The sequence below is a fragment of the Trachypithecus francoisi genome, unplaced genomic scaffold (assembly GCF_009764315.1).
Source record: "Trachypithecus francoisi isolate TF-2019V2 unplaced genomic scaffold, Tfra_2.0 Lachesis_group9, whole genome shotgun sequence".
In the NCBI taxonomy this organism is placed as follows: domain Eukaryota; kingdom Metazoa; phylum Chordata; class Mammalia; order Primates; family Cercopithecidae; genus Trachypithecus; species Trachypithecus francoisi.
The window spans coordinates 65,250,014-65,739,423 of NW_022681474.1; the positions used below are offsets into that span (position 1 = coordinate 65,250,014).

The window sequence follows — 489,410 nt, forward strand, 5'->3', positions numbered from 1 at the left end:
AAAACAAAATCAACATCAAATTAAGGCAATGATTTGAAATCACCTAAAAACTCAATATGACTACTTAAAACTAACCCAGAATATTAAACTTTTCATATTATGTTAGAAGATATACATGTACATCTTCAGAGTCAGGTCTAAAATTAAACTATAAATTATTTTTAGCCTATCTCATCAAGATCCCTCAGATGAGTGTTCTTACTAATACAATATCTATACTAGCATAATAAAGGCTCAGGAAAATCCTAAGTATAGTAAACGAACTCAGCATTCCTTAAACTTTGACCACAAAATAATTTTCTCATGAAATTTCTTTAATATCTTAAGATACTAGTGATGTGTTATGGGTACACTTAGGGAAATAGCATTTGAACAAAAGAACTTCTATAGTTTTACTACTTAATTTGGAAATTCTACTTTGTTGATGATTGAAAATATGAGTTAGGGCCGGGCGCGGTGGCTCAAGCCTGTAATCCCAGCACTTTGGGAGGCCGAGACGGGCGGATCACGAGGTCAGGAGATCGAGACCATACTGGCTAACATGGTGAAACCCCGACTCTACTAAAAAATACAAAAAATCAGCCGGGCGAGGTGGCGGGCGCCTGTAGTCCCACTACTCGGGAGGCTGAGGCAGGAAAATGGCGTAAACCCGGGAGGCGGAGCTTGCAGTGAGCTGAGATCTGGCCACTACACTCCAGCCCGGGCGATAGAGCGAGACTCCGTCTCAAAAAAAAAAAAAAAAAAAAAGAAAATATGAGTTAGGTGTTAACGAACTGTAGTTCTTTAATAAAAACAGGTTGATTGTTCAATTCAAGTATATTTTTAAAAGACAAGTAAGTGATTCAAGACTAAAAATACGGTACAAAAGGTTATACTGTGAAAAGCTTCTCTCCTATCCCTGCTCCTCAGCTATGAAGTTTCCTAAACCTGAAGCAATCACTGTACTAATTATTAGTGTAAAGCCTCCTAGAGATGTTTTATTGAAATATGCATATAGATAAATGGAAGCATATAATACTTACTAGACTGTATCTTTACTTCTACCTCAGATTATCTGGAATATCGTTCCATATCAATACACAAAGAGGTTTTATTTTAACAGCTGCATAGTATTTCACTCTATGTATTTTTTTTTTTTTTTTTTTTTTTGAGACAGAGTCTCGCTCTGTCACCCAGGCTGGAGTACAGTGGCCGGATCTCAGCTCACTGCAAGCTCCGCCTCCCGGGTTTAGCCATTCTCCTGCCTCAGCCTCCCGAGTAGCTGGGACTACAGGCGCACGCCATCTTGCCCGGCTAGTTTTTTGTATTTTTTTAGTAGAGACGGGGTTTCACGGGGTTCGCCAGGATGGTCTCGATCTCCTGACCTCGTGATCCACCCGTCTTGGCCTCCCAAAGTGCTGGGATTACAGGCTTGAGCCACCGCGCCCAGCCTCACTCTATGTATTAACCAGTGATCAGCAAACTATGACCCATGGGCCAAAGACAGCCTATAGGCTGTTTTTACATAGTTTATAAGCTAAGAACACTTTTTACACTTTCGAGATTGTAAAAATAGAAAAAGAGTATGTGAAAGGCATAATTGTATGCAAAGCCTAAGATAGCACTAACGAAAGTTCAAAACTTTTTCATGTTGCGGAAAAATTAAGCAGATAATGTCACACAATAACTTTCCCTGCTAAAGTGGAAATAATGTGCAGAAATTTTCCAAAAGAAGAAGACTACAAGGCTGGGCGCGGTGGCTCAAGCCTGTAATCCCAGCACTTTGGGAGGCCGAGATGGGCGGATCACGAGGTCAGGAGATCGAGACCATCCTGGCTGACACGGTGAAACCCCATCTCTACTAAAAATACAAAAAACTAGCCGGGCGAGGTGGCGGGCACCTGTAGTCCCAGCTACTCGGGAGGCTGAGGCAGGAGAATGGCGGGAACCCGGGAGGCGGAGCTTGCAGTGAGCCGAGATCAAGCCACTGCACTCCAGCCTGGGCAACAGAGCGAGACTCCGTCTCAAAAAAAAAGAAAAAAAAAAAGACGAAGAAGACTACAAAAATCGGTATTAATGAAAAGTCAGTAGGCCGGGCGCGGTGGCTCAAGCCTGTAATCCCAGCACTTTGGGAGGCCGAGACGGGCGGATCACGAGGTCAGGAGATCGAGACCATCCTGGCTAACACGGTGAAACCCCGTCTCTACTAAAAAATACAAAAAACTAGCCGGGCGAGGTGGCAGGCACCTGTAGTCCCAGCTACTAGGAGGCTGAGGCAGGAGAATGGCGTGAACCCGGGAGGCGGAGCTTGCAGTGAGCTGAGAACCGGCCACTGCACTCCAGCCCGGGCGACAGAGCGAGACTCCGTCTCAAAAAAAAAAAAAAAAAAAAAGAAAAGTCAGTAGTATTAAGTTTAAAATAAAACCTCAGCCGGGCATGGTGGCTCACACCTGTCATCCCAGCACTTTGGGAGGCCAAGGCAGGTGGTCAGGACCTTTGGCGAGACCAGCTTGGCCAGCATGGTGAAACCCTAGCTCTAATAAAAATTAAAAAATTAGCCGGGTGTGGCAGCAGGCGCCTATATTCCCAGCTACTCAGGAAGCTTGAACTTCCTGGAGAATCACTTGAACCCGGGAGGCAGAGGTTGCAGTGAGCCAAGATTGCACCACTGCACTCCAGCCTGGGCAACAGAGGGAGGCTCTGTCTCAAAATAAATAAATAAAATAAAACCTCATATTTATTCAAACTGTATCACAGCTGAAACTACAATGAGAAACCATCAAAGATAAAACAGCATACTTCTACCTTTATTTGGCATTATATTCCTAAATTATTAGGTGAATCTAACAAGTAACTAAACCCTGAAAGAAAAAGTAGAATAGGAATAAAGCTTTAGTCTACTGTTCATTCAGACATCCAAAACAAATAAAGTGATACCAACTAACCTGTGTTAAGAGGGTTTGTTGGGGTTGCTGTAACTGAAAACAGAAAAATAAACACACACAGAAAAGGGTCAATCAGAATTGTTGCTTCATAGATGCCTTATAAAAGAAATAATTCCTATAAGTTATTCTACTTATTTTTTTAAACAGAAACGAGGTCTCACTATGTTGCCCAGGGTAGTCTTGAACTCCTGAGCTCAAGCAATCCTCTTGCCTTGGACTCCCAAAGTGATAGGATTGCAGACACAAGCCACTGCACCCAGCCCAGTTATTTATTATTAAGAAAAATGTGAAAAGTAACAGAGATCACTAGGTATAAAATTTCCTACAACTATTTCTAACAACTGCAGTCCTCATATATAAGTAACTCATTCAATGATAGGCACTTAACTACTTTTATTAATAAAAATACAGGCCGGGCGCGGTGGCTCAAGCCTGTAATCCCAGCACTTTGGGAGGCCGAGACGGGCGGATCACGAGGTCAGGAGATCGAGACCATCCTGGCGAACACGGTGAAACCCCGTCTCTACTAAAAATACAAAAACTAGCCGGGCGAGGTGGCGGGCGCCTGTAGTCCCAGCTACTCGGGAGGCTGAGGCAGGGGAATGGCGTAAACCCGGGAGGCGGAGCTTGCAGTGAGCTGAGATCCAGCCACTGCGCTCCAGTCCGGGCGACAGAGCAAGACTCCGCCTCAAAAACAAAACAAAAAACAAACAATAAAAATACAGAACCTGATTTTTTTTGTTATTATTTCCTAGGAATAGCATCCATAGTAAAACCCCACAAAATCTCTAAAAGTGAAGATTACCATGCTACAGAAATAACTCAATATCATCAGCATGCTACTTGTTTCAAAAAATATCACTGGTCATCGATCCAATTCACAGATATATCCCTAAAATGAGAAGTGCTGTTGATGGACAATTTGCCATAGGCACAGAGACCATGAAGGACCACATACTCTGACGTATGGTTTTTCTGTAATAGCAAAATGTACTACTACCAGAAAGTAAAAGGAATTAGTATGAAAGGAGAAATTTCAAAATTCTGAAATATAAACTTGACTTAGGCTAAGGTAAAATAATCTGTATGAGGTTGTAATTCAAAACATTCAGTTTACCTGGAGTCAACAAGTATTTGAGATTAAATCATATCAAAATACTATTTTTCTGTAAGTTAAGAACAGTTAAGTAGTGCCATTTTTTAAAGGCAGAATGAGTATCACAATTTTTGCAAGGTTCAGCCTCACTCATTATCATCTTTAATAATGTATTTCATACGAGTGCTAAAATAAGTTGGAAGGTATTCTAAAAACAAGACATCTGATTTGAGACCAATCTCTTGTCAGTTTTTAAGAAGTTTAAAGCAATTACTAGTGAAATATTGAGGTCATCTGGGAAAATGCAATGCTTCTGAAGCCTCAAAGGGCTTAAGTCAAGGATTAAACTGGGCCATGGGTCTAGGGACAAAGAATTAATGAATTAAGAAGTCTCTGCAGCCACAAAAAAAAGAATGAGGCCGGGCGCAGTGCCTCACGCCTATAATCCCAGCTCTTTAGGAGGCCAAGGCAGGTGGATCACAAAGTCAGGAGTTTGACACATGGTGAAACCCCGTCTCTACTAAAAATAGAAAAAATTAGCCAGGCCTAGTGACGTGCGCCTGTAATCTTAGCTACTCGGGAGGCAGAGGCAGGAGAATTGCTTGAATCCGGGAGGCAGAGGTTGCAGTGAGCCAAGATTGCGCCACTGCACTCTAGCCTGGGTAACAAAAATGAAACTCAGTCTCAAAAAAGAATGACAAATCCTTTCCAGGGACATGCTTAGGCTAAAGCATATCTATATTTCAGCAAGGCAAACTCTCTTCCCTTGACAGTTCCTAGAGAATATTTCTAAGGAAAAGGGGCCAATGAAACTTGCTTTTAGTCTAAATAAGGAGCTTCCATATTGTTCAAACGTGCCTAGGGAATAGAACTGTGAACTATAAAGGGAGGCTTTCTTCCACTTTTTGCTTATTTTAATTTTTGGCAGGTGTGCACCACCAGGCCCAGCTAATTTTTGTATTTTTAGTAGAGGCAGGGTTTTACCATGTTGGCCAAGTTGGTAACAAACTCCTGACCTCGAGTGATCCTCCCGCCTTGGCCTCCCAAAGTGCTTGGATTACAGGCATGAACCACTGTGCCGGGCCAGCTTTCTCCCATTCTGAACAATTCTATTTTAATATTTTGATTTCTATACACAATTTGATTAATAAAAAGGGGCTGGGGGCCCTACTTCTTTAAAGAAATAAAGGCTGTAGTAGGTGTTAATGTGACAAAAATTTTTTAAAATAAAAAAAATAAATAAAGGCTGAAAGCCTGTATAAGATTTATAAGGTTTAGGCTTCAAGTAGCAAAAGGAGTTTTCATTTTCTTTTTTTTTTTGAGATGGAGTCTTGCTCTGTCGCCCAGGCTTGGAGTACAGTGGCCGGATCTCAGCTTACTGCAAGCTCCGCCTCCCGGGTTTATGCCATTCTCCTGCCTCAGCCTCTGGAGTAGCTGGGACTACAGGCGCCCGCCACCTTGCCCAGCTAGTTTTTTGTATTTTTTAGTAGAGACGGGGTTTCACCGGTTAGCCAGGATAGTCTCGATCTCCTGACCTTGTGATCTGCCCGTCTCGGCCTCCCAAAGTGCTGGGATTACAGGCTTGAGCCACCGCGCCCGGCCTGAGCTTTCATTTTCACGTGGTCTAGTTCAGCAGAGCTGACCCTAAGGTTCCGGACAGAAGCATAACATCCAAAGGGTGGTTCTTTCCAGATTATTCTCTGCACCTGTTTTTTTTTTTTTTTTTGGAGATGGAGTTTTGCTCTTGTTGCCCAGGCTGGAGTACAATGGCACAATCTCGGCTCACCACAACCTCCACCTCCTGGGTTCAAGCGATTCTCCTGCCTCAGCCTCCTGAGTAGCTGGGATTACAGGCCTGCGCCACCACACCCAGCTAATTTTGTATTTTTAGCAGAGACGTGGTTTCTCCATGTTCGTCAGGCTGGTCTCAAACTCCCGACCTCAGGTGATCCGACCGCCTCGGCCTCCCAATGTGCTGGGATTACAGGCGTGAACCACCGCGCCCAGCCTCCTCATACTTTCTTAGAAACATGCAACAAAGACTAGCTAAGGATTTGGGTAGTTAGGACCACCCTCCTATCTCCCTCACCCTTGTAGACATTCCTTTTTTCCTACCTGATTTACTCCAGCCCCTCCCAAAAAATTCGTATCGCATGTTAAGGTAGCTGATAGAAATAAAACTCTCTATCAATTGAACTTTGGAGCAAATGGCTATTTTAAAATCAGTTTTTAACATGGAAAATATAAACTAACCTGTTGTTGCACACTATACAGGGCCTGCTGAGGTTGTGAATATTGCTGAAAGATTAAAAAAATGTTTTTCAAAGAAAAATAGACACTAAATTTATTCATTCTCAAAAAGTGATATACATAGAAATACATACAATTACACTAAACATAAACTTTCTGTTCTGGCATGGCATTGATTCATAAAACAAAAAAATAAATAAAAATAATAAAGATAAATTTTCTGGAACAGTGAAACTTCATCTAAAGTAAATAAAGTTGTGATTACTTATACTCCGGATCCAAAAAGAAGTAAATCTTATTCACGTAATTAAGGTATAAGAACAGCCCAATTTAAGGACTTAAAATTTTTGACTATTCAACTACTCTTTATTTTGGACACAGGGTTTTGCTCTGCCTCCCAGACTAGAGTGCAGTGGTACAATCTCAGTTTACTGCAGCCTCAACCTCCCAATGCTCAATCAATCCTCCCACCTCAACCTCCCAAGCAGCTGGGACCACATGCGTCCTTCACCACATTGGCTAATTCTCCTTTTTTCTGCAGATGCTGTCTCACCATGCTGCCCAGGCTGGTCTCAAATTCCCGGGCTCAGACAATCCTCCCACCTCAGTCTCTTAAAATGCTGGCATTACAGGCATGAGCCACCATGCCTGGCCCAACTATTCTTCCCTATATATGCTGGTCAGATATAATATTCATCACCAGAAAAATAAATAAGCATAATAAAAACACATAACTCTTCACTACCTATCAAATGAAGGTAGCAATGCTAGCTACTCAGATTTCATAAAGTTTTCTACATCAAATAATAAGACCTATTAAAGATTTACCTGTTGTAATGCAGCTGCTGCAGCTGCGGCTTGTTGCTGCAATGCAGCAGTTTGTGTTAACTGATAGTTTGCTGGAGTTTGTGTGGTAAGGCCTGCTGCCGCCAATGCAGTTTGCTGTGTGTAAATGGTAGGAGATGCTCCAAGGAGTGATGGCTGTTGAACACCCAGTGCAGCTAAAATGAAATCAAAAAGGTAAACATAAAAATCAAGATTATGAAGAATATAAAAAATATGAAAAAAGTACACAGAAGAGATATCTGCACACCCATGTTCACTCCAGCACTATTCACAATAATCAAGATATGGAATCAACCTAAGTGTCCATCAGTGAACCACTGGATAAAGAAAATGTGGTATATATCCACAAGGGAATACTAGTCAGCTTTAAGAAGAATATCCTGTAATTTGCACCACGTATGAACCTTGAAAGACATTATGTTAAGTGAAATAAGCCAGGTACAGAAAGAATATTGCATGATCTCATATGTGGAGTGTAAGAAAGTCAAACTAAGAGAAACAGAGTAAGGCCGGGCGCGGTGGCTCAAGCCTGTAATCCCAGCACTTTGGGAGGCCGAGACGGGTGGATCACGAGGTCAGGAGATCGAGACCATCCTGGCTAACACAGTGAAACCCCGTCTCTACTAAAAAATACAAAAAACTAGCCGGGCGAGGTGGCGGGCGCCTGTAGTCCCAGCTACTCGGGAGGCTGAGGCAGAAGAATGGCATAAACCCGGGAGGCGGAGCTTGCAGTGACCTGAGAAACGGCCACTGCACTTCAGCCCGGGCGACAGAGTGAGACTCCGTCTCAAAAAAAAAAAAAAAAAATTACGAGAAACAGAGTAAAATGGTGGTTAAAAGAGGCTGTGGGGCCCAGGGCAGGATTGGGCACACATTGGTCAAAGGTTTCAGTTAGGAGGAATGTTCAAGATACCCAGTGTACATCATGTTGACTACAGTTAATAACAATACACTATATATGTAAACATTGAGAAGAGAGCAGACTTTTAAGTCTTCTCACAACAAAAGTATGTGAAGTAATGCACGTTAAATAGCTTGATTTAGCCATTCCATGACATATATATACATTAAGACTTTATATATATCTATAAAACTTTGGTATTAAGTAATTGTATACGTATACCATAAATACATAGGATTTTTACATGTCAGGAAAAATTTCTAATTTTAAAAAAGACTAAAACTGGCTGGGGGATAGTGGCATATGCTTGTAATCCCAAGACTCTGGGAAACCAAGGTGGGAGGATCACCTGAGGTCAGGAGTTCGAGACCAGCCTGGCCAACACAGTGAAACCCTGTCTCTACTAAAAATACAAAAATTAACTGGGCATGGTGGCATATGCCTGTAGTACCAGCTACTCAGGAGGCTAAGGCAGGAGAATCGCTTAAACCTGGAAGCCAGAGGTTGCAGTGAGCTGAGATCACCACTGGACTCCAGCCTGGGCAACAGAGTGAGACTCCATCTCAAAAAAAAAAAAAAGAAAGAAAAAAAAAACAGACAAAAACAACACTTAAGCACAAAAAGCCTGGTCCAAAGGTAATGAATTATCTAAACTGGTTGTTCAGTTACTGACTGAACTCCTTATTCTACTCTTTTCTCCTTTTCATTATAATGCTTGTCTAGTCTTTGAAAAAAAAAATGTAGGCTGGACAAGGTGGCTCCTATCTGTAATTCCAGCTCTTTGGGAGGCTAAAGTGGGAGGATCACTTGGGCCCAGGAGTCTGAGACCAACCTGGGCAACAAAGTGAGATCTCATCTCTATAAAGATTTTAAAAAATGAGCCACACACAGAGGCAGGTACCTGTAGCCCCACCTGCTCTGGGAGCTGAGATAGGAGGACCATTCTACTCAGGATGCTGAGATGAGAGGATCACTTGAGCCCAGACATTCCAGGCTGCAGTGAGCCATAATCCTATGAGGGATTTTCACAGAGTGAAACTCTACCTCTCAATATTGAAGAAAAAAAAAAAAGCACAAAAAGGGTTTGTGTTTTTGAGACACAGTCTCACTTTGTCACTAAGGCTGAAGTGTAGTTGTGCAAATACAGCTTATGGAAGCCTTGACCTCCCCAGGTTCAAGTGATCCTCCCACCTCAGCCTTACGAGTAGGTGGGACTACAGGTGCAAGCCACCACATCCTGCTAATTTTTAAATTTCTGGTAGAGAAGTGATCCCCTTATGTCTCCCAGGCTGGTCTTGAACTCCTAGGCTCAAGCAATCCACCTTCTTCATTCTCCCAAAGTACTGGGATTACGAGTGTGAGCCACCACAACTGGCCACCAAGAGGTTTTAGTTAGTGTACACTACTATACTGAGAAATTAAAAAACATTTCACGGCCGGGCGCGGTGGCTCAAGCCTGTAATCCCAGCACTTTGGGAGGCCGAGACGGGCGGATCACGAGGTCAGGAGATCGAGACCATCCTGGCTAATACGGTGAAACCCCGTTTCTACTAAAAATACAAAAAAACTAGCCGGGCGAGGTGGCGGCGCCTGTAGTCCCAGCTACCCGGGAGGCTGAGGCAGGAGAATGGCGTGAACCCGGAAGGCGGAGCTTGCAGTGAGCTGAGATCTGGCCACTGCACTCCAGCCTGGGTGACAGAGCGAGACTCCGTCTCAAAAAAAAAAAAAAAAACAAAAACATTTCACCATGTAGTGACTTAAAATGATAATTTGCTAAGGCCAAATAATTGGGGAGAGGGGCTCAAAATGATAGACTTTGGTACTTAAATGTTTAATGTATGCTTAGAGAAGGCTACACACTGAGGAGAATATGATAACGGTTTTACTTGATCCTTTTACTCAATTCCATTAAATGCAGAAACTTCAGGTAAAAGTTATGGTCTACATCCTGGCTAACACGGTGAAACCTCATCTCTACTAAAAAATACAAAAAAAAAAAAACTAGCCAGGTAAGGTGGCGGGTGCCTGTAGTCCCAGCTACTCTGGAGGTTGAGGCAGGATAATGGTGTAAACCCGGGAGGCGGAGCTTGCAGTGAGCTGAGATCCGGCCACTGCACCTCAGCCTGGGCGACAGAGCGAGACTCTGCCTCAAAAAAAAAAAAAATTATGGTCTAGCACTGACCTTCCCAAAAACCCATCTCCTAGAAAAACGACCACTAGCTCCGTGGGGCAATAAATATTGAAAAAAATGGTATCTGAGGCTAAGTTCAGGAAACTGAATTAAACGCAGGAATTAAATGCGTTTATGCTTCATTGTAACTACTTTACGTAATTTAGTTGAATTAAACTGAATTACACCTCAGGAGGCTGAGGCACGAGAATCGCTTAAACCGGTGGGGCAGAGGCTGCAGTGAGCCAAGATTTTAACACTACACTCTAGCCTGGGTAACACAGTCAGACTCTGTGTCAAAAAAAAAAAAAAAGAAATGGAATCTCATTAATGTTGCCCAGGCTGGTCTTGAACTCCTGGGTTCAAGCGATCCTCCTTCCTTAGGCTCCCAAAGTGTTAGGATTACAGGCATCAGCCGAATTTTCTCAATGGTATCCAGGGGGAAAAAACCAAGAGGCCATAAAAACCAGTATTTGCTCTTGGAACACATCCTTCCCCAAACTATCTTGCTTGTATCTGAAAACAGTCTGAAAAAAATGCTGCTTTGTAACTATTAGTTATTAACTCTACAGAAAGAACAATTTGTGCTTTATAAAAACAGAATAAAGAGCTTTAATAGGCCAGGCACGGTGGCTCAAGCCTGTAATCCCAGCACTTTGGGAGGCCGAGACGGGCGGATCACGAGGTCAGGAGATCGAGACTATCCAGGCTAACGCGGTGAAACCCCGTCTCTACTAAAAAATACAAAAAACTAGCTGGGCGAGGTGGCGGGCGCCTGTAGTCCCAGCTACACAGGAGGCTGAGGCAGGAGAATGGCGTAAACCTGGGAGGCGGAGCTTGCAGTGAGCTGAGATCCGGCCACTGCACTCCAGCCTGGGCGACAGGGCAAGACTCTGTCTCAAAAAAAAAAAAAAAGAGCTTTAATAAACCGACCAAAGGAAGGTACCCTACTCTTGAACATCACAAAAATTTGTTCAAAGTTTGAGGTTTATAATCAACTATTTAAAAAGTCTAATTTCATTTAAAATAAAACAAAAAATAACAAAATAAGAAAAAAAATCCTAGGAATCATATTTAGAATTTTTAAAAATTCAAAATTATCCTCTGCAAAAACAATAATTTAAAAAAATGTTTTTAAAAAAACCTCAGCGTGGTGGCTCACACCTGTAACCCCAGCACTTTGGGAGGCTGAGCGGGGTGCATCACCTGAGGTCAGGAGTTTGAGACCAGCATGGCCAACATGGTGAAACCTTGTCTCTACTAAAAATATAAAAATTAGCCAGGTGTGGTGGCGTGAGCCTGTCATCCCAGCTACTCGGGAGGCTAAGGCAGGAGAATCACTTGAACCCAGGAGGTGTAGTAAGCCAAAATCATGCCACTGCACTCCACCCTGGGTGACAAAGCAGGACTTGATCTCGACAAAAATAAAAAGTAAATACATTTTAAAAATTCTTATTATAATAGAGATGAGGTCTTGCTATATTGCCCAGGCTGGTCTCAAGTGTCCTGGCCTCAAGTGATCCTTCTGCCTGTGTATCCCAAAGTGCTGGGATTTCAGGCCAAAACCAAAATTTCAAAATTTAAAGAAAGAGAAGAATCCACAGTGAAAAGAAAACTTTACAAATGTCCTAAATAAGGCCGGGCACGGTGGCTCAAGCCTGTAATCCCAGCACTTTGGAAGGCCGAGACAGGCGGATCACGAGGTCAGGAGATCGAGGCCATCCTGGCTAACACGGTGAAACTCTGTCTCTACTAAAAAATACAAAAAACTAGCCGGGCAAGGTGGCGGGCGCCTGTAGTCCTAGCCACTCCGGAGGCTGAGGCAGGAGAATGGCGTGAACCTGGGAGGCGGAGCTTGCAGTGAGCTGAGATCCGGCCACTGCACTCCAGCCCCGGGCGACAGAGCGAGACTCCATCTCAAAACAAAAAACAAAAAACAAAAAAAAACAAATGCCCTAAATACACAGTGCTAATCATTACAACACTAAATTTTTCATTTTTTCTTTTATTTTTTTGAGACAGGGTCTCACTCTGTCACACAAGCTCGAGTACAGTGGCAGAATCTTGGCTCACTGCAGCCTCAACCTCCCAAACTCAGGTGATCCTCCTCCCTCAGCCTCCTGAGGAGGTGGGACTACAGGCACATTCCACCATGCCTGGCTAATTTTTGATATTTTCTGTAGAGATAGGGTCCCACTATGTTGCCCAGGCTGGTGTTGAATTTCTGGGCTCAAGCAATCCATCCACCTTGGCCTCCCAAAATGCTGGGATTATAGGTATGAGCCATGGTGCCTGGCCTATTTTCTCTTTTAACTATTTTTAAGATAAGTCAGATGTCATAGGTAGGGAGAAAGGATAAAACAAGGACCAATAAAATGAATTTAAATAGAAAGACCTGGGGAATATCTTAACACCAATATTAATTCAAAATGAGGTTAACTGCAATGAGAATACAGAAAAAATAGTGTATCAAAATGTAGGGCACAGGTTCTATCACTTTTTTTTCAGACATGTAGTTACACTGTTATCCAGGATGGAAGGTGGTGGTGCAATCTTAGCTCACTGCAGCCTTGAACTCCTGGGTTCAAGCAATCCTCTCGCTTCAGCATCCCAAGCAACTGGGCCTACAGTCACACGCCACCATGCCTGGATAGTGCATAGGTTCTAAAAGGTAGGATAATTTCCTGAAACTGTATGCAAAATGGAAGATAAATCCATAGCTGTCATCTGATTTTCAAAAGGATTATATATAGGCCCAAGAAAGGCTAAGAACAACTGTTCTGGCTGGGCATGGTGGCTCACACCTGTAATCCCAGCACTCTGGGAGGCTGAGGCGGGCAGATCACCTGAGGACAGGAGTTTGAGACCAGCCTGGCCAACGTGGTGAAACCCCATCTCTACTAAAAATATAAAAATTAGCTGGGCATGGTGGTGCACAGTTGTAGTACCAGCTACTCAGGAGGCTGAGGCAGGTGAACAGCCTGAACTAGGGAGGCGGAGGTTGCAGTGAGCTGAGATGGCGCCACTCCACTACAGCCTGGGCGACAGAGCAAGACTGTGCCTCAAACAAACAAACAAAAAAAACTGTTCTGGCAATAGAAAAAAAATTATCATGTAAATAGGAACAAGACCCTAGAAAAAATTATTAGTATTTTAAATTCTAATAATCTAAATTGGCACGTTAATAAATTAAAATTGGCATGTTCTGCATCTGACATTTTAAAATCAGTGATTCAAGTATAAGTATCATAACATCACTTTCATACACCTGAACCACGGCCTTAGATTTGCTGTTTCACTCTGCTGGTACCAACTCCCACAATCCTGGAAGTATTGACAGTTGCCAAAGCAGAAGTGCTCAGAGCCAAAATCGCAGAATGTCTATTTTTTCTTATAATTTTTCTGGGTGTTCTGTATTCTGGCAGCATAAAACAGTCCAGAACCAAATAGGTGAGATGACATCCAATACCCACACATCTCTTTTCTATACCTGACAGTCCATGTGATGAGTTAGAAACAAGACAATTTTAGCTAGGTACTGTGGCTCATGCCTGTAATCCCAGCACTTTGGGAGGCCAAGGTGGGTGAACTGCTTGAGGCCAGGAGTTCGAGACCAGCCTGGCCAATATGGCAAAACCCCATCTCTACTCAAAATACAAAAATTAGCCAGGCGTGATGGCCCATGCCTGTCATCCCAGCTTCTTCAGAGGCTGAGGTACTTGCTTGAACCCAGGAGGTAGAAGTTGCAGTAAGCCGAGATTGTGCCACTGCACTCCAGACTGGGTGACAGAGCAAGACTCTACAAAACAAAACAAAAAGACAATTTAACGGGTAATGAAGAGTTTGACTGCTAGGAAAAATTGATGGGAAGATAACTTACACTGCAGTAGAGTAGTTGCTTCACACCACTAGGTACTTATTCAAATTCTGTGAAATCACTGTGAATGTGATTATATCTTTTATAAATATATAACAGTTCTTTTCTAAATCACTTATACTTGAGACTTTAGTTTCAATGAAGTGTATTTCATTAAATATTTATTAACGCTTCCCTTTGTGGACATTTGAGAAGCCTTAAATATTTTTATACATGCATTCGGCACTCAATGTGAATTATTAGAATCAACATTCTGAAAGTAATTCTGTCATCTGCAAAGTACAAAGTTATTAATCTCTGATTTAATCTCCCTCACATACATAAACAGCCAAACACGTGAACATCTTTTCCAATTATATATGTTGAAGCACTCTGATCCTTTACTTTCACCTCATTCAATATGATTGTCAAAGGTCCCATATCACAATCACAATAGATACTTATCACTATGTATTTATATCACAAATAACTAAATGAAATGAGACCTAAATGACCACAGGCTATCTGCTAAATAAAATTTAGGCCAGGCACAGTGGCTCATATTTGTAATCTCAGCAATTTGGGAGGCCAGGGTAAGCAGACTGCTTGAGCCCAGGAATTTGAGGGCAGACTGGGCAACAAGGCAAAACCCTGTCTCTATGAAAAATATTAAAAAATTGGTAGTACATGGTGGCGCACACCTGTAGTCCCAGCTACCCAGGAGGCCAAGGTGGGTGGATCACCTGAGCCCAGGGTATCAACGCTACAGTGAGCCGTGATTGCACCACTGTACTCCGGCCTGTGTGACAGAGTGAGGCCCTGTCTCAAAAAATTAAATTAAAAAAGTAAGGGCTAAGTTTTCTGAAACCACTTTTTTTTTTTTTTTTTTTTTTTTGAGGCGGAGTGTCGCTCTGTCGCCGGGGCTGGAGTGCAGTGGCCGGGCTCACTGCAAGCTCCGCCTCCCGGGTTCACGCCATTCTCCTGCCTCAGCCTCCCGAGTAGCTGGGACTACAGGCGCCCGCCACCTCGCCCGGCTAGTTTTTTGTATTTTTAGTAGAGACGGGGTTTCACTGTGTTAGCCAGGATGGTCTCGATCTCCTGACCTCGTGATCCGCCCAAACCACTTTTAAGGATAAAAATATATTCTTTTTTGGCCAGGCGCAATGGCTCACACCTGTAATCCCAGCACTTTGGGAGGCTGAGGCGGGCGGATCATGAGGTGAAGAGATCGAAACTATCCTGGCCAAAATGGTGAAACCCTGTCTTTACTAAAAATACAAAAATTAGCTGGGCATGGTGGCACGTGCCTGTAGTCCCAGCTACTCGGGAGGCTGAGGCAGGAGAATCGCTTGAACCCAGGAGATGGAGGCTGCAGTGAGCTGAGATCCCGCCATTGCACTCCAGCTTGGGTGACAAAGCCAGACTCCATCTCAAAAAAAAAAAAAAAGTATGTATACATATATTATTTTTTAAAAACTACAATCAGTTTCATATGACTAAAATACACGTTATAATATACTATTAACATAATTACTTATTGACCACAAGGTATAATTAAAACACAAAAGAGGAGCTGGGTGCAGCGGCTCACGCCTGTAATCCCAGCACTTAGGGAGGCCGACACGAGTGGATCACCAGGTTAGGAGTGTGCGACCAGCCTGACCAACATGGTGAAACCCCGTCTCTACTAAAAATAGAAAAATTGGCCGGGCGCGGTGGCTCAAACCTGTAATCCCAGCACTTTGGGAGGCCGAGACAGGCGGATCACGAGGTCAGGAGATCGAGACCATCCTGGCTAACAAGGTGAAACCCCGTCTCTACTAAAAACTACAAAAAAGTAGCCGGGCGAGATGGCGGCGCCTGTAGTCCCAGCTACCCGGGAGGCTGAGGAAGGAGAATGGCGTGAACCCGGGAGGCAGAGCTTGCAGTGAGCTGAGATCCGGCCACAGCACTCCAGCCTGGGTGACAGAGCGAGACTCCGTCTCAAAAAAAAAAAAAAAAGAAAGAAAAATTAGCCGGGTGTGGTGGCACGCGTGCCTGTAATCCCAGCTACTCAGGAGGCTGAGGCAGAAGAATCGCTTGAACACGGGAGGCAGAGGTTGCAGTGAGCCGAGATTGCACAACTGCACTCCAGCCTGGGTGACAAGAGCTAAACTCCATCTCAGTAAAAAAAAAAAAAAAAGGTGACTCATCTTTCTGAAACAATGAATAAAATTCAAAATCTTGTGGAGCATGTTGGTGCACACAGGGGCCTAAGGCAGGAGGGCTGCTTCCACCTCAAAAGTTCAAATCCAGCCTAAGCAACATAGTAAGACCCCGCTCTAAAAATAAATTTTTAGGCCAGGCGCGGTGGCTCACGCCTGTAATCCCGGCACTTTGGGAGGCTGAGACAGGTGGATTGCCAGGTCAAGAGATCGAGACCATCCTGGCTAACACGTGAAACCCCGTCTCTACTAAAAATACAAAAAAAATTAGCCGGGAGCGGTGGCAGGCGCCTGTAGTCCCAGCTACACGGGAGGCTGAGGCAGGAGAATGGCGTGAACCCGGGAGGCGGAGTTTGCAGTGAGTCAAGATCGCGCCACTGCACTCCAGCCTGGGTGACAGAGGGAGACTCCGTCTCAAAAAAAGAAAAGAAGAAAAAAATAAAAATAAATTTTTAAAGACTTTAAAATTCAAAATTTCAAACTGACCCAAGAAACGTTTTTGTACTTAGATGGAGTTTTGCTCAATCCTCCTGACTCAACCTCCTGAGGGACTACCAGCATGTGCCACCACATTGGTCTTAAACTCCTGGAATCAAGTAACCCTCTCAAAGTGCTGGGATTACAAGAGTAAGTCACTACGCCTGGCTACAAAATAATATTTTAAATACAACATACTACAAGTGTTATGATCTTATATAACTGTATTGTACAATTTACTACCCACCAAACACATGTGGCTGTTTCATTTAAATTAATAAAAATTAACATAAAATTACAATTTCAGTTCCTCAGTTACACTAAGTATATTTCAGGGGCTTAATAGTCACATGTAGTTAGTGGGTATCATATTATACAATACAGATATAGCACATGCTCATTACCATAGAAAAGTTCTACCTTATGTTTATTGCAGCACTATTCACAATAGCAAAGACTTGGAATCAACTCAAATGTCCATCAGTGACAGACTGGACTAAGAAAATGTGGCACATATACACCATGGAATACTATGCAGCCATAAAAAAGGATGAGTTCGTGTCCTTTGTAGGGACATGGATGCAGCTGGAAACCATCATTCTCAGCAAACTATCACAAGAACAGAAAACCAAATACCGCATGTTCTCATTCATAGGTGAGAATTCAACAATGAGATCACTTGAACACAGGAAGGGGAGCATCACACACCGGGTCCTATTGTGGGGAGGGGGTGGGGGGAGGGATAGCATTAGGAGAGATACCTAACGTAAATGACAAGTTAACGGGTGCAGCACACCAACATGGCACATGTATACATATGTAACAAACCTGCACGTTGTGCACATATACCCTAGAGCTTATACTGAAAAAAAAAAAAAAAAAAAGGTTCTACTTATTGGACAGTGCTATTCTTTTTTTTTTTTTTGAGACAGAGTCCAGCTCTGTCGTCCAGGTTGGAGTGCAATGGCGTGATCTCCGCTCACTGCAACCTCTGCCTCCTGGGTTCAAGTGATTCTCCTGCCTCAGCCTCCCAAGTAGCTGGGATTACAGGCGCCCACCACCACGCCCAGCTTATTTTTGTATTTTTAGTAGAGACAGGGTTTCACCAGGTTGGCCGGGTGGGTCTCGAAATCCTGACCTCAGGCGATCCACCCCTCTTGGCCTCTCAAAGTGCTGGGATTACAGGCGAGAGCCACCGCGTCCGGGCTGGAAAGTGCTATTCTATAAGGAAAAAGAAAAGCCTTATTGTTATATGAGGTTCTTATACTTTCTATAATGTTATAACAGATGACAGCTCTTCTGCTCTCAGAAGTCCTTTGGAAGCCATGACTAGTACTCTTGGCAATAGCCTCTTCTTACTACAATTCAAATAACTGTTGGTCAATCCCCTTAGGCAGTTGAAGACACCATTCACAGGCTAAGTGATCCCTTGAAGGCAGAAATTTGAGACCAGTCTGGGCAACAAAGTGAGACCCTGTCTCAAAAAACAAACAAAAACAACCAAAAATAACCCTCCAGGTTTATTTTTGGATGTCTTCTTCCCTTAGCCAAAAAGATTAAAAAACAAAAAATGAAATAAATGGATGTTTACAAAAATATATGAAACGGGTGAGAATTGGTCTGAATCTGGTAAATCCACCTCCGTATTTTACTGGTTTAAATACACATACACATGTAAATGTTTTTCATCAAATATACTGAAGGTACTTCTATATTCAATAATTGATCTAAGGCCGGGCACAGGGGCTCACACCTGTAATCCCAGCATTTTGGAAGAAGAAGGCCTGTGGATCAACTGAGGTCAGGAGTTCAAAAGCAGCCTGTACCACATGGCGAAATCCTGTCTCTACTAAATATACAAAAATCAGCCGGGTATGGTGGCAAGCCTATAGCCCCAGATATTCAGGAGGCTGAGGCAGGAGAATTGCTTGAACCCTGGAGGCGGAAGTTAGAGTGAGCTGAGATCATACCACTGAACTCCAGCCTAGGCAGAGTGAGACAGACTCCAGCCTGAGCAGACAGAACAAGACTCCACGATCAAAAAAACAAGATAATTGATCTAAGGGCTAAAGATCTGATTGACTGGTCATTGACTGGTGAGTCACTGGCCATTTATCTCAATGTCTTTTTACACAACAGAAATTTTCAAAACTAAAAGCTCTGGTCCCAAGAATGGCTGTCACTGAAGACGTATCATAGCACTTCAGGTAGGATATGAAAAAATAGGGTAAATATTAAGAATATATTTCTGGCCGGGGGCAGTGGCTCAAGCCTGTAATCCTAGCACTTTGGGAGGCCGAGACGGGTGGATCACGAGGTCAGCAGATCGAGACCATATTGGCTAACCCAGTGAAACTCCGTCTCTACTAAAAAATACAAAAAAAAACTAGCCGGGCGAGGTGGCACGCGCCTGTAGTCCCAGCTACTCCAGAGGCTGAGGCAGGAGAATGGCCTAAACCCGGGAGGCGGAGCTTACAGTGAGCTGAGATCCGGCCACTGCACTCCAGCCTGGGCGACAGAGCGAGGCTCCGTCTCAAAAAAAAAAAAAAGAATATATTTCAAGGGCTGAGAGAAATGAAAAATAGGGCCAGAAAAATAAGACCTTGAATACCACCCTAGAATCTGAACTGTATTCTAAAACTCCTTGAAGATACTTCTGCAGATGAATGTGAGAATGAAGAAATAGAAGATAAAATGAACCACAATTCTGAGGTCCTGACACTGACTCTGCTATGACCTCCTGTGAGACCTAACAAATTTTTTTCACGGTCCTTGTCCTCAATTTCCTCATCTGTTAGAGAATTAAGTTGGGACAGAATGTAGCTTAGCTTTGGGAGGCCACGATGGGCGGATTGTCTGAGCTTAGGAATTCAAGACCAGCCTGGGAAAGATGGCAAAACCCCATCTTTACTAAAAATAAAACCCAAAAAATTAGCTGGAGTGGTGGCACACACCTGTAGTCCCAGCTACAGTCCCAAAGGCTGAGGCACAGGAATCACTTGAACCTGGGAGGCGAAGACTGAAGTGAGCCCAGATCGTGCCACTGCACTCCAGCCTGGGTGACAGAGCGAGACTCTATCTCAAAAAAAAGAAAAAAATCTAGTTTAGGTCTGATCCAGCTTTGAAAAAAATTCTGTGATTTCTTTTTTTTTTTGAGAGGTAGTCTTGCTCATCGCCCAGGCTGGAGTGAAATGGCGCAATGTGGGCTCACCGCAGCCTCCACCTCTAGGTTCAAGTGATTCTCCTGCCTCAGCCTCCCGAATAGCTGGGATTACAGGCGCCTGCCACCATGTCCGGCTAATTTTGTATTTTTAGTAGAGACGGGGTTTCATCATGTTGGCCAGGCTGGTCTTGGACTTCTGACCTTGTGATCTGCCTGCGCTGGCCTCCCAAAGTGCTGGGATTACAGGCACGAGCCACCATGCCCAGCCAAAATTCTGTGATTTTGACAGAAATTATGTTTTAGGAACATCACATCTGATGGATGCACTGGAGCTGGAGGAAAAATAAGAAGTATCATATATAGTAACTAAGAGAGAAAAACAAAAGCAAGCAGTTAGAATTTAAAATAATACTAAAGATAGAGTATCACCATCAAGACAGAGATGGGAAGAGAAAAGCTTCCTTAGGGAAGTGAGGATCTGTGGTAAGCACTGTGGATTAGGATACAAAGGTTTAAGAATGTCAAGAGCCAGGCGCAGTGGCTCACACCTGTAATCCCAGCACTTTGGGAGGCCGAGGTGGGCGGATCATGAGATCAGGAGATCAAGACCATCCTGGCTAACATGGTGAAACTCCATCTCTACTAAAAATACAAAAATTAGCCAGGCATGGTGGCGGGTGCCTGTAGTCCCAGCTACTCAGCAGGCTAAGGCAGGAGAATGGCATGAACCTGGGAGGTGGAGCTTGAAGTGAGCAGAGATGGCGCTACTGTACTCCAGCTTGGGAGACAGAGGGAGACTCCATCTCAAAAACAAACAAACAGAAAAAAAAAAAAAGAACGGCGGCAAGAATGGCCCTGATAATTTGGCATGAAAGCTGTAAGCAAGAGATAACTACTGATGCAGTTATCTAAGTATAAAGTGCAAGCTGGGTGTGGTGGCTCACGCCTGCAATCCCAATAAGTCAAGGTGAGAGGATCACTTTAGTCCAGTTCAGCCTGGGCAACACAGGGAGACCCTGTCTCTATAAACAAAAAATGAGTCAGGCATAGTGGCATGTGCCTATAGTCCCAGCTACTTGGGAGGTTGAGGCAGGAAGATTACTTGGGTCCGGGAGGTTGAGGCTGCAGTGAGCCATGATCACACCACACTACTATACTCCAGCCTGGCAGACAAGATGCTGTCTCAAAGAAACCAACCAACCAAACAACAACAACAAAACAACAGAATACTAATATAGCTGGCATATTTCAATAGCTGCCTTTTTTTTTTTTTGAAACAGTATCACTCTGTTGCCCAGACTGGAGTGCAAGGGCATGATCAAGGCTCACTGCAGACTCCACCTCCCTAGACTCAGGTGATCCTCTCACCTTAGCCTCTCATCATTTATATTTGGAATATCTACTGCTAAATATGGAAAGGAGACACCTCTATTTACTACTGACTTTGCCTTTGACAAGTTTTATAAACTTTCAATGTCTCCTTTATCTTAAAAAAAAAGACTATAACATACATTCAAATAGTAATAATAGAAATGTTAACAACTACAGACAATATAATTTTATTATAATAGCTATTTTATTGGCATAATACACATATGAATGTAAAACAAATTATATGCAGTAAAAGCCAGCCAAAACATGCTTAATTTGCCAAAGTCTAAGTACACAGTACTTGCTTCTGGACATAGTAGTGACTAATAATTCCTGTTATCATCAAAATTAAGTAAATTCCTGTTTTCCCATTATTTAACACGGAAAAAAAATACTTGGGCCAGCTGTGGCAAGATGATACTTGAGCCCAGTTCGAGACTAGCCTGAGCAAATTACTGAAACCCCATCACTATAGTGAAAAAAAAAAATTGAAATACTTGGATCTGAATTAAATATATCCATAATAATTTCATATAAATTTCATTTACATGCAGATATAACTGTTGACCTTCAATCTCCTGAATCAGGATTCATTAAAATCAAAACCCAGGGCAGGCGCGGTGGCTCACGTCTGTAATCCCAGCAGTCTGGGAGGCCAAGGCAGATGGATCACCTGAGGTTGGGAATTCGAGACCAGCCTGATCAAAATGGAGAAATCCCGTCTATACTAAAAATACAAAATTAGTGGGGCATGGTGGCACATGCCTGTAATCCCAGCTACTTGGGAGACTGAGGCAGGAGAATCGCTTGAAACCGGAAGGTGGAGGTTGGGGTAAGCCGAGATCGCACCATTGTACTCCAGCCTGGGCAACAAGAGCTAAACTTCATCTCAAAAAAAAAAAAAAAAAAAAGGCCGGGCGCAGTGGCTCACGCCTGTAATCCCAGCATTTTGGGAGGCTGAGGCAGGCCAGGTCACGAGGTCAGGAGATCAAGACCATCTTGGCTAACAAAGTGAAACCCTGTCTCTACTAAAAATACAAAGTTAGCCGGGCGTGGTGGCACACCTATAGTCCCAGCTACTCCGGAGCCTGAGGCATGAGAATCGGTTGAACCCAGGAGGTGGAGCTCGCAGTGAGTTGAGAACACACCACTGCACTGCAGCCTGGGCAACAGAGCTGAGACTCCATCTCAAAAAAAATAAATAAATAAAACAAAACCCTGAAGTACCCATTTCTTTTTTTTTTTTTTTTTAGGACAGGGTCTCACTCTTGTCACCCAGGTTGGAACATGGTGGAACTACCACAACTCACTGTAGCCTAGACCTCCCAAGGTTAAAGCAATCTTCATGCCTCAGCCTCCCCAATAGCTGGGACTACAGGCGTGCTCTACCACACCTGGCTAATCTTTGAGTTTTTGCAGATGGGTTTCGCTATATTGCCCAAGCTGGTCTTGAACTCCTAGATGCAACTGATCCTCCTGCCTCAGCCTCCCAAAGTGCTGGGATTACATACATGAGCCACTGTGCCAGGCCTCCACGTCTTTAAGGAGAAAGGTCACCAAGATTAACTAATCATTTCCACCATATTTTAGAACACTGAAGAGAGAAGATCACAGTGTCTCCAAAATTGACCTCGAATTAAAAAACATTAAGCAAGTAAAATGCAGCAAAGAATAAGTAGGAGATATAACAAAAATAAAAATATATTCAAATTAAAAGGCAATCAAAATCTCACTCTGTAAAATTCTTGGGAAACTTATTTGAAATCCCTAAACACAACTGGTTTAATTCAAGTAAAAAAATCTGAAGCTACAGGAGTTAAAGCTTTTAAAATGTAATAAATAAGTCAAAAAATAACCAAAAAAAAATTCTTCCTAAAAAGTTTGGGAAGAAATTTATTTACAGTTTCAATAACGTTTTCTATTTACCTTGAAAATGACATTTGGTTGACTTTATTTTTATTTATTTTTTTTGAGCTGGAGTCTTGCTCTGTTGCTCAGGCTTGAGTATAGTGGTGCCATCTTGGCTCACTGCAACCTCTACCATGCCCATCCAACTTTTGTATTTTTAGTAGAGAGGAGGTTTCACTGTGTTGGTCAAGCTGGTCTCGAACTTCCGACCTCAGTGCCATGTCCACCTCCAGCTCCCAAAGTGCTGGGATTACAATGAGTCACTGCACCAGGCCTTGTTGATTTTACTTTGAAAATGTAAATGTTTTTACTGCTTTTACAACTACCTTTTTTTTTTTTTTTCTTTGAGATGGAGTTTCTCTCTTGTTGCCCAGGCTAGAGTGCAATGGTGCAATCTGAGCTCAATGCAACCTCCACCGGGTTCAAGCAATTTTCCTGCTTCAGGCTCCTGAGTAGTTGGGATTGCAGACACGTGCCACCATGCCAAGCTAATTTTGTATTTTTAATAGAGACGGGGTTTTTCCATGTTGATCAGGCTGGCCTCGAACTCACGACCCCAGGTGACGAGGCGTGAGTCACTGTGCTCAGCAGCTTGTACAACTATCTTTTTCCTTTGTCTAATAACTACATTCTTTTTTTTCTTTTTTGAGACGGAATCTCGCTGTCTCACCCAGGCTGGAAAGCAGTGGCGCGATCTCGGCTCACTGCAGGCTCCGCCTCCCAGGTTCATGCCATTCTCCTGCCTCAGCTTCCCAAGTAGCTGGGACTACAGGTAGCCGCCACCACACCTGGCTAATTTTTTGTGTTTTTTTTTAGTAGAGACAGGTTTCACCGTGTTAGCCAGGATGGTCTCGATCCCCTGATCTGGTGACCCACCCACCTCAGCCTCCCAAAGTGCTAGGATTACAGGCGTGAGCCACCAGGCCCGGCCAACTAAATTCTTTACAGTTGGTTTTCTTTCTTTTTCTTTACTTTTTTGAGACCAGGTTTCACTCAGACTGGAGTACAATGGCACCATCATGGCTCACTGCAACCTTGACCTCCCTGGCTCAAGCAATCCTTCTACCTCAACCTCCCTGAATAGCTAGAACCACAGGTACATATCACCAGGTCCAGGTAATTTTTTTTCTGAATGTAGATTTTCAACTTTAAATTCAAAAAACTGGCTAGTCCTGGTGGTTCACAACTATAAGCCCAGCACTTTAGGAGGCCAAGATGAGAGGATCACTTGAGCCCAAAAGTTCAAGACCCACCTGGGCAACAAAGCAAGGTCTCCGTCTCAATTTTTTTGGAGAGTCTCCCTTTATCACCCACTCTGGAGTGTAGCGTTGCAATATCAGCTCAGTCAACCTCTGCCTCCCCAGTTCAAGCAATTCTCCTGCTGCAGCCTCATGCGTAGCTGGGATTACAGGCGTGCACCAACATGCCAAGCTAACTTTTGTATTTTTTAAGTAGACACAGGATTTCACCATGTCAGCCAGGCTGGTCTCCGAACTCCGGACCTCAAGTGATCCACTCACCTTGGCCTCCCAAAATGCTGAGATTACAGGCATGAGACACCTCACCTAACCTAAATACATTTTTTTTTTTGAGATGGAGTTTTGCTCTTGTTACCCAGGCTGGAGTGCAGTGGCCAATCTCGGCTCACCGTAACCTCCGCCTCCCAGGTTCAAGCGATTCTTCTGCTCCAGCCTCCCAAGTAGCTGGGATTACAGGCATGCATCACCACACCCAGCCAGTTTTGTATTTTTAGCAGAGATGGGGGTTTCTCCATGTTGGTCAGGCTGCTCTTGAACTCCTGACCTCAAGTGATCCGCCCACCTCAGCCTCCCAAAGTGCCGGGATTACAGGCATGAGCCATTCCGCCAAGCCTACATTTACTTTTAAATATAACTCATAGGGCCGGGCGCGGTGGCTCAAGCCTGTAATCCCAGCACTTTGGGAGGCCGAGACGAGCGGATCACGAGGTCAGGAGATCGAGACCATCCTGGCTAACACGGTGAAACCCCGTCTCTACTAAAAAATACAAAAAAAAACTAGCTGGGCAAGGTGGCGGGCGCCTATAGTCCCAGCTACTCGGGAGGCTGAGGCAGGAGAATGGCGTGAACCCGGGAGGCGGAGCTTGCAGTGAGCTGAGATCCGGCCACTGCATTCCAGCCTGGGCGACAGAGCAAGACTCCGTCTCAAAAAATAAATAAATAAATAAATATAACTCATGAATACTGACAACTTAACATGCCAAATACAGTATACTCGAATGAGTGGCTAACCTCTAACACAATTAAATCAATTAAAAGTTAATCTAAGGTATTAAACTACAAAACTGTCCAAACTGCTATGTAAAACAGCTTTTTTGTTAGTTGATCTATGGATTTTAAAAAGGAACTTCAGAGAAAGTTAATGAATTCACAATTTGCAAATACTTTACAGTATCAGAATATCAGAACAGCCTAATTCACGTTGTTTTGTTTTTTGAGACGGAGTATTGCTCTGTCGCCCAGGCTGGAGTGCAGTGGCGCAATCTTGGCTAACTGCAACCTCCGCCTCCCGGGTTCAAGGGATTCTCCTGCCTCAGCCTCCTGAGTAGCTAGGATTTTGGGGGCGTGCCACCAGGCCCGGCTAATTTTAGTATTTTTAGTAGAGACAGGGTTTCACTATGTTGGCCAGGCTGGTCTCAAACTCCTGACCTCGTTATCCACCTCCTCGGCTTTCCAAAGTGCTAGGATAACAGGCGGGAGCCACCACCCCCGGCCCTAATTCACCTAGTTTTAACAAGTTCCCCACAAACATTTACAGTACATGTATTTAGAAGCCTGACCTGGCTGTGATACCGCAGTGGCTGTAAACTGAGTAGCCCATGGCGGATTCTTCTGTCCTCCAAACTGAGCCATGATGCAAAAGGAAAAAAACCTTCCCTTGTTTGTCTTCTATAGCATCGATCTATCAAGAAAAGGATCCACATTTTAAAGTCCAACCAAGCTACAGATACCACAAAAGGATATTATACTAGAAAGAAATGTTTAATGTATCAAGGACGTCTTCGCAGATTTCAGCAGAAATAACAACTGTAAGTAGAAAAAGGGCAAATGAACATCCAATATGCAGCAAAAACATTTTACATCAAGTAGATCACCAAGAGTGTCCTATTTTACAAGATAACATTAGGGGGAGACTCACAAAAAGCACTCCTTTCTGGGACTACAAATTGTCACATTTAAACAGAATCTACCCAATTGTTAACAAAAAGTTCACAACTTTATATTCACAGGAAATACAGCCTACGTGTTTCTTCTGGTAATGAGTTGGGGAGTGAGGCCAGGGTAATGTTAAAACCAATAAAGGATATTGGGACAAGACCCCCATCACAGGTATTTAAGGATATCATTTAAATAACGAACATCTCTACTTTCCAGAGTAGAGAAGGAACTTGGGAGGCTTCTTTTCCATCCCCGATCTCGAGGGAAAAAGTCGTTGAGATAATGGATGTCCCTTAAAGAACCACTGGGAAAACCCCTCCCCCAAAGACAAACCAGAAAAGGCGAAGATTCTCTACCCGCGCACTCCATCCTCGGCCGCCGCGACCCTCAAGGGCCGGAGCCCGGCCGTCCATCTTCCTCCAGTCCCAGCTCCGTGCCGGCCACCGGCGACGGAAGGCGGAACCCACCGCCCCACGACACTCGAGATCCCTGGGCTCGTTAACCACTCATGGATAAAGCCTCTATTCCCCAAGACCCACGCCGCCGGGACCCGCCACGATGTCCCGGGCCGAGGGGCCAGAAGGGTACAACCGCAGCGACTCGGGAGCAATGGGCGGGGGACGGAGGAGTCGCCATGTCGAGGCTGAGGGGCGCTGGGGGCACCTGAGGTGCCGAGTGGTGGGGGAGGGGCTGGCCGCGCCGGGCCTGCTCCGACCCGCACAAAAGGGACCGCGTCCCTCCCGTCCCAGTCCCACAAGAGCCCCACCGTCGCCGCCCAGGGCCGCCGCGCTACCCAAAAGATCGCTCCTGGCCCTTCCACAGATCCGACAGGATGTTAAGACCCCCGGCTTCGCCGCCCACCGCTCCAACCGCGCGGACCAGACCTTCACCTGAGTCGGGTCCCGGCTAACATCGAAGCCATTTCAAACCCGTCAGCCTTAGGCGCATGCGCCAACTTCCCCCTCTTCCTTCACGCCGCTCCCCTCCTCCACATCTCCCGGAGGAACGGCGCTTACTGGCTGACGTTCTGCGTGCGCGCTCTCCTGACCGCTCAATGCGCCTGGCCCTTTCGCTACGGAGGGAGAAATAGAGCGCGCCTAAGGGTTGCCTTGGCCTCGCTTAACAATGAGCCGCTGGGCTATATGTCTTGCGCTTGCTCTGAAGGAAGGGCTTTCCTCTGGGTGGGAAGGAAAGCAATTGCGGTCACGTGATCCGAGTCAGGCCGGCGCCATTTTATGTTTCCCTTTTTTTTTAAAATCTGGTTCCATTATTTGGGAGAAAGGATATACCCTGTAACATTTTTTTAAAATTATACTTTAAGTTCTAGGGCACATGTGCGCAACGTCCTGGTTTGTTACATATGTATACATGTGCCATGTTGGTGTGCTGCACCCCTTAACTCGTCATTTACATTAGGTATATCTCTTAATGCTATCCCCCCTCCCCCCACCCCGAGATCATGGGGGTTGTGTGATGTTACCCCTTGTGTCCAAGTGTTCTCGTTCAGTTCCCACTTATGGGTGAGAACATGCGGTGTTTGGTTTTCTGTCCTTGGGATAGTTTACTCAGAATGATGGTTTCTAGCTTCATCCATGTCCCTGCAAAGGACACGAACTCATCCTTTTTTATGGCTGCATAGTATTCCATGGTGTATATGTGCCACACTTTCTTAATCCAGTCTATCATTGATGGACATTTGGGTTGGTTCCAAGTCTTTGCTATTGTGAATAGTACCGCTATAAACCTACATGTACGTGTGTCTTTATAGCAGCATGACTTATAATCCTTTGGGTATATGCCCAGCAATGGGATGGCTGGGTCAAATGGTATTTCTAGTTATACATCCTTGAGGAATCACCTCACTGTCTTCCACAATGGTTGAACTAGTTATACCCTGTAACATTCTTAATTCATCTTAAAAATTGAGATAAAATTTACTTAACATACAATTCACTATTTAAAATATCTTAAAGTACAATTGAGGCCGGGTGTGGTGGCTCATGCCTGTAATCCCAGCACTTTGGGAGACCGAGGCAGGTGGATCACCTGAGGTCAGGAGTTCAAGACCAACCTGGGCAACATGGTGAAACCCCACCTCTACTAAAAATACAAAAATTAGCCAGGTGTGGTGGCGCATGCTTGTAATCCCAGCTACTCAGGGGGCTGAGGCAGGAGAATTGCTTGAACCCAAGAGGCAGAAGTTGCAGTGAGCTGAGATCACGCCAATACACTCCAGCCTGGGCAACAAAAGTGAAACTCCGTCTCAAAAAAAAAGTACAATTCAGTGGCTTTTAGTATATTCAGAAGGTTGTACGACCATCCCTACCACTACTTCAAGAATCTTTACATCACCCGAAAAAGAAACCCATACCTGTTAACCAGTAGCCCCCTAATCCCTGCTCTTAGCCGTCTCAGGCAACCAACCACTAACATTTCTGTCTATACTGTCCTAGACATTTCCTATAAAGAGGATCATACAATATGTGGCCTTTTATGTGTTGATTTTCTTTGTTTTAGCACATTGATTTTAGGGTTCATCCAGGTTGTGGCATGTATCAGAACTCATTCCATTTTATGGTTCACATTGCGCATTCTTTATCTATTTCTTTATTTTTTTGAGACAGAGTCTCGCTCTGTCGCCCAGGCTGGAGTGCAGTGGTGTGATCTTGGCTCACTGCAGGCTCTGCCTCCTGAGTTCACGCCATTCTCCTGCCTCAGCCTCCTGAGTAGCTGGGACTACAGGTGCCCGCCACCACGCCTGGCTAAATTTTTGTATTTTTTAGTAGAGACGGGGTTTCACCGTGTTAGCCAGGATGGTCTTGATCTCCTGACCTCGTGATCCGCCCGCCTCGGCCTCCCAAAGTGCTGGGATTACAGGCGTGAGCCACCGCTCCCAGCCAAAGGGCTTTTAAAAGTCCAATTTGAGAGATATGTTACTTCGTTTATTCCTTTCCCTATGAACCCACTGAGGAAGAATCCTGAAAGTCTCTCTCCTGGACAGGCATAGTGGCTCACACCTGTAATCCCAACACTTTGAGAGGTTAACATGGGAGGATTGCTTCGAAGCCAAAAGTTCAAGACCAGCCTAGGCAACATAGCAAGACCCCTGTCTCTATTTTTAAAAATTAAAATTGCCGGACGCGGTGGCTCAAGCCTGTAATCCCAGCACTTTGGGAGGCCGAGACGGGCAGATCATGAGGTAAGGAGATCGAGACCATCCTGGCTAACACAGTGAAACCCCGTCTCTACTAAAAAATACAAAAAACTAGCCGGGCGAGGTGGCAGGCGCCTGTAGTCCCAGCTACTCGGGAGGCTGAGGCAGGAGAATGGCATGAACCCGAGAGGAGGAGCTTGCAGTGAGCTGAGATCCGGCCACTGCACTCCAGCCTGGGTGACAGAGCAAGACTCCATCTCAAAAAAAAAAAAAAAAAATTAAAATTAAAGGCCGGGCGCGGTGGCTCAAGCCTGTAATCCCAGCACTTTGGGAGGCCGAGACAGGCGGATCACGAGGTCAGGAGATCGAGACCCTCCTGGCTAACACGGTGAAACCCCGTCTCTACTAAAAAATACAAAAAACTAGCCGGGCGAGGTGGCGGGCGCCTGTAGTCCCAGCTACACAGGAGGCTGAGGCAGGAGAATGGTGTGAACCCGGGAGGCGGAGCTTGCAGCGAGCTGAGATCCAGCCACTGCACTCCAGCCCCGGCGACAGAGCGAGACTCCGTCTCAAAAAAAAAAAAAAAAAGGTAAAATTAAAGTCTCTCTTTTCATTGTCATTGTGACGCTGAACACCTATGGAAGCTCTTCAGCAGGAGACTGGGCTTTGAAACAACTGATGAAATTAGCTGGGCGTGATGGCATGACCGGTAATCCCAGCTACTCTAGAGGCTGAGGCAGGAGAATCATTGAACCCAAGAGGCGGAGGTTGCAGTGAGCCAAGATCTCATGCTTGCACTCCAGCCTGGGCGACAGAGCAAGACTACCTCTAAGAAAAGGGGGAGGGGAGGGGAGAGGAAAGAGGGGAGAGGAGGGTAGAGGAAGGAGGAGAGGGGAAGGGGAGAGGGGAACTGATGAGAGAGCCTGAGGACCCATTTTAAACAATGGGGAACACTCAGATTGTGTAGTAATGAGAGATCCAAACACCAAGCAGTCCAGGAGCTTTCAGTTTGTCATGTATGCCACTGTAGAGACAGTGGATACAACACGAATACAAGGTCACACAAGGAGGATGGAAGAATTGTGGAACCAAAGAAAGCTGTCCTAAGATTCTGAGATTCTTAAGATTCTGGCCAGGGGCGGTGGTTCATGCCTGTAATCCCAGCACTTTGGAAAGCCAAGGTGGGCATATCATCTAAAGTCAGGAGTTCGAGACCAGTCTGGCCTAAGTGGCAAAACCCCGTCTCTACTAAAAAATACAAAACATTAGCTGGGTGTGGTAGTGGGCGCATGTAATCTCAGCTACTTGGGAGGCTGAGGCAAGGGAATCGCTTGAACCTGGGAGGCAGAGGTTACAGTGAGCCGAGATCACGCCATTGCACTTCAGCCTGGGTAACAGAGTGAGACTCTGTCTCAAAAAATAAATAAATCAAAATAAAAAGCCTAAGATCAAAATCAATCACTATCTTTTTTTTTTTTTTTTTATACTTTAAGTTCTAGGTACATGTGCATGACGTTTATATCATGTATAACTCCCCAATGCAATCCCTCCCAACTATTCTTGCTATACTTATGTAAATAATGAGGCCAAGTTTAATGACTAGACTTACTTTGCAAACAAGTCAGCCTTTGATCTTTAATAAAAATAAGGGTGATTTTAGAGACAGTGTAGTTTCAATGGAAAACTATAGAACATCCTCGTGATTATCAGATTCTAGTCTTGGCCAGGTGCAGTGGCTCATGCCTGTAATCCCAGCACTTTGGGAGGCCGAGGCAGGCGGATCACCTAAAGTCAGGAGTTCAAGATCAGCCTGGCCAACATGGTGAAACCCTGTCTCTACTAAAAATACAAAATTAACTGGGCGTGGTGGCAGGTACCTGTAATCCCAGCTACTTGGGAGGCTGAGGCAGGAGAATTGCTTGAACCCAGGAGGCAGAGGTTGCAGTGAGCTGAGATCGTGCTATTGCACTCCAGCCTGGGCAACAACAAGGAACTCCGTTCATAATTAAAAAAAAAAAAAAATTCTGGTCTTGTTCGTCATCTTAGAGGTCTATCTGCAGACTGACCTGGATCCTAAATTCTTCTGGTTTCCTTCAGTATCTGGCTATAACTCTCCAAACTATTATTTCCAATTTTTTTTCCACCCTTATGGCTTAGAGTCACAAAATATTAAAACTGCTTATTTTCCCAGAGCCTTGCTAGCCAAACCTGGAAAATGTGATACAAACTTAAAAGAAATCAATTTTGTGCTTGCTACTGGGTGGACCAATCAGAAACTTCATCAGAAACACCAAATATCATTACCAGAGACATTCAAACTATAAACCAGGAAATCCATTGGGTTGCTATCCTCAAGTCCAACATCTAAAAATCTTATTGACTCACTGCCCTCTAGATTCAGAAACTGGGTTTCTATTCATCGTTATTTTTCTTTATTTTCATGGAAGTTCCCCCTTATTAAATTCTTGACCGCTAACAATCCAGTGAATATTCTCTGCTACCAAGGCCCAACAGATGATTCAGCTGGTCCTTAAAGAATAAAAGGTGATTGAATGAAAAAATAGACTTAAATTGTGCACAGGAAAGAAAAGAGAGGCAACTAGTCTGGGCAACATGGCAAGACCCTGTCTCTACAAAAACAAAAACAAAAACAAAAATTAGCCGGGCGTGGTGGCATGCACCCTGTAGTACCAGCTATTTTGAAGGCTGAGGTAGGAGGATCACTTAAGCCTGGGAGAGGAAGGTTGCAGTGAGCCTAGATGGCATCACTGCACTCTGGTCTGGGTGACAGAGTGAGACCCTGTCTCAAAAAAAAAGCAAGAGGAAGGACGGAAAAAAGAAAGAGAGAGAAAGGGAGTGAGGGAAAGAAAGAGAGAGGAAGGAAGGTTGGTTAGTTGATTGGGAGGCTGAGGTGGGTAGATCACTTAAGGTCAGGAGTTCGAGACTAGCCTGCCCAACATGGTGAAACCCCATCTTTACTAAAAATGCAAATATAAGCCAGGTGTGGTGGCACGCACCTGTAGTTCCAGCTACTCCGGAGGCTGAGGCAGGAGAATCCCTTGAACCCGGAAAGTGGAGGTTGCAGTGTGCTGAGATTATGCCACTGATAGATGTGAACCTGGTCCTTAGTAACTTTCTATCCACTGACCCTAACCTGCTCCTTGGCTATAAATTCCCCCTTGCCCATGTTTTATTCAGAGTTCAGGCCAACTCTCTTTCCCACTGTAAAATCCCATTGTAGTGGTCCCTATACATAATCGTAATGGCCCCAAGTAAAGTCTTCCTTATCGTGCTTCAACAAATGTCATTCTTTTTTTTCTTTTTCTTTTTGAGACGGTGTCTCGCTCTGTCACCCAGGCTGGAGTGCACTGGTGCAATCTCGGCTCACTGCAACCTCCACATCTCGGATTCAAGCGATTCTCCTGCCTCAGGCTCCTGAGTAGCTGAGAATACAGGCGCTCGCCACCACATGCGGCTAATTTTTGTATTTTTAGTAGAGACGGGTTTTCATCATGTTGGTCAGGCTGGTCTCGATCTCCTGACCTCATGCTCCGCCTGCCCTGGCCTCCCAAAGTGCTGGGATTACAGGCGTGAGCCACGGCGCCCGGACTCTTTTTTTTTTTTTTTTATGTAATATACGGATATTGTAAAAAGGCTTGAGTGACACACATCTCACACATGAAAACGCAACGATCACAATTATGACTACAAACAGATTTTTAAAACTTCTCTTTAACACAATAGATATACCACATTTTGCTTATCCACACATTAGTTCATCTATTAAGTTTTTCTACTTTGGGGCTAGTATGAATAATGCTGCTATGAGTTGAAGGAAACCAGAATATGTCATCCCAAAACATGCCTCTTTGACATAACAATTACTTCGAACTGAGGGCAATTAATAGCTTGTAGAAAAGATAATACTGCCTAAGTGCTGTGGCTCACGCCTGTAATCCCAGCACTTTGGGAGACCGAGGCAGGCGGATCACGAGGTCAGGAGTTTGAGACCAGCCTGACCAACATGGTGAAACCCCATCTCTACTAAAAATACGAAAATTAGCTGGACATGGTGATGCGCACCTGTAATCCCAGGTACTTAGGAGGCTGGGGCAGGAGAATGACTTGAACGCGGGAGGCGGAGGCTGCAGTGAGCTGAGATCATGCCACTGCACTCCATCCTGGGCAACAGAATGAGACTCCGTCTCAAAAAAAAAAAAAAGTTAATACTAATAAATTTACCAAAATAATAATAAATTTTTTTTATTTATTTTTCTTTGTTTTTTTTGAGATGGAGTTTCACTCCTGTTGCCCAGGCTGGAGTGCAATGGTGCGATCTCAGATCATTGCAATCTTTGCCTCCCGGGTTCAAGTGATTCTCTTGCCTCAGCATCCAAAGTAGCTGGGATTATAGGCATGTGTGACCATGCTCGACTAATTTTTTGTATTTTTAGTAGAGATAGGGTTTCACCATGTTCGCCAGGCTGGTCTCCTACTCAGGACCTCAGGTGATCCACCCGCTTCAGCCTCCCAAAGTGCTAGGATTACAGGCGTGAGCTGCCATGCCTGGCCAATAATAATAATTTTCTTTTTCTTTTTCTTTTTTGAGACGGAATCTCACTGTGTTGCCCAGGCTGGAGTTCAGTGGTGCGATCTCAGCTCACTGCAACCTCCACCTCCAGGGTTCAAGGAATTCTTCTGCTTCAGCCTCCTGAGCAGCTGAGACTACAGGCGCGCACCACCATGCCAGGCTGATTTTTTGTATTTTTTTTTTTGAGACGGAGTCTCGCTCTGTCACCCAGGCTGGAGTGCAGTGGCCGGATCTCAGCTCACTGCAAGCTCCGCCTCCCGGGTTCACGCCATTCTCCTGCCTCAGCCTCCCGGGTAGCTGGGACTACAGGCGCCGCCACCTCTCCCGGCTAGTTTTTTGTATTTTTAGTAGAGACAGGGTTTCACCGTGTTAGCCAGGATGGTCTCGATCTCCTGTCCTCGTGATCCGCCCGTCTCGGCCTCCCAAAGTGCTGAGATTACAGGCTTGAGCCACCGCGCCCGGCCGATCTTTTGTATTTTTAGTAGAGACAGTTTCACCATATTGACCAGACTGGTCTCAAACTCCTGACCTCGTGATCCACCCACCTCGGCCTCCCAAAGTGCTGGGATTACAGGTATGAGTCACCACCTCAGCAATAATTTTTTTAAAAGCCAGTTAAGAATACAAAATTAGTCAGGCGTGTTGCATGTCTGTAATTCCAGCTACTCGGGAGGCTGAGGCAGGGGAATTGCTTGAACCCAGGAGGTGGAGGTTGCGGTGAGCGAAGATTGTGCCATTGCATTCCAGCCTGGGCAACAAGAGCAAAACTCGGTCTCAAAAAAAAGAATAAAAGGCAATTAAGAAACAGGAAAATGAGCTAGGTGGAGTGGCTCACACCTGTAATCCCAGTGCTCTGGGAGGCTGCGGTGGGTGAATCCCTTGAATCCAGGAGTTTGAGACCAGTGTAAGTGACATGGAGAAACATGTCTCTACAAAAAATACAAAAATGCCAGGCTCGGTGGCTCATGCCTGTAATGCCAACACTTTGGGAACCCGAGGCATGTAGATCACCTGAGGTTGGGAGTTCAAGACCAGCCTGACCAACATGGAGAAACCCCATCTGTACTAAAAATGCAAAATTAGGGCCAAGTGTGGTGGCTCACACCTGTAATCCCAGCACTTTGGGAGGCTGAGGTGGGTGGATCACAAGGTCAGGAGATCAAAACCATCCTGGCTAAAATGTGCAACCCCGTGTCTACTAAAAATACAAAAAATTAGCCAGGTGTGGTGGTGGATGCCTGCAGTCCCAGCTACTCGGGAGGCTGAGGCGGGAGAATGATGTGAACCCAGTGAAACTCCGTCTCAAAAAATAAAATAAAATAAAATAAAATAAAATAAAATAAAATAAAAATAAGTGGGGGTGGTGCATGTCTGTAATCCCAGCTACTTGGGAGGCTGAGGCACAAGAATCACTCAAACCTGGGAGGCAGAGGTTGCTGCAGTGAGTGGAGATCACGCCATTGAACTACAGCCTGGGCGACAGTGAGACCAGAGAAAGAAAAAAAGAAAAGAAAAGAAATTGTTCCATATCCAAATAGAAATTGCTTCCCCTCCCCCACTTTTTTTTTAAACCGTTGAAGTACTTATTCTTGTGTGAATTTGCCGAATGATATATATATATATATTTTTTTTTTTTTTTTTTGAGACGGAGTTTCGCTGTGTCGCCCAGGCTGGAGTGCAGTGGCGCGATCTCGGCTCACTGCAAGCTCCGCCTCCCGGGTTCCCGCCATTCTCCCGCCTCAGCCTCCGAGTAGCTGGGACTACAGGCGCCCGCCACCTCATCCGGCTAGTTTTTTGTATTTTTAGTAGAGACGGGGTTTCACAGTGTTAGCCAGGAGGGTCTTGATCTCCTGACCTCGTGATCCACCCGCCTCGGCCTCCCAAAGTGCTAGGATTACAGGCTTGAGCCACTGCGCCCGGCCTTGCCGTATGATATTTACTCAATCATGGATGGGCTTTAGGCCCTTTTTTATTCTTTTTTTTTTCGGAGATGGAGTCTAGTGCAGTGGCTGGATCTTGATCTCAGCTCACTGTAAGCTCCAGCTCTGGGGTTCAAGAAATTCTCCCGTCTCAGCCTCCCAAATAGCTGGGATTACAGGCACATGCCACTATGCCTGGCTAATTTTTGTATTTTTAGTAGAGATGGAGTTTCACCATGTTGGCCAGGCTTGTCTGGAACTCCTGACCTCAGGTGAACTGCCTGCTTCGGCCTCCCAAAGTGCTGGGATTACAGGCATGAGCTGCTTATTCTTCTTTACTTTCATAGGCAGTGCTGCAATAAACAACTTCGTGATTATGTGATTTCACTTGTGTATAATTATATCAGTAGAATACCTTCTTAAGGCTAGGAAAAGTGGCTCATGACTATAATCCTAGCACTTTGGGAGGATGAGGTGGGAGAATTGCTTGAGGCCAAGAGTTCAAGACCAACCCCACCAACATAGCAAAACCCCCGTCTCTAAAAAATAAAAACCTTTTTAAAAGGATTGCTTGGTCACAGTTTTCATGCATTTATGATTTTAATAGTTACTGCCGGCCGGGCGTAGTGGCTCAAGCCTGTAATCCCAGCACTTTGGGAGGCCGAGACGGGTGGATCACGAGGTCAGGAGATCGAGACCATCCTGGCTAACACGGTGAAACCCCGTCTCTACTAAAAAATACAAAAAACTAGCCGGGCGAGGTGGCGGGCGCCTGTAGTCCCACCTACTCGGGAGGCTGAGGCAGGAGAATGGCGTAAACCCAGGAGGCGGAGCTTGCAGTGAGCTGAGATCCGGCCACTGCACTCCAGCCTGGGCGGCAGAGCGAGACTCCCTCTCAAAAAAAAAAAAAAAAAAAAAATAGTTACTGCCAATTCTACATCCATAAGAATTATACCAATTTATGGCTGGCTATGGTGGCTCACGCCTATAATCCCAACACTCTGGGAGGCCGAGGCAGGAAGATCATGAGGTCAGGAGTTTGAGACCAGCCTGGCCAACATGGTGAAACCTTGTCTCTACTTAAAATACAAAAATTATTCAGGCATAGTGGCACCCACCTATAATCCCAGCTACTTAGGAGGCTGAGGCAGGAGAATCACTTGAACCTAGGAGGCAGAGGTTGCAGTGAACCAAGATCGCGCCACTGCACTCCAGCCTGGGCAACAGAGCGGGACTCCATCTCAGAAAAAAAAAAAAAAAAAAAGAATTATACCAATTTATACTCCACCAGCACTTTATGGGAGCACTGAATAATGGTGTTTTATGGCATAACAAACCATCACAAAATGTAGTGGCTTAAAATATCAATATCTACTAGCTCTGTGGATGACTGGGCTCAGCTGTCTGGCTATTGCTTAAGGACTCTCATATTCTTGTATTCACATGGCAGCTGGAGCTAGAGTTACCTGATTCTCGCATGCCCAGTGTTATTTCTTAAGTCAGAATCTAGCACTTCAGTACTCCATTACTCTTAGCTTCTCTTTCGCCCAGAGCAACCTGGCCTTCACTCGTAATACCTCGGGGCTTCAAAGTGAAGAAGGGAACACTGTCAACTCAAATTCCAGAAGGTTGAAGAACAGTTGCCACCACTCCATGGGGATATGTCATGCACAGAAAGAGAGGAAAGGAGTGGATGGTGGCCATCGTTGGCATCTTAATGTAGTTATAGTATTTTTCTTACTATGCATGAAGATATCTTTTTATACTTGTAAGAGACATTTGTATTTCCTTTTCTATTAGCCTATTGTTCCTATCCTTTATTCTGTTTCCATTAGGCCACTGATCCTTATTCATTCTTGATAGCTCATTATTTTAGTCTTCTGTTATATGAGCTTCAAATTTTTTTTTTTTTTTTTTTTTTTGAGATGGAGTTTCACTCTTGTTGCCCAGGCTGGCGTGCAATAGTGTGATCTCGGCTCACCGCAACCTCCGTCTCCCAGGTTCAAGCAATTCTCCTGCTTCAGCCTCCTGAGTAGCTGGGATTACAGGCATGAGCCTGTGCGCCCGGCCAAGCTTCAAATATTTAATGTTAGGTTTTGACTTGTTTTGTTTTTTCAAATTCGATTTTGGGAAAATTTTTTGTACAGAAGGTTCCATTTTTACTATTTTTTGGTTTTTTTTTTCTGGACAGAGTTTCACTCTTTTTGCCTAGGCTAAAGTGCAATGGCATAATCTTGGCTCACTGCAACCTCCATCTCCTGGATTCAAGCAGTTCTCCTGCCTTAGCCTCCCGAGTAGCTGGAATTACAGGCCACCACGCCCAGCTAATTTTGTTTTTTTAGTAGAGACAAGGTCTCTCCATGCTGGTCAAACTCCTGACTTCAGGTGATCCACCTGCCTCGGCCTCCCAAAGTGCTGGGATTACAGGCGTGAGCCACCTAGCCCAGCCATTTTTGTATTATTTTAGCAGAGACGGGGTTTTGCCATTGTTTGCCAGGCTGGTCTTGAACTCTTCACCTCAAGGGATCCGCTCCCCGCTGCCTGCCAATGTGCTGGGATTGCAGGCGTGAGCCACCATGCCTGGACTATTATTTATTTTTTATTTTTTTTATTTTTATTTATTTATTTATTTTTGAGGCGGAGTCTCGCTCTGTCGCCCGGACTGGAGTGCAGTGGCCAGATCTCAGCTCACTGCAAGCTCCGCCTCCCGGGTTTACGCCATTCTCCTGCCTCAGCCTCCCGAGTAGCTGGGACTACAGGCGCCCGCCACCTCGCCCGGCTAGTTTTTGTATTTTTAGTAGAGACGGGGTTTCACCGTGTTAGCCAGGATGGTCTCGATCTCCTGACCTCGTGATCCGCCCGTCTCGGCCTCCCAAAGTGCTGGGATTACAGGCTTGAGCCACCGCGCCCGGCCTTATTTATTTTTTAAATTTAAAATTTTGTTGAGACAGATTTTCTCTCTGTCACCCAGGCTGAAGTGCAGTGCTGCTATCACAGCTCACTGCAGTCATAACATCTCTGGCTCAAGCAATCCTCCCATCTCAGCCTCTCAAGTAGCTAGGACTACAAGCTCAGCCTACCACCCCCAGACATTTTTATTTTTTATTTATTTATTTTTTTGAGACAGAGTCTCACACTGTTGCCTTGGCTGGAGTGCAATGGCACAATCCTGGCTCACTGCAACCGCCACCTTACAGAACCAAGCAATTCTCCTTGCCTCAGCCTCTGAAGTAGCTGGGATTATAGGCACCCACCACCAACACTGGATAATTTTTTTTAATTTTTAGTAGAGACAGAGTTTCACTATGTTGGCCAGACTGATCTCAAACTCCTGACCTCGTGATCCGACTGCCTTGGCCTCCTGAAGTGCTAGGATTACAGGCGTGAGCCACCACACCAGGCCTTAAATTTTTGTAGAGATGCAATCCCACTATGTTGCCTGAAATATTCTCAAACTCCTGGCTTCAAGCAGTCTTCCCCGCTTGCCTCCCAATGTGCTGGGATTATAGGTGTGAGCCACCATGCCCAGCCCTATTATTTTTATATAGTTAAATTGGTAATTTTTTCTTTCTTTTTTTTTTTTTTTTTTGAGACGGAGTCTGGCTCTGTCGCCCAGGCTGGAGTGTGGTGGCCGGATCTCAGCTCACTGCAAGCTCCGCCTCCCGGGTTTACGCCATTCTCCTGCCTCCGCCTCCCAAGTAGCTGGGACTACAGGTGCCCGCCTCGTCGCCCGGCTAGTTTTTTGTATTCTTTAGTAGAGACGGGGTTTCACCGTATTAGCCAGGATGGTCTCGATCTCCTGACCTCGTGATCCACCCGTCTCGGCCTCCCAAAGTGCTGGGATTACAGGCTTGAGCCACCGCGCCCGGCCAAATTGGTAATTTTTTCTTTTTTCTTTTTTTTTTTTTTTTTTTGAGACGGAGTCTCGCTCTGTCACCCAGGCTGGAGTGCAGTGGCCGGATCTCAGCTCACTGCAAGCTCCGCCTCCCGGGTTCACGCCATTCTCCTGCCTCAGCCTCCCGAGTAGCTGCGACTACAGGCGCCGCCACCTCGCCCGGCTAGTTTTTTGTATTTTTAGTAGAGACGGGGTTTCACCGTGTTAGCCAGGATGGTCTCGATCTCCTGACCTCGTGATCCGCCCGTCTCGGCCTCCCAAAGTGCTGGGATTACAGGCTTGAGCCACCGCGCCCAGCCAATTTTTTCTTTTATGCCTCTTAGATTTTGTGACATGCTTTTCCCACTCTGAAATTATAAAAAATAAATGTTCTGATTGCTTCTCTTTTTTTTTTTTTTTTTTTGAGATGGAGTCTGGCTCTGTCGCCCAGGCTGGAGTGCGGTGGCCGGATCTCAGCTCACTGCAAGCTCCGCCTCCCGGGTTTACGCCATTCTCCTGCCTCCGCCTCTCAAGTAGCTGGGACTACAGGCGCCCGCCTCGTCGCCCGGCTAGTTTTTTTTTGAATTCTTTAGTAGAGAGGGGGTTTCACCGTATTAGTCAGGGTGGTCTCGATCTCCTGACCTTGTGATCCGCCCGTCTCGGCCTCCCAAAGTGCTGGGATTACAGGCTTGAGCCACCGCGCCCGGCCCGGATTGCTTCTTTTTTTTTTTTTTTTTTTTGGAGACGGAGTCTCGCTCTATCGCCCGGGCTGGAGTGCAGTGGCCGGATCTCAGCTCATCGCAAGCTCCCCCTCCCGGGTTTATATGCCATTCTCCTGCCTCAGCCTCCCGAGCAGCTGGGACTACAGGCGCCCGCCACCTAGCCCGGCTAGTTTTTTGTATTTTTTAGTAGAGACGGGGTTTCACCGTGTTAGCCAGGATGACCGGATTGCTTCTTATACAATTTTTATGTTGTTTGTTTTTACTTAGAGATGGGATCTTGCTATGTTGCCCAGGCTGGCTGGACTTAAACTACTGGGCTAAAGCAGTCCTCCTGCCTCTGCCTCCTTGGTAGCTGAGACTACAGGCATACACCCTCATGCCCAGTAACATAAAAAAAAATTTTTTTTTTTGAGATGCAGTCTCACTGTTGCCCAGGCTGGAGTCCAGTGGCACAATCTCAGCTCACTGCAACCTCTGCCTCCCAGATTCAAGTGATTCTCCTGCCTCAGCCTCCCGAGTACCTGGGATTATAGGCACCCGCCACCACAACCAGCTAATTTTTTGATAGAGACAGGGTTTCACCATGTTGGCCAGGCTCGTCTTGAACTCCTGACCTCAGGTGATCCGCCTGCCTTGGCCTCTCAAAGTGCTGGGATTGTTGTGGGTGTAAGCCACCACACCCAGTCAATCTTTTTTTTTTTTTTTTTTTTTTTTGAGGCAGGGTTTCACTTTGTTACCCAGGCTGGAGTGCAGTGGCTCCATCTCAACTCACTGCAGCCTCAACCTTTTGGGTTCAAGTGAGCCTCCCGCCTCAGTCTACCAAGTGACTGGGACTACATGTGATTGCCAACACACCCGGCTAATTTTGTTGTACTTTTTGTAGAGATAGGGTTTCCCTACCTTTCCCAGGCTGGTCTCAAACTCTTGAGCTCAAGCGATCCACCGCCTCAGCCACCCAAATTGGTAGGATTACAAGCATGAGCCACCACACCTGGCCTGTAATGCAATTTTTATGAAAAGTAAACTAGAGGCCGGGCGTGGTGGCTCAAGCCTGTAATCCCAGCACTTTGGGAGGCTGAGGCAGGTGCATCACCTGAGGTCAGGAGTTCGAGAACAGCCTGGCCAACATGGTGAAATACCGTCTCTACTAAAAACACAAAAATTGTCAGGCGCGGTGGCTCACACCTATCATCCCAGGACTTTGGGAGGCCGAGGCGGGCAGGTCATGAGGTCAGGAGATCAAAACCATGCTGGCTAACACGGTGAAACCCCGTCTGTAATAAAAATACAAAAAAAAAAAAAAAAAAATTAGCCGGGCGTGGTGGCGGGATCCTGTAGTCCCAGCTACTTGGGAGGCTGAGGCAGGAGAATGGCGTCAACCCGGGAAGTGGAGCTTGCAGTAAGCCGAGATCGTGCCACTGCACTCCAGCCTGGGCGACTGAGCAAGACTCTGTCTCAAAAATAACAATAATAATAATAAAATAAATAAATAAAATAAAATAAATAAAAAATACAAAAAAATTAGCTGGGCGTGGTGGCAGGCACCTGTAGTCCTAGCTACTCGGGAGGCGAAGGCAGGAGAATGGCCTGAACCTGGGAGGCGGAGCTTGCAGTGAGCCAAGATCACACCACTGCATTCCAGCCTCGGCAACAGAGCGAGACCCTGTCCCAAAAAAATAAAAATAATACAATAAAATAAATAAAAAATACAAAAAAATTAGCCAGGCGTAGTGGCAGGCGCCTGTAGTCCCAGCTGCTCTAGAGACTGAGGCAGGAGAATGGCGTGAACCCGGGAGGCAGAGCTTGCAGGGAGCTGAGATCGCGCCACTGCACTCCAGCCTGGGCAACAGAGCGAGACTCCGTCTCAAAAAAAAAAAAAAAAAGAAGTTAGCTGGGCGTCGTTGTGCACACCTGTAATCCTAGCTACTCAGGAAGCTGAGGCAGGAGAATTGCTTGAACCTAGGAGGCGGAGGTTGCAGTGAGCTGAGATCGCCCCACTGCACTCCAGCCTGGGCAACAGAGTGAGACTCTGTCTCAGAAAAAAAAAATTAATATTGAAGTCTTTAAAATACTGTTGGCATCAAGGCGCAATGGCCTACGCCTGTAATCCCAGCACTTAGGGAGACAGTGGTGGGCGGATCACCTGACGTAAGGAGTTTGAGACCAGCTTGGCTAACATGGTGAAACCCTGTCTCTACTAAAAATACAAAAATTAGCCAGACGTGGTAGTGCACCCCTATAATCGCAGCTACTCAGGAGACTGAGGCAGGAGAATCACTTGAACCAGAAGGCAGAGGTTGCAGTGGGCTAAGATCGTGCCACTGTACCCCAGCCCAGGCGACAAAGTGAGACTGTCTCAAAAAAAAAAAAAAAGTAAAAACAGTAAAATACTATTGGCAAACTGCATTCAGAATTAAGTTTAAATTTAGCAGACTTAAGGAAAAGTATTAAGTTTATTGAAACAATTGTAAAGCCAAGTAAGGACATGAGTAGAGTAACAGCTCTGCCAATTACTAGGACTGTGAACTTAATAACTTCAAGTTTCAGAATAGATCTATGTAATGAGGTTGATAAGAGTCCTTAATAGAATCACCATGGGAATTACATAATTTACATAAAGTGTAAGGTTTCTGGCACGTAATAAGGATTTCATAAATGCTAGCCATTTTGGTTTTATGGTGAGCACATGTATACATTTAGTCATCTCCAAATATTAAATCTTATAGTCCTTTGTAGTTAAAATGTGTGAATTTTATTGGATATTAAAACTTTTAAATGTGATTTTTAGGAGGAAAGAAAAATTAGACTATCAGGTGCAAAATAGAAGTATAAAATTTATTTAAAACCACCCACAAAGTTCTGTGTAATCAGGAATGATACAATTTGTAATAGTTTTTTTTTAAAAAACTCATGACAAAGATTTAAAATATATTTTCAATTACAGTATTCATTTAGCCTTATTCAGTTAGAACAATTAAGAAAAACCTTTATGCTCTAAATAAATGACACACAAGGAAAATATAACAATTTCCACAACTACCTTTACATGTATGTTTCAACACTAATACATTTCAATGCATTTTGCTACATAAACATGAAATCATGTACAACTGCTGTGCACCAAAATTTAGCTTAATTAGATCTTTCAAGTAACATGCAATTCCAACTCACAAGTCTTCAAGTACTGCTAGTAAGTGTTCCCTTGTTTGCAGAGGATTAAATGTTGATCATGAATTGACATTATCTTAATTAAAATGATCACTTTCTCTTCTACATGGTGAAGTGCTTTTTCTTTTACTGCTTCCCCCATATATTAAGAATGAAATCGGATATTTGTGAAGTTTTAAAAGCATTTCCTTGCTAAGATATTTCATTGTAAAGGATACTTAATATAGCAGGATGCAATAGGTAAAAGTCCCCCAATGCAAAAATTCAAAGGTAAATAATAAATAGTAAACATATCCTGAAGAGAGAAAGAAGTCAGCTAAAAGACAGGAATATTAGCTTATGAAATTAGTATTTCTGTATTGGGAATTCAGTATTATTCTATTTCACCATGGTAAAGAATCTGTGTATATTTTACTCCCACCAATGATAAACATTCTGGCTTCTCCTTTGAATTAAGGTAATGGTATGCAAGTGAATTTACTTGGTAATTAAGCATATAGCATGAGAAAAAGATAAACTAGGAGCTAATGATTTTCTTCCTGCCAAATAGCTTTGCAAGTTTCTTGTTAGGGAACACTTCATGATTTCTTAATAACCTAACTAAATATGACCATCCACCCACATATCACAATGTAAAAACTGCCCTTAGTTTATACTATAAACCACTTCTGGAAAAATATGTATCTTAAAGCACCTATCACAATGTTATTTCATAAAAGTTAAAAAAAATATGAACATACATTGCAATAAAATATTTAATTTTTTTCAGGAGCTATTTTTGTAAAGTCCCAGTTGTCAACTATTTGATCATCACAAACAGGCATTGATGAGGATAGGCAGTTACCGAAGTGAATCACCAAAAGGGGAATTTATTTGAATATCTAGAGTTGTTTGGCCTGTTTGTGTGTGTGACTCAGAATGTGCTAATTAGCCAAAACATCCTACCTCTTTATATTTATAAAGATATTTATATTTATAAAGAGGTTATTTTAAAATTTACAAATACATCTCATTTTTCATTATTTAAAAATTTACAAATACATCTTATTATTTTTCTTAACTCTCTGAGCAAATCTCTGGGTCAGCCTTTTCTGTGGCAAGAATCAAAGCAAAGCAAACAAAACGAATTCAATTAAGTGGGAGACACTACTATCTCTTAGAGAGGGAGTCTTGCTCTGTCTTAGAGATACCAACAATTTTGCTTTTTTTTTTTTTTTGAGTTGGAGTCTCACTCTATCACTCAGGTTGGAGTCCAGTGGCACAATCTCGGCTCACTGCAACCTCCGCCTCCCGGGTTCAAGCAATTCTGTGCCTCAGCCTCCCAAGTAGCTGGGATTACAGGCATCCATCACCATGCCCGGCTAATTTTTGTGTTTTTAGTAGAGATGGGCGGGGGGGTTTCACCATCTTGGCCAGGCTGGTCTTGAACTCCTGACCTCGTGATCCACCCACCTTTGTCTCCCAAAGTGCTGGGATTACGGGCGTGAGCCACCACACCCGGCCCAATTTTGCATTTTTACGATCAGGAATTGGGAACAAAATTGTTTACCTACCACATTTCCTTCAAAAACCCCTGCATTTCAAGATAACAAATACATTAAATTTTGATTGTGAGGTGCTTACCCTAGTTTTTAAAAAAAGTAATATTAAAAAATATATTATTTAGGAGATTTCTCCCTGTTTTAGTACTACAGGGATATTTTTTATAAAAAGAGCTTTTTATAAGGAGGAAAAAATATAAAACTTCATCAATCTAAGCCCTATTGTGGAATTTAGGTAATTTGGGAGACCTTCTTTAGTACACATAAGAAACTAGCTGGCTAAATAAATAATGGAAACAAAATACTTCAGAAGCATGTTTTTTGCAAATGAACAAATTTTATATTCTCAGATCAGGTGTGACAAAATTTCTACTCAGCAACATCCTCTCCAAGTCATTGTTCATGACGCAGAAATTTAGCAGTCTACTGGTAATAAATATTTTAGTCTCTGATTGATTGACTTGCTGTGTGACTTGGAGCCAGCCATTTACTATTCTTGCCATCTGCACGTTCCTCGCCTCTAAGATGGGAACAATGTTCTCCGTCTAACCCTCAGTAACAGGCAGAAAAAGCTCCACATAGTAAAGCAGTTTGATAATCTAAAACAGTATATAGCATGAGGATTATACCTTTGATTACTACCGTTGCTTTCAAAATGGCTCCTAAATTTTAGCAGCAATTTTTCAGATAAAATCAGTACAGAGTGGAGAGAAGTAATATTAAAAATATTTCTTGCTTTTAAGCAGGTAGAGTTAACCCTCAGATTGCTGATAGGAGCACAATGCTTCTTCCGTTCTGTCCCTTAATTTCCCCTTCTTATGGTCAAAAGCGTTTCTGATGGTTTACTTGTGCCTCCTCTTCCAATTACTTTCAGTTCATTTCCTAATCTTTCTCACCCATATTATAGAATAATTCCTATTCCTGCCAAAAACCAAAGAATTCCAATGGAGTAAATTTACATTAGATGTAGTAAAGCCATACAGAAGAACTTACAATATTTAACTTCGTACACAATTTTTAAATAAAACACTCAAACACTAATAAATAAGAGTTAAACATTGTTTGGATTGGTAAAGTAAGAGAGAGCACTCAATATTAACCTGTGGTCTTGTGGCTGCTTAACTATTATTCCTAAAAATGGAATTTGCCTAAAACTGAAAAGAGTTGAATACAAGTTTGTGATTTCTTATGATGTTACACCTAAAAGAACTTGCTGGACACAATGGAAAAGACAGCTTTACCAAGATGGTTGCTATTTTTTAAATGAACCATGTGTATTTGTGTAGGGGATCAGAGGAATGGAGACAGGACAGAGAAGGGGAAGCAACAGGTTTTTAATTTAAAGAAAATCAGAAAAATAACACTGTAAAAAGAATGAAAGTGCGCTTAGTGATATTGCAGCTTCAGTAAAATGTGAAAAAAGAAAAATAACAAGTAGAATGTCTAGTCAAGTGTTACAAGGTTCATACCTTGCCAAATGGAGAAGAAACCAAATTAATTTCCAACATTGTTTCTCCTAAAATGAAAATCTGACAGCTGTAAAATTTCGTTCTTATGAACAAGACAAGGGTCATGACTTACATAACAGCTGCCAAGGACAAAATTTCTATTTTTAGGAAACCTAGCTTTATACTGTTAACGAAGGGTTTTCAAAGTTGCACTCAAACATAAATTGGTTAAATCAGCTAATATGTTTTACATCTAATAATGACATTCCTACCTTGGACCTAGTTTTGCTCCAACATAAAAGACATCTATAGCTGAACAAACTAGAAGAAAACTCATGACCCAGGCAAGATCATAAGTATTACAGTAAAGGTAGGAAAGAAGTACAGCTGATAAAGAAGTGATTGGCGGGGCGCGGTGGCTCACGCCTGTAATCCCAGCACTTTGGGAGGCTGAGGCGGGCAGATCATTTGAGGTCAGGAATTTGAGACCAGCTTGACCTACATAGTGAAATCCTGTCTCTACTAAAATACAAAAATTAGCCGGGTGTGTTGGCGGGCACCTGTAATCCCAGCTACTCGGGAGGCTGAGGTAGGAGAATCGCTTGAACTCGGGAGGCGGAGGTTGCAGTGAACCGAGGTCACGCCACTACACTCCAGCCTGGGTGACAGAGCAAGACTCCCTCTCAAAAAAAAAAAAAAAAAAAAGAAAGAAAGAAAAGAAAAAAATAATTAATGATGGAATTTTAGACCTAGAAATATTAAATGTTGCATACTATCAAATGAGAAATTAGAACATACTATAAAGACCCTTAAAGAGAAGTGAAAATGAGGTGTGGCAAAATTAGGAATACCTTTGGATTACTTGAGAGTAAAATATATCCCTTTTGAAGCAAATAATGGTATATGATTGGAAGCCCAGAAGAAACAGAGAATTAAAAAGTCATCCAGACACTTAATTACAAAGAAAATTAAAATTTGTAGCAAAAAAAAAATAATAATAATATAAAATTTGTAGCTATCAATGCGGAAAAAAAAATAGTGATGATATCCTGCATAAAAGTCAGCTCTACCATCTCAGGAAGTAATAAAGGAACTCAGTTTCCATTTTATATATATAGGAAAAGCAAGAACATGCCAATAAATCTCAATACATTCTAAGAAAACACACAAATTTAATTTCTGATGAAGGACATACTGACTCTGACTTTCCAAATAGCATTCCAGAGCAATGGATGACATCATTTTCTAAAGCTGTTAAAACTTAGCTCAACATGGAGCATAATTTGATTTGGATAAATGCAGACTCCTTCAGCAATTATGTATTGATTACATTCACTTGGTTGAGTGTGCCACACAACTGGTGTTCAATATACTTATGGGCAAGTTTAGGAGCTATGTGCGATAAAATAGTATTCCAATACATGTAGACAGCTACATCAAAATAAACTATGCTGGGACTTAATTGTGAGGCTAACTAGGCAAAGGGCATGAATGAACTCTGTAAGCATGGCTGGGTAGTACATACAGTGGAAATACACTTTCCTTAATTATTTCAATCATCCACACCTTTATAACTTCTTGTATATGCTTAACACTAGTTCCAGGGGAACTGAAAGTCTATACTGTACAAGCATTTGATACTTGTTTATTTCCCAGTGGTAAAATACCCTTTGGGTAAGAAAATCAAGTTTCCCTACAGTTCTCAACACAAAGTGGCCTTCATCAGTTTAAATTCTAATTACAATCTAGCATTAATATTTACTCTCTGGGCCCCAGTGATTCAACTATGTGATTTCTCAGGTGTCTTCCATTGCTATGAGAGGCCACTACTATATGAACTTATTTTAAAATTCTGTTGACATAAATCTCTATAAAAGATCAAAACTCACAGTTGTATTAAATATAGATAAAAAAGATTTCCATGCATCAAGGTGTGAAATTGAAGGTAATAACTATATATCTATTAAAGGTTGCATACAGCTACTGATTTAGTTGGCATATGCAAAGGAAATGCAATGCCCACTGTCAGTGGAAGTTCCATGCAATAAAGTCCCACGTCCCAGATAAAAAGTCAATATAATTTTTGTTTTAAAAACTGGTCCAGGGTTATTTTCACACATGCTATTGTGAAATGGTATCAGTAGGAGTCCACTGTAATAATGTTAGAAAGTAGGTTAGTCATGTGAATTAAATCAGTAGCTTATTTACACAAGGGTATGCATTCAATTAAATATGTATTGAGGCTATGTCTTAAGTAAATTACTTATGGATCTCATCTAGTTGAAGTTCTATATTTAATAAATGAAATTATCAACATGCGGACTGAATAACAAAGATGTTGGAATGTTATTTAAGATGTAAACGTGTTGCAATAATTTGCCTACAGCTATGCCTTTTCAGATAGCCTCACTTTCCAGTAAGAATGTATTTCAATTATGTTTATGACCTGGTCTATTTGGTACTTCGTAGATGAATTGTAAACAAGAGGTAGGTGAGACTGACAAGCACAAGAAAAAAAAGGAATTTCAACAATGGCTCAAGTGCCATTAGAAATGGAATTTCAGGCCAGGTAGAGTGGCACATGCCTATAATCCTTGCACTTTAGGAGGCTGAAGCAGGAGGATCGCTTGGGGCCAAGAGTTTGAGACCAGCCTGGGCAACAGAGCGAGACTCTGTCTCAAAAAAAAAAAAAAAAAGGAATATCAAGTACAGCATGATATTTTGTAGGATTCTGCAATAGGCAGGAATTGGAATTATTCTCTCATTAAAGTTGGTAAGTTTGTAGCATATTATGAACTCAGTGGGCTAATGAGGTCATGTATCAGTGAATTCAATGATCATACTATGAACAAACGCAGATTTAAAATCCAATTTAAGTGTTATAAGAGAAGTATAAGAACAGGTGATCATTACAGTAAAACATAATAGAGGGGTAGAAATAATGTTAGATGACCAGTTTTATGAGAGAAAATGTCATTTCAAACAAATTTATTTCCTTGCTTCATGAGAAAGAGCATTCTAAAAGCAGTGTAGCCAGCATACAATCACAATGCTGCAAACATCGAATAAGCTTTTAAAAAATCACAGGGCAGAGAATGGGATGGTAAATTGTTAAAATCAGGAAATAGAGTCCAACAAAGCAGGAATCCAATTTGGTTCCCACAGTGGGGTAATCAGCTTAGGAAGTCCATTCATGATGTTAACTACAACAATGGAATGGAAACATTTCAGTTGATACTAGATATTTTCAAATACTTGTTTTGGTAAACTGCAACAAGCATCACAAATCCCAATAGTTCCAAAAATTAACATTGATGTTTCAAGTTTAGATTGTTAAGAAACCTATTGAGAGACAGATCAATTTGAATTACTGCATACGTTACCATGGATTATATTGAAAATAATTTGTGCCGGGCGCGGTGGCTCAAGCCTGTAATCCCAGCACTTTGGGAGGCCGAGACGGGCGGATCACGAGGTCAGGAGATCGAGACCATCCTGGCTAACACGGTGAAACCCCGTCTCTACTAAAAATACAAAAAACTAGCTGGGCGAGGTGGCGGGCGCCTGTAGTCCCAGCTGCTCGGGAGGCTGAGGCAGGAGAATGGCGTGAACCCGGGAGGCGGAGCTTGCAGTGAGCTGAGATCCGGCCACTGCACTCCAGTCCGGGCGACAGAGCGAGACACCGCCTCAAAAAAAAAAAAAAAAAAAAAAAAAAAAAAAAAAAGAAAATAATTTGTTACTTCTTTTAAAAATATTTCTGAGGGTAGTTTTTATTCTTCAAGTTTACTATGTCATAGGTGGTGATTCAAAGAAAAATAAAAGTGATACTTAGATTTTGCAGGCATTCAGTAAGTGTAGACTCGAAGAATGAGTAGATGAGTCGATGCATAAAGAGCCATAAAACTTTATCCATTAAATCTGGTGAAGAAATAATTTCTAGTGGGAGCTAAGGCCTAAAATCTAAAACATAATCTCGCAAGGGTGTATTCCTGATAGTCTAATACTAGTAAATATCTTGTTGAAGCAGCTGAAGCAATAAACAATCACTTATTTATATACTTATATGTATATAAGAAACCTTAGGCTCACAAAAATATACATGTCTTAAAACGGAAATCTAAGGCACACAAAATACTAAAACAAGTCAATGAATTACCCTATTTTACATATTCAACAAGCAGAAATCTACTTGTACACGATGGTCTATCAATGGACATTTTGTTATTTACAATCCCTTCATATTCCTTTACTTGGATTAGTCAAAAGCTCAAAACAGATACTTTGCACCATATGTTATTTTAATAAGTTACAATGAGTTTTTCTTTAGAGAGCCTGCTGGAACTGTTTGCTTTTGCACCAAAATTTTAAGTGTTAGCGGTTGTGGGCTTCCTATGGCATTTCCAAGGGAGAAGCACCATTAGGTTTTCCATACTCCCAAGGAATCTGACACTTTGAATGTTATAGCACCTCTGCATTTTAACAGAATCAAGTATTTCATTGAAAATTCTCCTTGTTCGAAACATGTTGTCCGGGTAATCCTTTTTGTTTTGCAATAAAATGAGTCAATAAAGTAATAGGAAGAAAATGGGAAGACTAAAATAAACTTAATGCCTACTTTCCTGTTACCTAGAACATAGGCAATTATCAGAAAAGATGAGTTATCATTTTCCCAAATCTAGTATGCTAAGATAAACAAAACAAATGAATTAGCTCTTAATGGACAAAGCCATGTTTATAGTACCATTCCTCTTGTTTGACTTGGGGTTGGGGAGGCATGTGATGATAGTAGGGAATTTGTTTTCAAAATATTTCAACAAGAATTTGTTTTTTCCTAATTCTGTATCAGACTTCAGTACAAAATATCTGTCTACTTAGTTTTTGTATTTTATCACCTTGAGACATTAGAAGCATTTGACTCTTCTGAAATCTATCCTGTACCATCATCTCCTTTTAGAAACACCTCTCATGGATTATACTGAGAAAGGTGGGATGAAACTAAATTGAGGTTGTTCAATAAGAAGAGACCACTCTTACCTAGTTCCAAAAAAAAAAGTTAATCAATATTGGTGATATGCTTCCTAATTCCAATTTTAGAGATAATTAACAACTTCTCATTATCTAACTATTTTATATACTGCAAGTTGCTAATACTTGAATGTGAGAGGACACAGTAAAAGAACACAAACCATATACATGATTAGAATACATACTGCAGTTAACAAGATGGAACTCTACACAGCAAGGATAAATGATTTCTCTTGTATGCAAATATGCACAAACAATAGACAATAGGATTCTTATACTATATTATTTCAAGTTACTTTTAAAAATAGAAAGTGCTTTTAAAATATATATTTACAATTTATGAACAGCCTCCAACCATTACTAACAACAATGATGTATTTTACACAGGAGAAATATTTTAAGAGAGAAAACATTTCATAAGTTTATTTCAAAGGAATATGCCAATTTTCTAGCAATGATTGGAAGATGTTGGAACGATGGCACCATGAAATAATAATTCAGCTTATTTTTAACTGTGTGGATGTGGTTAAGCACCAGAAGCTGTGTAGAGTTAACACTGTGTGTCTTGATTTTACATCATAGAACATGAACCTGTTAAAATCCTCTAAAAATGACTCTTGTTTCATAGTAAACAGACTTAATTTAAAGCACCAAACTGAGTGATTCTATCAAGGTTAATGCCTAACTGAAACATTTCTTTATGTATTTAAAACTATAAAACTTTTATTTTTGCTTAAAATGTGCACCTTCTACCAATTGTCAAAATATAGTCACAGTAAAGAATACCCACCCCGTTTTGTTATCATTATTATTTTTTTACCTCAGACTTGAAATGGGTGAGATGAAGATATAGTAAACGACAACATGACTTTCTTTTAACAGCACCTTGAAAAAATACACTGCACTAGCAAAGGCATTAAGAGGGGGAGAAAAGCCTTCAGACCCAATGGTTATAGGGCCCCGCAACGTGTGTGAGAGCATAAGGGGACACGGTGACAACATTGTCATGGGTTAATGTTAATGCTTTATGAGAAGGAATTTGGTTCAATTCATTTACTTCAGAGGACAGTTCTGGACCTTCATTAGCTGCCTGGTCTTTTTGCTCTGAGGCCTTCATTTTCTTATTCTTAGCTTCTTTAGCCTCAAACTTAATCTTGTTTAGTTCAAAACCGTGTTGGGGCTTATTCAGGTTTTTGTGCTGGTAAAAGACAAGGGAGAGGCGGGTTGGATGATTACGGTTGGGGTGCTCAACAGGAGTGGTGGCGTGCAGCTCGCGCCGGGCACACTCAATCAAAACTGAGCCGTGAGCAGGTGCGATGGCCACCCCACCAATATTTGCATCCAAAAAGATGTGCTCACTGTCTGACCAATACTCATCAATGTGGGGCAACTTCTCCTCAGCAGGTGACAGGGGGTCATCAGATAGGGGTTCGTCTGATGGAGGCTCATCTGCTTCAGAATGCTGCTCATCTTCTTCCATTGGAGAAGAGGCAAGGTCTTGAGGAGAGGTGAGGAAGGAGGGCTGGTGGTTTGGCTGATGGGACATTAGCGGCTCAGTCACACCAGTGGGAGGCTCAGAATTAACGAGGGGCTCCATCACAGGAGCAGACAGGGTGGGGAGAGGAGCAGCTTCGCCAAGCTGTGAAATGCCAGGGCCTTCAGCAGCAGCTGCATTGGCACCACTGAGTCTTCCCGAAGACATTGTACAGTGGGGAGTGCTGCTTCTTTCTGAAAACCCACACGAAGCCGTTGCGTCATTCTTCAATGGAGCTGGTGTGGCTGAAGCAGTCTTCGGGGACCAGGAGAAGCCTGGAGATGCCTCTTTCACTGGATGAGGAGCGGATGGCATCAGCGAATAAGTTTTAGTGTTGTCTGAACTTTTTAAGATAAAATGGGGTTCGGTTTCACTTTTTACTTCAGGTTGCACAGTCTCAGTTTTACTCCCTAAACAAGGATACCAAATGTGAAGAAAAACACAAATTACTTTTGGTAGGGGTTGTCTTTTAAAAAGTATTTGCAAAGACAGGTACAGAGAATTTTATAAGAAAACACTAATGTTGTGTTGGTCGGTTTTGTTCTGCTCATTTCAAATCACAAACACGAATTTAAAATTTTATGTAGTTTCGTATACTTTTTCATCTAGTAATTTTCCTTAAAGAACTCTTCCTTTGGGAAGAGGCACAAATAAGTGCAAAAATCTAGCCAAAAGGATGGCTGGTCATTGTTTGAAATAGTAAAATATTAGAATTGACCTAATCTGGTAGGAAGTAAATAATACAACTAAATGTTGTAATATTGTGCAGGTATTATAATATAATGACATAGAGCAATATTTAACTATTCAAAGAGATATTTAGAGATGCGTAAGGCATAGTATGACCCTATATTTTAAAAAGTAAAAATAAGTAATAGTTTATAAATATTTCTAGGTAACAAAAGCATCATAACTGTCAAAAGTCCAAGACTAGGCAGACAGAAGTCAAGCAAAACATTGTACTTGAACATAAATCTTTGTGACCCTCAAAAGCAAGAGTATTTCAGCTTAGTGTCCTTCTCATTAAGGAAGAAGAGCATTACTCTCAAGCTATCAACTGTGGGTTATTTGCTCTGACACATCCACACAAATGTCACATCCAATGGGAATATTTTCCTTGGGGACATTCTCCCTGTTATGAAGTTCTTTTTTTTTTTTTTGAGATGGAGTCTCGATCTGTCGCCCAGGCTAGAGTGCAGTGGTGCGATCCCGGCTCACTGCAACTCTGCCTCCCGGGTTCAAGCTTCCCAAGCAGCTGGGACTAAAAGCACACACTGCCACACCCGGCTAATTTTTTGTATTTTAGTAGAGACGGGGTTTTCCCATGTTGGCCAGAATAGTCTCAATCTCCACCATGCATGCCTGGCTAATTTTTTGTATTTCAGTAGAGACAGGGTACCACATTGACCAGGATGGTCTTGAACTCCTGACCTCATGATCCACCCACCTCTGCCTCCCAAAGTGGTGGGATTACAGGCATGAGCCACCACGTCTGGCCCCTGTTGTGAACTTCTAAAAAAAATATTTGGGGCCGGGCGCGGTGGCTCAAGCCTGTAATCCCAGCACTTTGGGAGGCCGAGACGGGAGGATCACGAGGTCAGGAGATCGAGATCATCCTGGCTAACACGGTGAAACCCCGTCTCTACTAAAAAATACAAAAAACTAGCCGGGCGACGTGGTGGCGCCTGTAGTCCCAGCTACCCGGGAGGCTGAGACAGGAGAATGGCGTGAACCCGGGAGGCGGAGCTTGCAGTGAGCTGAGATCCGGCCACAGCACTCCAGCCTGGGTGACAGAGCGAGACTCCGTCTCAAAAAAAAAAAAAAAAAAAAAAAAAAAATTTGGGGGGCTGGGTGCGGTGGCTCAACCCTGTAATCCCAGCACTTCGGGAGGCCGAGACAGGTGGATAACGAGGTCAGGAGATCGCGACCATCCTGGCTAACACGGTGAAACCCTGTCTCTACTAAAAAATACAAAAAAACTAGCTGGGCGAGGTGGCGGGCGCCTGTAGTCCCAGCTACTCAGGAGGCTGAGGCAGGAGAATGGCGTACACCCGGGAGGCAGAGCTTGCAGTGAGCTGAGATCTGGCCACTGCACTCCAGCCTGGGCCACAGAGAAAGACTCTGTCTCAAAAAAAAAAAAAAAAAAAAAAAAAAGGAAGTGCAAAACTAGCAAATCTTAGGACCAAGAAAAGGTAAAGCAGCCATGTTTTAAAGTAATTAAAAATATAAGGCCGGGCGCGGTGGCTCAAGCCTGTAATCCCAGCACTTTGGGAGGCCGAGATGGGTGGATCACAAGGTCAGGAGATCGAGACCATCCTGGCTAACACGGTGAAACCCTGTCTCTACTAAAAAATACAAAAAACTAGCCGGGCGAGGTGGTGGGTGCCTGTACTCCCAGCTACTCGGGAGGCTGAGGCAGGAGAATGGCATAAACCCGGAAGGCGGAGCTTGCAGTGAGCTGAGATCTGGCCACTGCACTCCAGTCTGGGTGACAGAGCGAGACTCCGTCTCAAAAAAAAAAAAAAAATATATATATATATATATATAATACATTGATAATATAATAAACATTGATCAATTTCAGAAGCTCTGCAGTTCTCCTCTCAGATGCTACAACCTGGAGTCGTGAGAGCTCTGACTTCTAAAGATAATGCATATATAAGACCCAGCAATGATACATCAGGAAACCTCTGCTGTTATCAGTGGCACTATTACTATAGAGGTTAAGAAGTCCACAGAAGGTAAATGATGGGAAGGAAAGACTAAATGACCGAGGGGTAGAATTACAAAAGAAACGGACATTATGGCCCAAGTATTGCACATTATGCTTACAAATATCTGGGGCTATACATTTCTTCTCAGTATTTGTCTGTATTACATTTCTTTCAGCATTATATAAATGCCTGCACTGCCAACTCTGCGCATGTTATAAAAACAAATAAACAACTACTCATAAATGTAAAAATGAAAGAAGCTAAGGAATACATTATAATGTTAATTTTGAATGTCAGTATGAATTCATGATTTTTTTTTGTTCCTTCTATAGGCTCATCAAAGAAACGGCTGATTTTAAATATGGGGCAGAATTATATAGATAAGCCTGGAACAACTTGTTACAGAAGTTAAGAAAGCTATCAAAGACAATTGAGGTTGTGGCAAAAGAACTGAGAAGCCGGCCTGGCGTGGTGGCTCACGCCTGTAATCTCATCACTTTGGGAGGCCGAAGTGGGTGGATCACTTGAGGTCAGGCGTTTAAGACCTGTCTGGCCAATGTGGTGAAACCCCATCTCAACTAAAAATACAAAAATTAGCTGGGCATGGTGGTGGGCACCTGTACTCCCAGCTACGTGGGAGGCTGAGGCAGGAGAATCACCTGAATCAAGGAGGTGGAGGTTGCAGTGAGCCGAGATGGTACCACTGCACTCCAGACTGGGTGACAGAGTGAAACTCCATCTCAAAATATATATTAGGTGAAAAGCTGATAAGAGCCGGGTGTGGTGCACACCTATACTTCTAGCTAATAGAGAGGTTCCCATGGGATCCCAGGAGTTTGAGGCAGCAGTGTGCTATGATTGTGTCTGTGAATAGCCATTGTGTTCCAGCTTTGGCAACATAGCAAGACTCTGTCTCTCAAAAAAAAAAAAAACCCCAAAATCCAAAACCAAAACTAATGAGACTTTATAATCAACAAATCAAGCCAGGCGTGATGGCTCATGCCTGTAATTACACCAATTTGGGAGGATCATGTGAGTCCAGGAGTTCCAGATCAGCCTGGGAAACAGGTGAAACTCCATCTCTATAAAAAATACAATAATTAGCTAGGCACAGTGGCACACGCACTACAGTCTCAGCTACTTGGGAGGCTGAGGTGGGAGGACTGCTTGAGCCTGGAAGGTTGAGGCTGTGGTGAACAAAGATTACGCCACTGCATGCTTTCCAGCCTGGGCTACAGAGCAAGACCTTGTCTCCACAAACAAAAACAAAACAATTGGCCGGGTGCGGTGGTGGCTCAAGCCTGTAATCCCAGCACTTTGGGAGGCCGAGATGGGTGGATCACGAGGTCAGGAGATTGAGACCATCCTGGCTAACCCGGTGAAACCCCGTCTCTACTAGAAAATACAAAAAATTAGCCGGGCGTGGTGGCGGGCACCTGTAGTCCCAGCTACTCAGGAGGCTGAGGCAGGAGAATGGCGTAAACCTGGGAGGCGGAGCTCACAGTGAGCTGAGATCCGGCCACTGCACTCCAGCCTGGGCGACCCAGCAAGACTCCGTCTCAAAAACAAAACAAAACAAAAACAAAAACAAAACAACAACAACAAAAAAAACAAACAAAAACAGCAACAGCAGCAACAACACACAATGCCACTGTTGAAAGTGGCGTTTAGTAATATTTGTTTAATTATTGCTTAAACTGATGGTAAAAGTGATCAAGGAAGGCATCCAGAAAGTCATGTCATGTCTCTTATCTATGCGTCAAATTAGATGGGGAAATTCACAGGAAAAATGATAAGAACATGTTAAAATTAGCGGGACACAGTGGTGTGTGCCTGCAGTTCCAGCTACTGTGGAGCTCCAGAGGCTGAGGTGGGATTATTGCTTAAGCCAAGGTGTGCCAAGCCAGCCTGGGCAATAAAGTCAGACCCCTTCCAATGCCATAAAAAAGAACATGTGAAAGTTTAAAAAAGGATAAGTAGAAAAAATTACCAAGAAATACTGATGGGTCACTTTTTTGTTGACTTTTGGTTCTGGCATATGTAAAAATATATTCAGTGTCTTAGTTTCAACTCTAAACAAATAATGTGCAAGGCAAAGTCCAAACACTTCTATCCATCAAAGTTGTGCAGAGATTAGCAGGTTCCACAGGGCTCACCTAAGGCTGGCAGTGACGAAGCCTTACTGTTGTTTGTTGTTGTTGAATTATTCTTCCGCTTGATTCGGGGAATAAGTTTCTTCTCCACTGCCCTTATCTTATGCGCAAGAACCTCCGTCATCATCGCAGCCCTCTTCTTCCCAGAACGGGGAACAGGCTGAGTGAAACACGTTCTTTTTTTGCGGCGGGGTGCCAGGACCTCGATGGCCCCAGATTTGATCTTGGCTTCCATTCCCTCCTTGGAGCCAAACTCATCTGTGTCTGAAAGCTTATAAAGAGGTAGCACATGGAGCTGCTCATCTTGAGGAATAACGCCCAAAGAGCGGTTATCTTCTCGAGTTAAAGTACACACCTGATAGGGAGAAAAACATGAAAAGGGAAAGATATACGGGCCATGCACATTCATTGTGGCTATTCCTACCTTCGTTTTGTTACCTTTGGGAAAGAGATTTGTAATCCCATTTTATATTCAGTTGGTTGATGATGGTATATTACTATTTTATATCAAGCCACCCAACTCTGTTCAATCATAGTAACTTCCCAGCTGTTTGTAGGCAGATCAGAGTAATATTTAGTCAATTTTCTAAGTAAATTATAATATTACAAAATACTTACCTTTTTTTTTTTTTTTTTTGAGATGGAGTCTGGCTCTGTCGCCTGGGCTGGAGTGCAGTGGCCGGATCTCAGCTCACTGCAAGCTCCGCCTCCCGGGTTCACGCTATTCTCCTGCCTCAGCCTCCCGAGTAGCTGGGACTACAGGCGCTCGCCACCTCGCCCGGCTAGTTTTTTTGTTTTTTGTTTTTTTTTTTTTTAGTAGAGACGGGGTTTCACCGTGGTTAGCCAGGATGATCTCGATCTCCTGACCTCGTGATCCGCCCGTCTCAGCCTCCCAAAGTGCTGGGATTACAGGCTTGAGCCACCGCGCCCGGCCTTACCTATTTTTGATATTAAACATTCTTGTTACATTTCATCTTACTTCATTGCCTAAATTAAGGAATGGCTGCTGAACTGTGTTTATTGTGTTCATGTTAACTATAACTTATTAGGAAGATATGATTTTAGCTCACAGAGTACCCTATTTCTGGTATTTCAAGAATGTCACATTCCTTGGATAGTGGGGACACAATTGATTTCTCTTTCCAGAAAGACTTATATGCTAACAGTTTAAAAAAATGTTTTTAGGCCGGGCGCGGTGGCTCAAGCCTGTAATCCCAGCACTTTGGGAGGCCGAGACGGGCGGATCACGAGGTCAGGAGATCGAGACCATCCTGGCTAATACGGTGAAACCTTGTCTCTACTTAAAAATACAAAAAAACTAGCCGGGCGACGAGGCGGGCGCCTGTAGTCCCAGCTACTGGGGAGGCTGAGGCAGGAGAATGGCATAAACCCGGGAGGCGGAGCTTGCAGTGAGCTGAGATTGGGCCACTGCACTCCAGCCTGGGTGGCAGAGCAAGACTCTGTCTCAAAAAAAAAAAAAAAAAAAAAGTTTTTAATTTTCTGTTCCATTGTTGCTCTATTCCAGTGAGGAGCCGTATCAATAAATATCAATAAATTTGCCTTTCTTTGGATATGAAATATTAATAGCCAAGTTTTTAATCTTAAATGCAACCTATTTTAGCCCTCCTCCTTACATTAAAGGTTATATTTATTATAGAGAAATGAAAATACAGAACTATAGACACTATAGTGATTCCTAACTTTTGATACCTAATATTAATATTCTGCTTTAAAAACTAACATTTTATTATAAGACTATTTTAACTGTAATTAATTTTCCTTAAGTGATCTGCCCACCCCGGCCTCCCAGAGAGCTGGGATTACAGGTGTGAGCCACTAGGCCCAGCTAAATTAATTTTCAAATATTAAAAATCCAGCAGAAACCTATCAAATGTTTTCTTTATTTTATATTAAAAACACATATCCTGGAGCTATAAAACCTTTCAATGATAGCAAAGACTGGAGATAAATGAAATAAACAGATTTGATTTCCAAAGCATTTTCGGATTCATGATAGAACCTGATAGATACCAAGGTAAAGCAAAGTTAAAGGTTAAAAAAATTCAGTTAAAAAAAAAAAATCTATAGTCACATTTTTCAGCAAGGTCTAAAATATAAATATATGTTTCAGCCTCAAACTCTTGGGTTTGAGTGTTTCTCCTGCCTCAGTCTCTCGAGTAGCTGGGAATACAGGTGTGTACCATCACGCATAGGTAATTTTTTTTTTTTTTAATTGTAGAGACAGGGTCTCACAATGCTGCCCAGGCTACACTCAAGATCCTGGATTCAAGCAATCCTTCCACCTCAGCATCCCAAAGTGCTGGGATTACAGGCATGAAGGCATGAGCCATGGTGCCTGGCCAAAGCCTGCAATACTAAACTGTCATGGTAGTAATCTGTTCATAATTAATAATAGTCATGCTGAAAATAAGAATGTTACATCAATAAATGTTTACTGGAACCAATTTAATTGGCCACAGAGAGACTAAGAAGGACATAAGGAGTTGACATAAGGAGCATAATTAGATAGTTACCATAGGAGTAGAAAGTAAACCAATTAAAAAAAAAAAGAAAGAAAGAAAGTATGGTAAAACAAGGTGAAGGGAGAGGGAGTGGTAGAATTTCAAGAGTTCACATGCTTGAAGATGGGGGAATTTGGAGTGATGTCAAGTTCTGGATAAGACCCTCATTGCGTGAGTAATCCAGGCACTGGAAGTCAGAGGGCACAGAGAAGAGAAACTGAAACTTAGCTTGACTCTGAACTGACTTCAACCCGATCACAGATATTCTGTAATTCAGGTAAAATGTCCCGGCCAAGTGATGGTGATGAACCACTGGTTCATATTTACCAGGCTGGATTTACATAACTTCAACACTTGGAATAACATTGGTCTCAAAGATCTACAAAACATTTTTGTATACAGAAATGATATGCAAAAAAAAAAAGGAAAAAGAAAAAAAAAAGGTTACTGTGGCTTAATCTATCACTAATACTCTTCTACAGACCAAGCAAGGAAGAAAGACTGCCTGTTGATAGATCTGATCATATACTTTTGATCACACTGTAAGATGCTATAGCTAAATCTAAAAAAAAAAATTTTTTTTAATTGTATATTTTAAAGAGACAGGGTCTTATTGCCCCGGCTGGTCTAGAACTCCCGGGGCTCAAGCAATCCTCCTATCTTGGCCTCCTAAGTAGGTGGGATTACAGACATGAGCCAACATGCTCATCCTGCATCCAAGACTTAATGAAGGTTTCAGAATTATCTGGCAAACCTAAAACACTGGTGCAGCAGAAAAACAAAAGCAATTGCTCTCTATTGATCTCGCTTTACTAGATGACAGGAAGATAATTAGGTGAAGCAAACAGACAAAAAGACTATTACAAGATTTTCCACTGGGTCTTCTGCCTAATTTACGTATTTCTTAATTGACTTCAGGCGATGGACGTGTGATGATTTATGTAACTATAAACACAGTAGGCATACCTGAATGCAAATATTGATGATAACTGGCATAGTTGCCTCACAAAAACCCTGAAGTGCAGATGGCAAAAGCAAATATTAAGTAACCTGCTCAACTTCATACCTACTAGTTTGATAGCAGAGAATTGTTACTTTAAAAAATTGGCTGGGTGCGGTGGCTCACACCTGTAATCCCAGCATTTTGGGAGACCAAGGCAGGTGGATCATGAGGTTATGAGAACAAGACTATCCTGGCTAACACAGTGAAATCTCGTCTCTACTAAAAATACAAAAAAATCGGCCGGACATGGTGGTGGGTGCCTGTAGTCCCAGCTATTTCGGAGGCTAAAGCAGGAGAATGGTGTGAACCCAGGAGGCAGAGGTTGCAGTGAGCTGAGATTGTGCCACTGTACTCCAGCCCGGGCAACAGAGTGAGACTCCAACTCAAAAAAAAAAAAAAAAAAAAAGTACTCCTGCCTCCCAGCAAACACACCACAATTAAATATATAACATAGCCTTTCAACAAAATGTTTGAGGCTGGTCCTGTTACTTTTTAGAAGTACAGAGATAATGTATTTAATGAAGACCTGCACTATACACTTATTTCTTATTTTTAAACTTTTTTCTTTTTACTCATTTCTAATAGCACATAAATTAAGATTTCTCACAGTAATAATCATCATAGTATACTTAAGGACTGCAGCCTAAGCATATAGTGATGGAGCTTTTAGAATACAAATTCACACAGGTACATACCACAGTGCTTCCATTATTCATGTTGTGAATATCCCTGTGGGGATGAGCACAGAAATCCAGGCAAGCAGTGACCCCAGAGAAGGGACGACCTTCCTTACTGCCAAGCCGACATTCTCGGGCAACATTTTCATATTCCACCTAGAAAAGAAAGCATGGAGCACAATCTTAAGAGAGAGAAGGGAATCACCTACCTTCAGTAAAGAGTAAAAATAATTTCCTCACAAAGTTTCTAATTAATTATACTTTGTAATTTCTGAGACTAAGTGTATTATTGCCGTGAAGGTGTAGTTTAGCAACATTCAGGATAAAGCACTTGACAATACACCGAGTAAAAGGAAAATCAATGACTTTACAAGGGAAGGCAGGGTGAGGATACTAATTGTTGTTGGAGATGGGTAAGCAAGTAAAACAGACTCAATCATTCCATCAGAAAGAAAGACCAATAAGGCCAGGAGCAGTGGCTCACGCCTGTAATCCCAGCATTTTGGGAGGCCGAGGCAGGCAGATCATGAGGTCAGGAGATTGAGACCATCCTGGCTAACACGGTGAAACCCTGTCTCTACTAAACAAAATACAAAAAATTAGCCGGGCGTGGTGGCCGGCACCTGTAGTCCCAGCTACTCGGGAGGCCGAGGTAGGAGAATGGTGTGAACCCGGGAGGCAGAGCTTGCGGTGAGCCAAGATCGCGCCACTGCACTCCAGCCTGGGTGACAGAGCGAGACTCCGTCTAAAAAAAAAAAAAAAGAAAGAAAAAAGAAAAAAAACAGAAAGACCAATAAAAGCGCATTAATCATATACACAGAGTTTTCAATACCCATAAAAAGAAGATATACACACATTTCATGAACTATTCTAGAAAGTGAATTTGTAACTCCTTTTAAAATGAAAAAGTGGAGGCTGGGCGGGGTAGCTCACGCCTGTAATCCCAGCAGTTTGGGAGGCTGAGGCGGGCAGATCACTTAAAGCCGGCAGATCACTTGAGGCCAGGAATTTGAGACCAGCCTGGGAAACATGGTGAAATCTCATATCTACTAAAAATACAAAAATTAGCCGGGTGGCGCATGCCTGTAGTCCCAGTTACTCGGGAGGCTGAGGCAGGAGAACTGCTTGAACCCACTGGGAAGCGGAGGTTGCAGTGAGCCAAGAGGCTGACTCCAGCCTGGGAAACAAGAGCAAGACTCTGTGTCAAAAAAAAAAAAAAAAAAAAGAGGAGATCAATAAGTCCATTATATATATGTATGTTAGATATATATGCTATGTATGTATATATTTGTTCAAATTTGAAAATTTTTCTATTAACAATGACTTTTTTTTTTTTTTTAAAAGACAGTTTCACTCTGTCACCAAGGCTGGAGTGCAGTGGCATGATCTCGGCTCAATGCAACCTCCGCCTCCTGGGTTCAAGTGATTCTCCTGCCTCAGCCTCTTGATTACCTGGGACTACAGGTGCACACCACCACGCCTGGCTAATTTTTGTATTGTTAGTTGAGACGGGGTTTCACCATGTGGGCCAGGCTAGTCTCGAACTCCTGATCTCAGGTGATCCGAATGCCTTGGCCTCCAAAATTTCTGGGATTACAGGCGTGAGCTAATGAGCCCGGCTAACAATGACTTTTTAAAATATAAAACAGTCTGGCATATCTGTAATCCCAGCATTTTTGGAGGATGAGGCAGGAGGATCGCTTGGAGTTTGAAGTAAGCTTTGATCATGCCACTGTACTGCTGCCTGGACAACAAAGCCAGACCCCATCTCAAATTAATAAATAAATAAAAAGTCCATACCATACCTGATTTTGGTAAGCTACTGGAGCATACTGCTTATAAATTGGAGCTAATCGTGTAGCCAAACTCTGTAAGTTATCTTCAAGGTTTTTTTCCTATAGGAAAACATAATCCATTAGTTATTTTATAATTGCACCTTTGTGTGTTTAAGGTACAACTGAACCATAAATCATGGGTGATGGTGGTTAATGCACAATTCATTCTTACCCTGATGAAATAGCTACCACAGAAAATCGCATTGCTTCTTTTCTCCATCTAAACTATTAGACATTGTTATGTTTTAATGAAGTCTTTTGAAATGAAAATTCTGTTGTAATTAGAAATTTAAATAGTGTTAGATATAAATTACAACACTGTTCATGTTGTGAAAAATGAGAGCTATGTTTTATATTTATTCATTAGTATTGGGCACTTGGAATAAATGAAAACAACATTCCTGCTGGCAAGGGGAAATGGCAAGTAATTTGGTTACAATGTTAACAATTTTCTATAACGAGAAGAGAGAGTACATATATAAAACACCTACTCTGTGTGACATGCTGTTTCAAATGGAATCCATATGTCTTTATGAATTAAGCACGTGTCCTTATGGACCATGAAACACGGATATTATGCATGATCTCTACAAAAGAGCAAGGTCAGGATAACTGAGAGGTTTAGTAAATGCCTGCAGATCAAAGGAAGTAAGTGGGCAAGTGGTTGTCTACAGTTCTCTTTTCTGCACTATAATAACTACAAATTGAAGAAGACTTGGAAGGACTATGAGGACCATTAACACTCAAGAAATCTGGATTGCGGCCGGGCGCGGTGGCTCAAGCCTGTAATCCCAGCACTTTGGGAGGCCGAGACGGGCGGATCACGAGGTCAGGAGATCGAGACCATCCTGGCTAGCACCGTGAAACCCCGTCTCTACTAAAAAATACAAAAAAAAAAAAAAAAAAGAAATCTGGATTGCTACTGATAGAGACATCAGATTTTTTCAAAGGAAAACTATCACAAGAGTCTCTATTAAAAAAATCCATGATGACAGTACGAGAAATGAAACAGAGAAGGGAGCCTTTGGAAACACAAATAGTTGAAAGAACACTGAAAGTGTTTCAGAAATGATTATATTCTCCATCAACTTAGATATCTGGTAAAGGAACAGTCACCTCTTAGGAAATCAATTGGAAGGGTATAGAGGGCCAGGCGTGGTGGCTAACGCCTGTAATGCCAACATTGTGAGAGGCCAAGGTGGGTAGATCACTTGAGCTCACGAATTTGAGACCAGTCTGGGGAACTTGGTGAAACCTCACACCTCTCCAAGAAGTAAAAAAAATTAGCCAGTCGTGATGGAGCCTACTTGTAGTCCCAGCTACTTGGGAGGCTGAGATGGGAAGGTTGCTTGAACCTGGGACGCAGAAGTGGCAGTGAGATGAGATCACACCACTGCACTCCAGCCTGGGTGACAGGGCCAGATCTTGTCTAAAAAAAAAAAAAAAAAACTATAGAGAACATGGACTAAAAAGTGTGAGTGAGGCTTTTGCCTCATGTGCTCATGTGAGATTTGGTGGAAGGAGACGCCATCAACACAGAAAGGAGACCATTACATGAATCAATTAACCTTTCGTATGCATCAAATTATTATAAAAGCCAAAGTTATACAATAATTTATACACAACAAGTCAATTATTTAGTGGTTTCTGACAACCCTCAATCTCAGCAACTGTAAAGTGTGACTCATAATCATTTTGGTTTCCTGTTGATTTATATTGACTTGATTATACAAAAAAATTCATAGGATCCATTCATAGATTTGTCTGTTAATCAGGCTACTTTTATCCTACCCATTGTAGTTTAAAAACCAGGAAAGTCAGCTGGGCACAGTGGCTCATGCCTGTAATCCCAGCACTTTGGGAGGCTGAGGTGGGCGAATCACCTGAGGTCAGAAGTTCGAGACCAGCCTGGCCAACATGGTGAAACCCAGCCTCTACTAAAAACACAAAAATTAGCCAGGTGTGGTGGCATGTTCCTGTAGTCCCAGATATTTGGGATGCTGCGGCAGGAGAATCTATTGAATCTGAGAGGCGGAGATTGCAGTGAGCCGAGATCATAGCATTGCACTCCAGCCTGGGAGAAAGAGGCAGACTTTGTCTCAAAAAACAAAAACAAAAACAAAAACAAAAACAAAAAAACCAGGAAAGTCATGACCTTACTTTAAAAACATGCCCTAGCTAAACTCATACACTAATTATTATGTTTATTTGGGAGAAACTTTAGAATTATGATTTAAATACCCATTAAAACAATTCTATTTATGTCTTCAATCATTGGAAGTATCCAGTGGGCTAGGTAACCCCGTTTTACTACCAGTGGACTAATGCAGAGAAATGTTAACAGTTGTGTACTGCTATTGATATGAACACTGCAAAAGTCACATGTAAATTCTATACTTTTTGTATGTAGCATCAGGTTTAAATTCTTCAATATTCTCACATCATTTTATTCTATTTTGTAATAATATTTATTCTGTTATGGACCACACAGAGTCACAAGTCCTACTGAGGAACAGGTCAACTCAAATTACCTCATTTATTCTGTAGAAGCACTGAAATAAAGTAGACAACTAGAAGCAACTCATAGCTTGTACAGTTCACTGTTATTATTTTTCATTTTTTAGTTTTTTGAGATGGAGTTTCACTGTGTCGCCCAGGCCAGAGTACGAGTGCAGCAGCATAATCTCAGTTCACTGCATCCTCCACCTCCCGGGTTCAAGTGATTCTCCTGCCTCAGCCTCCTGAGTAGCTGGAATTACAAGTATGTGCCAGCATGCCTGGACAATTTTTTTCATTTTTAGTAGAGACAGGGTTTCACCATGTTGGCTATGCTGGTCTTGAACTCCTGACCTTAAGTTATCCACCCGCCTCGGCCTCCCAAAGTGCTGGGATTATAGGTGTGAGCCACTGTGCCCGGCCCTATTAGTATTATTTTACTATTACAGGCTTATTATTCATATTGTAAAATCCTGACTTTCTAATTATTTCATTAGAATGAACGTGCATGTCAGATACAGGGGAAATACCTATCAGATATGTTCCTATTGGTGGTCAAGTTTAACTCCCTCTCCTACCTTATTTTGTGTGTGTGTGTGGGAGGGGGGTACAGTGGTGCAATCTCAGCTCACTGCAACCTTGGCCTCACAGGTTCAAGCAATTCTCCTGCCTTAGGCACTTGAGCAGCTAGAATTACAGGTGCCCACCACCATGCCCGGCTAATTTTTGTATTTTCAGTAGAGACAGAGTTTCACCATGTTAGCCAGGCTGGTCTCAAACTCCTGACCTCAAGTGATCCACCTGCCTTGGCCTCCCAAAGTACTGGGATTACAGACGTAAGCCACCACACCAGGCCTCTGTTAGCACTCTTGTCTGTATCTAATCTCTAGGACCATCATATCATCATCCATAGCTATAATTACCACTTAGACCATTTCTTAAGTTCCAGATTCCCATTATTATTGACCTGACATTCCCATGTAGCTTTCCCTTAGGAATTTCAATACCAATATATTCAAAGTGAATTACTGATCCCCCACTCTATAAAAACCTGGTCCTATTTCCAGTGTGCCTGATGATAAAGATGAAACCCCTCCTTATAATTTAAGTTACCACTATCCCCTCCATGGATTGTGCTCATGGATAGTTGGCTCCTCTTGCTAAATCTACTCTTGGTTACATTTAGTCTATTGTTCAAACAGCATCTAGAGGGATCTCATTCAAGGGCAAGTGTAAGTATGTCACTCTTCTCCTTAAAACTCTCTGATTTTGGCTGGGCGTGGGCCAGGCACAGTGGCTCACATCTATAATCCCAGCACTTTGGGAGGCGGAGGAGGGCAGATCATCTGAGGTCGAGAGTTCGAGACCAGCCTGGCCAATATGATGAAATCCCATTTCTACTAAAAAAAAAAAAAAAAACAAAAATACACATCCCGGCTAACACGGTGAAACCCCGTCTCTACTAAAAATACAAAAAAATTGGCCAGGCGTGGTGGCAGGCGCCTGTAGTCCTAGCTACTCGGGAGGCTGAGGCAGGAGAATGGTGTGAACCTGGGAGGCGGAGCTCACAGTGAGCCAAGATTGCGCCACTGCACTCCAGCCTGGGCGACAGAGCAAGACTCCGTCTCAAAAAAAAAAAAAAAAAAAAGGCCAGGCCAGGCGCGGTGACTACACTTGTAATCCTAGCACTTTGGGAGGCCAAGGTGGGTGGATCACGAGGTCAGGAGATTGAGATCATCCTGGTGAAACCCCGTCTCTACTAAATATACAAAAAATTAGCTGGGCGTGGTGTCAGGTACTTGTAATCCCAGCTACTCAGAAGGCTGGGGCAGGTGAATTGCTTGAACCCGGGAGGTGGAGGTTGCAGTGAGCTGAGATCAAGCCATTGCATGCCAGCCTGGGCAATAAGAACGAAACTTTAAACAACAAAATAATTTTATAAAATAGCCTAGGTATTAATTGGGCACCTGGCAAGGAGTAGGGCCTGTCATTGATCTTGGGCCAAATATTTTTCCTTAAACAGCCAGAGAGGGCCGATTTTATCTTAACTTCTAAAAAGCTGCCTGACCACTATGTCTCATGCCTGTAATCCCAGCACTTTGAGAGGCTGAGTCAGGCGGATCACTTGAGCTCAGGTCCAGTGAGTGAGCCGAGATCACATCACTGCACTCCAGCCTGGATGACAAAGCGAGACCCAGATTCAAAAAATAAAAATAAAAATAAAATAAAATAAATTGCATGGATAGTTTGCCGCTTTAGCCTTCATCTTCTAAATCGTCCCATCCGTTCTTAAAATGAGCTATCCATTTGTAAACTGCAGATTTCTTTGGGGCATTGCCCATAAGCTTTTTAGAAGGCATCAACGATTTTTTCATTCTTCCACCCAAGCTTCACCAGAAATTCGATGTTTGTTCTTGCTTCAATTTTAGCACAATTCATGTCGCTCTGATAGAGGCAGTTTATAAACTGACATGTTATCCTTCCTTAGTGCTTCAAACGAGACCCCATTCAGGCATGTTACAAGTTAGTATGAGTTTATTTTGGTAAAAAAAATTATGAAATCCATGCGTAGTTTATTCATAATATGCATTTTCCTTGAATGTTTTGAAGGTCCTTTATATTTATAAACTAACAGATACTTCTTTCCCCCTACAAATATGACTTTTTATTTGCCACTATTATAAGTCTGAACTTTAAACAGATTCTTAGACTGGTGGTTCATATCCATCAGCTCGTTCTACTTTAGCACCTGTTTCATCCTCAGCGGCTTTTCCAGAGCTACTACCTTCACAATAAGCTCCATGAGTTTCCCCAACTCAAAGCTAGGCTTCTTCAGCACTTTAACCTTTCTAACAAAGACATCATGGAGAGGACAGATTGGCAAGAATTTTTTCTATGTCTTTTCCAATCCTCAATTTATTGACCACTTCTTTCAAGTAATTTGTCTGCACCTCTTGGGTCATGATTTCCATCATCTTGTTCTGGATTTGGCCGAACCGTTGGTGCTAAGCATAAGAGGTCTTCCATATCTGATTGCTGCATTTTTTAGTAAGACCAACACAGAACACATGAAGCAAGTAAGCACCAGTTGTCTTGATATTGACATGAGCTTCAATCATTGTCTGCCATTTCTTGACCATGGAACACATTTTGTCATGGGTAAGATCCATGGCAGGGAAGCTAATCAGGCAATTATTGCCCTGAACATCTTCAGTAATCAGCTTGAATTTTCTAAATGCAATTTTATCATTCTGCAAATCAGCAAGACTCACTTCAAACACATGACCCTTGAGGCCATCAGATTCAATCATGGTTCCTTGGGTCCTGGTGACTTGTGTCTTCCCAATATTTCTTATATTGAACATGGCAGATGCTTTCACATTATACCAATCTTTCTTGGAAAACAGATCAAGCACTTTCTTCTTGGCTCCCTTTGTGCCACCTTTCATAAGGGGCTTATTCTTGCCAACAACCATGGTGCTGCTCAGAGAGCCAAAAAGAGACAGATACTTTTATCTTATAATATTTAGAAAGAAAACCTAGCTGGTTGGCTCAAGACAACCTCCCACCTCAGCCTCCTTAGTAGCTGGGACTACAGATCTCACCTGAGATCCGAAGTTCAAGACTAGCCTGGCCAACATGGTGAAACCTCATCTCTACTAAAAATATTAAATTAGCTGGGCATTATGGTGGTACATGCCTGTAATCTCAGCTATTTGGGAGGCTAAGGCAGGAGAACTGCTTGAACCTAGGAAGTGGAGGTTGCAGTGAGCCAAGATCATGCCTTTGCACTCCAGTCTGGGCAACAAGAGTGAAACTCCATCTCAAAACAAATAAATAAATAAATAAAAATAAAAAAATCTGATAAAAAATGCATCATAGAGACTCTTAGAGTAACTACAATGATATTAACCTTTTAAATATTTTAATGTTACTGTTGTTACATGTAAGAAAGGAAGTATTGTTTTCAGATAGGTCTAATTATTTTCTTATGTCTATGTATGTGGATAGTGGCTTGTAATATAAAATGTTTTTTTACTCTTGGTCACTACTCAAAGATTAAAAGATATCAGTCTTATAGTTAATCAATATATAAATCCTCACTACACAAACAAAGCATAACACATTAGAATACTTAGTTCCTATTGGTGCCCCACCCCCTCCCACTGCCTACCCACCCACAAGCTGATAAAGGCTTATGGAGTTATAGGTTATTTTTATTTAAAATATATAAGTATTGAACTTATTTAACTTAACACCAAGTTTGACTAATTTCTTTGCTCACCATGGCCTCGTGTCCCGGACTGATTCGTTCCGGTTTCATATATCTTCTTTCTGGATTACGTCCTTTAGTAATTCTTTCATAGTAGGTCTGTGGGTAGTAAACTTTCTGAGTCTTTGAAATTTTGGCAAATGGGTTTTTCCTATTTTGGTTGAGTATAAAATTCTAGGTTCTTTTAATGATGATTTTGCTGGGGTGGGGTAGTAGAGCAGGAGGAGGAAGCCAGGGACAATTGGAATTTGGGGTGATAGCTAAAGTCTTTACCTAATTTGTTTAGAGTCTTAATTAATTTATTTACTTATATAATAGAAATATAATTTTACTATTTGATTACTACTTTTCAATATTTAGTTTTTGTAGTGTTTCAGAAAATGTTAAAGGAATGCACTTAAATATTCAATGTGTAATTCAAAAATAAATTACTTGAATAAAAAAGAACACTTACATGTAAGGGAGAGCTTGGATCAATTCTAAATCTCCTGGGGCTTGGGCTTCTACCAAACTTACAACCATTAAAGTACATACTCCATGAACAGCCAAAAGAGAATGAAGCTCCACAAGTCTCTGGATCAATTCCTTGACACGTACAGGTACGACTGTAAGATTGGAATTACAAGACAGTGAATTGATGAAGCATTACAACACCTCAGACACAACATTTCAGGTTTACATAGTTTTAGAAGGTTGGATGGCTAAAGAACCGGTTATAACACTTATCTATTACTTATTTAAAGTAGTTTAATGTTAACAATAAAAAGCTAACTTTTGTTTTTTCAAGAAATCTGATTGGGGGACCAGGGCTAACTATACTTTATTATAACCAAATTTTTAGCAAAAATATTGGTCATGATTGCAGTTCCAAATAAATGGGAATAAACTATACAGATCTAAAATATCCACAATATTGTTTGATTTGGAGATGTCTGAGATAGGGAAATAAAGAACCTGGGTTTTTCTTTTTTATTTGCTTTTTTTTTTTTTTTTTTTTTTTGAGATGGGGTCTAGCCCTGTCATCAACGGTGGACTGCAGTGGCACAATCTTGGCTCACTGCAACCTCCGCCTCCCAAGTTCAATCGCTTCTGCTGCTTCAGACCCCTGAGCAGCTGGAATTACAGGCATGCACCACCATGCCCAGCTAATTTTTGTATTTTTAGTAGAGACGGGTTTCCCCAGGTTGGCCAGGCTGGTCTCAAACTCCTGACCCCAAGTTATCTACCCTCCCGAAGTTCTGGGATTACAGGTGTGAGGCACTGAGCCTGGAAAGAACCTGGTTTTTAAATCTGGGTTTTAAATCCTGGATTTGTTCCATATCACAAATGAAAATTAGAACATTTTATTACCTCTTTGGAATTCAGCTCCTTTATATCTAAAATGAGACTGACATAATTTTCTGAGGATTGAAAAACAATATATATTTTATATAAAAAGTTTCTTGGCCAGGTGTGGTGGTTCACGACTGTAATCCCAACACCTTGGGAGGGATCATGAGGTCAGAAGTTCAAGACCACCCTGACCAACATGGTGAAACCCCATCTCTACTAAAAGTACAAAAAATAGCCTGGCGTAGTGGCAGGAGAATTGCTTGAACCCAGGAGGCTGAGGTTGCAGTGAGCTGAGATTGTGCCATGGCACTCCAGCCTGGGTGACAGAGCAAGACTCCATCTCAAAAAACAAAACAGTTTCTCAATTTAAAAAACTTTTAAAAGTGCATAATAGAAAAAAATGGAGCAGAAAACCGGTTTCATTTAATTAAATCTTAAGCGTATAAATTTTAGGGCATTTCTAAAGCCTTAGACTAAACTATATGGTAAGAATGACAATGAAATTGGCATATATTCTTCTTGCAGTTATAAAACTGTATGCTCTTCCAATCCCATTGCTGGGTGTATACCCAAAGGAATATAAATCATTCTACCATAAAGACACATGCATATGAATGTTCATTGTAGTGCTATACACAATACCAAAGACATGTAATCAACCTAAATGCCCATCAATGACAGACTGGATAAAGAAAATGTGGTACACATACACCACAGAATAGTATGGAGCCATAGAAAAGAACATAATCGTGTCTTTTGTGGGAACATGAGTAAAGCTAAAGGCCACTATCCTTAGCAAACTAACACAGGAACAAAAAATGAAATACTGTATGTTCTCACTTATAAGTAGGAGTTAAGTGATGAGAATTCATGGACAACAGACACTGGGGCCTACCTGAGGATGAAGGGTGGGAAGAAAGAGAGGATCAGAAAAAATAACCATTGGATACTAGCTTAGTAGTTGACTGGTGAAATAATCTGTACAACAAACCCCTGTGACATGAATTTACCTAAATAAACAACCTGCAAACGCACTCTTGAACCTAAAATGAAAGTTAAAAAAGGATTGCATGCTTTTAAATTCCATCAGAAGGAAAGGACAAAAATAACATTAAAAGAATAATTAAGTAAAAAATAAAATAAAATTGCATAATGCTTACAACTTAGTATACATTGTACTTATGTAATGATTAAAATATACAAATAATAAAGAAACCAAATATTATTTTTAAAAAGTGAAAATAATATAAAAATTCAGAAAAAAACTATTTTTTATGTTTTCACTATGAAAGTCTGGACAATGCCTGATATGTAACTTAAGATTGCTTATAAGAAAGACTACAGTGAAATTCACTAAATGAGATGCAAATGGAATGGTTAAAAATTTTTGAATAGAATAAAATTAAAGTTGTCAATCAAATAGAAAGATATTTATTCATATCATTGAAAAAGACATGGGAGGAGAGAAAAATGTTGTTTAACTTACTATGTACTACTATTTTAAAAATAAAACACAGAGGAAATGTGATAAGTTGTGAGATCTAAAAGAGCATCCTCAGATTATTTTAAATGGTCAACAACACCAATAGTGGGACAAATTGCACTCAGTGTAATAGTCCAGGTTACATTTCATTTTTAAAATTTTTTTTCTTTTGTTTCAGCCATCTTTGGCTATAGGTTGTATTTCATATCCTGACTTGAGTCAGGAAGAAACAGATAAACCAAATTGATTAACAGTCTACAGAATTAGCCTTTTCGCTTCAAAAATTTCAATGTCATGAAAGACAAAAATTGAGAAAACAAAAAAGATTAAGGAAGCAAAAGGACAAAATAACTAAATGTATTGAATCAGGGATGGGGAAAATTATTGGGAAATGGATGATACTTGAATATGAACTAAGATGAGATCACAGTATTTTATCAAATTTAAATTTCCTGAATTTGATCATTATATAGGGATATACAAGAGAACTATATCCTCATTTTTAGGATAAATACATTCAAGTATTATTTAGGGGAAAAGACAAAGTCTACATCTAGCTCTCAAATGATTAAGAAATAAATAAGTCAGCAACAGTAACGTGTTTATATGTGTACATAAACAAATGTAACATAATGTTAACAGTTGTGGAATCTAAGTAAGGGTATATAAGAGTTCACTGGGCCGGGCGCGGTGGCTCATGCTTGTAATCCCAGCACTTTCAGAGGCTGAGGTGGGTGGATAACGAGGTCAAGAGTTCGAGACCAGCCTGGCCAGCATAGTGAAACCCCATCTCTACTAAAAATACAAAAATAAATAAAATCAAATAAAAAATTAGCTGGACATGGTAGCTGGCGCCTGTAATCCCAGGTACTTGGGAGGCTGAGGCAGGAAAATTGCTTGAACCCAGGAGGTGGAGGTTGCAGTGAGCCAAGATTGCACCATGCACTCCAGTCCGGGCTACAGTGTGAAAATCTGACTCAAAAAAAAAAAAAAAAAAAGAGTTCACTGGGCTGGCCGCAGTGGCTAGCACCTGTAATCCCACTGCTTTGGGAGCCCGAGTTGGGCGAATAACAAGGTCAGGAGATCAAGACCATCCTGGCTAACATGGTGAAATCCCGTGTCTACTAAAAATACAAAAATTAGCCAGGCATGGTGGCGGACGCTTGTAGTCCCAGTTATACTTGGGAGGCTGAGATAGGAGAATGGCATGAACCTGGGAGGCAGAGCTTGCAGTGAGCCGAGATTGCGTCACTGCAACTGAACCTGGACGACAGAGTGAGACTCCATCTCAAAAAAAAGATTTCACTGGAGTATTCTTACATCTTTCTGTATTTGTGAACTGTTTTTTTGGGGGGGTGGGTTGCGGGAAGACTTGGTCATGCTCTTTCATGTGCACTGGCAAAATCATAGCTTACTTTAACAGCAAACTCCTGGCCTCAAGCCATCCTCCCTCCTCAGCTTTCAAAGTAGCCAGGAACACAGGCACACACTCCTATGCCTGGTTTTAAAAATGCTGCATAGGGATAGGTTCTCAAACTCCTGGTTTCAAGAAATCCTCCTGCTTTGATCAGGCATGAGCCACTACATCAGGCCCATGAAGTTCAATCTCTCTCTCTCATTTTTTTTTTTTTTTTTTTGAGACGGAGTCTTGCTCTGCCACCCAGGCTGGAGTGCAGTGGCCGGATCTCAGCTCACTGCAAGCTCCGCCTCCCGGGTTTACGCCATTCTCCTGTCTCAGCCTCCGGAGTAGCTGGGACTACAGGCGCCCGCCACCTCGCCCGGCTAGTTTTTTGTATTTTTAGTAGAGACGGGGTTTCACCGTGTTAGCCAGGATGGTCTCGATCTCCTGACCTCGTGATCTGCCCGTCTCGGCCTCCCAAAGTGCTGGGATTACAGGCTTGAGCCACCGCGCCCGGCCATGTTCATTCTTTTTAATTCCACAATACTCAAATCCTATTCTCCCATATAATATACATTGTTGGTAGCTAAATAACATTTTACCATTATGTAATAGAGATCTGAATGGCAAGGCAGTATACAACAGATTTAATTACTTTTCATTGAGGGTGCATCTTCTGTCAGTAGGGTGCCCATTGTATGACTTTAGATTCTCTGTGAGCTCTGTGTATAACCTGTCAGCCATTGGAAGAGGGATGCCATCCCACACCATGATGAGCACCACCATCACAGCAGTTGGACAGTGGTGGCCTGTACGCTGCCGGACCAAGCAAAGAACTTTTTCTTCATCACTGCTTCTTCTTAAAACCTGAAAAAACAGAATACATTCATCTATGGAAGACAAGTATGCCAAATTTGAATGCAATGGATATTCCTTTTGAGGTTCTGCATGATTACATTTTAGTTTATTTACTTAATTTATACAATTTGTTCTACAGACGGTGTCTAACTATGTTACCCAGAATGGTCTCAAACTCCTAGCTTCAAGCAATCCTCCTTCCTTGGCCTCCCAAAGGTCTGGGATTACAGACATGTGCCTCCATGCCCGGCCATATTTTAGTTTTTTTAAAGTTACTGCTTCTCAAGGGATAAAAGCCTGTACGACTTTCCACTGCCTCAACAGTTCCCTCTCCACGAGACTCATCACAAGAGTACCTGAGCCTATATGACTAACAAACAACAGGCAGAACAAAAATCTGTGATATGTGGTTATTATTTGTAGAAGTAGTACAAGGCAGTCTGTTTTATTTCACTGCTGTTCTAGTTTGCACAGCAGACAAGAGAGGGCTCAGTAGAAAACTTAACTGCACTGAAATTCCATGAATGTCACAAAGGAACAAATGTGGATGATCGAAAAAAACCATCTAATGTAATTAGATGGAAATAACCAAGAACTCTCAACATTAAAAATAAAGTTGACAACTGAATTTTGGCCATCTGAGGAATGTCACAGATTTTCCTTTGGGTGACTCATTTTACTATCAAGAATTAATACACACAAAGAAATGCCTCTGTGATTTCTGTGATTTTTTACATGCTATTGGAAGGATACATTATATGCTTTTAATTCATAAGACTAATGTGGTCTAGTTGACTTGGTGAATGCAAAATAGAAAAATTAATTGTAAATTTTTATTTACTTATTTAATATTGCATCCAATTATTGGGATGTTAAAAAGGCTTCAGCAGTATTTAAAATTTGCTTAGTGGTCCGAGTGTTAACTACAAAAACAAAACAAAACAAAACAAAAAGTCTATACAAATGTTGTCACCACATAAAACCATCCAACCATTTAAAACTGCCTCCATGTATCAAAAATTTACAAAGTGCCAAGATTGACCACATTAATCAGCACATAACCAGGACATGATGAAAATGCCCATCCATGTGACCAGAATGGAGCAACCAATAGCATAATTTTTTGTTGCTATAATAATATTACAAAACTTGAGATGAAACTTCTTAAGAAGTTAGTTACCCAATATCACTTTCTTCTGTCACTCCAGATGGTTAACAATCATTGCTACCAAGTCATTCCTTGAGTAGAGTTGGCTTTAGGACCTTCCCCCTAGACACAATTATTTACATTAAATTTTTTTTCTGTATTTATATGTCCTCTTACAGCCAAATAATAACACACTGCTTGCAAATAATCTCAAATACAAAATTATACATATTGTATCAAAATTATATTGGTTAATATTCAAGTTGTCAAAATTAACAACAAATTTATATTAATAAAATTTTTGTACGGGAAATGCTAAAAAGCTTTTTACTGATGATATTTGTGCCTTTTCTGGATATTCCAAATTTCCATCAGTGTACAATAGAAAATTAAGCACAATGGTTAGGAGTCTTTAAATTCAAATCTGAGTTCAATAAACTGTTTAAATATTAAATCTGTCTGGGCCGGGCGTGGTGGCTCAAGCCTGTAATCCCAGCACTTTGGGAGGCCGAGACGGGCGGATCACGAGGTCAGGAGATCGAGACCATCCTGGCTAACCCGGTGAAACCCTGTCTCTATTAAAAAATACAAAAAATTAGCCGGGCGAGGTGGCAGGTGCCTGTAGTCCCAGCTACTCGGGAGGCTGAGTGCAGTAAACTGAGATCCGGCCACTGCACTCCAGCCTGGGCGACAGAGCAAGATTCCATCTCAAAAAAAAAAAAAAAAATTAAATCTGTAAGACCTCTGGAAACTAAAAATATTATTAAAATAAACAAAGGACTAACTATATGCAGAGGAGTATAAATTCATGGAATAGACATTATTATAATTATGTCAATTTTCCCAAAATTGATCTCTAGATTCAATGCAATCCCAATCAAAACCCTATCAGAGGGGTGTGTGTGTGTGTAAACTGACCAATTGTTCCAACGTTTATGGAAGAAAACGAATCTTGACCCCACCTCACACTGATCAACTTGAATATAATGTATATCTAAACACAAAAAATAAAGCAATGAAGAATTTTAGAAGAAAACATAGTCATGACCTACGAGTGGGCAAAGCATTTTAAAATGGCTTACCAAATCTGCTAATTGAAAAGATAAAAAAGGCTGGGTGACGCAGCTCACACTTGCAACGCCAAGATTTTGGAAGGTAGAGGTGAGAGGATTGCTTGAGGCCAAGAGTTTGAGGCCAGCCTGGGCAACATACTGAGACCCAGTCTGCATAAAAAATAAAATAAACCCGGCATAGTGGCATGTACCTGTAGCCCCAGCTACTTGGAAGGCTGAGGTGGGAGGATCCCTTGAACATGGGAAGCCGAGGTTTCAGTGAGCCCAGATGTCACCACTGCACTCCAGCATGGGCGACAGAAACTCTGTTCTCCCCCAAAAAATATAATAAAAAAATAAAGAAGGCAAGCAGGAGGATCACTTGAGATGGAGAGTTCAAGGCTATCATCATGAACTTCAGCCTAGGCAACAGAGTAAAAAAAAAAAAAAAAAAAGAAAGCAGGCCAGGCGCAGTAGCTCACACATGTAATCCCAGCACTTTGGGAGGTGGTTGGATCACTTGAGGTCGGGAATTTGAGACCAGCTTGGGCAACATGGTGAGACCTTGTCTCTTCAAAAAACACAAAAATGAGCTGGTTGTGGACACCTGCCTGCAGTCCCAGCTACTTGGGAGGCTGAGGCGGGAGGACCCCTTGAATCCGGGAAGCCAAGGTTGCATTAAGTCCAAATCTCGCCACTGCACTCCAGCATGGGTGACAGAAACTGCCTCAAAAAATAAATAAATGAATAAAATAAAAAAAAACAAAGAAGGCAAGCAAAAGGGCAGGAGGAAATATTTACATTATATATACTTGACATAATATATATATACACATTATATATATTTACATTGTATACATTTGGCATATATGATACAACATACACAGAGAATTGCCCCCATAGAAAATTGGCAGAGAAAAATTGAATAGGCACTTCATAATAGAGAATACGGAAATAGATGATGAGCATATGAATATATGCCCAACAATATTCGTCACCTAGCAAAGTAAAACACAGTAAAAAGGAGCTACCCAGGACAGCACCGTGGCTCATGCCTTTAGCACTTTGGGAGGTGGAGGTTGCCGCGAGCCAAGATTGCACCACTGCACTCCAGCCTGCACGACGGGAGCAAGACTCCATCTCAAAAAAAAGAAAAAAAGAAAAAAAAAAGGAGGTACCTATGTTGGTGGAAAGAAGAAAGTGTTGTTATGAAGATACTATTAAATTTCCAAGAGGCTGGCCGGGCGCGGTGGCTCAAGCCTGTAATCCCAGCACTTTGGGAGGCCGAGACGGGCGGATCACGAGGTCAGGAGATCGAGACCATCCTGGCTAACACTGTGAAACCCCGTCTCTACTAAAAATAAAATACAAAAAACTAGCCGGGCGAGGTGGCGGCGCCTGTAGTCCCAGCTACTCGGGAGGCTGAGGCAGGAGAATGGCGTGGACCCGGGAGGCGGAGCTTGCAGTGAGCTGAGATCTGGCCACTGCACTCCAGCTTGGGTGACAGAGCGAGACTCCATCTCAAAAAAAAAAAAAAAAAAAAAAAAAAAAAAAAAAAAAATTTCCAAGAGGCAACTGTAGCTAAGATTATTCTTGAATACTCAATGCTTGGGACAGAAGCAGCTCAAAGCCCCATAGAGTTTTTTGTTATAGCAGGCAAATTTGGCTTCTAGTCATGTCACATGCATATAGGAAACAGAAAAACCAAGTATTTAAACAGCTTTTTAATTACCCTGCTTACAAAAACCAGGAGAACACTGAAGGTATACACATTCTAGTTCTGTTTGTACAAAAATATACTATCTATTCCTAATGTCAGTGAATACTTTGATGACATTTAATTATTTTTCTACTATATTCACTAACTTCTTGCTGGTATACAGACTTCATAATTGTTCTACAGTCCTATTTGAAACAGACAATATGATATATGACTGGTATTAAAATAATAGGACACAATTATTATAGCTATAATAGTCTTTCTAGAATATTTTTCAAAAGAATCACAGAAAAATCTACTTGATTTTTAAAGAGTAAAACAAGTAGATACCTATATACTGAAGATACAGTAGCTTTACTACATACCAGGAATAACCAGATAGAAGTTTGGTTTAAAGGCTGATATCTCAGTAAGGTTGTTAAAAAACAGGAAGATGCCAAAAACATAATAATAAAACTATAAAAAATATAAAGAGAAGGTTATAAAAGAAAGTTCACTTGGAAGAACATGACAGTGTTCCTAAATGAGAAAGCCAAACCTAAATGTCTAGCCACAAATCTCTCCCGCAATCTATTCAAATTTAGCGTGTTTCTAAGGTTCATATGGAAGGGTAAATGCGCATCATGTCAGGAAAATTTGTTTTTAAAGAATTAGAGGGTACAAGTGCAGTTTTTTAAAACATGGATATATTGGGCAGTGGTGAAGTCTGGGCTTTTAGTATACTCACTTCCAAAATAGTGAACATTGTACCCAGTAGGTAATTCTCCAACCCTCAAGAGAAACATTTTCTAAACAAATAAGGGAATTGCTCTTCTAAATTGAAGTTTGTTCTTTTAAAATTGTTCTTTTTTGTTTTCTTTTCTTTTTCTTTTGGAGGCAGTGTCTTACTATGTCACGGTGGCTGGAGTGCAGTGGCTTCATCATGGCTCACTGTATGCAGCCTTTAAACATCATTTAAAAGCTCTCCGGGCTCATTTGATCCTCCCAGCTAACCCTCCCAAGTAGCTAGAACTACAGGCACTTGCCACTGTCCTTGGCTACTTTTTTGCATTTTTTGTAGGGAGGAGGTCTGGCTATGTTGCCCAGGTTTGTCTCAAACTCCAGGGCTCAAGTGATCTGCGCATTTCAGCCTCCCAAAGTGCTGGGATTACAAGTGTGAGGCCCCATGCCCAGCCATGATAAAACCAGCCATGGTCTATTATACATATACATATTATACATATGTGGTCTATTATACATATTTACAAAAGTATAATAGAAGATAACCTAAAAAAGGTTATGAAGAGTGAATTCATGGAAGAAATAAAAATTAATAATAAGTAAAGACATCTACCTTTGCTAGTTACAATGCAAATTGAATCATGATGTCAAGTTTCACCTTAGGTGTACAATGACAAAAATTATCACTCTTAGCTTAGTATTTTGTTTCTATTTTTTTTAACTATTAACAACAGGCCAGGTATGGTGGCTCATGCCTATAATCTCAGTAATTTGGGAAGTCAAGGCAGGTGGATCACTTGAGGTTAGGAGTTCAAGACTGGCCTGGCCAACATGGTGAAACCCTGCCTCTACTAAAAATACAAAAATTAGGGCAGGGCACAGTGGTTCAAGCCGTAATCCCAGCAATTTGTGAGGCCAGGGCAGGCAGACCAGCTGAGGTCAGGAGTTTGAGATCAGCCTGGTCAACATGGTGAAATCCTGTCTCTACTAAAAATACAAAAGTTAGGCAAGTGTGGTGGTACAACCTATAGTTCCAGCTACTGCGGAGGCTGACATATGAAAATCGCTTGAACCATAGAGATTGCAGTGAGCTGAAATTGTGCTGCTGCACTCCAGCCTGAGAGACAACAGTGAAACTCCGTTGCAAAAAAAAAAGGAAAAGAAAAGAAAAAAAAATTTTTTTAATTAAAAAGCCCACAATACTTGGTTTTTTTTTGTTTTTTTTTTTTTTAAACAAAGGAAAGAAAAGAAAAAAGTTCTAGCCGGGCATAGTGGCTCATGCCTGTAACCCCAACACAGGAGACCGCGATAGGAGGATTTGTTGAGCCTAGGAGTTAAAGGCCAGCCTGGGCAATGAAATGAGACCCCGTCTCTAAAAAAAAACACAGAAAACTAGCTGGCATGGTGGTGAGTGCCTATGGTTTCAGCTCCCTGGGAGGCTGAGGAAGGAGGATTGCTTGAGCCTGGGTCGAGGCTGCAGTGAGTTGCGCCACTGTACTTTAGCCTGGGTGACAGAGCAAGACCCTGTCTCAAAAACCAGAAAATTTTCACAGCCTAACTCTTAGTTTGAGTATACCCAAACTGCTAAAAATTACAATCTCTAAGCACAGGCTAAAATTGTAAGGGCTTTTAAAATCTGAAATATATCTATAATGTGTATATATAATTTTTAAATTTGCTGGGCGCGGTGGCTCAAGCCTGTAATCCCAGCACTTTGGGAGGCCGAGACAGGCAGATCACGAGGTCAGGAGATCAAGACCATCCTGGCTAACATGCTGAAACCCCATCTCTACTAAAAATACAAAAAATGAGCCGGGTGAGGTGGTGGGCGCCTGTAGTCCTAGCTACTCGGGAGGCTGAGGCAGGAGAAGGGCGTAAACCCGGGAGGTGGAACTTGCAGTGAGCTGAGATCCGGCTACTGCACTCCAACCTGGGCGACAGAGTGAGACTCTGTCTCAAAAAAAAAAAAAAAAAAAAAATTAAATTTAAAAACTAATCTTAGAAGGAACAAGATTACACAACTTAAAAAAATTTTAAGGTTTAAAAAGTAAAAAAAGGCTGGCATGGTGGCACACACATGTAATCCCAGCACTTTGGGAGGCCGAGGCGGGTGTATCACCCTGAGGTCAGGAGTTCAAGACCAGCATGGCAAACGTGGTGAAACCCTATCTCTACTAAAAATACAAAGAAAATTAGTCAGGGTTGGTGGTGGGCACCTGTAATCCCAGCTACTTGGGAGGCTGAGGCAGGAGAATTCCTTGAACCCGGGAGCCAGAGGTTTCAATGAGCTGAGATTGCATCATTGCACTCTAGCCTGGGCAACAACAGTGAAACTCTGTCTCAAAAAAGTAATAATATTTTTTTTTTTTTTTTTTTGAGACGGAGTCTCGCTCTGTCGCCCAGGCTGGAGTGCAGTGGCCAGATCTCAGCTCAGCTCACTGCAAGCTCCGCCTCCCGGGTTTACGCCATTCTCCTGCCTCAGTCTCCCGAGTAGCTGGGACTACAGGCGCCCGCCACCTCGCCCGGCTAGTTTTTTGTATTTTTTAGTAGAGATGGGGTTTCACCGTGTTAGCCAGGATGGTCTCGATCTCCCGACCTCGTGATCCGCCCGTCTCGGCCTCCCAAAGTGCTGGGATTACAGGCTTGAGCCACCGCGCCTGGCAATAATAATTTTTTAAAAAGTAAAAACAAACAAACAAAAAAAACTGGCCAGGCACACCTGTAATCCTAGCTACTTAGGAGGCTGAGACAGGAGAATTGTTTGAAACCAGGAGACGGTGGTTGCAGTAAGCCCCAGATTGTGCCATTGCACTCCAGCCTGGGCAACAAGAGTGAAATTCCGTCTCAAAAAAAAACAAAAAGTAAAAAAAGGTTAAATTAAAAACCAAACTAAATTGAAGTATACAAGCTGTAAATTATAATTTTTTAAAAAAGATTATTTTTTAAAAGCAAAAAATAAGTCCCTGTAACACAATCTTATTTGTAAGGTTTCCAAAGGGAATAGGGTGCTTTGTCAATGCCATAAATGTAGCATACAAATTCCAGATCAGATTCAGATCTAGGAGCAGCATTCATGTCAAGTGTAGCAGGATCGTATCTTTCCAAAGAAACGTCACTTTTGAGTTTTATCAATAATCATATAAGAGACAAAGTAGACTAAATTTTTCAAAACAAAATTATGGTGGCCAACCCCTCCCAAGAAGTCACCAGTTAACATCTTTTAAAGCTATCTACATATTACAAGAAAATGAGACTTTTACAATACAATTCAACCTTTGTAAAGGGGTTGATGACTGAGTTCACACAACGGGGTTCTGAAGTTTTGGTAATGTCTTGATCTGGCCAATGGTCACATGGGTATGTTTACTTTGCACAACTTCACTGGGCTGTACCTTATGGTAGGTACACTTTTCTGTGTGTATGTTATACTTGAATTAAAATTTCCTTAAAAAATGAACTCTATAAGCGAGTAAACAAACTAACATAAAAAGAGTACTAATGGGCCGGGCGCGGTGGCTCATGCCAGTAATCCCAACACTTTGGGAGGCCGAGGGACGTGCATCACTAGAGGTCGGGAGTTCAAGACCAGCCTGATCAACATGGAGAAACTACTAAAAATACAAAGTTAGCCAGGCATGGTGGCGCATGGCTGTAGTCCCAGCTACTTGGGAGGCTGACGCAGGAGAATTGCTTGAACCTGGGAAACAAAGGTTGCAGTGCGCCAAATTCGTGCCATTACACTCCAGCCTGGGCAACAAGAGCGAAATTCCCATCTCAAAAATAAATAAATAAATAAATAAATAAATAATAATAATAGTGAGTCAGTTTAATATTATTGACAGTTAACATTAACTTCTTGCTCACTGACTAAATTTTATCACTGAAAAATAAAATGGCTAGCTCACATTAGGAAGATATCGTAGGCACCAAACAAGTAGCCCAGGGTACCACCTCATCTCTTTATCTTCCTGTCATGATAATATACAAGGAGGTGCCTTATTGGGCAGAAACAAGCAGCACTACGGTATAGTTCAAATATAACCAAGGCAGGTAATTAGGTAGAACCTTAGAAGAACTAACAAAGACAACAAAAAAGGGAATGGTTTTGAAGATTGGATAAATGTATAAATCCAAGAAAGACGGTTTGAGGACTTTTGCATACTTTAGCTTCACCCCTAAACTTGGGTCACATCAGACAAGAGGGGTAAATACAACATTTTCTTGCTTGGCGCAGTGGCTCATGCCTATAATCACAGCACTTTGGGAGGCCAAGGTGGCTGGATCACTTAAGGTCAGGAGTTCAAGACCAGCCTGTATAACATGGTGAAACCCCACCTCCACTAAAAATACAAAAATTAGCTGAGCGTGGTGGCACACGCCTGTAATCCCAGCTACTCGAGAGGCTGAAGCTGGAGAATGGCTTGAACCTGGGAGGCAGAAGGCCAAGATCACACCACTGTACTCTGTCCTGGGCAACAGAGTGAAACTTCATCTCAAAAGAAAAAAAAAAGAAATCACTTGTAGGTATTCATTGCCACACCTACTCTATTGACTAATACACAATTCCACAGAGGGGAACTCATCACGATGCCCAATGTGAAGCACTCAGGCATTGGAGCCAACGAGGCCATCCACTGTATGACTCTTCTCCCTACTTCTGCCATTACCCCAGAAGCTCAAGAGGGGAAGTATACAAACAGTTATACTCCTGCCTCAGCCTACTGAATAGCTGGGATTACAGGCTCACGCCACCATGCCCAGTTAATTTTGTATTTTTAGCAAAGACAGGGTTTCACCATGTTGGCCAGCCTGGTCTTGAACTCCTGGTCTCAAGTGATCCGCCCATGTCAGCCTCCCAAAGTGCTGGGTTTACAGGTGTGAGCCACCGCGCCTGGCCAGCTGGGAAATTCTTAAATGTGATTTACTCATGACATCCAGCTAATTTTTAAAATACTATTTTGGCTGGGCGCGGTGGCACAAGCCTGTAATCCCAGCACTTTGGGAGGCCAAGACGGGTGGATCACGAGGTCAGGAGATCGAGACCATCCTGGCTAACACGGTGAAACCCCATCTGTACTAAAAAAAAAAAAACTACAAAAAACTAGCCGGGCGAGGTGGCGGCGCCTGTAGTCCCAGCTACCCAGGAGGCTGAGGCAGGAGAATGGCGTGAACCCGGGAGGCGGAGCTTGCAGTGAGCTGAGATCCGGCCACAGCACTCCAGCCTGGGGTGACAGAGCGAGACTCCGTCTCAAAAAATAAATAAATAAATAAATAAAAATAAAATACTATTTTTGTTGTTGTTTTTTTCTTGAGATAGGCTCTCATGCTATCACCCAGGCTGGAGGGCAGTGGTGCAATCTCAGTTCACCGCAACCTCTGCCTCCCAGGTTCAAGCGATTCTCCTTGAACATCTAAGGTGCATCTAAGAAACTACACTACCCTTTTCTTCAAAATCTACTGAAGTACAAGATCCAAAGTGACAGCACAGAAAAAGAGTCAAAAATCTCTGCCAAAGACTATAATTATGTGAGAGTATTAATGACCACCTGGCAAGGAAACATTTCAAGAGAAGAATAAAACAGTGTTGAGAACATAGTCAAAACAATGTAAGAATGGCTCAGAAAATGGTGCTGGCCAGTTAGAATTTTCTGTTAGACTTTTTGTGTGTGATCATTAAAAAGAGAAGTAATAGCTCTCTCTTTGAAACAAAGAAGACAAGAGGACTGTCGCGGTGGCTCACGCCTGTAATTCCAGCACTTTGGGAGGTGGAGGCCGGTGGATCACTTGAGGTCAGGAGTTTGAGACCAGCCTGGGCAACATGGTGAAGGCTGAGGCAGGAAAATTGGTTGAACCTGGGAGGCAGAGGTTGCAGTGAGCCGAGATTAAGCCACTGCACTCAAGCCTGGGCAACAGAGCAAGACTCAGAAAAAAAAAAAGGAAGACAAAAGAAACACAAATTAAAAAAAAAAAAAAAAGGCAGAGGGCAGTTTAGGATAGAACTCTAAAACTACTAACAAATCTAAGCGTATACATGAAGATTTTAAAAAATGAAACCGGCCGGGCGCGGTGGCTCAAGCCTGTAATCCCAGCACTTTGGGAGGCCGAGACGGGCGGATCACGAGGTCAGGAGATCGAGACCATCCTGGCTAACATGGTGAAACCCCGTCTCTACTAAAAAATACAAAAAACTAGCCGGGCGACATGGCGGGCGCCTGTAGTCCCAGCTGCTTGGGAGGCTGAGGCAGGAGAATGGCGTAAACCCAGGAGGCGGAGCTTGCAGTGAGCTGAGACCCGGCCACGGCACTCCAGCCTGGGCGGCAGAGCGAGACTCCGTCTCAAAAAAAAAAAAAAAAAAAAAAAAAATGAAACCATGAAATGATGCTTGATATAGATTAATGTTTTATAATAAGTACACCAAAAATGTACACTATCCAAGATGAAAAGTAAATTTGGAGCAATGTAATTTACTGACTGCATGTGTGTATTCCATTTCTTAGTTCAAAATTTTTGACCTTCATTTCCTCCCTCACCCACATATAGTCCACCCAATTGCACTAGTGTCACTCAAAATAACCTCACGGTAAAGTTCTACAACTATGTAGAATACAGACAGATCTAAATCTCTCTTTTTTTAAATTGTTTTGAAATTTTTCCCACCTTCCTTCATGGCCTTTTTTTTTTTTTTTTTAAAGGCAGAGTCTCACTCTGTCGCCCAGGCTGGAGTGCAGTGGCGCGATCTCAGCTCACTGCAAGCTCTGCCTCCTGGGTTCACGCCATTCTCCTGCCTCAGCCTCCGGAGTAGCTGGGACTACAGGTGCCCGCCACCGCGCCCAGCTAATTTTTTTTTTTTTTTTTTTTTGTATTTTTAGTAGAGACGGGGTTTCACCGTGTTAGCCAGGATGGTCTTGATCTCCTGACCTCGTGATCCGCCCGCCTCAGCCTCCCAAAGTGCTGGGATTACAGGCGTGAGCCACCGCGCCCGGCCCTCATGGACTTTTTTTAATTCCAATTTTCATTCAACCTCTACCTAAAGTTCAAGCGTGGGGTGGACAACTCCAGCAGATTCCCAGCTCTAATCCTCAGTTTCTCATGCCTCAGAAAATAGCTAATGAATACCACAGCCATACTATTTCAAGATACCAATTCAAATTCAAGACACTCAATTTTCTGTTCTCTCTGTAGGCAGGGCTCATTCTTTCACTCAGGCTCGAGTGTAGTGGCCTGATAATGGCTCACTGCAACCTCCTCGTCCGAGGCTCAAGCAATCGTCCCACCTCCCGAGTAGCTGGGACCACAGGCACACACCACCACAGTCGGCTAATTTAAAAAAAACTTTTGCCGGGCGCAGTGGCTCACGCCTGTAATCACTGCGCTTTGGGAGGCTAAGGTGGGAGGATCACGAGGTGGGGAGATGGAGACCATCCTGGCTAACACGGTGTAATCCCCGCCTCTACTAAAAATACAAAAACAGCCGGACGTGGTGGCGGGCACCTGTAGTCCCAGCTACTCCGGAGGCTGAGGCAGGAGAATGGCGAGAACCCAGGAGGCGGAGCTTGCAGTGAGCAGAGATCGCGAGGCGCGAGGCGCGAGATCGCGAGATCGCGAAATCGCTCCACTGCACTCCAGCCTCGGTGACAGAGCGAGACTCCGTCTCAAACAAACAAACAAAACAAAAAAATGAAAAAAACAACCAAAAAAACCTATTTTATTTTCATAGAAATGCAATAGTATTGCTTGGTTTTGTTACCAAGATTACTTTTGAATCGTCATTAGTAGATAGCAAATTTTTCATTACGTTGCTCAGCAGCTGTGCTTTATTTCATTTCTTACCATTGGATTATTTTTGCATTTGTGAAAAGAGCCAGGTATACATTAGTATACACTAAGGTATTCTCATTCTGAGAAGACATATTGCACAAGAGAAAATAAGAGCAATTTAAATACACCTGCTTCACGAAAAGTGCCAAATACCTCTTGTACCTAATAACCCTAAGGATTTAAATAGAATGTTGCTGCTGGGCATGGTGGCTCACACCTATAATCTCATGGCTTTGGGAGCCTGGGGCAGGCAGAGGCTTGAGGCTGGGAGTTCAAGACAAGCTTGGGCAACATACCAAACCTCGACTCTACAAAAAATAAGAAAAAATTAACCAGGCATAATGGCACATCCCTATAGTCCTCGCTACTTCATAGGCTGACATGGGAGGATCACTCGAGCCTGGGAGTTTAAGACTGCAGTGAGCTATGATTGTGTTAGTGCAGTGGTCACTAACCTTTTTGACACCAGGGACCCGTTTCATGGAAGACAATTTTTCCACGGAAGTGGGGCCAGGGGCAGAGGTTTTGGGATGATTCAAGTGCATTACATTTATTGTGCACTTTATTTTTATTACTATTACATTGTAATATGTAATAAAGTAACTATACAACTCGTCATAATAAAGAATCAGAGGGAGCCCTGAGCTTGTTTTCCTAAAACTAGATGGTCCCATCTGGGGGTGAGGGGGGACAGTGACAGATCATCAAGCATCAGATTCTCATAAGGAGAGCACAACCTACATCCCTCACATGTACAGTTGACAAGAGGGTTTGTAGTCCTATAACAATCTAATCTCATTGCTGATCTGACAGGACTCAGAGCTCAGGTAGTAATACCAGCAATGAGGAGTGGCTGAAAATACAGATGAAGCTTCACTTGCTCGCCTGTCACTCACCTCCTGCCCTGAAGTCAGGTTCTTACTGGCCCATGGCCCAGGGGTTGGGGTCCCCTAGGTTAGTGCACTGTAGTCCAGGCAACACAGACAGATGGATATCCAAAACCAACAAATAAAATTTCACTCGGGAAAAATACTAAATAGAAAGTTGCTACCAAAATCTTTAAGCTACATGGTTTATATTTGCCTTCTTAAGGAAAAAGAAAAACCCAAAAAACTATACACTACAATTATTTATATCACTGTCGTTATTATTATATTTAAAAAGGTTTTAAAGACAGGAAAAAGAAATCACCCCCAATCCCACCAATAAGCCTAGTTGCCTTTCCTTTGGACTCACTGTAGGAGAAGCCAGCTGCCACATCATGAGGACATATTCATTCCTTGCCACGTAATAGACAAAGGAGTGAACAATTCAGAAATAGCTAACAGATACAGCTCAACAAATCTGTAACAACTATCAGCCCCAGATATTGGGAACCAATTGTGTGATTTATTTCAAATATACAAGGTACTATGGATAGGCCAGACACAAAGGAACAAAACAAAATAAAACTGTACTATTTGAGAAATATATAACTAGCAGGGAAAGGCGGAGAGCAAGATTATTATTACCACCCAGCCAGGATGGGAGATTTATAACTGTGGCTTCTGAGAATCTAGTTGATTTTCTTTTTTTTTTTTTGTAAAGCGATGTGGGGTCTTGCTATGCTGCTCAGGCTGGAGTGCAGTGGCTGGCTATGGATTCACAGGAGCCACCATAGTACACCGTGACATTGATCTCCTGGCCTCAACCTCTCGAAGTGATAAAAGACACTGTAGTTTCCTCCTTGCTCTCTTTTGATCCACTCACTCTGGGGGAAACCAAGCTGCTGCATTATGAAAACATTTAAGATGAGGAGGAACTGAGGCCTCCAGCCAATAGCCATCAAAGAGCTAAGGTCTCCTGTAAGAGAGCTTGGAATTGGGTCCTCCAACTGCACCACTCTCCCCCCGTCAAGTTTTCAGATGATTGCATCCTCATAGGAGCCTATGCCAGAAGCACCACTTGGATTCCTAACCCACTAAAACTGAAGAGATGATACCTGTTTGCTATTCAAAGATGCTGAATATGGCCGGGCACGGTGGCTCAAGCCTGTAATCCCAGCACTTTGGGAGGCCGAGACGGGCGGATCACCAGATCAGGGGATCGAGACCATCCTGGCTAACACGGTGAAACCCCGTCTCTACTAAAAATACAAAAAAAATAAGCCGGGCGCGGTGGCTCAAGCCTGTAATCCCAGCACTTTGGGAGGCCGAGACGGGCGGATCACGAGGTCAGGAGATGGAGACCATCCTGGCTAACACGGTGAAACCCCATCTCTACTAAAAATACAAAAACTAGCCGGGCGAGGTGGCGGACGCCTGTAGTCCCAGCTACTCGGGAGACTGAAGCAGGAGAATGGCGTAAACCCGGGAGGCGGAGCCTGCAGTGAGCTGAGATCTGGCCACTGCACTCCAGTCCGGGCGACAGAGCAAGACTCCGCCTCAAAAAAAAAAAAAAAAAAAAATTAGCCGGGCGTGGTGGTGGCACCTGTAGTCCCAGCTACTCTGGAGGCTGAGGCAGGAGAATGGCATGAACCCGGGAGGCGGAGCTTGCAGTGAGCTGAGATCCGGCCACTGCACTCCAGCCTGGGCGACAGAGCAAGACTCCGTCTCAAAAAAAAAAAAAAGATGCTGAATAGTGACAGACAAGGAATACAGGTTTTATCAGTTAATTCCTTAAATACTATATATAAAACATAAGCCAGATAACACATCTCTATCTAAAATACTTATAAGTTTTCATGTTACTCATTGGCTAAAACTGCAGCTCCTCACTATGGCCTACAAAATCATTCACCTTTTTACCCCCACCCAGTTCTATTAACTAGCTCCTTAATTTCGTTTTTGGTTTTTTGTTTTTTTTTTGAGACGGAGTCTCGCTGTGTCGCCCAGGCTGGAGTGCAGTGGCCAGATCTCAGCTCACTGCAAGCTCTGCCTCCTGGGTTTACACCATTCTCCTGTCTCAGCCTCCCAAGTGGCTGGGACTACAGGCGCCCGCCACCTCGCCCGGCTAGTTTTTTATATTTTTTTAGTAGAGACGGGGTTTCACCTTGTTAGCCAGGATGGTCTCGATCTCCTGACCTCGTGGTCCGCCCATCTTGGCCTCCCAAAGTGCTGGGATTACAGGCTTGAGACACTGCGCCCGGCCTATTTTGGGTTTTTTTTGAGACGGAGTCTTACTCTGTGGCCCAGGCTGGAGTGCAGTGGCTCCACCTAGGCTCACTGCAACCTCCACCTGGTTTCAAGCAATTCTCCTGCCTCAGCCTCCAGAGTATCTGGGACTACAGGCTCGCGACACCACATCCAGTTATTTTTTTTATTTCTAGTAGACACAAAATAGTTTTACCATGTTAGCCAGGATGGGCTTGATCTGACCTCTGGTGATCTGCCCCCATCGGCCTCCCAAAGTGCTGGGATTACAGGCGTGAGCCACTGCGCCCAGCCTATCCCCTTAATTTCAAATGACTCTGCTTAGATTTTTTTAATGTACTCTTATTTCTTAACCCAAAACCTTTGTTCATGCTGTTTTCTCTGCTTAGGAGTGCTACTCCCTGCATATCCTCTGCGTACTTAGCTCCTTTTTGTCACTCCTTTCTCAGCTTAAATGTTACCTCCCCTGAAATGCATTCCCTGACAACCCACGCTTTTTTTATTTTTGGAGACAGTTTTGCTCTCGTTGCCCAGGCTACAGTGCATTGGCCCAATCTTGGCTCACTGCAACCTCTGCCTCCCGGGTTCAAGCGATTCTCCTGCCTCAGCCTCCCAAGTAGCTGGGACTACAGGTGCCCACCACCAGGCCCAGCTATTTTATGTATTTTTAGTACAGACAGGGTTTCACCATGTTGGCCAGGCTGGTCTCGAACTCCTGACCTCTGGTGATCTGGCTGCCTCAGCCTCCCAAAATGCTGGGATTACAGGCGTGAGCCACCGTTCTGGCTGACAACCCACACTTAATGGGAAAACTCTGGAAACATCCCCATGGGAAGACAGAAACAAAGTAAGGAGACCATCATTACTAAAGCAATATAAAATTAGAGTTAGTCTGTTGGACTAACTGTATTAGAGGATACACAAGAGAAATATGTACAAAAACAAGAAACATCTAAATTCTACCTTAAATAAATTCTATCTTAAAACAGTCCTCAAGGACAAAAGAAGGCATACGCAAATGGAAAGATGCAATATGTGGAATAGGAAGACTGAACACGAAATATATGTAAATTCTCCAAATTTTATTAATACGATTCCAATAAAAATACCAATAGGATTTTATTCTTGTAATGAAACATGGTGTTTATATATTAATATGATAAAATAAACCAGAATAGTCAGACCACTTTTGAAAAATTAAAAGGAATTAGCCTATTAGACATGGAAATATTATAAAATCTAAATAGAGCAATCTCATGCTGATTAAAGATAATGATTTGACACAATAGGGAATCTACACACATAAGCAAATACACATCAGTAATGAAGAGACGTACAATTAAATGAGTGGTGTTGGATAATTGAGTAGCCATCTGGAGAAGTGTACATAGCTACCAATACTCTAAACCAGGATAAATATAAAATACTTCAATATAGAAAAATAAAATAAAATCATTAAAATACTACAAAAGGAAATGAGAGATTTATAACCTACAAGTGGTAAAGATTTTTCTAATTAAGACACAATACCCTAAAGCTATAAAAGATGAAAAAGCTGATTACAGTTAAAAAAAAAAAAAATCTAACTGGTAAAACCACAACAAACTGAGAAAATATATTTGCAACTCTTATCACAAATGACCAATTTTCTTGAAAATCTATCAAAAAATCTGGTCAAGCACAGTGGCTCACGCCTGTAACCCCAGCACTTTAGGGGACTGAGGCGGGAGGATGAACTGGAGCTCAGGTGTTTGAGACCAGCCTGGGAAATGTAGCGAAACCTCCTCTCTACTTAAAAAAAAAAAACAAAAAATTGGTGGGTTTGGTGGCAAGTGCCTATAGTCTTAACTGCTTGGGAGACCAAGGTGGGAAGATTGCTTGAGCCTGGGAGATCAAGGCTGCAGTGAGGTGTGATTGCACCACTGCAATCCAGCTGGGGCAACCAAGACTTTGTCTCAGAAATTAAATAAATAAATGAATAAATAAAATAAAGGTCACTCTGGCTATTGTAAAAGTATAAATATCAGCTCTGGAATAACAAGCTTCAAAAAAAAATGTATAAATAGGAAATACTTACCCACTTAGCAATTGGACACCCATGAGAGCTTTTCCCTTCTTTACCGGTGTACACTACTATTTCTATCCTTATTGCATTTCCTTTTTGACCATACCTGAGTATAAAACACAGTGAAGGGAATGTACTAATTAATTGCAATCTGTACTTGAAGGCTTTGGCTTTGAAGATCTTAATGTATATAAGATATAGATGTACAGAAGCTCAAAAATCACTCCTCATAATTTACTTTTGTTAAACATTTGCTTTTGTGTGGCAGGTATTTTGTTAACCAGTCCTACTCACTTATCCTTAAAGATCACTCTTTAAAAAATAGGCTGACTGCAAGACAAGCAATGGGAATGTAGGGTATGCAGTGTCAAGAGTGGTAATTTGACCTATTTCTACCATTATACAATAATATAAAAAGTACTTCTGAATTTATCAAAGACAATTAGTCTTGTTTTGTGGGTGCTCTTTTATGTGCCCAACAGCTTGTATGATGGGTGGCTCAGTAGCGACATGAGGACACCCCTCTTGTGTTGGGCCCTAAGAAACATCCAACCCATACTCCTGAATGTTTTTCAATCACGGCGTCTGTTCTTAGAGATGATTTATCTCCATTGAGTCAGATCCACAGTAAGAATGATTTTAACAGGGAAGCGTATTTCCTCACCTATTCTCCATGATTTCCCTGACAGCAGCAACACTTGGTCCTGCCCCAAGGTGTGTATAATATGGGCCTTTGTCTTTTTGTATAACTCGATCTGTGGAAGGAATAAGATTATTAGACCCAAAGCTTTACAGAATTGCATAGGGGACAGGAGAAGCTACTTTTATACTTTTTGTTCCCCCTCAATTCAGAACCATGAATCTTGACAAGGTTTTGGTAAGATTTGATAATTAAAGTCAAGGACAACAGCCCATAGAATTTAACTTTTAATGTTCCTTTCTTCCTGCCCCTAACGAATTCTTTCTTCCTCTGAAAATCAGAGGAGAAAAAAAATATTTTAGGATGTGGGTCATATTTATACTCCTATCTCCTGCTTTAAAAAAAATCTGTATTAATTGAGGTGTAATATTAAAAGTTATCCAAGAACAATGTTAAAGGTTGCCCTCAGAATCCTATTAAAAAATTGAGCAATTTCATTGCAGACAATTTTATTCAGCTACACACTTGCACAATTACAAAAGAATGTTCCTTGTTACAATTATTTGTAATATCAAAAAGAGAGCAAAACACTCCTAACATCTGTCAATAACGTGGTTTAAATAAATGATGGGATGTTTATATAGTGGAATACAATAAATCTATTGAAACAATAATATTTATAAAACATTTAAAAATCCATGCTATCATTATATTAGAAAACCAAGTAGAAAGATTGTTTTAAATTTTTGTAAAAATGGAAACAAAATGGAAATCAATAATGTTCTTTTGTATAGAATGGGAGTATGGGAAGATGTTTGCATCATATTTCTGCACCACTTGAATTTTTGTGAGCATGAATTTTGTTTCTTAAAAAATGCTATTTTTAACTTGGCCCCTTAGACTCATGTGTAACAAGAATTACTGGGGAATTTCTGCATTTCATCAATTTCTAGCCATGAAATTCTACACCAAAAACAGCTGAGTCCACTGCAGGTACTTACTCAACTCCGAATGCCCAGCTGTCTATTCCTGTATGCTGTGACTAGTTATTTTGCATAAGGAAAGGGTCTTCAAACTAGATAATCATCCTTTTAGAACCACGCACATAGAAAAAGCAGTCTAGCTCAGGTATATAAACTTTAAAGGCTCGTATTTGTTGAACTACAGGCCTTATTTCCATTTGTAAGGATATTTAGAAAAGTGTTCTCTCCCCCAACCTTTTTCTTTTTTTTTGAGATGGAGTCTCGCTATGTCGCCCAGGCTGGAGTGCAGTGGCGCGATCTCCGTTCACTGCAAGCTCCGCCTCCCAGGTTCACGCCATTCTCCTGCCTCAGCCTCCCGATTAGCTGGGACTACAGGCGCCCCCCACCATGCCCGGCTAATTTTTTGTATTTTTTAGTAGAGACGGGGTGTCACCGTGTTAGCCAGGGTGGTCTCGATCTCCTGACCTCGTGACCTGCCTGCCTCAGCCTCCCAAAGTGCTGGGATTACAGGCGTGAACCACTGCACCTGGCCGAAAAGTGTTCTCTCTTATATAATTCACATTTATTAAGCACCAGAGTGTATGTTATAAGGATAGGTTTTGGAGTTGAGACTGCTGTCTCTGAGTCCCAGTTCAGTTACTGGACAGCTACGAAATTCTCTGTGCCTTGGTTTCTGCATTTGTATAATGGGGATAATAAGCCCTCCCTTTGAAGAGTTGCTGTGAACATTACAAGTCAAGGCAAGGCACAATATCAGACTTGTAGTAAGAGCTCCAGAATGGAAGCCATTATCATGATTATATTCTTCTCTCCTTAATTCAAGAACTTTGTTCTCCCAATTCAACTCCACTAGACAGCATTGTCACTCTTTCCAAATTGTGAGATTCTTCTCAGAACAGCCTATCCTTGGTAACTGGCACATCGTAGTTTGTCAAAACCGTGTGTTAGCTGGTGTGGTGGTTCACGCCTGTAATCCCAGCACTTTAGGAAGCTGAGGCACGAGGATCACTTGAGCCCAGGAGTTTAAGACCAATCTGAGTAACAAAGTGAGACCCTACATCCACAAACAAACAAAACAAAAACCTAAAAAACACTATGTATTGAACAATGAGCAGAGAAATGGAAGGATATTATTTCAGAACAATGTGTACTTTGGAAAAACAAGAATTCAGTATTATTACTACACAACACTATTTTTTCTACTGTTGTCAAAAAAATCAGTGTGATGTACTTATCCTTCCCATTGAACCACCCACTTCTAATAAAAACATCACCTTTGGTCAAGGCAAATCTTGAGTCTTTGTGATTTGGAGCCATATTTTAAGTAAGACTTCTTTTTTTTTTTTTTTTTTTTGAGACGGAGTCTTGCTCTGTCGCCCGGGCTGGAGTGCAGTGGCCAGATCTCAGCTCACTGCAAGCTCCGCCTCCCGGGTTTACGCCATTCTCCTGCTTCAGCCTCCCGAGTAGCTGGGACTACAGGCGCCCGCCACCTCGCCCGGCTAGTTTTTTGTATTTTTAGTAGAGATGGGGTTTCACCGTGTTAGCCAGGATGGTCTCGATCTCCTGACCTCGTGATCCACCCATCTCGGCCTCCCAAAGTGCTGGGATTACAGGCTTGAGCCACCACGCCCGGCCCCTTAAGTAAGACTTCCAATAACTAAACCTATTTGGATGAGTTTCAAAACAGATTTTTTCACAAAAAATTTATTCTATCATAGTTGTATGGTAAACAAAATAATAGGGCTTCAAGCAGCCTAACGAACTTTAATGACACAATCTATTTAATTTCCCTATTTTTTACAGCTATATTAGTTTCTTAGAAGAGTGCTTACCTGAAATTTGACCATACACAGTAACTAATCAGTACAGGATTCAAATTAAGCTTTCACATGTTTCAAATACTGAGGAAATTTCTCATAAGATCTGCCTGAGAATCTTTACCCAGCAAGATTTTCTCAGAGCTTTTAACACACTAATAAAACTAAGTGTTTCAGAATGTTCTCTTTCAATGACTCCTAAGACACAAAAATGTAGAAATACATTGATTAGGGATCAGTCCATGAGTCAGCTATTAGCATGACTCATGTTAGCACACTGGTTATTCTTTGATTTTTTGAAATAGGAAATCAGTATTAAACAAATTTGTTAATATCTCAAAATTCAAAAAGGTTTATGAATTCTTCAAGTGGCCAAGATTATGGAATTTCTTTATACACAGGTACACTTTGTATTGCAGAGAAATAGAAATATATTATCTCAGAATATCAAGTGCTCTTTGGACAAAAAAGACAGTATTAGATCTTGTACTGGATAGAGCATAAAAGCACTAGACACTGAAAAAGACATAAAGCAGCTTCAATTCTAGAGTAGGACGGCAACTGCCAGCTATATATTTTATAACTGTTAACTTATACATATGTTTTACATTCTCTATATGTATCTTCTATCTCACACACAAAAAAATATAATGAAAGGCTTGTAAGTTGAAATTTGTTTGAATATAGGAAAAATAAAAAAACCGTAATACACTATTATCTCTTTCTTTTTCTTTCTTTCTTTCTTTTTTTTTGAGACAGGGTCTCGCTCTATTGCCTAAGCTGGAGGGGAGCGGTGCAATCTCGGCTCACTGTAACCTCTGCCTCCTGGGTTCAAGTGATTCTCCTGCTTCAGCCACCTGAGTAGCTGGGGTTGCAGGTATGCACCACCACGCTCAACTAATTTTTGAATGTTAAGTAGATACAGGGTTTCACCATGTTGGCCAGGCTGGTATCGAACTTTTGACCTCGAGTGATCCATCTGACTTGACCTCCCAAAGTGTTGGGATTACAGGCAAGAGCCACTGTACCTGGCCTAGGAAATTCATTCTTATGCTATGCACAATAAATTGACAGACATTCAGCCTTGAGAGAAATATCAGCCTATTTTTCCACTTCAGCAGGTTTACCTTTTCCAAATCTGTTTTTCCAAATTATGAGTTGAATATTCCATTCTTGTGAGCAGAACCAAAAGGTCCCACAGAAAAATGGTTATAGATTTACTTAATCCATCTTAGTTAGAGTAAGAATGGGGAAAAAATATCACACAAAAAAAGATGAATCAGAATTTGCTTCAGTCATGATTGAGGTAATTTGTGCAGGTGAAATAAGAACACATCCACACAAGTACTCACCAAGACAGTTGCAGGTGGGCAGTTCAGAATCTTTAGTTACAGACACTAGGTTTTTTGTAGGGTTAGTAAAGAAGTTCATAGCATAATCATTAAAATTTTTCTGTGTACTGTCCACTGTGGAAAACTCTGATGTTCCAACACTGGATGAACACACTTCCTCTTCACTTTTGGTAGAAACCACTGTAATTCCACCTGAACACACTACATTTACATTCCTGAGAGTTAGTGCTGACTCCGGTAAGGGTGTTTCTTGAGAGATACCAGGCAAGGTTGGCAGTCTCTGATCCATGAGCTGCTCCTTAACAACCTGCTGAAACCGTATTTGGTCATCGCCTGCCATCACGTTAGCACACTGGTGAGGCGGAGAGGAGGGCTGGGTCAAAGGATGGGCTTTCTGATTGGCATTCACCGTTAACTGTACCTGAGAATTATAAGCTTTATCAGTGAATGCCTTCCCGTTGGATTCCGTTTTAAGATGAAATAAGCTGAGTGAATCCAATGGTTCGACCTTCATCTTTTCCTCTGCTGATTCAGGATATCTCTGTAATTTTATCTGAGTGAGTGGAGGAAATACTGTTTTGGGTTGCATAATGGACCTCGTTTGAGCCAGTGGTTTCCATATTTTGGTCGAGGAAGAAATTTTCCCAAATACAGTAGGAAAATCATGGGGACAAAATTGTCCAAAATTTTGAAATTTCGATGCTATCCAAATGTCACATATTGTGCCATACATATAGGACAACTTTTCCCACTTCTGCTGATCATTTTCTTGATAACTTACAACTGTGGGCTTCTTTTTCCGCCTATCTCTTGATGGGGTGGATTTTGTCTTTTTCTGGGTTGGGTTCTTTTGCTTTGTTAATGATGAACCATGATTATTGTGTACACCTGAAGGCGGTTTCTGTTGTATTGTGCCCTTCTCCTGATTGTATTTTTGCTGTACATTACACGTGACAGGGCTTGTTGGTGTACTTTCAACATTTTTGTCCTCTGGTTTTATGTAATTGAACTTAATTATTGAAGCAAGTTGTGTCAACTGTGTTGCAACGTCTTCCTCAATTTGAGTATGGGTTGCATCCTGACATGATAGATCATCTGAGTCCAAATTTTTGCTGCTGTCCAGTAACTGGTTGCAATACTCCACTTCATTATTTCTTGGTGGCAATTGATGCAAATCATTGGAACAATTGTCAAGAGTAATTATCCCTTGAGCAATACTTTTATTGGTGTCAATCTTGGGTGAATTTGATTTTGGTATAAAAAGAGATAATGAATTGGTGACTTTTGAATATTCATGTGACTTTGTGGATGCTTGGTTAGTAGCTGAGCTGATATGTGAGTTGGCTTGCCCATTGAAAACCACCGTGTTGCATGAACTTTGTTTTTCCAAAGATGGACAGTGACGAAGTTTTTGTGGGTCTCCTTGTAAGTTTGGGTCTTGGAGGTCTTTTCTTACAGTGTAAAGGATAGCTTTGCAGCTATTAAGCAAACTGGCTGTTCTCTGCTCTGATTCTTCATCCTTCTCTGACTTTGACGGGGAGGAATTCTCTGACGGGGCTTCTGAGAGTTGAGTCAGGGCCTCTATGGCTACCACTTGCTCCAATGTTAATCTCCTATCTTTCATTAACGATAAGAGACTTGGTTGAACGGGAGATCCATCTTTTGGTTCTTTACTTGGTATATTCTCCGGAGTTTTTGGTTGATCACCTTCATTGTGTATACTAGCATGACGATGTATGTTGGAGTGTGAAGAATGTGGAATGGAATTGCAGTTAAAGCCAGGCTGCTGGAAAACTAAAACGTTACTTCTCCCCTTGAGATGATCACAGCTCATATCAGTAGCAACGGAGCTCATAGCGTTAGTATGGTTTGCAGTGTCTTTTAGGAATTTATAAGAACTGTTTTCCAATGTCTTGCCGAATTCTTCAATATTGAATTTTTTAAATGAAACATTTGTTTCAGCTGGTAAATAGTGTACATGTTTAATGCCATTTCTTACTGTTTGTACAAACAATTTTGGAGATTTGGTTCGTTTCTTGTCAACTTCAGAGTTTTTCGATTTTTCAGCTTCTGGGACATTAGCACTAAAATCTCCTCTCACATGATCAGTTAAATGTGATTTCTTGTTTTGTGTCCACTTCTCCACCTCGATGCCTGTCATGCTGTCTTCATTTTTAGTTACATTTTCAACAGGATGTGGGTTCAATTCCAATTTTTGTTCTTCCCCATGACCACATCTACTGTAGTCCATGGATTCTGACTTGGGGCCATTTACTGGTTTGTTGTCAAAATCTGCCTGTAAAATACAGAAATTACTCATGTCATCTACTTAAATATCTGAATAACAGCCATAAGAAGATTAAAACGTAATAGCAACTAAATGTAAAGCCCCTGTGGATACAGCCTAAAATATTATTTTCGCTTTTCACATGTTCAGTGAAGTCATAAAATACCAAAAGGGCATAATATACAAAAAGAAAAGACAACTAGGCTAGGTGTAGTGGCTCACACCTGTAATTCTAGCACTTTGGGAGGACAAGATGGGAGGATCGCTTGAGCCCAGGAGTTCAAGACCAGCCTAAGCAAGATGGTGAAACCCAGTCTCTAGCAAAAATACACAAAAAAAAATTAGTCAGGTATGGTGATGCACACCTGCAGCCCCAGCTACTCGGGAGGCTGATGGTGACAGCACAGGAGATGGAGGTCCCAATGAGCCAAAACTGTGCTACTACACTCCAGCCTGGGTGACAAAGTGAGACCTCTTCTCCAAGAAACAAAAGCAAAGGCCAGGGGTGATGGCTCACACCTGTAATCCCAGCACTTTGGGAGGCTGAGGTGGGCGGATCACGAAGTCAGGAGTTCAACACCAGCATGGCCAATATGGGGAAACCCTGTCTCTACTAAAAATACAAAAATTAGCAGGACGTGGTGTAGTCTCAGCTTCTTGGGAGGCTAAAACATAAGAATCTCTTGAACCCGGGAAACGGAGGTTGCAGTGAGCCAAGATCATGCCACTGTGCTCCAGCCTGGGCGACAGAGCAAGACTCTGTCTCAAACAAACAAACAAACAAACAAACAAAAACAAACCCCACAGAACTATCAAAATATCATACCTGCTAATATTTTGATGTGTTCATTTTTTCCCCCAAACAGTATTTTTAAAGTTAAAAAAAATTAAAATAAAAAGTTTCTTTGTAGAGACAGGGTCTTACTATGTTGCCCAAGCTGTTCTCTTAACTTGTGGGCTCCAGCAATCCACTCACCTTGGCCTCCAAGTAAAAATTTAAACTAGGCCACATCTGTACTTGACCTAGGAGGCAGAGGTTGCCGTGAGGTGAGATTGCTCTACTGCACTCAGGCCTGGTGAGCGGTGGCTCACGCTTGTAATCCCAGCACTTTGGGAGGCTGAGGCAGGCAGATCACAAGGTCAGGAGTTTGAGACCACCCTGGCCAATATAGTGAAACCTCATCTCTACTAAAAATACAAAAAAAATTAGCCAGGCATAATGGTAGGCACCTGTAGTCCCAGCTAATCGGGAGGCTGAGGCAGGAGAATCCCTTGAACCTGAGAGGTGTTGGTTGCAGTGAGCCAAGATTGTGTCATTGCACTCCAGCCTGGGTGACTGAGACTGTCTCATAAAAGAACAAAAATCAACAACAAAAAAACTCCACAATTTAAACTACTTTTACATCAGTAGTGTTCATTAGACAATATCTATTTTATTTATTTTTATTATATGTTTTAATTAATTAATTTTTTTTCAGACGGAATCTTGCTCTGTTGCCCAGGCTGGAGTGCAGTGGTATGATCTCAGACCACTGCAACCTCCGCCTCCTGGGTTCAGGCAGTTCTCCTCCTCAGCCTCCCTAGTAGCTGGGATTACAGGCGCCCACCACCACACCCAGCTAGTTTTTGTATTTTTAATAGAGATGGGTTTCACCATGTTGGCCAGGCTGACCTCTGGTGATCTGCCCACCTCAGCCTCCCAAAGTGCTGGCATTACAGGTGTGAGCCACCGTGCCCAGACATACCTATTATTTTGACACGAACTGTTTTCAAACAGAACATACACATAGAAAGGTGTACAAATCACAAGTATATAGCTTTTTAAATTTTCACAAAATGAGTTGTTAAGTATACTTGTAGTCCATTCTCATTGTATAGTAAGTTCACTGATTAAATACATAACAAAGTTATCATTTTTTCTGCTGGACATGGGCATTGGGTTATTTTTAGTGTTTGGGTCTTTAAAGTAACTGCTATAGTTTCAATTTCCTTCCTTCCTTCCTTCCTTCCTTCCTTCCTTCCTTCCTTCCTTCCTTCCTTCCTTCCTTCCTTCCTTCCTTCCTTCCTTTCTCCCTCCCTCCCTCCCTCCCTCCTTTCTCAGGGTCTCACTCTGTCACTCAGGTTGGAGTGTAGTGGTACAATCACGGTTCACTGCGGCTTCAACCTTCCAGGCTTACATGTTGCTCCTAGCTCAGCCTCCCGAGTGAGCTGGGACCACAGGCACATACCACCATGCCTGGTTAATTTTTTTGTATTTGTTGTAGAGACAGGATATCACCATGTTGCCCAGGCTGGTCTCAAAACTCCTGGATTCAAGTAGTCTGTTCACCTTGACCTCCCAAAGTGCTGGGATTACATGTATGAGCCACTGCACCCAACCTAATTTTTCTTATTGAGATGAATTTACATGACATGAAATCCATCACTTTACAGTTGAAAAGTATACAATTCAGCTGGGCGTGGTAGCTCATACCTGTAATCCCAGCACTTTGGGAGGCCTAGACAAGCAGATCACCTGAGGTCAGTAGTTCAAGACCAGCCTGGCCAACATGGCAAAACCCTTCTCTACTAAAAATACAAAAAGTAGCTGGACATGGTGGCGGGTGCCTGTAATCCCAGCTACTCAGGAGGCTGAGGTGGGAAAATCGCTTTAACACGGGAGGCAGAGGTTGCAGTGAACCAAGATTGTGCCATTGTACTCCTGCCTGGGCAACAAGAGTGAAACTCCATCTCAAAAAAAAAAGAAGAAGAAGAAGGAGGAGAAGGAGAAGGAGGAAGAGGAGGAAGAGAAGGATGAGGATGAGGAAGAGGAGGAGAAGAAGAAGAGGAAGAAGAGGAAGAAGAAGAAGGAGAAGGAGAAGAAGAAGAAGAAGAAGAAGAAGAAGAAGAAGAAGGAGGAGAAGGAGTGTACAATTCAGTGGTTTTTAGTTTATTTGTACTGTTGTGCAACCATAGCCATTCTCTACTTCCAGAGCATTTTCAAAACCCCAAAGAGAAATGCTGTGCCCTATTTAAGCAATAACTCCCTATTCCCTCCTTTAATCCTTATTTATCTACTGTCTTTTCTTTTTTTTTTTGAGACAAGGTCTCACTCTGTTCACTAGGCTGGAGTACAGTGGCATGATAACGGCTCACTGTAGCCTCGAAGTCCCAGGCTCAAGTTATCCTTCCACCTCACCCTCCTGAGTAGCTGGGTCTACAGGCGCCTGTAACCACGTCTGGTTAATTTATATTTTTCCTATTTTTTGTAGAGACAGGGTCTCTCTATGTTGCCAAGCCTGATTTTGGAGTGCTGGACTCAAGCAAGTCTCCTGCCTCAGCCTCTAGAGAAGCTGCGACTACAGACTAATTTTGAAAAACCTTGAAACAGCTCATCAGACATACCACAGGAATTGAGACAGTGGAGTGTTTCCATTGATATTAATTGTAAAAAGAATGATAACTCCAATTACACAGTGTATACACATTTGAAAACTTCATGTTGTACATGATAAATATATACAACATTTCTTTGTAAATTCAGTAAAAGAATGAATGAAAAAACAATGAGCTGGGTGCAGTGGTATGAACCTGTAGTCCTACCTGCTGGGTAGGCTGAGGTTAGAGGATCCCTTGAGACTGGGAGTTCAAGGCTGTAGTGAGATACTATTGTGCCACTGTTCCCCAGCCAGGTTAAAAAAATGAGACACTGTCTCAATAAATAAATAAATAGGCCGGGAGCAGTGGCTCATGCCTGTAATCACAGCACTTTGGGAGGCAAATGCAAGCAGATCATGAGGTCAGATAGAGACCATCTTGACCAACATGGTGAAACCTCATCTCTACTAAAATACAAAAAAAAAATTAGCCGGGCATGGTGGTGCACGCCTGTAGTCCCAAGTACTCGAGAGGCTGAGGCAGGGGAATCTCTTGAACCTGGGAGGCGGCTGGGAGGTGGAGACTGCAGTGAGCAGAGATCACACCACTGCACTCCAGCCTGGCGACAGAGTGAGAATCCGTCTCAAAAAAATGAAAAAAATTAAAAATTGGTAACCTCTTGGGAATAGGAGACCACTAGACTAGGTTGCCTAAGGACATGTGAACTGGCCTAGGTCATAAACATAGAAATTCAACACTATAACTGATCAGTGGTGGAATCACTGCACTCCAGCCTGAGCAACAAAGTGACACCCTGCCTCTTAGGCAGGAGAATCGCTCGAACCCAGGAGGCGGAGATCATGCCATTGCACTCTAGCTTGGGCAAGAAGAGTGAAACTTCATCTCAAAAAAAAAAAATAAATAAAAACACCTAAGATTAAACAGATTATCATGTTGCCAAAAGATACATTGTTTACACCAAGGTTCAGCAAACTTTTCTGTAAAGGGTCAGATAGTAAATATTTTAGGCTTCATGTGCCATACAACCTGTCACAATTACTCCTGTTGTATCTAGTAAGCAGCCTCACAAATATTATGCAAACTAATAAGTGTGGTAGTATTGCAATAAGTCTATTATGGACACTAAAATGCAACCATCATATAAATATTACATGTCACACACATACAAAAGAGATATAAGAAAAAGAGTATTTAGGCCGGGCGTGGTGGTTCATGCCTGCAATCCTAGCACTTTGGGAAGCCGAGGTGGGCAGATCAGAGGTCAGGAGATCAAGACCATCCTGGTTAACACGGTGAAACCCTGTCTCTCCTAAAATACAAAAAATTAGCCGGGCATGGTGGCGGGCGCCTGTAGCCCCAGTTACTCAGGAGGCTGAGGCAGGAGAATGGGGTAAACCCTGGAGGCGGAGCTGGCAGTGAGCTGAGATCGTGCCACTGCACTCCAGCCTGGGCGAGAGAGCGAGACTCTGAGAAGAGGACAGGACAGGACAGGAAAGGAAAGGAAAGGAAGAAGGAAGGAAGGAAGGAAGAAAGAGGGAGGGAGGGAAGGAAGGAAGGGAAGAAAGAAAGGAAGAAAGAAAGAAAAAGAATATTTAGTCCAGGCATGGTGGATCACGAGAGGTCAGGAGTTCAAGACCAGCCTGGCCAAGATGGTGAAACCCCCTCTACTAAAAATACAAAAATTACCTGGATGCGGTAGCAGGTGCCTATAATCCCAGCAACTCGGGAGGCTGAGGCAGGAGAATCACTTGAATCTGGGGGCAGAGGTTGCAATGAGCCAAGATTGAGCCACTGCACTCCAGCCTCAGCGACAGAGTGAGACTCCGTCTCAAAAAAAATAAAATAAAATAAAAAATTTTAAAGATAGGGAAAGTCTTCCAAAGCAAGAGTAAAGGGTGAGAAGCTGTAAAATAAATGACAGGCAGGGCATGTCGGCTTCTGCCTGTAATATCAGCACTTTGGGAGGTCGAAGTAGGCAGATCATCTGAGGTCAGGAGTTCAAAACCAGCCTGACCAACATGGTGACACCCCCATTCTACTAAAAAGACAAAAATTACCCGGCGAGGTGGCACATGCCTGTAAATCCCAGCTACTCGGATGGCTAAAGCATGAGAATCGCTTGAACTTGGGAGGAGGTTGCAGTGAGCCGAGATAGCACCACTCCACTCTAGCCTGGGCGACAGGGCGAGCCTCCATCTTAAGAAAATAAAAAGTTACTAGTGTTTAACACTAATAGGATTGCAAAAAGATAAGTCTTAGTTTCTGACTCGATACTTTTAATTTTACAGATGTGCATATCCAAGAACACTGAGAACTTCAATGTATGTATTTATCTATAGGAAAGATCTTGAGGTCCTTGTAAGATTTGTGTACGGAAAGGGCGGGACACAGCGGCTCACACCTGGATTCTCAGCACTTTGGAAGGTCGTGGCAGGCAGACTTGACTCCAACATGCCTGAAGTTTGAAACCAGCCTGGGTGACATAGTGAAGCTCGGTCTCTACTAAAAATTAGCCAAGCATGGTTGTGCACGCCTATAGTCTCATTGACTTGGGAGGTTGAAGTGGGAGGATCACATGAACCTGCGAACCACTGCACTGCAGGCTGGGCGACAGAGACCCTGTCCAAAATAACACTTATTCTTTATTATTATTATTATAGTAATCTTCGAGACGGAGTCTTGCTCTGTCGCCCCGGCTAGAGTGCAGTGGTGAGATCTCGGCTCACTGCAACCTCTGCCTCCCAGGTTCAAGCGATTCTCCCACCTCAGCCACCCGTGTAGCTGGGATTACAGGCTTGCACAACCACACCCAGCTAATTTTTGTATTTTTAATAGGGACTGGGTTTTGCATCTTGGCCAGACTGGTCTCGCACTCCTGACCTCAAGTGATCCGCCTGCCTAGGCAGGCGTATCACCACTACACTCTAGCCCGAGCAACACAGAATGAAACTCTGTCTTAAAAAAGAAAAAAAAAGAAAAGAAAATCTTCATAAGACATTTGCACTAATTAATGAGCTTAATTAAGAACTCTTGAGCTGTGTTATTAGTTATATTTCATATCTTTTTTTTTGTTTTTGTTTTTTTTGAGATGAAGTCTCGCCCTGTCACCCAGGCTGGAGTGCAGTGGAGCGATCTCGGCTCACTGCAAGCTCCGCCTCCCGGGTTTAGGCCATTCTCCTGCCTCAGCCTCCAGAGTAGCTGGGACTACAGGCGCCCGCCGCCACACCGGGCTAAATTTTTGTATTTTTAGTAGAGGTGGTGTTTCACCGTGTTAGCCAGGATGGTCGCAATCTCCTGACCAAGTGATCCGCCCATCTCGGCCTCCCAAAGTTCTGGGATTACAGGCATGAGCCACTGAGCCCAGCCTGTTTCATATCACTTTTAAAAATTATCCTAAGACGAGAACTTGCTCTGGGACCATCCTACACACTCTGAAGCAAGAATAATGCTGAACTCCTTAGATCAAGTCTGGGTCTAGTAGTTCCTACGCCCGCTCCATTTTCTCATTTTTCCAGATTCCCATTGTCTTGATAATCTTATATCCAGTCTAAAGGAGCAATGTGGTGTTTTATTCTGAAATGACCGAGTCATTTGAACAGAATCTGACTATAGCCCCTCCGCCACAAACACACACACACACACACACACTCCATACATGCAGTATTTCCTGCTTCAAGAAAAAGCTACTACAAAAACAACAACAACCAACAAAGAAACAGCTACTCAAATCATATAGAAAAATAAAGTCTTTCAAAGTCTGTTCGTTGAAATGGTCAAATAAGATCTTTACTAGCGGTAGCTCAAGGTTTGTTAACAGTTTATCTTCACTAATAACCATTCCCTCCAGCATTTTTTAGATATTTTTTTCCCCTAATAACCCTCCCCATGAAATTTTAATACCATAGACATACCATTTGGGTACTGTGACCCAATTGTAATGTCTCAGATTGTCCTCCACTCACCAACATCTAATTTTCATTTCTTTTGAGAATGCATAAAGTAAATATATCAAATTGTTGAGGAAAGATCAAATTATTAACGAAGTATTATGTGAAACACAACCATGGGCAGCCCACAAAGTATTTATGTCTAGTCAGAAGTGACACTGTCAGGACCTATGCTGTCAGCCTGAAAACTGAGTGTTTCTGGAAAAAATTCAGAGACAACCACTTGTGCCTTCATAATGTTGACTTTATAGTGTATTCACTTCCTCCCACTGACACTACTAAGAAGTATAGAGGTCAGGACCTGTTCTGCAACCAATCACCATACAGTGCCCAGTACGACTGACGGTTTAATTAAACCAAATTTAAATAAAAAGAAAAGATTGGCTGAGCATGGTGGCTCATACCTGTAATCCCAACAGTTTGGAGGCCGCAGTGAGTGGATCACTTGAGGTAAGGAGTTCAAGACCAGCCTGGCCAACACGGCAAAACCCTGGCTCTACAAAAACTACAAAAATTAGCCAGGTGAGGTGGCACATGCCTGTAATCCCAGCTACTTTGGAGGCTGAGATATGAGAATCTTCTTTTTTTCTTTTGAGACGGAGTCTCACTCTGTCACCCATGCTGAAGTGTAGTGGCGCCATCTTGGCTCACTGCAACCATCCCCCGGTTCAAGTGATTCTCCTGCCTTAGCCTCCTGAGTAGCTGGAATTACAGGTGTGCCCTATCACACCGGGCTAATTTTTGTATTTTTACTAGAGACGGAGTTTGCCATGTTGGCCTTCCAAAATGCTGGGATTACAGGGTGTGAGCCACTGTGCCTGACCACAAGATCTCTTGAACCTGGAAGGCAGAGGTTGCAGTAAACCGAGATGGCACCACTGCACTCCAGCCTGGGGGCGACAGAATGAGGCTCTGTCTTTAAAAAAAAAGAAAGAAAGAAAGAAAGAAAACAACTGGCTACCTACCAAAGATTCACCTAAGGAGAAATCTAAAATGAACATTTAAGGCAAAAACAACAAAAATATCTTCAAAGAAGACCTGTACAACAGTTTTTCGCAAAGTTTTTCCAACAACCTTATTTTCCCAAAGAAGTGAAATGAACTAATTTGACTAATTCAGAATTTTAGCCATCAATTTATTTTTCCTTTTTTTGGGATAAAAAGGAAAGCTGGCCGGGAGCAGTGAATCATGCCTATAATCCCAGAACTTTGGGAGGCCGAATCACCAGAGGTCAGGAGTTCAAGACCAGCCTGACCAACACAGTGAAACCCCATCTCTACTAAAAACACAAAAATTAGCCAGACGTGGTGGCACGTGCCTGTAATCCCAGCTACTTGGGAGGCTGAGGCAGGAGAATCACTTGAACACGGGAGGCAGAGGTTGCAGTGAGCCAAGATTGTACCACTGCACTCCAGCTTGGGCGACAGAGCGAGACTCTGTCTCATACATATACATACACACACACACACACACACACACACACACACAGAGTAAAATAATAGAAAACAAAAGAAGTCAGCTATTAAACCAAGTGTCGAATACCTGATATTCTTGGAACTTTGCCTCTGATCTGTTTCCCTACTCTGACTATAGCTATTAGCTGAGAGACTCGAAGTCCATAGAAAGTCAGGGTCAAAGAAAGTGCTGCCCCAAAGGTGGGTCTGAGAAACTGTGTGGCCCTAGACTCCACTCTCCTTACCTTGGTGATATAGGGCCTCATGGCTCCTCCACATCTAGGTTGGTTGGGAGTCACAGCAGAGACTTCAGAAGTTTCCAAAATCTCTTCACTAAAGCCAGGCTTCTTTTCTTTTCACTTTATCGCCAAGGCTCTAGTGCAGTGAGAGGATCCCAGCTCACTGCAACCTCGATCTCTTAGGCTCAAGGGATCCCCTGAAGCTCAGCTACTTTTGCTTTTGTAGAGACAAGGTCTCACTATGTTGCCCAGGCTAGTAGTGTCAAATTCCTGAGCTAAAGATATCCTCCTGCCTTGGCCTCCCAAAGTGCTGGGATTACTTTCATATTCTAATTTTCTCATTCCTACCCCCAACAAGAACTCCACCCTCATCTGGCCAGGGCGTCTTAGAACTCAAAAGAAATCCTTTCAAATCAGGGGTGGGGTGAAGGGCGGAGGAGAAGTTGAGCAGGTTGTTAATCGAGGGAGGGATCAAAAACCTCTAATTTTCTTTTAATGTGCAAATTGAAGATTGGCTCCAAATGTGTAGAAAATCATGACTGACCTAAGAGCTAATGCTCTCTGTTCACAGGTATTCCTGGCCATCCTCCTTTTTTCTTTGGGGCTATGAGCCAGTACAATTTATTCCCAAAGGAGGAAAAACCTAAGACCATCCAATCTGCCTCAAACTGTAATTCTACCAATTTCCCTCCTTATTCAAATATCTTAAACTTCTACCCAAATTATAATTGAATTATCAGTCAGATTCAATCATTTCTTTTTTTTTTTTTTTTTTTTTTTTTGAGACGGAGTCTCGCTCTGTCGCCCAGGCTGGAGTGCAGTGGCCGGATCTCAGCTCCCTGCAAGCTCCGCCTCCGGGGTTTACGCCATTCTCCTGCCTCAGCCTCCCGGGTAGCTGGGACTACAGGCGCCCGCCACCTCACCCGGCTAGTTTTTTTGTATTTTTTTTTGTACAGACGGGGTTTCACCGTGTTAGCCAGGATGGTCTCCATCTCCTGACCTCATGATCCGCCCGTCTCGGCCTCCCAAAGTGCTGGGATTACAGGCTTGAGCCACCGCGCCCGGCCAATCATTTCTTAAATACCACAGACTTAACTTGCTCATTACCCCTTAAGGGTCTGGTTTGTAGACCTCCAAGGAGAATTTTCACTTAAAATTCTCTAAAATGTAGATATCCCTTGAAGCTTCACTGTCACACCTCTTGGCCCCCTGATGAGCCTACTATTAGAGGACTCTACTTTATTTTCACTTTTTTGTTGTTTGGCTTTTGGTAGAGACTGAGTCTCAGTTTGTTGCCCAGCCTGGGATTACAGGCATATGCCGCCTTGCCCAGGCCCTAGAGGACTCTAAAGCAAAACCTAACTTCTCATTCTTCACACTTTCCATGAACAATCCCCCACCCATGCTTAAGGTTAATAACCAACTCTGGTGATTAGTGTATTATTCTTTTCAGTATCTTAACTATTTTATATATTTTTAAGAACATGGGTTTGGCAGGAATCAAACAACAAACTTTGGAGCAGAGCTAGTAATAACATGTATTAAAGAGGTTCATTGTGAGGATTACATGAATCAACATATTCCTATACACTGTGGGTTGTTGTTGTTAAGAGACAGGGTCTTGCTATATTGCCCAGGCTGGTCTCAAACTCCTGGGCTCAAGCAGTCCTCTCACTTTAGCTTCCCAAAGTGCTGGGATTACAGGTGTGAGACACCAGACCCAGCCAAATTGCTGGACTTTAGTATATGTTGAAAATGAACTGACTTGTTTAAAGGAAAAATGCATATTAGATAGTTCTTCCTTTTCTACTTGTCCTCCAACATTTAAGAAAAACCTAGTAATTCTGGTCTCAAACTCACAATTAATAAAAGAATATCGGGCCAGGCATGGTGGCTTATGCCTGTAATCCCAGCACTTTGGGAGGCTGAGGTGGGCAGATCATGAGGTCAAGTGTTCGAGACCAGCCTGGCCAACATGGTGAAACCCACTCTCTACTAAAATATACAAAAAATACAGCCAAGTCTCTACTAAAATTACAAAAATTAGCTGGGCGTGGTGGCACACATCTGTAATCCTAGCTACATGGGAGGCTGAGGCAGGAGAATTGCTTGAACCTGGGAGGCGGAGGATGCAGTGAGCTATCACAGCACTGCACTCCAGCCTGGGTGACAGAGTGAGACTCCATCTCAAAACCAAACAAACAAAAAAGAATATTTATGAACACCTATTATTATGTACTGAGAATCTACTACTTGCCAGGTATCATTATGAACAGCACTTCATAGGAATTCTCTCATTTGCATCTCCTACTAAGCAATATCAATATTTCCACTCACTGAATGTTTCTTATTCAGATCAGTATCAAGAGCCAGGCCTCAAACCAGAGGTCTAACAACAAGGTCCTAATGTCTAGCCCTCAGGCACTGTTCTAAAATTAACAATTCAGTAGCGAATAATAAGTGTTAACATTCACAATGAATTCCACTGGATACTAATGCTAACTAAGATGCACTGAATTAAAGTTACAATGAATGAATTAAAGTTACTTCTTTTGGTAGTTTACTTTCTTAGATTGTACGAATTATTAAATTTCCAAATCCACTGGCCTGTTTTATTCATTTGTGTGTGAAAGGATGTTAACTGTGAGTTGTAGGAGTATAGCATTGCTATTCAAAATATTACCATCTTAAGTCCAAAATCAATATTTACAGTAACACTGAGCTCAGAGCGAGCTGTTAGGGAAAACGGGTAAATTTAGAACTCAATTTAGAATCCAATTCTTAACTAGGTGCGGTGGCTCATGCCTGTAATGCCAGCACTTTTGGAGGCCGAGACAAGAGGATTGCTTGAGTCCAGGAGATCAAGACCAGCCTAGGCAACATGGCGAAGTCCCATCTCTACAAACAATTTAAAAATCAGCCAGGTGTGGTGGTGTGTGCCTGAAGTCCCAGCTACTCAAGAGGCTGAGGCAGGAGAATCGCTTGAGCCCAGCTGGTCAAAGCTGCAGTGAGCTGAGAATGAGACTATCTCACAAAAATAATCTGTTCCTTGAGGATGTGGTCAAAGGTCATAGTCCATTTTCCCTCCAAATATTTCTTGGACTACAACCCTCCTCATTTCTGCATAATCCTGATATGTTCTATATTTTTATCTTTTTCTTCATATTTTATAACTTCATATAACTGGGAGACTAAGATCCAGTGAAAACTTATTAGCATTAAAAAATACCCCAGGGCTGGACATGCCTGCAATCCCAGCACTTTGGGAGGCTGAGGTGAGCAGATCATTTGAGGTCAGGACCAGCCTGGGGTTTCACCTTCAATATGGTAAAACCCTATCTCTAAAAAAATTTTAAAAGTAACCGCAAAAACTGCAGTTACTTTTGCACCAACCTGATACAAATATTAGCCAGGCAAGGTGGTGCATGCCTGCAGTCCCAGATACTCAGGAGGCTAAAGTGGAAGGGATCACTTGAGTCTGGGAGGCAGAGGTTGCAGTGAACTGTGGTCACACCACTGCACTCCAGCCTGGATGACAGAGGGAGACCGTCTCTCAAAAAACAAAACAAGACAACAAAAAATCCCCCAGTATAAATTTCCATATTAATTTTTAAAAAACCAAATTAAAAGACCATACAATTGTAGATTAATCAGACAAGATTAAATCACACTAGTTTTACAAATAAGGTTTACGTTCACTCATACTGTAAAGGCTCAATATAGAAGGCAGACTTCAACAACCCTTTGTTTTTTTGAGACGAAGTCTCACTCTGTCACCCAGGGTGGAGTGCTGTGGCGTGATCTTGGCTCACTGCAACCTCCGCCTCTTGGGTTCAAGTAATTGTCCTGCCTCAGCCTCACTAGTAGCTGGGATTACAGGCGTCGGCCACCATGGCCAGCTAATTTTTGTATTTTTAGTAGAGACGGGGTTTCACCATGTTAGACAGGCTGCTGTTGAACTCCTGACCTCACGTGATCTGCCCTTTTTTTTTTTTAAATTCAAATACCATTTAAATGACCCTTAAGAGCTCAGGAGATTCTTCTTATGACAAATCTTGTTTTCTTTTTTGAGACAGAGTCTCACTCTATCACCCAGGCTGGAGTGCAGTGGCTGGATCTCAGCTCACTGCAAACTCCGCCTCCCAGGTTTACGCCATTCTCCTGCCTCAGCCTCCCAAGTAGCTGGGACTACAGGCGCCCGCCACCACACCCGACTAATTTTTTGTATTTTTTAGTAGAGACGGGGTTTCACTGTGTTAGCCAGGATGGTCTCGATCTTCTGACCTCGTGATCCACCCGTCTCGGCCTCCTAAAGTGCTGGGATTACAGGCTTGAGCCACCGCGCCCGGCCGACAAATCTTGTTTTCTTAAGATAATTGTTTTTTCTTTTTTTTTGAAAGGGAGTCTCGCTCTGTCGCCCGGGCTGGAGTGCAGTGACGCAATCTCGGCTCACTGCGAGCTCCGCCTCCTGGGTTCCCGCCATTCTCCTGCCTCAACCTCCTGAGTAGCTAGGACTGCAGGCACCCGCCACCACGCCCGGTGAATTTTTTGGATTTTTAGTAGAGACGGGGTTTCCCCATGTTAGCCAGGATGGTCTGTATCTCCGGACTTCGTGATCCGCCCTCCTCGGCCTCCCAAAGTGCTGGGATTACAGGCATGAGCCACCGCGCCTGGCCAGATCCTGTTTTCTACTAGGGTTTAGCCAGTATCAAGTCATCCTTTGTGGAATGCTCCCTCATGATCAAAGATAACTTTCAGGGACCTTGCCTAACTCCAAGCAGAAGGCCATCAGATAACTAGTTAATTTATGATCCAACAAGGCACCAATCAAGGTTTAGGCTTTTAGTTCTTTCACTGTTGGCCCTGTGGTCTTGAGTCTCTAGTCAGTTCCTCTAATGTTACCCCTTAAAGAAAAAAGTAGTGTCTATTTATGTCTCAGCTTTCTAAGAACATTAGCTGCAAGAATACTGAGTATTTATTTACCATCAGCACTTAGCTGGTGGTAATATGCACAGAAGTGTTTACACATTCCTAAGAGAAAAATCAGAGAGCTTTCTGGAGCCAAAGTTTGAAGATCTGTAAATCTTCCCCTGCTGGCTCTTTCCCCACAGACAATAACAAGTAAGTCTTTCCTATCTTAAGAAAACAAAACCTGGGTGGTGGTTCACGCCTGTAATCCCAGTACTTCTGGGAGGCTGAAGTGGGCGTATAAGGAGATCCAGACCATCCTGACTAACACGGTGAAAATCAGCTCTACTAAAAACAGAAAAAGAAAGAAAACAAAATCTTCTGGGGATAGTTAGCTAATACCCTACCACATCGCACCATTTTATAACCAAAGTCCTCCAAATAATTGTCTGCAGTCACTGTCTAACATGCACTCTTCAATCTACTACAATTAGGATTTTGTTCCCACCACTACATTGAAACTATTCAAGATTCACCAACATAGTCCCCACTGCCAAATTCAATGGAATGCCAGAATTATCATATATATATATATATATTCTTTTTTTTTTGAGATAAAATTTGGCACTGTTGCCTAGGCTGGAATTCAGTGGCAGAATCACAACTCACTGCACCATTGAATTCCTGGGTTTGAGCCTCCTCATGCCTCAGCCTCTCAAGTAGCTGGGAATACAGGCACGCACCATCATGCCTGGCTAATTTTTAAATTTTTTGTAAAGACAGGGTCTCATTATGTTGCCCACGCTGGTCTCAAACTCCTGCGCTCCAGAGATCCTCCTGCCTCAGCCTCCCAAAGTATTGGGAAAAAAGGCTGAGTGCCCCCGCACCTGACTAGAATATATTTTGTTACTATTATTCACTTCTTTAGGATCCTCGCTTCAATCCTCCGCTCTTTATTTCACTTACCTTTGCTGGCTCCCATGTCCACCTATAAATGATGGTGTTCCCCTTTGCCCTCTGTCCAATCTCTCCACTTGTCCACATACTTGGCATCAACCTACACTTATTTGCTAATAACTCCCCTATCAAGACAAGATCTTTCTCCTGAATTCTGAACTCAGTCAACCACCAACTGGATATCCTGGCCAGACACAGTGGCTCATGCCTGTAATCCCAGCACTTTGGGAGGCTGAGGTGAATGGGTCACCTGAGGTCAGCAGTTCGAGACCAACCTCGCCAACATGGTGAAACTCCATCTTTACTAATAAAACAAAAATGAGCTGGGTGTGGTGGCAGGCGCCTAAAATTCCAGCTACTCAGGAGGAGGCTGAGGCAGGAGAATATCTTGAACATGGGAGGCGGAGGTTGTAATGAGCCAAAATAGCGCCACTGCCCTCCAGCCTGGGCAACAGAGCGACACTCCGTACCAAAAACAAAAAACAAAAAACAAAACAAAACTCAACCATGTCTAAAAGTTATGAGTAACCTCTTTCCCATACCTGCTTTAATCCCAAAAAACCCACTTAATAATAACCCAAAACTCCTCAAAATATCCCCATGTTCAAGACCCAAATTCAGCCACCAAGTTCAGCAGAGTCAATCTATTTAGCACCTCTTCCATCCAGCCCATGTCCTCTACTCATACTCCTTCTGCCTCAGTGCCTTCACTCAACAAATGTAGAGTACCTAAAACATACTCTAGAAATGGTTGAGAAAATAAAAAAGATACCAGATTTATGGAGATCACACTCTAGTAGTTGTTCTGACAAACATTTTCCAAACCTAATCTATCAACTCACACCCTTTCAGGATTAGTCTCAGAATTGAGCGTGGCTTTAAGTACGTAGCACTTCCAATCATTCATATTGTTTTAAGTAAGCACTGTCCAACAGAACCAGATGAAATTAATATTAATAATATACTTTTGGCTGGGTGCAGTGACTCATGCCTCTAATCCCAGCACTTTGGGAGGCCAAGGTGGGTGGATCATAAGATCCAGACCATCCTGGCCAACATGGTGAAATCCCCTCTCTACTAAAGTACAAAAAATTAGCCGGGTGTGATGGCGGGGGCCTGTAGTCCGAGCTACTTGGGAGGCCGAGGCAGGAGAATCGCTTGAACCCAGGAGGCAGAAGTTGCAGTGAGCCAAGATCACACCACTGCATTCCGACCTGGTGACAGAGGGAGACTCTGTCTCAAAAAAATAATAACAATAAATTAAAAATAATAATATACTTTTATTTAAGGCAGTATCAAAAATATTATCAACATTTCAAAAATACAAACTAAATATTTGATTGTATTTCTATGGATATTTTAAAATAAGTCACAATTAATACATCTCAATTTGATGCTAAATTTTTACTTATTTATTTATTTTGAGACAAGATATTTCTCTGTCGCCCAGGCTGGCGTGCAGTGGCACAATCTCGGCTCACTGAAACCTCTGTCTCTCAAGTTCAAGCGGTTCTCCTGCCTCAGCCTCCCAAGTAGCTGGGGTTACAGGCACCTGCCACCACACCCAGATAATTTTTGCATTTTTGGTAGAGATGGGGTTTCACCATGTTGCTCAGGATGGTCTCAAACTCCTGACCTCAGGTGATCCCCCCACCTCAGGCTTCCCAAGTGCTGAGATTCCAGGCATGAGCCACCACACCCTGCATACATGCTAAATTTTTAGTGACTAAAATAAAATGCAGGGATACCGAAATGATGAAGTTCTGTTTTAGAGACAAATGTTTTCTATTGCTTCAGTTTTCAAATTTAAATTGATTGAAATGAAATCACAAAGTCAGTTTCTTAGCTGCCCTATCCAAATTTCAAACATTAGACTGCAGTTTTAAGGGGCTCCTTCTAATATGAAACTCTCATTCCTTCAGGCTGCATTCTGCACCTGGCTAAACATCAACATCACCAAGGGGGGCATTTTAGAAAACCACAGCCTCTGCATTAATTCCTTAGGTCTGGAGCCTTGCCAAATGTTATTTCAAGCAGCCTTGCTTCAAGTCCTAGAATGCCCTTGTTATTCCACCCTTCCCCCATCCAACGGCCCCAAAATCACCCATTCATCTCTAAGAACCGGACAAAGGTGACAGTAAACTACGCATTTCTTTTTTTTTTTTTTTTTTTTTTTTTTTTGAGACGGAGTCTGGCTCTGCCACCCAGGCTGGAGTGCAGTGGCCGGATCTCAGCTCACTGCAAGCTCCGCCTCCCGGGTTCACGCCATTCTCCTGCCTCAGCCTCCCGAGTAGCTGGGACTACAGGCGCCCGCCACCTCGCCCGGCTAATTTTTTTGTATTTTTTAGTAGAGACGGGGTTTCACCGTGTTAGCCAGGATGGTCTCGATCTCCTGACCTCGTGATCCGCCCGTCTCGGCCTCCCAAAGTGCTAGGATTACAGGCTTGAGCCACCGCGCCTGGCCAACTATGCATTTCTTAACCAGCTTCAGTTAGATTAAGCAACTCTCCCTTTACTATCTCTACACAGCCCTCTATCAAATCCATTGATGGTACTTACTGATTTGATTGCAATGCTATCCCTTCCTGGACTTCAAGGACAGATCTTGGTGCTTGTCCCCCAGGCTCAAAATTGTTTTATTGGGGAAACAACTGGAGAAATCTAAGGATGAACTTTGATAATGTAAAGGAATTGCAATACTGGCATAACCATGTAGAAAACTCTTATTATTAAGATATTTAGGCCGGGCGCGGTGGCTCAAGCCTGTAATCCCAGCACTTTGGGAGGCCGAGACGGGCGGATCACGAGGTCAGGAGATCGAGACCATCCTGGCTAATACGGCGAAACCCCGTCTCTACTAAAAAATACAAAAAACTAGCCGGGCGACGAGGCGGGCGCCTGTAGTCCCAGCTACTCGGAGGCTGAGACAGGAGAATGGCGTGAACCCGGGAGGCGGAGCTTGCAGTGAGCTGAGAGCCGGCCACTGCACTCCAGCCTGGGCGGCAGAGCAAGACTCCGTCTCAAAAAAAAAAAAAAAAAAAAAAAAAAAAAAGATATTTAAACTTAATGATGACACCTTCCAGTCATTCACACAGAGAAAAAGACCTGTTTTCTTGAGATAAGAGATATAGTGGCCTTTATTGCATTCTTCTCTCAATTTGTTTTATGTGAAAAAACTGTCATTTCGGCCGGACGCAGTGGCCCACGCTCAACACTTTGGGAGGCAAAGGTGGGCAGATCACCTAAGATCAGGAGTCCAAGACCAGCCTGGCCAACGTGGCGAAACCCACCTCTACTAAAACTACAAAAAGTTAGCTGGGCGTGGTAGTGGGCGCCTGTAATCCCAGCCGAGTGAGCCAAGATCACATCACTGCACTCCAGCCTGAGCAACAGAGTAAGACTCTGTCCCCCGCAAAAATAATAATAGTAATAATAATAATAAATGTTTGTATACTCATAAGAACATAACCAAATGTATGTTATTTGGTAGTGGGGTAATTAACAGGAACTTTTACTTTCTACATCATATATTTTGATGTGTTTAATTAATTTATATGACACTAAATAAATTTATAATAAACCTGATTAATTTTGTAATCAGATAAAATCAAATACTAATTTTATGCAAAAAAAAAACCACTGTGTTTTGACTACATGCCCATGCCTAGGAATCTTTCCTCTGGGAATTTAGCCCAAAGAAATCATAATACTTAAGAACTACATTGTCAAGCATCCACTTAGAAATGGTAAAACGTTATATAGACGACTAAGTGAGACCAGGCGCGGTGGCTCATGCCTGTAATCTCAGCACTTTGGGTGCCGAGGATGGCAGATCACCAGAGGTCAGGAGTTGGAGACCAGCCTGGCCAACACGGTGAAACTCTGTCTCCACTAAAACTACAAAAATTGGCCGGGTTTGGTGGCAGTGCCTATAATCCCAGCTACTCGGGAGGCTGAAGCATGAGAATTGCTTGAACCTGGGAGGCGGAGGTTACCGTGAGTCGAGATCAAACCACTGCACTCCAGCCTGAGGGACAAAGTGAGACTCTGTCTCCAAAAAAAAAAAAAAGAGTAAGAGAATGATTATCTTATCAAGACCAGCCAGCCCAATATGGTAACACCCTGTCTCTACTAAAAATACAAAAAGGAGCCAGGCGTTGTGGCACACGCTTGTAGTCCCAGCTACTTGGGATGCTAAGGCAGGAGAATTGCTTGAACCCAGCAGGCAGAGGTTGCAGTGAGTGGAGTTCGCACCACTGCACTCCAGCCTGAGTGAGAGAGTGAGACTCTGTCTCAAAAAAAGAAAAAAAAACAAGTAAGTTTCTTATGGATTAGAAGGAAGACAATATGGGAGGGAGACATACATAGAGGATTCAACAATATTGGCAATGTCCTATTTCTTTTGTGTGTGTTTTATTTTTTGTTTGTTTTAAGACAGGGTCTCACTCTGTGAACCTGGATGGATTGCAGCGGCCAGATCACTGATAGCAGCTCGATGCAACTTCAACCTCCTGGGCTCAAGCTATCCTCCCACCTCAGGCTGCAGAGTAGCTGGGACTACAAGCACATGCCACCACACCTGGCTGGCAATGCTTTCTTTCTTTCTTTTTGAGACAGAGTCTCTCTCAGTCGCCCCGGCTGGAGTGCAGTGATGCGATCTCAGCTCACTGCCTCCGCCTCTCAGATTCAAGAGATTGTGCCCTCTCAGCCTCCCAAGTAGCTGGGATTACAAGCACCCGCCATCATACCCGGCTAATTTTTGTATTTCTTTTTAGTAGAGACAGGGTTTCACAGTGTTGGCCAGGCTGGTCTTGAACTCCTGACCTCGGGTGATCCACCCGTCTGGGCCTCCCAGAGTGCTAGGATTACAGATGTAAGCAACCGCGCCTGGCCGCTTTATTTCTTAACTGCATGGTGATTGAGTGTTCTTTTTACTTTTTTTTGAGACAGAGTCTTGCTCTGTGACCCAGGCCGGAGCGCAGTAGCATGATCTTGGCTCACTGTAACCTTTGCCTCACGGATTCAAGCGATTCTTCTAACTTAGCCTCCCGAGTAGCTGGGATTACAGGCGTCCAGCACCACATCCGCCTAATTTTTGTATTTTTATTTATTTATGTATTTACTTATTTATTTTTTGGAGACAGAATCTTGCTCTGTCACCCAGGCTGGAGTACAGTGGCGTAATCTTGGCTCACTAAAACCTCTGCCTCCTGGGTTCAAGTGATTCTCCTGTCCCAGCCTCCTGAGTAGCTAGGATTATAGGCACGGACCACCACAGTCAGTTAATTTTTGTATTTTATTAGTAGAGATGGGGTTTCACCATGTTGACCAGGCTGGTCTTGAACTCCTGACCTCAGGTGATCCACCTGCCTCCGCCTCCCAAAGTGTTGGGATTGCAGGTGTGAGCCAATATACCCATTCAAGTGTTCTTTTTCTAATAACTGTACAAATGTCTTTTTTTTTTTTTTTGAGACGGAGTCTTGCTCTGTCGCCCAGGCTGGAGTGCAGTGGCACGATCTCGGCTCACTGCAAGCTCCGCCTCCCAGGCCCACGCCATTCTCCTGCCTCAGCCTCCCCAGTAGCTGGGACCACAGGCGCCCGCGACCACGCCCCACTAATTTTTTTGTATTTTTAGTAGAGACGGGGTTTCACCGTGTTAGCCAGGATGGTCTCGATCTCCTGACCTTGTGATCCGCCCTCCTCAGCCTCCCAAAGTGCTGGGATTACAGGCGTGAGCCACCGCGCCCGGCCAACTGTACAAATGTCTTATAGACAGATTTGCATGAATATTTCACAACCTAAAGTTTAAGCCTCAGCAATAGAATGAGAATATCTCAAAATAAATAAATAAATAATAAAATAATAAGGGGCCAGGCACGGTAGCTTGCATCTGTAATCCCAGCACTTTGGAAGTCTGAGGGCAGATCACTTGAGCTCAGGAGTTCAAGACCAGCTTGACTAACATGGTGAAACCCCGTCTCTAGCAAAAATATAAAAAATTAGCTGGGTGTGGTGGCACGTGCCTATAATCCCAGCTACTGGAGAGGCTGAGGCAGGAGCACTGCTTGAACCCAGGAGGCAGAGGTTGCAGTGAGCTGAGATCATGCCACTGCACCCCATTCTGGTGACAGAGCAAGACTGTCTCAGAAACAAAATAATAATAATAAAATAATTAAATAAATAAAAAAAAAGAAAGAAAAAGACAATAATAAATGTCTAGGCCCAGTGCAGTGGTTCACACCTGTTATCCCAGCACTCTGGGAGGCTGAAGCAGGAGGATCCCTTGAGGCCAGGAGTTGGAGACCAGCCTGGGAAACATAGAAAGACTCTGTATCTACATAAACAAACAAACAACAAGCAAGCAAATAAATAGTATCTAGGTCTCAGCTGCTCATGCCCCTGTACTCCAGCCTGGGAAACAGAATGAGATCCTGTGTCCAAACAAAACAAAAAACAAAAAAAAAACGAGTAAAGAGAAAAAGAGTGAGACAAGTAAAAAAGTGTTTTTTAAAAAGATATTAGAAGTCATTACAACCATACAGAAAAGGACACCGTATTTTTCCTCCCTCTTTAAGTTTTTTTTTTTTTTTCCTTTTGAGATAGGGTCTCATTCTCACTCTGTTGCCCAGGCTGGAGTGCAGTGGCATGATCTCGGTTCACCTCACTCTGGATCTCGTGGGCTGAAGTGATCCTCCCACCTCAACCTTCTGAGTAGATGGGACTGCAGGCATGTAGACACCATGCCAGGCTTTTTTGTATTTTGTAGACACTGGATCTCCTCATGTTTCCCAGGCTGGTCTCAAACTCCTGGGCTCAAGCGACCTACCTGCCTCAGCCTCCCAAAGTGCTAAGATTACAGGTGTGAGGCATTACACTTGGTCCACTCTTAAATGTTTCCTCAAGGATCATAAACAGATAAATTCAAATCTGGGACTGCATTACTTCAATATTATGAATTCCATAGGTCCAAAAAGATTGGTGTTACACAACTAAAAACAACAATTAATCTTAAAATCATACAATCAAAGGAAGGTTGCAAAGACCAACACAGCTGAGTGTAAGGCTTTTTATGAAAATAAGTAAAAATAACACCAGAAAACCATGTGATTTCCTGATATGTGAATACTGAAGGTTTTCTGTTAAAGTTACAGCCTGACCCTAAAATATCTTTAATCTACACCACTGTGGAATGTTGCCAAGTAGCCTTTTGTGACCTGCTTTTAAGTGACTTTCATGCCTGCTAACAATTAGATGATAGCAGCAAAAACTAATGGGACTTTTGAGAACAAGGTTTCTGTGTGATGAAGCCTCGGGAGGCATTGTACATTTGAACATTAATAATAAAGCAAGTTCTACAAGGCTTCTTGGTATTTTCTTTGCAAAACTGATTCAAACAAATCTGCTTGAGACTGTGCAAGCATAGGGACTAGGTACTGGATCAAATACAGTCAACAAAGGACCCTTGCCAGGAGTGGGCAAACTTGGCTAGTAGAAATTCAAATAAAACCTAAGACCTTCTAAATTTAGCAATTAATTGAAAACGAGTAAAATACAAGTGTTGGGCCAATAATAAATGAGACCGATAACTACAGGCTACTAAAAGGGAAGAAAATTTAACTGACGTAGTAAGAGAACATATAATAAGAAAAAGAAGGCCGGGCGCGGTGGCTCAAGCCTGTAATCCCAGCACTTTGGGAGGCCGAGACGGGCGGATCACGAGGTCAGGAGATCGAGACCATCCTGGCGAACACAGTGAAACCCCGTCTCTACTAAAAATACAAAAAACTAGCCGGGCGAGGTGGCGGGCGCCTGTAGTCCCAGCTACTCGGGAGGCTGAGGCAGGAGAATGGCCTAAACCCGGGAGGCGGAGCTTGCAGTGAGCTGAGATCCGGCCACTGCACTCCAGCCTGGGCGACAGAGCAAGACTCCGTCTCAACAAAAAAAAAAAAAAAAAAGAAAGAAAAAGAAGCCGGGCGCAGTGGCTCACGCCTGTAATCCCAGCACTTTGGGAGGCCGAGGCGGGCGGATCACGAGGTCAGGAGATCCAGAACATCCTGGCTAAAAGGGTGAAACCCCGTCTCTACTAAAAATACAGAAAATCAGCTGGGCGCCGTGGCGGGCGCCTGTAGTCCCAGCTACTCGGGAGGCTGAGGCAGAAGAATGGCGGGAACCCGGAAGGCGGAGCTTGCAGTGAGCCGAGATCGCGCAGTTGCACTCCAGCCTGGACGACAGGGCGAGACTCCGTCTCAAAAAAAAAAAAAAAAAAAAAGGAAAGAAAAGAAAAAAAGAAAATAAGGCCAGGCACGGTGGCTCATGCCTGTAATCCCAGCACTTTGGGAGGCCAAAGCGGGCGGACCACCTGAGGTCAGGAGCCGGGCTAGCCTGGCCAAAATGGCGAAACCCTGTCTCTACTAAAAATCTAAAAACACAGGAATTAGGCCGGGCGCAGTGGCCCACGCCTGTAATCCCAGAACTTTGGAAGGCTGAGGCGGGCGGATCATCTGAGGCCGGGAGTTCCAGACCAGCCTGACCAATATGGAGAAACCCTGTCTCTACTAAAAATATAAAATTAGCTGGGTGTGGTGGCGCACGCCTGTAATCTCAGCTACTCGGAAGGCTGAGGCAGGAGAATCGCTTGAACCCGGGAGGCGGAGGTTGTGGTGAGCCGAGATTGTGCCATTGCACTCCAGCCCAGGCAACAAGACAAGACTCCGTCTACAAAAAGAAACAAACAAACAAAAACGAAACAAGAAAAACCACAAGAATTAGCCAGGCGTGGTGGCATGCTCCTACAATCCCAGCTACTTGGGAGGCTGAGGCAGGAGAATTGCTTGAACCGGGGAGGGGGAAGTTTCAGTGGGTCGAGATTACGCCACTGCACTCCAGCCTGGACAATAGATTGAGACTGCATCTCAAAAAAAACAAAAGACAGACAGACAGAAAATATGTGTGTTAAAACTATTATATTATATTGCTTTATGAAAATATTTCACAAATGGGGATGGCAGGAAACATGTACACAAGTGAGCTGAAAAATATGGAAATGTCTGGGGGAGAATAATCCAAGGCTGAAATTCAAAGGAAAAGTGCTGGAAAAGGATTTGGGGTGGCAGCAGACAATACATCATACAGCAGTGTAGCTGTTATTAGAAAACAACTCCAGAAAATGAAATAATCTTCTTTACACATGCCAAGGAAAAGTCGCTTTCAGCTACTTAGGCATCAGTAATATTGAGTCTTGCAAGTGAGACATCAGCTAAATGAGTGTGGTGGAATCGTCAGGGATGGTCTGTTTCCATCATTTACACTGAATTTCTACACACCTTACCCATTGCCTGGTGTTCTTGCTGGATTTTACTAATTATGTGACAGATACACCAGAGGCTAACCCTGACTATGCAAGCTTAGTAGTTATGAAGTGGCCATCTGTGTTTTCTGCTTAAGCCGTTGAGAGGATCTCAAAGGTAGAAGAGACCTTCAAGGGCATCGAGTCCATCTACTGATGCCAGGGGTGTACTCTGTTAACTCTATTAAGTGATTCCTCAACCTCTGCAAGTATCCAAAGCAACAGGAAACTAACTACCTCGAAACAGTATGTAATAGGCTGTTTCCTCCTCCTTTCTATCCAACAGTCCTATTTTTATACTTTAGAACCTGAGATGTCAAGTCAAAAACACTCTTCTTTAACCTTTCATATATCCGTCAGTAATAGTTTATAGCCCATAGAATAAAATAAATAGCTGTAAGTTTATACTATACTAATATAACAAATACTTGATGAATAAAGAAATGGGAGAAAAAGGACAGCACTCTTCTACAGTAGAATTTCCATTAATAGATGTAGAAGGAATGGTAGAAACAGAAAATGACCATTTGGTGAACACCACATTAATAAGTGTTGGAGGCAAAGTAGATGCTAAATACAATTAAAGGACTTGCATAGTCTCCACATATCTCCCCACAATATATTAACATTTGTTAATTACAAAGGGAAACAGTAATTTTACAGAGGTGAAACCTGGCCAAGGATCTCTGTAAAACCCTTAAGCCAAGAGATCAAAGTTAACTCAGATAATGTGATTTTCTGACATGATACACAGCAGGGCAAATAACTCCTGTGGATTATTGCCAAAAATGCATATCCTAAATTAATTATGAGGAAGTACCATACAAGCCCAATTAGAGTAGCCAAGAGCAGTAACTCATGCCTGTAATCCTAGCACCCTGGGAGGCTAAGGCGGGAGGGTCCTTTGAGGGAAGGAGTTTGAGACCAACCTGGGCAACACGGCGAGACACTGTCTCTAGAAAAATTCTCTTAAAAACCAATTTCAGGGACATTCTACAAAATAATGGAACAAGATTCTTTAAAACTGCCAATGTCATGAAAGGCAAACACTGAGAAACTATGTTTAAAGAGAACTGTGGAACTGTTCAGCACTGAGGAACTGTGTGGAACTATGTTGGAGATCAAGGAGAAATGACAACTAAATGCAATGAGGGGTCAGGTGTGGTGGCTCATGCCTGTAATCCCAGCACTTTAGGAGGCCGAGGCAGGCAGATCACCTGAGGCTAGGAGTTCCAGACCAGTCTGGCCAACATGGCGAAACCGTCTCTACTAAAAAAAAAAATACAAAAATTAGCTGGGCCTGGTGTCAGACACCTATAATCCCATCTACTCTGGAGGCTGAGGCAGGAGAATTGTTAGAACCTGGGAGGTAGAGACTGCAGTGAGCTGAGATCACGCCACTGCACTCCATCCAGACTGGGTGACAGAGCAAGGCCTTGTCCAAAGAGGGAGGGATGGAGGGAGGGAAGGAAGGAAGGGCATAGGTATCGTACATGGAATCCTACACCCAAAAGAGGACATTCGAGGGAAAATTGGCCAAATTTGAGTTACATCTTTAACATAGTTAATAGCATTGTGTTACTGTTAATATCCTAGTTTTGATTGACAGTGAGGTTATGTAAGATAACATTTGGGGATGTTGGGTAAAGAAATTCTTTGTACTATTTTTGCAATCATTTTATAAATATCAAATGACATCCAAATAAAAAAGAGACAAACATATAACTATCTTAGATTAGAGCCCATACTCCTGTTCCCACGGCCATTTTTCTCCCTCAAGGCTTAGGTTTAAACAGAACTTTTATATATAGGGAATGGATTTTACAATGTACACAATGTTGATCACTCAGTTCTTTAATCCCAAGGTTAGCCTTTGTGTTTTTCAGTATAATTAGAAATTTCTTTGATTTTATTAAAATCTCACTACAGAAAAAAATTGAAAATGCAACAGATGTAGAGAAGGAAAACCAGAAGAAACACCCCAAATCATCTACTCAAGGGAAACTAGTATTTAATCAGCCAGATTCCTTTTTATTTTATTTTATTTTGCTTATTTTTTTTTAGGTGGAGTCTCGCTCTGTCACCCAGGCTGGAGTACAATGGTGCGATCTCAGCTCACTGTAACCTCCGCTTCCTGGGTTCAAGAGATACTCCTGCCTCAGCCTCCCGAGTAGCTGGAACTTCAGGCAAACACCATCAAGCTCAGTTAATTTTTGTATTTTTTGTAAATACGGGGTTTCACCACGTTGCCCAGGCTAGTCTCAAATTCCTGAGCTCAGGAGGCTGAGGCAGGAGAATGACTTGAACCCAGGAGGTGTAGGTTGCTGTGAGCCGAAATCACGCCATTGAACTCCAGCCTGGGCAACAAGAGTGAAACTCCGTCTCAAAACAACAACAACAACAAAAACACAACACAACACCTACGCTCAAGCAATCCTCCCACCTTGGCTTCCCAAATTGCTGGGATTACAAGCATGAGCCACCATGCCTGGCCAACCGTTTTTAACACCAAAACCTTAAGTAACCAAAGGAAAAGATAAACTGAACACCACGAAAATTATGATACCATAACTAACAGAGTAAACCATACATTTGCAAACCACACATTTGATATAGGACTTGTGTGTAGGACACATAAAGTACTATTATAATTCAATAATAAACAGTCAAATGGCTCAATTTAAATATGAATAGACAGTTCTCCACAGAAAACATATAAATGGCCAAGAGGTACACGAAAATAAGCTAAATACCATTAGCTATTCAAGATACCAGTTTGCCACCCACTAGGAGGCTAAAACTTTTAAGATGGGCATTAACAAGTGTGGACCAGGATGTAGAGAAACTGAACCTTTCATCCATTGGTAGTGGGAATGTAAAAGGATAAAGCTGCTTTGGAAAGGTCTGGCAGTTTCTCTTAAAGTCAAGCATAGAGTTAACATAGGAACCAGTAATTCCACTTCTTGGTATGTACCCAAGAAGAATGAAAACATGTCCACACAAAAACTTCCACATAAATGACTATAGCAGGATTCTTCATAGTAGTTAAAAAGTGTGTGTGTGTGGGTGTGGGTGGGAGGGGGCGTGGTGTACAAATGGCCAAGAACTGGAGGATACAGAAATAAAATGAGTTATATACGTAATACATACATTGAAACATTACTCAAGAAAAGTCGTGATATATGCTACAACATGGGTAAACTTGGAAAGTGAAAGTCTGTCACAAAGTATCATGTACTATGTATGCCATTGTTTGAAATGTCTGGAATAGGCAAATCCAGGGACAGGAAGTATACTCGTAGTTGCCAAGGGCTGGGGTGAACGGAGGGATTGGGGAATGACAGCTAAGGAGAACAGGGTTACTTTGTATGGTAATGAAAATGTTCTAAAATTGATTGTTGTGATAGATGCACATTGGTGAATGTACTAAAAGCCATTGAATTGTACACTTTATTTTATTTATTTATTTTTGAGACAAAGTCTCACTCTGTCGCCCAGACTGGAGTACCTGGATCACTGCAATCTCCGCCTCCTGGGTTCAAGCAATTCTCCCTGCCTCAGCCTCCCAAGTAGCTGAAATTACAGGCCCCTGCCACCATGCGTGACTACTTTTTTTTTTTTTTTTTGAGACGGAGTCTTGCTCTGCCACCCAGGCTGGAGTGCAGTGGCCGGATCTCAGCTCACTGCAAGCTCCGCCTCCGGGGTTTACGCCATTCTCGTGCCTCAGCCTCCCGAGTAGCTGGGACTACAGGCGCCCGCCTCATCGCCCGGCTAGTTTTATGTATTTTTAAGTAGAGACAGGGTTTCACCGTATTAGCCAGGATGGTCTCGATCTCCTGACCCCGTGATCCGCCCGTCTCGGCCTCCCAAAGTGCTGGGATTACAGGCTTGAGCCACCGCGCCCGGCCCCTACTTTTTGTATTTTTAATGGAGATGGGGTTTCACCATATTGGCCAGGCTGGTCTCGAACTCCTAAACTCAAGTGATTACAGGCATGAGCCACCATTCCTAGCCTGAAGAGTACACTTTTAATGAGTGAATTGTATGGTATACAAATCATATCTCAATGAGACTGGGGAAACCAGTCATCAGAACTCATTGAATAACATACGTGTGATCTGAGTATTTCACATTATGTAAAATTCACTTCAAAAACTAATGACACCTGCACAGCATGGTTAATATACCTATTAGTGCATTGTGCACTGCAAACTTGCTGAGAGAGTACATTTCAAATATTCTCACCATAAGTTATTTAAGGTGATAAATATGTTAATTAGATTAATTTTCCACATTGTATTCATAAAAATGCAATGTTGTTTTTTACCCCATAAATATATGCAACTATTGTTTGTCAATTTACAATGAAAATAAACTTTTTTGTTTTTTTTTTTGAGACGGAGTCTCGCTCTGTCGCCCGGGCTGGAGTGCAGTGGCCGGATCTCAGCTCACTGCAAGCTCCACCTCCCGGGTTCACGCCATTCTCCTGCCTCAGCCTCCTGAGTAGCTGGGACTACAGGCGCCCGCCACCTCGCCTGGCTAGTTTTTTGTATTTTTAGTAGAGACGGGGTTTCACCGTATTAGCCAGTATGGTCTCGATCTCCTGACCTCGTGATCCACCCGTCTCGGCCTCCCAAAGTGCTGGGATTACAGGCTTGAGCCACTGCGCCCGGCCGAAAATAAACTTTAAAAATAATTCTGCCATTCAAAATGAATGAGTATGGGTGAGTGCATTTGGCTCACACCCGTAACCCCAGCACTTTGGGAGGCCGAGGTGGGCAGATCACTTAAGCTCAGGGCAAAAAAGTGAGACACCTTTGTCTCTACAAAAAATATTTTAAAAAGCCAGGCACGGTGGCGAGCATGAGTGTTCCCAGCTACTTGGGAGACTGAGGTGGGAGGATCACTTGAGCCCAGGAGGCGGAGGTTCCAGTGAACTGAGCTTCTACCACTGCATACCAGCCTGAGTGATAGAGTGAAACTCTGGCTCAAAAAAAGAGAATAACGGAAGGGGTGGACACATGTGTCTATACTACACATATGTAACTATAGAGATATTTGTATGTATATAGACTATACCTAGAAGCATACCCACAAAACTATCAAGACTATGCACCTCTGATATATGAGACTAAGATTGAAAGAAGGAACAAGTAGGCTGGGCGCGGTGGCTCAAGCCTGTAATCCCAGCACTTTGGGAGGCCGAGACGGGCGGATCACAAGGTCAGGAGATCGAGACCATCCTGGCTAACACGGTGAAACCCCGTCTCTACTAAAAAATACAAAAAAATTAGCCGGGCGAGGTGGCGGGCGCCTGTAGTCCCAGCTACTCGGGAGGCTGAGGCAGGAGAATGGCGTGAATCTGGGAGGCGGAGCTTGCAGTGAGCTGAGATCCGGCCACTGCACTCCAGCCCGGGCAACAGAGCGAGACTCCGTCTCAAAAAAAAAAAAAGAAAGAAGGAACAAGTATACAGGAGAATGTTTACTTTTCCTTTGTACCTTTAATTCCTTTCAACAGTGTTGTCTTCTATAATTTAAAACTACTATTCAATGAATTCATTGAATTTCCTTTTACTTAATTATTTGTTTGCTTTTTAAGAGACAGGGTCTAGTTCTGTCATCCAAGCTGCAGTGAAGAGGCAAGATCATAGCTCATTGCAGCCTTGAAATCCTGGGCTCAAGTGATCCTCCCAGCTCAACCTCTGAAAGTGCTGAGATGACACCATGAGCTACCAGGTCAGGCCCAGATTTCCTTTTCAATCATACTGACTAATCTGCATTTTCTTTCATAACAAATTAACTTTGACTACACTTTGACATGTTGCCCTTGGATCATCAGTTGTACATAGGATTGTACTATACTTATGCTATTATAATAAGCTAAAAGTTTCACTCAGAGATAATTTTTGTGTTTGTACATGCCCTGAAGGGCATTTTCTGCTATTTGTTTCCTATCTGGTACATAAACAAATCTTTTTTATTTTGTTCACAGCTAGGTGGTCCCAGATTGGAGGAGTAGGTTGTCACTGATTAATTGGTTATCTTCTATTTTACTTTATCTCCATTGACTTTCAGCATTGGGCTTCTTTTGTTTGTATTAAGGTCCTGGTAAGATAAAGTTGTGTGGAAGATAAGAGCAGGAAGGGCAAGATAAAGAAGGAATGAAGTCTATGTCACATTCCCTTGGAATTCTATGCCTAGTTAGCCTCATTCACTAATACCTATTTTTTTTTCAACATCTCAGTTACTACAGCCACATTTTACCATACAGTAACCTGACTCCTACTTTCTCAAATCACACTTAGCCATTTTAACTACATTGTGTAATCGGATATTGATTAAGTGAGGGTATAAACTAGATTTCATGAGTGGAGTGACACAAGAAGCCATAAGCATTTTTCACTATTACTTAAAAGGTTTACTTCTTTACTCTTAAAAACTCAAGAGATACCATTTCTATGCCCTCCCCACCCCAAAATTCAAAGCCAGGTATGGTGACTAACGCCTGTAATCCCAATACCTCAGGAGGATCACTTCAGCCCAGGAGGTTGAGGCTACAGTGAGCCATAATTGTACTACTGCACTCCAGCATGGACAACAGAGCAAGACACTGTCTCTTAAAAAAAAAAAGAAAAGAAAAGAAAGCAAGAAAGAAATTCAAGATGACGTAAAGGTAACATAGTACAAGATAAAATATTTGGGTTAAAAATAGAGTCCATCGGCCAAGGCACGGTTGGTGGCTCATGCCTGTAATCCCAACACTTTGGGAGGCCAAGGCAGGCGGATCACCTGAGGTTGGGAGTTCAAGACCAGCTTGACCAACGTGGTAAAATCCCGCTTCTACTAAAAATACAAAATTAGCCAGGCATGGTGGCACATGCCTTAGTCCCAGCTGCTCAGGAGGCTGAGGCAGGAGAATCGCTTGAACCCAGGAGGCAGAGGTTGCGGTGAGCCGAGATCATGCCATTGCACTCCAGCCTGGGCAACAAGAGCGAGACTCTGTCTCAAAATAAAAAAAAGATCCTCAATGGATGCTAAACAATGAGAATTAACAGTATATTGACATAGTCTTAATGTATCTTCTCGGCCGGGTGTGGTGGCTCAAGCCTGTAATCCCAGCACTTTGGGAGGCCGAGACGGGCGGATCACAAGGTCAGGAGATTGAGACCATCCTGGCTAACACGGTGAAACCCTGTCTCCACTAAAAAATACAAAAAACTAGCCGGTGAGGTGGGCGGGCACCTGTAGTCCCAGCTACTCAGGAGGCTGAGGCAGGAGAATGGCATAAACCCAGGAGGCGGGGTTTGCAGTGAGCTGAGATCGCACCGCTGCACTCCAGCCTGGGTGACAGAGCGAGACTCCATCTCAAAATAAATAAATAAATAAAAGATAAAAAAAAAATGTATCTTCTCAGGCTGGACTTGCTAGGGTGTCCCTGTGTCCCTAGCACTTTGGGAGGCTGAGGCAGAAAGATCGCTTGAGGCTAGGAGTTCGAGACCACCCAGGGCAATGTAACAAGACTCCATGTCTGTGTAAAAAAGTTTAAAAATTATCTGGGCATGGTGACATGCACCTGTAATCCCAGCAATTTGGGAGGATGGTGTGAGCCCAAAAGTTCGAGACTGCAGTGAGCTGTGACTAAGCTACTGCACTCCAGCCAGGGTGAGAGTGAGGCCATGTCTCATTTAAAAAAAAAAAAAAAAAAAAAAAACTTCTCAAAAGATTGCTTAATTACAAAATGAAAGACTAACTTAGTACTGGAGAAACCTGGCAGATACACCTTAACCAAGCGATCTGTTAATGTCGCAAATTAACATTATGTGTCTCCAGATACCATGCTGCTAAGATGACAAACTCACGTCTGTGATATTCTTGTGAAAATGCGTAACTTGAATGTAATCATCAGCAAATGCAAAACTCAACTTGAGGGAAATTCTACAAAATGAGGGAAATTCTTCAAAAATAGCTAACCTATACGCTTGGAAAATATCAGATAGAAAGACTAGAGATCTAGGAACTGAAAGCAATGCATAATGAGCATCTGAAGTACAAGGTATTAGGACAACTGGTGACATCTGAATAGGTTCTGATGCGTAAATTAGATAATAGCATTTTATCAATGTTAATTTCCTTATCAGTACATTAGATAATACAGCATTGTATCAATGTTCATTTCCTTAATTTGATGATTGTACAGTAAGCTAAGTAAGATGTCCTTATTTACAGGAAATACTCCAGTAAGGAGTTTAAAAAAGACCCTTCTTAGACTCGGGGTGGTGGCTCACACCTGTAATCCCAGCACTTTGGGAGGCCAAGGCAGGTGGATCTCCTGAGGCCGGGAGTTCGTAGACCAGCCTGACCAACGTGGAGAAACCCAATCTCTACTAAAAATACAAAATAATCTGGGCATAGTGGCACATGCCTGTAACCCCAGCTACTTGGGAGGCTGAAGCAGGAGAATCGCTTGAACCTGGGAGGCAGAGGTTGTGGTGAGCTGAGATCGCACCATTGCACTCCAGTTGGGGCAATAAGAGTGAAACTCTGTCTCAAAAAAATTAAAAATAAAAAACACCATTCTTGCCCGGATGCGGTGGCTCATGCCTGTAATCCTAGCACTTTGGGAGGCCGAGGCAGGTGGATCGCTTGAGATCAGAAGTTCATGACCAGCCTGGCCAATATGGCGAAACCCCATCTCTGCTAAAAATACAAAAATTAGCCAGGCGTGGTGGTGGGCACCTGCAGTCCCAGCTACTTGGGAAGCTGAGGCAGGAGAATTGCTTGAACCTGGAAGGTGGAGGTTACAATGAGCTGAAATCATGCCACTGCACTCCAGCTTGAGTGACAGAGTGAGACCCCAAGAAAGAAAGAAAAGAAAGAAAGAAAGAAAGAAAGAGAGAGAGAGAGAGAGAGAAAGGAGGAAGGAAGAAAGGAAGGAAGGAAGGAAGGAAGGAAGGAAGGAAGGAAGGAAGGAAGGAGAAAAGAAAAGAAAAGAAACACCATTCTGAAACTTACTCTCAAAGAATTCAGGATAAAAAACTATGTGTAGAGAGAGAAAAAGAAACCTCAGGGAAGGGTATAAGGGAATACTGTGTACCGTGCCAAGAATACTGTGTACTATGCCAGGCTGGGCACGGTGGCTCACACCTGTAATCCCAGCACTTTGGGAGGCCAAGGCGGGTGGATCACGAGGTCAGGAGTTCGAGGCCAGCCTGGCCAACATGGTGAAATCCTGTCTGTAATAAATATACAAATATCAGCCAGGCATGGTGGCACATGCCTATAATCCCAGCTATTCAGGAGGCTGAGGCACGAGAACTGCTTGAACCCAGGAGGTGGAGAATGCAGTGAGCCGAAATCATATCATGTTGGAGTGCCGACATGGGCAAAAAAGTAAAACTCAAAAAAAAAAAAAAAGCCATACAAATTTTAAATTTTTAATGAAACACACAAGAAAGAAGTGAGATGAGAATGGCTGGGTGTGATGGCTCATGTCTGTAAGTCCAGGAGTTTAGGAGGCCAAGGTGGGTGGATTGCTTGAGCTCAAGAGTCTGAGACCAGCCTTGGCAACATGACAAAACCCTGTCTCTATAAAATATACAAAAATTAGCCAGGTGTGGTGGCATATGTCTGTAATCCCAGTTACTCGAGAGGCTCAGGCACGAGAACTGCTTGAACCCGGGAGGTGGAGAACGCAGTGAGCACACCTGTAGTCCCAGCTACTCAGGTGGCTGAGGCACGAGAATCACTTGAACCTAAGAGGCCAAGGTTAGGTTGCAGCAAGCTGAGATCGTGCCACCGCACTCTACCCTGGGTAACAGAGCAAGACTTGTCTCAAAAAATAAAGGAGTGAGAAGACAGGATGCTTTTTCATTTCAGAATTTAGCAAATCACATTCCTTGGGCAGTGAATTTGACTTGAGTTTTTTGAAAAGTCAGGACAGAAAAATGTTTTCCTTTCTCCACTTTAGAAGGAAAACACAGTATTTATACTGTCTTTTATTTCTGACCATGAATAGCACATAAATTAATCTTTAGTATTTCCCCTAGAAATTCTATTGAGCAGAAATTAGCTGTTAGACCTTATAGTATAATTGTATCATTTGTGATAACATATAGCATCTTAGAAAATGTGGCCCAACTAAATCAGCATGGTCAGCATGGTCCTAAGCTGTTTTAGTGAAGTGATCAAATATCAGAGGCTTTAAATAAACCCTGGACAGGTGGATTAAATTTCTCATGAAATGTTCCAATCTTCAGTTCAGCTATTTTATACTGTCCATTAAGAGCATAAACCAGATTTCATGGGTGGAGGGACAAAATTAACATTTTGAAATAACTTCTACTTACCTTAATCAAATAAGGTTCACCAAAATACTTCAACCAGTAATTTTTTTATTTTTATTTTTTTGAGATGGAATCTCGCTCTTGTCCCCCAGTCTGGGGTGCAATGGTGCCATCTCGGCTCACTGCAACCTCTGCCTCCACCTCCCGGGTTCATGTCATTCTCCTGCCTCAGCCTCCGGAGTAGCTGTGTTTACAGGTGCGTACCACCAAGCCCACCTAATTTTTTGTGTTTTAAGTAGAGACAGGGTTTCACCATGTTCGCTAGGCTGCTCTCGAGCTCCTGACCTCAGGTGATTCACCCACCCCGGCCTCCCAAAGTGCTGGGATTACAGGCTGAGCCACCGCACCCAGCCGACCAGTCATGTTTTTATCAGTGCTTCCCCATTACTTTATCACCACTTTTTTTTTCATGTTGTTTTTTCAATGAGCCAATGATTAAGGAATTCTTTTATCTTCATTCCCTGAAACCACTTGGGGTGGATGCAGTAGATCAATTTAATCCCTGAGTTTACCCAATTACATTGTTTTTTCCAATCTGCTAATCTCCTGTAATTAGGAACTTTGGACAGTCTCCAACAAAGATTCCAACAGTTAAACATAGATTGGACAACCTACCTGAAACCTACTGAAATTTACTGTCAGTTACCCAAATCAATTGACCTTCAAATCAAAAGATTTTATTACAAAATGGAACAAGTAGTCTATGCAACCATCACGAAAAAGAAAGACAACTTTTATGTAGGTTTGGGTCCTTTTAAATGTAACATGTCAGAGAAAAATTCATCACATTAAAATAAATATATTAAATATGTATCTTGATTTGCCATAGCAATTAATTAGAGACTATCAAGTCTGGAACAATGATTTGAGGAACTAGTTTTTTCTTTAAACCAAGATGCCATTACACAAATTTTGTAGTTCTGACTTAACTGATGAAAGTGAAGCTATAATGTGTATGAATTCAATTATTCATTAAAAAGATAAATGCATTGAGTTGTAAACACAAGATATTCAATTAGACACTATGGAGAACACAAAGGTGAATACTACTCTACCCTTAAAGATTTGTAATGATTAATAAAAGCAGCCAGGTGCGGTGGGTCATGTCTGTAATTCCAGCACTTTGGGAGTCTGAGGTGGGCAGATCAGTTGAGCTCAAGAGTTCGAGACCAGCCTGGGCAACATGGTGTAACCCCGTCTCTATGAAAACTACAAAAATTAGCTGGGCATGGTGGTGTGTACCTGTAGTGCCAGCTACTTGGGGGACTGAGGTGGGAGGATCACTTGAGCCTGAGAGGTGACACTACACTGAGCCAAGATCTCGCCACTGCACTGTGGCCTGGGTGACAAAGTGAGACTCTGTCTCATAAACAAAACAAAAACAAAAAATCCCCACACACATAGAATAATAAATGCAATTAAAAACCTAAGCAAAATAATAGACTAAAAAGGACTTTATTTTATTTTTTAGTTTTGAAACAGGATCTCAACATGTTGCCCAGGCTGGTCTCAAACTCCGGGGATCAGTGGATTCTCCAAACTTAGCCTCCCACACTGCTGGGATTATAGGACTGGGTCCTAGCATCTGCTGATCACATTAAAACAAATTACTGGCTGGGCCCGGTGGCTCATGACGGTAATCCCACCACTTTGGGAGGCCAAGGTGGGCGGATCACGAGGTCAGGAGTTTGAGACCACCCTGGCCAAAATGGTGAAACCTCATCTATACCAAAAATACAAAAATTAGCTGGGTGTGGTGGTATGCACCTGTCATCCCAGCTAGGCAGGAGGCTGAAACAGGAGAATCACTTGAACCCAGGAGGTGGAGGTTGCAGTGAGCCAAGATAGAGCCACTGCACTTCAGCCTGGGCGACAGAGTGAGACTCTCGGCTCACTGCAAGCTCCGCCTCCCGGGTTCATGCCATTCTCCTGCCTCAGCCGCTGGAGTAGCTGGGACTGCAGGCGTCCGCCACCACGCGTGGCTAAGTTTTTGTATTTTTACTAGAGACAGGGTTTCACTGTGTTAGCCAGGATGGTCTCAATCTCTTGAACTAGTCATCTGCCTGCCTCGGCCTCTCAAAGTGCTGGGATTACAGGTGTGCGCCACCACGCATGGCTGGAAATATTTTCTTTTCTTTTTCCCTCCCTTTCTTTCTTTCTTCCTTCCTTCCTTCCTTCCTTCACCCGCTCCTCTCCCCACCCCCGCCCAGCTACTCAGTAGACTGAGGCAGGAGAATCACTTGAACCCGGGAGGTAGAGGTTGCAGTGAGCGAAGATCACACCATTACACTCCACCCTGAGCAACAGAGTGAGACTCCCTCTCAAAAAAAAAAGAAAGAAAGAAAGAAAAAAGAAAGAAAGAAAGGCTCTCTGACAATTGGCCTAGGCTGGAGTGCAGTGGCATGATTACAACTCACTGCAGCCTGGAACTCCCAAGCTCAAATGATCCTCCCATCCTAGCCTCCTGAGTAGCTGGAATGACAGTCATTAAGCCACTATGCCCAACCCACTTGTGTTTTTCTTGAAGAAATGGAGTCTTGCTATGTTGCCTAGGTTGGAGTGCAGTGTTTTTTCATAGGAGCTCTCACAGCATACCACAGTCTTGAGCTACATAGTTCAAGCAATCATCTTGCTTTAGCCTTCTAAGTGGCTAGGACTACATGAGTGTGCCACTGCACCTGGCTGAAATCCACATTTTTTGGAAATATCCCCTTTTTTTTTTCGAGAAGGAGTCTCGCTCTGTCGCCCAGGCTAGAGTGCAGTGGCGCGATCTTGGTTCACTGCAACCTCCGCCTCCTGAGGTCAAGAGATTCTCCTACCTCAGCCTCCTGAGTAGCTTGGATTACAGGTGTCCACCACCATGCCTGGCTAATTTTTTTTTTTAGTAGACGGGGTTTCACCATGCTGGCCAGGCTTGTCTCGAACTCCTGACCTCGTGATCTGCCTCCTTCAGCCTCCCAAAGTGCTGGGATTACAGGCATGAGCCACTGGGCCCAGCCTCGTTCACTTAATATTTTAATGAATATAAATTACATCTTTACTTGTAATTATAATCACTATCAAAAAATTACTAGCTGGGCAAGGTAGCTCATGCCTGTAGTGTTAATACTTTGGGTTTGCTTGAGCCCAGGAGTTTGAGACCAGCCTGGGTAACATGGCAAAACTTCATCTCTACAAAAAACATAAAAATTAGGCGGGTTTGGTGGTGCATACCTGTGGTCCCAGCTATTTAGGAGGCTGAGGTAAAAGATCAATTGATCCAGGAGGTCAAGGCTGCAGTGAGCCATGATCACACCACTACACTCTAGCCTGGGTGACCGAGCAAGACCTTGTCTCAAAGGAAAAAAAAAAATAAAAGTAAAAACAAAGAAAACCACAGAATGCCAAGCTGTTCTAAACATTTAACGTATTTTTATTTTTGTGTTTTTCTTATGTTTTGAGAAGGAATCTCCCTCTGTCACCCAGGCTGGAGTGCGGTGGGTGATCTCAGCTCACTGCAACCTCCACCCCCTGGGGTCAAGCAATTCTCCCACCTCAGCCTCCCGAGTAGCTGGGACTACAGGCAACCACCACCATGCCTGGCTGATTTTTGTTATTTCCTTTTTTTCAGTAGAGATGGGGTTTCACCATGTTGGCCATGCTGGTTGAGTTCCTGACCTCAAGTGATTCACTGCCTCGGTCTCACAAAGTACTGAGATTACAGGCATGAGCCACCATGCCTGCCTTTTTTTTGAGACGGAGTCTCACACTGTAGCCCAGGCTGGAGTACAGTGGCACAATCTCGGCTCACCGCAAGCTCCGCCTCCCGGGTTCACATCCTTCTCCTGCATCATCCTCCCACGTAGCAGGGACTACAGGCGCCCGCCATCAAGCCTGGCTAATTTTTTGTATTTTTAGTAGAGATGAGGTATCACTGTGTTAGCCAGGATGGTCTGGATCTCCTGACCTCGTGATCCTCCTGTCTCCGCCTCCCAAAATGCTGTGATTATAAGTGTTAGCCATCGTGCCGGCCTTATTTTTTATAAATATATAAAGATAGAGTTTTGTCATGTTGCCCAGGCTGGTCTCAAACTCCTGAGCTTGGGCAACCCACTAGCCTTAGCCTCCCAAAGTGCTGGGATTACAGGTATGAGCCACTGTGCCCTGCCTAACATATTATAAATAATTCACCCAAATCCCCAATAATCCTATGATATGGTGTATATGTACATAAAATATTTAAAAATAAATAAAATATTTTAAAATGCTCTCACACTGTGTGTGTGTGTGTGTGTATACACACACACACATATATAAATAAAATGACCAAACTCCTAATAAGTTTACTATTTAATATCTGGTTTCCTAGAATTCTGAAAATAATCTATGCTTTAATCAAATTCATGTGACATCACTAAATTTTACAAATAGATGATAAAAACTTCAGAAGTACAGAAAAGGAGTTACTATTTAAAACTATGGGCCGGCCAGGCGCGGTGGCTCAAGCCTGTAATCCCAGCACTTTGGGAGGCCGAGACAGGCGGATCACGAGGTCAGGAGATCGAGACCATCCTGGCTAACAAGGTGAAACCCCGTCTCTACTAAAAATACGAAAACTAGCTGGGCGAAGTGGCGGGCGCCTGTAGTCCCAGCTACTCGGGAGGCTGAGGCAGGAGAATGGCGTAAACCCGGGAGGCGGAGCTTGCAGTGAGCTGAGATCCGGCCACTGCACTCCAGCCTGGGCGACAGAGCGAGACTCCGCCTAAAAAAAAAAAAAAAACTATGGGCCAACACTTGAGGAGGCTAAGGCAGGAGGATTGCTTAAGCCCAGAAGTTCAAGATCACCCTGAGCAACACAGTGAAACCTGGTCTCTGCAAAAAAATTTTTAAAATAGTCAGGCTTGGCAGGGCACGGTTGCTCATGCCTATAATCCCAATACTTTGGGAGGCCGAGGAGGGCGGATCACCTGAGGTCAAGAGTTTGAGACCAGCCTGACCAACATGGAGAAACCCTGTCTCTGCTAAAAATACAAAATTAGCCAGGCGTGGCGGCACATGCCTGTAATCCCAGCTACTAGGGAGGGTGAGGCAGGAGAATCGCTTGAATCTGGGAAGCGGAGGTTGTGGTGAGCCAAGATCGCGCCATTGTACTTCAGCCTGGGCAACAAGAGCAAAACTCCATCTCAAAAACAAAAACAAAAACAATTAGTCAGGCTTGGTGGCACACACTTGTCATCCCAGGTACTCAGGAGACTGAGGTGAGAAGATCACAAGAGCCCAGTAGGTTTCTGCTGCAGTGAGCAAAGCCACTGCACTCCAGCCTGGGTGACAGAGTGAGACCCTGTCATAAAAACATATAAACCAACAAACAAAACTATGGGCCAGGTATGGTTGCTGATGCCTGTAATCCCAACACTTTTGGAGGCCAAGGCAGTAGGATCACCTGAATCCAGGAGGTTGAGACCACCCTGGGCAACATTTGAGACCCTTCCTTTATATTAAAAAAACTTTTTTTTTTTTTAGACGGAGTCTGGCTCTGTCGCTCAGGCTGGAGTGCAGTGGCATGATTTCAGCTCACTGCAACCCCCGCCTCCCGGGTTCACGCTATTCTCCTGCCTCAGCCTCCCGAGTAGCTGGGACTACAGGCGCCCGCCATCTCGCCCGGCTAGTTTTTTGTATTTTTTAGTAGAGACGGAGTTTCACCATGTTAGCCAAGATGGTCTCAATTTCCTGACCTCGTGATCCGCCCATCTCGGCCTCCCAAAGTACTGGGACTACAGGCTTGAGCCACCGCGCCCAGCCAAAACTTTTTTTTTTTAATTAAAAAATAAATATGGCCGCTCATGTTGGCTCATGCCTGTAATCCCAACAGGCTGGGAGGCCGAGGTAGGCAGATCACCTGAGGTCAGGAGTCATATGGCGGCCAACCTGGCCAACATGGTGAAACCCTGTCTCTACTAAAACTACAAAAAATTAGGTGGGCATGGTGGCACATACCTTTAGTCCCAGCTACTCAGGAGGCTGAGGCAGGAGAATCGCTTGAACCCAGGAGGCAGAGGTTACAGTGAGCCAAGATCCCGCCACTGCACTCCTGCCTGGGTGACAAACCAAGACTCCATCTCAAAAATAAATGAATAAATAGGCCGGGCGCGGTGGCTCACGCCTGTAATCCCAGCACTTAAGGAGGCCAAGGCGGGTGGATCACAAGTCAGGAGTTCGAGACCAGCCTGGCTAAGATGGTGAACCCGTGTTTCTACTAAAAATAAAGAAAATTAGCCGGCCTTGGTGGCAGGTGCCTGTAATCCCAGCTGCTCGGGAGGTTGAGGTAGGAGAATAGCTTCAACCTGGGAGGCGGAGGTTGCAGTGAGCTGAAATCATGCCACTGCACTCCAGCCTGGGCTACAGAGTGAGACTCCATCTCAATAAATAAATAAATAAGACACTGTCGGCTGGGCACGGTGGCTCATGCCTATAATCCCAGCACTTTGGGAGGCCGAGGAGGGTGGATCATGAGGTCAAGAGATTGAGACCATCCTGGTCAACATGGTGAAACCCCAGTCTCCACTAAAAATACAAAAATTAGCTGGGTGTGGTGGTGTGCACCTGTAGTACCAGTTACTCCAGAGGCTGAGGCAGGAGAATTGCTTGAACCCAGGAGATGGATTTTGCAGTAAGCCGAGATTGCGCCACTGCACTCCAGCCTGGTGACAGAGTGATACTCTGTCCAAAAAAAAAAAAGACACTGTTACCTCTGTTACCCACATTCTCTTGCATAGGCCATTTTAGTTGGCAAACCTTACCATCAAATGGTTGAAAATTTAATATATATATATATATATATTTGTATATATTCTATATATAGAGAGAATATATACATATATATGAATGACATTGAAAGACATTCCGTTATTAAAATTATTTCACTTAAAAATGAATTAAGGCCAGGTGCAGTGGTGCATGCCTGTACTTTGGGAGCCTGAGGAGAAAGGATCACTTTGAGCTCAGAGTTCTAGGCCAGCTTGGCAAAACTGTCTCTAGAAAAAATACAAAAATTAGCCAGGTGTGGTGGCGTGTGCCTGTGATCCCAGCTATTTGGGAGGCTGAAGCTACAGAATCTCTTGAACCTGGGAGGCAAAGGTTGCAATGAACCAAGATTGTGCCACTCCACACCAGCCTGGACAACAGTGAGACCTGTCTCAAAAATAATAATAATAAATAAATAATTAAGATCCAAACAAAAATTCAATAAAGTTATTAGTTGACTCTTTTTATCTGACTCATGAGAATATATTCTAGTCAGTAAATGGAGAGCTATACAGTAAAGAAAGTACAACTCAGAAACAGTATGAATCCGGCACTATCAAAATACAAACACCATATGAGCCTAAGTATTCAAGATACAAGGCATATGTTCTTTTGTGGACTAGGAAGAATTCAAGTTTTTTTTTTTTTTTAAAATAGCCTGAATGAAATTTTCCTTAAACCCGTCCAACTCCATTTGGCTTTTATTCACTTTGATTCTCTGTTTGGGATCATTCCTAGAAATCACAGAATGGACATGAGTCTTGAGTCACTGGAAATATACATGCTCCAGTGATCAACGAATGCCTGTGTTTGAGCTGGCTTAGTGAGAACTCAGCCCTGAAATCCAGTCTGATCTCCGGGCAAAATGCTGTATTACAATTTCTGAGTATACAAACCAGAAGCCCATGTGTGTCTTTGATTGTGTGAATAAACACTGATGGGTGAGCACACATCCTTAACAGTTTTTGCCAGTTTATGACAAAATGAGTTCAATAAAGACTATGTGTTGTCATAAAACTAAATTATTAAATTTCTATGACCTTCCTGTGTTCTGATATTATCTACTTCTCATTTAAAAAAATTAAAGCTGGTATCCCCTTGTGAATATTTTCAACATCCACTCTGAATTTTTTTCCTCACTGGCCCATTAAATCCAGAAGTCTGGGATTAGTTGCCTGGGACTATAAGGAACTATCACAATGACATGTTGTTTTTTTTTTTTCCCCCTGAAGGATGGTCAAGCTTAGTATTTGATCTAGTACTTAAATTTGCAACATGTTGCTACAAGTAATAGAATGTTGCATTATAACCCTCCCTTTAAAAACTCTAAAGAAATTACTTTACCAGTGATTTATTTTACTAACTGAAACAATGTTATAGACAAATAAGCAGAAGAAAATCATTAGCAACTATGTTATCTTTCATTCGTAGGGTTTTTTGTTTGTTTGAGAGGGAGTCCCCCTCTGTTGCCCAGGCTGGAATGCAGTGGCACAATCTCGGCTGACTGCCACCTCCGCCTTCCATGTTCAAGCGATTCTCCTGCCTCAGCCTCCCAATTAGCTGAGATTACAATCACCTGCTACCACACCTGGCGAATACTTGTATTTTTAGTAGAGACAAGGTTTTACCATGTTGGCCAGGGTGGTCTTGAACTCCTGACCTCAAGTGATCCACTCGTCTCGGCCTATTTATAGCTTAATAGAATTTTAAAATAAACAATGTAACTCAATTGTATCTAATTTAGTAATTTTAGCAGGGGAGGGTAGCTGTGATCCTAGCTACTCAGGAGAATGAGAAAGGACAATAGTTTGAGCCCAGGAGTTGAAAACCAGCCTGGGCAGCACAGCAAGACCTCAGCTCAACAAACAAACAACAAACAAACATAACCAGGGTATAATTTAGTCCTTTTAAACCAGCACTGCTCTAGTATATATAAAAATAATTTATGGGCTAGGCATGGTTGCTCATGCCTGTAGTCCCAGCATTTTGGGAGGCTGAAGTGGGTAGATCACTTGAGGCCAGGAGTTTGAGACCAGCCTGGCCAGCCTGGCAAAACCACGTCTCTACTAAAAATACAAAAAAAAAAAAAAAATTAGCTGGGCATGGTGGCACATGCGTGTAATCCCAGTTACTCAGTAGGCTGAGGAAGGAGAATCGTTTGAACCCAGGTGGCAGAGGTTGCAGTGAGCCAAGATTGCACCACTGCACTCCAGTCTTAGCGACAGATTGAGACTCTGTCTCAAATAAATAAATAAATTCAATAAAAACAATTTATAAATTATTGGAATATTAAGTAACTTTCCGTGGATGATGTTTTCCTTCATCATCTCGGCAATTTTTGCTTGTTTCCTCACTGTAACCTCCACCTCCTGGGATTCAAGCGATTCTCCTACCTCAGCCTCCCGAGTAGCTGGGATTACAGGCATGAGCCATCACGCCTGGCTAATTTTGTATTTTTAGTAGACATGGGGGTTTCTGTCTGTTGGTCAGGCTGGTCTCAAACACCTGACCTCAGATGATCTGCCCGCCTCAGCCTCCCAATTGGTTGGGATTACAGGCATGAGCCACTGCGCCCAGCCCCACTTGTTCTTTATCAGCGTCATCACGGAATGAAGGAAACAGAGAAGAACAAGTCAGTGCCGAACCCTGCAGGAAGATCCCTTAGTTTCCATTTTGCCTTTCTAAAATCAGCCTCTGGAGACACTCTCCTAGTTTAATATCCACTGACATTTCTTTATATTTGTTCACCCAGCTCTTCCAAATACTACTCTGATGATATTTTATAATTAAATAGCTAGAAAATATTCCTTACCAGCCAAAAAGGCTATCTAATTACAGAATGTATAAATGCATCCCCTCAAGGATGCTCATGCTTATTTCAAAATAATTTTAGATTTACAGATGAGTTGCAAAAATAGTATAGAGTTCTTACATACTCTTCAGCCATCTTTGCCTAATGTTACCATCTGACGTAATCATGGTTCTAGTACTATTGTTCACCCTACCATGCTACCCCTGTGGTCAGTAGTCATGCTCAGTATGTCGTTTTCCCTTCCAGGCCTACATTCCACCTTCCATAACCCTCTTACACGTCCCAGCATGTACTGCATCAGAAGTCTCCCCTTTCACTCTGGCTCCCCATTGGGATCAACCAATCAAAGCAGCAGGAGACTGGAGAGCAGGGCATTTATCCCACACCCACCCCCTCCTTGACTCCTTGCAAGAGCATCTCTTTACCAAAGGTTCCAGCCCATGCTTCCTCTACTCAGCTGGTGCTACATTACCTGGTTCCCACTCACCATCCCTCTTCAGGCCTAGGATTAGTAATAGCTCTGGCTTCGTTAGACCTGGATTTCTTCGCCATCCTTAGTTCTTTCCTTAACCCTCTGCACACCATTTAAAGTAATTCGTTTATTAAACTCTGTTCAAACCCCCAATCGACTGTGTTGTCTGATTTTCTCCAGGGACAACGACTAACAATCTAACAAAATTAATATCACCTTAAAATCGACTTTCTTAAAGGGAATATACACTCCTACTCACCTGCCCCCACCACACACACAAAGTAAAAGTTATTTACACAAAGATTTCTTCCAAGAGGAATTCTAAACCATATCACTTAAAAGACCAAGTTCATGATTCAAGGACTGGAATTAGACCACATCTCTACCTAGATCAAGAGTCAAGGAAATGCTTGTGTTTCCAATTATAACATTGCTAACAAGATGTCATCTATGTATGAAAATAAATAGTGATCACCAATAGGCTTGAATAGGAAGCTGATGCTGAGCCACCACCACCCACCACTGGTGCACCATTAGCTGATACCCATTCTGGCCTTTAGAGTGCTTTGGCCAGAATTATCATTTCAGCTACAGGAAGAATCTCTAATTAGGATTTAGATCACTATTTAGTTTTTAATTTTGAAGTACAAAAGAATGAATATAGGTATAAATAAGGATAATAGTTTCCTTTTTTTTTTTTGGAGACAAGGTCTGATTCTACCGTTGAGGCTGGAGTACATATAGCTCATATGATTATAGCTCACTGCAGTCTCCAACTCCTAGGCTCAAGCGATCCTCCCTCCTCAGCCTCATGAGTAGCTATGACTACAAATGCATGCCATCGCATCCAGCTAATTTTTAAATTTTTCATAGAGACAAGATTTGGCTATATTTTGCGGGCTGGTGTTAAACTCCTGGCCTCAGGCAATCCTCCTGCCTTGGCCTCCCAAAGTTCTGGGATTACACCGATGAGTCATCACACCTGGTGGATAATAGGTATGTTTTTAAGAGGAGAGGGATATAAGACATTCCAGCCAATTTCAGCCCCACAACTAGATTCAGTAGTTATCAGGTTCAGATCAGTGTAGGATGAAATAAGTCTCAAATTCTATACCCAACTTATTGAATCACGTTCTTCACCTATCCAACTACTTTCTAATACATGATGAAAATGAAAAGTCAATCAGGATACCTGCAGCATCCACACTGACAAAGAGTAAATGATCCAGGAGATTTCACAGGAAGCAGACTAAATTTCTGGAATAATGCCAAATGTAAAGACAGCAAATTATGATGGAAGATCAAACCATAACCTGTGAGATTCCCATCACTGGTCTCCCAGGAAGCATCCTCCTAGAATGTTGAGGTCCTCACTCATAAAACCTTAAGCTGACAGTTGTATTCCTCTCCCACTCTCCCTCCTAAACACAGGTTTCATTTTCTTATGTCTCCTATAGGATTATATAATATTCTACATTTGCTCTATGAATTTTATACACATTAAGCTAAAATCCAAAAGTTTTTTTTTTTTTTTTTTTTTAGCATTTCTACTGTGAAGCAGAGAAACAATTTTTTTCTTTGGATGAGAAAAAAAATTATGTCTAACAGAAAGTGTAGAAAAACATTTTTAAATGCCAACATCAGAAATTTTTTTTCCTTTTAGAATATTTTCCTGCTCTTGTACAACAATTGCTAACTATAGAGGAACGTGAGCAACAATTTGGTTCTGCTTGCTGTTGCAGATGAAATGTGGCCACCCACAGGTACTTTTTTTCTTTTTCTTTTAAGTCAGAGTCCACTACCATGATTCCAAAAAGCAACACATGGTATAGTTACTTTTTAAATTTATTTCAGGTGACAGGACACTCACAATCTAACAAAATAAACATAGAATTAAATTGCATTCTCAAAGTCCAATTCTACTTCCTAGCCAAAGCAGGAGAAGATATAGATACTAGGCTTGGTCTGTATTAGTTTTCTCCACATAGTCTATCCCTTTCTCCTGCTAACCCCCATCGACAACTCCAACGAATGAGAGCCATTTATAAGAGTAAGACTACAACTATTTCTCACAAAATGCCTGAGATGGATATAGCCAAGACAGAAAGTATAGAAGGAGGTTTTAATGATAAACTTCTATCTTTGTTGGAAGGAAAAGGAGAAAAAGGGGGTTGACGGATCAGCACAAAGAAGAAAAACAGAAAAGGGTTTAATTTACCTTGAGAATAACCATGATTCTATTTGTCCAGGCCCAGTGAAAATTTGTGTCAAGCAATTTCATTCATTTCACAGTGCCTAGCACATTGCTGACTGTGTGGTAAATATTAAATGAATACTTGTTGGTTGATGAAACTGGTACATGAAAACGCTCTATATACACAGGAAGCAGAAACTCAATGTGGTCAGGCAAATTTGAAAGCAGGGCAAGGTTTGGTTCTCCGTGTCAACATTTTCAAGTTACACACTGGGGCAACAAATGAAATAAAATTCTGCCACATTCATAGTTCAACATGTTGTTCCTCTTTGAGTGCTAAAACTTTATATGTAAAAAAGGAAAGCTAGGATTAGGTAAAACTATTTTAAATTAAATGTACACAAAATAATTAAAGACAAGTCATTTTATTGCTTAGTATTTCTTCATGAATTTAAAAGGTGGCTTGCAAAGGTTGCTTACATTTGTAATAGCAATACACCACTTGAAATCTTAAACACATAAGCACCTATTTGCTAGACTAAAGCTAGCCTTGAACTTTTAGTGATGCCATATGCTTTTAAATTAACCCTTCTAAACACTGTACAAATCTCATCACACAGACTGTGAGCTTATAACTGAATTAGGTTACCACTAAATACTCATCAGGCAAACTACAGAAAATAAAGAAAACATGCATATTCTTATGGCTCCATGAAAGCCAAAATTAAAGATGATATTATGAGAATTTGAGATCAAACAACTATAATTTGGCTGTAACATCTCCATGACTTACACATTAAGTTTCCCTAAAATCTCTAAGGACCTTTTTCTTTGGAAAAGAATCATATATTTTAAAATAGCCTTTAATGGACAGTCTATTAAAATCACAATGGATCATAGATGTCAACTTCAAATAGTGCCTTTCTTCTAAAGGGCTTAAGTTTACACACTGGTGCAACACCACAAATGCAGATGCTACAAAGGGAGCTATAAAGAAAAACAAATTTTATTCACAACCTTCTGCATACAAACTTTTCCTTCTGTAGACTTGTGTGGAGTTGAACATAAAGGATGCTAATATGCACATTATGCAGCACATCAAAAAAAAAGAGAAAACACTTTAGTTGAGTGGAAATTCATCCATCTACTGAAAATCTGGGAGAATTCACATATACTGTACTCCAAATATACCCAAGTGCAGAAAAATACTATATGAAATGGAAAAATAATGAAATATTATTTAATCAACAGCTGATTACCTTTAAAACTTTGGGCTTCTTTTCCCTCTGGGGCCTCTTGTTTTCCTTTATAACCTAAAAAAAATCAAATTGCAAAATGAGCCTCTGTTTAAGAAATAAAATCAGCTCCCACATCCCCAAAATTTTTGGCTATTTCTCTGTAAAACTATTTACACCATTTAAAATCATCAACATGTTTGCTAGGCAGAACCTAAAGAGCTTATGTAAAATGTATACTTTAAAAGTCACTAAAAAAAATCGTGCATAAAGATTGAGTAGGGAAATACCCTTTTTTCCCCTTAAAGTCTGTCTTAATTAGCCTCTGCATTCTTCACAGCGAAGCCCACGAGGTAGCCATCTTGCTTGCTTCTGCAGAGGAAGCCTCTACAGTGGAACAGTTCTGCAAACTGCTTTTTGGTATTATTATCATGGTGTTTAAAGGCAGCCCTGGCCTGCCAGCACTGTAGACGTGCTGGGCATGCCTTTTGCAAAAACAGCCCCACAAAGAGTGCAGCCAATGGCAATGCAGAGCTTAGCAACTCCAAAGTGATCTTCTCAGCCTAGCCCTTCCTAGACAAAGGATCTCCTGTGCGGCTCGGCTCTCACCACAGGACACAGGCAGCCACAAGCTGCGACATGGAGTTCGCTGCAGAGGATCTGGTCGCGCCGAAATCACAGGAGGCTTGAGCAAAAACAATGCACACAAATCCCCCTGGTCACCACCATTGGATCGATGGCAGAGCCTTCCTGATTAGTAACCTCTTGGCGGCTCCGAGAGCAGGTCTGCATGGGGGAGGGGTGCGCTGCTGTGCCTCCAATGTACAGGAGACATAACTGAGCCTAGGGGGGCATTTGGGCTTGCTGAAACTCTGGAAGGTATTGTGCATTTTTACTTTATAAGGCAAGGCTAAATATTGGCGATATTTAAGGCAGGGAGGTTATGTGAGGACAGTGTAGGCTCAGCTGTTGGGCTGCGTGTCTCATTCCTCGGGAACCACACCTCTTTGCAGCAGGCGCTTTGCCCAGAAATACAGCAATTTGATTTCTGTCAATAAATGTCCAATGACAATGGCGAATTAAAAAATAACAGTAAAGCCACTGAAAAGGAAAAGGACAGGATGAGGACAAAAAGAAGGGGAGGAGTTTTCAAAATACACTTGCCACTCTGAGTGGCTAGAAAGGACTTTCTCTCTCTTGCTCTGGGCATTTCTGATGACCTTCATTTCCAAATAAAAATTCTCCCCTACCAGAAGGAAAGTTAGGACTCATATCTTTGGGATAAAAGGATACCTATGGCTCTTCTGTCTCCCAAGATCAACTGTCACTGAGCATCTATATCCACAGACCTGCCAAGCAAGTCCGTGGGGCCGGTCTGCGCACCAGACTCGCGGTCAGACAGAACCACCCACTTCCTAGGAATCAGGACCTGAGCCAGGGGTAGAACAAGCCACCATCTCCCAACACACACCTGGACTGCCCCCACACACAGTGGGTGGTAGGCAGTGGGACAGCTGGCACCACAGCTGGCACCTGCCAGACACTGGGAAAGCTGGACCAGGAGCCGTGCCCCCCACCACCCCTCTTAGCCACCTGGCATTGCAACAGCGGCAGCAGAGCAGAACAGCTGTGGTGAGCTGGCTGGTCTCAAGGTCACTGCCAAAATGCAGTGCAGAGGGCGGTCACAGTCCCATCACAGCCACCTTGACAGCTGCATAGATCTGGGGAAGACAGCCCTAGCTCCAGCCTTGCAGGGCCAAAGTTTCAGCAGCACATTTGGGGGATTGGCAGGAGGGCCTCCCCGGCTGCTCAGCCAAAGATGGGTTTTCCACTTGCAGTTGGATTCAGAACAGATTCCCACAACCAGAAATCGGGAACAGAGTGAGGGCCGGAAGGCCTGCATTTCATCACCCTTGATTCCCAGCCTTTCAGTTTGCCACAAAAGCATGCTTTTCATTTTGGAACGTGAAGTCCAGCATGCGCTGTTTTTCCACTTTTAAATTACCTCTCACTCACCCACTCTTCACCCACATTTTTAACAATCTCATGTAAGAAAAAAACTACTGGCCGGGTACGGTGGCTCATGCCTGTAATCCTAACCCTTTGGGAGGCTGAGGCAGGAGGATCATCCGAGGTCAAGCATTTGAGACCAGCCTGGCCAACATGAAACCCTGTCTCTACTAAAATATAAAAATTAGCCAGGCATGATGGTGGATGCCTGTAATCCCATCTACTCAGGAGGCTGAGATGGGAGAATCGCTTGAACCCGGGAGACAGTGGTTGCAGTGAGCACTACTGCACTCCAGCCTAGATGGCTGAGCGAGACTCCGTCTCCAAAAAAGAGAAAAAAAAAGGAAGAAAGAAAGAAAAATAAAGCCTAATGGATAGACTATGGTGTTCTCAACTCTTCCTTCAACACTTGTAACAAAACCAATTGGACTCTGAATTATGCACATTCACCAGTGCAACTTTGAACACACTCAGCCTACACTACCTCTAAGAAGCTTTCTGTGAGGAATAAAGCAGCACTGAAACAGACAGAAAAATCATCAAATACAGTAAGATTTGAAAATAGGTACAAAATCTTTTAACTGTACATCCCCCCATTTTTGGTGATTAAAAAAAAACAAAACTATGATGAAATATACGTAACATAAAATGTAACATTAACTTTTTTTTCCTGGAGATAGAGTTTCACTCTTGTCGCCCAGGTGCAATGGCGCGATCTCGGCTCACTGCAACCTCCGCCTCCCAGGTTCAAATGATTCTCCTGCCTCAGTCTCCTGAGCTGGGATTACAGGCATGCACCATCACGCCTGGCTAATTTTTTGTATTTTTAGTAGAGACGGGGTTTCGCCGTGTTGGGCAGACTGGTTTCAATCTCCTGACCTCAGGTGATCCGCCCGCCTCGGCCTCCCAAAGTGTTGGGATTACAGGAGTAAGCCACCACATCCAGCCTCATTTTAACAATTTTTTTTTGAGACTGAGTCTTGCTCGGTCACACCGAGGCTGGAGTGCAGTGGTGCAATCTTGGCTCACTGCAACCTCTGTCTCCCAGGTTCAAGCAATTCTCCTGCCTCAGCCTTCCGAGTAGCTGGGATTACAGGCACCCACCATCATGTCTGGCTAATTTTTTGTATTTTTTAGTAGACACGGGATTTCACCATTTTGGTCAGGCTGGTCTCAAACTCCTGACCTCAGGTGATCCACCCACCTTGGCCTTCCAAAGTGCTGGGATTACAGGGGTGAGCCAACATGCCTGGCCCATTTTAACTATTTTTAAGTGTATTGTTCAGTGACATTAAGTGCATTCACAGTGCTGTGCAACTATCACCTCTCCATTTCCAGAACGTTTTCCTCCTTGTAAACAGAAACTCCATACCCATTAAACAGTAACTCCTCATTTGCGTTTCCCCAGCCCATACTAACTTCCATTCTACTTTCTGTCTATGAAATGGACTACTCTAAGTACCTCCTATATTTGGACTCCTATAGTATTTTTCGTATAGTATTTTTCTTTCCGTTTCTCTTTGCTTCACTTATTAATAGCATAATATTTACAAGGTTCATCCATGTTGTAGAATGTATCAGAATTTCATTCATTTTGAAGGCTGAACAATATTTCTTTGTATGTACATAATACGTTTTGTTTTTCCATTATTCTGTTGTTAGACATTTGGGTTGTTAGTACTTTTTGGTGATTGTGAATATTACTGCTATGAACATAGGTGTACAAGTAGGTATACAAGTAGTATATACCTCGGAGTGGAATTCCTGGATCATATGATAAGGCTATGTTTAACTTTCTGAGGAACTACCAAATTGTTTACCAGAGCAGCCGCACCGTTTTACATTCCCATCAGCTATGCACAAGGGTAGCCCTACGTTTCTTGAAGTGCCTTGCATTTCAGTTACACATTATGCCTCTTCTCTTGAATGTTTGAATATAACTTTAAAACCATCAACATTTTTTCCAGGTTAATTGTTTAACATTTAGTAAAGTGGCCATGGTATATTATGATATAATTGTATAATTTAAATCAATCAGCCAGGTGTGGTGGCTCACGCCTGTAATCCTAGCACTTTGGAAGGCTGAGCCAGGTGGATCACTTCAGGTCAGGAGTTCAAGACCAGCCTGGCCAACATGGTGAAATCCCGTGTCTACTAAAAAATACAAAAAATTAGCCAGACATGATGGTGGGTGCCTGTAATCCCAGCTACTCGGAAGGCTGAGGCATGAGAATTGCTTGAACCTGGGAGACAGAGGTCTACTAAAAATACAAAAATTAGCCAGGAGTGGTGGTGCATACCTATAGTCCCAGCTACTCAGGAGACTGAAGCAGGAGGATCACTTGAACCTGGGAGGTGGAGGTTGCAGTGAGCCGAGATCGTGCCACTGCACTCCAGCCTGGGCAACAGAATGAGACTCTGTCTCAAACAAACAAACAAACAAAAAATCAATCCATTAGCTGTGTGTTCACTAAAATAAAATGAAATGAAATCAGGCTCAGAGGGTTAGGTGTACAGAATATCTATATTGGTGAGAGGTCTGTTTTTTAAAGACCCAAAGACAGGTGTTTTCACTGTATAGAACACTCATGAAGCCATACAACATTGCACTTGACAACCTAAGCAAACATCGAAGGCCTGTGTGCACTCTTCTGTAAAATTAGATAATAAATAAAGCCAAGGCTCATCCTAGCTATATATGAAAGTTAATGAACATGACTGGAACTAACATTAACTTCAAATATCAAATTGACACTTCACCATGAAGATCTGTACTTGTTTGAACACAGAATGGATTGGTAATCTCTATCAGGTGTTTCAATTCCTATACTAAGTGATTTGATGGTCTGAGCTCTGGGCGAGTTTTGATGGGAGAGAATAGTCAGAAATTCTGAGCAGAGGCCAGGTGCCATAGCTCACATCTGCAATCCAAGCACTTTGAGATGCCAAGGTTGGAGGATCACTTAAGCCTAGGATTTCAAGGCCAGCCTAAGCTACATAGCGGAGACCGCATCTCTACCAAAAAATTAAATATTAGCTATGAAATAATTCCCAGAGGCCCAAAGAGGTAAAAATATCTCAACTTGCATAGCAGGTTAGAACTTGACTTGGGCATGTACCATAAGATGTTTATTAATATACAGAAAAAATATGAAAATACATAGAACTTGAGTTGCTCCCCATTTCGAACCATCTATACAGCTCTCTCTACAAATCCTCTTCATTTTCAATATCCAACAAAACACATTTGTAAATATCCTAAAATAACCTTAAAAGAAATATCTTCGGCTGGGTGTAGTGACATGTGCCTGTAATCTCAGCTACTCGGGAGCCTGAGGCAGGAGAACTGCTGGAACCCAGAAGGCAGAGTTTGTGGTGAGCTGAGATACCGACACTGCACTGCAGCCTGGGTAAATGGGCGAGAATGTCTCAAAAAAAAAAAAAAAAAAAAAAAAAAAAAAATATATATATATATATATATATGTTTTGGCTGGGCGCAGTGGCTCACGCCTGTAATACCAACACTTTGGGAGGCCACTGCAGGCCGATCACAAGGTTAGGAGTTCAAGACCAGCCTGACCAACATGCTGAAACCCTGTCTCTACTAAATACACAAAAATTAGCCAGACATAGTGGTGCTTGCCTGTAATCCCAGCTACCCCGGAGGCTGACGCAAGATAATTGCTTGAAACCGGCAAGGGGAGTTTCAAGCAATTCGGCAAGTAAGCCGAAATCACGCCAGTGCACTCCAGCCTGGGTGGCGGAGTGAGACTATACATCAAACAAAACAAAAAAAAAAAGTGTGGGTCGGGCGCGGTGGCTCACGACTGTAATCGCAGTACTTTGGGAAGCTGAGGCGGGAGGATCAGGAGATCAGGAGATCAGGAGATCGAGACCACCCTGGCTAACACAGTGAAACCCCGTCTCTACTAAAAATACAAAAAAATTAGCTGAGTATGGTGGCGGGCGCCTGTAGTCAGCTACTAGGGAGGCTGAGGCAGAAGAATGGTGGGAACCCGGAAGGCGGAGCTTGCAGTGAGCTGAGATAGCGCCAGCCACTGCACTCCAGCCTGGGCGACAGAGGGAGACTTCCTATCAAAAAAAAAAAAAAAAAGAATAAGTGTGTGTGTGTTGTGCTCTCAGGATTAAAACTATGAATAATTCCAAAACTGTACTTCTCTTTCTGGGTATATGCACCTCTGGATCAACAAGAAACTAGAAGTACAAACTATTTAGATAAAACAACAGCAGCATACTAGGAGAAATCTTCTTCCAAATTAGTCTCAGGAGTAATTCACCTTTCCTCAAGACTGAAGACTGAAACACAGTATCATTCCAATATGTCCTGCACTCTCCTCTCCCAAGAAATCCTTTATTTTTCTTCTGATTTTGGGGGCTACAACTTTTGCAGTGATAACTAAAGATATTCCAAGTACCATCTATTATAAACTTCCAATCAAGAAGAATAAGTACACACATGTACTATGTACCCATAAAAATTAAAAACTTTAAAACAATTTAAGGAATAAGAAAATAATGTCTCGTACCTTTCAGATTTTTTTTTTTTTTTTTGATAAGGTCTCACTCTCTTGCCCAGGCTGGAGTCCAATGCTCCAGTCATAGCCCACTGCAACCTCGAACTCCTGGGCTCAAGCAGTCCTCCCATGTCAGTGTCCTGAACAGGCCTGTGCTACCATAACAAGCTAATTTTTTTCTTCTTCTTCTTCTCCTTTTTTTTTTTTTTTTTTTGAGGTAGTGTCTTGCACTGTTGCCCAGGCTGGAGTACAATGGCGAGATCTCGGCTCACTGCAACCTCTGCCTCCCGGGTTCAAGCGATTCTCCTGCCTCAGCCTCCTGAGTAGCTGGGATTATGGGCACGTGCCACCATGCCCGACTAATTTTTGTATTTTTAATACAGATAAGGTTTCACGATGTTGGCCAGGATGGTCTCAAACTCCTGACCTCAAGTGGTCAGCCCATCTCAGCCTCCCAAAGTGCTGGGAGTATAGGCGTTGAGTCACCGTGCCTGGCCTCTCTTATAGATTTAAAAAAGCTAGTTTGGTTTTATTTCCTGTGACACATAGGAACTCGAAAGACTAACACTGGAGAATCTCCTTGCAAGACTGCGTTGAGTACATAGTCGGAATCTAAGTGGTTGGTCCCCAGCAGAGCCTTTCCTGCTGGATCTCTCCCTGACCCCTTTCCCTGAGGCTACCGGTGCTCTTCCCCCACCCTCCCAAAGGGCCAGATCTACCGATTCCCTCCAGCAGTTCTGCTTACTGCTGGTAAAAATAGCTGTTCCTCGATGGCTCTTCTAAAGCAAGAATTGAGGAAAAAGTAGGTGAATAATCTTCAACAGTTACCAACTGAGACAAACTGTTGTAAGAATGGGGCTGAAATTATTGCCTCTCCCAAATTTCTCAACTCTTCTTTGTACCAACTAGAAACTGGAAGGCCCACTCCCTGTGTCAGTCTAGATTCAAAATTTGAACAGAAAAATCCAATAACAGGGCTGGGCACGGTGCCTCATGCCTGTAATCCCAGTACCTTGGGAGGCCCAGGTGGGAGGATCACGTGAGGTCAGGAGTTTGAGACCAGCCTGGCCAACATGGTGGAACCCCGTCTTTACTAAAAATACAAAAATTAGCCAAGTATGGTGGCGCATGCCTGTAGTCCCAGCTAGTCAAGAGGCTGAGGCAGGAGAATCGCTCGAACCCAGGAGGCACAAGTTCCAGTGAGCTGGGATCTTGCAACTGGACTCCTGCCTGGGCAACAGAGAGAGACTCTGTCTCAAAAAAAAGAAAAAATAGCTCAAGCGCAGTGGCTCATGCCTCTAACCCCAGCACTTTGGGAGGCCAAGGCAGGTGGATTGCCTGAGGTCAGGAGTTTGAGACCAGCCTGGCCAACATAGTGAAACCCCGTCTCTACTAAAAATGCAAAAGATTTGCTGGGTGTGGTGGTGGGTGCCTGGAATCCCAGGTACTCAGGAGGCTGAGGCAGGAGAATGACTTGAACCTGAGAGGCGGAGGTTGCAGTGAGCCAAGGTTGCACCACTGCTCTCCAGCCTGTGCAACAAGAGCGAAACTCTGTCTGAAAATAATAATAATAATACTACAAAAGTTAGCCGGGCAGAGTGTCGCACACCTGTAGTCCCAGCTACTCAGGAGCCTGAGGCAAGAGAATCCCTTGAACCCTGGAGGCATAAGTTGGAGTGAGCAGAGATCTCGCCACTGCACTCCAGCCTAGGCAACAGAGCGAGACTCCATCACAGAAAGTGAAAAAATTAAAAATTAAAAAAAAAAAGAAAAAACACTTTATTTTTTCCCTTCAGTTTCAGAGAACTTAAAATTATTGAAGATCCTTAAAAGACCCCAGGTCCAAAAATGTTTTCTTTAAAATGTGTTAATTTGTTTTTGACAATGACCTTCCCCATTTAATAACCAAAACCCCCTAAAACAATGTAATATATGTTGAGCACCTTTTTTTTTTTGAGATGGAGTTTCACTCTGTCGCCAGACTGGAGTGCAGCGGCGCGATCTCAGCTCACTGCCATCTTCACCTTCCAGGTTCAAGCTATTCTCCTGCCCCAGCCTCCTGAGTAGCTAGGATTACAACCGTGTGCCACCATGCCCAGCTAATTTTTTGTGTGTATTTAGTAGAGATGGAGTTACACTACGTTATCCAGGATGGTCTCGATCTCTTGACCTCGGGATTCACCCACCTTGGCCTCCGAAAGTACTGGAATTACAGGCATGAGCCACTGTGCCCTGGCCTTGAACACCTCTCTTATGCAGACATAGTGCTGAGTGTATAACTGGAGGAATGTCATTGTTGCCACCCACCCGGAAACTACCATCTTATAAGAGACACAAACAAATAACCACATATTCATGATGTAATGTAGAATGAGATGAGCCCAGGAGGTATATAGTACCCAGGAGGCTTCCCAGGGAAGCAACATTTCCCATTGAAACCCAAGGCTGGGCAGGTAGGATTTGGCAAGATATAGAGGGATGGAAGAAAGGAGTGTGCCCCACATGGAGGTAACAGCACCCATAAAGACACTGGAGCACTGTGACTGCTGAGGCAACATTCCAGTGTGGCTGCTAAGGGGCCATGGGGAGATATGCATGTCAATAAATATGCCACCACTTGGGTGGCAAGGTTATTGAGCATGCATATGAAGAGATACCAGCCTTTACTTCTCTACCATTCCCATTAGAATTATTTTTGTTGTTCTGTCTTTCAATTGTCCATAATTGTTTCTTTGAAAAGCCAAGAATAACGCACCTGTTAAGATGATTATCAAATATACAAGTTACCTTTTCAAGGGGAGAACTAAAGAGAGGTGATTGGTTTGTCCCAGACCTGAAACTCTTGTTTTTAAGCTAGAAAACACTCTTTTATAACTAAGTCTCCTAATCAGAGAAAAGCAATTATTTTGAGAATAGCTATTATGTAGGCTGTTTTTTGTTTTTTGAGAGGGAGTCTCACTCTGTCACCCAGGCTGGAGTGCAGTGGCACGATCTCGCTTCACTGCAAGCTCTGCCTCCCAGTTTCGTGCCATTCTCCTGCCTCAGCCTCCCGAGTAGCTGGGACTACAGGCACCCGTCAGCACGCCTGGCTAATTTTTTATATTTTTTAGTGGAGATGGGCTTTCACCATGTTAGTCAGGATGTTCTTGATCTCCTGACCTCGTGATCCACCCGCCTCGGCCACCCAAAGTGCTTGGATAACAGGCATGAGCCACCGCGCCTGGCCTTTATGTAGGCTGTTTTTTTAAGATGAGACCAGTTATTCAGAAAGGGTTTACTTCTTTAGTTTCTAAACTCATTTACTCGAGTCTCACACAGTTTATGGAGAAGCAAGATTTGACTGCTGACAAATGTTACTCTCTCAGCTGGATGACCCTGTACTGCACAGATGCTTCTGATGCTGGAAGTAGGGGATGCTCTTACTTTGTTCATTCCAGAAATAGAATACAGGACACCAGCTATGTTCAAGGGCACTGCTTAATGGCTCTGGTTCTTACTGAATAGCACTTTTCCATAGAACATAACTCAGACAGAAAAAAGAGAGGAACCAAAAAATAAAAAGACCTATCATTGAACTAATAATATTTACAACAGTAGAACTCATAATATCTACAATTAACTTTCCAAAGTCTGCTTGATTTTGCTGATATCTAAATAGTCAATGACACATTAGCTCTTTTTGTTTAAAATGCATAAATGGGATGCGGTGGCTCATGCCTGTAATCCCAGCACTTTGGGAGACCAAGGCAGGTGGATCACCTGAGGTCGGGAGTTTGAGACTAGCCTGACCAACATGGAGAAACCCCATCTCTACTAAAAATACAAAATTGGCTGAAGGTGGTGGTGTATGCCTGTAATCCCAGCTACTTGGGAGGCTGAGGCAGGAGAATCACTTGAACCTGGGAGGCGGAGGTTGCAGTGAGCTGAGATCATGCCATTGCATTCCAGTCTGGGCAAGAAGAGCAAAACTCCGTCTCAAAAAAAAAATTTAAAAAGAAGAAAGAGGCCGGGCGCGGTGGCTCAAGCCTGTAATCCCAGCACTTTGGGAGGCCGAGACGGGCGGATCACGAGGTCAGGAGATCGAGACCATCCTGGCTAACACGGTGAAACCCCGTCTCTACTAAAAATACAAAAAACTAGCTGGGCGAGGTGGCGGGCGCCTGTAGTCCCAGCTGCTCGGGAGGCTGAGGCAGGAGAATGGCGTGAACCCGGGAGGCGGAGCTTGCAGTGAGCTGAGATCCGGCCACTGCACTCCAGTCCGGGCGACAGAGCAAGACACCGCCTCAAAAAAAAAAAAAAAAAAAAAGAAGAAGAAGAAAGAAAATAACTTTATATATTTTTTAATTATTTATTTATTTAGAGGCAGGGCCTTGCTCTGTCCCCCAGGGTGGTGTACACTAGTGCAGTCATGGCTCAAGGCAGACATGTGGTGAGCTCCTGGGCTCAAGTGATCCTTCCACCTCAGACTCCAATTCTTTTTATGTTTTGTAGAGACAGGGTCTCAATATGTTGCCCAGGCTGGTCTCAAACTCCTGGCCTCAAGTGATCATCCCACCTTGGCCTCTCAAAGTACTGGGATCTTATACAAGATGAGTATATCCTTGGGGAGATCCAAATCCCAGTGATGGGACCATGAGCAAGTCAACCTCCAGTAGACTCAATGAGGGGAAATGCTAACATTACAGTTATATGCAATATTGGATATGGAAAGCATGTAGTAGCTGGGCGTGGTGTCTCATGCCTGTAATCCCAACAATTTCAGAAGCCAAGGCAGGAGGATTGCTTGAGCCCAGGAGTTTGAGACCAGTCTGGGCAACATAGTGAGACCCATCTCTAAAAAAAAAAAACAAACAAACAAAAACACTAGCCAGGCATGTTGGTACATGTCTCTGGTCCCAGCTACTCAGGAGGCAGAGATGGGAGAATCACTTGAATCTGGGAGGTGGAGGCTGCAGTGAGCCATTATCACACCACTGCACTCCAGACTGGGGAATAGAGCAAGACCCTGTCACTCACACACACACAAAAAAGAAAAGCATGTGTATGGCACTTGACTCTCAGTTCGTGCAACTGCAGCTATGGAACCATGGCTGTCACTAATTAAGAAAACGATGTATACGTAAACCATGTAATGAGCAGTTAAAATTCAATTAATATAAAAATTGGAAGGCTGGGCATGGTGGCTCACACCTGTAATCTCAGCACTTTAGAAAGCCAAGGCAGGCAGAAGGCCTGAGGCCAGGAGTACAAGACCAGCCTGGCCAACACAGTGAAGCTCCATTTCTGCTAAAAATACAAAAAATTAGTGAGCATGGTGATGCATGCCTGTAGTTCCAGCTACTTGGGAGGTAGAGGCATGAGAATTGCTTGAACTTGGGAGGCAGAGGTTGTAGTATGCCAAGATGTCGTTACTGTATTCCAGCCTGGGTGACAGAGTAAGACTCTGTCTCCAGAAAAAAAAAAAAAATTGGAGATATTAACATTAAATATTACAGTATTTTGGGGCACTGGAACCTCTCCCAGATAAATAGAGTACTAAGGCTGGGCTAGGTGGCTCACTCCTGTAAGCCCAGCACTTTGGGAGGCCAAGGCAGGTGGATCACTTGAGCCCAGAAGTTCAAGACCGGCCTAGGCAACATGGTGAAACCCCATTTCTTTTTATAAATTTCTTTTTAAAGTATATATAGGCCGGGCGCGGTGGCTCACGCCTGTAATCCCAGCACTTTGGAAGGCTGAGAGGGGCGGATCACGAGGTCAGGAGATCGAGACCATCCTGGCTAACACGGTGAAACCCTGTCTCTACTAAAAAATACAAAAAAACTAGCCGGGCGAGGTGGCGGGCGCCTGTAGTCCCAGCTACTCGGGAGGCTGAGGCAGGAGAATGGTGTAAACCCGGGAGGCGGAGCTTGCAGTGAGCTGAGATCCGGCCACTGCACTCCAGCCTGGGTGACAGAGCGAGACTCCGTCTCAAAAAAAAATTAAAAAAAATAAAGTATATACATACACACATATAGATATATACATCTAATTATTAAACAAGTTTGCTACTAGTGTCTGGATAGGCTAGCTCCATGCTAATTGCATCATAATATAACCTTACACTTATTAAGTTAAAGAGAATAAGAAACTTTCACTTCTAGTGATAATGAAATTGATAATTTGGGAGAAACCTCCTGCTGAAGACAATTAGAAAAGTTGGACAAAACACAAAGTCATTTTCTTGAAGGAATTGGAGAGTGAATCATTACCATGATAGTGAAGAATTAGCAGACCATGATTCAGGGGGAAATAAGGTCCAGGGAGTGTAAAAACTTTTTTTTTTTTTTTTTTTTGAGACAGGGTCTTCTGCCCAGGTTGCTGTGCAGTGGTGCAATCATAGCCTACTGCAGCCTCCATCTCCTCAGCTCAAGCAATCCTCTCACCTCAGCGTCCCTACTAGCTGGGACTACAGACACTCACCACCATGCCCAGCTAGTTTCTATTTTTTTTGCAGAGATGAGGGTCTCAGTTTGCTACCTAGGCTTGTCTCAAACACCAGGGCTCAAGAGATCCTCCTCTCTCAGCCTCCCAAAGTGCTGGGATTACAGGTGTGAGCCACCACACCCGACATATATATATATATACACACACATTTTTTTTTTGAGACAGGGTTTTACTAAAAGTATTTTGTAAAATTAAAAATGGAGAGAAAGAGTTAAACACAGTTAAAGGAACACCTTAATATTAAAATACAGTAGCAGGCCGGGCGCGGTGGCTCAAGCCTGTAATCCCAGCACTTTGGGAGGCCGAGACGGGCGGATCACGAGGTCAGGAGATGGAGACCATCCTGGCTAACACGGTGAAACCCTGTCTCTACTAAAAATGCAAAAAACTAGCCGGGCGAGGTGGCGGGCGCCTGTAGTCTCAGCTACTCGGGAGGCTGAGGTAGGAGAATGACGTAAACCCGGGAGGCAGAGCTTGCAGTGAGCTGAGATCTGGCCACTGCACTCCAGCCTGGGCGGCAGAGCGAGACTCTGTCTCAAAAAAAAAATAAAAATAAATTAAAAAGTAAAAGCCGGGCCCAGTGGCTGATGCCTCTAATCTCAGCACTCGGGAGACCTAGACGGGTGGATCACTTGAGGTCAGGAGTTCAAGACCAGTCTGACCAACATGGTGAAACCCCATCTCTACTAAAAATACAAAAATTAGCCAGGCGTGTAATGGTACGCACCTATAATCCCAGCTACTCGGGAGGCTGAGGCACGAGAATCTCTTGTACCTGGGAGGCGGAGGTTGCGCCACTGCACTCCAGCCTGAGTGATAGAGTGAGACTGTCTCAAAAAACAAAACAAAACCAACAAGATGTGTTTCTATTTCCGATTCTGCATAATGAGAATCCGAATGCTTATACCTCATGGGTTAGGGTAACTGTCAGCACTGAATACAGTAATGGAAAGTCTTATCACTGTGTCTGGCCCTCAAAAAAATGTCAGTTTCCTTCCACCTTCCTTTCCTTTGACAGCTTCCTGTGTGTGTTTCAAGCAAAGTTTCAATTTTGTTAAAATTGCGTGTACCTAATTAGTAATGAAGTAATGTGAATTAGTAACGTACCTAATTAATAGTAAAGGTTATTGGCTCTTTAAAAAGGAAGAAAAAAAGTAGAACACTATTTTGATTTTCGTGTTTTATTAGTCTGTTTGTTTTACCAACTCATAATGCAGTATCAGGGTCTCTAAAAAATGGGAAATAAGGAAAGCAACTTAACTTCTGTGTTGCCCAGTAGACAAATCTCTCTGCAATTCTGGAATAACTCCTGTACAAATTACTTACTCCTACAAGGATAGAAGAAACCAACAGACACCCGCTTTTTTCTCTAAATCTAACCTATATCCACTCCATCCAAAATTCCATGGCTTGGATCAATTCTGGCCTTCCACTGTCTTGTCCTCCCACTTCCTCCTCCCTTGATCCTACTTTTACAGAAAACTCACCACAATATGGTGTTGCGTATGAAATATGATATGAAAATGAGCTGTATAGTGTAACTGTCTAGAACACAGTAGAAACACCAAAACCCTCTTATTAAACAAGCACAAGAAAATAACTGTGGCATAGTCATCTCGCTGGAAACCACAACTATAACTCTGCATCACATGGGAACAGTGAAACCAATTCATTCATAAAGTATCTTAATCCTCCAGCAGAAAAATGCTTTTGCAGATACTGAGAAATGGTACATATGGAATACTTAGGAAGACTTAATTACTTTCCTCTACATAACGTGAATAAAATGGCAAGATGGAAAACAGGTGAAAGTAATGAAATAAATACAAAAATCTCTTCAAACATATGTAATACCCACCACTTTTAAGCACCTATTGTATAGCAGACGCACTGCAAGACACTTTACAGACATCATCTCTGCTCCTCATGGCATCTCTGCTTTGCAGTATGACTATCACAATGTTACAAGTAGGTCCACCCTCACACTGATTACCATATAGGAAATAACTAAATTCTTAGCAAACTGTTTTTTCCTTAACCATAGAAACAATATTCAATTGCATTCCTTCAAATCTGTTAAAAAACTGATGTGAGGCTGGGCACGGTGCCTCATGCCTGTAATACCAGCACTTTGGAAAGCTGGAGGAAAGATCACTTGAGGCCAGGAGTTCAAGACCAGCCTGGGCAACATAGTGAGCTCACATCTCTACAAAAAAATTAAAAAAAACAAAAAAAACAAAAAACGTTAGCTGGCTGGGCGCAACGGCACATGCCTGTAATCCCAGCAACTTGGGAGGCCTAGACGAGCAGATCACCCGAGGTCTGGCGTTTGAAACCAGCCAGACCAACATGGTGAAACCCTGTCTCTGATAAAAATACAAAAATTAGCTGGGAGTGGTGTTTGGCGCCTGTAATCCCAGCTACGAGGGAGGCTGAGGCAGGAGAATCGCTTACCCCCGGGAGGTACTGATTGCAGTGAGCCAAGACTGCACCACTGCACTCCAGCCTAGGCGACAGAGCAAGACTCCTTCTCAAAACGCAAAAACATAAGCCAGTCATAGTGGCACACAGGTATAGTCCTAACTAGTTAGGAGGCTGAGGCGGAAGGATCCCTTGAGCCCAAAGGTTCAAGGTTACAGTGGGCTATGATCACCACTGTAGCCTAGCCTAGGGACGGAGCAACTCTATCTCAAAAACGAATTTTTTTTTCTTTTTTGAGATGGAGTCTGTGTCGCCAGAGTGGAGTACAGTGGCGCGATCTCGGCTCACTGCAACCTCCGCTTCCTGGGTTCACGCCATTCTCCTGGTTCACGCCATACTCCTGGTTCACGCCATTCTCCCGAGTAGCTGGGACTACAGGCGTCCGCCACCATGCCTGGCTAATTTTTGTACTTTTAATAGAGACGGGGTTTCACCACGTTGGCCAGGATGGTCTCGATCTCTTGACCTCGTGATTGCCAACCTCGGCCTCCCAAAGTGCTGAGATTACAGGCGTCTGAGCCACTGTGCCCGGACCAAAAAAATTTTTTAAGTGGTCTGATTCTTTCATTTGTTTTTATTTCAGGGAGTGGACACACGATTTACTTTCTCTGAAATCTAATACAAGCTATGGGTCATCTCACCATAAAAAATGCATATAAAGGCAATATGCTGCATATAATTCTGAGGGGGTGGGATCACAGACCATTGAAGCCTATCCAGAGTAAGAACCTCTGATGTAGAAGTTGCAGTTTTATGATTTCTAAATCATATGAAAGAATGATGTTGGGATCACTTAAACTAGGATCAAATTCACCTAGAAATTCTTGGCCAAGCACAGTGGCTCACACCTGTAATCCCAGCATGCTGAGAAGCTGAGGCAGGCAGATCACCTGATGTTAGGAGGTCAGGACCACCCTGGTCAACATGGTGAAATCACATCTCTATTGAAAACACAAGACCTAGGCCGGGCGCGGTGGCTCAAGCCTGTAATCCCAGCACTTTGGGAGGCCGAGACGGGCGGATCACGAGGTCAGGAGATCGAGACCATCCTGGCTAATACGGTGAAACCCCGTCTCTACTAAAAAATACAAAAAACTAGCCGGGCGAGGTGGCGGGCGCCTGTAGTCCCAGCTACTCCGGAGGCTGAGGCAGGAGAATAGCGTGAACCAGGGAGGCGGAGCTTGCAGTGAGCTGAGATCCGCCACTGCACTCCAGCCTGGGCGACAGAGCAAGACTCCGTCTCAAAAAAAAAAAAGAAAGAAAAGAAAACACAAGACCTGACACAGCACCTCACTCCTGTAATCCCAGCACTTCGTGAGGCCGAGATGAGAGGATCACCTGAGGTCAGGAGTTCAAGACCAGCCTGACCAACATGAAGAACCCCGTCTCTACTAAAAAATACAAAAAACTAGCCGGGCGAGGTGGCGGGCGCCTGTAGTCCCAGCTACTCCGGAGGCTGAGGCAGGAGAATAGCGTGAACCAGGGAGGCGGAGCTTGCAGTGAGCTGAGATCCGGCCACTGCACTCCAGCCTGGGCGACAGAGCAAGACTCCGTCTCAAAAAAAAAAAAAGAAAGAAAAGAAAACACAAGACCTGACACAGCACCTCACTCCTGTAATCCCAGCACTTCGTGAGGCCGAGATGAGAGGATCACCTGAGGTCAGGAGTTCAAGACCAGCCTGACCAACATGAAGAAACCCCGTCTCTACTAAAAATATAAAATTAGCCTGGCATGGTGATGCATGCCTTCAGTCCCAGCTACTTGGGAGGCTGAGGCAGGAGAATCGCTTGAACCCGGGAGGCAGAGGATTCAGTGAGCCGAGATCACGCCATTGCACTCAAGACTGGGCAACAATAGCAAAACTCCAACTCAAACAAAACAAAACAAAACAAAAACACAAAATAATTAGCTGGGTGTGGTGGCAGACGCCTGTAGTCCCAGCTACTATGGAGGCTGAGGCAGGAAAATTGCTTGAACCCGGGAGACAGAGGTTGCAGTGAGCTTAGATCTCACCACTGCACCGCAGCCTGAGCAACAGGGCGAGATTTTGCCTCAAAAAAAAAAAAAAGATAACAGGGATATGTGTAGAATAAACTCATATAGTGTTGTTTTGGTGTACTAGCTGCTACAGTATACTACATATGGAATAAAATGTATGGTTTACAGTATACTTTGTTTTTGTTTTTTCCCCGAGACGCAGTCTCACTTTGTCACCCAGGCTGGAGTGCAGAGGCTCAATCTCAGCTCACTGCAACCTTCACCTCCCGGGTTCAAGCAATTCTCCTGCCTCAGCCTCTGGAGTATCTGGGATTACAGGCACATGCCACCACGCCTGGCTAATTTTTGTATTTTTAGTAGAGACGGGGTTTCACCATGTTGGCCAGGCTGGTCTCGAACTCCTGGCTTCAAGTGATCCACCAGCCTTGGACTCTCAAAGTGTTGGGATTACAGGTGTGAGCCACTGCACCCGGCCTGCTTTCTTCCTTTCTTTTTTTTTTTTTTTTTAACAGACATCGTAATATGAAAAATAGGCTGACTCATATATTTGTAAGATTTTATTCACTCATGGCCTGGCGCGGTAGCTCACGCCTGTAATCCCAGCACTTTGGGAGGCCGAGGTGGGCGGATCACGAGGCCAGGAGATTGAGACCATCCTGGCTAACATGGTGAAATCCCGTTTCTACTAAAAATACAAAAAATTAGCGGGTGCGGTGGCGGGCGCCTGTAGTCCCAGCTACTCGGGAGGCTGAGGCAGGAGAATGGCGTGAACCCAGGAAGCAGAGCTTGCAGTGAGCCGAGATAGCGCCACTGCACTCTAGCCTAGGCAACAGAGTGAGACTCTGCCTCGAAAAAAAAAAAGAGAGATTTTATGCACTCACTAATTCAATCATTTATTCGACAAATATTTCTTGAGCACCTGTTACGTGCTGCTAGCACCCCGTAAACCCAAGGCTTGGGCTTTGGAAGTTAACATAAGCATGTCTTTTTCTTTCTTTTTTTTTTTAGAGACAGAGTCTCTGTCGCCAGACTGGAGTGCAGTGGTTCAATCTCACCTCACTGCAACCTCCACCTCCCGGGTTCAAGCGATTCTCCTGCCTCAGCCTCCCAAGTAGCTGGGACTACAGGTGCACGCCACCACACCCAGCTAATTTTTGTATGTTTAGCAGAGATGAGGTTTCACCATGTTAGCCAGGATGGTCTTGATCTCTTGACCTCGTGATCTGCCCGCCTTGGCCTCCCAAAGTGCTGGGATTACAGGTGAGAGCCACCGTGTCTGGCCAACCATCTCACTTCTAATGCTCTCTCTACAGGAGAACATCAGGACCTTCTTTAAAAACAGTGACTTGGTGTTAATGGTGCATAATTAAATCAGTAAAAAGCAAAATTTCTCTTTTGTTGCACTCATAGCAGACATGAAAATCTGATGATAATTAGCCAACGCCTTCTGGATATGTCCTGAGCACTGGGTCTCATTGTCAAGGGAGTGCCCTGAATTGTTTAGATTAGTCTGATTCATTTGGAAGTTGTGTCCTATTTTAGTATGATAATAATACAAAAAGAGATGCTTTCTCCTATCCTTCCTGGTAACATTTATGCCATTATCTATCATAGTCCCATAATGGCTGGCTACTTGAAAAGGACTTTTGCAGCTTTGATATAGTCAATTCTTGAAATACCACTCTGGAATAAAAAAACCAAAAGGTTGACCAACAAAAAGAGATCTGAATTTAAGCTCTGTAGCAAAATTAACATGTATGGTAATAGGGTGTTCAATATTACATCATAGTGTAACTTGGATTATGCTGACACTAGGTGAAGATGTTGGGCAGTTTTACAAATTTTTCTTCCTAGAAAAGATAATACATACGAAATGACAGGTAAGATTTGAACTACTGTGACAAAATTTCAGAAATTAACACCCATGGGTCAGAATCAGTCAACATGCCTTTATATTCACATACTTGGAGGTTATACACGAGTATCTACTAAACAACAAAAGTTTGGTGTTTTTTATTTTTTTTTTCCCCAAGTCCAGTTCTGTGGTGCAGTATGCTACTGAAGTCTCAGTAGTGATACAAAGAGATTCCTTACAGACATATTTAAGTACATATAACATCTGCCCTCAATTGAAAGAGTTGGTAGCAAAAATTTGTTCCATATGCCATATGTAACATACGCCAAAATGAGATACGGCTGTTTGAAAACTGAGAAAAGCAATGGCCAAGAGAGGCTGGCCCCGCCCCCACTACCACCAAAAGGGATAAAATGATATGAGTGTGTCAAGCAATTCTGAAATGACAGCCCTGGAGCTAGACTATCAACACATGGAAAGACCCGCACATAAAATAGTGGATAGTCAGTGGTTCAATTTGTATCATACTAACACTACTTAACTTTTTAGCTCCTGAAACACAGCCCATGTAGGTATTACAATTTTTTTCCAGTGGAATTTGCATTAGTTAAGAGGCTATCACAGTAATGAATATGGTGCATTAGATGACTTAATAGTGTCATCTAAGGCCAGGTGCAGTGGCTCACCCTGTAATCCCAGCATTTTGGGAGGACGAGGTGGGCGGATAATCTGAGATTAGTTCAAGACCAGCCAGACCAACATGGAGAAACACTGTCTCTACTAAAAATACAAAATTAGCCAGGTGTGGTGGTGCATGCCTGTAATCCCAGCTACTAGGGGTGGTGTATGCCTGTAATCCCAGCTACTTGGGAGGCTGAGGCAGGAGAATTGCTTGAACCCAGGAGGTGGAGGTTGCGGTGACCAAGATCATGCCATTGCACAATAGCTTGGGCAACAACAGTGAAACTCCATTTCCAAAAATAAAAAAAAAGTGTCATCTAATATGCTGCTATTTAAACTAACCAAGTACACAATAGCCCTTTAATATTTTAGACAAAAAATATGAGAGATTATTTCAGTTTGACTAAACTTGCAAACTAATTGTCCAGTCATTCAATGAAAGTTAATTAAATGCATGATACTACACCAAAATTACCTGGCTAGAGATATATAAAGACCCTGTCTTCAGAGATACAGTCTACAACTTTAGATTGCTTTCCCTTTTTTTTTTTTGAGACACAGTTTCTGTCGCCCAGGCTGTAGTATGATCTCAGCTCACTACAACCTCCACCTCCTGAGCTCAAGCTATCCTCCTGCCTCAGCCTCCTGAGAAGTTGGGACTATAGGCACATGCCACAATGCGCAGCTAATATTTTTGTATTTTTATTGGAGAAACAGGGTTTCACTGTGTTGCCTAGGCTGGTCTCCAATGCCAGGGCTCAAGCGAGCTGCCTGCCTCAGCCTCCTAAAGTGGTGGGATTATAGGCATGTGCCAGTCCCCCATGGCCAATTTTGTTTTCTTTGGCTTTCTTTTTTTTTTTTTTTTTTTTTTTTGAGACGGAGTCTTGCTCTTTCGCCCGGGCTGGAGTGCAGTGGCCGGATCTCAGCTCACTGCAAGCTCCGCCTCCCGGGTTCACGCCATTCTCCTGCCTCAGCCTCCGGAGTAGCTGGGACTACAGGCGCCCGCCACCTCGCCCGGCTAGTTTTTTGTATTTTTAATAGAGACGGGGTTTCACCGTGTTAGCCAGGATGGTCTCGATCTCCTGACCTCGTGATCCGCCCGTCTCGGCCTCCCAAAGTGCTGGGATTACAGGATTGAGCCACCGCGCCCGGCCTTCTTTGGCTTTCACACATACTAAAAATTACTTGTGAAAGTGTAGTCTAGCCAAAGCACCTACTCTCTTTATATATATATATTATATATATATATATTTTTTTTTTTTTTTTTTTTTTTTTGAGACGGAGTCTCGCTCTGTCGCCCAGGCTGGAGTGCTGTGGCCGGATCTCAGCTCACTGCAAGCTCCGCCTCCCGGGTTTTAGGCCATTCTCCTGCCTCAGCCTCCCGAGTAGCTGGGACTACAGGCGCCCGCCACCTCACCCGGCTAATTTTTTGTATTTTTAGTAGAGACGGGGTTTCACCGTGTTAGCCAGGATGGTCTCGATCTCCTGACCTCGTGATCCGCCCGTCTCGGCCTCCCAAAGTGCTGGGATTACAGGCTTGAGCCACCGCGCCCGGCCATATTTTTTTTTTTTTTGAGACGAAGTCTTGTTCTGTCACCCAGACTGGAGTGCAGTGGCGCAATCTTGGCTCACTGCAAGCTCCGCCTCCCGGGTTCATGCCATTCTCCTGCCTCAGCCTCCTGAGTAGCTGGGACTACAGGTGCCCGCCACCACGCCTAGCTAATTTTTTTGTATTTTTAGTAGAGATGGGGTTTCATCGTGTTAGCCAGTATGGTCTTGATATCCTGACCTCGTGATCTGCCTGCCTCAGCCTCCCAAAGTGCAGGGATTACAGGCGTGAGCCCCCACGCCCAGCCCAAAGCACCTACTCTCTAATGTCTGCGAATAGCTCTACAATCCCCCTTCCTTTTCTGTAACAATCTCTCACTGTTCAATAAATAGGGTAGTGCATATGTTTCAAAATGCTAAATTACAAACGCACAGGAGGAAAACCCCAACCGAAAGCAAATTCCTAGATGACTGAGCGTGACAAAGCTAGCAAAGCTAGCAGTTTTAATTATCTGTAATTCTGAATATCAAGAAGAGTAAGCTGAATTAGGCTTGACAAATGACAAATTAAGTTTTTTTCCAAGACCAAAAGATACCTCTCAGAAGATTACATAACACGCTGTCATACAATTAAAGCATGGGAGACTACAATGTAATCTATGACTTAGTAAAGTCTAACGTTGTTTTCACTTATCCAAGGAGTTAGCAGTCAACATTCTGAGAAATGGTACGTGGCTTTAGGGGCTAAACATATTTTATTTCTTACAGGCAACCCTCAAACAAGAATAAATTCAGAGAGATTCCTTCAGAATTTTTCTGTATTTTCTGAGACACAGTCTCACTGTCACCAAGGCTAGAGTGCAGTGGAGTGACCACAGCTCACTGCAGCCTCAACCTCCAGGCTCAAGCAATCCGCCACCTCAGCCTCCTGAGTAGTTGGGATCACAAGTGTGGGCCACCACCACACCATATATATATATATATATATATATATTTTTTTTTTTTTTTTGGAGATGGAATTTCACTTTTGTTGCCCAGGCTGGAGTGCAATGGCACAATCTTGGCTCACCACAACCTCCATTTGCTGGGCTCATGCCATTCTCCTGCCTTAGCCTCCCGAGTTGCTGAGACTACAGGCGTGCCCCACCACACTCGGCTAATGGTTTTTGAATTTTGGGTAGAGACGGGTTTTCACCATGTTGGCCAGGCTGGTCTCGAACTTCTGACCTCAAGTGATTCACCTTCCTTGGCCTCCCGAAGTGCTGGGATTACAGGCGGGAGTCACCATGCCTGGCCTTCTACAAAAGATTTTTAAGCTGGCCAGGCATGTGCCTGTAGTACCAGCTACTGGGAGGCTGAGGTGGGTGAATGACTTGAGCCTGGAGGTCAGGGCTGCAGTGAGCCATGACCTTGCCACCTCACTCTGGCCTGGGTGACAGAGCAAGACTCTGTCTCAAAATAAATAAATAAATAAATAAATAAAATTGAATATAATAAAAATGCATTGGTTCATACTGAAAGATAAGATAAAAATTAACAATAAAATAGGCCAGGTGAAAGAGTGAGACTCAGCCGGGTGCAGTGGCTCACGCCTGTAATCCCGGCACTTTGGGAGGCCGAGGCGGGTGGATCACCTGAGAACAGGAGTTTGAGACCAGCCTGACCAACTTGAAGAAACCCCATCTCTATTAAAAATACAAAATTAGCTGGGCGTGGTGGTGTGCGCCTGTAATCCCAGCTATTAGGTAGGCTGAAGCAAGAGAATCACTTGAACCTGGGAGGCAGAGGATTCAGTGAGCTGAGATTGCACCACTGCACTCCAGCCTGGGCAACAAGAGTGAAACTCAGTCTTAAAAAAAAAAAAGAAGGAAGCTGGGCGTGGTGGCTCAAGCCTGTAATCCCAGCACTTTGGGAGGCCGAGACGGGCGGATCACAAGGTCAGGAGATCGAGACCATCCTGGCTAACACGGTGAAACCCCATCTCTACTAAAAAGTACAAAAAAAAAATTAGCCGGGTGAGGTGGCGGTCGCCTGTAGTCCCAGCTACTAGGGAGGCTGAGGCAGGAGAATGGCGTGAACCCGCGAGGCGGAGCTTGCAGTGAGCTGAGATCCGGCCACAGCACTCCAGCCTGGGTAGCAGTGCGAGACTCCGTCTCAAAAAAAAAAAAAAAGAAGGAAAGAGTGAGAGTTTGTCTCAAAAAAAGAAGAGAGAGAAAGGGAAAAGGGCATGACTAGGGCCTGGAGACTGAGGCAAGAACGTGCACTGGGGGAATGTATGCAGTCGGATATTGCTGCAGCAAGTAGAAGGTGAAGATACACGAAGGCAGACAAGACAGAAGTGAGTTTTACAAAAATCTTAAAGGTCCTGTATTCCCTGCTAATGAATCTAGGCTTCATCTAATCATTCGAAGGCCCTGAAAGTTTTGCTCATTTCTTTTGTTTTATTTTGAGTGAAATATATCACATAAACAGAACACTACGTGTAGTTAGATAGAAGGATCAAGTTTTTCAGAAGGAAAATTTGAACTACCCTAAGGAGAGCTTATTATTCAGCTTCCTGATTTCCTTGGTGGCTAGAATGCTCATGATTATGTTTCCAGTGCATAGCCTAGGAGAAGTGCAATATATACTTGTTGATAATAAAGATAGCACTGAAATTATCCTGATTAAGAAATAAAGGCCTCACTATAGCAGTGGCCAAGAAAATGGAGAGGTGGTAGTGTTCAGAACTTGTAGAACAAAAGAATTTGGATGGATGAACGAAGGAGGTGAGGATACTGAATGTTCTATTTTGGGTGATCATGTGTTATGGCACTGAACCAAACATGTAATGCAAGAGAAAGAGCAAGTTTGGGAAAGAATAGAACAAATGTGTTCATATCCATTAGAGATAGAATGTTTTTTACAATGATGTCATTTGGCAATGCTACAAACCAGTAGCTTACAAGGGAGGTCTCTCTACTAGAGATATTGCTAAATGGTACTTTAGCAATATCTCTAGTAAACCATCAGTAACTGACCACATTTTATCTGTTCCCACATGTGTGAAGTGACTTGATTGAGTGAAAGAAGATTATACATTTCAGTAAGGTAATTATTATTATTTTTTTTTCAGACAGGGTCTTGCTTGCTATGTCACTCAGGCTGGAGTGCAGTGGTACGGTCATAGCTCACTGCAACCTCAGCTTCACAGGTTCATGCAATCTTCTCACCTCAGCATCCCGAGTAGCTGGGACCACAGGCATGAGCCACCACGCTTGGCTAATTTTTTCTTTTTTAAAATTTTGGGGCTGGGCATGATGGCTCATGCCTGTAATCCCAGCACCCCAATTTAGACCAGAAATCAGCAACTAGCAACACTATTCAAAGCAAAAGCATCCCCTCTGTCCCCCAGGTGTATCCATCACTCAGCATCAAATAAGATCTTTCTCCATTTTGCTCCTAAAAATGTCTTAATGAGCGGCTTTGTCCAAATCCCAGCTAAATGTAAAAATTCTTATCAGGACTTGCTAAAAACTTCAAAATCTGTCCTTGCCATGGTCAGGGCTTTAAAAAAAGAATAAAAATATTACAAAGAATCAAAAATCAGCCAGGCTCAGTAATCACAGCACTTTTGAGGCTGAGGCAGGCAGATCACCCGAGTCAGGAGTTCATGACCAGGCTGGACAACGTGGTGAAACCTCGTCTCTACTAAAAATACAAAACTTAGCCGGGCATGGTGGCAGGCGCCTATAATCCCAGCTACTCGGGAGGCTGGGGCAGGAGAATGGCTTGAACCCGGCAGGTGGAGGTTAAGTGAGCTAAGATCACACCACTGCCCTCCAGCCTGGGCGACAGAGCAAGACTCTTTCTCAAAAATAAATTAATTAAATTACATTAAATTAAATTTTGGTGTAGAGGCATATGTCGCTATGTTGCCCAGTTTATTTATCTCAAAGTCTTGGGCTCAAGCAGTCCTCTTGCCAGCCACCACTCCCGACATGCCTTGGCCTCTCAAAGTGCTGGGATTATAGGCTCAGTAAGATTTTTGACAAAGTATTTTAGAAACACTTTAAATGCCCATCAATACATGATTTATTAAATGTCTGATCTCTCATTTGCAGTGTCTCAGACAAACAAAAAATCAGCGTTATTTGTTTATTTATTGAGACAGGGTCAGGCTCTGTCCCTGAAGCTGGAATGCAATGGTGCCATCATAGCTCACTGCAGCCTTGAACTCTTGGGCTCAAGCTATCTTCCCACCTCATCCTCTCATGTAACTGGGAATACAGGTGCATGCCAACATACCCAGCTATGTTTTCTTTGTTTCTTGTTTTTTGAGACAGTGTCTTGCTCTGTCACCCATGCTGGAGTGCAATTGCGCGATCTCGGCTCACTGCAGCGCGCCCCTCCAAGTTCAAGAGATTCTCCTGCCTCAGCCTCCTGAGTAGCTGGGATTACAGGTGTGCATCACCATGCTCTGCTAATTTTTGTATTTTTAGTAGAGATAGGGCTTTACCATGTTGGCCAGGCTGGTCTCAAACTCCTGACCTCAGTTGATCCGCCCACCTTGGCCTCCCAAAGCTCTGGGATTACAGGCGTGAGTCAACGCACCTGGACCACCTATGTGTTTTTTTTGTGTGTTTTTAATGAGGTCTTGCTATGTTGCTTATATTGGTCTCAAACTCCTGGCCTCAAGTAATCCTCTCCCCTCAGCCTCTCGAAGTGCTGGGGTTATAGCCGTGAGCCACCACAAGCAGCGAAAGTCAGCATTTCTTTTTTTTTGAGACGGAGTCTTGCTCTGTCACCCAGGCTGAAGTGCAGTGGTGCCATCTCGGCTCACTGCAAGCTCCGCCTCCCGGGTTCACGCCATTCTCCTGCCTCAGCCTCCCGAGTAGCTGGGACTACAGACGCCCGCCACCACACCCGGCTAAGTTTTTGTATTTCTAAGTAGAGACAGAGTTTCACCGTGTTAACCAGGATGGTCTCGATCTCCTGACCTCGTGATCCGCCTGCATTGGCCTCTCAAAGTGCTGGGATTACAGGCGTGAGCCACCGTGCCCAGCCAAAGTCAACATTTTTAAACTGATAATTTAAGTCAAGAGTGAAATAGAAGGCCAGGAACGGTGGCTCGTGCCTATAATCGCAGCATTTTGGGAGGCCGATGCAGGCAGATCAACTGAGGTCAGGAGTTGGAGACCAGCCTGACCAACATGGCAAAACCCTGTCTCCATTAAAAATGCAAAAATTAGCCAGGTATGGTGGTGGGCGCCTGTAATCCCAGCTACGCAAGAGGCTGAAGCAAGAGAGAATCACTTGAACTTGGGAGGCAGAGGTTGCTTGAACTTGGGAGCCGAGATTATGCCACTGCACTTCAGCCTGGATGACAGAGTGAGACTCTGTCTCAGAAAAGAAAATGAAAACCAAAAAAGAAATAGAAACAGTTTACTGAATTTTAAGTTCACAATCCTTTTTCTTTTTTTGAGACAGGATCTCATGGCTGTCACCCAGGCTGGAATGCAGTGGCACCATCACTGTTCACTGCCGCCTTGACTTCCCAGGCTCAGGCGATCGTCTCACTGCAGCCTCCCAAGTAGTTGGGACTACAGGAGCGTGCCATCACCCAGAGCTAGTTTTGTATCTTTAGTAGAGATGAGGTCTTGCCATGTTGCCCAGGCTGATTTCGACCTCCTAGGCTTAAGCAGTCCACCTGTCTGAGCCCTCCCAAAGTGCTGGGATTACAGACATGAGCCACCATGCCTGGCCTAAACCTCACAATACTTTTTTTTTTTTTTGAGACCAGGTCTCTCCCTGTTGCCCCTGCTGGAGTGCAGTGGCACAATCTCCACTCGCTGCAACCTCTGCTTCCCAGGTTCAGGTGATTCTTGTGCCTGAGCCTCCAGAGTAGCTGGGACTACAGGCATGCACCACTACTCCTGGCTAATTTTTATATTGTTAGTAGAGATGGGGTTTCACCAGGTTGGCCAGGCTGGTCTCGAACTCCTGGCCTCAAGTGATCTGTCCACCTCAGTCTCCCAAAGTTCTGGGATTATGGGTGTGAGCCACCGTGACCAGCCTCACAACATTTTTATTTATTCATTCATTTATTTATTTATTTTTTATTTTTATTTTTTGAGATGGAGTTTCACTCTTGTTGTCCAGGCTGTAGTTCAGTGGTGTGATCATGTCTCACTGAAATCTCCACCTCCTGGGTTCAAGCGATTCTGCTGCCTCAGCCTCCTGAGTAGCTGGGACTACCTGTGTGCACCATTATGCCTGGCTAATTTTGTACTTTTAGTAGAGATGGGGTTTCACCCCACGTTGGTCTCGAACTCCTGACCTCAAGTGATCCGCCACCTTGGCCTCCCAAAGTCCTGGGATTACAGGTGTAAGCCACCATGCCCGGCCACAATACTTTATTTATTTATTTATTTATTTTTGAGACAGAGTCTCGCTTTTGTGGCCTAGGCTGGAATCTTGGCTTACTGTAACCTCTGCCTCCTGGGTTCAACTGATTTTCCTGCCTCAGCCTCCAGAGTAGCTGGGATTACAGGCAACTGCCACCACACCCAGCTAATTTTTGTATTTTTAGTAGAGATGGGGTTTCACCACGTCAGCCAGGCTGGTCCCAAACTCCTGACTTCAAGTGATCTGCCCACCTTGGCCTTTCAAAGTGTTGGGATTACAGGCATGAGCCACCACATCAGGCCTACAATACTTCTAAGTCCATCTATTCTACTATACCTGCATTCATAATAGACATAATAAACATAACTTTAATGTGTAATCTAAAAATCACAAAACATCATATTTGACAGGTGTTTCAAAAGGCCAAAAAAGCAATATTGAGTTTTAACCAAGCTCCCTAAAAGTTTTTAAATAAATTCTAAATCAACAGATCCTTTAACTACCTTAGGTTCATTAACTAAATAAGAACTAATGTTTGTATATCACTTGAGTTTACAAGCCATTTTCCTTTAATCCCAACAACCCTATGAGGTTAGTAGAGCAGGTAGAAATCACTCACCAAAAGTTGAGACAAAAGCTGTATTATTGCTATGTCTCCAAAGCAAAGTTTCAAGATTAGGGATGCAACTGCATTCTTTGAAAAGGAAAGATGTTTAATTCCTCTGGTTTTTCAGGCTGCTATGGAGTTAATGAATTTGTTCCACTCTTAATTTTTAAATCTGTGACTGCCAAAAAAGACACACAACTAGCCAAAAGAGGCATAGGGGAAATCTTTGCAAAACCACATTTCATACAATTTCTCTACATTTCCATCAAATCCTGTAATGAGAAAAAACTGTATGTTCTAGTTTTCTGGGACAAATTCTAAAAATAAGCTAGCTAAGGCATCACTGCATAAGACATACTTCAGGTAGGTCCAGGAATTCTTGTATGGATAACTTAAAGTAACATTGTACCAAAGTAAAAATATGTAATGATGAAACAATTCACTATTACACAGAGATACTAGAGGTGTCTCTGCATATAGATCACTATACCAAGTCTCAGCTGTCTCCCCGCCCTTTGACTGTCTGCTTACCTCCAGAGGCACAACGACAGATGGCTTCTTTTTCAGCTCCTCACATTTTCTTTTCTTACAGATCTGATGGCTGTTCTTTCTGTTCTTGCAGTAAGTGCATTCACCACAGTTGGTCTTCTGCTGGCAGGGTTCGCAGACCCCACATCGCTTTCTTTTCTTCTTTTCCAAAGAGGGTAGCAAAGTGGTATAGGAAGAAGAGGAGGTACTGACCATTGGCACTGGCATAGTCACCACTGTGGTGTTGACAACATGAACTGTGCTGGTTACACTGACCTGGGAGCTCCCTCTGTCTGATTTGCTGAGACCAGCCTGAGAGAGTGGGGCCACACCCAGTGAAGCATGGAAGAGTCCTCTCTCGGGGCCTAATGGGAACCCCTGAGTGTTAGCTGGCAGGAAGCTTACATGAACCTGCTTCTCATTTTCTACATTGCTTATAGCCATTACTGGAGGTAATGAATTTTTCTCTGAGATTGATGATGATTGAGGAGTGTGTCCTGAGCCCAAAGGCAAAATCTGTATAGCACCCTGGACTGCAAGTCCATATGAGACAGTGCCTTGGGGCTCAGGCCATTTGGAAGGAGCATTAAAGGTAGCAACTGGATTTGGAGAAACAGGAAGGAAGACAGGCAAGTCTGGAACAACACTCCCACTCATACCAAGAGTTTCTTGTTGGTCTAAAATAGTACCAAAGACCTCTCCTTGGACTGGAATAGCACCAGGAATCTCTGGTAGATCTGGGGTCTCACCCAGGGCCTCACCATGAACTGGATCAGCACCAGGAAGTTCCCATTGCTGTGGGATAGCACCAAAGGCCTGTCCTAGGAAAGAGGTGGTATCAGAAACTTCCTGTTGATTTGCAGTAGCTTTGAAGGCCTCTTGATGATCTGGTTTAGCACCAAGGGTTGCTTGTTTTGAGCCTTCCAAGAGGAATTTTATTACAGAGGTAGGAGACGTAGACCCACCAAGAGCCAAGCAGTTTCTAAGGTTCAATTCAGGTATAACCTTATTAAGACTGGAGGTGGGGTAGCAATTATGTTCACTTTTAATGGGATCCAGGTAAGAATCAGATAACTTAAGAGATTCTACTCGTGAACCCAACTCTTCTAACTGAATGCTGGGGTTTCCTTGAGAGGTAACTTTGGGGGTTGCTCTTTGGGGAAAAGGAGCACACACTGTGTCCTGAGCAAACATTTTTGGGGAACCACTGGTATCATTAAATGTCTCTTCAGAGAATAGTCCTTCATCACAGCATGTCCCTTCCAGTGGCCCAGGAAGGATCTCAGCTGCAGGGCCACTGTGGGTAGGGATATTGATTTTGGAATCCTCAACTCTTTGGGACCAAGACTGAGTTGTCTCTTGGCTCTTACCTTTAAGTAAAGAGGGATTTTGTATACTGATTAGAGTCTCTATATCAGGAAGGACTTGGGTGTCTTGCATGGGAACCGAATCATTTTCTGAGTGCTTTACTCCCAAATCAGGGAGTATCTTATAATCACAATCATGTTGCTTTTCTAAACCCTTAGAAAGTGGAATCTTTTTGGATTTGGCTATGACCAGTGGGGGTTGGGAGAGTCGCCTGCTAAGAGAGGTGCTTCGTAGCGCCATTGTAAACCCATTGCAGGTTAAGGACTCTGGGTTCTGAAAAAGAACCTCAGTCCTATCCGAATTCATGCGTGCTGCTCCAGCTCTTGTCAGAAGGCTTCTGACTGGCATGGGTGATTTAGGTTCTGTTTTTTTCTTAACATCTCTTTCTTGAATTAATTGCTTTAATTTTCCAGGGCTTAAAGTCTTGACTGATGCCACATTTTTGTTGGCTCCCTTGGTTGTCTTTCGTAGTTGGCTGTTCTTCTTTTTTTTGTTTACATCTTCCTTCCTGACTAATCTGGAAGGCCTTGCATGGCGGGATCGAGACATAGCTACAGAGTAGGAAAAAATGAAAGGGCACAGGAAACAGAGTCATTGGTCCTTTGGAAAGTCTCACTTCTGAGGAGAATCTGGATACACTGCTCTTGAGCTCAGTCGCACAAGGTTTTGGTCTGAAATAACAACAGAAAACACTGAAGTGAGTCTTTTTCCTATGCATTTCCCTATTTGAAATAGAATATTCCCTACTAATTGTTTTACTTTATTTTTTTGAGACAGGATCTCATTCTGTTGCCCAGGTTGGAGTGCAGAAGCATGATCACAGCTCACCACAGCCTGGACCTCCCCAGGCTCAAGCAATCTTTTCACTTCAGCCCCCCAAGTAGCTAGGACTGCAGGCTCACACCATCACACCCGGCTAATTTTTGTATTTTTTGTAGTGACTGGTTTTCGCCATGTTGCCCTGGCTGGTCTCTAACTGGGCTCAAGTCATCCACCTACCTTGGATGCTGGCTCACGGGCATGCTGGCTCATGCCTGTAATCCCAGCACGTTGGGAGGCCGAGGCGGGCAGATCACAAGGTCAGGAGATTGAGACCATCCTGGCTAACACGGTGAAAACCTGTTTCTACTAAAAATACAAAAAATTAGCCGGGTGTGGTGGTGGGCACCTGTAGTCCTAACTACTTGGCAAGCTGAGGCAGGAGAATGGCATGAACCTGGGAGGAGGAGTTTGCAGTGAGCCGAGATCACACCACTGCACTCCAGCCTGGGTGACAGAGTGAGACTCCGTCTCAAAATAAATAAATAAATAAATAATAAAAATTAAAATAGTGGCCAGGCGCGGTGGCTGACGCCTGTAACCCCAAGCACTTTGGGAGGCCAAGGTGGGCGGATCACGAGGTCAGGAGTTTGAGACCAGCCTGGCCAACATAGTGAAACCCCGTCTCCACTAAAAATACAAAAAAAATTAGCCGGGCGTGGTGGTGGGCACCTATAATTCCAGCTACTCGGGAGGCTGAGGCAGGAAAATGGCTTGAACCTGAGAGGTGGAGGTTGCAGTGAGCTGAGATCGTGCCATTGCACTCCAGCTTGGGCAACATGAGTGAAACTCCGTCTCAAAAAAAAAAAAAAAATAGCTGGGCATGGTGGTGCGCACCTATAAACCCAACTACTCAAGAGGCTGAGGTAGGAGAATCGCTTGAACATGAGAGGCGGAGGTTATAGTGAGCGGAGATTGTGCCATCGCACTCCAGCCTTGGTGACACAGTGAGACTCCATCTCAAAAAATGGAATGAAATGAAATGAGATGAAATAATAGGGCTGGGTGCGGTGGCTCACAGCTCTAATCCCAGCACTTTGGGAGGCCGAGGTGAGTGGAACATGAGGTCAGGAGATCAAGACCATCCTGGCTAACACTGTGAAACCCCGTCTCTACTAAAAATACAAATATTAGCTGGGCGTGGTGGTGGGCGCCTGTAGTCCCAGCTACTCGGGAGGCGAAGCAGGAGAATTGCATGAACCCGGGAGGCGGAGCTTGCAGTGAGCCGAGATCGCCACCACACTCCAGCCTGGGCGACAGAGCGAGACTCTTGTCTCAAAAAAATGTTTTATTTTTATTTTTATTTTTGGTAGAGATGGGGTTTCACCATGTTAGCCAGGATGGTCTCGATCTCCTGACCTCGTGATCTGCCGGCCTCGGCCTCCCAAAGTGCTGGGATTACAGGCGTGAGCCACCGCGCCCGGCCTAAAAATTTTTTTTAATAATTAAAATCATGGAACTGAGAATTGTTTACTGCAAAAGAAAATATAGTCAACACAGAAAGTACTAAAATATCCCAAGAGAATTAATGCAGGGACAGAAAACCAAATATCTTTTGCTCTCACTTATCAGGTACTTATGGACATAAATATGGCATAATAGACACTGAGGACTACTAGAGAAGGAGGGAGGGATGAAGACAAGGGTTGAAAAACTATCTGGTACTGGCTGGATGTCATGGCTAATGCCTGTAATCCCAGCACTTTGGGAGGCTGAGGCAGGTGGATCACTTGAGGTCAGGAGTTCGAGACCAGCCTGGCCAACATGGTGAAACCTCGTCTCTACTAAAAATACAAAAATTAGCTGGGCGTGGTGGCAGGCACCTGTAATCCCAGCTACTCGGGAGGCTGAGGCAGGAGAATCACTTGAACCTGGGAAGCAAAGGTTGCAGTGAGCCAAGATCGCATCACAGCACTCCAGCCTGGGTGACAGAGCAAGACTCCATCTCAAAAAAAAAAAAAAAAAAGAAAAACTGTTGGGTACTATGTTCACTACCTGGGTGACAGGAGCAGTTGCACCCCAAACCACAGCATCACACAATATTCCCATGTAACAAACCTGCACATGTACCCCCGAACCTAAAAGAAGAGTTGAAATTATTAAAAAAAAAAAGAAAAAGAAAAAATACTAAAGTATCCTTTAAACCTTAGATTCACTATAAAGCTTCTTTAGTTGCCTCAACAAATGATTTAAGTTGATGAAGTTCCTCAAATAAGGTAAGCATGGGGTTTTCTCCTTATTAGAAACCACACCCCTTATAGTTTCATGCATTATTTTATTGATTTTTATGTATTTATTTTTTTGAGACAGGTCTCCCTCTGTTGACTAGGTTGCAGTGCAGTGACATAATCATACCTCACTGTAACCTTGAACTCCTGGCCCCAAGCAACCCTCCCTGCCTCCCAAAGTTCTGGGATTGCGGGTGTGAACCAGCATGCCCAGCCATTATATGTGTTTTAAAGCTTAAATCCCAATCTTTACAAATGTGGATACTTTAAAAATTATCTCTTTCCTGAGCACATCCTTATACAGGGAGAAGTATCATCTGTTTGACAGTAAAGCTGGTTAAACCAGAAGAAGAGGAGGTTTATATAACGTAAGAAACTCTCCTCCCTGGAGATCCAACACTCTTCCTACCACATTCCAATTAACAATCCAAAAATTTTGAGCTTTTCACATGCACACCAAAACAGCATGAAATCTCAGGAGACAGTATTGAATTGACAAATTAGGACACACAGGTCCAATGCATCTGTTGAGTACCCGCTATGTCTAAGGAAAGCATTGTGGTAGACACTCCCCAAACCCAGAAATGTCCCTCTTTTCTTTCTCCTGACTCAATTCAAAGACTGCTGGTCCTAAAATCCCTTCTAAAAGATCCCACAAGTCTTTTTCTTTTTCTTTTTTTTTTTTTTTTTTGGAGACAGGGTCTCACCCGGACTGGAGTACAGTAGTGCAAACTCAGCTCACTACAGCCTCAACCTCCTGGGCTCAAGCAATCCTGCCACCTCAGCTGCCCCAATAGCTGGGACCACAGGCATGTGCCACCACGCTGGTCTGAATATTTAATTTTTGTGGAGATGAAGTTTCGCCACTTGACTTTGGGTCTTGACCCAGGTCTTTTCAGACTGCCTACCCAGACCCAAAATAAGATGAAGCTCTGAGCAAAAATCAAACCTCACTATGGTAGGACATCAACAGTTTCTCTCAAGATCACAGAATTGGCCGGGTAATGTGGCTCACGCCTGTAATCCCAGCACTTTGGGAGGCCAAGGTGGGTGAATCACATGAGGTCAGGAGTTTGAGATCAGCCTGGCCAACATGGTGAAACCCCGTCTCTACTAAAAATACAAAAATTAGCTGGTCGTGATAGTGGGCGCCTGTAATCCCAGCTACTCGGGAGGCTGAGGCAGGAGAATGGCTTGAATCCAGGATACAGAGGTTGCAGTGAGCCAAGATCACACCATTGCACTCTAGCCTGGGCAACAGGAGCAGAACCCCATCTCATGGTGTAGGAAAATGGTTGTTGGTAACCATTTGTTCTCATTGTGAGAACCATGTGTTCTCAAGAATGGCTTCAATTGACAACTAGTCTTTTCTTTTCTTTTTTTTTTTTTTGAGACGGAGGCTGGCTCTGTCGCCCAGGCTAGAGTGCAGTGGCCGGATCTCGGCTCACTGCAAGCTCCGCCTCCCGGGTTCCCGCCATTCTCCTGCCTCAGCCTCCCGAGTAGCTGGGACTACAGGCGCCTGCCACCTCGCCTGGCTAGTTTTTTTGTATTTTTTAGTAGAGACGGGGTTTCACCGTGTTAGCCAGGATGGTCTCGATCTCCTGACCTCGTGATCCGCCCGTCTCGGCCTCCCAAAGTGCTGGGATTATAGGCGTGACCCACGTGTCCGGCCAGGAGTTTTGCTCTTATTGCTCAGGCTGGAGTGCAACGGCACAATCTTGGCATGTTGAGCAGGCTGGTCTCCAATTCACGACCTCAGGTTATCTACCCACCTCAGCCTCTCAAAGTCTGAGAAAAATTAAAAATAGAGCCGGGCGCGGTGGCTCAAGCCTGTAATCCCAGCACTTTGGGAGGCCGAGACGGGCGGATCATGAGGTCGGGAGATCGAGACCATCCTGGCTAGCCCAGTGAAACCTCGTCTCTACTAAAAAATACAAAAAAACTAGCCGGGCGCGGTGGCGGGCGCCTGTAGTCCCAGCTACTGGGGAGGCTGAGGCAGGAGAATGGCGTGGACCCGGGAGGCGGAGCTTGTAGTGAGCCAAGATCCGGTCACTGCACTCCAGCCTGGGCGACAGAGCGAGACTCCATCTCAAAAACACAAAACAAAACAAAACAAAACAAAACAAAACAAAAAAAATTAAAAATAGATTAAAAAAACAAACCTGGTCAGGCACAGTGGCTCACGCCTGTAATCCCAGCACTATGGGAGGCTCAGGCGGGCGGATCACCTGAGGTCGGGAGTTTGAGACCAGCGTGACCAACATGTAGAAACTCCATCTCTACTAAAGACACAAAATTAGCCAGCCGTGGTAGTGCGTGCCTGTAATCCCAGCTACTTGGGAGGCTGAGGCAGGAGAGTCACTGGAACCCTCCCCAGTTCAATCTGTTTTAAAATTACTGATCTGACCCAGGTAATCCTGGGACCCACTGGTTAGTTTCAGGTCTAGAGATGATCTCACATCAAAAAGTCCTGGGTTTGAATCTGTGATCACCAGCTATGTGTCCAGAGAACTACTTAAATGAGTTCATGTTCCTTCATCTAAAATGAGGTAGGTTTGAGGTTTCAATGGGCTCCCACAGGAAAAACCTAGTGGCATTGGTTTCATCCTTGTGGTATCTGTGGTTGAGTGTAAGGGGACATGGGTAGCAGAGTAAAAAGATGGACATTGGAAGTAAGCTGACCTGGGCTCAGTTTTCAGTTTATAAATATTAGTAGATTGTGACAAGTTTCTTGGTATCTTTATACCTATGTTTCTTCGTGTGTAATACAAAAGAAAGTCTAATAGTATTGACCTCACTGGGTTATCATGAGAATAAAATGAAATAATATGTGTAAAGGCTTAGCACAGGGCTGGCGTATGATAGGTGTTTCATAAATAGAAGTAAAAAAAAAAAAAAAGAAGGCTGTTTGCAATGTCAAAATACAAAAAAAAAAAAAAGAGAGAGAGAGAGAAAGAGAAAATAAGTGGTAGTTGGCCGGGCGCGGTGGCTCAAGCCTGTAATCCCAGCACTTTGGGAGGCCGAGACGGGCGGATCACGAGGTCAGGAGATCGAGACCATCCTGGCTAACACGGTGAAACCCCGTCTCTACTAAAATATACAAAAAAAAAAAAATTAGCCGGGCGAGATGGCGGGCGCCTGTAGTCCCAGCTACTCGGGAGGCTGAGGCGAGAGAATGGCGTAAACCCGGGAGGCGGAGCTTGCAGTGAGCTGAGATCCGGCCACTGCACTCCAGCCTGGGCGACAGAGCGAGACTCCGTCTCAAAAAAAAAAAAAAAAAAAAAAGTGGTAGTTATCGTTATTATGGAACCAGTTTAACCCAGACTTTGCTATATTCTCCAGACCAAGATCTCCTTTTGGTTCTGTTCCCACCTTACGCACTAAGTAGGTTACACATATAAGAGTTCCCAGGCCGGGCGCGGTGGCTCAAGCCTGTAATCCCAGCACTTTGGGAGGCCGAGACGGGCGGATCACGAGGTCAGGAGATCGAGACCATCCTGGCTAACACGGTGAAACCCCGTCTCTACTAAAAATACAAAAACTAGCCGGGCGAGGTGGCGGGCGCCTGTAGTCCCAGCTACTCGGGAGGCTGAGGCAGGAGAATGGCGTAAACCCGGAGGCGGAGCTTGCAGTGAGCTGAGATCCGGCCACTGCACTCCAGTCCGGGCGACAGAGCGAGACTCCGCCTCAAAAAAAAAAAAAAAAAAAAAGAGTTCCCAGAGCACGCTACATTTAGTCAATGTAATGTGTCTTTAAGACTTTTAAAATAGACATTAGTGATAACATCAAATACACAAAAAATAACATTTGATAAACCTGTACTAAATACAAACACTAGGCCAGAGAATACTGCACTTGAATTCTTGGCATCTAAGCTTACTGCTTTCCCCTTCTTCCAAAAAAAAAAAAAAGTTTTGGCTTGCAGTAATTCAGTCTTTGGCTGTGAAAAACTGAAGGATATTTTCTCCAAAGACCACTGCTTTTTTTGTACAAGATTTTCAGAAAACAAGACATTCCAATTCCAATTTCCAAAAAGTCAACAAATACCTTTATCAGGATGCATTTTTCATTACAAAAAGCAATTCATTTTAATCTCTCAAAATTCAACACTATCATTAAAAGCATACTTTCTCTCTTGTATCAAGATTATACTGCTAAAAAATTATTAGGAGTATATAATCTAGTCATTGCAATCAGCCACAAAAATTAAAATTCATGTATGTAGGCAAGTAATCTGGGTATGCCAGAGGGTGTCATGGGATCTGCTTTGAAAGTGGTTTACAATTTGATCTCTGTCTCTCCTATATTCTTTTATATTTTTAAATTGAAGTGCTTTAGAAATTCAGACTTGTAATTAAGATAATCTTTATCATTCAAACCCTATCTCCTAAAAAACAGCCTGTCAAGGAAATAGAAAAGGTATGAACAACATGGATTGCGAATATGTGGCCTCTTTAAATGGTAACAGCCTTTTTATGAGATCACGAAAGAGGCCAATGACCCCTGAAAAACCCAACTGCACGAGAGAAAATCACTGAGTACCACTCAGCCAAAGAATCAGAGACAACCAGAAACAAAATAAGGACTCCTTCCGGCAAGACCCTGATTTTTATCACTCTTGGCTCCACTATTGAAACATAAACTTCTTTTGTGACAAACTAAGTTGTCCCAAGAGCCGAACTCATGGAGTAAGGGTAGCAAGCTTATCCTGAAATTTGTGGAGGCAGGGGAAAGAGAATGTAGTCCACTCCATTAAATAGGTCCACATTTAAATATGGAATTACCTCAAAGACCTCTGGAAATTAATTTCTTTTTTGTAAACATTATTAAATGCTTTACTTCCATTTTTAGTGCTTCTATCATATTCAATTCATACAAAAATGTGTGTGTGTCTGTGTGTGTGTGCATATATATATATATAATTTTTTTTTTAACAGGGTCTTGCTCTGTCGCTCATGTGTATCAAGGCTCACTGTAGCCTTGACCTCCTGGGCTTAAGTCATCCTCCCACCTCAGCTTCCCAAGTAGCTGGGACTACAGGCAGGTGCCACCACACCAGGCTAATTTTTTCTTTCTTTTGTGAAGACTCACTATGCTGCCCAGGCCACTCTCAAACTCCTAGCTTCAAGTCATCTGCCCCCCTGAGCCTCTTAAAGTGCTAGGACTACAGGTGTGGGCCACCATGTCCATCAAAAATGTGTATTTTCAAATAAATACTTAGATCCTACCACTCACATGAACAAAAATATTTCCAGCAGTCAAATCTCCCCTGTGTACACTCTTCCCTAATTCTACTTCCATTTTTCATTTCTGATAAAAACTGATATTTCAATGCTTCTCAATATTCGTGTTTAATATTCGTGTTTTTTTTTTTTTTTTTTTTTTTTTTTGAGACAGGTCTTGCTCTGTTGCCCAGGCTGGAGTGCAGTGCTGTGATCATCGCTAACTATAGCCTTAAACTCCTAGACTCAAGTGATCCTCCCATCTTAGCCACCCAACTACAAGCACAGGCCACCATGCCTGGCTAAGTTCTTTTTATTTTTTTGTAGAGATGAGGATTGATCTCACTATGTTGCACAGACTGGTCTCAAACTCCTAGCCTCAAGTGATCCTTCTGCCTCAGCCTCCCAAAACACTGGGATTACAGGCATGAGAAAGTTACTTTTATTCTAACCTGGAATGTCTTCAAGAGTCCGTGAAAGTGCTGCAGAGATAGCTTCATGATAAAATGATATGAGAAGAAAATAAGACTGGAGATCCTGTTATTAAGCATATATCATTGGCCCAAGAGGGGAATCATGTGCAATTAATGGACACCATCCTGTGAGTTCTTACTGTCATGGAAGGGAAAAACAAAAAAACATTTCTGGGATGTAAAACATTACTCAATCAACAGATCTTTACACCAGAGAGCACCAAGACCCCCAAACAACAACAGAACATTATTTTGGTCAGGCACGGTGACTCACGCCTATAATCCCAGCACTTTGGGAAACTGAGGCAGGTAGATCACTTGAAGTCAGGAGTTCGAGACCAGCCTAGCCAACATGGTGAATCCCTGTCTTTACTAAAAATACAAAAATTAGCCGGGCATGGTAGCACATGCCTCTAATCCTAGCTACTTGGGAAGCTGAGGCAGGAGAATCACTCGAACCCAGGTTGCAGTGAGCCGAGATCACACCACTACACTCCAGCCTGGGCGACAGAGCAAGACTCTGTCTGAAAAAAAAAAAAAAAGGAAAACAATAGAACATTTTCCCCCCTAAAATGTCTTTGTGACAAGGGAACTACAGAGTATGCGATCCAAAATTATAGGCCAGGAGATAATAACCCAACTAAATTTTTAAAATAATTACCTTGCTTAGAGAATTAAAAGCTGGCTTCTTAAAGTGTAAGAGTTTTCTGTAGAGAACTGGCGGATGTGGTGGTTCTCGTCTGTAATCTAAGCATTTTGGGAGGCTGAGGCAGGCGGATCACCTGAGGTCAGGAGTTCAAGACCACCCTGGCCAACACAGTGAAACCCTGTCTCTACTAAAAATACAAAAATTAGTCAGGTGTGGTGGCACATGCCTGTAATCTCAGCTACTCCGGTGGCTGAGGCAGGAGAATTGCTTAAACCCGGGAGGCAGAGGTTGCAGTAAACCTAGATCACGCCACTGCACTCTAGCATGGGAGACAGAGACTCAAAAAACAAACAAACAAACAAACAAAAACAAACAACAAACAAAAAACAAGCAAACAAAAAAAACAGTATTGACAGCAACATGTCAGAAAGATCCTCTCCCACCTATATCTGTCCTTTCTCTGGATTCCCCCAAAATCCTCTGGGCAAAAATGCTTAATTGATGTAACGATCCAGCCTGCATGTTAATTTAAAGTCATATTTCAATTCTTTCCACTACCAGCAGTGGCCAAAAACGTGGTATTTGCATACATAGAGCTAGTTGCAAAAGACTGATTTCATAGTCCCTCCATTCAGCTCCACAGAACTTAAAGGCTCTTGCACTTGGCTGAGAAAAACAAGATTTAGAACATTTATTTCAAAAAGGCAGCACCTGGCTCAGTTTCCTCCAGCAACTAAGTTCTACCTCGAAAGGAAGAGTAGGCAGGCAACTGCTTGCAGTTCCTAGATAGTTTTCTACCACAGGAAGTGTAAGAGCCCTCGGCACATGTAAAAGCTGTTCAGGGAAACTCACTAGAATGCCAGCACATTTAGTCAATGGCTCCTTCCATATGTAAAACACCCCTCTGCCCTGCAGAGAGGAAGGGGGAAAAGGGGGGGGAAAGGGCCAAGAAAAGGGAAGGGAGACGTTAGAATGGACATAGAACGGTCCTTCCGAAGACAAGAAAGGCATAAAACACATTAGGAGGAAGTAGAAGAAAAAGCATGAGAAGGAAGAAAATGCCCAAAAAGAAAACAAAAAAGGCCAAAAACGAAAGAAGGGAAAGAATTTTATAGTAACAAACTGAGGAAGGGGAAAAATTACTTATAGTAAAAACTGAGGAAGGGGTTCGACATCTATAGTAATAAAGCTAGAATATTAAAAGACAACTGGGATCAAAAGGCCAAAGACTAAAAGACCAAGGGGAGAGGGGAAATCAAGTGTGCAGGAAAGGAAAGATACGGACGCTCAGAAGGTGGGGGAGGGGGGACAAATCAGATGGGAGAAGGAAGAGAAACAAAGGGCAGGGACAGTGGAGACCCAACCCTCCCACCCATCCATTCTGGAAGACCAGCCCGGAGAGCGATAGTTAACTCTCATTAAAATGGAAAGTGGCAGTCCCAGAGTTGTAAGCCTGGACTCCTCATCTTTGCAAAGAGAAAGGGACACTGTCTGCCATTTCCCTATATCTTGATTCTGAAATTTAATGGAAACTACAACTTAGCTTTAAAGACAGAGAGGTTGACAAGCTAATTAAAACCCCTTAATTGGGGAAAAGGGGGACCCTTATGATCAATACCGATAAAATCGGGAAACACACCAAAAACCACCTAAGTATTTTGATTCTTGGTTTGATTCACCTAAGTCTTTTGATTATTAACTCATACTAATCTCCTTATTTCCGTACCTTTCTGCATGTACCCCTGCCCCTGGTTTAATTGTAGTCATAAATTCGTAATATGCTCCAAATAACCGTTGCCCTAACTGGTTAAGAAGCGCCTTTTCCATATTTTTTCGTATCCTGAGGCCTAATTAAATCATTGTTTTTATTTTACTTTATATTGGGGGTGGGGACGCCGAGCACACTCAAGTCCAGGGGAGACCTGGGGCTGCTGCTATACAGCGCCGCTCTTCCCAGTGGCGCGCGCGGCTCACCCCGCCGGCCCAGGTCTGTGTACCTAATCCTGTTCTCGCTCCAAGGTCTTAAAACACTTTTCAAACATTTCTTCAAAAACCGGTCATTACTAGGACGTATTGTGCAGCTCGTTTAGTGCCCCAGAGTAGAACCGGGGCGGAGGGGAAGAGGCACCCTAAGAGACGTATGCAGAAAGGTTGGTTAATTTGGGAGAAGGACGAGTTGCGGGCGCGGGAAAGACTCCGAGGCTGAAGCTTAAAATGTTCTTTTGGAGACACTTTAGTTTTTAGTGGATCAGAAATGCCCAGCGTGGGTTTCTCGTTCACGTGGAAAGGTTGCCAGCGCCGGCCAGTCCCCTTCCAGACCACTTCTTGTAGAATATATATATATATATAGAGAGAGAGAGAGAGAGAGAGAGAGAGAGAGAGAGAGAGAGAGAGAAGCCCGGGGCGAGCGAGGGGGGACCAGAGCGGGGGAGAGGGAAGGAGGGAAGCACAGAGAGGGGAAAAGCATTTTCTCTCTGGGGGCGGTAGCTTGCGCGGCAGCCTCCTCGCCCTCGGGCGAGGACCAGGCCCCTCACGTGCTGCACGACTAGCCCCAGCACCAAGCTCCGCGCACCTCCCACCCTCGGGGCCCGCTCCGGGAACCCGCCAGACGGGGACTGATGGGATCGCAACGCTAGCGCGTCCAGCGACCCAGTGGTTCTCACAAATGAGTTTCTTAAATGCCATTTTGACAGAACACACTCTACTCCGTATTTCCTTCTTCCCTGATCCTTAACAACTCCAAGCCAACTCCTAGCAAGACTCCACCACTGCCTCCACTCCAAACGTTTCATCCCTGGAGCCGTCCTCCCACAACTCTCGGGGAGACAGGCGCCAAAGCGTTTCCCCATCAACCTGTCTCTCATATAAATATGGGGGGAGGGAGAAAACTTGTTTAGGGGATACGCTTGAGCACGGGACAGCCCGGGCTCCCCACTCACAACTTGCACAGACTCTAGCCTCTCCTTACCCCGAGGCGCCCGGACCTCCGACTCCCCAAAGGGACCAGGGAACCACTGGCACATTCAGCCATCTCCCCCAAGCCACACTTGCCCTCCCCCAGCCCTTTTTCAGCGCAGCCCGGGGTCAGAGCCCCAGTCGCCCCCGCTGCCCCCCACCCGGCGTTGTGGCGGGGCCTCCCGGGCGGGTGGCCGAGACCTCCGGCCGGGGGCATTGTTTACCTCCAGCAACAAAAGCGCCCCGAGCGTCCCGGGGTGGGGGGTCGCGGCGGGGAATGAGCCCACCCCTGCGACCGCGGGAGAGCCAAGGACGCAGAGCCCTGGGCAGTCCAGCCCGCGCCGAGCGCCGCCTCCCGGACCCCCCTCGGGCCTCGGCGTCTGAGTCCTCCCTCCCCGCACCCCTGCCCTCTGCCCCGGCCCCAACTCACCGCTGGCCGGGTCACACTCCCAGGGCAGCGCACGGTCCCCAGCTCCAAGCCTGCATCAGCCTTCGGGCAAACTTTCCAACTCGCGCTCCTCCCCACAACTTTGGAGCCCGGGGCCCCGGCGGGCGCGAGAGGCGCGGGCGGGTAGGGGAGGGCGCCTACCGGCTCCAGGCACAGTCAAGGCCCGAGCCCCCGAGGTGAGGAGTCGGTTCCCAAAGGTCCACACTGGAGAGGCAGGTAGGGCTGCATGACTTGGGCGGGGCAGGGGGGTGTCCCGGGGGGCAGACCCGGGAGTAGAGGGGCCAGCGGCTGCGCGCACAAAGCGGCGCCGGAGCAGACTGCGCGGCCACTCCCCGCCAGGTCAGCCCCCCGGAGCAGCAGTGTCTCCCCAGGACAGACCTCAGGGAGTGAAGCTGGGGCTCTGCCTTCGCTGGACCCTGCACAGTTGAGCGACAGGCAAAACGCGAGCTGGATTTACCCAAACTGGAGCTGGAATCCCTCCTCGACTCCCTCTCGACCCCCTCCCCTCCCCCTCGTTCTCCACCTCTCTCAACACACACACACTCTCTCTCTGTCTGTCTCCGAAGAAGTAGTAGAGAAGTGTCAAGATTTTGTCATTACCTTTTTTCCCAGGGGAACTCTAGAAAAAGTTTTTAGGATCTCTAAATTGCATGTTTATAAACGTATGAAGAAGGTGCCAGGTCAGAGATGACACCATTGAGAATATCTAGGTCGCCAGCAACGGAAAACCGCCCTCAACACCAAAGAGAGAAACCAGATGAGGGCTGTGTTCCCTGACTCTGGGCTGGATGTCTGCAAAGGTCATCATAATGTTTCTGTTACTTATTTGGCCCTGGACCTCAGTGGTGGTCGCATTCACTTTATGAATGAAGAAATGAAAGTGGAAGAAGCGCTAAGTTTTCCGAATGAGGAGGAATAACCAGTGGCATTATGCCAGAATTAAGACTGACTAGGGCGGCCGGGCGCGGTGGCTCAAGCCTGTAATCCCAGCACTTTGGGAGGCCGAGACGGGCGGATCACGAGGTCAGGAGATCGAGACCATCCTGGCTAATACGGTGAAACCCTGTCTCTACTTAAAAATACAAAAAACTAGCCGGGCGACGAGGCGGGCGCCTGTAGTCCCAGCTACTCGGGAGGCTGAGGCAGGAGAATGGCATAAACCTGGGAGGCAGAGCTTGCAGTGAGCTGAGATCCGGCCACTGCACTCCAGCCTGGGTGGCAGAGCAAGACTCCGTCTCAAAAAAAAAAAAAAGGACTGACTAGGGCATCTGAATTTTTCTCGAAATGTTTGATGACTATTGCTTCTTCCAGCAGTCATGACACAGACAAGGGAATCCAGGACTTTAATGGGGTCACTGTGGTAAGGAAAATGCTGTTCATGGAATCTTCATTCCTTCCAGGTCAAACTTCAAGTGAAGAGAAAGGATTCAGTCCTTCATTGCCTTTCACACCATTCTACCCCCATTCTGCACTTAGATTTTATTCTTATACACATAAGCATAACCAGGTTGTTCTGGGAAAGATTCCTAAACTTTTAACCTTCCTCACTGATTGATTCCTACAAACGTGTTCTTACACTACAATGTAGGCATAGAAGGATGAATAAAATTTACCTCCTACACAGAAAGAACAGAGATTCCAGGCTGGCAGAGCAAACTGATGACTGCACTCGTGTTTTCTTTTTTTTTTTTTTTTTTTTTTTTTTTTGAGGCGGAGTCTCGCTCTGTCGCCCGGACTGGAGTGCAGTGGCCGGATCTCAGCTCACTGCAAGCTCCGCCTCCCGGGTTTATGCCATTCTCCTGCCTCAGCCTCCCGAGTAGCTGGGACTACAGGCGCCCGCCACCTCGCCCGGCTAGTTTTTTTGTATTTTTAGTAGAGACGGGGTTTCACCGTGTTAGCCAGGATGGTCTCGATCTCCTGACCTCGTGATCCGCCCGTCTCGGCCTCCCAAAGTGCTGGGATTACAGGCTTGAGCCACCGCGCCCGGCCTGCACTCGTGTTTTCAATGGCACAATCAGACAAAGTACCTTGGCTGAATAAAATCAGAAATGTGGCATTTGAAATCAATCTTTTTTTTTTTTTTTCTTGAGATGGAGTTTCACTCTTGTTGCCCAGGCTGGAGTGCAATGGCGTGATATTGGCTTAATGCAACCTCCGCTCCCAGGTTCAAGTGATACTCCTGTCTCAGCCTCCTGAGTAGTTGGGATTACAGGTGTGCGCCACCACACCCAGCAAATATATACATTTTTTTCTTTTTTTTAGTAGAGACGTGGTTTCACCTTGTTGGTCAGGCTGGTCTCAAACTCCTGACCTCAGGTGATCTGCCTGCCTTGGCCTCCCAAAGTACTGGGATTACACGCGTGAGCCACCGCACCAAGCCTGAAATAAATCTTTTTTTTTTTTTTTTTGAGATGGAGTCTCGCTCTGTCGCCCAGGCTGGAGTGCAGAGGCCCGATCTCAGCTCACTGCCAAGTTCCGCCTGCTGGGTTTATACCATTCTCCTGCCTCAGCCTCCCAAGTAGCTGGGACTACAGGAGCCCACCACCTCGCCCCGCTAGTTTTTTGTATTTTTTAGTAGAGACGGAGTTTCACCTTGTTAGCCAGGATGGTCTCGATCTCCTGACCTGGTGATCCGCCCGTCTTGGCCTCCCGAAGTGCTGGGATTACAGGCTTGAGCCACCGCGCCCAGTCTGAAATAAGTTTTATATGACCCGTTGATGGTATATAGTGGTTAGCATAGTTGCCTTCCGTGAAGTAAATCTTATGGACAAAAATTGACCCTTCTAAATCAATACTTCAAAAAGCTTACTTGTTAATACCTCCTTAGAAACATTCTACCTAGGCCGGGCCCGGTAATCCCAGCACTTTGGGAGGCCGAGGCGGGTGGATCACGAGGTCAGGAGATCCAGACCATCCTGGCTAACACAGTGAAACCCTGTCTCTACTAAAACTTCAAAAAATTAGCCGGGCCTGGTGGTGGGCGCCTATAGTCCCAGCTACTCAGGAGGCTGAGGCAGGAGAATGGCGTGAACCCGGGAGGTGGAGCTTACAGTGAGCTGAGATCGCGCCACTGCACTCCAGCCTGGGCGACAGAGGGAGACTCTGCCTCAAAAAAAAAAAGAAGAAAAAAGAAAAAAAAAAGAAACATTCTACCTAGATTTTTTTCAAAAAGGAATGCAGGGAGAGTTTGACTTAAAAACTTGATTTTCGGGGCCGGGCGCGGTGGCTCAAGCCTGTAATCCCAGCACTTTGGGAGGCCGAGACGGGCGGATCACGAGGTCAGGAGATCGAGACCATCCTGGCTAATACGGTGAAACCCTGTCTCTACTTAAAAATACAAAAAAACTAACCGGGCGACGAGGCGGGCGCCTGTAGTCCCAGCTACTCGGGAGGCTGAGGCAGGAGAATGGCGTAAACCTGGGAGGCGGAGCTTGCAGTGAGCTGAGATCCGGCCACTGCACTCCAGCCTGGGTGGCAGAGCAAGACTCCGTCTCAAACAAACAAACAAAACAAACAAACAAAAACAAAAAAAAAAAAAAACTTGATTTTCAAGGCTGGGCACACACCTATAATCCTAACACTTTGAGAGGCTGGGGCAGGAGGACTGTTTGAGCCCAGGAGTTTCAGGTTGCAGTGAGCTTTGGTAAAGCCACTGCACTCCAGCCTGAGTGACAGGGCAAGACACTGTCTCAGAAAAAATCCTTACTTTCAGGTGGGCATAATAGTGCACACCCTCTCAGCTACTTGGGAGGCTGAGGCAGGAGAATGGCGTAAACCTGGGAGGCGGAGCTTGCAGTGAGCTGAGATCCGGCCACTGCACTCCAGCCTGGGTGGCAGAGCAAGACTCCGTCTCAAACAAACAAACAAAACAAACAAACAAAAACAAAAAAACAAAAAAAAACTTGATTTTCAAGGCTGGGCACACACCTATAATCCTAACACTTTGAGAGGCTGGGGCAGGAGGACTGTTTGAGCCCAGGAGTTTCAGGTTGCAGTGAGCTTTGGTAAAGCCACTGCACTCCAGCCTGAGTGACAGGGCAAGACACTGTCTCAGAAAAAATCCTTACTTTCAGGTGGGCATAATAGTGCACACCCTCTCAGCTACTTGGGAGGCTGAGGCAAGAGGATTGCTTGAGCCCAAGAGTTTGAGGCCATCCTGGGCAACCATAGCAAGACCCATCTCCCTGCCCCCAGAAGAAGGAAAAGGAAAAATCCAACATAACGTAATTTTCATGAAGAACAAAAGGAAAAGGACTATCATAAAATAGTGATATCATGGCTTTTGTCAATTAACTGGATTAACTTTCAAATGTATTGAAATATGAAAATCATACCACTACATAGAATGATGTCCATGGTAACACTCATTCCCCTAATGTACCTTGAGTCCCTACTTAGCGCCAGACACAGTTCCAAACTTGGGTAAACAAAAGTGAGCAAAAGGAAACCTCGGTCCTTGCAGAGCTTGCATTCCATCGTGTTGTAGGAGTCGGGGCACAGAAAATAAAGAAAACAAATGAGCAGAATATATAGTGTATCAGATAGTGATAGCACCGGGATAAAGTAGGGGGGAAAGGCAGGGAAGAGGATGTGGAATGCTGGGGAAGATTGCAACTAAAAAAAAAAAAAAATAGCTGAGTGCGGTGGCTCACGCCTGTAATCCCAGCACTTTGGGAGGCCAAGGCGGATGGATCACAAGGTCAGGAGATCAAGTCCATCCTGACCAACATGGTGAAACCCAGTTTCTACTAAAAATACAAAACTTAGCTGGGCATGGTGACACGCACCTGTAGTCCCAGCAACTTGGGAGGCTGAGGTAGGAGAATTGCTTGAACCCGGAAGGTGGAGGTTGCAGTGAGCCAAGATGGCGCCACTGCACTCCAGCCTACAGCCTGGTAACAGAGCAACACTCCGTCTCAAAACACATACACACACACACATACACACACACACACATACACACAAAACACAGGGCTCAGGGTTCAGTGGCTCGTGCCTATAATTTCATCACTTAGGGAGGCAGAGGCGGGAGGATCACTTGAACCCAGGAGATCGAGACCAGCCTGGGCAACTTAGTGAAATCTCTACTAAAAATATAAAAATTAGCCAGGTATGGTGGTGCATGCCTGTTGTCCCAGCTACTCCGGAAGCTGAGATGGGAGTATCGACTGAGCCTGGGAGGTGCTTGCAGTGAGCGAAGATTGCACCGCTTGCATTTCAGCCTGGAAGAAAGATCAAGACCCTGTGTCAAAATAAAATAAAATAAAATACCCAATGAGTGCTTCTAAAAGGATTTTAATTGCATGTGTGCTTCTAAAAGAATCGTGTGTGTGTGTGTGCGTGTGTTTTGTTTTGGGTTTTTCTTTTGAGATGGAGTCTTGCTCTGTCGCCCAGGCTGGAGTGCAGTGGCCCGATCTCGGTTCACTGCAACCTTTGCCTCCCAGGTTCAAGCAATTCTCCTGCTTTAGCTTCCCGAGTAGCTGGGACTATAGGCATGCGCCACCACGCCTGGCTAATTTGTGTTTTTTTAGCAGAGACAGGATTTCACCTTGTTGGTCAGGCTGGTCTTGAACTCCTGACCTCAGGTGATCCACTTGCCTTGGCCTCCCAAAGAGCCAATGCACCTGGCCTGTTTGTTTTTGAGAGGGAATCTCACTCAGTGGCCCAGGCTGGAGTGCAGTAGTGCAATCTTGTCTCACTGCAACCTTCACTTCCCAAGTTCAAGTGATTCTTGTATCTCATCCTCCCAAGTAGCTGTGATCACAGGCATGAGCCACTGCCCCCGACCAGGATTGTAATTCCGAATTCAGCAATCAAGGAAGACCACATTGAGTAGATCTGTAAAAAGTAAGGGAGGAAGCTGGAGGAAGATTTCAGGCTTAGGAAAAAAGCAAGTGCAAAGGCTCTGAAGGCTCAATTGTGCCTGCGTCAATAAAATATTTTCATCATATTTCACAATGATGAAAAAGGGGAAACCATCTAAATGTCCATCAGAAAAGGACAGGTCCCTCCCACTGGCCAAGTCTGGGACAATTTCGAGTTTGGGAAAGAGTTGTCTTGGAGAAACAAACGGAGAGTCCTCAGCATGTAGATGATATTAAAAACCACCTTGGCAGCCAGCAACCTGATCGGGCTCATCTATCAGGAAAGGGGCCAGATGTTTCCATAAAGTCTAAAAGGTTTAACAAGTCATGGGAAATTAAACAATAACATGAGGTGTCTACTCAAGGAGAAGAAAATAAAGTGCAATTCTTTCCAGACATCAATAACAAAGAATAAATGTTTTTTTTTTTTTTTTTTTTTTTTTTTTTTTTTTGAGCGGAGTCTCGCTCTGTTGCCCGGACTGGAGTGCAGTGGCCGGATCTCAGCTCACTGCAAGCTCCGCCTCCCGGTTTACGCCATTCTCCTGCCTCAGCCTCCCGAGTAGCTGGACTACAGGCGCCCGCCATCTCGCCCGGCTAGTTTTTGTATTTTTAGTAGAGACGGGGTTTCACCGTGTTAGCCAGGATGGTCTCGATCTCCTGACCTCGCGATCCGCCCGTCTCGGCCTCCCAAAGTGCTGGGATTACAGGCTTGAGCCACCGCGCCCGGCCAACAAAGAATAAATGTTTAGGCAATTTTCCACTATCTTTTTTTTTTGAGATGGAGTCTTGCTCTGTCGCCCAGACTGGAGTGCAGTGGCGCATCTCAGTTCACTGCAGCCTCCACCTTCCGGGTTCACACCATTCTCCTGCCTCAGCCTCCCGAGTAGCTGGGACTACAGGTGCCCACCACCAAGCCTGGCTAATTTTTTGTATTTTTTAAGTAGAGATGGAGTTTCACTGTGTTAGCCAGGATGGTCTCGATCTCCTGACCTTGTGATCCATCTGCCTTGGCCTCCCAAAGTGCTGGGATTACAGGCGTGAGCCACTGTGCCCGGCCTCCACTATCCTTATAATTAACTTACCCCATTTTCTCCCCCAAGTAACAGCAAGAATTCATGTCTTTTTTCCAGTCACCTCTTTTAAAAAGAGGTGTGAAAATTATGTCATAAGGGTATTGGAACTGCACTTACCTAACTCATCCAAACCTAACTCAAGTTCCCTCTAAAGTTATTTCTCATTTTACTATTGCTCTATCTCTAAAACATCTTAGCTACTCTGCTTACTAAATTATCTTGATTAGTGACCTGACAGGGGTGGAAATTATATGTATAATATAGCATAACCTCCTCAAACACACATATAAACACAGAGATTCTTTCCTAAAGAATATAATCTCGCCAGGCGCGGTGGCTCAAGCCTGTAATCCCAGGACTTTGGGAGGCCAAGATGGTCGGATCACGAGGTCAGGAGATCGAGACCATCCTGGCTAACACGGTGAAACCCCGTCTCTACTAAAAAAAATACAAAAAACTAGCCGGGTGTGGTGGCGGGCGCCTGTAGTTCCAGCTACTCGGGAGGCTGAGGCAGGAGAATGGCCTAAACCCGGGAGGCGGAGGTTGCAGTGAGCTGAGATCCGGCCACTGCACTCCAGCCTGGGTGACAGAGGGAGACTCCATCTCAAAAAAAAAAAAAAAAAAAGAATATAACCTCAGCCGAGCATGGTGGCTCACGCCTGTAATCCCAGCACTTTGGGAGGCCAAGGCGGGTGGATCACGAGGTCAGAAGTTCAAGACCAGCCTGGCCAAGACGGTGCAACCCTGTCTCTACTAAAAATACAAAAATTAGCCAGGCATGGTGGTGGGCGCCTGTAGTCTCAGCTACTGGGGAGGCTGAGGTAGGAGAATTGCTTGAACCTGGGAGGCAGAGGTTGCAGTGAGCTGAGATCACACCACTACACTCCAGCCTGGGTGACAGACCAAGATTCCGTCTCAAAAAAAAGAATATAATCTCCATTGGAAAAAATTTTAAAATTTGGCAATACTAAGTGTTAGGAATCTTATACAGTCCTGGTAGTATAAATTATATAGTAACTAAGGAAGACAGACTTATTATTTCCTGTAAGGCGATCAGGGTCTGATTAGAGAGAGAGAGAGAGAGATAAATGAACTGGGGCTAGATGGCCCATGCCTGGGGACCAGCTACTTAGGATGCTGACGTGGGAGAAGTTTGAGACCAACCTGAGCAACATAGGAAGACCCTAACTGAGTAAATAAATAAATAAAATAAAAAATAAAATAGGCTAGGGGCCGGGCGCGGTGGCTCAAGCCTGTAATCCCAGCACTTTGGGAGGCCGAGACGGGCGGATCACGAGGTCAGGAGATCGAGACCATCCTGGCTAACACGGTGAAACCCTGTCTCTACTTAAAAATACAAAAAACTAGCCGGGCGACGAGGTGGGCGCCTGTAGTCCCAGCTACTCGGGAGACTGAGGCAGGAGAATGGCGTAAACCCGGGAGGCAGAGCTTGCAGTGAGCTGAGATCCGGCCACTGCAGTCCAGCCTGGGTGGCAGAGCAAGACTCCGTCTCAAACAAACGAACAAACAAAAAAATAAAATAAAATAGGCTAATGGTTCATGCCTGTAATCCTAGCACTTTAGGAGGCTGAGGCGGGTGGATCACGAGGTCAGGAGTTATTTTTTGTTTTGTTTTGTTTTGAGACAGAATCTCCCTCAGTCGCCCAGGCTTGAGTGCAGTGGCGTGATCTCAGCTCATTACAATCTCCGCCTCCCAGATTCAAGCAATTCTCCTGTGTCAGCCTCAAGAGTAGCTGGGACTACAGGCGCACATCGCCACGCCCAGCTAATTTTTTTTTGTATTTTAGTAGAGACGGGATTTCACCATGTTGTCCAGGCTGGTCTCAAACGCCTGAGCTCAGGCAATCTACCCACCTCAGCCTCCCAAAGTGCTAGGATTACAGGCGTGGGCCACAGCACCTGGCCACGAGGTCAGGAGTTTGAGACCCAAGAATAAAGAAGCAGCAGAAGCCAGCAGTAGCATTGGTAAAGATCTAATGCTGTCAGATGGGCTAAGAATCCAAAGGAGAAAGAAAAATTTCAAGTAGAAAAAACTCAAGGAGACCGGGTGCTGTGGCTTACACCTGTAGTCCCAGTTACCTAGTCGGCTGAGGCGGGAGGATTGCTTGAGCCCAAGAGTTGAAGGCTGCAGTGAGCTATAACTGTACCAGTGGGCTCCAGACTGGGTGACAGAGTATGACTCTGCCAAAAAAATAAAATGAAATGAAATAATTCTTAGAAAAGAGGCCGTGCGTGGTGGCTCAGGCCTATAATCCCAGCACTCTGGGAGGCCGAGGCTGGTTGCTCACCTGAGGTCAGGAGTTCAAGACCAGCCGGGCCAACATGGTGAAACCCCGTCTCTACTAAAAATACAAAATATTACCCCGGCGTGGTGGTGGATGCCTATAATTCTAGCTACTCAGGAGGCTGAGGCAAGAGAATCGCTTGAATCCGGGAGGCAGATGTTGCAGTGAGCCAAGATCGCACCATTGTACTCCATCCTGGGCAACAGAGTGAAGCTCCATCTGGAGTGGGGAAGAAAAGACCCAAGGGAATGACCAGAGAACTACCAGAGGAGAGAACTTGCACTGAGCGGATGTTCAAGAATTGGCATTTATTGGTCACAAATTAAGGGAAAAAAGTTTTTTCTCTCTACTCGCACTGAATGCAGCTCAGAATATTTATCAAATTTACGGGGGTTTTCACACACACACACACCAAAATTCTCCAGCAGATGCCAAGTGGGTGTCCTCTAACTCAATTCAATTCTGATGCTATCTGGAGCCCATAGATAGGGGCTCAGTCCCACAAGACTGCCGCCATTTTGAGACACCAATTACATGTCCCAGACAGTGACCTGTGCTTCTGACTGTCTATAAATCAGGGGTCCCACTACCCTGCCCCTCGAGTTTGATAATTTGCTAGGATGGCTCACAGAACTCAGGGGAAATGCTCTACTTACGTTTACCAATGTATTATGAAGGACACAGATGATCACTCCAAGAAGACATGCAAAGGGCATGATGTAGGAGGTGTCGCAAAGCTTCTGTAAACCTTCCGTAAACCGACTGTGCACAACGACCTCCAAGCAACTCCAAGTGTTCAGCGACTCCCTGTTCAAAAGTCTTTATAGAGCATCATCTCCGGAACCCCTCCCTTCCCCACCCCCTCTGCCTTTCCAATCCTCTAACCATCCGTTGAGCAGCGCCAGCCTAAGGCTACCTTGGGCCCCACCCTGAATCACTTCTTTAGCATAAACTCTGGTGTGATGAAGGGGTTTGTCATGAATAATTAAGACATTCCTAGCACTCGGGAAATTCCTACAGTTTTAGGAGCTGTGTGACAGGAGCTGTGGACTCAGACTAAATGTATTTCATATCACAGTAGTTCACTCCTGACCAGAGGTCGTTGGTGGTCTCATAAGATTCCATGGAAAATTAAAGAAACTCTGTTGTCCAGGATGGAGTGCAGTGGCGCGATCTTGGCTCACTGCAACCTCTGCCACCTTGGTTCAAGTAATCTCCTGCCTCAGCCTCTTGAGTAACTGGGATTACAGGTGCCTGCCACCCTGCCTGGCTAATTTTTTTTTTTTTTTGTAGTTTTAGTAGAGAAGGGGTTTCACTGTCTTGGCCAGGCTGGTCTCGAACTCCTGACTTTATGATTCACCCACCTGGGCCCCCCAAAGTGCTGGGATTACAGGCATGAACCACTATGCCTCACCAGCAATAGGTTTTAAAATACTTATTTTATCTTATTAAATAATAAAATAAATTTTAAATAAAATAAAATAAAAATTGCTGAAAAGCAATAGTTTCAGCCGGGCGAGGTGGCTCACACCTAAAAATACAAAAAAATAACTGAGTGTGGCTGGGCATGGTGGCTCACGCCTGTAATCTCAGCACTTTGGGAGACTGAGGCGGGCAGATCATGAGATCAGGAGTTCAAGACCAGCCTGACCAACATGGTAAAACCCCATCTCTACTAAAAAAAAAAATACAAAAATTAGCCGGGCGTGGTAGTGCATGCCTGTAATCCCAGCTCCTCAGGAGGCTGAGGCAGGAGAATTGCTTGAACCTAGGAGGTAGAGGTTGCAGTGAGCCGAGATTGGGCCACCGCACTCCAGCCTGGGCGACAGAGCAAGACTCCGTCTCAAAAAAAAAAAAAAAAAAAAATTAGCCAGGTGTGGTGGCGGGTGCCTGTAGTCCTAGCTACTGGGGAAGCTTAGGCAAGAGAATCGCTTGAACCCAGGAGGCGGAGGTTGTGGTGAGCTGACATCTGGCCACTGCACTCCGGCCTGGGCAACGGAGCAAGACTCTGTCTCAAGAAAAAGCAATAGTTTCTAGCTCTGTCATCCAGGCTGAAGTACTGTGATGTGATTATAGCTCACCGCAATCTCCACCTCCTGGACTCCAGTGATCCTCCTGCCTCAGCCTCCTGAGTAGTGGGACGACAGAGATTTCTTACTTACCTTTCTTTCCTTTCCTCAGCGTGCAATTTCTTTTCTTACTTGAAGTTTCTTCTCTATGTTATGTGGCTGCCCATTAGCTTGTATCCTTGATCCCATAGCTTCCATGTTACTTTATCTAAGCACCTCTTACTGCATTAATGAGTCCCTGTCTTTCTAGCATTGGCACAGTCTCCTCTTCATTAATTCCTTCTCCTCTGCTGTTTATAGGTCTTTTGTGTTTACCATTCCCAGGTGGTCCCTTTACTTGACCTTGTTTTCTTTTTTTTTTTTTTTTTTTTTTGAGACGGAGTCTCGCTCCGCCGCCCAGGCTGGAGTGCAGTGGCCAGATCTCAGCTCACTGCAAGCTCCGCCTCCCGGGTTCACGCCATTCTCCTGCCTCAGCCTCCCGAGTAGCTGGGACTACAGGCGCCTGCCACGTCGCCCGGCTAGTTTTTTGTATTTTTAGTAGAGACGGGGTTTCACCATGTTAGCCAGGATCGTCTCGATCTCCTGACCTCGTGATCCGCCCGTCTCGGCCTCCCAAAGTGCTGGGATTACAGGCTTGAGCCACCACGCCCGGCCAGACCTTGTTTTCTTATTTCTTTCCCTGAGAATCTCTCCCGCAGCTCCTCTCCCCACCCCTCCCCTTCCCTACTCTCTCTTTGACAGGGTCTCTTTTTGTAGCCCAGGCTGGAGTGGACTGGTATGATCACAGCTTATTGCAGCCTCAGCCTCCCTCCCAGTTTCAAGTGATCCCCCGCCTCAGCTTCCCAAGTAGCTAGGACTATAGGCAAGGCTAATGCCCAGCCTAATGTTTGTACTTTTTAGTAGAGACAGGGTTTCAGCAGGGCGAGGTGGCTCACACATGTAATCCCAACACTTTGGGAGGCCAAGGCAGGGAATCATGAGGTCAGGAATTCAAGACCAGCCTGGTCAACATGGTGAAACCCCATCTCTACCAAAAATACAAAACTAGCCTGGCATGGTGGGGGGGCTCCTGTAGCCGCCACCTCCCCACCCAGCTACTCTGAAAGCTGAGGCAGGAGAATCGCTTGAAACCAGGAGGCGGAGGTTGAAGCGAGCCAAGATTGTACCACTGCACTCCAGCCTGGACAAAAAGAGTGAGACTCATTCCCCACCCCCAAAAAAAAGAGACAGATGGGGTTTCCGGGGTTTCACCATGTTGGCCAGGCTCATCTTGAACTTCTGACCTCGTGATCTGCCCGCCTTGGCCTCCCAAAGTGCTGGGATTAGAGGTGTTAGCCACCACACCCGGCGTCTGACAGAGCCAGACTCTATCTCAAAAAAAATTTTTTTTTTTTTGGAGATGGGATCTTGCTCTGTTGCCCGGGCTGGTCATGAACTCCCAGCCCCAAGTGATCCTTCCACCTCAGACTCCCAAAGTGCTGGGATTTACAGCCATAAAGCCACTATGACCAGCCAAGAATTTCTATTTGCTGCTTCTTTTTTCTACAATAGTCATTTATTCCTGAGTCCACTGTTGCACTCTCCTAAGGCTATAGTCACCACATCTTCATTCTCCTTTGTTTAAAAATGCTTCCTCCCTGGATCTCTGTGACAGCTAATAGGCCACCTACATGTCCAACCAAATTGTCTTCACCATCTTCTCTACCTGCTCCCTCCTTTGGAGACTTCCTGGTACTGCAAGCCCTTCAAGACTCCTAGTCTCAGAAGACTTCTGAAGCTGAATTTCCAGTCCTGGTTTGTAGCTCTGGTGTTACCACTAACCTCTGAAGCCATGTTTTGTGTTCCTGCTCTGTTTTCCATTCATTTTCACCTGAGTGATGCTGAGACTTCCTCCCCTCTGACGCTTCATTTATGTTTTATGTCGTAACCTCCACACATGCCTATTCAGGCACTAAAAATGACTGAATGAGTGGCCAAGCAATGGCTCACGGCTGAAATTCCAGCACTTTGGGAGGTCGAGGTGGATGGATCGCATAAACGCAGGAGTTCTAGACCAGACTGGCCAACATGGTGAAACCCTTCCTCTACTAAAAATACAAAAGTAGCTGGGTATGGTGACAGGCACTTGTAATCCCAGCTACTTGGTAGGCTGAGGCAGGAGAATCGCTAGAACCCGGGAGGCAGAGGTGGCAGTGAGCTGAGATCGTGGTACCGCATTCCAGCGTGGGAGACAGACTTTGAAAAGACCCTGCCTCCAAAAAAAAAAAAAAGTTATCTTAATAAAAGCTATCTTAGTTACCTCATGAGTTTCTCCTAACATTTTCTCCGGCTTTGTGAATGGAGATGATGGAAATGTTGGGACCGAGGGACGGATGCAGATCTGCCTAGAATGTCCTTCTTCCTCCTGCCTGTCCTCTTCTTCCCTTATCTAACTTTCTTTTTTTCTCTCTCTCTTTTTTTTTTTTTTGAGACAGAGTCTTGCTCTGTCGCCAGGGCTGGAGTGCAATGGTGCGATCTTGGCTCACTGCAACTTCCACCTCCCAGGTTCAAGTGATTCTCCTGCCTCAGCCTCCTGAGTAGCTGGGATTACAGGCATGCACCACCATGCCTGGCTAATTTTTGTATTTTTAGTAGAGATGGGGTTTCACCGTGTTGGTCAGGCTAGTGGCTAATCTCGAACTCCTGACCTCTTGATCCACCTGCTTTGGCCTCCGAAAGCACTGGGATTATGGGCATGAGCCACCACGCCCAGCCTTCATCTTCTTCTTTTTTCTTTCTTTTTTTTTTTTTTTTGAGACAGAGTCTTGCTTTGTTGTCTAGGCTGGAATGCAGTGACACAATCTCAGCTCATGAAAACCTCCGCCTCCCCAGTTCAAGTGATTCTCCTGCCTCAGCCTCCTGAGTAGCTATGATTACAGGCACGTACCACTGTACCCAGCTAATTTTTGTGTTTTTAGTAGAGATGAGGTTTCACCATGTTGGTGAGGCTGGTCTTGAACTCCTGACCTCATGATCCACCCGCCTTGGCCTCCCATAGAGCTGGGATTACAGCATAAGCCACCACGTCCAGCCTATTTTTTGTGTTTGTAGTACTGTTGCCCAGGCTGGTCTCGAACTCCTGAGCTCAGGCAATCTGCCAGCCTCAGCCTCCCAAATTTGCTAGCGCTACAGGCGTGACCCACCATGCCCAGACTAATTTTCATTCTTATCAACCTGGCAAACTTGTCCTTATTCCTCAAAGCCCGGCTCACAGAGCTCCAAGTCTGTGAAACCTTATATAATTACTGAGGCAGAATTAGGAGCTCCATAGCCTTATGGATCTCTGAGCTGCTTCTGCAACATTTCTATGTCTCTCTCATTGCAATTCTCACACATTCTACTCCAGTTACTCACCAAATTGTATACGTTGCATGGGATTGTCTTTTCTGTTTTTTAAGATGGAGTCTTACTCTGTCACCCAGGCTAAAGTGCAATGTCGATACCTTGGCTCCCTGTAACCTCCACCTCCCAGGTTCAAGTGATCCTCCTGCCTCAGCCTCCCCAGTAACGGGGATTACAGGTACATGCCATCACACCAAGCTAATTTTCGTATTTTTAGTGGAGACAGAGTTTCACCAGCTTGGCCAGGCTTGCCATGGATCTCACTATGTTGCTTAGATTGGTCTCAAACTCCTGGACTCAAGCAACCCTCCTGACTCAGCCTCCCAAAGTGCTGGGATTAAAGGCATGAGTCACCATGCCCATTTGTGGTGTTAGATATTTAATGTATAGATTTGGTGGGCTGTAGAAAAAGACTTGACCAAAACATGTCCTGTTTTCATTTCATTTTATTTTATTTGAGGCAGGGTCTTGCACTCCAAGCTGGAGTGCAGTGGTGCAATCTTAGTTCACTGCAGTCTTGAACTCATGGGCTCAAGCCATCCCCTCCTACTCAGCCTCCCAAGTAGCTGGGACTACAAGCACATGCCACCACGCCCAAGTTTTTTTTTTTTTTTTTTGCAGAGATGGGATCTCAATATGTTGCCTAGGTCAGTCTTGAACATCTGCCCTCAAGGGATACCCCTACCTTAGCCTCCAAGGTGTTGGGATTACATGCATAAGCCACTGTGCCTGGGCAGTTTTCTGTGTTTTTTTTTTTTTTTTTTTTTTTGAGACGGAGTCTTGCTCTGTTGCCAGGCTGGAGTACAGTGGTGTGATCTTGGCTCACTGCAATCTCCGCCTCCTGGGTTCAAACGATTCTCCTGCTTCAGCCTCCCAAGTAGCTGGGCCTACGGCAGGCACCACCACACCCAGCTAATTGTTTTGTACTTTTAGTAGAGACAGGGTTTCACCATGTTGGCCAGGATGGTCTTGATTTCTGGACCTCATGATCCACCCGCCTCAGCCTCCCAAATTGCTGGGATTACAGGCGTGAGGCACTGCGCATGGCCTGGGCAATTTTCATGAAAAAATATAATAATAACCATATTACTCAAGTCAAAATAAAAGATAAATCAGAAACTTTTTTTTTTTTTTTTGAGATGGAGTCTCGCTATGTCGCCCAGGCTGGAGTGCAGTGGCGCAATCTCCGCTCACTACAAGCTCCGCCTCCTGGGTTCACGCTATTCTCCTAGCCTCAGCCTCCCGAGTAGCTGGGACTACAGGCACCCGCCACCACGCCCGGCTAATTTTTTGTATTTTTTTTTCAGTAGAGATGGGGTTTCACTGTGTTAGCCAGGATGGTCTCGACCTCCTGACCTCCTGATCCGCCCGCCTCGGCCTCCCAAAGTGCTGGGATTATAGGCGTGAGCCACCGCGCCCGGCTGAAACTTTTTTTTTAAGTCCTTCCTTTCAACTGGGTGCAGTGGCTCACGGGAAACTTTGAGAAACACTTTCCCAGCACTTTGGGAAACTAAAGGCATGTGGATTGCTTGAGCTCAGGAGATTGAACCCACCTGGGTAATATAGTGAGCCCCCCCCCCAAAAACAAAAAAGGAGTCGGGGCTGGGTGGAGTGGCTCACAGCTGTAATCCCAGCAATTTGGAAGGCCAAGGCAAGTGGGTCACTTGAAGTTAGGGGTTCAAGACCAGCCTGGCCAACATGGTGAAACCCCATCTCTACTAAAAATAAAAAATTGACCGGCCATGGTGGCTCACGCCTGTAATCCCAGCACTTTGGGAGGCCGAGGCGGGTGGATCACGAACGAGGTCAGGAGTTCCAGACCAGCTTGGCCATGATGGCGAGACCCCGTCTCTACTAAAAATACAAAAATTAGCTGGGTGTGGTGGTGCATGCCTGTAGTCCCAGTTACTCAGGAGGCTGAGGCAGAAGAATCATTTGAACACAGGAGGCGAAGGTTGCACTGAGCCGAGATCACGCCACTACACTCAAGCCAGGGCAACATAGTGAGACTCTGTCTCAAAAACAATGTGCAGTTCCTCATCTTTCATTCATCCCCCTCCTCAGAGATCATCACGGCTGACAAATTCTTGTGTATGCTTCTGGGATTTGTCATGTCATTTCTTCTGATATACTAAAATCCTATACTTTATGTGACTATAAAGGAGAATGAAGACATCCTGTTTCTTTATTATTATTACTGAGACAAAAAGTCTCGCTCTGTCGCCCAGGTTGGAGTGCAGTGGCACGATCTCGGCTCACTGCAACCTCTGCCTCCTGGGTTCAAGCGATTCTCCTGCCTCAGCCTCCTGAGTAGCTGGGATTACAGGCGCCCACCACCATGCCCGGCTAAAATGGAGTTTCCCTCTTGTTGCCCAGGCAGGAGTGGAATGGCAGGATCTTGGCTCACTGCACCCTCTGCTTCCCGGGTTCAAGTGATTCTCCTGCCTCATCCTCCTGAGTAGCTGGGATTACAGGCACTTGCCCCCGTGACTGGCTCTTTTTTTTTTTTTTGTATTATTATTATTTTTTTAAACTAGAGATGGGGTTTCCCCATTTGGCCAGGGTGGTGTCAAACTCCTCACCTCAGGTAATCCACCCACCTCAGCCTCCCAAAGTGCTGGGATTACAGGCGTGAGCCACTGTGCCTAGCAGACCCCCAATTTTTTTTTTTTTTTTGAGACAGAGTCTCGCTGTGTTGCCCAGGCTGAGGTGCAATCGTGCAAATTCAGCTCACTGCAACCTCCGCTTCCCAGGTTCAAGTAATTCTGCCCCAGCCTCTCCAGTAGCTGGGATTACAGGCAGGCAGCACCATACCCAGATAATTTTTTATATCTTTAGTAGACGGGGTTTCACCATGTTGGCCAGGCTGGTCTCGAACTCCAGACCTTGTGATCTGCCTGCCTTGACCTCCCAAAGTGCTGAGATTACAGGTGTGAGCCACCGTGCCTGGCTGTTCCCCAAAGTTTTTTTAAATGAATAAGGCATCTGTAATATATGATGCTTATTTCTGATAAATATAAATAAATAAAAGTTAATAATGAGCCAAGCATGGTGTCTCACACCTGTGATTCCATCACTTTGGATGACTGAGACAGGAGGATTGATTGAGCCCAGGAGTTTTATTTTATTTTATTTTATTTTATTTTTGAGACGGAGTCTCGTTCTGTCACCCAGGCTGGAGTGCAGTGGCGCGATCTCGGCTCACTGCAAGCTCCGCCTCCCGGGTTTACGCCATTCTCCCGCCTCAGCCTCCCGAGTAGCTGGGACTACAGGCGCCCGCCATCTCGCCCGGCTAGTTTTTTTTTTGTATTTCTTAGTAGAGACGGGGTTTCACCGTGTAGACCAGGATGGTCTCGATCTCCTGACCTCGTGATCCACCCGTCTCGGCCTCCCAAAGTGCTGGGATTACAGGCTTGAGCCACCGCGCCCGGCCCCGAGCCCAGGAGTTTTAAACTAACCTGGGTGATATAGAAAGACAATGTCTCTAACTTTTATTTATTTATTTAGGCAGAGTTTCGCTCTTGTTGCTCAAGCTAGAGTGCAATGACACAATCTCTGCTCACTGCAACCTCCACCTCCCGGGTTCAAGCGATTCTCCTGCCTCAGCCTCTCAAATAGCTGGGATTACAGGCACGTGCCATTGTGCCTGGCTAATTTTTTGTATTTTCAGTTGAAACGGGGTTTCACCATGTTAGCCAGGCTGGTCTCGAACTCCTGACCTCAGGTGATCTGCCTGCCTCGGCCTTCCAAAGTGTTGGGATTACAGGTGTGAGCCACCATGCCCGGTCGGCTTATTTTTATTTATTTATTTATTTATTTATTTATTTATTTATTTTTTTGAGGCGGAGTCTCGCTCTGTCGCCCAGGCTGGAGTGCAGTGGCGCGATCTCGGCTCACTGCAAGCTCCGCCTCCCGGGTTCACGCCATTCTCCTGCCTCAGCCTCCTGAGTAGCTGGGACTACAGGCGCCCGCCACCGCGCCCGGCTAATTTTTTGTATTTTTGGTAGAGACGGGGTTTCACCATGGTCTCGATCTCCTGACCTTGTGATCCGCCCGCCTCGGCCTCCCAAAGTGCTGGGATTACAGGCGTGAGCCACCGCGCCCGGCCTTTTTATTTATTTTTTAAGACAGAGTCTCATTCTGTCACCCAGGCTGAAGTGTAGTGGTGCAATCTCAGCTCACCGCAACCTCTGCTTCCTGGGTTCAAGTGATTCTCCAGCCTCAGCCTCCTGAGTAGCTGGGACTACAGGCATGCACCACTGCGCCCAGCTAATTTTTAAATTTTTTTTTTTTTGAGATGGGGTTTTACCATGTTGGTCAGGCTGGTCTCGAACTCCCGACTTCCTGATACGCCCACCTCAGCCTCCCAAAATGCTGGGATTACAGGCGTTAGGCACTGCGCCCTCCTCTAAGTTTTATATTAAAAAAAACAAATTGGCTGGGTGTGGTGGCTCATGCGTATAATCACAGTAATTTGGGAGGCCAAGCTGGGTGGATAACTTGAGGTCAGGAGTTCGAGACCAGCCTGGCCAACATGGGGAAACCCCATGTCTACTAAAAATTAAAAAATTAGCTGGGTGTGCTGTCGCACACCGGTAATCCCAGCTACTCATGAGGCTGTGGCAGGTGAAGCTACTCATGAGGCTGTGGCAGTTGAATTGCCTGAACCCAGGACACGGAGATTGCAGTGAGTTGAGATTGTGCCACTGCACTCCAGCCTGGGCGGCAAAGCAAGACTGTTTCAGAAGAAAACAAAATAAAAGAAAAATTAATGATCTGTGGTCTAAAAGAGACTGCATAATAGAAGACAAAGATAGCTAAGATCCGGCCAGGCGCGGTGGCTCACACCTGTAATCCCAGCACTTTGAGAGGCTGAGGCGGGCGGATCACCTGAGGTCAGGAGTTTGAGCCCAGCCTAGCCAACATGGCAAAACCCAGTCTCTACTAAAAATACAAAAATTAGCCAGGTGTGTTGGTGGGTGCCTGTAATCCTAGCTACTCAGGAGGCTGAGGCAGAAAATCGCTTGATCCCGGGCGGCAGAGGTTGCAATGAGCTGAGATTGTGTCACTGAACTCCAGCATGGGCACCAGAGCAAGACTCCATTTCAATTAAAAAAAAACAAAAAAACAAAAACAGGCTGGTGCGGTGGCTCATGCCTGTAATCCCTGCACTTTGGGAGGCCGAGAAAGGCGGATCACCTGAGGTTGGGAGTTCGAAACCAGTCTGACTAACATGGAGAAACCCCATCTCTACTAAATACACAAAATTAGCCGGGCATGGTGGCGCATGCCTGTAATCCCATCTACTTAGGAGCCTGAGGCAGGAGAATCCCTTGAACCTGGGAGGTGGAGGTTGCAGTGAGCCAGATTGCGCCATTGTATGCCAGCCTGGGCAACAAGAGCGAAACTCTGTCGCAAATAACAAACAAACAAAAAAGATAGCTAAGGTGCAAGATAATACTTATTAAAAGGTACACAATTTCCCCCCTATTTCAGAACGTGTTGGGGTACGTGTCAAATGAGGGAAAGCTTTCAAAGAAGGCTTTTTAGGTAGTGATTGTTATATATGGTCTGTATGGTAATTTTATGTTGTCTGTATTCAAAAATCGTTTGTCATTTTGGGGATAAGAATAACTTTATTTGAAATGCTGGCTGGGCGCGGTGGCTCAAGCCTGTAATTCCAGCACTTTGGGAGGCCGAGACGGGCGGATCACGAGGTCAGGAGATCGAGACCATCCTGGCTAACACGGTGAAACCCCGTCTCTACTAAAAAAAAATACAAAAAAACTAGCCGGGCGAGGTGGCGGGTGCCTGTAGTCCCAGCTACTCGGGAGGCTGAGGCAGGAGAATGGCGTGAACCCAGGAGGCGGAGCTTGCAGTGAGCTGAGATCCAGCCACTGCACTCCAGCCTGGGCGATAGAGCGAGACTTCGTCCCCCCCCCCAAAAAAAAAAGAAATGCTAATTCACTGACTAACCCCGAGTCTGGGAATGCCTCCAAAATGTCTAGGTGATGTATTACTGTTTATATAGGATACCTATTCATTATAAGTTTCACCTTGCCTTCAAAGCAACCCTTGGTACATCATAGATTTAACACCCATAGCCACCTACGAGTTCCTTCCAGAGCACAGTTACCTTTCCCCAAGATCTAAGCCCTGGACCTGGGGATTTGAGGTGAAGAGCTCTACCTGTCTGTAGCTGCCCAAGACCATGCTTCTGTCTGTAAATTCCCCCAATAAGTCATCCCATACTGACAAACTGGATTTATCTGTCCCCTTCTTTAATTTCTCAGCTCTTTCTGCATTTGAGGGTGGCTTTGCATATACAGCCCTTACATGAAACAAGTGGTGATCCAGCCAGGAGCCAGGAAACCAAAGCATGAGCAAGAAGAAAGAAGCATCCCTGGGGAAATCCTGGGGATTTGTAAAAAGCCGTATGACTCACTGTGGTGAGAAAGGTCAGTGAGCTGCTATGACAGTGACTTGGCCGCTGTTAATGATCTATTTCAGCGACCATAGAAGTACAGGTAGCAGCTACAGCAAATATCTGAAAGTTAGAAGAACTGCAATTAGAAAGGAATATAAGAACTTCCAGGCCGGGCACGGTGGCTCCTGCCTGTAATCCCAGCACTTTGGGAGGCTGAGGTGGGTGGGTCACCTGAGATCAGGAGTTTGAGACCAGCCTGGCCAACTTGGTGAAACCCCATCTCTACTAAAAATACAAAAAAATTAGCCAGGTGTGGTGGTGTGAGCCTGTAATCCCAGCTACTCAGGAGGCTGAGGCAGTAAAATCGCTTGAACCCAGGAGGCGGAGGTTGCATTGAACCACCATTGCGCCATTGCACTCCAGTCTGGGCAACAAGAGTGAAACTCCGTTACAAAAAAAAAAAAAAAAAACACAAAAACTTCCACATTTGTCTTAGTGTCTGGTTTGGTAAATAAGCTTGAAACTCAGGAGGCACAGTTGGAAACCTTAGCTTGACACTTTGTACAGTTGGGAGGGAGAAAGCTGTGCCAATGCAGGCTGCCCTTGCCAAACCAGACTGGGATGCAAATATTTGGAATTGTTGGGAAGGAGCTAGTGAGCCAGATAAAGACACAGAGGTTATCTGGGAGGTGGAGGATAATTATCATCCCCTTTTGAGGGCATGCAGCAGAAAGCAAAAGCCCAATATGTACATCCTGGCCATAAGCAATAGCCTTTGCAGGAATCTTCGACGATCCAAGATTACTCCTCAGAAGAATTATTAGACCTAGCAAAAATTTCCAAACAGCTGCTGAGAGAAAGCTCAGCCACATGGATGGTGCGGCTATGGGACACTGGTAGGGATGGCATTTCTCTAGCAGAAAGTGAAGCTGAAAAAAATGAGTAATATAACCAACTCATCTCACTTTGAGACAGTGTTTGTATTATGCTATAACTGTCTTGGGTAACTGTAGACTTGTGGACTGGGATTATAGCGACCATGAGAGAGGCTCGGTCAAATAAAAGAGACTTCTCTGGACACAGCTCACCATGGGAGTCTTTGGAAGAAGCACAGAGCACTTTAAGAGAGTGCATTAGGCCCAACAAATTTTTTTTTTTTTTTTTTCCTGAGATGGAGTCTCACTCTGTCACCCAGGAGGGAGTGCAGTGGCGTGATCTCATCTCACTGCAGCCTCTTGCCTCCCTGGTTCAAGAGATTCTCCTGCTTCAGCCTCCCAAGTAGCTGGGATTACAGGTGCTCACCACCATGCCCTGCTAATTTTTGTATTTTTAGTGGAGATGGGGTTTCACCATGTTGGCCAGGTTGGTCCCAAACTCCTGACCTCAAGTGATCCTCCTGCCTCTGCTTCCCAAAGTGCTGGGATTACAGGCATGAACCACCTTGCTCAGTCAGCCACTGGGTCCAGCCCCGACAATTTGAAGGACCAGAAAAGACTGTGCTTACCACAGGCATGAAAAGCAAATTGTTACAGAATGCTTCCCAAGAGTGGCATGACCTTGTCTTATCCCTCTTGAGCCCCCTCATGGGACAAGATATATATAATGTGCGATAAACCATAGCTAATCTTGGAGAGACAGAACAAGGAAGAGATAAAGTCAGATTGGTTACTAGAAAATTAAATTAAATTAAATTTAATTTAATTTAAAAACCAAGTCTGCTAGACCAAAAAGGGAAGCCAAAAAAAGCCCAATTAGGATTACCCGGAAACAAATGTGGTATAATTTGATTTCACCCAAGATAGAAAAAGAGAAAATAGGCTGGGCACAGTGGCACATGCCTGTAATTCCAGCACTTTGGGAGGCCAAAGTGGGTGGATCATGAGGTCAGGAGTTCAACTAGCCTGGCCAAGATCGTGAATCCCATCTCTACTAAAAATACAAAAATTAGCTGGGCATGGCGGCAGGTGCCTGTAATCCCAGCTACTCAGGAGGCTGAGGCAGGAGAATCGCTTGAACCCAGGAGACAGAGATTGCAGTGACCCGAGATCAGGCCACTGCACTCCAGCCTAGGTGACAGAGTGAGACAAAGACAGGACAAAAAAAAAAAAAAAGAAAAAGAAAAAGAGAAAACAGATCCACAGCCAAATGCAATATTGGTGGGCCTTTGGAAGGACCTGACTCTTGACCAACAAGTTAGGTCCCTCCCTAGTGCCCCACCAGGAAAGGGGAAAGTAACAAAAGAAACTCCATGTAAAAAACCCTAAACTTGGTCAGTCGCAGTAGTTCATGCCTGTAATTCCAGCACTTTGGGAGGTCGAGGCGAGCAAATCACCTGAGGTTAGGAGCTCGAGACCACCCTGGCCAACATGATGAAACCCTGACTCTACTATAAATACAAAAAAATAAACAGTGTGGTGGCATGCACCTATAGTCCCAGCTACTCTGGAGGCTAAGGTAGAAGAATTGACTGAACCTAGGAGATGGAGGCTGCGGTGAGCCAAGGTTGTGCCACTGCACTCCAGCCTGGGCAACAGAGTGAGACTCTGCCTCAAAACAAAATAAACAAACAAAAAAAGAACTATCCTGGCTAACACAGTGAAACCCCGTCTCTACTAAAAATACAAAAAATTAGCCAGGCGTGGTGGCACACGCCTGTAGTCTCAACTACTTGGGAGGCTGAGGCAGGAGAATTGCTTGAACCCGGGAGATGTAGGTTGCAGTGAGCCAAGATCAGGCCACCGCACTCCAGCCTGGGTGACAGAGGGAGAATCCACCTCAAAAAAAAAAAAAAAAGAAAAAGAAAAAGAAAAAGAAAATCCTAAACTCTGCATTCCAAGATTCCAAAGGTGGACTCCTCCCCAGCCTGAAGACCAGGGATGGGGCCAAGGTCACCTCCACCTACAAGCAGTAGGGGGCAGCCATAGGTACCATGTGGAGCTCACAATCTATTAGATTCCAAAAACCACACAGAGAACCTTGACTTTAGTGGACACAGGTGCAGAATGCAACTAAACCCATGTCATGTTAGATTTCCCTAATGTCTTTTTTTTTTCTTTGAGACAGAGTTTCACTCTTGTTGCACAGGCTGGAGTGAAATGGCATGATCTTGCCTCACCACAACCTCTGCCTCCTGGGTTCAAGCAATTCTCCTGCCTCAGCCTCCCGAATAGCTGGGATTACAGGCATGCACCACCACGCCTGGCTAATTTTGTATTTTTAGTAGAGACAGGGTTTCCCCATGTTGGTCAGGCTGGTCTCGAACTCCTGACCTCAGGTGATTTGCCTGCCTTGGCCTCCCAAAGTTCTGGGATTACAGGCGTAAGCCAATGCACCCAGATGATAATATCTTCTTCTTCTTCTTCTTCTTCTTTTTTTTTTTTGAGATGGAGTTTCACTCTTGTTGCCCAAGCTGGAGTTCAATGGTACGATCTCGGCTCACTGCAACCTCTGCCTCCTGGGTTCAAGCGATTCTAATGCCTCAGCCTCCTGAGTAGCTGGGATTACAGGCGCTGCCACCATGCCTGGCTAATTTTTGTAGTTTTAATAGAGACGGGGTTTCACGATGTTGGCCAGGCTGGTCTTGAACTCCTGACCTCAGGTGATCTGCGCACTTCGGCCTCCCAAAGTGCTGGGATTACAGGCATGAGCCACCACACCTGGCCATTAATGTCTTCTTTAGCATCCCTTTGCATCCTGACTCACAGGACCAATTTGCTAGGGTTTTTTTGTTGTTGTTGTTGTTGTTGTTGTTGTTGGTTGGTTGGTTGTTTTGAGACAGAGTCTCACTCTGTCACCTAGGCCAGAGTATAGTGGCGTGATCTTGGCTCACTGAAACCTCCACCTCTCAGGTTCAAGCAATTTTCCTGTCTCAGCCTCCTGAGTAGCTGGGACTACAGGCAGGCGCCACCACACCCGGCTAATGCTTGTATTTTTAGAGGTTGGGTTTCACCATGCTGGCCAGGCTGTTCTGGAACTCCTGACCTCAGTTGATCCACCCATCTTAGCCTCCCAAAGTGCTGGGATTACAGGTGTGAGCCACCGAAGCCTGGCTGTTTTCGTGTTTTGTTTTTTGAGATAGAGTCTCCCTTTGTGGCCCATGGTAAAGTGCAGTAGCGTGATCTCAGCTCACTGTAACCTCCACCTCCCTTGTTCAAGCGTTTCTCCTGCCTCAGTCTCCTGCGTAGCTGGGATTACAGGTGTGCGCTACCATGCCCAGCTAATATTTGTATTTTAGTAGAAACAGGGTTTCACCATGTTGGCCAGCCTGGTCTTGAACTGCTGACCTCAAGTGATCCTCTGGCCTTTGGCCTCCCAAAGTGCTGGGATTACAGGCATGAGCCTCCATGCCTGGCCAATTTGCTTTTACTTGGGACAGCCGAGATGGACATTCCAAGTGTTGCCCCAAGGTTATTTACATAGACTCACTATTTGTCATGGTATGATTGTTAGAGTTTTGACTCTATCTCCACCGCCACTTGCTGTCAGATGGTTTCATTACGTTGGTAATATTATGCTAACCTCTGAAGATTTGTCAGTGTTACAGCAACAGCTTGACACTTGTGCATCCTTCTCCAATCCAGAGGATGGGCCATCAACTTGCAAAAGATAGAAGGGCCAGGACCATCTGTAAAGTCTTCAGAGTGTCACTTGATCGGGTAAGACACACCTTATCCCAGGCACAATCATTGGCAAAATATAAAAGTTTTCCATGCCTAAAACAGGTAAACAGTTACAAAATTTCCTCAGTCTTTTGGGATACTAGCAGACATCATTCCACATTTAGCTTAATGTTTATATCCCCTACACCGACTAGTAAAGAAGGTATCAGCCGGGCGCGGTGGCTCAAGCCTGTAATCCCAGCACTTTGGGAGGCTGAGACGGGCGGATCACGAGGTCAGGAGATCGAGATCATCCTGGCTAACACGGTGAAACCCTGTCTCTACTAAAAAAATACAAAAAACTAGCTGGGCGAGGTGGCGGGCACCTATAGTCCCAGCTACTCGGGAGGCTGAGGCAGGAGAATGGCGTAAACCCGGGAGGCGGAGCTTGCAGTGAGCTGAGATCCGGCCACTGCACTCCAGCCTGGGTGACAGAGTGAGACTCCGTCTCAAAAAAAAAAAAAAAAAAAGAAGGTATCTAGTTAGTGCTGGTATAGAAAACAAGAGGAAACATTTGAGAAGGCTAAAATGCTAGTGGTTCAGGTAAAAGCCTTAGGTTCTCCTTTTCCAGGATGGTGATGTCTTTAGATGTGACCCTAAATGCTGAGGGGACCAGTTGGGCCCTCTGGCAAGTCCAACATGGGAAAGCAGTTCCTCTAGGATTTTGGTCACAACTCTGGACCAATAGTGCTGAAACCCACTAATTCCCCACTTGAACAACAGATCCTGGGGGATGTAGCAAGTGAAACCCAGAACTGCTGCTTTGCCAATAATAGTAAGGCTGAGTCTCCTCGCCAGGCATGGTAGCTCAAACCTGTAATCCCAGCACTTTGGGAGGCCGGAGGGGAAGGATCACTCGAGGCTGTGAGTTCCAGGCTGCAGAGAGCTTTGATGGTGCCACTGCACTCCAGCCTAGGCGACAGAGCAAGACCATGTCTCAAAAAACAAAAACAAAAACAAAACACACACACACACACACACACACACACACACACACACAAACAGGTTTCCCTATCAAAGGCTGGATGGAAGCGTTGTTTGCCAGGACTGCCTCAGCTATTGCCCAGGCCTCCACTTTACAAAAGTGGCATGCATACCTGCAACAATGTAGTGCCCTCTCCATGAGTCAGTCCGTTGAGAGATGAATTGCATGCTATCTTTTTTTTTTTTTTTTGAGACGGAATTTTGCTCTTGTTGCCCAGGCTGGAGTGCAGTGGTAAGATCTTGACTCACCTCATCCTCTGCCTCCCAGGTTTAAGTGATTCTCCTGCCTCAGCCTCCCGAGTAGCTGGGATTACAGGGATGCGCCACCACAGCCAGCTAGTTTTTTTTTTTTTTGGTAGAGACGAGATTTCACCATGCTGGTCAGGCTGGTCTCAGACTCCCGACCTCAGGTGATCCACCCACCTTGGCCTCCCAAAAATGCCCACAGGTGTGAGCCACTGTGCACAGCCATGCATGCTATCTTAAAGCTAGTACACTATGAGACCAGGGCTGCCCCTATTGCAGAGTGTGTACATGGAGGCATGACCCTCATTCTTGAAAACACTTGGTACTGATATGGGTTGAGCAGAGGTAACCTGTATGGATGGACACACAGTAGCTGCAGCTGCCCATACACAGGCAGATACCTTATGGTTTGAGAAGGGAATGCAGCAAAGCAGTCAATAGGCAGAACTTTGAGCTGTACAATTGGTTTGTACCCATGAGCGATGGCCTGTAGTTCTCTGTACAAATAGTTGCGCAGTATTCTTTGCCAGGAGTGGTGGTTCATGTCTATAATACCAGCACTTTGTGAGCCAAGATCACTTGAGCTCATGAGATTGAGACCAGCCTGAGCAAGATAGTAAGGCCCTCGTCTCTACAAAAAGATTAAAAATTGGCTCTGTGTTGGCTGGGCGTGGTGGCTCAAGCCTGTAATCCCAGCACTTTGGGAGGTGGGCGGGGGGGGTGGATCAAGAGGTCAGGAGTTCGAGACCAGCCTGACCAACATAGCGAAACCACGTCTCTACTAAAAATACAAAAATTCGCCAGGCATGGTGGTGGGTGCCTATAGTCCCAGCTACTCAGGAGGCTGAGGCAGGAGAATGGCGTGAACCTGGGAGGTGGAGGTTGCAGTGAGCCAAGTCATGCCTCTGCATTCCAGCCTGGGTGACAGAGCGAAACTCTGTTTCAAAAAAAAAAAAAAGAGGCTCGATGTTGTGGTGCATACCTGTAGTCCCAGCTACTAGGGAGACTGAGGCAGGAGGACTGCTTGAGCCCAGGAGGTTGAGGCTGCAGTGAGACATTATTGTGCCAGTGGACTCTAGCTGGGTGACAGAGCAAGACCCTGTCTCAGTTAAAAAAAAAAAAAAAAAAAGGACCTTATAACTTGGCTTGCCCAGTTGGTTGGGATGACTGGCACATACTGTGGGAAGCTGCCATGTGGAAAGATATTTGGGAAAAGCTACAAGAACTCACTGCAAATCTAACTGTGTATCATGTTTCAGCACACCGGTCAGATTCAACCCCCATCCCCGACCCCTGTAACATGGAGGCTGGTACCATGGCAAAAATTAGAACCCTGGCTCCCTTGCAATTCTCTGAGCTAGCTGATTGGCACATAAATACAGTGGGCATCACAGTGTATGAGTGGAATGGTGAATAGCAAAGGGAGCAGGATTGCCCCTCTGCTATGCAGATTTAGCAGCAGCAGTAACACACTGTTCAGTTTGCTCCCACCTGTGTCCCCACTGCATCCCACATAGATCTGGACACACATATGGGACAGCCACTCCTGTGAGAGGCTTCAGATAGACTACAATGGACCTCCACCAGTAAGCTTGGGATAGAAGTACATACTAACATGGAGACACCACCACAGGATGGTTACAGGCCTTCCCTTGTAAAGGGGCAAACCAAATAGCCACCATTAAGGGCTTGGAACAACTCAGTGTAATATATGGATACTCTTGATGCATTTGTAGTGACACAGGCACACATTTTACCGGGCATGATGTCCAAGATTGGGCACTTGAAAGGGATATAGACCAGAGATTTCATTTGCCATATAATCCCCAAATGGCAAGGTTTATTGAAACAAGAAATAGCAATTTGAAGGCACACAGTGAATATTTTTGCAACCCAGAACATTGCATGGGTGGGAGAAGGTTTTGCTTCAGGCAAACCTTAATTTGACCTTAATTAGAAACCTTAATTAGGGCCGGGTAAGATGGTTTATGCCTGTAATCCCAGCACTTTGGGAGGCCGAGGCAGGCGGATAACTTGAGGTCAGGAGTTCGAGACCAGCCTGGCCAACAAGGTGAAACCCGTCTCTACTAAAAAATACAAAAATTACCCGGGCATGGTAGTGTGCGCCTGTAATCCTAGCTACTTAGGAGGCTGAGGCAGGAGAACTGCTTGAACCTGGGAGGGGGAGGTTGCAGTGAACCGAGATCATGCCACTGCACTCCAGCCTGGGAGGTAGAGGGAGACAACATCTCAAAAGAATAAAAGAAACCTTAATTTGGGCCGGGGTGGTGGTTCACATCTGCAATCCCGATGCTTTGGGAGGCCAAGGTGGGAAAATTGTTTGAGGCCAGGAATTGGAGACCAGCCTGCTGGGCAACATAGTGCAATCCTGTCTCTACCACACACACACACACACAAAATGAGAGAGAGAGTGAGCTGGCCATGGTGGTGGCACACAACTTGAGTCCCAGCTACTTATGAGGCTGAGGCAGGAGCATCACTTGAACCCGTGAGGTCTAGGCTGCAGTTAGCTATGATGGCATCACTGCAGTCCAGCTTGGGCCACAGAACAAGAACCTATTTCCAAAAAAAAAAAAAAGAAAAAGAAAAAGAAAGAAATCTTAATTTGGTTGAAATACATTCTGTGCTGGTATCATACCATGGACTCAGTACCACCACTGGGGAGGGTCTATTGACCACACTTACAAAGAAAGTCTGGGCTGGACGTGGTGGCTCATGCCTGTAATCCCAGCACTTTGGGAGGCCAAGGCAGGCAGATCGCAATGTCAAGAGATCAAGACCATCTTGGCCAACGTGGTGAAACCCTGTCTATACTAAAAACAGAAAAATTAGCTGGGCGTGGTGGTGCACACCTGTAGTCCCAGTTACTCGGAAGGCTGAGGCAGGAGAATCGCTTCAAACCGGGAGGCAGAGGTTGCAGTGAGCTGAGATCGTGCCACTGCACTCCATCCTGGGCGACAGAGTGAGACTCCATCTCAAAAAAAAAAAAAAAAGTCTGACCAGATGTGTGTCTACCAGTGCTGATAACAGGCCAACAGCAAATGTTATTTAGGACTCCCCAAGACCTTGATCCAGGGGAGGAGACACTTTTTTTTCTTTTTTTTTTTTAAGACGGAGTTTCGCTCTTGTTGTCCAGGCTGGAGTGCAATGGCGTGATCTGGCTCACGGCAACCTCCGCCTCCTGGGTTCAAGCTATTCTCCTGCCTCAGCTTCCCAAGTAGCTGGGATTGCAGGCATGTGCCACCACCCCAACTAATTCTGTATTTTTAGTAGAGATGGGGTTTCTCCATGTTAGTCAGGCTGGTCTTGAACTCCTGACCTCAGGTGGTCCGCCCGCCTTGGCATCCCAAAGTCCCGGGATTACAGGTGTTAGCCACAGCGCCGGGCAAGGGGAGGAGACACTTGAATGAGGGTTGGACTGGCAACTTACCCCAGGTTGAATAAGGCCTTTCTTTTTTTTTTTTTTTTTTTTTTTTGAGGTGGAGTCTTGCTCTGTCGCCCAGGCTGGAGTGCAGTGGCTGGATCTCAGCTCACTGCAAGCTCCGCCTCCCGGGTTCCCGCCATTCTCCTGCCTCAGCCTCCCGAGTAGCTGGGACTACAGGCGTCCGCCACCACGCCCGGCTAGTTTTTTTTTTTTTTTTGTATTTTTTAGTAGAGACGGGGTTTCACCGTGTTAGCCAGGATGGTCTCGATCTCCTGACCTCGTGATCCACCCGTCTCGGCCTCCCAAAGTGCTGGGATTACAGGCTTGAGCCACCGCGCCCGGCGAATAAGGCCTTTCTTGCCAAAGGGCAAGGGATTTCCTGGCCAGTGTAAGTGGTCTGCATTGATCCTGTTGGAGTCTGGGCCAAAATGCTCCACATGCCAATACATTGGAACAAGGCTTCTTTTAAAGAGAACCTTGGTCAGCCGTCCGACATGGTCTTTTGCTGCTCCTGTAGCCTTACACATAATACTGGCACCTTCGTCCCTTGGGCAACATGTTTGGTATGCACCCCCAGCCCATAATCCTCAGGCTGCCTGTGTCCTCACTAACAGAGATGAAACTACCACAGTCATTCTGCTTGATGGAGAAGAACTCTCTCACCAAGTATCTACTAAGCATTTGTATTTCCACTCATAGTCTTCTGTTCCTTCTGGTGCTCTGCCCTACAGAAGGAGAAATGAACCTCTTTCTAGAGTGTGCTTCTCTATCCTTTCTTTCTCCCAGTGGCTCTCCTCCTGGTTTGGCTACGGGTAAACGTGGTGACAAAGGCATTTTTAATTCTGTGCCTTATATTTGACCTATGATATCTTGTCTGTTGTATTGTTGCTGCAGTCTCTGCTTACAACTAGAAAACAAACTGAGGCAACATGTCACCCACACCATGGAAATAACTTCAGTGTCTCCCACAAGGCTCAGGGGCCATTGCAGAAGAAGTAAGTGCATCAGATTATAATAGATGCATTAGAGGGGTAGAGTGTGGGGACAAGAGTGACTTTATTTTGGCCGGGTGCGGTGGCTCACGCCTGTAATCCCAGCACTTTGGGAGGCCAAGACGGGTGGATCACGAGGTCAGGAGATCGAGACCATCCTGGCTAACACAGTGAAACCCCGTCTCTACTAAAAAAAAAAAATACAAAATATTAGCCGGGTATTGTGGCGGGTGCCTGTAGTCCCAGCTACTCGGGAGGCTGAGGCAGGAGAATGGCGTGAACCTGGGAGGCAGAACTTGCGGTGAGCCGAGATCGTGCCACTGCACTCCAGCCTGGGCAACAGAGAGAGACTCTGTCTCAAAAAAAAAAAAAAATTAGCCGGGGATGATGGCGTGCGCCTGTAGTCCTACTTACTCAGGAGCCTGAGACAGGAGAATTGCTTGAACCCGGGAGGCAGAGGTTGCAGTGAGCCGAGATTGTGCCTTTGCACTCCAGCCTGGGTGACAAGAGCGAGACTCCATCTAAAAAAAAATACAAAAAGAAAAAAAAGTGTGTGTGTATGTGTGTGTGTGTGTGTGTATATATGTGTGTGTGTGTATATACATACAAGAAAATTAGCCGAGTATGGTGGCTTGTGCCTGTAATCTCAGCTACTCGGGAGGCTGCAGCGAAACAGTTGCTTGAATCCATGAGGCGGAGGGTGCAGTGAGTGGAGATCGTGCCACTGCACTCTTAGCCTGGTGACAGAGCGAGACTCCTTCTCAAACAATAATAATAATAATAAAGGACAGAAAAGAGATAGTGAATTGTGGTAGGGATTGGTAATTTTAAATATCATAGTTAGGCAAGGTCTCTTTCAGGTGTCATATTGTGTAAATACTTGGAGGGGAGAGAAGAAGTTACAAGGAATATCTAGCAGTACAGGCAGAAGACATAGCACATGCATAGGCCCTGAAGGAAGCATGTTTGGCGTTTTTGAAAAACAACAAAGAGGCCAGCATGACTGAGGGGAGTCCTAGCTGCGGAGGTCAGAGATTTAGTAGAAATTCACAGGCCGGGCGCGGTGGCTCAAGCCTGTAATCCCAGCACTTTGGGAGGCCGAGACGGGCGGATCACGAGGTCAGGAGATCGAGACCATCCTGGCTAACACGGTGAAACCCCGTCTCTACTAAAAATACAAAAACTAGCCGGGCGAGGTGGCGGGCGCCTGTAGTCCCAGCTACTCGGGAGGCTGAGGCAGGAGAATGGCGTAAACCCGGGAGGCGGAGCTTGCAGTGAGCTGAGATCTGGCCACTGCACTCCAGTCCGGGCGACAGAGCGAGACTTCACCTCAAAAAAAAAAAAAAAAAAAAAAAAAAAAAAAAAAAAGAAATTCACAAAGCCATGTAAGGATTTCAGCTTCCTCTATGTGGAATGGGAAGCCATCAGAGGGTTTTTTTTGTTTGTTTGTTTGTTTGAGACAGAATTTCGCTCTTGTTGCCCAGGTTGGAGTGCAATGGCATGATCTCGGTTCACAGCAACCTCTGGGGTTCAAGCAATTCTCCTGCCTCAGCCTCCCGAGTAGCTGGGATTACAGATATGCACCGCCACGCCTGGCTAATTTTGTATTTTTAGTAGAGATGGGGTTTCTCCATGTTGGTCAAGCTGGTCTCCAATTCCCGACCTCAGGTGATCCACCTGCCTCGGCCTCCCAAAGTACTGGGATTACTGTACTGGCATAAGCCACCAGGCCTGGCCGCCATCAGGGGGTTTTGGGATGAGGAGTGATGAGATTTGGTTCAAGTTTTGGAGAATTGCTTTGAGGTCTGGCACAGCAGCTTGTGCCTGTAATCCAAACACTTTGGGAGGCCTGCCCAGGCAGATAGTCTGAGCCCAGGAGTTTGAGACCAGCCTGGGTAACATGATGAAACACTGTCTCTACAAAAAGTACAAAAATTAGCCAGGCTTGATGGCGCCTGCCTGTAGTCCCAGCTACTCGGGAGGCTGACATGGGAGAATCACAGGGCCCAGGAGGAGTCTGCAGTGAGCCGTAATCTCACCACTGCACTCCAGCCTGGGTGACAGAGCAAGACACTGTCTCAAAAAAAATTTTTTTTTAATTAAAAAAATTAGTTTTGGATATGGTAAACAGATGCCAGTTAGATATATAGATGAAGATTGTGGAGATATGAATCAATGGAGTTGGGGATAGAATGAGAAGGACTAGAGATATGGGAATTCTCATGATATGGATGTTATTTAAAACCATGATTGTGGTTCACGCCTGTAATCCCAGCACTTTGGGAGGCCGAGGCAGGCAGATCATGAGGTCAGGAGTTCAAGACTAGCCTGGCCAACATGGTGAAACCCTGCCTCTATTGAAAATACAATTAGTATGGCATGGTGGCACGTGCCTGTAATCCCAGTTACTCCTGAGGCTGAGGTAGGAGAATCGCTTGACTCTGGGAGGCAGAGGTTGAAGTGAGCAGAGATTGCGCCACTGCATTCCAGCCTGGGTGACTGAGCAAGACTCTGTCTCAGAAAAACAAAAACAAACAAACAAAAAAACAAAACAAAACAAAAAACCATAGTTGGACACTGGGCACAGTGGCTCACATCTGTCATCCTAGCACTTTGGGAGGCTGAGGTGGTATTACTTGAAGCTAGGAGTTCAAGACCAGTCTGGGCAACAGAGTGAGACCTTGTCTCTACAAAAAAATTAAAAACAGGCTGGGCGCGGTGGCTCACGCGTGTAATCCCAGCATTTTAGGAGGCCAAGGCGGGCAGATCACCTGAGGTCAGAAGTTCAAGACCAGCCTGGCCAACATGGTGAAACCCCGTCTCTACTAAAAATACAAAAATTAGCTGGGCCTGGTGGTGGGCGCCTGTAATCCCAGCTACTTGGGAGGCTGAGGCAGGAGAATCGCTTAAACTCAGGAGGCAGAGGTTGCAGTGAGTTGAGATCATGCCATTGCACTCCAGCCTGGGTGACAAGAGTGAAACTCTGTCTGAAAAAAAAAAGAAATTTAAAAACAAATTAGCCAGGCATAGTGGTGCACGCTACTAGTCCTAGCTATTTGGGAGGCTGAGGTGAGAGGATCACTTGGGTTCTGGAGTTTGAGGTTGTAGTGAGCTGTGATCTCACCACTGTACTTCAGCCTGAGCAAAAGACCTTGCCTCAAAAAAGAAAAAAAATAGGCCAGGCGCGGTGGCTCAAGCCTGTAATCCCAGCACTTTGGGAGGCCGAGACGGGTGGATCGCGAGGTCAGGAGATCGAGACCAACCTAGCTAACACGGCGAAACCCCGTCTCTACTAAAAAATACAAAAAACTAGCCGGGCGAGGTGGTGGGCGCCTGTAGTCCCAGCTACTTGGGAGGCTGAGGCAGGAGAATAGCGTAAACCCGGGAGGTGGAGCTTGCAGTGAGCTGAGATCCGGCCCCTGCACTCCAGCCTGGGTGACAGAGCGAGACTCCGTCTCAAAAAAATAAATAAATAAATAAATTACTTAAAATAAAAATAAAAAAAGAGGGGGTGGGTGGGGTCGGGGGCAGTGACTCATACCTGTAATCACAGAACTTTGGGAGGCCAAGGATCACCTGAGGTCAGGAGTTTGAAACCAGCCTGACCAACGTAGTGAAACCCCATCTATACTAAAAATACAAAATTAGCCAGGCGGGGTGGCACATGCCTGTAATCCCAGCTACTTGGGAGGCTGAGGCAGGAGAATTGCTTGAACCTGGGAGGTGGTGATTGCAGTGAGCCGAGATTGTGTCATTGAACTCCAGCCTGGGCAACACGAGGGAAATTTCATTGAAAAAAAGGAAAGAAAAAAGCCACAAGCTTGGGTGAGATCTCTAAGAGCAAATATAATTATAGAAGAGAAGAGACCCATAGACTAAGCTCGGGAACACTGGAACATTTGCAAATGCACGTTTTGCAGAGGCACATGCACAGAAAAAGAAAGAGATCAGTGTCTGTAAAGGGAAGGCTGGAGTAAGTATTTAGTAAAAATATAATAGGTAATTTCTGAAAGGGAAGATAAAAGTTCAGTACAACTTTGGTCACAAAGATTGGGAATCAGTTTTGTCCAGGCTGGAACTGATGTGGGGTCCACAGTAAGAGAGAAGTGCTTGTAAATGGTGGTTAATAAATAGAGTCTTGGATGCAGTGGGACCAGGGAGATGAACCTGGAAGGTTCCTCAGAGTTTAGGGCAGAGACTTGAGGTTGGTAGGAAGCAGAGCTCAGTGGAATTTGTAAAAAGTAAAATAGAGGTTCCTTTTCAACGACTTTCCTACCTGTCTAATTAGGAATAAATAATAACTTCTCTTTTTTTTTTTTTGAGACAGAGTCTCACTCTGTCGCCCAGGCTGGAGTGCAGTGGCCTGATCTCGGCTCACTGCAAGCTCCGCCTCCTGGGTTCTCACCATTCTCCTGCCTCAGCCTCCCGAGTAGCTGGGACTACATGTTTCTCTTCCTTATTTAAAAGTGTTTTTACCTTTCTCAACATTCCACAAGTTACTTACTCCTTCCTTTGTTCCCCTCTACCTATGCCTCTTTTAAAAAGTTCTAAGTTACTAGCCAATCGAAACAAATACAAAATGTGAGGTCCTGTTCCTGTCAATGGAAACCAGACACAGCAGTAAGGTAGACATGACAGGTCATAAATGACCCTGTCTCCTTTGTTTGGTGTACTCTCCGCAAAACTGCTGGCGAGTGTACTCTTTCTGCAAAAAGTAAAAATGGCCTTACTAAATAAATTAAATTTATATTCAAGTGCTATTTATTTACGGCACCAAAAGACAAACATTTCAAACAAATTGGAGAACTAAGTGGAAGACAGATTCAGGATTGCCTGAAAAGGCAGAACTATTTGTGAAATGTGTAGAGCCGAAAGGAAAGAATCACCTGCTTTAGCAAGATATTATATACATATATATATATATATTTTTTTTTTTTTTTTGAGACAGAGTTTTGCTCTTGTTGCCCAGGCAGGAGTGCAACGGTGCGATCTCAGCTCACTGCAACCTCCACCTCCCAGGTTCAAGCGATTCTCCTGCCTCAGCCTCCCAAGTAGCTGGGATTACTGGCACCCACAGGCACCCACAACCATACCCGGCTAATTTTTGTATTTTTAGTAGAGACAGGGTTTCACCATGTTGGCCAGGCTGGTCTCGAACTCCTGGTGGTCTGCCAGCCTTGGCCTCCCAAAGTGCTGAGATTATTGTGTGTGCCACCGCGCCAGGCCTGGTTGTGATATATATATTTTAAATTTTTTGCAGAGGTGGTAGGGGTGGAATGGAAGCTTAGTGGGGGATTTAGGGAGGGCAGAGACTGATGTTCGGTGAGGAGCTCTGACAAAGCAGAGCTGATTTGGTGGGAGATGAAAGCAAGTCCAAACACGCCTGAAAAAGCGAGAAGCCGCAGGTTAGAAAGGCTGCATCCTAGGGAGGTCAAAATACAGCTCGGAGAACCGGGCACAGAGGCTCACGCCTGTAATCCCAGCACTTTGGGAGGCCGAGGAGGGCGGATCCCATGAGGTCAGGAGTTTGAGACTAGCCTTGGCCAATATGTCAAAACCCCTTCTCTACTAAACATACAAAAATTAGCCAGGGGTGGTATAGCACGCCTGTAATCCCACCTACTAGGGAGGCTGAGGCAGGAGAATTGCTTGAACCCAGGGGGTGGAGGTTGCAGTGAGCGGAGATCTCGCCACTGCACTCCAACCTGGGCAACAGAACGAGACTCTGTCTCAAAACAAAACAAAACAAAACAAAACAAAAACAGCGCGATAGGCGATTACTGGTCAGTGGTCAATATAGGTCAAGGGAAGAGATGGGAGAGAACTTTCTAAGGTTGTGGGCTTTTTTTTTTTTTTTTTTCTGAGACGGAGTCTTGCTCTGTCGCCCAGGCTGGAGTGCAGTGGCGCGATCTTGGCTCACTTGCAAGCTCTGCTTCTCAGGTTCATGCCATTCTCCTGCCTCAGCCTCCTGAGTAGCTGGGACTACAGGCGCCCGCCGCCACGCCCGGCGAATTTTTTGTATTTTTAGTAGAGACAGGGTTTCACCGTGTTAGCCAGGATGGTCTCGATCTCCTGACCTCGAGATCCATCCGTCTCGGCCTCCCGAAGTGCTGGGATTACAGGCCAGGCGTGAACCACCGCGCCTGGCTTCTTCTTCTTCTTCCCTTTTTTTTTTTTTGAGACGTAGTCTCGTTGTGTCGCCCAGGCTGGAGTGCAATGGCGTGATCTCGGCTTACTGCAACCTCCGCCTCCTGGGTTCAAGCAATTCTCCTGCCTCAGCCTTCCCAGAATCTGGGATTACGGGCGCCCACCCCCACGCCTGGCTAATTTTTTGTATTTTTAGTAGAGACGGGGTTTCACCATGTTCGCCAGGCTAGTCTCTTGACCTCAAGTGATCCGTCCGCCTGGGCCTTCCAAAGTGCTGGGATTACAGGCGTGAGCCACTGCCCCCGGCCAGGTTGTGGGTTTTAATGGGACGGTCTCACTGCCTACCGTTCCCTTTTTCCGTCCGATCAGAAGTGGCCTGAGCAGTAAACTGACAGTGGCTATGCCGGGTGAGGCGCTATGGGGAAGTTTACGAGCCTGCGTGACGCCCCCTTCCGCGTCCTGGCCCCACCCCTCCTGCCTCAGCCCCTTGGCGCGTGACTTAGGCCCCGCCCCTGCTGTACGCCATCAGCTCGCGTCGTGCCGCCGGGTGTCACTCTGCCCCGCCGGCGGGGCGGTCAGCCTCCTGTCACCGCCTGTTCGGGCTATGGTCCCGTCCGGTGTTTTGTAAGTTGGCAACCTAGGCTGCTGACGCGACTCTGGTCCTGATGGCGGCGGCGGCCGCGGCAGCCCTGGCGGCGGCCGATCCCCCTCCCGCAATGCCGCAGGCGGCAGGGGCCGGAGGGCCCACAGCCCGCAGAGACTTCTACTGGCTGCGCTCCTTTCTGGCCGGAGGTGGGTCCATGCCACGAAGAGCCAGCCGCGCTCTGGGTGGCGGGGGCAGGATTGTGGGCAAGTGGGATGCAAGCGGCCTTTATGACATTCCTGGACTCTGGCTGCTTCAATGCTCAGCTAGACGTCTGCCCTGACCTGCTGTAACCTCTTTCTAGTAATCACTTGACTAATGACAGTCAGGTAATGGGGAGTGGAACCTTTGGCTCTCCGGCAAAGGCTGGGGAGGTGGAAGGTCTGAATCAGGTACCCATTTTTCAGGGCTGGATAACAGGGAAAAGAGGAGGATCCCTTACAGAGACCCTCGGGTTTTAGTGAAACATGCGGGGCACTCCTTTCTTTTATGAAAACCATGAGTGACCCAGTGTAGACTTGGATTTTGCTGTTTGCTTAAAGGAAAACAAATATTGGAGATCAGCTTTTTATTGACGACTGGAAAATTGTGCAAAACTATTTAAAGCCAAAACTGGTTCCGGTGATTCTAGTAAACTGTGCCACAGTACTTGACAAGCCCTATTATTGGTGTGACTTTGGGATCAAAAAGTTCATATTGTCTCTTAGGAATTTCCTGGGCCTTCAAGCTCCACCCTTCCTTAATTACTTCTCTGGGTTGTCATTACTTATTTAAGATTCATAAATTTAAAAATTCCACATTGAGGTTATGTGCAGTGGTACACTACTGTAGTCCCAGTTACTAGGGAAGCTGAGGCAGGAAGACTGCTTGAGCCCAGGAGATTGAGGCTCCAGTAAGCCATGATCATACCACTATACTCCAGCCTGACCTACAGAGAAAGACCCTCTCCTAAAAGAAGAAAACAAACAAACAAACAAACAAAAAAACGATAAAAATTTGTTGGGCAGAGTGGCTCATGCCTGTAATCCCAGCACTTTGGGAGACTGAGATGGGCAGATCACTTGAAGTCAGGAGTTTGAGACCAGCCCGTCCAACATGGTGAAACCCGGTCTCTACTAAAACTACAAAAATTTGTCAGGCGTGGTGGCACTCAACTACTTAGGAGACTGAGGCAGGAGAATCGCCTAAACTGGGGAGGTGGAGGTTGCAGTGAGCCGAGATCCTGCCATGCACTCCAGTCTGGACAACAGAGCCACACTCCATCTCAAAAACAAAACAAAACAAAGCAAACACTTACATGATGATTTGTAGAAAGATCCTTTCTGAAGACTGCAGCAGTATTAAGTTTTTTTTTTGGTTGTTGTTGTTTTGAGACAGAGTCTCACTCCCTCACCCAGGCTGGAGTGGAGTGGCATGATCTCGGCTCATTGTAACCTCTGCATCCTGGGTTCAAGTGATTCTCCTCACTCACCTTCCCAAGTAGCTGGGATTACAGGGGAATGCCACCAGGCCCGGCTATTTTTTTTTCTTTTTCTTTTTCTTTTTTCAGATGGAGTCTCACTCTGTCAGCCAGGCTGGAGTGCAGCGGCACGATCTCTGCTCACTGTAACCTCTGCATCAGGGTTCAAGTGATTTACCTGCTTCTGCCTTCCAAGTAGCTGGGATTAGAGGCGTGCACCACCATGCCTGGCTTATTTATTTATTTATTTATTTATTTTTGAGACGGAGTCTGGCTCTGTCGCCCAGGCTGGAGTGCGATGGCCAGATCTCAGCTCACTGCAAGTTCCGCCTCCCAGGTTCACACCATTCTCCTGCCTCCGCCTCCCAAATAGCTGGGACTACAGGCGCCCGCCTCGTCGCCCGGCTAGTTTTTTTGTATTCTGTAGTAGAGATGAGGTTTCACCGTATTAGCCAGGATGGTCTCGATCTCCTGACCTTGTGATCCGCCCGTCTCGGCCTCCCAAAGTGCTGGGATTACAGGCTTGAGCCACCGCGCCCGGCCTATTTATTTATTTTTGAGACGATGTCTCACTCTGTCACCCAGGCTGGAGTGCAATGGTGCCCTCTCAGCTCACTGCAACCTCTGCCTCCTGGGTTCAAGCGATTCTCCTGCCTCAGCCTCCCGAGTATCTAGGACCATAGGTGTGTGCCACCACACCCAGCTAATTGTGTATTTTTAGTAGAGATGGAGTTTCACCATGTTCGCCAGGATTGTCTCTATCTTTTGACTTCGTGATCCACCCGCCTTGGTCTCCCAGAGTGGTGGGATTACAGGTGTGAGCCACCGTGCCTGGCCCTAATTTTTACATTTTTAGTAGAAACAGGGTTTTACCATGTTGGCCAGGCTGGTCTCGAACTCCTGGCCTCAAGCAATCTGCTCACCTCTGCCTCCCAAAGTGCTGGGATTAAAGGCGTGAGCCACCAGTTCAGGCCTCGGAATTTAATTATTTTGTTCTTCTGCTGATAAAATGACATTTAGGCCAGGTGAGGTGTCTCACGCCTGTAATCCCAGCACTTCAGGAGGCTCAGGTGGGGAGATCACCTGAGGTCAGGAGTTCAAGACCAGCCTGGCCAACATGGCGAAACCCCATCTCTACTAAAAATTTAAAAAAAAAAGGCCAGGTGTGGTGGCATATGCCTGTAGTCCCAGCTACCTAGGAAGCTGAGGCATGAGAGTTGCTTCAACCTGGGTGGTGGAGGTTGCTGTGAGCCGAGATCGCTCCATTGCACTCCAGCCTGGGCAACAGAGCGAGACTCCCTCTCAATTAAAAAAAAAAAAAAAGAAATGACATTTATTCACATGGAAAATATTTGAGTCCCAGCTATGTGCCTTCAACTTGCTTGGTATAAATCAGAGAACAAAAGATCTATCGCTGGGTGCAGTGCTTCAGGCTTCTATTCCCAGCACTTGGGGAGGCTGAATCGGGTGGAGAGCTTGAGCTAAGGAGTTGGAGACCAGCCTGGGCAACATGGTGACACCCAGTCTGTACAAAAAATACAAAAATTAGCCGGGCATGGTGGTGCCCACCTGTTGTAGACCCAGCTACTTGGGAGACTGAGGAAGGAGAATCACTTGAACGCGGGAGGCGGAGGTTGCAGTAAGCCCAGATCGCACCACTGCACTCCAGCCTGGGCAACAGAGCCAGATTCCGTGAAAGGGGAAAAAAAAGAGCTATCATTGTTGGCTAAGTAAAATGCACTTTGACAAACATGTTGTGTAATGACCACTGCAGTCAAGATATAGAGTAGTTCCAAAATATTCCCACTTTTCTTTTTTTTTTTGAGACGTTCTCGCTTTGTTGCCTAACCTGGAGTGCAGTGGCCTGATATCACTGCAACCTCCACCTCTCATGTTCAAGTGATCTCCTGTCTCAGCTTCCAGAGTAGCTGGGACTACAGGTGGGTGCTACCACTTCTGGCAATTTTTTTTTTTTTTTTGAGAAGGAGTCTCACTCTGTTGCCCAGGCTGGAGTGCAGTGGTGCAATCTTGGCTCACTGCAACCTCCACCACCCAGGTTCAAGCGATTCTTCTGCCTCAGCCTCCCAAGTAGCTGGGACTATAGGCATTTGTCACCACACCCGGCTAATTTTTTGTATTTTTAGTAAAGACGGGGTTTCACCGTGTTAGCCAGCTGGTCTTGATCTGCTGACCTCATGATCTGCCTGCCTCGGCCTCCCAAAGTGCTGGGATTACAGGTGTGAGCCACCGTGCCTAGCCTAATTTTTGTATTTTCAGTGGAGACCGGGTTTCACCATTCTGGCCAGACTCAAATTCCTGACTTCAAGTGATCCACCTGCCTTGGCATCCCAATGTGTTAGAATTACAGGCGTGAACCACGATGCCGGGCTTTATTTCCACTTTTCTTTGACATTCCTCTCCTCCCATCTGCAACGCCTGTCAACCACTGATCTGTTTTTCTATCTCTATAGTCTTGACTTTTCCAGAAAGATATATAAATCGAGTTATACAGTATGTAGCCTTTTGAGTTTGACTTCCATCACTTACCTTAATGCATTTAAGATTCATTCACATTGTACGTATAAGTAATATATTTCCTTCTTTTCTTTTTTTTTTTTTTTTTTTTTTTGAGGCGGAGTCTCGCTCTGTCGCCCGGACTGGAGTGCAGTGGCCAGATCTCAGCTCACTGCAAGCTCCGCCTCCCGGGTTTACGCCATTCTCCTGCCTCAGCCTCCCGAGTAGCTGGAACTACAGGCGCCCGCCACTTCGCCCGGCTAGTTTTTTTTTGTATTTTTAGTAGAGATGGGGTTTCACCGTGTTAGCCAGGATGGTCTCGATCTCCTGACCTCGTGATCCGCCCGTCTTGGCCTCCCAAAGTGCTGGGATTACAGGCTTGAGCCACCGCGCCCGGCCATTCCTTCTTTTCTTTTTTTTTTTTTTGAGACAGAGTCTTGCTATGTTGTCCAGGCTAGAGTGCGGTGGCACGATCTCGGCTCACTGCAACCTCCGGCTCCCGAGTTCAAGCGATTTTACTGCCTCAACCTCCCGATTAGCTGGGACTACAGGCGCGCGCCATCATGCCCAGCTAACTTTTGTATTTTTAGTAGAGACGGGTTTCACCATGTTGGCCAGACTGGTTTCCAACTCCTGACCTCAAGTGATCTGCCCACCTCGGCGTCCCAAAGTGTTGAGATTACAGGCGTGACCCCCCACACCGATCCTCATTGTGTTTATTTTTTATTTATTGAGATGGAGTCTTAGTTTGTCACCCAGGCTGGGTGCAGTGGCACCATCTCCGCTCACTGAAATGTCCGCTTCTTGGGTTCAAGCAATTCTGCCACCTCAGACTCCAGAATAGTTGGGATTACAGGCATGTTGCTTTTCTAATTTTTGTACTGTTAGTAGAGACCAGGTTTTGCCATGATGGCCAGGCTGGTCTGGAACTGAGCTCAAGTGATCCTCCTGCCTCATCTTGCCAAAATGCTGGGATTATAGGCATTAATCACCACAACCGGCCCGGTTTTAATTAGAAACTGTCAAAGTATTTATTTATTTATTGAGACGGAGTCTTGCTCTGTTGCCCAGGCTGGAGTGCAGTGGTGCTATCTCGCCTCACTGCAAGCTTCGCCTCACTGCAAGATCCACCTCCCGAGTTTGCCATTCTCCTGCCTCGGTCTCTCAAGTAGCTGGGACTACAGGCGCCCGTCACCACTTCTGGCTAATTTTTTGTGTTTTAATTAGAAACTGTCAAAGTATTTCTAAAGTGTCTATTCCATTTTGTATCCCCACTGCCTTATTGGCACTTGATATTAAATGTGAGTATGTGTGTGTCTGTGTGTTCCTTTTTTTTTTTGGAGACGGAGTCTCACTTTGTCACCAGGCTGGAGTGCAGTGGCGCGATCTTGGCTCACTGCAACTTCTGCCTCCCAAGTTCAAGTGATTCTCCTGGCTCAGCCTCCTGAGTAGCAAGGACTGCAGGCATGTGCTACCACACCGGCTAATTTTTTGTATTTTTAGTGGAGACGGGGTTTCACCTTGTTAGCCAGGATGGTCTCAATCTCCTGACCTCGCCATCAGCCCGCCTCAACCTCCCAAAGTGCTAGGATTACAGATGTGAGGCACCATGTCTGGCCCTTCGCCTGGCTAATTTTTTTTTTTTTTTTTTTTGAGACTGAGTCTCCCTCTGTCTCCTAGGCTAGAGTGCAGTGGCGCGATCTCAGTTCACTGCAAGCTCTGCCTCCTGGGTTCACGCCATTCTCCTGCCTCAGCCTCCCGAATAGCTGGGACTACAGGCGCCCACCACCACGCCCAGCTAATTTTTTGAAGTTTTTAGTGGAGACAGGGTCTCCTGACCTCGTGATCCGCCCGTCTTGGCCTCCCAAAGTGCTGGGATTACAGGCGTGAGCCACCTTGGCCGACCTTTTTTTTTTTTTTTTTTTTTGCTCTTGTCACCCAGGCTGGAGTGCAATTGTGCGATCTTGAATCACTGCAACCTCTGCCTCCCGGGTTCAAGCGATTCTCCTGCCTCAGCCTCCCGAGTAGCGGGGACTACAGGCATTTGCCACCACGCCCAGCTAATTTTTGTATTTTTAGTAGAGATGGTGTTTCTCCATGTTGGTCAGGCTGGTTTCAAACTTCCGACCTCAGGTGATCCGCCTGTCTCGGACTCCCAAAGTGCTGGAATTACAGGTGTGGGCCACTGCGCCCAGCCTAATTTTTCTATTTTTAGTAGAGACAGGGTTTCGCCAAGTTGGCCAGGCTGGTCTTGAAATCCTTACCTCAAGTGATCCTGCCACCTAGGCCTCCCAAAGTGCTGGGATTATAGGCGTGAGCCATTGTGCCTGGGTGAATTGCTTATTACAGATTGTCTATCTAATATTTTTTGAACATGGATGACTGGTGGTAACTGAAACTGCAGAAAGTGAAATTGCAGATAAGGGGGGACTACTGTACTGTGAAAGCAAGGTAAGATACTATTAAATAGCCTGGGTGCGGTGGCTCATGCCTGTAATCCCAGTACTTTGGGAGGCCAAGGCAGGCAGATCACGAGGTCAGGAGTTCGAGAACAGCCTAGCCAACATGGTGAAACCCCGTCTCTACTAAAGGTACAAAAAAAAAAAAAAAGTCAGCTGGGCGTGGCAGCGGGTTCCTGTAATCCCACCTACTCGGGAGGCTGGGGTAGGAGAATCACTTGAACCTGGGAGGCGGAGGTTGTAGTGAACCGAGATCGTGCCATTGCACTCCAGCCTGGAAAAAAAAAAAAGATACTATTAAATAAAACTACTTATTGAATACATTCTAAACAATTTCTCTCTCTCTTTTTTTTTTTTTTGAGATGGAGTTTCATTCTTGTCACTCAGGCTGGAGTGCAGTGGTGTGATCTCGGCTCACTGTGACCTATGCCTCCTGGGTTCAAGTGATTCTCCTGCCCCAGCTTTCCAAGTATCTGGGATTATAAGCATGTGCCACCACACCCAGCTAATTTTTGTATTTTTAGGAGAGATGGGATTTCACCATGTTGGCTAGGCTGGTCTTGAACTCCTGACCTCAGGTGATCTGCCTGCCTCAGCCTCCCAAAGTGCTGGGAGTACAGGCGTGAGCCACTGCACCTGGCCTAAATAATTCATTATACAGTTAATTCGTACACAACTGAGAAGATAATATATAATATTCTGAAACCAAATGCATATTATTTTTAGTTTATCCATAATTTTGGATAGCCATGATTATGATTTACTCTTTTTTTTTGAGACGGAGTCTCACTCTATCACCCAGGCTGGAGTGCAGTGGCGCAATCTTAGCTCACTGAGAACTCTGCCTCCTGAGTTCAAGCAATTTTCTGCCTCAGTCTCCTGAGTAGCTGGGATTACAGATGCCCGCCACCACATGTGGCTAATTTTTGTATTTTTAGTAGAGACAAGGTTTCACCATTTTGGCCAGGCTGGTCTTGAACTTCTGACCTCGTGATCCACCTGCCTCAGCCTCCCAAAGTGCTGGGATTACAGGCATGAGCCACTGCACCCAGCTTTTTTTTGTTTTTTGAGATGGAGTTTTGCTCTTGTTGCCCAGGCTGGAGTGCAATGGCGTGATCTCGGCTCACCACAACCTCTGCCTCCCAGGTTCAAGTGATTATCCTGCCTCACCTTCCCAAGTAGCAGGGATTACAGGCATGCGCCACCACACCGGGCTAATTTTGTATTCTTAGTAGAGACAGGGTTTCTCCATGTTGGTTGGGCTGGTCTCGAACTCCTGACTTCAGGTGATCCGCCCGCCTCAGCCTCCCAAAGTGCTGGGATTACAGGTATGAGTCACTGCGCCTGGCCAACTATTATTTTCATTAGTTTGGATAAGAGAGCTTTGATATGGAAACATAGTAGATATAATATTTGAGTATAAATATACATTTTATTTATTTAGTTTGTGTGTGTGTTTTTTTTTTTTTTTTTTTTTGAGACGGAGTCTCTCTCTGTCGCCCAGGCTGGAGTGCAGTGGCCAGATCTCAGCTCACTGCAAGCTCCGCCTCCTGGGTTCACGCCATTCTCCTGCCTCAGCCTTCCAAGTAGCTGGGACTACAGGCGCCCGCCACCTCGCCCGGCTAGTTTTTTTTTTTGTATTTTTAGTAGAGACGGGGTTTCACCGGGTTAGCCAGGATGGTCTCGATCTCCTGACCTCGTGGTCCGCCCGTCTCGGCCTCCCAAAGTGCTGGGATTGCAGGCTTGAGCCACCGCGCCCAGCCTAGTTTGTTTTTTTAGACAGAGACCCACTCTGTCGCTCAGGCTGGAGTGCAGTGGTGCGATCTCGGCTCACTGTTACCTCTGCCTCCTGGATTCACGCAATTCTCCTGCCTTAGCCTCGCAAGTAGCTGGGATTACAGGCATGCACCACCATGCCTGGCTAATTTTTGTGTTTTTAGTAGAGATGGGGTTTCACCATGTTGGCCAGGCTGGTCTTGAACTCCAGACCTCGTGATCCGCCCACCTCGGCCTCCTAAAGTGCTGCAATTACAGGCATGAGCCACTGCTCCCAGCCACAATTTATTTTTGGATATCTCAGAATGTGAATTTTTAAAGTTAAAATTTTATTTGTGTGTGTGTATGATTTTTTTTCCTTTTTTAAAGACATAGTCTCTGTAACCCAGGCTGGAGTGCAAGGGTGTGATCTCAGCTCACTGCAACCTCCGCCTCCTGGGTTCAAGAGATTCTCCTGCCTCAGCCTCCCGAGTAGTTGGGATTACAGGCAGCCGCCACCATGCCTGGCTAATTTTTGTGTTTTTAGTAGAGATGGGGTTTCACCATGTTGGCCAGGCTGGTCTTGAACTCCAGACCTCGTGATCCGCCCACCTCGGCCTCCTAAAGTGCTGCAATTACAGGCATGAGCCACTGCTCCCAGCCACAATTTATTTTTGGATATCTCAGAATGTGAATTTTTAAAGTTAAAATTTTATTTGTGTGTGTGTATGATTTTTTTTCCTTTTTTAAAGACATAGTCTCTGTAACCCAGGCTGGAGTGCAAGGGTGTGATCTCAGCTCACTGCAACCTCCGCCTCCTGGGTTCAAGAGATTCTCCTGCCTCAGCCTCCCGAGTAGTTGGGATTACAGGCAGCCGCCACCATGCCTGGCTAATTTTTGTATTTTTAGTAGAGATGGGGTTTCACCATGTCAGCCAGGCTGGTTTCGAATTCCTGACCTCAAGTGATCCGCCTGCCTTGGCCTCCCAAATTGCTGAATTACAGGCATGAGCCACCGTGCCTGGACTTGTTTTTTAAAGACCGAGTCTTGCTCTGTTACCTAGGCTGGAGTGAAGCTGTGCAATTATAGCTCTCTGCGACTTCCAACTATGGGCTCAAGTGATCCTCCAGCCTTAGCCTCTGAGTGTTGAGGCATACCACCATGTCTCGCTAATTTTTTTTTTTTTTCTTTGAGACAGTCTCACTTTGTTGCCCAGACTGGAGTGCAGTGGTGTGATCTCGGCTCACTGCAACCTCGGCCTCCTGGGTTCAAGGGATTCTCCTGCCTTAACCTTCCAAATAGCTGGGACTACAGGTGCCTGCCACCATGTCTTGCTTATTTTTTTGTATATTTAATAGAGACGGGATTTTACCATGTTAGCCAGGCTGGTGTCGAACTCCTGAACTCAGGAGATCTGTCCGCCCCAACCTGCCAAAGTGCTGGGATTACAGGCATGAACCACTGCGCCTGGCCCATTTAAAAAAATTTTTTTTTTTTTTTTTTTGAGACGGAGTCTCGCTCTGTCACCCAAGCTGGAGTGCACTGGCCAGGTCTCAGCTCACTGCAAGCTCCGCCTCCGGGTTCACGCCATTCTCCTGCCTCAGCCTCCGAGTAGCTGGGACTACAGGCGCCCGCCACCTCGCCCGGCTAGTTTTTTGTATTTTTTAGTAGAGACGGGGTTTCACCATGTTAGCCAGGATGGTCTCGATCTCCTGACCTTGTGATCCGCCCGCCTCGGCCTCCCAAAGTGCTGGGATTACAGGCTTGAGCCACCGCGCCCGGCCTTAAAAATTTTTTTAATAGAGATGAGGTCTCACTGTGTTTCCCAGGCTGGTCTCAAACTCCTAGTCTAAAGTAATTTTTCCACCTCGACCTCCCAAAGTGCTGGGATTACAGGTGTGAGCTACTGTGCCTGGCCTATTTTTTCACCTTTTTATAAGAGGAGCCACCCATTTTATCAAGTCATTACTAGATGTACAATATTGTAGAGAAGTCTATATAGTTGATTTAGAAGCATGCCAAGCTCGAGGGGCTGGCCTGGACTCTGACCTATGCTAAAGCCCATGTATGCACTTTATTCTACTTTCATCTATACTTTTTCCCAGTGGCACATGGTAGGGTCAAAATACGTATTTGCTGAATGTATAAATGAATGACTAATTTTATGGGTAAAAGTTGGTTGTTTCAATGAAAAAATGATCCAGAAGAAGAGGAGGTTACTTCAAACAGAACCTGGCAATCGGATCAATACCTTCAAGTGTCTGTCTCCATAAAAATCTTCCAGAAGAAGAGGAGGTTACTTCAAACAGGACCTGGCAGTTGGATAAATACCTTCAAGTGTCTGTCTCCATAATCACATTTTAGCAAGATTCCCAGTGTTCCTCAGGTATTAGATGCTGATTTACACAATAAAACTTACTAAAGTAGTGTAATCATGCTCACTTATTAAGTTACAGGGAATGGGGACCAGTCATCTGCATGTCCATGCTGTAGGCAGATTTACTCATGGAGACTAAATTAGAGATTAGAGGGTTTGCTGGCTGAACAACTAATGATTTCTATCTGGAAATAAATGGTATGCAATTTCTTTCTGACCTTTTGAAAAATTTTTAGGTATTGCTGGATGCTGTGCCAAAACAACAGTTGCTCCATTGGATCGAGTAAAGGTTTTATTACAAGCTCACAATCGCCATTACAAGCATTTTGGTGAGTTAATAGATGCTAAAGATAAAAATGAATGAAAATATTGTGGAAAGTGGGCAAAAAAGGGAATTTAAGTTTGGGGATGCAAGAAGTAAAGTAGAGTTTCCTCTTTAAAGACTTTTTCCCCATTTAATTAGGAATAAATAGTAACTTCTTTTAAAAAGCAAAATTTATTCAAAGACCTGTGCTAACATTCTTAAATATCTGCTAGCCATGATAAAAAAAAAATCAATGTACTTTATATTCTTAGCTCCCACAATTTAGCGTAAATATTTGCCCTGGCATGCTTATTCTGCTCCAAGCAAGCATTAGGTCATAGCCTGTCTCTCTTCCTTATTTGAAGGTGTTTTGCAAGCATTGATCACAGCCTGTTCCTCTTCCTTATTTAAAGGTGTTTTTTGACCTTTCACAGGATTCCACACGTTAATTTCTCCTTCCTTTGTTCTCCTCTGCCTTTGCCTCTTTTAAAAAGTTCTAAATTGCTAGCCAATCAGGACAAATACAGGATGTGAGGTCCCATTCCAGCCAATGGAAACCGGACGCAACAGTAGGGTGGACAAGTCAGGTTATAAATGACCCTGTTTCTCCTTTGTTCGGTGTACTCTCATGGCAAAACTGCTGGCGAGTGTACCCTTTCTGCAAAAAATAAAAATGACCTTGGTTAGTACATTAAATATATGTTCAAGTACTGTTTCTTTACGGCACCAGGAAGCAAGCATTTCAAACGGGCAAATTTGCTCTTTGTTTTTTTCTCTATAGATTCAGGAATCTGAAAGGGGTCAAATAAAAAAAAAAAAGGAAAGGGGGCAAATTTTCCAAAGAATATTTTTCTTTTTTTTTTCTTTTCTTTTCTTTTTTTTTTTTTTGAGACGGAGTCTCGCTCTGCCACCCAGGCTGGAGTGCAGTGGCCGGATCTCAGCTCACTGCAAGCTCCGCCTCCCGGGTTCACACCATTCTCCTGCCTCAGCCTCCCGAGTAGCTGGGACTACAGGCGCCCGCCAGGTCGCCCGGCTAGTTTTTTGTATTTTTAGTAGAGACGGGGTTTCACCGTATTAGCCAGGATGGTCTCGATCTCCTGACCTCGTGATCCGCCCGTCTCAGCCTCCCAAAGTGCTGGGATTACAGGCTTGAGCCACCGCGCCCGGCTAAGAATATTTTTCTTATCCGTTATAATCCTTTCATTTGCAGTAGTGGTTATATATATTATCATTTTAGGATGCTGATATTTTCCTAGCCAAAATCTTTTTTTTTTTTTTTTTTTTTTTTTTTTTTTTTTTTTTGAGACGGAGTCTTGCTCTGTCTCCCGGGCTGGAGTGAGTGGCCGGATCTCAGCCCACTGCAAGCTCCGCCTCCCGGGTTCACGCCATTCTCCTGCCTCAGCCTCCCGAGGAGCTGGGACCACAGGCGCCGCCACCTCGCCCGGCTAATTTTTTTTTGTATTTTTAGTAGAGACGGGGTTTCACCGGGTTAGCCAGGATGGTCTCGATCTCCTGACCTTGTGATCCTCCCGTCTCGGCCTCCCAGAGTGCTGGGATTACAGGCTTGAGCCACCGCGCCCGGCCCCAAAATCTTGGAATAATTGAAGTACATGTTATGTGTTTATTGGGATTAATTAGTCACATTGTTCGCAGGCACACATAACAACTCAGTCTGATTTTTATTTATTTATTATTTATTTATTTATTTATTTATTGAGACGGAGTTTTGCTCTTGTTGCCCAGGCTGGAGTGCAATGGCTCGATCTCGGCTCACTGCAACCTCTGCCTCCCAGGTTCAAGCGATTCTCCTGCCTCAGTCTCCCTACTAGCTGGGATTATAGGCATGTGCCACCATGCCTGGCTAATTTTGTATTTTTAGTAGAGACAGGGTTTCTTCGTGTTGATCAGGCTGGTCTCTAACTCCTGACCTCAGGTGATCTGCCTGCCTTGGCCTCCCAAACTACTGGGATTACAGGCGTGACCCACTGCGCCTGGCTTCAGTCCGATTTTTTAAATGCAATAAGAGATGGGAGATGAGATTTAAAAATGTAAAACTGAAATAATTATTCCTTTTTAACACTTAATTTAAAAAAGCATTCTAGAAATCTTTGTGCAAGAAGAATCCAGTGCTTGCTTTTTTTTTTCTTCTTCTTCTTCTTCTTTTTTTTTTGGAGACGGAGTTTCGCTCTTGTGGCCCAGGCTAGAGTGCAATGGCACCATCTTGGCTCACCACAACCTCCACCTCCTGGGTTGAAGTGCTTCTCCTGCCTCAGCCTCCCAAGTAGCTGGGATTACAGGCATGCACCACCATGCCCAGCTAATTTTTGTATTTTTAGTAGAGACGGGGTTTCTCTATGTTGGTCAGACTGATCTCGAGCTCCCAACCTCAGGTGATCTGCCTGCCTCGGCCTCCCAAAGTGCTGGGATTACAGGTGTGAGCCACCGTGCCCGGCTGCTTGCTTTGTTAAAAATAAAAAAATGGGGCCGGGTGCGGTGGCTCAAGCCTGTAATCCCAGCACTTTGGGAGGCCGAGATGGGCGGATCACGAGGTCAGGAGATCGAGACCATCCTGGCTAACACGGTGAAACCCCGTCTCTACTAAAAAATACAAAAAACTAGCCGGGCGAGGTGGCGGGCGCCTGTAGTCCCAGCTACTTGGGAGGCTGAGGCAGGAGAATGGCGTAAACCCAGGAGGCGGAGCTTGCAGTGAGCTGAGATCCGGCCACTGTACTCCAGCCTGGGCGACAGAGCGAGACTCCGTCTCAAAAAAACAAACAAACAAACAAACAAAAATAAAATAAAAATAAAAATAAAAAAATGAAGACTTTAGGCCGGGCTCAGTGGCTCACGCCTGTAATCCCAGCACTTTGGGAAGCTGAGGCAGGAGGATCACTTGAGGTCAGGAGTTCGAGATCAGCTTGGCCAACATGGTGAAACCCTGTCTCTACTTAAAATACGGAAATTAGCCAGGCATGGTGGCAGGCACCTGTAATCCTAGTTACTCGGGAGACTGAGGCAGGAGAATTGCTTGAATTCGGGAGGTGGAGGTTGCAGTGAGCCGAGATCGAGCCATTGCACTCCAGCCTGGTGGACAAGAGCGAGACTTCATCTGAAGAAAAAAAAAAATCAAGACCTTAGTTGTTCCTTTAAAACCAGCCATTCGATTAACATGGACACTTTAATAACTTGTCATTGGTGAGAATAAGAATTGTTTAGTCTTTTGGAGGGCATTTTGGCAATATGCGTAAAAGTCTCAAAAAGTACCTATTCTTTGACCTTGCGGTTCCAGTTTTAGGAGATTATTCTAAGGAAGTAAACAGAAATGTGGTCAGTAATCATATGCAAGGATCAAAACATTCATTATTATTATTATTATTATTATTTTGAGATGGAGTTTCAGTCTGTCACCCAGGCTGGAGTGCAGTGGTGTGATCTCTGCTCACTGCAACCTCTGCCTCCGGGGTTCAAGCGATTCTCCTGCCTCAGCCTCCTAAGTGGCTGGGACTACAGGTGTGCGCCACCATGCCCGGCTAACTTTTGTATTTTTTAGTAGGTACGGGGTTTCACCATATTGGCCAGGCTGGTCCAGAACTCGTGATCTTGTGATCTGCCCATCTCAGCCTCTCAAAGTGCTGGGATTACAGGTGTAAGCCACCGCACCCAGCTTATTATTATTACTATTTTTTTGAGACAAATTCTTGCTCTGTTGCCCAGAGACTGTAGTACTGTGGCATGATCTTGGCTCACTGAAACCTCCTTCTCCAGGGTTCAAGCCATTCTCATGCCTCAGCCTCACGAGTAGCTGGGATTACAGGTACCCGCCACCATGACTGGCTAATTTTTGTATTTTTGGTAAAGACAGGGTTTCATTATATTTGGCCAGGCTGGTTTCTTATTTTTTATTAAAAAAAAAAAAATAGAGAGTAGGTCTCACTTGTTCCCCAGGCTGGTCTGTAACTCATGACTTCAAGTGATCCTCCTGCCTTGGCCTCCCAAAGTGCTAGGATTACTGCGTGGGACCTTACCACCCAGCCAAAAAAAATTTTTTTTTTTGAGACGGAGTCTCGCTCTTGTTGCCTAGGCTGGAGTGCAATGGCGTGATCTCAGCTCGCTGCAAACTCCGCCTCCCAGGTTCAAGCAATTCTCCTGCCTCAGCCTCCCGAATAGCTGGGATTACAGGCACCCGCCACCATGCCCAGCTAATTTTTTGTATAGTTAGCAGAGATGGGGCTTCACTATGTTGGTCAGGCTGGTCTCGAACTCCTGACCTCAGTCGATCCACCTGCCTCGGCCTCCCAAAGTGCTGGGATTACAGGCATGAGTCACCACTTCCAGCCCCAGCTGACATTTTTAATACTGAGGAAGTCTGTACTTTGAAATAGGAAAATTGCAACTATCTTCATATCCAGGAGTGAATTATCATTTATCTTTAATTTAGTTTGTATTAGACTTATTTATGTATTTATATATGTATGTATGTATTTATTTGCGACAGGGTGTCTTAAATTTTTTGTAGAGACAAGGTCTCTCTATATTGCCAAGGCTGGTCTCAGACTTCTGGGCTCAAGCTGTTTGACCCACCTGCCTTGGCCTCTCAAAGTGCTTTGATTACTGGCATGAGCCACTGTGCCCTGCCTCTGCAATGAATTCTTCCTCACACAGTTGATTGCTCATGTATACAAAGAATCAAAATTAAATATGTGTAAGCCTAGCCAATACGGTGAAACCCCATCTCTACTAAAAATACAAAAATTGTCCAGGCATGGTGGCGCAGACCTGTAATTCCAGCTACTGAGGAGGTTGAGGCAGGAGAATTGCTTGCCAAGATTGTGCCACTGTACTCCAGCCTGGGCGATAGAGTGAGACCCATCATAAAAAAAAAAAAAAAATGCGTGTGGTTGCATGTGCCTGTAGTCCCAGTACTCTTGGGAGGCTAAGGTGGGAGGCTTGCCTGATCCTAAGCATTTGAGGCTGCAGTGAGCTGTGATCGTGCCACTGCACTCCAGCCTGGGCAACAGAGTGAGACTCTGTCTCCAAAAATGAAAGAAAGAATTAGACCTGTGAACTTGTTGAGAGATTATAAAAAACTGTCTAAATTGAGGATAAAATGGAGAAGAATGATATTACCCAGTGTCTTGGAGTGTTTTACAATGACCCTGCGTATCAGTGTCTGAACAGGATTCTTTTATTCCTTTAACCTCCTCCCTGTGCTGATGTGTGTTGTTTTGTTTCCTGATTTGCAGTCATTAGGTTACATATTCATATTAGATTTCACGCTCTGTAGGGCTGCATGCTGTGGGTTACAGTGTACCCTGGTTACAGTATACCCTACAAAGCGTATAAAATTTGGAGTGAATTCCTGGAGTGCAACAGTGAACTATTGTAGTAGCCTTCAGAATGTCCTCTATTTTTAATATATACAAGCCCCCTCAAAAAAAATAAATCTGTTTTGGTGGCTTTTAATTTAATTTAATTTTTCTTTTTTGAAATGGAGTTTCACTCTTGTTGCCCAGGCTGGAGTTCAATGACATAATCTTGGCTCACTGCAACCTCTGCCTCCCAGGTTCAAGGCCAGATTCTCCTGCCTCAGTCTCCCAAGTAACTCAAATTACAAGTGCCTGCCACCAAGCCCTAGTATGTTTTGTACAGATGGGGTTTCACTATGTTGACCAGGCTGGTCTCAACTTCCTGACCTCATGATCTGCCCGCTTCGGTCTCCCAGAGTGCTGGGATTACAGGAGTAAGCCACTGCACCCAACCTTAATTTTTTTTTTAAAGCTTTTAAGCATTTTATTCCAGGTACCTCTCCACTTTTTGTAGGTATAAGATAGTTTTTAAAATTTTGCTTTTTTTCGAAAATTTTTTTTCATGTGTTTATTTATTTTGAGATGGAGTCTTGCACTGTCGCCCAGGCTGGAGTGCAGTGGCATGATCTCGGCTCACTGCAACCTCTGCCTCCCAGATTCAAGCAATTCTCCTGCCTCAGCCTCTCGAGTAGCTAGGACTACAGGCACATGCCACCACGTCTGACTGATCTTTTGTGTTTTTAGTAGACATGGAGTTTCACCATGTTAGCCAGGATGGTCTCGATCTCCTGACCTGGTGATCTGCCCGCTTTGGCCTCCCAAAGTGCTGGAATTACAGGCGTGAGCCATTGCGCCCTCTCCATTTTTTTATTTTTTGAGACGTAGTTTCACTCTTGTCACCCAGGCTGGAGTGCAACAGTGCAATCTCGGCTCACTGTAACCTTGGCCTTCCAGGTTCAAGCAATTCTGCCTCGGCCTCCCGAGTAGCTGGGAGTACAGGTGCTCACCACCACACCTGGCTAATTTTTGTGTGTGTGTGTATTTTTTTTTTTTTTTTTTTTTGAGACGGAGTCTTGCTCTGTCGCCCAGGCTGGAGTGCAGTGGCCGGATCTCAGCTCACTGCAAGCTCCGCCTCCCGGGTTCACGCTATTCTCCTGCCTCAGCCTCCGGAGTAGCTGGGACTACAGGCGCCCGCCACCTCGCCCGGCTAGTTTTTTTGTATTTTTTTTTAGTAGAGACGGGGTTTCACCGTGTTAGCCAGGATGGTCTCGATCTCCTGACCTCATGATCTGCCTGTCTCAGCCTCCCAAAGTGCTGGGATTACAGGCTTGAGCCACTGCGCCCGGCTTGTGTGTATTTTTAGTAGAGACAGGGTTTCATCATGTTGGCCAGACTGGTCTCGAACTCCTGACCTCAGATGATCCACCCACTTTGGCCTCCCAAAGTGCTGGGATTACAGGCGTGAGCCACTGCACCCAGCCCCTAAAATTTTGCTTTTTTAAACATGATTTTTCACAGATGATAAAGATATGTTATCGGACAAAACTATTACTTCTACTCCAACTTCTTATAAAAAGTGTGACATGACTTCCAAGGCATCAAAGACATGTTTTTATTTTATATGTCTTTTATTTATGTATTTATTATTTTTTGAGATGGAGTCTTGCTCTGTTACCCAGGCTAGAGAGCAGTAGCGCGATCTTGGCTCACTGCAACCTCTGCCTCCTGGTTTCAACCTTAGCCTCCCAAGTAGCTGGGATTACAGGTGCGTGCCACCATGCTGGGCTAACTTTTGTATTTTTAGTAGAGATGAGGTTTCACCATGTTGGTCAGGCTGGTCTCATGGTGGCGCTTGCCTTTAGTCCCAGCAATTCAGGAGGCTGAGGCAGGAAGATTGCTTGGGCCCAGGAGATAGAGGCTGCTGTGAGCTGTGATCACACCACTGCACTCCAGCCTGGGTGACAGAATAAGACCATGTCTCAAAAAAAAAAAAAACTGTATTAAAAAAAAGACAAAGGCCAGGTGCGGTGGCTCACGCCTGTAATCCCAGCACTTTGGGAGGCTGAGTCAGGCTGGTTGGTGTCAAATTCCTGGGCCCAAGCGATCCTCCCACCTTGGCCCCACAAAGTGCTCAGACTATTGGCATGAGCCTCTGTGCCTGGTTGTACTTCTTATTTTAAGTTAAAATTATTTTCCTCAAATTATAAGGAAGGAGTATATTTAAAATTTCTCCTTATCCCAATTTGTTTTGTTTTTTTGAGACAGAGTTTCACTGGTTGCCCAGGCTGGAGTGCAGTGTCACGATCTTGGCTCACTGCAACCTCTGCCTCCCGGGTTCAAAAAGTTCTCCTGCTTCAGACTCCCTAGTAGCTGGGATTACAGGCACCCGCCACCACTTCCAGCTAATTTTTGTATTTTTAGTAGAGACAGAGTTTCATCATGTAGGTCAGGCTGCCTCAGCCTCCTGAGTACCTGGGATTACAGGCGCACGACACCATGCCTGCCTAATTTTTGTATTTTTAGTAGAGACGAGGTTGCACCATATTGCCCAGGCTGGTCTCAAACTCCTGCCCTCGGGTGATCCACCTGCCTCGTCCTCCCAAAGTGCTGGGATTACAGGCATGAGCCACCACGCAACGCCAGGATTCTTCTTAACAGAATGTTAGTCCATTTAGATATCTGCTTATTGTGAGATACTTTTGGGATATATCTTTTGGATGTTAATAAGTACCTACAATTTTAATTACTGAGAAGGACTGAAAAGGTTATTTGCAGTCTAAAATTTGAAATGAGCCTGGTGATTTACTTTCATATTTGATCAAAAGTTTGCTTGAAAAATTTGAAAGGGAACCTGAATTTAAATTGTTGAATAATGGAAGTAGTCATGTGTTTTTGAGAAGTCTGTATACTGCTTGTAGGATTAGTGACTGATGTTAATAAAGTAATAAAGATATCACTATATATAGATGTATCTATATCTATATTTTTTACTTGTCAGTTAGAAAGCTCAGAATATCACTGTATATAGATTACAACTCAGCCCTTTGTTTATCATTATTCCTAAAGTGTCCTAATAATGAAAATTTGCCCCCACACTTAAAGAGTATTAATAGGTAATCTTTTTATTTGCTTCTTTTATTTAAAAGTCTCTTTATGTGCCGGGCGCGGTGGCTCAAGCCTGTAATCCCAGCACTTTGGGAGGCCGAGATGGGAGGATCACGAGGTCAGGAGATCGAGACCATCCTGGCTAACACGGTGAAACCCCGTCTCTACTAAAAAATACAAAAAACTAGCCGGGCGAGATGGCGGACGCCTGTAGTCCCAGCTACTCGGGAGGCTGAGGCAGGAGAATGGAGTAAACCCGGGAGGCGGAGCTTGCAGTGAGCTGAGATCCGGCCACTGCACTCCAGCCTGGGTGACAGAGCGAGACTCCGTCTCAAAAAAAAAAAAAAAAAAAAAAAAAAGTCTCTTTATGTAAACAAACAAAACACATGTATCTGGGTAGGCCTCTGAAACCTGCCTTCATTCTTCCAGATAAGAGTAGATCATCTTCAGGGCCAGGCGTGGTGGGTCACGCCTGTAATCCCAGCACTTTGGGAGACCGAGACGGGTGGATCACGAGGTCAGGAGTTCGAGACCAGCCTGGCCAACATGGTGAAACCCCGTTTCTACTAAAAATGCAAAAATTAGCTGGGCGTGGTGGCGGGCACCTGTAATCCCAGCTACTTGGGAGGCTGAGGCAGGAGAATCATTTGAACCAGGGAGGCTGAGATTGCAGGGAGGCAGAGGTTGCAGGGAGCCCAGATAACTCCGCTGCGCTCCAGCTGGGGCAACATGAATGAAACTCTGTCTCAAAAAAAAAAAAAAAAAAAAAAGGGTAGATCATCTTTAGTGCAAACCTAGACCTTGCATATATTTCTATTGTTAATATTTTTTAGATTGCTATAGTTAATATAATTTGCTATTATTATAAATAGAATTTGTTGTAATTGTAGCTGTTTCTACAGTAGGTTTTATATTATATGGGGTGTGCTTATTTATATTATTTGGATATATTTTGTATTTTTACTAGGTTTAGCTGTTTTATAGAAATTACTATTCATGTAATCCCTTAAGCAAAATTATATCCCAAGTGATGGCACATTAATCTTTATCTGTGGTTGTCATGAAAATTTAGATTTAGGTAATTTTCTCTGTTTTAACAGCATTTTTCCTCTAAAACTAGGAGTATTTTCTGCATTGCGTGCTGTTCCTCAAAAAGAAGGATTCCTTGGATTGTATAAAGGAAATGGTGCAATGATGATTCGAATCTTTCCCTATGGTGCAATCCAGTTTATGGCATTTGAGCATTATAAAACGGTAGTTAAACTTTGATCTTTTCTCTTTTGCATTCTTGAATATCATGCATGCTTGACCAGGCATTTGCTTTGGACGTTTAAAAATATGTAAAAGTTTCATATTTTAAAATTTTAATTTTTTTTTTTTTTAAATTTTTGAGACAGAGTCTCGCTGCCCAGGCTGGAGTACAGTGACACGATTTTGAAAGGCTCACTGCAGCCTCCACCTCCTAGGTTTAAGCAGTTCTCCTGCCTCAGCCTCCTGAGTGGCTGGGATTACAGGCCTGTGCCACCATGCCTGGCCAATTTTTGTATTTTTAGTAGAGACAGGGCTTTGCCATTTTGGCCAGGCTTGTCTCGAACTCCTGGCCTCCCAAAGTGTTGGTCTTGCAGGCATGAGCCATGGTACTAGGCCAAAAAGTTACTTTTGATATAGCAATGCCTTTTTAAAGGAATAAGACTTGTGATAGCTTAAGCTTTTAAATAGAAATTGTCTTTGGAGTTACCGATTCCAGAATTGTTAGTCAGTTATGAGTTATTTATTTATTTATTTTTTGAGATGGAGTTTCACTTTTGTTCCCTAGGCTGGAGTGCAATGACATGATCTTGGTTCACTGCAATCTCTGCCTCCTACATTCTTACAGGCATGCACCACCATGCCTGGCTAATTTTGTATTTTTAGTAGAGGCGGGGTTTCACCATGTTGGTCAGGCTGGTCTGGAACTCCTGATGTCAGGTGATCCCCCGCCTTGGCCTCCCAAAGTCTTGGGATTACAGGCATAGCCACTGTACCCGGCCAAGTAAATTCTTTATGTTCATTCCTAATGAATGAAAGCTAGAGTATCTTTAAAGAAGATAATAATAAATCCATAAAATATTAATATATTTTTAATGTGTTTCCCTTCCCTCCTTCCCTCCCTCTATTCTATTCTATTCTATTCTATTCTATTCTATTCTATTCTTTCTTTTTTGAGATAGTTTCTCTGTCTCCTAGACTGGAGTGCAGTGACGTCGTCATGGCTTACTGCAGCCTCAACCTCATGGGCTCAAGCAATTCTCCCACTTCAGCCTCCTGAGTAACAGGCACTAGAGGCATGTGCCACCATCCCCAGCTAATTTTTTTTTCTTTCTTTCTTTCTTTTTCAGTGGTGGAGAGGAGGCCTGGCTAATTTTTTAAAAAACATTTTGTAGAGGTGGGGTCTCACTGTGTTGCCCATGCTCATCTCAAACACCTGGGCCCAAGCCATCCGTGGGCTCCAGCCTTTAGTGTGCTTTTTGTTACTCGATTGTAGGAGAGGAACACTGTGACTTTGGATTTTCTTATTAAATAAAATAGTGAAACTGGCTGGGTGCAGTGGCTCACACTTGTAATCACAGCACTTTGGGAGGCTGAGGCGGGAGGATCAGCTGAGGTCAGAAGTTCAAGACCAGCCTGACCAATATGGAGAAACCCCTTCTCTACTAATACAAAATTAGCCAATGTGGTGGCATATGCCTGTAATCTCAGCTACTCAGGAGGCTGAGGCAGGAGAATCGCTTGAACCCGGGATATGGAGGTTGCAGTGAGCCAAGATTGTGCCATTGCACTCCAGCCTGGGTGTATCACGAGGTCAGGAAATCGAGACCATCCTGGCTAACATGGTGGAACCCAGCTACTCAGGAGGCTGAGGCAGGAGAATGGTGTGAACCCGGGAGGCGGAGCTTGCAATGAGTGGAGATCACACCACTGCACTCCAGCCTGGGCGACAGAGTGAGACCCCATCTCAAAAAAAAAAAAAAAAGAAAGAACAAGCAGCAGAGATCGGAGCAACATTCTAAGCTTCTAAGCTAGTCAGCCAGAGATAATTGATACCATTTATATATCAGGACTTCATTGTCTATAAAGCATTAAAAAAAATAAAAATAAAAAATTAGGCCAGGTGCGGTGGCTTATGCCTATAATCCCAGCACTTTGGGAGGCCGAGGTAGGTGGATCACCTGAGGTCAGGAGTTTGAGACCAGCCTGACCAATATGGTGAAACCCCGTCTCTACTAAAAAATAAAAAATTAGCCGGGCGTAGTGGTGTGTGGCTGTAGTCCCAGCTACTTGGGAGGCTGAGGCAGGAGAATCTCTTGAACCTAGGAGGCGAAGGTTGCAGTGAGCTGAGATTGCGCCACTGCAATCCAGCCTGGGACACAGAGCGAGACTCCGTCTCAAAAAAAAAAAAAAAAAAAAGTAGCAATTTATTCCTACTACACTCAGTCACTTGTTAAGGGCTTGTGTTCCTTAATACACAGTATCATATATTTAGCAATTCTAAGCTAGCTTGCTTCTGCAGAAATGCAAAAAATTAAAGCAGAGACTACAGAGGAAACATCCCTTTTTGCTGTGATATAATACTGCCAAGCTGTATTTAATTGTGCTCATTTCGTTCACATTTATTATTAATTTTCTTTTTATTAGTCCTGTAACTCTTGAAATAAATCTTCATTATTAAACAGTAAAATGGGCAGCATTTAAAAAATATCTCATTTAATTCAGTGTTCTTGTTTTCTAGTTAATTACTACGAAGCTGGGAATTTCGGGTCATGTGCACAGATTAATGGCTGGATCTATGGCAGGTAAGAGGAGTTAGGTATATTTTATTTCTGACAAATTAATTTTCTGTTAAAATACTTAATTTGGTTTAGATTATATGAGTGGCATTGAGGAAAGCACAGGTTGCAGGTGTCCTGTGACTTGTATTTTTTCCTGGGTGCATCCTCAAAAAAAGTTATGTATTAAAATAAAAAGTGTGACATTGATTTAGTAGCACACATTGGTTGTTTTTCTATATTCAGTGATATATATGAAATTATCATACGCCAACTGAAAAACAGTCCTTTTACAGTAGAGGATAAGGAGTAGCCTCAACTTATAACTATGTGAAAAGCTTGCATTCTCTTTGACAGTTCTACTTTTGGAAATGTTTAAAAATCAAAAAAAATTTTTTGAAGGCTAGTCATGTAATGCAGTGTGAATGGAGAAAAAACAAAGAAAACTGTAACTGATTGTGATCAATGAGTTTTAAACATCACTGCACTTCACTTGGACCAGCTGTTACTTTTCAAAATTTATCTTTTTTCTTTAAAAAAATTGTAACGAATTATGACTATAGTAATAACTACTCCTATACAGTAAAAGTAGTTGCATCCTCTAGAGACAACCATGATTAGCAATTCCTTTCCTTCTCCTTTCCTTTCCTTCTCTTCCCTCTTCTCTTACCTCTCCTCCCTCTCCTCTTCCCTCTCCTCTCCCTTATCTTACCCCCTCTCCCTCCTCTCCCCTCCTCTCCTCTCCTCTCCTTTTTTTTTTTTTTTGAGACGGAGTCTTGCTCTGTCGCCCAGGATGGAGTGCAGTGGCCAGATCTCAGCTCACTGCAAGCTCCGCCTCCCGGGTTCACGCTATTCTCCTGCCTCAGCCTCCCGAGTAGCTGGGACTACAGGCGCCCGCCACCTCGCCCGACTAGTTTTTTTGTATTTTTTTAGTAGAGACGGGGTTTCACCGTGTTAGCCAGGATGGTCTCGATCTCCTGACCTCGTGATCCGCCCGTCTCGGCCTCCCAATCCTCTCCTTTTTTGAGACAGGGTCTGGCTCTGTCTCCCAGGCTGGAGTACAGTGGCATGATCACAACTCACTGCAGCCTTCACCTTCCAGGCTCAAGCCATCCTCCTCTCTCAGCCTCCCAAAAGTAGCTGGGACTACAGGCGCATGCCACCACACCCAGCTAATTTTTGTATTTTCTTTATTTTTATTTTTTTATTTTTTTGAGACTAGTCTCGCTCTTACCTAGGCTGGAGTGCAGTGGTGCGATCTCGGCTCACTGCAAGCTCCGCCTCCTGGATTCACGCCATTCTCCTGCCTCAGCCTCCCAGTAGCTGGGACTACAGGCCCCTGCCACCATGACCGGCTAATTTTTTGTATTTTTAGTAGAGATGGGGTTTTCCCGTGTTAGCCAGGATGGTCTCGATCTCCTGACCTCATGATCTGCCTGCCTCGGCCTCCCAAAGTGCTGGGATTACAGGCGTGAGTCACTGCACCTGGCCAATTTTTGTATTTTCTGTAGAGACGGGCATTTGTCACGTTGCCCAGGCTGATCTCAAACTCCTCAAATTCTCACCTGACCTATTTCTGATTTTTAAATATTCATTTTTATGAGTTTGGGAGTTAGGACGTTAGTTCTTTTTCTTTCAGATATTGCTAATATTTTATTTCCCAGTTTTAGATTTGACCTTTGGTTCTATGATTTTTTAAAAAAATCATCTAAGATTTTTTTTCCCTATACAGACATTTTACATGGCCAAACATGTTAGTTTTTTTCCTCTGTTACTTCTAAATTTTGTGTTGTGTGTAGAAATTACCTTCCCATTCTGAGTTAAAGACATTTAGTCATGTTTTTCTTTTTCTTTTTCTTTTTTTTTTTGAGACAGAGTCTTGCTCTGTTGCCCAGGCTGGGGTGCAGTGGCACGATCTCAGCTCACTGCAACCTCTGCCTCCCAGGTTCAAGCGATCCTCCTGCCTCAGCCCCCCAGTAGCTGGGATTACAGGCTCACGCCACCATGCCTGGCTGATTTTTGTATTTTTAGTAGAGATGGGGTTTCGCCACGTTGGCCAGGCTGGTCTCGAACTCCTGATTTCAGGTTATCCACCCGCTTCGGCCTCCCAAAGTGTAGGATTATAGGTATAAGCCACCGTGCCCAGCCCTAGTCATGTTTCTTTACTAAAACTATTTGTTTTGGCATTTTGATCTTATGTTTAAGATCAACTTATGGGAGTGAGGGATGGATGGAATAAGTTTTACATATGACTTGTCAGTTGTGCCAACATTATTCACTCACACAGCTTTTTTGCCAAAAAAAGATTATTTTAGAGATGGAGTCTTGCTCTGTTGCCCAGGATGGCTTAAACTCCTGGATTCAAGTGATCTTCCTGCCTCAGCCTCCCAAAGTGCTGGGACGAGAGGCACACACTACTGCACCCCTTTGAAAATTCAAATTTTGAGTCAAATTCTCCCAACATTCCTTTGCTTTCTTTTCCCTTCCCTTCCCTTCGCTTCCCTTCCATCCGCTTCCCTTCCCTCCCCTCCTCTTCCCTTCGCTTCCCTTCCCTCCCCTCCCCTCCCCTCTTTCTCTCCTCTCCTCTTCTCCTCTTTCTCTCCTTTTTCTCTCTTTCCTTTTTTTTTTTTTTTTTTTTTTTTTAGATAGGCTCTTGTTCCGTCACCCAGGCTGAGTGGTGGGATGACTTTGCACTCAGCCTGGCTGATAGAACTCTTGACATATAATATTTGGACACTCAACATGGAGTCCACAGGACAATATTATTAGGAAAGCTCTATGATTTGTCTTCAGTTTACAGAAGAGCAATATTAGAAAGTTTCTAAATTTTACGATGTGTTATTTTGTATATCACTTTTTTTTTTTTTTGAGATGGAGTCCCTCTCTGTTGCCCAGGCTGGAGTATAGTGGCGCAATCCTGGCTCACTGCAACCCCCACCTCCTGGGTTCAAGTCATTCTCCAGCCTCAGCTTCCCGAGTAGCTGGGATTACAGGCACGTGCCACATGCCTGGCTAATTTTTGTATTTTTAGCAGAGACACGGGGTTTCACCATATTGGCCAGGCTGGTCTCGAACTCCTGATCTCAGGTGATTTGCCCACCTTGGCCCTCCAAAGTGCTGGGATTACAGGCGTGAGCCACCGCGCGCATCCTGTATATCGCTTTGCAATTCTCTTTTTTCTTGTTTTTTTTTTGAGACGGAGTCTCCCTCTGTTGCCCAGGCTGGAGTGCAGTAGTGGAATCTCAGCTCACTGCAGCCTCTGCTTCCTGGGTTCATGAGATTCTTCTGCCTCAGCCTCCCGAGTAGTTGGGATTACGGGCGTGTGCCACATGCCTGGCTAATTTTTGTATTTTTAGTAGAAACGGGGTTTCAATATGTTGGCCAGGCTGGTCTGAAACTCCTGACCTCAGGTGATCTGCCTGCTTCAGCCTCCCAAAGTGCTGGGATTACAGGCGTGAGCCTCCACGCCCGGCCTGGTTTCGAACTTCTGCCCTCAGGTGATCCACCCGCCTCAGCCTCCCAAAGTGCTAGGATTACAAGCGTGAGCCATGGTGCCTGGCCTATAATCAGGTTATAATCCTCCTGTTAAAAATTTAATTCAGGGCCAGGCATGGTAGCTCTTGCCTGTAATCCCAACACTTTGGGAGACCAAGGCCAGTGAATCACCTGAGGTCAGGAGTTTGAGACCAGCCTAGCCAACATGGTAAAACCCTGTCTGTGGTAAAAATAAACAAAATTAGCCAGGCATGGTGGTCGGCGCCTGTAATCCCAGCTACTTGGGAGGCTGAGGCAGGAGAATCGCTTGAACCTGGGAGGTAGAGGTTTCAGTGAGCCCAGATCGCGCCACTGCACTCCAGCCTTGGCAACAGAGCTAGACTTTGTATAACCATGTTTAAGTAATTACAATTTATAGTTTTCTCCTGTGATTGAAACGCTTGAACTGGATCTTATGATTAATTTATGTCTGGTATCTTTGCTCCTCTACTTTTGATAAGGCTTCTAAATGTAACTTCAGAAATTTTATATTTGCTAAAGTAAAAAGTTGTGTTTTTTATGATCATTTTAATGTACCTTATTTTAAAGCTTTTTAAAAACTTTTTTCCTGTCCCTCGTCCTACAACTACAATCCAATACATACTAAATCTCAGTTGGCCAGCAAAAGGAAACCTATAGATTGAGATCAAGGTTTGTATTTTCTTTTTTTTGTTTCAAGTTTTTACCAAAGCTTGTATATAAGGTTACTTTATTCCTGCATCTTCTCAATTGTTTCTTCCTTGTATTTGCCCTTTTCCTTTCCTACTTGGCGAGATTTGGCTTTCTGTTCAAGAATCTGTTTGCCATCTTTGTCCCGTTTTAGCCTAGTGAGAACCACCTGGCTATGGTGAACGTCTACATGGACAATTGTGCCATTAGCCTTTTCCGTTGCATTCATTCAATGTAGATGACATTTCTTCCTGTAAGCTTGGACTACTTTGCCAATTTGCTGACTTTTATAGTGTCCTCATACAACCTGACCTTCATCAAAACCTTTTGGATAGGCATGGATCACACATTGTACTTCTGTCTCAGCTCTTTGGAAAGGGGAAGACATAATCTTCCTGCTAATGTTGGAAGTTGTATTGAAATGCCTTTTGCAGTATTTGCCTCGATTGGAAGTCACAGAGGGATTGAATTTCATTTTGGCTGCTCCTGCTTCGGTGATGGCTGCAAAAGGGAAGAGAAGGGTTTGTATTTTTAAGGAAGGTCTTCTTCTTTCCCCACATATGTTTTAGTTGTCTGAAATCCATCTGGCTCTGCCAGTTTCCATGGAACTAAACGTGACAAGATAAAGAGTAGAGAAAAAAGAAGGGAAGTGTTACAACCTAGAAGTGATGAGCTGAGTTCCGTTTGTTGTGCTCTTTGGTCTGCTCCTACTTGATGTTCCAGTCCAAAGCTTGGTGGTTGAGTGGACAGAACACTTGCTGGGATCCTGCCTGGCCTCCATTACTCACCTTCCCTTTGACCATGGGCAGATCACCCAAAACCTCTGTAACTTGCCTCTATGTTTGTTAAAGTGGAGCTTGTGGTTTCTCTCGCTCTCTCTCCCACAACCCTCCTTTTTTCTATTCTTTCTCCTCTATCTCAGTTGTTCTGAGGGTCAGTGTAAAGAATTGCTGTAAAAACAGTCGAGAGATCTGAAGTCCTCCATGAACACAAGTGAATGTTATTAATCCTTCCATACCAGTGCATGCTTTTAAGTCAGCAACCTGAATTCTTTATTCTTCCTTTTGTTTCATTTGTAATGTAGGGAATATTTTAGTTGTAAATAATGGTGATATTCAAAATATTTAACAACGACTATGGCAAAGGCAGTAACCAATCACAGCAGAGGCTGGACATCTGCAATCAGATGACTGTACGGTATACTCCAATGATTATTAGAACCACGTGCTCACTGGACTTTGAGAATCTCAAAGAGGCCGGGCGCGGTGGCTCAAGCCTGTAATCCCAGCACTTTGGGAGGCCGAGACGGGCGGATCACGAGGTCAGGAGATCGAGACCATCCTGGCTAACACGGTGAAACCCCGTCTCTACTGAAAAATACAAAAAAACTAGCCGGGCGAGGTGGCGGGCGCCTGTAGTCCCAGCTACTCGGGAGGCTGAGGCAGGAGAATGGCGTGAACCCGGGAGGCGGAGCTTGCAGTGAGCTGAGATCCGGCCACTGCACTCCAGCCTGGTCGACAGAGCAAGACTCCGTCTCAAACAAACAAACAAAAACAAAAAAAGAGAATCTCAAAGAGGCTTGGAGGCACCTTTCCCAAATAAATTTTGTTTTCTTTTTTTCAGAGACAGGGTTTTGCTCTGTTGCCTAGGCTGGAGTGCAGTGGTGAGATGATAGTTCACTGCAACCTCTAACTCCTGGGCTCAAGCAGCCCTTCCCGCTCAGCCTCCTGGGTAGCTGGGACTGCAGGCACATGCCATCGTGCCTGGCTAATTTTAACTTTTTTTGTAGAGACAGAAAAAAAAGAGGTTATGTGGCTCATACTGGTCTTGAACTCCTGACCTGAAGCATTCCTGCCATCTCAACCTCCCAAGTAGCTAGGACTACACACACATACCACTGCATCTGGCCTTCCAAATACTTTTATATATATATATATATTTTTTTTTTTTTTTTTTTTTTTGAGACGGAGTCTCGCGCCCAGGCTGGAGTGCAGTGGCCGGATCTCAGCTCACTGCAAGCTCCGCCTCCCGGGTTTAGGCCATTCTCCTGCCTCAGCCTCCCGAGTAGCTGGTACCACAGGCGCCCGCCAAATCGCCCGGCTCGTTTTTTGTATTTTTTAGTAGAGACAGGGTTTCACTGTGTTAGCCAGTATGGCATACTTTTATATTTAAAAGGAAATTCTAGGTTGGGCACAGTGACAGAATGAGACTGTCTCAAAGAAAAAAAAAAAGAAAAAATTAAAAAAAAAAAGGGGGAATTCTATCTCCCTTGAGCTCTGATCCAGAATTCAAAAGCAACAAGCTTACTACATGTTTGGAAAAATTGCTCTTCTGAACTGGTAGTCCAATTCTTGAATTTTTGAAAATCAGAATGTAGATAAGTTCCAATTAATAGAATTTGAGTCCTGATTTGTGGGAGTGGGGGAGTGGCATGATGCTTAGACCTCTACTCTTTTTTTTTTTTTTTTGAGACGGAGTCTCGCTCTGTCGCCCAGGCTGGAGTGCAGTGGCCGGATCTCAGCTCACTGCAAGCTCCGCCTCCCGGGTTCACGCCATTCTCCTGCCTCAGCCTCCCGAGTAGTAGCTGGGACTACAGGCGCCCGCCACCTCGCCTGGCTAGTTTTTTGTATTTTTAGTAGAGACGGGGTTTCACCGTGTTAGCCAGGATGGTCTCGATCTCCTGACCTTGTGATCCGCCTGCCTCGGCCTCCCAAAGTGCTGGGATTACAGGCTTGAGCCACCGCGCCCGGCCTAGACCTCTACTCTTAAGCCTTTTGGGTTTTTGACTTACATTGTACAGATATCAGAGATCTGTGATTTATATGTGAGAATCCTGTACAAAAGGCATATACTCTATAAACCCAGTTGTTTGGGAGGCTAAGGAGGGAGGATTGCTTGAGCCCAGGAGTTCAAGACCAGCCTGGGCAACACAATGAGACCCCATTTCCTCAAAAATAAAAATAAAGGCAGGGCACGGTGGGTAATCCCAGAACTTTGGGAGGCCAAGGTGGGGTGGATCACGAGAGCCGGCATTCAAGACCAGCCTGGCCAACATGGTGAAACTCCATCTCTACTAAAAATACAAAAATTAGCCGGGTGTCTTGGTGCACGCCTATAATCCCAACTACTTGGGAGGCTGAGGCAGGAGAATTGCTCGAACCCGTGAGGTGGAGGTTTCAATGAGCCGACATCACATCACTGCATTCCAGCTTGGGTAACAGAACAAGGCTCTATCTCGGGAAAAAAAAAAAAAAGATGTTAAGAAGTAAGAAGAAAAAGATGTACAGTTATTCTTTTGTGTTATAATGGTTTCTATTGTGGCTCATGAGTGTCATAACTGAATTTTTTCTCCCTAGAACCTACTCTAAGAACATAATTTTAGTTGTCATACTCATCAGAGATTGCACACAACTATCGACAGGTGTATTTTGGTTGTTCATAACTGATATTTAGTCAACCTCAAAGTAGTAACGTGTTTCCAAGGGACAAACTATTGTAGAATTGGACTTCCTTGGACTCCTACTCCAGACCAATTTGCTTAGCTTTGTGGCTTAGCTTTTGTATCTATGATGCTTGGAGCCCTTCTTTTGTCTAAAGTATGTGTTTAGAATCTATGTATTTTTGTTAAACTTCAATCTCTTGGAATGTGTACATGGACTCTGAATGCTGCTCCCACTATGTCAGCTTCAGATGGGGATGTAGGGTGGTGAGAAGCCATCTTTGAAAACAAATCCACTACTGTATTCATTGAGAAGTTGCGGAAGAGGATGAATTGATGAGGGTCTGTAAATGTCCTGTATTATGCAATTTCTAATATTCATTTCTTCTTTCTCTTTACTCTCTCTTTGTAATGTTAGTTCCTTTTTTAAGAAATCCTTTGTAGCTGGGTGGGGTGATGCACACCTGTGATCCCAGCAACTTGGGAGGCTGAGGTAGGAGGAACATTTGAGCCCAGGAGTTTGAGGCTGCAGTGTGCAGTGATCACACCACTGCATTCCAGCCTGGGTCACAGAGCGAGACCCCATCTCAACAAAAAGAAGAAAAAAGTGTTTTGTGTTTCTTTCTGGAATGCAATAAATAATTCATATTTACCATACTTTCTAAATATGATCACTAATGTAATTGCTGGTTAAAATATATTCTCAGGTTTCCCATAACTCCTGGGATTCTAGACTATAGAGACAGTAAGATGATGAGAATTTAGAGAAAAGAGTCTGATTTTGTTTAGATTCATCATTATGTCCTCAGTTTCTTGACTTAAGGGAGGGAAAGAGAAAAGTTTGCACATTCATAAAAATTGAAAGCAAGTCTCAGCTTGATTGAGTCTCATTGCTTCCTGGTAGGTAAAGATATTCTACTGTTTGTATTGGATTGTAGTTGTAAACTGAGGGAAGAAGAAAGCTGTTACCATCACTATTCAAGGTAAGTAGTTTCTGATTTGCCTTATTTGTTCATCGAGGGCTTTTTTGGCCTTCTTAAAAGAACTGTTAGAATAGTAAGGAGTGTGTGAATGGAGAAAAGAGGCCCAATGGGAGACTGTAGCTTCATGAATTGAAAACCTCAGTCACCCTCTGAATGATTGTTATGGATGTCAGTCTGAATACTAGCACCAGGCAAGCTGAAGTCCCACGTTGTTACATATTCTTCTTCAGTAATTCTCTGATTTTGCTTCCCTTTTAATTCAAATTTGTAAGCTTTGATATGCAGGAAACAGATGGGGGGCAAGGGGATGCAAGAAGAGGAGACAAATAGATTGGTTCTCAAAGGAAAGGATAAAAAAGTACATAGTTTCGGCCGGGCGCGGTGGCTCAAGCCTGTAATCCCAGCACTTTGGGAGGCCGAGACGGGCGGATCACGAGGTCAGGAGATCGAGACCATCCTGGCTAACACGGTGAAACCCCGTCTCTACTAAAAATACAAAAAACTAGCCGGGTGAGGTGGCGGGCGCCTGTAGTCCCAGCTACTCGGGAGGCTGAGGCAGGAGAATGGCATGAACCCAGGAGGCGGAGCTTGCAGTGAGCTGAGATCTGGCCACTGCACTCCAGCCTGGGTGACAGAGCGAGACTCTGTCTCAAAAAAAAAAAAAAAAAAAAAAAAAAAAAAAAAAAAAGTACATAGTTTCAATAGAATACACTGGAGAATAATAGCTAACACTTATATATAACCTTTACTATGTACCAGGAATTATTTTAAGCATTTACATATGTTAGCTCACCTAATCTTTACAAAACCCTGATTTGGGTACCCACTTATTATAATATTCATTTGACAGAAAACAGGATTGAAACCCAGATTAAATAACTTGATCAGGGTCGTATACCTAGTTAGTGGTAGAGTCTAATTTGAAGCAAGGAGGTGCACTCTAGAGTTTATACTCTTCTCTTTTTTTTTTGAGACATAGTCTCACTCCGTTGTCTAGGCTGGAGTACAGTGGCATGATCTTGGTTCACTGCAGTCTCCGCCTCCTGGGTTCAAGGATTCCCTGCCTCAGCCTTCTGAGTAGCTGGGATTACAGGTACCCACCATCATGCCTGGCTAATTTTTTTTTTTTTTTTGAGACGGAGTCTTGCTGTGTCACCCAGGCTGGAGTGCAGTGGTGTGATCTCGGCTCACTGCAAGCTCGGTCTCCCAGGTTCATGCTATTCTCCTGCCTCGCCTCCCCAGCAGCTGGGACTACAGGCGCACGCCGCCACGTCCGGCTAATTTTTTTGTATTTTTAGTAGAGACAGGGTTTCACTGTGTTAACCAGGATGGTCTCGATCTGACCTCGTGATCCGCCCGCGTTGGCTTCCCAAAGTGCTGGGATTACAGGCGTGAGCCACCATGTCTGGCCCTAGAGTATATACTCTTTTAACTTTTGACCATTTTGGTCAATTTTGATTATAAGTCAAAAGTTAATAGTTTATTATTATTATTTTTTGAGACAGAGTCTGGCTCTGTCACCCAGGCTGGAGTGCAGTCGTATGTATGATCTTAGCTCACTGCAACCTCTGCCTTCCAGGTTCAAGGATTCTCCTGCCCCAGCCTCCCGAGAAGAGTAGCTGAGATTACAGATGCCCACCACCATGCCTGGCTAATTTTTGTATTTTTAGTAGAGATGGGGTTTCACCATATTGGCCAGGCTGGTCTGGAACTTCTGACCTCAAGTGATCCTCCCACCTCAGTCTCCCAAAGTGCTGGGATTATAGGCGTGAGCCACCGCACCCGGCCTATTTTTTAAATAAATACAAAGTTTTGCTATGTTGCCCAGGCTGTTCTCGAACTTTTGGACTCAAGCGATCCATTTACCTCAGCCTCCCAAAGTGCTGGGATTAAAAGGATTGAGCCACAGTACCCACCCACTTCCTTTACCTTTACAAATTTCTGGATACTCTCGTTTCCTACCAATTCATTATTTAACCACTACATTAACTCCCACAGTGACCTACCCTCCCCTCCCCTCCCCCTCCCCTCCCTTCCCCTCCCCTCCCCCTCCCCTCCCCCCTCCCCTCCCCCTCCACTCCCCTCCCTTCCCCTCCCCTCACCCTCCCCTTCCCCTCCCCTCCCCTCCCCCTCCCCCTCCCCTCCCCTCCCCCTCTCCCTCCCCTCCCCTCCCCCTCCCCTCCCCTCCCCTCCCCCTCCCCCCTCCCCCCCCCCCTCCCCCCTCCCCTCCCCTCCCCCCTCCCCTCCCCTCCCCCTCCCCCTCCCCTCCCCCCTCCCCTCCCCTCCCCTCCCCTCCCCCCCTCCCCTCTCCCTCCCCTCCCCTCCCCCCTCCCCCCTCCCCCTCCCCTCCCCCCTCCCCTCCCCTCCCCTCCCCTCCCCCTCCCCCTCCCCTCCCCTCCCCTCCCCTCTCCCCTCCCCTCCCCCTCCCCTCCCCCTCCCCTCCCCTCCCCCTCCCCTTCCTTTCCTTTCCTTTCCTTTCCTTTTTAGATGCAGTTTTACTCTTGTCACCCAGGCTGGAGTGCAGTGGCATGATCTCGGCTCACTGTAACCTCCGCCTCCTGGGTTCAAGTGATTCTCTTGCCTCAGCCTCCCAAGTTGCTGGATTACACGTGCTCGCTACCATGCCCAGCTAATTTTTGTATTTTCAGTAGAGATGGGGTTTCACCCTGTTGGCCAGGCTGGTCTCCAACTCCTGACCTCGGGTGATCTGTCCACCTCAGCCTCCCAAAGTGCTGGGATTACAGGCGTGAGCCACCATGCCTGGCCTATTAAACCCCTTTTAGCCAGTAACCAGAAAACTTGTAACATGGGAAAAGGAATTAAGAAATAGATGGAGTTGGGCTGGGTGTAGATTACTTATGATACCTAATATAATGTAAATGCTATGTATATATGTATATTTGGTTTAGGAAACAGTGACCAAAAAATTTGTACGCGTTCAGTACAGATGCAACCACTGTAGACCTCACTACATTTTCCATCAATGGTTGCTTGAATCCGTGGATGTGGAAACCATGGATCAGGAGGACTTACTGTGTTTCCTTTCTGATGTCTTAACTGGGAATACATAAATAGTAGAATAATTGTTTTTAAAAAAAATCTCATGATTCCCTTACACTGTACACTGTACCATTTTGGTGCTGACAGTATAACTTCACAGTGAGAACTTGAAAATATTTTTTGCAAACTGACCCTTCACTTACTAGGTTGTTTTTGCATCTAATGATATGGTATAATTCTATCAGTAATATCACCTTTGATTTTATTGGGTTTTCACCATTGCCATAATATTTAGAATAATGCTAATGATAGAGGAATATATGTATATATCAAAATTTTTTTTACCTTTAAGTTTCTACTTTCTTTTCAGGTATGACAGCAGTTATCTGTACTTACCCTCTTGACATGGTTAGGGTCCGCCTAGCATTCCAGGTGAAAGGGGAACACACCTATACAGGAATTATTCATGCATTCAAAACAATTTATGCACAGGTATTTCATATTTACCTTCCTCATCTATAACATGCCCTTTTATACTTAGGAAAATATTTTGAATGTCATATAAATAATTATTCTTTTATTTATTGATGTTAATAACAATAATTATGAAAGCACATCTTTGTGTTTCAGGGTGGATCCCAGAATAATTTTTCTGTTATAAAGTGTGATTTTTGTTCTTTGATGTTTATGATAATGAGCACAATGTAATCTCACTTGCAATTTTCCTTCACTCAAAAGGAAGGTGGTTTCTTTGGATTTTACAGAGGTCTGATGCCTACTATTTTAGGAATGGCTCCATATGCAGGTATGTTTCAAATTTGCCAGAATCCTAATTTGCATGTTTAAAATTTGTTACCTTTTTTCTTTTTTTTTCTGAAATGGTGCTATAAAAGATGCTGTCTGTTAAGTACTTTTAATAGGAAATGATTTATGTATGGTCACATAATATTAATGTCTTGGATATAAAGATGACTATTTGTATACGATAAGTAGAAAATTACTTTTCATCTTTTTTTTTTTTTTTTTTTTTTTGAGGCGGAGTCTCGCTCTGTCGCCCGGACTGGAGTGCAGTGGCCGGATCTCAGCTCACTGCAAGCTCCGCCTCCGGGTTTACGCCATTCTCCTGCCTCAGCCTCCCCAGTAGCTGGGACTACAGGCGCCCGCCATCTCACCCGGCTAGTTTTTTTTGTATTTTTAGTAGAGACGGGGTTTCACCGTGTTAGCCAGGATGGTCTCGATCTCCTGACCTCGTGATCCGCCCGTCTCGGCCTCCCAAAGTGCTGGGATTACAGGCTTGAGCCACCGCGCCCGGCCCATCTTTTTCTTAATATGTGAGCCAGCTGTAGTCTTATTAACACACACGTTAGATGATGTTAAACATTTAGTTTTTATGAGCATGTTAATTAAAAATAGGAGTTGAAAAGTGGTTTTTGTCTCATTATAAATAATGAAGACTTGGCTGGGCGTGGTGGCTCAAGCCTGTAATCCCAGCACTTTGGGAGGCCGAGATGGGTGGATCACGAGGTCAGGAGATCAAGACCATCCTGGCTAACATGGTGAAACCCCGTCTCTACTAAAAAAATACAAAAAATTAGCCGGGCGTGGTGGCGGGCGCCTGTAGTCCCAGCTACTCGGGAGGCTGAGGCAGGAGAATGGCATGAACCCAGGAGGCGGAGGTTGCAGTGAGCTGAGATCCGGCCACTGCACTCCAGCCTGGGCGACAGAGCGAGACTCCATCTCAAAAAAAAAAAAAAGAAGACTTATGGGAAATTTTGACAATGTAGAAAAGTAGAAAGAAGGAAGATAAGGATACCTGTAGTTCTCTAGTCTCCATTATTACCTTGTATACAGTCTGTTTTTTTTTTTTTTTTGAGGCGGAGTTTCGCTCTTGTTGCCCAAGCTGGAGTGCAATGGCGTGATCTCGGCTCACCGCAACCTCTGCCTGCTGGGTTCAAGCGATTCTCCTGCCCATGGTCAGGCTGATCTCGAATTCCCGACCTCAGGTGATCTACCTGCCTTGGCCTCCCAAAGTGCTGGGATTATAGGTGTGAGCCACTGTGCCCGGCAGTCCTGTTTTTTTTTAAACTAAACTTTTTATTTTGAGGTAATTGTGGATTTACATACAGTTGTGTTACAACACAAAATTGCAGCCAGTTTAGTTTAAACATCTCAGTTGGCTTTATTTGCAATTCTAGAATTGGGCAATACTTCATTTCATAAAAATAGAGTAAGAGTTGGAATGACTAGACCCGAAGGAGTTGATTTTATATAGAGAAAGGGTTGAAGAAAGCAGAAACAATGAACAAGCAGGTTGCTCAGTCCAAAGTTACTATCCTTGTAAGTTGGGGACAGGAAGAATAAAATAGAAAAATCCCTAGTTAACTTCAGATTATATTAGGCTACCTTTTTTGTGTAAGTATTAAAGCAAAAGGAGCCGGGTGTGGTGGCTCAAGCCTGTAATCCCAGCACTTTTGGAGGCCAAGGCAGGTGGATCACCTGAAGTCACGAGTTTGAGACTGGCCTGGCCAACATGGTGAAACCCCGCCTCTACTAAAAATACAAAAATTAGCTGGCTTGGTGGCGTGTACCTGTAATCCCAGCTACTTGGGAGGTTGAGGCAGGAGAATCATTTGAACCCAGGAGGCGGAGGTTGTAGTGAGCCAAGATCCCTCCACTGCACTCTAGCCTGGGCAAAAGAGTGAGACTCCATTTATCAATCAATCAATCAATCAATCAAGCAGAGGGAAGTTTACTATCAAGCTTATTCAAGATTGAAACTGGCCTGTTAGAGAAAGTGGCTGTCACTTCTTCTAATTTCTCAGGAGGTCAGGTAACAACTGGTTTTAGTTTGGTAGTGTGGAACTTAAGCATGGGTGACTCTCTTTTGATTTTTAGTCTGGTCTATTAGGGCCTAGTGTAGGAGCTTCGTCCAAAAGAATGGACACTCTCCTGGGTGACAGAGTGAGACCTTGTCTCTAAAAATCAAACAAACAAAAAAGCAACAAGGGCTGGGTGCGGTGACTCATGCCTATAATCCCAGCACTTTGTGAGGCCAAGGCAGGCAGATCACCTGAAGTCAGGAGTTTGAGACCAGCCTGACCAACATGGAGAAATCCCATCTCTACTAAAAATATAAAATTAGCCGGGCATGGTTGCGCATGCCTATAATCCTAGCTACTTGGGAGGCTGAGGCAAGAAAATTGCTTGAACCCAGAAGGCGGAGGTTGCAGTGAGCCGAGATTGCGCCACTGCACTCCAGTCCGGGCCACAAGAGCAAAACTCCATCTCAAAAACAACAACAACAACAACAACAAAAAAACAGTCCACTAATAGCAAACTAAAATGTTCTGTGGCCAGACATGGTGGCTCACACTTATAATCCCAGAACTTTGGGAGGCTGAGGCAGGAGGATTACTTGAGCCTAGGAATTTGAGACCAGGCTTGGCAACATGGGGAGAATCTATCTCTACAAATAATTTTCTAAAATTAGCCAGGCTTGGTGTGAGGCGAGAGGATTGCCTTAGCCCAGAAGGTTGACGCTTCAGTGAGCTGTGATCATGTCACTGTACTCCAGTCTGAATGACAGAGTAAGACCCTGTCCCAGTTTGAAAAAAAAAAATTGTTTTTTAAGCTGTTCTAGTGGTTCAGAAATTCCAGTTTTAAGGTAGTTGAATGTATCAATCTATTCTTTTATGGATAGTCTTTATTGTGTCAAGAAATATTTTCTTCTGATAATGATTTTTAACATTTAGCATTTTATATATATGCCAGTAATCTCTCTGGAAGTATTTATTTTCTTTGTTAAGGAAGTTTTTTTTTTTTCCCCCTTCACTTTTGACTTGGCACCATTTTATAGTATCTTCTTGGCCGGGTGCAGTGGCTCACGCCTGTAATCCGAGCAGTTTGGGAGGCCCAGGGGGAGTGGATCATGAGGTCTGGAGTTCGAGACCAACCTGACCAACATGGTGAAATGCCGTCTCTACTAAAAATACAAAAATTAGCCAGGCATGGTGGAGCACGTCTGTAATCCCAGCTACTCAGGAGGCTGAGGCAAGAGAATCACTTGAACCCGGGAGGTGGAGGCTGCAGTGAACCAAGATCGCACCATTGCACTCCAGCCTGGGTGACAAGAATAAAACTCTGTTTCAAAAAAAAAAAAAAAAGAAAAACAGTCTCTTTTTTTCCCAGTCATCTTAAAAAAATAACATAATGCAGAGTTGTTGTTTTATTTTTCTTTTTTTCTTTGACATAGAGTCTCGCTGTGTTGCCCAGACTGGAGTGCAGTGGTGCAATCATGGCTCACTGCAGCCTTGACCTCCCTTGGCTCAGGTTATCCTCCCACATCAGTGGCCTGAGTAACTGGGACTACAGACACGTAACACACTGCATCTACCTCCTTTGAAAAATTTTTTGCAGTGATGAGTTCTCACTATATTACCCAGGCTGGTCTCAAACTCCTGAGCTTGAGCAGTCCTCCCACCTTAGCCTCCATTAGTGTTAGGATTAGAAGTATGAGTTGCCACAGGGGCTAGGGCAGTTTCATAATGAGTCTTTATATTTGGTAAGAGAAATCCCTTATGAATCTTTTTTTTTTTTTTGAGACAGAGTCTCGCTGTTGCCCAGGCTGGAGTGGTGTTGTGATCTTGGCTCACTGCAACCTCTGCCTCCTGGGTTCAAGCAATTCTTTTGTCTCAGCCTCCTGAGTAGCTGGGACTACAGGCGCGCGCCAACACACCCGGCTAATATTTGTATTTTTTGTAGAGACGGGTTTTACCATGTTGGCCAGGCTGGTCTCAAACTCCTGACCTTGTGATCTGCCCGCCTCAGCCTCCTAAAGTGCTGGGATTACAGGCATGAGCCACCGAGCCTGGCCAATTCAATAAACATCACAATATCTTGAGTAATGCTTAGTTGGGAGGAATGCTTGAATTTCATATCTATTTACTTTTTTCCCCTCCCTGAATTTCATTCCTAATTTTATTAATAAACAACCTTAATGGTTCTAGTAAAATCATGTAATGTTTAACAAGCACTATCTGCATACTATTTTTATTAGATTCTACATGTTTTGTGAATTAACATAAATGCTTCTGTCATGGTCACAATTCTTCCTTGAAGATAAACTTAGACACTTAATTAAAATAAAAATGCTTTTTCAATTCTTAATTTTTGCCTGTATCTTACATTATCACCATCACTGTTTTTTTGTTTTGTTTTGTTTTGTTTTGTTTTGTTTTGTGTTTGAGACGGAGTTTCGCTCTTGTTGCCCAGGCTGGAGTGCAATGGTGTGATCTCAGCTCACTGCAAACTCCGCCTCCTGGGTTCAAATGATTCTCCTGCCTCAGCCTCCTGAGTAGCTAGGATTACAGGCGTGCACCACCACACCCGATTAATTTTGTATTTTTAGTAGAGACGGGGTTTCTCCATGTTGGTCAGGCTGGTCTCGAACTCCTGACCTCAGGTAATCCACCCACCTCAGTCTCCCAAAGTGTTGGGATTACCGGCGTGAGCCACCCTGCCTGGCCATCATTGTTATTTTAAATGTAAGTTGTCACATTTCCTTGTAATTAATAATCATAAATTTAATGTTTCTCATGTGAAACCTTGGAAAACTTTATTTTTTTCACATATAAAGTGGCATTATATCCACTATAGCCTCCGTCAGTGCAGTAAACTGCAGTGGTGCATGAAAACCAAAGCTATAATTTTTTATTGGTGGTAATTTTGTCATCTTTCGGTTATTTATGTACATAAATCTTTCTATTTTAAATTAAGCCAAACAGCAGAAATTAGGAAATGTGTTTATTATTTAAGAATGGTGTCTTTTTCACAGCTCATGTTATGTTAAGCATCATGGTGAATTTATTATTTTTTTCAGGTGTTTCATTTTTTACTTTTGGTACCTTAAAGAGTGTTGGGCTTTCCCATGCTCCTACCCTTCTTGGCAGACCTTCATCAGACAATCCTAATGTCTTAGTTTTGAAAACTCACGTAAACTTACTTTGTGGTGGTGTTGCTGGAGCAATAGCACAGACAATATCGTAAGTTTCTTCACCAACTTAATTTAATCAAATTATGGTTACCCAATCCTGATTTTCAGCATTTGTTAATCATTTATTTTTTCTAATAGATTATTCAAACAGAGGATCCCTTGCAAAATATAAGTATCAATTTAATACATTTTTTCAGATGTGTGTGCACTTTAAGCATATTATAAATAATTACATGTTTGGATGCAGTAGTGCTGCCTGTTGTCTCAACTACTTGAGAGACTGTGGCAGGAGGATTGCTTGAGCCCAGGAGTTTGAGGCCAGTCTGGGAGACATAGCGAGACCTTGCTCCTAAGAAAAAGAGAAAGAGGGCGGGTGTGGTGGCTCACGCCTGTAATCCCAGCAGTTTGGGAGGCCGAGGTGGGTCGGGTGGATGACGAGGTCAAGAGATCGAGACCATCTGGCCAACATGGTGAAAACCCGTCTTTACTGAAAACACAAAAATTAGCCGGGTGTGGTGGCGGCCACCTGTAATCCCAGCTACTTGGGAGGTCAAGGCAGAGAATTGCTTAAACCTGGGAGGTGGAGGTTGCAGTGAGCCAAGATTGCATTACTGCACTCCAGCCTGGGCGACAGAGTGAGACTCCGTCTCAAAAAAAAAAAAAAAAAAAAAGAGAGATTGCATTTGTATATTATGTATTTAATTTCAGGCAATTATCTGTATTATTAGTTTTAGCCCTTATGGAAAATTTTGTATTGGTCTACTGTATTCAAGGGGACTTGCTGCATAACAGTAGAGCAATTCTCAACTGGGGGTGGTTTTACCGCCACTGGACATTTGTTAATGTCTGGAGACATTTTTGGTTGTCACAGCTGGGAGAGTGCTACTGGCATCTAGTGGGCAGAGGTCAGGGATGTGCTTAAATATCTCTAGCGCACAGGACAGTTCCCACAACAAAGGAAGATCCAACCCAAAATGTCAGTAGTGCCAATGTTGAGAAACTGTATATTAGTGTTCAACAACGAAAAGCAACTAGGCCGGGTGCGGTGGCTCAAGCCTGTAATCCCAGCACTTTGGGAGGCCGAGACGGGCGGATCATGAGGTCAGGAGATCGAGACCATCCTGGCTAACACGGTGAAACCCCGTCTCTACTAAAAAATACAAAAAAACTAGCCAGGCGTGGTGGCGGGCGCCTGTAGTCCCAGCTACTTGGGAGGCTGAGGCAGGAGAATGGCATGAACCCGGGAGGTGGAGCTTGCAGTGAGCTGAGATCCGGCCACTGCACTCCAGCTTGGGCGACAGAGCAAGACTCCGTCTCAAAAAAAAAAAAAAAAAAAAGAAAAGCAACCAGTTTGTTTCTTCAGGGACTGGCATTTCATTTGGCCTTTAGGAATGAACAGAACTTGGTATTACGGTGATGGGAGAGAAGAATCCTCTAATCAGAGGGATCACATAAGCAAAGATTTCTGTACTGTTAATTGATTTTATTCATATGCCTATATCCTGACTCCTAGGTTAGACAGAACAATAAGAGCAGTAACACATTATTTGAGTTTATAGGGCTTTGTATTCAATAGTTGTTGAGTAGAAAGCCAAGAATTTTTAATCTTTATGCCTTTTTTCTTCTTTTAGCTACCCATTTGATGTGACACGTCGGCGAATGCAATTAGGAACTGTTCTGCCAGAATTTGAAAAGTGCCTGTAAGTTCATCATATGTCATTGTTCATTTTCTTTAGGAAATGTAACATTAAACTCAGTAAGGAGGTATGACTCTAGTTTGACCAATAGTCTGTATCTTCCGTTTTATCTCCCAAAGTTTATTTTGGTAACTTTATAAGATTACAATCAGGAAATCAGGTTCTTTTTTTTTTTTTTTGAGATGCAGTCTTACTCTGTCATCTGGGCTGGAGTGTAGTGTTATGGTCTTGGCTAACTGTAACCTCCACCTCCCGGGTTCAAGTGATTCTCCTGCCTTAGTCGTCCAAGCAGCTGGGATTACAGGCACCCACCACCATGACTGGCTAATTTTTGTATTTTTAGTAGAAACAAGGTTTTACCATGTTGGCTAGGCTGGTCTTGAACTCCTGACCTCAAGTGATCTGCCTACGTGCCTGGTCTATAATCAGGTTCTAATCCTCCTGTTAAAAATTTAATTTAGGGCCAGACACGATAGCTCATGTCTGTAATCCTAGCACTTTGGGAAGCCGAGGAGGGCGTATCACCTGAGGTCCAGAGTTTGAGACCAGCCTGGCCAACATGATGAAACCCCGTGTGTATTAAAAATACAAAAATTAGGCGGCCGGGCGCGGTGGCTCAAGCCTGTAATCCCAGCACTTTGGGAGGCTGAGACGGGCGGATCACGAGGTCAGGAGATCGAGACCATCCTGGCTAACACGGTGAAACCCCGTCTCTACTAAAAATACAAAAAACTAGCCGGGCGAGGTGGCGGCGCCTGTAGTCCCAGCTACATGGGAGGCTGAGGCAGGAGAATGGCGTAAACCCGGGAGGCGGAGTTGGCAGTGAGCTGAGATCCGGTCACTGCACTCCAGCCTGGGCGACAGAGCAAGACTCCTTCTCAAAAAAAAAAAAAAAAAATACAAAAATTAGCCAGATGTGGTGTCGGGTGCCTATAATCCCATCTACTAGGGAGGTGGAGGTTGCAGCGAGCCAATTAGGCGACAGAGCAAGACTCCATCTCAATAAAACAAAACAAACAAACAAAAAAGCAAAGAAAAGATTAAATTTAGGCTAGTCACAGTAGCTCATGCTTGTAATCCAAGCAATTTGGGAGGCCAAGGTGGGAGGATCACTTGAGCTCAGGAGTCCAAGACCAGCCCAGGCAGCACAGTGAAACCTTGTCTCTATTAAAAAATAAATACTATTTTAAAGTTTTTTTTTTTTTTTTTTTTTTTTTTGAGACAAAGTCTCACTTTTGTCCCCCAGGCTGGAGTGCAATGGCATGATGTCGGCTCACTGCAACCTCTGCCTCCTGGGTTAAAGCAATTCTCCTGCCTCAGCTGGGATTATAGGTACCTGCCACCATGCGTGGCTAATTTTTTTATTTTTAGGAGAGACAGGGTTTTACCATGTTGTCCAGGCTGGTCTGGTATTCCTGACCTCAGGTGATCCACCTGCCTTGGCCTCCCAAAGTGCTTGGATTGCAGGCGTGAGCCTTCATGCCCAGCCAGTTTTTAAAAATAGTAATATAATGTGAGCTACATGTTTAACATTTTGGTAGCCAAATTTTTTAAAAGTATGAAAAGAAATATTGCTCGGGAGGCTGAGGCACGATAATTGCCTGAACCCAGGAGGTAGAGGTTGCAGTGAGCCAAGATGCTGCCACTGTACTCCTAGGTGACAGAGTGAGACTCTGCCTCAAAAAAAACAAAAGAGGCCTGGAGCAGTGGCTCACGCCTGTAATCCCAGCACTTTGGGAGGCAGAGGTGTGTGGATCATGAGGTCAGGAGTTCAAGACTAACATGGCCAAGATGGTGAAACCTGTCTGTACTAAAAATACAAAAACAATTAGCTGGGCATGGTGGCAGGCACCTGTCATGCTGGCTACTCAGGAGGCTGAGGCAGGGAATTGCTTCAACCCGGGAGGCGGAAGTTGCAGTTAGCCAAGATCATGCCGCTTCACTCCAGCCTGGGTGACAGAGCTAGATTCTTGTCCAAAAAAGAAAAAGGGCCGGGCGCGATAGTTCATACCTGTAATCCCAGCACTTTGGGAGGCCGAGGCGGGAGGATCACAAGGTCAGGAGATCGAGACCATCCTGGTCAACATGGTGAAACCCTGTCTCTACTAAAAATACAAAAAAATTAGCTGGATGTGGTGGGGTGTGCCTATAGTCGCAGCTATTTGGGAGGCTGAGGCACAAGAATCACTTGAGCCCAGGAGACGGAGGTTGCAGTGAGCCGAGATGGTGCCACCGCACTCCAGCCTGGCAGCGAGACTGCGTCTCAAAAAAAAAAAAAAAAAAAGAAAAGAAAAAGAAGAAAAAAATATAATTGTGAAAAATATTTTTTGTTTAACCTGAAATGTTATCACCTCAACATTTCATTGTTTTGTTTCCTTTTTTTTTATATGAAGTATTTGAAATCCAGGATATATTTTACACTCACAGCACATCTTGATTTGGACTGCCACATTTCAAGTGCTTAATAGCCATATGTGGCTAGTGGCTGCTGTGATTGTATAGCACAGCTCCAGAGTTTTCTTTATAGTGATTTAAAATCATTCCATTTGATTGGTGATATGTTGTCTCTCAGGGGAAGAGCAGAACATTTGTTCATGAATTTGGATTGTCTTATTCACCCAAAAGATTTTTTTGGCCATGAGCATTGCCCTGTGCTTGTAGTATTCAGCTACTTGAGAGGCTGAGGTGGCAGGTTCACTTGAGGCCAGGAGTTTGAGATCAGCTTGGGAAACATTGTAAGACCTTGTCTCTCAAAATTTTTTTTTTAACTAAAACAAACATTAACGAGGCATGGTGGTGGTGTGTGCCTATAGTCCCAGCTACTCAAGAGGCTGAGGCGGGAGGATTGCTTGTGCCCAGGAGTTGGAGGCTGTTGTGAGCTATGATTGCCACTGCACTCCAGCCTGGGCAACAGAGTGAGAACCTTTCTTTTTAAAAAAAAAAAAAAAAAAAAAGAGATTTTTGAAAAGATTTCAGTCCAGATTGCCTGTTGAAAGGGAAAGGCCAAGCCCAAATTATTGGTTTGAAAGGAAAGGAACAACTCTGAAACAGGAAAGTCTTCTTTGCTGAAATCTGATAGTCCTTCAAGCTTTAGTTCTATAACCACCTGCTGTTGGTACTATACAACTTCAGCTATAATAAAGGCTTAAAGGGCAACTGGACATACATCCTTTAAAAGGATTGCATTAATATTTCAAATATAAGTATGAAATAGTGTTGTCCAATAAATGTCATAGACATAGTACAAACAAAATATGTTGTACTAATGAGTCCTGAAATTTGATGCATAATGCTTGTACTTGTTTGGAATGATTTGCCTTTTTATTATGAAAAAAGTTTCACTTGTTATAACATTTGTCTTCCTAAAGCTATTCAAGATGGCATTTAAGCTTCTTTAAAAATTGATATTATGGCCTGGGCACGGTGGCTCACGTCTGTAATCCCAGCACTTTGGGAGGCCGAGGTGGGTGTATCACCTGAGGTCAGGAGTTCGAGACTGCCCTGGGCAACATGGAGAAACCCTGTCTCTACTAAAAATTACAAAAATTAGCTGGGCATGGTGGCGTGCGCCTGTAATCCCAGCTACTCAGGAGGCTGAGGCAGGAGAATCACTTGAACCTGGGAGGCAGAGACTGCAGTGAGCTGAGATCGTACCACTGCAATCCACACTCCCGCCTGGGTAACAGAGCGAGAGTACATTTCAGAAAAAAAAAAAAAAATTGATATTATGGATCCTGAAATTGTTTCTTCATGAGTGGGCATAGAGGTGTCATCATTTAATCATTGTCTTTCAGTACCATGCGGGATACTATGAAGTATGTCTATGGACACCATGGAATTCGAAAAGGACTCTATCGTGGTTTATCTCTTAATTACATTCGCTGTATTCCCTCTCAAGCAGTGGCTTTTACAACATATGAACTTATGAAGCAGGTTTTTCACCTCAACTAAAAAAAAAAATTATGGTTGGTTTTTCTTAATACATTCTCAGAGGGAGAAATGAAACATTACTTTAATTGTTGGGGGAACATTACTTGAATGGGAATATTTACACTGTCACGGGAGCCACTGATATTTTAGTACTTGATTATTTTTTCTTTAGTCACAAATCAGAAGTGCTTACCATACTTTTTGATGCCAAACATTATACCTTAGAACATTGAAAAAAATATTCCTAAGCTGATGCTGGCTAAACTGCTTTAAAGTTTTATTTGGAAGTAGAACTAGCTTTAAAACGGGGTTCAAGAGGTTGCCATTAGCTTTGTCATGCTGTTCAAAGTTTTTAATTGTTATGGTTTTTAAAAGACTGACAGTGTTTATTATTATTAAAATAAGCAGGGTTGGTTATATTGCAGTGGAATAATGAGAACTGAATTTTTAAGTTCTATAAAACAGCCAGCATTGACATTTTATTTTTGTTATCTCTCTTCTCACAATTATGCTCCACTGGATAATAGGAAAAACACTTCTTTCCTTCATTTTTTAAATAAAATTAATGTTGTATTTAAAAAGTAGCCATGTAGAGACACAAAAATAAATGAAGAAGCTGGGCATGGTAGGATGGGCATGTGGTCCCAGCTACTCTGGAAGCTGAGGTGAGAGGATCACTTGAGCCCCGGAATTCCATGCCAGCCTGTGCAACATCGTGAGACCCCGTTTAATAAATGAATGAACGACTAAGTCTTGCTCAAATGTTGTTACTAGGTACTATGAGTGACTTACATGTGTTTGAAAATGTCAGTGTGTTTCCCAGAGGCAGAAATAAAAATACTGAATATCTTTGCTCTCAAAAACAAAGTAGCACTGTAGATTTGTTTTTGTTAGATGATTTGCTCTATACTAGAATATTTAAGTAGACTGTGAAATATTTATTAATGTAGATGTGAATATCAAAAAATGTTTCTAAGGTATTATGATGCATCAACTAGTTCTTCCATGTAAAATAATTTTAGTGCAATATGAAGACGTAGAAATGTAAAATATGATTTGAATTGTTATCCTTTATATTAAGAAAATGTTTTAAAACGTAAGAATTCCATTTATTCTCTTTAGAGTGCTTTTATGATTTATTATAAGCATGTCAGAAATGGGAAGGGAATATTTAAAGTTCTGTCTTCAGAAACAGTAATTTGTAGAATTGATGTGACTTTTTTTTTTTTTTGAGACAGAGTCTCGTTTTATTGCCCAGGCTGGAGTGCAGGGGTGTGATCTTGGCTCACTGCAACCTCTGCCTCCCAGGTTCGAGTGATTCTCCTGCCTCAGTCTCCCAAGTAGCTGGGACTACAGGTGCCCACCACTATGCCCGGCTAATTTTTGTGTTTTTAGTAGGACGGGATTTCACTCTGTTAGCCAGGATGACCTCAATCTCCTGACATCATGATCTGCCCACTTTGGTCTCCCAAAGTGCTGGGATTACTGGCATGAGCCATGGCGCCCGGCCCTTTGATATGACTTTAAAGACATTAGAAGTCTAGGCATGGTGGCTCACGCCTTTATTCCCAGCACTTTGGGAGGCTGAGTTGGGTGGATCACCTGAAATCAGGAGTTTAAGATCAACATGGTGAAACTCCACCTCTACTAAAAATACAAAAATTAGCCAGTATGGTGGCTCGTGCCTGTAGTCCCAGCTACTTGCGAGGCTGAGACATGAGAATTGCTTGAGCCCAGGAAGCGGAGGTTGCAGTGAGCTGAGATTACACCACTGCACTCCAGCCTGGGTGACAGAGTGAGACTCAGTCTCAAAAAAAAAAAATAAATAAAAGACATTAGAAAACTAAGTTGAGGCCGGGCATGGTGGCTCTTGCCTGTAACCCTAGCACTTTGGGAGGCTGAGGCAGGAGGATATCTTGACCTCAGGAGTTTGAGACCAGCCTGGGCAACATAGTGAGACCCCGTTTCTTTCAAACAAAAGAAGGAAAACTAAGTTGAAAGTGTTATTTTTGCTTCAATTTTTATTTCTTTACATAAAAGGTTTCTTGTCATACCTTGGTAAAAATTTGATGAGCTGGTTTCATTTTGAAAGTCTTTATTTTAAAAAATAAGTATGTATCTTTGTATGATTTATAAGTATACCAGTAGGTAGAAATACATGTGTTCTTGGCCAGATGTGGTGGTGCACTCCTGTAATTCCAGCATTTTGGGAGGCTAAGGTGAGTGGATCACCTGAGGTCAGAAGTTGGAGACAAAACTGGCCAACGTGGAGAAACCCCGTCTCTACTAAAAATACAAAAATTAGCCAGGCACGGTGGCAGGTGCCTGTAATCCCAGCTACTTGGGAGGCTGAGGGGGAGAACTGCTTCAACCCAGGAGGCACAGGTTGCAGTGAGCCGAGACTGTGCCATTGCACTCCAGCCTAGGTGGCAGAGTGAGACTGTATAAAAAAAAAAAAAGAAAAAGAAAAGAAATACATGTGTTCTTAAAACCATTTGTATATTTTCATTTGTAGACCATACTGTAGCTAATTATTGTTATTAAATCTTAAGATAATTTAAGTATATAAAATAAGTATCAGGCTGGGCACGGTGGCTCACACCTGTAATCTCAGCACTTTGGGAGGCCGAGGTGGGTAGATCACGAGGTCAGGAGATCGAGACCATCTTGGCTAACACGGTGAAAACCCGTCTCTACTAAAAATACAAAAAATTAGCCGGGTGTGGTGGCACGCACCTGTAAGTCCCAGCTACTCAGGAGGCTGAGACAGGAGAATCACTTGAACCTGGGAGGTGGAGGTTGCAGTGAGCTGAGATCGTGCCACTGCATTCCAGCCTGGGTGACAGAGCAAGACTCCATCTCAAAAGAAAAAAAAAGAGATACCTCAGTTACGTTATCAGTAAAAGGGCATTGCAAATATTCTTTTAAATAAAAATTTGCATTCTATATGTTATAGAATACAGAGGATATTAAAAATAAATTTTACCCATGTTTTGACAATGTCTTTTAATTGTTTACATATTGACGCACAAATGCTAAACATAAGTCAGAATGGAAGAATATTTAAAATAATGACTGTGTTTATATCTGATTTATTTCAGATAGATTACCCAAAGTGCATCTTGCCAGGTTATCTTCCACTTGAAGATTGACATTTTATTTCTTTTTTGATCTTTATTGTTCCTCTCTTCCACCTCTCAGTGGGTAGAGCTCTCTGGTCTGTAGAATGGGACAGTGATCTGGTTTCCGGATTGATAAGTGAGGTATACCTCCTAGTCTTCAATGATTACCTGTAGAAGGTGGAGAAGTTACTGGATATGTTTAATAATATCTCATTATGTTCTTTTTTTTTTTTTTTTAACGACAGAGTCTTAACTCTGTTGCTGAAGCTGGAGTGCAGTGGTGCGACCTCAGCTCACAGCAATCTCCACTTCTGGGTTCAAGCGATTCTCCTGAGTCATCTTTCCAAGTAACTGGGATTGCAGGCATGTGCTACCATGCCCGGCTAAGTTTTGTATTTTTCTTTCTTTTCTTTTCTTTTTTTTTTTTTTGAGACAGAGCCTCACTCTGTTGCCCAGGCTCGAGTGCAGTGGTGCAGCTCACTGCAACCTCCACCTCCTGGGTTCTAGCGATTCTCCTGCTTCAGCCTCCCAAGTATCTGGGATTATAAGCACCCGCCACTACGCCCAGCTAATTTTTGTATATTTAGTAGAGCTGGGTTTTGCCCTGTTGTCCAGGCTGGTCTTGAATACCTGACCTCAAGTGATCTGCCCACCTTGGCTTCCCAAAATGCTGGGATTACAGGCATGAGCCAGTACTCCTGTCCTCATTCCATTCTTCATCATGGTACTGACCATCCATTTATTCAGCACCAATTGTGTGCCAGACCTTGTATCAGCATTATGGAGGACTTCCCTTGGTAGGCTTGTTAGCTGTACTTGTAATCTGATTTGGATTCCCAAATCAGCATATAACACCAGGTATTTCTCTAATAGAGTGTGTGCCACACTTTATAACTGCCTGTTTGTCAATGTCCCCGCCTCCCAACATCTGGTTCTTTCAAGGGCAGGGAGCACTGGGTATGGCGTCAGAGTGGTACTCAGTGATGTTTATTGGTGGGTAGAAAGAAGGGTTAGTCCCTGTTTTTGAAGACTTTATGTTCTAGCAGGGAGAAGTGAAGCACAAATAGTTCAAGAAATAAACAATTTAGAAATAAAGTCATTTGGTTTGTTTCACAGAAATGTCTTATTGCTGATTTGCCAGCTTGAGTGGCAAATATATAATAAAACCTGGCCAGGCGTGATGGCTCACGCCTGTAATCCCAGCACTTTGGGAGGCTGAGGCGGGCAGGTCACGTGGTCAGGAGATTAAGACCATCCTGGCTAACATGGTAAAACCCCATCTCTTCTAAAAATACAAAAATTAGCCAGGTGTGGTGGCGGGCACCTGTAGTCCCAGCTACTTGGGAGGCTGAGGTAGGAGAATTGCTTGAACCCAGGAGGCAGAGGTTGCAGTGAGCCAAGATAGCGCCACTGCATTGCAGCCTGGGTGACAGAGTGAGACTCTGTCTCAAAAATAAATAAATAGCCGGGCGCGGTGGCTCAAGCCTGTAATCCTAGCACTTTGGGAGGCCGAGACGGGCGGATCACGAGGTCAGGAGATCGAGACCATCCTGGCGAACACGGTGAAACCCCGTCTCTACTAAAAATACAAAAACTAGCCGGGCGAGGCGGCGGGCGCCTGTAGTCCCAGCTACTCGGGAGGCTGAGGCAGGAGAATGGCGTAAACCCGGGAGGCGGAGCTTGCAGTGAGCTGAGATCCGGCCACTGCACTCCAGTCCGGGCGACAGAGCGAGACTCCGCCTCAAAAAAAAAAAATTAAAATAAATAAATAAATAAATAAATAATATATATAAAATAAAAATATATGTGTATATATATCATTAAAAATATATATATAATAAAACCTATGAATAGTTTTTATGGCTGGGTGAAGTGACTCATGTCTGTAATTCTAGCCCTTTGGAAGGCTGAGCGGGGAGGATCACTTGAGCCTAGGCGTTCGAGCCCAGCCTGGGCAATATTGCAAGACTCTGTCTCATTTTTTTTTTTCTTTTTTTTTTTGAGACAGAATCTTGCTCTGTCGCCCGGGCTGGAGTGCAATGGCCGGATCTCAGCTCACTGCAAGCTCCGCCTCCCGGGTTTACGCCATTCTCCTGCCTCAGCCTCCAGAGTAGCTGGGACTACAGGCGCCCGCCACCTTGCCCGGCTAGTTTTTTGTATTTTTAGTAGAGACAGGGTTTCACCATGTTAGCCAGGATGGTCTCGATCTCCTGACCTCGTGATCCGCCCGTCTCGGCCTCCCAAAGTGCTGGGATTACAGGCTTGAGCCACCACGCCTGGCTTCATTTTTTTATATAAATTTTTTTTAAAAACCCTATGTACAATTATTTATTTTTTTTCCCAAGGATTATTCGCAAACTACATACAATTAATGGATTGCCTTGCAGAGTTGGATCAATAATACCTGACACACTTGTATAGCAAGCATACACTTTACACAGTTGCAGTTCCTCGCATCTATTCTTTGAATCCCAGACACCGTATTGGGCACTAGAAACCAGTGATAAATAATAATAGTTATGTATATTTCCTGAAGAATTATGTGGCATTCTTTGTTTTAAGCACTTTTGATGCCTTAACTCAATCTCTATATGTATATCTCTATACATATACAATACTATGATATGAGTATCATTTAATATTTCTTTTTGGCAGATGGGAATAATTGAGGCCTAGGGAGATTCCTAGGGAGATTAAACTACTTGGCCAGGTTCACGGAAGTGGTGGATCTAGGATTCAAATTCAGCCGGTCTGAATCTAGAGCCTATTCTTTTAGGTATGATGCTATACTTTAATACAGTAATACACTGTTCAAATGAAACTGTAACATGTCATTAAATTTGAACATGTCAATAAACATACCAAGCAATAAAATAATTACAGTTTGTGGAAAGTGCTTATGAAAACAGTAAATAAGCTACTTGAGAATGGTCAAGGAAAGGTTTCTTTGATGTGCTATATATACATTCAACAGACACATGGAGGATAAAAAGGAAACAGCCATGCAAAGAGTTCTGGGGAAAGACTGGCCCAGGTGAAGAGAAAGCCAGGTACAAAAACCCCAAAACAGGAAAAAGTTTGGTTTGACAATGGAATTACCAAAAGACCAGTGTGACTGAAGTATTGTGCATGAAGGAGTAGCAATAGATGGGGTTAAAGCAATAGGCAAAGGCAACGGGACATGGTGGCTTACACCTATAGCACTTTGGGAGGCTGAGGTAGGCGAATCTCGAGGTCGAGAGATCGAGACCAGGCCAGGCACGGTGGCTCACTCCTGTATTCCCAGCACTTTGGGAGGCCGAGGTGGGCGGATCACAAGGTCAGGAGTTCAAGACCAGCCTGGCCAACATAGTGAAACTCCGTCTCTACTAAAAATACAAAACTTAGCCAGGTGTGGTGGCATGGGCCTGTAGTCCCGGCTACTTGGGAGGCTGAGGCAGTAAAATCGCTTGAATCTGGGAGGTGGAGGTAGCAGTGAGCTGAGACCATGCCATTGTACTTCAGCCTGGGTGACGGAGTGAGACTCCATCTCAAAAAAAAAAAAAAAAAAGATCATGACTATCGAGGCTAATATGGTGAAACCCCATCTCTACTAAAAATACAAAAATTAGCTGAGCATGGTGGTGTGCACCTGTAGTCCCAGCTATTTGGGAGGCTGAGGCAGGAGAGTCGCTTGAACCCAGGAGGCAGAGATTGCAGTGAGCTGAGATCGCACTACTGCACTCCAGCCTGGTGACAGAGTGAGACTCCATCTCAAAAAAAAAAAAAAAGAAATAGACAAAGGCCAGATCATGTAGCCATCTACAGGAGATGGTAATGATTTTGTCTTTTATTCTAAACGCAATGGGAAGGCCGGGTGCAGTGGCTCACGCCTGTAATCCCAGCACTTTGGGAGGCTGAAGCGGGTGAATCACCTAAGGTCAGGAGTTTGATACCAGACTGGCCAATATGGTGAAACCCCATCTCTACTTAAAATACAAAAAATAGCTGGGCATGGTGGCGCATGTCTATAATCCCAGCTACTTGGCAGGCTGAGGGAGGACAATTGCTTGAACCCAGGAGGCAGAGGTTGCAGTGAGCAGAGATCACGCCACTGTACTCCAGACTGAGTAACAGAGTGAGACTCCATATCAAAAAAAAAAAAAAAAAAAGAAAAAAGAAAAAAGAATGCAATGGGAAACTATTGAAGATTTTCAGCTGGTGAGTATCATTGTCTGATTATGTTTTTACAAAGATCACTGCTTTGTCAGTGATGGTTTGCAGTTAAAACAGAAATAAAAGGCCGGGTGCGGTGGCTCACACCTGTAATCCCAGCACTTTGGGAGGCCGAGGCAGGTGGATCACCCGAGGTCGGGAGTTCAAGACCAGCCTGACCAACATGGAGAAACCCCATCTCTACTGAAAATACAAAAATTAGCCAGGTGCGGTGGTGCATGCCTCTTATCCCAGCTACTTACGAGGCTGAGGCAGGAGAATTCCTTGAACCCAGGAGGTGAAGTTTGCGGCGAGCCGAGATTGCGCCATTCCACTCCAGCCTGGGCAATAAGAATGAAACTCTGTCTCAAAAACAAACAAACAAAACCAGAAATGAAAATAAAAAAGACAATAGAGAAAATAAACCCCAAATCTCAAGAATGAGAAAGAGGACATCATTGGGGATCCTACAGATGTTTAAAAGATATTAAGGGCCAGGCGTGTGTGGTGGCTTATGCCTGTAATCGCAGAATTTTGGGAGGCCAAGGTGGATAGGCAGCTTGAGCTCAGGAGTTGGAGTCCAGCCTGGCCAATATAGCTAAACGCCATCTCTACAAAAAATACAAAAATTAGCTAGATGTGTTCGCACGCACCTGTGGTCCCATCTACCTGGAAGGCAGAGGTGGGAGGATGGCTTGAGCCTGGGAGGGGAAAGTTGCAGTGAGCCAAGATTAGGCTGCACTCTAGCCTAGAAAGTAGAGCCAGAACCTGTCTCAAAGAAAAAAAAAAAAGGAAAAAGAGAAATTTGACAATTTAGATAAAATGGAAAAATACTTTGAAAAATTCAACCAAGATGACATAGATGAAACAGAAAATCTGCAGAGCCAATTAAAGAAAGTGAGGCCAGGCATGGTGGTTCATGCCTGTAATCCCAGCACTTTGGGAGGCCAAAATGGTAGGATCACTTGAGCCCAGGACTTTGAGACCAGCCCAAACAACATAGTGAGACCCTGTGTCTGTTTTTAAAAATATACCTGGGCATAGTGATGTGCACCTATAGTCTCAGCTACTTGGGAGGCTGAGGTAGGAGGATCAACTGAGTCTAGGGAGGTCAAGGCTACAGTGAGTTGTGATCGCACTACTGCACTCCAGTCTGGGTGACAGAGTGAGACCCTGTTTCAAAAAATTAAGAAATTGAGAGCCGGGCATGGTGGCTCATACCTGTAATCCCAGCACTTTGGGAGGCTGAGGCAGGTGGATCACCTGAGGTTGGGAGTTTGACACCAGTCTGACCAACATGGAGAAACCTCGTCTCTACTAAAAGTAGAAAGTTAGCTGGGCGTGGTGGCACATGCCTGTAATCCCAGCTACTTGAGAGGCTGAGGTAGAAGAATTGCTTGAACCTGGGAGGCAGAGGTTGTGGTAAGCCGTGATCGTGCCATTGCACTCCAACCTGGGCAACAAGTGCAAAAATCTGTCTAAAAAAAAAAAGAAATTGAATTAATAATCAAAAACCTTTCCACAGGGCTGGGCGTGGTGGCGCATGCCTGTAATCCCAGCACTTTGGGAGGTTGAGGCGGGCGGATCACAAGGTCAGGAGATTGAGACCATCCTGGCTGATATGGTGAAACCCCATCTCTACTAAAAATACAAAAAATTAGCTGGGTGTGGTGGCGGGTGCCTGTAGTCCCAGCTACTCGGGAGGCTGAGGCAGGAGAATGGGGTGAACCCAGAGGGGGAGCTTGCAGTGAGCCGAGATAGTGCCACTGCACTCCAGCCTGGGCGGCAGAGCGAGACTCGGTCTCAAAAAAATAAACAAACAAAAAAACCTTTTCATGAAGAAAACTCCAGGGCTAGGTAATGTATTGTACTAAATAGCTAAGGAATAATCTCACAAACTTCTAGAAATTAGAAGAGAGCACTTCCCAACTCATTTTATGATGCCAGTATAACCCTGATACCCAAACCTGACAATGTTGTTACAAAACAGAAAATTGCAAATCAGTATCCTTCAAGAACATAGATGGACTGGGTTTGGTGGTTCACAGCCATAATCCTAGCACTTTGGGAGGCTGAGATGAGAGGATTGCTTGAGCTTAGGAGTTCAAGACCAGTTTCGGCCATGCAGCAAGAGCTTGTGTCTACTAGAAAAAAAAAAAAAAAATTAACTGGGTGTGATGGCACACTCCTGTAGTCCCAGCTACTTGAGAGGATGATACGGGAGAATCACCTGAGCCTGGTGGATCGAGGCTGCAGTGAGCTGTCATTGTGCCAATGCACTACAGCCTGGGTAACAGAGCAAGATCCCATCTCAAAAACAAAACAACCAAAAAACCAACATAGATGGAAAAATTCTTAACAGCAGAGCAAATCAAATCCAGCAATACCTAAAACGTTTATTGTCATGACCAATTTGGGTTTATCCTAGGAATGGAAAGTTTTTTTTAACATTGTGAAATCAACAGTAAAGCTTCTCATAATAGCAGAATAAAGGAGAAAAACCATACAGTCCTTCTATAGATGGAATAACTGCTTGACAAAATCCAGCATTGATTCGTTATCAAAATGAATCATATTTAGAACAGAAGAGGTCTTCCTCAATCTAATAAAGGACATCTTGGCAGATTATATCTTTATACTTTCCAACAGTGACCAGAACACATCCCAATTCATATGGTTTTATTTTATTTTGAGATGGGAGTTTCGCTGTTGCCCAGGCTGGAGTGCAGTGGCACAATCTTGGCTCACTGTAACCTCTGCCTCCCAGGTTCATGCGATTCTCCTGCCTCAGCTTCCCAAGTAGCTGAGATCACAGGCGTGTGCCACCATGCCTGGCTAATTTTTGTATTTTTAGTAGAGATGGGGTTTTGCCATGTTGGCCAGGCTAGTCTCAAACTCCTGACCTCAGATGATCCATCCGCCTCAGCCTCCCAAAGTGATGGGATTTCAGGTGTGAGCCTCCAGGCCCCATATGCTTTTCTTATGTGTCATTGACACTCATCCCATCAAAAGGTAGGAACTGTGTCCCCCTTCCCTTGAATCTGACTGAGTGGGCCTGTGACTACTGTGATGTTATGTCACTTGCAAAGGTAGGTCATAAAGCTAAAACAAGGTCCACGTGGTCTTCTTGGAACCCTTGCTCTTGGAATCCAGATACCATGCTGTAAGAACACCAAGCAGCTCCTATACAGGAATTATCAACTTGCTACCCATCTGAGTAAATCATCTTCAAATTAGATCCTTCAACCCTTAAGCTTGCTTCATGGAACAGAGACCAGCCTTCCCCACTGAGTCCTGCCTATATTGCAGATTCATAAGCTAAATGAATGATTGTTATTTTAAGTCACTAAAGTTTTGAGTTTTGTTGTGTTCTTAAATGGAGTCTTGCTGTGTTGCCCAGGCTGGAGTGCAGTGGCACAGTCTTGGCTCACTGCAAGCTCCGCCTCCCAGGTTCACCCCATTCTCTTGCCTCATCCTCCTGAGGAGCTGGGATTACAGGCGCCCACCACCACACCCTGCTAATTTTTTGTATTTTTAATAGAGATGGGGTTTCACGGTGTTAGCCAGGATGGTCTTGATCCCCTGACCTGGTGATCCACCCGCCTCGGCCTCCCAAAGTGCTGGGATTACAGGTGTGAGCCACCGTGCCCAGCCTGTTGTGTTGTTAGTTTTGCTTTTGTTTGTATAAAGCATTGGGTAACCATAAAAGGCATCCATGAAAAACCTTCAGCTAGCATCATACTTATTGTTGTAATAATGAATTCTTCCTAAGGTCATGTAGAAAGTAAGGATGTCCAGTGTTACAACTTCTATTTAACCAGTGAACCTAGGCAAAATAAAATAAAATAAAATAAAAATAAAAATATAAAGATAAGTAGAAACAAATTTTATAAATTTTTTTTTTTTTTGAGACGGAGTCTCGCTCTGTCGCCCAGGCTGGAGTGCAGTGGCCGGATCTCAGCTCACTGCAAGCTCCGCCTCCCGGGTTTACGCCATTCTCCTGCCTCAGCCTCCCGAATAGCTGGGACTACAGGCACCCGCCACCTCGCCCGGCTAGTTTTTTGTATTTTTTAGTAGAGACGGGGTTTCACTGTGTTAGCCAGGATGGTCTCCATCTCCTGACCTCGTGATCCGCCCGTCTCGGCCTCCCAAAGTGCTGGGATTACAGGCTTGAGCCACTGCGCCCGGCCAAATTTTATAAATTTTATTCAAATAAAACTGTAAAACTAAATAGAAAATAAAATTTAAAAATGAAAAAGTAAAACTGCTTTATTCACAGATGACACAATTATTTACACAGAAAGTTTTAATGGATCTACAAACCAACTATTAGAAATGATGGGTGGTGCAGCCAGGCGCGGTGGCTCAAGCCTGTAATCCCAGCACTTTGGGAGGCCGAGACGGGCAGATCACCAGGTCAGGAGATCGAGACCATCCTGGCTAACACGGTGAAACCCCATCTATACTAAAAAAATACAAAAAACTAGCCGGGTGAGGTGGCGGGCGCCTGTAGTCCCAGCTACTCGGGAGGCTGAGGCAGGAGAATGGCCTAAACCCGGGAGGTGGAGCTTGCAGTGAGCTGAGATCCGGCTACTGCACTCCAGCCTGGGCAACAGAGCGAGACTCCGTATCAAAAAAAAAAAAGAAAGAAATTATGGGTGGTGCTTGCTATGGCAGCACATACACTAAAATTGGAACAATGCAGAAAAGATTAGCATGACATAAAAATTCATGAAGTGATAGATCAAAGATAGCAAAATGAGGCCAGGTGCGGTGGCTCAAGCCTGTAATCCCAGCACTTTGGGAGGCTGAGGTGGGTGGATCACCTGAGGTTAGGAGTTGGCGAGCAGCCTGGCCAACATGGCAAAACCCATCTCTACTAACAATACAAACAAATTAGCTGGTGTGGTGGCAAGTGCCTGTAATCCTAGCTACTGGGGAGGATGAGGCAGGAGAATTGCCTGAACCCAGGAGGCAGAGGTTGCAGTGAGTTGAGTTTGTGCCACTGCACTCCAACCTGTGAGACCCCGTTTCACACACTCACACACACACACACACACACACAAATACATACACTAGAGAAAAAAGGATGGGCCGAGTGTGAAGGCTCACACCGTTCATCTGAGCACTTTGGAAAGCCAAGGTTGGCAGATTGCTTGAGCCCAGGAGTTCTTTGCCTCAGCCTCCCGAGTAGCTGGGACTACAGGCTACTCCTTGTTTTGTTGAAACAGCTCATAAAACATTGTACCACAGGTATTGAGACAGTAGAGGTATTTCTGTTGGTATCAGGGACAAATACTAATAGAATAACTCCCATTCCAGTATGTACATATTTGAAAGCCCATGTACATGATAAATATATTAACCTTTTGCCAATTTTTTTTCTTTTCAGACTGAGTCACTCTTTCACCCAGGCTGGCGTGATCTCAGCTCACTGCAACCTCTGCCTCTCAGGCTCAAGTGATTCTCCTGCCTCGGTCTCCTGAGTAGCTGGGATTACAGGTGTGCACCACCACACCCGGCTAATTTTTATATTTTTAGTAGAGACTGGGTTTCACCATGTTGGCCAGGCTGGTCTTGACCTCCTGACCTCAAGTGATCCACCCACCTCAGCCTCCCAAGGTGTTGGGGTTACAGGCCTGAGCCACCGCATGCGGCCCATTTTGTCCATTTAAAAAATGAATAACAAAAATAAGGATAACCATTATACCACTGATATTTTTAACATGGCTCTGGATGTTCTAGTCAATGCCTCCAGAGCAGAGAAGTATATAAATATGAAAAATCGGTGCATACCACCGCGCCCAGCAAGGAAACATCTTTTAAAAATGGGAGACACCAGGCCATATTAGAGGCTCAATCCAATAGTGAGGGTGAGGCCGATGATACAAGAGAATGAGGCAATAATTGAAGAAGCGATGTCCTTGAGAATGTTTGAAGCCCTGGGATGCCAAGTGCAACTGGAGCGATTGCCCTTTAACCAGAAGAACACTTTGTCTGCTATTGAAAAAAAGTGGAAAGAGGTTATGAAGAGTGGTTCAGATATCAGAAGTTTTGCAGAATTTTTAAATTTATTTTTATTTTTTATTTTTTTGAGACTGATTTTTGTATTTTTAGCAGAGACGGGGTTTCACCATGTTGGCCAGGCTGGTCTTGAACTGCTGACCTCGTGGTCCTCCTGCCTCAGCCTCCGGAAGTGCTGGGATTACAGGCGTGAGCCACCATGCCCTGCCAGAAGTTTTGTAGATTTAGCCGTGGCATGATCAAGGAGTTGCTATCTGACAGTTTCTATTTTCTCAATGAGTTTTCCGAAGAAAAGGGGAGATTCTATTTTCTCAATGAGTTTTCTGAAGAAAAGGGGAGAGGCTGTTTCCCAGGGAGTGCGCAGTTCTTTTTTTTTTTTTTTTTTTTTTTAGACGGAGTCTCACTCTGTCGCCCAGGCTGGAGTGCAGTGGCCGGATCTCAGCTCACTGCAAGCTCCGCCTCCCGGGTTCATGCCATTCTCCTGCCTCAGCCTCCCAAGTAGCTGGGACTACAGGCGCCCGCCACCTCGCCCGGCTAGTTTTTTGTATTTTTTAGTAGAGACGGGGTTTCACCGTGTTAGCCAGGATGGTCTCGATCTCCTGACCTCGTGATCCGCCCGTCTCGGCCTCCCAAAGTACTGGGATTACAGGCTTGAGCCACCGCGCCCGGCCCAGGGAGTGCGCAGTTCTGAAGGCTAACCAGGGACGCCTGGTTTTGGGCAACTACAAATGGTTGTGTTCAAACTAAGCGTGTATCAGACAGGGGTTGGAGTGTCAAGAGAGAAGGCAGGAGCGTTTAGTCTGCTTCAGATATGAAGACTCCCTGTATCCCCAAGGCAGAAGCCAGAACCCTGCTGCTCAGGAGAGGCGCCCCACGTGGAACGCGCCGGCGCGGGAGGGGCGGCCTGGCGCAGGTCATTTGGGACCTCGGCGGGTTGGCGCATGCGCGCGAGGGGCGCAGGCGCGCGCCCCTTTCTCTTTCCTGAGTTTTCTGTGTTACTCCTGGTTCCGCTGGTTTTTCTGGGTATAGTTCGCCGGTTTTTCTGGCCATAGTCCCCGCGTCCAGGATGGAGCAGCTGGACGAACTGGAGCTGTTGATGGAGAAGAGTTTTTGGGAGGAGGCGGAGCTGCCGGCGGAGCTGTGAGCGGAGCGCGGGGAGGGTTTGGGAACAAAGCGGGAGATTTGAAAGAAGAAGCGGGAGAGGCCGCGTCCGCACCTCCGCAGACTGACCGGGCCCAGGGGCCCGGGGCAGCTCCCTGGGCACCCGACGAGCCTCCGGAGTCGGGGGCCCGCCTCCCAAGGTGTTCTTTGGGGCCACCCTCAGCCAGAGCCTGGACTTTCCCTTGCCCAGCAGTTCATTGTTTCCCTTGATTTCACCCGTTTCCCTAATTTGCGGAGCTTCGGCCACTGAAATGTTTTTATAATAGGAAATTGCGACTGCCCAAGGCTCTTCTCGATGTGTACTTGGATTAACTTATCCTTGGGAGGTCTCTGCACCCTCAGCCTGGTGTATATAAATGATCAGAGGAAGTTAACCACGGTCATAATGTTGAATTACTTTCAATATAATAGCAATAATGCTGATTAGCGTTGAGGGACTTTTGCGTTTGGCCTTTTGATCAGCAATATACCTTTTGAGAAACATCTTTAAGGCATCATAGCCAATCTTGGAAAATTCATGGCCTGAGGCTAGGTGGAGTACATGAATAAAGCGTTTGCAAAATAATAGAACGGTCACATAACAAAAGATAACTTGTAGGGTAATGTGAAAGGCGTTTGGTGTTATCACTGGAGAGGTAATGACTTTGGACTCTCGGTCCCTCACTGATGCCGCAGTCAAACGGGAAAGACTTAAGAGGTACTTAATAGAAGAAGGGCTGTTTTCTTGAGGAGAGATTATTATTTTGCATAATTTTAGACGGCTTGGACCGATGGATGAAAGTATTGAGAAATTGACCTACCCACTTTAAATATAAGTAATAAAGTTCTGAATTATTGTGTAAAGGATTGAGCTAGTTCGATACGTATTAAGCTTGCGTTCTGTCCAGTGAGATTTTATCGAAAGATTTCCGGCATTACGTTAGCAGGTTGGACTAAATTATTTCTAAGTACAATTCTGTGGCTTATGGTAGGACTTTCAGTGAACCACGGACACTACCCTTTTCCATAACATAAGACTCATATTTACAAAAAGGATCATGTCCAAAACATCTCCTTTTACTTGTACTTTGGGAAGGCTTGCACCAATGGTAGAAATTTCTTGTTTAATAATATCCAATTTATACTTTCCTTTCTTTTTCTTCCCCCCCCGCCCCCCCAAGAAACCGGGACTTTTTCTGTCGCTCAGGAACGGGCGCAGTGGCATGATCGTATCTCACTGCAGCCTCAAACTCCTGGGCTCAAGTAATCCTTCCTCCTCAGCCTCTTGAGTAACTGGGACTACAGGTGTACATCATCATGCGTGGCTTCCAGTGCATTCTTAATCCTCATTGTAATGGGTATCCCACAGAACTCCTTACAGAAATTAAAATGGAAAATCTCATATCATGGGCATGTTTGAAATGGCATTACTCAGAAGTTTTTGTAATAGGAATTCTGTGTCTTTGCTCTGTTAATTTTATCTATTTTGGCTAAATGTCATTGCAATAAGCTTTTCAGAAGAAAGAAACCTAGAAAACTGGAAGACTGGTTTGTAGATAAAACAGATTGGTTGGCTTCTTATTTCATGGTCGTGCTAAAATAGTTTTGTATGTGTGTGCTTTAGATTTCAGAAGAAAGCGGTAGCTTCCTTTCCTAGAACAGTTCTGAGCCGAGGAATGGATAACCGGTACCTGGTGTTGGCAGTCAATACTGTACAGAACAAAGAGGGAAACTGTGAAAAGCACCTGGTCATCACTGCTTCACAGTCACTAGAAAATAAAGAACTGTGCATCCTTAGGAATGACTGGTAATTTTTATGTGACTTTGAGCACCGATTCGAGTCTTAAGGGTACCATCGTAAAACTCATCAAATGGCTTCTGTGAATGTTTCTATAATTTAATTGTTTAAAAGGGAGTAGATATGATCCTAGCCTAATTCGGCATGAAAATTGTATCTATTACTCCTGTATCTCAAGTCTCATATTCCAAAAATTGACTTTTGTTGTCATTTGAAGATCATGTGGGCCAGACATGGTGGCTCACACCTGTAATCACAGCACTTTGGGAGGCCAAGGTGGGCAGATCACCTCAGGTCAGGAGTTTGAGACCAGCCTGACCAACATGGAGAAACCCCATCTCTACTAAAAATAAAAAAAATTATCGGAGTGTGGTGGCGCATGCCTGTAATCGCAGTTACTCTGGAGGCTGAGGCAGAAGAATCGCTTGAACCCGGGAGGTGGAGGTTGTGGTGAGCCGAGATGGTGCCATTGCACTCCAGCCTGGGCAACAAGAGCGAAACTTCGTCTCAAAAAAGAAAAAAAAAAGGCCGGGCGCGGTGGCTCAAGCCTGTAATCCCAGCACTCTGGGAGGCCGAGACGGGCGGATCACGAGGTCAGGAGATCAGACCATCCTGGCTAACACAGTGAAAGCCCGTCTCTATTAAAAAAAATACAAAAAACTAGCCGGGCGAGGTGGCGGGCGCCTGTAGTCCCAGCTACTCGGGAGGCTGAGGCAGGAGAATGGCGTGAACCCAGGAGGCGGAGCTTGCAGTGAGCTGAGATCCGGCCACTGCACTCCAGTCCGGGCGACAGAGCGAGACTCCGTCTCAAAAAAAAAAAAAAAAATTGAAAATCACGTACAAAGAGCCTTATTAATGACTACTTCCTATTTCCCAGTACATTCTAAGATTGCAGCTGAAACGCATGTTAGTTTTAACTAAGAGCAAAATTAATTAAAACATATAGGCCTTAGATTTCTCTACTCAAAGTGTGGTATGTGAAGGGTGGAGTGTAGATGCAGAAAAGCTAGAGGTCTAACTTTGGCTCCTCGTCTAAGCTGTGAATTAGTTTGTTTTTGTTGTTGTTGTTGTTTTTGGAGATGGAGTCTTGCTCTGTTGCCCAGGCTGGAGTGCAGTGGCACGATCTCGGCTCACTGCACCCTCCACCTCCCAGGTTCAAGCGATTCTCCTGCCTTAGCCTCACAAGTAGCTGAGATTACAGGCGTCCGCCACCACGCCCAGCTAATTTTTGTATTTTTAGTAGAGACAGGGTTTGACCATGTTGGCCAGGCTGGTCTTGAACTCCTGACCTCAGGTTATCCACCCACCCCGGCATCCGAAAGTGCTGGGATTACAGGCATGAGCCACCGCGCCTGGCCTAGTTTGAACTAGTTCAGTATGATTTTATTCTTGCTGCACTGGGTTTGGCTTCATGCTTCAAGACTTATAGAAGCTGTAGATTTCCTATAAGTCTTAAAAAAGAATTATTAAAACAACCCAATTCATAATTGGAGCTATATATATTACATTAGCAAAGGTTTTTTGATAGCTTATGCAATAGACTTTACTGGCACTAAGTTGTTTTTCTCTTTGGGATTTATAGAAGACTGTTGAGTATTCTCAGATGTGTTTGGCACATAGAAAGGGATAGAGTGACTAGGAGTTGTTTTAGAAGACTGTATCCTGGTATTTTATTTTATTTTTTTAAAGACCCAGAAATTTAGAAATATCTTTTTCTTCTTCAGATAAAATACTCATTTATTTTTTTGAAGCCTCCCTAATGTGTTTAAATGTAGGAACCTAAGCAATATATTTATACTTTAACTTTGCTTTATTTTCAGGTGTTCTGTTCCAGTAGAGCCAGGAGATATCATTCATTTGGAGGGAGACTGCACATCTGATACTTGGATAATAGATAAAGATTTTGGATATTTGATTCTGTATCCAGACATTCTGATTTCTGGCACAAGCATAGCCAATAGTATTCGATGTATGAGAAGAGCTGTCCTGAGTGAAACTTTTAGGGTAAATAATAGTAACAGTTAATGTTTCTGCAGGGTCTGAGAGTGTTACAGAGCACTTTTACATTTATTATTTCAGTTAATCCTCCCAGCAACCCTATAAAATGAATGGTATTAATCAGCTGCATTTTATAGATGAGGAAAATGGGCTCAGAGAGGTTAAGTGACTTGCCCCGCAGCCACATAACTACGAGGTGGCAGTGCTAGGACTAAAGGCCAGGTGCCTGAGTCCTTCAAATCTTGTTCAGGTCTTAATAAGTAATTATAGTAAGAAAATTAATTTAAATGGTAAATTTTTAAAATTTAAACACAGCTAGACATTTCCAAACTTTGCTTCATGTGATTCCCACTAAACTAAAAGTAAATGTGTAGATCACTTTTAAAAAATGTATTTTGGTAGAAAAATTAGCCAGGTGTGGTGGCATGCACCTGTAGTCCCAGCTACTCAGGAGGCTGAGGCAGGAGAATCGTTTCAACCCAGGAGGCGGAGGTTGCAGTGAGCCGAGATCAGGCTACTGCATTCTAGCCTGGGTGACATAGCGAGACTCTGTCTCAAAACGAATAACAAACAAATAGTATTTTGGGCTATTTCAAACATACTAAGAGATGATTGTAATAAACTCCCATGTACTCAACACCCAGCTTTTTATTTATTTTTCTTGAAACATGCAGTTTTATTTTAAAATAAAATAAGTCTCAAAAAAAAATGTATTTGGGGGCTGGGCACGGTGGCTCATGCCTGTAATCCCATCACTTTGACAGGCCGAGGTGGGAGGATCACGAGGTCAGGAGTTCAAGACCAGCCTGACCAACATGGTGAAAACCCGTCTCTACTAAAAATACAAAAATTAGCCAGGCATTGAGGCGCGTGCCTGTAATCCCAGCTACTCGGGAGACTGAGGCAGGAGAATCGCCTGAACCCTGGAGGCGGAGGTGCAGTGAGCGGAGATCCTGCCACTGCACTTCATTCAGCCTGGGGGACAGAGTGAGACTCCGTCTCAAAACAAACAAAAATGTATTTTGGGCTATTTCAAACATACAAAGAGATTATTGTAATAAACTACCATGTACCCAACACCCAGCTTTTTAATTATTTTTCTTGAAACATGTACTTTTATTTTATTTTGAGTCTCACTGTGTCACCCAGACTGGAGTGCAGTAGGTCACCAAAGCCTTGACCTCCCAGGCTCAAGCAGTCCTCCCACCTCAACCTCCCGAGTAGCTGGAGCTATAGGCATGAGCTACTGTGCTTGGCCTGAATATTAAGTTTTAAAAAACTTTTTGGGCCAGGCGCAGTGCCTCACGCCTGTAATCCTAGCACTTTGGGAGACCGAGGTGGGCGGATCACGAGGTCAGGAGATCAAGACCATCCTGGCTAACACGGTGAAACCCCATCTCCACTAAAAATACAAAAAATTAGCCGGGCGTGGTGGCAGGCGCCTGTAGTCCCAGCTACTCGGGAGGCTGAGGCGGGAGAATGGCATGAACCCGGGAGGCGGAGCTTGCAGTGAGCGGAGGGCGTGCTTCTGCACCCCCTACTGTCCCTGGGGGACAGAGGGAGACTCCGTCTCAAAAAAAAAAAAAAAAGGTCTAGCCTAATACAAGAGTTAATCAAGAAATGAAGTATGAAGTAGTTTTTCTTTTTGAGTGGAGAAAAATTCCTTGCCAAAAATCTCTGTTGTAGGTTAAAAAATATTTTTTTCTTTCCAAACATTACTGTAAAGTAGGTTTAACTTTTATATTTGAATGGTATCTTTTACTTACACGAGTTTATCAGCTATGCCTTTATTGACTTTTCTCTTGGGTGGATTATCAAGTGAAATTAGAGTACAATACTTTAAATATTATTTGAGAGCATTTTGAGTATTGGTTATTTTAATTTTTTTTCAAAATGGAGAACATTGATTTTAAAAGTAATTCATACTCAGCCTGGCCAACATGGTGAAACCCTGCCTCTACTAAAAATACAAAAAATAAAAGTTAGGCTGGGCGTGGTGGCACACACCTGTAATTCCAGTTACTTGGGAGGTTGAGGCATGAGAATCATTTGAACCTGGGAGGTGAAGGTTGCAGTGAGCTGAGATTGTGCCACTGTGCTCCAGCCTGGGTGTCAGAGCAAGAGTCTGTCTCAAAAAAAAAAAAAAAAGTAACCCATGCAATAATAATTCAGACAATTCTGAATAGAAGAAAGTGAAAGTCACTCATAATTCCACCCACCAGAAAAAAAAATTGTTTAATATTTTGGCATTTGTCTTACCAGTGCATTTTGGCTATGGTGGTTTAATAGATTAGGTAATACATATACAGTTATGTCTGTTAATATGTTGTGAAATAAATTGTGTGATTTGTTTTTGTAGAGCTCTGATCCAGCCACTCGCCAAATGCTAATTGGTACGGTTCTCCATGAGGTGTTTCAAAAAGCAATAAATAATAGCTTTGCCCCAGAAAAGCTACAAGAACTTGCTTTTCAGACAATTCAAGAAATAAGACATTTGAAGGAAATGTAAGTAGTTATAAGAGGAACTGCAGGTATAATTTTATTATATAACTTCTTTCCTAGAAACTATAAAGTATTTGTATAGACTACCCAATATAAATTAGTGTAATCTAAAATGCAGATTTCACAGTTCCAGTACACTGTTGAAACTCTGAAGAGTTTCTGAAATTGCCCAACAGGATCTTTTTGGGTAAAAATATCTAAATATTTTGTACATGTGCATAACAGATTCCTTAACTACTTTCAGAGAATGTATAAAGAACTTTTTTTGCATTAGTTCTAGAAACAGTGTGATATACTGAGAATTATATGGGTATATGGGGTTGGGAATAAGATGAAACTAGTTTCAAAATGCAGCTTTATGGCCAGGTGCAGTAGCTCACGCCTGTAATCCCAGCACTTTGGGAGGCTGAGGCAGGCGGATCACCAAGTCTGGAGATTGAGACCATCCTGGCTAACACGATGAGACCCCGTCTCTACTAAAAATACAAAAAATTAGCTGGGTGTGGTGGCAGATGCCTGTAGTTCCATCTTTTTGGGAGGCTGAGGCAGGAGAATGGTGTGAACCCGGGAGGCGGAGCTTGCAGTGAGCTGAGATCACACCACTGCACTCCAGCCTGGGTGACAGAGCGAGACTCCGTCTCAAAAATAAATAAATAAATAAAAATAAAAAATGTAGCTTTACAGTATTTTTTGGGGGGGGAGATAGAGGTCTTGCTATGTTGTCCAGGCCTTAAACAACTGGGCTCATATGTTTCTGCCCACCTCAGCCTCCTGTGTATTTGGAACAACAGGTACATGCCACCATGCCTGGCCTGCCTTACCAGTTTTTGTTTTGTTTTCGAGACGGAGTCTTGCTCTGTCGCCCAGGGTGGCGTACAGTGGCTTGCTCTCAGCTCACTGCAGCCTCCACCTCCAAGATTCAAACAATTCTCCTGCCTCAACCTCCCGAGTAGCTGGGATTACAGGCATAAGCCACCACACCCGGCTAATTTTTTTGTATTTTTAGTGAAGACGGGGTTCCGCCATGTTGACCAGGCTGGTCTTGAACTCATGACCTCAAGTGATCTACCCACCTCGTGTCCCAAAGTGCTGGGATTACAGGCATGAGCCACCATGCCTGGCCTAAAATTTTGATACATATTACCAAATTGCTCTCTATAGACATTGTCCCAGTTTATATTTCTACTGGCAATATATGAGACTTTGTGAGACCATATGGTCATCTACATCATTTTTGATCAACTGGAAACTGCCTGATTTCAAACAGCCTTTTGCAAGGATAACCTTCACTTTCAGTAGTCTAACTGTGTGTTTCTCTAGATCTTTTTGGATGCTTTGGTATTAGCAGTTGCTTCCTGGCTTGAGGAATTTCAGCTTCTCTTTCAACCTGCAGTTGCTATTTTGCTTAAGACAATTTTGGCTGAGCTAGCATTGCTAATTTTGTCTTCTCTATTGGACTGGCTGTCTCAGAGGGCTGACACAACTCTGCTCTGTCAGTCTTGGTAAGCTGGAGGTGGGAGAAACCTAGCAAAGTAACAGCTCATTAAATTTGGTATTAGAAATATTGCACAGTTATATGGTAAATGTGTAGTGTCCTAAAGTCTCAATGTCTGATGAATGTGTTATTATACTGCTCCCTTAAGCAAGTGAGAAAAATTATAAGTTGTATCTTTTTTTTTTTTTTTTGAGACAGAGTCTGGCTGTGTTGCCCAGGCTTGAGTGCAGTGGCTCACTAGGCTCACGGCAAGCTCCGCCTTCCGGGTTCACACCATTCTCCTGCCTCAGCCTCCTGAGTAGCTGGGACTACAGGCGCCTGTCACCATGCCCGGAATAGTGCTCTCCTATAGTTAGCACTGTATTTGTTGTCATCATGGTCTTTATACCTTAATGATTTTTTTTTCTTTTTGAATCTTGCTCTGTCGCCCAGGCTGGAGTACAGCACCACAATATCGGCTCATTACAACCTCTGCCTCCCAGGTTCAAGTGATTCTCCTGCCTCATCCTCCTGATTAGCTGGGATTACAGGCATGCGCCACCACGCCCGACGACTGTTTTCGCATTTTTTAGTAGGATGGGGTTTCACCATGTTGGCCAGGCTGGTCTCGAACTCCTGACCTCAGGTGATCCACCCTCCTCAGCCTCCCAAAGTGCTGGGATTACGGGTGTGAGCCACCACGCCTAGCCTATACTTTAATGAGTTCTTATCATCAGCTAAGTGCTTTACATACATTGTTCTATAATCCTCAGACTAACTATGTAAGGTAGTTATTATCTCCTCCTGTTTCCAGATGAGGAAACAGGCTTAATTAACAGTGACTTGCTCTTAGTCATACCTCTGGTAGTGCAGAGTTGGGATTCAAACCTAGGTGTGATTTTATATACAAACTGATACGCCCCTGCCACCCTAGAGTAGTTATTAAGATTGGGGAGCTTAAATATAAAGAAGGAACTGGAATAATCATCCTGCAAGGGTAAGTTTATAACAGCAGTTCTCAAAACTTTTGCTCTCAGGACCTCTTTACACTAAAAAATTATTGAGGACTGGAAAGAGCTTCTGTTTATGTGGGCTATATCTATGATTAATTACTGTACTAGAAATTAGAACAGATGTTTATTAATTCATTTGAAATTAACATGTATATTCATTTATTTTGTTGTTGTTATTGAGACAGTCTTGCTCTGTTGCCCAGGCTGAATTGCAATGGCATGACCTCGGCTCGCTGCAACCTCCACTTCCCGGGTCAGTCGATTTTCCTGCCTCAGCCTTCCGAGTAGCTGGGATTACAGGTGCCTGCCACCACGCCCGGCTAATTTTTGTGTTTTTAAGTAGAGATGGGGTTTCACCATATTGGCCAGGCTGGTTTTGAACTGACCTCAAGTGATCCGCTCCTCTCGGCTTCCCAAAGTGTTGGGATTACAGGCATGAGCCACTGCACCTAGCCTAAAATGTATATTCATTTAAAAATATCCATCTATGCTTGTTAACATAACATTTTAATGAAAAAAACTATTGTAAAAAAATGTAATGCATGTCATTGTTTTACATTTTTTCAGTTTCTTTTTTCTTCTTTCTTATTTATTTTTTTTTGAGGTAAGGTCTCTGTTGCGCAGGCTGGAGTGCTGTGATGAAATTATCACCCACTGTAGCCTCAAACAATCCTCCAGCCTCTATTTTTTTTTTTTTTCTTTCTTTTTTTTTTGAGATGGAGTTTTGCTCTTTTTGCCCAGGCTGGAGTGCAATGGCATGATCTCAGCTCACCGAAACCTCCGCCTCCCAGGTTCAAGCAATTCTCTTGTCTCAGCCTCCTGAGTAGCTGGGATTACAGGCATGCACCACCATGGCTGGCTAATTTTGTATTTTTGATAGAGACAGGGTTTCTCCATGTTGGTCAAGCTGGTCTCGAACTCCCCACCTCAGGTGATCCGCCCGCCTTGGCCTCCCAAAATGCTGAGATTACAGGTATGAGCCACAGAGCCTGGCCGGGTGTTTTTTTTTTTTTTTCTTAAAGCTACAGCACCCAATATTCCCAGGTGGTCTCCCATCCAAGTAGTAACCAAGCTCAACCCTGCTTAGCTTCTGAGATAAGATGAGATCAGCTGCGTTCTGGGTGGTATGGGTGTAAACCAAGCCTCTATTTTTGCAAATGTTTTAAAGTATGACTTCATAGAAGATCGTGGATTCTTGCATCTGCTTCTGCATTCAAAATATTTCTATATTTTATGTCATGTAGCCTCAGAAAATTCAACTGTACTGTCATGAAAGGAAAATGATAAATAATGTATTCATATTGTTATGACATAATTTTGACCTTGTAAGAACCCTGAAAAATTGATACTTGGGTTTTTTTGTTTCTGCAGATTTCTCACGTAAGAAGTTAACGTTCCTATATACTGTCCTTTGATGTTGTAAGACTGTTACTGCCTTTCTGTCCATATGACCCTTTTTCCTCTTTAACATTTCTACTTTCCATTGCTTGGTTTCAGGAGCAATAGCTCCATTTTTTTTATATATCCCAAAGGTATAACTGGGACTCTTCCAATTAGACCATGGTATGAATTAGAGCAAATTATCTGAAATTTGATGTCATGTCACTGTTTCAGTGTTATTTGGATTTCTTTTTTTTCAGACAGGGTCTCACTGTGTCACCCAGGCTGGAGTACAGTGGTGAGATCACAGCTTACTATAACCTCAAACTCTTGGGCTGAAACGATCCTTCCGCTTCAGCCTACTGAAGAGCTGGGACTATAGTTCCACACCACCATGCTTGTTGTTATTTGGATGTTTTTAAAAAATTGTGGTTAAATGCATATAAAAATCACCGTGTTAGGCTGGGCGTGATGGCTCACCCCTGTAATCCCAGCACTTTCAGAGGCTGAGGCGGGCAGATCATGTGAGGTCAGGGGTTCAAGACCAGGCTGGCCAACATGGTGAAACCCCATCTTTACTAAAAATACAAAAATTAGCTGGGCATGGTGTCGTATGCCTATGGTCCCAGCTACTCAGGGGACTGAGGCAGGAGAATCACTTAAACCTGGGAGGTGAAGGTTGCAGTGAGCCGAGATTGCGCCAACATGGACAACAAGAGCGAAACTCCATCTAAAAAAAAAAAATTACCTTATTAGGTCACACGTGGTGGCTCATGCCTGTCATCCCAGCACTTTGGGAGGCCAAAGTGGGCAGATTGCTTGAGCCCAGGAGTTTGAGACCAGCCTAGCCAACATGGTGAAACCCCATCTCTACTGAAAATACAAAAAAATTAGCTGAGCATGGTGGTGTGTGCCTGTAATTCCAGCTACTCTGTACGCTGAGGGGGGAGAATCACTTGAGCCTAGAAGGCAGAGGTTGCAGTGAGCCGAGATCGCGCTACTTCACTCCAGCCTGGGTGACAGCGTGACACCCTATCTCAAAAAATAAAAAAAGAAAGAAAAGAGATAAAAATAAGAAAAAAATTACAATTTAAAATTTTTGTGTGTGTGTGTGTGTGATGGAGTCTCACTCTCTTGCCCAGGCTGGAGTGTAATGGCGTGATCTTGGCTCACTGCAACCTCTGCCTTCTGGGTTCAAGCGATTCTCCTGCCTCAACCTCCCAAGTAGCTGGGATTACAGGCATGCACCACCACGCCTGGCTACTTTTTGTATTTTTAGTAGAGACAGGGTTTCACCATGTTGGCCAGGCTAGTCTCCAACTGCTGACCTCGGCCTCCCAAAGTGCTGGAATTACAGATGTGAGCCACTGCGCTCTGCCTGTGTTAAGCATTTTTAAGGGTACAGTTCAGAGGCAAAGTACATTCACCTTGTTGTGCAACCATCACCTATCTATCTCCAGAACTCTGCATCTTCCCAAACTGAAGCTCTGTGCCCTTGAAACAATAACTCCCCCTTCTTTCCTCCTCCCAGCCTCTGGCAACCCCCATTCTACTTTCTGTCTCTGTGATTTTCACTGCTGTAGGTGCCTCATATGAATGTTAGTCCTTTTGTGACTGGCCTATTTCACTTAGCATAATGTCCTGAAGGTTCTTCAATGTTGTAGCGTATGTCAGAATTTCCTTCCTTTTTATAGCTGAATAATACTGCATTGTATGGAATATGCCACATTTTGTTTATCCATTTATTGGCTGACAAACAGTTGGGTTGCTTATTTGTATGTTTTTGTCCTCATTTACTTTTCTAATATTTATACTTTCATATTTACTATCATATTTTTGGCAGGTACCGCTTAAATCTAAGTCAAGATGAAATAAAACAAGAAGTAGAGGACTATCTTCCTTCGTTTTGTAAATGGGCAGGAGATTTCATGCATAAAAACGCTTCGACTGACTTCCCTCAGATGCAGCTCACTCTGTAAGAAACACATTTTGTTTATATAGTCTTCTTATTTTTAGACCAGGGTGCTATTCTGTGTGTTGAATCAAAGTTTTTAAAAGATTTGAGCAATTACAATTAGCTGTTTTGCTTGCTTACTTTATAAATTACTGTCCTAAGTATCTTTACATGACAAAAAAAAAAACCAGTGAATAGAAAATTTTATTTTCATTATTATAAGATAGCTTATTTTTTATATGTAGATATGTGTTTTCTTTTTTGTTTTTTTTTTTTTTTTTTTTGAGACGGAGTCTCGCTCTGTCGCCTGGGCTGGAGTGCAGTGGCCGGATCTCAGCTCACTGCAAGCTCCGCCTCCCGGGTTCACGCCATTCTCCTGCCTCAGCCTCCTGAGTAGCTGGGACTACAGGCGCCCGCCACCTCGCCCGGCTAGCTTTTTGTTTTTTTTAGTAGAGACGGGGTTTCACTGTGTTAGCCAGGATGGTCTCGATCTCCTGACCTCGTGATCCGCCCGCCTCGGCCTCCCAAAGTACTGGGATTACAGGCTTGAGCCACCGCGCCCGGCCGATATGTATTTTCTTTTTCTTTCTTTTTTTTTTTTTTTGATATGGAGTTTTGCTCTGTCACCCAGGCTGGAGTACAGTGGCACTGATTTTGGCTCCCTGCAACCTCTGCCTCCCAGGTTCAAGAGATTCTCCTGCTTCAGCCTCCCAAGTAGCTAGGATTACAGGCGCCTGCCACCACGCCTGGCTAATTGTGTATTTTTAGTAGAGATGGGATTTCACCATGTTGGCCAGGCTGGCCTCGAACTCCTAAACTCAGGTGATCCACCCACCTCGGCCTCCCAAAGTGCTAGGATTATAGGCATGAGCCACTGCGCCCAGCCTCTTTTTTTTTTTTCTGAGACAGAGTCTTGCTCTGTTGCCCAGGCTGGAGTGCAATGGCATGATTTCGGCTTACTGCAACCTCCGCCTCCCGGGTTCAAGCAATTCTCCTGCCTCAGCCTCCCAAGTACCTGGGATTACAGGCTCCCACCACCACACCTGGCTAATTTTTTGTATTTTTAGTAGAGAGGGGGTTTCGCCATATTGGCCAGGCTGGTCTTGATCGCCTGACCTCAGGTGATCCACACACCTTGGCCTCCCAAAGTACTAGGATTACAGGTGTGAGCCACTATGCCTGGCCTGTATTTTCTTATAAAGTAATCAACTTTTGGCATCCTAATTTTTTTCATTTGATTCTTTTTTTTTTTTTTTTTTGAAATGGAGTCTCATTCTCTCCCCCAGGCTGGAGTGCAATGGTGTGATCTTGGTTACTAGAACCTCCACCTCCCGGGTTCAAGCTATTCTCCTGCCTCAACCTCCTGAGTAGCTGGGATTACAGGTGTGTGTCACCACACCTGGCTAATTTTTGCATTTTTATTAGAGATGGGGTTTCATCATGTTGGCCAGGCTCGTCTCGAACTCCTGACCTCAACTGATCCTCCCACCTCGACCTCCCAACATGCTGGGATTACAGGCATGAGGTACTGCGCCTGGTCTCATTTGATTGTTTCATGTGTATTTCTCTGTGTTACTAGCATATAGTCTGTGTCATGTGTTGACTGTCATATGGATGTGCTATGTATTTACTGTGTTTAGCCATTTAATGCTGTTTGGCATTACGTGTATTTTCAAGTTTTTTTTCCTCAAAGTGGCATTATTATAATTTTATAGGGGAAATATGTTTTTTTCTGTTATTCATTCAGCAAATATTTATTGGGTGTCTAATATGTGCCAAGTAATGTTTTAGGTGCTTGGATCATGGTAGCAAAAAACAAAACAAAACATACAACCACCTACTTTCTGGAGTTTCTGTACTACTGCACAAGTAAACAGCAGGGGACCAGACCTTGATTAATGTAGTGCCAAAGAATGAGGAGGGTAAGAAGAAAGGGAGAATAGGTAGGTAGTGATGGCAGGGATATTCCATAGAATGTTCATGGAAGGCCTTTCTCATAAGGTAGCATTTGAGCAGAAGCTTAAAGGAAATGAAGTAGTGAGCCATACAGCTGTCTGTTGGAGGAATGTTCCAGGTAGGGGAAACAGGGCAGAAGCCCTGTGGCTGACACATACTAGCTGTGTGTGCAGTATCTCAGCTAGTCAGTGTGATGGCTAGAGCAAAGTGCAGTAGGAGAAGAGCAGCAGTAGTTTCCCTGGAGCTTCATCATCCTGATCAGGACTTGGATGCTGCTCTGATTAGAATGGAAGCCATTGGAGGGTTTTTTTTTTTTTTTTTTTGAGACGGAGTCTCGCTCTGTCTCCCGGGCTGGAGTGCAGTGGCCGGATCTCAGCTCACTGCAAGCTCCGCCTCCGGGTTTACGCCATTCTCCTGCCTCAGCCTCCCGAGTAGCTGGGACTACAGGCGCCCGCCACCTCGGCCGGCTAGTTTTTTGTATTTTTAGTAGAGACGGGGTTTCACCGTGTTAGCCAGGATGGTCTCAATCTCCTGACCTCGTGATCCGCCCGTCTCGGCCTCCCAAAGTGCTGGGATTACAGGCTTGAGCCACCACGCCCGGCCGTTTGGAGGGTTTTTATCTGATTACCTTTTTTTTTTTTTAAACAGGCAGCATTTTATTTTTCTTTAAATAGGCATGACTTCCATGTATACTAATATTCTCAATGTTTTCTCAATGTTTTCAAGATTTTATAACAGTTTGTGATCTAAAAAGTTTGCTTTAAGAGTATCCAGGCATGGTGGCTCTAATCCCTGCACTTTTGGAGGTCAAGGCGCTGTGTCAGCCTGGCCAACATGGTGGAACACCATCTCTACTAAAAATAGGAAAATTAGACAGGCGTGGTGGTGGGTGCCTGTAATCCCAGCTACTCGGGAGGCTGAGGCAGGAGGATCGCTTGAACCAGGAGACAGGTTGCAGTGAGCCGAGATCATGCCACTGCGCTCTAGCCTGGGCAACAAAGCGAGACTCCGTCTCAGAAACAAAAGAAAAGCTTTAAGGTTTGTGAGTCAGAAAGATTTGGAGTAGTTAGTTCTTTGGACCTATTCCCTGTGGTTCGAAGAATATAATGAGCCTGGATGTGAATCCCAGTTTGGCCATAATTTAGCCATATAACTATAGCAAGCTCCGTAAATTGTGTGTGCTAGTTTCTGCTTTGGTCTCATTTACTTTTTTTTTTTTTTGAGACAAGGTCTCACTCTGTTGCCTAGACTGGAGTGCAGTGGTGCGATTTAGGCTCACTGCAACCTCTGCCTCCTCCTGAGTTCAAACAGTCCTTCCACCTCAGTCTTCTGAGTAGCTGAGACTATAGGTGCACACTACCCTGCCTGGCTAATTTTCGTATTTTTTGTAGAGTTGGTGTTTTGCCGTATCACCCAGGATGGCTAGTCTTGAACTCCTGGACTCAAATGATCCCCCTGCCTTGGCCTCCCAAAGTACTAGGATTACAGGCATGAGCCACCATGCCTGGCCCTCTAATGTGATTTTCATATGTATTTTAAAAATATTTAGTAGTTTAAAAAAAGGCTTGTCTTGATGTTGGAGTTGAGTTTGTTTTTGTTTTGTTTTGTTTTGTTTTTGAGATGGAGTCTCACTCTATCACTCAGGCTGGAGTACAGTGGCATGATCTTGGCTCACTGCAACCTCTGCTTCTCAGGTTCAAATGATTCTTGTGACACAGCCTCCTGAGTAGCTGGGACTATAGACATGAGCCACCACGCCTGGCTAATTTTTGTATTTTTAGTAGAGACGAGGTTTCACCATGTTGGCCAGGCTGGTCTCGAACTTCTGACCTCAAGTGATCCACCTGCCTCAGCCTACCAAAATGTTGGGATTACAGGCATGAGCCACTGTGCCCGACTGAGTTTGTTTTTCATATTTTTTATTTCTGTAGTGGTCGTAAATTTTCCACCAGCTTCCTACACTTAGAAAAAAGCTAGAGTGAGTAGATTGTTTAGCTTTTCTTGTGTTTTAAAAATAAATTTACAGCCGGGCGCAGTGTCTCACGCCTGTAATCCCAGCACTTTGGGAGGCTGAGGCAGGCGGATCACGAGGTCAGGAGTTCGAGACCAGCCTGGCTAACATGGTGAAACCCCCTCTCTACTAAAAATACAAAAATTAGCTGGGTGTGGTGGCATGTGCCTGTAATCCCAGCTACTCAGGAGGCTGAGGCAGGAGAACTGCTTGAACATATATATGTATATGTATATACATATGTTTCATTCTTTTCATTCTTTGTTATTTCTTTGGGACAGATTAACATAGGGGATGGATATTGGGCTTCACTGTGATAAACTATGTTTATCAAGTAGTCATCCTTCACCTAGTTCCTTGCTTTGCTTTATAATATTTCTGTCATTCTGGTCTCTATCAATGTTCTGTGACACTGAGAAAGTTGATTTTATCGGCCAGGCGCAGTGGCTCATGCCTGTAATCCCAGCACTTTGGGTGGCCGAGGCGGGCAGATCATGAGGTCAGGAGTTCGAGACCAGCCTGGTCAAGATGGTGAAACCCTATCTCTACTAAAAATATAAAAATTAGCTGGGCGTGGTGGCAGGCGCCTGTAATCCCAGATATTCGTGAGGCCGAGGCAGGAGTATCGCTGGAACCCGGGAGGCGGAGGTTGCAGTGAGCCGAGATCGTGCCACTGCACTCTAGCCTGGGTGACAGAGCAAGATCCCATTTCAAAAAAAAAAAGTTAATTTTATCTTCAACTGCTCCTAATTATTTATCCTCATTTACCCTCCTTCCTCCTCCCTCCCCTTTTTCCCCTTCCTTCCTCCTTTATTTCTTTTTGTCATTTACATTTGCTTGAATTTTTTTTTTTTTTTTTTGAGGTGGAGTCTTGCTCTGTCGCCCAGACTGGAGTGCAGTGGCGCAATCTCGGCTCACTGCAAGCTCCGCCTCCCGGGTTCACGCCATTCTCCTGCCTCAGCCTCCCGAGTAGCTGGGACTACAGGCGCCCGCCACCTCGCCCGGCTAGTTTTTTGTATTTTTAGTAGAGACGGAGTTTCACCATGTTAGCCAGGATGGTCTCGATCTCCTGACCTTGTGATCCGCCGTCTCGGCCTCCCAAAGTGCTGGGATTACACACTTGAGCCACCGCGCCTGGCCGAATTTTTTTTTTTTTTGAGATGGAGCCTCATGGTGTCGCCTAGTCTGGAGAGCAGTGGTGCAATCTTGGCTCACTACAACCTCCGTCTCCCAGGTTCAAGCAATTCTCTTGCCTCAGCCTCCTGAGTAGCTGGGATTACAGGCACCTGCCACCATGCCTGGCTAATTTTGGCATTTTTAGTAGAGACAGGGTTTCACCATGCTGGCCAGGCTGGTCTCGAACTCCTGTCCTTGGGCGATCCACCCACCTCAGCCTCCCAAAGTGCTGGGATAACAGGTGTGAGCCATCGCACCCAACTGCTTGACATTTTCAATTATGGTAGATGTCTATTTTTGTAGTTTTTTTGGACGTAAGCTTTTCTTTTACTTTTTGTTAATTGTTTTAGCATCCTGTCTGCATGTTTGCTTGTTTGTTTGTTTTCCTTTGGTGGAGTCTTTTTTTTTTTTTTTTTTTGAGACGGAGTCTTGCTCTGTTGCCCGGGCTGGAGTGCAGTGGCCGGATCTCAGCTCACTGCAAGCTCTGCCTCCCGGGTTTATGCCATTCTCCTGCCTCAGCCTCCCGAGTAGCTGGGACAGGCGCTCGCCACCTCGCCCGGCTAGTTTTTTGTATTTTTTAGTAGAGACGGAGGTTCACTGTGTTAACCAGGATGTTCTCGATCTCCTGACCTCGTGATCTGCCTGTCTCAGCCTCCAAAGTGCTGGGATTACAGGCTTGAGCCACCGCGCCCGGCCTCCTTTGGTGGAGTCTTAACCCAAATGTGCTTTTTTCTTTTTGGTTAAAATTAACCCATTGTTTTTACAATGATAAGCATGATTCTCAGAATCCTGGGTTAATAAATTCTGCAAACATTTATTCAATGCTATATGTGTGCCAAGGATTATACCAGGTACTGTTGTTGTAGGGATAACCAAAGCCCTCAGGAACTCAGTTTATTGGTGGTAGATGAAAATAATAAAAGTGAAGGGGTTTGCTGGTGGAGAAAATGTAGGTGACAAAAGCAGCATGGAACCCTTGGAGATAACAGCATATAAGGGACAGAAGGAGAGAATAGAATCTGTTGAAGGAGGCTTAGGATAGGTCAGCAAGGGATTTGCAGTCTGGAAGAACGGCATCATAGATGCTAGGGAAAGAGGGTGGAATTCAGACTCATCTTTGACTTGCAAAGAATCTTTGAAATCAAATCCTACATTTTTTTGCGAAACACAAAATTAGATACATTTTATATACAATGCACTCATGCTTGCTTAATGATGGGGATATGTTTTGAGAAATGTGGTGTTAGGCAATGTCATCACTGTGTAAATGTCAGAGTGTACTTGTGCAAACCTAGATGGTGGAGCCTACTACACACCTAGTCCATATGGTATAACCTGTTGCTTCTAGGCTACACACTTGTACAACATGTTACTGTACTGAATACTGTAGGCAGTTGTAACAACGGTAAGTATTTGTGTATCTAAAGATATCTAAATATAGAAAAGATAGTGTGCTGCATTACCACCATATCTAGATGTCACTAGGCAATGGAATTTTTTAGCTACATTAAAATCTTATGGGACCACCATCCTATGTTGATGAAATCATTGTTATACAATGGATGACTGTATATATAATTTTTCAAGTCACACAGAACTTTTACTGAAATAGATTATGCATTATGCCATAAGGGAAACACCAATAAATTTTAAAGGATCAGTAGTATCTTAGAGACGATATTCTGCAACTGTACTGTAACAAAGTTAGAATAACTTTGATTCAAAGTTAGATAACAAAAGGATATCTAAAATTCTCATGGTTTGTAAACTAAGGAAATGTTGATAAATGTTTTAAAAGGTCAGTCATAAAGGAAATTAACACATTTAGAATAGTTGGTTACATACCAAATTTTGTAGACTATAGCTAAAGTAGTACTTAGAAATTAATTTTTGTTGCCATTTAAAAAAATTGTGGTGGCTGGGTGTGGTGGCTCACGTCTGTAATCCCAACACTTTGGGAGGCTGAGATGCATGGATCACTTGAGGTCAGGAGTTAGAGACCACCCTGGCCAACATGGTGAAACCTTATCTCTACTAAAAAATACAAAAATTAGCAAGGTGTGGTGGTGCACGCCTGTAATCCCAGCTACTTGGGAGCCTGAGACAGGAGAGTTGCTTGAACCGGGGAGGTGGAGTTTGCAGTGAGTCGAAATTGCACTACTATACTCCAGCCTCTGCGACAGGGTGAGACTCCATCTCAAAAAAAAAAATTGTGGTAATAAACATATAGTGGCCGCACATGGTTGCTCATAACTGTAATCCCAGCAGTTTGGGAGGCCAAAGCAGGAGGAGTGCTTGAGACCAGAAGTTCAAGATCAGCCTGGGAAACATGGTGAGAACTTGTCTCTACAAAAAAAAAAAAAAAAAAAAATTAGCTGATGCCTGTAGTTTCAACTACTTGAAAGGGTGAGACGGGAGGATCTCTTGAGCCCAGGAAGTCGAAGCTGCAGTAAACTGTGTTCATGCTACTGCATTCCAGCCTGGGTGACAGAGTGAGACTCTGTCTCAGAATAATAATAATAATAAAGCCACATTGCTTCTTTTTCCAGGGCATTGAATTTTAGTAACAACTTTAAAAGTTTTTTTTCCTGTATTCGATTAGGTATACATGTGACATTTCATAACTAATAAGTTTTGCCTTATTTAATAAAAGCATATCTGAATATACACCATGAACAAATAATGGTGAGAGAAGATAAATATTTAAGAAATTTCAGACCAAGTGCAGTGGATCATGCTTGTAATTCCAGCACTTTGGGAGACCAAGACAAGAGGATTGGTTGAGTTCACCATGTTGCCCCACCTTTTGTAGACTCTGTCTCTACAAATTTGAAAATAATTAACAGGGTGTGGTGGTGCACACTTCTCATCCCAGCTACTTGGGAGGCTGAAACAGAAGGATTGCTTGAGCCCAGGAGGTCAAGGCTACAGTGAGCCGTGTTCATGCCACTGTTCATGCTTGGGCCAGAGAGACCCTGTCTCACTGGGAAAGACAAAAAAAAGAAATTTTAGATAGATTATGACTTCTCTGAATTTTACTATTGTGTTCAACGATTCTGGAAGGATGCATATCTTCCATGAGATTATATTTGAAGCATCTTGAAATAGTTTTTTTAATGAAAAATTATATGGGGAGGGGGTGGGGGGAGGGATAGCATTAGGAGATATACCTAATGTAAATGATGAGTTAATGGGTGCAGCACACCAACATGGCACATATATATATGTAACAAACCTGCACGTTGTACACATGTACCCTAGGACTTAAAGTATAATAAAAAAAAAAGAAAAATTATTTAAGACAGCATTTTTTTTTTCTTAGAAAATATTCTCATTTGTTAAAAAATTACTGTCCATGGCCAAGTGTGGTGGCTCATGCCTGTAATCCAGCACTCTAGGAGGCCAAAGCAGGTGGATCATTTGAGGTCAGGAATTTGAGACCAGCCAGGACAACATGGCAAAAGCCTGTCTCTTTTAAACAAAAAAAGGAAGAAACAGCTGTCCAAAAAAAGAAATAGGGGTTGACCATAATAGATGAACTAAACAAAAATCAACTAAATCATCTGTTCTAACAACTAGAATTATTCTATTTTTAAAAATCTTCATTTTGATATGATAGGAAATGTTTTATTACTAGAAAAGTCATCTTTTTCATGTAAGCTTTCCACTAGATTTAGTATTTTATGTGGCTGGCTTTGAATCTAAAAGTGTAAAATATTTTCCCAGTATATAGGATTAATAAGAGGTAACTCTTTCTTTTCTTCTAATCTCTTCTGCAGAATAACTGTAACTGCTCTAAAAATGAGTAAATCTTAGATAAGAGAGGAGATTTGTAAGTTATTTCCACCTCTTCTCATCCCTTCAACATTTATATATTCCCTTTTTTTCTCCTTTCTGTGCTCATGGGTTATTTACCAATTAAGAGATTAAAGTCAGAACCTTTTTATAATAAAAAAATTGAGTACTTACTTTAAATATTGATAGTGGTAGACATGGTTTCATTTAGTTATTAAGTAAAGAAAATGGGACACTTGGAAGTGACCATGAGCTCCTTTGAAGATTGTCACCTGGGGGTGTGTGGATGAAATGTTGGGTGAATGAGCCCCAGACTTCATAGATGATGGAGATAGCCAATTTTTTTTTTTTTTTTTTTCTTCTACTGAGTCTTGCTCTGTCACTCAGGCTGGAGTGCTGGAGTGCAGTGGCACGATTTTGGCTCACTGCAGCCTCCGCCTCCTGGGTTCAAGCGATTCTTCTGCCTTAGCCTCCCGAGTAGCTGGGATTACAGGCATGTGCCACTCTGCCTGGCTAATTCTTGTATTTTTTTAATAGAGATAGGGTTTCACCATGTTGGCCAGGCTGATCTTGAACTGCTGAACTCAAGTGATCTGCCTGCCTCGGCATGAGCCACCAGGCCCAGCAGACAGCTCATTCTTAATCAGTGTAATCTAGTGTTATGTGAAGGAATACATCTCTCATTTTTTAGGGTGCAACCACATGCAAGCCATTACATACTAATTTGCATAATAATTGTATATCAAAATACTCAAATTGGAATTGTGGCTCTAGCAATTTAAGTAGCAAGACTTGTAATCTAGGCCTGAGAAAATAAGGGCCTGAGTTAAGAAGATTATAGTAGGAATGACTGAAAGGAACAGATGATAAATACTGAGAAAGACTAAATTCCATGAGCAGAACCTGTAGGACAGTGATTCTTAAACTTGAGCATGCATCAGAATTGTGGAGGGTTGGTTAAACAGATTGCTAGGCCTCACCCCTAGAGTTTGTGTTTGAGTAGGTTTGGAGTGGGTCTTTGAGGATTTACTTTTATAGCAAGTTCTCAGGTGATGCTGATGCTACTGGTCCAGGGATCACAGTTTGAAAATCACTGCTGTAAAAGTAGGTAGACTCTTTCCCCTCCCCACATTCTCTGTGTGTAATAGACAGTCAGAGCCAGCAGATGTGAAATGAGCTAAGTGTTCTAATTAAGTGTTTTTGTGCTTTTTTTTTTCAGGCCAAGTGATAGTAGTAAGGATAATTCAACATGTAACATTGAAGTCGTGAAATCAATGGATATTGAAGAAAGCATTTGGTCCCCTAGGTTTGGATTGAAAGGCAAAATAGATGTTACAGTTGGTGTGAAAATACATCGAGGGTGTAAAACAAAATACAAGATAATGCCACTGGAACTTAAAACTGGCAAAGAATCAAATTCTATTGAACACCGTAGTCAGGTATAAATGTTAGTAAGAACATTGTCTGTTTTATAGTTTTAAAGATGCAGTCTGCTTTGTATATTTTGGTTCAATTCAGGTCATTTTTATTTCAGTTTCATGTGCTTTTCCATTTACATACATTTAGGGTACTCAACTTGTTTTATAAATATAGACATGCTACAGTAGAAATGTTTATCAGCCAAGTAATATAACAGCTGAATTTGTAAGCCAGTGTTGCCAGATTTAGGCTGCCAAACGAATCTAAGCAGATGCTCCTAAGAAAAATAATTATTGGCTTGGTGTGGTGTTGGGAGGATCAGTTGAGCCCAGGAGTTCAATACCAGCTTGGGCAACATAGCAAGACCCCGTCTCTACAAAAAAAAACAACAACAACAACAAAATTAGCCAGGCGTGGTGGTGCACACCTGTAGTCCTAGCTACTCGGGAGTCTGAGGCCGGAGGATAGCTTGATCCCAGAAGGTTGAGGCTGTAGTGAGCCATGATTGCACCACAGCACTTCCGCCTGGGCAAAAGAACAAGACCCTGATTCAAAAGAAAAAAAAAGATACAAAATTAGCCGGACGTGGTGGCGCATGCCTGTTAATCCCAGCTACTTGGGAGGCTGGGGCAGGAGAATCATTTGAACTCGGGAGGCGGAGGTTGCGGTGAGCTGAGATCGTGCCATTGCACTCTAGCCTGGGCAACAGGAGTGAAACTGTCTCAAAAAAAAAAAAAGAAAGAAAGAAAAATTGATGTAAGTTTATTCTTTTATTTCCAACCTTTATGTGATTTTATATTGATTTTTATCTGAGATGAAATACAGAGATCTGTCTTACCATTATGTTAAATTCAAGTTTTAAAAATTATTTTAGGCCAGGCGTGGTAGCTCACCTCTGTAATCCCAGCACTTTGGGAGGCTGAGGTGGGCACATCACTTGAGGTCAGGAGTTTAAGACCAGCGTGGCCAACATGGTGAAACCCTCTCTCTACTGAAAATACAAAAACTAGCTGGGCGTGGTGGTGTGTGCCTGTAATCCCCAAGGCTGAGGCAGGAGAATCACTTAAATCCAGGAGGCAGAGATTGCAGTGAGCCGAGGTTACACCACTGCACTCCAGCCTGGGTGACAGAGTGAGAGTCCATCTTTACAAAAAAGTTATTTAGCCGGGCGCAGTGGCTCACGCCTGTAATCCCAGCACTTTGGGAGGCCAAGGCGGGTGGATCACTAGGTCAAGAGTTGGAGACCAGCCTGGCCACCACGGTGAAACCCCTTCTCTATTATAAAATACAAAAATTAGCCAGGCATGGTGACTCACGATTGTAGTCCCAGCTACTCTGTAGGCTGAGGTAGGAGGATCACTTGAACCCAGGAGGTGGGGGTTGCAGTGAGCCGAGATCACACCTCTGCATTCCAGCCTAGGCAACAGTGAGAATCCGTCTCAAAAAAAAAAAAAATTATTTAAAAAATTACGGTGGCTCACGCCTGTAATTCCAGCACTTTGGGACGCCGAGGCAGGAGGATCACAAGGTCAAGAGGTCGAGACCATCCTGGCCAACCAACATAGTGAAACCTCTTCTCTACTAAAAATACAAAAATTAGCTGGGGTAGTGGCACACGCCTGTAGTCCCAGCTCCTTGGGAGATGGAGGCAGGAGAATCGCTTGAACCTGGGAGGTGGAGGTTACAGTGAGCCGAGATCGCGCCACTGCACTCTAGCCCGGGCAACAGAGCGAGACTCTGTCTCATAAAAGCAAAACAAAACAAAACAAAAATTGGCCGGGTGCAGTGGCTCACGCCTGTGATTCCCAGCACTTTGGGAGGCCGAGGTGGGTGGATCATGAGGTCAGGAGATCGAGACCATCTTGGCTAACACAGTGAAACCCCGTCTCTACTAAAAATCCAAAAAAATTAGCCGAGTGTGATGGCAGGCGCCTGTAGTCCCAGCTACTCGGGAGGCTGAGGCAGGAGAATGGTGTGAACCTGGGAGGCGGAGCTTGCAGTGAGCCGAGATCGCGCCACTGCACTCCTGCCTGGGTAACAGAGCAAGACTCCATCTCAAAAAGAAAAAAAAAAATTATATTTCTCCTTGATAAACAATTTTCTGTTGTCCTTCAAAGTTATTTTTAATTTACATTAATTATAGTGATTTAACAAATCAATTAACACTAAGTTGTGTTTTATTTTCTGATTATCGTTATCCCCTCTGCTGATCTCTTCTTTGACTATCTGTAGTATGTCTTCATAGAAACTTTTTTATTTTTTATTTTTGAGATGGAGTCTTTGTCTCCCAGGCTGGAGTGCAGTGACGGATCTCGGCTCACTGCAACCTCCACCTCCTAGGTTCAGGTGATTCTCCTGCATCAGCCTCCCAAGTAGCTGGTACTACAGGCATAGACCGCCATGCCCAGCTAATTTTTTTGTATTTTAGTAGAGATGGGGTTTCACCATATTGCCCAGGCTGCTATCAAACTCCTGAGCTCAGGCAATCCATCTGCCTCGGCCTCCCAAAGTGCTAGGATTGCAGGCGTGAGCCACCAAGCCTGGCCTGTAGAAGCTTTTATTTTTTTATTTTGTTTTATTTATTTATTTATTTTGAGATGGAGTTGCACTCTTGTTGTCTAGGCTGGAGTCCAATGGCGCCATCTCGGCTCTCCGCTACCTCTGCCTCCTGGGTTCCAGCGATTCTCTTGCTTCAGCCTCCTGAGTAGCTGGGATTACAGGCATGAGCCACCACACCTGGCTAATTATGTGTTTTTAGTAGAGATGGGGTTTCTCCATGCTGGTCAGGCTGGTCTTGAACTCCTGACCTCAGGTGATCTGCCTGCCTCAGCCTCCCAAAGTGCTGGGATTACAGGCGTGAGCCACCGCGCCCGGCCCATAGAAGCTTTTAAATCAGCAAAGATAAAACTAAAAGATAGTAACATTATTATATTTTAATGATATAATATTTGCTAAGGGAATAAATAATAAAACAAGAGTTGATAATATAACTTAAATTTCCATTGCCCTTACAATTTTGCATATTATTTGAATATATATAAAATAAGGTTCAAAATACTGACTTGTATAATCAGATATTAGAGAGACTTTCTCTATTAAATCTTTCTTGCAGGCTGGGTGCGTTGGCTCATGACTGTAACCCAACACTTTGGGAGGCCGAGGCGGGCGGATCACCTGAGGTCAGGAGTTTGAGACCAGCCTGGCTAATGGAGAAACCCTGTCTGTGCTAAAAATACAAAAAATAGCCAGGTGTGGCAGCGGGTGCCTGTAATCCCAGCTATTTGGGAAGCTGAGGCAGGAGAATCGCTTGAATCACCTGGGACGCAGAGGTTGCAGTGAGCTGAGGTTGTGGCACTGCACTCCAGCCGGGCAGCCTGGGTGACAGAGGGAGACTTTGTCTCAAAAAAAAGAAAAGAAAAAGTCTGTCTTTCTCTTCTTTTTTTTTTTTTTTTCTGAGACAAGGTTTGGTTCTGTCACCTAGGCTGGAGTGCAGTGGCTCGATCTTAGCTTTGCAACCTCCGCCACCCAGACTCAAGCCATCTTCCCACCTGAGCCTCCCAAGTAGCCAGGACTAGAGGTGCACACCACTACATCTAATTTTTTTTTTTGAGACTGAGTCTCGCACTGTTGCCCAGGCTGGAGTGCAGTGGCGCAATCTCAGCTCATTGCAGCCTCTGCCTCCCTGGTTCAAGTGATTCTCCTGCCTCAGCCTCCTGAGTAGCTGGGATTACAGGCCCCTGCTACCATGCCCAGCTAATTTTTTGTATTTTTAGTAGAGATGGGTTTCACTATGTTGGCCAGGCTGGTCTTGAACTCCTGACCTTGTGATCTGCCTTCCTCAACCTCCCAAAGTGCTGGGATTACAGGTGTGCGCCACCATGCTGGCCTTATGCCTGACTAATTTTTGTATTTTTTGTAGAAATCGAGTTTTGCCCTGTTGTCCAGCCTGGTCTCGAACTCGTAACCTCACATGATACTCCCACCTTGGCCTCCCAAAGTTCTGGAATTACAGGCATGAGCCACTGCACCCAGCTTTTTGCTATTAATTGTGTACCAAATATTGAAGGTTTTCACAAGAACTTTACATTTGGGAATGAAAAGTAGGGTAACTGTTTCACCTATTATTAGATTTTGTGTAGATGTTGAAGTGGAAGAAAAAATGTTTCCCCTTTTTAAAGACTTGAAATTTTTACTTTGATAATAGAGAAATAACTGAAATTACAAACTTAAATACTTGGCTAAATTACAACCCTCTTGAGAAAGGAAAATTATGCCAATAGAAGAAAGGCTGTTTTTGAAGTCAAAGATTAGAAGGAATGTGTTTTGTGTATATGAGACTGAAATTTTTAAATTGATTTTTAAAATCACAAGTTTGAATGAAATCGCTTTATAATGCTAAACAGGAGCTAAATATAAAAGCATTTTAGACCTGCACAGTGGCTTACGCCTGTAATCCCGGCACTTTGGAAGGCCGAGGTGCAAGAAAATTTTAATAATAAAGTAGTAATTCTTGTATTTAAAAAATGAGGAAATTTGCTAGAACAAGGCTTAAAAAATTGGAATTTATATTGCATATTTATTATGCAAGAGATAAGACATTGAAAAATTAATTATGATAGTTCATTATTATGTTAGGTATAAGGAAAAAAACAAGGTTCCCTGCTTAAAAGATTTGACTTTTTAATTTTGATAATAAGAAAAGGTTTAAGTTTTTTTTTTTAGATGGGATCTTGATATGTTGACTTGCAGCTAAAGCTGTTACATGAGCTAAAAGGACTATTTTTAACTTGTCTTAGATGGTTTCTCCCAAGAATTTCATGAAACCTAAGGTGGTTAATGACATTTCATACTCTGGAGAAACAAACTCTGTAGAGTTAGTATTATTTGTCATAGTAGCTATCATGTAAATGATAGTCATTTTTGTTTTGGTTCATTTATTTTATTTTATTATTATTTTTTTTTTGTGAGACGGAGTCTCGCTCTGTCACCCAAGCTGGAGTGCACTGGCCAGATCTCAGCTCACTGCAAGCTCCGCCTCTCGGGTTCACGCCATTCTCCTGCCTCAGCCTCCCGAGTAGCTGGGACTACAGGCGCCCGCCACCACGTCCGGCTAGTTTTTTGTATTTTTTTTTTAGTAGAGACGGGGTTTCACCGTGTTAGCCAGGATGGTCTCGATCTCCTGACCTTGTGATCCGCCCGCCTCGGCCTCCCAAAGTGCTGGGATTACAGGCTTGAGCCACCGCGCCCGGCCGGTTCATTTATTTTAAATGGAGAAAATAGTGTCTACAGACTGTTAACTTCAAAATGTAAATCATAGTTTGATTAATTTCCTTCTTCAATTTATTGGATATCTAAATATTTGCTTTCTAAGAAAATTCTCTATAGGATTCTTGGTTATCCAAGTAAAACTGAGAAACAGAACTATGTTTGTTTTGTGTAAATTAAATTTTTATTTTTTTTTTAAGACAATCTCCCTCTGTTATAGGCTGGAATGCACGATCTCGGCTCACTGCAGCCTTTACTTCTCAGGGTCAATCAATCCTCCCACCTCAGCCTCCTGAGTAGCTGGGACTATGGACGCACATCACCATGCCCGCTAACTTTTTTTTTTTGGAGATGTAGTCTCCTGTCTCCCAGGCTGGAGTGCAGTGGTGCGATCTTGACTCACCACAATCTCTGCCTCCTGGGTTCAAGCAATTCTCCTGCCTTAGCCTCTCAAGTAACTGGATTACAAGCATGTGCCATCATACCTGGCTAATTTTTGTATTTTTAGTGGAGACAGGGTTTCACTGTGTTGACCAGGCTGGTCTCGAACTCCTGAGCTCAAGTAATCTGCCCGCCTCGGCCTTCCACAGTGCTGAGAGTTTAGTCATGAACCACCACACCCAGCCGTGCCTGGCTAATTTTTAAATTTTTCTACATACATCTCTTTTTGTAGAAATGGGGGTCTCACTATGTTTTCGTTTTTATGCTTTTAAATTTTTGTTGGCACTTAGTAGGTGTATACATTCATGGATTACATGAGATATTTTAATACAGGCATGCAATACGTAATAATCGTATAATGGTAAATGGGGTATCTATCCCCTCAAACATTTATTATCTGTGTTACAAATAACCCAGTTATACGTGATTTAAAAATGCACAGTTAAATTATTTTTGACTATAGTCACTCTGTTGTGCTAGCAAATACTAAGTCTTATTCATTACTCTTTTTTTTTTTGGTACCCATTAACCACCCCCACTTCTCCCCCTGACCACCTTCACTATCGTTCCCAGCCTCTGGTAACCAACCTTCTACTATCTGTCTCCATGAATTCAATTGTTTTAATGTTTTGCTCCCACAAGTAAATGAGAACATACGAAGTTTTCTGTGTCTGGCTTTTTTTACTTAACATAATGACCATCAGTTGGTCTCACTATATTGCCCAGGCTGGTCTCAAACTCCTGGGCTCAAGTGATCCTCCTGCCTTGGCCTCCTGAAGTGTTGGGATTGCAGGCCTGAGCCACCATGCCTGGCCTAGATTAAATGTTTGACATCAAATTTGTCATGTTATCTTTACCAGTTTGACTCATGTTACTTTTTAAAGAGAAATAGCTTTATTGATCTTTTGACTTTAAAATTATGTGTTGGTTGCAAGACAATGTAGGGAAATACAAGAAGTTATAGTTTTGTTTGAGCAAATGTTAATGTTTGCACAGGTTGTTCTGTACACTCTCCTAAGCCAAGAGAGAAGAGCTGATCCAGAGGCTGGCTTGCTTCTCTACCTCAAGACTGGTCAGATGTACCCTGTGCCTGCCAACCATCTAGATAAAAGAGGTTGAGCTGTTTTCTTTTAGTTGTACTTCTTTGCCCACCCCCCACTTCAGCTTCTGGTGATACATATTTATACCTGACAATCTACTCACAGTACTTACTAGGTTATAATTTGTAGCTGTGGGTTTCTTGTTGTTGTTGTTTTGTATGTGTGTATTTTTGTTTTTGGTTTTTGAGATAGAGTCTCACTCTGTTGCCCAGGCTGGAGTGAAGTGGCACAATCTTTTCTCACTGCAACCTCTACCTTCTGGATTGAAGCAATTCTCCCGCCTCAGTCTCTTGAATAGCTGGGATTACAGGCATATGCCACCATGCCTGGCTAATTATACTTTTAGTAGAGATGGGGTTTCGCCATGTTGGCCAGGCTAGTCTTGAACTCTTGGCCTCAAGTGATCTGCCCGCCTTGGTCTCCGAAAGTGCCGGGATTATAGGCATGAGCCACTGTACCTGGCTAATTGTGTTATTTTTTAAAAAGATTTTAATAATATACTCCATAGTTGAAAACATTATAATCTTTTTTTTTTTTTTTTTTTTTTTGAGATGGAGTCTCGCTCTGTCGCCCAGGCTGGAGTGCAATGGCTGGATCTCAGCTCACTGCAAGCTCCGCCTCCCAGGTTTACGCCATTCTCCTGCCTCAGCCTCCCGAGTAGCTGGGATTACAGGCGCCCGCTACCTCGCCCGGCTAGTTTTTTGTATTTTTTAGTAGAGACGGGGTTTCACCATGTGAGCCAGGATGGTATCGATCTCCTGACCTCGTGATCCACCCGTCTCGGCCTCCCAAAGTGCTGGGATTACAGGCTTGAGCCACCGCGCCCGGCCAACATTATTAATCTTTTAAAATTTTATTATGCAAAACTTTATTTCAAACTTTCTATTTTATATTAAAGAAAGATATTCTAGATAGCTGTATTTATCCTCAGCATTCAGCTAATACCAACTTCACAATGCTTACTAGTTATGAAATACATAGTTTAAAGAACTTATAAAGTGAACAGAAACTTAAAGGAAATGTACCAAAATGTTGTTATTCTAGTATAGTGGGAAATATGAATACTGTTTTCTCCTTTTTAAAATGTTTTTATTTTTATTTATTTATTTATTTATTTATTTATTTATTTTTGAGACGGAGTCTCGCTCTGTCGCCCAGGCTGGAGTGCAGTGGCCGGATCTCAGCTCACTGCAAGCTCCGCCTCCCGGGTTCCCGCCATTCTCCTGCCTCAGCCTCCAAGTAGCTGGGACTACAGGCGCCCGCCACCTCGCCTGGCTAGTTTTTTTTTTTTTGTATTTTTTTAGTAGAGACAGGGTTTCACCGTGTTAGCCAGGATGGTCTCGATCTCCTGACCTCGTGATCCGCCCGTCTCGGCCTCCCAAAGTACTGGGATTACAGGCTTGAGCCACCGCGCCCGGCCTATTTTTATTTATTTATTTATTTTTTTGAGACCGAGTTTTGCTCTTGTTACCCAGGCTGGAGTGCAACGATGTGATCTCAGCTCACCGCAACCTCTGCCTCCTGGGTTCAGGTGATTCTCCTGCCTCAGCCTCCTTATTAGCTGTAACACAGTCATTTGCCACCAATCCCGGCTAATTGTGTATTTTTAGTAGAGACGAGGTTTCACTGGGCTAGCCAGGATGGTCTCGATCTCCCGACCTCATGATCCGCCCGTCTCGGCCTCCCAAAGTGCTGGGATTACAGGCTTGAGCCACCGCGCCCGGCCTATTTTTATTTATTTATTTTTTTGAGACCGAGTTTTGCTCTTGTTACCCAGGCTGGAGTGCAACGGTGTGATCTCAGCTCACCGCAACCTCTGCCTCCTGGGTTCAGGTGATTCTCCTGCCTCAGCCTCCTTATTAGCTGTAACACAATCATTCGCCACCAATCCCGCTAATTGTGTATTTTTAGTAGAGACGAGGTTTCACCATGTTAGTTAGGCTGGTCTCGAACCCCTGACCTCTGGTGATCCGCCCCCCTTGGCCTCCCAAAGTATTGAGATTGCAGGCGTAATCCACTGCGCCCGGCCCTGAAATGTTTTTAAATCTGAAAGTTTTACATATGTAGTGAAAAATACATAATAAACTTTATTTAATTCTTAAAAAGACATTAACCTTTTTTTCATAGAATTATTAAAGCTAAGAAACCAGATGGCATTCTCATTGTTTCACCGTATTAGCAAATCTGCTACTAGACAGAAGACACAGCTTGCTTCTTTGCCGCAAATAATTGAGGAAGAGAAAACTTGTAAATATTGTTCACAAATTGGCAACTGTGCTCTTTATAGCAGGTAAGTATTGTCTACCAAAGGCATTATTTCTAGTTGAGTATGAACTCAACTAAATATATTTAAAATTGGTGGCCAGTCCAGCATTGATAACATCATTTTCGTTATTTTTCCTTTATATTTTCCTTTGTGTGTATTATTTCTAAAATTAAGATAATGGGGGAAAAAAAAACAGTACTTTTTTTTTTTTTTTTTGAGACGGAGTTTTGCTCTTGTTGCCCATGCTGCAGTTCAATGGTGCGATCTTGGCTCACCGCAACCTCTGCCTCTTCGGTTCAAGCGATTCTCCTGCCTCAGCCTCCTGCGTAGCTGGGATTACAGGCATGCGCTACCATTCCTGGCTAATTTTGTATTTTTAGTAGAGAAGAGGTTTCACCGTGTTGGTCAGGCTGGTCTTGAACTCCCGACCTCAGGTGATCCACCCATCTCAGCCTCCTGAAGTGCTGGCATTACAGGCATGAGCCACTACGCCCAGCTAATTTTTTGTATTTTTAATAGAGATAGGGTTTCACCATGTTGGCCAGGCTGGTCTTGAACTCCTGACCTCAAGTGATCTGCCTTGGCCTCCCAAAGTGCTGGGATTTTAGGCTTGAGCCACTGTGCTAGGCCAAAGTTCACATAAATACTTTTTTTTTTTTTGAGACAGAGTCTCACTCTGTTGCCTGGGCTGAAGTACAGTGGTGCAATCTTGGCTCACTGCAGCCTCTTCCTCCCGTGTTCAAGCAATTCTCCTGCTTCAGCCTCCTGAGTAGCTGGGACTACAGGTGTCCACCACCACTCCTGGCTAATTTTTGGTATTTTAATAGATACGGAGTTTCACCGTGTTGCCCAAGTTGGTCTCGAACTCCTGAGCTCGGTCAATCTGCCCACCTCGGCCTCCCAAAATGCCAGAATTACAGGCGTGAGCCTCTGCGCTCAGCCTCACATAAACACTCTTTAAGGCGTTTTTTCAAGGGATCTCTTAATGGCAGAGGACTGTGAACCATAGGAAGTCTGGGCACATTTCTTTGAAATCTTATGTTTATTGTCAGTGTTTTGTATGCTGTCCTATAGCATGTTTGTTTCTATAGAAAATATTTTAATCTGGTATTAAGCAAAATCCAAATGATTCTCCATGTTTTTATGTGTACTTACATCACTAAGCTGGGTGTACAGATTGTGATTTTTGAGAAATGAAGTTGTATTAAAAGCCAAAACTTGTTGCATATGGGAATGAAGATTAGAGTATACCCAACCTGAGTTGTTTGGGGGATAGTCACTGAAGGCAAAATAATGCAGTATTGAGTTTCTTACACATTTTGTTTTATAAAAAGCCATATGGCTTATAAAATGTTGAAATGACTGTTAAGGAAAATTAGGGGCTGTGGTTATGAGTTATGATGATCATATATGTGTTCTTATTTTGGAATTATCTCACTTCATACCCAGCCAGGGAAATGGTTTATAAGCATCTCTAACTTGGAACTTTATATATAGAGCAGTTGAACAACAGATGGATGGTAGTTCAGTCCCACTTGTGATGCTGCCCAAAATAGAAGAAGAAACCCAGCATCTGAAGCAAACACACTTAGAATATTTCGGCCTTTGGTGTCTAATGTTAACCCTGGAGTCACAATCAAAGGATAATAAAAAGAATCACCAAAATATCTGGCTAATGCCTGCTTCGGAAATGTAAGTAGTCCATTTACTACAGTAAGATTTAAGTAGTTTGGATTAGTTCGTGAGGTGGCATTTGGAATTTATGACAAATACAGGTTATGTAGCATTTATAAATGAAATTTAAGTGGTTTCATTTATTCATGACAGCTGCAGATAGCTCTTAGTTGTTGCTAAGAAGAGCACCATTCCTGTGTATCCTATGTGCTACAATGATTGGTAGTTAATAATAAAGTTTCAGTAGGCTAGATATGCCTCAAGAAATATTGTTTTTTTTTTTTTTTTTTCTTTTTTCTTTTTTGAGACAGAGTATTGCTCAGTCACCCAGGCTGGAGTGCAGTGGCGCGATCTCAGCTCACTGCAAGCTCCGCCTGCGGGTTCACACCATTCTCCTGCCTCAGTCTCCCAAGTAGCTGGGACTACAGGCGCCCGCCGCCACGCCTGGCTAATTTTTTGCGTTTTTAGTAGAGACGGAGTTTCACCGTGTTAGCCAGGGTGGTCTCGATCTCCTGACCTCGTGATCCGCCCGCCTTGGCCTCCCAAAGTGCTGGGATTACAGGCGTGAGCCACTGTGCCCAGCCAAGAAATATTGTTTTAAAAATTACTTTTCTTTGGGAGGCCGAGGTGGGTGGATCACCTGAGGTCAAGAGTTTGAGACCAGCCTGGCCAACATGGCGAAACCCTGTCTTTACTAAAAATACAAAAATTAGCCGGGCATGGGGGCGAGTGCCTGTAATCCCAGCTACTCTGGAGGCTGAAGCAGGAGAATCGCTTGAACCTGGGAGGTGGTGGCTGCAGTCAACCAAGATCATGCCATTGCACTCCAGCCTGGGCAACAAGAGCAAACCTGTCTCAAAAAAACAAAAACAAAAAATTAGCTGGGTGTGGTGGCAGGTGCCTATAATCCCAGCTACTTGGGAGGCTGAGGCAGGAGAATTGCTTGAACCTGGGAGGCGGATGTTACAGTGAACCAGCATTGCACCACTGCACTCCAGCCTGGGTGACAGAGCGAGACTCTGTCTCAAAAAAAAAAAAAAATTACTTTTGTCAATGTGGTGGGTCATGCCTGTAATCCCAACACTTTGGGATGCTGAAGCAGGTGGATTGCTTGAGCTTTGAGTTTGAGACCAGCCTAGGCAACATGGCAAAACCCTGTCTTGGCCGGGCACGGTGGCTCACGCCTGTAATCCCAGCACTTTGGGAGGCCGAGGTGGGCAGATCACAAGGTCAGAAGATCGAGACCACCCTGGCGAACACGGTGAAACTCTGTCTCTACTAAAAACACAAAAAAATTAGCCAGGCGTGGTGGTGGGCGCCTGTAGGTCCAGCTTCTTGGGAGGCTGAGGCAGGAGAATGGTGTGAACCCGGGAGGCGGAGCTTGCAGTGAGCCAAGATCGCGCCACTGCTCTTCAGCCTGGGAGACAGAGCAAGACTCCGTCTCAAAAAAAAAAAAAACCAAAAACCCTGTCTCTACAAAAAATACAAAAATTACCTGGGTGTGGTGGTGCATGCATGCCTGTAGTCCTAGGCTGAGGTGGGAGGATGGCTTGAGCCAGAGGTGAAGGTTGCAGTGAGCTGAAATTGCACCAGTGCACTCTAGCATGGGTGATAGATCCAGACCTTGACTCAAAAAAAAAAAAAAAATTATTCAAAATCCTGTTAAAAGTTTTCAGTATATACTTTTTCATTGGTGATAACATTATAAACTTGAGTATATCTTAAAGTGAATTGTTATATAGTGTATATATTGGTATAATGCAAATTAGTGTGGCATTAACTTGATTTTTTAAATACTCGCTTTTTAAAAAATTGTTTTTTAACTTTTTTGAGATGGAGTCTCACTCTGTCACCCAGACTGGAGTGCAGTGGCACGATCTCAGCTCATTGCAACCTCTGCTCTCTGGATTCAAGCTATTCTTCTGCCTCAGCCTCCGAGTAGCTGGGATTACAGGTGGCTGCCACCGCACCCGGCTAATGTGTGTAGTTTTAGTAGAGATGGGGTTTCACCATCTTGGCCAGGCTGGTCTTGAAGTCTTGGCTTAGTGATCCACCCACCTCGGCCTCCCAAAGTGATGGGATTACAGGCGTGAGCCACCTTGCCTGGCCTAAATACTCGTATTTTAAATGTTTATATTTTCAGTAACTTTTGATACAGATGCAAATTTTCTAAAGGTCCATTTCATAGTCCTTGTGGGATTCACTTAAAAAAATGTCACTTGTAAAGTTAGAATTTTTTTTTTTTTTTTTTTAAAGAGACAGGGTCACAATCTGTTGCCCTGGCTGGAGTATAGTGGTGCAATCATGGCTCACTGTAGCCTCGAACTTCTGGGATAAAGTTTACAGTCTTCCTGTCTCAACCTGAGTAGCTAGGACTATAGGTGTGCACTACCAAACTTGGCTAACTTTTTTTTTAGAGATAGGGTCTTGCTATGTGCCCCAGGCTGGTCGTGAACTCCTGGCCTCAAGTGATCTTGATCACCCAAAGTGCTGATATTACAGCTGCGAGCCACTGTGCCATGGGTAATTTTTTTGTTTTATTTTATTTTACATTATTATAGAAACAGGGTCTTGCTATGTTGCCCAGTACAGTCTTAAATTCCTGAGCTCAAGTGATCCTCCTATCTTGGCCTCCCAAAGTGTTGAGACTATAGGTATAAGCCACTATGCCTGGCCTAGAATTTATCTTTGTATAGTATTTTTCTTTATGTAAAATTTCATTGCTTTAGCTTCATTTTTTCTTTGCAGAATGAATATTAACGATGTGACTTTAGAAATAATTGGATCATTATTTCCCTAATATTAGACTTTAACACAAGGAAACATTGCAGTGGAGAAAGTTTATGTAATTGTGGATAGACTGCGTATGTGTAGTGAGTATACTATACATATGTAACGTTTATGTAAAATTTAATTGCTTTCATTTTTTTAATCTCAGGCCTTTTGTAGTAAAATTTTTTTGTTTTTTTAGACAAAGTCTTGCTCTGGGCCGGGCACGGTGGCTCATGCCTATAATCCCAGCACTTTGGGAGACTGAGGGGGGCGGATCATGAGGTCAGGAGCTCGAGACCATGCTGGCTAACACAGTGAAACCCCATCTCTACTAAAGGTACAAAATATTAACTGGGCATGGTGGCGGGTGCCTGTAGTCCCAGCTACTCCGGAGGCTGAGGCAGGAGAATCCCATGAACCCGGGAGGCGGAGCTTGCGGTGAGCCAAGATTGCGCCACTGCAATCCAGCCTAGTCAACAGAGTGAGACTGTCTCAAAAAAAACAAACAAAAAAATAATAAAAAAGTCTTGCTCTGTCACCCAGGCTGGAGTGTCTCGGCTCACTGCAACCTCTGCTTCCTGGGTTCCAGTAATTCTTATGCTCAGCCTCCCAAGAAGCTGTGATTACAGGCATGTGCCACCACGCCTTACTAATTTTTGTATTTTTAGTAGAGACAGGGTTTTGCCATGTTGACCAGGCTAGTCTCGAACTCCTGGCCTCAAGCAGTCTGCCCACCTCAGCCTCCCAGAGTGCTGGGATTACATAGGTGTGAGCCACTGCACCCAACCAATTTTTTTTTTTTTGAGATGGAATCTCAAAAATGTCACCTAGGCTGGAGTGCGGTGGCACAGTCTCGGCTCATGCAACCTCTGCCTCCCGGGTTCAAGCGATTCTCCTGCCTCAGCCTCCCAAGTAGCTGGGATTATAGGTATGTGTCACCACGCCTGGCTAATTTTGTATTTTTAGTAGAGATGGGGTTTCTCCATGTTGGTCAGGGTGGTCTTGAACTCCCGATCTCAGATGATCCACCCACCTCGACCTCCCAAAGTGTTGGGATTACAGGCGTGAGCCATGGCACCTGGGTATTTTTTTGTATTTTTAGTAGAGATGGGGTTTCACCGTATTAGCCAGGATGGTCTTGCTCTCCTGACCTCGTGATCCAGTTGCCTCAGCCTCCCAGAGTGCTGGGATTACAAGTGTTAGTCCCTGCACCTGGCCTCAAATTTTTTTTTTTTTTTTTGAAACAGTTTTGCTCTTGTTCCCCAGGCTGGAGAGCAATGGTGCGATCTCGGCTCACTGCAACCTCTGCCTCTGAGATTCAAGCGATTCTCCTGCCTTAGCCTCCCAAGTAGCTGGGATTACAGGCATGTGCCACCACGCCTGGCTAATTTTGTATTTTTAGTAGGGATGGGGCTTCTCCATGTTGGTCAGGCTGGTGTTGAACTCCTAGCCTCATGTGATCTGCCCACCTCGGCCTCCCAAAGTGCTGACATTACAGGTGTGAGCCACCGCACCCGGCCTCAAGATTTTTTTAATGTAAAACTTAGTTGTTTTAGTTTCATTTTTTTCTTTCCAGAATTTTTTTTTTTTTTTTTTTTTTTTTGTGGGGGGACGAATTCTTGCTCTGCTGCCCAGGCTGGAGTGCAATGGCGTGATCTCAGCTCACCGCAACTTCCGCCTCCCAGGTTCAAGTGATTCTCCTGCCTCAGCCTCCTGAATAGCTGGGATTACAGTGCCCACCACCATGCCTGGCTAATTTTGTATTTTTAGTAGGGATAGGGCTTCTCCATGTTGGTCAGGCTGGTGTTGAACTCTCAGCCTCACATGATCTGCCCACCTCGGCCTCCCAAAGTGCTGAAATTATAGGCATGAGCCACTGTGCCTGGCTATAATTTTTTTGTTGTTGTTGTTGAGACGGAGTCTCGTTCTGTCGCCCAGGCTGGAGTGCAGTGGCCGGATCTCAGCTCACTGCAAGCTCCGCCTCCCGGGTTTACGCCATTCTCTCGCCTCAGCCTCCCGAGCAGCTGGGACTACAGGTGCCCGCCATCTCGCCCGGCTAATTTTTTGTGTTTTTTTAGTAGAGACGGGGTTTCACCGTGTTAGCCAGGATGGTCTCGATCTCCTGACCTCGTGATCCGCCCGTCTCGGCCTCCCAAAGTGCTGGGATTACAGGCTTGACCCACCGCGCCCGGCCTATAATTTTTTTTATATTACATTTGGGACCAGGTTATTATGTTTTGTTTTCTGTAATGGTATTATATGTATCAGCCCAAGAAGTGGGGGTATCTACCCTTCAGGGATCAAAGTGCCAATAAAACACCGTGTTTGGAGATCCCAGCCTGTGGGGGCAACAAAGGTGGGGTGCTCCCTAACACTTTTTTCAAGACTGTTGTTGAGCAATTCATGAAAAACTAATAGAGGGCTGAGCATGGTGCCTCAGGCTTGTAATCCCAGCAACTTGGGAGGCCGAGTCTTGTGGGTCACTTGAGGCCAGGGGTTCGAAAGCAGCCTGGCCAACATGGTGAAACGCTGTCTCTACTAAAAACATAAAAAATTAGCTTGGCATGGTGGTGTCTGCCTGCAATCCCAGCTACTCAGGAGACTGAGGCATGAGAATCGCTTGAACGGGGCAGGGGTCGGAGGGTGTCTCAAAAAAACCCAGAAACTAATAGAATGTTTACTTAACATTTCTAGCATTTTTACTGTAGGTTGTGGAAAATGTAAAAATGACGGGCTCAATATTAGTTTTTTTAATTTTTTTGTTTCTTTTTTTGAGATGTAGTTTTGCTCTTGTTGCCCAGGTTGTTGAGCAATAGCGCGATCTTGGCTCACTGCAACTTCCACCTCCCAGGTTCAAGTAATTCTCCTGCCTCAGCTTCCTGAGTAGCTGGGATTACAGGCGAGCACCACCACACCTGGCTAATTTTTTGTATTTTTTATTTTAGTAGAGACGAGGTTTCACCATGTTGGCCAGGCTGGTCTTGAACTTTTGACCTCAGGTAATCCACCCGCCTCATCCTCCCGAAATGTTGGGATTACAGGCATGAGCCACCACACCCAGCCTCAATAATACTTTTTGGGAGTCAGATGAACAGGTAAGTTGTTGGAAAATGCAGACACAATACTTATGTATGTAATATAAACGGAAGTTTTTTCTCTTTGGTCTTTTCATAGGGAGAAGAGTGGCAGTTGCGTTGGACACCTGATTAGAACGGAACATGTAAAGACAATTTGTGATGGACAATATTTACATAATTTCCAACGTAAACATGGTGCCATACCAGTCACAAATCTACTGGCAGGTGACAGAGTTATTGTAAGTGGAGAAGAAAGGTCACTGTTTGCTTTGTCTAGAGGATATGTGAAGGAGATTAACACGACAACAGTAACTTGTTTATTAGACAGGTAATGAAATGTTACTTTTTTTTGAGAATGTCTTTATTGATATATAATTCACATCCGTGTAGTTCATCCATTTAAAATGTATAATTCACTGGTTTTTATTATATTCACAGTGTTGTGCAGCCATCACCACAATCAACTTTGAGTATTCTCATCACCCCAAAAAGAAACCCCCAAGGAAGAAGCCCTATACCCTTTAGTAGTCGCTTCTCATTTTCCTCCAATTTCCCCAGCCCAAGGCAATTACTAACCTGCTGTCTGTCTCTGTAGATTTGCCCATTCTGGACATTTTATAAAAATGGAATCATGCAATATGTGGTCTTTGGTGACTGACTTTTTTTACACAGGATACTGTTTTTGAAATTCATCTTCATGTTATAACATGTATCAGCATTTCATTCTTTTTTTTAAAATAAATTGAGGTAAAATTCATATAACATAAAATTGATCATTAACCATTTTAATGTGTATTATTGAGTGGTGTTTAGTATATTTCCAATATTGTGTCGCCATCATTTCTGTCTATTTCTAAGACACTTTTATCACCCTAAAAGGAAACCTCATTCCTATTACGCAGTCACTTCCCACTCTCTCCTCCCTGAAGTCTCTGGCAACCACTAAATTGGCTTTGTTTCTGTATGGATTCATCCATTCTGGATATATGATATAAGTGGAACCATACAATATGTGACCTCTTGTGTCTTGCTTCTTTCACTTAACCTAATGTTGGAAAGTTCATTCATGTTTTAGCATATATGAGACCCTCATTTTTTTTTATGGCTGAATATATTCTGTTGTATAGATACACCATATTTTGTTCATCCATTCACCAGCTGGTGGACATTTGAGTTGTTTCCACTTTTTTGCTGTAATGATGAATATTGCTGTGAACATTCGCATGCATAGTTTTAGGTAGACATATTTTCATTTCTTCCATTTTCTTTGTAGTTACCTAGGCATGGGTCATGTGCTAATTTCGCATTTAACATTTTGAGGAACTACCAAACTGCTAAAGTTTTGTTTAGTACATTATGTTCCATAGTGATGATGTGGACGTAATCTTATCTAATTCTTACAACCACATGTATAGCAGACAGCATAGATGCCACCCTGTGTTAGCTATAATGCTTATTTCTCCTTGCATGCTGGGCACTTACTATTTTGTTCTCTCCTTTTTTAAATAAAAATGTTTATTTTTGCCATTTATAGTTGTGATATAAGTATACCCATTTCAGTTACAACAAAGTGGCTGGTTTAAATAAAAATATGTAGGCGGGGCGTAGTGGCTCATGCCTGTAATCCCAGCACTTTGGAAGGCCGAGGTGAGCGGATCACAAGGTCAGGAGATTGAGACCATCCTGGCTAACATGGTGAAACCCGGTTTCTACTAAAAATACAAACAACTGGCTGGGTGTGGTAGCATGTGCCTGTAGTCCCAGCTACTTGGGAGGCTGAGGCAGGAGAATCACTTGAACCTGGGAAGCAGAGGTTTCGGTGAGCCGAGATCACGCTACTGCACTCCAGCCTGGACAACAAGAGCGAGACTCAATCTCAAAAAAAAAAAAAAAAAAAGAGATTGAGGCTGCAGTGAGCTGAGATCACACCTCTGCACTGCACGTAGCCCGAGTGACAGAGTGAGACCCTGTCTTAAAGAAAAAAAATTGTGGCAGAGACCAATATCCAATTCACTAATAATCCATATTCCCTCTTCTTCCACAGTCAGCTGGATTGTGTTTTCCAGCATTTCTTACAGGCATGCCTGACCATTTCTTAATGGATAGAGGTCAGCAATTGGGACTCAGTGACATCTGAGTAACTGTAATGGAAATGTCCAGGCTTGTTCCCTACGGATCAGTAATCTTAGTTGAGTCATAACCACCCCTTGTCTAGATGTCATGATATGGGATGGTGATCCACAATATTCCAGTTATCTGCTCAGATTTGTGTATCCTTTGCAGTATTTATTTAGCGTCTACCATGTATTAAATACTTTGCAAATCCTGAGGAATTTACGGTCTTGCGTGTAGACATACATATTTTCTTTTTTTTTTTTTGAGACACGGTCTCACTCCAGCCCAGGCTGGAGTACAGTGGCATGGTCACAGTTCACTGCAGCCTGGACTTCCTGGGATCAAGCAATCCTTCTGCCTCAGCCTCCTGGATAGCTGGGACCACACATGCATGCCACCATACCCGGCTAATTTTTCAATTTTTTGTAGAGATGGGCGTCTCACGATGTTGCCCAGGCTGGTCTTGAACTCATGGGCTCAAATGATCCTTCTGCCTCAGCCTCCTGAAGTGCTAGCATTATAGGCGTGAGCTACTACACCCAGCTTATTTTCAATCTAATATGATATGTGTTCAAATTGATAGGAACACAGAGGAGAGGTATTTAATTCAATTTTAGGAGGCTTAGGGAAGGCTTTTTTTTTTTTTTTGGAGACAGTCTCACTGTTGTCCAGGCTGGAGTGCAGTAGCACAATCTCAGTTCACTGCAGTCTCTGCCTCTTGGGCTCAAGCGATTCTCCTGCCTCAGCCTCCCGAGTAGCTGGGATTATAGGCATGTGCCACCATGCCTGACTAATTTTTATATTTTTAGTAGACACGGGGTTTTACCATGTTGGCCAGTGACCTCAAGTGATCCTCCCACCTCAGCTTCCTGAAGTGTTGGGATTATAAGCGTGAGCCACCGTCCCTGGCCAAGGGAAGCCTTTTTGAAGAGCTAATTCTGAATCTTCATCCTGTGGATTAATAAATTAGTCTGGTGAAACAGTGTGAGAAGAGAATACTATACTGGGCAAACCTGTTGCACAAAGGTGTGATGTAGTGTGATATGGAGCATTCAGGAAAATGCAGGTGATTACGTTATTTCTGGAATATAAAATATAAGGAAGAGAGTTATTAGAGACATCAGGTCATAGAATGTCTTATATACCATGTTAAAAAGTTTGCCATTCTGGGCCACATAGTGAGACCCCCATCTCTCCAAAAAATTAAAAAATTAGCCAGGTGTGGTAGTATACATGTGTAGTCCCAGCTACTCAGGGGACTGAGGTGAGATAATTGCTTGAGCCCAGGAGTTCAAGGCTGCAATGAGCCATGATCATGCCACTGCACACTAGCCTAGGCAATAGAGCAAGACCCTCTCTCAAAAAAAAAAAATTTAGATTTTATTTATTCTGATGTATTGAAAGATTTTAAACAGAAGAGTGGATAATCGTTGGATTTGCATTTTCCTTTGGCTACATTGTAGAGAATTGAGTTAATTAATGGAAGAAAAACTAAAAGCAAACCTGGAAGCTGTTGCAGTGACCCAGGCTAGAGGCAACTGAGGCAGGGTAGTGTTGGCAGAGAGAATGGAATGACTTTGAGAAGTATTTAGAAAGTAAAATTGGCTGACCTTTGGATACTGATTGGGTATGCGGGTTGGGGAGAGAATGAGGGAGACAGAAGGATCAAGACAGCAGTGCAAATGCAAATACCATTAATTGTGATCAGGACCAGAGAAGGAGCACTGGGTTCAGCAGGGATGAGGAGGAGTTCTGCTTTGAATGTACTGTGCTTTTATAGCCTGGGTTTAGCTAAGTGGAGAGATCTCACTGCCTACCAAATATCCAAACCCAAAGCTTGGGTGAGGAACCAGGTGGGAGAGGAGTGTGAGGTCAGGCTTAAAGATGGAATTTGGAATTTGGAGGTACGTGAGGGCCTGGGACCCTGGGGAAAACAATGAGAAAGAGTAGTACAATGAACCAAGGAAGGGATTTTAGGGAATACCAGGGATTAAGGGACAGATAGAAGAGCGGGAGAAGGTGGCAGAAAAGAAGCCTGCACTCCAGGTTAGAGGAGGGAAGAGCCATGCCTTCAGGATCGCTGTGGGGATGGTGAACCCATGTTTGATTGCAAGGGTAAGTGAATTTTCAGCAAATGTTGCAGATTCCCAATTATTAATTGCTTTGACCTTGATGCCTTGTACCTTCCTCTTCCCTCTGCCTTTTCCCACCAATCCAGGGCCTCATGCTGTCCTTGATTGGCAAGTGTGACTGAGGACTGGTAGCTATTTTAATAGCTATTCTGGCCCATTTATTATTTTAGCAGATAGCAGCATATTTCTTATACAGACTATGCAAAACAGAAAACATTCATGTATATTTGTTTTGTTGTTTTAGAAACTTGTCGGTCCTTCCAGAATCAATTTTGTTCAGATTAGACCAGGAAGAAAAAAATTGTGATATAGAGACCCCATTAGGAAATCTTTCTAAATTGATGGAAAACACGCTTGTCAGGTTTGTAACAATGAGCAAATTTGAATTTCATTCTACTTTTCTAAGGAATATTACTAAAAGTGCTTTTTCACTTTTCAGCAAAAAACTTCGAGATTTAATTATTGACTTTCGTGAACCTCAGTTTATATCCTACCTTAGTTCTGTTCTTCCACATGATGCAAAGGATACAGTTGCCTGCATTCTAAAGGGTATGCTAAAATCACCGTGTCTGCTTTGATTAATTTTTCTTGTTTCTATTTGATTTATACTGTGGTCTAATATCTTGATTAGACTTGCAATTACAATGTTTAGACCAAGACTCTTTGGAAATGGTTTTGTATTGAAGAATAGACTTGAATAGAGACTGCTTTTCTGATAAAATAATTAACTTTTCCTTTGAAATTCAACACTCTTTTTCCCATTATTTTTGAATTTAAATGTAGGTTTGAATAAACCTCAGAGGCAAGCGATGAAAAAGGTACTTCTTTCAAAAGACTACACACTCGTCGTGGGAATGCCTGGGACAGGAAAAACAACTACGATATGTACTCTTGTAAGGTTATTATTCTTCTGCTTAGAAACGAAATATTTGTATCAGCTTCTCCTCAGTCCAGAGGATGTAATATTTAATATCAAAAGGGCTGAATTTTAATTCAAACTGTCATTGTTTCAAATGAACTTTTTAGAATGACATGAGAAATAGTAAAGCTGAATCACAAACAGTTGTAATCATGTTGTAGATTTCTTGCATTTAGAATTTTCTAAGATCTCTTTCCGTTAGTGGTATGTGATATATATCACTGCATGTTTTCCTTTCCCTTTAAAGATGATGTTAGAGGCTGGGCGTGGTGGCTCACGCCTGTAATCCCAGCACTTTCGGAGGCTGAGGCAGGCAGATCACTTGAGGTCAGGAGTTCGAGACTAGCCTGGCCAACACGGTGAAACCCCATCTCTACTAAAAATACAAAAATTAGCCGGATGTAGTGGCAGGCGCCTATAGTCCTGGCTTTACTTGGGAGGCTGAGGCAGGAGAATCACTTGAATCCAGGGGCGGAGATTGCAGTGAGCCGAGATCATGCCATTCATTGTACTCCAACCTGGGCAACAAGAGCAAAGCTCTGTCCTAAAGAAAAAGAAAAAGTTAGAGATTTTTCTTGGATTTTTTTTTCCATATCAGTAAATTTCTTTTTTTTTCTTTTTTTTTTTTTTTGAGACGGAATCTTGTTATGTGGGCCAGGTGAGGTGGATCATGCCTGTAATCCCAGCACTTTGGGAGTCTGAGTCAGGAGAGTTGGTATTTGAGACCAGGTTGGAATGCAGTGGCATGATCAAAGTTCATGCAGCCTCAACCTCCTGGGCTGAAACAGTCCTCGTTCCCTAGCCTCCCAAGTAGTTGGGACCACAGGGGTGCATCACCTCACCTGGCTAATTAAAAAAAGAATTTTAAAAAAAGAGATGGGATCTAACTTTGTTGCCCAGGCTAGTCTTGAATTTTTGGGTTCAAGTGATCCACTTGCCTCAGCCTCCCAAAGTGCTGGGATTATGAGCGTGAGTCACCATGCCTGGCCTATGACGTATTATTGATGTATTATTAATAACGTATAATGTCATGTAATTTTTGTAAAATGTTTTGGCTTCATAATTTTTTTAAAATCAGCTCTTAGATATGGTTCTTGTTAAATTTATAAACATGTTAAAAATTACCTGGAATTAAAAGTAAGGCTGTTTTTTCTTTTTTCTCTTACCCATTATTAGGTAAGAATTCTCTACGCCTGTGGTTTTAGCGTTTTGTTGACCAGCTATACACACTCTGCTGTTGACAATATTCTTTTGAAGTTAGCGAAGTTTAAAATAGGATTTTTGCGTTTGGGTCAGACTCAGAAGGTTCATCCAGCTATCCAGCAATTTACAGAGCAAGAAATTTGCAGATCAAAGTCCATTAAATCCTTAGCTCTTCTAGAAGAACTCTACAATAGTCAAGTAAGCACAATTATTGTATAATAATACTAATAGTTAATGTCCACAGCCAGAATGAGGGGAGAAACTTTGGTGATTTTAGTCACATTGACTGAATTTGCACATGATTGATTTATATGTACTATATGACCAGTTTATTACCTTATAGTTTGCTGTTTCCTTCTGAACTGAAATAAGATTTTCGGTTTATTATTTAGGGCTCTCTTCTAGTTTCAAATATCCTAGAAAACTGGTAATTATCAAGATTTCAGCCAGGCATGGTGGCTCACACTTGTAATCCCAGCACTTTGGGAGCCCGAGGTGGGCGGATCACGAGGTCAAGAGTTGAGAGCAGCCTGGCCAACATAGTGAAACACTGTCTGTACTAAAAATACAAAAAAAATTACCCAGGTGTGGTGGCGGGTGCCTGTAATTCCAGCTATTTGGGAGGCTGAGGCAAGGAGAATCGCTTGAACCTGGGAGGCAGAGGTTGAAGTGAGCCAAGATCGCGCCTCTGCACTCCAGCCCAGGCGACAATGCGAGACTCCAGCTCAAAAAAAAAAAGGAAATCAGGGTTCTTAGCAAGTTTGAATTAGAAGCAATGGTACTTAATAGTCTTGTGATGACTGTCTCTAGGCTTTTATATAGAACCTAATTTTTATTTTATTTTGTTATTTAATGTTTATTTATACTGGGAGTTCTTAACTGACTTTTTTTTTTTGAGACGGAGTCTCGCTCTGTTGTCCAGGCTGGAGTGCACCAGCGCAATCTCGGCTCACTGCAAGGTTTGCCTCCCGGGTTCACGCCATTCTCCTGCTTCAGCCTCCTGAGTAGCTGGGGCTACAGGTGCCCGCCACCACGCCCGGCTAATTTTTTTTTTTTTTAGATGGAGTTTCGCTCTTGTTGCCCAGGCTGGAGTGCAATGGTGCCATCTCAGCTCACCGCAGCCTCCGCCTCCTGGGTTCAAGTGATTCTCCTGCTTCAGTCTTCCAAGTAGCTGGGATTTACAGGCATGCGTGACCACACCAGGCTAATTTTGTATTTTTAATAGAGATGGGGTTTCTCCATGTTGGTCAGGCTGATCTCGCACTCCCGGCCTCAGGTTACCCTCCTGCCTTGGCCTCCCAAAGCGCTGGGATTATAGGCGTGAACTACCGCGCCCGGCTTTTTTTTTGTTTTTTCTTTTAAGGGAACCTTCCATCAAGTAGCTGGGATTATGGGTGCGGCTATAGTGCCTGGTTTAACTGATATTTTTGTCTTTAAAAAATTTCCCAAGAATTAGATTTAATAGATTGTTCCTTTACCTTTACCTCCTTTGTCTAATACTAGCATGTTTTTGTCTAATATCTGTTCCTGTTATTGATAAATTTAGAACTGGCTAAGATGTATATCAGGTTAACATTTTTATTAAATTAAACATTTTATTTTAAGGTAATTGTAGATTCACATGCAGTTGTAAGAAATACTAGAGAGAGCCTTTGTCCCCTTTATCCAGTGGTGACATCTTGCAAATCTATAGTACAATGTCACACCCAGGATGTTGACATTGATACAGTCCCTATTCTATTACCACAAGATTCCTCATGTTGCACCTTTGTTTTTTTTTTTTTTTTTTGAGACGGAGTCTTGCTATCACCCAGGCTGGAGTGCAGTGGCCGGATCTCAGCTCACTGCAAGCTCCGCCTCCCAGGTTCACGCCATTCTCCTGCCTCAGCCTCCGGAGTAGCTAGGACTACAGGCGCCCGCCACGTCGCCCGCCTAGTTTTTTGTATTTTTTTTAGTAGAGACAGGGTTTCACCATGTTAGCCAGGATGGTCTCGATCTCCTGACCTCGTGATCCACCCGTCTCGACCTCCCAAAGTGCTGGGATTACAGGCTTGAGCCACCTCGCCCGGCCATGTTGCACTTTTATAGTTGTATCCACTTCTGTCCTGTCTTGCCCCTCTTTACCTCTGACAGCCATAACTCTGAGACTCTGATCTCCATTTTGATAATTTGGTCATTGGAGAATGTTACCTAAATGCAGTAGCCTTTTGGGATTGGTGTTTTTCACGCAGCCTGATTCTCTGGAGCTTCCCCTAGATAGTTGTATCTATTAATAGTTTGTTCCTTTTTATTGCCAAGTATTTTTCTAAAATATGGATATACTGCCTTGTGTTGAACCATTCACCCTCTGAAAATCTGGATTGTTTCCAGTTTTCGGATATTATGAATAAAGCTGCTGTAAACACTCATGTTACAGGTTTTTGTGTAACATAAGTCTTCACTTCCCTGGGATAAATTCCCAGTAGTACAATTTCTGAATTGATTGGTAGTTGCGTGTTCATTTTTTTTTTTTTTTTTTTTTTTTTTTTTTTTTTTTTTTTTTTTTTTTTGAGGCGGAGTCTCGCTCTGTTGCCCGGACTGGAGTGCAGTGGCCGGATCTCAGCTCACTGCAAGCTCCGCCTCCCGGGTTCACACCATTCTCCTGCCTCAGCCTCCCGAGTAGCTGGGACTACAGGCGCCTGCCACCTCGCCCGCTAGATTTTGTATTTTTAGTAGAGACGGGGTTTCACCGTGTTAGCCAGGATGGTCTCGATCTCCTGACCTCGTGATCCTCCCGTCTCGGCCTCCCAAAGTGCTGGGATTACAGGCTTGAGCCACCTCGCCCGGCCATGTTGCACTTTTATAGTTGTATCCACTTCTGTCCTGTCTTGCCCCTCTTTACCTCTGACAGCCATAACTCTGAGACTCTGATCTCCATTTTGATAATTTGGTCATTGGAGAATGTTACCTAAATGCAGTAGCCTTTTGGGATTGGTGTTTTTCACGCAGCCTGATTCTCTGGAGCTTCCCCTAGATAGTTGTATCTATTAATAGTTTGTTCCTTTTTATTGCCAAGTATTTTTCTAAAATATGGATATACTGCCTTGTGTTGAACCATTCACCCTCTGAAAATCTGGATTGTTTCCAGTTTTCGGATATTATGAATAAAGCTGCTGTAAACACTCATGTTACAGGTTTTTGTGTAACATAAGTCTTCACTTCCCTGGGATAAATTCCCAGTAGTACATTTCTGAATTGATTGGTAGTTGCGTGTTCATTTTTTTTTTTTTTTTTTTTTTTTTTTTTTTTTTTTTTTTTTTTTGAGGCGGAGTCTCGCTCTGTTGCCCGGACTGGAGTGCAGTGGCCGGATCTCAGCTCACTGCAAGCTCCGCCTCCCAGGTTCACGCCATTCTCCTGCCTCAGCCTCCCGAGTAGCTGGGACTACAGGCCCTGCCACCTCGCCCGCTAGATTTTGTATTTTTAGTAGAGACGGGGTTTCACCGTGTTAGCCAGGATGGTCTCGATCTCCTGACCTCGTGATCCTCCCGTCTCGGCCTCCCAAAGTGCTGGGATTACAGGCTTGAGCCACCGCGCCCGGCCCATTTTTTTTTTTTTTAATCTGCCAAATTGTTTTTCTAAGTAGGAACATTTTACATATATGAGTGATCTCCTCAGCATTTGGTGGCGATACTATTTTTTTAAAATTTTTTTCTGAGATGGAGTCTCTCTGGCACCCAGGCTGGAGTGCAGGGGTGCAATCTGAGGTCACTGCAACCTTCGCCTCTGGGGTTCAAGCAATTCTGCCTCAGCCTCCTGAGTAGCTAGGATTACAGGCATGTGCCACCACGCCTGGCTAATTTTGTTGTATTTTTAGTAGAGATGGGGTTTCACCATGTTGGCCAGGCTGGTCTTGAACTCCCGACCTCATGATCCACCTGCTTTGACCTCCGAAAGTGCTGGGATTAGAGGTGTGAGCCACCATGCCCAACTGACACTATTTTTAATTTTAGCCATTTTGGTAGGTGTTTGGATATTTTAATTTGCATTTACCCAGTAGTTAAAATGTGTGTGTGTGTGTGTGTGTGTGTATGTATGTATGTATGTTTGAGACAAGGTCTTGCTCTGTTGCCCAGGCTGGAGTGCACTGGTGAGACCACGGCTCACTGCAGCCCTGACTTATTGGGCTCAAGTGATCTTTCTGCCTCAGCCTCCTGAGTAGCTGGAACTATACAGGCATGTACCACCACGCCTGCCTAAATATTTTAAATTTTTTTATGTTGTCGAGGCTGATCTTGAACTCCTGGGCTCAAGTGATCCTCCTACCTCTGTCTGCCTCCCAAAGTGTTGGGATTACAGGTGTGAGCCAGTGTATCCAGCCATAATGTGGTGTTTTTTTGTTTTGTTTTGTTTTTGAGACGGAGTTTCCCTATTACTGCCCAGGCTGGAGGGCAGTGGCGTGATCTTGGCTCACTGCAACCTCTGCCTCCCAGGTTCAAGTGATTGTTCTGCCTCAGCCTCTCAAGTGGCTGGGATTACAGGCATGCGCCACGTTTTTTTTTTTTTTTTTTTAGTAGAGACAGGGTTTTACCATGTTGGCCAGGCTGGTCTTGAACTCCTGACCTCAGGTGATCCACCCTCCTCAGGCTCCCAAAGTGCTGGGATTATAGGCTTGAGCCACTGCACCCAGCCCATAATGAGGTTTTCATGTGCTTATTTGTCATCTGTATCTCCTCTTCATGTTTTTGCCCATTTTGGATTATATGCTTTGTAGTGTTGAGTTTTGAGAATTTTTAAGATGTACATTCTAATACTAGCCCTTTAATGGATATGTGGTTTGCAGGTATTTTCTCTCCCTCTATCACTTGCTTTTTATCCTCCTCATAGGGTCTTATGCAGAGCAAAAGGTGGTTTTATTTATTTATTTATTTTTTGAGATGGACTCTTACTGTGTCACCCAGGCTGGAGTGCAGTGGTGTGATCTCCACTCACTGCAACCTCTGCCTCCCAGGTTCAAGCAATTCTCCTGCCTCAGCCTTTCAAGTAGCTGGGACTACAGGCATGAGCCACCATGCTTGGCTAATTTTTGTATTTTTAGTAGAGATGAGGTTTCGCTGTTTTGGCCAGGCTGGTCTCAAGCTCCTGACCTCAGGTGATCCTCCTGCCTCAGCCTCCCAAAGTGCTGGGATTACAGGCGTGAGCCACTGTGCCTGGCCGCAAAAGGTTTTTTGAGGAAGTCCGGAATATAAATTTTTTCCTTTTATAGAGTATACTTTTGGTCTCAAGTCTAAGAACTCTGTCTGGCCCCAGATGCTGAAGATTTTCTTTTTTGAGACAGAATCTTCCTCTGTCACCCAGGCTGGAGTGCAATGGCCCGATCTTGGCTTGCTGTAACCTCTGCCTCCCAGGTTCAAATGATTCTCATGCCTCAGCTTCCCAAGTAGCTGGGACTACAGGCGTGCACTACCATGCCTGGTTAATTTTTTGTATTTTTATTAAATACAAAATATAACCACCTTGCTCGGATGAGTACCCACATGGGCGGTTGTGCTGTTGGCCTACTCATGCTACACCTGCTTGATGTAGATGACATATTTCTTTCTGTACACCTGGACTACCTTGCCAATTTGCTGACCTTTGTAGTGTCCTTGAACTACCTGGACCTCGTCATCCTTGCGGATGGACATGGAGTGGACATTGTACTTCTGCCACAGCTCCTTAGAGAGCGGGATGACATGACCTTCCTGTGCACGTGCAAGGAGGCATTGAAGTGACGTTTGTGGTTTTTGCTGCGGTCCAAGGTCATGAAGGGATTGAACTTCATGGTGACCCTCTGGCTACCAGCGGCCTCAGGCCTGTTTTGTTTTGTTTTGTTTTGTTTTGTTTTGAGACAGTGACTCACTTTGTCACCCAGGCTGGAGTGCAGTGGCATGATCATGGCTCACTGCAGCCTTGACCTCCTTGGTTCAAGTAATCCTCCTGCCTCAGCCCTCCAAGTAGGTGGGACTATAGATGTATGCCACCATGCTCAGCTTATTTTAGTATTTTTTGTAGAGACAGGTTTTCACCGTGTTGCTCGGGTTGGTCTCAAACTCCTGAGCTCCAGCAATCTGCCCACCTTGGTCTCCCAAAGTGTTGGGATTACAGGCATGAGCCACTGCGCCTGGCCCAGTTATCATATTTTTAGTTCTAAAATTTCCATTTGGCTCCTTTTATCTTCTACTTATTGAGCGAGACTTTGTTTTTTGATTCATATTCAAGCGTGTTCATAATCACTCATTAAAATGTTGTTACCATGCCTACTTTAAAATCTTGGTCAGATAGTTCTGACATCTCTGTCATTCTGGTGTTGGCATTTATAGATTGTCATCTTTTTTCATTGAGTTTGAGATTTTCGTGGTTCGTCTTATAATGATTGATTTTTTTATTGAAACATGAGCATATTTTATTGTTACTGAAAACTTCTGTTTTAGCTGGCTTCCTCTCACACTGCCGTGGTGGGGGAAGAGGAGGTACCATTTCATTACTGCCAGGTGGGAATCAGAGTCTGGGTTCCCCACTTAGCCCTCTTTGACCAAAATGGGAGGTTCCTCATTACCGCTGGGTCTGCTTGGTGGGAGTGGAAGTCTAGGCTTCTGATGTGGTCTCTACTAACATGTGGGATTGGTACCAGTTACCAGTCATCAGGGATGAAAGACCTGACTCTACTTGGCTTTCTCCGACACCAGCCTGGTGGGGTATGGGGCACCTTGTTACAGCCTTAAGAAGGGCAGAGATCTACCCTCCTCAGTGTTTGCTGGTGTCTGTGATTGTGGGGCTGTACTTTTTTTCCTGCGATATTTGGCTAGAGTAGTTATTGTGTGAAAATTTTCTGTCTAGCTAGGCTTTCCCTTTCCTGTTCCTTCAGCTAAAGAGAACAGATTTTGGTTGCAGCTGTTTTTAGTCAGCACCCACTGGTGTTTCTGAGTTGTGGCTCTCTCAGTTCCAAATCTGGGATCTATGAGGCAAAAAGAAAGCCCAGGGAATCAACTACTGTGTTGTTTCTTTGGTCCTAAGCTCCCTAGCTGGTCTACCTTCTGTCCACCTTTCAGAGGCTTCTTTTGTTTGTTTTATATACATAATGCATAAGGATTTTAGTTGTGTTTGTGGAAAGAATAAGGCAAAGTACTCCATTTTCCCAGAAGCAAAGTCCTGGTTGACATTAAGAAAAAAAAAAACAACCTAACTAACTTACTGCCTCTTGAATGTTCCAGATTTCCACAGGGAAATATCCGAATGTGAGCACTGGAATTAAATAATATCGAAGAATTCCTGATGCCATAGAACAAAAACCTTTTGATCTTTTCATTTCAAAAATGAGAGAAACAAAACTACATTTCTTTTACATATTAAATAACTGATCTGTTTTCCTTGTTTTAAGCTTATAGTTGCAACAACATGTATGGGAATAAACCATCCAATATTTTCCCGTAAAATTTTTGATTTTTGTATTGTGGATGAAGCCTCTCAAATCAGCCAACCAATTTGTCTGGGCCCCCTTTTTTTTTCACGGAGATTTGTGTTAGTGGGGGACCATCAGCAGCTTCCTCCCCTGGTGCTAAACCGTGAAGCAAGGTAGGCAGACATTTAAGTGTTAATTTTGAACCAGATTCTTTTCAAGAAACATATTTAGTACACTGATAAACCTGAATCTGATTTGTTGACAGAGCTCTGGGCATGAGTGAAAGCTTATTCAAGAGGCTGGAGCGGAGTAAGAATGCTGTTGTACAGTTAACCGTGCAGTACAGAATGAACAGGTATTTGTAACTGTTAGCTGGGAGTGGTTTTCATATTTGTTTCCATCTGCCGAAACTAACATTATCTTCTGTAATTCCCTTAGTAAAATTATGTCCTTAAGTAATAAACTGACCTATGAGGGCAAGCTGGAGTGTGGATCAGACAAAGTGGCCAATGCAGTGATAAACCTACCTCACTTTAAAGATGTGAAGCTGGACCTGGAATTTTATGCTGACTATTCTGATAATCCTTGGCTGATGGGAGTATTTGAACCCAACAATCCTGTTTGTTTTCTTAATACAGACAAGGTAAAAAAAATTTTTTTCTCTTTAGTTTTTCTCATTTTGTCTTATTATTTAAATTTCTCAGTTTGCATTAGCATATGCCCTGATTAGAGCTTATCAGTTAAAAGGCAAAACTAGGTCGGGCATGGTGGCTCACACGTGTAATCCCAGCACTTTGGGAGGCCAAGGTGGGCGGATCACAAGGTCAGGAGTTCAAGACCAGCCTGGCCAACATGGTGAAACTCTGTCTCTACTAAAAATACAAAAATTAGCTGGACATGGTGGCAGGCGCCTGTAATCCCAGCTACTCAGGAGGCTGAGGTATGAGAATTGCTTCAACCTGGGAGGCAGAGGTTGCAGTGAGCCGAGATTGTGCCAGTGCACTCCAGCCTGGGTGACAGAGTGAGACTCCATCTCAGGGGGTAAAAAAAGGCAAAACTAATGTACTTCTCACACTTCAACCCAAAATAGTCTTTTCTTTCTTTTTCCTTTCTTTTTCTTTTTCTTTTTTTGAGATACAGTCTTTCTCTGTTGCCCAAGTGGCACGGTCTCGGCTCACTGCAACTTCCTCCTCCTGGATTCAAGCGATTCTCCTGCCTCAGCCACCCAGGTAGCTGGGATTACAGGCACCCACCACCACACCTGGCTAATTTTGTATTTTTAGTAGAGATAGGGTTTCATCATGTTGGCCAGGCTGGTCTTGAACTCCTGGTTTCAAATGATCCACCTGCTTCGGCCTCCCAGAGTGCTGGGATTATAGGTGTGAGCCAATGCGCCTGGCTCAAAATAGTCTTTCTTTCTATAGGCTGAATATTTTTGGGGAGAGGTTTATTCTGGAGGTAAGTAGATGTCAAAATTGACTTTTGAAGAAGGAAAGCCACAAAGTGAACTCAAGGGTATAATTCTATTTCCTAGAAAAGGAATTGGCACTGATACTATCAAAGGGCTGGGTTTACAAATGGACAGAGAGTATAATAAATTGATGTCCTGGCCGGGCGCGGTGGCTCAAGCCTGTAATCCCAGCACTTTGGGAGGCCGAGACGGGCGGATCACGAGGTCAGGAGATCGAGACCATCCTGGCTAACACGGTGAAACCCCGTCTCTACTAAAAATACAAAAAACTAGCCGGGCGAGGTGGCGGGCGCCTGTAGTCCCAGCTACTCCGGAGGCTGAGGCAGGAGAATGGCGTAAACCCGGGAGGCGGAGCTTGCAGTGAGCTGAGATCCGGCCACTGCACTCCAGACCGGGCGACAGAGCAAGACTCCGTCTCAAAAAAATAAATAAATAAATAAATTGATGTCCTTTTAAAGACTTTTTAAAAAATAGACTTTAAGGCCGGGCACAGTGGCTCATACCTGTAATCCCAGCACTTTGGGAGGCCGAGGCGGGTGGATCACCTGGGGTCAGGAGTTCGAGACCAGTCTGGCCAACATGGCGAAACCCCATCTCTACTAAAAATACAAAACTTGGTTGGGTGTGGGGCGCCTGTAGTCCCAGCTACTTGGGAGGCAGAGGCAGGAGAATTGCTTGAACCTGGGAGGCGGAGGTTGTGGTGAGCCGAGATCACACCACTGCACTCCAGCCTGGGCGACAGAGTGAATCTCCGTCTCAAAAAAAAAAAAAAGTTTTATTTTTTTTGGAGCAGTTTTAGGTTCATAGCAAAATTATGTGGAAGGTACAGAGGTTTCTCATAACCTCCCTGCCCCACAAATGCACATGAAGACCTTTTTACAAACCAATCATTAAACAGAAATCTGCATAAGGACTTTTTTTTTTTTTTTTTTTTTTTGAGACGGAGTCTTCCTCTGTCGCCCATGCTGGAGTGCAGTGTCCGGATCTCAGCTCACTGTAAGCTCTGCCTCCCGGGTTTATGCCATTCTCCTGCCTCAGCCTCCCGAGTAGCTGGGACTACAGGCGCCCACCACCTCGCCCGGCTAGTTTTTTGTATTTTTTTAGTAGAGACGGGATTTCATCATGTTAGCCAGGATGGTCTCGATCTCCTGACCTTGTGATCCGCCCATCTCGGCCTCCCAAAGTGCTGGGATTACAGGCTTGAGCCACCGCGCCCGGCCTTTTTTTTTTTTTTTTGAGACAGAGTCTTGCTCTGTTGCCCAGGCTGGAGTGCAGTGATGCAATCTCAGCTCACTGCAATGTCCACCTCCCAGGTTGAAGCAATTCTGCCTCAGCCTCCCAAGCAGCTAGGATTACATGCAAACACGACCACACCCAGCCAATTTTTTTGTATTTTTATTAGAGACTGGGTTTCACCATGTTGGCCAGGCTGGTGTCGAATTCCTGGCCTCAAGTGATATGCCCTCTTCCACTTCCCCAAGTGCTGGGATTACAGACGTGAGCCACGGCGCCTGGCCTTTCACAAGGACTTTAAATGACTTGATTCTTATTTCTGGGAACTAAGAATTAAGTTTTTACCCTATATTTGTACATTTTGCTTTATGTAGTGTTTCTCAGCATTGAGTTGGAAGACTTTACATAAGTTCAAATAAAAATATAGTAACCATCTGGGCTTGGTGGCTCATGCCTATAATCCTGGCACTTTGGGAGGCTGAGGCAGGAGGATCACTTGAGGCCAGGAGTTCAGGGCTAGCCTGGGCAGCATAGTGAGACCCTCTTCCTAAAAAAAAAAAAAATTTCTTTATAAGATTATCTAGATGTGCCTGGGCATGGTGGCTCATGCCTGTAATCCCAGCACTTTGGGATGCTGAGGCAGGCGGATGATTTGAGTTCAGGAGTTCGAGACTAGCCTGACCAACATGGTGAAACCCCATCTCTACTAAAAATATAAAAAAAAAATCCAGGTATGGTGCTTGCCTGTAGTCCCAGCTACTCAGGAGGCTTGAGGTAGGAGAATTGCTTGAACCTGGGAGACAGAGGTTGCAGTGAGCCAAGATCACCCTGCTGTACTCTAGCCTGGGCAACAGAGCGAGACCCTGTCTCCAAACTTAAAAAAAAAAATTATCTGGTATGGCAGTGTGCACCTGCAGTCCTAGCTACTTAGGAGGCTGAAGCAGGAGGATCACTGAATTCCAGTGGTTGAAGCTGCCATGAGCTATGATTGCGCCACTGCAATCCAGCTTGGACAACAGAGCAAGACCCTGTCTCAAGAAAATAAAATAAGAATATAGCAACCAATTATATGAGCATATTACTCTAAAATCATTGTTTCCTGTTATTAAGATGGATGACTGGCGGCCGGGCTCGGTGACTCATGCCTATAATCCCAGCACTTTGGGAGGCCGAGGCAGGCAGATCACCTGAGGTTGGGAGTTTGAGACCAGCCTGATCAACGTGGAGAAACCCCGTCTCTACTAAAATTAGCCGAGTGTGGTGGCACATGCCTGTAATCCCAGCTATTTGGGAGGATGATACAGGAGAATTGCTTGAACCCAGGAGGCGGAGGTTGCAGAGAGCTGAGATTGCGCCATTGCACTCTGGCCTGGGCAACAAGAGTGAAGCTGTCTCAAAAAAAAAAAAAAAAAAAAGATGGATGGCCAGATTGGGTGGCTCATGCCTGTAATCCCAGTACTTTGGAGGCCGAGGCAGGCAGATCACCTGAGTTCAAGAGTTTGAGACCAGCCTGACCAACATGGTGAAACCTCGTCTGTACTAAAAATACAAAAATTAGCTGGGCCTGGTGGCGCACACCAGTAATCCCAACTACTCAGGATGCTGAGGCAGGAGAATCACTTGAACCCAGGAGGCGGAGGTTGCAGTGAGCCGAGATCACGCTACTGCCCTTCAGTCTGGGCGACAGAGCGAGACTCCATCTCAAAAAAATAAAAATATAAATATAAAAATAAAAAAGATGGATGGATGGAGCCAGCTTGATTTGTGTGTGTGTGTGTGTGTTTGTGTGTTTTTAATGCCCTTGTCCTCAATTCTCAAAGCTGGTTGTTAAAAATAGGGCTCTACTACATGTCTGTGATGGAATTTTCATCTCATAGATACTACCCTTAGCAACTCAGGTTGAAGAACTTTATTTTGTCTTAACACCTAGGCACAGGCAGACTTTGGAAAACTGATTCAGATAGACTCATTTCACAAATGACTGCTTTCTTTTTTTTTTTTTGAGACAGAGTCTTGCTCTGTTGCCCAGGCTGGCGCAATCTTGGCTCACTGCAAGCTCCGCTTCTCGGGTTTACGCCATCCTCCTGCCTCAGCCTCCCAAGTAGCTGGGACTACAGGTGCCCGCCACCACGTCTGGCTAATTTTTTGTATTTTTGGTAGAGACAGGGTTTCACCTTGTTAGCCAGATGGTCTCGATCTCCTGACCTTGTGATCTGCCTGCCTCAGCCTCCCAAAGTGCTGGGATTGCAGGTGTGAGCCACCGCGCCTGGCCACAAATGACTGCTTTCATAAACCATGATTCTAGCTTACTAATTGTAAGTTGCATTTATTTCCTTCACCAGCGATCGCTCAGAATCTTTATTTTTGCTACTTGTTTTCTCTTTTTTACCATCGGGATTCCAAGTAAGTTGTATTAAAAATAATCAAGTTTGGCCGGGCGCGGTGGCTCAAGCCTGTAATCCCAGCACTTTGGGAGGCCGAGATGGGCGGATCACGAGGTCAGGAGATCGAGACCATGCTGGCTAACATGGTGAAACCCTGTCTCTACTAAAAATACAAAAAACTAGCCGGGCGACGTGGTGGGCGCCTGTAGTCCCAGCTACTCAGGAGGCTGAGGCAGGAGAATGGCGTGAACCCGGGAGGCGGAGCTTTCAGTGAGCTGAGATCCGGCCACTGCACTCCAGCCTGGGTGACAGAGCGAAACTCCGTCTCAAAAAAAAAAAAAAAAAAAATCAAGTTTGCTTAGGGATGATGTAGGAGGAAAGTAGTCTTTGAAGAGATGTATCAGGTGTGGCAGCAGTTTTATCTGCTCCGTTATTTGTATAAAAGGGGACAAGAAAATGGAAAGAGCATAGATATGAGACCCAGATCTAAGTTTGTTTGTTTCTGAGACAGAGTCTCACTCTGACTCCCAGGCTGGACTCCCAACCTCCGACTCCCAGATTCAAGCGATTTTCCTTCCTTAACCTCCCGAGTAGCTGGGATTACAGGCATGTGCCACCACACCCAGGTAATCTTTGTATTTTTAGTAGAGATGGGGTTTCACCATGTTGGCCAGGCTGGTCTCGAACTCCTGACCTTGTGATCCGCCTGCCTCGGTCTCCCAAAGTGCTGGGATTACAGGCATGAGCCACTGTGCCCAGCCACCCTAAGTTCAAATACTAGTGCCACAGTTTATTGTGAGGCCTTGGGAAAGTTACTTATTCTTTTCTGCCTTTGATTCCTGTAAAATGAGGGATAACAAAGTAAAGTATGTGAAGTTCAGTGTGTGATCAGCTTTCGTAGGTATTTTAGCCTCAGTCATAGCATGTTTAAGATAGATGGCCTCTGCGTAGCTTTCTGAAAGTGACTAATATTAATATAATTCGTTTTTGTTGATTCTTTCACCTTCATCTTTTAGACAAAGATATTTTTCATCTCCAAATCAGTAGTACAGTCTTTATGGCCACTTGCTTACTTATAGTACTCTTTACTTTAGAGATTGTATTATCAGCAGGCTGTATGTTTTTCTACTTAGGTTCCTGCACCAGAACAAGTTGAAAAAGGTGGTGTGAGCAATATAACAGAAGCCAAAGTCATAGTTTTCCTTACTTCCATTTTTATTAAGGTAATTTAGAATTTTCAAGGATAACAAATGTTAAGGTACAGAATAATAGAATATTAGACTGTAAGAAACTTCTGATCTGACATTAACTCTCATTTATTAAGGGGATTGAAGCCCCATTGTTTTTATTTTGAGAAAGTGTATCTAAGACATGTAATATTTTATAATGACATTTGGAATCTTCATTTAGGATAATAACTTTTTGTAATGTCAGCTAATTCTAATTGAGACAATACTGTGACGTAGTGATTGGGATTGGAAGCTTTTCTGTGAAATAAACAGCAGAAGGTGAAATGTGTTTATTTGTACTGTGTGTGTGTGTGTGTGCACTGTTTTAGTGGCATATAATCCGTTACATTGCCATGAAACTCTCAAAATTAAGGGAGCAATGTCTAAGGAATTATTTCATCATGAGAAATATGGACAAATTTAGAGCAAATTCAGTAATTATATTCAGTCTTTGAGATAGGAAAGTGTGTTATAAACATCAGTTGGGCACATAATGTAAGCATTTAATTATTAAATTCAGAAAAGTTTAACTTAATCAGGATTTCTTTCTTTTAAAATGTGTCTTTTTCTATTTAGGCTGGATGCAATCCCTCTGATATTGGTATTATTGCACCGTACAGGCAGCAGTTAAAGATCATCAATGATTTATTGGCACATTCTTCTATTGGAATGGTCGAAGTTAATACAGTAGACAAATACCAAGGAAGGGACAAAAGTATTGTCCTAGTATCTTTTGTTAGAAGTAATAAGGATGGAACTGTGAGTTAATTGGGTTTGTTACTGATTGATTTGGGGCATTTCTCTCTCTTTAAAAAATTGTGGGCCGGGCGCGGTGGCTCACGCCTGTAATCCCAGCCACCTGGGAGGCCGAGGTGGGTGGATCACCCGAGGTCAGGAGTTTGAGACCAGCCTGACCAACATGGCGACACCCCATCTCTACTAAAAATACAAAAATTAGCTGGGCGTGGTGGTGTGCGCCTGTATTCCCAGCTACTTGGGAGACTGAGGCAGGAGAATTACTTGAACCTAGGAGGTGGAGGTTGCAGTGAGCAGAGATTACACCATTGTACTCCAGCCTGGGCGACAGAGCAAGACTCTGTCTCAAAAAAAATAAAAAATAAAAAAAAAATAAAAATTGTGGTTTAACATTGAGAACACGTGGACACAGAGAGGGGAACAACATACACCATGGCCTTTAGAGGTTTAGGGGTGAGGGGAGGGAACTTAACCGACGGGTCAATAGGTGCTGCAAACCACCATGGCACATGTATACCTGTGTAACAAAATTGCATTCTGCAGATGTATTCCATTTTTAAAAAAAAAAAATCGTGATTTAAAAGAACACATAAAATGTATATCTTACCATTTTTTTCTTTCTTTTTCTTTTTTTTTTTGAGACAGAGTCTTGCTCTGTCGCCCAGGCTGGAGTGCAGTGGTGCCACCTCAGACAGCGTTTCCTCTTGTCACCCAGGCTGGAGTGCAGTAGTGCGATCTTGGCTCACTGCAACCTTTGCCTCCCAGGTTCAAGTGATTCTTCCGTCTTAGCTTCCCGAGTAGCTGGGATTACAGGCATCCGCCATCATGCCCAGCTAATTTTTGTACTTTTGTAGAGACGGGGTTTCACCATGTTGTCCAGGCTGGTCTCGAATCCCTGATCTAAGGTGATCCGCCCACCTCGGCCTCCCAAAGTGCTCGGATTCCAGGCCTGAGCCACTGTGCCCGGCCCATCTTACCATTTTTAGGTGTACGGTTTAATTAGTGTTAAGTACATTCACACTGTTGTTCAACAGATCTCTGGAACTTCTTCATTTTCAAATCTAACTCTGTATTCATGATTAACCACCCATTTTCTTCTTCCCCAAGCCCCTGGAACCACCATTCTACATTCTGTCTCTGAATTTGACTAATCTAAGTACCTCATATAAGTAGAATCGTACAGTATTTATCTTTTTGTGACTAACTTACTTCGCTTAGCCAGCTAGTTCATCCTGTTGTAGTATGTGAAAGGATTTCCTTCCTTTTTAAGAATGAATAATACTCCATTGTCTCTATGTACCACATTTTATTTATCCATTCATCTGTCAGATGGAATGGTTGCTTCCACCCCTTGGCTGTTGTATTTGAGGCCTGTTTCATATAAGATCTTCCTTGTATACTTTCAAATTTATAGATAATTGAAGTTTGATTTTTTTTTTTTTTTCCGAGACAGGATCTGCCTCTGTCACCCAGACTGGAGTGCAGTGGCACAATCTTGGCTCACTGTAATGTCCACCTCCCTGGCTCAGTGATTCTCCCATCTGAGCCTCCTGAGTAGCTGGGATTACAGGCATGCACCACCATACCCAGTTAATTTTTTTAATTTTTTTGTAGAGATGGCGTTTTGCCATGTTGTGCAGGCTGATGGGCGACTCCCGAGCTCTAGCAATCCTCCCACGTTCATCTCCCAAAATAGTTTTTTTTTTGGTTTTCTTATTTTTACCTCTCCTTAGTTTATTTTTCTCAACTGTATAGTATATCCATATGGTTTTAAGATATACATAATAAAAGGTTTCCTTTGTACTCCATCCGTCATCTACTCAGTTCTTAGATAGTCTCCTTTTTTTTTTCTGAGACAGTTTCCCTTTGTCACCCAGGCTGGAGTGTGGAGGCATGGTTATGGCCCACTGCGTCCTTGCCTTGACTTCCTGGGCTCAAGCAGCCCTGGCTCAGTGATCCTTTCATCTCAGCCTCCTGAGTAGCTGGGACCACAGGTGCACACCACCACGCCTGGCTAATTTTTGTGTATTTTGTAGAGATGGGGTCTCACTGTGTTACACAGGCTGGTCTTGAACTTCTGGTCTCCAGTGATCTACCTGCCTCAGCCTCCCAAAGTGCTGGGATTACAGGTGTGAGCCACCATACCTGGCCTCATTCTATTCTTGAATTTGCACAGTTGTCCATTGTATAGGGATGTGTTGTAATATATTCAGCCATTCCTTTGAACTTGAATAATTGAAAATTATATTTCTTACAGGTTGGTGAACTCTTGAAAGACTGGCGACGTCTTAATGTTGCTATAACCAGAGCCAAGCATAAACTGATTCTCCTGGGGTGCATGCCCTCACTAAACTGCTATCCTCCTTTGGAGAAGCTGCTTAATCATTTAAATTCAGAAAAATTAATATCCTTTTTGTTCTGTATATGGTCACATTTGATTGCACTGTTGTGAGTATTTATATACTTGTTTAAATTAAAGCTCTTACTATGTTGCGTAAGTTGGTCTTGAACTCCTGGGCTCAAGCGATCCCCCCGCCTACGCCTCCCAAAGTGCTGTGATTACAGATGTGAGCCATGGCTCCCGGCCTATAACCTTTTTTTAACCCGGAACAAATGATTAGATTAAAATGGAGTATTATTTATTTTTTAAGATTTTTTTGTTTGTTTGTTTTTGTTTTTTAAATACAGGGCCTTGCTTTGCCACCCAGGCTGCAGTGCAGTGATACGATCAGAGCTCACTGAAGCCTCAATCTCCCAGGCTCAAGTGATCTTCCTACCTCAGCCTCCCCAGTAGCTGGGCCCACAGGTGCATGCCGCCATGCCCAGATAATTTTTGTATTTGTTTTGTAAAGACAGTGTTTCACCATGTTGCCCAGGCTGGTTTTGAACACCTGGGCTTAAGTGATTCACTCGCCTCCTCCCAAAGTGCTGGGACTACAGGTGTCAGCCACCACACTCAGCCTTTGTTTTCCCCAAGAAGTGGTGCCTAAATTCACTCAGGCTGGAGTGTAGTGGTGGGATCACTGCTCACTGCAGCCTTGACCTCCTGGACTCCCACCTTAGCCTTCCGAGTAGCTGGGACCACAGGTATGTACCACCATGCCTGGCTAATTTTTTAAATTTTTAGTAGAGAGGAGGTGAGCCACTGCACCTGGCCTTAAGATAAATCATTTTTGGGGCCAGGCGCGGTGGCTCAAGCCTGTAATCCCAGCACTTTGGGAGGCCAAGACGGGCGGATCACGAGGTCAGGAGATCGAGACCATCCTGGCTAACACAGTGAAACCCCGTCTCTACTAAAATACAAAAAACTAGCCGGGCGAGGTGGCGGGCGCCTGTAGTCCCAGCTACTCGGGAGGCTGAGGCGGGAGAATGGCGTGAACCCGGGAGGCGGAGCTTGCAGTGAGCTGAGATCTGGCCACTGCACTCCAGCCTGGGCGACAGAGCGAGACTCCGTCTCCAAAAAAAAAAAAAAAAAAAAGATAAATCATTTTTTAAAAATGTGTATGGGCTGGGCACGGTGACTCACGCCTGTAATCCCAGCACTTTGGGAGGCCGAAGCAGGTGGATCGCAAGGTTGAGGTTGAGACCATCCTGGCTAACACGGTGAAATCCTGTCTGTACTAAAAATACAAAAATTAGTTGGTCATGGTGACGTGCGCCTGTAGTCCCAGCTACTTGGGAGGCTGAGGCAGGAGAATCGTTTCCACCCAGGAGGCAGAAGTTGCAGTGAGCTGAGATCGCACCATTGCATTCTAGCCTGACGACAGGGCAAGACTTCATCTCAAAAAAACAAACAAAAAAAGTGTATGAAGTTCTTAGGCTTCATAAGAACTTCATACTTCTTATGAAGGTATGAATTAGGCTAAGATAAATAACTCTGAGGCCAGGCGCAGTGGCTTACGCTTGTAATCCCAGCACTTTGGGAGGCCAAGACAGGCAGATTACCTGAGGTTGGGAGTTCGAGACTAGCCTGACCAACATGGAGAAACCCTGTCTCTACTAAAAATACAAAATTAGCTGGGCATGGTGGTGCATGCTTGTAATCCCAGCTACTCGGGAGGCTGAGGCAGGAGAATCGCTTGAACTCGGGAGGCAGAGGTTGCGGTGAGCCGAAATCGCACCATTGCACTCCAGCCTGGGCAACGAGCAAAACTCTGTCTCAAAAAAAAAAAAAAAAAGATAAATAACTCTTATTGCTTAAGGGTGTAATTATTCATAGAATGCCATAAAGATCCGTATTTTTTTTTTGTGGTCCTGTAAATCAAATTACAAAATATTAAATAATAACGTCATAAATTTATGCCATTCCATATTGTGCTAAATATTTCTTCCTTAATTTATTTTACATCATTGATCTTCCATCAAGAGAACATGAAAGTCTTTGCCACATATTGGGTGACTTTCAAAGAGAATAAAACACTATTTCCCTTGCCTTTTCATACTAGGGTAGTATCTCCTCTAGCTCGTGCCTATACAGAAAATTCTATCACCATACAAAATTTCATGCAGTATTTATGTTTTTAAGCACAGGTGTACCCAAAACCGTGAAAAGTCTAAATTTATGGGTCCTATACATGTATTTTTGCCTGACTTAGAGACAGAGTTTGATAAATTTTTACCAGCTTTGAAGATGGATTAACTTTTGACTTTGGGCTTTAAACTTTTAAGTCAGACATTTCAGGACTAATTTGATTTTGTAGATATCATTGTAAGAACTTTATCTGAAAGACTTGATAAAGGGATTTGATTTGTTTTCATCATTTAAGCACAGTCTTGTGATGATGAGAACGTAAGTGTGATTCTTTTCTGTATTTTGAGGTCCCTAATCCAAAGGCCATTTTGCTAGGATTTTTTCTGCTATCAGATGTGTTTTCACTCTAAACCTAGTCTTTTATGACATGATTACTTCCTGTTAATTTTCTATCCTCCCTTACTATCCCCCTTTTTTGTTTTCAGTATTCAGTATTTTGGTATTCTAGAGTAGATTTTGATATAAAAGAAAATAATTCTTACATCGTCTTTGGCAACAAATATTGTTTTCTGAATTGATAACAAATTTAAAAAGTAGATTCCTATTTTCACATATGTTCATATGCCCCTATGTTTGGGGGCATCACTCAGTTTTCCCTTTTTGTGTAAAGATGTTTTGTAAAACAAAATAGCCTCAAGATGATTAATTGTTTATATGGTAACAGATTTAACAAAGGTTAAAATCTTGGGGTAACAGATCTGGGGGTTGGAAATCTTCCATTTCTCTTGAGGGTTTTTTTTTTAATGAATGCTAAATATGTTAAAGTTTTTGTTTCTACCTCATGTTTTTTAAAATTATTACTTGAAGTTTTTTAATAAATTTGTTCTACTAATGGATCTTATTGTGTCAATTATTAATACTGAATAGTAATTAAACTCAGGGTTATAGTGACAAGTGAATAGTTTAATAGTAATTAAACTCAGGGTTCTAATAGTGACAAGTGAAGTATTGATCATGCTGGAAAGCTGAAACCAAGCAGCACTGATATTATTAAGAGATTTATGAAGGGCACCCAGGATGGGCTTGTTCATGGAGAGGTTATAGATCAGATAAGACAAACGGGAGAGGTTGCTGTGATGAAACTTAAATATTGGTTAGATATAATGAGAGTATAAATCAGGAAGGAATCTGATAGTAATTTCAGTTCCTGGGAATGAAATGAATAAGAAAGTCCTTTTGCTTCTTTACAGGTTCATATGGCTGGAAAAGTAAGAGAACCTGGGGATATGTTCTGTGTTTCCTTTTTTTTTTTTGTTGATCTGTCTTGGTGATAAGAGTCTAGCCATGTAATTGTTTAAAAGAGTTAGGAAGCTGGGCATGGTGGCTCACGCCTGTAATCCCAGCACCTCGGGAGGCTGCGGCAGGTGGATCACCTGAGGTCAGGAGTTCAAGACCAGCCTGGCCAACATGGTGAAACCCTGTCTCTACTAATAACACAAAAAAATTAGCCGGGTGTGGTGGCAGGCGCTTGTAATCCCAGTTACTCAGGAGGCTGAGGCAGGAGAATTGCTTGAACCGGGGAGGCGGAGGTTGCAGTGAGCCGAGATCACGCCACTACACTCCAGCCTGGGTGATAAGAGCAGGACTCCATCTCAAAAAAAGTATAAAGCCACGATGCAAAGACAATGTGGCTGTTCCGGTGGCCCCTCTCCTGAATCAGTTCAGAGTTCCTGTCCCCCTCCCCCCTGACTTCCCTTTTGCTGCTGTCTCCAATTCCTTTCTTTTCTCCTTATTCCTGGCTGTCTAACAGCAGGTTTTCCCCAGAGCTCCAAGTCTGGTTTGGTCCTCTTCTTTCTCTTTGGACAGTTACTGGCTTCACCCATCAACCATGTGGCTGTTTACTAAACCTGGACTACTCCCTGTCTTCCAAGTTCTAGTTATATAGCTGCCTTCCAGCCAATGCCTTCAGAATATTCTGTGAACATTTTAGACTCAGTACAAAGAAATTGGAAATTTCCATCTTCGTTTAATGCCTTCCTCCTGTGATGCCTATTTCTGTAAATGACATCATCTCACAGTTCTCTGTGCTTAAAGATCTTGGCATAATTTTTCTTTCTTTAAAACATTATTGGCCTGGGTGCGGTGGCTCATGCCTGTATGCCCAGCATTTTGGGAGGCTGAGGCGGGTGGATCAGCTGAGGTCAGGAGTTCGAGACCAGCCTGGCCAACACGGTGAAACCCCATCTCTACTAAAAATACAAAAATTAGCTAGGTGCGGTGGCGGGAGCCTGTAATCCCAGCTACTTGGGAGACTGAGGCAGGAGAATCACTTGAGCCTGGGAGGCGGAGGTTGCAGTGAGCAGAGATTGCGCCATTGCACTCCAGCCTGGGCAATAAGAGCGAAACTCCGTCTCAAAACAACACAAAACATTTTTCCCCCTCTAATTACAGAGCAGTACATATTTTAGTAAGAATTTCAAACACTACATATTTTAGAAAATGAAATTTCTTTTTTTTTTTTTGAGATAGAGTCTGGCTCTGTCACCCAGGCTGGAGTGCAATGGCAAAATCTCAGCTCATTGCAACCTCCACTTCCCAGGTTCAAGCACCTGCCACCATGCCAGCTAATTTTTGTGTTTTTAGTAGAGTCGGTGTTTCACTGTGTTGGCCATGCTGGTCTCGAACTTCTGACCTCATGATTTGCCTGCCTCGGCCTTCCAAGGTGCTGGGATTACAAGCATGAGCCACCGTACCCGGCCAGAAAATGAAATTTATTTGTAATCTCACCCTTTAGTAATTACATAGTTTGGTCTATGATGATCTAGGCTAGTATTTAAACCAAAAATACCACACCCGCAATAAGAAATCCATTTTACATCATGACTCAATGTAAATTTGTGTATGCATATGCATCTGAAACAATACTGCCATAAGACAATATTTACCCTTTCTGTATGTGATATGCCCTGGTATGTTCCACTCTATTCCATTAAAAACAAAGTGGCTGGGCGCGGTGGCTCACGCCTGTAATCCCAGCACTTTGCGAGGTTAAGGTGGGCGGATCACTTGAGGTCAGGAGTTCGAGACTAGCCTGGCCAACATGATAAAACCCCATCTCTACTAAAAATAGAAAAGTTAACTGGGCATGGTGGTGCACGCCTGTAATCCCAGCTACTCGGGAAGCTGAGGCACAAGAATCACTTGAACCCGATTCAAGCAGGTGGAGGTGGAGGTTGCAGTAAGCCAAGATCACGCCATTGCACTCCAGCCTGGGTGACAGAGTGAGACTCTGTCTCAAATAAAATAAAATAAAAAATAAAAACAAAGCTAATTGCAACCTGTTAAAATTGCTTTCATGTCCCACTAGTAGGTCGGAACCCATGGTTTGTAACAGTGATTATTCTTTAATGGGGTCTTTGTGTATTGGTACTTTGTGTACGAAACTATTTTTGCTGTTTCTATGCATGCCTATTCTGTTTCCCATTTGATCTGCTCTCTAGATTTGTCTGTTCTTCCATCACCATTTAGGCATCTCTACCCACTTAGAAAGACTTTAAGATGCCACCTTCTCCAAAAAGCCTTTCTGATTTTTCTCCCAGCCAAAAGAATTATCTTCATCTCGCCGGGCGCGGTGGCTCACGCCTGTAATCCTAGCACTTTGGGAGGCCGAGACGGGCGGATCACGAGGTCAGGAGATCGAGACCATCCTGGCTAACACGGTGAAACCCCGTCTCTACTAAAAAAAATACAAAAAACTAGCCGGGCGAGGTGGCGGGCGCCTGTAGTCCCAGCTACTTGGGAGGCTGAGGCAGGAGAATGGCGTGAACCCGGGAGGCGGAGCTTGCAGTGAGCTGAGATCCAGCCGCTGCACCCCAGCCTGGGGGACAGAGCAAGACTTCGTCTCAAAAAAAAAAAAGAATTATCTTCATCTGCATACAGTACTATAATAGTACCTATGTGGAGCGTCATAGTATTTACTGCTTTTATTTATTTATTTATTTTTTAAGAGATGGAGTCTCTATTGGCCAGGCTAGAGTGCATGGCAGGATCATAGTTCACTGCAACCTCAGACTCCTGGCCTCAAGTGGTCCTTCTGTCACAGCCTCCTGAGTAGCTGGGACTACCAGTGCACACCACTACACCCAGCTAACTAGAAAAAATTTGTTTTTAGAAACAGGGTCTTGCTATGTTGGCCAGGGTAGTCTGGAACTTTAGGCTTGATGTAGTCCTCCTGCCTCAGGCTCTCAAAGTACTTGGATTACAGGCATGAGGTACCACATCTGCCTGTTTACTGCTTTTTTTCTTTTTCTGTTTTTTTTTTTTTTTTTTTTTGAGATGGAGTCTCATTCTGTTGCCCAGGCTGGAGTGCAGTGGTGAGATCTTGGATCAGTATAGCCTCTGCCTCCTGGGTTCCAGTGATTCTCCTGCCTTAGCCTTCCAGGTAGCTGGGATTACAGGCATGTACCACCATGCCTGGCTAATTTTTGTATTTTTAGTAGAGACGAGGTTTCACTGCGTTAGCCAGACCGGTCTCGAACTCCTGACCAGGTGATCCTCCCACCTTGGCCTTCCAAAGTGCTGGGATTACAGGCATGAGCTACCACACCCGGCCTGTTTATTGCTTTTTAAAAGCAGCAGTTGTAATTAGTAGGATACTTTAATATTTATCAGTATTTTTCATGGATATTTTCTCAATTAAACCCTATAGAGAACCTAGCATAGATAGTCTGTGTTAGCATATGACCCCATGGCAAGTCATTGCCAGAACCCACGTTTTCTGATTAGGAATTCTGCAATTTTCCCGGCCACTATGTGTATCTCCCTTCCCCTGCACCGCCCAGCATGGTAACATCTTCCAGGTGCTATACAAATGTTCAGAAGCATTACAGTTGTCATTGTAAGAAAATCATGTCTTGAGCCAGCTAAGGCTAAGGCTGAAAGCTCTGTGGCATGATGTGACAAGGTGGTCCACCTGGATTCAGTGGACCATATTGCTCATGAAAAAGATGACTTGTAGGCTGGGTATGGTGGCTCATGCCTATAATCCCAGCACTTTGGACGGTTGAGACAGGAGGATCGCTAGAGGCCAGGAGTTTGAGACCAGCCTGGGCAACATAGTGAGACCCCATCTCTATAAAAAATAAAATAAAAATTAATGGTAGCTAAATAACTCATGAAACACAAAGATGGGAAAAGAAAGGCCAGGTGCGGTTGCTCATGCCTGTAATCCAACACTTTGGGAGGCTGAGGTGGGTGGATCACTTGAGCTGAGGAGTTTGAGACCAGCCTGGCCAACATGGTGAAACCCTGTCTTAAAAAAAAAAAACGGGGAACAACAGACACTGGGGTCTACTTGACAGACGAGGATGGGAGGAGGGAGAGGAGTAGAAAAGATAACCATCGGATACTGGACTTAACTGGGTGATGAAATAATCTGTACAACAAACCCCCATGACATGAGTTCACCTATGCAACCAACCTTCACATATACCCTCAAACCTAAAAGTTTACACACATACACACACACACACACACACACACACACACACACAATAGTTTAGGGAAAAAAGTAATCACAATGCCCCCACCCACACATTGTAACTATTAACATTTTCAAGTACTTTACTCAGTCTCTTACCTATGCATTTATTTTTCTAACTATACGTATATAGGTATATATTCATATTGCTGTATTTATTGATAAACTAGAACTGGGATCATAAGATATATATCATATATATGTAACTTTTTTTTTTAATAAAAAGCACAAAAATACAAAAAATTAGCTGGGTGTGGTGATGAGCGTCTGTGGTCCCAGCTACTAGGGAGGCTGAGGTGTGAGGATCACTTGAGCCTGGGAGGCGGAAGTTGCAGTGAGCTGAGATCTTGCCACTGTACTCCAGCATGAGTGACAGAGTGAGACCCTGTCTCAAAAAAAAGAAAGAAGAAAAATCTCTTGTAGCTAATTGGATATGCCTATCTAATTCTACTCAAGTCACTACTGGCCCTTAAGGTGACTAGGGCTCATAATCCTGGGAAATGTGAACCAAGATGGATCCAGGGATGAAGTCTGACTTTTTTTTTTTTCCCTGAGACGTAATCTTGGGATTACAGGCATGCGCCACCATGCCTGGCTAATTTTTGTATTTTTAGTAGAGATGAGGTTTCACCATGTTAGCCAGACTAGTCTCAAACTTCTGACCGGGTGATCCGCCCGCCTTGGCCGCCCAAGTAGCTGGGACTACAGGCGCGTGCCACCACGTCTGCCTACATTTTGTATTTTTAGTGGAGACGGAGTTTCACCATGTTGGTCAGGCTGGTTTTGAACTCCTGACTTCGTGATCTATCCAACTTAGCCTCTCAAAGTGCTGGGATTACAGGCATGAACCACCGCACCCAGCCGAGGTCTGAATTTTAGTGCTTGTGTGGATATTGCTGTAGCACATAATGAAATATTTTTGAATTGTTTTCTTTCTTTTTTCACTTTAGCTTTTTGTAATGAGTCTTATCAACTTGCTTTAGGACAGGCTCTGTGGCTCAGGCCTGTAATCCTAGCACTTTGGGAGGCCGAGATGGGCAGATCCCCAGGTCAAGAGATCGAGACCATTCTGGCCAACATGGTGAAACCCCGTCTTTACTAAAAATACAAACATATTAGCTGGGCGGGGTGGTCCTCGCCTGTCATCCCAGCTACTCGGGAGGATGAGGCAGAAGAATCCCTTGAACCCGGGAGGCAGAGGTTGCAGTGAGCCGAGATCGCGCCACTGCACTCCAGCCTGGTGACAGAGCGAGACTCCATCTCAAAAAAAAAAAAAAAAAAAAAAACCCAGAAAACAAAAAATCTCCTAATTTGGGGCTAGTTTTAGTAGGTTTCTGCCTGCTGTATTAATTGCTTCAGATTTTCTAAATTCTTTTGGTCCCCTTTGTGTTTATGAAGGTGAAGGGGCAGTAGTCAGGCGTGTTATTATATCAGGCCCCGCTAGCCCGGTGGAAGCAACGTTTGCGTGTGGCCGGCCGCCCCTTGAAATCCGGCCTTCGCGCTCCGGCGAAGCCCCCGGGGCACGGGACCGAGGGCCTAGCACTCTGGCTCCTCACACCCGTGGTCTCCATCACGTTCCTTTACTTCTTGCGGTCCCAGCGGATGCGAGGAGGCTTAGAGACAGCGGGCTTGCTCTCCCGCCCGCCAAAGGCTCCGCGGGTCCCCGCCCGACCGGGGGCGCCGCTCCCCCTGGGGCCGCCCGGGCGCCCTCCCGCCGCCGGGGGCGCTGTGGGCCGCAGCGGGCCTGGCTGCAGATGCGGTGGTGGCTGCCGAGCGCCTGGAGGGAGCTGCTGACCAGGCCGAGGAAGCCCCCGCCCGAGATCACGCCGCCGCCGCCGCCGCCGCCGCCATGGGTAAGGCGAGCGGGCCGAGACCGAACGTTCGGCCCTCAGTCCCGGGCCGAGGGCTGCGGCCAGGCGGGGTGGACTGTGAGCTGTGGGAGACGCCGAGGCCGCCAGTCGGAACTGGGGCCCGAACCCGGGATGGGCGGGGACTGCCTGGGACTCGGGGGCTCCCGGGGTCGTCATGGCAACGCGCCCCCTCCCTTGTTCCGGCCCATTCCCGCCCGGGTTTTGAGGCATAGTGGCCGAGGGCTCGAGGTGCCACGGCGTCCAGGAGCGAGGACTGGGCCGGGCAGGGTGTCACTCCGGAGTCGGGGAGCAGTCGGGGAGGGGCGATGACTTTTCAGGTTTGGGGGTGGCGGAGGGAAGACGCATCTCAGGTTTTGGCCTGGGTTCCTGACGCCGAGGGCGGGAGACGGGGAGTGCTGACGCGCAGGAGCCTGGGTGAGCCCGCCGCGATGGTCTTGGGGGGCCCCAGGCCTCTGGGCAGCCTTGCTGGGGGGAAGGGGCAGGAAGAGAAGCAGGGAAGGGGTTGGTCCTGGCAAGGTGCGGGCACTGGCCCTGGGACTCCTCGCGCGCCTGCGGCCGGGTTTGGAGGTCGCGTCCCGGCTGGAGGAGTCCTGGAGCGCAGCCGGGGCGTGGCCGCGGTGTGAGCGCCCCTCGGCGTGGGAACTGCCAGTGCCCAGCACCGATCTGCCTCCCAGCAGCTGAAAAACACCCTTTGTGTGGTTGTGGCATCGCACGTTAGGAATTATGATGGGCTGTGTTAAAAATGAGAGTTACTACGGATTATGAAACATCAAGTGGTTTCACTCCCGAAAAGTAGTGGGAGTCAGACCACGATGCAGATTTAAAGGAATGTCGTGTGTGGACATTTTTCCACCAGGCAGTTTGGCCACAGCAGTTGTGGCTGTTTGCATTTTAGGTTGCTTAGGATTCAGTGTCAGGCTTCATGCCTAGCTATCTAGAAATCAGAGCTAGAATACTAGATCATTGGAGACTCTGGGTTTTGTTGTTGTTCAGTGAAGGAAAAACGGACACATTGATGACTTGTAAATTTGTCAGAGATTATGAAGTATTATATTAAGTGCTTCGTTTTTCCACACCTTAGTTTTGTCATCTGTGTTTGTTGAAGGTATTTCCACCAGTCACAACAGTAACGAGATGATAGGGAAGCATCTGAATTTCTAAGTAAACTGAGAATAAAATTTGTGGGAAGGAGGACAATATTTTTGTGAATTGAAAATATCTTGCTTGATGATACTGTGTCTTTAAAATATCAATTAAAAATCAGGCCTTTTGGATATGCATCTATTAACTTGGTATTCAGACTGATGCTGTGGCCTTCCTGAACTGTGTGGATGGGTGAGAAACATTAATGTAAAACTGGTCTGTGCTTTTCTCTTTGAAAATAAAACAGTCATGCAATACAGAACTACAGTCAGAATGAAGAAGCCAGACAGAAAGAGGGTAGACTGAAAGAATTGGATGGCTTCTCCTGTCTCCCCTTACTTGTCAGTGTATTTTACCTATCATGTTTGTTGTGGGTGACAGTGGAATCCTAGAATTTGAACTACCTTTATTTTATTGCCAGTTTATTCTGAACATTTTTGCCTTGGAATTCATCCTTAGGCGGTACCTGCTATTCACCTTTTGCATGAGGCCCTTAAATGTGTTGTCTCTCAGCTCAAATTTATCTCCACAGAAGATCATTTTAAAAACTCATTCTCTATGAAGAGGTACCAGGAAAGTTAAATAAATACAGGAGAATGACAGATTTGCAGGATCTTGAGAATAATTCATAAACTTTGGCTGGAGTGGTCATGGAGATTTTCTGTTTTCTTTTATTATTATTTTTTTTTTTGTGAGACAGAGTCTCGCTCTGTCACCAGGTTGGAGTGCAGTGGCGCCATCTCGTCTCACTGCAACCTCTGCCTCCTGGGTTCCAGTGACTCTCCTGCCTCAGCCTCCCAAGTAGCTGAGATTACAGGTACACACCACAACGCCCAGCTAATTTTTGTATTTTTAGTAGAGACAGGGTTTCACCATGTTGGCCAGGATGGTCTTAATCTCTTGACCTCGTGATCTGCCTGCCTCGGCCTCCCAAAGTGCTGGGATTACAGGCGTGAGCCAGCGCGCCTGGCCGGAAACTTTTTACAGTATATGTGAGAGACATAAAGAGAAGTTAATCAAGGGTGTAGTTTAGCTGGGGAGAATTTGTCAACCAAGGAACAGCAAACTACTGTTGGCTTTTATAGGAGAAGGCAAGGGTTTGTGTATTTTTTCATTGTCATGTCTTACAAATGATGTTGGATTCCTTTCTTGTGTTTTCAGCTACAAAAGACCCCACAGCTGTAGAGAGAGCAAACTTGTTAAACATGGCTAAACTGAGTATCAAAGGACTCATTGAATCTGCTCTGAGCTTTGGCCGCACTTTGGATTCTGACTATCCCCCCTTGCAGCAATTCTTTGTTGTTATGGAACATTGCCTGAAACACGGTCTTAAAGGTATTGTGAAATTTTAAAAAATTAATTCATTTTAGAATCTCCCTTTTTCCATTTTAAGTGCCCTTGAGAATGGGTTATTTTTTGAGGCCATAATTACTATTATTATGCACTAAAAAATATTGAGTGGATTGATTTTGGGAGAAAATATCTCTTTATGTTTTCTAATAATGGTCTAATAATGATCTTCAGAAAATGCTTACTTGTTAATGTTTTGTAAACAGAATATTTGATTTTTAAATTTTTTAAACTTACATATTCTGAACTGGTTTCTGTTTTCTAGGACAATTATAGAGTTATATTTTAAAGCTGGTGATACTGTTATGAGCTCATTAATACTTCAAACCCTGTTGAACAAGTGCATTGAAATAGTAGATTGTTGAAATAGAAACCTCCTAGATACATACACGAACATATGTAGATATATCTTCTGGATGGAGTTATTGTAGAAATGTGAGCCATCCCTGAGGATGATAACAGCAGATATTGTATTCTACTATCGGTACATATTGAATTATTGTTACATATAAAATGTTTGTTTTATATTTACTTTAAAATATTAATTGCATAATAACTGTGCTTTTACTTATAATAATTGTTCACAGTTTTTTTTTTTTTTTTTTTTTTTTTTGAGACGGAGTCTTGCTCTGTCGCCCGGGCTGGAGTGCAGTGGCCGGATCTCAGCTCACTGCAAGCTCCGCCTCCCGGGTTTCACGCCATTCTCCTGCCTCAGCCTCCTGAGTAGCTGGGACTACAGGCGCCCGCCACCTAGCCCGGCTAGTTTTTTGTATTTTTAGTAGAGACAGGGTTTCACCGTGTTAGCCAGGATGGTCTCGATCTCCTGACCTCGTGATCCGCCCGTCTCGGCCTCCCAAAGTGCTGGGATTACAGGCTTGAGCCACCGCGCCCGGCCAATTGTTCACAGTTTTGGCCTCTAGTTCATATGATGAGTATCTATGTAGAGGGCTGTGTAAGAGTTGTACACTAGAGTGACTATTATAGAGTAAAAGAAGCTTGACTGGCCGGACATGGTGGCTCATGCCTGTAATCCCAGCATATGCCTGTGGTCCCAGCTATTCGGGAGGCTGAAGTGGGAGGATCACCTGAGCCTGAGAAGGTCGAGGCTTCAGTGAGCTGTGATTTTACCACTGTACTCCAGCCTGGGCAACAGAGACCCTGTCTCAAAAAAAAAAAACCAAAAAAAAAAAACCAAAGATTTACCTACACCTTGTTTTAATAAAAAGTACTTCAAAACAAGAACGAAGCCTTGACATCAAAATTTGAGAAAATCCTATGTGATGTTATTGGCATACTCGTTTCTTTTTCTTTAAAGACTTAAAGCAATTTCTTAAAATATATAAACACTAGCAAAATATACTCTTTTTGTACGTGAATCAAACAACAGAGAAGTACATAGAACAAAACACGGTTTTTATTCATTCTCTTTTATTAATTTATCTAAAGGAAATTGGGTACCTGTAATCCCAGCACTTTGGGAGGCTGAGGCGGGTGGATCACTTTGAGGTCAGGAATTCAAGACCAACCTGGCCAGCATGGTGAAAACCTGTCTCTACCAAAATATACAGAAATTAGCCAGACTGGTGGTGTTCGCCTGTAATCCCAGCTACTCAGGAGGCTGAGGCAGGAGAATCGTTTGAACCAGGGAGGCGGAGGTTGCAGTGAGCTGAGATTGTGCCACTACCCTCCAGCCTGGGGCTATAGAGTGAGACTCTGTCTCAAAAGAAAGAAAGAAAATGAGAGAATTAGATATTCCCTTATCCCTTTTCTATTTTTTTTTTTTTTTCTTTTACTCTAATTGTACTCAGGCTATTATTCTGTGACTTCCTTCTTTTAAAAAAAAATGGCTGGGTGCGATGGCTCATGTCTGTAATCTCAGCACTTTGGGAGGCTGAGGCCGGCAGATCACTTGAGGTCAGGAGTTCGAGATCAGCCTGGCCAGCATAGTGAAACCCTGTGTCTACTAAAAATACAAAAATTAGCTGAATGTGGCACTGCATTCCTGTAGCCCCAGCTACTTGGGAGGCTGAGGCAGGAGAATTGTTTGAACCTGGGAGGCAGAGGTTACAGTGAGCTGAGATTGTGCCACTGCACTCTAGTCTGGGAGACGGAGACAGAGTAAGACTCTGTCTCAAAAAAAAATAAATAAATAAAAAATAATGATATGACTTGGAGATCTCTCCATTTACATAGATGTCTATATCAGAATTATATCAGGTATATATATGGCATATTTTATTTAACCATAACCATGCTCCTCTTTTTTTTTTTTTTTTTTTGAGATGGGGGTCTCACTCTGTCACCCAGGACTGCATCTTGATTTTCCCCAAGCCTGCTGAAATATAGTTTGCCAAATTATAGCCAAAATAGTTAAATTTTAAACTATTTTTAGACTGTATTATCCTTTACTTCGCAATATATGTTGAACCATGTCCTAGCAGTTATAGGCTTATCTGGATAAATCATTGTAAAGCTACTTTGTGTGTGTGATTTTTCTCCCCCCCGGGAAAAATTGCCTATCTTGGTTATCCTTGGGTGGTGTATATGATGGGCACCATTTTTTGCAGGAGATCTGGTCAGTAATAACAAATAAATGTATGGAAATTTCATAGTTTTATATTGACTAAATCTCAGAATAAAATACAAGGAAAAGGAAATTAACAATTTTTCATATTTAAAATGAAAATAACTTCTTAGGCCGGGTGTGGTGGCTCATGCCTGTAATCCCAGCACTTTGGGAGGCTGAGATGGGAGGAACACTTGAGGCCAGGAGTTCAAGACCAGCCGGGTCAACATAGCAAAACTCCATCTCTACTTACTAAAAAAACAAAAAGCAAAAGCATTATTATAAAAAATAAAATAACTTTTTATTTGTGCTATGTTTATTTAATAAACTTATAAAGATCAATCAGCTAGGGCCACTAGCCTTTATTTTGGTACTGGTAGAGAATGAGTGCAGTCATTTTTCACTTTAATTGCCTAACTGCTTATTTGATATGAAAGAATGGTCACTGTGCCTTTTTATCATGCAGGAAAAAAATAGCAGGATGGGCAACAGGATCCTACTTGCATAGGCTCCATGTCCACTGGGATATGTAGTGGATAAAAGAGAGGAAAGGTCTCTGAATAATTGTATGTTAAGTTAGAAATGTTGAAACTAAATATTTAAAAATAAGTTACTACAGTTTTATATGTTGACATTGTGTGCATTATGTGTTCTTTTTTTCAGTAAGAAAATCATTTTTGAGTTATAACAAAACCATCTGGGGCCCTTTGGAACTGGTGGAGAAGTTGTACCCAGAAGCAGAGGAAATAGGAGCCAGTGTCCGGGATCTACCTGGTCTGAAGTAAGGAGGCCTATTACTTGTTCATCCCTAGCCACAGAAGTGTATTCATTGTTCCTCCAAAGTACCTCACACTCTAGCTTATTGTCTTCTCTTAGTCTTAACTCCCCTTTTTCTAATCCTCTTCTAATAAAATTATGTTCATTCTTTATGGCTCAACTCAAATCCTATTTCCTTTATGAAGTTTTTCTTAGCCCCTTCAATCAGAATTAACCACTCACTGTTCTGCCTTGTATTGTAGGAAATTGAAAGTCCTTTTAAGATAGGATATATCAATTATACATCTTTGTTTTCTGAGTGTTAAATTAGTTTGACTGTAGTAGAAGGTCAATAAGTATTTGATAAAAGACTGATTTAGGCTGAATCCAGGGCACAGGCTCAGGAGATTCCAGTTATCAGATATGCCACTTATATACCCTAGGACTGGTGTAAATTACTGTGCTTCCTCTGAAAATTGGTACCTATAATGTCACCAGCCTGTTTCATCAGACAAATATATGTAAAATATCCTAAAAGTTGGAGTATGTTAGCTAAGAACTCATGAGTATTGAAAATTTTTTGTAGGTGTAAAGTGTTAAGACTCAGTTCTTATATTCTTTTTTTTTTTTTTTTTTTTTGAGGCGGAGTCTCGCTCTGTTGCCGGACTGGAGTGCAGTGGCGGATCTCAGCTCACTGCAAGCTCCGCCTCCCGGGTTTACGCCATTCTCCTGCCTCAGCCTCCCGAGTAGCTGGGACTACAGGCGCCCGCCACCTCGCCCGGCTAGTTTTTGTATTTTTAGTAGAGACGGGGTTTCACCGTGTTAGGCAGGATGGTCTTGATCTCCTGACCTCGTGATCCGCCCGTCTCGGCCTCCCAAAGTGCTGGGATTACAGGCTTGAGCCACCGCGCCCGGCCAAGACTCAGTTCTTATATTCTTTTTTTTTTTTGGAGACAGATCCTTGCTCTGTCGCCCAGGCTGGAGTGCAGTGGTGCGATCTTGGCTCACTGCAACCTCAGCCTCCTGGGTTCAAGTGATTCTCCTGCCTCAGCCTCCTGAGTAGCTGGGACTACAGGCACCCGCCACCACGCCGGGCTAATCTTTTTGTATTTTTAGTAGACATTGGGTTTCACCGTGTTAACCAGGATGGTCTCGATCTCCTGACCTCTTGATCTGCCCACCTCGGCCTCCCAAAGTGCTGGGATTACAGGCGTGGGCCACCGCACCGGGCCTACCCGGCTAATTTTTGTATTTTTAGTGGAGACAGGGTTTCACCCTGTTGGCCAGGCTGGTCACGAACTCCTGACCTCAAGTGATCCACCCGCCTTGGCCTCCCAAAGTTCTGGGATTGCAGGCATGAGCCACCACGCCAGGCTGCTTTTGTTTTTAATAACAGATAGAACTTGGGTAAGAGAGGTATGAGATTTAATTTCCTAAATGCAACCGGATTAAAGAAACATTTGAAAACCAGTAAGCAGCACAGTGATTTCTCTTTAATTACTAGCCTGGCACCCTCTTAGCTTTGTTATGATTTTCAAAATTCAGATATAATGTTACCTATGTTTTTGAAGACATTATGGTGCCTTATTGTTGAAACAATTTTTTTTTTTGTTTTGCCTTGTTGCAACCGAGTCTTGCCTTGTTGCCCAGGCTGGAGTGCAATGGTGCGATCTTGCCTCACTGTAACCTCCGCCTCCTGGGTTCAAGTGATTCTCCTGCCTCAGCCTCCTGAGTAGCTGGGATTACAGACACCCACCACCAAGTCCAGCTATTTTTTTGTATTTTTAGTAGAGATGGGGTTTCACCATGTTGGCCAGGCTTCTTTCGAACTCCTGACCTTGTGATCTGCTCGCCTTGGCCTCCCAAAGTGCTGGGATTACCGGCATGAGCCACTGGGCCCAGCCTGGTGAAGTTTTAATATTTAGTTTTAGAGGGCTAAGCCCGTTCAGGCTAAATATTTCTTTTCTTTTTCTGAGAGTGTCTCACTCTGTCGCCCAGGCTCGAGTACAGTGAATCACTGTTCACTACAGCCTCTGCCTACTGGGCTTAAACAGCCCTCCTGCTTCAGCCTCCTGAGTAGCTGGGACTACAGGCACATACCTGGCATTTTGATTTTTTAATTTTAATTTTTTTGACTTAATTTTTTTATTTTATTTTATAGAGACAGGGTCTCCCTATGTTGTCCAGGCTGTCCTCTAACTCCTGGACTCAAGTGATCCTCCCACCTTAACCTCTCAAAGTGTAGGGATGACAGGTGTCAGCCACCATGTCCACCTAAACATTTCTTATAGAAGTATTCTCACCACAGTCCTGCGCTGCATAACATTTCATTCAATGATGGTGGTTCCATAAGATTATAATACTGTATTTTTACTTTACCATTTCCATGTTTAGATATACAAATACTTAACAATTGTGTAGCAATTGCCTACAGCATTCAGTACAGTAGCACGCTATATAGGTTTGCAACCTAGGAACAATAGGGTATACTATATAGCATAGGTGTGTATACCATGTAGGTTTGCAAATGTACACTCCATGATGAAATCGCCTAACAACGCATTTTTCTGAACGTATCCCTGTCATTAAGTGATACACTACTGTGTTTAGAGTCATTTCTTCCAAGACATTAAATAGTACCTAAATCTGCTACAGGAGGAGCAGATTTACCCAGCTCTCAGGGATTGGTCTGTGTGCTCAAAAAGATAAAACTATAAAAATGAAAACAAAACCATTATAAAAATGCCCTTCTTCCTTGTTAATGTATACCTCTCGCGATAGAAGATGTGATCTTTGGGCTAGGGCTGTTTTCTGATCAATTGGTTCTTCTCTTTAGGACCCCTCTGGGTCGAGCAAGAGCATGGCTTCGATTAGCCCTTATGCAAAAAAAAATGGCCGATTACTTACGTTGCTTGATTATTCAGAGGGATCTCTTAAGGTTAGTACTATTAAGTCGTGATCTTTTCATTTTTTATTTTATTTATATGCTGTCTTCCAAAAAGGATTTAAGATGTAATATGAAAGGATATATAACATATAATAAAATGATATAAAATAAAAGGAGGAGCAAAATGAGACAGAAAAACATGATGGAGGCATAACATGGATCAGGAACTAGCCTTATATATGAATACTGTAAGCTTGTTATCAGCCAGGATGGGGAAATTTATATATAATTACATTTCTTCCTCTTTGTTTAAACTTTTTTTCTTTTCCCCTGCCTGGAAACTGCTATATATAGTACATTTCTCAATTAGTTTTATTTTTCTGAATATGGTTAATTCTATGGATAAAAATTTGTGTTGGAATTTGGGGCTTTAATTTCATAGGCTTTTTGTTTTTTGGGTTTTTTTAGAATTTGAATATCCATATTATTGCTTCAACTGTATTGTGGGCACACTTTAAATTGAAGGCCAAACATTTATTTTGGGGTGTGGTGGCTCACGCCTGTAATCCCAGCACTGTGGGAGGCCAAGGTGGGTGGATCACTTGAGGTCAGGAGTTCAAGACCAACGTGGTGAAACCCTGTCTCTACTAAAAACACAAAAATTAGCTGGGTGTGGTGGCACATGCCTGTAATGTCAGCTACTTGGGAGGCTGAGGCAGGAGAACTGCTTGAACCTGGTAGAGGGAGGTTGCAGTGACCTGAGATTGTGCCACTGCACTCCAGCCTGGGTGATAGAGTGAGGCCCTGTCTCAAAAAAATAAAATAAAATGAAGGCCAAACATTTATTTAAGACAGACTTTCAGAGCAAGGCAATCAGTTCTCCAAGGGAGTGGGCCCATGGTGGCACTCCATTCATTCTTGTTCTGTTAGAGTGCCTCTCTGATGTTGTGGAGAATTTAGTCCTGGTTTTGGTTTTACTTGTGACTCTGATTTTACATTGTGGTTTTCCCAGTTGTTAAACGAGAATGACCATACGTTAAGTACCCACAGCTTCTCAGTATTCTGAAGGATAATAAAAGTGATTAAATAATGTACATGGGACATTAAAGAAGGCATGAGACAGTGATAACTACTTCTCTGAATGTATGTTGATGAGACTTAGTTTTTGGACCATCCTGTTTCTTTCACAACTCTCTTTCTGAACAGTTTTTAGAATGTAGATATCCCAAAGTGTCTTTAATTTATAATTATCTATTAAGATTTATAATACACCTATCAAATGCATTGACTTGAACATGGGCTTTGAAATGTTGCATATGTTCATTTTCCTCCTTAGTCTTTATCCCAAGGTCTTAATAAATCTGAGGATTGGAAGTTCAATTTTAATAAAATATATCATAATCAGATCAGCAGCAGTCACTATATCTGCCTGAGTCAGAAATGTCCCAGGGCTCACTGTTGCCTCTCTTTATTTTTATTTTTTTGAGACAGAGTCTTGTTCTGTTGCCCAGGCTGGAGTGTGGTGGCGTGATCTTGGCTCACTGCAACCTCTGCCTCCTGGATTCAGGCAATTGTCCTGCCTCAGTCTCCTGAGTAGCTGGAATTACAGGCATGTGATGCCACGCCTGGCTAATTTTTGTATTTTTAGTAGAGGTGGTGTTTCACCATGTTGGCCAGGTTGGTCTTGAACTCCTGACCTCAAGTGATCTTCCTGCCTTGGCCTCGCAAAGTGCTGGGATTACAGGCGTGAGGCACCGTGTCTGGTACCACTTTTTCTTTTCATCCCTTTTTGCTCCTCTTTTCTCTCTCTCAAAACATTTTTCCCTCTTTTATCTCCTTCAGTCCTTTTGATTTTTCAATAGAGACATTTAAATTTAAAAAATATAAAAAGTTATTCACATGTGTAAAGCCTAATTTGAAGGTACCTAACTGAGATGGCTTCCATTTCTGTAAGGTGGAAGATTAGGAAAATAATGGTGATTTTAAATTTTAGTTTTTGAAATAAATTTGTGGTTTAAAGTCCTTATTTTTTAAATTTTCACAGTGAGTTTTATGAGTATCATGCACTAATGATGGAAGAAGAAGGAGCAGTAATTGTTGGGCTGCTGGTTGGCCTGAATGTGATCGATGCTAATCTGTGTGTGAAGGGAGAGGATTTAGACTCACAGGTAAGTGAAAGTGATTAGTGCCAAATGCAAAGTGTTTTCAGTTTGCACAGTTCCTCCTTGATCAGGTGTCATTTGAAGTTGTAAACAGGACTGTTAAACACTAAAAGAATATTAAGAGTGACATTCAGTAAGGTACTTCTGATAAAGTATTTTCTCGCCTTTAAATAAAAAAAAATCTTTATTTACTTCAGGTTGGAGTGATTGATTTTTCTATGTATTTAAAGAATGAAGAAGATATTGGAAATAAAGAAAGGTATGATTTTCATAAGTTATTTCACATATTGGGTTTCCTATATAGCTCTTTACAAATCATTATAAGATCCATCTATTTACAGTGTGGTTTTATTTTGTTGTTTTCCCCTCTGTGACTTCTTCATTTCATTTTCACTTCCATTACAAGCTTTACAAAGCAGATTATGGAAAATCACTTAGGAGAAGGAGATTTTATTAATTGTATGAAGTGGGACCTTTGGTTATAACTGTAGTTTCTGAGACCCATTTTAATAGCTGTTTTTTGGAATAAAAGAGATGAAAGCTTATTATTCACAAGTTTGCAAATACTGGTTTACTTCAAGATCGAACTGTGTTTTTTTTTTTGTTTCTTTTTTGAGACAGAGTCTTGTTCTGTTGCCCTGGCTGGAGTGCAGTGGTTCGATCTTGGTTCACTGCAACCTCCACCTTCTGGGTTCAAGTGATTCTCCTGCCTCAGCCTCCCCAGTAGCTGGGATTACAGGCACCCGCCACCATGCCTGGCTAATTTTTGTTATTTTTAGTAGAGACAGGGTTTTACCACGTTGGCCAGATTGGTTTTGAACTCCTGGACTCAAGTGACCTACCTGCCTTGGCCTCCCAATCACCCCTGGGATTACAGGGGTGAGCCACCGTGCCTGGCCCTAATTATGTTTAAATTTAAAATACACTAATGGTATTGTTAAGTCTATTATTGACAAGTGATTTATTCAACAAAGGTTATAGATTCTTAGTACATAGCTTACTGTTATTCTTATGTTTTATTTTAAAGGCAAGACACTTTTATTATTTTAGTTTTATAATAATTTTAGATGATTCAGATTTTTTTTGCACTTAATAAATACCTTTTAAACTAGCACAAAGCTACTTTTTTCCTCATTTAGGAATGTTCAAATTGCTGCCATATTGGACCAAAAGAATTACGTTGAAGAATTAAATAGACAACTGAAGTAAGTATTATGGATACTTAGCACATTGATGAATATTGTCTTAGGTTTTTGTTTTTGTTTTTTTCCCTTCAGTTCAGCTTACCCTATTCCTTTCTTTAAGAGTCTTTGAGAAGGAGTTGAGGGGATAGAGAGAAAATGGAGATGAAGTCTCACTCTCTTGCCAGGCTGGAGTGCAGTGGCGTTATCCCAGCTCACTGCAACCTCCGCCTCCCGGGTTCAAGGGTTCAAGTGATTCTCCTGCCTCAGCCTCCTGAGTAGCTGGGACTATAGGCATGCACCACCACGCCTGGCGAATATATATTTTTTGTATTTTAGTAGAGATGGGGTTTCACCATGTTGGCCAGGATGGTCTCAATCTCCTGACCTCATGATCCGCCCACCTTGGCCTCCCAAAGTGCTGAGATTATAGGCGTGAACCACCACGCCCGGCCCGAGAGTCAGATTTTAAAAACAGAATCTTCATCGGATTTAAATAGAACTTAAAACTTACTGCTGTACCCTTACAAAAAAGTCTAGATAAGGTAAAAGTTTGTATCATTTTGATGGTTCAAAAATTCATTTTTCCTACTTCAGAAGGCTTCATATGTAAACGTGGCTGGCTGTCATCATTCTATGGTGGAAGTTTTTGCCGTCTTACATTGTCAACTGTCATTGAAGCCATCAGTGAATACTCTTGTTGAGAATTTTTGAGACCTGTATGTAAAATAGTAAAATGCAGTTCTGATAGAAATATACGAGATGCGGCCAGGTGCAGTGGCTCATGCCTGTAATCCCACTTTGGGAGGCCGAGGCAGGTGGATCACCTGAGGTCAGGAGTTTGAGACCAGCCTGACCAGTATGATGAAACCTCGTCTCTACTAAAAAAATAGAAAAATTAGCCAGGTGTGGTGGCAGGCACCTGTAATCCCAGCTATTCTGGAGGATGAGGCAGGAGAATTGCTTGAATCCGGGAGGTGGAGTTAACAGTGAGTCAAAGTTGTGCCATCGCACGCCAGCTTGCGCAACAAGAGTGAAATGTGAAACTCCGTCTCAAAAAAAAAGAAAGAAGGAAGGAAGGAAGGAGGGAGGGAGAGAGAGAGAGAGGAGAGAGAGAGAGAGAGAGAGAGAGAGAGAGAAAGAAAAAGAAAGAAAGGAAGAAAGAAAGAGAAAGAAAGAAAGAAAGACATGGCACGCATAGCGTTTTTTTTGTTGTTGTTTTTGTTTTTTTTTTGAGGCAGAGTCTTGCTCTGTCGCACAAGCTGGAGTGCAATGGCACCATCTCAGCTCACTACAACCTCTGCCTGCCCTCAGGGTTCTAGCTACCCCCAGGATTCTCTTACCTCAGCTTCCCCGAGTAGCTGGGATTACCATGCCCACTACCATACCTGGCTAATTTTTTTGTATTCTTAGTAGAAACAGGGTTTCTCCATGTTGACCAGGCTGGTCTCAAACTCCTGACCTCAGGTGATCCACTCACCTCTGCCTCCCAAAGTCCTAGGATTACAGATGTGAGCCACCACGCCTGGCCTTTTTTTTTAAGGCAGGGTCTCACCCTGCTGCCCACGCTGGAGGGTGGAGGGCAGTGGCACAATCAGGCCCACCACAGCCTTGACCTTTCAGGCTCAAGCAGTCCTCCTGCCTCAGCCTCTGAAGTAGCTGGGATGACAAGTGTGCACCACCATGCCTCGTAATTTTAGATTTTTTCATAGAGATGAGGTCTCACTGTGTTGCTCAGGCTGGTCTTCAACTCCTGGGTTAAAGCAGTCCTCCCATCTCAGGCTCCCAAAGTACTGAAATTATAGGCATGAGCCATTTTGCCCAGCCACATAGGTAATTTAAAACTTCTGGTAACTACAATAAAAATGTAAAAAAAACCTAAAAATTAAAAATATATTTTATTTTACCCAGTATTCCCCAAATATTATTCCAACATGCAATCAATATAAAAAATTAGGGAACAGGCACAGTGTCTCACTCCTGTAATCCCAGCACTTTGGGAGGCCGAAGTTTGTGGATCACTTGAGATCAGGAGTTTGAGACCAGCCTGGCCAATATGGTAAAACCCCGTCTCTACTAAAAAATACAAAAATTAGCCAGGCATGGTGGCATGTGTCTGTAGTTCCAGCTATTCGGGAGGCTGAGGGAGGAGAATCGCTTGTACCTGGGAGGTAGAGATTGCAGTGAGCCGAGATCACGCTATTGTACTCCAGCCTGATGACATAATGAGACTCTATCTCCAAAAAAAAAAAAAAAAAAAAAAAAATAGGCCAGGTGTGATGGCTCACGCGTGTAATCCCAGCACTTTGGGAGGCTGAGGCAAGAGGATCTCTTGAGCCCCGGACTTCAAGGCTGTAGTGTGAACTATGATCGCACCACTGCATTCCAGCCTCGGTGACACAGTGAGACCTTGTCTCAAAAAAAAAAAAAAAAATTATTATTAGCCTGGCATGGTGATGCATGTCTGTAGTCCTAGCTACTTTGAGGCTGAGGCGAGAGGATCACCTGAGCCCAGGAGTTTGAGACCAGCCTGGGCAACATAATGAGACCCCCATCTCTTAATAAACAATTATTATTAATAACATATTTTACACTCTTTTTTCTTTGGCACTGTATACAAAATCCAATATGTATTTTACCCTTACAGCACATTTCAATTTGGACTAGCCACAATTTAAGTGTTTAGTAGCCACATGTGGCTCATGGCGGCCATACTGGACAGCACAGGTATAGTGAGTAATATGTGCTATCTAATTAGAAATGAACTGTTCTCATTAATTACATTTAATAATTAGTAAAATATCTTTCTCTGGGTGATAGGATTATGAATAATTTTTATTTTATTCTTTGTACTTTTCTATATTTTCTGAGTACTACTCAATGAATATGTATTATAATCAGAAAATACAATTAAACATTTTCCCATTTTAGGACAAGAAACTAATAAGCTGTGACTCTTGCTTTTTCTCTAAAATTGTAGAAATAGGAAAGACTTCATATCGATCTTTTTTAAATGGAGTTTTAATAGAAATCATAGGAAATACACGTATATTTTGTAATTTGTGTTTCTGAGATTGTATTTCTCTTTTTTTTTTTTTTTTTTTTTTTTGAGACGAAGTCTTGCTCTGTCGCTCAGGCTGGGGTGCAGTGGCCGGATCTCAGCTCACTGCAAGCTCCGTCTCCCGAGTTCACGCCATTCTCCTGCCTCAGCCTCCCAAGTAGCTGGGACTACAGGCGCCCGCCACCTCGCCTGGCTAGTTTTTTGTATTTTTAGTAGAGACGGGGTTTCACCGTGTTAGCCAGGATGGTCTCGATCTCCTGACCTCGTGATCCGCCCGTCTCGGCCTCCCAAAGTGCTGGGATTACAGGCTTGAGCCACTGCCCCCGGCCTCTGAGATTGTATTTCTAAATGCAAACTTGTAGTTGCTTAATTATGTTAAAACTTCTAATCATTTTTTGGTAACAGGTAATATTAATATATTCATATGGCTCAAACTTCAAAAGGCACAAAAGGAACATAAAACAAAAGTCTCCCTCTCCCTGATCTTCATCCATCTAATTTCCCTCTTCACAAGTAATTAATATATTAAGTTATTGTGTATACAGAGATACTTTATGCTCATAGCAATAATATGTATATATATTCTCATATCTCTTCCCCCTCCCTCTTCTTGCATATTAGGTAGCACACTTTCACACTACTCTATACCTTACTATTTTCACTTAACTTTTTTTTGAGACAAAATCTCTTTGTGTTGTCCCTGGCTTGGGTGCAGTGGTGCAGTCTCAGCTCGCTGCAACCTCCACCTTACTGGGCTTAAGCGATCCGCCCACCTGGGCCTCCCAAAGTTCTGGGATTACAGGTGTGAGCCACCATGCCTGGCCAGCAGTTTATCTTGGGGTTATTCCACTCAGTTCCAAATAATTTTCTTTTTTTTTTTTGAGACAGAGTTTCGCTCTTTCACCCAGGCTGGAGTGCAGTGGCGTGATCTCGGCTCACTGCAACCTCCGCCTTCCAGTTTCACGTGATTCTTCTGCCTCAGACTCCCGAGTAGGCGGGATTACAGGTACCCGCCACCGTGCCTGGCTAATTTTTGTATGTTTAGTAGAGATGGGGTTTCACCATATTGGCCAGGCTGGTCTTGATCTCCTAACCTCGTGATCCACCTGCCTTGGCCTCCCAAAGTGTTGGGATTACAGCGTGAGCCACCGCAGCCGATCCAGTTCAAAAGAATTTTCTCATTCTCCATTGTTTAAATAATGTGTGTTAATCAGTTACAGCAATACTGGTGTCTGACTTTTGTATACCTTATGTTTTATAAATGTTTCATTGCACCGGAGCAGTGGCCCATGCTGTAATCCAGCATGTTAGGAGGCTGAGATGGGAGGATCACTTGAGCTCAGGAGTCTGAGACCAGCCTGGGCAACATGGTGAGACCTTGTCTCTATACACCGAAAACAGTACAAAAAATTAGCTCGTCATGGTGTTGTGCGCCTGTAGTGTCAGCTACTCAGGAGGCTGAGGTGGGAAGATCACTTGAACTTTGGAGGTTGAGGCTATACTGAGCTGAGATTGTGCCGTTGCACTCCAGCCTGGGTGACAGATGAGACCCTGTTTCAAAATAAATAAATAAATAAATAAAAATAAAAGTGTTTCATTGCTTTTTCTTTTTCTTTTCTTTTTTTTTTTTTGAGACAGGGTTCTCACTCTGTCAACGCAGGCTGGAGTGCAGTGGCCTGATCTTGGCTCACTGCAACCTCTGCCTCCAGGCTCAAGCGATCCTCCTGCCTCAGCCTACCAAGTAGCTGGGAGCACAGGCTCGCTCCACGGCACCCAGCTAATTTTTTGTATTTTTGATAGAGCTGGAGCTTCACCATGTTGCCCAGGCTGGTTCAAACTTCTGAGCTAGGCTATCTGCCCACTGTGGTCTCCTAAAGTGCTGGTATTACAGATGTTAGCCACCGCTCCCGGCCTTTCATTGTTTTTCTAATAAAGAGTAGTTATTGTACATTTAGACTATTTCAAAAGTATAGAAAACATGTAGAAAAAAGTAGAATTCACTTTTTTACGGAGCCTTAGTCTTGTCGCCCAGGCTGGAATGCAATGGTGCGATCTCAGCTCATTGCAACCTCCACCTTCCAGGTTCAAGCAATTCTCCTGCCTCAGCCTTCCAAGTAGCTGGGATTACAGACATGCACCACCACACTGGGCTAATTTTTGTAATTTTAGTAGAAACGGGGTTTCACCATGTTGGTCAGGCTGGTCTCAAACTCCTGACCTTGTGATCCACCAGCCTCAACCTCCCAAAGTGCTGGGATTACATGTGTGAGCCACCGTGCCTGGCCTGAATTCACCTATTATTCCTCACTCAAAACTAGTATTGAGAGTTTGTTTTCAAAGTGCTTTTCTTGATGATTATTGTATCCTCACATAAAGGCAGGGTGAATATTATTGTCCAATTTTGTAGAAAAGAAACTGAAGCTCAGGAAGGTTTTGCAACTTTCTTTTATTATTATTATTATTTTTTGAGATGGAGTCTTCCCCTGTCACCCAGGCTGGAGTGCAATGGCGTGATGTCAGTTCACTGCAACCTCGGCCTCCTGGGTTCAACCGATTCTCCTGCCTCAGCCTCCCGAGTAGCTGGGATTACAGGCGCGTGCCACCATGCACAGCTAATTTTTGTATTTTTAGTAGAGAGGGAGTTTCATTATGTTGGCCGGGCTAGTTTTGAATTCCTGACCTCGTGATCTGCCCGCCTCGGTCTCCCAAAGTGCTGGAATTATGGGTGTGAGCCACTGTGCCTGGCCAGTTTTACAACTTTCAAGGTGACACAATTAGGAAGTAGAAAAGCAGGGCCCTTAGTCTTACGTCTCCTAGACCTGTGTTTGTCTGTCGTACCATCAGGACATGCTAGTGCTATTTGTGAAAAACTCAAGTTGTCTACCTAAGAATGATTATGTCTTAAAAATGATTTAATATGATTGGGAAAACATTTTTCTTGTTTCACTAGTAAGATTAAAATACCAATACTTGTTTCTGAGGCTGGTGTAAAATTTATTGTATCTATTATTGATTTTGCTGAAACATATTATATATAGAATGTTACATTTTATTAGAGAAGGTTTTGAGATGGTAGTATCAAGCAGGCCTTGGACAACATTCTTGTTTTTTTGAGATGGAGTTTCGCCCTTGTTGTCCAGCCTGGATTACAGTGGCGTGATCTCAGCTCACTGCAACCTCTGCCTCCCAGGTTCAAGTGATTCTCCTGCCTCAGCCTCCCAAGTAGCTGGGATGACAGGCTCCCGCCACCACACTTGGCTAATTTTTGTATTTTTAGTAGAGACGGGGTTTCACCACGTTGGCCAGGCTGGTCTCGAACTCCCGACTTCAGGCGATCTGCCTGCCTCAGCCTCCCAAAGTGCTGAGATTACAGGTGTGAGCTACCACGCCTGGCCAACATTCTTAATAAAATGTACAATAATGTCCAGTCTTGATTCATTTAAACAAAAATGCAAGAAACAAGTGTGTTCATCTGGCATAATCTGACCTTCGACTATTTCCTTTGAAAGACAGCGTGTTTAGCTGCCAGATACTTGTTACTAAGAACCTGATGCTAGGTATCTCATCTTCATATTTCTCAAAGCATGGTTGACTTTGGACATCTCTAAGTTCTCATGAAAATGGATAGGGGAAACAAAATGGAGCTTGAATTAAAGACCATTGTTTATATGCTTCATCAAACCACATAATTATAAAGTAGACATTTAAAGTTCATCCTTTTAAATATAATTTTAATAATACTTAGTAATCTTTGTGTGAAATTTTTATTCCCAAATATTTTCAGTTAAATTTAAGAAGGACCCTAAGAAGACAATGTAAAAAAATGAGTAGGCCGGGTGCTGTTGCTCACGCCTGTAATCTCAGCACTTTGGGAGGCTGAGGTGGGTGGGTCACGAGGTTAGGAGTTCGAGAACAGCCTGACCAACATGGTGAAACCCTGTCTCTACTAAAAATACAAAAATTAGCCAGGCATGGTGGCATTCGCCTGTCAACCCATAGGCTGAGGCAGAAGAATTGTTTGAACCCGGGAGGCGGAGGTTGTAGTGAACTGAGATTGTGCCACTGCACTCCAGCCTGGGCAACAGAGCAAGACTCCGTCTCAAAAAAAAAAAAAAAGAATCAGTAGCACCAAATGGAATTTTAATAGAAATATTTTTTGCTACACTCTTTATTGCCCGCCTAGCTAAATCAAGTTATCCAAGTTAATGAAATTTTCCACACCCAGAAATGTGGACAGGGCAGTTGGTGCCTGTCAGTAAACATAGTAAGTCTAGGATAACATATTTTTTCGTGCTTTTTTGAGTTTGTGTGATTTTGAATGAGTTTTTTTCTTAATTTCAGCAGCACAGTCAGCAGCCTCCATTCAAGAGTTGATTCATTAGAAAAGTCAAATACTAAGCTGATTGAAGAGGTATTGTCTAATGGATAAATGTATTTCATGGAACTAGTGTTTGTGATCTTTTTCCGTTTTAAGTATGAGTGCATTAAACATACACACACGCGAACATACACTCATCATTGTGATGCGATACTTGTAATACAGTTGTAACTGATGATTATAAGTTCTAGAGAAACTGTATATTCTTAGGCAAATCCTCAGTTACAAGAATCTGTGAGATACTACATTTGAAATACTCAACTTCTAAAAATGAGCCTCAGAGATGAAACTCACAGAAACTCTTCAGTAGATAAGCTGTGATGTTCATTTTAAAATCTGGATGACCTATATTTACCTAGTGTAATCACCTATAGTTAGAAATTCTTGTTAAGTGCAGTAAACCACCATGGCACATGTAACCTGTATAACAAACCTGCACGTTCAGCGCATGTATCCCAGAACTTAAAGTATAGTACAAAAAAATAATAATGCACATTAAAAAAAAGAAATTCTTATTAAAATGATACTGTCCCTCTGTTCCACTGTTCCACTAGTCAGATTACTTTTCTTCACAGGCATCACTGCATGATCATGGTGACCTTTTTTCTACCATCCCATGTGTAAAACTCATCCCATGTGCTCTGGTTTCTTATGTTGTGAAAGTAGCTATCTGGCGATCCCAGAGTGCATTTGAAGCAGACCCAGAAATTTATCTCAGCTCTCTTTTTTGTAGAGTTGCTTCTAGGTGTGTTGTTTGTTTTTTTTTTTTAATCTATTAAACCAAAGAATTATTACTTAACATATTTTCAGAAATATTTAGGCTTCTGTTATTTGTATTGTGAACCCTATTTTCCATGTTAATTAATATTCTCATTTATTTTAAAATTGGCCCAGTTTTTCCAAACCAAGGAACACATGATAACTTACATGACTGCAGTTAAGAATGCATCTTTATTTTGATGGTTAGGCTCCTGATCGGGACCATTATAGAGCTGCTCACTAGTTTGTGCCTCTTATTGACTTTAGTAGGACTGTGAAGTTCAGGTTGATCCCTGATAAAGTCTTCAGAAATGTGTTAATTGCAAACCATCATTAGGGAATGGTCTCTGCTTTGCTTTCATAGAATCTCTCCATTCTGGGCCTCAGAGTCCCACCACTTAATCATTCATGTTTAACTCATGGTGAGAATTGTCTCTTGTTTGTCGTAACCACTTAAGTTCCTGTTACAAGTCCAGATTTCATGGGGTGTCCTACTCAGTTACCACAAATGTCTGTATTACATTTTTCAATGATAGCACAACCTCCTTTCCTTATACGTGTTTTTATCTTTACACAAGTCTTTAAAGCTTTTGTTATTTAATGCATAATTCTCTATTTGTTTACTCAGAAACTTTGTATTCTGGACATACTGTAAATCATACAGTAAGCATAATATATTTATTATAAGCATAACAAATTAGCCTAATGTGTTTCAGCTATAAAAATAGGAATTGTTCAAAAGGAAATAAGAGTTTAATTTTTAAAATTGGTATCTTGGGATAATAGCGAGCATATTTTTCTTATGAACGTTTCTTTGAATGTGACAGACCTTTTGCTAGTTGTGAGATTTTATTTTCTGTTGTTTATGGCCATGCACTTAACCTGGAAAGCAAGTGTTTAAAATCTTTTTTCTTGCCCGTTTCATAATTTTTAGTTAGCAATAGCAAAGAATAACATCATTAAACTCCAAGAAGAAAATCATCAATTACGAAGTGAAAATAAATTGATTTTAATGAAAACACAGCAGCACCTAGAGGTAAGTATAGACTGCTTTCAAGCAGACAATCTCATGTCAGAAATTACTATTTTTAGGGACTTTTGCATGAAGTAGGTATTTCTATGCTGTATTAATAGTAGTGATTATAGAATGAAAAATTTTGTTTTCTTCCTAGGTTACCAAAGTAGATGTGGAAACTGAGCTTCAAACATATAAGCATTCTCGTCAGGGGCTAGATGAAATGTACAATGAAGCCAGAAGGCAGCTTCGAGATGAATCTCAGTTACGACAAGTAGGTTATATTAAAAATTATATTAGCAAAATCATCCTGGGAGTAATTTACTCTCTAGCAAGCACCATTTAAAATCTCTTTCAGCCTTATCCTTTTTGGTGTGGTATATAGCAAGTTCACCCCTTAGTCTTCTCAAATTTTCTAAGCTTCCACTATATCAATGTTTTGTTGTTGTTTTAAGACAGAGTCTCACTCTGTCGCCCAGGCTGGAGTGCAGTGGTGCGATCTTGGCTCACTGCAGCCTCTGCCTCCTGGGTTCAAGTGATTCTTGTACCTCAGCCTCTCAAGTAACTGGGACAAGACATGTGCCACCACGCCCGGCTAATTTTTGTATTTTTTGTAGAGACGGGATTTCACCATGTTGGCCAGGCTGGTCTCGAACTCCTGGTCTCAAGTGATCTGCCTGCCCTGGCTTCCCAAAGTGTTGGGATTATAGGCATGAGCCACTACGCCCGGCGTATTATTGTTTTGAGACAGAGTCTCGCTCTGTCACCCAGGCTGGAGTGCAGTGGTGCGATCTTGGCTCATGCAGCCTCTGCCTCCCAGGTTTAAGCAATTCTTGTACCTCAGCCTCCCAAGTAGCGGGACTACAGGCATGTGTCACCATGCCTGGCTAATTTTTGTATTTTTTATAGAGATGGGGTTTTGCCATGTTGGCCAGGCTGGGCTTGAACTCCTGGCCTCAAGTGATCCACCTGCCTTGGCCTCCCAAAGTGCTGAGATTATAGGCATAAGCCACTGTGCCTGACCTGTATCAGTGTTTTTTAAACTGTAAGTTACAATATGATTGTGAATGAATGGGTTGTGACCAACATTATAGTAAATGAAACAGAACAACATATTCAAATATTAGGAAAGTCATATTTAAAATTAACTTGTTTTTTAACCTTTGAAATTGTGAAATATAATGCCAACAGAAAAATATGAATATATAGCTTAATGAATTATAACGCAAATAACCTGTGTAACCACCACCCAGGTCAAGAAGAGAATATTGCCCATCTTTTTAATCATCTTTGCTGTTTGTCTTTAATGTTAATAAATTTCTTTTTCTTTCTTTCTTTTTTTTGAGATGGAGTCTCCCTCTGTCGCCCAGGCTGGAGTGCAGTGGTGCGATCTCGGCTCACTGCAAGCTCTGCCTCCCGGGTTCACACCATTCTCCTGCCTCAGCCTCCCGAGTAGCTGGGACTACAGGCGCCTGCTACCACACCTGGCTAATTTTTTGTATTTTTAGTAGAGATGGGGTTTCACCATGTTAGCCTGAATGGTCTCGATCTCTTGACCTCGTGATCTGCCCGCTTCAGCCTCGCAAAGTGCTGGGATTACTGACGTGAGCCACCTTGGCAGGCCAATAAATTTCTCTTTTTTTTTTTTTTTTGAGACGGAGTCTCGCTCTGTCGCCCAGGCTGGAGTGCAGTGGCCGGATCTCAGCTCACTGCAAGCTCCGTCCCCCGGGTTTACGCCATTCTCCTGCCTCAGCCTCCCAAGTAGCTGGGACTACAGGCGCCCGCCACCTCGCCCGGCTAGTTTTTTTTTTTTTTTTTGTATTTTTTAGTAGAGACGGGGTTTCACCGTATTAGCCAGGATGGTCTCGATCTCCTGACCTCGTGATCCGCCCGTCTCGGCCTCCCTGGGCTGGAGTGCAGTGGCGCGATCTCGGCTCACTGCAAGCTCCGCCTCCCGGGTTCCTGCCATTCTCCCGCCTCAGCCTCCAAGTAGCTGGGACTACAGGCGCCCGCCACTGCGCCCGGCTAGTTTTGTGTATTTTTAGTAGAGACGGGGTTTCACCATGTTCGCCAGGAGGGTCTCGATCTCCTGACCTCGTGATCCACCCGCCTCGGCCTCCCAAAGTGCTGGGATTACCGGCTTGAGCCACTGCGCCCGGCCAAAAAATTCTTAAGAAATTAAACTAAGGCCGGGCGCGGTGGCTCAAGCCTGTAATCCCAGCACTTTGGGAGGCCGAGACGGGCGGATCACGAGGTCAGGAGATCGAGACCATCCTGGCGAACACGGTGAAACCCCGTCTCTACTAAAAAATACGAAAAACTAGCCGGGCGAGGTGGCGGGCAGAGCTGAGATCCGGCCACTGCACTCCAGCCTGGGCAACAGAGCGAGACTCCATCTCAAAAAAAAAAAAAAAAAAAAAGAAATTAAACTAGTTGCCCGGGTGTGGTGGCTCACACCTATAATCCCAGCACTTTGGGAGGCCAAGGCTGGTGGATCACAAGTCAGGAGATCGAGACCATCCTGGCTAACACAGTGAAACTGTGTATCTACTAAAAATATATATATTAAAAAAAAAAATTAGCCAGTTGTAGTGACAGGCCCTTGTAGTCCCACCTACTCAGGAGGCTGAGGCAGGAGAATGGCGTGAGCCTGGGAGCTTGCAGTGAGCCAAGAATGCGCCACTGCACTCCAGCCTGGGCGACAGTGTGAGACTCCATCTCAAAAAAAAAAAAAAAAAGGAAATTAAACTGTGTTTTGAGTTACTTTGGCCTTTGCTTGTATAGGCCACTTCATTTCCTTTTGTTTAAGGAAAATTAATATTCAATTTATGAAGCATAAAAATGATTAATTCTTGTACCAGTAAAAGAGTAATGATTAACAGAATATAGAAAATGCCTTCATTTTTAGCAAAAACTGCATTTGAAAAATTTACTTATTTTTTGAGACGGGGTCTTACTCTGTTGCCCAGGTTGGAGTGCAGTGGTGTGATTTCAGCTCACTGCAACCTTTGCCTCCTGGGTTCAAGTGATTCTCTCACCTCAGCCTCCCTAGTAGCTGGGACTACAGGCATGTGCCACCACGCCCGTCTAAGTTTTTGTATTTTTTTGGTAGAGACGGAGTTTCACCATGTTGGTCAGGCTGGTCTCGAACTCCTGACCTCAAGTGATCCACCCACCTCAGCCTCCCAAAGTGCTGGGATAACAGGTATAAGTCACTGCACCTGGCCCTGCATTTCAAAATGTTTATTGTGTTGTTAGAGGGCCTGGTTGATTCCCTTTAGTGGACTTAAAAAGTGTAGTCTGTATATTGAATGGACAATCTTTCTTAAAGTATATCTAATTTTTACATCCTGAAGTGGCATGTGAATTGAGGATATATTGAAATTGCAGGATGTAGAGAATGAGCTAGCAGTACAAGTTAGTATGAAGCATGAGATTGAACTTGCCATGAAGTTGCTGGAGAAAGATATCCATGAGAAACAAGATACTCTAATAGGCCTTCGACAACAGCTAGAGGAAGTTAAAGCAATTAACATAGAGATGTATCAAAAGTTGCAGGTAAGGATTGTTCTTAAATTTCATTTTATGGAAATTGAAAGTGAATATTTGTAGAAAGGTTTTGGTTTTTAAGAGATGAGCCCATTTTAACTGTGCCGTATTAGTTATGAAGGCCAATGCCTTTTTTTTCTAAATGAAAGCTCTTAAATGTAATGAAAAAGGTATCAACAGAATATCCCGTCTAAATTTTCAATGTTGAAAGGTTAAGAGTATGAAGATTAAATCTTTTGGGAAAACTCTCAATTTAAACTACAAAACATTTTTGTGAACTTCCTTTTACAGTGTAGTCGTAAGAAATATTTAATTTTGATTGAAATGCTAAACTATCATAATAGTAAATTTTTTTTTCTTTTTTTCTTTTTTTTTTGAGATAGAGTCTTGCTCTGTTGCCCAGGCTGGAGTGCAGTGGTGTGATCTTGGCACACTGCAACCTCTGCCTCCCAGGTTCAAGTGATTCTCCTGCTTCAGCCTCCCTAGTAGCTGGGACTACAGGCATGTACCAATACGCCCGGATAATTTTTGTGTTTTTAGTAGAGATGGGGTTTCACAATGTTGGCCAGGCTGGTCTCGAACTCCTGACTTTAGGTGATCCGCCCACCTCGGCCTCCCAAAGTGCTGGGATTACAGGCGTGAGCCACCATGCCTGGCCCATAATTGTAAATTTTCTAAGATGATATTGCTATTAAGTAGACTTGTTGCCAAAATCCTTTATTTAATTAATTTGCAAAATGTCATATTTTACAAGAATGTATTCTGTCATCTTCCAAAAATATTGAAGGTGGCGTTTTTTTCTTTATTATATTTTCGTTTTTAAATTTTTTCTTTTTTTCTTTTATTTTCTGTAGAGATGAGGTCTCACTATATTGCCCAGGCTGGTCTCAAGAGATCCTCCCACCTCGGCCTCCCAAAGAGCTGGGATTGCAGGTATGAGCCACCACACCTGGCCTATTACATTTTAAATGAAGACTAATAGAGGCCAGGTGCCATGGCTCATGCTGTAATCCTGGCACTTAGGGAGGCCAAGATGGGAGGATTGCTTGAGGCCAGGAGTTTGAGACCAGCCTGGTGAACATAGCAAGACCTCATCTTAAAAACAAACAAACAAAAAAAAACGACTAATAGCACTGCTTTGTATCACACAATTATTTTATGTATAAAGTAACTCTGTTCATTTCAAAGTAACAGTCCCATAGCAAAATGGTGTGAGAAACTTATAAATACTCAGGTTAAAAGATGAAAACTCTACTTGGGAGGCTGAGAGGTGGGATAGCTTGAGCCCAGGAGTTCAAACCCAAACTGGGCAGCATAGTGATACCCTGTCTATTAAAAAAAAACCACACACACAGAAAAAAAAAAATCAAAACCACTGTAGCTTTTATTTTTATAAATAGGGTTCTGAAGATGGCTTGAAAGAAAAAAATGAAATAATTGCCCGACTAGAAGAAAAAACCAACAAAATTACTGCAGCCATGAGGCAGCTGGAACAAAGGTACAGCATTTCCAGTCTTAGTTTCTTTTTTTCTTTTCTTCTCCCCTTTTTCTTTATTCAGTTCCGACACCTGCCACAAAAACCATTAGGAAGACATAGATTAGGACATATTTTTTGTTTAAGCCCAGCAGGATTTTGTGTTTTTGTTTTGGTTGTTGCATGGAATCAAGTTGCTTTATATTATGCTGAATCATTTGAAGTTGTCATATTGTAGATTTTTCTTAGAGGCCTAATATCAGTAGTTTCATGTTATTCAATTACATAAAACAAATACACAAATAAAAACGTCAAAAAAAGTAAAAATGAACAAACAGAGTGAGATTATCCCTAATTGATTTCCATGCATGTTAATTATCGTATTCTTTGCCATTCACCATCTGTTTATATGAAATCAAGCATTCCAAATTGGTGGTTTAGTTTTGTTTCTTTGAGCTAGGACCCTCAACCCAAGCGAAGATATAATTTTGTTTAAATTGAATTGTTTTATATTGGCATTTTTCACTTTTATTGTTGGAAAATGTAATGTATTTCCATTGCCCTGTCATGTTGGTGTCAACATATGTCTTTTATCATTGCTTTCTTTGAATCTATTTATGAAAAACATAACTATTAATGCTTTATTGACATGAATATTCTTTTATTGACATCCTCTTTCTTCTTTTTTCTTTTTTGTTTTCTTTATCCCCATTTTTACATTTTGGACATCTTTATTACCTTTTTCTGTCTTTGATTTCTTTCCATTCCATTATGAAGTGATAACGATTTGTTAACTCAAACTAGGACAATTGCAATGTCATTGGTGAAATGTGCCAGCAGTGACACGCAGGACCAGTACAAGCTGGTCAAAGATATATCTTTCTGAAGACCACTTGTATTTAAACAGACTAAATGAAAAGAGAATCAACAATTTTATAATACATTAACTAGAAAGGAGTCTATGCTACTAAATATTCTAAAAGGGTGTTAGGAACCCTGTACATTTCTTGGTCAGCTGCTGTGGTAATACACTGCCACTAAGCAGAGTGGGTGCACTTGGATTTCTAGACATACATTCCTCAAACCTTGTGCACGAAGGGTGATTTGAGTATTGACCCTTTGGAGGTCGGGATTTTCAAATGCAGTTTTATCTTTTTAGCTACTTTTTGATGAAAAATATAAAGATTGTTTAAAAATAACTTAACCTTTGGTTTTATACTGCATTGGCACAGATATTTTTTTCTCATTGGCCCACTCTTTGCCCAACGGTTCCCTTACTGATTTTTACATATGCTTCAAAATAACTTATAACCCAGACTGGCCAACATCCTGTGCTTCAGCTTCTCAGTTTTCCAGTTCTCCCTTGCCCTCTTCTGTGATAGCACAACTTCAAGGCCTACCTCACTCTTTTATTTTCCTTTCTGTAACCTTAGAGAAAAGCTTGGGTCCGTCCCCAGCACCTGAATATTTTAATTTAATCTTAGATTTGGAGATAACTTGAATGATAAATCTCCTTTCCTTGGAAGCAGCATTTATACCCCTGAAATATGTGAGGGTTGTTCCATTGGTATGGTTTTAGGGAAGAAAGGAAGAGTTTTTTTAGTTAGTTGAACCGAAATTTCTCTTGTAATTTCCTGCAAGGAGTTAATATCCTTTGAATCTTGGTAAATATTTTCTTATAAAAATATTGAGGTTAAATATAAGAAATCCTAGATGGCCAAAGAAGGCAGGGAGTGGAGCTAAGCACAGGAAAATGCAGCGACTTACAAATGAAAACAGGAAAGATGAAAATCACAATATTTTAGCTAATTTTTAATATTAAATGGTGAGGAACAAAAATGATCTCTAGTGAATGATGCCAACTGGCACCAAATTCTTTTTGAATCTTAAACATATATGCACACGTGCACACACACACATGCATAGAGCTTCGGCATAATTTAGTAAATGCATAAAGATGCTGTAAGAAGGAGTTGGCTATCATTTGGAGTAATTGCAGGTCTTTGCTCTTGGCCTTGTAGCACACTTGATTCCTGGCATACACATCCTAGCTTAACATATAACAGTGTGGCTTCTTCACCTACTGTAGGCACAAGTCCTTTACTTTTCATGGTTTTGAAAAAAGGTAGTAACATACCTATTATGCTTTGAAATTTGATTCATTATGCTCTGCATAAGTGGTAAAGGCTGTATTGCTTTGCACTGTTAATTACGAACAAGAAATAAAACAAATTTGAAGATAGTATTCTGGGCATACTACATGTTATATTGACAAAAAAATCACAGAACAACTTCTAGACATTGTGTGACTCTTTCACGTTTGAGTTTGTGAGTTTTTCCCCAAACTTTGTTTTCATTTAGAAATGTTTCTATTTCCCCATTTTTCTTTTATTTGTCTTCTTCACCCTTTTACACCCTAGTTCTAGCCTCAGTTTTACCCAAAGTTGATTTGAATTACACCAGATTGCAGCAAGCAGAGAAGGCGCAAATGGAAGCTGAAGATGAGGACGAGAAATATCTACAAGAATGTCTCAGTAAATCTGACAGTCTGCAGAAACAAATCTCCCAAAAGGAGAAACAGCTGTGAGTATTTCACTTTTAGAAACAAATACTTGTGTTAACATAACCCCCTCATTTTTTTGCACATGATGGTAGAATACCAATATTTTTATTTATCTAATGATACCAGCTAGCTTTTAGTGTTTACTTTAAAAAACAACAAAAAGGGCCGGGCGTGGTGGCTCACGCCTGTAATCCCAGCACTTTGGGAGGCCGATGCAGGCGGATCACAAGGTCAGGAGATCGAGACCACAGTGAAACCCCGTCTCTACTAAAAATACAAAAAATTAGCCAGGCGCGGTGGCGGGCGCCTGTAGTCCCAGCTACTCAGGAGGCTGAGGCAGGAGAATGGCGTGAACCCGGGAGGCAGAGCTTGCAGTGAGCTGAGATCCGGCCACTGCACTCCAGCCTGGGCGACAGAGCGAGACTCTGTCCCAAAAAAAAAAAAAAAAAAAAAAACCAACAAAAAGGCCAGGCACGGTGGCTCATGCCTGTAATCCCAGCACTTTGGGAGGCCGAGACGGGTGGATCACGAGGTCAGGAGATCGAGACCATCCTGGCTAACATGGTGAAACCCCGTCTCTACTAAAAATACAAAAAAAATTTAGCCGGGCGTGGTGGCGGGCGCCTGTAGTCCCAGCTTCACGGGAGGCTGAGGCAGGAGAATGGCGTGAACCTGAGGGGTGGATCTTGCAGTGAGCCAAGATTGCGCCACTGCACTCCAGCCTGGGCGACAGAGCGAGACTCCGTCTCGAAAAAAAAAAAGAAAATATAATTGTGATAATACTTATGTTTTTACTCCCTTTATGATTTACAAAGTACTTTCAACTCTGTTTTGCTGTCTTCTTGCTCTAGGAGAGTTTTATTCATTCTTCTGTTATTTAACATTAATCTGATGGTCATTATATTTCTAGGTGCTGAGTATAATAGGCTTTTGTAACTACAAGAAACTTATATTACTATTATTATTATTATTATTTTTTTTTTTTTTGAGGCAGAGTGTCATTCTTGTTGCCCAGGCTGGAGTGCAATGGCACGATCTCGGCTCACCGCAACCTCCGCCTCCCGGGTTCAAGCAATTCTTCTGCCTCAGCCTCCCTAGTAGGTGGGATTACAGGCATGTGCCACCAGGCCCAGCTAATTTTGTATTTTTAGTAGAGATGGGGTTTCTCCATGTTGGTCAGCCTAGTCTCGAACTCCCGACCTCAGGTAATCCACCCGCCTCGGCCTCCCAAAGTGCTGGGATTACAGGCATGAGCCACTGTGCCCAGCCTAAGAAACTTATATTATTAAAGGACATGCTGTTTTCTGAGAATATATATGTATGTTTTTTTGAGATGGAGTTTCACTCTTGTCGCCCAGGCTGGAGTGCAATGGCATGTGACCTCGGCTCACTGCAACCTCCACCTCCCAGGTTGAAGTGATTCTCCTGTCAGCCTCCTGAGTAGCTGTGATTACAGGTGCCTGCCACCATGCCCAGCTAATTTTTTGCATTTTTAGTAGAGACGGGGTTTCACCATGTTGGCCAGGCTGGTCTCAAACTCCTGACCTCAGGTGATCCACCTGCCTCGGCCTCCAAAGTGCCGGGATTACAGGCATGAGCCACCGCACCCGGCCGATAACATTTTTTAAAATCAACTTTGTTTTTTTTTCCTTTGAGATGGAGTCTCACTCTGTCGCCCAGGCTAGAATGCAGTGGCATGACCTTGGTGGCTCACTGCAGCCTCTGCCTCCTGGGTTCAAGCAATTCTCCTGTCTTAGCCTCCTGAATAGCTGGGACTACAGGCTTATGCCACCACACCCGGCTAATTTTTTGTATTTTTTAGTAGAGATGAAGTTTCATGACGTTGGCCAGGCTGGTCTCATACTCCTGACATCAGGTGATCTGCCCACCTTGGCCTCCCAGAATGCTAGGATTACAGGCATGAGCCCCTGTGCCTGGCCAACTTTTTTTTTTTTTTATTTTCTCTGATTTTTTTTTTTTTTTTGAGACAGAGTCTTGCTCTGTCCCCTGGGCTGGAGTGCCAAGTGGCACGATCTCGGCTCATGGCAAGCTCTGCCTCCTGGGTTCACGCCATTCTCCTGCCTCAGCCTCCTGAGTAGCTGGGATTACAGGTGCCCTCCACCACTCTCGGCTAATTTTTTTTGTATTTTTAGTAGAGACAGGGTTTCACTGTGTTAGCCAAGATGGTCTCGATCTCCTAACCTTGTGATCCATCTGCCTCAGCCTCCCAAAGTGCTGGGATTACAGGTGTGAGACACCGTGCCTGGCCAGTTGTCTTTAATTTTTTTTTAACTTTTATTTCAGGTTTGGGGGTACATGTGAAGGCTTGTTACTAGGTAAACACGTGTCATGGGGGTTTGTTGTGTATATTATCTTATCACCTAGGTATTAAGCCCAGTACCCAATAGCTATCTTTTCTGCTTCTTTTCTTCCCCCATCCTCCCCCCTCAGATAGAACCCTGTATCTGTTGTTTCCTTCTCTGTGTTCGTAAGTTCTTATCATTTAGCTCCTGAACATTTTTTTTAAATTGTGGAAATGGAGTCTTGCTCTATTGTTCAGACTGATCTCTAACTCTTGGCCTCAAGCGATTCTCCTGCCTCAGCTCTCAAAGTGTTGGGATTACAGAAGTGAGCCACCATGCCCAGCTTCTGAGAACATTTTTATTAGTACTTTATATGATCTATATATCACCAACCAGGAAGGATGTTAGTATATGTCATTGTGCTGAAAAAAAGCAAGTTGCAGACAGTATGCCAAATGTGATTCAGTTTTAAAAACAAAATTAAAACCATGTATGCATATATATTTATACACAGATAGAGAAGATTTTAAAGAATACAGATTCTGGGGAGTGGTTATTTCAGGTGAATGCTGGCAGGTTGAGGTTGACAGGGACATTTTAGTTTTATTTTATAAACATCAGTATTTTTCCCCCAGTTAATATGTACCAATTCTGTTATTAAAAGAAAACAACAGTAAGAACAAACAAACAAAAAAGCAACAATGGAAAATAGTTATTTATTATATTAACAGGTCATTAAAACAAGACCACATGCCATGTATGAAGTATAAGTTGCTAAGCTGCCTTTATACCCGTTGAAGTGTTAAGTTCTTCTCTATCCTTGGTGATTTTCTGTCTAGTAGTTTTTAATTATTGAGAGAGAATTTGTTGAAATATCAAACTGTGATCGTGGATTGGTATATGTATTTTTTCTTTTTTTTTTTTTTTTTGAGACAGAGTCTCGCTCTGTCGCCCAGGCTGGAGTGCAGTGGCCGGATCTCAGCTCACTGCAAGCTCCGCCTCCCAGGTTTACGCCATTCTCCTGCCTCAGCCTCCCGAGTAGCTGGGACTACAGGCGCCCGCCACCTTGCCCGGCTAGTTTTTTTGTATTTTTTAGTAGAGACGGGGTTTCACTGTGTTAGCCAGGATGGTCTCGATCTGACCTCGTGATCCGCCTGTCTCGGCCTCCCAAAGTGCTGGGATTACAGGCTTGAGCCACCGCGCCCGGCCGTATTTTTTCAATTCTGTTTTTGCTTATTGTATTCTAAAGCTCTATTAATTGGTGCCTACATATTCAGGACTGTTAATATATCTTCTTGGTAGAGTGACCCTTTTGTCATTATATGATGTATTTCTTTGGTAATTTTTTTTTTTTTTTTGCTCTGAAGTTAATTTTTCTGATATTAATATAGTTACTCCTGCTTTCTGTTGATTAATGTTTGTATTTTTCCTTTTTTTTTTTTTTTTACTTTCAGTGTACCTTTATAATGTTTGAAGTTTCTTTTCTTTTTTTTTTGTAGAGACAGGGTCTTGCTGTGTTGCCCAGGCTAGCCTTGCACTCCTAGCCTCAAGTGATCCTCCCACCTTTGCCTCCCAAAGTGTTGGGATTACAGGTGTGAGCCACCATCCCCGGCTTGAAGTTTCTTTTCCTTTTTTTTTAAGACAGGGTCTCACTCTGTTGCCCAGGCTGGAATGCAGTGGCATGGTCATAGCTCACTGCAGCTATGACTCAAGCAGTCCTAGGCTCAAGCAATCCTAGGCCCAAGCAATCCTCCCAACCTCAGCTTGCAGAGTAGCTGGGACCTTAGGCGTTGTGCCACCATACCCAGCTACTTTATTTTTATTTTTATTTTTTAGTAGAGAAAAGGTCTTGGTGTGTTGCCCATACTGATCTTGAACTCCTGAGCTCAAGTGATCCTCCCACCTTGGCCTCCCAAAGTGTGGGATTACAGGCATGAGCCACTGCTCCCAGCCTGAAGTTTCTTATAGACAGCATATAGTTCATGTTTTATTATTGTTGTTATTTGTGTTTTAGAGACAGGGTCTTGCTTTGTTGCCCAGGTTGGAGTATAGTGGTGCCATTATAGCTCATTGCAGCCTCTAATTCCTGGGCTCAAGAGATCCTCCTGCCTCAGCCTCCTGAGTAGCTAGGACAACAGGCATGTGCCACTGCACCTGGCTAATAAAACAATTTTTTTTTTTTTTTTAAGAGATGGAGGTCTTGCTATGTATCCTAAGCTGGTCTGGAACTCCTGGCCTCAAGTAATCTCTCTGCCTCAGCCTCCTAAAGCATTTGGATTACAGGCATGAGCCATCATGCTTGGCCTGCTTCATGCTTTTAAAATCAATTCTCCCAACTCTGTCTTTTCATAGTATGTTTAGTCCATTTATATATATTGTAATTATTGATATAGTAGAGCTTAAGTCTGCCATTTTGTTGTTTAATTTGTTTTTCCTATTTGTTGTTCCTCTGTTTAATTTTTCCTGCCTTCCCATAAGTTACATGAACATTATTTAGAATTCCGTTTTGATTTATCTGTAGCACTTTTGAATGCATCTCTTTGTATAGATTTTTGGTGTTTGCTGTGGACATTATATTACACATATGCTATTTTTCGCAGTCTGTTGGCATTAACATTTTACCACTTTGGATGAAGTGTGAAAACCTTACCTCTATTTAAGTGTTCATACCTTCTCCCTTCTTTAATATAATTTGCTTAATTATCTCTTTTACATATATTGGGAATCATGTTAGACAATGTTGTAATATGTTGTGCAACCATAAACAGAATTTAATGTTTAAATTTAATCTAATTTAGAAAACTTCATTATTCTTTTTTATTCCTGAAGCTCCAGGTTTGTGTGTGTGTGTCTGAACTGTCTTTAAACTTTTTTTTTTTCTTTTTTGATATAGGGTCTTGCTCTGTCAGCCAGGCTGGAGTGCAGTGGTGTGATCACAGCTCACTGCAGCCTTGATTTCCTGGGCTTAGTAATCTTCCCATCTCAGGCTCCTGAGTAGCTGAGACTACAGGTGCATGTCACCACACCTGGCTAATTTTTGTGTTTTTTTTTTTTTTGGTAGAGACAGGATTTTTCCATGTTGCCGAGAATGATCTTGAACTCCTGGGCTCAAGTGATTGGCCCACCTTGGCCTCCCAAAGTGCTAGAATTATAGCCGTGAGCCACCGTGCCTGGCCTCTTTTTTTTTTTTTTTTTTTTTTAAAGAGAGAGGCATCTCACTGTGTCACTGAGGCTGGAATACAGTAGTGTGATCATGGCTCATTGCAACCTCAAGCTCCTGGGCTCAAGCAATGCTCTTGCCTTTACCTCCCAAGTAGCTGGGACTATAGGCATGTGCCATCATGCCAACTAATTAAAAAACTTATTTTATTTTATTTTTTTGAGATAGGGTCTTATTTCTCTCTCACCCAGGCTGGGGTATAGTGGCGTGATCATAACTCATTGCAGCTTTGAACTCATGGGCGCAAAGGATCCTTTCGCCTCAGCCTCCTGAGTAGCTAGGATGGTAGAGCATACCACCACACCTGGCTAATTTTTATAGGGACAGGATGTTGCTATGTTGCCCAGGCTGGTCTTGAACTCCTGGCCTCAAGCAGTCCCCCTGCCGTGATCTTCCAAAGTGTTAGGATTACAGGCGTGAGCCACTGCACCTGGCCTTAAATTTTTTTTTAAAGATGAGATCTTATTATGTTGCTCAGGCTAGTCTTGAATGCCTGGCCTCAAATAATCCTCTGGCGTCAGCCTTCTGAGTAGGTGGGATTACAGGTGTGAGCCACCATGCCAAGCTCTTTAGCCATTCTTTTAGGGTATGTCTGTTGGCAATAAATTCTATTTTACCTTCATTTCTGAAGGATATTTTCATTGGGTATAGAATTCTGGGTTGGCAGTTCTTTTAGCACTGGAGTAATCTTACGCTACTTTCTCTTGGCCTTTATGGTTTTCTGATTAAAAATATACTGTCATTTGAATTGTTGTTTCTCTTTAGGCGTTAATGTCATTTCTGTCTTACTGCTTTCAAAAAAAATTTTTTTTGGGATTTAACCTATTTAGGATTTGGTCAGCTTCTTATATCTTTGTAGGTTTATGTCTTTGTCAAATTTGGGAAATTTTCAGCCATTACTTTTTCAGAGATTTTTTTTTTAGTGTCAGTTGCTTTCTCCTCCCCTTCAGAGACTCTGATACCATGAATGTTGGGTCTTTTTTTTTTTTTTTTGAGACGGAGTCTTGTTCTGTCACCAGGCTGGAGTGCTGTGGTGTGATCTCGGCTCTCTGCAACCTCCTGGATTCAAGTGGCCTCAGCCTCCTGGGTAGCTGGGACTACAGGCGCGTGCCACCATGCCCAGCTAATTTTTGTTTTTTTTGAGATGGAGTCTCAGCCTGTCACCCAGGCTGGAGTACAGTGGTGCGATCTCAGCCCACTGCAACCTCTGCTGCATGGTTCAAGCGATTCTCCTGCCTCAGCCTCCTGAGTAGTTAGAATTACAGGTGCTTGCCACCACGCCTGGCTAATTTTTTTTTTTGTATTTTTAGTAGGGACGGGGTTTCACCATCTTAGCCAGGTTGGTCTTGAATTCCTGACCTTGTGATTCACCCGCCTTGGCCTCCCAAAGTCCTGGTATTACAGGCGTGAGCCACTGCGCCTGGCCTTTTTTTATTTTTCCCCGAGATGGAGTCTCACTCTGTCACCCAGGCTGGAGTGCAGTGGCATGATCTTGGCTCACTGCAAGCTCCGCCTCCCGGGTTCATGCCATTCTCCTGCCTCAGCCTCCTTAGTAGCTGGGACTACAGGTGTCCGCCACCACACCTGGCTAACTTTTTGTATTTTTAGTAGAGACAGGGTTTCACCATGTTAGCCAGGATGGTCTCGATCTCTTGACCTCGTGATCTGCCCACCTTGGCCTCCCAAAGTGCCGGGATTACAGGCGTGAGCCACTGTGCCCAGGCGATCTTTTTTTTTTTTTTTTTTTAGTAGTCCCACAGGTTCCTGTTCAGATTGGATTATTTCTGTTGTTATATTTTCAAATTCATTCATTCTTCCCTCACCATCTTCATTCTTCTCTTGAGCCCTTTCAGCAAGATTATTGTATTTTTCAGTCCTAAGATTTCCATTTGATCTATTTTCTTTTGTTGTTTGTTTTGTTTTTGTTTAGTTTTGTGATAGGATCTTGCTGTTGACTAGGCTGTAGGGCAGTGGCATGATCATGGCTCACTGTGAACTTGAACTTCTGGACTCAAGTGATGCTTCTGCCCAAGCTTCCTAGGACTACAGGCATACACCACTATGCTTGGCTAATTTATTTTTATTTTTATTTTTTGTAGAGATGAGGGCTATGGTATGTTGTCCAGGCTGGTCTTGAACTCCTGGTCTCAAGTGATCCTCCTGTATTGAGCTCCCAAAGTGTGGGGATTATAGATGTGAGCCATGGTGCCTGGCTGGGCTCTTTTTTGTGTTTATTTCGTTTCTTCTTTCTTTCCTCATGATTTTTCAGATGTGTCTTAATTGGTAGTGGGAGCATTTTAATGGTGGCTGCTTTAAAATTCTTGACAGATAATTCCACCATCTGGAACTATGATGTTAGCATCTATTGATTGATGTTTCTCACCTAACTTGAGACCTTCCTGGGCCTTAGTATAACAGATGTTTTTCAGTCGCATCCAGGGTACTTTGGGTAGAATAGACTCTGGATTTTATATATTGTTTTGGCAGGCCTCCACTGAAACCACACTAGTAGGGGGATGTGGACAGTAACCCTTTACGTCAAATGGAGCTGGAAGCCCAAGACCATCCCAGGTGGCATGGAGTAGGGTGCCTAATAACTGCAGGGATTGAAATCTGAACCTTCCAGTCAGCTTCCACTGATACTGTGGAGAAGGGGAGTGGTGTGCCATGTTATTGTTGGTGGGTAGTGGAAGTCCAGGCTCTCCTCTTGGTTTCTGCTGAAACCATCTTGGAGGACAGAGGACGAGATGCCTCATTACCACTGGGTGGAGGTAATCTAGGCTCTCAGCTGGCTTTCACTGATACTGTTGGGGTGGTTAAGAAATGCCTTGTTAGGCCAGGCATGGTGGCTCACACCTGTAATCTCAACACTTTGGGAGGCAGAGACGGGTGGATCACCTGAGGTCAGGAGTTCGAGGCCAGCCTGGCCAACATGGTGAAACCCCGTCTCTACTAAAAACAGAAAAATTAGTGAGGCGTAGTCGCTGGTGCCTGTAATCCCAATTACTCGGGAGGCTGAGGTGAGAGAATCACTTGAACCTGGGAGGCAGAGGTTGCAGTGAGCCAAGATTGCACCACTGCACTCCTGCCTGGGTGACAGAGCAAGACTCTGTCTCAAAAAAAAAAAAAAAAGGAAAAGAAAAAAGAAATGCCTTTTTACTGCTGCGTGCAGATTCAAGTCCCAGGTTACTCTTCCATTGTTACCAGTGAGGTTGCTTGAGAGACACTTTGTTTTATTTTTTCTTTGTTTTTTCCCTTAGATCCAGGGATAGACTACATTAGTTTACTTTCTGTTTTTCTGAGACAGAGTTTTCGCTTTGTTGCCCAGGCTGGAGTGCAGTGGCGCAATCTTGACTCACTGCAACCTCTGCCTCCCGGGTTCAAGCGATTCTTGTGCCTCAGCCTCTTTAGCAGCTGGGATTACGGGCGCGTACCACCATGCCTGGCTAATGTTTTGTGGAGATGAGGTTTTGCCATGTTGGTCAGGCTGGTCTCGAGCTCCTGACCTCAGGTGACCCACCTACTTTGTCCTCCCAAAGTGATGGGGTTACAGGCATGAGCCACTGTGCCTGGCCCAGATTAGTTTACTTTCTGTTGATATAACTGGGTACCTGAGACTGGGTAATTTAAAAAGAAAACAGGCTTATTTCTTACAGTTCTGGAATCTGGGAAGTCCAAGATTGGGCAGCCACATTTGGTCATCTTCTGGTGAGGGCTTTGTGCTGCATCCTAACATGGCAGAAGACATCACAGGGCAAGAGGAGTGTACTGAGAGTCAAACTGGCTTTTGTTTATTATTTTTATTTATTATTTTTCTTATAGAGATGTGGTCTCACTATATTGCCCAGGCTAGTCTTGAACTCCTAGACTAAAGTGATCCTCCTACCTTGGCCTCCCAAAGTGCTTGGATTACAGGTGTGAGCCACCATTCCTGGCCTACCAAACTGACTTTTATAACAGACCCATTCTTGTGATAACCCATTAGACCATTAACCTGTTAATTCATTCATGAAGGCAGAGACCTCATGAGCCAATTACCTCTTAAAGGCCTCACCGGTTTTTTTTTTTTTTTTGAGACAAGGTCTGGCTCTGTTGCCCAGGCTGGAGTGCAGTGATACGATCTCAGCTTACTGCAGCCTTGACCTCCCCAGTTCAGGCAATCCTCCTGCCTCAGCACCCCTAGTAGCTGTGACTATAGGCACACACCACCACACCTGGCTAATTGTGTTTTTTGTAGAGATGAGGTTTCACCATGTTGACCAGGCTGGTCTCAAACACCTGACCTCAAGTGATCCGCTTGCCTTGGCCTCCGAGAGTGCTGGGATTACAGGCGTGAGCCACTGTGCCAGCAAGGCCTTACCTCTTAATATTGTTAAACTGGGCATTAAGTTTCAATGTGAGTTTTGAAGAGGACAAACATTCAAACCATAACAGATGCCTTATTACTGCTGGGGGTTAGGAAGGTTCAGGCTCCCACTTGGCATTTTCTGATACTACCACAGCAGGGTGCAAGAAGGTTACCTCATCATTGCCAGGCAAGAGTAGAAATCCAGGCTTCTCACTCAGCTTTTGCTGACTGAGGTTTGTTGCAGGGGCATGGGTTTTTTCTCAGATGTTTTGCTGGAATAGGGCATTTATTATCCAAAGTTTTCTGTCTTGCTAGGCTATATCCTGGCCCTTTGGCATGGGAACAGCTCTTCTTGGGGCTTTTTTTGGTCTATGCCCATTAGTATTTAATGAGTTGAGGGCTTCATCAACACCTAATCAGCTATATGTGAGACAAAAAGAAACCTGAGGTAGCTCATCAACATGTTGTTTGATTCCTGGAGTTCCTAGCTGATCAAACATCTTCTCTTTACTTTCTGAAGTCTTCTTTTGTTGTTGTTGTTTTGAGGTGGAGTTTCACTCTTGTCACCTAGGCTGGAGTGCAATGGTGTGATCTCGGCTCACTGCAACCTCTGCCTCCCGGGTTCAAGCTTTTCTCCTGCCTCAGCCTCCCAAGTAGCTGGGATTACAGGCATGTGCCACTATGCTTGGCTAATTTTGTATTTTTAGTAGAGACGGGGTTTCTCCATGTTGGCCAGGCAGGTCTTGAACTCCCAACCTCGGGTGATCCGCCTATCTGGGCCTCCCAAAGTGCTGGGATTACAGGCGTGAGCCACTGTGCTTGGCCTTGGAGACTCTCTTATGTATGTTTTACATATAATGTCCAGAGTTTTTAACTGTACTTAGTTGGAGGGATAGGGAATAATGTGCTTACTTCATCTTTTCCAGAATCAGAATTCTGTACTCCATTTAAATCTACCACAAATATAATAATTTGAGGAATTTGAGGAATTAATATGTAGAATTCCCTGGCTTTAGGCCAGGGAATATTACTGTGGTTAAAAACCTACAGGCTGAGCCTGGTGGCTCACGCCTGTAATCCTAGAACTTTTGAGAGGCTGAGGCAGGTGGATCACGAGGTCAGGAGTTCGAGACCAGCCTAACATGGTAAAACCCCTTCTCTACTAAAAATTTTTTTTTTTTTTTTTTTTTTTGAGGCGGAGTCTCGCTCTGTCGCCTGGACTGGAGTGCAGTGGCCGGATCTCAGCTCACTGCAAGCTCCGCCCCCTGGGTTTACGCCATTCTCCTGCCTCAGCCTCCGGAGTAGCTGGGACTACAGGCGCCCGCCACCTCGCCCGGCTAGTTTTTGTATTTTTAGTAGAGATGGGGTTTCACCGAGTTAGCCAGGAAGTTCTCGATCTCCTGACCTCGTGATCCGCCCGTCTCGGCCTCCCAAAGTGCTGGGATTACAGGCTTGAGCCACCGCGCCCGGCCTCTACTAAAAATTTTTTAAAAATTAGCCAGTCGTGGTGGCGGGTGCCTGTAATCCCAGCTACTCAGAAGGCTGAGGCAGAAGAATCGCTTGAACCCGGGAGGCGGAAGTTGCAGTGTGTCGAGGTCGCGCCACTACACTCCAGCCTAGGCGACAGAGCAAGACTCCGTCTCAAAAAAAAAAAAAAAAAAAAAAAAGAAAAGAAAATCCATATTATTTCTACACTGTGAAAACTGTGAAACTGAAATCCACTCCCAAAGCCAAAAGCAGGGCCGGGCGTGGTGGCACATGGTTGTAATCCCAGCACTTTAGGAGACTGAGGCGAGAGAATTGCTTGACGCCAGGAGTTTAAGACCAGCCTGAGCAACATAATGAGACGCTGTCCCTACAAAAAGAAAGAAAGAAAGAAAAAATTAGCTGAGTGTTGTGGCACACACCTGTAGCCCCAGCTGCTCGGCAGGCTGAGGCAAAAGGATTGCTTGAGCCCAGGAGTTCAAGGTTGCTGTGATTGTGCCACTAAACTTCAGCCTGCTGGGTGACAGAGTGAGTTCTTGTCTCTAAAAACAAAAACCCCAAAACATTCAGAAAAAAAAAATTCCTCTTAATTTTAAGTTACAAGGAGCATTTAAGTCATCAGATTTATTAATGGTGCCCTGGGTTTGTTGTGTAAGTCTCTGTGCCTTGTCAAATGAAGCACATGAAGAACACGACTGGGATACTTGGCCCTTCAGTAGAATAGTCTTGAAACTCTGGTACTCTGTACTGAATTACCTTTCTAGTGTTTGACAAAAGCATGGGTAAGACAATCTGATATTCTGCAGTAATGCAACTTATTCTGTAGTGATAACCCAATTTTTTTTTTTTTTTTTTTTGGTCACCCGGGCTGGAGTGCAGTGGCACGATCTCAGCTCATTGCAACCTCCACCTCCTGGGTGCAAGCAATTCTCATGCTTCAGCCTCCCGAGTAGATGAGATTCCAGGCACCCGCCACCATGCCCAGATAGTTTTTGTGTTTTTGGTAGAGACAGGGTTTCACCATGTTGGCCAGGCTGGTCTCGAATTCCTGACCTTGTGATCTGCCTATCTCAGCCTCCCAAAGTGCTGGGATTACAGGCATGAACCATATATATATATATTTTAGAGTCTCACTCTGTTGCCTAGGCTGGAGTGCAGTGGTGCGATTTTAGCTCACTGCAACCCCTGCCTCCAAGGTTCAAGCAATTCTCGTGCTTCAGCCTCCTGAATAGCTGGGATTAAATGTGTGTGCCACCACGCCTGGCTAATTTTTGTATTTTTAGTACAGACAGGGTATCACCATGTTGGCCAGGCTGTTCTCGGAACTCCTGACCTCAGGTGATCCGCCTGCCTCGGCCTCCTAAAGTGCTGGAGTTACAGGCATGAGCCACTGTACCCAGCCTGAAAAGTTTTTCTAAGTTTATTGTTTAGTTTAAAATTTTGATTATAGTGGTTTTTATTTAGACATTTTAATTCTTTATGTACTTACATCTCCTTTTTCTTTTTCTTTTTTTTTGAGATGGAGTCTTGCTCTGTCACCCAGGCTGGAGTGCAGTGGTGAGATCTTGGCTTACTGCAACCTCCGCCTCCCAGGTCCAAGCGATTCTCCTGCCTCAGCCTCCCAAGTAGTAGAATTACAGGCGGACACCAGCACACCCGGCTAAATTTTGTATTTTTAGTAGAGATGGGGTTTCACCATGTTGGGCAGGCTGGTCTTGAACTCCTGGCCTCAAGAGATCTGCCCGCTTTGGCCTCCCAAAATTTTGGGATTACAGGCATGAGCCACCATGCCTGGTACAGCTTCCTTTTTTCCTTTTATGGTTTTTGCCTTCAGTATTCAACATGTATTCTGACAATATATGTATATAACTTAAAAACAAAAATTTCCTTTGCTTTTTCATTCACTTTTTTTCTGATTCTGGATGATGAGGCCATTCAACAGGGTACTGTGTGCTTTGGTTACTTCAGTGTTTGTAACATACACAGTAAGTTGTCACATTATGTAACATACACAGTAAATCCTCACTTAATGTCATTGACAGGTTCTTGGAAACTCTGACTGAGTGAAATGATGCTAAATGAAACCAGTTTTATCATAGGCTACTTGATATGAAGAAGAGTTAAGTTTCTACTGCATAATTATTTTCACAAAAAATCACTAAATTGCTAACTAAAGACCTTCTGGTCTTCTAGTATTAAATATTGAAATAAACGTGAGTTATACATACATTTAAGGAAAGATGAATAAAAACGAGTAAGCTCATTCTTTGCCCAGTTATTACAGTTCAGGCTCACTGATGGCCGGCGCCTATCCTGGCAAGTTGGGCACCCAGTGGGAACCAGTCTTCCACAGGACACTATTCCATCACAGGATGTACCCAAACACACCCACACTCAGGCTGGGACAATGTAGATAATGCCAGTTCATCTAATGTGCACATCTTTGGGATCTGGGAGGAAACTGGAGTACCTGGAGAAGACTTACACAGACATGGAGAGAATGTGCAGGCTTCACACAGACAGTGGCCCCAGTGGGAATCAGTTTTTTTTTCTTGTCAATGTTGTAAGGAAATAACAGTTGAAGAGATGCTGTTCAAATTTTAAATTTGTAGTAAAATAGTATTTATCGATAATTTGTAAATTCCATTTTCAGGTACTCTTCTCCTCAACCTGAATTACAAAATCTAAAATTTATTCCACTGGAAAATATATGGCTGTATATGAGGAAATAAAAACTAATCTAAATATTAACACAAAAATATTAAAATAATGTACTCAACATTATAATGTTGCAATTAAAATATAAAGTATTAGTAACCGTAGTATTGTTAGTAGATAAATGCCTCACTTGTTATAACTGTTTATGAGGAATAATCATGGAAGTGATTTGTGTTCTTTTTTTAGTCAGCTTAAAATGTGGAAATTCAACTATGTTTGCTTTGCCAGCTAGCACCTTTAGAATAATTCAGGAGTTTTGGTGGCAGGCCTATAGTCTCAGATGCTGAGAGACTGAGGTGGGAGGATCACTTGAGCCCAGGAGTTGAGTCCAGCCTGGCAACATAGCAAGACCCTGTCTCAAAAAAAAAAAAAAAAAAAAAAAAGAAGAAGAAGAAGAAGAAGATTGCAGGAATGCTTTCAGAATTGACATTTCCAGGCAGTGTGGACTTTCCCCCAATGTCTGCTTGGTTTTAGGTCTTTCATGTAATTGCTCAGCTTCCAACAGTAATTTGCAAATTAGCACTCTGCAACAGGGCTGATTTTGCTGTTACTGAAGTTAAACTGATTTAGCAATTGCTATAATTCTTATATTGGAATAAAGTTTTTTGTAAAATTTTTCACATGGCATAGAAGTGTAAGACAATTAGAATCTTACATTCCTCCTCTTAGTTCTATTCCCAAGATGTAACCAGTTTTAATATTATGGTGTTTGCCTTTCCAAGGCATTTTCTATGCTTATGCAATATTTATGTCTATGGAATTAATTAATGATGTAAATGGTTTAGCAAGTATTGTTTCATGGCTGGCAAATGAGTCAATATTTTGTGATTGGAAAACCCTGTGCTGCTGAACTTGTTTACCAAAAAATATTTGTGAAAGAAAATGTCTGAAAAATGCATTACAAAGGCCAAAGTAGTAAACCAAAAGGGTGATTTTAGTAAAGAATACGTAACAACTGTCATGTGAGAAATAGCACTGAGCTTCTGTGTGTTATTTGTCATTCAAGGGTGCAACTGGAAACTGACTTGAAGATTGAGAAGGAGTGGAGGCAGACTTTGCAAGAAGATCTTCAAAAGGAGAAAGATGCCTTATCTCATCTTAGAAATGAGACTCAACAAATCGTTAGTCTTAAAAAAGTAAATAGTGGTAAAACTTTAAAAATTCTATCTTGACAAATGTTAACTTATTTAAAAAGATAAATTATAATTTACATTATACCAAGGAAATGGATATACTAGTCATCTTAAAAAATATCAGTGAAGAGATTAAGTAAACGGAAAATAGTTGATACATACAGCAGTTAGGAAAGAGCTTTGGACACAATTTGTTTCTTTTAAAAAGCTAAAGGATGTTTGTTTCTGATTAATGGTATATATACAATCTGGAGTTTCTTGTTTCTTTCTTTTAAATTGCATTTTCTGTCTTTTATTGTTCTGAAGGAGTTCCTTAACCTCCAGGATGAAAATCAGCAGTTGAAAAAAATATATCATGAACAAGAGCAAGCTCTTCAAGAACTCGGCAACAAACTTAGCGAGTAATTTCTTTTTTCCTTCAACTAAGTAGTCATTAATGACTTTTATAAAAGATATAAGTATGCCAGATCTATTAGGCAGAAAAGTTTAAATACAGGAAAGATATGAACTAGGCAGGGCGTGGTGGCTCACGCCTGTAATCCCAGCACTATGTAATTCTGGGCCAAGGCGGGCGGACCATGAGATCAGGAGTTCAAGACCAGACTCGCCAATATGGTGAAACCCTGTCTTTACTAAAAATACAAAAATTAGCTGCTTGTGGTGGCGTGTGCATGTACTCCTAGCTACTTGGGAGGCTGAGGCACAAAAATCACTTGAACCCAGGAGGTGGAGGTTGCAGTGAGCTGACTCCAGCCTGGCGACAGAGCAAGACTCTGTCTCAAAAGAAAAAAAAAAAAAGAGAAAGATATGAACTATTAAACAAAACAAAAACTATAAAGATTTAAAAATGAGACTAGACTAGAGAGATTATATTTAAAGTTTTACTCATTTTAGTAGACTTAGCTTTGAATATTTCCCAACAGATGAAAACTAACACTCTTGTTCAATTTCTTCAATATCAGAGAATTCAGAAGTTATTAATATATTTTTCTCAGAAAAACAGAAGCTGAGGTTTCAAAATATCCAGGGAGCTGTCTTTCAGATTGTTTTGAGAAGAAGCCAGCATCATGAGAAGTAGAGGTGGTTTCATGCCTGCTGGAGACAGGGCTTAACTTCATACAGTTTGGCTTTGTTGAAGTAAAATGTCATTGGGATCCTGTAAAGACAAGATGGAGAAATGGTGTTCTGCCTTTCTCACATTTCCTTTTTTTTTTTCAAAGACAGGGTCTCGCCTAGGCTGGAGTGTAGTGGTACAATCATAACTCACTGCAGCCTTGACCTCCTAGGCTCAAGCAACCCTTTCACCTTTCAGCTTACCAAGTAGCTGAGACTACAGGCATGCACCATCATGCCCTACTAATTTTTATTTTTTATAGAGATGGGTGGGGTCTTGCATGTTGCCCAGGCTGGTCTCAAACTCCTGACCTCAAGCAATCTTCCCACCTCAGCCTCCCAAAATGCTGGGATCACAGGTGTGAGTCACTGTTCCCAGCCACATTTTCCTTTATTTCCCCATGGTCTGTGTTTTGGGGTAGCAGCTTTGTGCCTGATTGAACATACTACCAGATATTTGGAATAAGCTCAAGAAGGTTTAATTTAGTATTGAATGTACCACTGCCACATTTAAAAAGTATAGTCACTTTAATTTTTTTAAATTTATTTTTATTTGTTTTGAAACAAGTCTTTCTCTCAAGTTGCCCAGGCTGGAGTGCAGTGACGCAGTCACAGCTCACTGCATCCTTGATCTCTCAGGCTCAGGCTGTTTTCTTATCTCAAGCCTCTGGAGTAGCTGGGACCACAGACGCACACCACCTTGCCTGGCTAATTTTTTTTTTTTATTTTTTGTAGAGTTAGGATCTTGCTATGTTGCCCAGGCTGGTCTTGAACTCCTGGGCTCAAGACATCATCCCGCCTCAACCTCTCAGAGTGCTGAGATTACAGGTGTGAGCTACTGTGCCCAGCCCACTTTTTTAAATACGGAAAAGTAAAAATAAGAAAGCTACAATGTCTCATAATCTCATCACCGATATAAATCTCTTTGATGTTTTATATGATTAGAACATTCAAATAGCACAAAAAGGTTTAAGATAAAAAAGCAAGTACTTCCCTTCTCCTGAGTATTAATCCCCAAAGTTTAGCTAACCTCAAACAATTCTATATGTAACCATCTTGTCATTGATTTAGATAGAATTAGTTATATGGACATATATGTCATTTGTATATATTCAGTTAAGTAGAAATCATACTAGAATGGAGACTTAGTTGCTAAAGGTGGGATTCCATTAAGAGATAATGCAACCAGTTTCCAAGGACATAAGAAGGAGTAATTCATTAGAACCACAAAAGGAAATATTAGATCTCAAAAAGATAAAGCTGTTTTTGTCTTTACAGCTTTTCAAAGAACAATTTGCATTGTGGTTCTGATAAGCAAGATTTCAATTCCAATCTAGTGTCTATTTATTGAGCACTTTGAGGCAGACCCTGTGCAAAGTGCTTATTACCTTATTTTCCATTTATTTGTTGACAGACACTGAGCTTCTACTATGTGCCAGGCACTGTACTAAGTGCTAGACACTCAACAGTGAGCAATCCTCCCAATAAAAAATAAACATCTTTGCATTTACTAAGCTCATAATGGTTTAATATTAAAACAATGGAATAGTAAACCTAGGAATATGTGTTACTTTTCACCCATTCCCCAACTAATACTTTTCTGTGTGTGTGTGAGAGAGAGTTTTGCTCTTGTCACCCAGGCTGGAATGCAGTGGTGCTATCTCAACTCACTGCAACCTCTGCCTCCTGGGTTCAAGTGATTCTTCTGCCCCAGCCTCCTGAGTAGCTGGGATTACAGGTGCCTGCCACCACACCTGGCTAATTTTTAGTAGAGATAGCATTATTACCATGTTGGCCAGGCTAGTCTTGAACTCCTGACCTCAGGTGATCTGCCCACCTTGGCCTCCCAAAGTGCTGGGATTACAGGCATGAGCCACCATGCCCAGCCCCTCACTTCGTACTTAATAGAGACTTTATAGTTGTATTACAGGCATGATCATATAAATGTCTAGCTGTTGCCTTTATTTATTTATTTATTTATTTATTTGAGGCAGGGTCTCACCCTGTCACCCAGGCTGGAGTGCAGTCGTGTGATCTGGGCTCACTGCAACCTCTACTTACTGGGTTTGAAAAGTGAAATATTTACTCTTACCAGCTTATTATTGAAAGGTTATTATTGTTGTTTTTTTTTTTTCTTTTCCGAGATGGAGTCTTGCTCTGTTGCCCAGGCTGGAGTGCAGTGGTGCTGTCTCGGCTCACTGCAAGCTCCACCTCCTGGGTTCACACCATTCTCCTGCCTCAGCCTCCACAGGCGCCTACCACCACACCTGGCTAATTTTTTTTGTATTTTGGTAGTAGAGATGGGATTTCATCGTTTTAGCCAGGATGGTCTTGATCTCCTGACTTCGTGATCCTCCTGCCTTGGCCTCCCAAACTGCCGGGATTACAGGCGTGAGCCACTGTGCCTGGCCTGAAAGATTATTTTTTTAAAAAATTAAATAGAGACAGAGTCTCACTGTGTTGCCTAAGGCTGGTCTCAAACTCCTGGCCTCAAGCAGTCCTCTCGCTTTGGCTTCCAAAAGCATTAATATTACAGGTGTCAGCCACTACATCCAACTTGAAGGATTCTTTTTTACATTTTTATTTATATATTTTATATGGAGGTGGGGTCTCACTCTGTTGCCCAGGCTGGTCTCAAACTCCTGGGCTCAAATGATCCTCTTGCCTCCTCAGCTTCACAAAGTGTTGGGATTACAGGTGTGAGCCACCACACGTGGCCTGAAGAATTCTTATAAAAAGATAGATTTGGGCCAGGTGCTGTGGCTCACGCCCGTAATCCCAGAACTTTAGGAGGCTGAGGTGGGCAGATCACTTGAGGTCAGGAGTTTGAGGGCAGCCTGGCCAACATGGCGAAACCCCATCTCTACTAAAAATACAAAAATTAGACGGGCATGGTGGCATGTGCCTGTAGTCCCAGCTACTTCGGAGGCTGAGACAGGAGAATATGTATATATGTATACACATGCATACATATATACATATACGTATATACATGTATATACGTATATGTATGTATTTCTTTTCAGGCTTATTTTCATTTCCTTAATTATTAAATTAGACAGTCTACTGTAATTATACAGAAGAATGGTAATTACTCAGAAGAATAGTCAATGTTTAAAGCCTTCCAAGTCTATCTTTTTTTTTGGAGACAGAGTTGCTCTGTCACCTAGGCTGGAGTGCAGTGGCGCAATCTTGGCTCACTGCAACCTCCGCCTCCCGGGTTCAAGCAATTCTCCTGTCTCAGCCTCCTGAGTAGCTGGTACTACTACTATATTTATTTATATATACGTATATATGTAAATATATACGTATAAGTATATACATATATATACAAAATCTCCTGCCTCAGCCTCCCGAGTAGCTGGGATTACAGATGTGCACCACCACACCTGGCTAATTTTGTATTTTTAGTAGAAGTGGGATTTCACGATGTTGATCAGGCTAGTCTCGAACTCCTGATCTCAAGTGATCCACCCACCTTGGCCTCCCAAAGTGCTGGGATTACAGGTGTGAGCCACCTGGGAGAAGTGTATTCTTGTACATTATGTATGCCTGGCTGAGAAGGTATTCTTGTACATTATGGTTATTGGAATTGTAGTTGATGCTCCTTTCTTTAGGACACTTAGGCAATATGTATCATAGAGAGGCTTTTTTGAGTCCATATTTATGAATAAGGGCATTTAAATCAGAAATCTATCAATACCAGTAAATTTTCCTAAAAAAGTATTTCCCAGGCCGGGCATGAGACCGAGTGTCGCTCTGTCATCCAGGCTGGCATGCAGTGGCATGATCTTGGCTCACTGCAACCTCTGCCTCCTGGATTCAAGTGTTTCTCCTGCCTCAGCCTCCAGAGTAGCTGGGATTACAGGTGTGTGCCATCACTCCCGGGTAATTTTGTGTTTTTAGTAGAGACAGGGTTTTACCATGTTGGCTAGGCTGATCTCGAACTCCTGACCTCAGGTTATCCGCCTGCCTTGGCCTCCCAAAGTGCTGGAATTACAGGCGTGAGCCACTGTGCCCAGCCAAGAAAACATTTTCTGTGGTGAATACCATTAAGCCACTTTAATTCCATATTCAATTTTTCTGTATAGCACAATTAAATCATCACTGTTGTGGCCACTATTCCCAACAGAGTCAGTTTTCCTGAGGCACATTTTGTAGATGTGAATTTAGCCAAGAAAATGTGATTATTATGTCACTATTTTTACAGTGTGTAGTTTTACATTGATTATTTCCACCGTAAGAGTCAATATGAGGTGGGTGAAAGACTCACACTTCATTTTTATGTCTTGGAATGCAGAGCATTTTATAGGGCAAAGCAGATTTTTAATGTTCTGCTTCAGTAGTAGAGGCTTTAGTATCTGATATATCATTTGATTCAGGAATTTCATTTATAAGAGAATTAATACTGATGTTTTAGTCATTCCAATTTTGTTGTTGTTGTTTGCTTTTTTTTTTTTTTGGAGACAAGAGTCTCGCTCTGTTGCCCAAGCTGGAAGGCAGTGGTGTGATCTTGGCTCATTGCAACCTACGCCTTCCAGGTTCAAGCGATTTTCCTGCCTCAGCCACCTGAGTAGCTGGGACTACAGGTGCATACCACCATGCCTGGCTAATTTTTGTGTTTTTGGTAGAGATGAGGTTTCACCATGTTGGCCAGGCTGGTCTGGAACTCCTGACCTCAAGTGATCTGCCCACCTCGGCATCCCAAAGTGCTGGGATTACAGGTAGGAGCCACCGTGCCTGAACTAGTCATTGTAATTTTAATAAACAACTTTTGTGGTGAAAAATTTGAAACACGTTAAAAGATTAACAGTAGATAATAATTATATAAACTATTTTATATTCTTTTTCATTGTATATACCAAGTAACCATTTACTATAATGATATGGCAGATACTCAGTAACAAGTCAGTAGCTGCAAGCTGTTCAGGATATATTGTGAAAATAGCTGGTTATGGAAAACTATGTAGATAATTATTCCATTTAAAATATATCCACAGATGTATAGAGAAGATCCCATTACCTCTGGGTAATGGGATCACAGGTAATTACTGTTTTTTATAATTTGCATTTTCATTAACATATGTATTTTATTTTTTAAAGAAGAAAAAAATTAAATTATACCAATTCGGGCTGGGCATGGTGGCTCACGTGTAATCCTAGCACTTTGGGAGACCGAGATGGGTGGATCACCTGAGGTCAGGAGTTTGAGAACAGCTTGGCCGACATGGCAAAACCCCATCTCTACAAAAAATAGAAAAATTAGCTGGGTGTGGTGGGTGCCTACAATCCCAGCTGGTCGGGAGGTTGAGGCAGGAGAATCGCTTGAACCTTGGGGGCAGAGGTTGCAGTGAGTCGAGATCATGCTATTTCACTCCAGCCCGAGTGAAAGAGCAAAACTCCGTCTTAAAAAAAAAAGTTATACCACTTGGTAGTAAGTTGATTCTAATATATGTATTTTCTTTTTTCTTTTTCTTGTTTTTTGAGGTGGTGTCTTGCTCTGTTGCCCAGGCTGGAGCTCATTGGCACAATCTCGGCTCAGTGCAACCTCTGCTTCCCCGGTCCAAGTGATTCTCCCTGCCTCAGCCTCCCGAGTAGCTGGGATTACAGGCGCCCCTCACCACACCCAGCTAATTTTTTTGGTATTTTTAGTAGAGATGGGGTTTCACCCATGTTGGCCAGGCTGGTCTTGAACTCCTTCCTGACCTCAGGTGGTCTGCTCGCCTCCGTCTCCCAAAGTGCTGGGATTACAGGCATAAGTGACTGCACCTGGCCCAACATACATATTTTCAAAAGGTGGAAAAGTGCCAGACTTGGTGGCTCACACCTGTAGTCCCAGCACTTTGAGAGGCCAAGATGGGCGGATCACTTGAAGTCAGGAGTTCGAGACCAACCTGGCCAACATGGTAAAGCCTTCTCTCTACTAAAAATACAAAAATTAGCCTGGGAGTGGTGACGGGTGCCTCTGATCCCAGCTACTCAAGAAACTGAGGCAGGAGAATCACTTGAACCTACGAGGTGGAGGTTGCAGTGAGTTGAGATCGTGCCACTGTACCGCAGCCTGGGTAACAGAACGAGACTCCATCAAAAAAGTGGAAAAGTATTTGCAGCTATGTCTTCCACAGTATTTTCTTTTTTGTTGCTTTTTTTGAGAGATGGCGTCTCGCTCTGTCACCCTGGCTGGAGTACAGTGGTGTGATTTTGGTTCACTGAAACCTCTGCCTCCTGGGTTCAAGCGATTCTCCTGCCTCACCTTCCCGAGTAGCTGGGACTACAGGCGTGTACCACTATTTCTAGCTAATTTTTGTATTTTTAGTAGAGATGGAGTTTCACTGTATATTGACCAGGCTGGTCTCAAACTCCTGAACTCAGATGATTCACCCGCCTTGGCCCCCCAAAGTGCTGAGCCACCACGCCTGGCTCACAGTATTTTCTTCCTTAGCACTTCTGTATTTGCTAGAGAAATAGCGTGCATAATGGTTAGCATGTGCCCTTTTACCTTGGTCACAGACAAGGGTTTGAATCCTAGCTCCCCCAGTTGCCAGCTCTGTGACCTCTTACAAGTGACTAAACTTCATCAGACATTTCTTCATCTTTAAAATAGGTTTTTGTATAGATTACACGAGATTATGCCTGCAAAGGCACAGAGTAAACCTGCAATAAATGATAGCTATTAATATTGTCATGATCACATGAAAATGCCAGTATTTCTTAAAAAGCAAGTTTTAAACCTAAAATATTTTTGCTTTAGAACATTTAGAAAATATAGGAGAATATGAAATATTCCACTAGCCAGAGAAGACCATAAAGATCACATACTATACATAATTTTGTATCCTATGAAATACCAATACCTACTGAAATACTGAATGTTCTATATTTAAATATGTGTACTGAAATTTGGACCTATTTGTAATCTTTTTAGGTCAAAACTTAAAATTGAAGACATAAAAGAAGCCAACAAAGCATTGCAGGTGAGTAGAACGTTTTCCTAAACTGAGAAGGTATGTAAAAGTCTCCAGTGGAAGGTAAAGCCCTGTGTGAATCTAATGTATTATTGATGAATCCCAGGATATATAGAGGCCAAAGCACTGAATGGGGAGCTTGGATGCTGGGAGTTCATCTCTTCCCTGTACCCCTAGAGTCACATTATTAATAACATTCCTTTAGAAACTGACCTTAGAGGCCGGGTGCAGTGGCTTACACCTGTAATCCCAGCTGTTTGGGAGGCCGAGGCGGGTGGATCATTTGAGGTCAGGAGTTTGATATCAGCCTGGCTAACGTGGTGAAACCCCATCTCTACTGAAAATACAAAAATTAGCCAGGCCTGGTAGTGGGCGTCTGTAATCCCAGCTACTCAGGAGGCTGAGGCAGGAGAATTGCTTGAGCCCAGTCGGTGGAGGTTGCAATGAGCAGAGATCAAGCCATTGCACTCCAGCCTGAGCAACAGAACAAGACTCTATCTCAAAAAAAAAAAAAAAAAAAAGAAACTGACCTTAGAAATAATTTTACTTTCCTACAAAGTATGGCATGATAGAGTGAAATTGCCTATGAACTTGAGAATCTTGAGTTCCTATGCCAGTCTATTACTTACTAGTTCTTTTACTTTCAGCAAGTCATGTATCCTTATTGAGCCTCAGCTTCCTCTTCTGAAATAGGCTGATGATTCTGCCTAGGGTTGCTCTGAATATCGAGTAGGTTAATACATGTGAGTGAAAGTGGTTGGTACAGTTTACCAGTATGGTTGTGAATGTGTCTGAATCCTTGCTACAACATAGAAGAAAGGACAGTGTCTGTGTGATCACTTCAGTGACAGGTGGCTTCCTACCCAACAACTTCATTTTTTAAAATCAAGAAGTGTTACATGATACTGGGTGTGGTGGTTCACACCAGTAATCCCAGCACTTGGAGGGGCCGAGGCAGGAGGATTGCTTGTGGCCAGGAGTTCAAGACCAGCCTGGGCAACATAGACCTTGTTTCTACTAAATAATAAGAAAAAATTAGCCAGGTCTGTAGTCTCAGCTACTTGGGAGGCTGAGGTGGGAGGATTGCTTGAACCTGGGAGGTTGAGGCTGCAGGGAGCCTTGATCATGCTACTGCACGCCAGCCTGGGTGACAAAAAAATGTTACATGCAAATCATTTTTAAAAAATAATACTAAGAAGATTTAACACCAAATAATATAAATAATAATAATAATAACGATGATGGTAGCAGTGTCTTGTTCTTCACTCCCTTGTCCTTTATCTGCCCTAGCTCCTGCCACCCAAAGGGAGCTACTTTCAGTTTTTTAGCTGTTTCTTCTGGCATTTATCCCTGTGTTTCTAACTAATATTCAGTATGTACTATTTGCTGTTGATTCAGCAGTTTTAGACTTATATATTAACTTCTTCATATGGTGGATGTGGAGTTTTGCTCACTCTCATTTTGGTCTTTCCAGTCTCCCAGTATAATTAAGTAAAGTTTTTTGTGGCATTCATTTACTTTATATATATATTTTATTTATGTTATTTTATTTATTATTTTGTTTGAGATGGGGTCTTGCTGTGTTGCCCAGGCTGGAGTGCACTGGCACAATCATAGTTCACTGCAGTCTCACACTCCTGGGCTTAAGCTGTCCTCTTGCCTCAGCCTCCTGAGTAGCTGGGACCACAGGTGCGTGCCACCTTGCCTGGCTAATTTTTACATTTTTTGTAGAGACAGTATCTGCTGTGTTGTCTAGAGTGGTCTTGAACTCCTGTCCTCAGGCAGTCCTCCGGTCTTGGCCTCCTGAAGTGCTGGCATTACAAGCATGATCCACCACACCTGTCTTATTCTATATTTTTTTTTGAGACGGAGTCTTGCTTCTTCACCCAGGCTGGAGTGCGATGGCATGATCTCAGCTCACTGCAAACTCTGCCTCCAGGGTTCGGTGATTCTCCTGCCTCAGCCTCCCCAGTAGTTGGAATTACAGGCACCTGCCACCAAGCCCAGCTAGTTTTTTTCTTTTCTTTTTTTTTTTTTTTTTTTGAGACAGGGTCTCGCTCTGTTACCCAGGCTGGAGGTGCAGTGGCACGATCTTGGCTCACTGCAACCTCTGTCTCCCGGGTTCAAGCGATTCTTCTGCTTCAGCCTCCTGAGTAGCTGGGACTACAGGTGTGTCCTACCACACCTGGCTAATTTTTGTATTTTTAGTAGAGACAGTTTCGCCATGTTGGCGAGGCTGGTCGCAAACTCCTGACCTTAGGTGATTCACCTGCCTCGGCCTCCCAAGGTGCTGGGATTACAGGTGTGAGCCACCGCGTCTAGCCCCTACTCTGAATTTTTTATTATGACTATTTAAATGTTGTTCCTTGCTGAGCCAGGTACTGTGATTATGTTTTCTTACTTGAACTGCTTTATTCTTCCTGTGGAGTTAATAATTGCCCTCTTTTTTTTTTTTTTTTTTTTTGAGACGGAGTCTGCCTCTGTTGCCTAGGCTGAAGTACAGTGGCATGATCTCGACTCACTGCAACCTCCACCTCCCAGGTTCAAGTGATTCTTCTGCCTCAGCCTCCTGAGTAGCTGAGATTACAGGCACGTGCCACCTGATTTTTGTATTTTTAGTAGAGATGGGGTTTCACCATATTGACTAGGCTTGTCTCGAACTCCTGACTTTGTGATCCGCCCACCTCAGCCTCCCGAAGTGCTGGGATTACAGACGTGAGCCACCGCACCCAGCCGCCCCTCTCTTTTTAAAAACAAATTAGTTGTATAACATTTGAGTTTTCTCATACCTTGACACACCTCTATTAAAAAAAGCTTCTTGATAAAGTTTTCCACGTGGTAAAATATATCAGGTAATTGGTTAGGTCATTATTTTTTCTTTGATGCCTTGCATCCAACTTCAAGAGTTGTCCACTTTACTGCTCATGTTTCCCTTTGCTGGTATTCTCAGAATTTCCTTTACCTTCCCTCTTTGTGGGAGCTCCTCTTGCCTGAATTCTATAACTTCTCTCTTGGTATACTCCCTTATTTTGGGCAACACATCTTTCAGTAGCTTCCTGAAAATGGTGAATGTAGATAGAGGTTGTAAGAATTTACACATCTGGAGACTGGGCATGGTAGCTCATACCTGTAACCCCAGTGCTTTAAGAGCCTGTGGTGGGAGAATTGCTTGAGGCCAGGAGTTTGAGACCAGCCTGGGTAGTATAGCAAGCCCTTGTCTCTACCAAAATTTAAAAAAAGAAAAAAATAATAATTTGCGTATCTGAATATACCTTTATTTTATCCTCACTTTTTTTTTTTTTTTTTGGAGACAGTCTTGCTCTGCCACCAAGGCTGGAGTACAATGGCGTGATCTCGGCTCACTGCAACCTCCCCCTCCTGGGTTCAAGCAATTCTCCTGCCTCAGCCTCCCAAGTAGCTGGGATTACAGGCACCCACCACCATGCCCAGCTAATTTTTATATATTTAGTAGAGATAGGATTTCACCATGTTAGCAAAGCTGGTCTCTAACTCCTGACCTCAGGTGATCTGCCCGTCTCAGCCTCCCAAAGTGCTAGGATTACAGGTGTGAGCCACCTCGCCAGGCCATATCCTCACACTTTTTAAGAAGATGGGGCCGGACGCAGTGGTTCACACCTGTAATCCCAGCACTTTGGGAGGCCAAGGCAGGTGGATCACAAGGTCAAGAGATTGAGACCATCCTGGGCAACATGGTGAAACCCCGCCTCTATTAAAAATACAAAAATTAGCTGAGTGTGGTGGCACACACCTGTAGTCCCAGTTGCTTGGGAGGCTGAGGCAGGAGAATCACTTGAACCTGGGAGGTGGAGGTTGCAGTGAGCTGAGATCATGCCACTGCATTTCAGCCTGGGTGACAGAGCAAGATTCCGTCTCAAAAAAAAAAAAAAAAAAAGATGGGTGGAGGCTCGGCGCGGTGGCTTACGCCTGTAATCCCAGCACTTTGGGAGGCCAAGGCAGGTGGACCACAAAGTCAGGAGTTCGAGACCTGCTTGGCCAACGTGGTGAAACCTCATCTCTACTAAAGATACAAAAGAAAAAATTAGCTGGGCGTGGTGGGACATGCCTGTAATCCCGGCTACTTAGGAGGCTGAGGCAGGAGAATTGCTTGAACCCGGGAGGCAGAGGTTGCAGTAAGCCAAAGATCGCACCATTGCGCTCCAGTCTGGGCAACAGGGTGAGACTCCATCTCAAAAAACAAACAAACAAACAAAAAGATGTGTGGATACATGAATATTTGCCGAAACCATCATTATGTAAACTCTAAAAAAAAGTTTTGTGAAATATGCATATGAGAGTGCATATATAGTACAACTTAAAAACACTTGTGGGGCCAGGCACGGTGGCTCACGCCTGTAATCCCAGCACTTCAGGAGGCCGAGACGGGCAGATCACCTGAGGTCAGGAGTTCGAGACCAGCCTGACCAACATGGAGAAAACTGTTTCTACTAAAAATACAACATTAGCCAGGCATAGTGGCACATGCCTATAACCCCAGCTACTCAGGAGGCTGAGGCAGGAGAATTGCTTGAACCCGGGAGGCGGAGGTTGTGGTGAGCTGAGATCATGCCATTGCACTCCAGCCTGGGCAACAAGAACAAAACTCTATCTCTAAAAAAACAAAACAAAACAAAAACTTGTGTATTTCTCTGCTTAGGTTAATGATAATAGAACACGACCAGTACCTTAGAAGCCCCATCTGCTTCTCAATTGCACTCTCCTCTTTATAGTATCTCTCCTGTATTTTGTGTTATTACTTTGTTTTGCCTTATACTTATTACTCACATCTATCTTTAACAGAATATTATCTGCTTTTCCCAGTTTTTTTATGTGGAAACTGGATTCATATGTGAGTTGATTTTTTTCTTTTCCATGCTATTGACCAGCTGAAGGGTCTGGAACAGCCGTACTAAACAGTTTTTCACATTCTGGATTTTCTCTGAATGTTTGTTTGTAGTGTTTACTTGTTCCTGTCTACCTGTTGCCTGTGAACTGGAAGTTAAATCTAAAGCCTTGATTAGGCCAAGCACGGTGGTTCACGGCTGTAATCCCAACACTTTGGGAGGCCGAGCCAGGTGGATCGACCTGAGGTCAGGAGTTCGAGACCAACCTGGCCAACATGGTGAAACCCCATCTCTACTAAAAATGTAAAAATTAGCCAGGCATGGTGGTGTGCACCTGTAGTCCCACCTACTTGGAAGGCTGAAGTAAGAGGATCATTTGAACCCGGGAGGCGGAGATTGTAGTGAGCCGAGATCCCACTACTGCATTCCAGCCTAGGCGACAGAGCGAGACTCCATCTAAATAATAAAATAAAATAAAGCCTTGGTTAGATTCAGGTGTAACCTTCTGTGGGATATTTTTTCTGCAGGCATATTTTTAACATTCAATGGACTATTATTTGCTCATTTTTCCTTTAAAAAATAGCATCCTGTCATATTTTGTGTTTGATATTATCATTAAAAAATGTTTTTCTTTAATTAAAAAAAATTTTTTTTAGAGAAAGTGTCTCTGTTGCCCAGGCCGGAGTGCAGTGACTCCATCATAGCTCACTGTAAAAGCTTGAACTTCTGGGTTCAAGCAATCCTCCCTCCTCAGCCTCCTGAGTTGCTAGGACCACAGCTGTACATCACCACACCCCACTAATTTTTATTTTTTAGAGATGGTGGTGGGGGTCTCACTGTGTTGCCCAGGCTGGTCTCAAACTCCTGGGCTCAAGTGATCCTCCCACCTCAGTCTCCCAAAGTGGTGGGATTACAGGTGTAAGCCATTATACCCGGCCTCATTATCGATTCTCTGAAGTTTTCTCAAATGTTGTGATATCCCCCAATTTCAATAAAAGGCAAAAATAAGGGTTATTGGAAACCTTGTGTGTATGTTGGTTGGGTGGGTTGTTATAGACTGGTAGGCCTCACCATAGAGGAATCTGCTGTGATTAGTGAACTATTGGGTACCTTCTGCTTATGTTTAGTATTTACAGTACTTTTCTCTGTAGCAGTGAGTTTCTCCAGAGAAGAATCCCATAGTCTCCTATCTAGGGGGTGTAAGTCTAGCAGCTAACATCCTGGAATTGGGCAGAGAAAAACTGCTGTTTATTTGCAGAGCAAGAGGTTGTTCCGTTCTAGTCTTAGCTCTTCTGGTAAATGGCTGTTTCCTTGAGCAGGCAGCTTCAGCTCTCTAGGCTTTAAATTTTCTCATGTGTAAAATGAGAGGGCTGCAGGTGCTCATGTCTGAGATCCCTTCACAGGGACACACTAGGCTTACCTTAAAGTGAGCTTCTCTCCCTGGGAGGGCGGCAGGTAAGTTCAATGAAAAGAAGTTTCCAAAGGCCTAGTCTCAAGTTCTAGTCTCCAAAGGCCTAGTCTCAAAGTCAGCAAGGTTGTTTCTGAACCTAATGCCCTTACAAGCTGCTTCCACTAGGTGGCTTTGGGACATTTGGCAAATCACTTTCCTTTGTATGGTTTTCATCAAGTTAGATGATCTTTTAGGGTCCCTTCCTGCTGCTGCCTTTTTTTTTTTTTTTTTTTTTTGTACACTCAGAGACAGAGTTTCCTCTGTCTCCCAAGCTGGAGTGCAGTGGCGTAATCATAGCTCACTATAACCTTGAACATCTGGGTTGAAGCAATCCTCCCACCTCAGCCTCCCAAGTAGCTGGGACTACAGGTGCATGCCACCACACTTGGCTAATTTTTTTTTTTTTTTTTAGAGATGGGGTCTTGCTATGTTGCCCAGGCTGGTCTTGAACTCCTGGTCTAAAGAGAGCCTCTCACTTTGGCCTTTCAAAGTCTCCAAAGTGCTGGGATTACAGGTGATTACAGGTGTGAGCCACTGCACCTGGCCCCCATCCTGCATTAAAAAAAAATATTCTATGATTCAAGCCATCTGACTCTTTGCTGGTGTTTGTCTGATATGAACTATCTAGTTTAAAAAAGCCCTTATAATCCTGTGTTCTAAGGAGACTTAGGCTTCCTCACATGCAGTAGCCAACACTGTATTATCTCTGCTGTACAATAAGTGCTAGTTATTAAGACTGTGAAACAAAAAGACCTGAAATTAACCTTGTGATTTTTTTTTTTTTTGAGCTGGAGTCTCGCTCTGTCGCCCGGTCTGGATTGCAGTGGCTGGATCTCAGCTCACTGCAAGCTCCGCCTCCCGGGTTTACGCCATTCTCCTGCCTCAGCCTCCCGAGTAGCTGGGACTACAGGCGCCCGCCACCTCGCCCGGCTAGTTATTTGTATTTTTTTAGTAGAGACGGGGTTTCACCGTGTTAGCCAGGATGGTCTCAATCTCCTGACCTCATGATCCGCTCGTCTCGGCCTCCCAAAGTGCTGGGATTACAGGCTTGAGCCACCGCGCCCGGCCAACCTTGTGATCTTGATCTGTGAATGCTTAGTCTTTTTTTTTCTTCAAAGAATTCTGCATTTGGAAAAGCCTTTTAAGAAAACTCATGTTTTTAGAAATGTGTCTATGGGCCTTTCTTGCTTGGAGAATTTTTCTCTCTAAGGTAATAAAGGTTCCTGTGCTTCAGTAGTAATTTATAGGTTGCAGTTGCTCCATGTCCAAGTTGGAATCTTCTGTTATACTTGGGTTCTTTGGTCTGGGCTCTTTTAGGAACATGTTCTAGGAAATCAGTCAGTATTGAGGCTCCTCCTTCATCTGGGTCTTCTCATTGTAAAGCTGATAATCTAACAAAGTTGCCCTCATAGGGGAAAAAAGGTCTTTCTAGCCAAGATTGGTTAAGCAAGCTAGTTAACAATGGGTCAAGTAGGCTGGGCTTGGTGGCTTATGCCTGTAATCCCAGCACTTTGGGAGGCCGAGGTGGGCGGATCACCTGAGATCAGGAGTTTGAGACCATCCTGGCCAACATTTTGAAACCCCATCTCTACTAAAAATATAAAAATTAGCCGGGCATGGTGGCGTGTGCCTGTAATCCCAGCTACAGGGAGGCTGAGGCAGGAGAATCACTTGAACTCGGGAGACAGAGGTTGCGGTGAGCTGAGATTGCACCACCGCACTACAGCCTGGGCAACAGAGTGAGACTCTTTGTCTCTTTTCAAAAAAAAAAAGTCAGATTATAAATACTGCCTAAGACTACTTACATCCATTTTTAACTAACGTTTACATAGCAGCTATTAAATGTTATAAAAGTTGAGGGAAATAGCCATGTAAAACTTCTTAAGGTGAGGTCCTTTTTTCCCGCGTTTTTTCTGGAGACAGGGGGTCTCACTCTTGCTCAGGCTCGAGTGCAGTGGCACAATCATAGTTCACTGCAGCCTGAAACTCCTGGGCTTAAGCGATTCTCCCTTCTCAGCTTCCAGAGTAGCTGCAACTATAGGCTTATGCCACGCAGCCTGGTTAATTTTTTTGTAAAGATGGAGTCTTTGTTCCTCAGGGCAGTCTTCCCGGCCTCAAGCAATCCTCCTACCTCGGCCTCCTGAAGAGGTCTTATAAAATAATGAACTTCAATATCTGATTTCCCTAATTTTCTTCAAATTTTAGGGTCTTAAGGTATAAGTTATACATAATGCCAACCTGTTGCATTTCACACAGTGAGAATTTATCTTTAAACATTGTTGGACTAGGATACCCCATTCTCCATGATGTGCTTATTTCACATCGCATGCCTGTATCAAAACATCCCATGTACCCCATAAATACGTAACTACTGTGTACCCACAAACATTTAAAAAATAAAATGTTGTTGGAGTATTTTTAAGGTTCTTTTAATCTTTAAGTTTCTTTTCCTGAAGAGAATTCCCATCAGTAACAGATTTTTACCTCTTTAAAGCATTTTTACATGTGTATATTCTAACATACACAATTGTATAGAAAAATAAACCATTGCCTATATTCAATATTTATCATGTGCAGTCCTGATTTTTCATTTTTTCAATTTTTAAGAGACAGACTCTATGTCACCCAGCTTGGTCTTGAACTCTAGGCCGCAAGCGATCCTCTTACCTCAGCCTCCCAAGTAGCTGGAATTACCGGTGTGAGCCATTGTCGCCTGGCTGCAATCTTGTTTTTATACTTAATCCACATCCCCCTCCCCAACCCAGAATATTTTGAGGCTAATTCCATACATATTTTATCTACAAATATATACATCTCTCAAAGAAAATAACTTATTTTCCATTCTTCATATATCTATCCCTATAAAGAATGTTCTTGGGGAAAAAGTTTTCACATGTAATTTTTAGTGTTACCAATTTGAGCATTAATATTTTCTTCCTACTAGGGACTGGTTTGGCTGAAAGACAAAGAAGCAACACATTGTAAACTTTGTGAAAAGGAATTCTCACTCTCTAAGAGAAAGGTAAGGGAGGTAGGAAGTGAGTCCCAAAATTTGGGATGCAAAAATGCTTATTAAAGTTTTTTTTTTCCCCCTCTGATTTATTTAATAGCACCACTGTAGAAACTGTGGGGAAATTTTCTGTAATGCCTGCTCTGACAACGAACTACCTTTGCCTTCTTCACCAAAACCAGTACGGGTTTGTGATTCCTGTCATGCATTGCTGATTCAGAGATGTTCATCTAACTTGCCCTGACACTCCAGAACTAAATCCTTATGTATGAAATTACCTACAATGAATGTTATGATGTTGTATACAAAGGTAACCAGACAGCTCTTCTTAAGCGGCTTTCGGTATTTGGTACCAGTTTTATCTTCTACATATTCAGCTCATGGAAATTACAAGTTATATGATATTTCCTTCCCCATTGTTATTCAAAATGAATTTTCAACACAGCATGCTTAAAAATCATGTAACTCATTAAAAGGCCAGATAGCAGAGTTAACACAACTTGCCTTATCTTGTAAAGGCCTTCTTAAAAATAAGGCTTCAGATTGTTTTTTTCTTCTGAATTCTGTCAATTTGGTGGTGCCTGCAATTCTCTTAATGCACTTTAAAGCTTCACAGTTCTGAGACTGGAAATGCAGAAAACTTTTTAGAAGTATTAATATTCTAATTCAACAGATTTTCATTACCTTTGTAAGATTTCAACTATATTTATTTGCCCTTTCTTCTCCCCCTCTCCCTTTGCTTCTTTTGCATTAGACAGAGCCAATATTTTGTCCTACAGAATTTCCTCTTGGTCTTTTTAAAAATCAGTTATTGTTGTGCTTGCTGATGATTTTCAGTTACAGTGGATTAAATTAAAAGGGGCATTATTTGGCCTCAGCCTCAACTTTTTTCCTTCTAATCTTGAAAGGAAGTTACATATAACCATCTTTCTTTTTTTTTTTTTTTTTTTTTTTTTTAGACAGAGTCTCTGTTGCCCAGGCTAGAGTGAAGTGGCAAGATCTCGGCTCACTGCAACCTCTACCTCCTGGGTTCAAGTGATTCTCCTGCCTCAGCCTCCTGAGTAGCTGGGATTACAGGCACACAACACCATGCCCGGCTGATTTTTTATTTTTTCAGTAGAGATGGGGTTTCACCATGTTGGCCAGGCTAATGTCGAACTCTTGACCTCAAGTGATCCACCCGCCTCAGCCTCCCACATATAACCATCTTTCTTTTCCTGATTTATAGATCGTCCCATATGCTGTTTCACTAAATTGCTATTTTTTTAAGGGGTGACTCAGACCCCAATTCAAAGATGAAAACACAAATCCCTCCCCAGAAAAAAAAGGATGTAATAGTAGGAGATATTACAGGCTCCTTATAAAGATCCTCTCCTCTAATAGAGCATTAAAAGTGAGGAAAAAAATCAGAACTTTGCTTTGGTAATGTATTAGTTCAGTTCAAAAAATTTTGTATTAACATTTTCATTGGAGTAAATTTTAGGAAGCATCACATTGTAGTGGCCTACCTGTATACATCCACAGTAAAATTTCACCATGTCCATTGAGCACCTCTATGCCAAGGGCGTTGAGATGATGAAATATACATACTTGACCTATTTCTTTTTTTTTTCGAGACAGAGTTTCACTCTTGTTGCCTAGGTTGGAGTGCGATGGCACGATCTCCACCTCCCGGGTTCAAGCAGTTCTTCTGCCTCAGCCTCCCAAGTAGCTGGGATTACAGACATGTGCCACCATACCCAGCTAATTTTGTATTTTTGGTAGAGACGGGTTTATCATGTTGGCCGGGCTGGTCTCGAACTCCTGACCTCAGGTGATCCACCTGCCTCGGCCTCCCAAAATACTGGAATTACAGGCATGAGCCACTGCACCTGGCCAGTACACTTGACCTATTTTAAGCTGACTCAATGAACACTAATCCAAGTTATATTGCTTATGGCATACCAAGAATTTAACTTGTATAAATTACCTCTGAATAGTCACATAAACACTATCACAATTCAGTATCCTATTTTTTACATGAATTAACTGTGCACTTTAAGTTTGTGAGTCTATAAAAAATACATAGGAAATTTATGGATTAAGAGCATTGTATTTAGTGGTTAATCCTAGGTACCTCCCTGCCCACAAAGGAGTTGCTTATTAATACTGCAGGATCTTTTCCTCATGAATATACACTTCTATGAAATTTAAAATTTTCTGAATAGCCTAAGTATACTTGAAGATCTATTTTCTCCAAAACCCGTACATTTCCAGTCAGCTTTTGAGGTGTCAGATGTGACACAGATTTTTAGATGGTCTTTCTTGAATACTGATAGAAATGTCCTCAAGATAGGAATTATATTCTTGAACCATTTTATATTGATAGGTGGAATGGGCTAACATTTTTATGATTATTGAATAAGCATAAATGAAAGTTTTCAAATAGGCTTTTTTATTACTGTGCTTAGAACAAATTTTTAAATGTGACTTAAGTTGCTTAAATTCCAAGGCTGATTTCACTCACCAAACCATGATTTTTAGTCACTAGATAAGTTTCTCACTTTTCAAAACTCATGTATCACCACTGACTTTTTTTTTTTTAGGCAGCTTTTATGACAGCAACTTGCTCCATGTAGTTTTGGCTTATTTAAAAACTATGCTAACTTTGGATTTTTTGTTACACAACTTTTAACAATCTGTATTTTGTGATTGTGAACTCGTTTTACTTTGCAAAACAGACTTAACATACCATTCCCTAACCTAGCAGTACTACCACAATAATGCTATCATGGTGCCAAGGAATTACAATTGTAATTCTTCTAACCTATGTTTAAAAAATAAAATGTGAATTTTATGAACTAAATAAAGATTTGGAAAATTAGCCTGCTTTAAAAGGGCAACTTTGGTTTCATTAATACTGTACACTTTTACTGCTTATGTTAAGAGGGTAATCCTGGGAAAATAAAACACGTTAACCTTCAAAAAAGACAGGTGGTATATGCCCTAATATTTAAATTGCTCATTAAAGGAAGTGGGTACAAGCATTAAGATGAATCATAGCTTCCATCATGAGGCTCCACATATATAGGCTGCCCTGGGGCTCCCTCTCCTAAATTGTAGACATCGTATGTAGTACCTTCTACCAATCTGATTTTTGAATTAGTAACTGACACAAAGCATTCTAGGACAGACGCCATACTATTATTATCTCCCACATTGACATTTATTAATAACATTTCTGGCAAAAACAAGTAACAAGTTCAATAACTGATTTCACATCAACAGGTTTCATTTTGATCCATTAGCCAATTTGGAAAAAAGCCATATTGATCAAAGGGATTAAAATTAAAAAGCACCTTTTCCTTGCTACATATAGATTCTTTAAACTAAACCTCCAAGCAGATATCAGATACAAAACCCAACTGCAGGATTGTTTTAATTGACTATGACATGGACTTGTTGCTTACATTTTTTAAAAGTCATCATTTATACAGTTATTTAAAAACCATATGCTCTATTGGGCAGAAAACTTAAAATACATTTGTGAGAATTATACTCCATAGTAAATACCTATGTACTTATACTGAATTCTTGTGTCACTGAGAATCTTAACCCTCTTAAGACATCTTGCAATAACCTGCAACTATCAATTTTTTGGAGACATTTTTGGTATTTCGGTCAAGTGCTGAAGGGATTTTACTCCAAAATCTAGGGCTAGAACAAACTTCCAACACTCCCATACCCAGGTAACACAATTATGCATATTCAGAAATCAATACCTCTCAGATCGTTTCAGAGCTATGCCTGATAAATGACATTTGAAAAATAATAATATAGAAATAATTAGCTAAATTTATACTCCTGAAGCCACTTCATCTTTAGGCTTTATATTTACAGTGTTGTCCAGGAGGAATTAAAGAAAAAAGTTACAATTATTTGTCAAGCTCTATTCCAGATGTCTGCTTAAGACTTGCAGTTTATGCAAAGGTGAACCATTATCCTCTAAAATTACACCACACTACGTCTTGTAGAACTAATAGTAAAATACATCAACCCAAATCTTATGAAGGCAGCACATCTTTAGGAGTAACTAGTATATAAAAAGTATCAACATCAGTGGTTTGAATATAAAAATTTATTTTTAAGTCAAAGTATGCAACAAATAAACCTACAGAAAACAGATTTTCCCATCACAATCTGTTGCTTTATCAAATAATATTTTGAAAACACATTCCTTCAGTCATTATAAAGTTCTTAAAATACAAAAGAAATTAAATCTGTAAGAAAGTCTAGTAGACCAGATGCTGTTGTCAAGACTTGTATGTTGGTGTTTTTGCTTTCAGTACATCCCACGCCATCCACCTCCACTCATGCCACCTTGCCCATAGTAGCCTCCACTGCCTCCACCACCACGGCCTTAAGAAAGATATTAAGAATCACTCAGCAGGAGATATCTGTGCATAAAGTAATAAAAGTAATACCTGCACTTTAAAGTTTGCACTACATATGGGGACTAACACAAACTGAACTAGAGATACTTACCATAACCACCCAAGCCATCAGGAGTACCATATCCTCCACTGTAATTGTTTCCCATTCCCATTCTTCCAACTGATCCATAGCCTCCCTGATTATCTTTAAAAAAAAAAAAGAAAAAAGAAAAAAAATTGAGACTCATTGATAAGTAGATAACCCTGCATATTTTAAAAACTTTACATACCCATTCCATCTCTTCCGTAGCCTCCCATTCCAGAACCTCCCATGCCAGAGCCGCCTCCAGGAGTAGAATTCAAGAAGAGTTCAATATATCGATGTTCTTTAAGAAAAAAGAGTAATGGGAGAAAGGAATGATGGATCAAATTCATCAATACAAGCTTTCTAAAAAAGATCAGTTAAGTAATATTAAACAAAGTATGCTTATCAATTACTAGTACAGCGATATATAAAGCCCACAAAAAGCCATTATAGAGGTCAAATGGTTTTAGATCCCAACAATTGCCAAGTGTTGCCTACACATCTTAGAGCCTCTTATTTTATAAATTCACGTCTAGGAAATAAGCATGCCAAAGATATCACTTACGCATGTTATTTTTATCTTTAGACATGGCAGCTACTGCATCTTCATGTGTCACAAACTCTACATCTGCTTCTCCTGTGGCTCTGCCATCAGCTCCAATATCAATATGAACTCGTATTGGATTTAGTGGTGAGAAGAACTAAATAAGAAAACACCGGTTACTTTTCTATTGAGAACATTAAAAGTAAATTACCACATATCTTGATTTTTTCTCATCAATTAGGAAATTGCCCTGCTAGACATATAACTTAAGTCAACTACAGAGGTTCTGTGAATATACAGAGTATACACTTAGGGATAATGTAAAGAATTTACTGCTTTTAAAATAAGGAGATAGGCGGGATGCAGTGGCTCATGCCTGTAATCCCAGCTACTCAGAAGGCTGAGACAGAGAATCGCTTGAACCCGGGAGGAGCAGCCTGCAGTAAGCCAAGATCAGGCCACTGCACTCCAGCCTTGGGGAGACAGAGTGGGAGACTCTGTCTCAAAAAAATACACAGAGAGAGAGAGAGAAATGGGGGTATCATGATTTGGAACCATGGGGTTTGAATAAACCTATTTAAAACTATATGAAATTGTTCCCCAAAATGTATCATTTGGTTCTAATCATAAGGTAGCCAGGTTTTAAACTATCATTAAAAGCACTTGGAACTCAAGCCAATTGATTCCCAGTAAGATCTAGAGCAAACTATTGCATTTAAAGCCAGATAGTACTTTTGGCTTGAATGGCCATTGGGTCTCTAATGTAACTACTCAACAGGCAGAGGAATGGTGCGACTGGATTCAGCCCGTCAACTGAAGTTTGCTGACCTCCTAACAAATCTGAAACCAACCAGTTTCACATCAATGACAACACCAGTATCTATTTCTGTTATTTTCAACTCCTCAGTTTCTAATCACTACCTAGCCTAGAAAGCCAAACTAAATAATTAATACTTATATATTCAATCTTTGAAAACCTAATACAGGCCAGGCGTGGTGGTGGATGCCTGTAATCCCAGCACTTTGGGAGGCTGGGGCAGGCAGATCACAAGGTCAGGAACAGGCTGATCAACATGGCGAAACCCCGTCTCTACTAAAAATACAAAATCAGCCAGGCACGGTGGAGTGTGCCTGTAATCCCAGCTACTCAGGAGGCTGAGACAAGAGAATAACTTGAACCCGGGAGGTGGAGGTTGCAGTGAGCTGAGATCACGCCACTGCACTCTAGCCTGGGCGACAGAGCAAGACTCCGTCTCAAAAAAGAAAAGAAAACAAAACAAAACAAAAAAAACAAACAAAAAAGCAAAAAAACAGTACAACAAAAGACACCAGCACAACATGGTATACAGTCATCACCATTCTATGTGGATCAGTCTTTCATTATATTCTTAACTGGACTTCATGAATGTAGCTTTTTACTTGCTTGAATCCTATGTAGGTTAACACACAATGGATACAAAAATATCCATCAGTGATTAGAGTTAAAGGTAGATCTATTTTTATATTCAAGGGATTTTGGTATTAAGCTATAAACACGAGACCATTAAGAAGGGCTTAAAAATGTAGCTACCAGGATAAGTATAAAACCACTAATAGTTATTAAAAATTACTCACATTAGCAATGTCATTTTCAGTTGCACGAAAAGGCAACCCTCTCATATGTACGAAATGACCACCATGAAAACCTGAACTTGCATCACCAGCTCCACCATAGCCATGTCCTCCCATACCTAGAAAACACAATTTGCCAAGATTATAAACTCTTACAGATCTAGGTAGGGAAGTATACATACATACTATACAAGGTATAAAGCTCTGTATAGGAATGCACTGAAATTTGTCTGAATTACCTTTCTTATACAAGTTTCCTGTATTACCACTAAGAGCTTGCAAAGCAAATACTAAAATTTACCTATGAATAAAAATGTCTTTAATATTTATTTTACCTCTTCCATCTCTCATTCTGTCATCAAAGCCATCATTCCCATAGCCGTAATTGTTATAGCCACCATAGTCATCAAAACCTCCATAACCTGTGTAATTTAAGGAGAAATACATGACTACACACTTTCCAGAGATAAATTTTATAATCTAGTTTACAAAAACATTTTGTGGTAAACAGTATGTGTAACTTGATTGCAGTTTGCAATTCCCAACTTAAAGTCTATGAAAAAAGCAGTCAACATGTGATGGAAATTTAAACTCTCAAAAGGTTAAGTTCAGACATGTAAATTAAATTTCATCCTTAAGCAAAAAAAAGTCAAAATATGCCAACATCTAAATTTTAATTTCTGTGTAAGTTTTCTAGGTGCCAATATGTGCATCAATCAAGTCCCACAGCTAGCCATGGGAATCCATATTTTCATGAACAGGTTTTAAAACCTAACAGGTACTGAAATTACTGCCATTTCTGTATTTCTTGACAAAGTGTCAGGAACATTAAGAAAATGACAACAGAACCTTTGTTCATTAGATACACATACCACCATCATATCCATCACCTCCTCGTCGCATTCTGTCATACATACTTCCACGCCCAGCTCCATAATAACCCCCTCTTCCTCCTATTGGTCTATCATATGGTCCCGGTCGCTGTCCCAGCAATCTTCTTGGTGGATCATAAAATCCTTTGATTTCACTCCTGCTACTTCTGAAGATCTCAATATACCTATTTAAAAATGTTTTAAGGTACAGGTTTCAGCATAAATGTATTAGTGTAAATTAGATACTGGGCAAAATGCAGTAAGTTTTTCTACATCTAGATCCATAACCCAATTTAAATTGCCTAAATACACCGTAAGTTAACAGTTTAAACCTACAAACTTAATTAAATATTTAAGTTTTACAAAGAAATTAGTCACTGAAAACAATTCATAAAGTATAAATATATTTTTACTTTGTCTCTTTTAGTACATAATAGGTGTTTTAAAGGAAATAGGTGATTATACAAAAGCATTTATCAACATCCTACAGAGAAATGGAAACAATCTACTTTTAATTTATTAGCATTAATTCCCCACCCAAATCTGTAGTTTCCAAGTTAAATTTAGATTAATTATCAATTCTTTTAAACTACCCCAGAAAAATGTTATGGCTACCCCCCCATTTAAGCAATAGTGACCCACAACCCCCAAAAATAAAAATTTAACACCATCCCAAACTCTCCATCCCCACCTGTGCCCTATTCTTTCCTTGTGTTTCCCCAGAGCATTTTCTGCTATCTCCTTTGAAGCAAACTGCACGAAGGCCTCCCCTGTGCTTCTCCCCTGGTAGTCCATCGTCAATGTTATCCCATTTGGCACGATTTCCAACCCTTTAACCCAAGGACAAATAACCCCATCAAGGGGAACAGTGTTAAAGGCTGAAACATTCCCATCTGAATCAAATATTTAAAACAAGTCTAAACAAAACAAAACAAAAAAGCTTAGTTTCCCATCACCCCATAAATACAAATGAAAGATTTTTTTCAAATAATACTGGATTAATCTTTTTTGCGACCAGTGTAAAAACACTGTGTAATTACACACACTCTAAAAGCCCACCTATATTACATGAAAAAAGGCTACAAATCAAATATATGCTCCATATACTAATTCACGGTTCATTTCATCACAATTCTCAAATATGTTACTGCACATTAATTAGGTTTTACATATTCTACACATTCTGTATTGAATATTAATTGGAGCATATTATTTTAATACATTAACCAAGACTATCATAGTTAAACTTCAAAGTTCCAAAATCAAAATGGGTTTTACAAATTAAAAACAGTGAAACAATACAAATATAAAATTACAGTATTACTAAACTTTGACTAATACTAGAGGTACCTTGAAAGAACTGAACTATTTCCTCTTTGCTGCAACCAAATGGTAGTCCACGAAGTCGTACTGTCCCATCACTAGCGTCATTTGGACCATTATGTTTCATAACCCAATCCATCTCAATACCGTTTGATTTAAATGCTATAAAAAATAAACAAGCACATAGAGCAGTCAATCAAAATATACTCTTGTCAAGAGGTAATGAAGAAACACCTCTCAGAGGTGCCACAAGAGGAAATGTAACATGGGGCCAACTCCCGTGACAATGCCATGACAAAACTGTAGACCACCTTTCATATTTTGGGGTAGGGAAAAGGCAATGAGACCTGAGCCCTCCTACAGAAAAGTACTGAATTTCTTAGTATCAGTATTATATATTGCCTAATTTTAAGAAAACTTGCATAATTCTACTACCAGAGTCTTCAAACTATTTGACTGTGTCCCCTGAATGCCAACTCTAGCCTTTCCTTATCTCTCAACTTTTGATTCACCACTTTTCAGGTTTTTATTCACCTGATTATTCAAATTCTTTAAAACTTATTCAGAAGTTGCATATAATACCAGTATCCACTAACATCAAGAGCCTAAGTAAAAAATGCAATGAGTACTGACTCATGTTGGAAAAATATCACATAAGTCTAACCCTTTTAAATGCACTACAATTTTGAACACATCAAACTGTCTTTGAAGGGCCAACACTCTCACCTCTATTATAGCCAAATCTAGTTTAAACTCACCAAGAGTAAGATTATAAAATGACTGAATTAATTAGATTAAAACTGAGGTCAAAGGCTGCTCAAAAGCGAATGCCTTCCAACAGTACCTGTGTTTTTGAAGCCACTGGACAGTGTATAGAAACCAGTTTACTCAACTTTTTAATCAAATAGATTTAAACACAAACTTTAAAAAATACGTAATATACTTTTAAATAAAGCATGAAAGGTACATCTAGAAGCCCCCCTTCCCCTCCAAAATGACCTCAGTTCCCAGTTCCCTTCCCCAGAGGCAACCATCCTTCCATTTAAAATTACATAGTATTTACAAAAGAGGCGAATGCAGAAGTCCTTCAGCTGCAGAAACTTACCAGAACCTTACAAATTTCACTATGCAGCTGTAGGAATCCTACTCACCTGAGTATTTCAAACCTTTCCCTCACCACCTCCTCCCCTGTAAACAAAACAGTTTGTTCATTTGATTCCTTTATGTTTGAAGATCATACTTCGTATCAACAGCATTCACTAATGCTTAATTTCATGTCATCTATTTGTTGGTGCAACTCTTAGGGGTGGCATCTGCAAAGGGTAAAGTTTTTTTCCCTAGAATTCATGCATTTAAAATATGCACACAAATAAATAGTATGAATCCCTATTCTGCCATTCACTGGTTACCTAAACCACTTAACCTCTGAGCCTCTTCAATTGTAAACTATAGCAGTGGTATCTATACCTCACTGGACTATTCAAGTGCTTGGTCTGCCTCATGTTCAGCATTTACTGATGGCAACTGTCACTGGATTTTAAGGGGCCCTGTAAAAGCCAACAAGATATACCATACACAAAATACGTGAACCTTAAAAGGACAGAAAACAATTCAAACCTCGAAGAGAACTGAGAATTGTTAAAAATTTTATTTCCCAAAGCCAGCGAAGGCTTTTAAAAGTTTAATACTAAAGAATAGCTCTGAGAGGAGGAGGCCCCAACCCAGTTTGAAAAAAAAAAAAGTTCAGAGATGTTTTGAAAACACCTACCGTTTTATTTATTTTTCTTAATAGCACCAACCTAAAAAATAAGTGTTTCCCATAAAGGGTGATTTACACAGAACGGAAAAAGTGGTACAGATCTACCCTCACTGCTTAATGAAAAATTTAAGAACTCTGCAAATTCAACCTTAATCTGTTGTGAAAGGATTTTAGTAGTTTGCATTTAAGGAGCAAAAGCTTTAAAAAAAAAAAAAAAGAAAGAAAGAAAAAAATTAATTTACTCATAAATCTTAGCAATTCACAAGAAAAAAATACTAGCAAGCCAATTGGATTTTTGGATCTGTCTGTACCAATGTTAAGACCCAATGAAAACAAAAAAGTGTTATCAATGTTATCTATAATAAACACTAAATTTAACACAGTTTTTAATTGCGTAAAACCCAACCAAATTCGGAACACTTAATCTATTTTACAGGGCGACCCCGTATGCAAAGCACATACAATAAAGAGAGCCTCACTCTACCAACCCCTTCAAAACTAAAAATCCTACCTACAAAACAAAAACAAGAAAAACTCTTAAGGGCACAGGAAGAAGCAATCTGCTCTAATAAAGCTGTCAGAAACTACTTAAAACAGTTTACTAATTATTCAGGATAATCCACCTCAACCTTTCTTTCCAACAATGTCATGGCTAATCACTACTCTGCTTTAAGAATTCTAGGTGCTAGTACCAATAAAATATACCACAGTTAAAATATGAGGATGGCTCTGGTCAGTTTTATAAGACTTTAAATATAATTGTTTAAACATTACACCAAGTGAAACAAGCCAGTCACAAAAGACTACATATTGTATAACTCCATTTGTATTCATGATTGTCTGAGGCTTGACGGGAGGGAGAATGCCAGCAAGGGGAATGACCAGTAAAGGGTATTGGTATCTTTTTGGAGTGACAAAAATGTTCTAAAATTAAATTGTAGTGACGGTCACACAGCGCTGTCAATGTACTAAAATCCACTAAAATGTACATTTAAAATTGGTGAAGTTTATGGTATGTGAATTATATACCAAAGTCATTAAAGAAAAAACATCCACTAGAGAACAAATGAAATAGAGAATCCTCTTAACACGGAGGCACAGCCTATCTTCTGAAGTAATGCATAAACGATTTTATGCATCAATAAATAACTTTCTAAATGGCAGCCCAGTGGTCAAGAAATGAGGATGAATTTTATTTTTTGGAAAAAGTGCTGATGATCTAAGTTTAACAGAAAATTTACATCATTCCTTCCCAATGGGCTTGCTCTTTAAAAAACCAAAAAAACTAGACACACCCCTAACAGCTTAAGGAGGTAAGGTCTCTAAAATGTTAGTTTACTATGAACCATGTTTTTATCTACTGCAGTTTAGTCAGTTGTTTACCAATACAACGAAATCAAAGATAACATTATTTTAAAAAGGCAGTAAGATGGACTTCCAGATAACGGCACAACTGAAAAAGAGGACAGAAAAAAGGTGGGTGTGTGTGTAGTCCAATCCAATTAGTAAAGCTATTTGCTATAGCATATATAACTTTATAGGACAGTCTGGACTATCTTTTCAAACGGCCACTCAAACCTACTGTTTCAAGGTTAAGATTTTCGTAAACTTTTCCTTGGCAATCTTGACAAAGCATCACTGAACATCTTCAACAATAGTAAGTTTTTGTTTTTAGAGCTGGAAAAGTAGGTAACAGTATTCTTATAAAGTTTTACATGAATTATCAGAAATGCTTACTCTCAGGCCTTTCCCGTCCCTTTTGTACTGTGTCTTCAATGAAAATTACGGATCCAGTTCTCAGGACCCTCATCCGAATCACACCACCACCACGTGACTGGGTTTACAATTTGTTTTTCTGTTTAATAGGCTTATTCCCTTGTTTAAAATACGATTACAGTGTACTATACTCCTACACTTAAAAAAAAAAAAGCCTAGATACCAAAAGAAAAAAAGCCATAACCGTATTTTGAAGTATTTTACTTCTAGAGCCTTAATGCCAAGAAAAAAAAAACTGCACAAAATACAACTCTTGGAAGATTTAATATCGAAAGGAACTCAATTCCAATACATACACATCTACCATCACTGGGTTGTTTTAACTGTTTCCCAAAAGTGAAACTTAAAAACAAATTCTAATATATATATGCCAAACTACGCAAAACAATTGCTACATCACCCACCCCCACCCCCAAAGTTCAAAAAGCAACAATCACAGTTCACTGGGCCCAGACCTACGTGAAACATGTCCATTTCACATTCCTATTTGATAAATCACCCACTTTTCTGCTTACAAAATCACCCCCGAAGTCCTTATTAACGTTTAAACATGAAAAAAAAAAACCCTTTGGAAAATCAGTACGTACTCTTTTCGAAGTTCCAAATCTGGAATATAAGGGCCGGCTAAGCGTCCTTTATTCCTCCCAGGAGACTTTCCGTTTATCTAGCTGCCCTAGAGACCAGAGAGCTAGGGAGAGTACGCCCCTTCCCCCTCCCACCAGCAGCCAAGCCTGGCTTAAAACCCTTCGCCACCGGGCGGCGGAATTACAAAGGAGGCCGTCTGCCTCCTTTGTCCTGGATTTGAGAGTTGAGCACCTTCGTCGCCATTGGCTTTCCTCCCCCAGCTCCAGCCTCTCTCATCTTGGGAATCTGCGTCAGAAGTCACTCGCAGTCCCGTCAGCCCAGGTAGCCCTGCCGAGACTGCGGAGGAAGGGAGGCCGCGGTGGGAGGCCAGGCCCATCCGGCGCCATTTCCATCGGGAGCGCGCCCGGCAACCCCGATCCTCCCTCCACCCAACTGCCCGGTCTTTCCCTGCTCGCTTCACTACCCACCCTCATCCCTTCCAGGGAGCTTTGACCACCCCCTCCCCTGGCCTTCTAGATCAGTTTTCGGAAGCTGGGGGACAAAAAGTAAAAAGAGCGGGGAAGGGCGGGAAGCCGAGGTGGCCGCGCCACTGTACCCAAAATGGCGGAGGCCAAGCCAGCAGGGAAAGGGGGAAATGCTGGATGTCCCCTACTTCGGGCCTCGGCGTCGTCCACTGAGTTCCACCTGAGCAAGTCCTCCCATCGGCAGGCCGCCCTCCTTGAAGTGGGAGATGGTCCGGGAGGCGCAGCCCCGCCGCTTCCAAGCGGCGGCCTCCGAGCGGCGACGACCGCACTACCCCCCAACCCAGCCCCTCCCGGCCTCTTTCGTCCTTCTCCCGACTCCGCTCTTCAAACCACCAGCCCAACCTACCCCCTTTTACTTCAGATACCCTGTCAGGCGATAGTTACGCCGACTCTGCTGCTCGCGGGGTCCAGTCGAGAGAAGGGAGAAGTCGTTTGCCTCGTGTAGCGCTCACCACAACGGTTCTCCCAACCGTCTCCAGCGGTGACAACCGCTTAGGGAGCTGCGCAGCACAGCAACTGGCTTGGGGGGATGGGAGAGAGCGAGCAAGAAGCGGGGGGCGGAGCGAGAACTGCGAAGGCGGCCGGCCCCACTCTCGCGAGACGGGAAAGTCAGGTTCGCCTGGCACTGGCAGCACGAAGCGCGTCTGCGCGGTGGTGGGCTGCCTAGCTGTTGGGGGCGAGGTAGACAGAGCAGAGGCTGGTCCAGGTAAAGAGCTGCCGTGCGTGCAGTCTTTCTTGCTTACGGTAGAACCATCTAGTTTTCAGAGCATACCATTCTGCCGCCTCGGGGCGATGGCAATGACAGTTCTGCCAATGTGTAAAAGGAACCGTGCTGTCGCGGTCTGGAGAAGTTCTCCGGTGATCTGCCCCCACCGTGAACAAATTCCGTGAGGGCCCCGCCCTTGCTCGGCATCGACGGCGCGGAAAGGGCGCCACGTGGTTCGGCCGGCAGACGCGGGGCGGATTTTCTGGTCCACCATGTTTGCATTGTCCTGTGAAAAATAGGAGTGTTTCTGGGCCGTGAAGATGAAAACGTCCACCGGGGCCGATTTCGGCTCTCGGGCTGGGTGTCTGCCTCCTTCTGGCCCGGAGCTGCTGGCCGTCCCCCAGCGCTCTTCGTCCCGGTGCGCCGCGCGGGACCCGGGTTTCTTGGGTGAATTCGTGTCCACGTTTCCGTTCTCTCTGCAAATCCTTCCTCTTTTTCTCCTCTGGCCTTCGCGTTTTCATCTCTCCCGCCGTCAGTGCCTCGGGGACTGATTAGCCTGTGGAGGCCGACGTTGGGTTGTTTTCTATAGTTTTGCGTTGTTGAAAATTGCGCTTCCACGTGACACCTAATAAGTGCATTTTGGTTTTGCAGTCATGCCACTAAGGTTCTTAATGACATATTATGGCCTTTTTTTAAAGTTCCAAAATAGGCCGGCCGCGGTGGCTCACGCCTTTGAGAGGCCGAGGCGGGAGGATCGCTTGAGCCTAAGAGTTGGAGACCAGCCTGGGCAACATAGTGAGGCGCTGTCTCTACAAAAATTAGAAAGATTAGCTGGGCGTGATGGCAGCGCACGGGAGTAGATGGGACTCCCAAGTAGTCCCAGCTACTCAGGAGGCTGGGCAAGAGGATGGTTTGTGCCCTGGAGGTTGAGGCTGCAGTGAGTCGTGATTGCACCAGTGCGCTCCAGCCTGGGCGACCTTGTCTCAAAAATAACAACAACGAAAAACCGAATTTCTGCGCGAAGAGTTAAGGGGAAGCCTGGTAAAGAGATAAGTGCAAGTTCATCCTGGCTAACATGGTGAAATCCTGTCTCTACTAAAAAAAAAAAAAATTAGCCGAGCGTGGTGGCTTGCCCCTGTAGTCTCAGCTACTCAGGAGGCTGAGACAGGAGAATGGAGTGGACCCAGGAGGTGGAGCTTGTAGTGAGCCGAGATCGCGCCACTGCACTCCAGCCTTGGTGACCGAGCGAGACTCCGTCCCACAACCCCCCACAAAAAAAAAAAAATCAGTGCAAGTTCCAGTGCAAAGCGTCAGGAAGATGGCGTAATGTTAGAAATGTGGGTGAAGCTAGATTGTAGACAGTCTTCAATGTCTGGCCAAAAGACTTTGAACTTTGTGGTACAGACATTGGGAAGTCTGTTGGAGGTAGGGTGAGAGGTGTTAGCAACGTAGGAGGATGTATAATTTTTTCTCCCATGAGATCTGCAGTGTGTAGGATGTAAGACATTTTAAGGCTTTAATTCATCCTCAAACCTGCCTAAGACGAGTGTGGGGCAGTAAGAACATGGTGCTCACATACACACAATGGCCCACTCCCTAAAAGTACTGAGTGGAAGGCAGAAAGGACAGTGTTATCATCATTAAAAGAGATGGAAAACCAAACAAGGATGCTGTAATAACAATGGCTCATATTTATTTTTCAGGGTTGTAAAGAGTCAGCAAATTGAGTACACGTGTGTAGCATAACCTACACACATGTACTCTTACAACCCTGAAAAATAAGTATCTTCATTTTATAGATGAAGTGCCTAAGTCCTAGAGAAGTGAAAATAGTTGCCCAAGGTCACACAGTTGAGTGGTAGAGCTAGAATTGGAGCCCATGTGGTTTTACCCAAGGGCCAGGGTCTTAAAACACTATGAACCTTCGTGAGGTTACAAATATCTATAACTTAAGGAAACAGACATCATTTTTGGAAAATTGAGGTTATGTCACCTAATTAACACTGGAGTTACCATTTCAGGAGACCTGTGGTTACTAGCTTATTGCCTGGAGGAGACTTTTTGAACAGGCCTGAAACTTTATAGTCCCATTATCACTGACACTGTGAGTCCCAACCCCTCTCCCTCCTTTTTTTTTTTTTTTTTTGTTTTTGTTTTTTTTTTTTTTGAGATGGAGTCTCGCTCTGTCACCCAGGCTGGAGTGCAGTGGCCGGATCTCAGCGCACTGCAAGCTCCGCCTCCCGGGTTCACGCCATTCTCCTGCCTCAGCCTCCCGAGTAGCTGGGACTACAGGCGCCCGCCACCTCGCCCGGCTAGTTTTTTATATTTTTTTTTTTTAGTAGAGACGGGGTTTCACCGTGTTAGCCAGGATGGTCTGGATCTCCTGACCTCGTGATCCGCCCGTCTCGGCCTCCCAAAGTGCTGGGATTACAGGCTTGAGCCACCGCGCCCGGCCTCTCCCTCCTTTTAAAAAAATAATTGCTGTATTAATAAGACTCTAAGCTCCCACAATTCTGATGGAGTTCTTCCCTTGGTCCTCCTGGGTTCAAGTTACATGGCTATTTTTACCCTTTCGGTCTTTCAAACTGATTTGGTAGATGGAATTCTGTAATCTCCTTCACTCCTTGCTTGAATTCAATTTGTTTTACTGCCTGATTGAATTTAGCATTCCTTCCACATATTTTGTGTGGTTATGGGTCACAATCTTAAAATCATTCTAATGACATGAATGATTTTTCACTACCAAACTGCTGCTTGCTTGCTTGCTTGCTTGCCATAATTTCTTTGGGTTAGGCACTCTTTGCCAATGTGCATACTCAGGAAGGACTTGAAATTGGTTTACACATTCCTTTTGCCTTTGTATTGTTACAGTAGGAAGTTTTGAGTTAAAAAATACACTATATAGGCTGGGTGTGGTGGCTCACGCCTGTAATCTCAGCTGCTTGGGAGACTGAGGCACAAGAATTGCTTGAACCTGGTGGGGCAGAGGTTGCAGTGAGCCGAGATTGTGCCACTGCACTCCAGCCTGGGTGACAGAACGAGTCTCCGTCTCAAAACGAAAACCAAAATGCTACATAGTCATAAATGTACATTTTATTTGGCTTCCTGTTTTACTACTACTCTTAAAAAACAACAACAAAACAAAAAATCTTGTCAACTATTCCCATTTGCAAGTTGTATCCTGTAAATAAGGCTTGGTGAGACTGGCTCACCACTGCTCCAGTGATCCCTACAGAATTGTTTCCAGACCTATCTCTGTAGAATTGTTTCCATAGAGATGGTTAGAACCAAGGACTCCCAGCTGCTTTTGGGACTTTCTTTGTCTTCCTTTCCATCATTCCAGTGCTTTCCTGTTAGCACAGAGATCAGAGGGACCCTGGAGAGGATCTTGTTAGAGACTATAATGAGAGAAAAGATGAAAAAGGAAAAGGAAATAGAAGTACCCATGCGACCCAGAGGAAAACAAGACAACGAACACGTGATCATATGTTACACCATCAGGTTGAAGAGGAGAGGAAAATTCCGTGCAGAGCCTGAGAGAAAAAAAGAAAGAGAAATGGAAAGAGATTACACCCTTCGGGGGGAGGGAAGGCACATAAACGAAAATTTGGTTAAGATATTTGTTCACATATCCCCAATGGCATTGTAAAGTACCATAAAAACTGGATTATCATAATCTTTTGCCTATATGAAAAGCAAATAAGCTAAAAAATGTAACAAAATCCACTAAATTTCATCTAATTAAGGTACTTAATGCCTTTTAAACACTAAGTTTGTGTAAGACTGTGAAATGCTTATTCTTTGGTTTACATCCTATATATCTATTGTCTTTAGAAAGCACTGATCTCCTTTACTATGGTTCAACATTGTTTCTCAAGACAAGGCTGAATTACACAGTTTATATTCTTGATATTTTTTTGTTTCTCTGAGTCACCTAAGTGTTCTTTGTGAATCTGGCAACCAAAAGACCTATTCAATCTTAATAATTATACTAAGTAAACAAATGAAAACTCAAAAGGAAGAAAGCACCTAAACACATTCTTTCTCTAATTTTTGAAAATAAACATTCTTTTTGTTCCAGTGAATTGCTGTGAAGGCTAGGGAAAGCAGCTTAAAAAGATAGCTACTTAAATAATTTAAATCAAATTATTGTACTGCTTTTCCGTATGTCATAAGCACATTAATAACTTTGAAAATACAGCATTGATAATACGGTAATAGACCATTTCCCCCAACGTGATTTTTTTTTTTTTTTTTTTTTTTTGAGGTGGAATCTTGCTCTGTCGCCCAGGCTGGAGTACAGTGGCATGATCTCGGCTCCCTGCAACCTCCACCTCCTGGGTTCAAGCGATTCTCCTGCCTCAGCCTCCTGAGTAGCTGCATGCGTGGTCACAAGCATGCGTGACCACACCCAGCTAATTTTTATATGTTTAGTAGAGATGGGGTTTCATCATATTGGTCAGGCTGGTCTTGAACTCCTGACCTCGTGATCCACCTGCCTCAGCCTCCCCAAAATGCTGGGATTACAGGCGTGAGCCAGAGCGCCCGGGCCCAACCAGATTTTAAGCTTCTTGGTGGTAGATAAAAATATAGCTCTTATTATTCATATACCTATGTTTTTCAGTCTGCAAACAATAACGATGGTCACACTGGGGGCAGGGACACTGTAAGTAATTCATTTTCACTGCAGTCTTGCAAAGTTATTATTTCATGGACCAAGAAATGAAAAAGCCAGGAGATAAAGTAATGTTTCAAAGTTTACCAAAAAAGTAAATGGCAAAACTTAGACTTGACTTCGTAATCAGGGAGTCCCAGTTCTGACACCAGCTACCAGTGAATTGATTCTGAACCAGTTAACTTTTCTGAACCCCAGTTTTTTTTTTGTTTTTTGAGGTGGAGTCTTGCTCTGTCACCAGTGGTGCGATCTTGGCTCACTGCAACTCTCGACTCCCTGGTTCAAGCGATTCTCTTGCCTCAGCCTCCCAAGTAGCTGGGATTACAGGCATGTGCCACCATACCCAGCTAATTTTTATAGTTTTGGTAGAGACGGGGTTTCACCATGTTGGCCGGGATGGTCTCGATCTCCTGACCTCATGATCTGCCCACCTCGGCTTCCCAAAGTGCTGGGATTACAGGCATGAGCCACCATGCCCGGCCACCTCAGTTTCTTAATCTCTAAAATGGGTTGTTAGGTTATTATATAGGGGGTGGAGATTAGTAATTGAAATAATGTTAATTCTAGTTCCATGCTGTTTTATTTGTGTTTGTCAGAGCATTGTTAATGAATCTGGTTCATTCCTGCTAAACTCATTTAATAACAGTGAATTTAATAGAATTTTTAAAGTAAGTACAGTATCCTAAGAACTATATTGGGAGCTAGGAAATTATTTCAGTGAAATCTATAACTCACATGAACTATTCTGTGGGCAGAATAAATAATATTTCACATGTAATGTACTGCTGATTTTCCAATATAGGCAGATGCAGCTGTCATTAATAAATGGAAATTGATTTGAGAGCATTACTGAATTCCTAGTAGGTCAGCATATGTTTCCATCCATCCATAAAAACTATAAGTACAGCTTGGCACAGCGGCTCATGCCTGTAATCCCAGCACTCTAGGAGGCCGAAGCTGGCGGATCACTTGAGGTCAGGAGTTCAAGATCAGCCTGGGCAACATGGTGAGAACACATCTCTACTAAAGATACAAAAATAATTAACTGGGCATGATGCTGCACGCCTGTAGTCCCAGCTACTTGGGAGGCAGAGGTTGTAGTGAGCTGAGATCGCGCCACTGCACTCCAACCTCTGCAACAAGACTCTGTCTCAAAAAACAAAAACAAAACAAAACAAAAAACCAAGTACATTCTGTAATGTTGGATGAGCTAAAAAAAAGAAAAAATGCAAGTACATAAAGCGAACCTGTCCCTGACTTTCAAGAGCATACAGATACATTCCATTAAACTATAGCAAGTGATAAAATAGGGTAAGCACAGAGTATTTGGGGAGCATAGAATCTGGCCATTCACACAGTCTAGGGCTTCAGAGAAAGCTTTCTGAAGGAGACAACTCCTGAGCTAAATGTTGGAGGATAGGTAATATTTAGCTGGGCAATGAAAAACAGGAAAAGCATTTACAGTTGAGGACGCAGTAAGATCCAAGGCATGGATGTACAAAATAACTTGGCAGAAGTGGAAACTCTAAGCAGGTGAAACATTGTAAAATAAGGAAGTAGATATGAACCAGATCTTGGAGAAGTTTGTGTGCTACCCTATGGAGCTTGGCTTTTAAGATTGATGATCAATGTAGTGGTTTTTGGGTTTTTTTTGTATTGTTTTTGAGATGGAGTCTAACTGTGTTTCCCAGGCTTGAGTGCAGTGGCATGATCTCAGCTCATTGCAACCTTTGCCTCCCAGGTTCAAGTAATTCTCCTGCCTTAGCCTCCTGAGTAGCAGGATTATAGGCATACACCACCACACCTGGCTAATTTTTATATCTTTAGGTAGACACAGGATTTCACCATGTTGGCCAGGCTGGTCTCAGACTCCTCACCTCAAGTGATCCACCTGCCTTGGCCACACAAAGTGCTGGGATTATAGGCATGAGCCACCACGCCTGGCCAATGTAGTGGGTTTTTGTTTTGTTTTTTCCCCGGAGACGGAGTCTTGCTTTGTCATCCAGGCTGGAGTGCAGTGGCACAATCTCGGCTCACTGCAGCTTCTGCCTCCCAGGTTCAAGCAATTCTCCTGCCTCAGCCTCCTGAGTAGCTGGGATTACAGGTGCCTGCCACCACACCCAGCTAATTTTTGTATTTTCAGTAGAAACAGGGTTTCACCATGTTGGCTAGGCTGGTCTTGAACTCCTGACCTCGTGATCTGCCTGTCTCGGCCTCCCAAAGTGCTGGGATTACAGGCGTGAGCAACTGCGCCTAACCCAATGTAGTGTTTTAATTAGATAGTTCTGATTAAAGTGTGGAGAGTTGGCCGGGCGTGATCGCTCACACCTGTAATCCCAGCACTTTGGGAGGCCAAGGCAGGTGGATCATTTGAGGTCAGGAGTTCAAGACCAGCCTGGGCAACATGGTGAAACCCTGTCTGTATTAAAAATACAAAAATTAGCCGGGCAGTAGTGGCGCATGCCTGTAATCCCAGCTGCTTGGGAGGCCGAGGCAGGAGAATTGCTTGAGCCTGTGAGGCGGACGCTGCGGTGAGCCGAGATTGTGCCACCGTACTCCAGTCTGAGCAGGTGAGACCCTTGTCTCTAAATAAATAAATAAATAAAGTGTAGAGGGTAGATATTGGGAGGGTAAGAAGAGAGAAGGCTAGGAGAAGGACCAGTAGAGATGATAAGCGGAGGCTGCAGTGAGCCAAGATTGTGCCACTGCACTCCAGTCTGGGCAAGTGAGACACTGTAAGTAAGTAAGTAAGTAAGTAAGTAAGTAAGTAAGTAAGTAAGTAAGTAAGTAAGTAAGTAAATAATAAAAAAAAAAAAAATAAAAAAGTGTAGAGGGTAGATACTGGAAGGGTAAGAAGAGAGGAGACTAGGAGAAGGACCAGTAGAGATGATAAGCACTTAAACTACAGCAATGGTATTAGGGATAGATACAGGAGGCTCTCTTTAAGAAATATTTGGCTGGGCACAGTGGCTCACACCTGTAATCCCAGCACTTTGGGAGGCCGAGGCAGGCGGATCACGAGGTCAAGAGATCGAGACCATCCTGGCCAACATGGTGAAACCCCATCTCTACAAAAAATACAAAAATTAGCTGGGCATGGTGGCACGCACCTGTTACACAGGCACCTGTTATCCCAGCTACTTGGGTGGCTGAGGCAGGAGAATCGCTTGAACCCGGGAGGCAGAGGTTGCAGTGAGCTGAGATTGCACCACTGCACTCTAGCCTGGCAACAGAGCTAGGCACAGTGGCGCATACCTGTAGTCCCAGCTCCATCTCAAAAAAAAGAAAGAAAGAAAGAAAGAAAAATTTAGGAGCTATTTATCAGCAGGGTTTAGAGCTTGAGTAGAGAGCCTGTGCATGGGTGAGTAAAAAGAGGTCAAGGATGAATTATTTTTGGCTTAGGGTTGGATGTTGAGAATTGTAACTGACATAGGAAATATAGGAATATTGGGTGCGTTGATTTTGAGATGCCATGTACTGTCCGAGTGAATGTGTCTAGTAGGAAATTAATCTGGGATAGGAATGTAGATTTGGCATTCATTGACATATATTTTGCTTTTATATTTCAAAATAAGTTTTTTGGGATGGCCTCAGGCTAAGTAAATTTGCTGTGGAATCTGTTGTAAAAACCAGAATGAGAATTTATTATTTACAATGAAAAATATAACTGTTAAACAAATGGAATGCAAATTGTCCCACTGTTTTTGTGGGGGATACTTCTGAATATTCTACATGAAAGGAAGTATACTCTATTAATTATTATTGCTGTATAACAAATTGCTCCAAAACTTAACAGCTTAAAACAACGAACTTTTATTATTTCACAATTTCTGTGGATCAGAAATCTTGGGGCAGCTTAGCTGGATGCTTCTAGCCCAGGATCTCTTTTTCTTCTTTTTTGAGATGGAGTCTCCCTCTGTCCCTCAGGCTGGGGTGCAGTGGTGCCATCTCAGCTCACTGCAACCTCTGCCTCCTGAGTTCAAGCTGTTCTCCTGCCTCAGCCTCCTGAGTAGCTGGGATTACAGACATGCTCCACGAAGCCTGGCTAATTTTTGTATTTTTAGTAGAGGCGGGTTTTCCCCATGTTGGCCCAGCTGATCTTGAACCCCTGACCTCATGTGATCCACCCACTCTGGTCTCCCAAAGTGCTGGGATTACATGCGTGAGCTACCCCATGCCAGCCTAGGGTCTCTTACAAAGGTATGATTAAAGTGTCAGCTGGACCTACAGTTATCTCAAGGGTCAACTAGGGTAGGATCTGCTTAAAAACTCACTCCCATGGCTATTGGTAGGCCTCAGATCATTAAAAAAAAATAAAATTTTACATTTTGGAATAGTTGTAGATTTACAGAAAAATTGCAAAGATATTACATAGAGTTCCTATATGTGGCTCACTCACTTTCCTCTGTTAACATCTTATATTTATTTGGCTGGCACAGTGGCTCACACCTGTAATCCCAGCACTTTGGGAGGCCAAGGAGGGAGGATTGCTTGAGACCAGGAGTTTGAGACCAGACTGAGCAACATAGTGAGATCTCATTTCTGCTAACAATTTTTTTTTTTTTTTTTAATTAGCCAGATGTGGTGGTGTGTGTCTCTAGTCCCAGTTAACGGAGAGGCTCACTTGAGCCTGTCCAAGGTTGCAGTGAGCTATGATTCTACCACTGCACTCCAGCCTGGGCAACAGAGTGAGGCCCTGTCTCAAAAACAAAAAACAAAACAAAACAAATCTTACATTGATGGTAGTAGCTGTGCTACATTTGTCACAAGTTATGAAATTACACTGGTCCATTACTTTTTTTTTTTTTTGAGACAGGGTCTCGCTGTGCCACCCAGTCTGGAGTGCAGTGATACAATCATGGTTCATTGCAGCCTCGACCTCCCAGGCTCAAGCAATTCTCCTGCCTTAGCCTCCCAAGTAGCTGGGACTGCAGGTGTGTGCCACCAAGCCTGTTTTTGTTTTTTTTCAGTTTTTTGTCGAGACGAGATCTCTCTATGTTGTCCAGCCTGGTCTCGAACTCCTGGACTCCAGTGATCCTTCTACTTCAGCCTCCTGAAGTGTTAGGATTACAGTTGTGAGCCACCATGCCCAGCTCTGATCCATTGCTATTAACTAAACTCCAAATTTTATGTAGAGCTCAGTAGTTTTCCCCTAATGTCCTTTTTCTGTTCCAGGATCCCATCCAGGATACCACATTACATTAATCATCATGTCTCCTTAGCATCTGTTGGTCAGGTATTTTGTGGAATATCCTTCAATTTGGGGTTTTTCTGATGTTTTTCTCAGAATTAGGGGTTATGGGTTCTTGGGAGGAAAACCACAGAGGTAAAGTGCCATCCTCTTCACATAGTAATAACATGACTCTTCACCTTGATCACCTGGCTGAGGTAGTGTTTGCTAGGTTTCTCCACTGTAAAGTCTTTACTGTCTTTCCATGCTGTGTTATTTGGAAGCAAGTTACTGAGTGCAGCCCATACTCAGGGTCCAGGGGAAGTTAAGCTCCATCTCCTGGAGAGGAGATTAGGTAGTTAGCTAGATAAGCTATTTGGAATTCTGTAAGGAAGTTTGTCTCTTCTCCTCCATTTATTTATGTAGTCTTTCATTTATGTGAGTATGGGTTATGGATATTAATTTATCTTTGGGTTATAATCCAATACTATGTTGCTTATTTTGTTATTCAAATTGTTCTTGCTTAGGCCATTGGGAGCTCTTCCAGGTTGACCCCTGTATTCCTTTTTGTTTATTTTTTTGAGTACTGGCTTGCTTTCTAGTACTAGAAGAGATTCCAGCCTCACCTGGTCTTTTCCCTGCACTTATGCTACAATCAGTCATGTCTCCAGGAAGCTCCAGGTCTTTTTACTATTGGAGAATGTTGTTTAATTTCCACATTTTTTTGAATTTCCCAAATTTCCTTTCCCATCTGTTATGTAATTTCATTCTATTGTGGTTGAGGGACATGCTTTTTATTATTTCAGCCCTTTACATTTATTGAGACTTCTTTTATGGACTAACAAATGGCCTACTCTGGAGAATGTTTCTTGTGCTCTTGAGGAGAAGTGTTGTCTGCTGTTGTTGTGGAGTGTTCTGTAGGCGTCTGTTGGGTCTAGTTGGTTTATAGTGTTACTCAAGTCTTCTGTTTCCTTGATGATCTTCTGTCTAGCTATTTCATCCACTGTCGAAAGTAGGCATTGAAATCGCCAGCTACAGTCGGTTCTCCGTACCTGTGGATCCTGTATCTGTGGAGTTAATCAATCATTGATCAAAAATACTAAAAGAAGAAAGAAAGAAAAGAAAAAGAAAAAAGAAAAGAAAAAAAAACTAAAAATATTAAAAGGGATTAGGGCTGGGGTCAGTGGCTCATGCCTGTAATCCCAGCACTTTGGGAGGCTGAGGTGGGCGGATCACCTGAGGTCAGCAGTTCCAGACCAGCCTGGCCAACATGGTAAAACTCCATTTCTGCTAAAAGTACAAAAGTTAGCTGGGCGTGGTGGTGGGTGCCTGTAGTCCCAGCTACTCGGGAGGCTGAGGCAGGAGAATTGCTCAAACATGGAAGGCAAAGGTTGCAGTGAGCTGAGATCGTGCCGTTGCACTTCAGCCTGGCAACAGAGTAAGACTCTGTCTCAAAAAAAAAGAGGGGGGTAGAGCACAATGGCTAAGGCCTGTAATCCCAGCACTTTGGGAGGCTGAGGCGGGCAGATCACCTTAGGTCAGGAGTTTGAGACCAGCCTGACCAACATGGAGAAACCTCGTCTCTACTAAAAGTACAAAATTAGCCAGGCGTGATGGCACATGCCTGTAATCCCAGCTACTTGAGAGGCTGAGGCAGGAGAATCAATCGCTTGAACCCAGGAGGGGGAGGTTGCCGTGAGCCGAGATTGTGCCACTGCACTCCAGCCGGGGCAACAAGAGCGAAACTCCGTCTCAAAATAAATAAATACATAAAAATAAATAAATAGCTGGGCGCGGTGGCTCAAGCCTGTAATTCCAGCACTTTGGGAGGCCAAGACGGGTGGATCACGAGGTCAAGAGATCGAGACCATCCTGGTTAACACGGTGAAACCCCATCTCTACTAAAAAATACAAAAAACTAGCCAGGCGAGGTGGCGGGCGCCTGTAGTCCCAGCTACTTGGGAGACCGAGGCAGGAGAATGGCGTAAACCTGGGAGGCGGAGCTTGCAGTGAGCTGAGATCTGGCCACTGCACTCCAGCCTGGGCGACAGAGCGAGACTCCGTCTCAAAATAAATAAATAAATAAATAATAAAAATAAAAAAGTTTGTCTCTTGTAGAAAGCATTTAGTTAGTTTTTTGTTTCGTTTTGTCTTTTTCTTTTTTTTTGAGACGGAGTCTTCCTCTGTCACCCAGGCCATAGTGCAGTGTTGTGATCTCAAATCACTGCAACCTCCACCTCCCAGGTTCAAGTGATTCTCCTGCCTCAGCCTCCTGAGTAGCTGGGTTTACTGGCACACACCACCACACCTGGCTAATTTTTGTATTTTTAGTAGATGCCACCACACCTGGCTAATTTTTGTATTTTTAATAGAGATGGGGTTTCACTATGTTGGCCAGACTGGTCTCGAACTCCTGGCCTCAAGCAGCCTACCTGCCTTGGCCTCCCAAAGTGCTGGGATTACAGGCCTGAGTCACCATGCCCAGCAAATTAGATTACTTTTTAAAATGCCGTCTACTGATCTTTGCCCTTTGTTTGGAGAGTTTAAGCACTTAAATGTAATTACTGGTAAGGTAGAGTTCCTGACTGCTATTTTGATGTTTGTTTTCTATATGTCTCATGTCTTTGTTGTTCCTTTTACTCCTGCATTACTGCCTTTTTTATGGTAACTTGATATTTTCATCCTGTTTTTTTCCACTCTCCATCAGTTTAGTCCCAACTAGATATTTTCTTGTGTACCATTATTATTTCTCTTTCCTTCTCTTCCCTCCCTCCCTCCCTCCCTCCCTTCCTTCCTTCCTTCCTTCCTACCTTCCTCCATTTCTTCTTTCCTCTTTCTTTCTTCTTCTTTGAGACAAAGTCTCACTCTGTTGCTTAGGCTGGAGTATAGTGGTATGATCATACCTCACTGCAGCTGTGAACTTCTGGACTCAAGCAGTCCTCTTGCCTCATCCTCCCACAGTGTTGGGATTATAGATGTGAGCCACTGTACCCAACTCACTTCATTTTCTATATATTTTGAGTCATTTTCTAACGGTTGCCTGGAGAATTATATTTAACATTTAAGTTTATAATAATCTAGTTTAGATTAACAGAAACTTAATTTTAATAGTATAAAAAACCTGCACTTATATAGCTCCATTCCCACCTCACCTGTTTGTGATTTTCTTGCCATTCAAATATATCTTTTTACATTTTATGGGCATCAATACAGATTTATGACTATTGCTTTATGCAGTTGTCTTTTTTTTTTTTTTGAGACAGGATCTCACTCTGTTACCAAGGCTACAATGCAGTGGCATGATCATATCTCACTGCAGCCTCCAACTCCTGAGCTCAAGGGAACCTCCAGCCTCAACCTTTCATGCCACCCTCCCTGGCTTTTTTTATTTTTATTTTTATTTTTAATAAAGGCAGGGTCTTGCTGTGTTACCTAGACTGGTTTTGAACTCCTGGCCTCAAGCAGTTCTCTCACCTTTCTCCCAAAGGGCTGGGATTATGGGCACTAGCCACCTTGTCTGGTCTACTGGTGCTCTTTATTTACTTTATTTTTTTATTGTGGTAAAAACTATGTAACATTATATTTACCCTCTTAACCATTTTGAAGTTAAACTCAATAGTAATAAGTATATTCATATCATTATGCAACAAATCTCTAAACTTTTTGTTTTTTTGTTTTTTATGGGACAGGGTCTTACTCTGTCACTGCTCAGGCTGGAATGCAGTGGTGTGATCTCAGCTCACTGCAACCCCCGCCTCCTGGGCTCAACCAATTCTCATGCCTCAACCTCCCGAGTAGCTGGAATAACAGGCACACACCACCATGCTCAGCTGATTTTTGTATTTTTAGTAGAGACGGGGTTTCACCATGTTGGCAGGCTGATCTTGAACTCCTGACCGCAAGTCATGCACCCTTCTAGGCTTCCCAAAGTGCTAGGATTACAGGTGCAAGCCACTATGTCTGGCCATCAGAGCTTTTCAAAACCCTTTCTGGACATCTCATTCCCTTGCTATTCCTTATCAACTTTTGATTAGCCTATCATTTGCCTTAGCTATTATCCACTGACTTAGGCAGCCATGGTCCTATTAAACAGTTGCTGTTTGTTTTTGACAAACAACCCTGGAGGAGAGGCTGTTTGTGTTCGTTGAGCTTTGACTCAGGTCAATAAAGAGAAGCCACAACTGGGCGCGGTGGCTCATGCCTGTGATCCCAGCACTTTGGGAGGCCGAGGCAGGTGGATCACCTGAGGTCAGGAGTTCGAGACCAGCCTGACCAACATGGCAAAACCCTGTCTCAACTACAAATACAAAAACTAGCTGGGCATGGTGGCAGGTGCCTATAATCCCAACTACTTGGGAGGTTGAGGCAGGAAAATCGCTTGAACCCGGGAGATGGAGGTTGCAGTGAACCAAGACTGTACCATTGCATTCCATCCTGGGCAACAGAGTGAGACTCTGCCTCAAACAAATAAATTCATTAATTAATTTAAATAAAAAATAATACAAAAATCTAAAAAATAAAAATAAAAAATAAAAAAAAATACAAAAATCAACCTGGTGTGGTGTCGCGCTCCTGTAATCCCAGCTACTTAGGAGGCTGAGGCAGGAGAATCGCTTGAACCTGGCAGGCGGAGGTTGCAGTGAGCCGAGATCGTGCCACTGCACTCCAGCCTGGGTGACAGAGTGAGATTCTGTCTCAAAAAAAAAAAGGCAAACCTTGTTAGTGAGGGTCTTCCAGGATGAGTCAAATGACAATTCTCTATGAATGCAGCTTTGAAGAGACTTCAACCACATCCTGTCCCTTCTAGTAGCTATCAGGTGATTGCAGGATGGTGGTTCTCAAGGCTATCATGTAGTTGGGGAGAGAGGATCAACTAGGGGAAGAGTGACAGATAATGTCTTTTCCTAAAGAATATGTAGGCCGGGCGTGGTGGCTCAAGCCTGTAATCCCGGCACTTCGGGAGGCCGAGACGGGCAGATCACGAGGTCAGGAGATCCAGACCATCCTGGCTAACACGGTGAAACCCCGTCTCTACTAAAAATACAAAAAACTAGCCGGGCGAGGTGGCGAGCGCCTGTAGTCCCAGCTACTCGGGAGGCTGAAGCAGGAGAATGGCGTAAACCCGGGAGGCGGAGCTTGCAGTGAGCTGAGATCCGGCCACTGCACTCCAGCCCGGGCGACAGAGCGAGACTCCGTCTCAAAAAAAAAAAAAAAAAAAAAATTGTGGACCCAGTTTTCCCCATTAATTTCAAGATAGAGCAAAACTCCACCAGTGCTTTATAAAAAGATTCATAAGTCTTTAACTGTGAAACTGCAAATTCTAAGTTTAGGCTGGGTATGGTGGCTCCCGCCTGTAATCCCAGCACTTTGGGAGGCTGAGGTGGGTGGATCACCTGAGGTAAGGAGTTTGAGACCAGCCTGGCCAACATAGTGAAACCCCATCTCTACTAAAAATACAAAAATTAGCTGGGTGCAGTGGTGCATGCCTGTAATCCCAGCTACTTGGGAGGCTGAGACAGGAGAATCGCTTGAACCTGGGAGGCAGAGGTTGCAGTGAGCCAAGATTGTGCCCCTGCACTCCAGCCTGGGTGACAGGGTGAGACTTTGTCTCCACAAATAAATAAATAAATAAGTAAAAATAAAAATACAAATTATAAGTTTTAAATATAAACCTCCAGTTCAATTGGATTGTCAAGTACAGCTTCCTTAGTAGAGCAGCAGAAAGAACCTAAACAATTTGTGGCATATGGAAAAGGACTTTTTTTGTTGTTGTTGTTGTCTTTTTTTGGCATGTGGTAAAGGTTTTACCACTGCAAACAAAGTACTGAACCATGTTTTCTTATTTAGAAAGCATCTTAATATCAATTTATAATCTATTTTCTGAAGTCCCTTCCAGGCCCTTGAGCTTTTGAGGAGCAAGAATGTGGATCTTAACACCAAAGTGTTTTCATAAAATTTGTTTGGTAAGTGGTAAATCATGATGATAATATGAGAATCCTAAATTTTAGCAGAAAAGTGGAAAAATTCCCAAACATCAGGTGTTTGAACATAAATCTGGTTGAGGAATTCAGAACTAACCTATGAACATTTTAACAAAGGTGGTGTTCGGAGCTTCTGTGACGTCCGGAAAGTATGCATAAAAGTAAACACAAAGTAGTTGAACACTACATATATAGTATTTGAATAGATCTATATTAGTAGCTAGGTGAAACTAATTTAGAAGTTAATTTTCTTCAGGCAACAAAACAAAAAGTAGACAAATGGGATTACATTAAACTAAAAAGCTTCTGTACAGCAAAGGAAACAATCAACAGAATGAAGAGACAAAGTATGGAATGGGAGAAAATATTTGCAAATTATACATCTGATAAGGGATTAATATTCAAAAAATATAAGAAACTCAGCCAGGCACGTTGGCTCATGCCTGTAATCCTAGCACTTTGGCAGGCCAAAGCAGGCAGATCGCTTGAGCCCAGGAGTTTGAGACCAGCCTGGGCAACATGGCGAGACCCCCTCTCTACAATAAACATAAAAATCAGTGAGGCGTGATGGTGCATGCCTGTAGTCCAGCTACTCAGGAGGCTGAGGTGGGAGAATCACCTGAGCCTGGGGAGGTTGAGGCTGCAGTGAACTGTGATTGCACCACTGCACTCCAGCCTGGGTGACAGAGTGAGACCCTGTCTAAAAAAAAAGGCTGGGCTTGGTGGCTCACGCCTGTAATCCAGCACTTTGGGGGGCCGAGGCAGGCAGATCATGAGGTCAGGAGATCGAGACCATCCTGGCTAAGATGGTGAAACCCCGTCTCTACTAAAAATACAAAAAAAATAGCCAGGCGTGGTGGCGGGCGCCTGTAGTCCCAGCTACTCAGGAGGCTGAGGCAGGAGACTGGTGTGAACCCGGGAGGTGGAGCTTGCAGTGAGCCGGGATTGTGCCACCGCACTCCAGCCTGGGGGACAGAGCGAGACTCCATCTCAAAAAAAAAAAAAAGAAAAAGAAAAAAGAAAGAGAGAGAAAATTAAAAAACTCAATAACAGAAAGAAACTCAGTAACTACTGTTTAGAAGAGATGGGGTTTCACTATGTTGGCCAGGCTGATCTGGAACTCCTGACCTCAGGTGATCCATCTGCCTCGGTCTCCCAAAGTGCTGGTATTATAGGCGTGAGCCACCGCGCCTGGCCAATTTTAGTTCAGTGCTTCAAACTGAAAACACACTGAAAGCCCAGTGTGCTTTCAGCGGTATACATTAATGGTGTGTACCCATACAACCATTTCGCTTTTTACTTTCAGTATTCAATAAATCACATGAGATATTCAGCACTTTATTATAAAATAGGCTTTGTGTTAGATGATTGCCCAACTGAAAACCAATTTAAGTGTTCTGAGGATGTTTAAGGTGGGCTAGGCTAAGCTATATTGTTTGATAGGTTGGGTATATTAAATGCATTTTCAATTTATGATATTTTTAACTTAAAATGGGTTTATTGAGATGTAACCCCATCAAAAGTAGAGGAGTGTCTATATTTATGCAATAGAATATTATTCAGCCATAAAAAGAAGGAAATCCCATCATTTATATCAACATGGGTGAACCTGGAAGGCATTATGCTAACTGAAGTAAGCCAAATGCAGAAAGATAAATACTGCAAAATCTCACTCATTGAGGAATCTAAGAAAGTTGACGTCATAGAAGTAGACAGTAGAATGGTGGTTGTCAGAGGCAGGGGTGGTTGCGGGAGGGGAGTGGTTGGAGAAATCTGGCCAAAGGATACATAATTACAGTAGATAGGAGGAATAAGTTCAAGAGATCTATTGTATAGCACCATGACTATAGTTAATAAGACAATATACTGTATTCTTGAAAATTGCAGAGAGTGGATGTTAAGTGTTTTAATCACAAAAATAATTATGTGAGGTGATGCATTTCTTAATTAGCTAGATTTAACCATTTCACAATGTGTGTATATATATATACTTAAAAACATTATATTGTACATGATAAATATTATTTTATCTGTCAATTAAAAGAAACCATAAAGTAAAAATAAAATTTTTCTTTCAAATTTTGATTTAAAACTTACTTACACTTTGTAATGCTTTTTGATACTTATTTTCTTTTCACCAACTGAGAAAAAATAGATGGTGTTTGGATACACTTTGAATGCCAGTACTCTATTATTAAATGTATTTTCTTTCTTTTTTTCTCTTTCTTTCTTTTTTTTTTTTTTGAGACAGAGTCTCTCTCTGTCACCTAGGCTGGAGTGCAGTGAGTATAATCTCAGCTCACTGCAACCTCAGCCTCCTGGGTTCAAGCGATTCTCCTGCCTCAGCCTCCTGAGTAGGTGGGATTACAGGCGCCTGCTATCATGCCTGGCTAATTTTTGTATTTTTGATAGAGACGGGGTTTCACCATGTTGGCCAGGCTGGTCTCGAACTTCTGACCTCAAGTGATCCACCCACCTCAGTCTCCCAAAGTGTTGGGATGACAGGTGTGAGCCACCTTGCCTGGCCTACATATTTATATTTCCTTTTTCTTTCCTTTTTTTTGAGATGGAGTCTCGTTCTGTCACCAGGCTGGAGTGCAGTGGTGTGATCTCGGCTCACCACAACCTCCAACTCCCTGTTCAAGTGATTCTCCTGCCTCAGCCTCCCTAGTAGCTGGGATTACAGGCATGCACCACCACGCCCAGCTAATTTTTGTGTGTTTAGTAGAGACGGGGTTTCACCATGTTGGCCAGGATGGTCTTGATCTCCTGACCCCATGATCCGCCTGCCTTGGCCTCCCAAAGTGCTGGGATTACAGGCATAAGCCACCATGCCTGGCCAATATTTATTTTTTTCAAAGAACTAAACTGATATTTATTAATGAGTAGCCTAGCTTTGAGGCAGAAGTCATAAGCAATAGTGAAGTGGGTTCTTTTTTTTTTTTTTTTTTTTGAGACAGGATCTCACTCTGTTGTCCAGGCTGGAGTGCAGTGGCACGATCTCAGCTCACTGCAACTTCCGCCTCCCAAGTTCAAGCAATTCTCCTGCCTTGGTCTCCCAAGTAGCTGGGATTATACACATGAGCCACCACACCTGGCTAATTTTTTAATATTTTTGGTAGAGATGGGTTTCACCGCATTGGCCAGGCTGGTCTCGAACTCCTGACCTCAAGTGATCTGCCTGCCTCGGCCTCCCAAAGTGCTGGGATTACAGGCGTGAGCCACCGCACCAGGCCGTGAAGTGGGCTCTTTTGTGCTAACAGCTACAGAATAACAGGAGTTTGCAGTGACAGGAAAACTGTAAACAAACTAAGACTATTACAGAGGGACAAATATGTCTCACTCTCCCCAGGAACATCCATAGGCAGGTTTAATGACTAAGCTGTTTGGACAAGGGATTTTCCTCCATTTACATGGCACATGGAACCAAGATTAAAATTCAAGAGAATGGTCTCAAAACACACACACACACACCACACACACACACATGCCCCATGCAGGCCAGGTGCAGTGGGGCACGCCTGTAATCCCAGCACTTTGGGAGGCCTAGGTGGGAGGATCACTTAAGTCAGGAGTTCTAGACCAGCCTGGCCAACATGGCAAAACCCCGTCTCTACAAAAAATACCAAAAGATTAGCCAGGCATGGTGGCACATGCCTGTAATCCCAGCTACTTGGAAGGCTGAAGCAGGAGAATCGCTTGAACCCAGGAGGCAGAAGTTGCAGTGAAATGGAGACTGTGCCACTGCAATCCAGCCTGGGTGACAGAGTAAGACTCTGTCTAAAAAAAAAAAAAAAGAATAATCTAAGAAATGCAAATGAAAACAAGGTATTTTAAAATCTATCAGATTGGCCAGGCGCCGTGGCTCACGCCTGTGATCCCAGCACTTTGGGAGGCTGAGGCGGGTGGGTCACGAGGTCAGGAGATCGAGACCATCCTGACGAACACGGTGAAACCCCATCTCTACTGAAAATACAAAAAAATTTAGCTGGGTGTGGTGGCAGGCGCCTGTACTCCCAGCTTCTAGGGAGACTGAGGCAGGAGAATGGCGTTAACCCGGGAGGCGGCGGAGCTTGCAGTGTGCGGAGATCGCGCCATTGCACTCTAGCCTGGGCAACAGAGCGAGACTCCATCTCAAAAAAAAAAAAATCTATCAGATTAGCAATTAGTCAGACACTCTCATATACTGTCTAAATTGGTATACTTTTTCTGCAGATAAATTTAACTGTTTAAGTTAAAGCATCTGTACACTTTGACCCTGGGATTTCACTTTTAGGAATATATATAAAATAATCAGAACACAGAACAAAATTTACATTCAGCAGGTTTGATCACTATTATCTTTATAAGTGAAAAATTAGAAACAACTTAAATATTCACCCAAAGGTATATGGTTAAACAACTGAGAGCATATCCGTAAACATATTGTAAATAATTAAAATGATGTTTTTGAAGCATTTGGTGTCTTTGGAAAATACTCATGCTCTACAGTATTTTCCAATTGTATTGGAATGGCCCTCCAATTATGCTATTTTATATAAGGGACTTGAGCATCTGTGGGACTGTGGTATCCTCAGGGGGTCCTGGGATCTATCCCCTGTGAATACAGAGGGGCAATTTACTGTTAAGTGGGTAAAAATTCTGATAAAAGCTGTACATCCAGAACATTCATAATGTTATTGCTAATTTGTGCACTTATGGGTCTTTATTTTCCAAGTGTATTATAATGAGCATATTTTTAAATTAAAAATGCATTCTTTTAAAAAAGGGTAATAATATTCATTGGGAGACTGTAAGCAACATACATGCTTCTTGGACGTTTCATGCACTTCATTAAAAACAGAGCCTAAGCTAGTTCTGGCTACTCTAAGAAAGACTATGATTGTGCGGCTAAGTTCTATGTATAATACGAAAAGTCAATACAAAATACGGGGAAAAAAATCAATTTAGCCAGTATTTTAAAATGAATTTCATTTTAGAGGTTTTAAAAAGTTAGGGGATTGGCTGGGCACAGTGGCTTATGCCTGTAATCTCAGTACTTTTGGAGGCCGAGGAGGGCAGATCACCTGAGGTCAGGAGTTTGAGACCAGCCTGGCCTACACTGTGAAACCCTGATGCTACTAAAAACACAGAAATTAGCCAGGTGTGGTGGCAGGTGCCTGTAATTCCAGCTACTCGAGAGGCTGAGGCAGGAAAATCGCTTGAACCGGGGAGGCAGAGGTTTCAGTGAGCCGACATCAGTGCTACGGCACTCCCGCCTGGGCAACAGAGAAAGACTTCGTCTCAAAAAAAAAAAAAAGAAGTTAGGGGATTATACGACTTTAAATGTAGTATGTTTGAATAATTGCTTGACTTTGTGTCTGGGAACTGTTCTTTGCATCTGAACACCAAGTAAAACATTAACTTTTTGATTTTTTTTTTCCCAAGAAGACATAAAGCAGGCTACCAGCGATTTTGAGAACTTGCAAAAACAGCTTGCAAGGAAAATGAAGCTTCCTATTTTCATAGCAGATGCATTCACAGCAAGAGCATTTCGTGGGAATCCTGCTGCTGTTTGCCTCCTAGAAAATGTAAGTGCTTGGTTTTGAATTACAGTACCTGCAATTCTAGATTCCTGTAAACAATTACTTATTTTAAAAGACTAGTTTCACCTGTTCGTTTACCAATTTGGTTTGTGTTCTTTGCCATCATATCAGTAATGTTCATGTATGCAAGTTGATTTTCACCAAAGTATTTGATAAAAATGCCTATGCCTCAGGTATGTCCAGTGAAATGAAGATTCAGATAAAGAGGAACTAGAGCCAATTTTAAAAAAGAAGAGCTAGAGCTCCCTTTTAGCCATCAGGTTTTCATTTAGTTAGCACCAAGTGTTGAGGAGAATGAAATTAGATATCTGAGTTCTGTGTGACTAGACATAGCCCATTTCACATTTAGCATAACAGATCCTAGCTGAGTATCTTTAACCTTACCTATAGCTCAGGCAATTAGAAATTCTTTTCAGGATCAAGAAAATGAGACATTTTGCAAGGAATTAAGTAGTTAAGTAGAGAGGTAGAAGGAGTTAAGCTATAATATATAAATAACTTATTGAAAGACTCATTTTTAAAGTGGCTTTTTGATTAGGATAATATTAATGGAACGGTTAAATATTAATGGAATAGTTAAATATTAATAGAATAGTTAAATAGGTAAATATTAATGGAATAAATAGTTAAATATTGTTACTAGTTAATATTTAAATATTGACCCTCAAGGTCAAGGAATATTGACCTTGTGTTGGTCCCTAAGTAGTAAGAAACGAGGTAAGGTGTCCTTTCACTCAGAGCAGTTAGCACAAAAGTAGATTATCTGAAAATTACTTCAAGAGGACAGTTAGCAATTGATGATCTTGAATAAGTCATATTAAGTTGGGCAAAGTGTGTGTTGGGGCCTTCAAGGGCAGTGAATCTCAACCTGGCTATACATGAAAATCACCCAAGGAACTTTGAAAATGCTGTCTTCTAGACCAATTACAGCAGACTCTCTGGGAGTGGGGGCAGTGGTGTTTTTTCTTTGTTTGTTTTGTTTTGTTTTTGAGATGGAGTTCTGCTCTTGTTGCCCAGGCTGGGGTGCAATGGCGTGATCTGAGCTTAGTGCAACCTCCGCCTCCCGGGTTCAAGTGATTCTCTTGCCTTAGCCCCCCAAGTAGCTGAGATTACAGGTGCCCGCCACCATGCACAGCTAATTTTTTGTATTTTTAATGGAGACGGGGTTTCATTATGTTGGCCAGGCTGGTCTCGAACTCCTGACCTCAGATGATCCACCCACCTCAGCCTCCCAAAGTGCTGGGATTACAGGCGTGAGCACTGTGCCTGGCCAGCAGTGTTTTTTTTAAAGATTCCCCAGTGATTCCGGTGTGCAATCATGATGGAGAACTGGGCTGGGTACGGTGGCTCTTGCCTATAATCCTAGTACTTTGGGAGGCTGAGGCAGGAGGATTGCTTGGGGCCAGGAGTTTGAGACCAACCTGGCCAACATAGTGAGACCCTGTCTCTAAGAAAAAAGAAAAAAAAAGGAGGACTGCTGAGGTGAACATCGTTTTCTTATTGCTGTTGTTTTTATTTTATTTATTTAATTTTTTTATAAAATAGAGATGGGGTCTCGGTATGTTGACCAGGCTGGTCTCAAACTCCTGGATTCAAGTGATTCTCCCATCTTGGCCTTCCTAAGTGCTCGGATTACAGGCCTGAGCCACTGCACCTGGTGGAATATTATTAATTGAGTCCTTTTCACACTTCTCCCTCAAGTGGAGCAGTAAGATGGCCATCAAGAGTCCTTGTCTTACCTTAACTCTACATTCATTACGTAGACTTGAGCTGGTGTTTTCTCTCCACAAAATGCAGAAGGTAATAAAGTTAATAAAGTTTGTCCATTATTACAAGAGCTTGGGAAGATTAGTATGAAAACAATTAACAACCACATTCCAAATCATGACCTTTCTTTAGAAACAATCTGGTAGACACAACTTCCTGTCAAGCAATTGTGGAATTGACTATAACTGCTTATCAAAAATCTTAATACACTTGCCCCATGTCCCCATGTAATATCCTTGAGGAGTTTTGACAGTAGTTTATATTGAATAGAATATATTCCCTTTTTTTTTTTTTTTTTTTTTTTTTTTTTTTTTGAGGCGGAGTCTCGCTCTGTCGCCCGGACTGGAGTGCAGTGGCCAGATCTCAGCTCACTGCAAGCTCCGCCTCCTGGGTTTCCGCCATTCTCCTGCCTCAGCCTCCCAAGTAGCTGGGACTACAGGCGCCCGCCACCTCGCCCGGCTAGTTTTTTTTTGTATTTTTAGTAGAGACGGGGTTTCACCGTATTAGCCAGGATATATTCCATTTTTATCAGATAACAAGAATTGGATTATTCTCCAACTTACTACTTTTATTTCCAGTAAATTCACCAAACATCAGATTTATAGGATTGATATCTCTCTTTCTTTCTCTTTTCTTCTCTCTTTCTACCTATCTCTCCATTAAAACATATTTTGTATGTTAATTATATATTTGGAAAAACTAGAAAATAAAAATTTAAGCAAAGAACTTGTAGTTTAAAACAACATGCTTTAGTATGAATGGAAGAAGGAAAAAGAAGATAAGGAAGTCCATGATTTGGGGACGCTCTCTAAAGAGTTTTCCAATTCACTTCTTTTGAGGCTGGGGCCTGTGAGACCAGGATAATTTCATGGCCTGTCAGGGACACCTGAATAGGTATCTCAAGATTAGTTTGCTGGCCTCTTAGTCATGCTTTTCTGCTCTTTGGATGTGAGAATCTTGTCCTCCTGGAGGCGAAGGTAGCACTTTTCCTAATTCATAATCAATAAAAATTATAATAGAAGTATAAATGGTGGTGTCTGCCCTTGGGTTCGTTGTCCTGAGATGGTGGAGAGAATACAGGTGGCCACAGGAAAATGTCAGAGACAAATAAACGCTAAACCTTATAATATTGACCACAATTCAGTAGGGATTCAGCCAGGCTCTGGGCTAGGAGCCAGAGGTACAAAGGTTAACAAGTTCACCCACCCTTGAGGTGCTCAGAGTCTAGTGTGGAAAATGGGCATGTAAACTGATCGTTATTCAGTAGTCACCACAGAGGCTAAGACGTGAAGGTACCAGGTACAAAGGTACCAGGACTCAGAGAATGGAATAATGTTAGGTTTTATGAGGTAAAAACACTCAGATTTTAAGTGCAGGGCTTCAGAGTAATTTTTTTTTTTTTTTTTTTTGTAGCTTTGTTTTAAATTATTCAAAATTTGACCAGGATGAGACTAACCACAGGAAAACCTGTTGGATAGACTAAAGACTAGGTCATGGTGCTTTGAGCTTTTTTAACATTTGATAAAAGACTACTAAAAGTAAAGTAAAAACTTCTGAGTAATAAAGTTCAAGAGCTTCTATGATATTCTAAAGGATTTTTTGTTTGTTTTCAAGACAAGTCCATTTAAAATTTTTTTTTATTTTTATTTTTTTGAGATAAGCAATCTTCCCACCTCAGCCTCCCAAAGTGCTGGGATTACAGGTGTGAGTCACCACAGCCAGCTGACATTTTAAAATTTTTAAATTTTTCACATGAGAAACATATAACACTATATATTAGGTGAAAACAAAAACAGATTAAGGTCTAAGTGGAACATAAAACAAATATTTGAAAAAAATTTAATAAAAATTGTCTGGGTGCTGTGGCTCACACCTGTAATCCCAGCTCTTTGGGAGGCTGAGGAAGGCAGATCACCTGAGGTCAGAAGTTTGAGACCACCCTGGCCAACATGGTGAAACCCTGTCAAATTAGCCAAGGTTAAAGACCAGCCAAAAATTAGCCAGGTGTGGTGATGCCTGCCTGAAGTCCCAGCTACTCCAGAGGCTGAGGCAGTAGAATTACTTGAACCTGGGAGGCGGAGGTTGCAGTAAGCTGAGAAAGCACCACTGCACTCCAGCCTGGGTGACAGAGTGAGACTCCGTCTCAAACATAAATACATAAATAAATAAATAATAAAAAAAATTGATGGTGTCCTCAGATGCCTGACAATCCGTTTGACAATAGAGACCTTGTAGAAGCATGGAAAATGTGTAGAAGCAATGTAAACACGAGAATAGACACATTATGATGACAGCTGGTAAAAAACTAGAGGGACCCATGACTAGCTGCTGGTTGTGGTGGCAATAACCAGTGGTGTTTTTTTTTTTAATTGTATTTTTTTTTTTTTTTCAGAGACAGGACCTTGCTCTCTCCCCTAGACTGGAGTACAGTGGCATGATTATAGCTCACTGCAGCCTTGAACTCCTAGGCTCAAGCTATCCTCCTGCCTCAGCCTCCTGAGTAGCTGAGACAACACGTGTGCACCACCACTCTCAGCTAATTTTTATTTTTTGTAGAGACAGGGTCTTGCTCTGTTGCCCAGGCTGGTCTTTAACTTCTGGCCTCAGGGGATCCTCTCACCTCAGCCTCCCAAAGTGCTTGGACAAGAGCCACTGCACCCAGCCTAGTGTTTTGTAGATTTTAGTTTACAAGTTTTCCACTTCCTTGATGGTTTTAGAACTTTCTCCATCCAGGTATGTTGACTTTACTGGAATCTTGTCTACAGCAGAGGGACAAATGAACAATAAGGACTGATAAGTCAGGGCTGTCATATTCAGGCTGCCATATTTCAAAACTGCCACAAGATGGGAGTATTTTAAACTTTTACTCTGATTTTCTGATCATCTTTGTGGGTCATAGGGTGATGGAGCCTCAGTATCCCAAAGCAGTGCACTGGAACTCAGAAAGGCAAACATCACTCTGTTTTTGCTTGTGGAAATTTGATTCACATGAGACGGCCAAAGGGAAATGGATATTAAAGCAAGGGAATTCATAACTGTTGGTTTGCGACTGTTTTGTGCAGTGTTTGAAAAGAAGCTCCCAGTGTAAAATGGAAAAATTGTTGGAAAGAAAAGCCAATATTTTGAATGAATGCATCCTCTCTCTTTTGTTTGTAAGGCTTTCAAAGTTGAAGTCTTTCTATGATTCACCACTGTCTTGACCTTTGGTTGCAGTGTAGAAATTTAGTGAAAGTCCAGCTGCTAGTGGTACATGTTGTGGGCTACTACTGTTAAACTTTCCACGTGTCTCTGGTCCCTCAGGCAAATAGCAGGTGCATTTTTCAGTGTCCTGAAATAGAATTTACAGTTATATAAATTCAAATTGCAAGAAATGCAGTATACCAAGGTAGAGAGGATTAAAGAGCTGGTGGGCAGTGGAGTTTGTGTCCTAGCTAATGTGTGAAAGGGCCCATTTGCAAAGAAATCTATTACCAATAGATGGTGAGCTTGGCTACAATGCAGATGTTTTAATACTTTTAAAGACTTATCCTAAAGGTCACAGGGAGCTATAGACAAAGAAAGTAAGGACAAAGATAGGAAATTTGGCCAGATCAGATAGAGGAAGGATTGGCAGGCACTTTAGGTTTCTGCAGGCAAGGAGGCAAGTCCAGGAAGGCCAGCAAAGGCTTTTCTTGATCACCTTTTGATTACCACTGAGACTTGTGATTGCAAACTCTGCACTAAGGGGCTAAAATACCTCCCAGTTTCTATCAGGTGTCGTGTGCATGGGCATCTGGACCAGTTTCCACAGAAAACATTCAACAGGCCATGGGAAGTGCTTGAGTTCAGTTGTTAACATTGTTGTCTTGTTGACTGGGACTTTCCAGTGGCCCCCTCTACTCCTCTACTTAGGTGGGATTTCTCACTTATCCAGGCCCATAGGTGCCCACAGGTGGGATAGGTACTCATCCCACCACATTTTCATCATCCTATTTCTAGAATTCTAGAGTGTCTCTTATGTTAAAGTTTTTTTTTTTTTTTGAGACGGAGTCTTGCTCTGTTGCCCAGGCTGGAGTGCAGTGGCCGGATCTCAGCTCACTGCAAGTTCCGCCTCCTGGGTTTACGCCATTCTCCTGCCTCAGCCTCCCTCCCGAGTAACTGGGAATACAGGCGCCCGCCACATTGCCCGGCTAGTTTTTTTGTATTTTTTTAGTAGAGACGGGGTTTCACCGTGTTAGCCAGGATGGTCTCGATCTCCTGACCTCGTGATCCACCCGTCTCGGCCTCCCAAAGTGCTGGGATTACAGGCTTGAGCCACTGCGCCCGACCATGTTAAAGTTTAATCTCTGATTTAACAAGAGAACAGGCGGGTGTGGTGGCTCATGCCTGTAATCTCAGCACTTTGGGAGGCCGAGGTGGGTGGATCACCTGAGGTCAGGAGTTTGAGACCAGCCTGGCCAACATGGTGAAACCCCATCTCTAATATAAATACAAAAATCAGCTGGGAGTGGTGGCAGGCACTTGTAATCCCAGCTACTCAGGATGTGAGGCAAGAGAATCACTTGAACCCGGGAGGCGGAGCTTGCAGTGAGCTGGATCGCACCACTGCGCTCCAGCCTGGGTGACAGAATGAGATTCCGTCTCAAAAAAAAAAAGAGAGAACAGAAGTGAGATCAAGAAACTTGCCTAAGAAGCTATCCTAATGCAAAGCTTTTTGCACACACTTTTCTGTCCAAATCACCGAAATCTCCCCTCTTTTCTAGGTTCACCACAAGACCTTATCTTTAAAGTTTTAGAGTATTTATTGTCAAAATCTACGTGTCTCAATTACATATTCTCTAGTATTGTTCACAGTTGCTATCTGTGGCTGTCTTGACTCCCCACCTAGATGCTAGATCCATGGCTTATTCACGAGGGTTTCTCAAACTTTAATGTGTACACGATCACCTGGGGAGCTTGTAAAAATGGAGATTCTGATTCAGAAGGTCAGAGGCCCACGACAGGGGGCCTTGGCTCTGCATTTCTAACAAATGCACTTAGTTATGGTGCCGTGCTCCTGGCTCACACAGCACTCATTAATTGGTTGATTGCTGTTCTGTCTTAGAAACCTTTCGGGGGTCCATTTTCTCTGCTAGACATTGGTTTTCCCTGTCTGTAGCATGTTAAAGGGTTAATAATAGTTTGTCTTTGTGTGGGCAGGCCGTGTAGTATGGCTGGTTAAAGCATGACTTTGAGCCACTCAAATAAAAAGCTAACATGTATCAAGTACCTACTAAGTGTTGGGCGCTGGGATGAGTTATTTCTCTCTCTCTCTCTCTCTCTCTCTCTCTCTCTGTTTCTTTCAGTCTCTCTCTGGGTGAGCCGGGGCGTAGAGGCTCACGCCTGTAATCGTAGCACTTTAGGAGGCCTATATGGGCGCATTGCCTGAGCTCAGAAGTTCAAGACCAGCCTGGGCAACATGGCGAAACCCCATCTCTACTAAAATACAAAAAATTAGCTGGGCATGGTGGTCTGCACCTGTAGTCCCAGCTACTCAGGAGGCTAAGGTGGGAGAATCACTTGAACCCAGGAAGCATAGGTTGCAGTGAGCTGAGACAGTGCCACTGTACTCTAGCTGGGGCAACAGAGTGAGACTCTGCGGAATCTCGCTCTGTCACCCAGGCTGGAGTGCAGTGGTGCGATCTCGGCTCACTGCAACCTCCGCCTCCGGGTTCAAGCAACTCTCCTGCCTCAGTCTCCCAAGTAGCTGGGATTACAGGCACGTGCTACCACTCTCGGCAATTTTTTTGTATTTTTAGTAGAGATGGGGTTTCTCCATATTGGCCAGGCTAGTCTCGAACTCATGACCTCGTGATCCACCTGCCTTGGCCTCCTAAGGAGCTGGGATTACAGGCATGAGCCTACACGCCCAGCCGGGTCCACTTTTTTCTTGAGTTGAGGAATGTGTGTTTGTGTGGGTTTGTATGCATGTATATATCTTCACAATAAACCTTGACTTAAGTGCTATTATTCCATCTTAAAGGTGTGGAAACTGAGGCCGTAAGATTAAATGACTTGCCCACTTTTACACTGCTACTAGGGGCTCACCCAGGATAGAAATTCAATTCTGTTTTCAAACCCACATAATTTTTTTAAACATTTTATTTTGAAAAATTAAAAACCTACAGAAAAGTTTCAAGAATGGTACAGTGAACATGCATATTCCCTTCCCCTAGATTCACTAGTTGTTACTATGTAAAAAAACTTTTTTTAGAGTCAGGTTCTCATGATGTTGCGCAGGCTGGTCTTCAACTCCTGGGCTCAAGCGATCCACTCTCCTTGGCCTCCCAAAGTGCTGGCATTATAGGCATGAGCCTCCCAAAGTGCTGGGATTATAGGCATGTGCCTGGCCAGTTTTGCTATTGTCCACATTTGCAAAGCCCTCATTCTTTTTCTTTTTCTTTTTCTTTTCTTTTTTGTTTTTGAGACAGGATCTTGCTCTGTCACCCAGGCTGGAGTGCAGTGGCACAATCATGGCTCACTGCAGCTTTGACTTCTGGGCTCAAGTGATCCTCCCACCTTAGCCTCCCACGTAGCCTAGACCATAGGCAAGCACCACCATGCCGGCTAAATTTTTTATTTTTATTTTTTATAGAGACTGGGGAGTGGTCTTGAACTCCTAGTCTCAAGCAATCTTCCTGCCTTGGCCTCCCAAAGTGCTGGGATTACAGGCATAAGCCACCATGCCCAGCTAAAGCCCTCGCTCTGTTTGTTTGTTTTTTTTTAATGTTTTTTACAGAGACAGGGTCTTACTATGTTACCCAGGCTGGTCTTGAACTCCTGTACTCAAGCTGTCCTCCCCCTTCAGCCTCCCAAAGTGCTGGGATTACAGGCGTGAGCCACCACGCCTAACGAAGCTCTCATTCGTAATCACTGTAGTGTTTATTAGGTATATTGTGGTCTTAGGATATTATATGATCTCTCTGTTTAATTTCTTCATTTGTAAGGGTATAAAAATATTTACGTTGAGGGTTTTAAAAATGAGATTAAGTGAAATAATGTACTTATTTTTTCAACAAGTGTTTGTTGACCTCCTACTGTGCTGGGATGAATACCAGGCATTGTTCCAGGTCCGGACAAAGCAAGACAGCACAGTCCGTACTCCAACAGAACTTAGAATCAGAGGTGGGGAGGCCAGACAGTAAAGGGCATACTAGGCAATTTCAGGACATCTAAGCACTGGTGAGGAGACAACACCTTTAGACACAGTGGTCTGGGAAGGCTTACTGGAGGAGGTGACCCCTGGCCTGAAGCCCTTCCCACGAAAGGGAGTAAACTATGCAAAGACAGGGGAGGAGCAGTCCAGCCTGCCCAGAGTGAGTGCTGAACCTCTTTTTCACCAACAAAGCAAGGGAGATTGGGGTACTTCCTTGCATGGCGATTGTTTTTAGAAGAGAGCACACTCTGTCAGCTAGACTAGATCTTAATGTGACAAAAGACAGGCCAGGCCAGCCAGTTTTTCACAGTCTATTCCAGCTTGTACATTTATAACTCTTCTTAACAGGGTACTGCAAACCTGGGTTTCTGAGAACCAATCTTTATAAAAGTGTCTTGAATTCCTTGGTAATTATTTCCTTTTAAGCATATAACTTTTATTATTAATTAACTGCTTTTTAAATTAATGGTAGTTGTTGTCCAAAGGAAGTCTGATCTGTGTTTCTGAAACCTCAATGATCTTATGTTTCTAATTAAGGAATTGGATGAAGACATGCATCAGAAAATTGCAAGGGAGATGAACCTCTCTGAAACTGCTTTTATCCGAAAACTGCACCCGACAGACAACTTTGCACAAAGTAAATATGCTTTTTTTTTTTTTTTTTTTTTTAAAAGAACTGCTCTGTCGCCCAGGCTGGACAGATCTTGGCTCACTGCAACCTCCACTTCCTGGGTTCAAGCAATTGTGCCTCAGCCTCCCCAAGTGCTGGGATTATAGGCATGAGCCACCACTTTACAATCATTCTTGAATGACACCAGAAATTATTTTTAGGTGGGGGAATAATCTTTAAGGAAAATGCCCCCTTATTATTTGCATGCAGACAGTAGATAGAGCGGGAGATTCTGATTTCGTTTTCAGTTCATCTGGGGGAAAGGGTGTTGGTGAACCTGAATGTTTCCATTCCAGATCTAGCACTGGGGAGCCCTAGGATGCTTGCCTAGCCATCATTCCTCCTTTTACAACATGTTTTGGTTGTTCATCATTCTAGAGAAATATTTAGGAAAGAAGAAAATGAGAAATCTGTGACCTGCTTGCATGGGAATGATCTCATCTCTCTTTGGCTTTTCCTACCCTCAGGTTCCTGCTTTGGACTAAGATGGTTTACACCAGCAAGTGAGGTCCCACTCTGTGGCCATGCCACCCTGGCTTCTGCAGCTGTGCTGTTTCACAAAATAAGTAATGTGATTTTCTTTAATGAATCTAACACTTAGCAAATGGCATTTTTTTTTTTTAAGTTCTCCCACACTTATTCTGATGGTCCAAAGTGACTGGTATAAAGACTTTGTAGAGTTTACTTCATGCTATTCATAATGCAGAAACAAAACCAGCAACCTTCAGTAGCACTTTTGCCTTTCTGAGTATGTGCCCAGCATCACTGGAAAGCTGCAGTCAGAATGCTATTTTTTAAACCGGAGATCTCTGGTCTTTGTGAAGCTTGCATGGACAGAATTGTCATCTCATACGATATGAGATTGGAGACCAACAGGAACATTTTGCTCCAATTATTTCCCCTCCCACATTGAAATTCATTTCACAGTAAGAGATTCTTCAATAAACTTTTTTTTTTTTTTTTTTTGAGGTGTAGCCTGGCTCGGTTGCCCAGGCTGGAGTGCAGAGTTGGGATATCAGTTCACTGCAACCTCTGACTCCTGAGCTCAAGCCATCCTCCCACTTCAACCTCCAAAGTAGCTGGGACCACAGGTGCACACCACCACACCTGGCTAATTTTTGTATTTTTGGTAGAGACAGGGTTTTGCTGTGTTGCCCAGGCTGGTCTCAAATTCCTGAGCTCAATTGATCCACCCACCTTGGCCTCCCAAAGTGCTGGGATTATAGGCATGAGCCACCACGCTCAGCCAATAAGAGCTTCTTTGCTCTGAATTTTAAAGATTCCCGGGCTCCCACTGTATATGTACATTCACCTTAAGAGGAGTTGCAGCACCTTAATCCTGCCAGTTTCTGTCTTAGCTGCATTTAGTTTAATGGACAAAGATCAGGGCCTTGTGGGGATGGGACAGAGGAGAGATTCCTGGGAAATGCCCTAAAACAGGAGATGGAAGCAGCCAGAAACAAGCATAGACAGCAAACGGAAATGGAAACAAGGAAAGAAACAGGATGACACGACAGAAGGTCACTGTGGGGGTTGGGCAAAACCCCGTCTCTACTAAAAATACAAAAATTAGCCAAGCGTGGTGGCACATGCCTGTAGTCCCAGCTACTCAGGAGGCTGAGGCAGGAGAATCACTTGAATCTGGAAGGTGGCGGTTGCAGTGAGCTGAGATTGTGCCATTGCACTCCAGCCTGGGTGACAGAGCGAGACTCCGCCTCAAGGAAAGGAAAAAAAGAAAGCAGAATTGAAGAGAGGGAGAAATTGAACTGCAGAGTAGTAGCAACAAAGAAAGGCCTAGGCCAAATCCATGGGGAGCTCTAAAAGCTGGACATTTTTTCAAGTAGTATAGTTCCAAGTAGAGGCAGAGATTCAGGCCTTTTGACCCTCCATGGACCAGTCCCCAAAACCTGGAAAAGATGTATGACTTTGGACAAGGTAGCTCTACTCAGCCAAGGGTAACTCCAAGAGAGTGACTCAGTTGAGAGCTGTAGGCCACCAGCACTCTGGGCAAGCAGGGTCAGGGCCGGGTGTAGGCAGAGCCAGCAAGGCCCCAGGTTGCAGCTGAGAGCAGGTGCCTCCTTACATTTTGTACCCTATGGTACTTCCTTGCCTCATGGAGTCCCAGTCCTGAGGCCATGGGTCAGACATAGAATCTGCATCAGCACCCACTAGAGAAGGGGAACTTTGGGCTAAAGGATAAGATGAAGCATCTATGGGACGAGCTAGAGTGAGAGGAGGAGCATCCCAGGCAGAGGCTAGCAAGTACAAAGCCCCTGGGACCTGTCTATATGATTGGCGGGGATAAAGTTGAGAGGCCATATAATATAATTCAATATACATTTCAAAAAGATGATTTTGGTATCTGTGGATAGGGGACACATGCAAAGGCAAGCAGACATTCTGAAATGTTTAGGAATTGAGTCTTGAAAAATAGGATTTACTGAAATTAAATTGAGTGTCTTTTGTTTTTTTGTTTTTGTCTTTTTTGAGACGGAGTTTTGCTCTTGTCACCAAGGCTGGAGTGCAATGGCAAGATCTCGGCTCACTGCAACCTCTGCCTCCTGTGTTTAAGCAATTCTCCTGCCTCAGCCTCCCAAGTAGCTGGGATTACAGGCGCCTGCCACCACGCCTGGCTAATTTTTGTATTTTTAGTAGAGATGGGGTTTTACCATGTTGGCCAGGCTGGTCTCAAACTCCTGACTTCAGGTGAACCACCTGCCTCGACCTCCCAAAGCAAGATTGAGTGTCTTTTGAAAACTGGACTCCACATGGGTTGGTTTGATGCTGAGGTTTGGAATAATAACACCCTGGAACCCCCCATAGGGCAGTCTTAAGGTTAGAAAAGATATGAAAAAATGCTTTGTAAATAGTAATGTCTTACATCGATTGTAATGAGAAAAATTAAGCTTTGTGTTTCCAAATGTCAATTTTATGCTCAGTGAAAGTAAGTCAAAGTTCTTCACCTTTGACATGTGATTTAAATTTTACAGAAATATTAAGGGAGAGAAAAGAATTAGGTCACCGTTCTTTGTTTTCACTAAAAATGTTATACACAGTGATAAGTAGCCCAAGGTGTATCAGTAACATGGGATGCCAGCATTTGTGGTGCATTCTTTAAATCACATTGCTGTGTAAGAAGTTTGGTTTATTTAGGATAAACCACATTTATTTCATATAAAACTGATATTTACAACTTAAATGTTTTGTTATTCCCTTGGCATATCTTAGACTAGAAGAGGTTATGACTCTATGGTTGTTGCTGCAGGATATTTTAAAATCTGTATTAGAAACATTTTAGGCTAGGTGCAGTGGTTCACGCCTGTAATCCCAACACTTTGGGAGCCAAGGTGGGAGGATCGCTTCAGTCTAGAACTTAGAGACCAGCTTGGGCAACATAGTGAGACCCTGCCTTTACAAAATATTTAAAAATTATCAAGGCATTATGGCTCATGCCTGTAGTCCCAGCTACTCAGGAGGCTGAGGTGTGAGGATTGCTTGAGCTCAGGGGGTTAAGGCTGCAGTGAGCCAGTCCCCAGCCTGGGCAACAGAGTGAGACAGTTCCTTAAAGAAAGATAAAACATTATAAAAGGTAGGTTTAATGTATTAATCTCATTTTATAGATGAGGAAACCAAGATTTAAGGAGGCTGGCCAGGTGAGGTAGCTCACGCCTGTAATCCCAGCACTTTGGGAGGCTGAGGCAGGTGGATCACTTGCGGTCAGGAGTTTGAGACCAGCCTGACCAACATGATAAAACCTCGTCTCTACTAAAAATACAAAAATTAGCTGGGTGTGATGGTGCACACCTGTAATTCCAGCTTCTTGGGAGGCTGAGGTGGGAGAATCACTTGAACGTGGGAGGCAGAGGGTACAGTGAGCTGAGATTGCGCCACTGCGCTCCAACCTGGGCAACACAGTGAGACCCTGTCTCAAGGAAAAGAAAAGGAGGCTAAGTTAGTAAGGGCACAGTAAGCAATAAAGAGCTGGGATCTGAAGACTTGAAGTATGACACCACATCCAATCAGTTTTGTTCTTGGTTCTCAAGCTAGAATCTAGTGAGAGTTTTCTCCATTCTAGACCCCAGCAACCCAAACCTCGCTCCATCATAGAAAAGGATGGCATTGCCAGAAAATCTAAGACAATGCAAAGATGTTTGAAATGGACATACAAATATATGACAAAGTTTATTTCCTATTTCTTGATTCCTATTTTGGCCAGAAAACATGAATAGCACACTCACGTTTGTTACTCTGAGTGGAGAACTAAGGGCCAGACAAGCAGAGGATGGCATCGTCCTGGACTTGCCTCTTTATCCAGTCTACCCCCAGGTCAGCTCTTTGTAATTATTGCCCTAAGCCGTGTACAACTGACAGCTCTCCTGTTTTATAATAATTTTGTTTTTTTCCCCCCCATCTAGGACTTCCATGAAGTAGAGGACTTGATAAAGGTTGGTAAAAAGAATCAAACCTGAGCCTAGTTATTTGTTATTGTTTGCACACAAAGATTTGGTACCATTTGATCCCTAAAGATAGGCATTCTACCAATATGAATGTTACAGTGTTTCAGGTTTGAATTTTAATATTCAGTCTATTTGGTGAGAAGGTTGACCAGTTTTCCTTGGCTCCTGATTGTCAGTGCTGGCCCCATGGTAGGATGGAGGGAAGAGACACTGTTATGTGACAGGCTGAAAGGCACAAAAGAACCAATGGAGGTGGTGAAGAAGAGGGAGAATAGGATGTCTTAAGGAAATGTAAGTTTCTGGGAGAAGACCAGCCTTTAGGGAAATTAAGGGATGTTGAATTTCTGTACTTTTCTAGCTAGAAGGAGAGGAATGGGCCCCGAGCATGGCCATGCTAGTTCAGGTATGAAAGTTGGGAATTCCTGGCAGGAAGAGGTCATTCGATAAAATCCATACACACAAGGTGGAGGGGAAAAATGGAACCTTCCTGGCAGCTGTCAGTGGCCCCAGTTTCTGTAGTAAAGTATGGGACTGAGGTGGGGGAGAGCTGTGCTTTGATAGAGGAAACCAAGAAAGCATGAGTACCTTACAGATAAGACAAGATACGGAACGTGGGCTCCTCATGGGGTCTGTGTGGGCCTGGGGCTTAATGATATTAATAATGATGAAACATTTTGAGAGTCTCTCTGTGTGCAGTGCCACATGCTGAGCATTTCACTTGCATTGTCCATTTAATTCTCAATGTTTCTCAATGAGGTAGACACTGCAGTTGTCCCATGAAGGTTCTGCAGGGCTAGAGCAGCCCTGGATGACCAGGGTCTTGGTGTGTAGAGAAGAGAGAACCCAGGTCAGGACCAGGGCAAGGGCTGTCATGAGAAAAATGATTCTGTAGCTTAGCCTATTGTGAGTACTACTATTTCTCAGTGAATTTTTAACTACAGCATTTGTAATCTGTAGTATTTGGCTTTATCTATGTTTTGAAAGAATATAAACAAATAAGCATGATGGATCCTGATTTTATACTCAGCCTCACCCACGGCTTGGGTTTTGGAGACAAGACAAATTTAAAAACAAACTGCTTTAAACATACTGGTAAGAAAGTGGAAAAAACCTTATAATGGTAGACCTTGTTCATGGTAGAAAGAACTTAACTTATCATCAGAGTCAGCATTTATTAAATGGGATAACAAAGGGTTGTAAGTATTGCCATTTTGTGTTCTTCCCTAGAAACTGGCTGTAAGATTCCCAGCTGAGAATTAAACTTTTTTTTTTTTTTTTTGAGACGGAGTTCGCTCTTGTTGCCCAGGTTGGAGTGCAATGGTGTGATCTCGGCTCACCACAACCTCCACCTCCTGGGTTCTAGCAATTCTTGTGCCTCAGCCCCCTGAGTAGCTGGGATTACAGGCATGCATCACCATGCCTGGCTAATTTTGTATTTTTAGTAGAGATGGGGTGTCTCTGTGTTGGTCAGGCTGGTCTTGAACTCCCGAGCTCAGGTGATCCGCCTGCCTCGGCCTCCCACAGTGCTGGGATTATAGGCGTGAGCCACCATGCCCACCCTTAAACTTTCAAATCAACGTACGAACCCATGCAGATAAGGGCAGGGTTCGAGAGACTAAGGCTCTGGAGAACAGGTGGGATCTGGCTGTAGGAGTTCCCATTTCTTGAGGAAGTGATGTTGGTTAGCCCATAGTCACAGAGGCAGAAAGCCCAAGTACCACCCAAGGCAGAAGGAATTCTGGATGTGGGAACTGGAGTGTCTTGGCCTCTAACAAGGATTACAGAATCTAAAGCCACCCAGTGACTACCATACAACTACCATGTAATTACCATCTGCTGGGCTTGGCAGCTGGGGCTGGTGCCAAAGGATGGCTTGGTGGTGTGGGAAGGGGTTGTCTCCTCATAATCCCCCTCAATGCCCCAAGCCACCCTCAAACAAACATACAAACAAATGATGTTCCTGGATTTCAGCAAGATTATGTGCAGTCAGGTGGAGTGAACCAGGGTATCTTGAGAACAGGTTATGTTATTGATCTGTCACATACACTCTAGTGAAAGTGGTATGCTTGCCAAACAGAGCAGCGTAAGACGAGCCCTCTAGTCCCTACTTCCAATCAAACTGCTAGCCCTGAGTCCTTGCCACGTGGAATGTTCTACTTGCTGCTGCAGATACTCCACATACATGATTTTATTTAATCCTTATAGCTCTAAGAGGTGGACATGAGGCCATCTCTAAAGATGGTGGACAGTAGGGATGTAGAGCTTTTTCTCTGACCTTCTCAGACCTGGGCCAAGATGTGTGTGTGTGTGTGTGTATGTGTGTGTGTGTGTGTGTGTGTGTGATCTTTGGCCTTTCTAAGTCTCTTTCCCCTTCTCTGTGGGGAGAATACCTACTTGAAGGAGTTGTGCATTGAGGCACATAGTAGGCACTTGTGAGCAATGCCTTTTTTTTTTTTTTTTTGAGATGGAGTCTCACTCTGTCTCTCAGGCTGGAGTGCAGTGGTGCGATCTCAGCCAAGTGATTCTTGGCTCACAAGTGATTCTTCGTTCACCAGGTTCAAGTGATTCTCTTGCCTCAGCCTCCCGAGTAGCTGGGATTACAGGAGTGCACCACCATGCCCGACTAATTTTTGTATTTTAGTAGAGATGGGGTTTTGCCATGCTGGCCAGCCTGGTCTCGAGCTCCTGACCTCAGGAAAGTGCTGGGCCTCAGCCTCCCAAAGTGCTGGGATTATAGGTGTGAGCCACTGCACCCGGCCGCAAGGCCTGTTTTCAGGCTCACAGAGGCCTGTTTGGTAGCCAGGAGACTGGCCATCCTTGGGGAACACCTTAAGCTCTGAAACTGCACTGACACTCTTGGGGACTGGAGACGATGGGTGTGCTTGGCTCACAGAGGATGTTCAATGAGAGGTCATTTCCTATTTCAGGGGATCAAGGACTTGGCCCAGGGCATGCCCCTGAGGAGTTTTTGGTCTGTCTCCACAGACTGCCATAGGCAACACACTGGTCCAGGACATCTGTTATTCTCCAGATACCCGAAAACTCCTCCTCCGCCTCAGTGACACTTACAACAGGTAAGATTTTTGGTCATATCAGCACTTTGGGGAGGGCTGAGTGCCCAGATTTATAGCTCTGCCTTGGTCTGGCTGTGCTGTGTCCAGTCAAACCATGATTTACGCAGCCAGAGCGTTTCTTTCCCCAGTAGGAAGACATTCCCACTTGTTCTTCCCCGTCTTCCTGCTGAGCTGTTTGAGCTAGCTGCACCCTGGCCTGTTTTACAGAATCTGTGTGGTGAGTGGGCTGTGAAATGGGTTTGTCCTAATCCGTCTCATTTATGAACCAGGTCATTTCTGGAGAACCTGAAAGTGAACACGGAGAATCTGCTGCAAGTTGAAAACACAGGGAAGGTGAAAGGGCTTATTCTTACACTTAAAGGAGAGCCTGGTGGGCAGAGCCAGTCGTTTGACTTTTACTCCAGATATTTTGCACCATGGGTTGGTGTGGCTGAAGACCCAGTGACAGGTACTTTTTACTTGAGCCCAGGTGAGGGTTAAACAATGGAAGAGGAGGATCACACATAGTTATTAAATGCACTTCATGTGACCTTTCAGGTAGCTTGGGTTTTGAGCTGCCTTATTCCTCTATCTTTCCCCATTTCTGTCATCCCTTCACTGAAGTCTCACATGAAAAACATGAGGTAGAGCAGGCAGATAGCAGGGTTAACCCTGAGTGTCAGGCAGCCTGGGTTTACACTCCGAGCTTCCTAGCTCTTGACCTTGGGCAAGTGACTTAACTTTTAAAGTTCTCAGTTCCCTCCTCTATAAATTGTATGTAATACCTGATAGGGGTATAACAACACAGTGCCTGTTAAGGGCTTAACACGGTGCCTGGCACGTGGTAAGTGCCCAATAACTACTAGCTATTATATTGTATTCTGTTTTTTTGAGATAGGGTCTCACTGCATCACCCAGGCTGGAATGGAGTGGCACGATCTCAGCTCACTGCAACCTCGGCCTCCCAGGTTCAAGTGATTCTCCTGCCTCAGCCTCCTGAGTAGCTGGGACTACAGGCGTCCACCACCACACCTGGCTATTTTTTGTATTTTTAGTAGAGATAGGGTTTCAACATGTTGGCCAGGATTGTCCTGAACTCCTGAGCTCAAATGGTCCCTCCTTGGCCTTCCAAAGTGCTGGGATTACAGGCATGAGCCACTGCGCCTAGCCAACTACTATCTATTTTAATATTAACAACAAAACTAGCTCCTTGAGCCAACACTTCTAGATTGTCCGCCACCTGGGAGCAGAGGGATGAGTCAAAGATGGGCAGAAATGTCATGACTCCTACTCTCACCCTTTTTGGGAACAGTGGGCTGCACTGCAAAGGACGAGAAAGCTTGATGTGGGAGGATGTGGATGGGATGGTGAAGGGGCCACAGGAAGCTGGGCAGAGCCTTCAAGGCTCCATTCTGGTAAGATGGCAGGGCCTGGATGGTTCAGTCACTCTGTGAGGAACAAAACACGTGAAATTCAAAACTCAGCAAACAAGCACTTTTAAAGACTCAGGAAAATGCCCAACAATATCCAAACAGTCCAGCTTCCCCATGGAAGAAAAGTTCTGAGCAGATTTGCACATGCACAGCTGCTTCACAAAGATTTTAATTGGCACAGAGTGCAAGTTTTTTTTTTTTTTTTTTTCCTGTAATAATGCTTTTCTAGAGTGTAAAGGCCCTTGGACTTGGATTTTGATGACCAACCATCTGGGTTTGCTTGGGACTGAGGGGTTTCTGAGGATACAGAACTTTCAGTGCTAAAACCAGAACAGTCTTGTGCAAACCAAGATGGTTGGTTGCCTTACTTGAACATCCCATAACACCTTTTTATTTTTTTTTGAGATGGACTCTCTCTCTGTTGCCTAGACTGGAGTGCAATGGCATGATCTCAGCTCTCTGCACCCTCCACCTCCAGGGTTCAAGAGATTCTCCTATCTCAGCTTCCCAAGTAGCTGGGATTACAGGCACCTGCCACCATGCCAGGCTAATTTTTTGTATTTAAGTAGAAAGAGGGTTTTGCCATGTTGGCCAGGCTGGTCTCGAACTCCTAGCCTCAGGTGATCCACCCGCCTCAGACTCCCAAAGTGCTAGGATTACAGGCGTGAGCCACCGCACCCGGCCCCATAACACTTAATAGGTTTTCCTAAATGAGAGGCTTTTCCTCCCCATCTTTTTCTCTGCAGAATATTTTTCTGTCAGTTATTGCTGTATATTTTGTTATTTCATTTTAAAATCTAATCTCTGATCTAAATCTAGAGTACAAACATGAAAAATACCTCACTAAAAAAGAAGTTCTTTTGGCACCAAAAGCTCAGGAATGTTAGCTTGGTGGAAAATTTAGCCTTTTGGCCAGGTGCAGTGGCTCATGCCTCTAATCCCATCACTCTGGGAGACTGAGGTGGGAGGACTGCATGAGGCCAAGAGTTTCCGAGCAGCCTGAGCAACATAGGGAGACCCCATCTCTACAAAAAATTAAAGATGTAGAAAGACTTATGCAAGTCTGGGCACGGTGGCTCATGCCTGTAATCCCAGCCCTTTGGGAGGCTGAAATGGGTGAATCACTTGAGGTCAGGAGTTCAAGAACAGCCTGGCTAACATGGTAAAACCCTGTCTCCACTAAAAATACGAAAATCAGCTGGGCGTGACAGCTCATGCCTGTAATCCCAGCTACTCAGGAGGCTGAGGCAGGAGAGTCACTTCCGCCTGGGAGGCGGAGGTTGCAGTGAGCCAAGATTGTGCCACTGCACTCCAGCCTGGGCGACAGAGCGACACTCCGTCTCAAAAAAAAAAAAAAAAAGAAAAGAAAAGAAAAAAAAATTATGCAAATGCCTTGATTCTCCTACCAAGGGCTAACAATTAGCTGGTAGACAAGACAAGAATTAAAACCTGCAGTCTAATTCAGCCTTAAGAAACTGTAACGACCAGTCACAGTGGCTTATACCTGTAATCCCAGCACTTTGGGAAGCTGAGGCAGGTGGATCTCTTGAGATGAGGAATTCGAGACCAGGCTGGGCAACATGGCGAAACCTCATCTCTACAACAAATACAAAAATTAGCCAGGCATAGTGACGTGCACCTGTAGTTCCAGCTACTTGTGGGGCGCTAAGGTAGGAGGATGACTTGAGAATGGGATGTCCACACTGCAGTAAGCCGTGATTGTGCCACTGCACTCCAGGCCGGACAACAGAGCATGACTCTGTCTCAAAAAATAAATAAAATAAATAAAAATTAAATAAAAGAAAAAGACAAAAGGAAAGAAAAGAAACTGTAAGACCATTTGATACATAATTTGGCAGAGTTTATCCATAAATTCTATGTCTTCCTTTCTATCTCCATTCATAATTCTACACCCTGAGGTGGCCTGGCCAACATAATGATTTAGGTGATCTAGGGTTTAGTTAAACTGGATAATTGATTGTAATTGCTTAGAAATTTACCACAAAATTGCCTCTGTTTTCATTGGGATTATCTCCTAACTTTTCACTTCTTTTGAGGGTCTGCACATGCTGTTCTCAGCAGCTACTGGTCCCAGCAGCTGGGGAAGAAAGAAATGCATGGTAGGATAGCTCTTTACCAATTTCTTTTTTATTTGCCTAATTCAAAGCTAGGGTTCCTTCTCATATGTACTATCCCCTTGAAAATGTAATAAAATGTTACGTATCACCCATGTGAAAATGAAAGGTTTTAAAATTCCTTCACTCTTAAAGATCCTCCACCCCAAACATCCTTCACCTCTGCCTCCCCCAACATACAGAGACTGTACAGACACAGACACAGTAACTGCCCAATAAGTGTTTGTTGAATAAAATTAGCTGTATAACTTTGGCCCAGAGAGGTTATTTATAATGTGATGGGTTGAGACTGGATGATCACCAAGGTTCTTTACTGCTATTGCTCGTCACAGGATTGAATCAAACAAATTACTTTGGAACCAAGTCCCCTAGTGATTAATGTATTGCTTAGAGGCAAAGAAAAATGATGGCAGGCGATGGAGGCTGCACTGCCCTGATCATCCAAGGAGGAGTCTGTGACCCTGATTTGGAGAGAACAGGGTGGCTATTCATTTTCCCTGGAGAGTCTAATTATTCTCCTAAGTACTGAGCTCCTAGAAGATTGAGGCTGTGCCTGTTTTGTCTACCTGGCACACGTGGTTGCTTGAATATGTTATGAGTGAATGAACTCCCTCTGTCCTATTCAGCGCTGAGAAGATGGGGGCCTTCTCAGGAGGACTGAGACCACCCTTCTTCATCTTCTTAGAGTTATAGGCCTGCCTCTATTGTTTCAAACATCTTTGCTTACTCCTAGAGAGAGCTGGGGAAGAAGCGATGAGTGGGGTGTGTCTGGGCCATTACAGGAATTAGTAGAGGAGGTGGCCCAGGAAAAGGCTCAGGAAGGGAGTATGTGGAGCTGTGTGTTTTGTAGATCAAATTGAGTTTGTGGCTCTCTCAGTCTGCAGGAGAATGGGGATGGGAGTGGGCAATACCATAAACAGATGAAGGAGTTTATTCTTGAAACTGATCTGGGAGGACTGTAAGATTTGTAATAAGTCTTTCACTATGCTTTGTTAATTTAAAAGGGTGAAAATACTCTTAATTTGACTTGTTTGTTTTCTTTAGCATTTCAGTGTTCCCAGCGAGGAGGAGAGCTGGGAATTTCACTTCGTCCAGATGGAAGGGTTGACATTAGAGGAGGTGCAGCTGTTGTTTTAGAGGGCACGCTGACAGCCTAGAGGTGCACTGACTGCTGCTGTCTCTAACCACCAAGTATTTTCTGCACAAAAACAAATGTAAGGGACTGCCTTTAGCAAATGTGCATAGTAGTTTACTTAATCCCCATGTTTAAAATTGAAAAATGGGCTAGGCACAGTGGCTCACGCCTGTAATCCTAGCACTTTGGGAGGCCGAGGTGGGCGGATCACCTTAGGTCAGGGGTTCGATACCAGCCTGGCCAACATGGTGAAACCCCGTCTCTACTAAAAATACAAAAATGAGCTGGGTATGGTGCTGTATGCCTGTAATCCCAGCTACTTGGAAGGCTGAGGCAAGGAGAATCACTTGAACCCAGGAGGCAGAGGTTGCAGTGAGCCAAGATCGCACCACTGCACTCCATCCTGGGCGACAGAGTGAGACTCCGTCCCCACAAAAATAAATAAATAAATAAAAATTGAAAAATGAAGACATTTTAATGGAGATTTAATAGTGCTTCCAGACTAATGAACTAATGGGGTTTTGGCTCCACTCATGAGTGTATTTGAAATGTAAGTAACCAGCTACAAAGAATAATATCTCTTCATTTGATTATGACTACCAATCAAGAGAAGGAGGAATACATTTCTGAGGAGTGAAGCTAAACCATTTGAACTTAAATGAGTACCTGATTTTGCAGCCATTAAAATGAATCAATAACTATGTGGAAATAAAGAAAAAATATTTTATAATATAATACTAAGAAAGAAAGAGGACAGTAGGCCATAAAATGTTAGCAATGTTATGCTGTCTATGTAGATAAGCATGGGCCATTAAAAATAGCAAACTGAAAACAGTTCATGTGTGGGGGGCAAGATTGGAAGTAATTTTAATGTATCTAACAAGTGATTTCCTTTATTGTTGTACTCATGTACAAAGACTAAAAATCAGGACGAATCCAGAAAATAAAAACAAAACAGTATGTATTAGGCTACTTCCTGTCGTAGTGAAATTAAACACTAAAAGTAACGTAATCTCACCAGGGTGTGGCGGCTCATGCCTGTAATCCCAGCACTTTGGCAGGATGAGGCAGGAGGATCGTTTGAGCCTAGGAGTTCAAGACCAGCCTGGGCAACACAGCGAGACCCTGTCTCTATTTTTAAAAAAAGTAATGTAATTTCAATCTTTTTCTTGATATATGACTTGAGAATGATATTGTAAAAGGAATTCTTCTCTTCAATAAAATGGGCTTTAACATAACTTTAAATTCAGTTAAATCTACGATCTTAAACACCTATAGTCGACTTAGGGATGGGGACTTTTTCACGTCATTAAGAGTGTTTGTTTAAGGTGATCTCACTGATGGTAGTTCTCAGCCATCTCAAAAACCGCAAGCCAATCAATTAGACATTCTTTTTTTTTTTTTTTTTTTTGTTTGTTTGTTTGTTTGAGACGGAGTCTTGCTCTGCCACCCAGGCTGGAGTGCAGTGGCCGGATCTCAGCTCACTGCAAGCTCCGCCTCCCGGGTTTACGCCATTCTCCTGCCTCAGCCTCCCGAGTAGCTGGGACTACAGGCGCCCGCCTCGTCGCCCGGCTAGTTTTTTGTATTTTTAAGTAGAGACAGGGTTTCACCGTATTAGCCAGGATGGTCTCGATCTCCTGACCTCGTGATCCGCCCGTCTCAGCCTCCCAAAGTGCTGGGATTACAGGCTTGAGCCACCGCGCCCGGCCAGACATTCTTTAATGACCCCAATTTTTTCACTTTAATTGCTACCATGTTTTCTGGTTTTACTGATTTTTGCTAAAGCATGTAAGAGTGAATTTATTATATAAGTAATCTTGTGTTTCTCCTGATTTGCAATAAAGTCAATCGTTCACCAGCTTTAATGTCTTAACTTAATGAGTAACCAGTGCCCCCCGCCCCCCCAGACCTCACAACTGATCACAACACTCCCATGGGTCATGATACCAAGGATGAGAATCACCAGAGGGTTTTCCCCCAATTTTGGATTTTTCCAACCTGAGACTGAACTATATGAATAAGTTTATATAAATGCATAGTTGAGAGGGCCTGAATTTGATCAGATCTGAATCTGATCTTTCAAATGTGTGCTAAATTCTTTTTTTTTTTTTTGAGACAGAGTCTTGCTCTGTCGCCCAGGCTGGTGCCATCTTGGCTCACTGCAGCCTCCACCTTCCAGGTTCAAATGATTCTCATGACACAGCCTCCAAAGTAGCTGGGATTACAGGCACCCACCACTATGCCTGGCTAATTTTTGTATTTTTAGTAGAGATGGGATTTTGCCATGTTGACCAGGATAGTGGTCTCAAACTCCTAGCCTCAAGTGATCCACCTGCCTTGGCTTCCCAAAGTGCTGGGATTACAGGCGTGAGCCACTGTGCCCGGTGGTACTATATTCTTTATTTATTTTTATTTTTATTTATTTTTATTTTTATTTTTTTTGAGGCGGAGTCTCGCTCTGTCGCCCGGACTGGAGTGCAGTGGCCAGATCTCAGCTCACTGCAAGCTCCGCCTCCCGGGTTTACGCCATTCTCCTGCCTCAGCCTCCCGAGGAGCTGGGACTACAGGCGCCCGCCACCTCGCCCGGCTAGTTTTTGTATTTTTAGTAGAGACGGGGTTTCACCGTGTTAGCCAGGATGGTCTCGATCTCCTGACCTCGTGATCCGCCCGTCTCGGCCTCCCAAAGTGCTGGGATTACAGGCTTGAGCCACCGCGCCCGGCCTAAGCCACTGTGCCCGGTGGTGCTATATTCTTAATAGATATTTTTGGGAAAGAAATCTCTGAGATAACTCTGGATTCCTTTTCGCATGAAAGTTGTTATTTGTAGCACCTGACTTGACTTTTCATCCTATATTTTCAAACCACGTATTCGCTTGTGTGATTTTTGTTTGAAATTGTCCAATGGATAGTTGAGTCCAAATAGTCAGAATACTGATTATGCTGTTTTCTGTACAGGTGCTGTTTATGTAAGAACACTGATTATGTTTACTGTGTTTCCTCAGCCTGCTGAAAATGGACTCAGGGGCTGCAGCACACATGTGTGTGGGAAGTAGCCACCAGGGAAGCAGGGACTAGGGCAGGACAAGCACACCTATTCAGATAAACAAAACATCTGTTTATCTTTATATAAATATGCCTACATGTATATAAAAATAAACATATTTAAACACTAAGGCCAGGCGTGGTGGCTCATGCCTGTAATCCTAGCATTTTGGGAGGCCGAGGTGGGTGGATCACTTGAGGTCAGGAGTTCGATACCAGCCTGGCCAACATGGTGAAACCCCGTCTCTACTAAAAATACAAAATTAGCCAGATGCGGTGGCAGGTACCTGTAATCCCAGCTACTCAGGAGGCTGAGGCAGGAGAATCACTTGAACCCAGGAGGCAGAAGTTTCAGTGAGCTGAGATCGCACCCTGCACTCCAGCCTAGGCGACAGAGCAAGACTGTCTAAAAATAAATAAATAAACACTAAAATCACATTTGGTCTTGACCTGTGCATGTGTAGTCAAATTCTACTAAATAAATACATTATGATGGGATTTTAATTCATCAGGTTGGGAAGCTTATCATGTCTTGATGACATCTATGATTTAAGTCCATTTTGCCATTTTGCTGACTCTTCTTTTGGTTTTTTAGTCACTATGCAGCTTTGTAATGTTTGTTTGTTTCTTTGTTTTTAAGGAAAAAGGTCTTGCTCTTTTGCCCTTGCTTGTTGCCCAGGCTGGAGAGCAGTGGGGTGATCATAGCTCATCGCAGCCTTGAACTCCTGGGCTCAAGTGATCCTCCCACCCCAGCCTCCTGAGTAGCTAGGACTACAGGCATGTGCCTCCATGCGCAGCTAATTTTTGAATTGTTTGTAGAGGCAGGGTCCTGTTATGTTGCCCAGTCTGGTCGTGAACTCTTGGCTTCAAGTGATCCTCCTGCCTTGGCCTCCCAAATGATTGGCATTACAGGCATGAGCCACTGTGCCTGGCCAGCTTTCTATGTTTTTATACAAATATAAAAAGTGACATCTCTGGGTAGCAACAGCAAAGAGCCTCTAGGGTATACAATGTATAGTGAGTTATCTGCTGATATGAGCAGGGCAGGTTTGAGAGCCCTAGTTCCAGATAGGTTTGTTCCTGCCTCTTCCACCTCTGCCCACCTCTTGCCTACCTGATCTTACTGAGAATGGCCAGAGGTGAATGCAGAGGGAGGTTGTGAGAGCTGTTTCTGCTTGTATTAGTCCTTTTTCACACTGCTGATAAAGACATACCTGAGACTAGGTAATTTATAAAGAAAAAGAGTTTAGTGGACTCACAGTTTTACATGGCTGGGGAGGCCTCATGATCATGGTGAAGGTGAAAGGCACATCTTACATGGTGGCAGGCAAGAGAGAATGAGAGCCAAGCAAAAGGGGGAAACCCCTTATAAAACCAGCAGATCTAGTGAGACTTATTCAATACCACAAGAACAGTATGGGGGAAACTGCCCCCATGATTCAGTTATTTCCCACCATCAGGTTTCTCCTACAACATGTGGGAATTATGGGAGCTACAATTCAAGGTGAGATTTGGGTGGGGACACAGGCAAACCGTATCATTCCATTCTTGGTTCCTCCCAAATCTCATGTTCTCACATTTCAAAGCCAATCATGCCTTCCCAACAGTCTCCCAAAGTATTAACTCATTTCGGCATTAACTCAAAAAAGTCCAGAGTCCAAGCCTCATCTGAGACAAGGCAAGTCCCTTCCACCTATGAGCCTGTAAAATCAAAAGCAAGTTAGTTACTTCCTACATGCAGTGGGGGTACAGGCATTGAGTAAATACAGCTGTTACAAATGGGAGAAATTGGCCAAAACAAAGTGGCTACATACAGGTCCCAGGCAAGTCTGAAATCCACCGGGGCAGTCAAATCTTAAAGCTCCAAAATGATCTCTTTTGACTCCATGTCTTAATCCAGGCCACACTGATGAAACAGATGGGCTCCCACAGCCTTGGGCAGCTCTACCCCTGTGGCTTTGCAGGGTATAGCCCCCTCATGGCTGCTTTCACAGGCTGATGTTGAGTGTCTGTGGATTTTCCAGGTGCATGATGCAAGCTGTTGGTTGATCTACCATTATGGGGTCTGGAGGACAGTGGCCCTTCTCTTATAGCTCCACTAGGCAGTGCCCCAGTGGGGACTCTGTGTGGGGGCTTGCACCCCACATTTCCCTTCCGCAGTGCCTTAGAGGTTCTCCATGAGGGCTCCATCCCTGCAGCACACTTCTGTCTGGACAACCAGGCATTTCCATAAATCCTCTGAAATCTAGGCAGAGGTTCCTAAACCTTGATTCTTGACTTCTGTGCTCCTGCAGGCTCAACACCATGTGGAAGCTGCCAAGGCTTGGGGCTTGCACACGCTGAAGTAATGGCCTGAGCTATACCTTGGCCCCTTTTAGCCATGGCTAGAGCAGCTAGGATGCAGGGCACCAAGTCCCTAGGCTGCACACAGCAAGAGGGTCCTGGACCTGGCCCACAAAACCATTTTTTCTCTCCTAGGCCTTTGGGCCTATAGTGGGAGGAGCTGCCACAAGGTCTCTGACATGCCCTGGAGACATTTTCCCCATTGTGTTGGTGATAAACATTTGTCTACTTGTTATGCAAATTTCTGCAGCTGGCTTGAATTTCTCCTCAGAAAATGGGTTTTTCTTTTTCTATTGCATCATCAGACTGCAATTTTTTTGGACTTTTATGCTTTGTTTCCCTTAAAACTGAATGCTTTTAACAGCACCCAAGTCACATCTTGAATGCTTTGCTGCTTAGAAAATTTTCAGCCAGATACTCTAAATCATCTCCTTCAAGTTAAAAGTTCCACAGATCTCTAGGGCAGGGGCAAAATGTTGCTAGTCTCTTTGCTAAAACATAGCAAGAGTCATCTTTACTCCAGTTCCCAACAAGTTCTTCATCCCTGAGACCACCTCAGCCTGGATTTCATTGTCCACATCATTATCAGCATTTTTTAAAATTTTTACTTTATTTTTATTATACTTCAAGTTCTAGGGTACATGTGCATAACGTGCAGGTTTGTTACATATGTATACTTGTGCCATGTTGGTGTGCTGCAACCATCAACTCGTCAGCACCCATCAATTTATCATTTATATCATGTATAACTCCCCAATGCAATCCCTCCCCCTTACCCCCTCCCCATGATAGGCCCCAGTGTGTGATGTTCCCCTTCCCGAGTCCAAGTGATCTCATTGTTCAGTTCCCACTTATGAGTGAGAACATGCGGTGTTTGGTTTTCTCTTCTTGTGATAGTTTGCTAAGAATGATGGTTTCCAGCTGCATCCATGTCCCTACAAAGGACGCAAACTCATCCTTTTTGATGGCTGCATAGTATTCCATGGTGTATATGTGCCACATTTTCTTCATCCAGTCTGTCACAGATGGACATTTGGGTTGATTCCAAGTCTTTGCTATTGTGAATAGTGCCGCAATAAACATACGTGTGCAATATCGTGAAAATGGCCATACTGCCCAAGGTTATTTATAGATTCAATGCCATCCCCATCAAGCTACCAATGAGTTTCTTCACAGAATTGGAAAAAACTGCTTTAAAGTTCATATGGAACCAAAAAAGAGCCCGCATTGCCAAGACAATCCTAAGTCAAAAGGACAAAGCTGGAGGCGTCACGCTACCTGACTTCAAACTATACTACAAGGCTACAGTAACCAAAACAGCATGGTACTGGTACCAAAACAGAGATATACACCAATGGAACGGAACAGAGTCCTCAGAAATGATACCACACATCTACAGCCATCTGATCTTTGACAAACCTGAGAGAAACAAGAAATGGGGAAAGGATTCCCTATTTAATAAATGGTGCTGGGAAAATTGGCTAGCCATAAGTAGAAAGCTGAAACTGGATCCTTTCATTATCAGCATTTTGGTCAAAGCCGTTCAACAAGTGTCTAGGAAGTTCCAAACTTTCCCACATTTTCCTGTCTTCTTTTGAGCCCTCCAACTGTTCCAACCTCTGCCTGTTACTTAGTTCCGAAGTTGCTTCCACATTATTGGGTATCTTTACAGCAGTGCCCCACTCCTGGTACCAATTTACTGTATTAGTCTGTTTTCATGCTGCTGATAAAGGCATACCTGAGACTGGATAATTTACAAAGAAAAAGAGGTTTAATGGACTTACAGTTCCACATGGCTGGGGAGGCCTCACAATTATGGCAGAAGGTGAAAGCATGTCTTACATGGTGGCATGCAAGAGAGAATGAGAGCCAAGAAAAAGGAGAAACCCTTTATAAAACCAGCAGATCTCGTGAGACTTATTCACTATCATGAGAACAGTATGGGGGAAACCGCCCCCATGATTTAGTTATCTCCCACCAGGTCCCTCACACAAGTTGTGGGAATTATGGGAGCTACAATTCAAGATCAGATCTGGGTGGGGACACAGCCAAACCGTATCACTGCTTTCAAGTTTAATGTTGCTATTGGTTGAAAAAAGTGCTCCCAGTAAAGTTGGCATCCCATCTC

General features: G+C 43.6%; 7 protein-coding genes, 1 long non-coding RNA gene and 2 pseudogenes across 53 annotated transcripts in view; 5 read left to right on the forward strand and 5 right to left on the reverse strand.

Annotated features, from left to right (window-relative positions):
- Positions 1-27,522, reverse strand: part of CCAR1 (cell division cycle and apoptosis regulator 1) — a 79,737-nt gene extending 52,215 nt beyond the window's left edge. For 2 of the 13 annotated variants that reach the window (XM_033209872.1, XM_033209881.1), the window contains exons 1-5: positions 27,254-27,392; positions 25,985-26,106; positions 7,099-7,271; positions 6,274-6,318; positions 2,925-2,957 (exon numbers count right to left, since the gene is read on the reverse strand). In XM_033209872.1, coding sequence (XP_033065763.1) covers positions 2,925-2,957; positions 6,274-6,318; positions 7,099-7,271; positions 25,985-26,057 — 324 coding nt within the window. In that variant the 5' untranslated portion in view covers positions 26,058-26,106; positions 27,254-27,392. Of the gene's footprint in view, positions 1-2,924; positions 2,958-6,273; positions 6,319-7,098; positions 7,272-17,862; positions 17,883-25,984; positions 26,107-27,129 lie in introns of those variants that run through there. The other 11 variants (XM_033209876.1, XM_033209875.1, XM_033209873.1 and 8 more) reach the window with 11 other exon arrangements.
- Positions 27,523-50,519: 22,997 nt separating this feature from the next.
- On the reverse strand, positions 50,520-192,475 carry TET1 (tet methylcytosine dioxygenase 1). Its single transcript, XM_033208807.1, has 12 exons — positions 192,142-192,475; positions 178,001-180,036; positions 148,909-148,962; positions 98,530-100,825; positions 94,402-94,492; positions 93,750-93,843; positions 75,882-76,093; positions 71,467-71,617; positions 64,214-64,303; positions 62,427-62,564; positions 58,210-58,561; positions 50,520-53,749 (listed from the first exon to the last, which is right to left on the reverse strand). Exons 2-12 carry the CDS (start codon positions 179,912-179,914, stop codon positions 52,743-52,745), a joined length of 6,399 nt encoding a protein of 2,132 aa, XP_033064698.1. The 5' UTR covers positions 179,915-180,036; positions 192,142-192,475; the 3' UTR covers positions 50,520-52,742.
- LOC117082204 lies at positions 68,899-70,246 on the reverse strand (annotated as a pseudogene).
- LOC117082206 lies at positions 78,820-91,138 on the forward strand. The gene is made up of 2 exons (XR_004436518.1): positions 78,820-78,955; positions 91,072-91,138. It is a non-coding gene; the product is annotated as an uncharacterized LOC117082206 (long non-coding RNA).
- A 37,503-nt stretch (positions 192,476-229,978) lies between the features above and the next one.
- Positions 229,979-282,722, forward strand: SLC25A16 (solute carrier family 25 member 16). Of its 9 annotated transcripts, none has more exons than XM_033208444.1 (10): positions 230,271-230,543; positions 240,786-240,967; positions 241,195-241,287; positions 250,794-250,927; positions 253,443-253,506; positions 265,475-265,596; positions 265,843-265,909; positions 270,983-271,145; positions 272,728-272,796; positions 276,588-277,147. In XM_033208444.1, exons 4-10 carry the CDS (start codon positions 250,865-250,867, stop codon positions 276,742-276,744), a joined length of 705 nt encoding a protein of 234 aa, XP_033064335.1. In that variant the 5' UTR covers positions 230,271-230,543; positions 240,786-240,967; positions 241,195-241,287; positions 250,794-250,864; the 3' UTR covers positions 276,745-277,147. The 9 variants fall into 9 exon arrangements, with proteins under 9 accessions (XP_033064342.1, XP_033064334.1, XP_033064333.1 ...); XM_033208445.1 differs by having other exon boundaries at positions 230,299-230,543; positions 240,866-240,967; XM_033208451.1 differs by lacking the exon at positions 240,786-240,967 and having other exon boundaries at positions 229,979-230,543; positions 276,560-277,842.
- A 6,766-nt stretch (positions 282,723-289,488) lies between these two features.
- On the forward strand, positions 289,489-356,500 carry DNA2 (DNA replication helicase/nuclease 2). 4 transcript variants are annotated; one of them, XM_033208440.1, is made up of 21 exons: positions 289,489-289,541; positions 292,828-293,010; positions 294,822-295,005; positions 297,359-297,504; positions 303,212-303,343; positions 313,480-313,699; positions 320,382-320,499; positions 322,613-322,775; positions 324,249-324,443; positions 330,372-330,602; positions 334,766-334,882; positions 334,961-335,070; positions 335,305-335,414; positions 336,617-336,841; positions 344,040-344,233; positions 344,326-344,415; positions 344,499-344,703; positions 350,282-350,371; positions 350,954-351,136; positions 353,391-353,537; positions 355,480-356,500. In XM_033208440.1, exons 2-21 carry the CDS (start codon positions 292,880-292,882, stop codon positions 355,546-355,548), a joined length of 3,060 nt encoding a protein of 1,019 aa, XP_033064331.1. In that variant the 5' UTR covers positions 289,489-289,541; positions 292,828-292,879; the 3' UTR covers positions 355,549-356,500. The 4 variants fall into 4 exon arrangements, with proteins under 4 accessions (XP_033064331.1, XP_033064330.1, XP_033064328.1 ...); XM_033208439.1 differs by lacking the exon at positions 289,489-289,541 and adding an exon at positions 290,744-291,203 and having other exon boundaries at positions 292,385-293,010; XM_033208437.1 differs by lacking the exon at positions 289,489-289,541 and adding an exon at positions 290,744-291,203.
- On the reverse strand, positions 301,008-301,126 carry LOC117082878 (annotated as a pseudogene).
- A 6,075-nt stretch (positions 356,501-362,575) lies between the features above and the next one.
- Positions 362,576-425,417, forward strand: RUFY2 (RUN and FYVE domain containing 2). Of its 7 annotated transcripts, none has more exons than XM_033209461.1 (18): positions 362,590-362,996; positions 365,319-365,492; positions 368,737-368,854; positions 371,666-371,767; positions 373,761-373,884; positions 374,076-374,137; positions 375,018-375,083; positions 382,462-382,531; positions 384,192-384,293; positions 384,430-384,546; positions 387,663-387,830; positions 389,222-389,319; positions 391,759-391,878; positions 406,939-407,068; positions 407,372-407,466; positions 415,104-415,152; positions 424,400-424,477; positions 424,566-425,417. In XM_033209461.1, exons 1-18 carry the CDS (start codon positions 362,993-362,995, stop codon positions 424,707-424,709), a joined length of 1,821 nt encoding a protein of 606 aa, XP_033065352.1. In that variant the 5' UTR covers positions 362,590-362,992; the 3' UTR covers positions 424,710-425,417. The 7 variants fall into 7 exon arrangements, with proteins under 7 accessions (XP_033065356.1, XP_033065353.1, XP_033065352.1 ...); XM_033209459.1 differs by having other exon boundaries at positions 362,993-363,428; XM_033209460.1 differs by having other exon boundaries at positions 362,993-363,428; positions 382,465-382,531.
- Positions 425,418-427,648: 2,231 nt separating this feature from the next.
- On the reverse strand, positions 427,649-438,527 carry HNRNPH3 (heterogeneous nuclear ribonucleoprotein H3). 11 transcript variants are annotated; one of them, XM_033209467.1, is made up of 10 exons: positions 438,303-438,527; positions 433,340-433,474; positions 432,681-432,819; positions 431,990-432,174; positions 431,453-431,539; positions 431,121-431,236; positions 429,528-429,663; positions 429,168-429,263; positions 428,990-429,082; positions 427,649-428,863 (listed from the first exon to the last, which is right to left on the reverse strand). In XM_033209467.1, exons 2-10 carry the CDS (start codon positions 433,449-433,451, stop codon positions 428,787-428,789), a joined length of 1,041 nt encoding a protein of 346 aa, XP_033065358.1. In that variant the 5' UTR covers positions 433,452-433,474; positions 438,303-438,527; the 3' UTR covers positions 427,649-428,786. The 11 variants fall into 11 exon arrangements, with proteins under 11 accessions (XP_033065358.1, XP_033065363.1, XP_033065359.1 ...); XM_033209472.1 differs by having other exon boundaries at positions 427,652-428,863; positions 432,035-432,174; positions 438,322-438,527; XM_033209468.1 differs by having other exon boundaries at positions 427,652-428,863; positions 438,322-438,527.
- Positions 437,610-483,033, forward strand: PBLD (phenazine biosynthesis like protein domain containing). Of its 7 annotated transcripts, none has more exons than XM_033209480.1 (10): positions 437,610-437,753; positions 459,916-460,058; positions 469,552-469,651; positions 470,152-470,250; positions 473,901-474,010; positions 474,100-474,129; positions 477,127-477,215; positions 477,485-477,663; positions 480,685-480,747; positions 481,807-483,033. In XM_033209480.1, the coding sequence occupies exons 2-10, from the start codon at positions 459,975-459,977 to the stop codon at positions 481,917-481,919; spliced, it is 867 nt and encodes a 288-aa protein (XP_033065371.1). In that variant the 5' UTR covers positions 437,610-437,753; positions 459,916-459,974; the 3' UTR covers positions 481,920-483,033. The 7 variants fall into 7 exon arrangements, with proteins under 7 accessions (XP_033065371.1, XP_033065376.1, XP_033065377.1 ...); XM_033209485.1 differs by lacking the exon at positions 477,485-477,663 and adding an exon at positions 477,344-477,432 and having other exon boundaries at positions 437,624-437,753; XM_033209486.1 differs by lacking the exon at positions 477,485-477,663 and adding an exon at positions 477,347-477,432 and having other exon boundaries at positions 437,624-437,753.
- The last annotated feature ends 6,377 nt before the right edge of the window (positions 483,034-489,410 follow it).

Bases quoted from the DNA above. Each gene is read 5' to 3' on its own strand.
- TET1 (XM_033208807.1), bottom strand. From the start codon at position 179,914: ATGTCTCGATCCCGCCATGCAAGGCCTTCCAGATTAGTCAGGAAGGAA. The intron at 148,963-178,000 runs GTAAGCAGACAG...GATTTTTTTTAG, and splicing joins CTGTCGTTGTGCCTCTGGAG to GTTATAAAGGAAAACAAGAG. The intron at 62,565-64,213 runs GTATGGTATGGA...TTTCTTTTCTAG, and splicing joins CAGTAGCTTACCAAAATCAG to GTGGAATATGAAAATGTTGC.
- SLC25A16 (XM_033208442.1), top strand. From the start codon at position 230,417: ATGGCGGCGGCGGCCGCGGCAGCCCTGGCGGCGGCCGATCCCCCTCCC. The intron at 230,544-241,194 runs GTGGGTCCATGC...AAAAATTTTTAG, and splicing joins GCGCTCCTTTCTGGCCGGAG to GTATTGCTGGATGCTGTGCC. The intron at 241,288-250,793 runs GTGAGTTAATAG...CTCTAAAACTAG, and splicing joins TCGCCATTACAAGCATTTTG to GAGTATTTTCTGCATTGCGT.
- DNA2 (XM_033208437.1), top strand. From the start codon at position 291,130: ATGGAGCAGCTGGACGAACTGGAGCTGTTGATGGAGAAGAGTTTTTGG. The intron at 291,204-292,827 runs GTGAGCGGAGCG...TGTGTGCTTTAG, and splicing joins GCGGAGCTGCCGGCGGAGCT to ATTTCAGAAGAAAGCGGTAG. The intron at 297,505-303,211 runs GTAAGTAGTTAT...TATTTTTGGCAG, and splicing joins ATAAGACATTTGAAGGAAAT to GTACCGCTTAAATCTAAGTC.
- RUFY2 (XM_033209466.1), top strand. From the start codon at position 363,126: ATGGGCGGGGACTGCCTGGGACTCGGGGGCTCCCGGGGTCGTCATGGC. The intron at 371,768-373,760 runs GTTAGTACTATT...AAATTTTCACAG, and splicing joins ATTCAGAGGGATCTCTTAAG to TGAGTTTTATGAGTATCATG. The intron at 373,885-374,075 runs GTAAGTGAAAGT...TATTTACTTCAG, and splicing joins GAGAGGATTTAGACTCACAG to GTTGGAGTGATTGATTTTTC.
- HNRNPH3 (XM_033209467.1), bottom strand. From the start codon at position 433,451: ATGGATTGGGTTATGAAACATAATGGTCCAAATGACGCTAGTGATGGG. The intron at 431,540-431,989 runs GTATGTGTATCT...TAAATTACACAG, and splicing joins AGGTGATGGATATGATGGTG to GTTATGGAGGTTTTGATGAC. The intron at 429,264-429,527 runs GTAAGTGATATC...TTTTTCTTAAAG, and splicing joins TAAAGATAAAAATAACATGC to AACATCGATATATTGAACTC.
- PBLD (XM_033209480.1), top strand. From the start codon at position 459,975: ATGAAGCTTCCTATTTTCATAGCAGATGCATTCACAGCAAGAGCATTT. The intron at 460,059-469,551 runs GTAAGTGCTTGG...TTTCTAATTAAG, and splicing joins CTGTTTGCCTCCTAGAAAAT to GAATTGGATGAAGACATGCA. The intron at 470,251-473,900 runs GTAATGTGATTT...TATTTTGGCCAG, and splicing joins TGTGCTGTTTCACAAAATAA to AAAACATGAATAGCACACTC.